General features: G+C 40.1%; 1 protein-coding gene and 1 non-coding gene across 2 annotated transcripts; one reads left to right on the top strand and one right to left on the bottom strand.

Moving 5' to 3' along the window:
* Positions 1–104,237: 104,237 nt before the first annotated feature.
* Positions 104,238–489,708, bottom strand: FBXL7 (F-box and leucine rich repeat protein 7). The gene is made up of 4 exons (XM_010957265.3): positions 489,191–489,708; positions 388,825–388,914; positions 114,779–115,390; positions 104,238–107,593 (listed from the first exon to the last, which is right to left on the bottom strand). The coding sequence occupies exons 1-4, from the start codon at positions 489,225–489,227 to the stop codon at positions 106,857–106,859; spliced, it is 1,476 nt and encodes a 491-aa protein (XP_010955567.1). The 5' UTR covers positions 489,228–489,708; the 3' UTR covers positions 104,238–106,856.
* TRNAD-AUC (transfer RNA aspartic acid (anticodon AUC)) lies at positions 309,056–309,128 on the top strand. The gene has a single exon. It is a non-coding gene; the product is annotated as a tRNA-Asp (tRNA).
* Positions 489,709–559,480: the final 69,772 nt, after the last annotated feature.

The raw sequence follows: 559,480 nt of genomic DNA, 5'->3' as shown, positions 1-559,480 counted from the left end.
GCCACCTGGGACCGGAAGGCAGATTATTCAATAGAGAAACCAGGGATGCAAATCCACTGCCAAAGCAACAATCCATTATTTGTGCTCTGCAGGTGTTGGTATTTGTCCTGGATGCTTTAACCACTAAAGAAGAGGCATCAACAACATCACGTTTAATGGAGAATAATTGTGGGTACTGTTGTTTGGAGCATTATGTTAAAAAAATACTGGATAAAGGGACTTTAGACACAGATTAGACTAGCACTGCTCTGGTATTTAGCCAGCCTGCACTTCTAAACAGTGTACACCTTTGTGTTCATACCAACTCATTCAAAAATCAGGAGGAGCAGCGGATGAGAAACCCTCTCTCTGGGACACGTGAGTGGGGAGCATGAGGTGGAGACAAGAGTGCACAGTGGGTCTGTCCACCTGAAAGAAAGATGCAGTCCTAGCCACCCCTCTTTCCCAGTGCCTTGCCCTTTGGGTTCCCTTTTGTCTACACCCATTATCTCCCCTCAGTGTCTTCACAGTCCCCAACTCCCAACACACACACACACACACACACTCTCACACTCATACACACTCTCACACTCACACACACACACACATACACATACATGACCCAAATCGATGCTGAGATAAGGATTTGGCAGGATTTCCACTCAACAAAATATACAGTCCACAAAATGATTTCATAGAAACCCAAACACTCTGGGTAGAAGGTGGAGGGAGTGCATTTAGAGAACTGAATTCACTGCTTAAAAATCATTAAAATCCTAGTATGCAATGAGTTATGATACAAAAAATTAACTTTCAATTGTGAATACTGAAATTCAAACTCAGGCTGTCTTAAATTTCAAAGCCATTCATGGTAAAAGAATACGTTGGAAATACTTTGTTTAAAAATCTTTTCCAATATATAAAAACCTGCACCTGTATCCAGTCTGTCTCTTTTCAACCACTAATCTACATGCAGCACAAACATTGACGAAGCACCCTCTGTGTGCCAGACACCATCCACAGAGACCATGGAAAGACCCAGGTTCGCAGGGAGACTCAGAGTAGGGGTGTGCCATCGCATTGTACACGTCAGGTTACAGGTGAGTGAAGGGAGGTGGTGGTCCACAGGAGCAGTCAGGTGTCCCTGGGGCAGCTGGAGAAGGCGTCGACTGAGAAGCTGTCAGGACTTGGGTGCTGAAACATGAGGAGGGCAGAGAGGATGGGATCTGGAGCCTAGGAGCAGAGTCTGAACTTCAACTTCAACCAGAGGGGAAGGAGGAAAGAGAGGGGAGAGGTGCAGGTAAGTCTGTAGCTTTGGGGGAAGGAAATACAGGGGCCTCTGCCTAGTGGATCCTGTTTTCTGTTTGAAATAGGAAACAAGGCATCTCAAAATCTATCCAAACCAGAACTGATTATCTCTCCTCCAAAACCTGCTCCCCTGCCATCACCACAAATGGAAGTTGCATCCTGGTAGTTAGTTGCTCAGGCCAAAAATCTTGGTGTCATCCCTAAATTCTTTCATTCCCTTGTATCCCACATTAACTCCATTAGTGAAGTCTGCGGGTTCACCCTTTAACATTTTCCCCGAGTCTAATCACTGATCATTACCTCCCACCCTGGTCACCACTGTATCTCTCACAGGGCCCTACTGGAGTAGCTCCCTTACCCAGTTTGCTGGGTTAAGTTTTGTCCTCCCCTTCCATGTTCATATCCACATGAAACCTAAGAACGTGACCTTATTTGGAAGTAGGGTTTTACATATATAACTAGTTAGGATGAGATCATACTCGATCTCTAAACCCAACAGCAGTGTCCTTGTAAGAAGGCCACGTGAAGACGCACAGACATACAGACACACAAGGAAAAATGTCACGGGTTGATGGAGGCAGAGACTGGAGTGGTGCAGCTGCAAACCAGGGATAGTCAGCAGCCACCCGAAGCCAGGAAGGGGCGAAGAAGGATGAGCCCCTGGATCCTTCAGAGAGAGAACATGGCTCTGCAAACAGCTTGATTTTGGACTTCTGGCCTCCAGAACTGTGAGAGAATAAATTTCTGTTGTTTGAAGCCACCCAGTTCAGGGTGCTTTGCTATGGCAGCCGCAGGAATCTAGTGCAGTCTTCTTGTTCCCCATCCATCCTAGCACAACACAACAGCAGTCATCATTGCAGAATGTAAATCAGATCACATCACTCCTTGACTCAAACGCCTAAGGAGGCCCCTTCCTGCTGAGCATGAAGTCAGTGTTCTCATTCTCAAGGTCCCACGTGATCTCCCTCTGGCTGCCCCTCTGACGTCAGCTCCTACTCCTCTTCCCACTCACTCAGTCTGACTCTTGCTGATTTTCAAACCTAGAAAGCACATTCCTGCTGCAGAACTTTTGCACTGGCTTCTCCTTTGCCTAGAACACTCTTGCCCTCGTGTGCTCACAGCACCACCTCACTTTCTTCTTGCCATGAAGTCCTTCCAGTCCACTCCAAAATGGCCCCCTCCTCCCATTCCCTGCTCCCTCACTCTGTTTTATTTTCCTTGTAAAACCTTTAGCAGCCACCCAGTACCTGCCGATTTGCTCAGTAGACTTTCTCTCCATACAACATGAGCTCCATGAGAGCGGCGACCACGCTGGTTCACTGCTACTTCCCAGCCTAGAAGAATGGCTGGCACCGAGTGGGCATTCAACAAACACTTTTTTAAAAAAATAAATAAATGAATTCGCTGAGAATCAGAAGGGAGATGCTGGAATCAGAAGATATTGTTAGTATTATAAGAAAAATGATAAAGAATGGGTAAAAGAGGGGACTGAGGAAGGGAAGGACTGCCTGGAATACTGAGGGGGCAGTTGTCATCAGACACTGAATTTACAGGTCATCCAGGTGAGCACCACACCTGGGTTTAAGTGCAAAGTGGGTTAAATTGTGCAGAGGAGGTCCTGCTCACCACTGTATACGTCATTAACTGGACAGCCTTTGCATTCAAGAATCATGTGACAATTAAAAATATAATAAAGCAGGACCCTTGACCTGCTAGGAGACTGCAGTGCATCTCCTGGTCAGATTAAATAATCTCTAAATTCTCCTTAACGCTAATACATGCCAGTTTCCCTTCTCCATCTCCTCTTCCTCCCCTCCCCCTCCCCTCCTCCTCCTCCTTCTTCTTCTCCTCTTCCTCCTCCTCTTCCTTTTCCTCCCTCTTCTTTCTCTCATTTTTCACCAGTATCACCAGTATCAGAATCCATGATTTACTTCTTTTTTTGAAACAAGAGACCTCTTTCTGACTGTCACCATTTCAGAAAAAAATAATAAAGGAATGTAATTCATATTAAGCTTAGAAAAAAACATTTTATCTTCCCTGAACAGATCATCTTTCCAACAATTGTTCTGCCAGTGGAGATCTTTGGGAAAGTCCCACAGATACCCTAAGGGCATTCATGCTTGGAGCTAAATCTCCTGAAAAGAAGAAAGCATTAGTGTTCTGGGAGCACCATGTCATGTTGTTTACAAGCTCCTGATTTGATGTACTGAGCTATGATTAATGTTATCACTGCATATCTAGATTTGGTCTAACAGCTATTGAATGATCAATTTTTCATTATATCAGCTTCCTAGAGATGCTTCTCTGGGTTGCAAAAAATGCCTATGCAATTAATGTTTAGATGCCCTTTGTAGCATGTTGGTGATAGAGTCGAATACAATTAGTTCTTTAATTACATGGAGTTCTTATCTGGAGGAAGAGTGAATGAGGGGGTAGAAAAAGCCAGGCTGTGTGGTCCAATGTCAGCTTAGAAAGAAGCACTTGATGCAGAAGGAGTTCATCAGAGAGTTCTTCAGCGAGGAGTAACTTCTCATACTGTCAGCTGAATGGACACTGTATACATGTGGGAGACATTGTTTAAATACTTTTCTCCTAAATATTCTTTCAAATTCATAATGCATATGAGTCAGAAGTTTGGATTTGGCAGCTGCAGCTTACTGAGACCATGCTTCAAATAAATCTCATTAACCCAAGTTGCATTTCCACAATCTCACTTTTAGCTGGCTTGTGGCCAAGTTTGAACAGCCCTCATATCCTGAGGTTTAACAGAACCATGAGGGAAAAACTCCTTCCAGTGTCCCAGATGCATCTGGAGATGCTCTACCACCTAGACCCTAGTGAAGAGAGTCGTGTGTGTGTGTGTGTGTGTGTGTGTGTGTGTGTGTGTGTAGAAAGGGACAGCAGAGGGATGTGGCCTGGAGGAAGGACCAGAAGCTGTGTCAGTTCATGTCTCAGTGTTAGCTATTAGAAACCTTTCAACCGGGTTCCTCCCTAGGAGATTGAATCATTCATGAGAAGGAGGATGTTGAGACATATGACCATGAAACAAATGAATGATAAAGTTTGTATTAGTTTCCTGTTGCTGCTGTAACAAATTGCTACATACCACAAATGGCTTAAAGCAACACACCTCTATCATTGTACATTTCTGGAGGTTACAAGTCCAAAATGGATCTTAAGGGGCTAAAATCAACAGAGCTGTTTCCTTCTGGAGGCTCTAGGGAACAATTACTTTCCTTGTGTTTTCTAGCTTCCAGAGGCCACCCATATTCTTTGATTTGTTGTCCCTTCCTCCCTCTTCAAAATGCATCACTCCAATCTCTGCTCCCCTCACACATCTCCTCTCTTACTTTAACTCTCCTGTCTCCATCTTCTGAGGACCCTTGTGATTACACTTGGTCCCCTCAGCTAATCCAGGACAATCTCCCCATCTCAAAATCCTTAATTTAATCACATCTGCCAAGCCCTTTCTGCCATGTAAGGTATTCACAGGTTTAGGAAATTAGGAAATCTTTGCCGGGCCATTATTCTGCCTACCGTAAGTGTGATCTTAGTTTGTGCTCATGTACAAGCTCATTATGCTCAATGTCTAAACTTTTGCTAAGGCTACCTCTTCCAAATTGGGGTCCCAGTTGGGTGTAGGTACTGCTGAACACAGTTCTCTGCAGGAACTAGATGTGTTTCCAGAGATGCCTTCATCATAGTCATCAAATTATTTGCAGTTAAATCTTGGAAGCACTGTAGAGTCTAGGGCATCACCTAGCCCCACAAGGGAGGGGTGAGGAGACGGAGAGCACTGTTCTGCTCTTACCTACGGGACCCACGGCTGCTGCTCTACTAAGAAGGCAAAGTCTTGAGAGTGCTGGCTTCCACAGTCCTACGGCAGTTGCAGACTGCTAACCTGCTCAGGCTCCATGAAGACCCCATCACAGAGCAATCTGCTTCAGTCTCTTAGAAATCCCTTAATGGGCAGAGAGCCCCCTTTACCCAGGGACTGGATCTTGGATTAGGATGCTCAGTGGAATTCACTGGTGATGAAATGGAGTCACTTAGACCTGCAAGCAGAATCATGTCACTCTCCAAATTTCCCTTGCTTTTATTTTTATTTGTTACTGTTATTTAATTTTAGAATTTTTAAACTTACAATTTTATTTGGAATTATGAATGAGGGTGGTTTTCAAAAGGCACAGCTTTCGACTATAAATTATTTCTTTAAATGTAATTTTCCATTATTATGATTAAATATAATGAATTGTTTGAAGACCTTCAGACTGCATGACCTAATAAAAACAACTAACATTCATGAGTCTTTGCTCCCTGCTTGGCAGCGCTTGAGATGTTTATTATTTCTATTTTATGGATGAAAAAATCTGGCCTAAATGTTATGTGGAAAGATACTAGTTGGTGAGTGGCAGGGCTGAGCGCAAACTCAGGCAGCCTGATTGAAGTTTCTTTATCTTTAATTCAAAGATAGCCCAACTTCCACTTAGTTGTTTCTGTGTTATATAAAGACAAAACTCTCCAAATTGTTGGGGTTTTTTTTTTCTTTTCATTTTCCTAAATATCCAAACAAGGGGGGTTTTGAAAGTCCATTATGTCAAGATTCCCAGTATAGACTTCCCCAACTTTCCTCATCACTAAACTTGTGTGTTGCTTTGAACTTCACAAACACTGCTGCTTGGCCAACCCGACACCCATTCCCTACCACCTTGTATCTTGTGCAACTGAATATTAACTTCATAAGCATATTCACTTCTCCAGCTTTTTGGCCTGGGATGGCTATATGCTGGAAATACAGCCACAGGTACAAGCCTGGTAGGGTAGCTCTGGGGAAACTTCCTGATAAAAGGGGTCAGACTGGTGATACTCTCTCCTCTTCCCCACTTTGAATGCATATGGTGGCTAGAGCTAAAGCAGCTGTCTTGAAATTGTGAGGATAACAGAACTCCAGAAGTGCTGGTTCTAACATCATTGCATATTTGAACCAATGCTAGCAACCACTTACCTCTTAGCTTTTTGCTATGTGAAAAGAATAAAATTCTGTCAAGTAGTTGGATTTTCTGGTTTGGTTTGGTTTTTACAGGGGAAAAAAAAGCAATCTTATTGCAAACTAAATACCCAATCTTCCAATTTTCCTTACCTCTCTGTTGTAGAATTTTCAGCCAAGAATTTAATTTAGTCCTTCTTAATCTCTTTTATCTTCTTTTACTCCAGGCCAAAATTCTTTGCTGAGTTTTAAGACCTAAAATACAAGAGGACCTTGGAGGTGTTCTCCTAAATGCTCCATGGGCATCTCAGGGTAACAGGTTAAAAGCTAAACTTATCATCCTCCTCCTGTCCCTCAAATCCAAACCCCCTGTATTCCTTCAACATTAAATGGCATTGCAATCCACCCAGCTGCCCAACCAAGGACATAGGCATTATTCTTATATCCTGCCTTCTTATAGATTTACTTCCTTGATCTCATTCAGTCCCATTTTATCTCACAATTTCTTGCCTAGCATTCTTCAGTAGCCTCTTATTTATTCTCCCAGTTTCTAATTTTGCTCACACCAACCCTATACTTCTCCAGCCAGAATGAAGACTGAAAACCAGAATGGATCAGGATTTAAAATGTATACACTTTAACCCAAATGTTCAAAAACGACAACAAAAGAAGGACTTTTAGTTTTTATAGCTGTGGGTCTGGAGTTCTGGAATCTCTACTCTGCCTGAGGCTGGTAGCTGGGGTGGGGTTGGGGTATTTGAATTTGCCAGTTAAGACAACTCAGACTTTTCTGATTTAAAACATAAGTTTTTAAATAAAAACTGTATCTTGTGAACAAATATCTTTTAAAAAATAAATTTTAATGCTCCCCTTTTGTTCTCTCCTTTATTCGGGAGGCAGAAGGGAAAAGGAAAAAGGTTTACATTACTACCAGTGGTGGAAGGAGGCTGTCTCGTCTGCGTGTGATCCTCTTTTGCCGACTCCGCTGAATTCAGTCTGGGGGTGTAGCTAGATGCCTCAGATCTTGGGGCATCCACCTTGGAGCTCACCTCCTCCGCTGCTCCAGTAGCCTGCATGCCTCCTTTCTCACTTGGGCTTGCTTGGTGGTTGCTCCAAGGAAGTTCAGTTGTCATTTCTGGCTGAGTGTCCTCCCCACCTGAGCTCTTACTAGGATGCTGACCATCTGAGTCTCACCCAGGTCCTTCAATCAGCTCCTGGCTTTGGCTGTCTCTCCTGTGAGATTTACTTGTCCCAGGGGTTGAAAACCCCCTGCAGACATGCTAATTAATTTTTCTTATAAGTTAATTCATTATTGCTTTAATGTACATATACCAAAATGCACACACGTTGAGTATACAGTTGGTGAGTATTGACAAATGTATACACCTGTGCAGCAAACATCCCAATCAAAATGCAGAACATATTCAGCACCCCAGAAAGTTTCTTTATGTTCCTTTTGAGTTCATTTCTGTGCTGCCTAGAAGCAACTGCTCTTGCAATTTCTACTGAGATACATTAGCATTGTCTGTTCTTGAACTTCATATAAATGAAACATGTACATACTACATACTACAGGATGTGTGTTTTGTGTCTGACAACTTTTGCTCTTCAAAATGTTTTTGAGATTTACCCACAATGTGTGTGTATCAGTTTTTTTCTTTTTTTGTATTTTTGAACAGTGTTCTATTACATGACTAGATAACTATCCATTCTCCTTTAATGGACATTCAGGCTATTTTCCAGTTTGGGGTTATTATGAAGAAGAAGGCTGTGACCTTTCTTAACACAAGTCTTCTATGAATATATATTTTAAATTATTTCTTTTGGATAAACAAGCCTAAAAGCAGAATTTGTCTAGCCATGAGAACTTTTAGTGTAAGTAAACCCTCCAATTTGTCTCATTTTTTTCAAAATTGATTTGGTTATTCTGGAATCATTGCATTTCCATGTACATCTTAGAATCAGCTCTTCAATTTTACAAAAAAAAAAAAAAACCAAACAGAAACACAAACAAAAAAAAACCGTTGCTAGGCTTTTGTTTGGCATTGCATTGAAATTATAGGTGAACTTGGAGGCAAATAGAAATTGTAAGCATATTGGATCTCTCAACACATAAGCATTTATTTAGGATTTCATTCATTTATCTCAACCATATTTTGTTGTAAGAGTGGAGGTCCTTTATATATTTTGTTAAAGTTATTCCTAAGTATTTATATCTTTGTAGATGGTGTTTTGTCTTATCTTTTTAATTGTTTATTGCTAGTATGTAACAATATGTTTATTTTTCTACGTAGTCCTTGTAGCCTGAGGTACAGCTGAATTCTGTCATTACTCTCAAGGTTTTTGTTGTTGTTATTGACCTGGTGTTCTCTACATATACAGTCAGCTCTGTATCTGTAAATAATGACTATTATTTCTTTCATTCTGCTAAATTTGGGTTTAATTTTTCTCTCCTTTGTATAACTTCTTAAGGTGGAATCTTAGTTCATGAATTTTAAACCTTTATTCTTTTTAAATATAAGCACTTGAAACTATACATTTCCCTCTAAGTGCTGATTTAACTGTATCCAGTGTATCTTGACACATTGTTTTCTTCATCATTCTGCTCAAAATATTTTATGATTTCTCTCATGGTTTCTTCTTTGATCCATAAATTACTTAGAACTAGGTGCTTAATTTCAAAACATTTGTAGGCTTTTAAATATCTTATTGTCATCAAATTATAATATTTATAATTTAACTCACTGTGGTTAAAAAGATGCTTTGTAAGATTTAAATCTCCTGAAATTTGTTAAGATGATTTTATGGTCAAGTATGTGGTCTTTCTTAGTGTATCAGTGATCAACTGCTTCATAACAAGCCACCCCTAAAACTTAGTGATTTAAAAGCAGTAATTTATTCTTTTTTTTTATTATTCTGTTGGTTGCCTGGTTGATTCTTATGCTACTTTCCCTTGATCTCACTCATGAGGCTGCATTCAACTGGAAGGTTGGCTGGGGGCTGGGCTCAGCTTGGACACTGGTTTGACTGGACCTTTCTTCATGTGAAATTTCAGTCTCTTGGAGGTTAGACTCTGCTGCCTTCCTTAGTGGCAGCGACATTGCAACAGGTTGGGCGTCAAGTGGCAAGGGCTCTGAGGCCTTGACCCATAAGTAGTATAACATTAATTCTGCCATATGTGATTGGTCAAAGCAGGTGAGAATATAGATTCTACTACTTGACAGGGGGAGGAACAATTAATTGCTGGTCATGTTTAATGTACTACACTTCATGAAGTTTTTATGGATTCTTGCAATTATTGGGTATGGTGTTCCATAAATTTCTATTATGATGAATTGGCCGATATCATTCAAATCTATATCTCTACAGATTTTTAAAATTTGCATGTTATAAATTACTCCATTATGATTATGGATTTGTCTGTTTCTCTGTTTATCTTGTAAGTTTTTGTTTCATGTGTTTTGAAGTTCTGGAGAGAGAGAGAGATATATAGATACAATCATTTATCTTCTTAATAAGTGGACCTTTTTGTGCTATGAACTGCTTTCCTTTGTCTCTGGTATGGACATTTACTTGGTCAGCATCAATTGTACCATACCAGCTTTCTTACAGTTATTATTTGCAGTGGTACACATTTTCTCAAATTTACTTTTAAATTATTTGTGTTTTCATACTTAAAGTTCACCTCTTGTAAACAGGATGTAGTTGGGTCCTGCTTTCTTATTCACTCTGAAACCTTTGCCTTTAGCTCCCCTTTGCCATGTAAGACCACACAGTCAGCAGTTTCTGGAACTAGAATTGCAGCACATTTAGGGGCCGTTCTTTGGTCTACCACACATCTCATCCTTGCACCTCTCACCTCCCATCCCTTCCAGGACCTAGTGCACGTCTCCTTGGGGAAAGTAATAATAATAATGTAACCAAAACAAAACAAAAAACTGTCCATAACAGAAAAAAGGTGCCAACGCAGCTTTGGGGATGGGGGAGCAGTGTTATTCTCTTATGTTTTAGTTTCCCGTGAACATACAATTAATAGTTAATAATTAATAAATTAACTCTCCACAGCTTACTTTCTTTCCCCCTCCCAATTCATGAAATGCTCTCAATCTCTAAAGGTTAAAGTACCATTTAAAATACAGTTTATTTGGGAATTCAAAAATTGGATCTCTTGGGGAGGGATGGAAATGCTAGCTATCTTGATTGCACTGGTGGTTTCATGGGTGTGTACATTTATCAAAATTCATCAAATTGTACATCTGAAATATGTGTAGTTTACTGTACAGAAACAGTATCACAGGAAAGGTTAAAAATAAAAATAAAGACATTTATGTGAAAAATAAATAAATAAAGTACAATTTATATAATTCTTTGTCAACATCAATGTCCACAGCACCAATCATGAGTTTAAGTAGAGATTTCCTGTAGCTGATGGTTTGTTTTAAATGTCAGAAGAACATTCAGAGAGAGAGTGGAACATTCAGGGAGAGAGTACAACGTTCATTTCTCACAGTTTTAATCTTTGTTTCTTGCCTTGGATCTGATAGCCTTATAGGAAACAATTCTGAGGGCACTTTTGAATTACATCCTAGGAGAATTATGCCTCAACAATCTGTTCCATTAGAAATTTTCACATGGCCATGTTTATGAAGAATTTGCATTAACTCCGTTCCAAATAAAAGTAAATTAAATTTAGTGACAGAAATTTTCCTTTCCTTTTCTTTTCACTTTTACTTAAAATACCTCAGGGTATAACTTACACTGGTTTTTTCCTGAAGCTAGTAGAACTAAGTTTAATCAAAATGACAGGCAAACTTTTTCTACAGGACTTTATGACTCAAGTCCTTTATGTTTGGACTAGAACTGTATTAAGAGATCTAGCTCTGATTAACTAAAACAACGACATCCACTGGTAATGATTTTCCTGGATGTAGAGGAGAATGTGCTTGAAACACAGCACTGAAACTAAGTAAGTGGGTTTTTGTCCACAACATACACAAGCTTAGAAGGTCTGAGTTTTAGGTCTGGTGAATGATAGCATGGTACTATCATTACTGGTATTGGACTTGGAAGGTTCTGTGGTTCTGCAGAGGTTGCTTTGAAGATACAATCAGGTTGACTAGTTCTTTGTAAATAAATCTCCTAAATGTGGAAACATTCTACAGAGCAAAACAGCAACCATTAGCCCCAAACACTTGCACTTTTCTTCGTGGTCATTACCAGAAGCATGTGTGTACTTGGGTGGGGAAGTAGAGGGCTCGGCTGGGCACAGGTGTGGGGAAGAGATGAGAGCAGTTTGTCAGAGTCGGGGGAAAATGTCATTGTCAGGACAAAACACGGGGACAATCAGTGCTCGAGGTTTCATTCTCAAACGTCTGGTGCAGGCTTTGTGCCACCATTCATTGAGACAAATCTAATTCTCATACATTGCATTTGCTATTTAGTCTCACTTAGAATCAATTCTAGCTGTGCTCAGAGGTGTGTGGAAGTCCGGCTCCAGTCCCAGTCTTATGACCTCACTCAGGGCTGACAATCTTTAAACCCCAGCACCACCTAAGATCGAAAATTCAAGACTTGCCTTTGGGAGTAAGGCTACTCTGGTAAATATTTATCAATCCTCCATCATGTATCAGACACTGTGAACCAGGGTCAGGGAGAGGGCTTGGAAAGAAACACCAAGTGGGACGGGAGGTCAGTACTGCCCTGGGACCTGAGGATAGGGGCCCCTGTCCCGTGTCCCTCACCGTTCACATTCTTCTCTAGTCTCTGCTAGCTGCACTTTTCCCCATGGCACACGGGGACCGGAGGCCGAGAGTACATGCCCACCAGGGTCCATCCAGAGCCCACTTCTCTTTTAACACCATGCTCCAGGCACTAGGATCCCAGCATTTTCTACCCAAATGGCTCAAGTCTGCCTCCTGAGCCTTCATAAGCTTCTTTGGGTTCTCTGAGTTATTCTCCTGGAGCTGACCATCTTCCAGCATGACCATCCCCAGGACCTGGAGCTGACCAAGAGGCAATGGATGGGGCAAGAGGATATGTGAATGAAGCTTGTATGTATGGGCTGGAAATTACACATGTCACCAAAACCATTGCAGTGAGGACAAGACCCAAGGGTGGGAAGAAAATGTATATAGACATGGAGTCCAGGAACTCAAACCTGGCCACTTAGATTTCATGAAGGTATCTGTAAAGTTAAGAGGATAGAACTTTGTTATTTAACAGTTTTTAGTTTCATTTTAAACTTTTAAATATTAGACATCTGATATTAATTTGTACTCTTCCCTTGGACCCTCTTACTATTAAGAGCTCATCTGTCAGCATGGAGTTAAGAAACCAAACCAAATTATTGTGAGTCATCAACTGCTTTGTATGGGGTTTCTAAAACTGTTTTCATAGATATAGTAATGTAATTCTGAAGTCAAACTTCTGGATTCGAAACTAGGCTTTATCTTTTAATGCTGTGTACTCTTGGAGAAGTTACAGGGAATGCTTACTTAACAAGCCTGCTGGTTGATCTATGGTCTCCCTTCCCTCTGCGAAACGTAACAGTGAAACCCAAAGCACTCACTGCAGTTACCCACTGCTGCATAACACACTACCCACACTCCGTGGCTTAAAATGGCCGTCTTTTACTTTGCTCACTAATCTGTCATTGGCAAGTGGTCAACAGGGACGGCTCATCTCTGCTCTGCTTCGTGGAAGGCAGAGTGGCTTGACTGGGCCTGGAGGATGTCCTTTCCAGACAGTTTATTCACATGGCTGTCAAGAGGTGCTGGTGTCGGCAGGGGGCTTGGTCAGGGCCATGGGAGAAGGGCTGTGTTTCCTCTCAGTGTGGCATCTCTATAGCTTGTTTGGGCTCCCTCAAAGCATGCGGCTGGGTTTCAAGAGGCAGGGTTGCAAAAGAACAAGGTGGAAATATGCAGTACTTTTATGATCTAAGCTTGGAAGCCACATTGCATCATTTTCACCATACCAAGTGCCCTCCAGCTTCAAGGGGAGGGGCATAGATTCTAGATGAACTTGTGAGATGGTATATGTAGTTATAACCATCTTAGCGTATAGAGTCCTCTCTAAAAGTCCAATACATTTCTGCTCTTGCTAAGTGAGTTGTCTGAAAGTTAGGTCTTCAATTTTTTAATACCAGTTGTCATCACATGATTTAACTAAATATGATAACTAATGATAAAATATGAGTGTGTGAAAAAGGGTCCTTTCTTTTCTTCCTTCCTGTGAAAACTAAGCTGAATGCGTTGGAAGGACTGGATGAGGAAAATCAGGCAAGTTGGGTCTTGGAAAAATAACTATAAAAGATTAGAAAAAATTAAAAAGATATATAGGAGGATTCCACATCAGATTTCCTCACATGTGTCTCCAGGTTTATTTTGCATCAAAGAAACTGAAACTAAAAAATGTTAAACATATGTCATGGGTGTGGTTTCTGCCAGAAAAGCAGGGCTGAATTCCAATTAGTGCTTTCTACCAAAAGAGAAGTCTTTGTCCAAATGATGTACATTCATACGTTTTAAGGAAAATAGGATGTTGAAGATATGCATGAACCAGTTTTTAACATTTTCTTGCTGCAGCTGGCATTTTCATTTAACTGACTAACTACTGCTACTTACTGCATTCAAGCTGAAGGCTTCCACCAGACTTGACCCCGTTTTGCCTCAGTTCACACATCTGTCGTATGGGTATTATAATTATGACACTTATTTCATAGTGTTTTTGAAATAATTAACTAAAACAATCTACTTAAATATTTAGCCTAAAGTAAGCATTTGATTGTTAGGCTTATTATTATAATAACTTTGGGTCACAAGGAGGAAAGAGAGGCTTGAGATAACCTCTGAGGATGGGGGTCAGGCGAGGGACACTTGGGGAAGAGGGGAGGGTCAGGAGACAACCTCCACTCTCCCACAGTGGGTGTCACAGAAATGGAAGCATCACTCAAGATCCTCCAGGGCTCTGGTACCCTCTTGTCTCCTCCGTCAGCGGCATCTATCCTGGTGAGTTTGCCATTCTCAACACTCAGTCGTTTTCTATCTGCTTCTCTCTCTAATCTTGGACTCTCTCTAGGGCTGCCCTGCTTGTTTCCCTTCCTTCTACTTCCTGTATCACTCGACTCCTCCAGAGAAAGGCTCTTGCTCGGTTGGCTGGTCTATATCCAAAAAGGAGCGCATTTTTCTGACACTTGGCCACCTTTATAAGCCACTGGGCTGCCACATGTGTCATGTGACTTTTAGCTGAGGAATCATTCTGTAGTTCAAACCATTGTGGCCAAGATATCTGTATCCAGTGACAAAGCGAAAGAAAATCCATGTCCTTTCTCTCTGTAGGTGTGGCAAGAATGGGGAGTCCTGGGAATATCAGTTCATGGCTGACATTTGCCCAGTGAGTGTTTACACCATGCTGGAAGTTTACAGCTGATGTTCGTTCTCTCTGAGCAGTGCTGGGGCTGTGCCAAATGTCTTGATTCTCCCCTTTGCATGGTGATTATTTAATGATAGAAGCATTGTGCAGTAGATCATGGCTGGGAATCCCAACCTGGTTTTCAACCTTCACTTATTCACTAGAATTTCTCTTTCTCTTTCTCACTCTCTCTCTTTCCCTCTATGTGTGACTCTGTCTCTCTGTCTCTCTCTGTCTCTCTGTTTCCTCTCTTTCTCTCCCTCTCTCTCTCAAACACCCACACACAAATACATTCATCATTGCAATTACTCCTGAAATTAATTTGAAATAAAAGTCATTTATCATTATTGCAAAATATTCTCCAAAAAAAATGCACCTGAGCAGAGATGTGGAAAATCTATTTGTAGATTCATTCTGTGATCCCTACCCTGTCAGGATTTCTGTCTCAGATACATCATAGAAGCACCAAGGGAAAAAAAAAAGAAGAAAAATGAAGAATTGAAGCCATTTACCCAAAATGACACCTGAATACAGAAAGATTTGTCATCCTAGTTGCTTAATGACATTAATTAATAATAAATATTAATTCAACATCCTTTGATCTTTGGTCAATATGTGCATCCTACCTTTAGAACTTATTTAGAGAAAACCGTTCAAAAATGATACAAAGAAAATCCATCTGTTATCAATTTAAAATGCACGGCAAAACTCTCCCTCTCTTCAAAACACTCCAATCCCCTAAATAGAATTAAGACGAAAATAACTCTCCCATCTCACCGCTGGCCAGAGCGCTGGGGAAAGGGCTGTTCCAATGTCACAGGGGGAGAATTCCCACAAAGAGCCCTGTACGTTTCTAACCGGAGCTATGCCTAGCTGGGTTTTCCCAGCCCTGCCCCTCCCTACAGTTGCCCCTGTAGGAACTGCTTGCATGAGCCTAGCAGTTCATTTCTTTTCTGAATAGCGTGAAGGACGAGGGCGCTCACCCTGAGATGGAGAAGTTATAGCACCAGGAGGTACAAATAAAAAGATCAATAATCAAGAGGGCTATTTGGCCATCACGCCAGCCTCGGCTGACAGTATCCAGAGGCCTGTTCAGTGGTGTGCGTTCTATCATCCGGAGGAAAAGAAAAAATATCTTTGCCTACAGGCCAGGAACAGAAGGCCCCTTCTTTGATGGGGAGCCAACTCACTCACTCTTCCCAGCTTGGACCCCCAAAACCCCTTCACACTGAGCTTCCCGGAGTGTAGTTTTATCAGAAATACTGGTGGTTCTTACTGCTTGCAAATTTCAGGGCATAAGTAACGGAGCTGACACTATACACAGCGGTTTTCCAAATCACCAGGAAAAATTGGTTTCCGCCCATCAAGTGGTTTTTACTACCCATAATTCCAAGCTTCCCATCTCCCACTGTCTCTCTTTATTCATCCTAATTAGCAGTAAGTGAATCCAGTCGTGTTCTGTGGTCAGCCAGCTTACAATTGGATCTTCTGCGCGCTTCACTCTCAGCAACCTGCCGTTAGGCAGCTCCAGGCACTGCCTCATCTACGATCAAGGGAAACGTCTGCTTTTGATTTATTTCTACCCAGAAATCAAAAGGTTGACTCTGTGTGCATATCCAACACACTGCCCTTCCTTTTTTTTATATGTTCCTCATTTTTGAGAAGTTTAATGTTCTACTGTGCAATGGCTGACATGTGCTGTTTTGCTGAGTGTACCGGCTGGGCTTCAGGGTTCGTTTTGTAAAGAGAAGCTATCCAAGGTCACAAGTGGTGGTGCCAAGGCGAGCGGACTGTCAGATGACAGAGAAGGACACGGATGCTATCAACTCAGAATACACATTCTGAGCAAGGATTAGAGCCGAGTCCTCCTTGATATACCCCACCATTGTGGTACACTACTTAGGAAAGTTCTCTGTATTCCTGTCTCTGTCTATCCACCTCTCTCAACCCATCGTAGTGGTGGGCACTTTGCAGGCAGGACACAAATGCTTTCATAAAGAAGAAATGATGCTCTTTGCATATATAATCCCATGCAGGGCCAAAACCACCCTCTCAGCATCAGTAATTGAGAGCCAATTCTCATGGCTCTTTTTTAATGATACAAAACAGACCCTGCTCCCTCTGGGGAACTCTCTTTTGTTCCATCCTGGGCTCAGGCTGGGCCCTCTGGGATTTCTTAGCTGCTTCTTAGAGTGAGAAGGGACTGTTTAAAAGCCCCCACGTCCCCCATCGGGTAGACCCAAGAGCTGAGAATGAAAAGCTCCCGCCTGCCTCTCAGAGTACAAACCCCAGTCTCCCGTTGCCCAACAAGGTCCCATATTGTACTCGTAAAGCCAAACTTGAAATTTTCCAGTGTCTATTTTTATTCATTCTAATTAGCAATGAGTGTGTCCCACCTAGGGTCTTAGGAAAAACCGTCATAGCTTTTCCTTTAAATGTCACAGTTATACCCTTATGGGCTTATTAGCTCCTATTCTAATACGGTTTTAATATGTGCCAGTTCCTATACTAAGTGTTTTAGATACTTTGTCATTTAATCTTCAAAACAACCCTGTCAAATAATTGTTCAGTAAGAGAATGTATTTGCCCAAGTGAGGTCAAAATGCTATTAAAGGGCTTTGATGGGAGTAAACCCTTGCCCATCTGACTACAAAGCTGATGCCTTTAACCACCAAGCCATACCGCCTCCGTGAATTACTGTGGTGCTTTCCTGAATAAGACAGACTCATTAACTATATGTTTGGTTATGGCTGTAATACTCATTTAGGAATTTCCATGGAGGTCATGTTTATCTCCACCTAAATAACTCCTGGATAGAACACCTCCAGAAATCTTTCTAACTTGCCCTTGGAAGGAGCCTGTAAGGGCAAATTTCCCAGGGAGTTGGCCAGAATATGACCTGAAGTGCAAACCTCTGTTACACAGCCAGTTGGGAGACAGCAGCCTGGGCAGCCTGACCACACCCCAGGTCCATCTGGTTCATCCTTTGGGCAGCCAGTGTGGTCCTCATGATCTTGGGGAAGGTGTTTCTTACTCCGTCCTAAGTTCCACATGAAAGTCATGACTGCGTCAGCCTCAGATCAGGACTGGCCAAAGACGCTGCCATCTCCATGGACAATGTTGGCTAACACTGACCACTCGTCTCCCGCTGACCGTGATGTCCGTTACCATCCCCAAACAGCCGCTTTATCAGAGGTCCTGGAAAAGGGCTCCTGGAACCAACTTTGTGTCATGCTTTTTATCCTGGTCCCTCTAGGGGGAGCACTTGCACAGCCCTACTTCTCTTTGAGAGTCCTCTCTCAAAAGACCTGGCGTTACCATCCATAACACAGTCTAAGCCAGTTGTTTCCAAATCAACTGTACTTGCTAATACCCTCAGGGAGGAGCTGGATACAGAACTGTGCATTCGTTAACTCCAAAACTATTCACTGAGCACCTATTACGGGTAAGACTTGGTGGGTACTTGAATTTCAATAACGAAGAAGACACAGCCCCTGATCCCAAGGACAGGACCAATATACAGACATAAGTATATGTCCAAGAGTATGATAGGCTTTGAGATGATAAACTTCCGGGGCCGTGGGGTCAGAGGGCAGGGATCTGCCCACGCATTGCCAGGGCGAGGGAGGTCATGATAAGGAGTCTGCACACCCATGTGCTACTTCAGGTGATGTTTGTGGATTGAAAAAACAATGCTGCAGATACACCATATTTTCAACTATATGAATTTAAAAATTTTTAAATCATACTGGATGCATGGAACTCTCTTGTCCTCCTGGGACTTGTTTTGCAGTAAAAGTACACCTACAGTCAGGAGATAGGATGGCTTAGCTGTTTAAAGCAGTAACTATGGAGCCAGGCTGCCTGAATCACAGCTCAGCTCCCCCTGACATGACTTTGGGCAAGCTCCTTTCATTTCCCTGTGCCTTGGGTTTTTTGTCTCATGAACTGAATTAATACACAGAAAGCACATGATAGGTCTTCTAAAATTTAGCTACAATTATAATTACAGAGTTGGGGGGATGAAATATTTTGTGGCTACAATGAGTTCTTGATTCCTGAAAAGTTTGGGAATGAAATTTTTTTTTCCCCAGGGATCTGGCTGGGAAGAACTGAGCCAGTTCCATCAATGGGCATAAATCCTGTTTTAAGTTTGTTCCAAGTCAGCAACATATATTGGGTCCACTCTTTTCAAAGTTTTCAAAGCCATTTCTTTGTCCATTGATAATGGCCGATGAGTATGTCATTGCCTGAGAGTCTTCCCAGTTTGAAGTGTATGAGATGAGGGTGGTTATTCCAGGACATCTAGGCTATCCATGTCGATGGAGTCTGCCCTCCCATGCTCTTTCTTCCAGGAACCTACCCCTTACAGCCCCTACCCCTATGCACTCAGTGTAAACCTTAGTTCCCCTAGGTTCCATATAAACAGTAAGTTTAGTTAGCTCCCAGATACACAGTAAAACCTGAGGTCATGAGTGCCTTTGGCAGGGAGAGGAGGTGTGGGGGTGAGGGGAGGAAGCATTCATTGAAGTTACAGTGGAGTTGGGGATGTACAGAGTGGGGGAAATATACGTTCTTTGTTCTCCATTTTTTATTTGAGCCCATTTTTAGTATCTGAGTAGGTTTAAAGTTTTTCTTTCTTTATCCATGACCTCCATTTTCTTGTGATGTCTCATTACTCAGTAACAAGAAGGAAGTATAAATATCCAGGGCCTACACTGCAACCTCCTAAGTCCAAACATCATTTGCAATTACTCAGGCTTTGGATACAGAGCCATTAAATTATGACATCTCATGGGAATGTAGGTGAGTCAAGAACAATATTTCAATTCTCTCTCTATCTTCCCATGTCTCTCTCTCTCTCCCCATCTCTCCATCATTGTATGCATGTATGTATATTTCTCTCTCCATGTCTCTCTACTCATCTATCCATTTATCTTTCATTTCTATGTCTACCTATTTATTATCTGTTTGTCTATTTATCTATTATCTATCTACCTATCTATCTATCGTCTATCTAATTGTGTCTACAGACTGAAGAGAAGATTACAAGAGTATTTCCAAGAGATTAAGACCTTGGGGATCAAGACAGTTGTTGGAAATATGTATGTTTGGCATAAGGGATGGAAGCACCTGAGAATCCACCAGACAATAAATTACTGAGCAACTATTCTGTGCCAAGCACTGTCCTAGATGCTTTATATAGATCATCTCATTTTGTCCTCACAGCAATGCTGTGTGGCAGGTCAATATCTCTCTATTTCACAAAAGTGGAAATATGAGGCTCAGAGAAATTAAAAACTTTTTCCTGGGTCACATAGCTAACAAGTAGTAAATCTGTCAGTTTACCCTCCTGACACACAGGAAAATGGATTCAGAAGAAAATGATTTTTAAATAATTAAAAATAAGTTAATAAATTGGGTATTTGAGATTTGCAGATACACATTACTATATATAAAATAAATAAACAATAAGTTTATACTGTATAGCACAGGAAACTATATTCAATATATTGCAGTAACCTCTTATGAAGAAGAATATGAAAAGGAATATATGTGTGTATATGTATGGCTGAAACATTATGCTGCACACCAGAAATTGATACAATGTTGTAAATTGACCATACTTCAATTTTTTTAAAAGGGCAAAAAAATTAAATAAAAAACAATGCCTAATGGTCCACGTGGTTCTTACAGATGTGTATAGCAAATTGGTACCCTACTGGACCCAACAATTCAACACCCCTCAGCCCATGTCTTTACTGTATCTCTCCTCTTTCTCCCACTGAACATCCTTTTACCCATCACTTCTTCTGGGACAAACTTCCTCATCTCGCAAAAGGGATCGCCTTGGTCATCAGCTGCTTACCTGGTCTGGGGGCTCCAGCCATGCCAACTGAGTAATTGCTTTAAGGACGTTTTCAGGAATGGACACGTCATTGGAGCAGAAGACCTCTAGAAGCCTCTACAATACTTGGTTCTTATGCTACCTCCATCCCCCCAAATCCTCACAAATGAATGAATGGGGAGTGTTCATTTTTGATGAGATTTCAGTGAGGTGGGATTTTAAAAGTATTAATTATTTCAGGTAATTGTTCATAACAAAAATATGCTTCCACAAGTACTTCAAAGCCAGTGAGCTAAAAAATCCACCAGAGTGCACTTTTAGAAGCCATGGTCAAGTTTATCAGCATCCATTGTACTATATTACAACTGCATCATTAGTGGTAAGCCTTTTCCCTGAGGACAGCAACAAGGTCAGCCAGCAACAGAAGAAGAGATTGGTGGTCCAGTGAAAGGAATATTGGGACATGACTAACCAGCTTAACTAGCTGTGTGGTTAAGTCACCTTTACTTCCTATAAGACCCATGAGGTGCATCTTGCTGGCCCCAGAAGGTCCTGTGTCAAGGAAATGAGAGGCTGTGGGAGAGTTTTTAAAAATTTATTTTATATAAAGATATATATCCATGTGAAGCATTATATACACTATAAACACTACTTCCATTAAGCCAGGTGCTGAGCCACTCAGACTGGCAGTGAGCAAATAACGAAGGAGCAAGGTCACAGGCGATGCAGACGTAATACCGCGTTGAGTCATTCTGTTTGGCCCCTCGTTACACTGTAGCACGTCAATCAGTGGAGGGCGACACAGTGGAGGGAAGGTCAGGTGGGCAGTAGGAGAGGGAAGGGAAGTGGATCACATGCTAAAGGGCAAGTAAAAGGGAGGGAAGGATTGGCAGCTGAGGTCACCCCATCAGTGAGCTATTGTTCGCCCATTAATTCATTTAATCGGTTGGTCACTCTAGTCACAACTGCAGAGCGCCTACTGTGTGCAAGGCATCAGGCTGGATGCCATGGGGATTCAGGCTGCATGACACAGTTCTTGCCCTCAGCCATATAAGTAACAAAGCCGAGTGAAGGGCAAGATGAAGTAAACGTAGTAAGTGAGGCCCAGTAGTCCCTCTCCAGTTGTGTCTTATTCTTATTGTGTCTTATTTGTTTTCATATTCTTTTTCATTATCAGACAAGCTCAAAACACCACCCCAAGAAAGTATGTAGGACTAGCACTTCCTGTGTATGGGAGAATTAAGTATTCCTATTCAGGGGCTGGGCATGTGGTGGAGGAGGTAGACCAGATGGCTGCCATGGTAGAGGTTTGGCTATTTTGAAAGAAAAATTTCAAAAGACTTGGGATGCTGAGAGATATGGCTTGGTCACCAAACATGGCTCAAAACAGCCTTTGGTTTGGCCTAGTAGAAAGGAGTCAAGGGGGCATTTCTACTTACGTTTCTAGGGCACTGAAGTACTTCAATCCACTTCAGCCATCTATCCCTTTGGGCTGTTGTGACAACTAATATGTCAACAAATGTAAATCACCAATCACAATGCTGGACAGAAGGGTGCTCATTAGAACTCATGGCTCCTCATGCCAGCTTTTCCCCAAGAGTAAATACTGCCTCAGTTATTATCTTCTGGAGGTTAATGCTGATGAAATAAAAATCCACATTTTAAGGCAAGGCAAGAAAAATTTAAGCATAATTTTTTTCTGCACACTTGGGCATCCTCCCTCCCCTCTGGTGTGCATTGTGCATCTGTATTATGCATTGACCAGACCTCCTCAATGGCAAAAATACCTGATCTACCATAAAGATCTTTTTTTTTTTTCCCTTCTGGCCCCAGCCATCTGACTCCTCAGAAGATAACATTCCTTTCTCAGTCCTGTAAGAGGTCACAATGATCCACCATTCACTCTGTACATATAAACATCTTTGCTGAACTTTATTTACAATGCCAATATATCATTTCCCTTAAAGATAGTGCAGAACAGACTGGTCAGATGACTGGGGAGATACTGGGCTGCACTTAATGGAAGTTCTTAGATTAAATCTTACTTATGACCTTATTAATATTACTAGCTATATTATTTATAGTCTGCTTATTTTATAAGATTATTGTTTCTTGCACTACCAAATATGTGACTGAGCCTCAGATTAAATTAATGACTATGGAACTTGAAGCAACTGGTCAAATATATAGTTTTATAAGATCAATGATTGTAATAGTGTAAATCTAGATATGGGAAGAAGCAATAAGAGAGAACCATTTCCTGGACCATGACAGGCTAGTAAGACAGAGCATCCAGAGATTTGGGGCTACTGTTAACAAAGCCTAGTCTAGTAATTGCACATCAGGTGGCTTATCAATGAATTCCTTCCTTGACCTGGGAGTGAGCATTCTTGGTGTCATGGAACAAATTAGTCATGAAATGCCTTCCAAATCTTGGTCAAAATTAAGACCAAAAGCGAAGGGATTATAAGGAATGTTGCCCACCATCCAGTTCAGTAAGAATTAAGTCATTAGCCACTGCAGTCACTGGCCTGCAATGCACCATGAAAGGAATTCTGGATTGAGATCCAGATCAGGATGAGTTTCTGTGCTCTGAGCAAACTGACAGAGCAGACCTTCAGACAGTTAGAAATTTTCAAGAGAAATATTTTCTGAGCCTGGATTCTTGCATCTTCCCATACTTAGAAAAGCACTAAAACCATTAGCTGCAGCAAACTTCTGCCTACATGTGTGCTTGACTGCATGGACCCCCTTCACTAAATCACATGCATACTGACCTCCCGCACTACCTCTTTGGAGCAGTTCTCAGAGCTCTCTGAGAGACCGTCTCCTGGGTTATACTCCTCAGTTTTGTGCAAATAAAATTTTCCATTTCCTTTTTAGATTGACTACTGATTATTTTTTCCATGGATAAAGTGATTGAAAGAAAGTGGATCTTAATAGTACTTTTCTACTAACTACAGAACTTCGTTTAAACTCTCTTATCAATATCAAACTCCACCTCGCTCAGCTTTTTGGCTATTCTCCATTTATAGCAAGGACCCCTTCGTGCGTGATCAAATGTCAGTCTTTATCTGCAGGAGGCACAGAAGGCTGGGTTAATGAACAGAGGGCCCGTGCCGTGTTGACTTTACATTTGTCCAAACAGTGGCCACGTTTCTTTGAAAATATAATTTTCAAGGGTATTTTGTGACTCCTCACTGAGTCTGCTCTAGGCTGCAGTGGATGGAAATAATTTCACCTGCAATATTTAGAACTGGAACTAATGAATCTTCATATCTTTTCAAACTCATCTATTCTTATTTAAAAGCGATGAATAGTGGCAGTTTGGAAAGATGTTCATTGGCGCAATAAAAAATAGATGGCATTGCGGAACAAAAGTTCTTAATGTCCTTCCCCAAGGGGAAAGATAATTGCTACAAGGAATTAGAATTTAACTCCTTACTCTTGTTCCTTCAAAAAGGTTCACTATTGTTTTTATCTTTTCTCAAAAAATTTCCCCCTATAGAGTTCCAAATTCAAGTGCAGAACATTTTATGTTTACATAAGTGCATTAATATTTTCTAACCTATTTCTAGTATATTGATAACAAAAGAAATTTTCATTTTTGGATTGCTTTTTGTCAAGAACTCAAAGGGCCTTAAAGACTTAAATTCAAGATGCAGACTTTAGACTTCAGGTATCACTTTACGCAGTTGACAGATGACTAAATAGTACCTAGAGGCAAACTTTTTCTCAGAATTCCTGACATGAAAAGAGTCTCAGGAGTAAAATCTCTAAGTAAATGCAAAGTAAGTATGCCCTTGAGGGGAGGATGGATGTATATGTGTTAGGCAGTGGAGGCTTTTTAGCACTGCTTTCTGCATTACAGCTTCATTGGCAAATGAAGAGAATGAAGACCAGCGGTTACCATCTGGTTACTAAGTATATTCATGCTTCCAGGACTTTTTTCAATGGTGTAGTAGGAAGGGAGTCAAGATGTATTGATTCTGACCTTGGCATTTTTGCTAGCTAATTACGTCATCTTGAGAGAAGCATTTAACGTTTTTGGAGCTCAGTTTCCTCATCTATAAGAAGAAAGTTATTAGATTTAGAGGCAGAAAATACCTAGCATGTCTTTTCTACCTCTCTCCAATCTTGTGCCCACAACAGACATCAGTACCAATCATCGCATGATTTCCTGTTGAGCCCACACTTGACCTTGGGACATTTTCCACATCATGCTCCAGTTAGCTACGATTAATTGGTACAGGTTAACTGAAACAAAACCTATTTTCCACTCCTGGACTGGAAGATTTCAAAGGTATGATCTAAAACCATAGGCTACTCTTCCTTATACAACCTGCCTACGTTTAATAACAATGATTTAAAACAACTGAATATTTGGAAAGCACCCATAATACCCTTCGTTAGAAGAAAGCCCCAGGGAACATGGTCCCAGACTAATGAAGTACTTAAAATGTCACATACCTAGCCTGTGGCAGTCCAGTGCTAACCAACGGGCTTTTGGGTTCTGACTCAGGATATAGAGATATAATCTGATTTCTCCTAAGCATAAACTGCACTACGTGATTTTAAAACTATGCCACAAGCAAAGGAGAAAGTACATTTAGCAGTAAAAAGATCCAGATACTGGCAGCAATATACTATTCGATCTCTGTGGGATTTTTGCCATTGTTGTTTTTGAGATGACACAGCAGAGGCATAGAGGTCTGAGCCACGTTTCCCTTGCCTTCTGGACCTCACTGGAGAATGACACCTATCAGCAGACTGGGTCTGTAGTAAGGAATCACACATTTGCAAACATTTCCCAATGTCGGTGACTTACCGAGAACGTATTGCCTAATGATTGCACTGACTATGTCCCTGGGAACTGCTGCCAAGGCATACTGTCCAGGCTTGTTGCACTTTCCTCTGGATTCTAATAAGTTTTTTTTGGCCTGGAGAAATCAAGACATTCATAAAAGAAACAAGGCATGTGGAAATGCACTATTGATTTATACACTTGCAAATGGACACCAGCCCTGGGGGGAATGAGGGCTCCTTTTGTTTTGTGTAATCCTTTTGGTATGATTTGAAGCTCAGTCTCCTTCCAAAATGAGTCAATAAATTGATACCGATAAGGATGCTTTGCTTTCCTCTCCCTGCAAGTAGCTGCGATTCTTCCCAGAATCTCCTCACTGACTTAAGAAGAGGATCTAATGATACTGTTCTGGTGCCAGAAAGATGCAGCTGCTTGAGGTCATCCAGGGAGGTCAGCTCAAGCGGGAAGCTGCAGCCATGTCCTTCCTTCTGTAGTGTTCTGGGTACACATTCATTTTTCCCTCCCTGCCCTTCTCATCTCTGTATAGTAAAAGTATATTGAGCACTTGAATTAGTTTGCTCAAGCTGCCATAACAAAATATCACAGACCAGTGTGGGGCTTAAACACCAGAAATTAATTTTCTCACAGTTCTGGAGACTGCAAGTTCAAAGTGAAGGAGCCAGTAGAGTTGGTTTCTTCTGATGCTCCTGTGGATGAAAAATATTGCCTGCCACATCAGTAAACAAAGGAAGTTGCAGTCATCAAGCCCTGAGCCACTGCAGCCGCCCCCAACCGTGCACCCTGGGGGATTCAGGAAGGAGAGAACCTGGAGACTAGTCCTAGAGGGTAAAAATGCATGTCAGAGGGATGACTTCAATGAGCCCAGGCGCCTGGATTTCCCCATACATAGAAAAGCGCTAAATTCATTGCCTTGAGATATCTGGTTTTCTTTCACTAACAGTTATCTTTTGATGTTCTGACTACCTGGTCTTGGCTGCAAAAACTGCTATGTATCCTGGCTCCTCCACTGCCTCTTCGGAGCAGCCCCTCAGAGCGATCTGAGAGGTTGCATCTCAGGCTTAAGTCCTCAGAAAAATCCTCCGAATAAAATACAATTTTCAACTTTAGGTTGTACCTTTTTTTCAGTCAGCGGTCATAGGTAAGGAAAGGATCTGTTCCAGGTCTCCCTCCTTGGCTTATGGATGTCCATCCTCGGTGCACATGTGCCCATGGTGTCTCGCTCATGTGTCCTAACCTCTTCTCACAAGGACACCAGTCAGATTGGACTATGGTCCACCCTTATAGACCCATTTTAACTTAATTACCTCTCTAAAGGCCCTGTTTCCAAATATAGTCACATTCTGAGGTATTGGGGCTCTGACATAGTTCAACTCATAATCACATTCATTATGGTTTAGGCTCTCCTTCTAAATTCTTTATGTGTATTATCTCATCCAATCCTCACAGCAACTCTAGGAATTACGTGGGATTATTGCCCCATTTTATAGGTAAGGAAGCTAAGGTCCAAGATACAAATATATATATATATATATATATATATATATATATATATATATATATATATATATATATATATATATATATATAAATGCAGTTATTCTATTTGACAAAACTTTATTTCTTCATTCTTTGAAGAGTGCTATAAATAAGCTTTCTTATATTTGCTAACATAGTAACAGTATCTTGTACTTGTGTGTAAACTTTAACCATTATCCTTTCTCAACATATGTCTACATCAGAATTCCATATTGTATACAGTGCCTTGCATTCATTAGATGCTCAACATTTCATAATTTGATCTGAAAATTTTGGAAATCAGAAAAAGAATATAGAAACTCTAAGAAAAGTCGTGGGACTAACTAGGTGGCAGTTTAGTCTGTGGTGAGAAGTGCTACGTAGACATCAAGATGTTGAAACTGTGATGAATCTATCTTTTTGAAAGCGTTGTGAATATAAGCAGATGTTATATTTTCCTTATTATTATAGAAAGTATTGATTGGGCGTATCAGTGACTCTCAAAGAGCTTGAAGATACAGTCATAATTCTATAACTTTTTCTGGTAATATTCTTATGTAACTGGCAGAAGAGAAGAAAGGAGGAAAGTTACTACTTCCCCAGGATTACAAAGCAGGTGCAAAGCGGAGGTAGGGCTGACACCCAGCAAAGCATAATACGTAGGTATGTATTAAACACCTTTCACCGTTGGGTATTCAGGCTCCAGTATCTCAATTTCTTGCACAGTCACTTTCCTCCAATTAAAAGCTTGGTCAAAGCAGACAATACTTCCTGCCACTTGCCCAAACATCATTTATGTGGAAAGGCACATGATAAATCTAGAGAGAGAATATTTGTATAATCAATATGTAATTATTTGTTAGTTCAAATTTGAAGCCTCCTTTAGCTGCGCTATCTATTCACACACAATTCCACAGCAAAATGTGTTTCTGTCTTCATCACCATAGCCGGATTAAAACCCCTAGGTCTATTTCAAAGATTGAATTTGCTTAGATATAACCAAAGGTTTCCCTTTGTTCTAAATCCACAACCCCTGGACAGGGAACTCATGGAGCTATTCCCTGGATTTTCTTTGTTCTGATCTTTTCTCCCTCTTAATTCACACCAAGGTGCAGTGATGAAGACCGCTATTCGTTTTCACTCAGAATTCTCATTCTCCAGATTCTTCTTCATTAGAAGTTCAATTCCTTCAAAGATAAAGACTTAGAAAGTATGGTGGTCCACCCCTAGGCTTACAGCTTACTTCAAGGGATAAGAACGCAATACCAAGCAGAGTCTTGAACCCTATTCTCTGCTTTCCAGACCTTCTGCTTGGAGAGATTCAAAGTGACTGATGATCAAACAACCCAGCACAAAGAAGGAGATGAGTGAAGGAGCCTGGACATCACGTGGAGTGTTCTGTGGCTGGGAGATCTGGCATAACCCCGACATTACCCAAACATTGGTGGATGTAAGCCAGGCCCCAACTCTATTTTAAAGTGGTTTTTGAGCCTGAGACTCATACTTACATATTGTATACAGCTGTGGCTGCTTGCAAACGCAAACCTCTGTGATAATGATTTTGTTTTGTTTTGGAAAGAAATACTATACATGTATCCCTCCATAAGCCTCTAAACATTTCCTTTCTAGGAAACCCACAGCTTTATCTGGCCTTTGGTTTCTAATTTATGTCTCTAATTTGCCTTTGATGTGAGGCGGATGACTTCCTCCAATGTAATTTCCCCTGAAGTCATCATTTGTCTGATTCCACTGTGAAGAAATAGCTCTATCTGTGCCTATATTATGCTCCAAATTCCATTTGTGGGTCAGAAGCCTGAATCTATGTATCGTAAGAACACAGGGAATTATGGGGTAACTACCACCAAAAGATCCCTTTATGTCAACGGATGCCCTGAGTTAAATGAAAATATTTGTGAGGGTAGTGGGCAGAAAAATGTGGCTTATCTGTACATCCATGTCACTTTAAGAAACCTGAGAGGCAAGGCTGAGTTACAGTTTTCATCCAAATATAGAACTTATCAGTCTTGGGGTGTAGCTATATCTCTGTTGTGTTTCAAAACTCCAAGAAAAGCCAACAAATGAATAGAAATACTATATTGGAAACCATACATTAGCAGAGTAATGCTTTGTAATATCATTATATTTCTCCTTTATTTTAAAAAAAATGTTTATTAAAGTGTAGTTGATTTGCAGTGTGAGTTTCAGGTGTACAGCAAAGTGACTCAGTTATACATATACATACATGTATATATTTTCTTTTCAGATTCTTTTCCATTATATGTTATTATAAGGGATTAAATAGAGTTCCCTGTGCTATACAGTAGGTCCTTGTTGTTTATCTATTTTATATATAGTCATGTGTGTCTGTTAATTCCCACCCCCTAATTTATCCCTCCCCAACCCTTTCCCCTTTGGTAAACATAGTTTGCTTTCTATGTCCATGAGTCTGCTTTTGGTTTGTAAATAGAATTTGTATCATTAAAATAATTATTATAGATTCCACATATTGAGTGAAGTAAGTCAGATAGAGAAAGACAAGTATCATATGACATCACTTGCATGCATTTCCCCTTTAGATGATGCTGCCTTTTCCCCATTAGGTCTAGGCCGGGAAACTGAGGCTTATTGCTCAGGAGAGGAGGGTGGTTATCCCTTACAATGACAGCCATGATAATAATAGCAATTAATGTTTATGAAGTGTCTTATTTGCTTGCTATTTTTCTATGCAGCTTGCAGTGGCTCTTTGAATCTAGTCTTCTCCCTTACCCTAAGCAGGCACAAATTTTTATTCTATAAAATGCCTATTTTCTTCACAGAGTGAAGAGTTGGATATAAATGTATGGAGGGAGGATGAGATTCATGTACACATTTGGCCATAGGAAAAGCAAAGTGTCCTCCGTTGTCAAGTCCTCTGGCTCCACCCCATGACTATGACCTTAGTCCGTGCCTTGGCTGCTTCCCAATGGGCAAATTATGTGACTGGCACTACTCAAAGTCTTGTTTTCCTCTCTATTTGGGTGTGGTTTATGTACTAAGATATTCTCTTAATATAGTAGGAGACATAAAAAGTACAAAAAGATAATTTTATGGGATATATGTTTATAGATGAACATGCATAATTAATATTATTAAAATTGTATTCTGTATGCCCCTCGATAAAAAAAGAAAAGTAAAGATATATTTACTAAACTTTGTAGAAAAAAGACTCCTGAGAGCTTCTAATATGAGGCTAGGATATACTACGAAAGTATATTTCTTCATTCAAAAAGTAAATAGTGTCTCAGGGAATTGCAAAATGTCAAAACATCTCATTAATTCAATAAATTTCTCAACCTACTCACCTCCCCTCAGATAATACTCTGGAGAGAGGTGGAAGACACCCCAGATTGAGGGGGCCCATGAGCCCTGGTGGTGAGGATGAGGATGGAGTGGGCAGGTGTGGGGTGGGGTGAGTACTGGGGATGCCTCCAAGGAGCTCTGTCTTCCCTTATCTGCCTCTGGACTGGAAATGAGCACTTAACTGTCTGTCCCGTCCCTGAGGAAGCTGGGGAGAAAATGGCCATGCTGGGACCAGCAGTTGGGAATTAGAGGCTGAGTCCACTTGATATCCCTGTTTCTGGGAATAGGAAGGGTGAGTGGATCTGCATTTCCCTATTGAGGGCCAACTGCCACCAGAAGCATTGGAATCCAAATGTCCAGGTGTTAGAGACTTTGCAACTCAAAAGCAGTCTTAAGAAGGAACAATGCTGGGAGCATCAAGCTTACAGATTTCAAACTATATTACAAAGGTATAGTCATATATCTTTATTGACACTTGCATAAAAACAGACACACAGGACAACGAGACTGAATCAAGAGCCCAGAAATAAACCTCTGCATACAGAGTCAACTAATATTTGACAAGGGAGCTAAGAATACTCAATGAGAAAAGGATGGTCTCTTCAATAAATGGTACTGGGAAAACTGAACATTCACATGTGAAAGAATGAAATTGGACTCCTATCTTACACCACTCATGAAAATTAACTCAAAATGGGTTAAAGAATTAAATGTAAGACCTGAAACCATTAAAAACACTAGGAGACAGTATAGGAAGAAAACTCCTTGACATTGGTCTTGGCAATGACACCAACACCACAAGCAATGAAAGCAAAAATAAACAAGTGAGACAAAATCAAATTTAAAAGCTCCCCACATAAAAAGAAATCATCAGCAAAATGAAAAGCAACCTACAGAATAGAAGAAAATATTTGCAATCCCATATCTAATAAGGGGTTAATATCCAAAATAGGTAAGGAACTTATTACAACTCAATAGGAAAAAACCCACAATTAATCCAATTAAAACATTGGGCAAAGAACCTAAATAGATATTTCCCCAAAGAAGACATACAAGTGGCCAACAGCTACATGAAAAGGTGATCAACATCATTAATCATCTAATGCAAATCAAACCCACAATGAGATACCACCTCACACCTGCTAGAATGGCTATTATCAAAAAGACAAGGGATAACAAGTGCTAGTGAGGATGTGGAGAAAAGAGAAGCCTTGTACACTGTTTGTGGGAATGTAAATTGGTGCAGCCACTATGGAAAATGATATGGAGTTTCCTCAAAAAATTAAAAATAGAACTACTACATTTGTGTGTATATATCCAAGGAAGATATACTTTCAAAGGAAATTACTATCTTGAAGAGATAACTTTACTTTCATGTTCATTGCAGCATTATTCACATTAGTCCAGACATGGAAACAACCTATGTCTACCAATGGATGAATGGAAAAACAAGATGTGATCTGTATGTATAGTCGAACTCATAGAAACAAAGAGTAGAAATAGGGGTTTCCAGGGGCTGGGCTGGGGAGTGAAAAAATGATGAAATGTTGGACAAGGATACAAACTTCCAGCAAAGATGAAGACGCTCTGGGGATCTTATGTACAGGATGGCAGCCACAGTTAACAAGACCGTGTTGTACACTTGGACATTGCTAACAGAGTAGATCCTAAATGTTCTCACCACCACAACCCACCACAACAACAACAAAAATGGTAATTATGTGAGCTGAAGGATGTGTTAACTAACCTTATGATGGTAATCACTTCACAATATATACTTCTATGAAATCATCCCATTGTATGCTTTCAGCTTACATGATGCTAAATGTCAATTATATCTCAATAAAGCTGGGGAGAAACGAACTTCACTGCTGGGCACAGTTTCACAGCTCCCTCACGGTCTGTGGGTCCCAACCCACCCATCAGCTGCTGTATTAATCTCACTACAGTTTATTCTGCACTGCTAAAGGATGAGGAGGTTCAACTCAGACACTTTCCTCAAAACACGTATCAGTTCTTGAAGAATAAAGATTTGTTTTGTCTTAACTATTTCAAATTAAAAAATTTCAAAAACATACCATGACTTTACTTAATTAAAAAAAAAAAACTAAGGGAAAAAAAGAAAAAAGAGGATACTAATGAACTCATCTGTAAAACGGAAACAGACTCACAGACATAGCAGACAATTTTATGGTTACCAGGGGAAAGGGAGTAGGAAGGGAGAAATTGGGGAGTTTGAGATTTGCAAAGGTTAATCATTATATATAAAAATAGGTAAAAAACCCCCCACAATTTTATCTGTATAGCACAGGGAACTATATTAAATATCTTGTAATAACCTTTAATGAAAAAGAAAATGAAAAAGAATATATGTATATATATGTATATATGCATGACTGAGACATTGTGCTGTACACCAGAAACTGACTATACTTCAATTTAAATAAATAAATAAATAAATAAATAAATAAATAAATAAATAAATAAATAAATAAATAAGGTTTGCTCTGTAAACAGATAATGTGTGTAAAGTGTGTATTATGGTGTCTGGTACGTCTTTCCTACTCCCTTCAATTCTTCACTTACCTTCCTTTTACCTTTTTCAGAACTTAGAAACGTGCAGGACTGTTCCTTAACTTTCCTATGACGATTGTGATGAGTAACTGATGTCTAATGCTCCAATATTCTCCAGGGAGGGGAGTCCACATAGAGGGGAGAGCGATGTTCTTTTCTGTGCCCCACTCCCACCCTGACTCCGACAACCTAGTGAACAAACAAACAAAACAGTGACTCAGGCTCTTGTGAAAGGGGCTTGTATCCCGTGAGATCTACCATGTTTCAGCCTAAAGGTTGGCTGAGCTCCCGTTTCCAATCTGTCGTTGGGGGAGTTGAGTTCTTTATTTGCTGTTGTTTTAAGGAAAAGGAAAAGGATGCAAAGTAGGAAGTAGTTTTTATTAAGCCACACTTCATCTTACACAGAGACAAAGTCATAATAATAAAAACTAACTCTTATTAGGTCTTTATTACTGTCCAGACGCTGTTTAAGCACTTTACAAATATTAGCTTATGTAACTCTCACAACAGCCCCATGAAATGGTTTTCATAGATGAGAAAACTGAAGTGCTGAGAGAGTTTAAGTCCAAGGTCACGAGTGGCAGGGCCAGGATTTGAACCCAGGATGCGTGGGATCAAAGTCTATGCTTTTAATTTCTGAGCTACTTGTCATAACTGCATAGACATGCGTCATAACTTCCTATACATGTGTCATCACCAAGAAAAATTTGGAAACTATTTTAAATTTAAATAGTACTAATGACTTTTCTAAAATCCATGTCTTAATGTAGAAGGTGGTCATAGAAGAAAACTCCAAGCAATTTGCAGACAATAGAATATAATAAAACATCACAAAGTGCCATGCTCAAGGGAGAAAAAGCATTATTTCAACTTCAAAAGCTATAATTTGAGAGATTCTATGGGAGGTATAGCTCCCCACCTTCCTTATAGGAACCATCCACCTTTGGAAGTTCCTGCAGAGTAAGGCCCCTCGGGCAGCCAGATCAAGCAAATTAGAACAATGGAGAACAATGGCCAACCTTCGCATCCATCTGAAGTGTGACTCTCCACACTTGACCTCTATGAAAAGATTTACTGGATGAAGAAGAGAGAACGGTAGTCAGGGTCAAACAGAGAATTTTGCCTCAACTATAGAGAAGCTTTAAAGCAAAAATTAGGAGAACTTGTTCAGCCTGGCCTGCAGGCAGGTGCCAGGGAGCCTGGGGGTTCTGCTTCCATGTTTCTGTGTATGTTTAAAAGGCTTACTCGTTTATCTTTCTGCCAAAGATATCTAAATGCATTCAAAAGGCTTGGGTTTCCCATTTGCTGTATATACCCCCAGGCTCGGACTCGTATACAGCACTCTGGGAAGTTCAGGGCTTGTGTTCAGCACATTAAAAATCCTAACACATTAACAAGGGCAATACATTCATGAAGTGAGTATTTGGCTTAATGTAGAGATTCACTGTAGAGCTGACCATTTCCGTAAACATACTTGAAAACCATGCAGTTTTTTCTCATTTCAACTCTGGCCTTGAGCTCTGTTCACCGCCACTGATTTCTGGCTCTGCTTCCTGAGTGAAGAACCTCTCAGGTCCCACCCAGGACAGAGGGCCCTAGAGACAAGACCAGAGCCAGCAAAGGAGTGTTAACATTTCATTGGTCAATGGTGACATCATACTGTAAATATTTGACTCTGGGATTAGCCTAATTGAAAACATGCCTCCCTTCTCCAAACACCACTGTAACAATGATTGTGTCTTACAGCTGTAAAATTTTTCTTCAAGTACACTTGTCAGTGTATCAATGTTTTTCTCAATATATGATTTTATTCTGTTCTGTTCATATGCAAGGACAGTGTTCAGTAACTAACTGATTAACCAATGTGTCCCCATTTTATGCTGCCCAAATGTCCTTAATCTCTATTTGCTGGATTTTTCAGGAAAACGTGTGCACAAGGACGAGCGTGAGTATGTGTATGTGTTACGTATGCGTGTGTGCATGTGCGTTGATGAGTCTATTAGCATAAATATTTCAACTTAGTTATAGAATGAAGAGTGGAATGTCGGTGGACCACTTTATTATTGTTCAAAACAATGTATTATATTACTACAGAGCCATTTCGGATTTCACAGAGTCTTAAACTTGGAAGAAATATAGAAAATCCTCTAGTTCAAATCTTATACTACATTTCATGTTATAAAATATAAAGCAATTCTTAAAACCACCAAATCGTAAGTTCATGACATCTTCTTTCGAAAAGAACCTGCACTTTTTGCTAGTGCTTTGTCTTTTGCTCTGTCTCACTTTTATTAAGCTTTTAAATCCTCATCTGCGTGTATTGTATTTTGTGTGCCCTTATTTCCTCTGCTTTGACTCTTACTATATCTGACTACTGTTCCTGTTTTAAAGGCATCATTCTTCTTGTAGACTTTTATTTTCTTCTACATTGTCTATGTTCTTTTTCCCTTTTAAGAAAATATTATACACCCTAATGGATCTGAATCAGGAGGAAAAAGGAACTGTGGATTCTGGCACCCCACCCCCATATGAACAGCTCCTTAATAGAAAGTTGAATACCTGCATGACCATTGGAAGCTACCATGAGATAATTAAGGTATCATTTCACCAGTGGATCCAATACTGAGCACATCAGCTTCAGATTCATCACTTTCTCCAAAAGGCTTCCCCATCACAGGACAGTGATTTTAAAATGGAAGGTAAAATAACACTGTAGTTGTCAAGAAGTTTGTCTCTGTGAATGAAAAATGTCACCAGCCATATCAGTAAACAAAGGATGCTGTGGCCATCAAGTCATCAGCTGCTACCGCCACCCCCAACAGTGAGCAGAGGGAACTCAGGATGTGGAAGAACAGGTACTGGCCCCAGATAGCCAGGTGCATACCAAAGGAATGATTTCAATGAGCCCAGACCTTTCTAAGCATTTCCCATAGTGCTTAGAAAAGCACTAAATTCCTTAACTTGAGAGATCTGGTTTTCTTTAACTAACAGTAATCTTTTGATGTTCCAACTACCTGGTTTTTCATACAAAAACTCACATATCCTGGCTTCTACCTTGCCACTTTGGAGCAGTCTTTTAGCATCTGAGATGCTGTGTCCTGGGCTGAGTCCTCAGAAAGTCTGCCGAATAAAACATAACTCTCAACTTTTAGGTTGTGCATTTTATTTCAGTTGGCATCTCCAAATCCCAATGAGAAATGCTTATAATCCACCTGAACCATATGGAGAACCTCTAAGGGGCCTCTTTATCTCCAAAGCCCAAACTCAAATCTGTGGTTTCATCTTTGTAAGAAAAGGATTATTGAATGTGCATGAACTGGGGGCGAGAAGTGTGGACTCAGAGTGCAGTCACAAATGTCCTTATAAGAGGGAGGTTTGACAGAGAAGAAGAAAGCAACGTGAACACTGAAGCAAGATGCTACTGCTGGCTTTGAAGATGGAGGAAGTGGCCAGGAGCCAAGCAAAGCAAAGGATGCAGCTCTAGAAGCTGGTAAAGGCGAAGGCATCAATTTTCCCCTGGAGCCTCCTCTAAGGGAGTGTGGCCCTTCTAACACCTTGCTTTCAGCCCAGTGAAACTGATGTCAGGCTTCTGACCCCCTGAGTTTTAAGAGAATAAATATATATTGTTTTAACTCTTCAAGTTGGTTGTAATTTGTTACAGCAGCAATAGGAACATAATATTCCATGTGACTGAGTTTTAGCCAATGGAATGTGAGTAGATGGTGCATGTTTTCAGTCACGGTCTGTAATAGTTGCCCACGTGGTTTCCTCAAAGCTCTTTATGACTGGGTGGAGAAAAGCATGACAACCTTAGAAGCTCCATATTGAAGACATCAGAGCTTCCCGCGCCCTTGAAAAACTGTGGAGAGAAAAATAAACCCTGATGATCTGGAACTGCTCATCAAGAAATAAACCTCCACTGTGTGGAAACTGTGACTCCTTTTTGAGATGATTTGTTACAGTGGTTGGTGGGTTGGTGTCATCCTAAATAGGGAAGCTGGTATATAGTTTCTTTTACCCTCAATATCATTCTTTTATCGATAGATTTATTCTCGTCCCTCCTGGGCAAAGCCAATCATGGCCCTCACTAGATGAAACTGAAATGGCTGATCATACCACGTGTGCGTACAAAATTACGCTTTGTGTTCTTTTTGCCTCTGATGGTACCGCTCCTGAGAAAATGTACACAGAGGGGACTGATGGTCTGAAGCAGCAGTAGGGCAGCCTGAAAATGTCAGTTGGGTGTTTACTATCTGGTATTTCATATTCTTCTTAGAGGGAAATAGCAAAAAGAGTAAGACCCTATCTATCTATCTATCTATCTATCTATCTATCTATCTACCGATCTATCTATCTATAGCTACTATATAAATACTCATTCAGTCTTCTCACTGAACATGTGATAGATGGATGCACAGGTAGATGATAGTTATAAATATATACACCTACATGGATATATAGGTACATATGTGTGTGGTGTGTGTGTGTGTGCTTTTAGAACAGAACCTAGAACCCTGTGTTGTATGAGTATTTGCCATCCCCCAGATAAAGACAAAGGAAGTACAAGGTGCTATGAAATTCCATAGCTGGAGAATATAACTTTATCTGGGGGATGAAAAATGTCTCACGTAGCAAATTATGTGTCAAGCTGATCTCTGAAGACAGCTTGGGTGGATGGTCAGCAATCAAAAGGGAGGGAAAACAGAACATGCAAAATCTCTGAGACAGGAAGGCAGCACCCGTGTTTTAGAGGAACAAAAAGAAGTTCGTTGTGGCCAGAGCAATGTGTGAAGGGGAAAAGGGGAGGCAAGAGTTGCAGCTGGAGAGGAAAGCAGAGGCCAAGGGTAGAGTCAAAATGACGTGGTGTTTACTCCCACCATTTCCAATCACTAAGATTGACATGATGGCCAAATGTGATTTTTGTTTATAAAATAACAGGCATTGATAAATCATTATTTTCAGAATTGACATGTGGAACAATGTATATATTATTTTAGAGAAACTTTGATGGGTTCCAATGAACTCAGTTTGCTTTTCTGGTTTGTTTCCAATCTTTATACATCAAACGTAATAAACTATAAGTTACTGAAAAAAAAAAAAAACAGAGCAAAGCCAGCCCCCTCAGAATTTCACTTCCCATCACCCACCTGAGGTGAACATGAGACCCCAGGCTTCCTTGTCCAGCATGTGAGCTCAGTGGCTGGGGAACCATCCTGGGCCAGGAGACAACTGCCCATGATGTCAACCATGCAAAGAGGGAAACCTCAGCTCACACCGATTTACTGGTCCTTGACCTCCTCTCTCTTCAAGGCGTCCTGAAGTGTCGGTGTAGTGGGACGCATCTCTCAGGGACATGAGCCAACCCAGTGCCATAATGGGCAGAAGTCATTTCACCGCACTTCATTGGTTCTAAAATCTGACTGAGATGCTCTGTAATGTCATTCACAGCAGAATTTGAGAGGCTGGCTTTGCTTTCTGCGAGGGGAGCTAAATCATCTCCCACAGTCTTGTTACAAGTGCCTGCTCAGACCACAGTAGCAACCGACACCGGATCTCGAATCTTTTCCACTTCATCCTTCCCAGCCGGAGACCAGAGCATCAGGTGTTCTCCCAGCATAGGGGAGCCAGTGTTCTGCCTTGGAAAAATCAATGCTTTCGACTTTCATAGCATCTCCATTGTGTAATGTACATTCAGTGCCTCACTCTGGGTAGTTTGATTTCTATCAAACGTACCTGGAGCTATTTTCCCCCTTTTTTCTTTGGGAACAGTTGCTGAATTTTACTGAGATCACGCTAGGATTTTTTTTTTTTTCTGTTAAAAATAATGTAATAAACATTGTTTGCCCAGAGTTGGCATTTTGGCTAGATCACACAACACAAAGGTGGGTTGGAAGACTTAGGTTATTGTTAATAGTTGATGTAAGAACGTTTCGTAATCATCAAGGTGTTTTGCAAACAGTTGTTATTTCTGTGGCTCTCATTCTGGCTGTTCAGCACTCCGGCCACAGACTGAGAAAGATGTGGTTACCGAGATGGGAAACGACTTTAACTCTCACGAGCCAAACTTGACTGACCAACTTTGAAGGAAAAGAAGCACTCGTTATGTGTTTGAAGAGGTGGGAGGCCTGGCCTTTCAACTGACAGATGTCAGTGGAGATTCCTTAGCTTAAAGGAATTGTTTTCAGCATCTGAAGGAGGAGAAGATAATTCAAAGTGAAGCTGCCTGTTCTGGTCTCAGGATAATATCGGGAATAAACCTCCTCACAGAGGGCTTTTAATAATCACCATGCATCTGCATCAGAGTGAGACAGAGAAAACACATCCCATTGCGGGCTGCTAGTTGTCACTAGCACTGATTTCTCTGATCACCTCTCCTGGTTTGAATTGGAGATAAGCAGGCAACGGAGAAGAGATGAAGAGAATCGATGAAGCAAGCAGCGGATGATGTCTTGGCTTTGAGAGATGCTAAATAATCTCCTCTTCCATACGGGAGAGCCTTTATTTCTCTTGGGAGTTTATGTGATATTGATTACAGAATAATTTCTGATGATTTTCAAGAGGAACCAAGGCCAAGAGTCAGAATTCATTGTGCACTTAAAATTTGCGGTGCAATTATTTTGTATAATCAGACATGAAAGCCAGCTGAAGAAGTACAAGATAAAAGCCTCCATTTCCTGGCACTGCAGTGTCTGTGCCCAGTGTTTGCCATCTGTGCCCAGGGGCATGTGTGTGTTACACATCCAGACACCACTCAGAGAGAGAACTTGGTTTCTGCTTTGGCTTTATGCCTTGAACTGAGAGCTGGCCCTGCCTCTCCAAAGTCTTTCACCGGCTGTCGGTGACGCTTAAGCCCAGAGATCTCTGCTGTGCTTCCCTGAACCCCGCCTCCCATAAGATCCATCTCCCGTAAGATTCTCATCAAGAATGATATCCACTCAGATTGGCTGGTGCCATGAACTGAATGATTCTTTCCCCTCAAAATCCATACGTTGAAGCCGTTAACTCCCAAAGTGATGGAATTAGAAGGTGGGGCCTGTGGGAAGTCATGTGGGTGGGGCCCCATGAGGAGATGGGAATGTTCTTAAAAGAAGAGACTGTATGAGATTCGAGTTCTCGCTTGCTCTCTCTCCCCTCCTCTCTCTCTCTCCTTGTCTCTCTCTCCTTCTCTCTCCCCTTCTGCCATGTGAGGACCCAGCAGGAAGGCCCCATCTGCAAACCAGGAAGCAGGCTCTCACTAGACATTGAATTGCCCGCTGCCTTGATTATGGCCCCCCCAGCCTCCAGAGCTGTGAGAAATAAGTTTACTGTTTATGTTACTCAGGGTGGTATTGGTTATACCAGTCTGAACTGATGAAGGTGAAGAAGAACTTTAGCAAGTGTCTGCATAGGGGGGTACTGGTTAGTAAACAATTTAGGCTCTATCTACAACAAGATATTGACTACAAACACTTCAGAAGGTGGACCCCCAGAGCAGGGTGAACGAGAAATGAGAGGGAAGAAGCCTGATTGTTGAGCTGGGACATTGGTCTTCTCCTGCCCTTGGACTAGAACTTAGAGACTTGGCTCTCCTGGTTCTCAGGCCTTTGGACTCAGACTAGACCTACACCACCAGCTTGCCAACTGCAGATCTTGGGGTGTCTCGGCCTCCATAATCGTGTAAGCTAACTTCCTATAATAAATATTACTTATATACATGTATCTCCTATGGATTTTCTTTCTCTAAAGAACCCTAAGACACAAGACTAGGCTCAGCCAGGACAGAGGGCCAGCACTGGGACAGAATGGTTACCCCACAGTTCTGCAGCTGGCCTGATGACAAGGGTCTTGAGATCATTAATCACTAGGATACACTTGTCCAGACTCTGTTTCAGTGGCCTCACCAGAGACGGTTTAGAAGACCAGGTGTAAGAATCTACTTTTCCTGTATATGGTGGGGGGGGGGGTCCTTCCCTGGAGCACAGGCCCTGAGGTGATACAGTTCCCTGGTGGATTTCAGAACAAAATGACTGTGCTGGGGTGGAGGAGTGCTAGAAAAGTAGATCTAAGAAAAGGGCTGAAATTTTTGGCCCTGAAAAACTTGGAGATTTTCCATCCAAATTCTTTCCTGTTGTGGACTCTATATTTTTCTTCCAGTCCATCTGCCTCATTACTCCTGCACTGGGCCCCTCTTTTGCTAACTTGTTTCACCAGAACGGTAGGCACACCAGTGTTCAAGAGGACAGTTACCTTTCTAGGATTTGGCACGCAGATAGTTTACTCACATTTGTGAGGATATCCACTAGGATCCTGAGTGTGTCCTGTGCCATTTGCTTGCAGTTGGAAAGCAAGACTCTGACCACAAAGGGAGAGGAAACTTCAATCATATGCACTCATCAGTGTATGTTATGTGGGTCCCCGCTGATGAAATGTGACCCTCAAGTAGACAGAATCCATATCTTGAGGTAGATTAGAAATGCTACTATTTAACAGAGTTAAATAGACTCTGGTCCTTTCCCTCTTTCTTCTTCTGGTACTCCCATGATGCAGATGTAACACCTTCTACAGTGGTTCCACAGACCTTGGGTATTCTGGGCTGTTTTCAAACTTTGCTCTATTTGTTCTTTGGTTCCGAGGACTCTATTGATATATCTTCCAGCTCTCAGAGTCTTTCTTTAACTGTGTCCAATCTACTAATCAGCCCATCAAAGACAGTCTTCATTTCTATTATCATATATATTTTTTTAACTCTAGCATTTCTTTTTTGTTTTTCTTAGGATTTCTATTGCTCTGCTTACTTTGCCCGCCTGGTCTTGCATGTTGCCTACTTTACCCATTCGAGCCCTTCAGCATCTTAATCATAGTCGTTTTAAATTCTTGGTCTGATGATTTCAACATCCCTGCCATGTCTGGTTCTGATGCTTGCTCTGTGTCTTCAAATTGTGGTGGAGTTTCTTGTTTGTTTTTGGTTTGGAGGTATGTATGTATTTATTTATTTATTTATGCTTTTTGGTATGCCTTGTAATTTTTTTTCTTACAGAATATTTTTCTTTTTTAATAGCTGGATATCTTGTACTGGGGAAAAGGAACTTCTGTAAATAAGCCTTTACTAATGAGCTGCTGAGGTGCAGGGAGAGGGGAAGGGATCTGTAGTCTGTGATGGGGTCTCAGTCTTGGAGTGAGTCTGTGCCTCTCGGCTGTGAACTTCACAAGTGTTTCTCAGTTTTTTCTCCCCCTTTAGGTCGGACAGGGTGACTAGAGCCAGCAGGAGTTGGGTATTTCCCTCCTTCTCATCAGTCAAGCTCTGATAATGCCCCAGCAGGTTAGGCTCTGGTTAACCAGCTTCCCCTGAGGGCAGTCCTTGTTAAGGAGACCAGAATGCTCTGGCAGATTTTGAAATTTTTCCCCATCCCCTCCCCCTGCTGGAACCCCAAGAGGATTTATTTAGGATAAGAATCCAGCTGAGCTCTTGGAGTTAAATCTCACAATATTGTGAGCATCCCCTTATGACTTGGTCCCACTGGAGTTTTAAACTCTCAGGAGTTCCTGCACTGAGCCTCCAGCAATTCTTCAACTATGGTTTAAGACTGCCTTAAACCACTGGTTCCCATGCTATTTCTACCCCAGAGTCTCTGCTCAGGGAAGCCTCCACTCCCTGGATGCGCCTGTTTGTCCCTCCAGACCCAGAGCAGCAGTTTGCCGTGTGCCCTCCCTCCTCTAATGGATCCAAGAAGAGTTGCTGATTTTTCAGTCTGTTGAGCTTGTTACTCTATGTTAGGACAGGGCGGCAACTTCCAAGCTCCTTACGTGGGGAACGGAACTGGAAGACTTAAAGAGACTGCTTGTGACCAAATCATGAAATGGGAAAAATAGTGTGAGGTCCTGAGACAAGCTAAGAAGAGGTGGCTTTGGGGAAAGCTAGATGGCTCTATTTTATTTAGTTCCAAAATTAGTCTTTTGAAGAGAATTTTTATTATGAAATATTTCAGACTCAACACAAAGGACAAAGATCATGGCAGACAATTGTGTTTCAGCCATCTAAGAAAGAAAGGCAAGTTCCAATGCATCTGGAACGAAAGCTTTACATGATAGGCCACAAGAAGTTACTTTCATTTCTAATCTATTCATATACTTTAGAACCGATGTCTGCAAATGTCAGTGCAAGTGTTTGTTTGAGCCTTATTAGATTCTCTCTCACTGTACAGCCACCTCTCTTCACTGGCTCTAAACGACTCTTTGGGTGTTTCTAAGTCACATCAGCCCTCCAAAGATGACAACTGTCCTCGATAAAGGAATGTCAAAGGAGTACATTACATTCTCTGAAGGCTGCCTCGGTGATGAGGTATTTGGGCAAAGAGAGTTTGCCCAAAAGCAATATCTTTAGGTTCAGTGTGTAAATTCCCATGGTGGTAACTTTGAGGTGATGACAGTCACTTGACTATATAAATTCTTGAATGGCCAGAAACATCTGTCACATAATTTTATAGTTGGGATTATTTTCAAAGACCTTCGTGGAAGGAGCTTCCATAAATTTTCACTGTAAGATTTGAAACTCTTTCTTCTGGGAAGCACCTTTTTATATCAACCTTAAACCTCTTCTCCTGCAATTCAGGAGATTACATTCTGTTTGACCCTGAATCGTGACAGCAGCAGCTACAATTCGATCCTCAAAACGGCTCCCTGCCTGTGAGGTGGGTAGGATTATAGCCCCTGTTTACAAATTGATAACATCAGGTCTAGCGAGATGAAGGACTTTACCCAAAGTCACACAGTTAAGATGGAGGAGAGCCGGGATTCCTGTGCACTCAGGATCTGACACCTTGAACCACTACTCTCCAGATCCCCCTAACTAGAGAAGATGGCTTCTCAGACACAGGAGCTCATTTTTCCTGGATGTGGAAATGGACACAGATTCCCCCCACACATAAAGAGAGCCCATCTTGGGATAGATAGATTGCTTTATCTTGAATTCCCCTGGGTCTTGTAAACTGATAAAATTGAGCAGCCCAGCAGAGAGCTATATATAGACTATCCGCCACATACCCATAGTGAACTGTTGTCTTCAAACGAGATTTCCCTAGAGAAGAGTTATTAACTCCATGTCCTTGGCAGATGCAGGACCCGGACCCTTAGCACTGGTTGCTAGGTGACTCATTGCCCTGGCCAGCCAGGATTATAGATGCAAGGCCGAACATAAGAGAAGGCCAAAAATAATCCTCTCCTTAAAATCCCAAAGGACCCATTTTCAGCTTATCCCTGGGCCCTTGGGAGATACTATCACAATAATTTATGCCACTACCATCCAAGAGAAAAGAGAAGATTCTCTTTTCCTCACTGCAGGACCATAACCATGCACGACATACAGTTCTTGGGGTTTTTGCCATGGATATTTAGAATCCACTTTGTGAAATACAAACATACATTAATAAATTGCTGAGAAAATCTCAAGGGGCAAACTACACAAAAGTGAATGACTAATGGAACCTTAGTCGTGGATGCCACCTAGCATATTAATCCTACAGTGCTAACTTCCACTCCACACCGCACACTAAACAGTCCCTTGTTTTGGGGGAAACTATAAACGCCACCCCAACCCCAGTTGCTGGTCAAAACTACCTTTGCCAAAAATCACTCAACGACTCCTCTGGTTTAACACCTTATTTAAATATCTCTTCTTTCTGGGCTGTTGCTTCTTGGGAAATGTTTTAACAATGGCCTCCCCACCTCTTAATAATTTTAACTAAACTTCTTCTACGCAGCCGGTGTTCTACTTTTGCTTCAGTTCTATTGGAGAAGTTTAAAATCAGCTCCAGTTTTTCCCTGTCCTCTAGTATTACATTCAAGATTGGCCACAGCCAAATGGTAGACAGAGTTGTCTCCCTTGAGCTCTGACTTTCGGCTTGGTCACATGACTTTCATTGGCTGCAGTATTTTCTGTTGCTGTCATAACAAATTGCCACAAAGATATTGGCTTAAAAACACTTCCATTTACTGTCTCACAGTTTCTGTAGGTCAGAAGTCCAGTGGACTCAACAGAGACCTCTGTGCAGGGTCTCACGAGGCCTAAATCGAGGTAATGGAAAGACTGGACTCTTATATGGAAGTTTTAGAGTTGAGTCTACTTTGACCAAATTGTTGGTCAAATCCAGTTCCTTGTGACTATAAGACTGAAATCTTCACTTCCTCTCTGGCTGTCAGCTGAGGGTCAGTCTCTTCTCCTATGGATGTCCGCATTGCTTCTCAGGATTTCCATGTGGCCCCTCCAGCAGAGGTGGGCTGAGTGTCTTCCATGCTCTGAATCTCTCCAACTTTCCCTTCTGTTGCCGTCCTCTCGCTTCAGCTGGAGGAAGCTCTCTGCTTTGAAGGACCCATGTGATTAGATTAAACCCATCAGATTATCTTGGACAATATCCCAATTTTAAGATTCTTAATTTTAATTACATCTGTAAAGCCTCTTTTGCTATGTAATATATCATATTTACAGGTTTCTGTAAAAAATATTCTGGCCAAGGGCAGAAAACTGGGTCTAGAATTCTGTCTCTACTATTGACTCATGTGATCTTAGAGATTTCTTCTCTCTGTGTCTCAAATTCTTCAATGTAAATCAAGAAAGTAAATCCAAACTTATAGGATTGTAGCAAAAATTAACTAAAACAGTGAATTCTTTCATTCAGCTTCTCTTTGGTATATTCAAGTAGCTAATACTTACTGAATTCTACTGTCAGCCAGACATTATGTTAAGGATTGAGAAATCAAACATTAATTAAGACAAATTTCTTATTTTTAAGAAGTCTATATCCCAGTGAGAAAAGTATTTTATAAATGTTAAAGCAGTGTAAAAATCCAAGGCATTATTATTCTATTTCTTCTTATTTTTCTCCTCCCTTCCCGTTAGTCATGAACTACTTTTGCACATTTCCTGTCCTATTTTCCTCTAAACTGCCAATCAGTCATGGGCTTACTATAAAAATTAACATCTCTCAAATCTTACCTTCACATTATTTACCTAAAATAGAAGTTAGCTACACTTACTTATTGGAAAAAACCAAAAACTATTCAGGGAAACCCAAATTTACTAAGTCCCACAGGCAAGCATAGGAGCTTTTCAGTTGAAAAGGATTAACCTTTCTTAGATCTATGGAAAACCCTCTTATTTATTTTCTTCGCTTATAAAATATACCTCAGGGTATATCTGTCTCAGTATCAAAACCCAACAGCACCACAAATGAGTTACATGCAATTCCAAATAGAAGATTATAATGGAAACTGACTACATTTGTTGCTGCATAATCCTCCATAGCCCCATCTAACTATTCCTCATTTCTTTAGGATGGGAGCATTTCTGTAAATGCTTATGGCCCTTAATAGTTCTCTTTTCCAGACACACTCATTATTCAAAGTAAAACTCAATAGACTATTTTTGGAATGTTGCATTACTGACATTCGCTGAGCTATTTTAGTTGTTGGTCTGCTTCTCTGCTTCTCTTCATCTCCTCTTCCCTTTGTCCTATGTCCCTGGACCAGAGCAAATGTTCCTTTCATTGCACTGCCCCTGACAGTCAAAAATGATGCTAAGTGTGCATAGCTTGACCTGTTCTGGAACAATTCACCAACAGTCTAAGTGACAGAATGTTGGCATAGGAACTGGCCTCAGGGACAAATCAACACCCCACCAAGAACTGCCAGGAAGGCTGCTGCACTGTGATAACTTCCCCGTCCCACCAATGCCAACACTGACAGTGTCTCTATGGAGGCATCTTAACTGTGTTGTAAGAAAGGCCTCCAGCCATCACGGAAAACAGCCTCAAAAAATGAAAAATAGACTTACCATATGATCCAGAAATCCCACTCCTGAGCATATATCTGGAATGAATTCTAATTCAAAAAGATACATGCACCCCAATGTTCATAGCAGCACTACATACAATAGCCGAGACATGGAAGCAACCTAAACGTCCATTGACAGCTGACTGGATAAAGAATTTGTGGTATATTTACACAATGGACTACTACTCAGCCATAAAAAAGAATAAAATAATGCCATTTGCAGCAACACGGATGGAACTGGAGATCGTCATTCTAAGTGAAGTAAACCAGAAACAGAAAGAGAAATACCACATGACATCACTCATATGTAGAATCTAAAAAAAAGAAGAAGAAGAAAAAAAAGGACACTATGAATTCATCTACAAAACAGAAATAGACTCACAGACATAGTAAACAATCTTATGGTTACCAGAGAAAGGGGGTGGGAAGGGATAAGTTTGGGAGTTTGAGATTTACAAATGTTAGCCACTATATATAAAAATAGATTTTAAAAAAGTTTCTTCGGTATAGCATAGGGAATTATGTTCAATATCTTGTAGTAACCTTTAATGAAAAAGACTATGAAAATGAATATATGTATGTATGTGCATGACTAGGACATTGTGCTGTACACCAGAAACTGACACATTGAAACTGATGGTACTTCAATTAAAAAAAAAATACTAAAAAAAGGAAGGGAGGGTATAGCTCATGTGGTAGAGCACATGCTTAGCATGCATGAGGTCCTGGGTTCAATCCCCAGTACCTCCTCTAAAAATAAATAAACCTAATTATCTCCCCCTTTGTCAAAATAAAATAATAATACAATAATAAATAGATAAAAATACACAAAAAATAAAATGTTTAAGAAAAGCAAAAACATCTAAAATTAAATTATATTAAATTAAATTAAAAAACTAAAAAAAAAAAAAAAAAAAAAAGGGCCTCTGATTCAGGCCGAACGTTCACTCAAAAGCCACTGGGATGGTTACACATTAGGTCTCACTGCTCTCAAAGACTTTCTTACCTTAAAGATATTTTCACATAGAATGAATAGATTAAATGGTAATAGGCACTCAGCACCATCATACTTTCAAAGGAGTCAGCCAACAGTCACTCACTGGTAAATTGCAGTGTGTTTTTGTCATTCCGGTCATCACTTGTACCAGAATACGAAATATCCAACATTTGAGCATAAAAGCCAGAGAAGATATGACATACCCTGGGAGTGAGAGGTACTGTCTGCTGGTGCTGGCCTTGGGGAAGTGTGGTGAGGCGTGTCAGAGAGACATACGGATGGGATGAGTAATAAGGACCCTGAGTCAAGAAAAAGAGACACCCCGTGTGTGGGGGAGGAGGGAGGCAATTGCAGCTGGTGCATTAAATTAAGCACATGCTGAGTATGACCGGCTTAATGAGGAGTTATAAGCCATCCACACAGGGTGAGCAGGTAACTCTCAGCATCCAAGCTCCCACTTTGGGGAAGTGAAAACCCCCGGGGCGTTTGGCAGTATAAATACACTTGCTCAGAGGAAGTCAAGCCACAAGATTTATTACTTACAGATCCCAGGAATGGGGCAATGAGCTGGAGGAAGATGCAGTCCTCTGTCCCTGATCATGAGGGAGCAAGAACAGGCTAGAGCAGGGCAGCAGGCACCTATCGCTGACAAGGCGGTTGAGGTGGAGGGCACTAACACTTCATGGGCTCACATCTAAGTGGCTGTTTTTAAAAGTGTCCTAGGAAAAGCAAAGTGGGAACTTGGAGTGGGAATCCTAAACTTGAGTCCTTATCTAAATGTCCAGACTCTGGATGTGAACAGGGTTTCATACTGCAAGACGCCCAGACAGCAATCCCCAAAAAGCTGTTTTCTCATCACAACCCTTTGTGGAAGGCAATGAAAACACATAAGGTCACAATCCGGAGGGACAGGTAGAAAGATGAAAACCCAGAAGACAATGGAAGGCTGCAAGACATCAGGTTAGGGGCCAGACACAGGGAAAGCAGAGATGGAATGAAATGTGAATGTAAGTTTAAGGTGTACGATGTAATGATTTGACATATGTATATACTGGGATCTGATCACCACAGTAAGTTTACTTAAACATCCACCACCTCAAGTAATTACAACAGTTTTCTTGTGATGAGAACGCTTAAGATCTACTCTGTTGGCAATTTTCAAATATGCAGTATAGTATTGACAGCCATAGTCACCATGTTGGACATTACATCCCTGGAACTTCTCTGTCTTATAACTGAAAGGTCGTACCGTCTGACAGCCTTCACCCATTTGCCTTACCCCACAACCCCCTTCCTCTGGCAACCACAAACTTGTCCCTGGTTTCTATGAGTTCATTTTTTTTTTTTTTTTAGTTTCTACATATAAGTGATATCATACAGTATTTATCTTTCTCTGTCGGGCATTTTACTTAGCACAATGCCCTCAAGATTCAGCCCTGTTGTCACAAATGGCAGTATATCCCTCTTTTTTATTATACACACACACACACACATATTTATCTATATACCACTTTTCTTTATTTATCTGTTGAAGGCTGTTTCCATGTCTTTGCTATTGTGGATAGCTATAATGAACATTGTGGGTACAGCTATCTCTTTAAGATAATAATTTCATTTCCTTCAGATAAATACCCAGAGGTGGAATTGCTGAATCATATATGGTAGTTCTATTTTTAATTTTTTGAGGAAACTTTATACTGTTTTCCGTAGTGGCTGCACCAATTTTCATTCCCACTCAAAGTGTACGTGGGTTTTTTTTCCCTCCACATCCTCACCAGGACTTGTGATCTCTCTTGCCTTTTTGATGGTAGCCATTCTGACAGGTGTGAGCTGATGTCTCACTGTGGTTTTGATTAGCATCTCCCTGATGATTAGTGATGCTGAGCACCTTTCCATGGTACTGTTGGCCGTTTGTATGTCTTCTTTGGAAAAAAATGTCTATTCAGGTCCTTTCCTCATTTTTTTGAATTGGATTGTCTACGGGTTTTTTGTTTGTTTGGGTTTTGATTTTTGTTTTTTGCTACTGAGTTGTATGTGTTCTGTATATGTTTTGGACCTTAACCCTTATTAGATACATGGTTGGCAGATGTTTTCTCCCGTTCTGTAGGTTGCCTTTTCATTTTGTTGGCTGCTTCCTTTGCTGTGTGGAAGCTTTTCACTTTGATGCCGTCCCACCTGTTCATTTTTGCTTTTGTTGCTTGTGTTTTAGGTGCCATATCCATAAAATCATCGCCAAGACCAGTGTCAAGGAGATTTTCTTTTCTTGCATTTTTTTCCAGGAATTTTATGGTTTCAGGTTTTGCATTTAAGTCTTTAATCCATTTTGAGTTAATTTTTGTGAGGATCTTTTTGGTTTTGTGACAGGGGAAACTTCTCCACAGTCAGGGCATTTCTGGTTGCTGCATGGTCCAGGGTGTAATTGGTCGTGTAGGACACTGGCTGGCCCATATACAGACATCCTCGTGCAGATTAGAAAAAGATGCTCACTCTTGGTGGATGTGGTCCAGTGCTAGGGTACATGGTCAGCAAGCAAGACACAACTGTAATTCAGTCCCCCCTCATTTCCTTAGCCAGCCACACTTGCACAGGGCCCAGCCTGCACACCTGAGGGTGGTGGCCCTGGCAATGGGGCTGGGGATCCCTGAGGTCCATCCTGAGAAGCTGAGGAGATGGAGAGAGAAGAGAATGCTTTCTGGGTCTCTCTTTTCTGATGTTTCCTTTGACACAAAAGAGGACTTTGGGCTTATTTTATTAAATTAGAAGTACTTAAAATGGGTTTCTTAGATTCTTAAGTCTCCACAGACAGGTTTTTTCAGGGTTTCTCTAAATCTTCCAAAATTTAGATAACTTTTGCAAGCATGTGGATATAAGGATTTTTCTAGAAAATTATTTCATATCTTTCAGTCATCTCAAAAGGATCCATAACCTTAAAAGGTTAAAATTCCTGGTCTAAGTATCTGTTGTAACTCAAAGATTAAACCAATAAACAAAAAAGAGAAGAAAAAAGAATCTGACAAGAAATTGTTTTTTATTTCACTTTAATTGTCATGGTCCAATGAGCATAACATAAACACATACCATAAACTTTGTGAATAGCTACCCATTCAAGGAAATGTGTTCTTCTTACCTGCTTTGCATTGCCTGGAGAATAACTCTTGTCCACTCTAATGAACAAGTTATTAAATCAATAGATCTGAAAGTCTTCCAAACACAGATCAAAACCCTTCAAGTATGCAATCGTCTAGAAAAGTTGGCAAATGGTCATGTGCCCTGGGCAGACAAAGGGAAGCCCAACTCAGTGATTAAGGACTCTTACTTGGAGTCAATACAAGTCCTGTCCCTGCCATTAACTAACTGGGAGTTCAGGAATGCGTGGACAGCTTATTCAGTTTCTCAGATGCAAAACGGAGCTACGTAAAGGATCTACCAACCTCACAGGACTGTTTTAAGGGAAAAGTGCAGTAATACATGGGAAATACCTTATATGATCCTCAACACATAGTAAGAACTCTATAAATGTGAGCTGTTCAACTTATTATTATTATTATTATTATTATTATTATTATTATTATAAAATTGACTTATCAGAAGCAGATTGGGGGCTTTAAAGTTTGGGCATCTTTTTCTTTCTGTTACTTTCCTCAGGGCTACTTTCATTCAATGTAATTTCAGAAGCAAATCCCCAAATTTCCAAGATAAGATATACATTCTCCTCATGATCCCTTTGAGAATTTGTTAAAATAAATTTAACTTTTAAATAATTTAACAGCTATTAACAACGTACAGTGAGTGGGATTTAGAAGAGCAGACTTTGACAAAAGGATAGAAAGACTAAGGATGATTTGGCAGAAAGAATACATCTGTTGGGTGAAATGATGCATAAAGATTGAAATTTTATTTCCCTTGGATTTAGGTTTAGGGCCTCTCTCGAACTCTTTGGGCTTTGGGGATCCTTTTGAATTTAAGAAGGAGCAGCCAGCACATCAAGGTCTGAACGTTCAGAGAGAGAACATGATGTTTGGCTCAGTCCTGAAACTTCCTTTAGCCTCCAGCCACTTCCCTGTGTGGACAGTGCCCTCTCAATGTCCGGGACACTCTAAAGCCCATTTTCCTAGTCATCTCCCAGGTGATAGTCAAGAGACTGTGGCTAGGTCCTGGGTGCATTTATTTGGAAAGGTTTTGAGATATAATTCAGTTAAACACTGAGGGGCAGGTCAGAATTTACAATAATAATTACCCATGTGGCACCAGCAGTAGTCGGAGAGTCTTTCCTAATTCAGGCTACACTTCAAAACCAATAGGCACATATTTACAAATAAATGCTCATGGGCCTAGTCTGTGTAGTAAGTCTGGGGTGAGGCAAACTTTTGGAGAACATCTCCAAAAAAAAACAAAAACAAAAACAAAAAAAACTACATTGGTTTACTATGGCAAATATCATAAAGGTGAAATTTCCATACCTTCTGAAAAATAACAAATTAAACATGTACTCACATGCTTCAGTGTCAATATATGGTTGTTAGTAACAAATGACATGAACTAGAGAAGACAGGGACAAGATCACCTACGCTCTGCACAGGATAGGACTCGAGATTGGAATATGGTCATGGAAGGGACTATCTCTTCACCAGACAAAGATACACAAAAGGAGGCAGAAGCATATCAGGCTCCCGTGGGTCTTCTCAGTGCAATTTCTGTGCTATACACCTCACTTATTTTAGGGGATCATTTCTCCCTACTCCAACTCTTGAGACTCAAATGGGAGGCACATAATCTTGTGTCACTGCCCAAAGACATTGGTGGAAGGGTGGACACCTCCCTCAGGGTGAGTCCATCACATCTCAGGTGCCAGGCAGCAATAATTGGTCCAGAGCTGTGCTGTCCAATATGCTGACACTGGGCACAGAGGGCAGTCCAGGCCACTCAGTTAGACGCTATTAAAGGTCAATGAGAGTCTTTTTTGGGATTTGTTGAATTTGGCAAATAGAAGTCCCTTTCCTCAAAGATGTCAAAGATCGAAAGATGGGAAGCTGTTGAAGTTTAGATCCTGAGATAGAGATTAGTTGCTTTAGTTTTTTTTTAGGGAGTGCTCTTGGGATCAATAGTTGTGGGGAAAGAAGAGAAAGGAAGCAGTGGAAAATGTGGGGCTGAGATGCACTCTCAGTGAAGGACTTGGCTGGCCACACAGGGGGCACTGAAGGAGGATGGGTCGTCAGAGTTATCCTCAGGCAGGGTAAGAGACCAAGCCTTTATACTACTGAAAAGACCGGTCACTGGATGTGGGCTGCCCTGGAAAGTGGGCATGAACTTGGGCTGCATAACTCTTTAGTCAAGGCAATTCTTGAAGATGGCTGACAATTAAGGGCAATAGTGGGGATAAGTGTTTTAGTCCTGGAAGCAGCATGTCACAAATTCACTACAGAATCCCTGCACGGCTCAAAGAGGACGAGGTGAAACCCAGAGTGTTCTAACGGCATCTGAACTCATGATTTTATGCATACTTGCACTTCTGTGGTTTTTTACAAAAGCCAATTAGGTTCTTCTTTACATCTAACCTAGTTCAAATTCTACTAAAACAATCACATCTAAGACAATTAAGGATATATATATGTGTCTATATGTATATATGTGTGTATATATGTGTGTATATATATATCTGCTTGGAAAACTATAAAACCAAAAATGGAAGCATGTCAGAAAATGCACGATGTAGGGCAGGTAAAGGGAGACAGTAATATAATTGCTCTTTGCACAAAACACAGGTAGCTCAACTAGATGGAACAGAAGATGCTTCATAGACACAGATCGCTAAACTGGGGCCAGAGGAGGAGTCTGTGGGGACTCAGTCCTGTGACCATCTGCTGGAGTATCATTGGGCTGAAAGTAGAATTTCTGATACATTCTTGACCAACTTTTCTTACAAGTTTATTTTTCCAAAGAGAGAAGAAGCAAATAGGAGAATTACTCCTATGGTCTCAACTCTGATGAACAAGGAGGATTTAATTGCAGAGGAGGAAGTAAGATGAATCACTAAAGCACATGCCTGTATTGCTTTGGAAATATTTTGAAAGTTTGGGAAGAAAAGGGTTGCCCAGTGTGGGATTTAAGGAAATGGATAAATGCATATTATGAGAATTGGATGGGAAAGGGCTCGAGAGGATCGGGCATCTCCTAAAACTCAAATTCTCAGTATGTAGCCCCCAAACAAGGAAATGAAGAGGAAGCAAGGTTGTATTTCCAAGAATTGGAAAGTGTGCTATTGAGACTAAAACCCTTGCCATAGACTGAATGACAGTATTTGGAGGTGGGGCCTTTGGGAGGTGATTAGGTCATGAAGGTAGAGCCTTCCTGAATGGGGTTATGCCCTTATAAAAGGGGCTCCAGAAAGCTCCATTGCCCCTTCTGCCACGTGAGGACATAGAGAGAATACGGCTTCTACGACAGGAAGTAGGTCCTCACCAAACACCAGATCTGCTGTTGTCTCGACCTTGAACTCCCCAGCCTCCAGAGCTGTGAGAAATAAATTTCTGTTGTTTACAAGCCACCCAGCCTATGATATTTTTGTTATCACAGCCCAAATGGACTAAGAAACAGTAGCTTTCTAAGTTCTCTTTACAAGAGAAGAATCGTGGAAGGAATGGGTTTATATTTTGAGCAGTCCTGGTATAATTGTGTTATGTTTCTGGGTAACATGATATAAGTCACAACTCTCAATGGCCATTTTCTTTCTGGTGTATTTGTATTTTAAACATGGAGAACCCTCATTGGTAGGTGGGGATTGAAATATAAGACGTATGAATAAATGAAAATGAAACTTGGCTGCTCTGCTTTCTTGGCTCAGGCCGTTGCCTTCCAGGGACCAGAAGTAGTAATAGCTCTGATTTATTGGATTCGTACAAAGTTCCAGGCATTGTGCTAAGTGCTTTATGTGAATTATCTCATGTAATCTTTACAGAAATTTTTTGGGAGTAGATATTCATTAATATCCTCATTCTATATACAGTAAAAAGTCAGTTTTGAAAAGATCAGATGACCTATTCTGAGGGGCAAAAATTAAACTTAAGACAAAGCCAGTATTCCAGGCTGCTATACAGACTTTACAAATGAAAATGGTGAATCGTTCTCCGTGATCTTTGCAATCTTTGAGGTATTGTGAAGAGAAGGAATGGTGCTCTTTGGGATGGGAGAAGAGCACCAGGTTAGCAGAAGGAGGGTGCCAAGCAAGGGTTGAAATATAACCAACCCTCTGCTAGTGGGTAGGCTGTCAGTCCTGCAATGGGACTATGACAGCCCAGAGGAAGGGGTTCCTCTTTCCATCTGGTCTACCAGAAGGGGCCCATTTTGCAATTCCTTTGTGTGAAAGTGGAAATATCCTAATTTTTAGAAAAGTTTTCTTGTGCTCTAGAGGTTCAGGATGAAAAGTAAAATAAGCCAATAAAGGAATGAGTGTGAGAAGATTAAAAAGAGAGAACATGTTAATACAATTTGCAATAAGAGGAATAAAGTAGATTTTGAGAACTAGCAGCTGGAAAGATTGACTTCCATCCTGGGCAGGATTCCTGGAAAGGCTTATTAAGGGAATAATTCATCTTCCACTTCCCTGCTCATCTGAAGAATTTTTTTTTAAATGGAAAGCAGGGATCACACTAGCGTATATACCCACCCAGGCAGAGGTAGTCTCATACCAGCTTAGCACGTATCTTTAAAATATGTATCTGCATGTGTTTATATTTATCCATTTTAACATAATAGGTGCTCAATAAATATTTTTTGAACAATGAGTAAATGTGTACTATGCAAATATATGGTCAAAATGAGTCCACATGTTGATATAGGCCCTTTCAAAATTAATTTGTTCGTAGAATCTGTTAACTGATAGAGTAACAGCAACGATCTCATTCATTTTTCTGATCTCAGAATTCAATGGCCCTTTCTTTGAGAACACTTCCTTGACCTCAAAATCTAAATCAGAGCCTTCCTTGTTATTCTTATCCAAAGCACCTAAATTCTTTGTCTTCATTTCACTTATCATGAGTAGTAATTTATGTCTATCAGTGTGTATTCGGCGGCTCTGTCTTGTGGTTCATTGTTGAACCTCCAGTACACAACAATGTCCAGCACAAAACGGCTGCTGAATAGGATTTTGTTGAATTAAAAATACGAGCGAAGGAGGAGGTAACATCTCTGCTTACTAAGCAGAAGACCACTGAGTGATTGCTGTGATTCTAGACGTCACCGTAAATGCATATAGACCAAGAGGACTATGTTGAGAACAGAGGAACCAACCCATTATCCAAATTAGCCCCAAGCTCTATAAAGAAATGGAGTCGTTTAGCCCATTGAGAAAAGTCTCACGGAAGGAATAGGGACATGGACAATGACAGTCACCTACTGTCTCAAGACATTACAAGGGTTGTCTCTGAGGAAGAGAGTATCGTCACACACACACATACACACATGTTTTAATTTGGCCTTGGGGCTGGTCTAGGATCAGTGTTGACAATGATAATTACTGAATGTAAACATTTGAGATCAGTGTAAAAAAAAAAAAAACAGTGTTTTTAATAGTTAAATCTGCCCCCAAGTAGAATGGGCAATTTTAGGAAGTCTTCATATCTCCAATTAGACAAACTCTTAGTCGGTACATTAGAGTAAACATAATTAAGCAACAGCATGGGGGTGGGACCAGCAGGAAATGGACAGCACTGGAAAGTTCTGGCTCATCTTGGCTGTCTTGACCATTGAGGGCTGGTCAGATGATCTTTGGGTTCTTCTGATCTCAAGGTTCTGCGGAAATAGTTGTAAAGCCCATGGTTCCTTAGAACATTGATCCCCCAAGCTGCTCTTGAAAGAGCCTGAGTAGACAATCTGGCCTTTGATGTTTGAAGTTTATGAGGTACGTCGCCAAAACTGCAGTGCTTTATAAATTCATAGCAAATGAGTGATGATTTAATAACTTCACTTTTCAAATGGAACGTGAGAAATCTAAGCGGTTGCCCCAAACTGCCTAACTATTAACCTCAATTTATTGGTAATAAAAACAACCACATATTCTTAGTAATGTAAGCCCTCTGTAGCTATAGTGTTCATATTTGTTAAAAACATTTTTTTTTCTGTACAGCAAAAAGAAGTGAACTGTTTTTCCAGCAAATCAAAATTCGGCAGCATTTGGACTAGCAAATAATATTGCTACACACAACTATGAGTCTATAACTCAGATTTGTCCTCTTTTTCAAACCCTATAATCCTAGACTGAACTACTGCAAACTGAGCTTTTGAGTAGACAGAGTCCCCGCCAGCCATCTCCTTCACCTTTGTTCACTATATTTAGGTCATAGAATGAGTGTTCCACTCTTCTGGAACATTTTTGCCCTTGGAACTAAAATGATAAAAAGTTCCAATATTTTACTTTATTTACACACCATTTACATTCATTTCCTCCCATTGTCCCACAGACCTCCAAGCATCTCATCAAGTCATAATCGGGAAGAGAACAACTCAATACCTTGCAGAGTTTATGGTGACTTTACGTGTTGCATTAGTATTTTCCTTACCCTATATTCTTACAATTACTGAGAATATCATTTTAAAATTCACTACCCGTCAGATCCATTTGACTAAAAGCAATGATCCAACATCAGATAGTTTGGGGGACACTAGTTTTATCTGTGCCTAAAAATGCCCTAGATTCAACAAGGATGTCCTTTTTTCAATTATAATTCATATTGCAAAAGCCCTGTTGCCAATTTTTCCCAACTCATTTTTTCCCTTCAAATTTCTTTTTAATCTTGTTTCTTTCCTACAAATTATGAGGCAAACTGGCTGTGCTGAGGCAATCTTCAGTACCAATAAATCAAGGCTTCCCATTAAACTGTACAATTTCTTGCTGATGGCACTTGAAGAAGAAAGTTATTAAATCATTACTCATTTAATATAAATTTTTAGGATGCTTTAATACTTCTCACTGAATACTTTGACTCATGCACAGTGTAGAAATCTAGATATGGTATAGAAAACCTGGCAAGATCTTAGTGACTTTCAGGGTTTACTATTTAGTCTGCTGTCGCTAATGACAGAATGGATGGGCAGGTAACTTTCAAGAATGCCGGTTTTTTTTAAAAGGCAACATCCAAGACTGGATGCCATGCCACAATGGAAGAAGGTACTGGAGTCAGGGAATGTAAGAATAGCACCCTTGCTTGGACATCTCATTGAGTGGGACCCTCTTACTTGTCTCTGCATTTCCATGGCTTTGGGCTGTACGTTGTAGATGTTCATTGGTTGATGAGATGAATTTAACGTTTAGTCATTAAAGAGGGAAGGAGAGAGACAAGTCCATACAGGTAAAAAGAGGTACTCATCTTTTCAGGCAAATGGGTTGATCCCTTGCTTTTCTTCGAGGTGGTGAGGCTAGAGTAGGGTTCCCTGGGGGAGGATGGCAGGAGGCTCTGCAGGTGGGGCAAAGTTTCCTCTCCATGGGGCAGGCGTTGGCCTCTCAAAGTACCTGAGGTTGTGACAATCCTGGAGCATGAGGCTTCAAAGTTTTATTCATAGTCCACAATGGTGAGTCTTCAAAGGGCAGAAAAATCTGGCCCAAGGCTATATTTTTTATAGAAATCTGCTCTGTCATGAACCCTAGGGGTACATGTGCTTCTCTGGGACAGAAGGAAGATCTCTCAGAAGCTGACTTTCAGTCTTCAGTTCTCCCAAATCCCACTTAGTAAACTGAACAGTGACCTGCTGAACCAGCGTGCATTGAGTGGAGAATTCAAGAAAGTCGAAATTTTTCTCAGTATTGTGTACAAGCCATGAGAACTTTTACAACTATAATGTCAGCTGTGATGGTTTTAGCACCATGGATTACAGTTTTATTTACTTAACCAGCCACGAAGGTGGGTTGAACCCAAAGTATTAGTCCCATTTAGGGACCAATCCCTAAAATGCTACAGTTAAAAATTTATTTCTCTGCCTTAAGTGCTGTCCTCAGCCTCCAGTTCTCTTTCTCAGTTAGCCCAGATGCAGATTAATATATTAAATTATTAACACCATAGGGTGAAATGAGAAGTGGTGGGAATATGAAAAGATTTAAATCAAAAATTAATCTTTTGCCTGGGGGACCCAACTGTAAGCACAAATGTCACAGATTCTCTTGTTCTCAAACAGCATCTCCCCTCCTTGCCATTAGGGTGGGAAAATTTCTGTTGTGGGGGGCCGGATAGCCTGTGCATTGTGAAATGCTTAGCAGTCTCCCTGCCCTCTAACCACTAGATGCCAGTTACAAACCCAACCCAGTTATGACAACAGAAAATGTCTCCAGACGTTGCCAGAAATGTCCCCTGGGGGTCAAAATTGTCCCCTTTTAAAAATCACCAGTCTGGTATAAATTATAATCTTGGAGATGTTAAGGGTAGACTCAGTATAACCTATTTCTCCCATAGATGGCGCTCTTGCTCAACAAAGTGCTTCATTAACCGGGCAATGGGGAATGGAACCAGAAGGAACACTATCCTTAGTTCACAGACCACTTAATCAACTGCAAATTGTCCTTGCTTTTGCCCCTCTTCTGAATCAGCAGGAAATGGGCAGCCTTGGAGAGTTCTGGTTCCTAATGGCTGCCTTGACCTTCTACAGGTTGATCAGAAAGGCTGATTTTGAAAATGGAATGTTCTAGTTGTCCAGACCTCATCCAGAGAGGGAGGCCAGACTGGGCGGGCGCCAAGGTCTGCAGAGCGTTCGTTGCCCAAAGCAGCAGGCCACTCATATGCTTTAGCTATTGCAAAATTGCTCCTTGTTTCTCTACATTTTGTCTTTAAATTGCTTTCATTGTTTTATGTGGTCTGTGGAACACACCTCATTTCTTTCAGCCTGCAGCCATAATATTTCCAGCAGTTAGCTCATTTAACAGAAGTTCCTTGTATTTTTTATCCAAGGAGCCAACATTATAGTAGGGAGTGGAGGTGAAAGGTTGGAATACATTGCCCTGAAGCGAGAGGCAACTAATTCCATAAAATGTTATTACCCACAGAGCGAAAGAGTATTCTTTCATCACCAAAGTAACGCTGGGAAAGTCTCAAAACTCCCTTTGACAGTTTGCCGAGATTACATGGGACTAGTTACACATTAGACAGATTGCAGGTCCCCTTTACCAGCTCACAGCAAGGTCACGCTAGCTGGAAGCAACAATGATGCATCCTCCAAGCAGATGTACATTGCAGCCTTAATGCTTTTCTCGGCCACTTGTGAAGTGAATGAGTTGACAGGGACAGGATAGAGTAGAAACCCAGAGCTGACATTTTCTTAATTTATCACTAGCAGCAGAGTGTTCGATGTCAGGACTGCTATCCATTGTAGCCAGAAGCTGTTGATTGGACCTGTTTATTACCAATAAACTCTTCTGAACAAATTCCATAAGGACTCCTATTGCTAGATGAATACACCCCAGAAGCAGAGATTCAGGCCCGTCGGGAACTTTCTCTAGATTCATTAATTCAATGAGTACTTTTTGAGGGTTGATTTTGTGCAGATATGAACTTGGTTCCATTTTAGGCGCGGACGTCTCCTCCCAGTCCCCAGCACTAAGCATAACCCCACCAGCAAGCGCGGGAGCCCGTCTACAGGTCACCCTCTTGCCCAGGTCGGCTTGTCAGCACTCCACGGGCTCCTTTTCAGCGCCTCTCTGGGCACCTGTTTCCTTCATCTGTGGTGGTAACAACTCCGTGAGATGGGACGCTCCGACTTTAATTGGGTGAGAGGACCTCAAGGAAGCAAGTCACCCGTGGTCTGCTCCCATTAATGTGGGCCTCCGCCACCAGCAGTGACGGAAGTGGAAGCTTTGCAAACCAAGGAACCTGAGTGAGGCTGAGTGTGCTACTTGGATGTGTGTTCTTAAAAATCTCCTAGGATGTTTCTTGTATGTGTTCCTGGCCTAGAACCACCGTTTTGATGCAGAAATTCTCACGCCTGACTGCACGTTGGGATCACGTGGGAGAGCTTAAAAAATACTGCTGCCTGGGCCCCATCCCTAGAGATTCTGATTTCATTAGTCCATGGCGGGGGCGGTGGGGGTGGGGCGGGGAGGTTCTTCATGGAAAAGTAATAAAATTTACATCAGTGGTTCTCAATCCTGACTGTACATTAAGATCAGCTCGGAGGAGGGACTCTTTAAGTTTCTTAATGCCTGAACCCCATGCCAGACCAATCAAAAATGAATCTCTAGACCAGAGCCCTGCCATCTGTAGCTTTGAGTTTCTTGAAGTATTCCAGCACATGGGTAATACGGGTCAGCTGACGCAAATTCTGCTGTTTTCACGTAGGCACGGTCTATGGGAGGACTCAAAGGCGCAGAACAGATCGGACTGAGATCGTTTTTTGTACGTAAGGAATTAAAAGCCAAATATTTCTTCTGGACTCCATGATAAGTAGTGTGTGTGTGTGTGCATGGGCATGTGTGCGTGCCCGTGTGCACGCACATGATGTATGTATGTGTGTGTGTAAGGATAGGCAGGGTAGGTTCTGTAGCACTGTGTGAATGAGAATGGGATGTTCATGATTAAGAACAAATTATTTCTGCACCACAAACATCTATTAACACCTCCAACACGCCATGGGTCGTCAGGAAAATGAAGTAAGTAAGACTGAATACTTACCATGATTCAGAAATCTACAGTCTCAGAAGGGAATATTGCTTTGACAGTCAGAGGGAAGCAAGAGAGAGAAAGGACCTAACTGGGGCTCACATCCTCGAATCTGTCATGTGTGTGACCTTGGAGGAAGTTCAATACCTTTCTAAGCTTCTGTTACTCACCTGTTGAAAGTCACATTTGGATGGGAGATGCTGGCTTCCTGTGTTCTCCTCATCTCTACAATTTCTTCTCTCCTAGAGAAGCTTCCCACTGTCTCTACTCCATACAATCTGCCTTCACCCGCCTCGTGGGGATCTGACCTATTCCTGAGCCCACTCTTCTCCTCCTCTGAATGACTTACTCTGTCTTCTATGCCCTGGTGCCCAAGCACCGTGTTCTCTGAAGTCTCCAGTGACAGCTGATGGGCCACGAAATTCTCTGTGGGTGAGGTAGTAACGGCACATTTTGTTTCCCTCCCAAGGATGAGTGATTGGGAACAAAATCTCCAGAAAGTATATTTCCTGATGGAGATTGGTGAAAGGTTTGGGAAAAATATGGTCTTCTCTGTGAAACTTGTCAGCTGACCCCCGAGAGTGAGCTCTGTGTTCTGCCTGGGGCTGTTCTACCCACATGACCTCATTCCAAGAGGCTCAGGTCCTGCAGCGAGAAAACAAGCCCTCTTTACTCTGCTGGGATTTGCTAATGTCAGAAATTTAATAAGGTTAAAAGTCCAGAGTTTTATTCCTTTGAGAATAGTAACTAATTTCCAAATTTTTGGACTGAACTGAATCCAGAGTACTTCTGTGAGGGAAAACCATCTTTTAGAAACAGAGTGATATCATGGTTTTCTGCTCAGGGGATGGAAAAATACTACTTAGCTCAGTGTGTCCTTCACACAACGGACCATGCACCGCCTTGTTGATAAAACCTCCCGTGGTTATGCCAGCAAGAAATAATTACTCCTTTCTCTGATATTTATGTCTACATCCATTTCTGAAATTATAGAAATTTATTTCCAGGTTTAGTGACACATCACTTTTTTCTCACATGATAGTTACTTGAGTACATGTGATATTATTTCCACCTAGACGGTAAACTCCTTAAGAGAAGATCCCACTTTCTGGACTAAGCTCTATCCTGGGACCGTATGTTGACAGATCTGTATGTAGGCATATAAGTGTTTGTGTTTATATGTTAAAATAATGTAGGAATCCTACTGTAGGAATCACATATATCGCAAGAAATATCATACAAAAATTAGTTGAATTTGCTTCACTCACAAGTCATAACATTTTAAATGACTGATTCTTTGGGCATCTGTAGCAATAACTTCTGCCATATAAAGAAAGCTTCTGTGTTCACTGAGGCAAAAATCAAGGTGTTGGCCAGGCTGGGTTCTTGTCTGGAAGCCACTTCCAATCTTATTCCTACTGGTGGCAGAGCTCAGTTCCTGTGGCTGCAGAACTGAGGTCTCTGTTTCCTGGCTGGCTCTTGACTGGAGACCACCTCGAGCTCCGAGGTACTGCCACATTCCTTGTCATGTGGCCCCTTCCATTTTTAAGCCAACAATAGTTTATCAAATGATTCTCCTGCTTCAAATCTCTGACTCCTTTGTCTCTGGCCTCTAGACCCAGATTTAAAGGGCTCATGTGATTAGGTCAGGTCCAGCCTGGGTAATCTCCCGTTCATAAATTCCACTATGCCACATACAGTGACCTAGCCACAGGAGTGAGGGCCATCATGCTCACAAACCCTCACGATTATACAGGGTGTGTGCACCAGGTGGTGGGCACCTGGGGAGCCATCTTAGCTGTCTGCCTATCAAATACTCCTTCGAGAAGCTTGGTTAAGAATGGAAACTACTGAGAGGAATAATCTAGAAGGAAGTGGGACTAAATGATTCTTTTTGAAACCATGGTCAAGCGCAAGCCTTGAGCACATTTGTCAGCTGAGAAGAGAGGAAGGAAGCAGAGGAGGGACTAAAACTCCAAGAGAGTGAGAATAACTGTAAATGGAACCAAGGAGATGGGTTTCTGAACACAAGACAAAACACTGACTAAGGAAATTAAAGATGATTAAAGAAATGGAAAGACATCCCCTGCTCTTGGACTGGAAGAATTAATATTGTTAAAATGGCCATACTACCCAAAGCAACCTACAGATTGAATGCTACCCCTATCAAATTACAGAACAGGACATTTTTCACAGAACTAGAACAAAGAACAAATAATCCTACCAAATAATCCTACCAATCCAAACCATCCTACCATATGGAAGCACAAAAGACCCAGAATTGCCAAAGCAATACTGAAGAAAAAGAATGAAGCTGAAAGACTAACTTCACCAGATTTCAGGCAATCCTACAGAGTTACATTAATCAAAACAGCATGGTATTGGTACAAAAACAGATATGTGGGTCAAAGAAGCAGAATAATTGACCAAAGATTAATGGACCAAAAATCTGTGGCTTTATTTCCAGGGGGGAAGGAGGTGGGAAGGGATAAATTGGGAATTCAAGATCTGCAGATACTAACTACTATATATAAAATAGATAAACAACAAGTTTCTACTGTATAGCATAGGGAACTATATTCAATATCTTGTAGTAACCTATAATGAAAAAGAACATGAAAATGAATATATGTACATATATGTATGACTGAACTATTATGTTGTACACCAAAAATTAACACAACATTATAAACTGACTATACTTCAATTAAAAAAATAAACTGAAATGGAGAACAGCCTCTTCTTCAGAGGATGGAAGAGAGACTGTGAGGGTGGCTGCAGTGATGCGAGATTGTATGTGCAAGGCAGGAATTTGATGGGATGTTTTCAGATCATCTCCTTCACCTCAGTGTGTTCCCTAGGAAGTAGAAGGCCAAGGCAGGCAGAGATAGGGGCAGGGTAGACAGCACTGGGTGGATGTTGAGAGAGTGGGTGTTAAAAGTGGACCCTGGGATGACTGACCCAGGGCATCTCAAGTGCTTGAGGGATTAGTAAATCCAGCCAGTAAGAAGGATGCTGGAGCTGCCTCACACCTGCTGGGGGGTGGCCCCTACGTACTTCTCTCCCCAACGCTGAGTTCCATGAGATGATGGTAGTAGCCTGAAATTGGCCATAGTGGGGATATTTATACCTTGGAAATTGGCAAACACTGCGATTAGGGCTTTTTAAACAGAGAGCTGGTTGTTAAATATTTAGCAGGACATCTGTCCTGCGAGGACTGCCTTTTGGGTTCCAAAGGCATCAAACTACAGCAAGTTGCTTCTGTTCATAAATTGCCAGTTCCACAAAGAGGTCACAGGAGCATCTGGATAAGCAGCAAAGTAGGCACAGTTTACAGAAAGGTAACTGAGGTTACTAAAATATTTAGCTCTCATACCAATTTAATGCACATCAATAATAAGGGGGAATACTGCTAAGGGAGACCTCAGGAGCAGCTTACAACTCTGTTCTCTCCACAGAGCAGGTCTCAGCCTCACACATCCAAATATGCAAATCAGCTGGGACTCAGGACAACAGGAGTGTTTAGACACTGAGGTAAATTTGGGCAGATAATAGGAAATTTTCCTTTCTTCCCTCTTTCTTCCCTCATCCTTTCCTTCCTTCTTTTTTTCTCTTTTAATAATATGTGGGTTTTTAAGAGAAACCTGGTATTGAGACTTGTCTAAGAAAGTCAGGAAAAGGCAAAAGGAAAAAACTGAACTAGAAATGGAGAAAGATGAGCAGCAAAGAGAAAAATAAAGGAAGCAAAGAAAGCACCATCAGAGGTATTAGCATAATATCCAGAGAAGAAACACTTTCAGTGAGGAAACTAATTCCACTCTGTATTTCTTTTAGTAATTGCCAGTGGTCTTCCTAAAATCGATGAGGTGAATACACACCTTGATTCCTTAATTGAAAAGGTACACTGTCTCAGGGCCCCCAAACACTCACGAGGCAGTCTGCAGTTGGAACGGCTTCTATTTCAGGAAAAACACTGGAAAGACCCCTTGATGAGCATCAAGGCACTCCTGCCATTCCCCCATGCCTCCCGTAATTCACGCTATTCTCTGCTTTAAGCGGCCCTGGGAGGGGAGAACACTGAGTCCAGGGGAAGGCAAAGGAAGTGAAGCATTGGAGAATTCTGTCTTCTGTGTATCATTTTAAACCAATGTTATTTCAAAAATAAAATTTGGAGGGTAGTTTCTGTATTTATTTTTCTGGCGGAGGTGCTGGGGATTGAACCCAGGACCCTGAGCATGCGAGGCATGCACTCTACCACCAAGCTATACCCTCCTCAAACCAATGTTATTTGTGCTAAAAGAAGGCACTAAAAAGGTATGATAATAAGAAAAAAATTGGAATTGTCATTAACACTTAAACTATTCAAAAGATTCATGGTCTTTTTTCTCCTTTTTACCTGAGACAATTACCACATAGTGGTTCTTAAATTCTTTTAGGAGAGGTCAATGTGAAAACATTATTGTAGTACTAGAAAGGTGAATTTTATGTGTTTATAAGTCTACTTTTTAGGGCCAGCCTAAATGTCCCTCTTAGGTCCAAGCCACCCAGGAGAGAGGAGGCTAAAGAAAAAGGCTGAATGGCAGAGTGGACACTAACGCTGGATTTTCCCCTGTGCCAAAGTGATCGGCCTCTGTCTTTCTTGCTCAAGGGACTTTGGGACGGTAACTTAGAGGCACCGTGAAGAATAAATTTGGATTCTGGACATTTCCTTAACACTATCTTGTTTGATGAACTATCTCCCCTTAGCCTCTTCATCAAATGCTTCACCAGTGTTCTCAAAGGTCGCTGTGATTTATCACAGCTCAACAGATGTATCCATGTGGGATGTTCCAATTGTTGTATAAATTAGAGTTCATTCTGGATTCTAGATAAATTGAAATAGACTAAGACTGTCTTTTCTGTAAGGCTATGGCTCTAAGAATTGGCTCTCCATGAGCAACTAATTATGCCAGCCTCATGACATTTTGAAGAAATTCACGTATCCCTAAGAAGGTAGACTACAATTCACTGATTCCACAATTTGCTTTAAAAAAAATAATCTAAGTCACTCTGAGCCAGGAGATGATTTTACTTCTGACATTTTAAGGTATGGAACAAGTTGAATTTTAAAATTAAGTTCGAATAAATATTGAATAATATATAATATCAAAAGTTCCTAATCAAAACCATTTTAAGACAAGTGTGTTTATAAATACAAATATGTAACATAAATGTGAAAGTAATTTCTTTAGCTAAAGAAATGTTTCAAAAAATCAAAGCAAAGTAAAACACGCTAGTGTTAAAGTCATTCAATGACTAAAAAGAAATTAATAAAAGTCATTCCTAATTCTGCAACCCAAAGGTTATTATCACTGAGGTCTTTCTTCAGGCATGTTGTATTAGTCAGATATTACAGTAATAATACCGCTTAACAAAGAACTACAAAATCCCAGTGGATTACAACAACAAACATTTGTTTTTTCTTGATTATGAATATGTAGATGAATGACTTGGCTGGAAACTTTCTGGGCTAAGTCAGTTTCACTTGACCTGGCTCTAGGCAGTGGGTACATTCAGATCTATACCACACACCTCATTCTGGGCTCAGTGAATACCCAGTGCCTACTATTCTCTTGGTAATAACAGAAGTAGGGAAGGTAGGCTAAACCGTGGAAACTTACTTATATTGTCTGCTCACATCACATCTTGTAGGAGTTCGTTAAACTAAAGCTAATTACAAGATCAATCAGAGTTAGTAACCTCTCATAAAGGGGAACTATAGTAAGGTAAGGGAGGAAAGAAAAAATTACGAGCAAATAATATAATTTTATTTATATATAATATACTTATAAATGTATATACATATATGAACATATAATGTGTTGTATGAATATAGTATTAAGATGTCCCTACATAAAATCTAAATAAGAAACATTAAGACCAAAACAAACAAACAAACAAAAATCCTCTAATAATTTGGGGGAGGAGCGGCTGATACACTGATTAAAGATAAAAATGAACATTCATCCAATGTCCATGCTACTTTACTCCTTTATTTATTACACAAAATAATATATGCATAATTAAAATAACCTTTTAAACTGTCAGCTGGATAAAGCTGACAACTGTTTATATCCAATTATTTTAAAAAACTTTAAAATCATACTCTTTATATTCAGAAAATAGCCATGGGGTAATAGAGTAAAAGACAAATAAACACTGAACTCACAAGCAGGAGATCCACATTGAGTTCTCTTTGGAAGTTGTGTGTCTTAGGTCAAGTTAACCTTTTTGATCATCAGTGTAGTGACCTAAATTAAGGAAGTAATGATACTACTGGGGTATTCTGAAGAAAAATGTATGATAAGAATATAAACATTTGTAAATACACAAAAAACAACTAGCATTCACCAACCGAGTGTGTGTGCTAAGTATTTTTTGCAAATTTCTTAATTTTACCTTCATGATATCCTTATGAAAATGTCTGGTGGTACCAACAGTACCCCGTTTCACAGATGGAGTTTCTGAGAAATTGAATCCCTTGCCACATTCCTAGGACTTGGTGCTGGATGAGGATGCACAAGATCTCAAGAACAGGTTGTATATTTGCACAATGTAGGGCACTGTATAAACATCCAGGGTCATTATACAAACCCCGTAAGTCTCCTTTCGGAGTTTCCACTTGGAAGTCCTCCTTCCCTCACTGTCCTCCTTTACTTGATGATGGTTTTAGTCCATTTCATGCAGTTGGTTCTGAGCCATAAGAAATCAGGAGATGAGTCTGAGCTTCATTGTTCACTTCTGGGTTCCTCATCATCGGTAGGTAATCTAGTACCATCTCTTCCTGCACCTTTGTCTCTCTCCCTTTTTCTTTTGTACTGAAGACTCAGGGCACTTTTCTCCCCTCTGTATCCTCAGTGGATTTTGCCTTCTGAATCCATTCACGGTTTAAGAAGCTATGTCTTCCCTAAGGAAACTGAAATTTCTTAAGAAGCCAACTTTTCTCATAGTACGACTGGAAAGATGACACTCCCAAGAGTACCCATCTCTTGCTCGCTCTCATTCTTGGGAACAGGTATCAGAAAGTCACTTCATTTTCAAGTTCCAGCTACAGGTTTGTCATAGGGGTCTAAGACTTGGAAACAAAGACCAACAGCATGGCTGATCATTCCTCCTAAACCAAACCAGTACTGTCCACATTTTGAAAAAAATATTCATAAGCTTTTCATTAATATAAATAACACAGTTCCTTAAGTTTAGTAAATTGGTAATTTTTACTTGCTGTGTCCCACGCAGGTTGAAGTTCCACAAGGTGGCGGAGGGAGTTGGCTTTAATCAAATTGATAATTCTCTTTTGACAAGGAAGGTATAATCCGTGGTCATAGATGGCTCAGAGGAGATATCTCAGCTTTTGCCAGTGCTGGACATCAGCCTGAGAAAGTCTGGCTGTATCACAGGGACAAGATTTGTTTCTGAGATACTTCATTTTATTTTTCCCTCCATTTTATTTTTGTATCTGTGTATATTATTTTTTCTTTCAAGGAACTTTTGAGATAATCCTTTTATCCTTGTTGTACAAAATGTGGACATTTGTTATTAATTTTTCCAGCACCTGGGAGACCTTCCCAAATATAAGACACTTGTATCCCTTCATCTTTTGGAATTAAAAAAAATATTTTCTTTAAAACTCTCTCACCTCTGTTTTCTTCTCCCTCCCCATCTCCCTTCCTTCCCCTCTCCTATCCTCTTCACTCATTTCTTTTTCTGAGTCATTTGTTGGATTTTGTATCAGACAGCATTATTTCAGATATTATCTGAATGTTACACATGAATAATGGTATGTTATTAATGAATAAATGCATAAGACTATCTTAATGCCATTGAATTCTATTACATGACATCATTTTTGTTTCCAGATAAACAGAAAACTGCCAAAATGTTTCATTCAACAAAATACAGCTTTGAATTTTGATATAATAAGAAATCCAGAGTAAGAAGTCTAGGTGTGGTGTGCTAACTCCACATGCCATAAAGATGCAGGGTTATTTGTTTTATTCTCTTTTACTGAGTCATCATCTTTAGCATTCACCTTCAGCATCCCAAGGTGGCCACTCCCTCTGCAGGTGTCCTTCCAGTGGTCCAGTAGGAAAATGGACAGAAGAGCGAACGGAAAGGGAGAAGCCATCGAGGTCCCCTTTAAACTAAGTATTAATGAGAAAGAAATGGAGAATGGATGCTGAGAAGGCAACGATTAGTGTTTGCTAGAGACTTCGGATTTAATCTCTATGTCCCTCATTGTATCTCCCTTAATCATGGTCTCTATATCTTTTTGTTCTTGCAGTGGATAATAGATTCCCTTAAATGTGCTTCACAACCCTCTTATTGAATATTTAAAAATTGGAGCCATCATGATTTTAATTTGTTGAAGCTTCTCTATTCTTGTTTTATGAATGCAAAAATCTTTTTGTATTTCTCCAAGGGACTAATGGAAAGATTTAAAATGTGTCCTTTAGTTACTTGAATCATCTATGGGTCAGAATTTTGCATCTTGACCCTTCTCTTTCATGTTCAGGTTGCCCCAAATGTCTAGTTATTTTCGTTCTCTCACAGTGAAAATATGGTTGGGAGCTGTGCACATAGCTGGGAAATTTCAATCAGCAGGCTATTCTAAATATAGAAATATACCCCTGCAGTCCACGCCCTACTCCCCCAACCCAAACATCCAGCACACCCATTCTTATACACACACACCTGGAGTTCATTCTCTTTTCCTGTATTTGGCATTTAATGCAGTCCAGGGCCAGATGTAGGCAGGATTGGAGAGTGAAGAAAGAATGGATTTAGCAAACCTAGTACTAATATATTTGAGGAATACTATATTTGATTTCACTTGCAGAACATACATTCATATCCTCCTTGATCTTTGGGATCTTTTTTGATCAAACTCTTTCAGAACTAAATTGGAGGTAATTCAACTTAGGAAATCAGCAGCAAATTGAAAAAAAAAAAAAAAAAAAAGGAGCAACATTTTTGCATCCCCCGGTGAAGGCATTTAGGATGACAGCCAGATTCTGAAAGTGCCTGAGCTTCACTTGAAATTAATTTTGGTATAAATGATGGGATAGCTAACGCAGAGTGCCTCTCATCTACCTCATTGTACCATCTCAACACTCAGTGTAATTTGTTTTTCTAAAAAACGTAGTGATGATAGAAAAGCAAATGTAATAGAATTTGATTAACTCTCTTTTGCAAGTAAAAATTAGGCTTTTCTAGAAAAAGAATAACCATCCCATTTTGAAATTACTTATGATATTTTAGCTGGTCTTTTATATGCTGTGTTCATTTGCAGCACGATTAGGGATAAGAAGGTGAAACTGGTTTGATTTATAATGTTAAAGAATAAAATCTTTGTGTGCTTTTTTTGTCTATTTCAAAGTATCTCATAAAAAAAAAAAAAAGCATCTCACAGCAGCATTCGGAATGGACTTCTAAGCTTTTTGCCAGAGATAGGAGAACATTTTCTTTCAGGAGCCAATAAGCTCACACATGCTATATCACTGTGAGTGGTACCTGGAGGAACAATCACCTTAATACAGCTTTAGCTTTTTTTTTTTTTTTCAAAGAGAGAAACTTTTTACAAGCTTACGTGGAGAAGCTATAAAACTCGATAATATCAGTTACTTAAAAACATACTTCAGTTCTATACTGTGTATTAACATAATCCAGAAGGCTGGGTGAAGGGTGGAGGAAGAGGGAAAAAGAGAGACAGATGGGAAAAGGAGAGAGAGTACAACAGATGCAGAGACCAGTGAGAACAGACAGAGGAGATCAACAGATTATGAAGTGAGGACGTGTGTTGGGTACATGATGCTGTCTCTCTGGGCTGAGTGTGTATCAGCAGCACTTTCTGAAGCATTAATTTACTAGCATCCATTGACACATCCTTATTTATTCTTTATTCTTAAATGTAGTGAATAATCATGGTAAACTACCATGGGGGCTATTTTTGAAGATTGCGTTATGGTGACTAGGGGAATTTTATTAAAAAGCCAGCACCTGGAATCTTTCTTTAAAAAAAAAAAAACTACAGACTTAATTGGGTTTCATCAGTCTCCCGTAGTGGTCCTTTCTGGCCCAAACTCAATCCAGGATTCCACACTGCATTTGCTTCTCATGTATCCATGTTGTCTGAATCTGTGAGAGCTCCTCTCTGTCTTCCAGGACCTTGACATTTGTGAAGCATATTAGACAGGTGTCTTGCAGAATGTCCAACAATTTGGATTGCTCTAATGTTTTTTTCATAAATAGATTAAATTTGTGAATTTCGCGCAGGCGCACGACAGAGGAGATAAGCCCTTCTAAATGCGTCGCATCAAAGATGCATGATGTCAGTGTGTCCTCTTACTGGTGATGACGACCTTGATCCCTTGACTCAGGTGTTATCTGCCAGGTCTTCCTATTTCTCCTTTTCTAACTAATAAAGATCTTGGGGGAGATAATTTGAGACTAGGCAAATACTGCGTTTCTCCGCAAAGTTTTGTCCACTAACTAGCAGTCACTGGTAGATCTTGCCTACTACAGTTTTAACTGTGGTGCATTCCTATTCTCGTCACCTCTTCTGTATTAATTGGAAGAGCTGTCCTCTCTCACTTATTTATTTATTCAATTATTTATTTATATTATTACAGACTCATGGATACTTATTGTATTCTGTTTGTTATAATCTGATCTATTATAATTTGTTTTGTTGCTCAACTTGTTCCAGCTTTAGACATTAGGAGCTCTTTTAGATTGGCTCCTGTAACCTTTTGGCATGCTCCAGTCCTTTTTTGAGCACATCCTTACTTCTGGATAACAAGATGCTCCAAGTTCATCTTATATTTTCCCCACCTCACCCTTGAAATCAACTACTTCTACAAGGAGTTCTGGTTTTCATTACTGAAAAATGGCATTTAGAAGCAAAGATCTGGGCTCTAGGAGAGTTCGTTATTACTGGGATGTCATTGATTCTAGACTCCAGCAGTGGTCCTTGCTTTTACCAATACCATGCTGTTTTGATTAGTGTGGCTTAATATTTAAGTCTTGAAATTGTATAGTGTGAGGGCTCCCACTTTGTTCATTTTCAAATTTGCTTTGCCTACTCTAGCTCCTTTTCTTTTACATGGAAGTTTTAGAATCAGAATTTTCATTATCTTCAAAACTACCTGCTGGGATTTTCATGTGGTTTGCATAGATCAATTTGGAGTGAATTGACATCTTAACAATGTTGAGTCTTCCAGATCCTTACTTTTCTTTAAAACTCTGATTTCTATAGAATATTTAAGCCAATGCATGGAAACCTATTTAAGGAAGCTGAAGTCAGGAACTGAGTCTATGTACGAAAAACAGGCGACAATGTCAGGCAATCCAAAACATTGGGTAGGAAACAGTTCATAGAGCAATTTTTAATTTGATTTGGTCTCTCTCAATCAATAATGGATAGAATAAAGGAAAAAAGAAAAAGATTTCCATATGGTAGCAGAGTGAGGGAACTGATAGCAGAATTTATCTATTTGCTTCTAAAGCCCTCTGTAGCAGCCACACCAGATGTCCTGCCAAATCTGAAACACTGTTAAAAACATTCTTCATTCATAGAACCATAATATTTCTCTTTTGCTTTGTAAACTTTGCAAGTATGCCTCCTGTTTCTTTTCTTTTTTATACTCACCCCACCCCCATATATTTTTGGGGAGAAAAAACCTAGGATAAGAAAACAAATGAGTGAAATTGTTTTTCCATCATAAATTCATCACTTGTGGAACCACCTTGGATTTCATTTAGCACAAGCTTTGGAGTAAATCATGCCCAGTGCATACATCGTGGTTTAGAAACTAAAGAAGACGAGCATATGGTCTTTTAAAGCCTGTTTATGTATTTGAGATTTTAGAAAATTAGTATGTTCACTGACATCTTTTAATATCTTATTATACACAAGTCAGAAGGATGCTTGGTGGGGAGAATATAAGTAGGTCTCTGTAGTGGTTTAGAAATCAGTCATGTAAAGGCATAGATGAATGACTCAGAAAACTTTTAACTATTAAACACTCTGAAGGGATAAACTGATACATTCAGTTCTAGAAGCTCATGTTTCCCATGATGACTTTGTAGAAAAGTTTCTGATGAAGCAAATTATATTGTAATGTGGTAGATATGTCCTCATGATTTCAGCTACTAGGTACCTTGGTCCAGAAAATAAAAGAGATAGGAATATATATATATATACACACACACACACACGCACACACACACACACACACACACATATATATATATATATAAATTGTAGTATAGTTGATTTACAATGTTGTGTTAATTTCTGGTGTACAGAAAAGTGATTCAGTTATATATACATATATATATTTGTTTTCAGATTCTTTTCCACTATAGTTTATTACAAGATATTGAATATAGCTTCCTGTCCTATACAGTAGGACTTTGTTGTTAATCTATTTTATATATAGTATTTTGTATCTGTTAATTCCAAACTTTTAATTTATCTCTCCCCTCCTTTCTCCTTTGGTAACTGTAAGTTTGTTTTCTATGTATTCATATAGTCTGTTTCTGGTTTGTAAAAACATTTGTATCATGTTTTTTAGATTCCACATGTAAGTGATTATCATATGATATATTTCTTTCTCTGTCTGACTTACTTCACTCAGTATAATAAATCTCAAAGTCCATCTATATTGCTGCAAATGGCATTATTTCATTCTTTTTTATGGCTGAGTAATATATATCACAACTTCTTTAATCCATTCATCTGTCGATGGATATTTAGGTTGTTTCTATGTCTGGGCTATTGTAAACTGTGCTACTATGAACATTGGGGTGCATGTATCTTTTTGAATTAGAGTTTTTGTCTTTTTCAAATATATGCCCAAGAGTGGGATTGCTGAATCATATGGTAAGTCTATTTTTAGTTTTTTAAGGAACCTCCATACTGTTTTCCATAGTAGCTACACCAGTTTACATTCCCGGCAACAGTGTAGGAAGGTTCCTTTTCTCCACACCCGCTCCAGTATTTATCATTTGTAGACTTTTTGATGATGGCCATTCTAACTGGTGTGAGGTATACTTCATTGTAGTTTTGATTTGCATTTCTCTAATAATTAGCAACATTGAGCATCTTTTCATGTGCCTGTTGGCTAGCTGTATGTCTTCTTTGGAGAAATGTTTATTTAGATTTTCTGCCCATTTTTTAATTAAGTTGTTTGTTTGTTTGTTTGTATATTTCAGAAATTAAAGTCTTGTAGGTCTCACTGTCTGCAAATACATTCTCCCAGTTTGTAGGTTATCTCTTCATTTTGTTTATGGTTTCTTTTGCTGTGCAAAAACTGTAAGTTTGATCAAGTCCTACTTGTTTATTTTTGCTTTTATTTCTATTGCTTTAGTAGACTGCCCTAGGAGAACAATGCTAAGATTTATGTCAGAGAAAGTTCTGCTTGTTTTTCTTCTAGGAGATTCATAGTGTCTTGTCTTATGTTTAAGTCTTTAAGCCATTTTGAGTTTATTTTTGTGTATGGTGTGAGGCACTGTTCTAACTTCATTGATTTACATGTCCAGCTTTCCCAGCACCACTTGCTGAAGAGTCTGTCTTTTCTCCATTGTATATTCTTGCCTTCTTTGTTGACGATTAATTGTCTATAAGTGTGTGGGTTTATTTCTGGGCTCTGTATTCTGCTTTATTGATTCATATGTCTGTTTTTGTGCCAATACCATGCTATTTTGATTACTATAGCTTTGTAGTATTGTCTGAAGTCTGGGAGTGTTATGCCTCCAGCTTTGTTCTTTTTCCTAAGGATTACTCTGACAATTCTGGGTCTTTTGGGTTGCATATAAATGTTAGGATTATTTGTTCTAGTTCTGTGAAAAATGTTGTAGGTAGTTTGATGAGGATCACATTAAATCTGTAGATTGCTTTGGGTAGTATAGCCATTTTAACAATATTAATTCTTCCAATCCAAAGTTAGGATTATATTTTGAAGGAAAGACACTTTTTGATAGTGAAATTGACTATTGGTTCATAAAGTTTTTTTGATCAATTTTATTATCATGGTATCATAACATACAATTTATCATCTTACCATTTTAAAGTGTACAATTCAATGGTATTAAATACATTCACATTGTGAAACCATTAGCATTATCCATCTTCAAAATTCTTTTTTATCTTGAAAAATAAAACTCTATACCCATTTATAAAATAACTCCCCATACCCTGGCAACTACTATTCTACTTTCTTCTCACGAATTTGGCTACTCTAATTATCTCATATTCATGGAATCATATAGTACTTGTCTCTTAGTAACTGACCTATTTCAATTAGCATAATATCTTCAAGGTTCATCTATGTTGTAGCATATGTCAGAATAATAGTCTGCTTTATGTTGGAAATAATATTGTATTGTATGTATATACCACATTTTACTTACTTATCCATTCATTCATTGATGATCTCATGGGTTACTTCCATGTTTTAGCTATTGTGAATAATGCTGCTATGAACATGGGTGTACAAACATCTCTTTGAGATCTTGCTTTCAATTCCTTGAATATATGCCCAGAAGTGGAATTATTGGATCACTTGGTAATTCTATTTTAATTTTTTGGGGAATGGCCATACTGTTTTCCACAGTGGCTCTAGCATATTACATTCCTATCAAAAAGTTCCAATTTCTTGGAAAATGTCCCATGTACACTTGAGGAAAAAAGTGTACTCTGTTGTAGAGTGTTCTGTATACTTCTGTTAGATCTAGTTGTTTTATTGTATTGTTCAAGCCCTCTATTTCCTTACTTTTGATTGTTCTATTTATTATTGCAAGTGGGATGTTGAAGTTTCCAACTATTACTGTAGAACTGTCAAGGAGGGAAGATCACAAGCAGGAAGGAGCCCTACGGGCATGAGCTGAAGCTTATTGTTCACAGACAGGCAGTTAGGAGATAAGATCCAGGTGAAGGGGGAAAGTTGCAGACTCTGCTGCTGTTTGGAGCCCCTGGGCTCAGGAAAGACTTCCAACTGATTAAGTCAGACCCACCCAGGAACATCTCCCTTTTGATTAACTTGAGGTCAACTGATTGAGGATATAATTACATGTAGAAAATCCCTTCATAGCAGCATCTAGAACAGTGTTTGGTTAAACACCATAGCATACAGTTGGGGGATGATGTGTGTATGCTATAAAATGACTGTCACCTTCCTTCCATCTTCCAACTCTTATGAGAGATATTCCTCAAACTCATCAGAGCCACAAACACTCTAAAAAGGGAATTCCGGAGACTGTATTTCAGCCTAGACAAGTTGACACATCACAAAGCTACCACAGGGAGGAAGAGGTGAAGGAGGATGTAAACATTCCTGGATGAGCCAGTCAGAAGGGGCTTTGGGAAGACAGGCATGACAGTGAGGCACAGTGACTTATATAGTGCAGAGATCCTCCTCTACTTTATATCCTTAATTGCTATCATGATCCCACACAGAAAAGATAGGGGTAGAGAGTAGGATCATAGAAGGTACACACCTCAAGATTAATAGGCCTCATTCTAGGCCCCTTCTCTTTTCCACACTCTGTTGTGACTCAACCCTGTATTTGCAGGAACCATGAGGCAGTAGCCCCAGGGAGCTGACAGATGACATGTGACTAAGACTTTTAGCTTTCATCTGAAATTTTACTACCTGTTAGTAACAGTCATACCTCTGAATTCTTGGCCTCCTGGACACTATAGAAATGGCATCCACTCTACTCATCTCTCTGGGGTGTGTTCATAGGAAGATGGAGCATGCAATTCAAGTCGAGGGAGTGGATATAAAGCCGCCATCTTGGCTCCCTGTTGCATCAGAGTACTCAAGTGAACAATCCATGGTGGCCTCTGCTCACTCTTGGCCACAGACACCCTTGCATTGTATGAGAGAACATGGTTGTGCTTTGTGATGTCATTGCCAGAAAATTAGAAATACACCTACCACAAGCATCCCTTGCTGTCTGGAACCTGTCCAATTTAATATCTTAGATCCTAGAATAAAAAGTGCCCCATGATGCTTTTTAATGCATTTACTCCAAGGTATGGAGTTTTGTGATTTTTAAAATTATTTTATTGACTCTGAAATTCATAAAAATTTCTAAAGCTACCATGTATTGAACATGAAATGTGTGTATGATAAGTTTTTAATAGATATCTTGTTTTTTTTTTCTCCACAGTCACTCCAAGAGATGGGCATTGTCATCCACACTGTGCAAAGGAGGACATGTCCAGAGTTGCACTCTTAGAAAATGGCAGAGTGAAGTTCTGAACCCATGTCTGTCTGACTCAGTGGCAATATTTTATCCTCCATCAAATATGGTGCATCTAAACCCTTACTGGCAACTTGATGACTTTACCCCATAATCAGGTAATATGTATTGACATCAGTGGTACTCTCTTGCAAATTAATAGGAAAGACTATCAATCTCAGTGGTCCACTATTGAAAATTGGTACTAAATATAAGAAAATCGTAAACTAGTAGGTAAAACATAGCAAATGGCTAGGACAGTAATGAAATTGAATTTTGGCAAATAATGTCAAAGAAGGCCCTAAATCCTATTGTTTGACTTATTTAGGCATACTTAACTATACCTATGATAAATAAAAGATAATTCTGAGCTAAAAGGGTTTTATGTCTGAATAGAGGAGAGAGCTTATCAAGATGTATAACAGCAAAGGCTGGATCTCATAGGGAAAAGCAGATAAGGGATTCCAGTCAGACGGAGGACAGAGATTTATAGAAAATGCACCAAGTGTCATGTTCTTGACCTTGTCTCAGTCTGTCTCTCCTACACTGAATCTCTACATTTGGAATTAAAGTCACCACAAATTTGGGCTAACCAAGTGTGAATCTTAGTTAACACAGTCAAACTACTGGCATCCAGTGGTACACGCAGACAGAATATAGTAAGTCCCAGTGTCATCAGGGGCCTTCTAGAGGCAGAGCACTCTCAGCTGGCTTTGGTAGATTGCCAGCATGTAGACTGGCTAATTCCTGGCATGGTCGGTGTTTATTGAATACCTTATACTATTCTCAGACTTTGCACAAGCATGCAAATGATGGTGTGTGTGTGTGTGTGTGTGTGTGTGTGTGTGTGTGTGTTGAGAGAGAGAGACAGACAGACAGAGAGGGGCCACGATCACAATGAGGGGTCTTAGGGATGAAGGACAGTGTTAGCACAAAATAAGTCAAGACTAGGTTATAGCTCCCACCCCTCATCTGAATCCCAAATTATACCCACATTTTTGGCGTCTCACTCTTTCTTAATTGATCTTTGCAGTTTTCTTTCCTCTGTGACTCCGAGGATGAATTCATGGCCACACATTCCTAATAATAAACCTGCCCATGAGAGTTGTCCTAGCCGGCTCCCACTCCCGAGCCTGCCCACGAGCACTGCGTCTCTCCCGCCAGTCCCAGCTTGATATCTGGCAGGCCAGTGAAGGGAGGACTGTGGCCGTTCTTCATGATCTGGTTCTCTGAGGCATGGCAGCTTCAACCAGAACTGTGACCATCCCTACGAAGAAAGTGGCTAGGTGCCTTGAGTTCACTTAGAAGCTGATTTTAATAATCAGGAATTCTTTTTCCTTCCTGTTGAGAAAGGCAACATTATCCAGGTGACTGTGTCCCCCTGGGAAGCTCACAGAAACAAATAGAAGCCACAGTCTAGGATTAATATCAGCCCCACCATAAGCGGAATGGTTTTGTTTTCTTCAGGGAAAAGTTTTGCTCTCCTAAGATTCAGTGCTTTTCTCAATTAAGCCTTGGAAGGTAAGGCAATAACAGTAATGAGTACGCAGAGGACACAAAGAAATATTCCTTCAGATTTTTAGAGAAAAGGTCAGAATTGGGGTAAGCCACCGGAGGCATTCCTCCCAGGACCAGAATGCAGGATCACTTGAAAAGTCTGTAGGATACTGGCCGAGACTGGGAATGCTGCGGATGAAAAGAAAGGTGGACATTCATGGACAGAGGAAAAGCAAGCTGTTTGTGCTAAGCCAGCTTGGTAAGGCAAAAAACCCCACTTTCCCAGATTTCCACTCCCTGCATGGTCTTGAGACGCACTTGGCCAAAGGTAATTGATGGCAGCTTTGGAGGGCAGCGGGGAGAGTCAGCCACTATGCTCTGGAGCTTGTCCTGACTCCCGAAGCCTTGCTGCGAGCTTCCCCTTTGCAGACCCACACTGGGGGCTAAACACACTTGGCTTCACTTCCCAGCTTCTCCCATGATTGTCTAAGATCAAGTTCCTACAGTTTCATAACTTAGAGTGTTTCTAGCTCCCTGGATGAGCCCGGACTGACACAAGAAGTGACAAGGGGACTAGACGGCTCACTTCCGTTCACCATCATGAGTACTCGTCCCACAGAACCTCCCGAGGGGAAGCTCTTGCCTAGCACTGGGAAAATATGAGAAACGAGAACTTGGGTTATCAGGTGGTAGTGGGGTATTTATCCACTCACTCATTCATTCAACACATATGTGGAAAGCTCTCCAGATGTGCCAGGCATTCTTAGCAGTGAGGATACAATCAAACTGAAACAGGCTTATCACACAATTGTCCAAAGCAGATCTGTTTGAGAGTGAAAGGGGAGCTATTAATAAATATACCAGAAAAACAGGCATAACCTGGGACTGTGCTAGACAAACCAGGACTCAAGGATGAGAAGGGCTGAGAAGAAGGGGCCGACAGAGCGGAGCTAATTCATCATAGGATGATTGACCTCCACCAAGTTGACTGAAAATAACGCACAGTGTGAAAGTTGAGAATTACGTTTTATTTAGAGGACATCCTGAGGACTTCAAATCTGGGAAGCAGCCTCTCAGAATAGCTCTGAGGGAACACGCTCAGAAGAGGTAAGGGAGGAGCCAGGATATGTAAGGATTTTTGCAACAAAGACCAGGTACTTGGAACATCAAAAGATTATTGTTAATTATAGAAAATAAGTACGGTAATGAATTTAGTGCTTCTCTCTGTATGGGAAGATGCAAGAGTCTGGGCTCATTGAAATCATTTCTTTGATATGCACCTAGCTATCTAGGGCCAGTATCCAGTGTTCTCCCATCCTGAGTCCCCTCAGGGTACACTGTGGCGGGTGGTGGGGGAGGTGGGGTGGGGGCGGCCGGGTGGTGGGGGAGGTGGGGTGGGGGCGGCCGTAGTGGCTTGATGGCTGCAACAGCATCCTCTGTTTACCGACGTGGCAGGCAACATTTTTAATTCATGATCTGGAGGTCAAGGCTGCTGCCTGCTGTGCTAGCCAGAATGCCCCTCCCCACCCCCCTTTCCCGTCTTCCTTTCTTCTCTTCCCTTTCCTCCCCATCGATCCCCTCCCTCCCCTCCCTTCTCTTCCAGGTGAACACTACACAAACATTGATAGAGAAGGGATCCACTAGGGCTGCCAAATCTGTAGTCATTTACATGGGGAGTCCTAAAGCCATATGAAAGTGTAAAGATTAGCTGTAATAGCTGGGGGTGTGTCTACGCTGAAGAGGTCCTTTCTTCCAGAAGCTAATCTTGTGCAAGTAAATAGATCCTGATCTGGGTGGGAGGGAGCCTTTTTCCTGTATTCCATTTCCAACTTTATTTTATTTTAGGCCGGAGATTTTGGTCTAAACATAGACCTCACTCTTTGCTAGTTGTTGGACAAGTTACTTATCCCCTGTTACACCCTTTTATTCTTGGTGTTCTCATCTGTAAAATGGTTATCATAATAACATAATACATCTCATAAGATTGTTTTAGAGATAAAATAAGACAAAGAATGTAAATGCTTAGATACTGCTTGGGACATAATAACCTTCATATAAATATTACTTCTTTTTGTTATTATGAGAATGATTTGTATTATTACTTGGCTATAAAACTCTTCAGCGAAACTCTTTCCTACAGTTATTCCCCCAAGAAAGATAAATCATTGTTAAAGTATTTCTCTGTTTCTTTAATTTAATCCCTATGGATCTAAAACATGATTATTTCCAAAATGTCTAAAATATTACAAAAATGAAGAAATAAATGTCCTATATTTCTACATCTTAGAGATAAATACTGTTAACATTTTGATTTATCTTCTTTCCCTCTTTTGCTGTGAATTTTTATGTGGTTGTGTTAAATTATATAACATATTGTATGTGCTGAATTTTTTTAGTTTATTTTTTCAGACTCAAAAATTATACTTGTTCGTTATAGAAAAATTAGAAATGCTTGCAGAAAGCTTACTTGAAATACTGAAAGTATACAGCTGTTAGTTGACATTGAGTATATTTTCTTATAGCCTTTTCCTATGCTTTTATAGAAACATAGTTGAAATCATACTGTACACACGATTTTAGACACCAACAAGGAGACATCTATAGGACTTATAGGAGAAATTTGTAAAGAATTATTCAGTAACAGGTAATATCAATCTCTGAGTGGATTTATTAGGTTCTCCGAATTAAAAATCTCCAATCACTGCTGTCTTCAACATGAATTTTGAAGAGGTCAAAGATCATTCTTCAAGTAACTTGCAATGCAATCAGGAATCCTATTGTCTATGCATCTTTAGTTTTATGAATAAAAAAACTTTATTTTTTTTTTTGTAAAGAAAACAAATAAAACTTTTAGTACTTCTTCTAATTTGGTGTTCCAAGTACTTAGGAGTTTAGCCATGGTTGGCAAAGGTAGACACAAAATAAAAGCTTTTTATTTTAAGTGTCATCAATCATGGCTGTGGGTGATTATAGAAACACATTGTTACTAAATGAGTTAAACTGGAGGGAAGCATTCCAGGGTCAAGTTTCACCCCCAAGGTGCAGAATGGTCTGATAACATATAAACTTTCTCAGTTCTAGATCTGGGATCAATGCTGAGGGAAACCTTGACAAATCTTTTATGCCACTCTTAGTTGCCTGTGAAGATTGAGGTAAAAAGATGGGTCAGACCGACATGGTTTGGATTACTTTGCAGAAAACATTATGGTTATGTTATGTTTTCTGTTCTGTTCTGTTATGGTATTGTTGACTGAAATAAAATGCACAACCTAAAAGTTGAGAGTTATGTTTTATTCGACAGATTTCCTGAGAACTCAAGCCCAGGACACAGCCTCTCAGATCTAAGAGGCTCTTCCAAAGTGGCAAGATAGAAGCCAGGATATGTGAGTTTTTACAACAAAGACCGGGTAGTCGAAACATCAAAAAATTACTGCTATTTAAAGAAAACCAGGAACCTCAAGTTAAAGGATTTAGCACTTTCCTTTGGATGGGAAGGCGCACAGGTCTGGGCTCACTGAAATCATTCCTTTGATGTGCACCTGGCTGTCTTGGGCCAGTGTCCTGTTCTTTCCACATTTTGAGTTCCCCCAGCAGGCATCGTTGGGGGTGGCTGCAGAGGCTGGGCTGTCTGTTCGTAGGCAACCTGCGTTCCCTCCGCTCACTGCCGGGGTGGCGGAGGCATCTGATGATTTGATGGCCACAGCATCCTTTGCTTACTGATACAGCTGGCAATATTTTTCATTCACGTTATGTTATGTTATGTTATGTTATGTTATGTTATGTTATGTTATGTTATCATAAATTGCACTGTGTGAGTTATATATGTTAGAACTATATGTTGATTCATCTCTCATCCAACTGAAACCGTTCAAAATGCCAAGGTAATTTTCTGAGCAACTGAACGTTTAAGTCATTCTCTTAAGCAACCTGACAGGCTAAAATGCACAGGCTACACATTTCCCTCTGTACATGTGACTCAATTGTCTCCTGGTACTTAAAGTTGCAGAGGAGAAGATTAATTACCACAGACAGCTTCTAGTCAACCTATTCCAGAGGCTTAATTAAATTTTTTTCTTTACTTTGGAAATTCAAAACTTCTGTCAGGATGTAGGTGTCTTTTATTATTGATTTTTCCTGGAACACAGTATGCCTTTTAAATTGGTATCCTCACATTTTAAAACTCAAACTCAACAAAGTCTACGAACATGAAAGCTCTTTTCTCAAATATGCCTTTAATTATAGCTTTAGTAGAGTTTTTCCAGGGTCTCTTCCATGTCACTTCTTTGACTTTTTATATCATCAGTTCTTTATTTCACTACCTCCAGTAGAAAATTTAACTCTGTGATGATATTGTTGCCTCCCTCATAGGAATTCCCTGTCCCATTTATCTGCTGTTCATGTCAATGTTCCGCCCTTTCTCCTGGCCTTCTCTCCCCTTTGTCCTTTTCTTCTTTATCATAAAACTCAGGTTTTCTTACTGCCATTAATTGATGCCAGATTTCCAAACTTTTCTTACAGCTCCTATAGTAAATACTTTTCAAAAGCATTTTTTTTGTTCCCTTTAAGTTTTGGGCATGATGTTCCCTTTATCAAAGTTTGTTGTATTGAATGTTCACACATCCTCTGGCGATCTGAGATATGATCAGACCCATTGTTGATTTACACAATGGTTAGAGATTACATTCTGGCTCCAGTCACTGTGGTGGCTGGTCAAGGTCGTGCTGATATTCTTGTTGCCCCATGGGCTGTTGTGAGGTCCACAGGGCGCCCTTGGCCTGTGGTTTTCAGATGGGTTCAGCCAATAGGATTCTCCGGCAGGAGAATGGAGGGAGGGAGGAGAGTGAGGTTATGGTGTTTATTCCTCTGGCTCCTTCCTGAGGTTGTTGGTCCCTTGACTTAAGGTCACAGATCCTCCTAAGGCATCCACGTCACACAGCTCTCTCTCTCTCTCCAGATTCTGGTAAATGCTCCCCGTCCCCCTCCCTTGCCTTTTTGAGCCTGTAGGTAATGACAGCCCTCTTGTTTTTAACCCTAAGGTACTCTATGATCAATAATGATTTCTCTTACTTTCATAAATAGTTCTTTCTGAACTGTATCAATTGCACATTGATTTCATGTGTCAACTTGGTGAGGTTGTGGTGCCTAGCTGATTGCTCAGACTAGTTTAAATGTTGTTGTGAAGGCATTTTGTAGATGTGATTAACACTTACAATCAGTTGACTTTTATATTCAGATTCTCCTCCACATATGAGTGGGCCTTGTCTAATCAGCTGAAGGACTTAAGAAAAAAAATTGAGAATTCCCAGGGAAAAAGAAATTCTGTTTCAGGACTATAACATAGATAGCAGTCTACTGGGCTTCCCTACAGATTTCAGACTTGCAAGGGTCCCCACAATCTTGTTCAGCCAGTTTCTTAAAAAAAAGTCTCTCTCTTTCAATAGATCTATTATCTATCTATCTATCTATCTATCTATCTATCTATCTATCTATCTACCTACCTATCTCTCCAATTTGTTCTTTTACTCTGGAGAACCCTGACTGATATATATTCTCAAATTATCCTAATTTGAATGCAGATACCTGATTTTTGTGGCAACTCTGACTGCTGTGAAGGCCCTGATGTAGCTACATCTTGAGATTAGTCTGGAGGGTGCCGGCAGTTCGTACCTAAACTCTCGTTCCGTCATTATTTCTCACAGCAGCTTCTTTTGTGCTGCTCTGGACCAGCGATTACAGCAGGTACTGGAAAGGGGAGCTTGGCTCCTGCCTTCATGGAGCTCTCAGACACCTGGGAAGCCTGAAAACTGCAATAACTACGATTGACATGATGGTGAGCTAAGAAAGATGCCGTAGCTCACCTTCCGTTGTCTTGGGCTTTAGGAGGTGTCTGTGGGAAAAGCAGCTCCAGGCTGACAGGAAAGGTGTGTAGTCATTCAGGTGAACAGAGGGGTAGTTGGAAGATTTCTGGACACCAGAGCTGCCACTGTGAAGCTTTAAAGGTATGACTGTGGCTGGTGGACCAATGTACTGTCTGTTTATACTAATCTTCCCAATCTTTCTCCCTGACTCTCTGTTGTTTTTTTCTTTAATTTTCTCTTTACTTATTTTTAAATTTTTTTATTGAAGTATAGTTGATTTACAATATAGTATTAGTTTCAGGTGTACAGCACAGTGATTCAGTTATAAAGATATAGATATATATTCTTTTTCATATTCTTTCCCATTATAGGCTATTACAAGATATTGAATATAGTTCCCTGTGCTCTACAGTAGGACCTTGTTTTTTTCATCTGTTTTATAAACAGTAATGTGTATATGTTAATCCCAAACTCCTAAATTATCTCTGATATTTTAAAGAGACAGATCATAGGAGGAGCCTCACCTCCTCAGCAGACCCTGCTGCCGGGGCCGTTTCTATGGCTACATCCAGGGCACTTCACCTGGGTCCCCTCCCCTCCCCGAATATTCTCCTCCAAGCCTCATTCTTCTTGCTTGAAGTTCCCTGGGCATTTCATTCTCCAATGAATTTAAGCATAAAAGTACTACCATACTTTGAAAATCACATGTAGTGCCCCAATTGGCTTTTCCAGGCAGATGAGACACTTTTATCCGATCCTCTGATTGGTACCATCCTTACCTTTCTGAGCCAGAAGCAAAGAAAGTATACATATTTCCACCAATTTTATAGTCATTGGAAATCCCCTCAAATTCTGGAAAGAGTTGCCCATCAGTTCTTCATTTGAGAACTATATGTGCCATTATTACTTTATTGATAGGTGGATGGACGGATGATGGATGGATCTTCAGCCAGAAAAACCAGAAAGTGAAGCAAAATGTTAGAGGAAGCCAGGAGAGGTTTCTTCAAGAACTGTTAGCCAGATGTCATTTTGAAACATGAGGGCTGAATCCATCCTGTGTGATAAGAGGATGAGATTCAATTCCATTTACGTAAGCCTGCCGACTAAGACAGGCCCTTGATTGGATCAAAGAGGGCTTTTTGTTGGATCCTCTGATAATTGCTTCATTTCTCTGTTTAGTGCATGTATTTTGCAGGAATGGTGTTCAAGGGAGCAGGGAATGGTTGGCCTAATTGGCGGGTCCGGTTTTATAAGCAGGCAGTTTTCATCTTGCTTTTCTTCAGAAATAATGAGGTTTGTAAAATCACTGAAACTCTGTGTCTGAACACGTAACCCTCCTCACCTCTCTCTTCTCATGATTTTATAAACAGCTGGTGCTGCCTGGCAGTTCGATAGAATAAAGCCGCTTTTGGCGGGGGTGGGGGGGGACATCTGTATCCAATATCGACTATCTCTGGCATGTCTGTGTCCCTTCTCCGTGTGTCACATGATGGAAGGCAGGCTCAGAGTTTTGGGTCTTTGCCCCATGTACTTCTCTGTGTCATGAAATGAACAGCCACTTCCTCTCCAAGGCTCGTAAATGCTACGGAGGTTTTCATTTTCCATCAAGAAGATGAGGTTTTCTTTCTCCCTGGGATCCCAGAAGACCTTGTGCTTTGCAAAAAGTGAAGCAAAGGTCTCCAGGCTCTTGCTTGTACCAACTGCTCTGCGGCCTCGTAAGTCCCAGCACAGAGTGAACCCCAGGTTTCCCCTTTGGTTTTGTAAATAAAAACAATGGACATAAAACAAGCCATAACTAATACTCAGAGCTGAACAAGATTGGGTGATGCCTATAGATATAAGATTCATATCAGTGTCCTCATTTTCTTTCTTGAATTTCCCGTTTAAAGAAACTTACTTATAAAACGGTCTCAGAAAATACACTTTTGCTTATAAATTCTGATAAGTGATTTGAAATGAATCATAAATAGATCAATGTAACTTAACCTGATCTTGTTCCGATTAGAAGAAAGGCATTTGCTTAACAGAGAGAGTATTTCACAAAGTTAATGGTCTATAACAACAGTGTTCAGTGTGTGGCCCCCAAACGGCAATATCAACATCTCTTGAAACTCGTTAAGGATGCAAATTCTCAGGCCCCATCAAAATCAGAAGGTCCAGGGATGGGGCCCATCAATCTGTTTTAACAAGCCTTCCAGGTGATTGTGATCTAAAGTCCTCAACCCGATCCTTAAAGGGGGACGGGTGAAGTGGGGCTGGAGATAAATTTAATATCTCCACAAGGTGTTACTGAGGTAGTGATAAGTAACTTTGGGCCTGAGCTCCTTTTTCTGTGAGGAGTCACTTAAGTGATCTTCTGATTTACATGTATTAATTTAATTAATCCTCATAACAATCCATGTGGTAGGTTCTGTTATTCTTACTCTCAGGACGAGGAAACTGAGGTAAGGACCTTGCCCGTGTCACCCAGTTTTATCAGCAGCGGAGGCCCGATCCTATTCAGGAAATGTGGAGCTGGGAACTGGTCACCTCTCCCTGGATTTGCAGGGATCTGGGAAGGGGCTGGAGACTTTCCACAAGAAACCCAGGGACCCTCCAGGGGGAAGGTCTGCGTCTGGACCTGCTCCTGGAAGTACAAAGTTAAGGAAGCATCTCAGGAAAAGTAGGATACAACTTAATAGGGCAAGGAGCTGGTGCCGTCTGATGGGAAAGTATCTTTGTCCCCAGAATCACACTCAGATAACAGCGTAGAATTGAGTAGGTAGTCCCTTTCTCAATGTTACAGCTCAACCTAATGGAATAATTCTCATATTTGACTCCTAATGGATACTTTTTCCTAAATTTCAACTTCCAAGTCCAGTGCTACTGATGCTAGAAAATTCTGCATCCCCATGGAATGAGACTAAAGCTCCTGGTTGATTGGATCTCCTGGGGATTATTGGAAATGTGCAGGTTAAACCTACCTGGGAGTGTTCAGAGGTGTCTGTTTATACTCTTTAGAGTTTACTTTCTTTCTGCTCTGACCGTGATTGAAACTTGTGTAAGATAGTTAACTTCCATTTAGCTAGAATGAGAGCAGATGGAATGTGCAAATCTAAAAATTTCTCCTGGATTGTCACCATGGTGCAGCATAACATTGTTTGCAGCATCATTGGTAAGAAAATTTTATTACATTACTTTGTGTACTAATGGTTTGAGAACAATTAATCAAGAAAGTTTCAGAGTGGGGAAAGTTGGAGTTCTGAGATAATGCCAATTTTCTCTTTGCTTGGCTTCCTCCTATTGGCTTATACCCACTACTGGGATAGTTCCTTTTCGGTGCCTAACTTGGACAGCCCAAGTCACAGATGCTCTTCTAGGCCTTTCAAGGACAGGTGAACAGAACCCAAGAGCCCAGGCCCCCCTTTCTATCCGACATCCACTGGGCAGACTGCCTGTTCACCGTCTCCTCTGCAAGCCCTAGCTGGTTTTGGTCCCCTCTTCCACATCTGGCTGTGTCTCCTCCATCCACCTACTGCCACATTCACAACAGCTCAAGCACCCGGTGCTGCTGGATGAGCACAGCCCCTCGGTGTGGTGGGGGGTCACCTCTGTCTTCATAGATGAGCATGGCCAGAGCCGTTGGCAGTGGTTAGGACCTCTGTCAGGGTCGCCTAGACCTCTCAATCACTGCCACTGCTTTTTCTCCTGGGCTCCCGGACACCATCGTGCCACGGCTCTCTTCCATTTTTACAGAGGCCAAAACAGCCAAACAACGGAACAGAAAAGGACTTGAGGTACAGTTTTTCAGGGCTGAAAATACCAAGGTTCTTGGTGCCCAGTATTCCTTCTCTACCTCAAGGCTCCCGGTAATATTACTGTGCCTATTTAAGAGCCAGCTTCTTTGAGTAGAAAAGCGATATGTTACCAGATTCAAAACAACTTGGTAGTGTCATAAACTAAATCCCAACAGACTAAGTTCACTTTCAAGCTTTCAAAACCTCACTAAGCCGAGCTAATGGCTCACATGGTGGAAGAAGAAATGCCATTTACCAAGATGTACATGTAGGCAACAAAGCCCATTCGTGAGTCAGAAACATGTTAAAATTATAACTTAAAGATTTTTTTAAAGAGTACCATCTTGATATTGAGATGCAGAACTTAGATTGCATTAGAATTGGAAAGAAAATGGAAACAATTCACACGAAGGTTTCTGTCTAATCCTTTCCCTCTGTAGAAGACCCTCTTGAAAGCCAAAAGCATTGTATGTTTAGGACCTTTTCCGGGAGTAGGCTACACTGAGGTAAGTTTGTATCTTATAAATTAGGGTTTTCATCAAGAATGCACTTGCAGTAAGAAGGTAAATAAATCAATTCTTGAATCAAAACTGACCACTTTTGAATTATAATTGATGTGCTTGAGTTCAGGCCTGGCATCTGAAGATGGCTGCGGTGGTATTACATGATTAAGAAGCCAGGAATCTATGCAAATGAAAGAGAAATAATCAAGGCCTTCCTGAAGACAGCTGTGGACAGCTTGGTGGGGTAAAGCCCGAAAAGCTGCAAGATCCTTTTGCATTTGCACCCTGAGCGCATCGCTAGAGGTGCAATCAAGTTACTTATTATTTACACTCTTACAGGGCTTCAAAGTTGACCAAGCACTTTTATCTGTCATGTCTTACCCTATAACCCAGGGAAGAGCTCTGGGCCAAATTCCCACAAGTGAAAAATGAGGCCATTAGGGAAAGAAAGATTAGGTAACCTGCTCAGGGCCATATAGCTAACACAGAGCTGGTACTTTTGATGCTAAGACAATTGGTGTCTCCATGATTCCAAGCCATCTCAGGACAGGGCAGTGAACACTCTATGGCCACTGCTGCTTTGCTCCAATAAAATCTTGGAAGAAGCAGTTACAGGAAGCAGCTCCTCATGGTATAAGGGATGAGTGATGATTACAGTGATGGCATTTTCATAGCCACCATTCATACTTCCTGGCCTCTCCAGCCAAAAATGGTAGCTGATGAACTACCCTTATCAGTCCTGTTACCATCGTAGCTGACACTGGTAAAGGGACACACCATCCATCAATGCTTCAGATGTACGTATGCCTGGTACCTCCACGCTTCGGTCAACAGTAAAACATTCTATTTTCTTCACAAAAGGCTTGCATCCTTCATGGATGGTTACAACTTACATCTTGAGGAAAAATATCACCATATGCATTTAGCAGAGATCAGAAGAAAATGGATATAGGCCCTCATTTTTCAAGGTTGACCATTGGCATAACAGCATGAAAATGTTCGGAATAGCTCCGTCTGCACCATAATCTGAACATGATAATAGAAGCTGAACATCACCAGCAACACCATTTTTTTAAGCACAAATATTTATATCCCCTTCTGAAAAATAAATACTACCTTTTTTTTTTTTTTTTTAAAGGAAGTGGGAAAGAAAAGGAAATATCTGTGTGTCTTTTAGTTTATCTGCGGGAGACAACTCTTCCAGGTTCTGAATTTCCACCCATTACCCCTCCCCTGCAGTCCTCCCTTTACTTGATCATAAGATCAAATTGGATGCTGGGAACGTTATCCAGCCATGATTTTAGCACCTGTCCTACCGCAGAAATCATCTGGACCAAGAAGTGCTCCTCTGTCTCTCCCTGGGGAAGCGAGAAGAATGTATCAGTGAGACCTTAACATGAATATTGACCTGGGATGCCCGTATTTCAGACCCCAGGAGAAGGTCATATGGCTTGATAAGGCTATAGGTTTAGAAAAGCCATTTAACACATGCAGGGATTTAAGGCAATTTCCAAAGATGAAGAGAAGATGACACCGGATGAGTTGGAGCCATAAAGGGCACAGTCAGCTGTGGTACGTCAGACCTGGAGAAGCACAACCATTGGGCCTTACAGGACACAATCAGCCCTTCGACCCCGCCCGCCCATTCCCCAGCAGAGTGCAGAGGAGTGAGCTGCAGACCAGGCTGACCGTGCGCCAGAAGTTCACCGGGGATGGAGCCGGCACCCGTAAGTAGGAGTGGTTTCAGCCATTCTAATCCCTGCACTCCATCTCTACATGATTTCATATCTTCAGACCAAACTGTGGCCAATTTTGGTTGGACCCTGATTATGAAAATATTTCAGGTTTCAGTTTTCACTCCTTTGTGGGAGGATACAATAGTGTATTATTTCGTTCGAGCTGCCATAACAAAGTACCATTGACTGAATGGCTCGAACAACAGAAATTTATTTTCTCCCAGTTCTGGAGGTTCAAAGTTCAAGGTCAAGATGTCCACAGGGTTGTTTCTTCTGAGGCCTTCCTCTGTGGTTTGTGGATTGCTGTCTTCTCCCTAAGTCTTCACATTGTCTTCCTTCTGCACTTGTTTATGTCCAGACCTCCTCATTTTATGAGGACACCAGTCATATTAGGGTTTAACTGAATGAACTGATTTTAACTTAATTACCTCTGTAGAGACCCTATCACCAATTAGAGTTACACTCTGAGTTACTGGTGGGGGAGGTGGGTGGACTTCAACAGATGGATTTTGCAGTGGGGAGAGACACAATTCAGGACATAACAAATCGTATCCAAGTTGACTCAGGGGAGGGACGAATCTGAATCATCTCCTGCTGGCTCCATGATCTTTGACAAAGAGCACATATAAAAAATAGCATCTTTCTCAAGATACTGGTGAGATCAACTAACAGTCCTTCATTTTCAGTGGTGCCACTGGGATTGAGTGACCATCTTACATATATGGACCTATACATTGGAGGTTGAGTCAAAAATCAGTTGCTCTTGGCTGAAGCTGTCATAATTTACTGTTTGTTTAGAATATAAATCCTGTCTACTGCAAAAGGACTGGAGGTGTTATATAACTTTAAACATAATGAAAAAAGACAAGAGTAATCATATGACATAGAGGGAAGAAACAGAGGTTACTAATTACCTGGAAAGAGCTATAGATTATAGTTTGGCCTTAATTATTTTCTGGATTTCCTGAAAATGAAAGAAGACAGGGAAATATACTGAGATATGTCATTTTAATGGACTTACAGAAAGCAGGCAAGCTTTCCTGAAGAATAAATTTTTACCCTGGAACTAAACCCAAGGAGAAATTTATGGTGTGAGACATTTTGCAGATACCTGAGTGAATTAAGAGTGTCAGATGTTGAATAAGGGATAGTGGGTCCTAAAATACAACAATGTCTTCAAATAGGTTTAATGAAAGTAATTATTTATAATGAAAACTGTCTTATAGCTAACTTTAGTGTTATAAGGGGAACATTTGGCATAATTCCTATCTTTGGGGAAATAAATTCCTTAGAAAACTCCTTTCTCCTTGGAGTGACTGTTAGTGGGAGCAAGAAATCTTTAGATACTGAGTAAGCTACCACATTATAGCAAAGTCCATTAATGAGTCTGTAGACATGCAATAACGTGTCTAGAGACGATCTGGGCTTAGGAGCTGACAATAACAAAGCTTTTTCAAAAGAAAATACAAACGTCGTTTTCTTTTCATTTTCTTTCTTTCCTCTTCCATTCTCCTCCTCCTCCCCTTCCTTTTTTACTCTCCATTTTCCTCTTCTTTCTCCTCCTCCTCTCCCCCACTTCTCTTCCTTCTTTAAATCTCTTGGCTCGTGAAAGAAAGGGATCAGAAGGGGTGATCAATGACAAGACTGAAGAGGAGTGGAGTGGCTCTCAAGAATAAGGTGGACCTGGAGATCATCATACTGAGTGAAGTAAGCCAGAGAAGAGAAAGAAAAATAACCATATGATATCCCTTATCTGTGGAATCTAAAAAAAAAGACAGAAATGAACTTATTTACAAAACAGAAACAGACTCACAAACATAGAAAACAAACTTATGGTTACTAGGGGAGAAAGGAGTGGGAAGGGATAAATTGGGAGTTTGCGATTTACAGGTTCTAACTACCATATATTAAATAGATGAGCAACAAATTTCTACTGTACAGCACAGGGAACTATAGCCAATGCCTTGTAGCAACCTATAATGGAAAAAAATATGAAAAAGGATTGTATGTATGCACTTGTATGACTGAAACATTATGCTGTACAGCAGAAATAGACACAGCATTGTAAACTGACCACACTTCAATTAAAAACATTCAATCAAAAACATTTGATTTACATTTTTAAAAAAGAGTAAGATGTTCTATATTTGAAGTAGCCAGCCTCCAGGATAGCCCCCCAATGATCCCTGCATCCTGGAATTCATGGCTTTTGTGCTTCCCTCCCCCACTGGATCAGAGTGTTTAACAGGATGCATTGGAAGTGATGGTGTGTCATTCCAAGACAAGGTCACTAAAGGCACATTGGCTTCCTGCTTGCTATCTCTTAACTCTTCCTTGGATCACTCCCTCTGGGGGAAACCAGCCATCATGTCATGAGCAGCCCCATGGAGGGGCTTATGTGGGTGGGCTTCCTGCCAGTAGCCACTGAGTGAGGTTGAAAGTGGGTTGTCCAGCCTGTCAAGCCTTCTGATGACGACAGCCAGGGTTCACGTCTTACCTCAAAGACACCAAGCCAGACTCACCCAGTAAACTGCTCTCAAGTGCTACGAGAACTTGTGACACAGTTGTAATAGAAACTGGACATAATACATGTGTATTACTTTAATTTGGCAAACATGGGGGTAATTTGCAATTTGTAATAGGAATCTAATAACAGCATTCAACTGCAAATTGTTGCATTCCTGCAATGCAAATACATTCTCTCTCCTGCTGACATGTCATCTCCTCAGTGATGCTTTCCCTCACCGGTCTAGCGCCCCCATCTCGTGGGCATGCACCCTCCTTCTAATCTACTTTAGTTTTCTTTATGGTCCTTGTCACTATAAGATACTACATTATGTTTCTCTTTGTTCATTGCTCATCTCTCTTCAAGCAAAGTAAACTTCGCAAGGATAGAGAATTGTCCGTTCTTGTCATGTTTTCAGTATGTAAGAAAGTGCTGGGCACGCTGCTGGTGCTCAGCAAACATTGGTTGAATAAGCTAAATGATTAACAGTTTTTGATAATTGTTGGCTCACGAGGACTGAATTCAGGGAAGCAAAACCAATCAAGAGATGGCCAGAGGGGACCTGCCAAGCCAAGGACCAGCCAGATTTAAGGGAGGCTGGCAGATGGAGGTGTCCGATAGTCTTTGTGTTGCTTTCCAGAAATTTCCATGGGAGAACTAACAGACAGTTGTGACTCCAGAATTTCTATAAGGAGGTTTGGGTGGTTGGGAGGCTACCTGATTCAAGATGAATCCCCATGATCTCTTATGAAAGACTGACAAAAGATGAAGTGTTCATATTAAAGAAAGCAGTTTGATGTAGGGTTGGCTATAGTTGGCTATAGCTGCCAATGTGGATAGATGAATGGACTTCCCCTTATGCACAGGACAGAGCTTTGAAGATTTTGTCATATAGATAATGCAGGAAATAATGTCTGACTCTATTTTGTAGTCCTAGCCAGTAGATCTAGAGAATGTTTCAGCTTGCCTGAAGTCTTCTTCATTCCTTTGTCTCTCTGGTCTCATCCAATTTGTAAGCAAATTCTTTTGGTGACATCTTCAAAACAAACCCAAAATCTGATCACATCTCAACACTTCCACCTCCATCAGCCTGCTCTAAGCTGCCCTCATCTTCCACTTAGATTGTTGCAAGAGCTCCCTAGGTAGTGTCTCTGTTTGCGCCCTGCCGTCACTGTTTAGACACAAAACCAGAAAGCACCCTTTACAATATAAGTCAAATCACCAAATTTCTTGCAGTGGTACCAGCCTCTCACAAGGTGTCCCCATTACCTCTGTAACCCCATCTTTCAATACCCTGGGGAGTCTCTGCCCCAGCCATGCTGACCTCCTTGCAGCTCCTTGGGTCAAGCCAGCAGCATCTTTGCTCTTGCCTCAGGGTCTTTGCATTTGCTGTTCCATCTGCCTAGAATGCTCTTCCTGCAGGTACCCGCATTTCCTGTCCCCTCACCTCTTTCAAGTCTTTTCTCCAACATCACATTTTCAGTAAAGACTTTTCTGATTGTGCTTTGAAAATTGAAACCTCTCCACACAGCTCTCCCATCCCCCTTCCCTGCTTTATTCTGTACTGTAGACCTTCTCATCTTGGTCCATAGACACATTCTCATCCATCCACACACACACACACACATATTTCATTTTTTATTTCATTGTCTGCTTCTAGTGGACAAGTGCTTCCAAAACTTTAATCTGAGGATCCTGTTAACACGCAGAGTCTGAATTTTTAACGTTCTAAGTGTTGCTGATGCTACAGGACCATGGACCATACTGGAGAAGCGAGTTTCTAGAGCTGTGCTATCTGAGACAGCAGTCACTAGCCACGTGCGTTTAAGTTGAAATTTATGAAAATTAAATGAAATTTAATATTCAGTTCCTCAGTCACAACAGCCACATTTCAGATGCTCACTAAACCACACGTAACTAGTGGCTACCCTGTGAAATAGCACAGATACAGAATGTTTTATTATTGCTGGAATTCAAATTAGGTAGTGCTGCTGTAGAACTACTTTCTACAATACGGTAGCCACTAGCCACACATGACTGTTTAAAGGTAAATTAATTAAAATTAAATAACACTTTAGAATCAGTTCTTCATTCACACAAGCACCTTTCAAGTACTCAGCAGCCACACGTGGCTAGTGGCTGCCATAAGGGACAGCAGAGATACAGAACATTTCCATCATTGTGGACAGTCCTGTTGGACAGGTTGGCTTTAGAATATAAACTTCACGAGAGCATGGACTTTTGTCTGCCTCGTTCACTGCATTGTCACCAGTGCCTAAAACAAGGTCCTTCATTAATGAGCTTTCAGGAAATATTTGTTGATTTCAGTCAGAATGCCATTTGCATTTTGGTCTTCCCCGACTAGATGGTAGGTGTCTTGACGGTAGGAATTATGTTTGCTTTTTGTTATGTCTCCGGCAACTATTGATGGAAGAGCATGCACTGGATTGAATGTTCGGAACAGTTTCAACTTCCCAGCTCCTGAGGAACCAAGGCGTAGTAGGACTGGATACAAATAGAAAACCCGGCACAGGTGGAGCCGTGAGACTCTTTCCCCTTCCCCACTTCCTGTCCATTCCTCCACACACCTCGTGCCCTCCACACACCCAGATATGCCACTTAAAAAATAAAGCAACAGTAGCAACATAAGATCTACACGACCAGGTATTCCTTTGATATCTTTAGAATATTTCACGTCCTCCACTCGCCCTTGAACCATGTCTTCCCATAGTCAGATCTAAGTGTTCTGTCCCAGAGAAGGCACTAAGAGGCAGCACATGCACGAATGTAGCTGTATTCTTTGGAAATTCTTTCTCTAGAATCCTGGCCACTTCTGATTATCAATGGTATTCATCCCGCTATATTTTTCCAGAAAAAAATACCTGGCTAGGGAATTCTAAAAATCAGTACAAAAGACACATTTCACTACCACATTGGAAAAAAATATTGTGTTTGGCAAAGGGGAGAGTTTGGGATGCCATCAGTAAATACCCTCATCTTTGGTCCCAGTAACTAGAGCTGAGAAAAAAAATCTCAGCCATGAAGTCCTGTCTGCATCCTAATTCAGATGGGTTATTTATCCCCTTGGCTTGCTCCTACAGCGTTTCAGTTTTATTGGCTGAGTCAGACATCTTTCTTGTCCTTATTCCAGCATCAGTAGAATATCTCTATTCTTTCACTCTTTTTAGTTGGACAGACTGGCAGGATTTACAGTGATTTTGATAAAAACTGAGGGCAGACGCAGCACTCAATATTTTTGACACATGTGGCTCCATTGCTGTTTTGTTCTAGATCTCAAAGCTCATGTGTTTCATAAAGCTAAATAAAACACTGAGCACATGAGAATTTCAGGAACACCAGGAACTTTCATGAGATGGCATCAATGCTGGGTACTCCTTGACCAAACATACACATAAGTCTATATGTATCTAGCTATCCATCCATCCATCTATATATCTTTTTATATGGAAACCAGCCCACCATATAAAATATGAACAATGTTGATACTTCCAAAAAGCTTGACCCTTAACCACTGTTGTTGTCATAGCTTCTAATATAGAAATTAAACGATTCCTCCAGACATTAGCAGAAATCAGTGGCAGAACCAGGAAGCAAATTCTGGACTGTTAAATCCTAATCTAATCATTAATTAACTTGATCAGATCTGAGCACGTTATGAAAACTTAAAGGCAACTTTTTCCCTTTGTAGCTGTAATCCGTGCCAGGGGCCAAGGTGGTCCATATTTCTGTGTTTGCTGTTTTGGGGTCTGTGGAGGAGGCTCTATCTTAGTGCAAGCCCATACTGAAGTTCTGCTACCGTTGACTTCTAAAGTTAAGAGAAATGCTAGTGGAGACATTAAGAAATTACTTTACAAAGTGTAGAGACATCCCAAATGCTGGAACAAAGTAAATTCAGGGACATTTGGAAATTGTTAATAAAGAAATTGAGAATAAATGAGCTAACTGCGTTTGGTTTGAGCCTCTTGGCAGGACTCTCGGCTTTCAGATTAGTGTAGCGGGGGGAGGTTAGGAAGGTTGGGAAAAGGGCCTGTAAACACTTCTACTCTTTATTCTGATTCTGCTAAATCAGAAGGATGGTGGTTAAAAGTAGTTTTCTGAAGGATTAGGTATTCAGATATGCCTAAATCCTACTGAAGTTAACTACTTGATGCTAACTTGGAGCAGACTTAAATTTATCTGTATGCTAATGGTATCTTGGAATACGGTCAGTGATGACCAGGGCTCTTCTACCACGTAATCCATGTACATTGCACCCATTACACCCAAACAGAAAAGAAAGGTTTTTTTTTTTTTTCCTTATTTATATAATGCAGTAGGGCCAGCAGGTGTTCCTGTGACAAAGGTGCATTGAAATGGGAAATTTCTAGTTGTAATCCTTTCAACGGAAGTTGGAACACTTCCAAAATGAAACGTAATGTTTTAAAAATTTAGCTAATTGCATTTCTAGTTTATTCCTGGGACACATAAAAAGGATATATTGAGACATTATTAAAAATAAGACAAGATATCTGCAAACTCCTTGTCCCTATGACAGTCTACTGGAAACAAAATGTCACAAAGAACCTTGACATATTTCTCTCAGTGGCTTTTTGAAATCTTTAAAACTACATCTAGCAAGGGCTTACCTGTAGTTTTGTAACCATTTCAAGAGGCTTGCTGATAGTCACTGATCATTTACACGAGGGGCCCTGGATCTTAACAGGAGAAAAATTTATCATGGTAAACACTAGACAAGCAGGACCATCCAGGGAAATGAGTTGGAACTTATATGAGTGATGGGTGAACATTTACAAATAGATCAGGAAGGTTTAGGTTTGGCAAAAAAACAAAACAAAATAAAACACACCAAAAATCCCCCAAACACACCAAAACCACAAACAAACCCCCCAAAACAAGACAAAAATGAACAAAAAAAGCCCAAACCCTCCAAATTTGTTAAACTTATAGTTTATAACTGTGAGGTTATTAAGTCTCTGCATACAGTTTGGAATTCACTTTTGAGGAATAGAGTGGAATACTTCTGTGGTCTTCCAGGCTTGTTACATTTCCAGGATCATCTCCAAAATGTTCAGTGTCCCTGACAAATTACTCCAGCATTCTGGCAATAATGTTTTCTGCTGGACATTGAGTTAGCCACACTTAGCAATGTTGTCTGACAAGTTCTTTGAAATCACCATTGACCGTTCTGAAATCACCAGGGACGTCTTCTGAAAATGGTGCTGTGGATGGAAAAATGTCACCTGCCAAATCAGTAAACAAAGGGTGTTGTGGCCATCAAGCCATCAACCATTGCAGTCATTTGACCGCATACGCTGAGGGGACCCAGGATGGAGAAAGAAAACTGGATATGGTCCTAGATAATTAAGATGTGTATCAGAGGAATGATTTTAATGAGCTCAGACTCTTGCATCCTCCCATATATTGAAAAGTGCTAAATTCATTAACTTGAGATGTCATATGTCTGTTTTTTAATTAACAGTAATCTTTTGATGTTTCCACTACCTGTTTTTGTTGCTGTTGTTTGCAAAAACTGCTATGTATCCTGGCTCCTCCCTTACCTCTCTGGAATAGTCCCTTAGAGCTATCTGAGAGACTGACTCCCAGGCTTAAGTCCTCAGTGAGTCCGTTGAATAAAACACAATTCTCAACTTTTAGGTTGTGCATTTTTTTCAGTCGACAGCGTGCAATACAAGAGTGGCCAAATGCACCTAAGGCAACCAAAAAAAAATTATGAAATAATAATAATAAAATACAAGACTCAAGCCTGAATTGGTATTTCATTCTTTGCCACAGAGAACTCAACGGGCGGTACAAAACAAAAGGAGAGAAGTACATAAAACTTCTCACTCGAATTAAGAAATAGTAATCTTTGAAAAAGTTCTAAAAGTTGCATTAGCTAAGTGGTTTTTAGTTTCAGCCAAAAGAGACGTTCAGCCAAATATTCCCAAAGCCTTTCTTGGATTCCAGCTAACCCCTAACGTTGAACATTGGGTTCCCAAGCCCTGGAGGGGAACTTCGCTGTGGAGCTGCTGATGCAATACTTGGCATTGATCAGAACATCAGATAAGAAAGGTCACTTTGCTCCGTGGCCAGAGCAAGCTATTGGCTGTGAAGAATTAGACACTGGAGCCCTGAAGCCACAAAGCCAACGAATTTAGGGTGAGGGAGGTTAAAGAAAGAGAGACCCTCAGCACCTGAGAACATGAGACTTTTCTTCTTGGAAAAAGAAAAGAGTCCTTACACCGCAGCATGGGATCACCTTCAAGGTTATCTTGCCCCCTGCACGTGGGATTATGCACAAGTTTTACACGGAGACTAATGACCTCTCGTGGCAGTGGTTGTGTTTCCCGTCGCTTTCCTGTGTGCGCTGTTTTTAAAAGAAACATTGCACACATGAGAGCTCCAAGGTGAGGGTACCAGCGAATTAATGCCAGCTTGGAAATCCGGAGGAGACTGGTTTTCATTATATGAGTGAGAGGTCATTATTTGAAGGGTTTTTTTCCTCTCTTTTTTCTTTAAATCCACAGCCTCTTGGTCTCCAAACTTCCAGCCTGTCCATGGTCATTATTCTTTGAGTGTTTTAAAATTATGAACAGAGAGGAGACCCAGCTGGAGTCTCATAGCCCAACCAGCTCATGGAAAGCCTGTGCTTCACAGACGTCATTCATTTAGATCAACTATGTCCAACATCCCATATCAGCCTGTGTGGTTTTAATGAGACCAAGAGAAATGGTCGGAATTCTGCCTCCCCGCATCTTTTACTAAGACAAGGATCTGTTCAGCAAAATGATCGCTTCACGGGATTTACTAAGTGGTAAAGGAGCAGGAAAAAAAACCCTAACATTTCTCACGTTTCTCCATTGTTAGGGGGTGGGATTGCAAAATGAGGAATTGCAGTTTGAAACTCAATGCCTTTGTGTAGTTTGTACTGGAAAGTATGAAAACTGTAAAATTACACAAAGGTAATCGTATCTGTTTTGGTCTCCATCTCCAAAAGAAAGGCTTTGAGATAAAATGAAGGAGGCCATTTATCAGTTGGGACAGTTTTGTTCCTTTATCTGCTTTCTCATAAAAGAGAAAGACCATGATACATTTGTTTAAATTCTAAATATAAACATCCGTGAAGAATACATTCAGGATGTAAAAGTTGGACTTTTTTTTTTTAAAGTTTTATTTATAGAAGGTGACTGTGTGTTCATTAGTGGTTGGTAGAAGATTAGAGAAAAAGGGACCACCAGTTACTGGTTAATCTTTGTCGTTAGAAATCGTTCCTTCTATCTTTTGCATATCCATCTGGAAATGGGCGTAATAAGCCTACTCAGACTTTGGGAGACCTTTGGGGGCTCTGAAAAACCGGGAGGATTATTGCCTCTGACTGCACTGAATCAGGAATTAAAAGCGTTCCTATCACTCTTCCACGTTCTAATGGATTTCATTGTTTAGTTAATTGTTACTGTGGGCAGATAACTTCATATTCACAACCCTGATAAAATTTGAGGTTTCAAAGAACCCGTCCTCAGTGCACTTACAAGTAAAATCCATTTCTCAACAATTTTAATGGCTACTCAATCAATCTTTCTTGGACCATCCAGTATTCTGTAGATTACTGACACAGACAAGTTTTTAATAAAAGGTCATGGTACATTGAGAAACTTGTTATTTTGACCGTTCCCATCATAAGTGCCTAATGATTAGAATGGTACCAAAGAGCACCCATCTTTGCTGCAGGATCCAAGGATTACTGCTGGAGGGACCTGCTATCTCCCTCTCCCTGAGCTAAATAATGGAGAAGTCATGATGGCCGCTTTGCTGGCATATGGCTGTGTTTGGACCGTTTGTTGTTGCATATACTGTTTGGGAGGACAGTCAGACGGCTTTGATGTTTCTTAGAGATTGTCCAATAAATTATGTTTCAGGGTTATTTTTGGGAAATATTTCCTTTTTTTTTTTTTTTTTTATAAATTATGTTGTGTGTGTGTATGTGTGTGTGAGAAAGAGTGTGTATGCGTATGTAGGAATTAACCTATGGGGCGACATTAGAACAAAAGAGAACTTTCTATTTCCATATGACTAACTCAAGACAATGACAATGTTAACCTATGGTTAGTGTAGTTAATATTATGATAATCTTAATCTATGGTAGAGAGAAATTGCTTCATCAACCTGATCAAATATTTTGTCCCCGAGTGGGCTCCGTGTATGCTGTTTCGTAGGTTCAAGTGCATCATGGCTTGTGAAGTTCACCTTGTCTGAGTTATAAAATCCAGCTCAAAGATCTTCTCCCTGAACGAAGTCCCTAAGCTTTATTCCTCTCTCCATATTAATGAAGAAAACGATTCTTTGGTAAACTCCATCAGGGCAAGACTCTCAGTGCCAGTACAGTGCCTGGCATATACTAAGTTCTTAAAAAATAATTATTTGATGCATGAATGAAAGAATGTTGCCACATTCTTTTTTATATCCCCTTCTTGACCTTCCAACTCATTGCATGTTGTTATAATTATTCAATCTGAGTTCTTTTAGGGCAAGGATATTGTATCTTATTCACCTGGAACTCATCATAGTACCTTGTCAGTAAACTTTTGTTAAAGGAATTGAGGGAAGCTGAGTACCGTCTGCTCCTTCAGAAGAAATGATTGTCACTTCTTGAGAATTCACTGTTAGTGAAGAATGATGGGAATATCCAGTTTCCATCATATGTTGATCATCACATTGGCCAGGATAGAATTTAGACATGCTGATCTCATCAGTGTAAAATTCAGTAGCTGAGTGGCTGCATGGAGAAATATTCAATATAGAAATGATCAGATTTGGAAACATTTAAGTCAGTTTTTCTTAATTTTATTTTTTAATGATCTTTCAAAGCCATCCTTTGACAGCTGGATGATGTTGATGGTCAACCCCTGAGCAACAACTTAGAGCTTAAACGTAGCCTTCCTGGATAGTCCATGCAGCTATTGGCATTCCAGCTGTAGATACTTCCTGGGAAAGCCCTGCTGGAGATGCCATAACTGTGCTGTTGACAGGTAGGGGTGGAGCCATACCGAACTCCCAAGTGGAGATGCTCTTCATCTTCATGATTTTAAATGCAAGTTGATCTGTTGACATGCGAGGAAAAAATAAAAAAGAGTCTATAAAACGGACCCATGGCTTGAGGAGATAGTGATGCACTCAAGGACAAAAGGAGGAATAATCACATCTTGGATGCACTCCTGGCTAGGTGTCCCCAGTCTGAGTGTGTATGAGAGCATTTCTTCCCTCGAGTGAACAACTTTGCCCACTTGGGGGTCATCTCAGTGAAACATGCCTGAGTTGCTCTTTGGCAGACAGGCACTGTGTTTAGGCAAGTCTCAGTGGTGGCATCAGTGCCCACTGCAGACAGATGATGGATGGCAGGCACCCCCCGTCCCCCTGCGCCTCTCCTTTCCGCAACATTAGTCCTGGTGTGTGGATCAAAAAGAAGAAACCATTTGACCAAGAGCTCGCCAAAGGAAAACCAATTTTGTTTCACAGATTTTCTGTGTGAACAGTTTCACACAATATTTAAGTTGTGTTTAAATCTTCTCTCTCCCTCTTCTACTGTCTATTCAGCATTTCTGCAAATTAATTTCTCCCTGAACTGATCACAATTGCCAGCTATTGAACAAATGCTCTACTTTTTGACTTTTCTGTGAGAATTTAGACAAGGTAAGCAATTTCATTGCATGTTTTTTCCCCTTGAAAATACTCGACTTTTTGGTTTCATGTTGTGCACTCTTGGATGTCAAACTTCTTAAAGACTTTCTGAACAAATGTCAATATAAGACATCATGAACCTCAAGGGGAAATGCATTTTATTTACTGCTAACCTTATTCTGGGATCTTGACAGGAACTGCATAGGGCTGCCTCGAGTTCATGTTCCAAGGCAGCTAACAGTCTTATTGGTTTACGGGAGGGTCATTACATAGCTGACACAGGGTGAGCGCAAGCATAAGAACAACTACATTTAAAATCTTCATTGCCTAAAACCTTTTTACTTGCTAAAGATGAAGTCTGCCATTCATCTATCAGGACTTGCTTTCTGCCATATTGATTTCTCAGATCTTAAGGTTTGGGTAATGAGATATTTGGTATTTCCCCTTTTCTAACTGACTGATAAATTTTCCCTTTAGACCAACTTGCTATATTCTCCTTCCAAATGTTAAGGTTTTAAGACTTAAAAAAAATTTATAAAGACCAATGGACAGCATAATTTTGAAAATTTCTCCAATGTTTATAACCAGTGCCAGGGGAAGTATATTCAGGTCTACAGTTACTCATCTATAATTCTGAAATCTAGAAAGCTCTAAAAAAAATCAAAGGTTTTTTTCACTAGGTTTGGCACAGATTAATTTGGTGACAAAACCTGACCCAAACAGATGCAAGGCTATTTATAGCCTATAATAATATTATGCAGTGTGACTGTTCATATCTACTGCTGTAGAAAAATTAACAGGCTTGATTAAGGGTGCTGTCCCAGACTCTACTAGGGATGTTGCAGAATATACCACAGATAACTTCCTAAAATGTGAAAAATTATAAATTCCAAAATATGCCTGGCTTCAAGGTAAGCTTAGGGAATTGAAGACCTGAACTAAACTGGGAGGGTAATGATTTTTTCACTTACCTGCTAATTTTCAGCCACAGACAATGAGCTAAAGGAAATGAAAAAACGATGGACGCAACCTTAAAGAGACAAGAGCTGCAGTGACTACACTTGGTCTCCACCTCAACATGAGGCAAGTTTTTCTCACTCGTTGAATGTCCCCATCTGAACACCATGCTCTTCTGGCCAGGATATTAAAGGAGGCTTAACCCAATTACCAACATATTGCTTTATTTCTTGGTGGTAGTAAATTAAGGCTTTCTAGAGTCATACAGCACGCAGTGATTTGAACATTGGAATTTAAAACAAAAAAACAAAAAAACAAAAAACAATGAGCATTCAATTTAGCAGAGTCAGGAAGGAAGCAATGTTTAAAAACAGATAAATTTCCTAGTGAGGCTTTTTTGCTTGGTCTCTCAAAATCTGCTGAGCTGTTTCCCCTAGTAACCTCTGTCACAGGTTCACACGACAAGGGGAAGCAGAAAGGATGAAGAGAAGACCGGGGGAAAGGGAGAAACTGGGAAAGACAGTGTGTGCTGGGCAACAGTGTGCAAGTCAGCTTCGTCTCATGTTTGGAAGACAGTTTAGATGATGTGGTCAGGGACTGGTGATACAGACAGATATTTGGAATAGGACCCCCACCCCACTTCTCTGGTTCCCAGAGCCATTTTGGATCTCTGCCTTCATTCTAGGAGTGTTAAACCAGTTCACTTGGAAGGTCCCAGGGCCAAGGGTTAGGGATAATCCTTTCTGAGTTTCAAATTCCGAGCTGTTAGACAGGATCACAAGTCACAGAGCAAGGGAGTGCTACCTTCAACCCCTTTCATGGTTCTAAACTGTATGACCAGGCACCCTCCCCAGCCAAACAACTCCTTTTCCCTCATGACACACGGTCTTGACTGCGCCTCTCGATTGCTGATGGAGTTGACTGGAGAGGAGGCATATTTCATGTGATACCACTTCATCCTATCTTCTCCTTCCCAGCATAAGATAAAGGCACGCAAGGCGCCAACAGCGGGAGGGCAGTTGTTAAGTGATGCGTAGGCTTGATCTGGAACCAATTCCACGTGCTAGGCTTGGAGAAACAGAGGTTCTGGGTGTGGATGGATCCTTTGAGACAGAAATGGATGAACTGTTTGAACAGTGATGAAGGACGGGTGTTGCCAGAGAATAATTTAAGAGAGGTCACAGGCTTATTAACAAAAGGCAATTAAATTTCATGAACGCGAGCAATAGAGTTTCTTCTGGCATCCTGACTTTACATGCATGAGGCTAGCAAATGGATTTCTATCCAAACAGGGCCATTTAAAACTCATCCTTGGCAGTGATATTGATGTTCTATTCCCAGGGCCTGGACCAGCGCCTAAGTCTTATCAATGTGTTCCCACTTCCGTTCATGTGGCACTTTTGAGGGAACAATATTTAAACTACCTGGAAGTCTGCTCTGCATCTTTGACAGAGGACACGCAGTCACACAAGGTGGCAAGCCACACAAGGCAACACTGACGACTTAACCCCAACAGGCTTCATGTGATGAAGTTTGGACTCACAGAGAAATAAATAGGTGAGAAAAGTAGAAATGTGATCTGAATGACAAAGAACCGAGGCATCTGTTCCTGCCAGCTGCAGGGCAGATGTGCTCATGTGCCACGTGTGCGGTGAGAGGGATTAAGAAAGCCCTAGAGGACATGTGTTCCCTTGGGCCTCACTTGCTAATTAAAAACTGTAAGGGTCTTTCCTTCTATTTGAAAAAAACAAAAACCAAAAACCAAAAAACAAAACTCCAAAAGATAACTTTGACTGAGGGATGTGGGTTTTGCTGTGATTGGGAATTCTATTGCCTCCGCACGATGATGTGGGCTGGGGTGATGCCGACAGCATTTGTATATTAAAACCATCCATCTAGTGGGGGCAGGAGAAGAGACTCACCCACCAAAACAAACTCAGATTGGAGTGAAGGACACACAGGACACTGGTGTTGGCACTTCTGAAAGAATCCGCAGAATCAATAGCCTCTGAAGAGGATGCCTCCTGTGCTCTATGCCAAAAAGTCTCTCTTTATTGACATCTCTGTTCCCTCAGCTCTGAAATGGGCATGAAGCTAATCCTCGATTAGATCAGACGATGGCCTCCGATTCAGTGCTGGAAGCAGAAGCCCAGAGAGGTCAAGTGCTTTGCCCAAAGTCACACAGCTAGTAAGTGGCAGAGCTGGAGGAGGGGAGATGCAGGTCTCTTCCTCCACCATGCTGCCTGCCACAAGTGATTCTTTAAAAAAGGCTTGGAAGTGCTTTGTGAATACCAGGTGGCTGTGACATTTATTTAACAAGAATTTGCTTGGGTGTGGGGCTGAAGTGTGGATTAGGCCAATCAGGTAGTTTAAAGAGAAGGCGGTCTGGAGAGCATTATCATTCTGATGCCTTGCTGCTGTTGGAGACGGAGGGGTGCGCTGCGAGGGGTCAGGGTGCAGAACCCTGGGGAAGGAGGAGAGAGACAGAGAGAAAAAGGGGCGTTTCTAAAGATGCTGCAGTAAGCTTTCTGAGGTACACCTTTTTGAGAAGAGAAACTGCCTACAATGACCTGACCCCCAAAACCGTTTACTGTAACAGAAATGTGTCCTCCCACCCCCACCTTGACCTCTGCTGCCCATGAGAAATTAGGGGGAGAAAAAAAAAAAAAAGCAGATTCTTAAGAACCTTCCTGGGGTAGAGAGCTGTTATGAGTGGGTGTCGGTGCTTACATATGCTGCTTTAAAAAAAAACAAAACAAAAAAACCATTTTGTTCTGTTCAGGTTCGTAGGGAAACAGCGGCGGCCGGAGGAAGCTGTCCGTTCAGAAGAAGGCAGGGTTGGTGTGCTCGATGACGCAGCGCTTGCAGTGGCGTTTCACAAACCGCAGGGCCTCCACGGACACCTCGCAGTCCTGGACGTTCAGCATCTGCAGATCGAAGCAGTTGGCCGCCACGATCTGCAAGCCCTGGCCGGTGATGCTCTCGCACGACTTGAGGCTGAGTCGCTTGAGATTGAAGCAATTCAGGGCCAGGCACTCCAGGCCGGTGTCGGAGACCAGAGGGCATTTGCCGATGTCCAGGGACTTGAGTTTCGTGCAGTTCTTGGCGAGGTACTCCACGCCGTGGTCCGTGATGCCCTCGCAGCCCCTCGCGTTGAGGTAGCGCAGCTTGCTGCAGTACTTGGCCACGTAGCGGATGCCCACGTCGGTGACGCGGCCGCAGTGCGCGATGCTGAGGTACCGCAGGCGGGACTCCAGCTTGGCGATCTCGCGCAGGCCGAAGTCGCTGACGAAGCGGCAGTCGCTGACGCTCAGCTCCTTGATGGAGGTGCAGTAGATCATCAGGTAGCGCAGGCCCTCGTCGGTGAGGCGGACGCAGCGGCGCAGGTACAGGTGGGTGAGCTGCGTGCAGTGAGCCGCGATGGTGTGCAGGCCTTCGTCCTCCAGCACGAAGCAGTCCGTCATGTCCAGGTAGCGGATGGAAATCTGTTTGCCATGCAAGGGGGACAGTTTAATGGAGGCCTCCCGGGTCAAGCTGATGCAGGTCACTTTGGAGCACCCTGCATAAAGAGACAGAACACACGCTCAGAGCGACCTCCGAGGATGGGGGTGGGGATGGTGGGGCTCGCCTTTACGGATTCCTACCCCTCTCCGGGTTCGGGTCCCCATGTTACCCCTTCCCTTCTCGGCCCCTACAATAGAGAAAGCAAGGTTGAGGTTTTTGCGTTCATCATTTAACTGCTTTGGGTTTAGGAGGCTTGGGGGCTTTAGAATCAGAAAGACAATGGTTCCAAGTCCAGATCCATCACTAGCTGCCTGACACTGGGCACATCAATCGTTCTGAGTACTTCCTTTGTCTGAAAATAAGGGTGATCACCTTCCCTGAAAGGCAGCTGTGAAGGGAGAAATGAGACAATGTGTGTAAATATCCTGCCTTGGCCCTGGAAAGTTCCAGAAGCTCAGTAAAAGCCAGCTCTTACCCTACAATGGTCTGGTAGCTCTGTGGTCCAAAGCAGTGAGATATGAGATAGAAGGCTTGGCCATGACCTGGGTTTGGCAGAAAGAGCACTGGCTTGGCAGTCCCAAGCCGGTGGTTCAGCTCCACTTTTTATGACCTCAGGCTGAAGGCTTAAATTTTCTAGTGTCAAGCCTTTCCTCTGAAATGGGAACGAGCAGCTGTCATGCCTGCGCTCTGGAGGTATAACAGGATGCAAGGAGATAATGGATACCGACGTACTTTGAAAAGGATCAGAAATATATGTAGTTATTAGTCCAACAAGGTGACCATTTAGGGATTCATTTCAACCCTCTTTGGTCAAGGAGGAACAACTGTGTCATCGGGATTATTCCTCTAGCCTCTCCACCAGTTTCCCTGCCCTGCACTCTATTCTCCTCTCAGCTGCCAGAGAGATGCTGGAAAACAGAACTCCAGTTATGCTCAAAGCCTTCAGATGGCACCCATCTCACTCCATGCGTAACATCTAAAGTCTAACCCTCTAAGGACCTGCAGCCCTGTGACCTCTGATCTTCTCTCTTACCCCTCTTCCAACCCCACTGACCTCCCAGACAACTCAGGTGCCCTCCTGCCTCAGCGTCTGGGCACTGGACAGGGCTTCCCTGGATAGTGCCATGAGCCACCCCTACCTTCTGAGGTCTCTGAGCAAACATGCCTTTATTGGACAATTCTTCCCTAATCACCCTGTATAAATTAGTACCGCTGCCAGACTCCTGTTTATTTTCAGCACACTTTATCAGCCTGTGGCATTATCCATTTATGTATTCACTTATGGATTTGCTGTCCTCACTCTGGAACGTAAGCTTTCTAGAAGAGGGATGCCTCTCTGTTCATTGCTGAATCCCCTCTACTGGGTTCACAGCTGGTGCTAAGTACCTGTTGAATGAATGAATGAATGAATTACAGAGTGCACAGTGTTTTATAGGAAGACGCGGTGGAATAACCCAACGTCCAACATGGACATGTCCTCAGGACGTGGGCTGTGGGTGATGTACATCTCCATTGAAAAACCGACTGCCTTCTTTATAGCTTATTATAATACCTTTTATTTATGTTGTATTATGATGTTTACAAAGTGCTTTTAGAAATATTTCTTTACCTGATTCTTAAAACAATCCATTCTATGGATAAGGAAATTAATGCCCAGGAAGAGATCTTTAGATGCCTCTCTTAACATTGTTTCTAGCCCCATTTCCCGAAGAATATGTGCATACATACATTTTACATGGATATGTTTATACTATATACTATATAATTATGATACATTTTATGTGACACATGAAACCCTCACTTCATTGTATATTTCAGTTGACTATATATTACTAGTTAAAATATGCACAGGATACTTTTAGTATATGAATATAAATGAATAATATGCATAGGTAATATACATTATAAAATAAAGGTATATGTATGCATATATTTCATCCTACTACATAGACTGCATATATAGTTTTCATTTTATCTCTGCTGTTCCTCGAATCCCTCTGGCAGCTCTAAATCCAGGTGCCTCACCTCCGGCGGCTCCGTGCCTCAGCTCATCACATCATAGCTAAGGCTTCGAAGCAACCACATGACAGTGCTCACGGGGACTGTCCTCCCACTCCTGGCAGGCTGCCCAGGAAACTCCTATAAAATTCAGGTCCTGGGAATAATGAGGTTCAAAAGCCATGTGCTACCAAGTCAAAGAATTTCAGGAAGGAGTAAAGCATAAACTTCGACACTGGAGAACAGAGATTTGACTTGTCAGACGCGGCCCACACTGCTCTAGTGAGCTCCGTGGCTTTGCAGAAGGCTTTGTAGCTTTGAAATAGTCCTTTGTTTTGAGTTTCTTTCTTTACACTGACTGTAATCTTGCTTTATGCTGAATTGTGTACGTTCACAGCAGAGGTTGCCCATCTGTGATGCCTGTAAAGGCACTTTGTTTTTCAAGATCATATGACCACCTCTGTTCCTAAACTCTTAGTTCCAGTTTCCTAAAAAAAAAAAATCTAGTAAAATCTGTTGTGCTCCGGGGAGGATATTGTATTTGGTCCAGGGAAATATTTGCCTGGTTTTTCAAACTGAGCCCCAAATTTAATGAAATACTAACTTAGCTCAGTTTTAGTAAAGACACAATTTTGATAGGCTTGTATTATTTTAGATCAGTAATTTTTAACGTCAGCTTTAGCCTTAATTCTTGCAGATTTGCTACGTTTGGATTGGAAAAAAAAAAAACAAAAACTGCTCCATGGCTCAGCAGGTAATCTCTATGACTAGGGCATGCATCCATACATTACAGACATGGAGAGAGCCTTAGAAACCATCCAGTGTAACCTTCATTTTTTAAAGATGAGACATCTCAGACCCAGTGAGAGTCTACGGCTTGTACAGCCAGGCTAGGGAAACCGGGTCCTGATCTAAGGCTTCAGCTTTGGCAGGGATGGTAACAAATGACTAGGACGTAGCAAGCAACTGATGAATTATATGAGAGCTTTACGGTAGATATGTCAGCATGAAATGAATATTTAGACACTGGGGAATCAGAAGTCTTGAAAGTGGTTATATCTCTATGGGGATTCTTAGAAGAGAGAAACAATTTAGATACACAAATGCAGAGCCCAGCTGGTGTAAGGTAATAACACACACAAATTCAAGAGACAAGCAAGCATGGCGGGTGAGGGGGCAGGGTGAGTTTATTGGGTGGAACACAAAGGATTTTCATGGAAACTAAGACAGGAGTGGTCCATTCGGGTCACAGCTGGGGGTCCTGCCTTGACACTCAGGGTAAGGAGTGTGGATATTACTCAACAGGGGATGGATAGTAACGGTTGAACAAATGTATGGGTTTCTTCAATTAATTCCAGGTTTGGTTCAGCTTTCACTTCATTACCACTTCCTCTTATTTTTGGGGTGATATCTCTACCTTCTCTGGGATATAAAAGGATCAAGTCCACGAAGACCAGCTACAGTCTTCCAAGCATGTTAACAACAATGACAGTCCCAAAACGATAACAGCCATCATGATTTATTGAATGCTTACTACATGGTTTTCAGCAGAGCACACATGTGAGGACTTAACCTGAATTAACTCATTTAATGCTCCCAACCAACCCATTTTTACCGATGAGCATGATTTAGTCACTGCACTACAGCTTCCTAAATGCTTGTTTGGAGTATTAACCAATGACAACTTTGTTTGAAACTTTTAGAGATCAAGAGGACTGTTTAGGGTGTTGACACTCCTCTGTTCATTTAATTACAATATCATTAAGTATAGAGACAAAATATGCCTCATTTCTGCCCTTAAAAGCTGAGAATGGGTGAGAGAAAGGAATCCAGGAATATACAAGTACCCAGTTGCAGAACCCAGCAACTCTCTACCTGCCTGTACTGGGACAACTGGGAGGAAATCCTCAGCTTACTAGGGGTCAGGCAGGAAAGGCTTTACTTAGGGGACGCTTGGACTGGGGCTTGAGCAATGAGAAATCCATCGAGAGGTTTGTTGGGGAGGGGCAATGGACAGAGGAGGGGATGGCATGCAGGCCAAAGAACCGCTCATGCATCACAGTGTGCACAGACATGATGTGTTTGGGAAATGCAACCGATTCCGAAGAAGGGAGCACTGAGGTTACGTAGGAAAAGGGTGAGATTTGAACCTAGAAAGAGCAGCTCATGAAGGGCCATATATGCTCTGCGGAGGAACTTCTTTCTCTATGCCATGAGGAGGAATTGGAGATTTTATGCAGGAAAATGAACGGTTAGACTTGTAGGTTGAAAACATTCCTCTGGAGGTTGGTTGTGTGGAGGGCCGGTTGACGGGGTTGAGACGGGTGTAAGGATGGTTCAGGAAGCATGCACCCAGGCAGGCAGGTGGAGGAGAGGGGATGGACCGAAGGTTCGAGGGGAGTAGAATCACCTGGACAGGATTCGACTGGTGGGATATAGAAGATCAGGAAGAGAAGTAAGGAGGACTCCCAGGCCTCCAATTACAGAGGGCCCTTTTGGAGCCATTTCACTTGTAGTAATTGTCAGATTTTGTACTTTGAAAATTGGTTGGTTTTAATATATTCCATTGCTGTTTAAAGGTGATATTGTCATGGCTAATGTCATGTGCCATCTTGACTAAATGTCGAGGTACCAAGATATTTGGCTAAATCTTATTTCTGGGTGTGCCTGTGAATGTGTTTCTGGATAAGATTAACATTTGAACCAGGAGACCCAGTCAAGCAGACTGCTGTCCCCAATGTGGCTGGACATTATGCAATCTGCTGAGGGTCTCAATAGAACAAAAGGGTAGAACAGAGAATTCTCTCTCTCTGTCTGACTGAGCTGGCACATTGCTTTTCTCCTGCCTTTGGACTCAGACCAACACCATCGGCAACCGTGGTTCTCAGGCTTTTAGACTCAGACTGAACTGCATAACGGGTTTTCCTGGGTCTCAGCTCGCAGATCGCAAACTGTGGGACTTCTCAGACGCCATCACTGTGCGAGCCAATTCATATATATATATACTATATATATATATATATATATATATATATATATATATATATATATATATATATATATATATATTTAGAGAACCCTGACTAATCATTAATAAAAGGTAATATGTGATAATGAAAAAACACTAGGGCTAATTACACTAACTTTCAATGACTTGAAAAGATAACTTTCAAGCTGGGCTTGTTAAGGATGGGAGGGGCAGTCTCATGTCCTCTGGGAGAATTAAGCTCCAGACCAGAGAGGAGTCTTCCAAAGTCAAGTTTATTGCCAAAGTCAAGTTTATTGCCATCGAGAAGGTGTGAGAACCAAGTGGAACAAGGCATAGGTGAAACCACAGCAATTTCCAGATTCCCTCAGAGCTGGAGGGCACCACTCAGAGGTGGTGACACAGACCCATCCTTATGGCCTGTTGCGTCTTTCAAGTTCATCTACACGAATAGCCCCACCCTGGTCCTGCCAACACCTGGAATTCTATGCTCTTGGTGAGTCTGATTCCCCCGTGGACAGACTCTATGTACACAGATCGCAGGGGGTCATCGGGGGACGTGTGAGGAAGATCCTGCAACGGGTCAGGCAGATGGAGAGCATGGGCATGAAGGTTTACACAATGGTTAGCAAAGGGGTCAGGCAGGATCCACTCACTCAGGCTAGAAGCCCAGAAACTTCCACTCCCAACCAGCCAAAGTCATTTCTGCATTTCTGAATGTCAAAAAGACTCCAAAGAGAGAACACAGTTACTTGCAGCCTGTACTGGGGGTGTATGGGGAGCCCAAAACTGAGTCATTTCCTAATCTGAGAAAGTAAAAGAAAACGAGGTGTTTATAAATGAGGCCCTCAAGGTTCAGAAATCTTAGAGTGTTAAAGAGTCAAATCCCTTAGCCCCCCTCCCACCTTTTTTTTTTTTTTTTTTTTAAGTGAAGAGGAAACACATCTAGAGAAAGCTGTGAATTGTCTCAGATCACAAGTTTTGAAACTAGTTTCCACCACATCACAATGCTTTCTCTTTCCAGAATTCGTTGGGGGGGAAAAATGTAAGAAAAACCTCTTCGGTTCCTGCTTCTCGACGCCAGCAGCTGCTCAAGACTAACCGAACAAACGGTTACGACGGTTTTGTCCGGAAGCCAGCTGAACAAGGGGAGCGGAGAGCTGCTTTCCAGCGGGGGAACGAATCTGCGAAAAATAATTGACTGTCGTCTGAAATGTTTTCAGATGTCGGTTTTCAAAAGAGAGAGTGAGCTCAGAGAGCTGACTTTTACCTCGGGTTTGGTGGGAGGGTATCATTTACCTCAGATGCTTGTAAATCGCAAATTTTGTTTATTCGCTTGCCACAGTGGTTTTTACTTCTCCCCCACCCCACCCCGTCCCCCCAGCCCGGCAACAGTCCCTGAGGCGGTGGCTCACGCTGTTCATTTCTTTAACTCCCGGATGCATCTTACACATTTCAGCCCCTCAAACGTTCATCTTTCGACTGGGCAGTGGATGAGATAAAGAAAGGCTGTTAGTCCGGCTGGATCTACGTCTGGCGCCTGAGTGTGAGTCTGGGTTTTAATTCTTCCTGCCTGAGAGAGCTTTGCAAGCAAAGCAGCCATGCTGGGATTTCCTTCATTTTTAAAAAGAACCGAAGGCTCCACTCCTCGGGCCCTACCCTTGCACCCTGTAACTGAGAATTTTGTCGAGAAGAGATGCAATATCTATCCAAGGGTGAGGAGAGGAGGGTGAAACATGAGGAGCCCGCTGGCCAGGATGGATTTTCCCCAGTGTCTGCAAACAATCATGAGCACAGCCCGCAGCACAGAATCAGCTGGACACAGCTCTCAGGCTCCAGGGAACCACAACCAGTGGACGTCAGGGTGGTTTTTCTAAACTACTTGCGTTTGAGTTAGATAGTTGGTTCCTATTAATCTGCGATGAGATATTTAGTCCCCATTATCTACGGTTGCTCTGAAATGACTTTGAGTATTTTGGGGAGGAAAGACGCATTTCAAAGTCATAATAATGAACTGCTGGACAAAAGGTGCCTCCAGTTCCTCTAAGAAATTGACATTATTTGATGAAGAGGATACGGCTGGCCCCCAGGGTCCTGATTCCATAAAGACAGTATTTCAGGAAGAAGAGTCTGCCTCCTTACCATCATCTCTGATGGCTTTCACAGAGGGGCCCCTTCCCAGGTGACCATGTCCTCTGCTGCTTTGGGATGGTGCACTGGGAGGGGCCCACTGATAGCAGGTCAGTTGCCACGTACCTGACACATCCAGGTGCTCCAGGTTGGGACAGAGGGACACCACGTCGAAGACCGCCTCGTTGGAGATATTGTAACAGCCGGAGACTTCCAGCCGCCTCAGCTCCGGGCAGCACTGGGCAATGGTGTAAAGACCTCGGTCCGTGAGCCGCCTGCAGCCACTGACACTGACGGTTTCCAGCATGAGGCAGACGTTGGGTGTGTCCTGGCAGAGCCTGCGGGTCAGCACCTTGAGGGCGCGGTCCACGTTGATGGTCTCGCCCGTCAGGCGGATAGTCCTCCAGAGCCGCGGGTCCCAGGCCAGGTTGTACCAGCGGCGGCACACGCGGGCGCAGCGGCACAGCTGGTTGGTGGGCAGGAAGGAGAAGACCTGCACCAGGGCGTGGTCCGGCAGGCGCTCGATGCTGGCCTGCTCCTTCTGCGGTCTGGAGGCCAGCCGGATGAGCGGGTGGGTGAGGCGGGTCGGGGGCGGGGAGTGGACCATGGCCACCGTCTCCCCGGTGATGGAGGACGAGGAGGTGGACGAGCCCCTTCCATTCTGAAATCCCGGCAGGTTCGGTGGACATATCAGGGCTGGGCTGGGCGTGCTCAGTGTGCGCATGCTCAGGTCGGAGTCTGGCAAAGGACAGAGAGCAAAGGGTTAAGGATGGCGGGAGCAGAGCCCCGGGACGGAGGGAGGCAGGCGAGGTGGTGACACTCATTCCACTGCCGTCCTCCCTGGACGGACCCCTGCTGAATCCATCACCGGAAGCGGAAGCACATGCCAGCTTCACCCATTCCGGAAAAGGGCTCATCCTCCAATATCAACAACAGGGCTGGGCAGACTAGCTGGAAAGGGCCAGATATGAAATATTTGAGGCACTGCAAGCCATGTGGGCTCTGTCTCTGTTGCAATTACTCAGCCCTGCCGTTTTGGAGCAAAAGCTGCCATAAACAATCTGTAACCGGGCAGTTGTGGCTATTTCCATCAAACTTGTTCTGTAAAAACAGATCAGCTGCTTTGGCCGGAGGGCTGCAGTCTGCTGACCTCTGAGCTACATTAATGGTGATTAAAGGACACAACTTCAAAGTTTAGTTATTTTTACACTGGGATGAAACCTCATATATGATGACGCAAACTGATTTACTTTTCTAATTATACTTCGGTTAGGCAGATGAAAATGTTTCATTTACAAACGTGTTTCACAGGAAGGGAAGGCTGGCCAGTGGGTGTGCAGAACATTGGCTGTCTTTGTCCTCACCTGCCCCCTACTGTCCATCTTTTGATAGCAGTACCCTAAACTCTGTGGTCTGGGTTCTGGGGAACCACCCCACTTCCTTCTTCTGTTAGGCTAGGCATTTCAGATGGCATTTTCAGGCATTGAATATCTGGACAATATTTATTTTTTCTTCTTATTAATAATTTCTCCCTTTGCATTTGAATAATGTGAACCAGAAAGATCACTTGATGAGGATACAAGTGGTTTTTTTTGTTGTTGTTGTTGCTTTGGGGGGTGTAATCATGTGGTTCTTAAGTTTATGAAGGATGGAGCATTCTTAGGAATACCACTTTAAGAAGTCTGCTGCTCAGTTCATATCTGCTCCTCCCCCAACCTTGATGTATATATGAAAGAATTGATTCTCTCTATAAATATATTTATATATTATATTTTAAATATTTAGATGGATAGATTTAGGAAGACATTTATTCTCTTTCTAAATATGTTTATATATTTCATACACACATGTGAATATACATACATATATAATATATAATGTATATATATATACACACACATACACACAGAATTTACCTCCAAAGTACACACTTCTTCATCTGTGAAGTAAGAGAGTTGGTCTAGATAATTTCTAAGTCATTTCCAGCTCTAATTATAGCTCTAAAGATTTAAACAAAAATTCTATCCTTGGGTCTTTTTTCACATTTTGTACCTTGGGAATTTTCAGACACTTGTCCTTTCAAAGAACTTCCGGCAGTAACATACAACACAAGAACTTCTGACACAGGACATCTCTGCTGTCTATTTGTAACTTTCTTACTGATACGCTTTTTCTACTATGTTTTCTTTTTAATGTACTTCTCCATAACCTAACACTGCAAATGTCCCACACGTGTCCATGACTTTGCTCGTGGAGCATCCTTGAATTACTGTCTGCCTCCCCTGCACTCCCCACACACCTATACGCACAGCTTGTCTGCCTCTTGAAATGCAAACACCTTTTGTTACTGAGAGCAAATGCCACCCCCTCTGAGAAGACTTTCTTAGTGTCTTTGAGATATTATTAATCATTTCCCTTTTGAAATCCCTTCCCTTTGTTACACAAACATGCATGAATTTATCTTTCCCTAATTTGCTTGACTGTATTGTTCAATTTCACACCTCTCTCTAGATTTCCCATATCCTTTGTCATACGCTTTTGCAGGCTTCTTAGGCAGAGTGTACCTCTTTGGTCCCGTGATGTTGGCTTTGGCCGTGTGACTTGCTTTGGCCAGTGAATGTTAGGGGATGTGATCTGCCGAAAGCCATTTGTGTGGTTGTGTGCTTCTGTCACCACGAGAAGAACGTGCTTGGCTGGTCCACTGATCTTAGGATGGAGAGAGGCCTGTATCTTATCAGATTAGCAGACAGAACTTGTAGCCATGCTCCACCAAGCCCAGCTGGGGTCAACTGATGTCCAGATGAACCACAGATGTGTGAGCTAGAATACTGAGATTAGGGGTGATTTGTACCACAGCATTACTGTGGCAACGGATGATGGATATGTCTTCCATTACACTAAAAACTCCTTTGATACAAGGGTTAAATCCTTTTCTTATGTGTGTCCTGGCAAGGCTGACATGGTTTATGGTACATAGTAGGTGCACATAAATGCCCTAAATTGAATGGAAGTATTTATATGTCTAAAAAAGAACAATTTCTAGGTTGATATGTACTTTTCTGTCCCAGGTGGGATACACACTGCATTTTAAATCATTCATAATTAAAGAAATATGTACTCTTTTTTTTTTGTAATCAGCTAAAATAAATAGTAAATCTTTAAAGAAAACCTTAAGTGTAAATCAATGACGAATTTCAGAACTGCCATCCAAGCTACCATGATTCTAACCATGATTACATGGACTCAAAGACTGTGTCTGAAGTTAGTGTTTTTCTTAGACAGGTGAACAGCTTACTTCAGATGGGGGGGTGGAGGGGAGATAATCTTAGACTTACAGCTCTGACATTCTGCAGCTGTGAGGGCTCTGAAATCTCTCCCCGCCTGCTTACATTCTGTTCATCTTGAAAGAGAGACCCTTAACAGTGTTCCGCAGAGACCTGCACAGCTTGACTTAGGCCCCTGAAGAATGAACTATAGTCACAGTGGGGGTGGAGGTGGATTCCAAAAACCTACATTTATAACCGGTTCACTTTTTGTTGCTTTTTCACACTCTCAGCAATGGATACTAGGAATGCGCCCAAATTGCCTAGCACTGCTGCGCATTTAGTAACGCTTTTAGTTTTTTCTTTCTTTTCTTTGTCAAAAATCATGCTCTCGTATGAAGAGAATTCACACTCAGAAAGAGATGGCAGCCTTGCACATCTGTGAGGAACATCCTGCCCTGGGGCGACTCAGGGGCCCAGGAATGGCTCCCCTACCCAGCGCTTGGCGGCTGGGTTCCCGGCGGTAATTCACGATTGCTCTGCACTGCTCGCCAGGGTGTGGAGACAGCAGGGGAGTCTGGGAGATTTCAGCCAGGAAAGCTGACGTCTCTTTTGCCAGAGCCTACACCAGCATTCTCTGAGTTTTTCCTACTTATTCTGCAGCAGGTCAAGAACCCGCAGAGAATTTTAGAAAGCATACAACTTATCATAATTGATAAATAGCACCTGGTAATTACAAAAATAATAAAGAATGATGAGTGTTGCTATGGTCTGCATGTTTCCATCCCTCTCAAATGCGTGTGCTGAAATCTTAACTCCCAGGTGATGGTATTGGGGGCTGGGGCCTTTGGAAAGTGATTAGATCTTTAGGGAGAACCTTCATGAATGGGATTAGGGCTTCTGTCAAAGAGACCCCAGAGAGCTATCTCTCACTTCCGCCATGTGAGGTTACAGTGAGAAGGCTGACATCTATGAGGAAGTGGGCCCCCACCAGACACAGAATCTGCCAGCACCTTGATCTTGGACTTCCAGCCTCCAGATCTGTGAGAAATACATTTTGTGGTTTATAAGCCACCCAGTCTGCAGTCTTTGGCTGTAGCAGCCTGAACAGACTAAGACAGGTAACAACTGGAGATGTACATAGCTAGATGTTGTCACAAATTATATTTTCCGAATATTTTATGTCAAGAAATATATAAGGGGGAAATAGAAATATGTAAATATACATATATTTGCCAAATACATGCATACATACATATATATACACACATTTTTAATTTGGAAGTAAATGCTATTATGGGTAAAAATATGCATGGCTTGACACACAGTCTATCTTGTTCTTTGGTGCTGGAGCCATTTACTGCCACTAGGTATGGTTTATAAAAACAGAAGTAGTTTTCCACATAGAACTAGCAAGAGTCCAAGAATACAAATGCCAATAAGCCAGGAAAATAGAGCATGGCATTCAATTCAAAACAAGGGTCATTTCCGCCCACGAAGTGGTACACTCTGTCTGCACAGGGCACTCGGAAAGACCTAGTACTTCCTTTGTACGTAGTTTTTTCTCCTATGTCCTTTTCAGAGGACTGACAGCTAAATGGACATGGGCAATAGCTGCTAATTTTCCTGACAGAGCTTAGAAACAAGGATGCGGATGCCCTGACACCATGGATACACATGCAGAGAGGAGAGGATCATCAAGATGGCAGAGTTAGAAGAAACCTGGAAACCTCCACCTGGCCTTATGACACTGCAATAAAAACAGAAGAGGAAAGAAAGCTGACTTTATTTGAGCTTAAGACTCTGAATGTAGGGCATTTTGTAGGAATGAACATGTTTTCATATCTGAATACCTTTTCCAGGTGACTTTCTACCAATCTGAGGTGTTGAGGACAAAACCCACCTCTCTATCTTAGCAGGAAGGTGGTACCTATTGGTCTACAACACAGTATAATGATAACTCTGGGAGGATATTAGTGCGAATTTTAATACATTGTACACTTTTGTATACAATTACATAAAAATTAGCCATTATAGAATACTACTAAGCCATTAAAAAAGAATAAAATAGTGTCATTTGCAGCAACATGGTTGGACCTGGAGACCATTATACTAAGTGAAAGAGAAAGAAAAATACCATATGATATCACTTATATGTGGAATCTAAAAACAAAAGAAAGGAAAAAAAAAAGGACACAAATGAACTTATTTACAAATCAGAGACAGACCAGACTCACAGACATATGAGGAAACAAACTTGTGATTACCAGGGGGAAAGGGGATGTAGAGGGATAAACTGGGAGCTCAAGGTTTGCAGATACTAACTACTGTATAAAAATAGATAAACAACAAGGTCCCACTGTATAGCACATATTCAAAACCTTGTAATGGTCTATAATGAAAAGAATATAAAAAGGAATATATATGTATAACTGAATCACTATGCTGTACACCAGAAATTAACACACTGTAAATAGACTACATTGGAAAAAATCCATTATGTTACGTCTTTCTATACCACCCACCCCCACCCCCAGGCAAATGGTGAGATCCACAGTAGTAAATGAAAGAACTCTCCCCACCAGGCATTATTTTGAGCAGGGTAAACAGCGCTTGCAAAAAGTGGCAAGTGAAATACACATTTCCAAAAGCTCCTATCAAGAATCACATCTACTGATGCCTACACTGTGTCCTTAAATTCTGAGACGTCTTTTTGATAATTGGAAATGGAGATCATGATGAAATGGCACAGGGTGGCTTGTTTAAAAGCCCTCCTTTCCTGCTGCTTCTATGGTAGCCACATCACCATGAGGCACAGATACCACCTACACAGCATTCTTGGCCAGAAACACTGGAAAGCAGTACACGCAAAGGCTGCTTGGATCTCTTGTTTGAAGATAAAACGTCCCCTGAAATATCAGGACAAGGAATGCCCAAACTCTTAGGAGACAAATACATCTTCATAACATATGAAAAATTTCTAGAATGTAAAAGGCAAGTGGCTTTCTAAAGTTACCAAGGCTGCTGCGGACTCTGCAGATATTCTTTGAGCAAAGTACATGAATAATGGAACCCATTAAAGACAGACACAATGGATTACCTTGTGGTCGGATGGATGGGTGAATGGAAGAACCGACAAACAGACAAAGCTATACAAGGAAAAAATCATAAGATCTGCAAAAAGGATGTCTGGTTAATTTCAAATATAAAACTGGAAATGGAAAAGAGGTTGTCAATTATGAATACGTAAGATTCTAAGAAAGGCAGAGATGAACACATGTGAATGGCATGAAAGCAGAATGGGAGAATTTAAGGAGAAATGAGCATCCCTTTTTGCAACAAGGCATATATTTTGTGGCCTGTGTCTCCTCGTGATCCAGCTCGAGAAGCTGGATATATCCAAAAACTTGAAACGTAACACAAAACTACACACCACTGATGTCTGCAGGAAAAGACACCAAATAAACTGCAAGGAATACACAGAGATAGACATTGGGTATTAACATTCAGTAGGTTGAGCTGCTGCAGATTCTTGGATTACAGATTTATAGGCAGAAAAGAAAGCGGTGATTCATTCATTCACTGTATTATTTAACACACTGTTACCGCTGCCCGAGAGCCCAGTGGGGTCTGGAAGGGAGGAGTTTTTGCATTTGACGAGATTATAGAGCAAATGTTCCGAGCCCACCTCTTTCCTGCACCACAGCCCCACTGAAGTACCTCCATGGCAAAGGCAACGCCCTCTCCAATTGCTTGTAGCCTTTCAGGAGAGAGAAAAATGACTATGTTGAGGATGTGCTTAAATCACACAAAATCCAGGATGGAAAAAGACAGAAACGTATGTCCAGGTCTGAAAAAAGAGTCAGTTTTCAGAAGTCCAAGGTGAAGACAATGAATATAAAATCTCCCAGCAGTGGCAAACATGTGAATTAAGGAAGATTTTTGGTAGGTGTTTGGATTTTCTCTAAATGAGGCTAAACTTCGTTGGATAAAATGGAGATCTTAAGCCAAATCAATAAAATGATACTTACATTAATATTTTCATCTGTTGTCTAAAAGAAGAGATAGTGGATTCTTTAAAGTTTAAGAACTTGTGGCACCATTAATAATTTAAAACACTTCCGAGGGAGTAATTTATGTGTGAGCAATATGTTTTATGTTCTAAAATTAAATATGTAAAGAATACCAAAAAGTATAGTTGTTTTCTTCTGGTGAAAAAACAAAAAAGCCCCACCTCTATCAACTTCTATTCTCATGGCTTTAAAAGTCTTGGAAATTTTACATCTTTAGTAATGACAGTACAGTATCAAAAATATTCAAGGCATCTCATGTATACATGCTTATTAGACACATTTTCTTCTAACTAGAGAGCTGCCTGTTTTGTACAAGTTTTTATTTTCAAACCACTGCTGTTTACACTCTAGGAAGTCATATTTACATTACACTGGCCTTTCAAAGTCTAAATTTACAAAGCTACTCTGCATTTTCCCCCTCTGATTACCAAAACTTTTGTGCAAGATGCTTTCGATTATAAGTTGTCTTTCTACTCAAGAATTCTTGCCATAAAAAGCAAGGTTTCTTTTCTTAGCTTAAACTCAAGCTTAAAAAAACAGATCTATAAAACCTAGCTAGTGGAAAAAAAATACAATCTAAGGGATCTTTTCCTTCTTGTTTTATTTCAAAATATTTTCTTTTAATGTGGTTCACATCATATACACACTCTAGAACTTATTTAAGGTATCGGTTGCTATCAAGTGGAAATTTACACAGACAAGGTTAATCTTGCATTTTACCTGGAGGGAGTTACCTTTGGGACTCACGGGTTCTTGCCGGGAATATTATCTAGAAGGTGGCGCCCCTAGGATGAGATTATGGCCAAGATTTCTGTTCGAGAACAAAAATTTTGCTTTATCAGTCACTTAGATCAGTCCTATGAGGGCGCAGCTATGGTGGTTGGTCCCTGAAGTCTTGACGAGGATGGTGAGGGTCCTTTCATATCAGAGGATATAGTTTAGTCTAACATCTGCCTAACCACGTGTTCCCCAATTTATCCAGTTCTTGACTCTGAACTGAGTATGGATTCTGTTTTGCCCTTAAATTCTTCTAAAAGGGAACAGGTCACACTGCTAAGGAAGCTTTTAACCCACATTGCTCTAAAAGCCATAAATATAATCAATGAAATATACAAAAATGGCATCTTGCGAACATCTCATGAAGGCCGGTTTTGCCTGCAACGCCTAGTATCTAGAAAGGATCTTTTAGGAAACGTATGCCCGAGGAAATATCAGGTGGCCTCGGAAACTCTGTAGAAGTCCTGGATTATAATTCACCAGCCTCCTTATGGTTTTATTTTGTGTTGAAACGATGACTTCTTAGCGCTGTTTTTCATCTGTAAAATGGCAAAGGGAGATGACCTTATATTATTCATTCTTTACTAGAAAGAAGGATGTTTCGTCCCCACGAGAGAGTACCACTGCTGTTCAATGCTCCTCTTTTCAAAAGGCGAGGCGATAGTCTCTTCACGGTAGAGCGTGTCTTTAGAACACATTTGTTAATCCTCCTTTTTAACAAAAAGAAAGCAGGCCTCAGATTCAAAGTCTTTAATAGGCAGCAGCATTTAGTTAGCATTTAATAGCATTCTTATGCTTTTAAAATTATTCACTATAATTATTTTTATTAAAAATCACTTAGTTATGACAAGTGATACTGGCCTTTTAAGTAAGGTAATATTGCAATGCTTATTTTTAAAACAATACTGTAAGTTTACTTTTAAAAATATTAAGTGAATAGCAGTACAGGTGGTGAGTAGACACGGCAAAAAATCATGAAGGCATTTGTAAACGTCTCAAGTTTAGGGAATGCTGTTAAGGAGAAAGAACGCTGAAGACAGATGAACTTGGGTCCCTGCCTCTGCTCTCCTGTGCGCAACTTGCATCATTTAAGACAAGTTGCTGAAACCCCAGGGGCCACCAGCCTCCTCTTTTGTAAACTGGAAATAATTCCGCCTACTTTACAGAGTAGTTAGGTGGAGTCTATGAAAAGTGATACTGTTATCCGCAGCAGCGTTTGACAAAAATTATACAATCTCTACTGAGGCCTTCATGGGGAAGAAATTCTGGGCTGTCTGCCACGGCGTTTTTAGGGGCATACTATTCTGGATTTCCTGGTGTAGTCTCATCTTTATAAATTCCTTATTGTTGCCGCCATAAACCGTTGAAATGTCGTTCACATCAGTAGGGGTGAGGCAGGGAGAATAAAAATAAAAATCCAAGGTCAGAGCACAATGTACTTACTCTTGGCGAACAAAATATGACCACTGCATTTCTTGGCAAAAGAATACTGTAATTGTGGAAGTCTTTTCTCATAGTTTATTTAGAAAGTCCATTTTTCTGTGACACGGTGGACTGCTCTCTCCTTGAAATTTCTCCTGTGGTTTTGCAACACCTTTCTCTCTTCTGCTTTGCCTTTTTCCTTTTCAGGAGCTGTTTTCTCACTCTTTTCTGCAGTGCACCACTTATTGAACCGGGTTCCCAGATAATTTCATCCTTAACTCTTCGTTAGCATCTGCGCCCCTCCCTTCCGTGGTCTCACGCACTCACGTGGCTTCAGCAATTGCCTGTAAGCTAATGACTCCTGAAAGTCCAGCCTAGACCATGTTTTCTCGGTGTATCTCTCGCAAACATCAAACACATACAGCCAAATATCTGCTACACCAGCGTTGCCTAATATGGTAGCCACTAGCCACATGAAGCTACTGAAAATCAAATTTATTAAAATTAACCTAAAACTTCAGCTCCTTGGATGCACATTTCAGGAGCTCACTAGCCACATGTAACCAGTGGCTATTGTACTAGACAGCACAGATTTAGGACAATTCCATCAATCCTACCTGTATCTGTTTATTTATTTATTTTTAATTGAAGCACAGTCAGTTACAGTGTGTCAGTTTCTGGTGTACAGCACAATATCCCAGTCAGGCATATACATACATTTATTCATTTACATATTCCCCACCTATATCTAATCAGTTGCCAAGTCCCTCAGATTTGATTAGCTTACGGAGCTAATGTTGCCCTCCCTTTCTCTGTCTCCATGACTACCACCCCAGTTCACATTTTCATCATCTCTGTACTCTCTCAACAACTCCTTAACTGATACTCCTTATTCTGTTCTTCCTTCCAATTCTCCATCATTCACTCAAACAGAGCCTTGGCACTGCATTTAGAGCTAGCTTTCTAAAATATGGTCCAGTTCCCCTGCACCAAAATCTTGAATGGCTCATACCTTTTGTTGTGGGGTGAACTGTGCCCCCACAAAGTTATGTTGGAGTCTTAATTCCTGGTACCTGTGAGTGTGACCTTATTTGGAAGTAAGGTTTTTGAAGATGTAATCAAGTTAAGATGTGGTCATACTTAATTAGGGTGGTTCCTGATCCGGTATAACTGGTGTTCTTATAAGAGGAGAAAACAGAGACACAGGGAGAGAAGACACAGAGGTAAGACGGCAGTGCAAGGATGGAGACAGAAGTTGAGCTTACGCTGCTATAAACCATGGAACACCTGGGGTCACGAAGAGCTGAAAGAGGCAAGAAAGGATCCTTCTCCATGTCCCTGCCAGCACCTTGACTTTTGGACTTCTAGCCTCCAGAACTGTGGGATAAATTCTGTTAAGTCACCTGGTTTGTGTACTTTGAAAGGCAGCCCCAGAAACCAAAATACTTCCTTCCACACTTTTTGCTGAACGTTTACTACATGCCAGGCATTGTGTTAGGCACTGCCTAGGTAACAAAGTCTAATTTTTTTTAGAGTGTGTAGGGGACCCCCCCCCCCAATTCACATCTGAGAGCATGTGTCCATGTTGCTCTCCTGCCTCAGAAGTTCTTTTCCTCCAGCCTAACTGGTAGATTCCCAGTCAGTGCTCAAGTCCCTGGTAAGATGTCCCTTTCTCTGTCAAGCCTTTCCAGGTCCACCCAGGCTGAATTATTTAACGACTTTTAGTGTGTTTCCATTGTAATCTTATATATCTGTACCACAGCCCTTTTCACATAGTGTCTCTCCACCCATTGGACTGGGAGCACCTTGAGGCCAGGAGCTGTTTCCTTCCTTTCTTAAGTCAGTCCAGAATCTCACCTGGATTTGGCCACCTAGAAACTGTTCACCTAATGCACAAAGGTAATGTTCTTTGCCGGGTCCCACAATTAATCCCTTTCAGTTTTCTTTTGGTTGTAGTTGGCAGTATTTATAAGAACTATAGATCTTCCTTGACTTATGAAGGGGTTACATCTGGATAAACCCATCTCAAGTTGAAAATATCTTAAGTTGAAATTGCATTTAATAATACCCCTAACCTGCTGAACATCATAACTTAGCCCAGCCAACCTTAAACGTGCTCGGAACACTTGCATAAGCCTACAGGTGGGCAGCACCATCTAACACAGAGCGTATCTTGTAATAAAGTGTTGAAAATCTCATGTAATGTACTGACTATTGTACTGAAAGTGGAAAACAGAACTGTTGTCTGGGTACAGAATGGCTGTAAAGCGTTATTGGCTGTTTCCCCTCACGATCGTGTGGGTAACTGGGATCTGAAGGCCCTGCTGCTGCCAGCATCACGAGTCAGTATGGCACTGCATCTCGATAGCCTGGGAAAAGTCAAAATTTAAAATCTGTGTATCGCTTTCCCACCATCGTAACATTGAAAAATCGTAAGTCGGGGACCGCTTGCACTTGGAGCCACCAGATGTTTCAGATTGAACAAGCTGGAACAGCTCTGTGCTTTATCAACATTTCATTTTTAGGTCTTTTTTTTTTTTTCATTTGCCCCTCCACTTAATTTAGGCTGAGGCAGTACACACACTTAGATTAATAATGTTACTCTACTCCGAAGATGTTTAAAAAGACACACGCACACAGAAAAACAATCTCTTGCAGCTGACACCGCCTGAAGTATCTCGGAGCTGGATTCTTGGTGCTTTGTTCATGATACCTGCTGGTGCAGATCAGACATCCCTGCTCACTTCCAATAACAATGAAATATGAAAACTCACAATGAAAAATTCACAAAAAGATAAACATTTCTACACTGCCCCACAATTTTAAGACTTGCTCTGTCTAACTTAAGTTATCTAAAGTGGAACAGGAGCGTTTGTGTTTTTCCTTTTTTCCCAGAACACATCAGTTGTAACCATCAGAGCTGGCTTTTCCCTGACAGAAGGGGACAGGCAGCAACGCTTATTTGCTCCTCTCCAGCGAGCTCATGGATGGCTTTGCAAAGCTCGGGAAAGGAGCTCATGGATGGCTTTGCAAAGCTCGGGAAAGGAGCTCATGGATGGCTTTGCAAAGCTCGGGAAAGGAGCTCATGGATGGCTTTGCAAAGCTCGGGAAAGGAGCTCATGGATGGCTTTGCAAAGCTCGGGAAAGGAGCTCATGGATGGCTTTGCAAAGCTCGGGAAAGGAGCTCATGGATGGCTTTGCAAAGCTCGGGAAAGGAGCTCATGGATGGCTTTGCAAAGCTTTGTCAAGAGAAGAAAACACACGGGTTTTCATGAAAAGGCTCGCAGTCCATAATTTTCAACCTGCCAATTGCACTTTGGATGGCAGCCTTAATTGTTTTCTGTCTTCAATTGTCAGGTAGTGCTTTTGCCTTATTTCTCCATGAATAGTTACGAAATGCCAACGTCTGCATCTTTCAAAATGCCGTAGATGCTATAGTATTGAATTTAGCTTCTGGTAAGGAGAGATGTAAATTTTCAGTTCACAGCAGGAAACAGGTCCCACAGGGAGCGATAGTCTAGCTCACAAACTCAACTCCCAAGAGAGAAATCGCCAGTGAACTTATGAACATGTAGAATATCAAAAATTAATTAGAATGTTTCCAAAGCAAAGCAAATCCCTGAATTCCCTCAGCCATTTGAAAATATGATCTACCCTTGTTTAAATTCTTTACAATTTCTTTTAATTTAAAAAATATATAAAGCATTTATTATGTACAAGACACTGTTTTAAGTACTATCTAATATTAACTCATAAATACAACGTCCCAATTATCATTTTAAACGATCATAGGCTGGGAAAACCAATGACCCAATGATGCACAGAAACACTGTTTCTCTCTGTATTACCGAATAGAAAAGGGAACAATAAAGGAACTTAGTGCATTTAAATATTGTTTTATTTACCACTGAAGGTCTCTTTGCTGCCTGGTGAGTGGATGGACACCTTAAGGTGACCTGGGATACATCTTGTGAATGAAAAATACTGCAAACCATATCAGTAACCAAAGAATGCTGAAGCCATCAAGTCCTCAGCAGCTGCCGCAGCCCCCAGTAAAGAGAGGCCTGCAGCCCGGCCCCTGCAGCCACTCACAATGGTGAACCCTGAGGGGACTCAGAATAAGAAAGGACAGGATACTGGCCCTAGATGGCTAGGTGCTTGTCAAAGGAATGAATTCAATGAGCCCAAATGTTTGCTTCCTCCCATACACAGAAAAGCACTAAATTCTTTAACTTGAGATGCCTGGTTTTCTACAGTTAACAAGTAATTTTTTTTTTTAACAAGTAATCTTTTAATGTTCCAACTACATGGTCTTTGTTGTAAAGCTCCTATATAACCTAGCTCCTCCCCTACCTCTTCGGAGCAGTCCCTCAGAGAGATCTGAGAGGCTGTCATCTGGGGCTCGAAGGGGTTCAAGTCCTCAGAGATGTCCGCCAAAAGAAACGTAACTGTCAACTTTTAGGCTGTGCATTTATTTCAGTCAACAATTTGCATGGTGAGTTTCTACTACAGTCCAAGTTCACAATCTCTGCTTGAGAGACCCGAGGGCCATGCCTTCCAAAGAACAGACCCAATCAATACTCAGCCCAAAGACCGACTTTTCAATGGGTCCCTGGATTTTGGGGACAAGACTTTAACGTGCTGGCTCATTCTGGACTATATTATTAATTCATACTTATTTTAGGAAGTCCTCGTTTCCAAGGAAAATTAATAATAATCTTAAAGACATTCAGCTGCAGAGTAGAATTCAAGCAAATTGAAATGCTTGTGGGAAATCCTTCCACACCAACTGCATAATATTCTTCTGGAGAATTAGAACCTTTCATTAACTTTCCAGTTCACCCATATCTCAATCAGTCCATAATTTCTGGGTCATATTTCTCTTAGGAAGATATCTAGAAGTGTATACGTATTGGATCTATCTCTTAGCATATGGATAAAGATTGAAAAAAACAAATCTAAAAGTAAGTTCCTAATTATAACATGTGGCATTAATCAGTGCCGAAAGCTTTCACTTAATCTCAAGACCATTAAAAAAAAATGCTTTGGAGAAGGATTGGGAACCAGTCGCTGAGGGAATATACATTTGATATGTTGGAGATGATCTCAATTTAATATAGCTTTTCTGGACAACGTGTACTTTTAGTTTCCTTTTAACCAAAATTTAAGACTTCTACTTAGTCATAAAGCAAACAGGATGGTAGATTCTGGTTCATCATTTATATCGATATTTCATATTCAGTAGGTTACAGTTTTATTTCCCCCAGGAGGCCATGGTTTGACCTTGTGACATGGGTCAGGGTGCGGGTGGGGACACGCGTGGACTGGGAGGTAACTCAAGATTTATCCCCTCCATCCCGCTCTCTGATTGTTCCCTGTGCTTGCCCCCAACCCAAACTGAGATGTCCCCAAGGTTCTCATGGCTGGGCCACTCTGCTTATTCTCATTACTTTAGATCTGAACTTAAAAATACTTAATTTTTTCCCAGCAAATGTTAGCACTTTGACATTATATTCCAGCCTGGTGGCTTGGGTTTTCCTCAAGATTTTTTGTTGTGACATATATTCATTTGGTTTTAAAGTCTATCTCTATTAAATTAATAAAAGCAAAGAACATTCCGATTTATTCTTCAGAGGTTGAGCAGATAGAAGCCTCGAGGTAGGAATTGTTCTGGCTCATTCAGTATGGAGTGCCTTAAAAAAATTCCCTGTTCTGGGCCAGATTATGTGCAGGTTGGCTTCCAAGCAATCGGTTAGTCCCTTTAGGTTAAGAAGAAGATCAAATCTCTTAAAATGGTTTAAAAAAGGACAATGAATTAAACATGGCACCTTAGTCTTAGATTTTGAGAAATTTTAATGTTTTATTATTTTAGAGTTAATTTCAGGTTATTTTGAACAAACAATGCATAGTTTATAGCTAAAAGATTGCTTCATTTGCTTCATAGATCAGGGAAATAAAAAGATGATTAAAACAGCATCTTGTAAGATGGTCCATTTTGGCTTTTTCAGCCATATCGAGAGACTGATAAAAAGCTGACTATTCAGTGATCCACTATTATGACACTGAAGTATATCACAAAGAAATGGTCAGGTATTTGTACTTTTAATAATATTCCTTGGCCAGTAAAGCAAAGTAAAGTAAAGTACACACTTTTCTTCATTATAAAAATATAACCCATATAAATACAGTCAAATAGTTATGAAATAGAGATTTTGTTTTCTTAAGGAAAAATTTAGGAACATGTTGACCAAGATTAATGTGCAAGATATCAAATGTGTGGTTATTAACATAACTCTTTCTTTTTTTGTATCTTACACTCCTGGAACTCATTTTGAGCTTTGACCAAAGCTCTTCTTTATCCTGGAATAGTTTTCCTTCTTATGATTTAAATTGTGTAAAGACCGAAATAAAATTAGAAGCAACCCATCACAACCATAATCTATCTAATACTTAATCATTGCAAAGAGCCTCTGTTTTTGCCACAAAATCCACAAAGGGTTTATAATTTATCCCTCTTTAGAGTTTGGCATTGCTACGTAATCAAAGTAGGGAACAAAGAGCATTGTGTAGTCACATCAGGGTTATAAGTTTTGTATGTTTTCACTGCGAATAAGTACACAAAATGTCAGAAAGGGTCTGTTGTAATTCACATTTGACTATCAGATAACCTAGTATGAACAAATCTGGCTCAAAGCTTAGAAGTATGTCAAAAGACAAGAATACATCTTAAATTAGAGCAGCCAAGAAACATAATGCTAGAAGTAGTCTTTTGACTTTTTACTGAAGAAACTTAAAATTATAAGCACAATTGAAAGCTATATCTATGAAGATTCAGAGGTACTAACATACCTTGAAATGTAGCAGCTACCATAGGATATGATAAGGGTGCTGTATTTTGCAATGTCAACCTTAACCTTAGGTCCCTAAAATAACCATTATTTCTCCAGTTCTTCCCTTCTCTTTCTAGGGGCTGTAGAAGTGTAGTTTCCAAAAGCTACATAAAGAGAAAGCTGTTGTCCAAGGTTCCGATCCCTAGACTGTGAAAGTAGAACAGATATGAGTATACATTCTCTTGCCCCATGTGCTGGTCTTCTTGGAATGAATTAGTGGCACTCTGACCTCCAATCTGTTTTTAAAAATTTGAGTTGCATGAGAAGTAGAGAGAGAGAGAGAGAGAAAAACAAACAAACAAACACTAAGGCAGTTGCTATACTGCAGAGTTTTATAATCTCCTTTAAAAGAGATTCCACAAAAATATCTATTAATGTTTCTTTAAAAATTTTTTTTAAATTGAAGTATAGTTGGCTTACAATGTTGTATTAATTTCTGGTGTACAGCATAGTGATTCAATTTTATTTATATATAATTTTTCATATTCTTTTTCATTAAAGGCTATTACAAGGTATTAAATACAGTTCCCTGGGCAATACAGTAGGACCTTGCTGTTTATCTATTTTATGTATAGGAATTAATATCTGCAAATCCAGAACTCCCACTTTATTTTTCAAAATTAAGAATTAAAATTATGTTTTAAAAAAAGTCAAATGTCTAAATAAATTCTGGATTTTTCTACCCCCTGCCTATTTTTACATGAAGGAAGGAGAAATCGTTGCTACTCAGAAAGAGTCTGTTTTCATGTGCACAGAGACCAGAGACCATAAAAAGATAAAACCATGGCAACTAAGAACATGTTGATCTTCCTGGAGGGAAGTGCCCCAGAATATCAAAGGGCAAGGAGAGCCCTAATCAGATTTTGTGGTGTTTACATCTAAACCACCTCCTCCCAACTCCTGCATTCAACAGTCTGCACCCAGTGGGCACAATACTGGGAAGGCTATGGTGGGAGATGGGAACTGACCTCTAGGTAGGCACCATTTGCCAGAATCCTTTACCTAAACAAGTGAGAATCAGATCTTTTAAGAAAATTTTCCTGTCTTGGATGGCTCCCATTTTCCCCCCTCTTTTATTCCTGAAATGTTGTACCTTGAGTTGAACATTAACTTTGAAATGGCCTTTACTCCTCCATGTACTCATTTGGCTTGCCGGGCCTTCAACCTGCTGCATTTCCTGCAAGGAATCCAGAGGTCGTCAGAGTGGTGACCACTGTCTTTCTCACCCAGCACTTTTGCTGACATGCTCTTGACGTAGACATTCAGCGGGCAAGTCACTATTCATTCCTTCAGGGCTTGTTCTGCTCTGATCACCTAGACCCACCATTTGAAACCTTCATCATCAACATCACCGCACCTCCGATGAGAGGCTATGCCGTGCTCACCTAGAAACCACAGGGGCAAGAACTGAATCAGCCCCGCAGGACTGACAGTGGCAACGTGGTGTTGGATGTCTGAGGACAGCTCCATGACTTCTCCCAATCTAGGGGACTTGGTGAAAGGCCTGTATTGTGCCACTGCCTCTTGGGTTGTACAAGCCAACTGGAAACCTCTGTGGGGCCCTAAAAAGAAAGCTAGCAGGTTCTCTCCTAAAGGGTAAGCTCGCTGCTCAATCAGGGGCGAACTGTGAATACCAGTATCACTACTTAAGCCATACTTTGGGATTATAAGAACAGATGGAAGTATATTTCACGTGGGAAACCAAGTTGGACCAGTTTCCTCAAGTCATCTGGACACTTTTTTCTTTTAATCAAAGCATCAAATTCTTCTTTGTATATTGTTCAGTCGTCTTCCTTCAATCAACATAATGGCTGCAAAAAGCAAAAACACGCTGACTCAAAACATTAGACCATTTAGATAATCATAACTACGTAAACATGGAGGCAACATCGGGCACTTTGTGCTGCGAGGACGTTGAGCGCTCTGGGACTCCGCAAGCCGGGGCGTCTGTGCCTTCTAAGGAAAACAAACCAGTAACGCCACAACTTTAAACATCCTGCTCCATCATAAATATTAAACATATGCTGTAAGGGGAAAAGGCACAGCCATGTGAAAGCAAGACAACCAGTATAAAACTGTCACTGTGTACTCTGTAGTCACGGAGCGAAGACTCGGAGTGACAAGATGAGAGGCAGCTGCATGGGACACTCCCTTTTTGGAAAACTGGATAAGGAAAGAGAAGCAGAGTGACTGGAATCAAAGGCTTTTGAATTCTAATTAAGCGCACTTTTCTGGTCATCTTATAATTGCATCACCTTTGACGTTCTGCACAAAGCAAGTTAACTGTTGAAGAATGCCACTAAATCCCCTATGCACTTTCATTCTGAAGTGAATGATGTTAACCTGCAAAAATAAACCTGTACAATATACAGCAAGACGTGGCAATCACACCCAGCTTAAAAGTCATTAAGAATGCAAAGACAATCATTTGCATTCTGGGCTGAGTATTCAGTACATTGTGCTGAGTATGTTTAAAAAGTCCTTCTAGAGATGGGAGACCTATCTACGCCGTGGTTGTACTTAAAAAGGGCAGTGCGCTGTGTGAAGTTTAGTGATATAATCTAGCTCTGGCTTTTTCAGATTCTTGCTTGCTCTAATGTTCTGTGGTTCACTCAAGAAAAATCTTATGGGGAAGTCATAAGAAATGACTCATTAATTAAAAAAATACAATAAGAGAAGAAATATTTGGGGCTTTGGGCATTCGTCATTCAGTGAACTGAGGCGGTAAAAGTATATGGCCTTTAGAAACCGGGGTAGCCAATGAAGAATCTGTTTCTGGATTGGCAACTAAGCAATCTATTTCTCATTTCGTTTTTGAAGTTAAGTAGTTTTAAGTAGGTTTCTATTTGATAGTCTTTAGAACAACTTAGGTTTCAATAAGAATCCAGAGTACTCTACCTTCCAAAGAGTCAATCTGAATTAAGCCTTTTTCACAAGTTATTCCCCTACTTTACCTTCAGATTATGAAGTAGAATTGTTCTAAGGAAAACTGGAAGTCTACTAATTGGGCCAATGAGACATACACTGATAAATATTATCAGAAGTTATAGTAATAATGATTTTCTCCTTTTTGAACCGAATTGTTTACTTTCAGTCCATACTGCTTTAATTTCTACAATCAGAGGATTCAGTTTTATTGATTCATTTGTTATTTGATTGGCAATATGCATGGTGCACTCCAATGTTTGCTTGAAAGATTCTAAGTTTATACATCTGATTTACTTTCATATGTTGCTTTGACTCCAATAGGGAATCCATAATAATAGGTTCTCTGGAAATTATCAAGTAATTCACTTAGAAGGTGAAAAAAAAATCCCACCCAACGGAAGTGATTCTCTTGCTCAGTATCCCACCTGTCGTCCTTCTTTATCAGGACTGGCTTTGCTGGTAGCACCATGAACAGACCTTAAAGACCAGAGCACTAAGAAAAGTAGAAACACATTTTCTTCTTTCTTTGCAGTTCTTCAGTACAGATCTTAATGTGGTGGTGCAGGAGCAGCTGTAAGAGAAAGGATTCTGCTTACAGGTTAGGGACGGGAAGAGGATGACTTCCCTTTTCTCCCTCCAATAATAGAGTTTTGTCTTAGAGATGCCGTCCTGTGACTTCAGGTTAAAATGAGGAAATCTCTGGAACAGGTGAATGCAAAACACATTTATTTCTTAGTGTGAATGATCTGATTATATTCTTGTGGGCACAGATGACACGAGGTTCCCCCAAGGAGCACCCCACACAGTTAGTTCTCCTAATAGCCACTTAATCCTTCCATCCCCAGTGAAAAGTAGCTCTTGAATTCACATATCATACTTTCTTTCTTTTTCTATAATGTTCAGTAACAGGGGAAAATGTCTACATGAAAGACCCTGAAGATACTTAAAAGTATCTTTAAAATAGCATTAAAATTCTTTTCTTGTAATGACGATCATTACCATCAACATTCTTAAAGTAAGCCCACTAAAAGCTCCGTTGCTCACCAATTCCATTTGCATGGAGACCCTTATGAGTTTTTTCTATTTTTCTCTTTCTCTCAATCCTTTGCTGATTTTTTAAATTCAGGTTTCTCTTCCAGGCCTCTGAATAGTTCCTGATTGGGCCAGACTGCACGGCATGACCCTTTCAGGCTTGTCTAATACATTGATACGCCTGGTCCCTGTGTCTGAAGAATTGATGGAGCAAAGCCAGCATTTTTGTATTTTTTTGTTTCTTGGATTATTTTCTCAAGTCATGCAGACCAAAATTCTAAGCTTATAAAAGGTTGCTTTTTCAAATCTGTTTATCTCAACTACAACTCCTTTCCTGTGTAAATGATCTTCCACATTATCATTTCAATCAGCAGAACCCTTGAAACAGAACAGTATTTCAGAACATTTAAAGTTAAAAATACTGTTATGATTGACAGTATGTTTATGTGTATGTTATATATATGTGTGTGTGTCTGTCTGTCTGTCCGTCTATCTATGTCTTATCCACATGAACACACCCAATAAACCCGAGCAGCAAGGAAAGTAGATCTTCTTCTTTCTTTGCAATTCCACAGTACAGTCCATATCTTGATATGGTGGTGGAGGGCCAGATGTATGAGAAAGGACTATGCTTAGAGTTTGGGAATGTGGTGACGATGACTTCCTTTTCTGTCTCTGCATGTATATATATACATAAACATATACATAAGAAATACATGTATATGCATATATTCTTAGTTTTGAAAGCTCTATGAATTATTCAGCCCTCTTCAAAAAGGTAGGCCAGAAAAAATCCCTGTAAGAAACAAGAACAGCTGTCCTCTTCAAAAAACAGAAGGCAAAAATAAAATCAAATAAAATCCCTGTAAGAAACAGGAATAGGTGCCCAAAAAATACATATTTGGCAGAAGATGAACAGGTGCAATGACGTGACTTCCCAGCTGAAAGGGGATATAAACGGAGGAAGTGGCCATAGAAATGCATGTGATATTGAACAGATTCACAACACAGCTCTGAGCTCAGCTCGTCTGCAGGGTTAATAGATTGGCTGAACCAAGAATTATATACTGACTTTTATCCACGTGTCTGTGAAAACAATTTCAGGCAGAGAGCTGTATCCACTGACACATTTTTAGCTTGAGGCTAAAAATCAGAACTAGAAAAAATCATAATAAAATTCATATGGAACCATCAAAGACCTAGAATTGCCAAAGCATTACTGAAGAGAAAGAAAGAGGCTGGAGGAATAACTCTCCCAGACTTCAGACAATACCATAGAGCTACAGTCATCAAGACAGCATGGTATTGGTACCAAAACAGACATATAGACCAATGGAACAGAATAGAGAGCCCAGAAATGAACCCACAAACTTTTGGTCAACTCATCTTTGACAAAGGAGGCAAGAATATACATTGGAATAAAGACAGTCTCTTCAGCAAATGGTGTTGGGAAAACTGGACAGCAGCATGTAAAACAGTGAAGCTAGAACACTCCCTTACACCATATACAAAAATCAACTCAAAATGGATTAAAGACTTAAACATAAGACAAGATACAATAAACCTCCTAGAGGAAAACATAGGCAAAACATTATCTGACATACATTTAAAAAATTTTCTCCTAGAAGAAATAAAAGCAAGAATAAACAAATGGGACCTAATGAAACTTACAAGCTTCTGCACAGCAAAGGAAACCAGAAATAAAACAAGAAGAAAACCTACGGAATGGGAGAAAATTTTTTCAAGTGAAACCGACAAAGGCTTGATCTCCAGAATATATAAGCAGCTCATATGACTCAAGAAGAAAAAAATAAACAACCCAATCCAAAAATGGGCAGAAGACCTAAACAAGCAATTCTCCAAGGAAGACATACAAATGATCGAAAAGCACATGAAAAAAGGCTCAGTATCACTAATTATCAGAGAAATGCAAATCAAAACTACAATGAGGTATCACCTCACACCAGTCAGAATGGCCGTCATTCAAAAATCCACAAATGACAAATGCTGGAGAGGCTGTGGAGAAAGGGGAACCCTCCTACACTGCTGGTGGGAATGCAGTTTGGTGCAGCCACTATGGAAAACAGTGTGGAGATTCCTCAAAAGACTAGGAATAGACTTACCATATGACCCAGGAATCCCACTCCTGGGCTTGTATCCAGAAGGAAATCTACTTCAGGATGACACCTGCACCCCAATGTTCATAGCAGCACTATTTACAATAGCCAAGACATGGAAACAGCCTAAATGTCCATCACCAGGTGACTGGATAAAGAAGATGTGGTATATTTATACAATGGAATACTACTCAGCCATAAAAACCTACAACATAATGCCATTTGCAGCAACATGGATGCTCCTGGAGAATGTCATTCTAAGTGAAGTAAGCCAGAAAGAGAAAGAAAAATACCATATGAGATCGCTCATATGTGGAATCTAAAAAACAAAAACAAAAACAAACAAACAAACAAAAACAAAGCGTAAATAAAGGACGGAAATAGACTCACAGACAGAGAATACAGACTCGTGGTTACCAGGGGGGTGGAGGGTGGGAAGGGATAGACTGGGATTTCAAAATTGTAGAATAGACTACACTGTATAGCACAGGGAAATATACACAAAATGTTATGATAACTCACAGAGAAAAAAATGTGACAATGAGTGTGTATATGTCCATGAATAACTGAAAAATTGTGCTGAACACTGGAATTTGACACAACATTGTAAAATGATTATAAATCAATAAAAAATGTTAAAAAAAAATCTAAATGTTACCATAAAGAGATTTTTTGCATATCTATGCCCAAGGGCAATTCCGTTAGAATCAGCGCATAAATTTCATTTCTCTCTTATGCTGCCTGATACATAGAATCTCTGTTTCTTTTTCTTTTCTCTCTCGTGCACACGAACATTATGTGTCTATCCGTCCAGCTGCTAGCTGGCACTCCTCTACTACCAAAACTTACGGCTGGGTTTATAGATTCCTATTGCTTATGCTTTCTCCTCCGTGTTTTCACTGAAATCAGCAGGATTTCCAATGTGGTCGGGGAGAAAGAGGCTGAGTTATTTCTGCTCCACCAGAAATGAGTAGCTGATGGGTAGTTGCCGTGTGAATAAATGTTCTAGTCTGTGAGATTCTGGCTGGTGCTGGATTTCCTCTGTGAGTGTCTATGCTCTGCATATGGGTAGCATCCTGGTTTCTACTTTGGATGTGATAGCTATACGAAATAGGGCTAAAGACAAACCTTTGTATTCATAAATTTGGAAAGCATGATATATATCAAGTGGGGAGTCCATGGGGGTAGAAGACTCTGGCTAGATACATTCTTCTTTTTTTCTGCACATCCACACTAAGTGTATTACCCTTGCATGCTGGCTTTGCAATGTGTTTCATTATTATTTGCATGAGTCACAAGTGACTTTATGAGAGGTATTTAATGGTGTGATGTTCTCAAAATGAGTTTCACACTTTTTATTCTCTTTCCAACTCTAATCCATTCTGATTGGATCAATTACAGTGCCTTCCCCATTGCCTGCTGAATTCAGAGCAGACTTTGGTCTATCCATCTAAGGAGAGCTGGCTTTGTTGGGGCTTCAACACAATTTTTCAAACTTGCCTGTTAATACGTCCCTTGGTGTGGCCGAATCTCCAGAAAACTGGACTGTTCATGGTTTCCTGGAGCATGATCTAAACTCTCTCCTACCCCAGTTGCCTCCTCTTCCCTTGTGCATTTATATTGCTGTTGCTTGAAAATCATCTTTAGGCTTGACTCAAGTACTGTCTTCTTCATGAGCTACTCCCTGGGTCCATCAACATGCGGGGTATGCCTCATTTAAACCATCACAGTGCTTTGTATCTTAATTAAGGCTTTCATTTATCTTCCTGCTTAGGTGGCTGAAAGGTCCACGGTGATATGTACCCTGATTGTCCTTTTCACAACTGTTTTCCTAAAATCTACAAAAGTGCTTCACACGGTAGAGGTGCTCATTAAATATTCAGTGAATAGATAAATGCGATGTGTAAAAGCTTTAGATTCAGCTCCTTGGAGTCTTTCTTTTTGTCTCTTGTAGCAGCAAGCTGGGTGATTGCATAGAAGATTCCAATATATTTGTTGAATTCAGAAGACCTTCCCTAAAATGTATAAAATTAAGGAAAGTTGCATTTGCCCACTATAGTTTATAAACCACTTTTAGCTATATTTCTTCAGACTTAATGCTGTAAGGTGGGCAAGTTAGGGTTTTTTTGTTTGTTTGTTTCCCAATTTTCAGATTGAGTTACTGAGGTATGTAGAGAAGTAGTAAATAATAGCCTTGGAATAGAGTTGATCTTCTGCTGTGTGTCAACCACAACAGATGCCTGAGTAAGCTGTCCCGGTCACCTGTATTTCAAAGGGTCCGAAGAGGCAGGAACTGTCAGGAGCTCTTCTCCTGTGGGCACATGGTCTGGCGAGCTGGGAGCACACTCCACTCTGGATTCTCAAAACCAGGATGTACAGATTGGCTCAAAGATTACGTGTTCACACTGGGTGAAATTTTCCCATCCCGTTGCTGGATCTACAAGATGGGTAACTTTAGAGGCTATTTTGCCCACTTCAGGCTCTCAGAATGCACCAGTGGTTTATCCACCATATTTGGGGTAGGTTTCTAAAGTGAGGAAAGGGTGACAGGGTGGCAAATTTAGTATCAGACCCCAAACCCCGCAAATTCTTCCCTTTCCAACCTAAACATTTAAGATCAAAGTAGACTCCACTCAGCTGACCCTGAGCTCAGAGCCATAAGTCCCAACTTTAAAATTAGCTTTGGGCTTAAAAATAAGAAAAAAATGCTGTAAGCATCAGAATTGGATAAGCATTCCTACAGACAATAGAATGCAAAGGATCAGAGATGTCTAAGGTGTAAGATTTGCAAATGAAACACCCACCAAAATGCAATGCATCCAGCTTATTATAGTACTTTCCTTTCTTCCTTACTACAGTTTAATGTCACATTTTTCTTTTTTTTCTGGAAAAATTTCAAGGATTTTTCAATCATTTTTCTGGGTTTTCTCTAAGAGTTTCAATTATGCCCCAAGCCATATATTTTATGCTAAACATAATACTCAGGTTCCTTGCCTTCAAAATTATCTACGTCTTTCTTCTTTAGTTTTAAATAGCTTTATAGAATTTCAATTATGTAAACTATGCATGCTTGGTGCTAAACATTCACCAGATATAGGATACAATAAAGGGTAAAGATGATTATAATCTTCTCAGTTTCAGGTCATCAGTTTAACATTTTCACGGTAGCTTAGATAGATAGGATGGTAGGGAGACTGACAAGCAGAACAGAGGGAAAAAACATTTTAGAATGCTGATAATTTTAAACTACTTCTGAAACAGACACATGCTTTCATCTCCAGAGTACAGCAATTTATTTCGCAGAAACGAATGTTTCAGTACATGAAACATCATACAGTGCCATTAAACATTCTAAAATTTTATTTTCTCCTCTTCTGTGAGGCAACTTACTATCACCTATGGAAAAACGAACACTCACCTGTTCAATTCTAATAACAAATTAAAAAAAAATTGATTTAAGTTTCTCATTAAGCCAATGGCAAAGCTAGAGCTGAGTTGAGGTGCAGTGGTGGAGCAGAACCTACATGTAGCTTTCTGTGAGCCTACATCTCTGTGAGGGTTAATGACAGTCAAAACTCTACCTCCTAAATACCGTATCAGTGTATAACACACTCAGTATATGCTTGCTGGGAACATGGCAGAATCTTCTCCCTGGAAGAAATCTTTGAGGGAACTCCCAGAGGCTTTAGATAAAATCTCATCTAAACCATAAAGAGAAAACACTAAAGAAAATACAATTTCCTATGTCAGGGCCCCACTATACGTCCCCACTATCAATCAGTAGCCTTACCATAGCTCTCGTAACATTCATGACGCCTTTCACCAGCATTTACTGTTTGTGCTCCCATCAGCAGGTGGTTAGGTTTAAGTCTCATATTCCAACCTGCCCTGGGATATAAATGTTGTCATGGCTTGTTTTTGTTACTAGAATATTCTCTATGAGCTGTGTATTACAAAAACTGACTAAATAGTCCAGATGTCCATTTGACACCTCTGTTACAGTGACTGGGTGGGCCCTGTCAGTCTAGCGCTAAACAAACGCTTAGCTTTTCCAAGTGTTAACTTGCTTTCCCTTTGGCCCTACCTGATGGGCTGAACTCCTGCCCAAATGCAAGTTTGATCATGCCTTCATACCACTGTTGATCAGGTAGATGCACTGAGCTTGAGTTTCTCTCTTCAACGCAAAGTAAAGTAGAGAGAAATAATAATTCATCCCATAGCATTACACGCTTAAATATAATTTCTAAAATTATGTATTTTGATCATGATTGGATAACTCCATTGCAAACAACTGACTCCTTGTGGCCTAATGTTACATTAGAAATATGAAAAAGAATGCCCAATATCATTATGTTTTCAATTAGACGAAGGGAATGTCAGGATTAAAACAAAAATAAGGCCATGTTTTATGCAGTAGGTTAACTCAAATTCAGCAGGCTGCTCACTGTTGTTGTCTCTTCTACATATACTGGTTATTCAAAGTAGTTGTTTGGATGATGAGTTCGCTGGCTTTACCAGTGCTTATTTTGTTGGCATAAACTCAGTACTGATTTACGACATTCAGGTATGATGCTCATTTTTGATTATTAAAAAGGACACACATTAACTTTGATCCTTTTTCATCATCTCATAGCGTCATTTGAAGAGATGTTGGAAGAGACTTTGTCAAGTGTTATATGATAAATAGTATCTGTACATATTCCTCACTACTGGGGACACAGTGGTTAGAGGGAGAGCACTGATTTGGCATCAGATGAACTGATTTTCACCCCGCCCTTCCCCAGTTGAGGGACCCTGCACAAACTACATTTAATTCTCTGAGCTTCCATTTCCTAATCCATAAAATGAAGAAAATAGTTATACCTCATAGCATTACTATGAAAATAAAATGGAGAACAAGCAAACCTAGGTTAAATACTTAGTGAGGAGTCTGGCACATAACAGGTGCTCAATAAAAATGTCCTCCCTCCTTTCCTTGAGCCTAGGAACTTTGTGAATGCATGCCTTGCACACAGTAGCTATGTAATAAATGTGGAAGGCGGGTGCAGGAAAGGCAGGGGGAGCTGGTCTCCCACAACCCTCTATCCCCTCCTTGCCGGGGGCTCTGGGCAGTGGCTGAGTTCCTTTCCCGTAGCCCTCTTGGCTGACAAGCAGTCCCTCTCCAGGGACTATAGCCCTTGCCAGGTTCCAACATCATCACTCCCTTCCTCTGCCCCTCAGGACTGTGGGTGATAATGGCTTCCCTCTGTAGCTGGTCCCTGAGATGCTCACCATACCTTCCCCATAATCTTACCTGTATCTGTGCAAATAGCAGCTTTATTCAACCTTCTCCATTACTCCTTGTACCATCCATTTCTGCTCATAGGCTACCTCCCAAGTGAAGCCTTCCACAATAACCTCTTTATTTCTTTATTTTTAATTGATTTTTTGTTGAAGTATAGTCAGTTACAATGTGTCAATTGCTGGCGTACAGCATAATGTCCCAGTCATAAATGTATATACACTATTTACAATAGCCAAGACATGGAAACAACCTAAATGTTCATTGACAGATGACTGGATAAAGAAGTTGTGGTATATTTATACAATAGAATACTACTCAGCCATAAAAAGGAATAAAATAATGCCATTTGCAGCAACATGGATGGACCTGGAGATCATCATTCTAAGTGAAGTGAGCCAGAAAGAGAAAAATACCATATGATATTACTTCTATATGGAATCTTAAAAAAAGAAAAAAGAAGACACAAATGAACTCATCCACAATAAACTCTTTGAAACAAAAATCCTCTCACTTCCTTATCACACTTTACCTCCATGGCACTTCCCACCTCCTGATATACATTAGTTTTTTAAAATTGTATACCTCCCTCTGTTAGATTGTAAGCTCAAAGAACTGTGTCTTTCTCTTGTTTCTGCATATGTCTCCAGCTCCTACAATAGAGTCTAGCTTGCACAAAGTATGTGGTTAATAAATATTTGTTGAGTTTATGGATTCTAAAATATAGGAAATTATATTTGGGATTTCTTTTTCTTCCCAAGACTTTAAATGGTAAAGGCCGTGACTTAATATCAACAGAAACTACTCTGATCTGTACGGAGAACTTAAGCGGGGGGTGGAATATAAAACCATTGGAAATCTACTGTTCCTAGGTTAGGCTGATAGTAAAAGTAATGGGTACATCCTTGACCTGAGCAAAAACTTGGGAGACACTTAAAGATTCTACTTTCCTGACATATCTGACATACGGTAGAATTAGGAAGTGATGGATTTGGCAGTGTTGGTGTTATCTTTCAAAACGACTTCAAAATTAGTTGAGGAATCCAAATGGCAATAAATTATAACAACAACAATACAAGAAGAAAGCATAAATTATGTAGAGAAAATACTATGAATAATATGGCTATTCTCTCTGCACAGATGATAGATTTTAGCATTTTTTAGATCCTTCTATTTGTGTAGATTATCCTGTTGAGTAATCATTATTCAAGTCATTTTATATTATCTAAAATATAATCATCAAATTTATTACCAGAAATTAATTAATAAATCCTCGATTTCCTTCTGGATTTGTCTGTAGTATATAGAGTTCACATATTGAAAGGTAAGGCTAGTAAACCAAACTTCTTGTTGGAGTCTCACATTGATTTCTATTTTCAGACCATCTTTAGAAGCTATCAAGGTTGAGTTCCATCAATGTTGTGCTCTTACTTGAAAAGAGAGCATGGAAAGTGCTGTTCCCAGGAATTTTTGTCCCTTATAAAGTCAGCACTATGAGAAATCTACCTTAGGTTATGAATGGTCCATTGCCTCCCATTTCACTTCTTTTTTTTAAATTGAAGAATAGTTGATTTATAAGGTTGTTGTGTTAGTTTCAGGTGTACAGCAAAGTGATTCAGTTATACATATATATATATTCATTTTTATATTCTTTTTCATTATAGGTTATTACAAGATATTGAATATAATTCCGTGTGTTACACAGTAGGACCTTGTTGTTTATCTATTTTGTATACAGTAGTTCATATCTGCTAATCCCAAACTCCTAATTTATCCCTCCCCTACCCTTTCCCCTCTTGTAACCATAAATTTGTTTTCTGTATCTGTGAGTCTGTTTCTGTTCTGTAAGTTCATTTGTGTCTTTTTTTTAGATTCCAATTGGCCTGACTGATTATGATTGATTATGGTACTTTGCTGAATTTTTGTTTGTTTGTTGTTTGACTTCATAAGTCTTCCCCTTGGTTTTTATTTGAGAGTGGCTGCCAAATAATCACATTTGTGGAAGGAAAGAAATGGATGCTGGAGATTGAGACGCTCCAAGCTGTGGACCTGCAGATGCTCAAAACGCTCAATTTAGTGCTCCGATTCTCAGAGCTGGCTGCACGTTGAAATTACCACACTGATGCCTGGATCCGACCTCCTGAGATTATGATCTAATTGGTATGAGGTACATCATGAGCACTGGAGGTTTTCAAAGCTCCTGTGTGTTCGAATATGGGAATGAGCTGGAGAACCGCTGATTCGGGGAAATCACTGTGCATCCTTGGCATATCTTTAATGCAAGTTTCAGCTGATTCTAGTCATACGCAGTAGCTTCTGCTGCATTAACTTGAAGAGCACCACCGGTCCTCCTGTATTCCTTCACTTTGGCTCATCAAGAAAACCCTCTCTTGCTTTCATTAGTTTTCTAAGAAACAGGAGCTTTTGCTTTTCAGTGAGGGAGGCAATCGGAAGTTATGTGTAAGCCTCCTGATAAACCACAGAAGAAGGAATCTTATCTTCATCCCAGGGAGGGCTGTTTAGGGGTACATCAAGAAGGAAGGATGCTACTCTGAATAAACTCTTGGTTTGTTAATCTTCAACCACTGAGACCCAAAGTGCAGTGTTTTCATTGGCTTATAGCCAGCGGCTGGTGAATGACATAGTGCTTAACAGCATCCATTGTCTCTGGGAGGGCATTCATGTCCCCTTTTTCTCATTGTTCTTTTTTGCCTGTTTGTCCCACTGGATTTGTCATGACTATTCAAGATGTAGAGAGATCAGTCCAGGTACTCTCATAGGCATAAAAAAAGAAGAAACTCTAAATTTAGTAGAAGGAGCTTTGGTATTGCCTGAACACTGCTACAGGCTTTAGGAAGGTAAAGACCAAATTTGCCACTTTTCACGAAATAAAAGTTAGCACCCCAGGTAGCAGAATGGGCACTGGGAGTAAGGTGCAGAAGGTTATTTGTCTTGGACTTCATCTCCTTAGAAGAATTTTGCTAAATCTGACCAAGTGGTTCTCTCAAGAACTTAATAGTTTTAAAATGTCTCTACATAAAGATGAAAACCATGGGGAAAAGAACTCAGTGGCTTCTGGAAGGCATTCATATTAGCATTTGAGGTGGAATTTAAGGTGAGTCACAAGAATCATTTTATCAGAATTTGGAAGCTCTTAAGTTCCTCAATGATAACACAATATAACTTAGTTTTAGTTACTAGGAATGTACTTTAAGAAAAGTTCCTTAAATTGGCCTCTCAGGTTGTCCAGCCATGGGATTTTGTCAGGCCATTATGACATCAAACATGAAGAGGCTCAACTGTAGAGTCTGGTGTCCATGTGCCTGGAAGACCCAGTAGATGGCCAGAACATGGCAGCCACCAGGGGACAAAGAATTCCACAATAACTTAACACTGGCATTTGAACACTGGCATTTCCTCCTCTCTCCACTGAGAAAGCATCTATGTATTTAAAATAGTTTCACAGACACTCACACATAGTCCCTCCTCTTGAGTTTATCAAAATAACCACATGTGATACTTTCTAAATCCCACAAAAGAGCTATTTTATGCATGAAACCATCACGGGTGGCAGAGTTAGTATCACAGTTGTGTTTAGTAAAGCACTTATTAGCTCACTATCCTCAGGGACAACCCTAAACAAAGCGTAGACATGCACATGGTCAATATTTATATTTGCTAGACACACTGGGATGGTATGGCGTCACTTCCAGCAACAGCTGTGCAAAGGGCTAATGCTGTGGTGCCTTCTCGGACTTAAACCTCCATTTAGCAATCCTGCGCATGTCCAAACACTGAAAACACTTTTGCTTTTGAGATAGAGGAGAATCCAATCTGTCAAGCCCAGAAGGGATATCCACGCTCCTGCCGTCCCTTCCACATGTGGCTCTGTTTTCCTCCTGCTCTCTCCTCCTCAGTGACAACACACACGGCGTGACTTCCCCTTGAGAAATTCCCAGAGCTTGCTCTTTTGTGCTGTCATAAACATAAAGGGTGAAACACTGGCTGGAAATGTAAACTTGGATCAAACTTCCAAAACACAACGGAACAATTGGTGGTCTTGTCGGATCCAGTCCTTTAATTGGACAAAACCAGAGCCTTGACCAGGCTGTACTGTTTATAAGGCTCTATCCCACATATAAACGATTTTTAAAAATTATGGGAGAGCCACGTTTATAAACGCAATGAGTCTTTGTTTAGAAAGAGCAATTTATCTGTCTTTTGAATTGTGAAGCTTTTTCTCTTTCCTCTTTCCAGCCCTAAAGCCAAACAAAGCACAGTTGGGCCTTTTAATTGAAGGTGAGCACAGTGAACTTGTTCGATGCAAAGAAATCTTCACGACACTTTAAATCATTCTGGGGAGAGTGTAACGGTTAGATCAGCAACGTTGCTTTGTGGGCTGTGATTCTTGGAAAAATGCACTCGTGAGACTTTGGGCCACACAGGCACGCGCACACATTCAGACAGACTTACACACAGCTTCCAAAGCTTTGTTAGATTTTGTTAGAAGAGGACTTTCTTCTTGGCTCTGGGACACTATTTGTACCCTGCTAATTAAGGAAGTGGAGGACCCTTGGTTTATGGGGTGACAAGCCCTACTGGCAGGATGGTTACCCATAAACCAGCATAATGAAGGGGAGAGGAGGGGTAACTGAAATTAGCCCCCATTTAAAGACAAAATATAACTCGGGAGATGGACTAAGTAATATCCACTGGGATGGCTGTTTGGAGAAAAAAGAAAATAGCACACTTCAGAGAAAGTAAATGCTTTTTGGAGACAAGACTCATTTAGGCAGCAGCTAATAACTTGGGAAAGTCGCTCTGCCCAGTTTTATGGCCGCAGTGAGAAAGGAGCAAGGTAAATAGACAAGGCCACCCACCGGGTCGCGGATCCTTTCCCGTGGGTGTGTTCTCATTGTAAAAAGAGGGATGCCCCCACACACGCGTGCACGTGGGAGCACATGTGTAAGTGCACACACAAACACATACAGAGCTCGAGGTGACTTCTTGACAGTTCTTTCAGCTGGTTAGTAGGAACAGGAACAGGCACACCACATCCGGGCTGCACGTAGGGCAGACTATTCCAGCCTGAGTTTGATTTCCTTCTCTCTTCTTGCTCTTGTTTTGTAATTTACTTACACACATTTTAAACAAGAAAATGTCATTTGAAGAAGTATGACTAAGCGATAATAGGGATTGTTAACTTGCCCAGTTCTGGCCGTACCTATGGTCACTGAAATTGAATCAGGTCCCAGAAAGACAATGGTTTGTATATTTTTAACATTTTGGAGGAACGTCACGGTGGGAACATCTCTTTGATCTTCCACCTTTCATTTTGCCACCATTAAAGTGAAAGCCATCATTGTTTACAGTAAGGGCTTTCTGACATGGGTCTCAGTGATCTCCCTCTTCGTATTTACTTACTTGTGTGATCACCTCTCCTTGAGTATGGACAGGACCTAGATACATGCTTCTAAAAAATAAAACTTAGAAAAAGTGATAAGACATCACTTCTGCGATCAGGTTACAAAGGACTGTGACCATCCTCTTAACAGCATTCTCTCTGTCTCACTGATCACGCAAGATGTCACATGTGAGCTACCCTAAGGAGAGCCCATGTGGCAAGAAAATAAGGGAGGCCTCTAGCTAATAGCTGGTGAGGAGCTGCCATCCTCAGTTCACAAAATTGCAAGGAACTAAATCCTGCCAACAACCATGTGAGGGAACATGGCGTGCTTCCTCAGCAAGACTTGAGATGGCTGGAGCAGACACCTGATTGCCGTCTTGTGAAGTAAGAAGTGCCAGAGAGCACGGCTAAGCTGTGCCTTATTCCCGACTGACAGACACTGGGAAATAATAAATGCTATTGTTCTCAGCCACCAACTTTGGGATAATTTGTTACACAGCAATAGGTAGCCATCACACCATTCTAAAAGCATTCTCCATCATTCATTGGTAGACTCTGAATAGTTTTAAAAATGGTAAACACCCACATACAAAATTTATAAAAAAGTTTTCTTCCACTCTTTTTGGAAGACGGAAGGTTTTATTTTGAATTCCACCACTCTTCCCTTTCTAAAGAATCTGTTAGGGTCACTGTAATTCAAACAGTAAAAAAAACATTCCCAGTAAAACAAGACTTTGTATCAGCTGAATTCCTGACTCAGAAAACTGTCTTTTCTTCACTAACATCTTGTATTTAATATTTTTAACTATCTACATTGAATTCATTTGTAGGGAAATTGTGTTTTTCCCTCTTTGTCCAGTTTTCTTTGTTCATTTCAGCATCAAAATAATAGATACACAAGATAAATGCAGTTAGTTCGTTGAGTGATTACTCCTTATTTTTAGTACAAAATGAATTCAAGAAGCATGTATTAGTGGTTAACTATGCTTGAATCTGTGTTATACATTTGGGAGGAGAGTTTGATATTTATAAACAGATTATCTTTACTTGAAATAGTTTCTCAAGAAAAGGTGAGTCTTGGGATTTAATTAGTTATAAGGTCCCAGCCACATACTCTTGTTCTCTGCCACCACTGAAAAATTATCTCCAGATGTTCAAGGAAGCTAAATGACCAAAGGAAGTGGCAATTCAATCAACAACTTAAGGGAACAGGATCAAGACCACATCATGGACTTGCTGCCAAAATCTTTCTAACAAAAAGAATGCCTGTCTCACCACCTGTAAAGTGGTGAGTTCACAATGCCCAATTTAGGGTTATAAGATCCACTTCTTACAACACTCAAAATTGTTACGCAAACAACTTGTTGTGATGAGAAGCCAACATGTGGGAAAACTTGTTTGCTGAAGAACAGCTTTTCTATACATGGGTTTAAAAACCATTGAGTATCTCACGATCTATTTTCAAGAAAAGTGAGGGAAATTGGTAGTACTTTCCTTTCTGGGAAAAACCAAAGATGAAACAAAAACAAATGAAACCTTAAAACTGCCCCATTAAGGATAAAGTGCTTGGTAATGCGTATTCTTGTGAATTCCCTGCCTTGTCACAATGCTCTCAGCCAGCATCTATACCCAGACAGTAATTATGCCAACAGTGAAAATGCAGATAAAAATATGTCCATATCTCCTATCTTAGCTCAAATGCTTGTACCCTTGTACACACTAACATGAATGATAAATATGGAAAGGGTAGTTTTAATTACACTGAAGAATTTTTCAACTGTTGAGAATTGGCTACCATCTTGAAAGATGAGATTATTCATGATAATGTGTCTTGAGACTAAGAGAAAGCTGGCTAGGCCTTAATTAATTGATTTTTTAAAACAACTAGACAGATATATGAGAGAACACATTTAATTAATAAAACATAGCTTAATAAAATAAAATGTGCTATATTATTTTTTTCAACCTGAATTTTGGAGACTGGAGCTCTATTAGGCTTTGGAAGAATGGTCAGGCCTTGTGATTCCACACTTGAGTTATTTCTAGCCTGCAAATTCAACAGTTTCACCTCAGCTTAGCCTTAGGGGGTTCGACCAAGGAGAAGGAGCCCATTCTATGCCCAGACACTAAGTTTTTCTTTTAAAGAGAATCGATTGAGAAGAGATTGCGCTAATTGCATGAAAGCTCATTTGACTTCACTGCAATATCCCTGTCCTCAGAGCACAGATGTAGTTCTGGTTCTGTACAGTGACTCCTGCCAGGTCTGAAATGTGGGGTCTTGTAGCAGTCATGGCTGTCTGTGAAGAACAGGGGAGCTGGTTTCATTCCTGGTCATCGAGAGCAGACGTGTCCTGCCTCATGGGACCACATCTTAGACGAGTCAGATGCCCATGGAGATCTCTTCTGTGTATTATTATCTCATTACGAACCCCAGCTCCACTAACTTCTTTTTCGTCTTATTCCCTATAGAACAGTCATGTGTGTAAAGACCCTTCGATTCTGTCCCAAAGGTAAGCTGAAAATGGGTAAATATTTCACACTATGTTCTGATGAGTTTAAGTGACGCGGGCCAGTAAGTAGGCCCTATGTCACAATTACGAAGGAAATTGGTCTTCCCAGGTTGTTCTTATTAACCCCAAGGGGGATTTATATTGGGAATTCATGCTTTTGTGGTCTTCATCAAGAATTCAGCCCCGCAAAGCTGATTTCCCATGTAGGAGGCAGCTCCACTGAAAGTCTCCTGCAGCTTAATGGGTGACAGAGGGTTTTCTGCTCAGGCCAGAAAGACCTCTTTAGGTGCACAGTGGAGTGAGCTCCCCTAGGATGTGCGCCCTCCCACTCGTGCCACGGTGCACGCAGAGGCTGTCCAGGTCCAAGTGTCTTTTAGGAAAGCTTTAATTTAGAAAATAAGGCGATTAGGACTGAAGATTTCTTTCTCCTTCCAAACCTGGAGAAGCTGGTTGTGGTCCTTCAGGTTTTCTTCTGGCCATCATAAATTCTGAGCTCCTTGCTTGATTAGCTAGCACAGTTTGTGTCAAAATATTTCTTCATGTATGATTGCTGCGAGGAGGTAAAAGGATTAAAAAAAAAAAAAAAAAAAAAAACCAAAAACCAAAAACCTGAACTCCCTGAAACTACAATTTGTGAAGGGAGGGCTTTGTTGGCTGCACAGTTCCCTTACTATGATGCAAATAATTATGGAGAGAGTCAACAAAGAAATCATCATTGATTATTGGTGAATTAGCAGGGATCCATGTTTCTACTTGCGTTTGCTTTCATCTGAATAGCCAGATAGCTGACAGCAAGTTTGTTTGGGAATGAGAGAGTTCAGGGCAACAGTTCTTGACCTTGGCTGCATATTAAAACCACCCAGGGAGCTAGAAAAACTATCGCTGTCTGGTCCTACTTCTAGAGAGAGTCTGATTCTCCAGAGAGCCTTCAGCAGAAAATAACTGAAACGTACAAACCCCACCAGCCTCCACAGGTGAACCTCAAGGTAAGAAACTTAACTTTACTTCTTCAAATAGGAAACTATTATTCTCTGTCCATCTTTGAGCCTTTCTGCTTTATAGTCAGGTATATTTTTAGCCTAAATTCCACTTATTTTTGATAAAGGGGACCTTCTGTTTCAGTTTCCTTAAAATAAATAATTCTTTAAAATACATCATTACAAAATCAAACTCAGGTAATACTTCTTGGAAAGCATTTCTCATTATGTGATGTGCCACGGTTTGCCAGAAGCAAACTCATGTATTAGTGTGGGACACAGAAATCAATCTATAGGATAGTTAATAAGTAGTTTGTGAATTGATAAATGAAAAGTTGAGAGGACATTCTCAGCCTAAGTTCATGTATAAACTTTCATGTTAAAGAGGAGAGATTTTAAATATTTATTATCTCTGAGCCTTTGTTTCTCCAAGGACCAAACTTCCTAGCTAACTGCATACTTCAACAACCCTTTTTTCCCAATTCAGAAAGGCCCATTGGCTTGTCTCTTACACATGGTTAGCTAGTAGCAAAGCCAAGTCCACCTCCCGAATTATAAAGTCCCCTTCCTACAGAAAAGCTGTCACTGGGTTCGCATGACACCTACAAATGTTCACATTTGTAGCCCTTTCCCTGTAGAAACATAAAGATGTTTTACCAAGTACCCAAAATTTTCCCCACTTATTCCATGATTATAGTTTGGTTATGAAAAGAGAATGCAACCCACATAAGGATTTGAATGGGAGACTTTTGCTCAGTCACTTTGCGTAGTCCCTACTATCTTTATTATATGGTATTCAAAGACAAGTTAGACTGATACGAATAGTAACTGAGAGATTAATTTCCTTTGTGTTGCTTGTTAATTTACCTGACGGGTTCATTTAATCATATTTAAGTTCCATAGAGATTAAAGAGATGCAATTAGCAAAATATGAACAACCTATCTTTGTCATTCTAATTCCTTGCTGTTTAGATCTCTGCAGTTGGCAAGGTAAATAACACTGAATAATAAAATAATTTTCAAAATATTATCTGGAGCCATCTCTCAGTAGGTAGCGAAAGACAGATCCTGTAATAGAGGAAATTAATAAGCCAAACAGAGAATTAGTAATAACATTCATTTCTAGTCTACTATTATTTCTGCATTGCTGAGCCCATCTGCAGCGCTGATTTTCCCCTTAAGATAATTTGTAATTCTTTCTGAACTCCTGCGGGTCTAATCACATGGCTGCTAAAGAAATTGCTGTTTTTTAAACATCTCTGAGGAAGAGAAGCATTACCGTTATAACTAGTTAACTCTTTGTGAGTATCCTCTTCCACTCCTGCTGCTGCTCATCTTTAAAGGTTCATCATGCTTCATATCTCTTCACATAGTTTCATACGTGACCTTTTAGCCTAGCCAGACTTTCAGGCCTGGTCCTTAAAAGGCACTGAGTTTCAGCCTCATGTGAGTGCAGGTTGATTCCACAGATGCAGACAAAATCATGGCCCATGAGCTCCAAAAAGTGCCTGATCATGAGGACAATGTGAGCATGAAAAGACCACTCAAATCCTTGAGCTATCGTGGCAGACAACTCATAGAACACCCCACCTTCATTGTCAGCCACATCTTTTTAAAATAATAATCCGCACAGAAGGTCCAAGGACCTGGCTTTCTGACAAATCATGGGGGACTGAAGCCACCCACACAATAACTATAACGGAATCTGTTTATGTAGGTGTCATTAATTCTGTTAATAAAATTCTCATCTATATAAATATGGAATCACATCATAAACTCAACATGATGTCCTACAAGTAATGTCTATTTGAGCACTTAACCTAACGTCCACAGATGGTCCCTTTTCTCCCAAATCTCTATGTTCCCCAGCAACTTTGCCTGGAGATGGAAAATTCCACAGCTGCATGGGCTGGTTTCAGCTCAGAATTTAACCTCCAACCCTGAAAGCCTGGAATTAATCTTCAAATTACTTATAATTCACTCGCAGATTACAATCTACTTGCCATGTCTCCAAGTCCTTGAAGAATTTTCTAAAGTGTAAGCCACTCATTTCCTGCAGAAAACCCTCTTTCTTCTGATCATCCTTCTATCGTACCCCACTGCCTTCCATCCACCCAAGGCACAACCTATGAAGTCAACTAAGAGCATGAGGAAGGTGAGAGAGACTGGAGGGAAGCCAGGCCGAGTTCTTCTGTCCCTCTGTTAAATTCTGGAGGAGATGAAATATACCTCTCTTTTAATATATTCCTTTAAACCTATCCTCCTCCTCCCTTTGCAAAATACCCTAGGTACTCCTGAAGCCTCTTGGATCTACACCAGCCCCCGAAGGGAAAGCAGAACCCAGCACCTTCATCAGAAACCAGAAAGCATCAATATTTTTAAAAGCTTCCCAAGTGATTCTTGAGACCCGCTGCTTCCTGATATTTACGCCCTTGGGTAATTGCCTTCTCTTAAGTATGGGCCGAACCTAGTGACAGCCTTCTTGAAATAGAACATAAGAAAAGTGATGGGATGTCACTTCCTGGATTGGGTTATAAAAGCATTTGGTTTCTGTCTTGCCACTCTCTCTTGCATTCTAGGTTTGCTTGCTTTGATGAGAAGCCCATGTGGCATGGAGCTGAGGTCGTCCTCCAATCAATAGCCAGTGAGGAACGGAGGACCCTCAGTCCAACAACCCACAATGAACTGACTACAGCCAACAATTGCCTACTTCTTCAGCTGAGCCTTTAGATGACCCCAGCCCCAGCTGACACTCTCTATCCTTGTGAGAAACCCTGAAGCTCTGAAAATCCAGCTCATCTGTGCCCAGACCCCTGACCCAGAGATACTGAAAGAATAAATGCGTATTGTTTTCTTCTTCCGTTTTAATGAGGTATACTTGATAAGTAAAAATTATATCTCTGCGTATTTAAGCATATAACATGGTGTTTTGATAGACGTCCACATTGTGAAATGATTACCACATTCAAGCTAATGAACATATCCATCACCTCACCTAGTTATGATTTTGCTTGTGTGTGGTGAGAACACTTAAGATCAAATTAATGTGTATTGTTTTAAGTCACTAAGTTTTGGGATTATTTGTCACAAAGCAACAGATAACTGATACACACAGTCAGTCCCGTGATAAACGTTATGGGAAGAATAAAGCATGAAATAGCACTGGAGAGTGATGGAGATGGGGGTGAAGGAAAGAGTTGAAATTTTAGATGGTGTTACCAATGAAGGTCTCATTGAGAAGGTTCCATGGAACAGAAGCCTGAGGGAAGTGAGGGAGGGAGTCATGCAGATGTTTGCAGGGAGATCCTTCTAGGCAGATGGGTTAGAGATATGCAATGGGCCCACCATATGTTGAGTGTATTTTCTCAGGCTTTCCACACAGAGGTCTAAGAAAAAGGCGTGGGATTCTACCCATTTACAGATGAGGACCCTCTGCCTTAGCACCTAAGATTTCACTAAATAAGCACTGGGGCTGGGCACACAACACAGGTCTGTTGAGTCTGTAAGCAGCTTTTGGCAGGGAAGAGCTCTTTGCAGGAGGCTCCTCTTGTCTTGTCACTTGCCTAACCTGTTGGGTTTTTTTTCTAATCAAAGAAGTAGAAATGAAGAATAAGTAATTCAGACGACCAGATCTCTTCCCTAGCCTCCCCTTCAGTAATCTCATCAACAAACTGTACGAACAAGATAGCATCTAAGGAAAATTCACAAGGAACTGACAAGCCTGCACAGCAGTGGGGGGTAATGTGGACTGTGACCCACTAGCTCAATGATCAACTGAGATTACTTCCCCGTCTTACCTATAAATCTTTTGGGGCTGAGCAGAATCTTCGGAGATGGTCTTTGAAGGGGGGACACTGAGTCCACCAACTCCCCAGACTGCTGACTTCTATGATTAAAGCAACTTTCCTTTCTACTAACACTTGCCTCTTAAGTCATTGGGCTTTGAGTGGTGAGGAGCTGAACTTGAGTTCAGTAACAAGTCTAAAGTCCATGCCAGAGAGCATGTATTACTTTTCCATTCCTGCTGTAACTAATTCCTACAGATTCAGGGGCTTAAGTAATGCAAATTTATTATTTTATAGTTTTGTAGATCAGAAGCCCAACATGGAACCCACCAGGAGAAGATCAAGGTGTTGGTAGGTCTGCATTCCTTTCTGGAGTTTCCAGGGGAAATCCATTCCCTCACTTATTTGGGTTGTCAGCAGAATTCAGTTCTTCAGGGTTGCAGGACTTTGATTTGTAGGTTGGAGGTCCCGGTTGCATTGCTGGCTGTCAGCCAGGGGCTGTTCCCAGATTCTAAGGGAACCCACATTCCTTGGCTCAGAGCTCCCCTTCCTCCATTTTTAAAGCCAGCAATGGCAGGCTTGAGTCCCTCTTAGGCTTCAAATCTCTGCTGTGGTTGCGTATCTTCTGTCTCACTCTTCCACTTTTAAGGACCCATGTGATTAGAATGGGCCTACCTTGTCTGTCCAGGTTAACCTCCATATATTAAGTTCTACAATCTTCATTCCATCTGCAAAGTCTCTTTTGCCATGTAATGTAACATATTCACAGGTTCCAAGAATTGGCCTGCAGACATTTGAGGGGCAATTATTCTGCTCATCACAGAGGCACAATTTAGAGAAACAACCTCAGAATTACTGAAGATACACAGATCCTCTGTTGTAGTTGAACAGCAACTGAACTGATCACTTTGGTCTACGTGATCAGTCCATGTAACAAATATTATCCATGGGACCAGCCACCATCTTCCTTAGAAAGGCTGAGAAAGGTCAAGAAAGGCTTTATATAGGAAGTGTGCTTGAGTTAAGTCTTGCAGGACATTCAGGAGAAGGGCAGAGTTGATGGGCAGGGTGTTCCAGAGAGAGGAAGCCCTGAGCAGAGTCACTGAGCTGATAAACAGCATGCTGAGTTCAAAGAGCTGCATGCCAATAACTCACACCACCTGCTTCTGGAAAGGGGAGGGACTGAGTGACTGCAGGGCTGAGAGAGAGGGCAGTAGTGCACAGTTAGTGCTGGACTTTATCCTGAAATTTACAGATCCGAATTTACAAGTTCCTAACATTAAGGAGACTTAAATATTACGACTTAAGTGGAAAACACGTGCATCTTTGTGCCAAATGTATTTCCCTACCAAAGTGATCAAATCTTCCTAATGTTTCTAACTAAACTTTCAGGTTAGGTATGGACAAAAATTGCCTCATTCTACCCCATTTCATGTAAGTGATGGGCAGTAGTCACTGATAAAATTAAAGTTATAAATACAGGAATCATTTCTCATTGAGGTGACATCTGGAAATTTCTGATCACATGTGGCTATGCGCTTAGATATATGCACATATGTGTAGACTAGTATATCAATAAACACATATTTATAACTTGTAAACATCTTCCTGATTCTCTGATAGACACATTCTATATTACACATTGAAGTCAGTCCTTTAATTCCAGCTATGGTTAAGGACACGTCTTGTCTCGGTAGCATTTATTAACTTCACTCACCTAATCATTGCTGTTTGGTGGCTCACTGTTGTGACCACACAGGACAAACAGGGATAGAGTTGTAGCCACTCTCTGCAGAATCGGAAGCAAAATCTACAGCTGTCCCAACTGTGCACCATTTCTGGAGAAAGATGACCTTTTCTCCAGCAACATATTTGGTCTTGTAGACTTTGTCTTAGGAAAAAGAAATCCACACAATTGTTTCTTTGTAAGACTTGGTTGGCCACTGCGGGCCTTCTGGGCTGAGGGGTCCCATTGTTGGTGTCTTTGGAGATAATAAGAAGGGGCCGGAGCTCTATTCTTCTGGGAAAACTGGGGAATTATATGCTGCGGTGTCAGGAAGGGAGCAGTCACTTCATGTGGGCATTTTCCCCGCAGCTGGTACTTAGGGGATTGTTTTCTCTGACCCTTGAGGCATTTTTAATTTTCTCAACATGGAAAGGTCAGTATTTCATCTCAGCAACAATTATGGTGAAAACAGCTCTAAGTAAAAGTGGATTGAAAGCAATTGTCCTCCCCAAATGGCACTATTGTGTACTGTTTTCAAAGAGCTATTTTAAAGAGAAAGAAGAGGGGGAGGGAGGGAGAGATGGGAGGAGAGAGACTCTGAGACCAAGAACAGAGTAAGCAAAATGCTGAGTGAGGATGCGAGGGGATTAGGAGAGAGGATGTTTTGAGAGTTACAGACCTGTCATCAATTTTCAGCTCCCCCCTAGATCTGTGAGGTGCTGACGGAGAGTTCAGCTTTGCGCAGTGGAGGAGTTAAGTCATAGAGTCTTCTTTGCCTCTGACAAATCTAATCCCAATTCAAATCTTTCTCCCTGCGGTTCTCTGAAAGTGTGCTCACCAACGAATGCCCTCCTCCTACGTCCAAGTAAGCTCCCATTTGCTTGCTAAGCCATTTCTGCCCCCCCCCCCCCCCCCCCCCGCTGCTGTGGGACCAGGATCTCCTGCAGGCCTGGGGTGGAGAGCTGAGGATCTGCCCTCCTTGGAGACTTTCCTTTGGGACCCGTTCCTCCCTGACCTCATGGGATTTGTCTGGAGAAGTCAGTCCAGGGGCTCCACCTGTCCCAAAGAAGCTGGAATTGATGTCTGCTCATCCATGAGGGACCTTTTGGGGACTGGAATGGATGCTGGGAACCAAAAATGGTTTCTTATGAGATGTTAACTTTTCGGGACCATTTAGGTTGAAAATGGTAACCCTTCCCCTCTTATAAGGAGAATCATTCAGTAAATCAAAGCAATACAGCTGAAATCAGAGCCAAGTCTTGGAAGAAGAGTCAGTTCTCTGAGACCATTCATGGAACTCCTGAATTTAGCTAGCCTAAAGCAAGACAACACCAGGACTTTTCAACTGCACCAGACAATAAACTCTATTTTAACTTAAGGCTAGATTAAGGTAGATCCTCTCTCATAGTGAAAAAAATGTCTTAGATAATATAATATTTTCTTTAATATCTTTTTAAGCCTGATTGTGATAGAAATACAAACCTGCTGATTCTGTCGCATCTACTGATTTGATGTTACTAAAACCTAAAACCATGAGTCACGGCTATATTTCTGTAGGAACAGAAATCTGCACAACTTTTTTGGCTTCTCTAAGTTTCTCCACTTACTCTGAGATGCTTGTGTTACATAATTTTCTGCCAAGATTTGTTCCTTCCCTCTGGGGGACCTGAGGGCTAATCCTGTATTTTCATCCATTCTCAGCACCGTTAAGTCCTCGACACTCACCCTCACTCTAGCCTTGGAAGATCAGTGATGGGGCACAGAAGCAGTAAGTTGGACAGTAAAGAGACAGGAAGGAGAATTTGGCACCAAAGTGAGGCCACATCCACCACTCTCTGAGGTTCTCATGTAGATATTTAAAAAATTGAGTCTGCATGGATCAAACTAGCCTGGTACCTGTCAAGTTTCTGCCTTGGATTTTGTGAACAGAACTCTATACTCTCTGGTACAAGAAAAGACAACACTTCTTCTTAAGTAAAAATGGGCTCTTAAAAATCAAATGATGACTGGAAAGCACATGCTCCAAGTGGAAAAGATTAATACTGAAAATCCTTAATTATTAGGGATTTTCTCAATCCTTTTATGACTTCTCTTCCTGGCTTCCCATTCTTGGGTTTTTACTACTTACTGGCACTGGTTCCAGAGAGCAGATAAAATGAGATCTCAAATGACCTCCAATGGAAGAATAGAAAACTGACGTACATGGACAATGGACTACTACAGAACAATATACAGGAATAGATCCCTGATACATGACACAGCATGGACAACTCCTAGACACACGCTGAAGAGAAAGGGCAGACAAAAGGAACACATGCTGTGTTCGATTTATATGATCTTTAAGAGCTGACAAAATTAAATTTTAATGACAGTAACCAAAACAGATGTTTTCTCTTGCTGTGGATTAGTGACTTGGAAGAGGTACAAGCAAACTTATGATGAGCTGGAAATGTTTTACAGTTAGATTTGGGTGAGTAATGGTTACATGGCTGTTTACATGTAAATAATTACTGATCTGTACAATTAAATTTTGTTCATTTTATAGAATGCAAGTAATACCTCAATAAAGAAAATACTAGGTTAAAAAGAAAAGAAGCAAAGACAAAAAAAAAAAAAAAAAAAGTGAGATCGAATTTGGAGGGGATAATCTGTTATCCGGCAGTGCCTTTGGGAAATTTTAGAGGAGTAGAGTAGAAAAAGAGTATTTAAAAGAGTAGAGGAGGTCACTCTTTAAATTTATTGCTGTGTATAACACGTGTGGGTTCCAGTTAACCTAGATACCCTTGTGCAGAGGGTACACATGCCCATATAGGAGAAAATGCTCCCAACACACACTGACACTCATGCCCAAGGAAACGCCTGAGTCCCCCAGGGACTTCCTCAGATGGAGTGAGCAGCCCCACATTTTGGATGGAGCACAGAGTGGAGAGTAGGTGGACAGATTCTTTTTCTGCCAGGTTAGTCCCTCCCACCAGCTGGACTCTAATGGAGCTGAGGTTCCTGTCTGCTTCCACCTTCTGTTCCCACTCAGGGTTGCTCACCTTCTGATTACCCATTCCCATCCCATCCAGATGCTACCAAGGCACATTCAGCGTGGCAGGGTGGCCCTCTTCAGCTTTCTCCCCCACTGAAGCCACTTAAAGTACAGAAAAGAATGACATCCACCTCCCCTCCTGATGCTCTGCTCACTCACTTGCATTGCGACCTGGGCATGCTATCTCACCTATTTGAGCTGATTTCTTAATTTGTGAATCCGTAATAATAATGACTACGAAACAGGAGTCCGGTGAGGACTCAGTGCAGTAATGTACAAAAAGTGCCTGGGTTCTGTAATATTCCATAAACATTATCTCTCCATTCTCTTCCTTCCATTCCCAAAGAGAGTCAGTGTTAACTCTATCCGTAAGTTTAGTTCACCATGTTAGCTCACGCCAGTACCTACGCCTGGCCTGTAGTAGATGACCCAGAAAATACTGTTTAATTAAGGTGGGGGGAGGGATAAACTGGCAGTTCATGATTTGAAGATACACACTATTACATATAAATAGATAGACAACAAGGTCCTACTGTGTAGTACAGGGAACTATATTCCTTACCTTGTAATAGACTATAATGAAAAAGAATATCAAAAGGAATATATGTACATATAAATATATATATGTAAAATAAATGAATACTATGCTGTACACCAGAAATTAACACAACACTGTAAATCGACTATAGTTCAATAAAAAAAAGAACTCTGGCTGATCACATATTATCAATTTGTGCTAGTATAAGGTGAATGCAACCTGGTCCCTTATACAAATAGAGTCAAAAGATAGTGGATAATGATGGGGAGAGCACGTGCCACAGTTTCCAGAAGGGGAACCCCAACAATACTCCGTGTTGCAGAGGGCTGCTGATTTCATGTGGTCAGCAATCCACCACTTGGGAACACCAGTGGGGCTTGCAAGGTTGAAAGGACCACAGTACCAGTTCTTTCTCTTCTCTTGAGAGCCCTGATGCTGTGTGCTAGAAAAACCAAGCTTGGCCTTGGGCATAAATCTAGAGGAAACTCTAATTCAAAACTAATACATGTGCCCCAATGTTTACAGCAGCACTGTTCACAATAGAAAAGACATGGAAGCAACCTAGATGTCCATTGGCAGATAACTGGACAAAGAAGATGTGGTATATTTATACAATGGAATACTACTCAGCCACTAAAAAGAATTAAAATAATGCCATTTGCAGCAACATGGATGGCCCTGGAGACTGTCATTCTAAGTGAAATAAGCCAGAAAGAGAAACAAAAATACCACATGATATCACTTATATGTGGAAACTTAAAAGAAAAAAAAAAGGACACAAATGAACTTCAAACAGAATAGATTCACAGACATAGAAAATAAACTTATGGTTACTGGGGGGGAAAGGAATGGGGATGGATAAACTGGGAGTCTGGGATTTGTAAATACTAACTACTGTATATAAAATAGATAACAAGGTCCTACTACATAGCACAGGGAACTATAGTCAATACCTTGTAACAGTCTATAACATAAAAGAATATGAAAAGGAATATGTATACATAACTGAATCTCTGCTACACACCAGAAATTAACACAACATTGTAAATCGACTGTACTTCAATAAAAAAAACAACAGAGGTTGGAAGGTGTGGGGAATGAGGCTTTACCCCAACCCTATCCTCTGTGCTCAAGGGCTCTGAGAATCTCCAAGGACTGTGCATTTTCCCAGAGTCAGGACAGATGGACTTTGTCTGGGTGTGCATATAACTGTCACTAACATCTGTCCCAACACCCAGTGCACAAAGATGCCTCTTGCCTTCAAATCTGCGGGTGGCTGAGCAAAGGCTTTGGTTTGTCAGGGGAACACAGGATTTGATTCCTGCCTTTTAGTTGGAGCGATTGTTGTTGCTCTTTTAAAAGACAACAGAAATATGGACAAAGCAAACATCTGTCATTCTGGTAAAAGTGTATGCATGTGTGGTCTGTGAGGCAGCCATCCTTGGGAGCCAGTGACAGTGCCTCATCTTTGAGAAGACAGTGACAACAACAGCCCTTCCTGTTCAAGTGTTAGAGCAATGGCTAGTTACCAGCACCTCTGCTGTCACACCGGGATCTAAGAAACCAGGCGTTATCTCGGCAAGGCCAGTTAATAAACCACAAAAAATGCTAAGTATGTTAAATAATTCACAGTGAGTAGAAACACGCTGTTCTGGAATCTAGAATACATTCTATGGAGTAGAATGCACTACCACCTAGCAAAGGTTATCTTGAAACACATTCCAACGAGCTCTGTTATGGGAAAGAATTTTGTCAAAAAGTGTAGTGCACAGAGCCTGCAAATGAGAATCAACAGGTGAGAACTGTGGTCCCACGGTGACCGCTAACTGGCTGTTTGACCTCGGCCAAGACCCTCAGCCTTGTTGGACCTTATCTTCTCTAAAATGTAAATAGGGGGCTGGTCTAGACAATGTGTGAGGCTTCTGTCAGTGCTAACATCCTATGGGTCGTTTGGGCCCAGAATCCAGTCGTGCATCAAGGAGAGTCCAGTGATAAGAATCTCACTATCCTTAAGTATTTAACTGGACTTGTTGAGAGTGATTGTGTAAATGAGAAGCTAATAAGCCAGGTTACGGGAAATTAATATGCTGATGGACCAACGTGAGAAGATAAGGGAGGCTGGAATAAACAATTTTCAAAGATTAGTGCCTAGGACCAAAATTTGAATAAACTCATCAGAAAGTGAAATAAACCCAACTTCCCAAAGTGTGAAACATTATCACTAAAACAAGGTTCTACCAATATCACAAGCAAAGCTCGATCAGAATCCCTCATTGGTACCCTGGCCACACTGGACTTCTTTGATGAGGGACGACAAGAAGAAAATGAAGCAAGCAGGATGGCCAGAGGGCATCTCTTGATATTTGTCAACTAAAAATGAAAAGTTTTGGGGAAAAAAATGCCTAAAATAAAATGTCTGATTTGATTTTGATACTCTATAATTTTGGCAACTCTAGGCTGTCAAGCAGGAGAATGTGTGTCTGTGTGAACAGGAGAGCATAAGGAGTGAAATTTCATGACTAATACATTGGTTGAAAATAGGAATTTATGTGTCATGGTGTCATTTCCCCATGTCTTTCTAGTTGAGCTTTCATTTTCCTGAAGAATTTTCTTTTAATTTAATATGTCTGCTTTTTGGGGGAGGGTATAGCTCAGTGGTAGAGTGCACACTTAGCATGCACGAGGTCCTGGGTTCAATCTCCAGTACCTCTATTAAAAACAAACAAACAAATAAATAAATAAACCTAAATCTTCAACTGCTTCACAATCCCTATAAGATACAATCTCCTAATATTCATAATTGTCTGTAACTGGCTGTTAACTGAACTGTATGTTCTGGTTTTACTTCTTATTCCCTGAGAAGACATGAGTTTTAGTGATAAAGAGCATCAACGTCTGAGTCAGGCCTGAGTTTGATTCTAACTCTGATATTCATGAACTCTGGACCTTTTAGAGCCTCAGGTGCCTGATCTGTAAAATGGGACACGTTTCTCAGCCTGACACTCTTGGTGTTTTGGGCATGATAATTGAAGCAGCATCCCTGAACTCTACCTGCTAGATGCCGACAGCACACTTGCATTGTGACAATCGAAAAAGTTTCCCGAGATCTCCAATGTCCCCTTTGGGCAATAAGCCCAGGCTGAGGAGCTCTGAAGTGGGGTATTCATGGTTATCTCATGTGTCACTGGGGGGATAGAATGGAAGAAGGATTAGAAGCTCCTGGTACAATCTGGGTCCAGTAGTTGCCCGTGCAACCCCTTCTCTTGACTCCAGTCTTGGTGGAAACACTGAGGACCTTCAAAGGCTCCATCTATCACTTCCTTGAGTCACGCCCCATCTGCTCAACATTGGAGCAGTCAATTGGCTTCTCTGATCTCTATTCAGCATCTGACCATGATGTCTGGCTTTGAAGTCCTCACTTTAAATGACACAGATGAGGAAGAGCAAGAAAAAGATCCAAGGTATGTTTTTTAAATCCCAGTATATTAAAAATAGATATTATATATGGAATATTTATTGAGTCATGTTAGTGGAAATTTTTCCAGGCCAAATCATATATTAATCACATTCTAGCTCATAGCTTTGAAATGATATTTTATTACATTAAAATTCTAGTGATCCACTGTATCCCATAAGTACAGTAAAGATGGGTTTGTAAGAGTCCTCTAGTAATTAAAAAGTGAAGAAAATGATAAAATCTGAAAAATGGTTCCAAAGAGGCAGAGGCAAACAACTTAAATCGGATTATAGAGTCAAAATAATTTGGCTCTTAAAAACAAAAAAGAAAAGAAAAGAGAAGTTAAACAAAAAACTAACATCTGGTCAAGGTAACTTGCTCCCTTATGAATTAATGGTTGGAAGTTACTGAAGACAAAGTCTTATAAATGTATACATTAGATAATTCCCACCAAAGCATCTCTGTGCAAGTGAAATTAGTGTTCATATAAGGATATTGCCTGTCCCATATAAACACAGCACTGAACAATAAATGCCCGCAGAGACTTCTACAGTTCTCAGATCCCTTGGAGCTAACCGCCCTAGAAGGGCTTAAGCTGCAAAACCACTGGCTTCCTTCTAAAACCCTTCTTTCATACAGTGAATATCAAAAAGAACACCTTTCCTGACCCAAACACTGGCTGAATAGTTTAGTGTAGAATAGTCCTTTATCTCTGCTATCAGTGATGATGTGCTATTTACTGTAATTTCTCATATGATGAATTATGTGACTGTTGGACACATCTTAAATAAGCTTTATGTATATATTCCCTGCCATTTTTTCCATTCTCTAATAGTTATAAGGTTGAAATTTTCTCTGGTTCTCTTGAAGTCTTACAGAATTTTAATGTGAAAAAATAAATGGAATAAGATTGGAATATGAAGCCATGAACTTGGAAAGAAATCCGAGCTGCCATATTGATGAATTCTACATTTTCTTGAGCCAGTGTGCCAGCTCAGAATAATTGTTTAACTTGTCTGTTTCTATTTCCTCAATTTATGGCTGTTGGTCCTTGAAACAGGAACATTTCAAACATATGTATTAAATAATTATCCACATATACACCCATATATCAGAAACTGTACGTTATATATTGCAAATCACCCTTTGGAAGTCATCTTTGCATATATCTGTTAGCAGTTAAAAAGATTCAAGACTTTGTTGTAAGAGAAAGGAAATCATCTATTTCTGCATAACAATCAAAGGTCAAATATATTTTCTGATCACAATCCAATCGTGTTGGTTTCGCATCTTGCCTAGGGCCCTAAGAAAACATCTATTACTTCTACTAACCTACTTCCTTGCTAAGAAATTTGAGTAGTTCCTCTTTCTAGAAGAGTGGTGGTCCAACTGTGCTGCTAAGAGCTGCAGGGTTCCACAGACATGGACCAGGGCCTGCCTGTGGGACAAGGGGGACCAGAGCTGTTTAGAGGACTCCTCTCTGCTCTTTCAACCAGTGCAGCTTCCATTCAAGCTAAATAACGTAGACTTTCATTTCAAAGACAGAGCCATCACTGGAACCAAACAGTATCACAGGTTTCAAGAGATTTGTGGAATGATTTCCCAGAGAAGAGAATCGGAATTCATTTCACTAACATCTTCTGCAACCTGGGCTCATATTAAGGCTGCTCTTGTAAAGGAGGAGAGAAGGGGAAAAAGGGAAGAAAGAAAGAGGGAAAGTGGGGAGAATGTGAATGGAACCTAGGCTCCCTGTTCTCCCAGGTTCTGTGGCAAACAGCAAGTGGACAGTTCCTGGTGGACCGTTCCCTGGCTAAGGTTTAGAGCATTGGGATTGAGAGACATGCCAGCACACCACGCAAAGGTGGAGGAAAATGGTACTCAGGTGGCAGAGCAGTGGAGGAGCCACTGAGATTCCCAGGGATGTTCAGGGAGAGGAAAAGGATCCCAGAAGCGTTGGGGGCCTGGCCATGGAGATGAGGGTAGATGGAGGTGGGTTTGGAAGGATGTGCATTTTGCTTAACACAAGGGGGCAGGCATGATGCCCCCTACAGAAGGCAGGCGGGTAACGTCTATCTAACCTCTCAGGGGCCCACTAACCCTAATTGGTCTTTGAAGGAATGAGATCCTCGTGAGCCCACAGGAAACAAACATTGAGGCTGTGCAGCTAATTTTGAGTGGAGAGTCTCAACTCATGGAGGTACAAACTCGGAACAGACTTCCCAGGTCACTTGCTATCTGTGTTCTTTTCGCTGAGTCATAGGAAGCACCTTAGTCGATGCCTCATTTTTCAGTCACTTTCAGTTGTGAAGGTTTTTCCAGTCCAGTTTACACCCCAGCCTCATATTCCGCTCAAAGCCCTCCCTTACCTGTTAGGTCTATGGCTCAAGAGATGTGCAGAGAGCCGAGGCTGGGGTCTCCGCTCTCAAGAAGCTCCAGCTCCAGCCCATTGGTCAGAACTGATGGCATGCTCTCTTCCATTTGCCCAGAGCATCGTGGTCTCCTCTGCACACACACACACGCACATACGCGCACACGCACATATGCGCACATGCATTTTGGGTTTTTTTAAACTCAAAATCCTTAATCCAGCACTTCCTCTGCATTTGATGGTACATATGGATTTCTTATAACTTCTGAATGGACTTTGCTAGGCAACGTGGTTCAAACAACTCTTGGAAACAACTTAACTAATAGAAAATAATTGAAAATAGACATACATTTTGGACCACATCGCCCAATCCTAACTGTATCGACTTGGGAAAACGTCACTTAGCCTCTCAAAGCCCCAGTTTCCAGTCTGCAATCTGAGGACAGTAGCTGCATGCACCCGTAAGGTTGTCATGAGGATTAGATGGTGTTACAGTGTTCAGAGCAGTGGCTGGCACTCTGAAGTACTGGCTATCACCATTACTATGTTTCACGTGTTCACTACTACAGTCTCGGCTGGGCTTGAACCCAGGTCTTAACTACGCATATGACAACAGGCAAACCATTAGCATCCCTCAGGGGTCCTTCAGACTTAATGTTTGATTAGTGCAATGACAGGGAAGCACAGTCTCCTGGACACTCTCACGTGGTGCCATGGGACTAAAAGCTGGCAAAATCTTTCTGGAAGGCCGTGTTGCAGTACTGTCTGTAATTTATTGTGTGCATACTTTTAATCTCAGGAATTTTTATTTTTGTGATTTACCTTACAAAAACACTTGGATTCATGCTAAAAGTAAATATATTAAGACATCTATTAAAACAATGTCTATAATAACCCTAAATATGACTTTACTAGGAATTGATTAAGTAAAAAAAGAAAAGAAGGAAAGGAGAGAAAATGAACGAAAGCCAAAAAAAAAAAAAAAGTGTGTATTTTAGCAGACGCATAGAACACAAGTTTAGAAAATACATGCCCAACAATTACCAGCAGTTTTTCTGGGGGTGGAATAATGGATATCTTTATCTTTCTATGCTACATATTCCTCTATTCTCAAAGTATTTTAAACTCTAAGTAAACATTACTTTGGTAGCTAGAAAACAAAACTATGCATTTTTTTTAAAAGACCAATCATAGACTTTGGAATCAGACAAACTCGGGTTCACACAGTAACTTTATAACTTTTTAGCACTGTGACCATGGGAAAACTTGAAAATCTCTAAATCTTACTTCCCTCAGTAGTCAAGCGGATAGCGCCAAATTCTCATTATTGCAAGGAGATTTGAATTCCTGAACAAGGGCATTTGTAAATGTTTCCTAAATGGCAGTTTTCTTCCCTCCACTCCATGCTAATCACAAATTATCTATATACTATTCTGTTTACCTTAAAACAAAAAGAAGTATTTCTTGACACATGATTTTAATTTACCTCTATGAGTGACCAAATTTAATGGATCAAATTTGTGATAACTCTTATTTTAGATGTATCATTTTTCCTAAGATCATTTTTTATTTTAGAGGGACTAAGAAAATATGTAACTGAAGGCAGGAAGGAAATGGTTAACTGCCTATACTACTTTACAGTGAGTCCATCAGGACAAAGTGTGTACGTAATTTTTGGGTCCTATCCCACCTAAAATCCAGTGAAGCACTGCAAAGTGATTTCATTATAAATGTTTATAAATAGATCTAGCTATGTACATTTCTATAAATATACACATATGTGGAAAAAGCTCTTCTGCGCATTAACAGATCTTTAAAATGCAAAATTACAGGAAAATTCCTTTCTTTTGAACTCATTTTTTTACACATTTAAAAAATTGGAAATGTATATTTCTTTTGAAGTAAAAAATCCTCAATAAATGCTGCAAAATTGTATTTACTTACATGCAGAATATGTACAGTTAAGCAACAATGAAAAATAACCAAGGTCTCTGATAATCATTGTGGTTTTATTTTCTATCAGAATTAACCAGGGCAAACCTTCCAGCTAAGTGTTTTCCTAACTTGGAGGAGGTCAACTACACTGCACAGGAAGTGAGAACAATGGATTCTGACTCGTTTGTAACATTAGGAAATACACAGGTCTTATCACCGCAACAGGGGACTAGCACCCAGCTTTCACTGTAAACAATTAAGCAGAACATTAGTGAAGAAGTTGATCAGAATTACTTATGGACAAGTGTCTGTTTTTGAGGCTTGCCTGAGTAGAGTTATGATCAAGCAGTTTAACTTTTTTTTTTTTTTTTGAGTTTTTAATGAGGAAGGAATAATGATCACAGGGCCCACCCCAAATAGAACTTGGCTCAAAAATTCAGGTGAGGTAATGTGATAGGAAATTGTTATAAGCAGAGGGGGCTGTTTGTGGCCCGTTTCAGCCAGAATGACCTACCTACTTCCTGTTGAAAGCACAGTAAGAAGCAGCTGGGAGAACATGTGAGAAAAATAGGAAGTCTCACACTCTTAGCACTTTCATATTCAGAAAGGATGAAAATGAAAGCACCTGGTTTGAACCTGAACTTGAACCAGATATCCCACCTCAAAGTCTTCTCTCTTTCTTTTCCACCAAGGCTTGCAAATGGCACTCACATTCAGATAAACTCAGCTGGCAAACAGGCCCAAGGTTACCTTGACAGACAACAAAACCTATTGAAAGACTGGGTGGTTAACATGATGGGTAATGGGATGTTTGTTAAAGATGTTTTTGGATCATACAGTAAATCTAGTTTTAGTTTTTTGAGGAATCTCCATACTGTCCCCCATAGTGGCTGCACCAATTTATATTCCCACCAACAGTATAGGAGGGTTCCTTTTTCTCCACACCCTCTCCAGCATTTATGGTTTGTGGACTTTTTAATGATGGCCATTCTGACTGATGTGAGGCAATCCCACTCCTGGGCATATATCTGGAGGAAAATATAATTAGAAAAGACACCTGCACCCCAGTGTTCACAGCAGCACTATTTACAGTAGCCAAGACATGGAAACAACCTAAATGTCGATCGACAGATGACTGGATAAAGAAGCTGTAGTGTGTTTATACAATGGAATACTAAACAGCCACAAAAAGAATAAAGTAATGCCATTTGCAGCAACATGGATGGGCCTGGAGATTGTCATTCTAAGTGAAGTCAGTCAGAAAGAGAAAGAAAAATCCCATGTGATATCCTTTACATGTGTAACTTAAAAAACCAGGACACAAATGAACTTATCTACAAAACAGAAACAGACTCATAGACATAGAGAACAAACTATGGTTAGCAGTGGGTAAAGTGGGTGGGAAGGGATAAATTGGGAATTCAAAGTTTGTGTCTCTTAGGGAGTGATGAAAATGTTAGCTATCTTGATTGTGGTGGTGGTTTCATGGGTGTATACATCTATCAAAATTCATCAAATTGTACATCTGAAAAATGTACAGTTTACTGTACAAGAATCATACCACAATAAAGGTGTTAAAAATAGTAAGAAAAATGTTTTTGGAATTTGATTCTTTCATGTGTAAGCTGACCTATTAATTATAGTCAACTATTAAGCGTACACATTTTTGAGGACAAACACTTGTTAGCGTTGAACGTCCACATGAGCCTAGCGTGCCTAGGCCCTCTTTAAACATTTGTCACATAAATTGTTAACAGATGGTTATTTACTCTGTGGATTTCGCAGCTCCTTTGCCCCTCTCTCTTATTTCTGCTTCATATTCTGGTGCCAGAACCATTTCTCTCTCAAGGCAGAAAGATGAAATCAGAGTAAGGAAACTCCCAAGTGGTTCACTTCATTCTACTGAATATTTTGGTCCATGGCTTGGCAGACAGAAACTTTTTAAATGTTGATGAAAACAATCTGTTATATCTCTGTCACTGTTCATTAAGAGTCGAAAAGATCAAATATCCATATGCCATTCAAGAAGATAGCCAATGTAATAGATGTGAAATTTAGAGTTGTGTCTCTGACAAATTCAAGCTCCAGACAGTTGCTGCATTGATTTTTTTTTTTTTTAAAACCATCCATGTAGGGGAAATTTCAGGTCCTGATCATAAACATAAAGTCCTTGTGATCACACTCCTTCCCATACTCTTAACTTCATGCCCTGCCCCTTCCTGCCCTACCTAACAATCCAGGACTCTGAAAGACTAATCTCAAGTCAGAGTATCAGTATACCTGAGCATCACTACACCTGGAAGCTCAGGGCAGGAAAGGCTTAAACTGTAGAAAGGCAGTGATATGTTCCTCCATGAGGCCTCCTCCCAGATACCCCATGTGAAATGTCTCTATCGCCATCCTGATTGCCCAGGATTGAGTTTAGTCGATCAGATCCTAGGAATAGATGCTCTTCCGCCACCTCTCCCCACCCTTGCCATCACCCAAAGTACCACTTCTCAATTCAGGGCATTTGCTGAGTTGTGCCCTCTCTTTGGAGGCTCCTCATGTTCCTTCCTTCAACCAGCAACCCCTTTCTCATTCTTTAAATCTCTGTTCAAGACAGCACCCCTTTGAAAAGACAGAGGCACAGCCAGAGACTTCATCTTGAGTCCTACCTCCCCAGCCCGCCATGTGCTAGGTCAGATGTCCCTCCTCTGTGATCCATGGTATTCAGTGGTTACATGGTTAAACACTGCATTCACCATGTTTTATCACAGCCTAGTGTTTCTGAACACAGGCTCAGGAGCCAGTGTACCTCTGCTCAAATCCGGGCTCCTTTGTTTGCCAGCAGGGTCAGCTTCCTCATTTGTACAATGGACATACTATTACAAATCTACCTCAAGAGATGAGGATTCAATAGGCCAGTATGTCTACAGCTTACAACAGCAAATCCTCAATGAGTGGGAGCTATTAATAGCGATTACCTGTACTTGCCTTTCACCCTTGATATCCTGGTTTGTTTATTTATTTATTTTTTCAGGACAAGACGTCTCTGTTATTGTACAGCCCTCACCTCTCACATACTGCTTGGCATCTAGTAAGTGCGATATACATCATAGCTAGACTGAACTTGTGAGAACAAGAAAATCTCAAAGCCATAGAATCATAGAATTGGAAGTGTCTAAACATCAACATCTAGTTCCAAGTTCACACAGCAAGGAAGCACTCTATGTAGGCAGAGACAGATATTTTTTTCCAGGGAGGAAACAATTGAACATTTCAGATTCTACCCTTGACTGTAAACACAACCCCCTTAAATGGCACAGTCCTCATATAGCTTCTGACAAATAACCGAAGGCTTCACATCCATGCGGGTATTCAATTATAGTTTTCAACAGAAAGTGTAAATTACAGGATGCCTGATAAATTCATCCAGAAATACTAAGAAAAACAGATGGTATTTTCCAAATCTTATCAAATGATTCCCTTTCTCCTCACTCACCAGGGTAGTTTTGTGCCAAATATGATGGAAAAGTAATTTGCTTGCCCCCGATCATTTACACACCCCAGAGGGAGGAGTAGTTGGACTAAGTAAGATATATTGATTTCCCACACACTACTCTCTTCCTCCTCTGGGTGGTTAAAACAAAACAAAGTATTTGATTTCCTCCATTTTTCTACTGATGAAAGATGACAGATCCAATAGTTGAACTCACAAATGGAAATCTTTATTTTGTATGATTAGAATCTTTCTGTTTCCACTGTAACCAATCCAATATCAGAGAGATACTCCAAAGTCTGCAAGAACAGTGCTAAGAGAGCTACAACCTAGCATGGACTGATGGGACTTTTCACCATGATGTCATCTCCCTACCCACTCAAAGACCGAGCCAGCTTTGACCTTGATGAAACCGACAGGGCATGCAGAGCAGAGAGGATGGGTTGTTTGTGCTTAGTGGTTTGTGTCCTAGATATCGCTTTAGTATATTTTAAGCATATCCTTCACTAGTAAAAAGTGGACAGGTTATATGTCTTTTCGTGAATCAAGAACCTGCCTTAGATGGAAGATCCTAGAGAGCTGCATACAGGAAAAATCTCTGGTTTCTGAGATTATTTATACATTTACTGTAGTTTATAGACTCATTTCCCCCCATTTTGCTATTTATTTCCATGACTATAACAATATACAAGTTCATATTTACCCTTAGATAAGCTTAGCTCCCCCAAACTACATTAACTTCCTATTAGAAAAAATTGAGAAGGAATTGAAACTGTCAGTCAAGAGACATGGTAAATAATATTTATTCCATTCATTTAGATTTAGCCTTAAAAATTATCGTACAGTAAGAGACTCATTGCAACTAAGACTCTCACTCTCAGGTGTAAAAGGCGGGGGGGAAGTGTCCTTATGATGCAGAGCATATATGAAATTATTGGAAAGATCCATTACTTCGTCAATTCAAATAGGTTCTGTTGCTGATAAAATGAGTTTTAGCCTCTTGGAGGACAGAGAAAGAGTCAAGTTCCCAAAAGGCTGTTTTCCTAAGCTCAGGTGCAACAGTGACTCAAGCACAGGCTATTGTGTGAGTCTAAGACAAAGTCTGCTTTCAACTCAGACTCCATTTTGCATGTGGACTAAAACAGGAAAAGAGGCCATTTATGCATCATTTTCAAACAGAAAGTACTTGATGGACAAAAAATTCTCTAGACGGTGGTAAGACTCTCCAAATAGACAAGGGAATGCCAAGAAAAGGAGAGACTGTGAACTGGCCTGGCAACATGTTCTTCAGGAAGTGGCTGGGCATGTGTGTCCTTGCTGATTACACACATAATAGCTCCAATGCAATGCTTTATATCAAGAAAGGCTGTGTTTCAGGGCTGTGTTTCAGAGCTGTGTTTTTAAAAGGAAAAAGATACAGCACTCTAGTCGAGCCCTTTTGGAAAGAGGCAGAGTAGCTACAGAAACAGAGAAGTTAAGCATCCCATGTGTTCGGGACAGAGTTAAATTGCACCCAAGGAAAAGGTGAGCAGGGCTCACAAGACATTCAAAGGGAAGATCCAGTGTTGACCTACTGCTCCAGGATTTTCAACAAAAGGACTCAGGGAAAATAAAACTCAAAAGCATAGCTTACTATGTGGGAAATCCGTATCTTTCTTTTCCAGAGCCCTGGAAGAGAAACGGTAGGAACAGGTAAGGAGCAAATGGCCACATGTAGATTTTAGGTTGTAACTAGGATATCTGAACCCTGATGATCATGGAAATGAGCTGGCTGCAATCCCCAGTTGATAGGGGAGAGAAAGGTGTGAGAATTAAGTGAGATAATGCTTGAAAGCACTTGCTACAATTCCTAGCACATAAATTCTAAGAAAAAGTTATAATTCTGAATGGTTATATCAATAATTATAATAGATGTCTGCTTTTTAAGAGGTCCTTCTACCTCTGTCATCCTGGAGATGACGTGGAGGGGATCACAGCTTATCTGGCTTTGAAAGTGGTTTCTCTGTGATCCTTCAAAAATCCAGGGCTAATTTGCCTGATTTGGGGCCCTTTCAAAGATATGTCCCTTTCTCTATGGAAGGTAATGCAAAGAAACCATCAGATAGAAGCTACTCTGCAAGAAAAGATACCAAAGAACCTAAAACATGGACTTCACACTTAGAGCACAACTGGGGAAGAATATGGTATAATTTCTTTTCAACCTGGAATCACATTTGTGCATCTCCCTTGAATTTATCAATTCGAAGATTCCAGCTAGTTTCTTATCATTGCCCAATTGCTTTAGCCTCTTTCTACAACCGTTCTCACTACCCCTCAACATTTATGTAAAGTTTTCCTATGTTAAAAAGTATCATTACTAATTGAATTAAATACTAATATATGTAAAATAGATAAACAACAGGTTCATACTGTATAGCACAGGAATTATATTCAATATCTTATAGTAACTTATGGTGAAAAAGAATATGAAAATGAATATACGTATGTTCATGTATGACTGAAGCACTATGCTGTATACCAGAAATTGACACAACATTGTCAACTGACGATACATATATATATATATATGTTCCTTTACATTGTATAACAATTTTTGTTGGTGATGACACTTTTCCATGATGTCACAGTACGTGAATATCTAGGATATCTAAGCTCTGATGTCTACAGGCAGAACTGCTGATGCTTAAGAAAGCAGGTCCCAGGACCAGACTGCTAGGGTTCAAATCCTCACTCCACTTCTACCTACCTAGCGTATCAGGCAAGATGACTAATCAGTTCATATCTCAGTTTTCTCATCTGTATAATGGAGACAGTAAGAGTACTTCATTCATAGGAGAACTGAATGAGCTAATACCTACTAAGTTCTGAGAACAGGTAAGGCACAAGCAGAAAGATTTTAATGAACTTTAAGTTTTTATAGGTAAATAGAATTCAGACATTCTGTCCTAATAATATTAATAGTCTCATTTCAAGAGATTAAAAACAAAATTAACAGGGAAAAATTTTGCATTTTGAATTAGTAGTGATTTGTTCTAATTCATTCATTCATCTATTCACTTATTCACTAAATGTTTACGAAACTTAACTACAATGTCTCTTTCAGATACAATGAAAAGAAGAAAAATTGATGCTAAATTTTAATAGGCAGGTCAAGAGAGGAATCACACACTGCATTCATTTTATATTTAGGTGGCTTTTTACAAATCACAAATCAAAGGATAAGATGTAGGAGTTGGTCAAAGCTATAAAGGGTTTTTAATACACAGAAGAATTGCTTGCATAAACCATACATCAGTGGAGTTCATCAAACTGCACCTTACTGGAGCAATAATTTATACATTCAGTTTTAGGAATAGTCCCCCAAACATATTCAATCTTGGCAACTGTCATCTTGGATTTACTTTTCCAGAAGAGAAAATAATTCCAGGCAACAGAATTTGAAAACATTAACCCCTAGCTTTTGTTTCCTCTTGAATAGCCAAGGATTCAGTGCTCCTGAAAAATACTGTTTGAAATAACAACAAAACCCCTAGGGTTTCTGGAGAAGAGATAGGGACCCCTTTGTCATGAAACAAATTTTGGGCTCTCAGCCACAATGGAATCCTGCAGTTGCCTTAGAAAGCTTTATTTTGGACTTAAGAGTTAGCTCTTGGTTAAATAATTCCATTAAAACATGCATCTGTGCACACACGTACACACAACCATCCCAGTTTCAAAATGTTGTGCCTGCCATATTGAGTTTCCTTTAAGAATGGAAAACATTAACTAACTGAGGTAGCCCAGATGACGTAAGGAGCTGGAAATCCTTCTAAATTATCAGTGAAAGGTTAAACTATTCCAAATAATTCAAGGACTGTAACTTTACATCAACACTGTAGACTCACCAGAGAATTTTTGTCAGATACATTTCTAGAAGCACAATTGCTGTACTAGTCACTTATTGCTGTGTAACAAGTAATCACAAACTTGGTGGCTTTAAACAACACCATGCATGATTTTATAGTTCTGGTGGTTCAGGAGTTTTGGTTGGGTCCTCTGCTCAGGGTCTTCCAAGGCTGCAATCAAGGTGTTTGCTGAACTGTGTCCTTTCTGGAGCTCAGGGTCCTCTTCCAAGCTGACGTGGTAGTTGGAAGAATTCAGTTCCTTGTGGTGGTAAAATTTGTTTTCTTGCTGGCTGTTCACTGGGTGCTGTTCTCAGCCCCTACAGGTCACCTGCAGTTCCTTGCCACGTGGCCCCCTGTCAATATGATAATTTACTTCAAGGCCAGAAGGAGAATCCCTTTCTTGGGGAAGAAGCCAGTCTTTTCTTTAAGGGCTTTCGCCTAATTAGGTCAGGCCCAAGTAGGATGATCTCCCTTTGGTTAAATCAAGAATAACTGACTTAAGGTCTTAATTACAAAATCCCTTCATCTTTACTATATACTGCAGCCTAATCAAGAGAGTGAACTCCCACTGTGTACACAGGTCCTGCTGGCACCCAAGGGAGGGAGACAAGCAGAGCTTGTACACAGACGCAGGGATCTTGCAGACCATCTTAGAATTCTGCCTAGTGCCCTGGGCTAAAGAATATTTACCTTGTCAAGGTATGGAAGCAACCTAAGTGTCCATCAACAGATAAATGGATAAAGAAGATAGGCGATATATACAGAATGGAATACTATTCAGTCATAAAAAAGAAATCCTGCCATCTGTAACAACATGGATGGACTTGGAGGGTATTCTACTAACTGAAATAAGCCAGACAAAGAAAGACAAAATACTGTATGATATCACTTATATGTAGACTCTAAAAAATACAGCAAACTAGTGAATAAAACAAAAAAGAAGCTGACTCAAAGATTTAGAGAATGAACTTGTGGTTACCAGTGGGGGAGAAGGAAGGAAGGAGGGGCAATACAGGGGTAGGGGGGAAAAAAGGGTTATTATGGGATCATATGAAATCATGAGTATAAAACTTTTGAAAATTGTAAAGCACTACAGAATTTAAAGAATCATTCAATAAAAAATTAATACAGTTCTAATTCACAAAACATCAAAAAATATATATATATAATTTTTTAATTTAAAAAAGAATATTCACTTTAAAAATTTGGATCCATACTGTCAAATTGTTCTGCAAGGAGGCTGGAACAATTACAAGTCCATTAGCAGTGTATCAACCTGCTGTTGATTTTAATCAACATTCAAGATAATAAGTCCTTTAACTTTTTTCCAATCTGGTAGGAGAAAAATTTTGTATTGTAGTTTCAACTTCTATTTCTTTGGAGAAGGACTTGAGTATAATTTCATGTGCTCACACATCTTTTGTGAATTACTTTTTCATATCCTTTGCTTTGCTTTCTTTTTAAATTGGATTTTTTTTTCATGCTGACTTATAAGAGCTATTTCTGTTTTAGAGAACAAAATCCTTTCTCTGTTTTTAGGTGTTGTGACTACTTTTCTTCTTCTTTCCTATTTTTTGAACTTTTCCTCCTTTTCCCCATTCTTTCTACTCATGAATAAGTTTTTAAAGCAAATGTATTATAGGCTATTGCAAGATATTAAATATAGTTCCCTGTGCTATACAGAAGAGACTTCTTGTTATCTATTTTATATATAGTAGTAAAACAAACATATAATAGAAAACCAAAAACAATCTGTGTCCATCAACTTTGAACAAATTGAATACAGTGATGGAATACTCTAAAAACATTAGAAAAGTGAGTTCGATGTGGATGGCTGACATTTATAAGATATGGGCACAGAGAAAAGACTCCACTATTTCAATTCGCAGAAAAGCAAGTTAAAGAATAAGATCTATGATTGTGATCCCAAGCTTGATAAAAAGTTTGTTGTATGACTATTTAAATAATTGTATATTTATAGAAAACTGTCTAGCATGATGCAATCAAGATCCAGTAACACACCAGAGAGGGTATATCTGGAGAACTGGATGAGGCACTGGGCTGTGGCTTTCTACTTCATTCACTTCTATTTATGTTCTTTCATTTAATTTTACAATAAGTAATCTTTGCTTTTATATTTGAAAAGAAGATAAGTAACAAGCTAATAGTATTTAATCCACTTTCAATAGGAAATGCTGCATTCTACTGTGTCTTAGTTATTTGAATATTCTTAACTATACTTTTTTTCCATTTGAGGGATATTCATTTAGCAATACGAGCTTTTTCATTTCTTTACTCCTGGTGGGTTAGTCTTAATTTTTCTAGTTGGCAACAGGAGTTAACTGGGTCTCAGTGAGTCTGCAACTTGGCTGGCCAGTGGTCAGGGGGCTGGCTAGTTCGTTGGGAAAGTGGGCATGTAACCCAGATGCTCAAAATCTTATTAGAATATCGATTCTAAACTGTCCCCTACAAATGGAAGCTTACTGTGTGCATCTCACGTTGGACTGGGCTGGTGTGTGTGCAGAAAAAACCAATTAGAAGCTCTCAGTCGATTCACCACTTCAGGTGGGCACACTATACAAGAACAAAAAGAAAATCATCCCCCAATTTGTCCCCTTAAGTTGAAAGAACCCATTTCTCAGAATGACTTATTTTCCCATAGTAGATTGAATTCAGAGGAAGTCAGAGCCATCAGCTACCAAAACGCCCAGAAAAGGAGATAGGAAGTGGTCCAGCCGGCTGGTCGGCTTGGCGTCTGGGAGCACAGCAGGAATGCTAGTGTCTAAGCGGGAGGTCAGTGTGTCCAGCCCAAGGGAAGGAGGGAACAGATGGATCCTGAGGTGGCTGCAGGAAAAAGACCTTTTCCTACAGAGTCCCAAGCCATTTGGGCTTTCTTATATTTGTGACTCATTGTTACTTCTGAAGACTTTTTTTTTTTTTCTAAAGTGGGAGGAGGTTCTGTGAGTGACTACGATTTATTCCTTCTGATAAAAATAATGCCTTTGATCTCCAATGGATGCCAAGCACTGGTCCCCTTCTGCGGCACACCTGCTTGGGCCCTCTCCATCTCCCCATGCTCCCTGATGTAGGCACCCCTTCCTAGGGTTTGGTGGCTCCTATGCCTGCAGCATCTTCCCCTGGGACCTGAGTGATGCTGTGTGGAGGGTGGGGACCCTGGAGGAACTGGAGGAAATATTCTCCTTCCCCAGTCCTGCCCTTTCCTCCTCACTCACTCCATCCTATGGCCACTGTGCCCCCAACTCTCCGCCAGCATGAAGGAGAGATGGTCCAGCCGCCCTGCCTGGCTTTCCTCTTCTGCTCAAGGGGAACGGCCCCCACCAGTGCCCAGAGTTACTGTGGCAGGTGGGGGGCCGGTCCGACTCCACAAATGTCTCTGTCATACTTGGAGCCACTTCAACTCCTCTCACAGTGGATTTGCATGCTCTAGAAAGACAGCAGGACTTGCTCGCTCGGCAGCTAAGTGAAAGCAGACCTCTGATGTAAGCAGTAGAGGTAATGCTTCCCCTTCCTGGGCACCAAACGGAAAGGACCAAAGAAAAATAAAGGGCCAATCTGCATGTAATTAAAAGCATCTACTGGCAATTGCTTTTTTCCTCCTGTTGAAACAGTAGAAATCCAAATTTTCCACCTTCTCAGGCTCTCCCCACTCCAGTCCAAATTGCTGTAGGTGGGAGTGGTGTTTGTAGGCAGTGCTGGCTAGGATAGACTGACCTATCAAAGAAAGGAAGAGGTTTTTAAATTAAAACAAATTTTTTTTTTAACATATGGCATTTCTCCAGAGCAGTAGTTACTAAATTTTTTAGCCTAATCTTTGGAAAATATATATATTTTTGCTGCCACTGTGCATAGATTCTTCTTTAAAGATTATTCCTATGACACCTTCTTGAGATTTAAATTAACTTTAAGATTTTAAAACTTAGACAAAAAAAGACAATTATTCAGCAATTTGCAGTGTTCTGAACTCGGAGAAATTCTGGAGAGCTTTACAATCCTCTTTTAAACTTCTGTTCATCAGATACAGGAATTTGGGGAAAGCAACTTGTGGATATTCCTCTGGCCCCTGAAAACTGCTGTTCTTTGCATTCTTAGGATGTGGGACTTTATCATATTTGTAACTGGTTTGGTCATAACCAATCAACCACATAAAAGGGAAGAGTTGTATGATTTTATTCATTTAAGTATTTTCTGAGTTCCTACTATATGGTAGGGATACAGCAGAGGGAAAAAAGAGGCAAAATCCCTAACCTTAGGGAACTTTCATTTGAGTTGAGAAAGACAGACAGACAGACAATAAGTCAATAAACACATAAACATATGTGCATGAAAAGTGTCATGAAGTAAAAAGGAGAGTAATAAGGGCAGATAAAAATGAGCAATTTATTTGAAATTGAGCATCTTCCAAGAAGAGGAGAATATATTTTTTTAACAGAAGCAAAAGCTTATTAGAATCATATAATTTTTATAGAATACACACATTTCTTAGTGCTATCCATATGTAGGAAATTTGAGGAAAATGGACAAAAAAAAAATTTCCTGAAAATTGTATAAAGAATTACCTAGAAAAATGAGGTCAATGTAAGGATGTTTCAAAACATATTCTTCTATTAGTAGAGGTACTTTTTTTTTTTTAACATTTTTTATTGATTTATAATCATTTTACAATGTTGTGTCAAAAGTAGAGGTACTTTCATAGTCTTTTTTTTTTTTTTCAAATCTTTGGTAGAAAAGTAAGGGATAGCTTAAAGAGGCTATAATTATTGTCTTACTTGTTTCACCGAAAAACAATTGTTTATAAAATGCGTTTTTCTTTGCATTAATTAATTACATCATTAAACAACGCATTTGCCATAAATCATTTGCGAGAGTTACGGCAACAAAAACTATTCTCATTAGTTAACCCACTAAAGCTACTAATTTGCCCCCACTGTCCATTCCATGTAGAAGCGGCCTCCTGTCCACAGTCCATCTAAACCTCCCTTCAGCAAATTCCTACGATTTCAGCAGGGCCGGACGGGACTTCCAAAGAACACTGGTTCCCTGAGATGAAGATAACAACAACTGTCATTTTACAAAAGGGTCTGTAGTGTATTAGGCTTGGAAAGAGAACTTAAGGAAAGCTCTCTCTTGGTCTTCATGTATCAGTATCTATCATAAGTTAACAAGTAGAAATGATATGCAGAATTTTCAAAATTATTTAAAAACAGAGTAATGTTTGATAGCATAATTTAAGAGAGAAATAGTCTAGCAAAAATATTTTGAGAAACCATGAGTTAATGTAAGTTCCACTGATTCTTTTGGGTTTTTGTATCCCTCCCCCCCCACAATAGAGAATTGGCTTCCTTAAGAAATGTGTAATTAGGAAAATTTTTTTAAAAAACTGGTTTTAATGAGGAGGGCTTTTAAAAGCTTTGTACTTATTCTAAGGTATCTCCTCAAGTCTAATCTCAGTAGGACACAGGAGACAATTAAAAAAAAAAAAACAAATTAAACCCCCCTCAAAACAACAACAAAAAATCAAGATTCACAGCAGAGGAACCCTGAGTCGCACAGCAAGGCATACAGTACTCATGGAAAACAAGTTTTTTTTTTTGTTGTTTTTGTTTTTTAAGTAAGAAAATCATGGTGAAGGAAAAACAAAGCAAAAAAGATATGTATGAGGAAGTTATGGGTAAAAACAGTTCATCAAGGGCATGCTGGAAATAGCTATATAAGGTTCATGGGGTCTATGTGTTTTAAACAAACAAGAAAAAACAAATATGTAATTATAATTATTTAGTAATAGTTACTGTTGTCAACATACCTATATACAAGAGTCTTCTCTGTCTATAGACTTTAGGGGGAACATCAGGGTTCAAAAATAATTTTCCACTCAATTTTCATCCTTAATTTTTAAGTAGTTGAAACTCTTAAATGTGCATTAGAAAGTGTAGTGTGAGAAAAAACAGGGGGGTCCAGAAAGACTCTCCAAGGACGATGCACATTTCAAATGTGTAGTCGAGGGAGAAGAGATGTCAATAGAAGACGGTCTTGGTTCTGGGAGGAGAGAAAGACCCAGAAACCATGGGGTGAAAAAAGCATTTCAAGAAGGGCTGGGGTATTATTGCCAAAGGTAGCAGACATATGTACTGAGGTAAAGATACAAATATTGCAGCTTTTAAACATTTCAGCATTGAAGACAGTCTCAGTGGAACCATTCATGGTGGGCTTGCCTAACTTCCTAACGTGGGGAGTGCGCTGGCTGGGCCGGTCTGGGGCTGCAGCAGGTGAAGCGCACCCATATGCCCTTCCCACACTCCAACACGCAGGACGGAACAGTTGTCTTTCTTCATGGCCTTAGAAATGTCACGAGACATTAGTATTTGCTCCCAAACAAAGCTCACTTGTCCATTTATCCTCCTTTTGCTTTGCACTGAGTGATTAAGTTTCAAAACTTTCTCTTAAGATAAAGCTACTGCTGATCCCAGAGCGATACAAACAGCCACCGAGGATGGAGTCTGCATCCAGGAATCCACAGCCCTGAGAGCTGCCGCTGTCAGATGCCGACCTCGGATTCCTGACTTCCTACCAAGTCAGTTTCGAGGAAGATGCGTTGTGTTCTGGGTCTTCGACCACCTTGACTTGTAGCCATCCTCAGCTCTTATAATAGCTTAACACTACTCAGCGTCACAGTAATAACCAAAAGGGAAGCGATTAGGTAATAGATTTTCTAGAGGGTGGTCTAAATCAGCTCTATTGAGATTTTGGCTCAATTCTCCTTTGCTGGATTCAATCTAAGCATGCTTGCCTTAAATGTCAATTGTAACCAAACATAAATGTCTTGTTAAAACAAGTTTATTGTCACTAAACTTAACTGTGGTCTCTGATTAGCTGTTTTGAATTTAAATAAAGCGTATTTATGGTTGTTTTTCCTTTTGATGATACGTTAGCAACATATGGGCAGAACTTTGCGTCTCAGATCTTTTAAAAATGCCCTAGAATTTCTTCTGTGAAGTTTGAAAGAACAGGTGTCACAGTAAATTTTTTCCAACATAAGCAGTTAAAGATAAATTGAGTGTTTACTGCTTTATGAAAAGATTCTTTATGAAAGGAATAACTATAAATTTCTAATAAGAAACAACTGTCTAATTTTAGAAAATAATGTTATTCACAGTATTTCAATTTATGTTAAAGTTTGAATGTTATGATGACTTCAGTCCAAGTTGGGCAAGTGTGCTAGTTTTGTACTAGAGACTGAATGCACTGAAACCTGTTCCCCAATGTGATGATATTAGGAGGTGATTAGCTTTGGTGAGGTGATTAGGTCATGAAGGTGGAGCCCTCATGAATGGGATCAGTGCCCTTATAAATGAGGCCCCAGAGAGCTCCCCGACTCCTTCCTCCATGTGAGGTTACAACAGCAAGACCACCATTGAGGAACCAGGAGGTGGGCTCTCACCAGCAGCTGAATTTGCCAGAGCCTTGATCTTGGACTTCCCAGCCTCCAGATCTGTGAGAAATAAGTTTCTGTTGTTCATAAGCCACTGAGTCAATGGAATATTTGTTACAGCAGCTTGAAATGACCAAGACAACATGTCATCAGAGTATCAGGGATCTTGGTGCCATAGATTAATGAGTGACAGAATGTTTCAGCTCTAGCCCATCTAATTCTGTGTGATTCTGGGTATTTGTCTGTTAGCACAAGTGAGAGACCCAAACCTGCAAAGTCTGAATGCCTCAGCACCTTCTTACAAGTGAAATAGCAAAAGAAGCCAAGGACTCACAAGATGTCCAAGAGGAGGACCAGCCTGGACAAAGGGTGAAGATACAGTGGACAGCTGACTTATCCCAATTCTCCTCATAAAGTTCCTCTCAAAGGTTCCATCATAATATAGGACATAGATAGCCACAGTGTTTGATTGACAGGAGGCTCCAAGCTGACAGAGGCCAGGTCACATGGCTCTCTGCTCCAAAACTTGCAGGGTGCCTTGGGCTAACTAGGGGAGGACATGTCACATGATCTGGCTGCTCATTCCTCTCGAACCCAGTTCTTACAACTCGTCGTCTTTTCCATATAGCTCAGGCACACGGTTTCTCACTATTCCTTGAACATACCAGGCTTAACTCCCACTTACAAGCTTGACACTACCCGTTGCCTTTGTTAGAATGCCCTCATCATAAATATCTACATGGCTCACTCCTTATCATAGTTTGTTTGGGCTGCTATAAGAAAATACCATAGATTGGGTGGCTTATAAATAATAGAAATTTATTTCTTATAGTTCTGGAAGTTCGAAATTCAAGACCAAGGCACCATCAGATTCTGTGTCTAGGAGAGCCCAGTTCTTGGTTCATAGATGGCTGTCTTCTCACCATAATTCACATGAAGGACAATGCTAGGGAGTTCTCTGGGATCCTTTTTTTTTTATAAGGGCACAACTCTTACTCATGAGGGTTCCACCCTCATGACCTAATCACCACCCAAAGGGTAAAAATTCCAACACATGGGGGAATATAAACGTTCAGTCTACAGCACTCCCCTACCTTATGCAGGTCTTTGCTCACATGTCACCTTCTTGGTGGGGCTGACCTAGAACATCTTATTTAAAATTGCAGCCCCCTTGCCTACCACCTTGATCTTCCTAATTTCTCTTCACATGATCCATTTTTTCTTTTTCTTTTTTTCTCTATAGCAGTCATCACTTTCCAAAGTACAATACAGTATTTCTCATTTATCATGTCTGTTGAATATTGTCTTTGTTCTAGACGAGCAGGGATCATTACTTTGTTCACTGGTGCATCTCCAAGCTCTGAAAACAATTTGTGGCACAAAGTAAGTGTGTAATACACACTTGATGAATGAATTAATGAATGAATTAAATTGGCAGAATAGTGTGCAATGGTAAGATATAAGGACCATGGGGGCAAAGACCATCTGGATTTTGATCACCATGATATCCTTAGCATCTAGGACAGTCCCCAGCATAGAGTATCTACTGAATGAGTGAATGATCATTATTGGGGAAGGGGGAGGAGTCATAAAACCCAAATAAGTTAAGTGAAAAATGAATACCTTTGGGCCAGGATTAAGGTCTTTTTGTGCCCCAAATCCTGCCCAGAGTTCTTTAGCTTTACAGAGGTCATAAAATTACCCAGGGTGCTGTGAAAAAAGATTATTCTTTTCAGTTATCTGAGAGTTCAAAAGGCTACATGTGCTTAAAAGAAAGTCCTGACAGAAGTGACAGCATCTGATATGCAAAGCAAAAGTACATGAAGAGGATTTGTCCTGTGACATAATGTACAGGATTCTACTGCAGGATGAAACTCTCTTTTCAGTGTTCTTTTCCTGTATTGTAATCAGAGATCATGGGCTTTGGAGGCAGATCGACTTGCATCAAACACCCTCTCCATCATTTCCTATACTGTGTGAATTCCAGAAAGTCACTTTCTTTTTCTGGGTCTCCATATCTTGTATTTTAAAACAATACACACTCTTCAGGGTTTTTCTGAAGGTAAAAAGGATATGTCAAGTAAAATGCCCATTCTCCCTAAAATCACTGTGCCCTTTAGTCCTTCCTGTGCATGATTCTAATATTTCTACACCGTAATTATGTGTAATAATACATAATTACATACTATAATTCTAAATCAGATTTTGTTTTCTCATCCAAAGTCTAACTATTAGACCATGTTATTCCTATATTTTCTTCTTGCATGTTGCACTGGAACTGCACTGTAGAAAATGCCACAAGAAATTGGAATTGAAGTACAGGACATTTCATTTCTTTCTTCAGTGGAAATCTAGCCACGAGTGCTTATGAATGCTGAGTTCCTTAAACATCATAGCATTACATCAGAATATTTACTAAAAGGCAGGTCAATGATTCATATGTTACTATTTACATTTGGAAGAAGCTAATGGTGTATAACCCTGATAACTCATGACTTGATTACCAAGCAAAAGTGACCATTAAAAGATGAAACTGTAGTTTTACAATGACTAGCCCAGCTCCATTACTTGGAAATATGTCTTCTTGGAATGTGATTAACATTTAGCTTCTGGAATTAAAGAATAAGCAAATTAGTGGCCAATGAATTTGTTAATTTTTCTATTGTCTACTTATGTCTTTGCAGATACTGCTTGCATGATGTAAATCTTACTGAGAAAGGAGCACTTCTGTAATCTGTATACTTCCAGAAGGCCAGGTTTTCAGCTTCAAGGCTATAAAATACACGCTGCACAAGAGGAAACGGGAGTCTTGAAGGATTGAGACAGGTTCGCACAGCTTCTTAGTGGCCGAGCTATGATGTGAATTTCTTGAAAGAGAAGAGTTAAGACCACGGATTTATAATCAGAGCGCCATGCATTTAGGGGTGTCTGGAGTGCTTCCAGCCATCAGACTCAGAGCAGCAATTCGTTTATCTGTTTTATGTGTGTGTCTTACATGGAAGACAAAGATCCTACTAAAAATTTTTATGCACTACCTGTGCCAAAGTGTGATTTTCAAAACCTTAAAACATGCCTTTCATATAAATGTAGAGTGAGCAAATGTAAACATTTTCTTTAACGCTTGGATAAGGGAACCAGAAAGAGAGATTCAAAAGAGAATGAGAATATACAGGCAGTGGAAAAATAATTTTGTAATATGATTTCTGTATCAGATGTATAGCTGATTCCCTACAGAGAAGAGATCTTTTCTGAAGACAGAAAACATCTGACCTCTACTGGGCCAAAATCTACACTTTAACATATCACTTCATAGAACCTAGGCTTTTAATCAACAGTACTTAGCGAGTCAAACAAAATTACATTCCCTAATCAAGTATACAATCCTTGGGTGAACCTATTAAACAGTCTTTCTATGTGGCACCAAAGTGACATGCTACCCTAGCTTGGCCTTATTTTCAAGTTCTGGATATTTTTTTTAACTCCTAGTAAGTGTCTTCCTGGAAACTGAAAATAGATTAGTAAGTACAATGAAGATAATAACGTTTTTAAAAAATGTTTAAAAAAAAAAAGATAATAATGTTTTACTAACAGATGGCTCTACGATTTACCACTTTATAATTATAAAATTACCCAGACAGTGAAAATGGCAGCTGGATATTTCTGATGCAAGAGAGCATGGCTGTTATCTTCTAAGAGTAGAAACCAGGTCATCCCTATAAAGAGTGTTACCAAAATATGTATTTCAAATAAAAATGATTACTCATGTCAAAGCAGTTAATGACATCACGATAACCTTAGACTGTCCACACACGTCTTCTCAGACAGCACTGAGAAGCCGATGCAGGGGAGGAAAAGTGATGGATCGAAGGTGTCCTTCCTGACCTGGATGGGAAGATACACAAATCTCCTTTCAGGACAACCTCTTTTAGCTTGAATATGGGTCTCTGTGCATCCCAGGGACAGATGACAAAATCTGGTCCAACACAGCAGGCAACAAAGCCACGGGTAGGACTGGAAAGACTTGATTCGTGTGGCCATTGTTTTAGACTGGGAGTCTTGCTCCATGTTTGCCGAAATTAAATTCAGAGGGGAGATGCTGGAGCTGATTTATTACAGCAAAGCCGAGTAGATAACTCATGCAAGGAGTCCCTTTGATTTCTGACTCAGTCAACCCGATGTACAATGTACTGGATACAGGCCTCTGAGGTCTCTTACTGCCTTGGTTCTTCTCTGCATTTGGACCAAGAGAATTTCTACAAACTCAGAGTGCTTTGTGTCACCCAAGTGTCCGTGTTCTCTTTCCTGGTCCTACTTGCAAAATCTTCCTTAACTGAACTAGTTATTCTCAAGATGGTCACTCTGAATGCTTTGTATTAAGAAGGGTCATTTGACCCAATGTGGAATCAAAGTGTTTTTAAATCACGTTTCTGAGAATCATTCAAAATTCCATTACTTTTGAATATACAAATTTGCACAGAGGGGTAACCCACTGATATTTATTTCGGAACAAATGATTTTCTTGCTTGATTTATTCCCTAGGCAGTGCAATTTCTAGGATTTGTAAAAAAAAGTCTTTATAAAGATGCAACAAAACCATATTATATGATATTACGAGACTGCAATTTTCTGAGGTTGCTTGCTTCCTATGATCCTTCTCCCCAACACTTAGGCGGCAGAGAGGGCTTCCTCTATGAACTGGCCTCAGGGAAAGAGTAACACAAGGGCAGCTCAAAACAAGCTTTTGAAATTCGTAGCAGAGGCAACAGTCCTGAAAGTCAAAATGATTTAAACTCTCAAGAAAGTCCTAGGTCTTTCCAGTGAGCAAAAGATGTGTGGGTGCCGTTCACCAAGGCTTGGAGTACTTAGAGGACAGAGTTTATATGGTAAACCGTGGAGCAGGGAGGGCTGTGTTAAGACTGAGAGCTGCTTACTTCTGCTGAAGGCCAGGGATTGGGGTGAAAAGAAGAGAAGAGGTCCCACAGGGTGGGCGACAGAAGAGCAAGGATCACGCACCTCCTGTTTATAAAGGATGAGTCTCAACTTGAGGATTCCACACGTATACACAGGTGTCCATTATCTTCTTTCCTAATGAAAGATGTTATGCAGGTCTCTGCACCCCTGTCCCCAGCCCCACATATCCTGATACATCGCCCTCCCCCATCCCCTCAGAATTCACACCACTTTCCACGAAGAGGAGTGTTCTCACCGCCTCCACGAGACAGCCTGGTGTAGTGATGGAACAGTGTTTCCTAGAATGAGTTTCAGAGAACACAGCTTGAAAAACAGACTTCTGGACTCAGCCTGCACGTCAGCCTATTGGAGCTTTTGTAAAGGTTCTGTGTGGGACAGGAGAACGTCTTGGTGTTTCTCTGGAGTACGTGGCCAGAGAAAATCCATTAAAACACAGATATCATTTTCCCTGGAAGGAGACTGACACTCTGTGAGGCTGTTGTTTTTTTTTCTTTTTTTGAAAGAAAGAAACCACTTTATTTGGAAAGGCAAACTGGAACTTAACATGTATGCAAAAGATAAATTTATAAAGCAAGCCATTCTCTAGGTCCCACCCGAGGCGGTTGCTCCTTGAATCACACTGCAGGGCCCCCTGGGCCAGCTTCCCTGGCTGTGGGGTCAGTGTGTCTTGGGCTGGCCTCGTGTTCTAGGTTTTCCCCGAATAAGAATCACACCACTTAGCACTGTTGACAGCATCAGACGAGTCTGTGTCACACAAAACATGCAGAATCTGGACTACGGTGAGGTGCCCCGTGCCCTTTGCCTTTCCTCCTTTTTCTCACACCCCCACTGCTGAGCATGTTCTGACTCACATCCCCTCCTGTCTACATCCTCCTCAGCCTTCAGTTTGAAAGGCCACCATCTCTAGGAAGGGTTCAGCTGTTCAATTGACATACAATCTCCCTTGAGGTTCCAAAGCTTTTATTTCACTCGAAGTTAGAAGAATCTTAAGGCTCTTTAGTCAAACTGATGACTCTTTTGATTGCTTGGCACTGGAAGCATTCTGCCCTCTGCTATCATTACTGAGTCCATCTTGACATTTCTTTGAAGACTGAGGCTTTAGAAATTTTAAACTTTGATTTTTATGCCTCTGGAAAGAACCTTGACTAAATAGGCACCCATTTGATATCTGATGGATTGGACAGGTTGCTGGGAGACAGAAGCAGGGACCAAAGGGAGAACCTCAAATAACAGAAACAGTGTATCAGTCAAGATGAGCTAGGCTGCGCTGCAGTAACAAATAGCCCCAGCATCTAAGTGGTTCAAACAATAAAGATGTATTCCTTCTTCCACTGAGACTTGATGGAAACAAGGGTGCCCCCCATGTCCCCTCGTGGAGGCTGATGCTGGGACACAGGAGGAAAGCAGGCTCTCAGTGAACCTGGAGCCTTCAGAGGACACTGGTGCAGAGCCAGAGGTGGGGACTTCGGTGAGCAGACATCCAAGCAAAGATGATTGTCCCTGGTTACCTTTTCCCTCCTCTATCCCTACATATTTTCCAGAATGACTACATTCAATTTTTTATATTGTCATTTCTAAAATTTTTTCCAACAAAATTTTTGTGTGTAAGTAAACAAATATCACCTTAAGATGCAAATACAGCCAGGAAAGTGAAGTTTATCGTGGTGGAGTTGGCCCCAGATAAATCAGCTTGTTTGCTTCCTAGGAGTGGTTCACAGCAGTCAGCCAGGGGCACTCACTTTTGATGTTGGGCGGTGAGCAGACTGGCAATTCTGACTCATAGATGATGTCCTGACTGGAGACAGGCTGTAGTGAGCAAGGAACTGGCACAAAAGCCACAAGGTAGAAGAAGAAAGTCTGCAGAAGCAGGTGGCTAGGTAGGGAAGACGGACTTGGACTATTCTGAAATTTTGCTTGGTCTCGCCTTACCCCCAGGATAAGGAAGGAAGAAACTATTATCTCCCTGCCCCGACCCGTGCCCATCATTCCTCAGATCCTGAAACCAGGAATAGGCTGACACCAGCTGTGTTTAAGCCAGAATCATGACATACAGTTTCCTAATTTGTTACTTTTCATAAAAAAATTCCTCAAGTTCTTCTCCAAGAAAAACTGAATGAGTTCCCAGGTTTTGAAGGACCCTGCATTCCACAGGAGTAGAGTGTTATGCACTTTGTTTAACTCCAAGGGTTACTTCTTTAAAGAAATCCAATCAGTATCCTTTATGCTGCTTTATTTCATTTAGGCCCTTCTCATTTTTAAAAATGAGTCACTATGACTGTAATAAAAAGCTTAGCTATACCACTGAAACCAACAGTGCTAGAATAAGCAAGTAAGGGAGAGGAATAACGGAGGCAGGAAACCTGGACCAAGGATAACAGTATTTGTCATCATTTGATACGTGTTTCCCGTGTGTCAGCCTCAGTGCTGTGTGTCTTATGATACTTATTTAACCCTCACCATGGCCCATGGTGTATCCCTTTATATCCCCATTTTGCTGATGTGGAAAGTGAGGTACAGAGCAATTATGGTGTCTGCTGACGTAACAAGTAAGAAACAGAGCCTGGATCTGAAGTCAGGACATCTGGCTCCAGAACCTTCTTCCTGCTTCACCGCATGCCTCTCCCCAGCATAGTCAGGTGACTGGATGGAAAATGTAGTCCTGGACTCTGAGACATCCCGGGCGAAGGTGAAAACACGGGGAGCTGCACAGCTTCTCCCTGCTTCATAACAACCCCTCTCTTGCCCTTGTTTCACCTCAGCATCTCCAACAAGGTAGCACCCAGTTAGCCAGGCAGGCGAGGGCTGGGTGGGAAGACGGGTGACAACCCCACGCCCCCGTCACCATGGCAGCCAACATCAGCAGCTCATGCACCTTCCAGTGATGGCTGTAATCACAGTACTTTTATTAGAGGAACACATGCTAAGGTCGCCATCACGTCTCATCTTTTGGCCTCAGATTCTGAGAATGAGCCAGAGGCCAGGACAGAGAACTTCCTGTCTGAGTGTCTCCAGGCAAAAAGGTTGGAGGGAAGTCTGTCCTAAAAGCACAAGGGAAGAGAGGAGAGGAGGGAGGGGCCTGGCTGGGTTCCAGGGGGCCTCCCTCACCATCCCTGTCTCCCCTGGGGCATAGCTGATGGAGACCAAAACTCGCTCCAAGGCCAACATGCGACTGTGATGAACACACATAGCTTAAAAAATCCTCAACCTCCCTTCTAATCCGGGATACGTAATTAAAACAATAAGCTCTATCTTGGGAACAGGGGTGGACCCCAGTGTGGGGGGGCCTGAGTTCTGTGCAGTTTGCGGGGCGTCTTCTTTCAAGTTGGAGAGAAAAGAGACTGGAGTCTCACCTATGATGGCAAAACACCTTCCTTCTGCAAAATTTTCTGAAGCCTAAATGAATCCATTTCTAGATCTTTCCCAGGACCTTGGAAGGACCCAGCCAAGTAGGGACACCACAGTGTAAGCCTCGTTGGCTTCAGGATTAATCCAGCCTTGCAGGGGAGGATTTTAAACAGGGAGAGATGTGACCAAGAGACAAGCTACACAGGTGTACCTTTGTTCACTGCCCACCCCGCTCGTAATTCTCTGAGTACATTTCAAGATGCCAATGATTTGAATTTCAGTTTTAATTTAAATTACTGGAATAATCACATTATATTAACAGAAGAGGGCAGTCCCTTTTTGGGATCCTTACACAGGAAATATCCAAGTGCCATGTATTATTAATTTGCTAATAAAACAGTAATATTTCAAAAGTAAAATTTGATGCTCTACTTTTCAAAGTTATGGCCCGACTGTGGAATAACAATTCATATTCATACTTTCGGGAGCACTTCTAGGAAAATACAGACTGAGTTTGGACTGGCAAACTTATATGCCAACTGGTGAATTTTAAAGCAATGAGAGCCAATGCTATTAAGATGAAAATAATTGTATATGATTCAGAATCCTAAATCATTACCATATGTTACTTGGGTGACTCCCAACATTAGGAAAAAAATGTAAAAGTGGAAAAATGTATTATTTTAACCATTTATTTCTTGAGTACTTTTTAACCTCTTAACATAGGCACTGGGGATTGAATCTAGGACCTTGTACACACCAATCACACTCTGCTACTGAGCTACACTCCCCACCCCCGGAGATGGTTTTGAAAGGTGGATTTTATTTTATTTTATTTTATTTTATTTTATTTTATTTTATTTTATTTTATTGTGTGTTTTTAGGGGGGTAATTAGTTTTATATATTTATTTATTTATTATTACTATTTTTACTTAATGGAGGTACTGAGGATCGAACCCATGACCTCGTGCATGCTAAGCATGCACTTCATCTCTGAGCTATACCCTCCTCCCCGAAATGTGAATTTTAGATGGACTTGAATAGCAGCTGCCAGCTTTCCAAAAGTATAAGAAAAAACATTTTTAAAGCCTATAAATTTAGTATTTTTGTAGTTACAACTTTCCAGGGATAAATGGCTTAGCAAATAGATAAACAAACACACAAATAAAAAGGTAACCAATGAGCTGCAGTAAAAAAATCAAAAATAATTACTATAGAAGACAAGGGTTAAAAGAAAGGCTTAAGATGGCTCTGAAGTTTGAAGGGTTAATTTAAGGTCACTATTAAATAATAATATGAAAATTCACTGTTAACTAGTTAGTTAATGCAACTCTATAAAGAAAGCCATATTAAAAACCTAATAATCCAGGGCAGTGGCCCAGGCTTCTGAAGGTCATAAATCACCATTAAATTAAGAGTATATGACTAATATTGATCTTTTCTCATACCTCACTTTTGCCATGTCATTAAAAATTCTAATAACTCAAGCCCAGAAAACTTCTGAGAAACGGACAAGTAGTAAGCGAGGCAGGCAGGTTCACGCGGACAGGCTCCTTGTGGCATTGGTTGCTTTGTCTCTAATCCTTTCTCAGATCCAGTGAAATTGTTTCCTGGTCAGTTGACAAATCATTTGGTGAACACTATGGACCAGTTATCCCCAGAGTGGCACTCTTCTGGACAGCACTGTAAGATTTCTACCACCAATTCTCTTTGGCCTTTCCAACATACCATGGCAGGTCAGAGACTAAATCTAAACTTAAACCTTGGCAAAGAACACCCCCAGGGTGCCCCAGAACTCTGACCCTTTGGCCCACCCAGGATTCCTTATTTACTTCAGGCACCTCCTACCTCCTGACCTGAGCCAACAGGGTGACAGGTCAAAAAACATCTCAGAAGGTGTTCCATTAGTGAGGGAAGGTCCCTGCTGGAGGAAATTTGTGCATTCTGTTTGGTTGATTAAAAACAACTCTTTAAAGCTACATTCCTAAATTCCAACTAAGGTTTATTCATTCACTCAACCTAGGGTTACCAGATGAAGGACAGGACACCCAGTTCAGGCTGAACTTCAGATAGCCAATGATTTCTTAGCATGTGTATATCCCAAACATTGCATGGGAGATACTTGTAATGAACAAATTATGTGTTGTTTTAACTGGGTATTTTATATTCAACTGGGTATCCCATATTTAACTGGGTATCCTATATTTTTATTTGGTAAATCTGGCAACCTTAATTCAATCTTATATTAATAACAGCCAGCAACACCTACACAGCACCATGTCAGCACTTAACAGGTTTTTATGTGTTTGTATTCCCAACAGTAACCTCATGAGGTTGTTATTATCCCCATTCCACAGGTGTGAAAATGGAAGCACAGAAAATTAAGGTGAACATTCCCTTATGAAATCAAGTATTTTAAACCTGGACCCCCCAAGCTTAGATGGCTTCCCCCTCATGAGAGTGGAAAGGGCCCATGTTTCCCCCAGGAAACAGTTCTGAGCTGCTTGAGCACAGGACAAATGCTTGATCAAGGTCCTTACCGCTCTTTGGCATGGAGTGTTGTGTATACTTTTAGTTTGGAAAATATCCACAGCAGGTGTGACCAATTGCTGCCCACTGTAGTCACTAAGATACTCACAGAATACTGAATTTTAAGCAGTTAAATTCTGGGTGAGCCTTCCAAGACAAACTGGCTACCATGCATGCCCTTAATAGCCAAATGGTTAGACATGCTATTTGTCTGATATAAGCTATTTATTTTGTTAATACTTTTATTGAAGTATACTCAGTTTTCAATATTGTGTCAATTTCTGGTGTACAGCACAATACTTCAGTCATATAGGAACATACATATATTTTTTTCATATTCTTTTTAACCATAAGTTACTATAAGATCTTGAATATAGTTCCTTGTGCTATACAGTAGAAATTTGTTGTTTATTTTATATATAGTAGTTAGTATCTGCAAATCTCAATCTCCCATTTTATCCCTTCCCACCCACTTCCCCCTACCCAACCCCGGTAACCATAAGTTTGTTTTCCATGTCTGTGAGTCTGTTTCTGCTTTGTAGGTAAGGTTTTTTTTTTTCCACAATGGAATACTACTCAGCCATAAAAATACAATAAAATAATGCCATTTGCAGCAACATGGATGGGCCTGGAGAATGTCATTCTACGTAAAGTAAGCTAGAAAGAGAAAGAAAAATACCATATGATATCACTTACATGTGGAATCAAAAAAAAAAAAAAAGACATAAGCTATTTAAATGAGCACCTACAACTGCCAAAATGAAGATTCCTGTTTGAACATAATTCCAGTTATTATGCACCTAGTATGTGTCAGATCTAGAAGGATACATACACATTTAAGTGTAATACACTGAATTAATACACACCGCAGCTATGTGAGTGCAGAGCAGTTAAGACTATCTCAATGTCAGGGACTACAAGAAGGTCTTCATGGAAGAGATGTGGCTAAACTAAATCTTAACGAACAAGGGAGCGTTCATCAGGGAGGAGGCTGGGAAGGTTATTGTAGGTGAAACTGATTATGAAATAAATGGAGAGAACCCTGCCTCTTACCCTCAGTAGGCAGCCAGAGCCACCATTCCTTGACCACATTCCTCGTCTGAAAAAATGAAACCACAGAGACAGCCCAGAGGAGAATACCTCTCAAGAGACGAGTATAAGGAACACAGTTAAACTCTGTTATTTCAGGACTCTCTGCTTCTTAATATTATATTTTTCTTTTTCTGAAACAGAGTAGGCCTAAGATTAGACCTTAGCGCATGATGGACAGAGCAGAGAGGGTCACAGAAGAGGCTGGTGCTACCTTTCCTCACCCTGTACTTAAAAGACTGAACTTAAAAGCACCCTATAACTGCTATTTTTCTCAAAGTTCTAGTCTTAAAAGTTCATCTACATTTGCAAAGAGTTTGCCAACGTTAGATGTTCCGTATTAACTGATGTGTCTTTAAAATCTTTTGAAATGTAAATTTTCTTTAGTATTTTCAACTAGATTTGTTTGCACCTAAGGAATGGGAAATAAAGACTTTGCAAAAGAATTAACTGATTCAGTTGTTGGTCAGATAGACCAAAAATATCACAAAGGGTTGGCTTCGGTACATTTAATTTTGCTCTGGAGAGAAGTCTTTATTTTCAGCCTGGCCCATGTTAACTAGGGAAGAAATGTGAACTGTGTCCTCAAGTTTCCGTAACACGTTTCCTGTGATTTTCAGCTCACTGAACGCTCCGTAAGGAGGCTTAGATGATGTACTTTAGGCAGAGTGCAGTGAGCACTGGCCTGGGGATCAACAGAACCTGGGTTTGCCCTTGGCTTTGTTTCTTACTTGGGCAAATCAAATTGCTGAGTTTCTTCTTATTTTTTACCTCTCAAGGGACAACTGAAGTTGACAACTGCACCATCCCCTCTTGCTCTAAAGAATTCTACTTCTACAGCTTAAGTTGTTAGATGGAATTACTTTTACCTATTTGCATTTCAAATTTTTTGAATAATAGGTTTAGCAAAATTGCAAGTGACCTGGGATAGTGTCCAGAGAAAAAAATGATAATGCCTTCCACTGACCCGAATGCATACAAATTCAGAAATTAGGAAACACTTAAAGTTCTCAGAGCTTTATATTTTACAATAGGAACTGGAATAATTTCTGCTTCTGATAGAAATATGACAGGTCTACTTCTTTCAAATGCCTATATGATCCTTCCTTCTGTTGTCCAGAAGCCAGAGAAAACCTCAAATAATCCTAAATAAGTGAATTGCAAAGTTACTTTAGTTAGGAGTTGTAAGACCTATTCAGTATTTTACAGCAACATACGTGGTGTTTTATTGGATCGAGACATTATATTCCATATAAAGTCATTTTTTTCCCACATAAAGATGATTTTACTGGACTCAATTCAGATAATATTAACATTTATGGACCAATTCCAGACTTTCTTTGGTTTCTAGTAATCATATACGAATGAAAGTGGCTACAGCAGTTCTATTAATATGTTTACTTCTGTCAGAAGCTGCATTAGCAAGCATAACAAGAAAACATAAGAAAATAAATGCTGAAAATTGGACTTTTTAGGGATTCATCGTAGCTTATGGATTTTATTAAATAAATGTCAAAATAATTAAATTACTACAAAATTTTAACTAAATGTTTATTATTTATTTTGGCTTAAAATAAAAAACCCAGAAAGTTTATGGTATCTGATGTTCCAAAGTTAATATATTTGATTTATTAAAATAAAAACATATCACAATGAATTAGGTTCACATCTGAAACTCACAGAATGGCTTTGACACTGCTCATGCTTCTTGGAAAATCTTCTAACTTTTCAGAACCTTGGTTTTGCATCTGTGAAAATACCAGTCTGATCATTTAAAAAATGTCTTTGAGCTCTGATAATTTATAATTCAAGGTAACAGCTTTTAAATAGTACTAAGAGGACCCTGAAACTGTTCTGTTAGATCAATTCCAAACAGCTAACGTTAAAAAAAAACACAAAAAACCCATGTTTCCAACATCAGTCAGCAGTGAAACTGGGTTATTTAGACTAAACAACACTAGTGAAGGAGGCTTACAGTGTTTGTCTACCATGAGGAAGAAAATCATCATTGTTTTAAATCAACAGATGTTACGTTCTCCTTGAATCGCGGTTAGCTTTTTTTTTTTTTTTGAAAATGCAAACGTTAAGAGCTGTGAGGACCAGCAGAGGGCGCCACAGTCACAACCAGAACAAACAAATGGACAACCTCGGCATCACAGCCAGTGCCAGGAAGCCCCACCCTCCAATCTGAGAAAATGAGCCACAGCCAGGTGGGAACAAGACATTTGCAAAATGTATCTTGGAAACTGCCAATGAAAAATGGTTTACATTTAATCTTAGCATCCACTTCCAGATCAAGGGCTATGATTCTTTTCTTGGCTATCTTCTGGAATATTTCATTCACTTTGGGACTCTATATTTGAGAGAGGGGACTGTTCCAGGTTAGAGCACGCCCAGGGCAGGCAGGGCAGGAGGCAGGAAGATGGTTTGGTGTATGGGGAGTCGCTGAAATCAGAGGGCAGGTGTAGCTTGAGGACTAGAATTCTCGGGGTAAGAGTCTTTGCACACTTGAGCCGGTGTCAAGCGAAGCGTGAGAAAGACGTGTGTGTCACCAGAGAAGCATAGGTCTCGGACAGACGGAGCTCAGAGGAGACCAGGGTTGGGGGATCTGTGGGGAAGAGTTTCATATAAGTGGAGCTGCCCACAACTGAGTCAGAGAGCTTGGGAAGTTTCCAGGCAACGGCTGCCCACGCTTCATTCACAGACCTCAGAGATTTATGAATCTGGTGAGAGACTGGAGTTGATGACTGAGAATCTAGGATTCTAATGCATTAATTACACTTGTCATTATGTCAAATTGCATAGAGTCTGATTTACTTCTAGGAAGTAAGTATGAGATTACACATGCTTTTGAACCGCAGGCCCGTTATTTCCAAATAACAGGTCATAAATGACTGTGATGAGCTCAGAGATCTGTTATTAAAACAAACTAATGATTATAATTGTTAAAGTAAGTATAAGAATGATTAAAGAATTTGCTAATGGTCATTCTCTGCTGATACAGAACTGGACTCACCAGACCAGAGTGTCTGGATATTACATGCACGTGAATATTCATCCACACATATGCACAGACATCCATGCAAACATCCATGTTTATATGCAGAAAAGTAGAAATTGCCTTATATGGAAACGAGCATTCTTCTTGTGAAGGCATACGAGTCCTGTCTAGTTATAACACAAGGTAACACAAAGGCTTCTGCAACTTGATTGCCTGTGTTCAAATCCAGCCTCTAATACTTACTAGCTGTGTGGCTGTCAAGTGGTCCCCGGAATGGCAGCATCAGCATTAGCCTCCCCTGAAAACCTGCTAGAAATGCAAATTCTCAGACCATACTCTGGCCTTCCCGAATCAGAAACTCTGGGAGTGGGGTCCAGCAATCTACTTTAACAAGCCCTCTAGGTGACTTCTGATGCACAGTGACATCTGAGAAACCTTGTTCTATGTGCCTCAGTTTCTTCATCCATAAAATGGAGGCAAATAGGGTTATTGTGAAAAATAAATGACTTAATATATATCTAGAGTTTTTAGAACAGTGTGTGGTATGTGCAATACGCAATATATGTTATAACATTACTACACAAATCTCAATAGCCACTAAGAGAAAAAAGAGTAAATCAATGGAATGTTAATGCTATTTGGAAGCAGAACCAATGGGAAACTGTTATTTTGCTGAGTGTAGTAATTTAAAAAATGAACCCCACTGAAATAGGGATTGGAGAAACACCTGGGCTTTGTAAACTAGGGTTGATAGGAATTCCTCCTGAGGAAAGGCCAGCCAAGCTTGTTCATCAGAGAGCGGTCTTGTCACCCTCCTTGTCTGGCTCTGCACATTCACCTTGGCACACTTTCTGAAGGACATCCTTTGGGTTCAGCCTAACCCACATCAAACTCCACACGGGATGAGTTTTACTGAGGCAGCCCAAAGAGCGCGGTCTAAAATGCCACAACTTCATGTCCATCCTCTAGACTGACGTTAATCGGGGCTCTGTAGTTCTTTTTAACTGAGAAATGAGAGATGAGCTCATCCAGGTGCCACTCGGGTCAGGGCAACACGAGGACTTTCGAGGGCACTTTCAACTCATCCTCCTGAAATCTCAGAAAAGTCACTCCTGACGTTTTGGTGGTTATAAATGGGGACTCTGGAATTTCTTTCATCCTTCAAAGCGTGAACTGTCTTTAATCCTCCCTTTCTGAGTATGTACAGCAGGGATGGTGGTGATGATGACGATACTGATGAAGATGTTACCTCCCTGGGAGGGCTGTGAGGGTCAGCCAAGGGAAAGGCTACAATGGCGGCCACCTAGCAAGTGTCCCACATGCATTCACCACGGCTGAGTTATTCATTTTCATGACTAAGTAAAATGACATTCTGAGACCTTAAGTGAATTGCTCAACACCCCACAGGCAGTAAGTGGCAGAGCTGGAATTCCACGCCCAGGACATCTGACCATAGAATGAATGGACTCCTTGTGGTACAATACCTTCCTGAGAGCTGTCATTTTACAGCAACTTGAGATTGGTCTCCAATAGGAATTACAGGAGATTTTGGTTCGCACACAATTATGAAATTAGAAAAAAAAATCTTCACAACATAAAGGTTGATGCTAATAATCTAAAAAAATTTTTTAAGGTAAAGATATATCTAGTTGATAATATAAGTAAAATTATGGTTCTAATCAATGAAATTGACAATGATTTCTTACCTTTGGAAATTCATAGCGAACTATCCAATTTAGAAACGATTTACTGAGGACATACCATGTGTCATGTCGTATAATGGATGGGAGACGAAAGTTGAATAAGAGGCACCCTTGCCATCAGGGAGAAGGCATTCCAAAGGGACAGCAACTCACTTCTGTTGGAGCACTTACTACTCCAGACAAATGACAGGGGGAAATTTCAGGGCAGAAGGGCAGTGGTGTGCAAGCATCAGTACTTTCTAAAATCTCTTTCGATAACACTAAGGTGCAGCCAGGGTTGAGACTTCTGTAAAGAAAAGGAGCAGATTTTTTTTCTGGACCACTTCAAGTCCTGGGATCCAGTCTCTCTTCACTGACCTGTGTGGGGTCAGGTTCTCCTTCTTGACCAATTGTTCCTATTGGGGAAAAAAATCCATTAAGTACCACTAGATATTGGGATGTGGTCAAGTCCTCAGAAAAAAAGCATAACACTGAAAAGAGAGAATTCAGTTGATAGGAAATGAAATGGGGACATTGAGATTGGAAGCTACGGAGGGAACCCACACGTTTCCCGGAGACAGGAGGGCAGAGATCTGGGAGAGGCTGCTCATATGGAGCTTGATCCTGAAGGTACGGGGGAGGAAAAGTAACACCTGAATTGCAGAAGGGAAAGTGGACAAAGGAAGGGACAGGAAGGAGAGAGAGAAAGGGGAAGATAATTTAAGATGAGAGGTGTCTGGCTAAGTTTTTGATATTAAATAAAAAAGATGAAAAGATACGTTAAAAATAAGATAAGGCGAGAGATAACCAATGGAGCACTGTCAGAGAAGAGAGGACAGGTGGCTCCAGAACAGATGCCAGGAGGGGCTTCCTCGGATGGAAAGATGTCTCTCCCAGTGATGGTACCCGAGAGGAGGTGTGGATGGGTCCAGACCGGGGCAGGGCTAGAGCACGGGCAGCTCAGTGTGAGCGTAGCCACCTAAGACTCAGTGGAGACCTATACAGTCAACAGTTTTTCCTAGATAATGATGAAGGTCCTCTAACATTAAGTGGGAGGGGGCTCCCAGACAGGCTGGAGTTCACTCCACAAACCAACAGTGACTTTGTGTTCTAGCATTTGCAAGGAGGACACAACAAACCCAACATTTATTTCACTAGACTCTGAATTAACAGCCCCAGTCTGTTTTCATTCTAGAATTCAATATGGGGCCCAACTTTGCCCTCCAATATTATTTTGAACAGGAAGAGCTATCACAGCCAAGAGTTTTGCTATAGGACAAATTTCCTCATTCTATCATTTAAGACTAACAGCCACAACAAAACCCAGGAGGGCATCACCCCTCTTCCAGAAGTAACGATCCACTTCGAAGGTTCTCTTTCCAGCATTAGAACCCAGACTGGGGTCAAGTTCGAATGAATGTGGATGGTGGCCAACCATCCTGTGGTTGGTTATGTCTCCTAACAAAGAATCTTTACTTTGCAAACGGGTTGATATCAAACAAACTCGGTGCTATTGTGGCTTTAATTATGACCATTTTAAGAGAGAGTATCTGATACTAAAAAATATATACTTTTACTGTAAACATTTTATCCCCCCTCTGCTGGCGTTTGTTTTAAAATATCAGATTCAAAGTGAAAAGAAAAAAGGTACAATTTCACTCTGTTTCCAGCTTTTTAAATACGTTGAGATCACTCTTGGAATGAAGTACACAAAAGCTTAGTAATAATCATAATGATAACGTAATAGGTGTTTTTTCAACTGTAGATTTCCAAACATCCAGATGTTTGGCTTTTGCTGAAGGAATCCAGATGACTGATTGCATTTTTTCAGTTTTCGTACAGCTACAGGGCTGTATGGAGCTGCAAACCTTTTAGTTGCAACAATGCAATTAGGAGTCACAATTATTCTCCAACATGTGGGACCCCTGTGAGCAATCTAAGGTCTGCAGGCCAAGTCCAGCCCCTGCCATTTCTTCAAGTATTGTATCCAGCGGCTCTCAGGCTACAAGGCAGAGCCCCGTAGTTTCGATGCTCTGCAAGGCTGAAAACATTTACTGCCTGGCCCTCTGCAGAAGAGGTCTGCCAGTCCTTTATGGAGATCATCTTCCTCTTTCTTCGGCTAGTTGGCTTTCTGTGATCATCTTTAAGAAGTGATAATAAATCAGGATACTTAATTGCACGTGAATGATAAACACTTTGAGAAGATGCTAATGATCTTGGCCATTGTTCAGAGGTGAGCTTCATAGAATTTCATGTTAGGAGGCATTTGGGTTAACTGCTCCACACCTTAGAAATCATTATGCATTTGGTTAAGGAAAACGCTAACTTTCAGATCTGTAGGTAAATGAATAGACAATATGTTCTTCACAATTCCCAGATTTATAATTCACCCCATGGGAATTTTAAATGAAATTTACTACAAGAAATGATGGAGCCCTCAATTTCACCTCAATATGAAGATTTAGCTCTCACCAAATTTTATTATGTAATAATTACTACTCATATGCTTATTTAATGACCAGTATTAAATTGACATTTAGATACAGAAAGCTAAGGAATAACAAAAAGATTTTAAAATGAGAAATTAGGGTACAATTTTTTTCCGTATCATTTAAAACGTAAGGTTTTGTGATATTTACTTTTTTTGACTATTATTTCATGGTTTTCTAAAAGAAAAGGGTTAATTTAGCCACCTTAGTACTCAAAATCCACAATAAATAAATATGAATTAATAAGTATTTACTGAAGAACTTAGAAATGGGTTTCTCCTGAAAAATACATTGGATAAGAATGAATAATACAATGGTTTCCTTTCTATTTCCCTTCTATTTCAATGTCTAGCTATGAAAAAATAGATTTAACGTGATCCTTTTTCACTGGTTTGAAAAAGAGAAATGTCTACTGTCTGCAGATTCTTTGGTTCTCATTTGAACTATCTCCTAGTATAGATAGTGCTTTGTCAGATCTTCTCTCTCCATAAATACTACACACATGCTATTTACTGTATTAATATATAACAGTAACATTGTATATGTGTGTATATGTATGTATACACATGTGTGGATATGTACATAATTAAAATATATTCGAGATGAAGAATGATAGAACAAATGCCTGCCGTAGCAACAGCTACTGTCACACAGACCCTCTCTATAGCTGCTGGGTTCTAGCTGATTCTTTGTTGTGCTGAAATGCTATAAAGGAAGTACGAACATTCAAAGCTGGATCACAGAGAAACAGGCCTTTTTTGCCTTTATTTCCAAGTAAAATCTGCCACTATCCAATCTCTAAATTCCAGTCACTGAATTTTCTCACCTATTTAATCCGTACTCTCACAGGCTCACCCTAAACTTGCTTTATCTAGTACGAAGCTAGGTAACTTTACCAGCTAGTCAGGGACTGTGAGCCAGACAAAAAAAAAAAAAAAAAAAATTAAGTTAGCAAAAGCCATGCATTTAGGAAAGACGGTCTCTAATCACATGATTTATTATTTAAAAGAATATCTGTCTGCCCCCTGTGACAAGTGCATCCATCACTGACAAAGCCTCAGGCACTTCCTCCCACCACTTCTGACTTGTTATAAGGGATGGCATTCCCATTTGATAGGTGAGAAAACTGAGATGCAGTCAGAGTAAGTGATCTGCCCAAGGTTTACAGCAGGATCTGAGGCCTGATGGCAGGTCTTGGGACTCCAGCCAATGTCTAACCACGGGCTTCTCATGGCCCCCAGGAACAAAAACAACCTACACAGGCATTAGGAGGAGGTTTTGTTTTTTGGTTTTTGTTTTTCATTTAAACTTTGCTTTCTGACAAAGCTTGATTTGGTATGAATTGCATTTTATTTTCTGACAAAATGCTCAACACAATTATTTTGTACAAAATAGCAAAATAAAATTTCTCAACACGTAGTTTTGAATCACCTTTGTGGCCTTTACAAAAAAAAAAAATTAAGTCGCTGCAGTGCAAGATCTTTAAATCAACTTTGAGTTTAAGGGTGGCATCTAAGACATCAAATATCTGTGCTATGATAGTGTGAACAGCTGCATTTTTTTTTTTTTAATTTGGGTGTGAATGTCAATGGGAAACAGTGAAGAAGATGAGGATTGCACTGAGGCCAGGTCCTGGATAATTCCTCATTTCACAGATGAGGAAAATGCGGCCGGGAAAGGTTAGAACTTTACTCATAGCCAGTTAATATCACATCTGATAGTCTTATCATTAAATTATGCTGCTTTATCGCTAAGTTTACATCAGGGTTTGGCCATCAAATTAACTGTGTTCACTGAATTTGAAAAGTCATGACCTTTATAGGTGTACAAATCCAAGAAACATTGACAATATGAAAACGGCCATCAATTTCCAAAAAGAAAAGAGATCCTTCTGAGGATGAATTTTACCGAATCCAATTTCCTACATTTATATATATATGTAAAAAAATTAAACACATTTTGTTTGTATACCTAAGAACAGAACAGAGTAGGAGGTGAGTTAAAAGGGGAACAAGTTATTTTGGCAATCTATTTCTACCAGTCAATTTCTGAGTACTTTCTATCAGAGTGATAAGATCAAGCATAAAGAAAGGATTACAATCATTTCCTTTTGAACATCCAAACATTTCCAGGTACCTAAAAACATTTTAATTATGTATCTAAGTCTTGAGGTAGATGTGGAAAATTTGCATCACATTGGGGAGAAGCCAACAGCACTTTTCACATATAAACATTTTTTCATAGCTCTTTCCAGCCAGTTTCAAATGAAATATATATTACAAATTAATCTAAAATAAATTACATTTTCTCAATTGCAGCCATTGGCTGCCACTTTACTAAAAACACCCTTCAGCCAAAACTCAATATCTAGCCATTTGATTTAGTGCAGGCTACTGAGGTCTGATGAAAGCAAGAAAGTGTGAAAATTTAAAACCCTTAAAGCAAAACACAGCACATTTTATAGGTGATGAAAATAATTGAGTATAAATCCTATATTTTATTTCAATCTCTCACAAAATTGTCCTGTCCTAAATAGTCAAGTGTCTTGATTGAGTAGACTTTAATGTTCCAAAAATAATCTATCAAGGCAGAGTTTTCCCATCAGCAGCATATGACTCTCATCACCTTCAAATATTTCTCATTAAATAGGGATTAATTCACAAGGCCCCCTACTCTGCTAAAGACCCACTGTAAACATGCAGTAGTTCAGGGAAAGCTGCTAACATCGTTATCAAAGGCACTAATGTCCTAAAGAGCTTAGCAAGTTTGCTTGTATAATGAGTCCGTAAAGAATTCTGTCTCTATGGAAGCTGGACAGCTATTCTGCATCGAAACTCTATTCAAAGTTGTAGATTTATGCTTCCTTCCCTCTAAGAGGCATTTCATTGCATCTCTTCTTTTCTTCATGCCTTTCAAACCCAATGAGATAATTAGCTGCAAAACTGTAATCGAATGCCAATCGTTAGAGAGAAAAATTTCAACAGGACCTCAACCTGGAGTGAGGAAGTAGGTGGAAAAATTGGTACTAACTGGTTGGTAGCATGAAAAAAAGGGAAAGTCATAATTTAGTAAAGAATTACTCAACATATAAAGAAAAAGTCCTGTGTCAATTTCCTAAAGTATTTTGGCGATGATACAGAGTTGGAAATTACAGCTTGTGAGAGGCTGGACTCATCTTGCGATGCTTAGAGTCAGACAGCTCAGCAGCCCTCTGTAATAGCGCTATGCCAATCGGGGCTGTCGGCACAGAGCTGGGCACCACTGTGATTTGCCAAGCGGGCGTTCCAAGGGAAGGGCTGGAGTGTTGAAGGTGTATGTAACTGAGGTGAGAGAAGGCTTTTCTTTTCCTTTGGCAAAGCCAACATCCTGTGGTTTTTCTCTTGGAGATTCCTAGCACACAGTAGCCTACCAAGAGATCTGCTGAATTTGGTCTCACCAAGCATTTCTTAAACCAGTCAGGTCATAGAAGATTTTTATGACCACACAGTTACAAGCTGAACTGTGTCTCCCCCCCACCCCCCAGATCCTCAAGTACAGTACCTCAGAATGCGACTGTATTTGGAGACAGAATCTTTAAAGAGGTGATTAAGTTAGAATGAATTCTTAGTGTGGGCTCTAAACCAGGATGACTGGTGTCCTTCTAAGAGATTAGGAGGCAGACACACAAAGAGGGAAGACCGTGTGAAGACACAAGGAGAACGTGGCATCTGCAAGCCAAGAAGAGATGCCTCAAAAGAAACCAACTCTGCTGATGTTTCCAGCTTCTAGAACTGTTAGAAAATAAATTTCTGTTATTTAAGCTACTAAGTTTGTGGTATTTTTTATGGCAACCGGAGCAAACGAGTACATATACCTTAAAAATTTATTGCAACAGAACACTAGCTTACAGCAAAAAATGTCCTTGTAATTAATGTACAGTGGAGAGCACAAAGCCCATGTCCTATCTTATCTTTGCATCCCACCATAGGAGCAACCACTACCAAAAGCAAGGTTAATGATTGTGAGGACCATAATTTCTTGTACGCTTGTGAGTTGTCAATTTAGAGATAGTTCTACAATTTAAAAAAATTTTGCCCAAGGATCAATTTTTGTATTTTCTTTTGTTAGGAAAGATGGAAAGGGTTAAAATGCAAGTGTAATATTTCTATATCAACATCTTGTTTGGTCATTTTACTTGCAAGGTATCGATTAAATGCCTGCTATGTTCCAAGAACTGCGCTTAAGTCATGGACATACAAAAAAAGCAAGATAGATCTGCCTCTTGAATTCTAGCGTTGTGAGGAGATGGAGAAGTATTAAACAAACATCAATACCATTTATTATTTCATTCCAGTTTTGATATGTGATATAAAAGAAAAATATAGTGGCAGCTGAACCCCGAACAACATCACAACTTTCACTGAACGAATCCAAGGCAGATAAAGTAATGAGGCAAATAAAATTTGCAGTCATGGTATTCACACTAATTGTTCAAATTTGTATTCCATGTTTTATTCTTTTTAATATTAAATAAGGCTTGTTGATAATTATTATTCAATGATGCATGTTTATTCACCTTAATATTAACTGCAGGGATATTTAGAAAACATTAAGCAGTAAGACATACATTTCAATATGAAATATTTCCCTCTTATTTTCTGCATAAAATGAAAACAATGGACCATTACTGTCTGATTTCCTTACTGATGTGAATTTAAATTAAAAAATACATATATTACACTACAATAGACTAGAGTGCTATTTGCTAAACTCTGCAGCAAAATACAGTGTGTTTCTAAATTCAGGGAGTCCAAACTCAACGTTGCACACTCAAAAGACGTGTGTTATTTATGATACTGGGAGGAAAAGTCAAGATTTGCCCCTTTGGCTGATAAAATACTGTAATACTCAGATACCGTGTTTCAAATGGACATGCTAACATTTCTTCACTTATGCAAAATAAAAATTTTTTCAAGTCACCCATTTCCTCCTCTTTTGCCCTTCCATTTCAGCTCAATGCCTCTGTTCTGTTCACTGTTTTATTGAATAGTCGCAGTCCCTCTCCCCTTGTATGGTAGCCTGGCTACTGCCCTTCTTTCAAAAAGTTTAAAACTGTTTTTTTTTTTTCTTTAAAATGATTTGAGCTTTCTAGGAGCATCAAGCATGTATGTGCATGCATAATTATTGCAATATTCTTTGAGAGTTCTTTGAGACTCTAGAGATAATAATATTAATGGCTAACAATTATTGAGTGTTCACTCCGTATTAGGCCCTGTGCTAAAATCTTTATATACCTATCAAATTTAATCTGCCTAACAGCCTTATGGAGTCAATTCTATTAGTGGCCACTTTTTTTTTTTTTTCCTCAGGAGGAAGTGAATTTTAAGGAGGGTTAGCAATTAGGATTCCAGTCCAGATCCCAAGCTCTTAACCACCATGAAGGTGGCCTGATCAAGGGAAGCTGGAAGGGCAGCCTTTGTGGTGGCCCGAAAGCTCTGAAGGATGAGGATTTCCCACAGGCAGTTCTGAAGTTCAACATTTAAGTCACCATCTGCATTAGCCATCCCCCAAATATGCACTCATCATCTGGCTGTAGACTATGCAATTATACAGACGTTTGTGACAGGGACACACTGATACACATTTGGTTAAGTATAGCAACTTCACATGATGACAGTTATAGGCTGCCCACTAGCAAGAAAATACTTCTGCACCGTTAAATCCACGATGACGGTTTAACAGGAAGGTCGAGCAACCTCTTCTGTGAGTTCCACTTAAAGAAAACGGCTGGGGTTTGGATGGTTTATTAGGTGAAAATACTAGCCAGCTGTCTTCAGAAATCCAGGATGGGCAAAATGATACAGTTAATGAAGGCAGACTTTTTAAGAGGTACCCATATGAATTCTGAAGGGTAGTGGTTAGCAGAACAAAACACAAGCTCACAAGTTGTGCTGTAATTAGTTCCACACCTGGAGTCCCTACTGTGCGTCAGGAACCCTGCAGGAACTGGCAAGAGCAGAGTATAAAATCACCCAAGTCCTTGCTTGCGTGGAGCATCCAAGCTTCCACTTACAAGGGAAACTCATGCGAAGGGAATCACCACTGGGCCACTTGGGACAAATCTCTCTCATATCAGAATTTATCAAGCTGTCATTGTTTCTTCATGTGTTGCGTTTGACTAGGGCAAGAGAAGGGTCCGAGGCTCTGTCATGGCCATCATTACTCTCAGGGCCCAGCCTGCCCTCTTTCACCCTAATAGGTACGGTCTGACCCCAGGATACTGGGGTTATACTGTGGGGGATCCGTAGCCATGCCCACGGGGTCCACTGAAGATGCGGAAGGGGCAAGTCCAGGGTGAGCTTGAGGAAGGGGCTCTGGGAATACTATCACTGACCATCAGAGGGACATGGCTGGATACGGAGGGACTGACAACTGGAAATATATTTTAAATAAATTCAGGAGTTGATTTTCTTTCCTTGAAATACAAAGACTTGGTAAACAGAACCCTTGGCCTGGAGGGGAGCTTCAGAATTTGATACGATGCTGAGAAAGACAACGAAGGAAATCTAAAGAAAAATGCCCACTGCGGACTCCACAGGAAGCAGGCAAGGGGCTAGATCACTTCCACACACATATTTCAGCTTGTCTGGAAAAAAAAAGGAAAATAAATTATCCGATCCTGAGGAGCGTGTGAGTAATTTCCAGCACAGATGTGCCCCCTACTGCTGATGGACCTGGAACGGCCGTCTTGTCTCAACTGCCAAATCCTGGGCTGTGGTCACTGGGAGACGGAGCAGTCAGTCAGTCCTCCGCAGCTGGTGGCTGGGTCTTTGCTTTTACCGAGCGGACGAGCCCAACAATTTCCAGCTCTGGACGACGTGTGAATTCAGAGTGGATCATGCTGTAATGTTGATCCGCTCAGCTAGGCTCAGGGATGACTTCCCCACCACTGGCAAAGATACTGCTCTGAAGTGTTTTGCGGGGGTACCTCGCTGCTAGACATCTGGGGATATTGTGATTACAAGAAATAAGTGGGAGTTATTTCTGGAAAATATCTTGAGAATTTGGAAGCTCAATTTGTGACACCTTCTTCAGAGATGGAAAAAGAAAACGGGTTTGAGGCAAAAGTAAGTAAGTCCCTGCAGTTAGGGGAATTTGACTAAAACCGGTTTGCAATTTAACTCCCTTCATCAGGAATGCTGACTAGTTAGGATTGTCAGAAAATGCCATTTAAACACTCTGGCCTGCGTTTCATCCAAATGAAATGAATTTTGCCTGCTGGTTACTGAAGCTGCTTTTTCCTCTCCATTGGCAGGGCACGTCCTTCTTTGGGCCAGCTCTCTGGGGTTTCCAGAACACAGTCCTCCCCCTTCTAGGGCCTTCTCCATTCCAGCACTCACAGAACATGTGTCGAGTGAAGTGTGTGTGTGTGTGTGTGTGTGTCGGTGGGGGGATCTCTAAAGGCTGGGTGGTAAGGTGACCTAACTCCATGTGCCAGAATGTTCACCTTTTGTTTCTCATTATTTTATATATATATATATATATATATATATATATATATATATATATATATATATATATATAAAATACACACACACATATATATATTTGTTGTTGTTTACTTTTTAGAAATGCTATCATGCCATAGACTTAGAAATGGAAGGACCCTCACAGCACAGAACACATTTGACAGTTGGGCAGCTTTGGTCCAGACAGGTGGACTGGGTAAGTCACACAGCAAATCACTGTCCCCCTCGCTCTAGGCTGCTTCTGTCACCTGTCCCAGGGGAGAGCTGCTTCTGGACACAGGTCAGCCCACACTTCCTTTAACTCGTGTATTTGTGAGACATGCTTACCAATCCATGACTGGTCCCTTCTATCCCACAGATCTGTGCTGGGCTAAATCTTCCTAATGCGTGGGGTGACCATGTATCCCAGGTGTTGGGCAAAGCCCTATTTTATACCTGATGTCCCCACTTGATAATTATCAGAACACCCACCCTCTCAAATGAGCCCCAGCACAGAAGGTCAACCCACGGTGCTGTCCCAATGCCAGTCTCCACTCGAAATCTTTAAACTCCTTCCCATCCTTTGCTAACTCCCTCATTTCCAACCCATTTTAAAGCAGTAATTTATTTTTTAAGTGATTTACTCTGTTTTTTTAGGCTATGCCAGAGATTTTATTTTGGTTTTTGTATTTACATTTGTCAAAGCTCATTTAAGCAGATACGCAGGAAGGTACTTTGGAGATGAATCATCCATTAAGTGGGAGTGTTTGGGAAGTTAATTTTTCTGCTTTGACTGAAGAAACAACAAGCAGCAAAGTGAAAGGGTTTCACAGAGAACAAAAACAACGAGCTTATGGAGCCTATAAACAGGCAAGCTGGAGGGTGATTGGGACAAGTTAAATAGGTTTATTTTTAAGCTTTATATATTTTTGTTACATCATTCAATCTGCAGTGAAGTCATTTTGCCTTTCCTGGGTCTAGTTACTATGCCTATAGGTATGGGATTGGGTCAGATGATCCCGACCAACTTCATCACTCGTCAAGTTTGATACTGTGATTATGAGGGGTTTTTTGTTTTTTTGTTTTTTTTTTAATGCAGGTCAACTTGAGAAACAAACAAGAGGGCTGCAGGACAAAAATCAATCTTCACTTTTCTCTCCCTAGTTCCTCATAGCCTGAAAAGGAAGGTGGGTCTTCCATCTCGTTTAATACCCAACTCATTTTCCAATTTAAAATTAATAAAAGCTAAGATATCTACTTTTAATCACTCACAGAAGAATGATTAAGTAAATCCCATGAAATAATTAAGTTATCATAAAGAACTCAGCTTTCTTTTTAAAATCCCATGATTAAATAAACTTTTTTTTTCTCCTTGAATGGATTATTTTCTCCTGGAATTGATTGTGATTGATACTCAGTAACCTTAAGTGTCAAACAGGGCCTTTGGGACCCTGCACTGACTATTTATAAAACTCCTCAACGGCTGTGATGATATAGTTTCCTCAAAGACCTTTGTAATTAGATCTTATATGAGCCCAGAGTGAAAATGTGGTCCTTAGAAAGATCTTAAGCTAAATTTATTAAAATTCTTTAAATTCATAAAAATTGACAATGTATATCTTAATACAATATTCTCCTATATTTAATAAGATATTTTATTATAACTCCAGAGTATGGATTATTTATAGTTATTAAATTCAAAAAGATTTCTATTTGGGAAGAGTGAAATTTCAGGACCTAAAAGAGGTATGGTCCCTCCTCACTGGCTCACAGACGTTGAGTCACACTATGGAATTTAGAACAGGATGCTTCTCTATTAGAGTGTCTATATGTTGTTGTGAGTTGTGTTGTGACCTCACCCCCACATTCATATACTGAATTCCTAACCCCTAACACCTCAGGCTGTGACTGTATCTGGAGACAGGGTCTTTTGTGAAAGCACAGTAGAAGGTGGCCATTTTTAAGCCAAGGAGCGAGGCCTCAGAAAAAACCAACCCTGCTGACATCTTGATCTTGGACTTAAGCCTCCAGAATTGTGAGAAAATATGTTTTTGTTGGTTAAGTCACCCAGCCTGTGCACTGTGTTTTGGCAGCCCAACAAACTAATACAATAGTTAACTTTTAAAATCTTATTGTAAATGTGGAAAAGTTGAATAAGAATGCTGTAGTACAAAATGTTGAAAAATACACTCCAGTGTTAACAGAGAACACTGAAGTATAAAATCAACTATTTTAATATTTGTGTTAGAAGAAACAGTCACAAATAACTATGAGTGATGTCTGTTTCAGAACGAAGCACTGTCACCGTTCTATTGAAGTGGCTGACTGTTTCTTCGAGTGACACAAAGGATATGTATGGAATGTTCTAGTGGGCTGCTATGGAATGTCCAAGTCCTGTCTCTCCAACATGGTGGTTCCCTTTTGGGTGACCCCCTGCACAACTACTGGAGTGACTGACTTCTCCCTCATATGGTGCCCTTGCCCTGGTCCAGAGACATGTCTGTGGATGCAGGAAGTGAAGTGAGATGCAGGAGCAGGTGAAACAGATGCTATTAAAATTCATCTGCCTTATGAATTTTTAAGGGAAATATGAAAGCTTTTGGAGAGAGGTAAAGATCATCTAGTGAATTTTCCCATTTAGGGTTGCATGAAATGTGACATCCTGAAACACTGATGGAGTTGCAGAGAGAGAAAGAGAGAAGGAGACAGAGGGGCAAGAGGAAGGGAAAGTGAGCAAGAGAGAGAACTTTGAGAAGCAAAGAATATTTAATTGAGCATAATATGCAATGCCAACCCCCAAATTCAATATGAAATTTATGGCAAGATAATCTACACTTGGATCACACAAATTAACTGAGTTTCATTCAACTACTCATTTGCTACAGATTTTCTCGTCTTCTTCTCCTCCTCCTCCTCCTTCTTCTTTAAATGTATGGGCAAGATAGTGTTGTATTCAAGAAGAGGACAAAGTGATTATGGGAGATACCAAGATCTGTTTTATCTGAATCAAACCCATTGTTACATAGATAAGTATCTATGAGATTAGGAGGTCAAGGTTATACTTGTGGTATATTTAGGGATAAAATGTTGGTTAAATATTTTCAAGTGGCTGATTTCCAAAGTCTGAGCATAAAACCGCTAGAAGTCAGCCAGTCCACGGATATTCATCAAATGTCTGCTACAGTTACACACAGGTCGAGGCTTTGAGGTTACAGCAAAGGATTAGATGAAGTTTGTGTCTTCAAGGGTATCACCTTTTCCCAAGGAGTGACAGGTATGAAATCCACCACCGGATTAAACAACATGATTTCAGACACAGGTAAGTGCTAAGATAAAAACAAAGTAATTCAGTGAAGGATGACTCGGCAGAGGTGAGGGCAGTGCTGGTTTATCAAGGAGGGCTGAGGAGGACACTTGGAGGAGATGTTTAAGCTGAAACCCAAAGGAGAGAGCCCAGTAAAAGTCTGGAGGAAAACTATTGAAGAAAAAGGAAGCACCAGTGCAGATGCCCTGGGCTGGGACCCAGCTTAGCATGGTCAAGGGAGAGAGAGAGACGAACGGCTGGATGACAGGGAACGGGGATAACAGTCAGACATAAGGGTATATATAGATCTGGACTTAGAGGTGGGCGAGACCATACAGACCACCCTGCCATGCTGACGAGTGTGGATTTCACCTTGACTGGATCAGTTTTAAGAAGGGACCTCATTTGATCTGCCTATGCTTCCAAAACTTCACTCTGGCTGCTGGATGGAAAATGGACCATTTGGGGTCAGAGCAGGGGAGATGAGATCTAAAGAAGGGGTGAGATAATGGCCTCCTGAGTGGTCCTCGTAGAGGACGTGGTGAGAAGTACTCAGATTCAACACAGATTTTGGAGGCAGAGCCAAGTGGACTTGTCCATGAATGGAATGGGAGGTGTGAGGGGAAGGTGGGAATTGGGGGAACTGAGTCATGTGTGTGGCCTCTGCCATCTTTGCCCTCTTTTTCTCTGTTGAGGTGAAGAATATCCCATCAGACTAAGCCTCATTAACTTGAAGTCCCCAACATCTCTCTGCATTTCATGGGTAGAATGAAGATACATATAACCGTCTCAAAAAGTTCATCAAATGCTTCAAATGCATCAAATGTATTCATAACATATTAGTAACCAGCTGGCAAGCTAAACTCACAAATATGGAATGGAGTTATTATGTCCACCATTTTAACTTAAAATCTTCTGCACCCCTCCCTTCAGTGAATATTTCTAATGCCGGGAAAGAATATTTCAAAACCCTGGCTTACTTTCTTCACTGTATACCCAAGCAGAGGATCCTGCATCCATTGATAAACAAAAACCTACAGTGAAGGAAATTCTTTACACTGTTCTAGAAATAGTCTTGTCTTTTCTTGTCGGAATGAAAGCTACATTTTTGGACCAGTGATATTCTTTTTTATGCACCATTTTGAATTAGCTTTCCATTAAAAGTTGTCCATACATGTGGCTTGCTTTGTAACCGTATAATAGTCCTATAGCCTTAACCTTTAAGTTACTATTCTATATTCTGATAAGTGGCAATGCCTCAAATTCCTTGTGATGGTTATTAGCTCTATATATCAGCTTGGCTAGACGACGGTACTTGAGAACTTAATCAAACACAAATCTAGGTATTGCTGTGAAGGTATTTTGTAGATGTGGTTAAACTGACTTTCAGCTGTGGAGATCACCCTAGATAAGGTAGGTGGGGCTCATCTAAACAGTTGAAGGTCTGAAGATCAAAACCTGAGGTTTCCCCAAAAGAAGAAATTTTGCCTTTAAACTGCAACATCACCTCCTGCCTGAGTTTGCAGGCTGCTGAACTGCTTTATGAATTTTGGACTTGCTGACCCCCGAAACCATTTGCGCCAATTCCTTAAAATAAATCCCTTTACACACACACACACACACACACACCCCTCTATTGGCTACGTGTGTATATAAGCAGATGCCAGCTGTTTGTGGTTTTCTGGAGAGCCCTGACCGACACATTGCTGAAAATAGTTGCTTTTATGTGCACCTTCTGGTAAGACCTATTTGACCCAAGTGTACTATCAGGTTTGGATGCAGGAGCTGCTGAAGACACTGGCCTTAAGACCTTTATGAAATCTTGTTACAACAGCTGGCACACAGCCTCATCAAACCCAGTGGTCCAGGGACACCCGGCTGTGTTTAGATACGGCCTCACCAGTCTACCTTCAGCACCTCCTACTCACTGGCAGTGTACTTCGCCTTACTGAGTTGTTATTTTCTCATCTACAAAATAAAGATAAAATCCCTGCCTCTTCAGTTTGTTGTGAAGATCAAAGAGAATGATTTACACCATGAACCTGGCTTGTAGGAGTTCTATCAATATTAGCTACTAGTCCTTCTCCACTCTTTTTTTTTTTAAGTATTGGTTTGTTTCTTTCATGAATTCTCTAAGCCTGCCTGTCATTCACTTAATAGAAAATTCTTATTTTCTGTGATGAGCTCAGGTTACTGCTCACCTCTGCCTCTTTTGGACTGTGTCTCCCTTCATCAGGAAACTGAGAAGCAAGACAAGCCTTAGCATGTGATGCCTATTGCAGAAAAGTGCGGATTCCTGTCACTGACCTGCCACCTGCTTTCACATCACTCATTCTGCAGCAAAAAACGCCCATCTTCTTCTTCCTCCTCCCCCAGCTTTACTGAGATATAATTGACATAGAACCCTGTGAAAGTTGAAGATGTACAGCAGGAAGGTTTGATACACCTGTGTACGACAAAATGGTTACCACCACAGCATTAGCTGGCATCTGCATCGCATCACACGTTACCCTTTCTTTTTTGTGATGAGAACATTTAAGATCTGCTCTCTTAGCAACCTTCAAGAATACAATAGGCAACATATAGTATGAGAGTCATCATGCTGTGTATCAGATCCCAGAACCTATCCAACACCTGCAAGTTTGTTCTCTGTGACCAGCGTCTCCCCGTCTTCCCAGCGCCTGGTAACCACCATTCTAATTTCTGTTTCTATGAGCTTGGCCTTCTAAAATTTCACATGTAAGTGATACCATACAATCTTTGTTTTTCTCTGTCTGCCTTATTTCACTGAGCATAATGGCCTCAAGGTCCATCCACTTTGTTGCAAATGGTAGGATTTCTTTTATTTAAGACAGAATAATATTCCATTGTATTTATTTAACACATCTTCTTCACCTATTTATCCGCTGACAGACAACTTAGGTGGTTTCCATATCTTGGCTGTTGTGAAAAATGCCACATAAATAATAAATAATGTACACAATGGTGCAGGGATCTCTTTGAGATCCTGTTTTCATTTCCTTTGGATATATACCCAGAAGTGGTAGCTCTCTTTTAATTTCTTGAAGAACTTCCACACTTAATGGTCGCACCAATTTACATTCCCACCAATAGTGTGAAAGGGTTCCCCTTTCTCCACATCCTCACCAACACATCTCTTACCATTTTGATGATAGTCTTTCTAACAGATGTGAGGTGATATTTCATTATGGTTTTGATTTGCTTTTCCCTGATGAGTAGTAATATTGGGTACCTTTTCATGTACCTGTTGGCCATTTGTATGTCTTCTTTGGAAAAAAGTCTATTCAGTTTCTCTGCCTATTTCTTAATCAGATTTTTTCTTTTGCTACTGAGTTGTATGAGTTCTTTACATATTTTGAATATTAACACCATCAGGTAAATGACTTGCAAATATTTCCTTCCATGCCATAGGTCGCCTTTTCATTTTGTTGATGGCCCCCTTTGCTGTGCAGAAGCTTTTCAATTTGATGGAGTCCTACTTGTTGAGTCTCACTTTTTTTCTGCTTTTAATATTCTGTTTGACAGCACCTCCTTCACAACCAACATATTCTCAGTTTTATCATGTGTTCATCCTGCATTTCCTTTTTTTTAAAGTTTAATATATTTTTATTGAAGTACAGTCAGTTTACAATATTGTATCAATTTCTGGTGTACAGCACAATACTTCGGTCGCACAGGAACATAATACCTCTTGCATTTTCAAAATTAATTTATAAAAATGGATAAGGTCCTATCATTAAAATGTGTTTCTTCCTTACTGTGGGCAACAACCCTTCTCAAAATCATTGTTTCCTAACAAACTCAAAAAGAACTTTGCTCAAAGACTGTGGTACAGTGGTTAGAAATTCAACAAAACAAAACAAAGAAACAGTCAAAGAACTTAATGACACTCAGTGATTTCCATTGCTGGAAGTGACATTTGGGAAGAGATACTCTGCTTTGGTTAGAGTTGGTCAACTTCTTCATGACCTACCAATGAAACTCCCAGAGGGAGTGTTCTGCAGGGAGAATGGAATGGGCATTCTAAGGACTTGACGCTCATCCGTGTGGTGTTGTATGATGATGCACTGAACCTTTGAGACACAGTCAGCATTGTGGCCTTTTTTTCTCCCAAGAGGGTATGGGGAGACTCCTAAAAGACCCTTTTTACTTCAGTTTTAATGGGAATGAGCCTGGCACATATCTTCTTTGATCTATCTTAGGCGAGGAGAGTTGCTCCTTCTCCTATCTGCCCACAGAACTCTATAGTTATACTCTACTGTGAATTTCACCCATGACAGCACATCAACATTGTGTACTTAGATTACCGTCTCCTCAATTACAATGGGGTGGAGCACCCTGCAGAGTGAAGGTCTTGTTCACTCTTGTGTTCAGCTGCCTGGCCGGTGCTGAGCACGTGTCAACCACTCACTGCTTATCTTATGAATGAGTCCCAACTACACTTGATTGTCAGTAAGTAGAAAAAAATTCTGGCAAAGGGACTACCTCAAGGCACCATGTTGTACCACAAAGGCTGGTATATTATTACACTGAATTTTCAATCTAGGTCAGATTCTTCATTTGCAGACAGGAAATTTCATTCTCCCCCAAGGTCTGAGACAGGAGAGAAGGGGGCAGGGAAGAACCATTAAAAGAATGACATAACAACTGAGGATAGGACATAAACTGTTTAGAACCAACTCAGCCCAAGATGGCAGAAGATTAGATTTCCATTAGACCTTGAGCCTCATTATAGGCTCACTGTAATTCATTAGCATGCTAAGTGACACACACACAGGTACCATGACAGTTCCCAGGCTGACCATAAGACAGGGTCCAATGCCTGGAAATCCCTGCCCCTTCCCCAAAACAGTTGGATAATCCCCCCACTGTTAGCATATGAAATTACACAGCCTACAAAAACTAATAGCCTCATACCCTGCAGCCATCTCTCTTAAGGTTTCTGAGATGGTCCACACTCTGTCTATGGAGTGTGTATCTCCCTAAATAAATCTACTTTCCCTTTGCTGTGGCTAACTCTTGAATTCTTTCCTGTGCTAGACAAGAACTTACACTCCAGTAATAGGCTGACCAGGCGAAGTTAGAGGTAAAAATTTATTTAGGGCTCTGACATAACCATGTCAACCCCATTCTCTCAGAAGAGTGAACGTCTGCTAGATCTTCAAAATTCTCCCGTGGGAGAGGCTGCTGATGAAGCATTTGTTCAAGTTGCTACTGTCTTCTGTTTTTGTTTTGATTTAAACAAGTATTTTAACTTATTTGAATAACAAATTCACATATGCCATAAAAGTAAAAAAAAAATCCAAGATACACAATAAAAAGTCTTCCAATTCCATCTCGTCTGTTCAGCAAACTGCTTCTAAGGTCACCACTGTTACTAGTTTCAGTGAACCCTAGAGACTTTTTTTAAAAACACATGCAAATACAAACATAAAATTTTATCCCTCCTTTTCCACAAAGTGATGCTGAATTACAAAAAAAAGTTAAGTTATCAGTGCTGAAGGAAATTCAAAACAATGTGAGGAAACTGTCAGATTCAGGAATGGAAGAAATGAAGTTAACCCAAAGAAAAAGGGGAACCGGCAGAAAAGAAACACATAAAAAAGTGCTGAAGTGGGTATTATTTGCTTCTCCATCAGTCCTGAGTAAAGGAGAGAAAGGGTCCACTCAGCAGAGTGTGAGGGGTCTTGGCAAGCCTGTGGGTGACTGTGTGCTTCAAGGCAGACTTGTTTGGTCATCAGCCTTTTTCAAATAAAAAGCTTGGGGTCTGCTAGGAACATGAAGGACAATGGCAGACTGAACAGTCTGCTGCAGCTTGTGGTCAGAAGAATTACATGAAATGCTCTTAATGTAATGGCCGTCTTGTTTTACTCCTCCATCTCAAAGTTCCCGTTTTTCTTTGCTACCTCTTTTCTGTCATCTGGGCTGTATTAATACAGAAATGGGGAGGAACCACAGCAATTATCTGGAAAATTAAGTGGAAAAAATCCAAATTACTTTCCCTCAAAAGGTCTGGGCAAATCTATAAGCCAATATTTCTTATGACTGAGATGACTTCAAGTTTCAGAACATCTAATTTCTCTCAGGAGCTTGAAGTTACATTTTAAAAAACACAGACATCATCAATTTCTTGTCTAAATTGTTTAAGCTATTATTATGATCAGTCTTAATTTGTTTTTAATAAAATCTAGTATTTTCCATCTATCTGAAATGTAGAGTAGTTCAATTAGTATTGATTTTAGATTAAGGCTGCCATGCTGCAACCATTGGACAAGATACATCCCCGCTTTTACTACCACGACCACTCTCTGGTGTCGAGCAGAACAACCACATATGGTTATATCCTGCCAGACATTTGGCCAGGAGTTCAGCTGGGGGTCTAAGATTCAATCTGCCACTCAGCGAGCTATGCCCTATAGAAGAGGGCTGCACCTGCCTGGAGGAAGGTGAGCCTATCTCTCACTGGCCACAAAAAGCAATGTCTTCTTGTCATTCTTACAAAGCCATTGTATGTTCTAGCTCAGCCCTGAAGCCAAGCACTTCCAAACCACTGGCAGCATCAGGTATTACCAACACGATTATGTTTACATGGGAGACCATAAATCAGGTTCACTTAGGATTATCCTGGATTATACGTGTTGACTTGGCTTCATTATTACTAAAGCCACGTTCACTCTGAAGAGTGTCTGGGACTAGGTGACCATTTCTATTGGTCACCCTAGTCTTGTATGTTCTGTTCCACCTTCGTTTTCATAGCAAGGAGATTAATTTGCAGGGCATAACTGAATCCTTTTCAAAGCTACACTCATGAGAATAGCCAAGATGATCTCTTAGCTCTGTTGTAGTTCTTTTTGCAGTCCACTTTGTAGTGCAGAATTACTACAAATAATTGAATTCTTTAAAACCAGCCAAAACTGTGCACTGTGTCATGCTAACTGTGATAGTCATGCTCTTTCTTTAACTACCCTGTAGATGCATGAAAAGGAAAAGTCAGTGAGAGTAAAGCAAGCACGTCTGCTGTGCCTCTCTGTCTCCCATTGGCTAGTTCTAGGACTACTCAGTTATGCACATTCTCAAATCCATTCTGTGCCACATTGTCTGTGCCTCATTTTGGCACTGACCTGGCCAACCTGATAGCACCTCAGGCATTCAAAGGTGTTCCATAATGCTCACTGTCCCGAAACAGTGAGTGCCAGTGAATCCTGCACCAATTGCACCAATGGGAGAAAAAGTACTTACCACTGAGGTGCTAAAAGGTCTGGATGCTTACCTCATTTGCAAACCTTATAAGAAATGGTTGTCCTAGCAGGGTATAAAACCCAACTGCTTTGATGCTTTTTTTTTCTCATGCAATTACCTGTGTCTATATTTAGGACTCTTTATTTTGATTTGGAAGTTTGGCTCAGGAACTGGTACGGATTCTAAATAGACAAGCTAGCAGAGCAGCGGTTGGCAAACTTTTTTTGTAAAGAAATGGATAATAAATATTTTAGGTTTTGAATGCCAAACAATCTTTAACTATTCAACTCTGCGATGTATTGCAAAAGCAACTGTAGACTACATGTAAACAAATGAGTGTGGCTGTGTTTCAATAAAACTTTATTTATTAAAGGAGCAGGCAGGATATATTTGGCCTGTGGGCTATAGTTTGCTGACTCTTACAATTAGAAGACTCACTTGCCATATGATTTTCCCACTGGCTATTTATTGGAAAATGTACTCTTATCATTATGATTCATAGCAAAGTCCTTGTCCTCTCTTATCTAATAAGACATTATTGGTTTCTCTGGCAGAAAAACCATTCAAAGATTTTCAGAGTTGATTTTGAGAATCCTATTACATTTCAAGATTTATTCATGATTTGACAATTCATTCTTCCAGTAATCTATTGGGTGGAGAATTAATAGCACTAAAATATTACAGTGGAAACAATGGATCAATACAATGGCTTGACTTCAAATGGGATACTGCTTTAGTAAGAGGATATGTCCATTGGACAAGTTATCCAGGAAAAATACCTTGCAAGGTTATAAACTGGAAAAATAGACTATAGATTATCACAAAAATATTTGAAAATGAGAAATTTGATTATCTGTGGCTTGCTATTATTCCAATTTTATAATGTGGCTCCTGTTTTTCTTCCCCTGTAATTTGAAGAGTGAGGCTTTGAAATCAATGAGATGCTTGCATCTACTTGGATCACTGAATAGGATCAAAAACATTAAGATGTGTGCTCACTGCCTTCTAACCTAAAAGAAAAATATTATTTTCTCTCATCCTCACCACAATAGCACTATCCGTATTTATCTCTTAAAAAAAAAAAAAGAAGCAAAATCTTGAGCTGATTTTGACAATCAAACACCATTTGTTTGCAGATAATTTCTGTGACTGAGTCTTTAAAGTAAGCACGTTTTGCTCAAATTAGCAACACTTAAAGGGCATAGATTTTAAAGTTTTCACCATAGAAAAGGTACTGGGATGATAATTGTAATATCTGGCCCTTAGGCATATCTTCATTAGAATTCTGTACAGATTGAGGCTTGCACACTTCATCAGACCTTGATCATTACGTTAGGCTTACAAAATGAGTACACATTTAAAACCCTTGTGTGAAAAACTGAATCATCTTTTCACTATATCCCTCTGAACTGCAAATAGTGACATATTTAGAAAAATGCTAGTCCAATTATGATGTAAGAAGAAAGCCTTTCTAGTTCAGTGAATGCTATTACCTCTTTATTCCACCTGATCCCCACCCACCCCCATCATTTCTCGGAGGTTTTTTTTTTTTTTTTTAATCCACTCTTATCAGAGCCATGGATTCTCCAGTCCTTGAGCTGCTTGTGATGGATCCCTGGGGTAAGAGAAGACTGTAGAAAAACAAAACACACAGACACAAACCAGACTGGGCAGCAGGGTAACCAACAATGAGGAACCACAGAATCACACATAAGGCTTCCTGTGCCAAAGCTATTATCCACCAGCCTCTGTCTTAAATGTCTTTTAAGAATTGCTCAGAAATGAACCCACAAACTTTTGGTCAACTAATCTTCCACAAAGGAGGCAAGAATATACAATGGAACAAAGACAGCCTCTTCAGCAAATGGTATTGGGAAAACTGGACAGCAGCATGTAAAACAATGAAGCTAGAACACTCCCTTACACCATATACAAAAATCAACTCAAAATGGATCAAAGACTTAAACATAAGACAAGATACAATAAACCTCCTAGAGGAAAATATAGGCAAAACATTATCTGACATACATTTCAAAAATTTTCTCTTAGAAGAAATAAAAACAAGAATAAACAAATGGGCCCTAATGAAACTTACAAGCTTCTGCACAGTAAAGGAAACCATAAGTAAAACAAAAAGACAACCTACGGAATGGGAGAAAATTTTTGCAAATGAAACCAACAAAGGCTTGATCTCCAGAATATATAAGCAGCTCATACGACTCAGTAAGAAGAAGACAAACAACCCAATCCAAAAATGGGCAGAAGACCTAAACAAGCAATTCTCCAAGGAAGACATACAAATGATCAATAGGCACATGAAAAAATGCTCAATATCACTAATTATCAGAGACATGCAAATCAAAACTACAATGAGGTATCACCTCACACCAGTCAGAATGGCCGTCATTCAAAAATCCACAAATGACAAATGCTGGAGAGGCTGTGGAGAAAAGGGAACACTCCTACACTGCTGGTGGGAATGCAGTTTGGTACACCCACTGTGGAAAACAGTATGGAGATTCCTCAAAAGACTAGGAATAAATTTACCATACAACCCAGGAATCCCGCTCCTGGGCTTATATCCAGAAGGAACCCTACTTCAGGATGACACCTGCACCCCAATGTTCACAGCAGCATTATTTACAATAGCTAAGACATGGAAACAGCCTAAATGTCCATCAACAGGTGACTGGATAAAGAAGATGTGGTATATTTATACAATGGAATACTACTAAGCCATAAAAACTGACAACATAATGCCATTTGCAGCAACATGGATGCTCCTGGAGAATGTCATTCTAAGTGAAGTAAGCCAGAAAGAGAAAGAAAAATACCATATGAGATCGCTCATATGTGGAATCTAAAAAACAAACAAACAAACAAACAAAGCATAAATACAGAACAGAAATAGACTCATAGAATAGAATAGAGACTTGTGGTTGCCAAGGTGGTGGTGGGTGGGAAGAGATAGACTGGGATTTCAAAATTGTAGAATAGATAAACAAGATTATACTGTATAGCACAGGAAAATATATACAAGATCTTACGGTAGCTCACAGAGAAAGTAATGTGCCAATGAATACATATATGTTCATGTATAATTGAAAAATTGTGCTCTACACTGGAATTTGACACAATATTGTAAAATGATTATAAATCAATAAAAATAAGTTAAAAATAAAATAAAATAAAATAAAATTTCTTAAAAAAAAACAATTGCTAAGGCATCACAGGAAGACATGAAGCTAGAAAAAAAAGCTAAAAAAAAAAAGCTGGAAGGGGTAGGATATAGCTCAAGTGGTAGAGCACATGCTTAGCACACACAAGGTCCTGGGTTCAAGCCCCAGTACCTCCTGTAAAAATAAATAAGTAAACCTAACTACCTCCCCCTCTAAAAAAATTTAAAAAAAAAAAAACTATGTAAAAAAAAAAGCTGAACAATATTTCCTACAGGAAACGCTCCCTCCTTGCTCTCTCTGGCCTGTATTGAAGCCAAATTTCTATCTATAGAGGAAAGACCTTTGTTTCTTTCCCCCTCCTCTCCTCTTACAATATTAGGAGGTTGAAAACAATAGCTTTTTTGTTGCAAAGTAGGAATAAAGAAGCCTAAAATCAGCACACAATTGTGTGATCACTGGTTAGCCTTGTCTCCCAAAATTGTTAAGGGAAAAAAAAAAAAAAGATAAAGTATTCATGAAAACCCTCATCCAACTCACACCAAAAGGGAAGGGAAGGCCCTGGAATCTGGGAGCACAAATCTTCACTACACCATTCATAGGGCTCTGGCAACATTTCCCACAAGGACTTGCCAATATTAAAGCACCTTTTTTTTGCTTTATTTACCCCTCTTAAGTCAAGGGAGACATTATTCGTTCTGACCTTTTAAAATTTGTTATTTATTGTGCTGAACCTGGGGGTAATGAAAATATGAACCTAGAAAATGCTGATGGCCTTAAAACAAAACATTTGGCCAGCATCTTTTTTTAATTTCTTTTAGACCTTGTTTGTAATTTTCTATCACCTCTGAAGATGTTTACCAATTAGCTTTCATCTTGGCCAGGAGATGTCACTGTAGATGGATTAAATAATTCACAGAGCAATTTGAGGTATTCTGGAAAACAGTCTGAGTGTTAAAAATTTCCGGTAGAACTGTTGCAGGTGTGTAGAAAGGCATCCCGGGGTAAAAGTGGACTCTTTATACCCAACTCTGCTTTCAGACAATCAGTACAACGTTTGCGTTATGCTCCAGATTAAAAGAGAATGATTACCCCTCCCTCCTTGCTAAAAGTTAAATATTCTAGAACAAGATAGCATCATAAACTTAATGACTTATCTGTCTGGATGAGTAAGGGTTTTAGTGGACACAGGCATCAGAGCTTTGTCTCCACTTTTCACAGAAACAAAAAAAAAACACCCTAAAATTTGTATGGGACCAATGAAGAGAAGAATCTAACAGCCAAAGCAATTCTGAGAAAGCAGCACAAAGCTGGAGGCATCAGACTTCCTGATTTCAGACTATACTATGCAGCTATAAGAGTCAAAACAACACTCCCTCACTCCACACACAAAAATAAACTCAAAATGGCTTAAAAATTTAAATATAAGACAAGACACAATAAATCTCCTACAAGAAAACATAGGCAAAACATTCTCTGACATAAATCTTAGCCACGTTCTCCTAGAGCAATCTACTCAGGAAATGGAAATAAGAGTAGAAATAAACACATGGGACCTAATTAAACGCATAAGCTTTTGCACAGCAAAGGAAACCATAAGCAAAACAAAGTGACAACCTACGGAATGGGAGAAAATATTTGCAAATGATGCGACTGACAAAGGCTTAATTTCCAGAATATACAAACAGCTCATACAACTTAGTAATAAGATAAAAAACAACCCAATCCAAAAATGGGCAGAAGACCTAAACAAGCATTTCTCCAATGAAGATATACAAATGGCCAATAGACAGATGAAAAAATGCTCAATATCACTAATTATCAGAGAAATGCAAATCAAAACTACAATAAGGTGTTACCTCACACCAGTCAAAATGGCCATCATTCAAATGTCCACAAACTATAAATGCTGGAGAGGCTGTGGAGAAAAGGGAACACTCCTATACTGCTGGTGGGAATGTAGTTTGGTGCAACCATTATGGAAAACAGTATAGAGATTCCTCAAAAAAACTAAAAATAGACTACCGTATGATCCAGCAATCCTACTCCTGGGTAAACATCCAGAGGAAACTCTAATGTGAAAAGATACATGCACCCCAATGTTCATAGCAGCACTATATACAATAGCTAGGACATGGAAGCAATCTAAATGTCCATCGACAGATGGAATATTACTCTGCCATAAAAAGAATAAAATAATGCCATTTGCAGCAACATGGATGGACCTGGAGAACGTCATTCTAAGTGAAGTAAGCCAGAAAGAGAAAGAAAAATACCATATGACATCACTCACATGTGGAATCTAAAAAAAAAAAAAAAAAGACATTATGAACTTACCTACAAAATGGAAACAGACTCTCAGACGTAGTAAACAATCTTATGGTTATTGGGGAAAGAGGATGGGAAGGAATAAATTTGGAAGTTTGAGATTTACAAATGCTAGCCACTATATATAAAAGTAGATTTAAAAAAAAAAGAGTTTGTTTTGTATAGCACAGGGAACTATGCTCAATATCCTGTAATAACCTTTAATGGAAAGACATACGAAAACAAATATATGTATGTATATGCAAGACTGGGACATTGTGCTGTAAACCAGATTTTGACACATTGTAGTTGACTGTACTTCAATTAAAAAAAAATTTGGTCTAATTTTAAAAAAAAGAATCAAAACAGTATGGTATTGGCATAAATTTAGATACACAGACCAAAGGAACAGAATAGAGAGTCCAGAAATAAACCCTTGCAGATATGATCAACTAATATTTGACAAGGGTACAAAGAATATTCAATGGGGAAAGGACAGTATCTTCAATAAATGGTGTTGGGAAAACTGGGTATTCACAGACAGAAGAATGAAACTGCACCCCTATCTTAGACTATACACAATAATCGACTCAAAATGGATTAAAACTTGAATGTAACACCTGAAACCGTAAGAATCCTAGAGGAAAACATAGGTGGCAAGCTACTAGACATTGATCTTGGTAAAGAGTTCTTGGAATTGACACCAAAAGCAAAGTCAGTCAAAGCAAAGATAAACGAGTGTGGCTACGTGAGACTAAAAAGCTTCTGCACAGCAAAGGAAACCATCACTAAGTGAAAAGGCAACCTGTGGAATGGGAGAACACATCTGCAAGCCACATATCCACTAAGGAATTAATATTCAAAATATACAAGAAACTAATACAACTCAGCAGCTATAAACAAACAAATAAATAAATAAATAAAATAAAAAATGGTCAAAGGATGCAAACAGACATTTTCCTGAAGAAGACATACAAACAGCCAAAAAGTCTATGAAAAGGTGCTCAACATCACTAATGAGTAGGGAAATGTAAATCAAAACCGCAGTGAACTACCACCCCACACCTGTTAGAACGGCTGTGATCAAACAGACAAGAGATAACAAGCATTGGTGAGGATGTGAATGTGGATGTAACTGGTACAGCCGCTACGGAAAACTGTACAGCAGTTCCTCAAGAAATTAAAACAGAATGACCGCACCATCCAGCAACCCCACTTCTGGTGCTGTGGCTGGCCCAGAAAGGTCTATTTCACTTCACTACAGTCCGCCCTTTGGAAAGGGAAGACTGTGCCCCACTTACGTCCATACTGCATTCTGGAAAATTTTTGAAAGTTGAATGTCTGACAGTCAAGAAATAGATTTCATGTTATTTAACGGGGATGTGAAGAAAGATTACTTTTTCCCCTCTTTTTTTCAGCTTTATTGAGGTATAACTGACCAGCACATGACTAATTTGGTGTGTACTGAATACACGCTAAATCAAACTAGAAGGAAAATGCAGAGTGAAAATGCCCTAATTACTGCTTCCTCTCATCCCCTCTTCCCCGCGAGGTATTCGATGAGCATCATTTATTCATGGGGTCAAGGACAGTTTGCTTTGACATAAAATGCCTGACAGCTAAGCCAGCATATGCATTATGACTTCATTTCTCTGTAATTTCTCCTACCTTTATGAATATATAATATCAAATGAGATCTTGCCATTTATTATCATAATATCATGATGTTAGTGATTAATAAGACTTCAGATGACAAGGTGATTTTCTCTTTAAACATTAACCAAAATTACTTATTGTTCTTGCAAAGTAGGTACTAACTGGATTTTTTTCATGGGTCACGCTTTGGTGCCATGTTCTGCATTTGCTCCACCAGATCCACTCTGGAACCTTCCATACCCTTCTAAGGGTTCCATCAACACCGCTAGGCTCCCCTGCTCTCTGGCCCCTCGTTGGAACTGACCAATGGGCAGCCCAGCAAGCACAGAGAAGGCAGAAGAAAGGAGAGGGCATAGGGTTTATTATCTGACATCCTCTCCACTCAGCCATTTCTCTACCAAACAAATGCTCCACCTTCAGACACAGCTACCGCTCTCTCCCAGTCCTGGCAAATACCCCAAGGGTTTGACTGTCTTTGTCCATCTCAGGCCCAGGAGCCAGTCCAAGGTCTTGCTCATCTTTTGCAGGATCTCTTTTAACCCTGCCCTCAACTTTGCAAAGGGCTCTCTAGTAAAATCTCTCCAGTTGCTTTGTTTGAATGTTTTACATAAACATATCATTTCTGGACCCTAGGTGGCACCTCAAGTATGAAATAAACATTAGTGAAATATGTGATATTTACTATTTTGATACATGACTAGGCATACCACCCCCTGTAGATGACTTACTCTGAGAATAAAGTAGTTTTTTTTGAGGGGGGTAATTAAGTTAACTTATTTATTTATTGTTAACGAGGTGCTGGGGATTGAATCCAGGAGCTGTTGCATGCTAAGCGCGCACTCTGCCACTGAGCTATATCCTCCCCTCTCAAAATCATTTTTATTTGAATTAGCCAGACCAAGTTTTGGAGAGAAGTTCATGGAGAGAAGAAAATGCAAAAAGAAAACAGAATATTTGAAATAAAGAACCACAGAACTAAACTTGTTAGACTCAATCCTAGATTTATGTATTTTATAAACCCGATTCCAGGTTATCAAAATAAGTTTTGTTACCTTTTACTGAGCACCGACTAAGAGCCGGACACTGTGCTCAGCATTTTAGCCAGAGTCATCTGTCATCTGTAAGATAATCTTGCAAGGCAGGTATTATTCCCATTTTAGAGCTGAGGGTAATGAGACCCAGCTAAGTGCAATAAGCACCACCCCACACCCCCACACACAGCTAGTTATGAACTAGCAAGGAATCCAGAACAGTGCACCTACTTACAGAGGCCACACTCTGTCCACTGGACAGACCACCCTGCCCAGAGGGACACTGGGAACTCATGCATGGACTTCACATGGCTAAAAGGACTTAAGAAGTCCAGAGCCTTAAGCTAAGCCTGTCTAATTTTACTTAATCTAATCTTCCAAACAGATGTCCTCACAGGACCATTCTCAGTGAAAACTCATTAACATCTGGTGTCCATGCGTCACAGTTTGGAAAATAGGGCCTGTACCTCTGTTTCCTGATCTTCCTGTCTGAGAGTTGAGTCTGATGCCTGTGATTCCCTCTGGGATCACGGATTAAACTTCAGAAAGGCTGCTCTAAAACATCAGGGGCGCTGGAGATTCTCAAACACTCCGTTGTTATCAAAAGGATGTAGCGTATTGATGAGATTTTCAAAGCATAATTTGATGATGATAAGGAAAAGGAAAGAGGAATCTTCGTAACAGGAAGTTTTCTTTAGCACTTAATGATCTGGGCAGTGACCAGGCTAGCGGTCATCTGATAAAATGGTTTGCTAAGGAAAATGCTGGTGTGGGTGATTTTAATAATACATGGACGTGGGAATCATGGCTAATGTTTATTTAAGACAAAGAACGTACAACCACTACTCTCAGTCTTTACACGAGCTACCTCATTTAAAGCTCATGGTGCAACTTTGAGGTAGATACTGTTAGTCTCTAATTTTACAGTTGAGAAACTGAGGCACAGAGAGGTTGAAGATGCTGAGAAAGTTTCAGTGTCAGACAGCTGGGTGGAGGACGTGGCACGGAGCTCTGGGCAGTTGGATTCCAGATTCTATGCTCAGAGGAAAGGCTTCCTCTGTTTAAGAGATGCTAGCTTACTTCTGTTATGGACCACCTAAACTTCAATTCAAAACAAAATTCACATACAGTGATCTCAACTTACCACAAGGACGGATCGACTGTAACACATGGTATGTGGTAGGATTAATTTTTTAACTTGTCTGATTTTTTTCTTAATTGAAGTACAGTCAGTTACAATATGTCAATTTCTAGTGTACAGCACAATGTCCCAGTCATGTATATACATATGTATATTCATTTTCATTATAGGTTACTACAAGATATTGAATACTGTTTCCTGTCCTATACAAAAGAAAAAAAAATTTAAATCTATTTTTATATATAGTAGCTAACATTTGCAAATCTCAAACTCCCAAATTTGTCCCTTCCCACCCCCTTTACCCTGGTAACCATGAGATTATTTACTATGTCTGCGAGTCTGTTTCTGTTTTGTAGATGAGTTTATTAGTGTCCTCTTTTTTCTTTTTCTTTTTTAGATTCTACATATGAGTGATAATCATACGGTATTTTTCTTTCTCTTTCTTGCTTACTTCACTTAGAATGATGATTTCTAGGTCCAACCATGTTGCTGCAAATAGCATTATTTTGTTATTTTTTATGGCTGAGTAGTATTCCATTGTAGAAATATACCTAAAATTGTCTGATATTAAAAAATAGTTTCGTGAGTTCAGGGAGGATTATAATTTAGCATCAGTATAGAAATAATCTGGAGATTTTAGTTGAAGGTAATCTAAGTAGAAACAAACAGTGTTAGAGGACTGAAAAACAGGGTCTTAACACAGAATCAGATCAAATTCAAGGCTCAGAATCTGCCCCTCATGAATTCTCCCAGACATGTCACGTGCACAAGAAAAGCATTAGTTTACGTTGAGCGTTATACTTTAGAAGGTTCGGAGGCAAGTCATCAACACAGTGAAGTGATTCACGACCTCATCCTTTCAGCTTCCTTCAGCAGCCCTAGTCTACCCTGCCTGCTACTCTATCTGCCCCAGAACTGCCACCATCCCCGGAACCAGGGCCAGGGAGCTGGCTTCCAGCTGAGGTGAAGAGGAGAGGCTGTTTTGTAACTAAGTTCATTTGTGTCTTCTTTTTTTTTAGATTCCACATATAAGTGATATCATATGGTATTTTTCTTTCTCTTCCTGGCTTACTTCACTTAGAATGACAATCTCCAGGCCCATCCAGGTTGCTGCAAATGGTCTGGTTTAATTTTTTTTTATGGCTGAGTAGTGTCCCATTGTAGAATTGGGAGCTCGAGATTTGCAGATACTAACTAATGTATATAAAATAGATAAACAACAAGTTTCTACTGAGAAGCACAGGTAACTATATTCAATATCTTGTAGTAGCCAATAATGAAAAAGAATGTGAAAAGGGACATATGTATGTATATGGATGACTGAAATATCACGCTGTACACCAGAAATTCTTGCAGCATTGTAAACTGAATCTACTTCAATTACAATATAAATAAATAAAAAAGAGGAGAGGCTGGAGCCACAGGGCTGGGTGACGCTGGGGCCTGAAGCAGACGGGAAAGACCCACAGGATGGGGAGAGCACGGCCAACCCTTGTGTGGGCCGCAGCAGGACACAAGGCAGCCTGTGACCCCAGAGCTCATTAGTGATGGAATCAGGGCACCAGCAGTCTGCAGACCTGCCGGGGTGGTGGTGCCTCACTGCCTTGAACATTATGCTGTTGTGCTTCATGTTTATGGTCAGCAGACATGGGGCAGAGGTGAGCACTGGGCTGCCCTAAAGGACACGGTAAGTTCACTTAAGGACATAGGTGGTCTGTTCAGGTAGAAGGAGCCTTAGTGAGGTTACGATGACAGTTAAAATATCTGAAAAGCTGTCATGTAGAAGGACCTAAGATACACCCTAGATGCTGGGGTTCTTCCCTGAACATGTGAGGCAAGCTCTGGTCTCCACGCAGCTCCTGCTCTAATGGAGACAGAGATATTAAAGAAATGATTGTATTATTATTAAAAACATGGTTCCCAACTGAAACAGCTGCAGATAAAGGAAAAATACCAAGTCCTATAGGGCATTGGGGAGATGTCACCTTTTTGAAGAATGGCCGTTTAAGCCAAAGAGCTAAGGATGTGGCGTGTGTTAGGTGGAGGGGAGCGGGAGGGGTGTTCCACGTGAAGGGAACAGGACCTGAAGAATCTGGATGGCAGCAGGTCCAGGGAGGTGGAGGTAGGCCGGGGCCAAGTCTCACGAGATCTCGTAGGCCCTGTACAGATTTTGGATTTCTACTTCCAGGCAACACTTGAAAAGTTTCTTTTCTCTCTTCCAACTCCCCTTCTCTTCTCTTGTTTTCCCTTCCATGTTTTACTTGTCAGCAATTTCACTTAATTCATGAACATTACAGGTCTATTTCCTTTGTCAGCAAAGAATTAGTGGTTCCCAGTGTTATGTCCAACACGGGACTAGGCCCTATGGATTAAAACATAAATAGGATGTGCAGTGGGTTGAAGAATGTCCCCAAATGTGTGTCTACCTAGAATCTCAGGATGTGGCCTTATTTGGAAATAGGTTTTTTTTTTTTCTGCAAGTGTAATTAGTCAAGTGAAGGCAAGGTCATACTGGATGAGGTTGGGCCCTCAATCTAATAACCACCACCCTTATAAGAAGAGGAGAGGACCCAGAGGCACAGAGCAGGTCAAGTGCAGAGGGAGGCAGAGATTGGAGTGATGTGTCTAATAGACAAGGAACTCCAGGGAGTGCGAGGGGTCACCTGAAGCCGGAAGAGGCAGGGAAGGATGCGCCCCTCGAGCCGGCAGAGGCAGCATGGCCCCACTGACACCTTCGTTTCTGACTTCTGCCTCCAGAAATGTGATCCCGAAAATCCCCATTGTGGCAAGCCGCTCAGTTTGTGATAATCTGTTGCGACAGCCTAGGTAACTGGTACAGGACGCATCTCCCAGCTCAGGTAGGACACAAGGTATGAAGCCGTCCTGGAAGCAGAAGTTAGTGAGTGGTTCAATACTGTAATCAATGTGTGTCCAGGGCATTACAGAGGTTTCAGAATATCCCTGAAATTATTTCTGTCCTCTCTGATTTTGATTTCTTCTCTTACTTGTGCTTCTACAGAAATCTAAGTCTTAAAGTCAACCTAATCTTAGATGGGAGACGGTGGGAAGTGTAGGTTTCTCCATAATCTACGTCTAGCAGCAGAAAGACCTGTCTGACCGAACTGAGGCTTTCTGCATTTCTGAACACAACTAAATTCTCACGGTGTTAGAAGTTTGGATTACATCACTTCCTTTCGCCGGACCCCACTATGGTACCAGATTTATTCAGTTTATCTTCCTGAACCCCCTCTGTCTCCTCCGATATCTTAGCTCTGCGTATGTCCTGAAATTTCCTGTCCCATTAAGACCCTGACCAAGGCACACCTCTTTCAAGAGGTCTTTCCGCCTACCTTTACTTGAAATAAATTCCCCTTCACTCCTATATTGTAATGCCTTCATTTAACATTTGCACAGACTCGCATGTAATATATATTACCAGCTCTTCACTGGGGACTGATTTTTGCTCTTTTTATTCGTTTTCCAGGGCTGCCCTAACACCTTACTGCAAACTTGGTGCTTTAAAACAACAGAAATGTCTCCTCGCACAGTTCTGGAGGCCAGAAGTCTGAAATCAAGGGGTCGGCAGGGCTGCCCTCTGTTGAAGGCTGTAGGAGAGAAAGCTTCCTCGCCTATTCCAGCTTCTGGGGGCTCCAGGTATTTCTGGGCTTGTAGCTGCATCATTTCAACCCCTAACCCCCTCTTCACATGGGCTTCTGTTCTGCGTCTTTCTCCTCTGCAGGTGTCTTACAAGGACACACGTCACTGGATTTAGGGTCGACCCAAATGATACCCATACCGAAAGGATGACCTCATCTTGAGATTCTTTACTTAATCACATCTGCCACAGCCCTTTTTCCAAATCAGGTCACTTTTGTAGGATCTGGTTGGTGGTTAGAACATGAAAGTCTCTTTGAGGGGAGGGGGGCACCACTATACTTATCTTTGCGTCCACCTGTATTTGTAAGTTCTTCATGCATAATATGCATTTGGTAATTAATTTCTTGATTAAATTGACTCAAACTTTTGAACACAGGCTTAAGAGTATCTACAAATTATTCTAATTCAATTTTTACCAACCATATTAAACTCTTGTTATGAACGAATTCCATCCTGGTGTAAGATTACATTTCTGCCAACTGACCTTATTGGATATTGCATGACCCTCCCAGTACCAAAGGGACAGCTGGAGCTGTCACTGTATGTACACTATGCACTGACAGTGTCTTGAACACTGTCACGACAACTAAAGAACACAATAATCTGACAGGAAACAGAGGGCAATGTAAGAAAACAGGAAATATCAAAACTATAATCAACGATGTCAGTTCAAAACTTTGTAAATGACATCCAGGCAGCGACAGACCTAGGCTGAACTCCAGTTCTATTTACTGCTTGTCCAGTCATGGCGAGTTCTATGATATTACACTTTTATTTTATTCTAAGTATAAGGAAGGACAGGAGAGAAGGAGAAAGGGAGAGAGAAAGGAAACACAAAATTCAAAAACCCCTCCAGGGCTATCTACCTCTAATTTCACTATTGTCATGGTCACTGAGAATCTACCCAGGGGCATTCCCCTATGACAAAGTCTAGAACTTGTGAGGACCCTATTTAGTAGCACCTGCAGTGCGAGAAGGCACATTTTAGGAAAACAGGACATAGGCAGAAGCTATTTTTGCACGTTGCCTTTTTCTGTTCCAGGACTCACTCCATGATGACAGTCTAGCCCAATTAGTTAGATAAATGGAGCCACTCCAATGTTGAGTATTGTTTTTACACAGTATTTTCTGTTCCTTGTGAAAACTGACAAGTGTCATTGCTTTGCAGAGGCCACCCAGAGCCACACGTGCCTACAGCGACAGTCGGGGATTTCACACTGCTGCAAAGTTAAGAGGAAACAGGCCACACTACACACTGGAGGCGGGGGAACTGCGACGCGGCTTAAACAGACTCAATGTGAAAATGTCCGAAATCTATTCGGCCCAAGAATTACCACTGGGGCAGTCTGCTCTCTGATACGGTAACACAACCAGCCGCTAGGTCATCTCTGTTTCCAACATGGTAATCCACAGTGTTTTTCATCTTCTTTCTATCAATCATGTGACTTTTAATACTAGGAGGGCTCAAGATCCCATGTCTGAGGCTGGTCTTTTCCCTTCACTGGGAGCAGAGAAGCAGTGATTGGCTTGGACTCTTGGAAGCACAGCGAGGATGAAGTCACCATCCTCACCTTCTGTTGCTCTTCTGTGTATGATATACTTCACAGTAGCCCCTCTGACTTTATAACCAGCCGGATGCAGAGGTGACCAGGTTGCTGCTGGCAGCCTGCCTCATGCTCTGAGATGGTCGTAGTGGGGGCGGGGCGTGTGTGATGCACGTGTAAGTCACGTGGACCAGGGCGGCATTCGCCTGTGCTGCAGAAGGCACCCCCCCACAGCTCGCCTCTACCCCTTCCTCCAGTTGCTTTCACAGCTGTTTGGTGACAGCATTCAGGTGAGAGCACCCAAATGTCTGTATACGGGGGGTGATGGGAGGTTACAAAGTCCAAGCGGGGATTCTTTTTAACCTCATTATTATAAGCTGTTTTCCTGAAATCCCAATAATTGCATACATCTTGTGCTGGTGAGACAGAAGCTTCCTTCATCACACACAAGGCTGTGTTACAGACTTGATTCATGGAAAGAGGTTCACCCACCCTCAGATGAATGAAGGAATAAAAGAAAAGGAATACAAAAAAAGCTAAAAACAAAATGACAGTGGCGACACACACGCATCATATACATGTGAATGTGAATATATATGCTTGTAAATCCCCCGAATTATCTCAGTTACAAATGGCAGCAGAGCACGTATGTCAGGAAGGGAAGTCCATCAAGTGTGCTCCTTCTAAGTCTAATATCCCTGAGCATTTGTTTGATAATATGGGCCAAAATCTTTCATTTTAAAGTGCTATAAACATATCTTAGTATAATTTCATGTTAGAATCACAAAAGTTAAGCCTGAGGAGGACCCACAAGGCTATCGCATTTTCTTCTTTATCAGGGAATCTGAGACTCAGAGAAGTTACGTGATGTGCCAGGGTTACTTGGGGGAGTGGTGACACAGTCACGACTGCCACTCCGGGCTCTTCGTCTCATGTCCACACAGCATCATATTCTCTAAAGCCACCTTCACCAAAGCAGTGACAAGGACTAATCTGGGGGGTGGAGAACGCAGTCACCCAGAGTTACTGTCACAACCAGTGGAGGCTGTGGGAGGGACAGTCACTGCCGAACTCCCAAGCCAAGTGTTTGGGTCACCACGTTAGAACTGAGTGCCCAGCGGTTGAGAAGAAACCCTCTGAGCTGACTCACCACGGCCCACATGCCTTTTATTTACCTCAGCCGCTGTCAGAAGTTCAAGCTTCCTGTGAAATCTGATAACCCTCATTTCCATTCCCATACACCCGGTCTCATGACCCCAGACTCCACTCCTCTTTCCTCGGCTAAGCCTTCCCGTTGTGACCATTGGCATTTTCCACACATTGATTAACTCCTCTGAATGCTCCTTCACCTCTGTACCTTAAACTGAGACTTGTCCCCTGTGTACACTCCTTTCTCTGCAGCCCTGTCCAATGAATGATGTATTTTCTCCAGTATCCCCTGAAGCTCAGGGCTTGGAATTGGGGGAGGTACCTACCCTCCTTGTTTCCCTTGCTACTCCTTTCAACCTCTTATCACCCTTGTTCCTGCAGTGCCGTGCCCCTTTGAGATTCGCATCAGTCACACCATCCTCTCCCTGCATCACTGTCTTGTTAGTTATCTATTCATAGATGACTCACTATGATCATTCTTGGATACTTCAGCATCCAGGATCCTGGTCTTTCAGTTCCTTGACCTCACCTCCAAAGGCCTTTCTTTCCACCTCACCTACTCCCAGCATCACACCCAGGACCTGCCCGTCCCTGGGGGCTGTTTCATCTCCTAGTTTTCTACCACCCCTCACGAGCTCACTTGCTGGAAATGGTGACAGTTCCATGATTCCAATTCCTCTTTCTTACTGACACTCTCATGTACTAACTCCATCACTACTCCTCGCCACTCCTCAGCCATCTTTTGTGTTCACTTCCTCCCTAGCCCAGCCTAGATTCCCTGGTCCACCCCCATTGTTAAACTCATGCAAAAACTGTCACTCTTGCTTCTCTGCCCTGCTATAATATTCACCTGTTAAAGCCCCAAATCATATTGCTCCAACTTTCTATCCTCTCTCTGTCTGCACATTAGCTGATTTTACGTTGCTGCAGAAAATCATACAGCTGTTTGGTTTCACTTTAAATTGATGATTGCAAATGTCAAATAAAGCCTCAGTACCATCTGGCAACCCTACCACATTTCCTTCCTACATTCACTTTTCTGCTTTATGTATCCTTTCTTCACAAGTACCTCCCACTCCTTGGCCACATCCCCAACCTCAACCTCTGGCTTAGAATGGAGGAAACCTCCCCTATCCTTTCACAGACAAACACCTTCATTTTGGCCGTAGACCTGAATTTTGCCTCTTTGCTCCTTTTTTGTTCCTCCTGTGTTACCAATCTCTCCATTCCAACTCTTCAATCTTAGCAACAAGAAATGCACACTCCAATCTCCCCGCTTAAAGTAAAGGTCTTCCCTCCACTCCTCAGCTGTTGTCAGCATCTGACCCATCTTTATGTTCCCCTTCACAGAATACTTGTCAGAGATCTACATATATGGTCTTCACTTTCTGGTTTCTCATTCACATTTAAAAATTTTTATTTTTGTCAGCAACTGTGAAGCTAGAGAGATCCCAGCTGGACGAGGTCATCAGATCTAACTGTCCTCCGAGCCCTTCGACCCTCCCCTATAGCTCCTCAATAAAATGGTTTGATTCCCCCCAAATTAATTATTTTTTTATTTTTAAAAATCAAAGTAAGATACTTATATATTCAAAAATATACTCATATTTAAAAGTATCTCCCTTTCACAGCTGCTCAGAGCTCTTAACTGAATCTCCTGTGATTCACTTTAAAGAACAGTCTCACAAAGCACTTCTCTATTTCTCTATAAGTTCAGACCCTTATATTTGGCTCCCTAGTACTGAGTATGCCAGTTTATTCTTTTATACAACACCCTACACACAAAGGCACGCACGCGCATGTGCACACGAACACAAACACACTTCTCTTTTCCCCATTCTCCCAATGTAGTCATGTCATACTTTTTGGTTAAATCAATATTCAGAGGTATGAAAATACTATCCATAAATAAGACTGTGGGGTACCACGACTGTATTTTATTTTTTGAACAACTTTTAATTTTTTCCGTAGTTATCAATTGCTTCAGTTTTCTGCTTATTTTTCTCTTTATCACAAATTCAATCCCCACTAAAGGTGTAGAATTTGTCTCACTATATTCAAACGTAACAGATATGCTATCAGTTCCAATTTCTATTGGACAAATCCTTCCTGGAGTCCTCTAGCCTCTGATTCAAATTAGATCCTGGTGACAGAGGGGAGAGATAAAAATAAAAGAGGCCCCTAGGGATCACTGTTACAACCGCATATGCAGCACATCTTAGAAACAGAGCCTGGCCAAGAAGTTTAAGGACGTGATAATGAGATCAGGAACAGTAACAGTTTCAGGATGAATGGAATCAGAGCACTACTCCTGCTCTTTACAGCCAAAAGGAACTTTTGCACCAGGAAGAAAGAAAGAAAGAATTTTCCCTACTTTTCTGGTGCAGCATGGCAGAGGCAAACTCAACCTCCAGTGGTGCTCAAGAATCCGGCTAATTGACAGCTCTTGTGTATTTGTTTGTTCACTAAATTCCAGTTCATCCATCCCTGTACTAAATTCTTCAGAATTATGTTAATATAGATTAAGTGAAGGGCAAAGTTTTATGAAAAGTCTTAATTGAAAAATCATTTCCATCTTTTGTATAGTATTTCCAATCTCAATTCCCAAATCTCTATTCCACCTGCTTTAATAAACATATAGAACCCACTCACCTCCTAACTTAGAGGTGCTTATTGAATAAACAATATGGCTATGTCAACCTTCTAAAACTAATTCCTATCTCTTAGTAACCCTGAAACTGGTTTAAGGAATTAATGTAGTTAACAATGTTTTTTGTTTCCTAGAAAATAAAGCAAGTAATCTTTGGGTAACTCCAACTCAAATTATGGCATATTTTGAATTAGTAGAGTTCAAATGACTTGTAATGTTAATGTGTGTATATATATATATATATATATATATATATATATATATACACACACACACACACATATATATATAATGAAATATAAAAATAAAAAAATTTAAAATAAAAACATATTTTATATTTATCTTTACATATTTCCCTCCACCCCTGGATTCTATATAAGGTTCCTTCCAGTAACACAAATATGGCTTCCTTCAGTTCAGTAAATGCAAACAGGTTACCGTAGCTAACCTTTACTTTTTTTACTTTGGATGAGTGATTATACACTGAATATTAATGATTAATTCGGCTAGTTATTTAGTGAAATCAACCATAATTTGATTTATTTTCAAAAAAAAAATACAGACACAGGAGCAGAGACTCCCCCAGTTACCCTCCCCCAACCTCCTCGGCAGATGCAGACCTCCCTTGCCCCTCACGTTCCAAAAGATGACTGGCCAAAGAGAAATCATTCATTTTATTCAATACTCACATGCTGTGGCAATTAGTTTTCAAATATATTTTTGATGAACACAAGTAGGACATCTGGAATGAGGCAGGGATGATTAGGTTTAGGGAAAGAAGACCAATAAATGGAAATTTCAGAAATCTGAAGCAGCAAATATTCCAAGAATAAGTGGTTCTGTCTTTAAAATAAAATTGCTTTTTGAAATAAGAAAATGATTATTGAGTTCTGCTACAGTGTAAGTAGGTTTCTTCATGATGATTGCTGGGCAAAAGTTATAAATGAAATCTTCAGCACTTTTGGAAAAGGCCATGCAGATGGCTATTGTTTTTAAGTTTATTATATTGCTATTAATTTGCTGACTGTATCTAAAAGACTTTAAAATGCTCAAAAAATATGTACTCAAATTAATTTTGTGTGAATTATGATTAAAATACTCAAAATCATTTTAATCCACGTAAAATTTTACCTAAGTGATATAAAGGACTTTTTAAATGGGCCATGGATAATATTCTTTAGAACTCAGAATGGCAGAAAAACCAACAATTAGAAACCACAGTTTCTACAAAGGCACTCATCGTGACGGACAAGAATAATTGTTTCCAAACCACTCTTTTGCATTTTTGATGGCCTGGCATTTCCCCTCTTCTCTACACGCAGTAACACGTCCCATCATCTGTGTATACGCTGTCAACTGCATTGACAGTTCTGAATAAGTAAAGATTTTACCTCCTCACTCAGAGAAACACAGGAAGTCCATTGAAAGTAATCTCTCGCAGTGAACTGCTATCACCTATGCTGAGTTGGCAGCAACGTGCTTTGGAGCTTGAGAAGAGGGGCTCTGTGATTATTAAGACATCGTCCTCAGTGAGTTCATCCCTTTGTTTGTAACTTAAGGCACGATCAACTTGTATTTCTGGCTAAAATCCAGCTTTGGAAGTATGGCTTTCTGAAGCCATTTCAACTGTGTTAAGATTGCTGACCAGCACGCCTGCATCTGGGCATACATTCTATGGAAGCAGATGGAGGTTCGGGTCCACTACTAACTACAACTCAAAGGAGGGATGTAAAGAACTGAGATGCTTGGCAGGATGAGAAAAATGAACCACTGGAAGAGAGGAATGATAAAAGTGAGAAAGAGAGGTGATTCAGGAAGCAGTGCCCCTGAGAAGGCACCACTGATGAAGACCTGGTTTTAACAAAGAAGAGGTTGCTTCTCAGGAGAAGAGATTAGGTTAGTGGCTCTCAGCCCAGATTCTTAACTAGTCAGTCTAGACTGGGTATACAGAAAGGCCCTCCAGGGGATTTTAATGTGCATCCAGGGCTGAGAAGTACTGAAAATTGAAGAAAAAGAAAGGCGAAAATACAGAGAGGTGTTGCAAAGCAGGGTAGTTGAGACAGAAAGGGTGGAGTCTATTTTCTCAGTAAAGTAAGACATGGAGTTACCTCTTGGTACAGGAACTGAGTTGGAGGTTTGAAGAGAAGGGTGGTTATGTGAAGGGGGTAAAAATGCAACAGAACTTTAACCAGAAATATCTTTTGAATGACCTAAAATATATTACAGTGGTGTGAAAGTTATATAATAACCCCTTATTGTTAAGAAAGGATAACTAAATTTGCTAAGCATCTTAGATACTCATAAATTTACTTTATACCAAGATTTCATATTAGTTAGGGATAAAATCTGGGAAAATATTTAAGTTATATGTTGACTGCATTTGCAATTTTGACTAATCTTGGATAAAATTATAGTCAGAATATTTTTATGCAAGTTAATTTTGTTTGGTTAGTTGCTGGTGTGCATGTAGGGGAGTGAGCTGTGTGACCCACATTTCTCCAACATGGCCATAGAGAAGGTAGCTACTGTTGTTCAAGAATAAGTGTAATAATGGTACTTCTTACACAGTTGAACACAATGCTGATATAAGAATAAAATTATTCAACCTTGAAATTCACTTTTTTTTTGTTTTAACCAGAATAGAGGTTTGTACACTATATGTAGCCCATTTCCTTAAAAGGGAAATTCTCATATGTCTCCTTGGAGCCAAACATTCTATGTACCAAGCATTTAAATTCTTACTCCACTTCTTTTCCACTCTTCAGAACTGTGCCCTGTGTATTGTGGTTAAGTCTGACAATCTCCTAACAAAGAAGCTTTGAACACAGCACTGCTGACCATTTCAAGCTAACTGAATGTGACTCCCATCATTGTAAATCGGGCTCTTCTGCCTTCCGATTATTTAACTACAAATAAGAAAAAGACAGGAAGACTATAGGAAATATTTTATCTGTATATGACTAATTGATGAGTCTCAAATATAAACAGTTTTTGGAGGGAAGATTCAAGAACTACATTATTTTATATACTCAAGGTTGACGCCCAGGTACATTTAATTTTACGTTAGCAGGGGAGCCACACTGTAAAGGGAAAATGATGCCAGGTCTTGAGGTACAAGGTTGACATTTGCCCCTTGGTCCACTACTCACTGCTAAGTGTGACTTTAAGCAAGTCCCTGAGAACTTTTATGTTTGTTTCTTTATATGCAAAATGCAAACAAAAACTTCCTCCCTCACTAGGTTGTTAATAGAATGAAGGAAATAATGTCTGTGAACTATATTTTAATGTGAATTATCTTCAACTGAATCCTCTATTTTGGGAAATGTGTTACATTTGCATACTGAGCTTCCGGAGAACACAGCACAATAATATACAGAGAGATTAGGAAGCAGAAATTAAGATACATGTGTAAATAGAGTGCCGTAGGCACACAAGGGTTAAACACCAAACTTCCAAATTGGTGGTTTACATATTTTATTTAAGTCCTATAATGATCATCTTCATAAATTTCAGCATTATACATAACACTGTATAATGTTATATATAAAATAGGAGTATTTAAAATAGAACTTATGAATACACTCCTGAACTTAGAAAAGAGCTACCCCACTTATAGTTCTTTTCTTTCTCTTGTGCTGATGGTGCCATGAAGTTATAAGAAACATATGAGGGAAATTATACCAAAAAAATGTGAGAATTTTTTCCTGCCTCACCATCACATATGTTGAGCCCCAGACACAATTATCCTTTGAGAATGCATTACAGATGCTGCACTTAGCAAATGGGTGCAAGATGTTTGTTCAGATATAAACTCGCAGGCCAACGCTAGGGGAAGCTGGCAAAAGCTTTTAGCAGGCGATGTTTCTTGTAGGTTGCCAACCCAGATCATTTTTGTTTCTCCTGAGAGTTTTGGAAGCTGTCTTCTTCTTCAGCTTGCCCTTCTAATTGGTTGTTTCCATGGCAACACGAATTTTCAACCATAGTCTTCTTTATTAACTAGCTATAAAATGGGGTGTGCCCTAAGCAAAAGGGGACTTGAGGGGTAACAGCAATTAGGATAAAACCTACTACACTTTTCTGTATGATGCTAATTTTGAGTAGTACACTCAAAACTTATTAACCCAAGTGTTGGCAGGTATCTACCCCGGCTGCTTCCTGTAACGTTTCATGTAACAAAGGGTTCTGGAATTAGATTTATTTATTCATTTATCACCCCTGTTCTCCTTCTCCTTCTTCTTCTTCTTAATATCATTAAATAAAAGGACAAAAACCAGTGGCTCACGTTTTGCATTAAGGAAACTCAAAATATGTTGTAGGTGTCTACTTTTAATCCTGAGAAATGATAAAAACAGAAATCTGTTTTAAGCTTTACTAAGTTAAAAACCAAGCAGTTTCAGGTGGAAAGTTACATAATGAGAGTATTGTTGTACCTGTCTGTCGAGAATCTCTGGTATGTCCAAGTAAACATCGATGATGAATGGAGTGTGGAAGAACAAAAAGGATGTTTTGATAACACAATTGCAATGCGGCTGCTTTAGCTTTATCACCATATTTAAGACTGCTATTGTTGTTCTTAATTATCAAAAAGTGTGTGCAACAGACATGCCTGGCCCAATTTCCAGTCTGCATCTTGCTGGAGTTCTGAATTAGCTGAAACAAATGTGTGAGCACTGCTTATGTGAAATCCATAGAGTTCCCTACAGAATAACATGACTCACAGACAATCAGCACCCAAAATCTATTCCTGATTCCCATTCCATCCCATCCTTAAAGAATGGAGGTTTGAAAGATGAGGACCCAATGCATAAATGAATATCACAGATAAGGTAAAGGATCAAAAATATAGCTTGTGTTTGATGGGGTAGGGGTGAGGAGGGGGAGGAATTCATGGAATGGCACATTCACCACCATGGCGTGTGATAATGAGTGGGAGAGATGCAGAGTACATTTCAGAAAAATGCTGGAGCTGTCAAAGCACATGATACAAGAAATACACTTTATAAATTACACAAGGAAGTATTTTCCATTGAATTACAAACAAAATATTTTAAAAAACATTTTTGTGCAATTCAACTAATAATTACTACATTTTTACCATCTTTTTTTTGCCAAAGGTTGACGTGTACACCCTTTACATTGTTCTATGCACAACTGTCCTATTTCTCTTTAGTTATTCGATTTTTATGTAATGGTTAACTGTGTTATCTTTTCTGTAGTTGCAATTATTTGAAAACTATCTCAGAAAACACTTCTCTGATTTTCCACTTGGCAACCTGTCAAGGGGTCTGCATGTCCAACAGCATCTGTCCATGTTAATAGTCTCTCTCTAAGCTCCCTCCATAACCTTAACTACTTCTTTCCTCACCAATTCAGAATTTCTTGGAGAAATAGAGAAACTGGACAGGAGTCCCTCATATCCCAGAGGTCAAGAGAAAGAACTGAGCCTTAGCCGGAGGGTGGTTCAGGACCATGGACAACAACCATAGAGTCACCTGCCACCACCTCCAAACTCAATAACCAGGATCAGAGAAGGCAAGGAAAAACTGTTGCTCATGTTACTTGCTCAGGGCTTACTGTTAAATTTCTATGTTTTCAATTTTTAGGCTGTCAAAATTCCTACCATGACCAGGTTAACACAGTTTGATTAAAGTGCCATCCTGCTAGAAAAAGCTGGCAAAACATCAGAACACAGAAATCTGGACTTGCATTATGGTGGGGGCATGCCAAGCTCAGGGGTCAAATTTACAAAGGTGAGAACATATGCTTAAGTCCCGGACCACAGCCAGATGAACTGGGAAAGAGAAACTCACAGGAGAACACTAAAATCTGAAATAAAAAACCACTTCTAGGTCAGAATAAGTGGTGTGATGAATAACGGCCTCCATAGAGAAGTCCCCATGTCCTAATCCCTAGAAAATGGTCAATGAAACGTGCAGATTAAATTGCGGATACTGAGATGAGGATGCTATCCTGGGTTATCTGGGTGGGCTCAGTAAAACCACAGCAGTCCTTGTAAGAGGGAAGCAAGGGGGTCAGAGTTAGTGGCAGGAGACGTGATGAGAGATTAAGGAAGGGGCCATAAGTCAAGGAATGCAGGTGGTATCTAGAAGTTGAAAAAATAATCAAGGAAACAGAGTCTCCCCTCCAAGCCTCAGGAGGAACGCAATCCTGCCAGCATCTTGAGTTAGACTTCTGACCTCCAGATCTGGAAGACAGTAAGCCTGCATGTCTCAAAGCCATTATGCTTGCAGTAATTTGCTACAGCAGCAATGAAAACCTAATACAAAATACACAAGAAGGACCCACGTGCAAAGGGGAAGAAAGGGAATCAAGCAACATGGGAATATTTGAATGAATGGTAGGGCTTTCTTCTGTCCATTTCCTTAAAATGACTGTGACATCCACTAACTATGTGCCTCCTTTACTCACTCCCTTTTTCCAAGTAGAGTAGAGTTTAGAGAATCTTATAAACCACACGCTTCATTTTCTGCCCCCACTCTGCTGTATAATAAGCACTGGCAATCAGGATGGAACTCAGCACACTGCACTCTAGACCACGGGCAATTTCTTTCATTATTTAAAAATTCTCCAACGTTTGGGGGAAAAATGTGCTTAAAGTAAAATATTTAAATTGAGGCCCAATTCAATAAAGTTGGGTGGGGCTAAGTGAGTGCAGTGCAAATATATAAACATTCTTCATTAATCTGGCCTTTCTATTCTGTTTATGTTAGGTATTTTAGACTTTGGAAAAAGAGGATCACACAGTTTTCATAGCTCCTAGTCACTACTGAGGTCTTCAGAGAATTGAAGAGGTGCTAAAAGACTACATGTCAAGTCAGAGGTGGAAAGAACCAATGTGGAAATAAGAAGAGGAGTAACGAAGGCTATTCTGGGTGGGAAGGGAGTGGTGAACAGAAGACTGGTGGGAACTTGCTCTTTCTTCCACTAATCCCAACCATTTACTGAGTCTGGCTAGGCCCTGTGCTATAGTCTATGCCAATATTTTAAAAGTTCATGCAATCACATCATGAAGAGGGTATTATTCTCATTTTAATAGACTTAGAGGTCTGAGTAACTGGTCCAAGTTGACATAGTTTGAGTGGCTGAGGCAGGGGATCGAGTTTTAAAATATCTGACTCCAAAGCCATGCTTTTTCAATCATGCCTTTCAGTGATGAGAGTATGTAAAGCTTTTTTGTTTAACTAGCCGTCTTTAGTTTCTTTGTCTTCCATGCTCTGGAAAGACAGGGCTTTGTTTGTTCCCTTGCCAAGGGAACATAATTTTCATTGAAGTTGAAGGACGATTCAGAAGCCTTACAAGCCACCAGCCCCCTTTCTCATTGACACACCAAATACTCTACAGCTCAGCTTCCAGCAGTATGAAGGATGCTACCACATGTAAACCTGTGTACAAAACACCTCCTTCAGGTTTAACTATCTTGCACCATTAAGTGGAACAGAAGAGGAAGTGGAAGCTGCTAGAAAAATAGGAGTACAGAGTATGTGTGCTAATATTACTCCTGTAATTTTCATGCATAATTTATCAGTTTATGAGAATTTTAGTTCATTTATGGAGAACTTCTTTTTTTAATTAGTTCATCCCTTGACCTAAATAACTGTGGTTTTGGAGCCAAGAAGGGCCCGGCTGGGAGGGGCAGCAAATATTTTTCAACAATAAGACCCTAGACCCATCCTCAGTACTGACTTAACATCACTATAGAAATCAGCCTTTTAGAAGCAGAGCTGGCTTGTTATCCAGATCTCCTAACTCCCAGTCAGAGCTTCTCCCATTTATAGCAGGTCTGATATTTGCCCTCCTCCCAGACTTCAGTATGAACACCACGGTATTGATGGTCACCTCTCAGATTTCCTGTACATATCTTCAGCATAGCACAGATGCAGTAAGTATGTACCCAATAAAGTAACATACACAGGAGGATGTGCTGGACATTAATTTTCTGGTTAAAAAGAAAATGAACTAAAGTCCAATGAAAAATGTTGAGAACTGTGTTCCTCCACTGCTTTGGAGTCATTTGATCCCCATTTCAGGGTAGGAGAGGCTACATTTATCAGCACAGTAAAGAGTGAAAGTATCAATAAGATGTACTGTTTAGGGAAAAGCTCACAGCGATTAAAAAGTGAAAGCAAATGTCATGCATTAGAGCAGACAAGGTGCCAAGAAGCCGGTATCCCTCTCAGGTCTAGAGATGACCCTTGATGTGACTTTGGACGAATAACACAGCTTTTGTTGCAGAGAAGACTTAACTATAAATTACAGGGAAGACAGCTAGTTCTTACTGTCCCACAGGAGTGTGGGATGTTAAAACTGAATCAGAGAAGGGGAAATTCCTTTGTAAGCCTTACTTGCTTTTGCTGAGCTATATAGAAAGCCAGACTTTAAGGAAATCTGAAGTCTTGTCTTGATATAACCCCTACTACTTGGGTATCTCTGGGCAAGTTTCATAATCTAGAATTTTCACCACCACACAGTGTGTACAAATAACTGTGTAGAGGCAGTGTGGTGTAGTGGAAAAGGAAGGAGGCTTAGAGCCAGGCACACTTGGATTCCAATTACCTCCAAAAGCTTCAGTTTCCCAATCTGTATAATGGGTAGGATGATAATAATACCCATATCAAAGGGATGTTTATATGAATGAAATGAAATCATTCACATAAAAATTTGGATAAATTAAACATTTTCAGTTTCAAATAACAAAAACCACAATATTGGCTTAACTTAATAAGAGTTCATTTTTTTCTCTTATCAGAAAGTCTAGAGGTGGGTAGCTGCTGGTTGGTTTATCACTTTGATAAACTGACACCTCTGTAGTTTTCTTGGGCTCTGCCTTTCAGTCACAAATCGGCTGCCAGAATTCCATACATCATAGCTGTATTCAAGATAGGCAAAAGTGGGGAGGAAAGGGAGGAATCAGGTGTGTTTGTTCCTTTTGTAAGGAAAGCAAAGTTTTCCTCAAAGTATTTCCTGCATCCTTTCATTTTATCTTATTGCCCAGAACTGCCTCACGTGGCCACCCCAGCTGCAAGGGAGATTGGGAGATCAGAGACGAGGCTGATATGTCACCCAGGCGGGGCACACGTGGCCCTGAGTAAAGTCAGGGTTTGGGTGGCAAGAAAGAATAGGTGAGGGAATGCTGGGAAGCAACTAAGTTGGCAATAAACTAACACTCAGTTAACTAATTGTTAACTGCTGCTTTTTTCCTTCCTTCATCAAAAAACTGAATAAATCCATCCAGGTTTAATAGTGTGATTCCATATGGATTATTAAATTACAACCAGAGATCAATACTATAGTAAAAATTCTCTGAACTGGTTTATTTGAAGATGAACAGGACAGTGAGAAATCTGATTCATGAAATATTCTTAACTCTTCCTTTTGAGATGATTTCAGGTTTACCAAAACAGTTGCAAAAATAGCACCATTGGGTCTCATACACCCTTTGCTGCCCTTCTCCAAATGTTAACATATTATATGACCATAGTATGATGATCAAAACCGGGAAAACAACACTGAGACAGTGTTATTCACTAACCTGCGAGCCTTTATTCAAACTTCGTCAATTGCCCTACTAATGTTCTTTCCTTGTCCAGGATCCAGTCCAGGATCCCAGTATATTTATTTGTCATGACTCCTTAGCCTCCTCCAATCCGGATGTGGGATATTTTCAAAACTAGAGATTTTTACTATTTTGATGTAGAGCCACTTGTTTTGAAGTCTTTTGAATGTGTCACATCAAATTTAAAAGTTACATTACCGTTTGGTACCTGGAGGATTCAAAAGTTGATTTGCTATTGTTGATTTGCTTAACATTCTTTCACATCGAAGATACGTGTACATTTCAGAACAAAAAGTATAGATGATAGAGCTACAGACGAGTACAGTATGGATTAATGAGGGATTTCTGCATCGCGTCTGGGTGATGCCAAATTTCTTCTTTGGAGCATTCTCTTGCCCATGACATGAACATTCATCATACCTATACTGGGTCGACTTTGAAGGTTCCAGATGGATATGTTAAAGATACATGCTCAAATAGTGATAATTAGCTAAATAAGGACAGTATTATTTCTTAGAGAATTCCAACACAGAGTGCTGGGCAGTCCCTGGAAGTGCAGCCTTCCCACATTCCCCGATGAGGAGGCAGCTGGCAGCAGAGTGAGTGGCATGCCAGAGGCCATGTGGCAAGACAGCAGGCAGCGTGGCCATAGCTCCCCATGCAGCCGCCTCGGCCCTATGCCCTGCTGCCTGCGTGGTCATGGAGTTAAAATGATTGATGATCTTGGCAAACGGACTTAAATATTATGCCAATATTTTGGATCAATACCTGGGAGCATTTCCCTAAACAACGCATCATGACTCTGCTCTTTTGATAAATTGAGCCGTGCCTGCCCCGAGATAGGGGTCGAATGAATCAAAATGTCCACGTTTCTGGGCTTTGATGTATGTTTACATTTCTATATTTAGCCCATACCAACATCCCCCAGTTGACGCCTTTTGCACGGCCATAACTACGGCGCGCAGGGATGCAGCGTGGCGTGGACCCTTGCCTGGCTCAGCGCGAATGGAGAAACTCAACATACCTGTACTGTCACGACTGAGTGCACAATCTCAGAAGAGCACAGTTTGCTATCATTCAAAATTCTAAATGTAGGTGGTCTTTGCTTTTCACTGCAGTTCTACACTATATTTCTATTCTGGGGATTAAGAATGAGCAAATCTGTGACAATGTTCCTCTTTAAGCAACTGATGTGTACTTACTTTTAGAGTTCACACTACCCTTAGAATAGAAGGGTATTAAAGCACATGAAGAAAGGATAAAGAAAGGATAACAATAGTTTAAATACAGGTATTCCCTCTACACCAGTGGAAAAACAAAAACCACCACCAGAGTTCTGGTTCTGATACTGGGTAAACCGTGTACTTGTTAACCAAAGCCACGCGACCTAGTGTGTCTTTAGATATTATTATTATGAAGTTGAAGAGGTCAAAAGAGGACAATCACTCTTGAGGCAAACAGGACAGAAAGTAGTGAAACACATATGAATGTGACAAGGTTTCTTGCCGTAAGTACATGCATTATTGCTTTCTTAGATTAAAACATAGTCACTTTATGAACAATCATACAGTGTATTTAAATATAATCTGTGTGTATGCTTCCTTAGTGGCATCAGCTTTTGTCTTCAAATATTTACCTTTTGTGCTGCCTAATGCTGGAGTCTCATCATTATACATATAACTAATAGAATAATGTTGAAAATAACAATGAATTAGCAATGGCAAGCAGTAAGGAACGAAAATGAGCCTCTAGGAAATTGCTTCCCTTTTTTTTTTAATTATAAGGAGCCTTCTGCAAACTTTTCTTTATATATATGCTTGCTGATTTTGGTGTCCCAGTTTTTCCTTATCCTTAGAGTAGCTCTATACATTCACAACTGATGTGCTAAACATCCACCATGATTCTGGGGTTTAGAAGGAGAGCTCCACAGATCCAAGCCCTCCGCAAACTGGAGGGGCTGTGATTCCTGGAAGCAGACGCAAATGCCACATTAGCAAGTCTGAGCCCAGTCTTAGTTTTGGTTCTGTGATGTGCTATGTGATGTTATCCTTAGAGTCAAAAAGTGTTAAATTGTTTCACAATAATTCAAGACACTCTTTTGAATGAGAACTATGGATTTGTACAGTGGAATTGTTTATCACTGGTGTAAGAGGGAAAAGCGAGGCTGCTGAGAGGAAAACTGTCCTCTTTTCAGATAGCCCTGTCCGTCACGTCACGGTAGGATGTAGTGGGTGCTTACAGCACAATGAATTTCCTCATTTAGTGTCTAACAAATAGAAAACTTCAAGTTCCTTCCTTACCATTCACTTGGTTTGATGAAGGTGGAGAAAACACAAAACTTAAGTACAAGACAGTGTAAGCTGATAGAAAAATACTAATCCCTTTTTCTATTTGGAAAGAACAAATATATTATACAGAGAGCCAACTTTAAAATGGGAATGATTCTATTTCAAAATAATCATGGACGTGTACGTAAGAATGAAAGTGAAGACTTGAAAGTAGACTTTTAAGAGTAAGTTCCTGAAGGTTCCTTACCTTTGTCCCTTCACCCCGTGATGATGGAGACAAGATAAAGGCAGTGTCAGTAAGCCAGTTCTGCAGAGAGTTACTTACACCGTAACGTTTACAGAATGCCTCCGTTAGACAAGACTCCTGTGCAGAGGATTGATAATGAGACATAGTCCAATTCTCAAGTGTCTCAGTGAGCAGTGAGGGAGACAGACACATCAAAAGACTATTATAGGTCAATGGAGAAGGTGCAGACATGCTTAAGACTGTGCCTGGAATTTTCACCATAAGTTGCTTCTGCCATGACCAGGTTTGCTGCAGGCATTTTTGCTGCAAACCTTTTGCCACATAACTACTTGGCTGTAAGGCAATTTCGCTGTGAAAAATAAAATAAGTGATTGACAATTTTTGGTTTGACAGTTTGGTTTCAACTGGTTGAAAATGCGTTAGCACTTTTTCCAGTTGGCAGCATTATTGATGATGGCTTTACCGAGCCAACAGATGATGACTTTTTGCCCAAGAGTGGTTTCTTTGAAACACCACGTTGGAGAAGAAAGAGGCCAAGGGCCTTGAAGGTGCAGAGTTGAACCCACATCTCCCAAGGAACTTTGCAACATCTACCAATGTGATACAAACAGCAGTGCAAATGCTTTCATAAAGCTCAGTTACAAACATGCATCCTAGTGTTTGGAAACCAATAAAAAGTATGATGCTAAGTGAGGAGACAAATTAACAAGCAAAAACAAGAAAGTATAAAATACAACGAGTGAAATATGTGGAAGACAAATGCTTGGGTAAAATCCACAAAACAAAATCAGTTATTTGTGCCACGAACCTACACACATTTCACATGTATTCAAATAATTTATATTTCACAATAGAGTCTTTTAAATTTTGTTATTTATTTCTCCTGCTTCACTATGTCCTTTTTAATGTCCCTCTTGTGTTTCTCATTAGTTCATCCTCTATGGCAAAACTGCCTTATGGCCAATTAGTTACATGGCAAAAAAATGTATGCAGCAAAGATGCCACAGCAAAGATACTGCCTTGAAAGCATTCAGGACAGCCTGAGGCTCAGTTGGCAACAAGGGTAACCTCTGCTTTTCAAAAGTTCACTTTGCACCATTTCACTTTTACCAAAGACCTGCATTATGCCTGTTTTCCACAACCAAAGAAGTCCTAAGAGGATTTTTGCCTCTATCAATGAAGGTAATTATTTCTTCTTCACTTTACGCCATTTTGACTTACAAAAAGTTTCATGGGAATACGCTACTTTTGCATAGCGGGGGAAACCGGTTCAGGGGAGTGAAACCTAACTCTGCCACTGAGTTCTGGAGAAGGGAGACGTCACAGAAAGATGGGAGGTGGCTATAAGGCATCCAGACCTGGGACCGGGAGGATTATCTGCAAAGGGGACAGGAGGAGCAAGGAGGGAGGTAAGAAACACTACAGGCATGTGCAGAGAATGACAGGGAACTGAATGATGCTAGGATATACACAAAGGAAGCTGGAGACGCAGGTTCAGGTCCCAATACGTGGGCCCTGAAGACCATGTTAGGGACCTTGACTTAACCCTAGTCAAAATGGTGAGTCACTGCACATTTTAAGCCTGGTCATGTGAGAGAGCCTGGGCCAAGAAAATAGTAATTAGAAAGGCTCACAGGGGACAGATTTAAGAACTATTAGGAGTAGGGGCTCAGTAACGAGTTCAGTTTTACAGCATCAGTTTGAGGTACTTGTAGGTGATCCAGGCCGAGATACCTAGCCTGTGGGTGGATGTACAGGTCTAAAACTCAGGAAGGAGTCAGCAACTATGTAGCAACTGGCACATAACTGGGTCTCCATTTCAGTATCCCCAGCACATCCAAACAAAAAAACAAAACAACAACAACAAAAAAACCCAAAAAAACCTTCTTCTACCTTACAATTTCTTTTTTTTTCTTTGAAAGGCCCTTGTAGATGTGCATTGTGGCTTTAGGCTGTAAATTTGGAGGACTGTTCTAAAGAGTGGGAACATTTAGAGATCCTGGTGTCACAACAAAATGGCTGGTCATGATCCCTTGTGATGCTTACGTGGGTCATTTGTTGCTATATATATTTTGTTGCTATGTGTTTGTCTGCTACAGTACAGAAGTCTGTGCATGATACAGCCTTTTTTGTGTGTCAGACAAAAGGGTATGGTTACAGCAACTATGCTGGAAACTGAGGCCACCTTTGGTCATGGCCGTACGAGTGTGTTACATTTCTGAACGTGATCCATGATACATGTCAGTGGTGAGACCATAAAAGAAAAGTTGAGAACAATTGTTTTGGGGCAGCAAATTATAGCTCTAAGCCAAATCTTGCCCATTACCTATTTTTGTACAGCCCAATTTTGTGCCAAGAATGGTCTTTAAGGATGAGCATTTGCAAAAAGTTTGGTGATAGCAAAACAGCACTTTTGAGCCCCAATTAAGGGAACATTCTATTCCTGCCAAAAGAATTCCACTAGTAGATCCGTGTTTTTTTTAAAATCTCATTTAATTACATTATTATATTTTTCATTTTGTCATCAAACATTTTGTAGAAATTTGTCTTATCTCTTGTGGTGTAACTATCTACATAATATTCTTACTCTGCTCTCTTGGCACCAGGAGCTTGAAATATTTACTACTTCATCCCTTGGAGAAAAAGTTTGCCAACTTCTGCTCCAGATTACAGTGATGCAACAAAGCATGCAGAACACTTACATTGTGTCTAGCATCCCGCTAAGATTAACATTCTCAGTCTCTCATTCAATGCTCAAGGAAATTGGTTGGGTGAATGTGACAGTTAATCCTATCTCACAGAGGAAACCGAAATGTAGAGATATTAAATAACTTGTCCAAACCCACACATTGATAAGGGAGAGACTAGGGCTTGAATCCAGTTGGTCTGCATTGAAAATTCACTTTGGTATTCATAACTCAGCCCCCTGTGAGCCTGAGCTGCCTGCTCCCATCTCTCCTCACCACAGGCACAATCTGTGGCTTCCGTAGGCCTCTCTACTGCCTCTTTCTTCTTCCTTTCTTACTTCTTCTACACCTTAATATCTGCTAATATTGTTCACCTATACTATGCTTATCCCTTAGTCAATGGGGGCCATTCAATCTTAGGGATGAGAAAATTATGAAAGAACAGATCTCTCTATAACTTGTATTTTCATTTACTCTAGTTGATTTGCATAAGCAGAATATTGTGGTCAAAGTGAGTTCCTGAGCCCACATCACATTGCCATGCTTCTGATCTGTGCAATGTGACATATAATGTCACTTTCCATGTCTATTAAACACCTTGCAACAAAACATCAATACTTAGTCTTTGGTTTAAAATTGTTATTAGTGAGGATAAACTGAACACCATGTGTTTTCAACTCAAAAGTGATGTCTAACACCTTCCCTAGAACAGAAATGTATGGAAGTCAAGATGCAATAACATGTTGATGCAGGGGAAAGAAAATCACTCCATGTAACCTACGCGGTAGTAAGAGACAGTTACCATGATTTTCCTTTCATCCAAGGAATTCCCTTGGTACTAAACAGAAATGTCATTAGATGTAATCCCATAACAAAACTTCAGTGACTGGAATTCACCAAAATTTTTGCAGATGCTAATATATTTTGTTTCAAAATATATGCCCAAATTTATAAACTTTTGTTCTCATATTAGAAAATCCTCACACATTTACTGATGTGGCACAGGGATGTAAGTACCTGTAGTTAAGCAAAGTCCACAGGTAGCAAGAGGGAAGGCTCGGATTCACACGTGGGATTGTTTTACCTTTTAAGCAATACATACTACTCCCCCACTTTAAACCCATAGCAGATGAAAGGTATAAAAAAAAAAAAAGTAAGAGAGAAGGGCTGCTACGTGCAGCACAGTGATAACAGTGAAATGTACTTGATAGCAACATTAAAGCAAGAGAAAAAAATCAAATTAAAACCAGGTATGAGCCTTCAAAAGTTAGAGCAGTCTGGGGTCATTTAAGGAGGCAATGGCTTCCAACGCCTCAAAAGCCACCCAGGATGCCACAATCTAATAACACAAAGATTAGAGTTTACATAAAGATCATAAAGTATCAAGACTCAAAATTCTGTTTAGTATAAACTACCTGGGAAGACTCTACATTATGCATTTTAGATATGCTTCAACCAAAATGTTAAATTAAAATTTATCTTGAGACATTTTTACAAACCCTTTCAGCATTCCAGAAAACCTAGATATTGACAATACTTCATTTTCTGAACAGTATGCTAACTGTTTTACAAGAAGTGTCTCGAATAACCTTCAAAACAACTCTAGGAAAGAAGCATTCCTTTAACCCACACTTTACAGGTTTACATTTACAGATGAAGAAAGTGAGGCTCAGGGAGGTTAAATAATTCACCCAAGGTCACAGAGCTAGTGACAGTAGCCCAGTCAAGGTATGAATCCAGAAACTTGAATTTACTTAGTAAATTAAATACACAGACTGGAACTGCTCACGACGAAAGTGGCTGCAGTGTGCAGAGCTGTAAGATGGCTCCTGATGATCCCTGTCTCCGTGTTCATGCTTCTGGGAACCCCGCCTCCCTGCCCCCAAGTGTGCTTCTAACCAATAGACTCTGCCATAGGTGAAGTGACGTCACTTCCAGTGGTAGGTCATAAAGCACTGTGACTTCCGTCTTGTGAGCTGACTCTCCCTCTTGTTGGCTTTGAGGAAGCAAGCTGCCATCCTGGAGAGGCCCCCACGGCAATGACCTGAGGAGCACGGCTGACCCACAGGCAGAGAGGAACTGAGCACTCAGCGCAAGAGCTTGCGAGAAACTGAACCCTGCCTCAGTGACCTGAGATCAGAAGCAGATTCTTTCTGGCCAGTCCTTGAGGCGACCACAGCCCTGGCTGACACTTTGAGACCTTGAAGCTAAAAACCCAATTAAGCTGCACCTGAATTCTTTACCCACAGAAACTGAGATAATAAATGTGCATTGCATTAAGCTGCTAAGTTTGGGGGTAATTCGTTATGTGGCAATTAGTATTGGTATACTAATACTGGGAGCCCACATTTGTTAAAGGAAGTTGGATAACTTTTATTTCAAAAGGTGATTCAAACATCTTTAAGATAATTTCCAACTAGGATTCGCTTTTAAGAGATTTCTTGGAAAAGAAGCAAGTTATGGTACATTTCAGAAATGAAGAGACTCAATGGATTGAAACTAGTAAATCTTTTGGTTACAAACTTCACTGAGCTCAAGGTTGTGAAGAACCAGGAAGACCAGACACTGGGCTTAGGCAGATCTCCCTGCAGACCCAGAAGAGCCGAGGTGCCCAGCCACAGAGCCCCGGGCCCTGCCCGTGCACAAGAACACCTCTGGGAGAGTGGAGTCCCTGTTTACGGCATTCTCTTGCCCAAAAGCTAACTGTGATATTTTTGGCACCAAGACAGTCATAGACAATTATTTTTAAAGGGAAAAGGAAATTACCTACTTAAAAAATTAATGCTGTAGATTACTCAGAAAGCAACACTGAAGCAGTGGAAGGGAAATGGAAGAAACAGATTGCTTCCAACATCAGCGTAATCCTACTTCTTAACTACTCCTTCTGTTCACATGTGCACACACTGTACCTGACTGAGACAATGGACAAAACAGCCAGGATAGGGAAGTGGTTGTCCAGAGGCAAGATGAATGATTTTCACATTCCCTACCTCTTGCACTTTCCATTTTATGCAACATTCTTGTAACTGTCCATGGTCACTTGGAAACACAAATGACTGATTATTTTTCCTGCTTCATTCTCTGGCTATTTCTAGCCTATTTCAGGTTTGCTAAAATATTTCTCATTTGATACTTTGCTATGTAGGAGTTAATTTTTTTGTCCAATAAACTCATTGATCCAGACAATCTATGAGTTATAAGTTAAGTTTATCCTTATTACTACCACTCTCGCCATCCCAATCTCACCACCATATTACTGCAACAGAGAGAGTAATTCTCGCAGTGAACTCCTGCAGGTGCCTTGGTCCCTACCTTCCTGGCTCGATCTGGTTATGGGGATGACATCTTTGCTCTGCAAAATAGTAAGTTCCTGAGTCCAGAGGGCCTGATCCCTTAGTTTTCGCATCTTGTCACTTATTGAAAACTCCAACAAAAAGTTAAAGAGCTTAATTCCTATGTTCTATTAGGTGGTGATGCACCTGTGGGAAATCTCAGCAGATATCCAGTTAAAACATGGTGGGTCCTGAATACTTCCATCCAGGACTCTCTCATCTCATCTTATTTTCCTGCATCTCCAAAATGCAGACCATTAATGGACTATGAGTTTTATACCATAAAGATGTGTCTGAAAATGAACATAGAATCAATGTATTGTAAAGTAAAATCTGTCTTTAATATCTCATATAAGGGAATGCCACGGTCAACCATTTTTCTATGACATGAACAATCCCAGAACGATGATTAGCTGCGGTATTCACATGTCTTATCAGTGTGTGTAACTTGGTGTAAACTGTCCAGACAATCAGGAGAGCCGCTGAATCCTGCCCCAGCAGAAGACTGAAGGTGCCTCCCAGCTCTGCCCTACCTGCTTTGTGACTTTCTGGACCTAAGTTTTTTCCTCCATCTTTAAAATACAAATGATTGAGACAAATAATCTCCCAGATCTCGCTGGCTCTGCACTGATACACTTCTAAGGCAGCCAGTGGCTCATGACTGATACCACTTATTAATATGCTGAGGCTCTTGTGTTATCACATTCCATCTTCCAAAGAGAAAGGTCAGTCCTTCTCGGGCACAGCATGCCACTGCTGATGCCCAGCTCTACTGCCGGCCCATTTCCCATCACTTCCCCCATGGCAAATGGCTACCTTTCCATCTAGGTGACCACGTGCACCAGGCACACTTCCCTCAGGTTTGCCTGTCTTTGGTTCGGTTAGATCTCTTGTTGCTCTGCTCCGACAGCACCTTGTCCCAAGCTCAGTTACAGGAGTTACCAAAATAGTTTCTTTCATATCTGACTCTTCCTCAACTAGACACTGAACTCCTCATGATCAGACACTAGTCTTCAACAGAATTTAATTCCCAAGAGGGTATTTGTTCCCTGTCATATTCCCAGTGCCCTGGCATGTACTAGTGGCTAAATAAATATTTAATGAACCAGAGAATGAGTGAACATATGAATTAATATCTACTGACTTCAATGTCATCAGTACCTCCGAGATAATAGCATATTATAAACATTCAACAAGTGACTGGGGTCATAACAAACCAGTTACATTTCCAGAACATACACTACAGAGTCCAGAAAGAAAAATATGGAATAATGTTACAAAGTGCATTTGCAAAGCGTAATTATTTTTTGACTAAGTACAAGTAAAAATGTTCCTTCAAATTTAGAATCTTGTCAACATCACGTACTAAGTTATTTCAAAGATGGTCAATGGAAGTCAGGGAAAAAAAAATCACATCTAAGATGAAAAGTAACTTCATTATCACAGTCCCCTTTCAAGTCTATGGTTCACATTTAATAAACAGTCAGAACGGTTATAATGAAATCATTTGATAAGACTGGATTTCATGTTAAGTGTGGATCCCACATTAGTCACACTTCATGTTTTCATTTTTAACAGGCTTTAAAAATGTGGCCTGCCACTAATAGAATGATACAAACATACGAATGATAATAATAGCTTCTGCTTTCTGACACAACCATATTTCAATTTCATAAGTAGGAAAAGCCTAAGAAAGTTAACTATTAAGTGTATACGATGTAGCTTCACCTTTGGAAACACTTTATAGGATGGTCAACAATTCATAATGTCTATCTCCTGGCTTACACGGGAACCACAATTATTGTAACAAATCCAATGAAAGATAATAATCTGTTGGCTAATGCATACGTTAGCATATTTCAAAAGCATGCAGTGTCTTAGTATCTATTCTGATACTAAACATGTATTTTAAAGATTTAATAAAATTATAGTAGCTCTTTGTCATGTGTTTTCTCAATCAATAGATACTAAAATTATAACTCATGTGTAAGTCCATAATATGATTTTCTTTTAAAATATATTCATCAGACTGAGTTTTATTAAATTTTTCCTAATATAAAAGCAATTCAAGTTCATCAGGCTATAAAGATAAATGAAAAAAATACCTGCAATCACACCCAACCACATGGAGACAATCCCTGTAAACACCATGCTAGAGGTATATTTAATTAAGTCTATGTCTTTAATCAAAGATGGGGTCACCCTGCTTTGGGACTGGCTTTGAAATGTAATATGTTGTGAAAAGCTTTCTGTATCAATGGATATATTTCTGTAACATTTTAATTGTTGTGAAATGGTCTATGACACAGAAACACCATGTTTGCAGTCAGTCCTTTGTTTTGGGATATTTGTCACTTGAGTAAACATTCATGTATGCCAGGATTTTTCAGCCTCCATCCTATTAACGCTTTGGGCTGGATAATTCTTTATTTTCTGGGGGGGTCTCCCTGTGCGTTGCCAATGTGCCGCAACCACCGAATGCAGCAGCACCCCACCCCACCCCTCAAGTTGGAACAAGCAAAAATTTCTCCAGACATTGCCAATATTGCCTGGGCAACAAAATCATTCTCCATTGGGAACCACTCCCATAGACAAATAATTGCATATACAAAGGATTATTTCCATCTAGTACTTTCCCTGAAGCAGAATTGCTGGACCAAAGGGCCTGACCTGTGGAGGGTTTCAATGTGTGTGGCCAAGTGGCTGCTCTTGAAGACGGTCAGTGTCAACTCCCCTACCCAGCAGCACAACAGTGACCATGTTCTGTTTCTCTTTTACTCACCAGCATTGAATAGCACTGTTTCTTTTTTTTTTTTTAATCAATGCCAATTTAAGAGTGTCTCATTGCTGTTTAAAATGCATTTTTTTAAACAATTGACAAAGATAAACATTTTGTTGTTGTTGTCAGTAGACATACTGGGGATTGAACCCAGGACCTTATACGTGGTAAACGTGTGCTCTGCTACTGAGCTATACCCTCCCTGCCCAAGATAAACATTTTAAAGTAGGTTTTGGCATCACTTGTATTTCCCCTTTCTTTGGTGAACAGTCTTTTTTGTCCTTTCCTGTTAAAGGATTTTCTTTCTTTGGTTTTCTAAAAGCTTTTATAAATGAAGATACTGCCACTTATGTTACCCCATGTTATGTAATCTTATGTTTCAATTACATTTTTTTTTCAGTTTCTCCTCTACCTTTATTTTCACTTAATAATTTCTTATGAAAAAGCTTCAAAATGTTATAACTGTATCTACCTATTACACAGATATGAAACTATGTATATTATGGTTGCTTTTGTAAATTCTGGTCTTGATGTCATGTTTATAAAGTCCTTACCTTCCTCGAAATTATATAAATATTAAGCTATATTTTCTTACAGTATTTTAATGTTTTTTCCCTGACTTTTTAACTATTTTAAGCATTTGACATGTATTTGATTTTGGGGTAATGCATATGGTGATTTCCAAAATATTTTGATGTTAAAGAGAGGGAGGCACTGATATTTAGACAGATGGGACCCCCAGATGAGCTTATCTCTGTGTTTCACTCTGCCAGCTACTTGGCTCTTAGATTCCCTAATTCTTTCTTACTATTTCTCTCATCATTATCATAATTTGACTGTGAAATAGGTACAAACAAAGCCAAACAGAATGTCATGGGAGAAAAAAAGGAAGAAAAGGAAACCATTTTGACTTATCTGTTAATTTGAAAACTGGAGTCAATTAGCCGTGAGTAGAAAATGGACATGTGATATAAAGGGGCTGGCTGGAGTTGCTCTGTTGGCTGAAGGAAGCTTCATTCCCGTTTAGCCCTGTCCTTCAGTCCTCCGAGCTCTGTGGGGCGCCACGAGCGCACAAAGTGTGTTCACATGTGTAACCTACTTATATCCTCACAAGAGCTTCAGTGGGCGTTCTCTCCGAGTTTGCTCACGAGAGAAGAGGCATTCAGTCGCTGGCCACCATCACTGGGTGTCAGAGCTGGAATGCAGGGAAACCCTGATACTTTGGTCTGTTACTGGTGTCTCTATTACAACCACACAAAGCATCTGGTAAAAGGTTTTGTTGTTGTTGTTGTTGTTGTTGAGAAAATAAATCTACATAGGGTTTTGGCAGGAGCAGAATCCAGCTTTCTATTTGTCACAGTGAATTGATGTCTTCCGGACTCTGGGACTCTACTTGGGATTAGTGTCTGAAGTCCAAGAGCCTCCTAGGACTATAGCAAGAATTTTAAGCATTCCGGAAAAAAAAAAAAAAAAAAAAGTAAAGGAATGTAAGCGGCCAGGTCTCAGAGCTGCACAGCTTTCATCAATTTCCTCCTAATGGCCTCCTTGAACCAGGCAAAGGGTTCTGTGGGTTTGCATTATTTCACTTTCTCATGATAACTTTTCTTAACCACAAAACTTGCCTTTAAAGAAACACACACACACACACACACACACACACACACACAGACATCCTTCTAGGAAAGGGTTCTGAAGCAGGAGTCAGACTCAGATTTGAAATGACAAGGCAGCTATTGTTCATTTATCCCTGATTCCTAAATCCACACGCTGATTTACTTTCTGAGGTTCGCAGAAATACCTATTAACCTATTCTCTGTAGGCACTACGGCTGCATAAAGGAACACTTCCCACCTCTAACAATCTCCACCACCAAAAAATACATAGAAATCTTCATATTTTTCTTCTCCTCAAACTATTGACCCTAATTCTTTATAGATAATTTAAAAATCTAGGCAGTTTTTCTTAAAGTTTGGTACATCTTTAAAAAAATTTTTTCCCTTTCTTATCTTTTGTCCATCAAAGTTATTTCTAGTTTTAGATAATGCTCAAGAATACACTGAGTTCATCAAAACACTGGAGAGGAGGGGAAAAGTAGACTGGAAACTGATCTCTTAACTTCAGTCATACATTTTACAAGATGCTGTTGGTAAGTCATTAAAAATGGCCAACTTCACACAAATGGACAGCCTTGTATCGCTGAGGGGGCTTGATCTTCGAAGCCCTTCTTTCTCCTGCTTAAGAAGAGCACAGCTAGTAAAACTACGCCATATGGCTTTAAATGATCTGCATCCAATGTTGATACCCGAAGAATGGTCCATTTTCTCAACACTTAGCTGCTTCAAGACTTTTCTTGTGATTTACACTGCGCATCCCTGGCATAAGCCAGAGCAAGACAAAGCTGTTAGGATTGAATGCTCCAATTCAAATCCATCTTTCTCTTGCAGAGAGGGTGGGCTGAGAATAATCTGCTTCAGTGTGTATGAGAAGTAATATCAGGATGTCTTTTTTCATTGTTTTCAACCCATTGCTGTTGATAGTTTTGCCATCTGGAAGCATCATTACTGATTAGGCCAAATGTTTCCAAACAAAGTAATAGATTATGAAAATAAAAGAGAAAAGAGGGGTAATTTGCTTTCAGCTAACACTGATTGAAAATGTATAGGTATGCTATCATAAAACTAGGTCAAATATTTCCTTTTACATGAGGGCAGAAAGAAATATAGAAAATAAAAGCATGAGGCTTTATTTGTTTATTTATTTTTGAGAGGATTGCTCTTTTTTTGCTTCCTCTTGATGCAAGAAATTGTTAAATAGTATGTGTGAAGCCTACATTTTTCAAGTGAAATGCATTTGAGTGAAATATTTGAAAATACCACCTAGACTTAGTGGGGGGAAAAATCTGAGTCTTGGGAAAATCCTTTAAGATTTCAGAAACAGGCAAATCAGTGACTAGGATTAGACACTGCATAACTCATTCCGGAACTATGGAAATCCTCAGTGTATCTGGAAATGCCAATTTACTTATCCTAAGCCAAATTCTCATTAACTAGATGCTTTGAATGCCACCAGCTAGCGGGGGAGTCTGGAAGCTGAGTGTTCACCTCCTCTTTCTCACCTCTCCCTCCACGACTGCGGACAACCAGAAGGCAGTTGATTCAACAGATGCAACACGTCTCTTCTGGCCCAGGCCCTGGAGTGCAGCAGACTTCCATGCCAGGCTTTCTCAGTTTACTCCAACGGTTGTCTTCAAAACAACCTGGGAACTAGTCATCACATCTTATACAGTGGTTGATAACACATGTCTGGCTAGTTCTAATTGACTAAGAGTTTGTATTGGCCAGCTGGTTATTTCCAGATATAACGGGAAGTGTTCACCTGGATGGAGGAAGGAAGGCAAGGGGCCAAGGAGATTTCTCCTGGAGGCCCTTTAAAAAATTGCTTTTGGTTAAATCACAAATTGAGGCTTCCTAAGCTTGATTGCCCAGGCGAAGTATAGCTATTTGCTGAAAGTTTTCTACTTGTTGGTGCGCCTTCCCATGTGATAGGCAGATGATGGAATTTTACTTGTAGGGCAGAGAGAAAGAAACACACACACACACACACACACACACCCCTAAGCAGAGCCAGCCAGCCCTTAGAAATTCACCTTTTATGCCTGCTTGATCATTCATATTTTCAATGTCTCTAACCTATTTTTCAATTAGAGACGATGTTCTTGGATGGGAACTCTCGATATTTCTCAATCATATTTTTTTTTTTTGACAGTACACACAGGACCACTTTTACCCACTCAATTACAAAATTAAACTTCTTCTAAGCTGAGCCTTTCCTAAGATGCACAGAGTTTATATTTGCAAACTTGTTTTCAGCCAATAGTCTGGTATGAACATCTGAGGAACATTATAGGGTTTTGGAAAATGTAAAATTGAAGTTTCAACAATTCAGAAATCTTGAGCAACAGAGGCAGATGAGATTTCCTAAATATTCAGAAATAAACTTCAGCCATACCCATTGATTTTTCCAACCCAGAAATTATAGCTATAAATCGGGTTAATCAGTGCTTCTCTCATTTCCCAGTCTGCATCTAGAAGTCATGTCCTTTGGCTCTTGGAGTGAGCAAGGATTTTCTTAATAGCAGGAACTGAAATGCACTTAAAAACAAGTTGATAATACTGTGGGTAAAGTTTGAAAAAGCCAAGGATTTAATGCTTTCCAGAATCACTAATAGAGCACTTAGAGTCAAGACAACAAAGTAAAAAGCCAACCCTATTCTTAGTAAATATTGTTTGTGTACATGTATTTATTGCACAGTTTCTGAAGGACAGGGTGATACAGATACAAACAGAGCTTGTCAAACGTAATTTTGTTTTCAGTCGAACACACCTTTCTCATTGATATTAAAAGTTACATTAATGGTTGAAATCCAAAGAGTACTGGTTGGCCAGCGACTGTCTTGTGAAATCAAATTATTCTTTTTTTCTGTATCCAATGGACATAAACTGTTTATAGGATGTCACATCATTTATACAGAACTCACCACCCCAAGTGAATGCCCAGCTCCCTCCAACCACCACCGCTGTGGTCTCCCTGCTGCGAAACTCCAGTACCCCAACCTTTTCGAATCTTGTCACCACTAGTTCAGGGCTACTGTTAACATCCAGGACCTTCCCACTACTGAACAGATTTAAATTTCTGCTCTTATTAAGGTATGCTGGTAGCACTTCCCCAACCGTACCTACCAGAGCCAATGCATTCAGAAGTTCCAAATAGGCTCTTCCAGCCACTGGGCATGAAGCAGTCACTCAAAGTTAATACTGGAAGTGGTCAGAGACATCACCAATGCATGAATTCTCAAAGTGTGGTTCCTGGACCAGTCGCATCCACACTCCCTGGGACCCTGTTAGAAAGACAGCTTCTCAGACCGCCCCACTCCAGCTCTGCCAAATCTGGAGGTGAGGTCCAGTGATTTCAATTTAACAAGCCCTCCAGTAAATTCTTTTATACATTCAAGCTTGAGACCCACTGATCTCATCCAACCTATTCATTCAGATGAGAATGCTCAGACTATGGGAATTAAATGAGTGATCCATGGCCTCACACCTAGCTGGTAGTGAAGTCCAAGGCGAGAATTCCCATCTGATGTCCACCACCTGGCTTTTGGCGTTCAGAACAGCATTATTGTTCAGCATGCCAGAGTTTGCTGACTCTGCGCCAAACTAATAAATCCAAGCCAGCCAATACAAATCTTTCATAAATATAAATATAAATCTTGAAGGAAGTGAGAATTGTAGGCTGTTGCTCTCAAGGCACATGCCATTGCTTGATCCTTCTGTTTCTGCTCTATTTGCAGACAGCGAACTTGCCTAGCCAACAAGAAGCACATCTCCTAGGAAAACTAGATCAAACACTTGACTGCATCTGATCAACAGTGTTCAATAATAACGCAAGTAATGGATTTGTACTAATTAAAGTTCTGAAGTGGGGAAAACAGTACAGTGTAGATTTGTGAATTCCATCTTTAGAACAAAGGGCCACAAGAATCTCCTGCCAACAGCTAACGGAAAAAAATATCTGCATATTTGAAAAAATCCCACAGAATTTTGACTGTAATGAGGGCTTTAAAACCTATTTTCTCAGTGCGTTTTAGAGCTTCTGATGTGCTCTCGCAGACGGGGAAGAAAGCAAGCCAACTGAGATCAATTGCTCTGCGAAGTCACAAATACTAACATTAAAAATGTGGATCATCTAGAGTTGAGGTTAATTAGTCCCCTTGATCGCCCTTGAGTTTGTTCAGATAGCTGATTATTCACCTGCCAAAATAAGCTCTCAAATAAACAAACGGTCTGCTGAAAGAACAGAGTAGGAGATATTAAGTGCTTAGCGAATTCATCAGTCACAGACACTGGAGGGGAAAAAAAAAGATGGAGAGAGTGTGTCCTAGAGAGCCTGTGTCTGGCCGAGCGTCCAAGCCATGCCTGCTCCCCAGATCCCAGCGCTCTGTGCAAGCCTGGCTGCCGTCCTCTGAGTCTGCTGCTGCCCAACAGCCAAGTCCTACTTGAACTGCGGTGACAGACATGTTCAAAGTCTTATCACAACAGAAACAACTTTGCCCTAAAGTCAACATTTTGCTGAAGAAAAAGATTGATTAAACCAAGGACAAATCCCTGGACACATCACTCTGAAACAAGAATGAATGACGGTAGTGAAAGTGCAGTCGTCCCTGGAGTAGTTTACAGTTCCCCCAGAACTTTCTAGAAGGATAATTTATAGCTGATGAATTTAAGACGTGACTGTAAAAGGAGGACTCGGGGACTGAGGTGGGGGCTGGATTTATACAAATCTCTATAAATATACATACCTGTCTCAAAATGAAGCAATAAAAAGTACAGTCAGTAAGCCATACACTATGAATTTTGATACATAATAAATTAGCAATCATGACACCATACTATTGGATTCCATTTATCATTCTTTAACTGGGTATATTCTTTAAGATCTCCCCCACAGATCCAATGAGATGTTTGCAAATTCTTTTGTTGCATGTTAAGATGCAACTTTTTCCCAGGTTGTTTTTTTTTCTTAATCCAAAATCTTAACGCTTTGAAATTCTTAATTTTCACATCCTGTTACTTGCCCTTGTACTGGTGGGTTGGAGAAATCAAAAGATTTGAGATTAAAATAAAATAAGATGCTTTGGGAAACTCAGTTTTGTTGATTATTGCTCACACTAGTTTTCCTTTACCTGACATTTTCTGTGCATGAAAACTTCATGACAAAGCACAGGCCAACAGCCCACTCATCCATCTCAGCTCCTTCTGCTGTAACACATGTCTCTGGAGAACACATCTGAGGCACATGCCTCCTTCCTTTTTTTCAAAGGATTTTATCTTAGGTGCATTCTCCCGGTGGAGTGACTTGCAAACTGTGAGCCCCTAGAAGCTGAATTCTCAAGATCGACAAGAAATAAATTCTAAGTATTAAAAAATTTTTGCAAGAGGAACTCAGTTTCTTTTACTACAAACCTTACAATTACTTAGCGAGGCAAAATACTTAACCTATTTCTCCATTCTGTGATATGATACTGAATGAAAATGACATTGGGGATTTGCAGCTCTGCTGTATTTTTCCTCACTCTGTGGATTATCCATTTTTAATCCACTACCAGTTTCCCGACTGCTGAGCAGCTGACTCCTGGATGGCCCTCCCGCTGCTGGGTAATCATTATGCACCCAGGGAACACATTCTTACTTAATCTGACAAAAAAATACAACTTCATGTCTAAACCCACTACAAAAATGATGAGAGCAAATCCTCCAAACGCTACACAGGAATACATTTTTAAGATAAGCCACTGTCCATTCTGACTGGTGTGAGGTGATACCTCACTGTAGTTTGGAATTTCATTTCTCTAATAATTAACGACATTGAGCATCTTTTCACATGCCTGTTGGCCATCTGGATGTCTTCTTTGGAGAAATGACTTTTTAGGTCTTCTGCCCATTTTTTGATTGGGTTGTTTGCTTTTTTTTTTTTTCATATTAAGCGGCATGAGTTGTCTGTATATTTTGGAAATTAGTCCCTTGTTGGTCACAGGGTGTGTGGAGAAAAAGGAACCCTCTTACACTGTTGGTGGGAATGTAAATTGGTGCAACTACTATGGAGGACAGTTTGGAGGTTCCTTAAAAAACTGAAAATAGACTTACTATATGACCCAGCAATCCCACTCCTGGGCATATATCTGGGGCAAACTATAGTTTGAGAAGATACAGGCACCCCAATGTTCACAGCAGCACTATTTACAATAGCCAAGACATGGAAACAACCTTAACACCCATCAACAGATGACTGGATAAAGAAGATGTGGTCTATATATACGCTGGAATATTACTCAGTCATAAACAGAACGAAATAATGTCATTTGCAGCAATATGGATGGACCTAGAGATTATCATATTGAGTGAAGTAAGTCCGACAGAGAAAAGACAAATATCGTATGATGTCACTTATATGTGGAATCTAAAAAAAAAAGATACAAATTCTATTTACAAACCAAAAACAGACTTATGGACATACAAAACAAACTATGGTTACCAAAGAGGAAAGGGCAGGGAAGGACAAATTAGGAGTTGGGGATTAAAAGACACACATTACTATATATAAAATAGATAAACAACAAGGACCTACTGTATAGCACAGGGAACTATATTCAATTTCTTGTAATAACATATAATGGAAAAGAATCTGAAAAAATATATAAGTATGTATATGTCTAACTGAATCACTTTGCTGTACACCTGAAACTAACATTGTAAATCAACTATACTTCAATAGTTTTTTTAATTTAAAAAATATAAGCCATTGTCACAGGCCACGCCCACTGCATTCCTCTCTTTGATAACATATCACTAAAAACTGTCATCGAGCCCTGAATCTCACCCACTTCCAGTTGTTGTAATGCTCACTCTCTAGTATGGCAGGAAAGGCATGTGATTCCATTCGATTTAAGTAGGAATCCTATGGTCTCAAATACTCTCCTGTCTTATAAATGAGTTGAAATTCATCTAGAAGACGTCGCAAATCCTTTGTAGGTTCCAAAACAAGCACAGCCAAAGGTTTTCGGAAGCAACCCATACCTACAGATGCTCCGTTTGTGCGACAGGAAGTCTGGCCTGGCCTCCAAGTCAACTGAGTTCTAATCTGAGCCTCGAAGTCTCAAACCTCCAAGTTCATGCCAGGAGCCTTCTTTCAAAATCTGTCAGATTACAGACATCCTTCCGTCTCCTGATGGTCCCCCTTTGCACAACCCAAATTCTGGTTACCACCTGGCACTGGACTAAAGAAAAAGTGAAAAGAAAAAAAGTTTTACCACAATCCAGAGTCTTGTGGAAACAAAAGGCAAGTTTTCAGAAACAATGAAGAAAATAGGAGTCTAGCTTTTCTGAACATCACACAAGTATCTCCCTGAAAGCACGCAATCCCTGGAAAGTACCTCAAAACCAAAACACAGAAAGAGAAATAAGTTTGAAGGACAGCATATGAGTTAGGACTTTTGGAAAAAATTAATTCATCTTTCTCTTTCAATGTAATAGATGTAAGTTGACACCTTTCAGAGCAGGAATGACTGTGCTGGGTAATTTACAGCATGTCGGTTTGGGCATTGCTTCCTTCCAGATGTCAAAGGAAGACTGAGGGTGATTCACACCTCAGCAAACGCACAGGCTGCATTCCATTCATGTTTGCTGCTCACCGCTGCCTGCTTTGGCAATTTTATTTTTGGTTTTTTGTGTCCTTCCATGGTCTGCTCCAAGACTACAGTGAAAAGGGTAGTGACGGTGGCATTTAGAGACTGGAGCAGGACAGCCACTCATGACACTGTCCTACCACAACCCCAAAACCCCCAAACAGAAAAAAACACACACACAAAGCCTTTTGACCAATAAGACACAAGTTTTGGGTACCCGAGGGCCAAAAAAAAAAAAAAAAAAAAAGCAAAAAAGCAGGAAATGTCTCATAAATTCTAAAGGAGTTTTTAAGCCACTCATGACACTGCCCCATTGCAATCCCGAAACCTCAAAACAGAAAAAAAACACACACGAAGCCTTTTGACCAATAAGACACAGGTTTTGGGTACCCGAGGGCAAAAAAAAAAAAAAAAAGGCAGGAAATGTCTCATAAATTCTAAAGGAGAATTTAAGTCAAATCTTTAATCAGAGACTTGCCAGGGACTGCAGGTGGGGCTGCTGGAAGTGTCAGAGCCACCACACAAGGGGGAAATGCTCCCTTCTTCACTCAGCCAGGCCATGAGCAAAGGCTTGAGGTCAGAGAATAGAGTTACAGCAAGTAATTCAAGAAGGAAGCGGCAGCAGACCTCAGGCTGAGGTCACCTGGAACATTCCACAGCAGGAAAGCCCGGGCTAGGGCGATGGGAAGACTTAAACCAGGCTCCTACTGTCTGTAACCTAATGATATGAATCATCAGCAGTTTATTATTTCTCACCTAGAGAATACAGTTATTATGAACTTCACATCACAAACGCTTAAAACACAGGATCCACCAGATTGTAAATCCCACCAGATTGTAAATTCCTTGAGGGTGGGCATCTTTACCTGTTTTATTCACTGGCATACTCAGTTGCCTATGGTGCTCACAAGGTAGGCACTTAACAAATATTCGTGTAGTAAATAAAAACCCAAAAGGATACGCATCACAAAGATATTGTTCCAGCAAAGCTGTTGCCTAGGTAACTGTGAATGGTGTGTCCTGTACCAAAGTCCCGGCCCCCTGGCCAAATGAGGCTGGAATCCAGCCAGAGTGTATCCACCCACACCTGGTCCTGGCCTGTGAGTGCCAAGCTCAGAAAAGGGTGCCTTTTTTTTTTTTTGTAATTCATCCACCCAAAGAGTTAAGTGTTTTGGTGGACAGAGTCCCCAGGGCTCTGCCAAGGCAAGCTTCCTCAGGAAGGTCACTTTGGTGAGCTGCACAGGTCAAATCATGCAATGTACTTCACAAAACCATCCTACAATTGAGACGTTTTTCTCAGTTCATTTCATTACTGAGGTCTTCCTCCATCAGTACAGCTGTGCAATGACTGAGGATACCTCTTTACCAAATTTGTCACCAAGTCCTCACAAATTTAACTCACAAGTAGAATCTGAAGTCTTGAAGTTTGAAAGACATGATTGCCCAATTCCTCCTATAGCTATTAACTAGCCAGCATGAGTGCTCTGGGCATGTGGAACGTCATTTTATTTCTTTTTCTTTTGTTATTTCTTAATCAAATATAATCAGTAACTGAAAGCATTTAAGTTATTTAAGTGGAGAGAAACATCAGCACGGAGGGTAAAATAATGACTCAATCAATGTCCAGATATAGGGCAAGGTTCCTTAACTTTGACAATACTGGTATTTGAGACAGATAATTCTTCATTGTCAGGGGCTGTCCTGTGCATTGTAGGATGTTTAGCAGCGTCTCTGGTCTCCATGCACTAAATGCCAGTAGCATTTTACCTCCCACATTGAGTCATGCAAAATGTCTCCAGATGTTTCCAAATGTCCCCTGGGAAGTAAAATCACTCCCAGTTGAGAACCACTGGTATTGGTAAAGCTGCCATATGGGGACCGAGGTGGAGCCAGAAGACTCTTAGATATCCAGGGGTAATTAAAAAGAATTACTGCAAAGTGCTGCAACAGGCCTAAGCCCTAACATCAAGCTGGGAAGTGGTCCAAGCTCAGCTGCCCCATCTGGGGAATAAGGGATGGTAACAGAGTGAAGGGATGAGCAGAGACAAGCACCAGGCTAAGCAAAAAAATATGGGGCAATACTTTTAAGTGGGTGAGTTAAGTCACAGATGGAAAACTGAGATTGTGCAATTCCCTCTGGGTTCCACATAAGGTAGTAATCTTAGGTTGGATTCACATGCATGCATTTGAACCCACTCACCATTGTCCATAGTTACTTTTTCCCCTTTTGCCTGAAAAAACAATCTTTGCTGAGAAATCAAGAGTACCATTACACTGCTGGCCTGACTCAGAGAATGTGTTGGCTGAAATAATGCCTACTGCTAATAATAAAGAGGGACCAGCAAATAAATGGGTTGATTTGGTAACGACTTCAATGGCCAGCATGAACCCCTAAAGCCTCCAATTTAAGAGTTAGGTCATTTGGCTTGTGCTTTCAGGGAGGAAGATGTTTAAAACTCTGATCTCAGTTCTAACTTTGGCGATGAACCCTGTTGCTCATTTTTTGAGCTTCTTCCTTCAGGTTTGTCCCCAAACCGTCTTAGAACAGACCATGCAGAGACAAAGCTGAGGACTGGAAGAACTGCATCCTCATGAAAGCAGGTAGGGAAAGGAAAGCGTAAAAGCAAAATAGCAACCCTGCCTTCATTCTGGCCCATTCGATCATTATATGTGATGCCTGGGAGCATCTACTTTGCATATACTATACATTTGCCTCATTTTCCTTGAAACACTTTCTTAATCTGAATTCTAAGAACTGGTCTGATGACTTCCCGCCTCCCTCCTCATCTCGCTGAGGGCCAACGTTGGAGGCCCAAGGCTCCTTCTCTCTCTGCACGCACTCCTGGCTTGATGTGACGCTGTTTGCTGTCAGTCCACGATAAGGTCAGCACAGAAAGCCAGAGTAAGTGTTTAGAAATCTTCACAGCAATTTCACAGAAAAATTTCATGTCTGTTCAATGTAATAGCAAAAATAAAATAAAACAAAATAGTGACACTTGTAGTTTGCACTTCCTTATTTCACTTTTCCTTTAATTCATTTTTACCGTATTTAACAAAGTATTCATTCCTAGTAACTGGGAATGAAATCACAAAGGTTCTTTAGCAGAGATCAGAGATATTTTAAGAAGAACCATCTTCAGATGATCTCATCCAATCCCATAGTTTTAAAATACCATCTATATGTTACTGGCATTCAGTTTTATGACTCCCGCCAGATTCTTCCATCCAACTGTCTACTCACCGCTCCACCTGGAAGTTTAAACGGCATCTCAAAGTGACATATTCAGAAATGAAGTTTGGTTTTATTCCTCAATCCTACTCTGCACTTGTCTTCCTTGGCTCATTAAATGGTACTACCACCAACCTGATTTTTCAGGCCAAATACTTAGGAGTCACTCTTGACTAGTATCTTCCTATGACCCTCTACATCCGATGCAGCAGGGACTCCTGGAGGCTCTGATACTAACAGATATTTCAAGTTGGACCACTTCTCACCCTCTCACCACCAAGATCTCAGTTCAAGCCATCACCTTCTCTCATTTGGAAAAATGAAATAGCCTTCTGCTATTTCCCCCTACTCTTGACCATTATATAGACCATTATCCCTGGAAGTCACGTTGGCTTTTTTAAAACAATCAACCCAATCAAGTTTTCTATGCTCCATTCTCCAACTCCCATCACACTTAGAACAAAGTCCAGAGTATACCTTTGGTCTAGGAAACTCCTGCAATCTTCCCTTCTGTTATTCCACCGTCATTTGGGACCACCCTCCTGCTAGAAACACCCTAAGTACATCCTTGTCTTAGAAGTTTTGCATCTTGCATCCCTCTTCCCTAGATGTTTGCAAGACACTCCCTTGCTTCCCTGAGAACCCGTTTCAGGATGGAGGAATGAAGATATGGGCATTTTAAAAGCTAGAAACAGATGATGTTAACAAAGACTGGACATTACCTGGCATCTACTCCAACCTCCTTGTTTATAATCTGCTTTCCCATGAGAAACGATGATGCACATATAGGTGTGGATACAGATACGCAATTGTACATAAAAGCATTCATGCACACACATAGATTTACATTTCTTTCATATTTTCTGTATGCATATGTACATCCTCATAGAGTTTCAATAAGATAATAAGCTTTCATTCTCTCATTACATACGAAGATTTGAGGATCAAAGAAAATGAGTGACTTCTTCAAGATCATATAGATAATATAGTACTGGAGGCTGAGCCAGAATAGTGTTATTTTGATTTCAATCTATTTTTTTCCCACTAAATCACATGTCTTTTTTGTGCAGGAGATTTAAATCATTGAATAATAAAATCAATATTCAATGAAAAAAAAAGCCTCATCATAATCACTCTTACTTCAATGCACCATAAACTAATTAACAATGTACTATAATTTCATTATTTCAAGATTTGTTAAATGCCTCTCTCTTCCCCCAAAATGTAAGCTCCATGTGGGCAAGTATTTAGACTTGTTCCCTGATCTCTGTCCTGTGTCTAGAAAATACCTGACACAGAAAAAAGACCTAAATCATGTTTGAATGAATTACTTTATTTCAAACATGTCTGCAAATACAGAAAGTAGTAAAAACACTGTATTAGCTAACACAAGGGTTTTGCTACTTAGGTTTATCATTTATTCATTCATTTTATTCCTTTAATATCTTTAGTGAGAAACTATGCAGCCTTATAGCTATGGCTGCCCAATAACTAAACATCTATAACTGATATTTAGACTGTTCAGTAACAAGCCACAGAAATGTGAGCTGGAGAGAAATACATCAATTCAGACTCACTCGATTCTTATTTGGTGATAACAGTTCAAATTTTGTTCAGCAAACCATGTAAAGTTCCATGTAATTGTATACCTAAGATTGAAAGGAAAATGCTTTAAAAGTTTTAGGAATGCCAGCTCTCCAAAACCAGGGGAGAAGCCATAAAAGGACAAATTATTTCAATGCTAATTACAACGTAGTTTCATCCGGTAATCAGCACAGGTCACCCAAAGCTCTACCAGACTCTCATTCATTCACTCATTTTGCCACTTAGGCTTATCACTCATTCATCATGTTACTGGTATTTATCAAACACCTACTACGTGTTGGACACTGTTCCAGGGGGAGGGAAGGGGAGGACACAGCTATCGATAAAGCACCCAGGAAACCTTCCCTCACCAAGCTGCCGTTCCAGGACAGCTCTGTTAGTCCTGACACCTGTTTGTGAAAACAGTGAAACTTCTTTTCATCGGCCAAATTCTGTAACTCACTGGTTGCAAGAGTTTTAGCATCCTTCCTTTTAGAGATGGGTTAGCTCTTTTCTCCAGAGTCCATATTTTCAAATGTCTGAATGGCCTCAAAATTGAGATAGATTATCTTCCTCCACCAGCACAAGGAAAAACACTTAGGAAATGCTTTTCAGATTTTGATTTATTAAAGACAAAATCATTTGTGTTTCTCACTGGGGAGTGTACACACACACACACACTCTCTCTCTCCCTCTCCCTCTCCCTCTCCCTCTCCCTCTCCCTCTCCCTCTCTCTCTCTCTCTCTCTCTCTCTCTCTCGCTAAGTAATCTCATCAAGTAGCTTTGGATGAAAATAAGAGAATGTGTCCATGAAGCAGAAATGAACTTAAGAAGTCTATGTGTGCAATTATAATTCACTTATCTTCTTCAGAGCTGAGGGTTTGTGCTAACACGCTGCTTATTCTGGCCTCAGTAAAATCGTTACCTCTGATTTTATTCAAACCTGTCACCACTATCAGGCCAGGGACTTGGTGTATTTGTCCCCTGACCGTGGTGCCCTCGTACATTCAATAGATCTATGATACATTTGTGACGTTAGCCTATTCCATCCAGCTGGGCTGTTGGTTTTTTTGGCGGGGTGGGAAAGGTTCTTTATCAGCCTGTGTATGTGGTATTATAACCCTTAAGAATGGTTCCATTTTCTGTACCAAACTTAATTGGGCTATATGCTATCTCCCTGCCTTCTCTGCCTCACACCTTGCTTTTTTCAGCAAGGCAACCTCTGAGAACAAACGAATTAATATTCACTGCGCAGAGCCAGCTTTTTTTTTTTTTTTAATTTGTAATCTTTGACTCTTTTTTTTTTACACCCATAAACAGCCTTTTCCAGGAAAAGAAGAAAAACAAAGAGCAAGGAAGGAGCTTTAAATCTCCCACAAAATGAAACGAATGCCAAAGAATGACTTTCTATATATACAATTTCACCCTGAGTGCCAATACACGACTTTTGGAAAGAAAAATTCTTTTAAGTTGGAAATTCATGGGAAAACTGTATGAGAAAGAATTTGCAAGGATATACGCATTCATATCTACCCAACGGGTAAATCACCAACAAAAATGGTGGGTATTATGTTTAATATTGGGCAGGTGTCCTTGATTGGATCACCAGATTCTGTTGATTCTTGTTTTGTAATTGGCTTTATTCCTTTGATAACTGTAAATTTAAATGCTAAATCTCTAATCTGTTCTTAGAAACAAAAATCAATACATATATGTATTTACATGCAAAAAAAATTGGGAAGAACTGCTACCAAAATTAAAAATACGTATCAATAGACTCAGAGTGTGTCTGTGGCAGTGTGAAGGCCTAACACTAGGCAGTGTCTGAAGCAAGACTACCACTCGGCATCATGGTTCTATCTACAAGAACATTTCCTAAATAACAATCTTTGGCTTTCTGTTCGCATTGAGGAGTGTCACAAGGAAGAGCATGAGGACATGTCCTAGTTTGTGGATGATCTGGCCTTTTGGTCCACCTCCGTGCAGAGTTCGCCCACCATGGGAGCACACAGGAAACATTCCTCTCATAGGAACATGTATGATTGTCTTCAGCAACTATACTCTTTACGTCTTATAAATACACTGAACTGTGATATTGATCGTACTGCTCTCTTTGTTTGGACAATTCAGGAATTCAACCAGAGCCATGACCACCTCTGACAAATGTGGCAATGCCAAGCACGTGCGAATGTGGCCTGTTCCTCAGCTGTGTTTTATTCTTCTATCCTTACTTGCCCTTTGCCCTATCTCCTCTCTACTGATTTTTTTCTGTCCTCTTGGTTAGCCATCTCAGATCCATTTTATCCAAAGGGTAGGGATTTAAGGAGACGGGGAAACATACAAACGTTTGGCAGCAAAAATCATTTCTCATTAGACATATAAACAATCTTGAATGGTGGGTATTTGCAAGTCTGTTTTTTTTTTTCCTTCATCGCATATTCAGAAGCTATTTGCATCAAACACAGGTCATTTTAAAGGTGAAATGAAGATGGTAACACATTCCAGTGAAGCTTGAAGTTCTGTGTTTGAAATAGAGAGCTCTGGATAGACAGTAACTGGAAGTCCTATGCTTTTAAAGAAAATTCATTTGTAACATGATATGAAATGGATATTTCAGCTGAGGTCTGAAGACTTGAGGCCCAACATGTTAAAGTGAAGGGGCTCAACAGTGCAGAAAACTCTGGAAAAGGAAGGAGGGTGGAGACAAGAGAAAGAGTCAGCTTTGGATTTCTGCTAAGTCCAGACAAGAGGGACAGTGATGCCACTGCGGCAAACATCAGCATCCCTTTTGTCCCCTTGCCTTTCCCCACTCCCACCCTGTAGGTCTCAGAATCCCAAGTTAGCAAAGGAGAGGTTGTTAGAGAGAAGAAACCAACAAACTCTGCTTCCTCCACCTGCCACACCCCAGTCGGGGGAGGGGGTAACCCAACTTCCATTAGGTTGGACTCTTCATCATTTTAAGGTCCCGACAATTGAGTTACTGAACTAAGGTTGTCCATGCATCTTATCTCAGAGTGACTGACAAGTCTGGATCCGCGTGACTGCTCATCCAAGGAGGGGAAGCCTGGACCCTGCTGAGTAACAAAGAGACCACGGGAGACAAAATGACACTGGTAATAAACACATGCCATAAGCCATGCTTGTTTGACGTGACATTTACACTTTTCTTCCCGAGCGTTACACATTTACTCGTCATGGTTCATTTTATATGTCAACTGACCGAATCATACGGTGTCCAGATATTTGGCTAAACGTTGTATCTTGGTTTGTTTGTGAGGCTGTTTCTGGATGAAACTGGTATTTGTTTTGGTGGCTTCCTTAAAGCAGTGTGACCTCCTCGATGTGGGTGGGCCATCACCCAGACCATTGGGGACCTGAAGAGAACAAAAAGGCACAGGAAAGCAGAATTTGTCCCTTCCTGCCTAATTTTTTGAGCTGGGATGGGTCTTGCCCTGCTCTTTGTACTTCTAGTTCTCGAGTCTTTGAACTTGGACTGAACTGCATCACCAGCTTTCTTGGATTCTAGATTACATATGGTAGACTGTGGGACTTCTCAGCCTCCATAGCTGAGTGAGTCAATTCCTTATAATAAATCTCTTTATGTGTGTATATATATATGTACACATACATATATATACACATACACACACATACATACATATATATATAATTGATATATATATGTGTATATATATATGTGTGTGTATGTGTATAACCTCAATGGTTCTGTTTCTCTGGAGAATTCTAATACATTTTTATTTCATTCAAACCAAATAGATATCCCATACCATGAAGATATCATGAGCAGACATCCCATATCCTCCTAACATGTAAATGACATCCCTTTTCTATGGACCATATCCTGGGTCCTGGTGACTCTGTGGTACCGTTTTCACACATCTGTGGGCAGACACCAGCTCTCTATGGGGACCCAGGCGCTCAACCACATGTTAGCTTTCCACAAGGCAAATCACAGATTGGAAAAGGGCCTTTATCTTCTTTCTCTACAGGCAGTTTGACTCAGACAGTTGTCAAAGTCTTAGGTCATGACAATGTTATTTATGGAGAAATACACAAAGAGACGACGGAAAGTCTCCTTCCTTACAAGATCTGGTGAGGGGACTCTCAGCTCCCTCGCTAGGATAACACTGCACAAAGTGGTCGTTATGCAAAGTGACACCCTCTTTATGGAGTGAAAAAGTCACTTCTTAACTCTTCTATTTACTCCTTTTTAAATTTTTTAAGGACTATCCTCTAGGTTTGGCATAGTGAGGTTTTTAAAGTAAGCCATCTCTCTGACACCTGTAATTTTACAGCTCTTAAGTCATTTGTTCACTGAAGCATCTGTTGAACATCTCTGGGGAGACATGTTCTGTGGCTGTGATTTGGGGCAGAACGGATGGACGCCATGGCCGAGGAACACTTAGTCCAACGGGGAAAACACGTGGAAACCACTAGCTGTCACAGTATGTCTTCAATGTTGAAGAACAGAGACAGCAAAGAGTTTCAAGTGCCCAGTGGAGAAGGGCCAGGGAGTGGTGACTGTGGCAGAGAGGTGAAGAGGACTCTGGAACTGCGGTGCCAGGGCTCACATCTTAACTTTGCTCTATTACCGGCCGTGTGACTCTGGGCGACTTAGTAACCTCTCTGTGTTGCCACTTCCTCATCTAGGAAATGTAGTAACAACTGTATCTACCTCATGGCGTTGTTCTAGATAGCACAGTTAACCCACACACACAGTGGTTTGGGGAACAGACTGAGGGTCACATAAGTTTCAGATGTGATAATTACCATGTCCCAATACCTGAAGCAACAAGCACATATTTGGTGCCTTTTTATCCACCATCCAAATAAATAGACAGGAACTCCTGTACATATCCCATCAGACAGAAGTGTGTCACGTGGGCCCCCGTGGCTGCAAGAGAGACTGAGAATTTGAATATCTCACTCTCCCACTTCTAAGTTAGAGAAAAGCAAAGGGAACTCTTGTTGAGATCAGACCTCAGGTGATAGGACTCTCTCCTTAGCATGTAAATTTTCTTAAAACCAGTCAAGTTTAGAGTAAAGGGCAAAGATGACAAAGCAAAAACAACCCGAGTTCATTAACATATTTATGTCTACAAATAATTTGTTTATATTTGCTATTTCAAATTTGAGATTGGGTGATTTACCTGGCTTTCTTCTTTTAATTATAAACTTATAAAGACTAATAAGAAAAATTTACTGGTTTATAAAATAATATTGTAAGTTTATAAGGAATTAAGGGTCAGCATCTTATAAATTCAATATACTGTATTCATATAAATTTCTCCAGAATTTGGGACTGATCAGCCTGTTAGACCTTTGAAACGTTTAAGAAATAGAAATGAATATGTTAAATTTATGAATGCCATTTGAATATTTAATGAAATTTAATTAACTAAGTTGTGAAGGTCCCCTTGAAAGTGACCGATAAACTGTACCGGATTTATATATAGAATAATGAGAATTTGAGTTAAGTTTAAGAGCTTAAAAAAAACTAGGTTTTGGAATTTGCAACTTTAATACTTTGATTATTAACTTGAAAAAACAAATTATCTTTTCTTTGGTTGAAACACCCAGTCACCAAATCTTACACTGAAAACAACTAGTAGGAAACAAGTTTTTGCTTCAAGCCATCAAAGTAAATTCTAGGGCTTACTATGAACCACTGTGCTATACTTTGTTCTATGCTGGCTTTGCCAAATATTATCCCATAAAATGTTTCTCAAACCAGTGAGCTTCTAGTTGATACATCCAATAGCTTTTAATCTGCCCTCTTCGCGAGAGTCAGTGTATCACAGGACTCAGAACATCCAAGTGTCCCCTGCTTCTCTGAACATAATCCTGGCCTTCTGAACAGGTTCCTATTCTGATTTCTCTGGATCATCACTCCCCCTAACATCATCTCATCTCAGCCCCTTTCTAGACGATTCTGACATTTATTATCCTTGGACATTTCTTACAGTCATTTAACCTCTATTCCAAAATCCACATAAGTGGCTCCTAAATGGCTCTGGAATTCAAGGCTTATATTTCCCATCACTCTCTAAACACAACATCCCAAATTTCTAAGTGACACCTCAAGCTTCCTTTGCAAACATCCTTCTCTCAGTGCATTTCCTCTCCAGGATCATGTCACTTTCATCCCTCCCGTCACTAAGCTTAAAACCTCAAGTACGTTTACTCCCACCATATGATTTACTCCTCACATGCAATTAAGTCCTACTGAGATTGCAATTGATTCCTTCCTATTTTGTTTGTCACTACTCTGATTCAAACCCTCTGAAACGGTCTCCCTCTCGCTTACCCCACTCAATTCATCATGAATGCTGTTTTCAATATCAAACTCCTGAAGTGCACCTAGGACATGATGAAAAGAAAGAAAGGAAAAAAAAAAAAAAAAAAAAAAGACCTTCCACAATGCCATGCTGGCTACTAGAGAACAAACACTTTCACTGAGGGTACCGGGCCTCCATGATGTTTCTGACTTTCCATCCAAGCCTAGTCGTTCTTTCTGTTTTCCACATACACCAAGTCTACTCAAACTTCAAGACCTACGTTAAATGCCCTTCCTGAATAGTCCTCTCATGCCTCCAACTGTCAAATCTCTTTTCTGAATGCCCCAAACACATCACGGATCCTTCTTTTGTGGTTCTCATAACTCAAAAATAGTAATAATAAAGGAAAGGAAAGACGAAGGAAGAAAATTGGAAGGAAGGAAGGAAGGGAAGGATGAAGAGGAGGAGAAGGTCCACGGACATGACCAGGGGTCTGCTCCGAGACAGGCTCTGGGAGGGTCTTTCTCACTTGTTACCCACCGAACATTGGCAACAGCCAGTCCTATGAAATCTTATAATAATCCATATTTTTCAGAAGAGGACACAGATCAATCAAATGCTGTGCCCAAAGTCTAGGCAGCTGGTAAGATCTAGGAGGGGATTTAAATCCATTATGTGACTGCCAGCCCCAGAGGAACAGCAACATGTGGCAAGAGGGCGATGAGCCAAGAGGAGGTACGTGTCCCAGGAGGTCCCAGGGAGAAGAGACAGCACGTAGAATCACAAGGTTTTGGACCACAGACCATGAGGACACGGGAACCACCACAGCCACGCACTCTATTCCACGTAGCTGGGGAAGTTGACCTCAGTCCAGCCCCAGAGGCAGATCACTTTGGACGGAAGGAGGAACAGGCTTGCATAGCAGGCAGCTGCAGGAAGGGCTGTGGGCAGTAGGACCGCGGACTAGGCAACAGCGAGGGCATTCACCCATTACTTTATGGAAAAAAAAAAACTAGTTAAAGTAATAAAAAATATGCTCGAAAAACACTAACCTGCTATTTAATCACTAAACTTCTTTTCTTAATTAGGTAACTGACTACTCTTGGAAAGGCATGCAGCCTCCACTGCGTCTAACACCTGCCCCCTTCCCAGCAAACATTTTAGTTACATTATATTTAGTCCAAACCCACATTTCTAGCCTCTGCCCCTTCTGCAGACAGACCCATGCTGTTATGACAGTTATGCTTGAGTCACTTTTACAACACTGACTCTTCCCACGTAGCAAATACTCATTGAATATTTTGCTAGATTCATGAGCTTGATTTGGAATCCATTAATCATTTAGAAAAAAATTGTAACATACCAATTTCACAATTCACAAATTGTATTCGTGTTAATGTAAGTTCTAATATTTATGCTTGGGCCAAGTCAGTGGGCACTATGTCAGCGTGTGACAATGTGACTTTCTATAATGCATGGATAGTTTAACCTCTTTCAAGTATACAGGCATGCCTCAGTTATCGCCCTGTGCCTTACTGCGCTCTGCAGATACTGTGTTTTTTTTTTAATAAATTGAAGATTTGTGACACCTCTGCATTATGATTAATGCATTATTACAATATGGTTAGCGTTGTTTAGCAATAAAGTATTTTTTAACTTGTGTATGTGAACCATTTTTTAGACATAATGCTATTGTGCTCTTAGTAGACTACAATATAGTGTAAACATAACTTTTAAGTGCACTAGAAAACCAAAAGATTCGTGTGACTCGCTTTATCCTGATAGTCTCTTTGTTGAGGTGGTCTGGAACCAAACCTGCAATATTGCCCAGGTGTGCCTGTAATGGTTCTGTATGAAAATAAATTATAATCGTCAATCGAACAGTCAATCCAAAATCACTGAATTCCCAAAGAGGGAGAAATCCAGAGGGTGCAAAACTCCTATGCTCTTTCTGGATTCAAGTCCAAGGGCAAGGTCACCACCCTTGACAGCATTTTGTTTGGTGTATCTGACTCCAAGAAGCTGAAGGAGGAAATTGCACCTAAGAGGGAATCCCTTTTGACATAACCTTGTGGTTCCAAATAGGCAAGTACTGCATTTTAGACAAAGTGGAGTTTCTATAGCTTGTGATTTTAAAATATACAAACCATTCACTGTAATTCTGACCTTCAGCCCCGTTACCTTTTAAAACAGAGTTCCTAAGCTAGCCTCACACATGCCTCTGCAAATTAATATAATGCAGGAGTCCCTCATCTGACATGTGGGGATTTCTTAATTTTACCTAAAAAAAAACCCATCATAAATGAAAATATAAATAAAAGAGACAAATAAGAACATGCATTAAAGGTTTCAATTTTAATTACCAAGAAGAGTTTCATTGCTATTGTGTTATTTGGTGCACCATTAATAAAAATTATAAAACACCAATATGCCTTTTGTATTAATCCAGGCTTCTCCTTCTCTTGTTTTTATTTTTCTTGCTGGCTGATTGGTTTAATAAACAAAGTGACCCTTAAATCTTGAAAGAACAGCTAACTCTTGCAATGCCTGGGGTATGAAGAACAGTCATCTGAGGAAAGAAAATATTTCAGACGTGAATAAATAAACACATCTGTGGAATTAACGTCAGAATTATTTGGTCAACTTTGCCAGCACCGACTTTCAAATATTGAATTTTATATCTGGGGGGAAAAAATGTTCAAGTATGGAAAACAAACATGCCACGGACGAAAGAGCTCGTAAGATTCACCAGAGGGAAATGGAACAAGAAAATCCGTCCATCTGTTCAGACCTTATTTTTTTTTCATGGCGTTTGGAAACATGCTGGACAGAGATAACTTTGTTCAGTCCTGAAGTGCAACTTGACAGGACTGTTGTTCCTGGCACCCGACGCGTCACACAGGACCATGAAGCTCACGGAGCCGGCCAGGAAAAGGCAGCTGCCAGTGGCTGCGAGGGAATCAGAGCCCCCAGATCAGCCTTCTGTCCCTCTGTCCTCTGAGCACACGCAGGAATTCTATCTATCAAGCAAATTCATCATCTCGATTTACCGACAGCAAACTCTCAGAATGGAAAAGGGACCATGTGTTCTGTGACACACCACACATCACAGAGATGATTTAAGAGGGTGCTGTCAGGAGACTGATGCTCTGCACTACCTCCTCTCAGTTATCTGTGTCCTGTACTCATTAATTTTTTTCACCCAGAAGCAACATTTTCTTTTTCTTCATTTTTCCCCCTAAGATCCTTCCTATTCTCCCCTTCCTGGGATCCTGTGGAGTATTTTGTTTTTCTTTTCAACCACATTCCCTCTTGCAAACAAGGATGAACTTAGCAGGTGTATCTCTGGTGTCAGTGCTGCCTAGATAAACCACACCACCCCCAGCCTCACCAATAGTGAGATGCACACCCCGACATCACAACCAAGACAGAGGAGCAACGTGGCTCACAACACAACCTTTTAGCATGGGGGTTCCACCACCAAAGTGTTAGAATAATCAATTCTGATCTCACTAAAAAGTTGTGGGTGTTAGGTTTGTTACTAGGTCATCCAAATTAACACTATTTTGTAAGTGATGCAGTATTCTGGAGAAATTCAAGTTTAACATTTTGTTATCAAATTTGTTACCAGAAAGTTGTCCTGTTGGGTCAATTGTCCTGTGAAGGGAAAAATAAAGTCTAGAAATAGCTTCTCCAAAATAGAACAAAACTTATTTTTACAGTAGGAACATGAACAAGGTTTCATGCAATAATTCAACTATATCTACACTCTGTTCCTAAAACCAAACCAAACTAAACTAACCCTCCCATGTCATTTAGCAGTTAGAAAATCTCAGTGGTCCCATGTTTATGACAATTCTATGAATTTACATAAAACAGCATGTTTTGAATTTTTATCTTACACATCTTTGATGTATTTCGTAAACACACCCGTAAGATTTTGAGGTGCCTTGGAGGAATACAGAAAAAATGAAAAGCAAAGAGCTCAAGAAACTAGAATCCATGAAAAATGAGGTAGAGAAATAATAAATAGCCAAGATATGATTCATACCAGGACATCTTAAAATCCTACACAATTTTTTACAAGTAGGCTGCACATTTGGTTCTGAACTTCCTAGCAGCCAGAGAAAATAGGCAGCCATGATCAGTTATAAGAAAGTCTGAGAGAAAGTTCTTCCAAATTTCTCCATTGTCTGAAAGTATAGACTATGTGAAATAGGGAAAATGTCTTTAAACTGTATTCTATTTCTACATCTTGTGTTTCAAGAGAATTCTAAGTACATATAGCTTCCTGGTCACTAAACTTGTTAGCCTGAGAGTGAGATGCTAGCCGTCTGGATGCTCTGCAGTCGTTTTGTGAAGCATGTGCTCGTCTGTCATGGAGACTTTACTTCAGTTCTCCTCTAATGTGCATCATGCAGCAGGACTGCGCATGGTTAGGAACGTGGCATCTGAAACTGGCACGTTTAACTAGTACTATGACCAGGTTGAGTATCGTTTTTCTCATTTGTAAAATGGTGGGAATCAAATTAAATCACTTATGATATTGCCTGGAGCAGAGTAAGCACTAAAACTGTTAATTATGATTAAATTTGTCATTACTCTTCACTATTAATATTTAAGTCTGTGTGTCACATAGAATTATTTATTACCACTTAACTATTAATGTTTATGTTTGTACATAACATATAACAGTGTAAAATCATAATGCTAATTCTGCTTTTAAAAAAGATACATATCATTACTAATAGACTATGCAGTGAGGTTTTTCCCAAATGGAGTTTGTGTGTGAGCGTCTATTAAATCAATTTAGTGCTGGTTTGGAATCACAGTATTTTTTTCTTTCTTACCTTATAAGGTAATCAGAGTCAAGGAAAGAGGCTAATAACAGATATTTTACATGCCATTATTTGGAACATTAGTCATTTAAAAAAGCCATCATCCAGTTGATGGTCTCAGGATACAGCATAATCAACAAATTCTTGGAAGTCAGCCATCCAGGCACAAGTTCTCGGCTGGTGTTAAGAGAAAGGGCACACTAAATTGTCCAGGACAATGAATTCAGAAACCTAAAATTAAACTTTCAATAACTGACACCAAGTATCTGCAGGCCTGGATGATGTGGAAACAGTCTATAAAGAAACTGACACAAAAATTTTTGTTATTCTTCTTGGCTTGTTACTTCCAGTGAAAAAACAGACTCTTTAATTGTATATGCTCTTGTCATCCTGTCAGTGCATTTCTATCATGCATTAACTCTGCAGAGGTTACTTTGCTCATTTAACTAAATTAGGTCCATACAACATCAAATATTGCAGTCCACTGTGACACTAGTAAATCACTCATCATCCAGTCCTTAATTCTACAACACTGAGCAAATCAGATGATGTAAGAGTCAAATTATTTGGCTATTTCAGGTGGGGATTCATGACATTCCTGATCTGTCTTGTACTGGAAAAGATTCCAACATGGAAAGTCAGAAGATCTTTGTTTACATCTGAGCTTCCCCACCCCTGAATTTCTGACTTTGACCTAGATACTTACATCTCTTAGCCTCAAAGCACTTAACTCTAAAGTAGAAAGAATAATTACCACTAGTTCAAAGACATATTGTGAGGATAATATGTGATGTTTGTAAAAGCCTTTGAAAATTAAGAAATATTACACAGAAGTAGAACCAGAGTTCACGATCTGACTCTCACTCAGTTATATTCAGATACATGATCCCAGTGGTATAGGCAAGGATCAATCTCACAGGAGAGTGATTACAAACTAGAATCCCAGTTTTAAAACTTAAATTGCAGGACATAATTGGTCCAGGCTTTCTTCACAGAGTACCTCTTTCTAATGGCCATGTCTTCTTAAGACACTAAATTATGCATCTAAAGTTTCCTTTTATGAGCACAGCATTACAGGAAATATAGCAAAGAACTTTCCTAAAAGTTAAGCACAAAACTCTGGAATCAAACTACCCAAGTTTGGAATCCTGGCCTACCATTATTTCTCTATGCCTGTTTGTATCTCCAAGCCTATTTCTTTATCTGCAAAGATGAAAATAATGATAAAACTTGGAATAGTTGTGAAGCCTAGGTGAGCTAGTAAGTATCAAGCACTTATGCAGTGCCTGGCAAACACTGAGTGCTCAAAGAATGCTTACTCTTATTATCTGTTAACAGGGGACCAATATCCTACATTACTGAATGAAGAATGATAGTTCGCCATGTGAGAAATACTTAATCTCTTCATTTGAGTATGAAGTATACAATATAGAGTGGAGATGGATAAACCAGGTGGAGGAATGATCTACCATCTACAGATCAGTCAAAATTATTTACAAGTCAAGTGCAAGAAAAACATGATGTCACCATTTCCTTGGCTGTGCATCAAGTTTTGTTAAAAAATATTAATAAGACAAACATTCCAAAACTGATCAAGAAAAAAGAAAAAAGTCTCAAACAAAAACATATTGTAAGAAAAAGAGATGAAATAAAACAAAGGAAGATGACAAAACAGTTGAAAAGTTTAAAACTTAGATGAAATGGAGAAAATACTAGAAAATGGAACTTAATGAAACTGACTCCATAAGACATAGAAAGTATAAAAAGCCCTAGCATTATAAAGTATTTGAATCTGTTTTATTGACAGGAATCAGCAAACTACAGCCAACAGTCTGGCTGTCTATTTGAAAATAAAGTTTTATTAAAACACAACCATGCTTATTTATTTACATATTATCAATGGCTGCTTTCATAGCCCAACTGCAGAGTTGAGTAGTTATGATAGAGATTTCATGGCCCACGAGCTGAAAATGTTTATCATCTGACTCTTTAAGAAAAAGTTTGCCATAACCTGCTGTTTGAAGTCAAATTCTACTTATGAATATATATGCAAAAAAAGACATTAAAAGACAAAAATGATTATTAATAGCTACAGTAAAAAAGCATTCAATAAAATCCAATATCCATAATGAGTTTTTTAAATGTGAGCAAACTTGGAATGGAAAGATATTTCCTTAGCCAAATAAAACCTGTTTAAATAACACCTACACCGATCGTCAAATTTAATGGTGAAATGTGGAAAAGCATTCGCTTTAAGAATAAGAAAAATGTGATGAGGCTTATTATTTAAACCTTTCACTTAACATTGGATGTTCTGGCTAGCAAAATAAGACAAGAAAAATATAAATAAATAAATAAATAAATAAATAAATAAATAAATAAATAAATAAATAAATAAATAAATTCACTTCCACACATCAGCAAGTTGATTAATGTTTGAAAAAGAACATTAGACTCAGCAAAAAAAGCCAGATCTCCAAAATATATATTCCATATGATTCCATTTATATTAAATTCAAGAACAGGCAAAACTAATCCATAGTGACAGACAGTGAATCAGTGGTTTCCTGATTGAGAAAAAAGGAGGATTTGAAATGGGGCAACAAGGAACCTTCTGGGATGACAGGAATGTTTTACTTCCTGATTGTGGAGGTGGTTACATGAGTGCATACATTTGTCAAAATTCATCGAACTGTACATATATGTCCTTTCATATGGCTTCACATATATGGTGCATTTCAGCATATGTAAATTATGCCTCAATTGATTTAAAAAGAAAAAAGGGAAGACAGAAAAATCTTTACACCAGCAACCTGAACTATAAGTACTTAAGAATAAATCTAAAAAAAAGTTTTAAACATTTTAAGATTATATTAAGATATGAAGAGACCTACAATGGAGAGCTATACAATATTAATACATAAAAAACTCAATATCATAAAAATGTCTGTTCTCATCACACTGACCTAAGATTAAATGCTATTTCATTCAAAATTCCAAATTTTTGTGAAATTCACAAAACAGTTATAAAGTAGACACAGAAGAGGCAAGTGCCAAGATAGCCTTCAATAAGAACAATCAAGATACTCCTGAAGAAGAAAACTGTGAAAGGGGATTGCCCTTCCAGATATCAAGTTAAATTTTAAAACTGAATGAATTAATACAGTGTTGTATCAGAGCAGAAATAAACAAATAGGACATGAGAATAGAATGTAAACCCAGAAGTGACCCACATAAACTATTCAGTCAGGGGTGTTGGGCAATACTGTACTGGAGCTGGTTTGAACCGGCTCACAATAGCTGATTGTTAATTTTTGGTTGTTTTTTTTTTTTTTAGTTTTGCAAGCTATTTGCTAATACAACCATTGTTAAAAAGTAAATTGCACAAACTTACAATTTTATTAATTATCAATTTTATTAATAACACAAGATGTAAATACTCAAAATTCATCACTTCCTAATGATTTTACTGTATTTTACTAAAACTCATGCTCTCAAGGTCACTTATGTCTTTTCTTCTGTGTGATGAAAATACTATGTAATGTGGACCACAGCATGCCTTTTCCTAACTCTGTGTTCAGCAATTTTATATCAGTAGCTCAAAACTGGCAATTGTGGGAGTATTTATACCAAGGAAAATTTTCCATGCTACAGATCAGGCTTTGATTTATTGTTTTGTGTATTGCCTATTATTAAGAGCATAATAGAAAAATATTAATAATGAAAATTAAACTTAAAAGTGTGTCATGTCTAAAAAAAGCATGTCATGTCTATAAATCATGACAATGTGAATAGTACAAAAATTAAGAAAACATTATTCTAGTATTCAAATGTTATTATCTGATTCAATAAAGAAGTCATTAATGTCACTGACAAATGGTGAATTTCTGAAACACATTTTGTTTCCTTTTTGTATTGCTTGTTAACATAAGCAAAAAAATGATCCAACAGGCCATACTACAATCATTCATCAATTGCAACGATAGGTTGGCTACAAATATAATAAAATCAGTAAAAACATTCTGTAATAATCAGTTGGTTATATAAATTCACCCATAAATAATATTGTATAAAATATTTATAATATACACAGACATATTTTCACTGCATTGTAGTATTCCATTATGTAACATAAGTTATCCAATGCCCTGTTAACCCGTAACTGAGTTGTCTTCAGATTTTTTTTTAACAAGGCTGTTATGAAAAAGTCTATGAAATCCTGGTGCATATGTACAAGAAGTCAGCCAGTCAAGGAAATGTGCCCACGTGATGCCTGCACCCTGTGCTAGCCCACACTCAGATATCCAGGACCCTGGCATGCCCTGCCCAAGTGGCCTTGGCCCAGTTCTAGGCACAGTGTCAATCTAGTCCCTGGACCACACCCAGTAGCAGACTGTGCCATCACTGTGTGTACCCCTAAGCTTGATGGATAGCCAAGAGCAACTATTTGTGGGGGTTGGGGGTGGAGTCTAGACAGTCTAAGTGTATATGTGCAAGCTTCCTGTTGGTGTAGGATAAGGTATGGGTATGAATGAGGCACCAAAAACCCCAGAATTCTAAATCCAAACATGGCCTTCCAGGCTGTTATGAAGAAATGTCTATCAAGATTGGAGGACAGACATTATAAGCATGACATATATCTGTTCAATATTCATCCAATGGTAGGAAGGCCTCCATCTGTACTCTGAAAGCCTGCTATTACAAGTGTTAAAATATTTCATAACAAAATTTTTCTTAAGAAGAAAGAAATATGCTAAGTGCATAATAATGCACATTCTTAGGCAATACTTGCAGTTTTTATAATAGCAAAAATGATCTGGCTAGCAAAAAAAAAATAGTGTATAATGTAATCTTACTTTAAAAGTATCTTTATCTGGGCTGAAAATATGCCTGGGAAAAATATCACAACAATACTAACAACTCAGAAAAAAGATTTTAAAAATGGGAGGTGAGGAAATAAAGACAAGGGAAAAAAGAAAATATTTGAAAAGTTCAACTGAAAAACAGAGCTGAGAATTGGCCCAGCTGGATCTGAGAGTCCAAAAAGGTCTTCACTCTCTTTTGTAAACTGGGGAATCATTATTTTTGTATTATCATGGGAGTAAACAGAGAGAGAAGCATCGAAGATAATGCAGAGGGAGAAGAAAGGAGAAGGGAGTAAAAGAGGGAAAAGAGAGAATATAAATAATTTTACTTGAAATGCAAATAACAAGGTAAGGCCTAAAATGACTAATTTTCCCTGCATGTTTTGATCTGTTTGTTATGATTTTGGGCAAAGTATTTGCAGATTTTGCGAGTGACCTTATTTACGGATCCTGTAGCTCCATAGCTTTGGAACTCTTTTATCACTTTAAATATTCACAGGTCTCTTAAAATCACATGCCTAAAGGAATTTAGAAAGAGACTGTTCTGTTTAACAGCGTAGATTTCACACAGAAAAACAATTCTTTGAAGATCCAAAATAAACACAATCTTTAAACCGAAGATGAAATGAAAGTTTAACTAACCTTACTATAAAATAAAATATTGAGCTTCAAAGGTGTGCGTGAATGAGCATTATACAAACCTCTTCTATCCAATGGTTACAACTCTCATAAATATTCTATCATAAAATCAAAATTATACATCTGAAATTTAAGATGAGATCTTTTTAAATAGTAAAATACTCCAGAATTAAAATCAGATATTATTCTTCTGCAGAGAAAGTTGCACCATGAATAAACTTTAACAGAGGAAGAAAAAATACTATACGTAAAAATTATTCCTTTCAAACATATTTCTCACTTGACTCATCAATGCCTTTATTTAACAAACTATTTGCACTGTGAAAACATCCAGCTTGTTCCAGAGCAAGCTCATTCTGGTTTTAGGATTTTGGCATTTATCTCCCAAGGGGATGTGTGTGTGTGTGTGTGTGTGTGTGTGTGTGTGTTTCAGAGAAGCAGGAGAAACTGTCAGTCTAGCTGGCAAGATTCATATTAACCTATTATAAGCACTGATACTATAATTATATAATACTCTTTCCAATAAGCCAGTTTGAAAGGAAGCAGCTGAGAACAGGTGATAGCTGATGATGCCACTGGTGCCAAAGCTAATGACTTAATGTTCAAAACAATGGGCCATATTAGAAAACATAATCGTTGACCAACACATTTCAGATAGTGATGACTGCTGAACTTATTAAATGAGAGAGAAAAATTAGCTAGGCATAAATGCAAAATCAGACTTAACGATTTAAAATTACGAATTTGTAACAAATTATTAAGTGGTTTCCCAATATTTACCACCTACACGTGTGCTTGAAAGGGTCCACCATAGAGATGGATCACGTCATCAGGAACAATGTGGTTTTCTTTTAATTGAAGTGCAGTCAGTCACAATGTGTCAATTTCTAGTGTACAGCACAACGTCCCAGTCATGCATATACATACATATATTCACTTCCATATTATTTTTCATTAAAGATTATTACAAGATATTCAATATAGTTCCCTGTGCTATTCAGAAGAAACATGTTTTTTAAATCTATTTTTATATATAGTGGCCAACATTCGCAAATCTCAAACTCCCAAATTTATCCCTTCCCATCCTCTTTCCCCAGGTGAACATAAGGTTGTTTACTATGCGAGTCTGTTTCTGTTTTGTAGATGAGTACATTAGTGCACAATGTGGTTTTATAACACCATTTTAAGTATGGAGAAAAGTTAAGTCATTTACTCAGCCATCCAATGAAAATGCAATCAAACCTTAAAGTTTTAAAACATGGAAGTTTCTAACAGAATGTCTTCCACCTGATTCTTGAATGTTTTCAAGGAAAGAGCCAAAGGAGGTCTTTGAGTAAATTGTCCTGGGGCATCCATAATATGAGCTCTTGCTTACTACACTTGGAAGATAATGCTAATTAATAGTCATATTGCTAAAAAATGACAGGTTTAGTGTCGGTATTATGGTTTATCTCTCACATCCTACTTTAAGCCTAGAAACTCGACAGAGATTGTAAATGTAGACTTGCAGACAATTGTGCCGACTCTTGAATGACCTCAGTACACAGCCTGATGCCTGGCACAGAACCAGTGATGTCTGTTTAACAAACAAGCTTCAGTAACTACTGAATTTGAATACGCACTCAACTTCTCACCTGCCGGGCGCTTCTGAGTCAGTGAATGGGTAATAGTTGGTCTCACTTGACACGTCTCCCATTGCTGTTCTCCTTTCTAATGAGACTCCTGGAGAACTCGACTGAATTCTCCCATGACCTGTGGCCTCAATCAAGACAAGCTACTATCACATTAATCCTTTCTACAAATTGTCTGATATTTCCTTTAGGTACAGATTTTGATCAACAAACAAATGTCTATCCTTGTTAAGACTTTAGAAAGATAAACACACTCAGAAAAGATCTAATTGATCAGCTGGTAGAGAAAAACAAAATAAAATTGCCACCTTAAAAGGGTTTGCATTAATTTGATTGTTTCTATACGCTGTCACAATTTCTAAGTGGATAATGGAATAAAAGAAAATAAATATCCTTCATCTTCAGGAAGCACTATATTGTAGTGGTAAGAACAAGACTGTTATCCGGCCAACTACCATCTACTATCTTAGCTGTAAAATTTCCCTTCTTTGTAAAATAAGAATACAATAACCTGTGTCCTACAGGGCTCATGTGGTGTTTGTATCACAGAATTGTAAGACATTGGTCTAGCACAATGTCAGAAAAACCACGGCTACTCAAATAATGATATTCACTATTGCTCTGGCTATTTTTTCAGTTAAAGCAAAAAAAAAAAAAAAAAGGAAGAATTTAGAGTGACAACAGAATAATTATTTAATCTTCTTGCTAAAAAGTTTATCATGTCTGATTGAGGAAACAAAGACTGAACTTGCTTTTTCATAAGAAAAAAAAGTAAAGGTGTGAAATCCCACTAAAAAGATGTCTTCAAACCTTTGACTGTTCCCCGGAGAAATGTGTGCATCTTTTTCAAACCAGCCTTGAGAGAACCATAAAGACAATCCCATGGTTCAGGACAACACTGGTTCAAGTCAATTCCTAGAAAGTAACTAATGGTATTCTCTGAACTTAGAGTTCCATTCTAAATTGTGTTCAACAGTCAAGATGCAGATTTCATAGACAAACAAGGTCCTACTATACAGCACAGGGAACTACATTCAATAACTTGTAATAAACTATAATGAAAAAGAAATGAAAAGAATATAGATAGATATATATGTGTGTATAACTGAATCACTATTCTGTACACCAGAAACTAACACAACACTGCAAATCAACTATATTTCAACTTAAAAAGTACCTTTTGAAAAAAAATTCAGATTTCAGTAGGAAAGTGAAGCCAACTTGCTTGAATAAAAGTCTGGGCTCATCCTTGTGTGAAGCCCACAAATAAAAAGGGCTTTGGTGATGTTTAAAATGATAGCAAAGCCCTCTTGTAACCAGTTTTTTTTTTTTTAATTATTTCTCAGTCAACTGAAATTCTGTCTCCCTCAATACACATTCATGAGACGTTTGGGTGATCTGAATGTTTAAAGGGGGAAAAAAAAGAAGGTCATTTATGTTTTCTCAACACTGCAGAACTGTACTGATGATATTTATTTTAAACATTACATATCTTTCCCTTAGAGGAAAAGCCCGTTATTATTTCAGCTGAAAGCAATAACTCTCAAACTGGGAAATGTTTCCAAATCAAAAACTTGTGATTATCAAAATGCCTGGATGCCTGGCTGTTATTTTGTTTGTTTATTTAAAGGCATCCCTTAAAGGGTCAAATATATATGAAGACATTTATTTAGCTAGTCTTCAACTGCCTTTGTCTCTAAGTACTAAAATATACAAATATTATGAAAGATAAGAACAGATTATTTATTTTAGTAGCTTCACGATTTTCCACTTTAGTTTATCTGAACCTTAACTAATGTCCAAACAAAAGACCCCTTGAGATTTGTTGTCTATTTTATCCCCAACTTATTTTGAAAAATGTCAAACTTATGGAAAAATTGGCAGAATAGTACAACAAATGCCTATATGTCAAGATTCACCAATTGTTATATTTACACATTTTCTCTCATTTACTTTTACATATATGTATAATAAATGAGTATAATGTGTATATATGTGTGCATGTATGTATAGGTGTACACACACATACACATTCTCTTTTTCTGAATTACTTGAGAGTTAGTTGCAGATCTTGTCACTCTGAATCTCTAAAATACTTCAGCATGTACCTCCTATGAAATATCTTGCATCACATCAATACAATTGTCACACACAGAAAATTCAATGATTCAATACTCTTATTTATATGTACTCTATATTTAAATTCTCTCCATTGTCTCAATAATGCCCTGTAAAGCTGGGAAACTTTTGTTATTATATTTTTGAATCCAGAATCTATCAAGGATCTTTTAATCTAGGACACCTCCCCAGGTTACTTTGACTTACATGACACTGGCATATTTTAGAGCCCAGGTCAATTATTTTCAATAACATTCCTCCATTTGGGTGTGTCTGTTTTCTCACACTTATATTCAGGTGATGTATCCTTGGCAGGTGTACATCAGAAGTGGTACTGTGGAGCAATGTCTTGTATCTATTTTTATGCAATTGTTTGTATTTTACTCAACTTCTCTCACTCATCCAAACAGTACAATATGGAAGAGACCAAGCAAGTACTTTCAGTGTAGTTTCTTAGTATTCAAATGTTCTGACTGCTGGTCTGCAATACCTCTGAGCATCAGAAGATCTACTTCACGAACAAATCATGGTAACTTTTTCAGTGGAATGGAGGCAAAAAGAATTTAAAACAAGAATGGTTAGGTGCTCAGCACTTAATCACTTTAAATGAGCATCCTTAGAATAACCGTAATGAAACTGCAGTGGAATTCTACTTTTCATACCTGCTGGGTGGCTGAAAGTATACACTATCAAACTAGACCACCAGCGTGGTCATCAAACCTACAAGACAACAGAATACAAGAAGCAGGTTTTCCTAGGAACTGGAAAGAAAACAGAAATGCGCTGCCAAACACAACTCTCCACACCAAGCGGTATTGTCACTGAGGCCTGGCAAATGTGTAGGGCCTTATATGGCAGATTATTTAAACTAGAATCAATCCATGTCAGGAAACTCTGGATTTTTTTTTCCCTGTGAGTCTTTAAGATAACAAAAGTCCTTAATCATCTGCAATATTTTTGGTGAAGTTATTCTCAAATCAAAAAATTTCAGGGATATATTCTAATTATTTTCTGCTTCTAACACATTAATTAAATGTTATTATCATTGGAAAAGAAGAGGTAAAAGTGTCACTATATGCCAACGACATGTTACTATATATAGAAAACCCTAAAAGGTCCACACAAAAACTACTAGAGCTGATCGAAGAATTCAGCAAGGTAGCAGGTTACAAGATTAACGTTCAAACATCAGTTGCATTTCTTTACACTAACAATGACTCAGCAGAAAAAGAGTAAAGAAACAATTCCCTTTAAAATAGCACCAAAGTAAAAAAATATCTGGGAATAAATCTAACCAAGGAGGTGAAAGAATTATACAGAAAACTATAAAACACTGATGAAGGAACATAAAGAAGACTTTAAAAAATGGAAAAATATCCCATGCTCTTGGATTGGAAGAATCAATTTTGTTAAAATGGTCACACTGCCCAAGGTAATCTACAGATTTAATGCAATCTCTATCAAATTACCCAGGACATATTTCACAGAACTAGAACAAATCATAATAAAATTTATATGGAACCATCAAAGACCTAGAATTGCCAAAGCATTACTGAAGAGAAAGAAAGAGGCTGGAGGAATAACTCTCCCAGACTTCAGACAATACTATAGAGCCACAGTCATCAAGACAGCATGGTATTGCTACAAAAACAGACATATGGACCAATGGAACAGAATAGAGAACCCAGAAATGAACCCACAAACTTTTGGTCAACTAATCTTTGACAAAGGAGGTAAGAATATACAATGGAATAAAGACAGTCTCTTCAGCAAATGGTGTTGGAAAAACTGGACAGCAGCATGTAAAACAATGAAGCTAGAACACTCCCTTACACCATACACAAAAATAAACTCAAAATGGATCAAAGAGTTAAACATAAGACAAGATACAATAAACCTCCTAAAGGAAAATATAGGCAAAACATTATCTGACATACATCTCAAAAATTTTCTCCTAGAACAGTCTACTCAAGCAATAGAAATAAAAGCAAGAATAAACAAATGGGACCTAATGAAACTTACAAGCTTCTGCACAGCAGAGGAAACCATAAGTAAAACAAAAGACAACCTACGGAATGGGAAAAAATTTTTGCAGATGAAACCGACAAAGGCTTAATCTCCAGAATATATAAGCAGCTCATACGACTCAATAAAAAAGAAACAAACAACCCAATCCAAAAATGGGCAGAAGACCTAAACAAGCAATTCTCCAAGGAAGACATACAAATGATCAATAGGCACATGAAAAAATGCTCAATATCACTAATTATCAGAGACATGCAAATCAAAACTACAATGAGGTATCACATCACATCAGTCAGAATGGCCATCATTCAAAAATCCACAAATGACAAATGCTGGAGAGGCTGTGGAGAAAAGGGAACCCTCCTTCACTGCTGGTGGGAATGCAGTTTGGTGCAGCTACTGTGGAAAACAGTATGGAGATTCCTCAAAAGACTAGGAATAGACTTACCATATGACCCAGGAATCCCGCTCCTGGGCATATATCCAGAAGGAACCCTACTTCAAAAAGACAGCTGCACCCCAATGTTCATAGCAGCACTATTTACAGTAGCCAAGACATGGAAACAGCCTAAATGTCCATCAACAGGTGACTGGATAAAGAAGATTTGGTATATTTATACAATGGAATACTACTCAGCCAGAAAAACCAACAACATAACGCCATTTGCAGCAACATGGGTGCTCCTGGAGAATGTCATTCTAAGTGAAGTAAGCCAGAAAGAGAAAGAAAAATACCATATGAGATTGCTCATATGTGGAATCTAAAAAAAAAAAATTAATAATAAACAAAAACAAACAAACAAAGCATAAATACAAAACAGAAACAGACTCATAGACATAGAATACAAATGTATGGTTGCCAAGGGGGTGGAGGGTGGGAAGGGAATAGATGGGATTTCAAAACTGTAGAATAGATAAACAAGATTATACTGTATAGTACAGGGAAATATACACAAGATCTTATGGTAGCTCACAGAGAAAAAAATGTGACAATGAATATATATATGTTCATGTATAACTGAAAAATTGTGCTCTACACTGGAATTTGACACAACATTGTAAAATGATTATAAATCAATAAAAAATGTTAAAAAATTAACTGGAAAATCACAAAATACATGGAGACTAAATGGCATACTTCTAAGAACACATGGGTCAAAGAAGAACTCTCAAGATAAATTTAAAAATATTTTGAACTAAATGAAAATGAAAACACAGCTATCAAAATTTGTGGAATGCAGCAGTGCTTAGAGGGAAATTTATAGCACTGAATGCATAGATTAGAATAGACGAAAGGACTAAAATCAAAAATCTAAGTTTGCACCTTACGAAACTAGAAAAAGAAAAGCAAATTAAATCCAAAGTAAGCAGAAGGAAAGAAATAATAAGAATTAGAGTAGAAAGCAATGAAATTAAAAAGAGGAAATCAACACAGAAAATCAGTGAAGCCAAAAGTTGATTCTTTGAATAGATCAATAAGCTTCTAGTCAGGCTACCAAAAAAATAAATAAATAAATAAATAAATGAAAATAAAAATAAAGTAAAATAAAAAAAAAAAGAAAGAGAAAAGAAAAAAAAGAGAGAGAGAACACAAATTAGTAATATTAGAAATGAAGGAGAGGACATCACTACAACTACAGATCTTGTGGAAATTAAAAGCATAATAAAAGAATACAATGAACAACTCTGTGCCCATAATTTGGTATACTAGATGAAATAGACCAATTTTCTTTGAAGGAACAATCTGTCAAAACTCACACAAGGAGAAAGAGATAATTAAAATAGGCCAATAGCTACTAAAGAAATCAAATTAAAAACGAATAATCTTCCAAAAAAGACAGCATTGGGCCCAGACGAGTTCACTGGTGAATTCTACCATACATTTTAGGAAGAAATTACATCAATTCTACAATCTCTTTCAAAAGATAGAAGCAGAAGGAAAACTTTCCGACTCATTCTGTGAAACCAGACTTACCCTAATAGCAAAACTAGACAAAGACATTACAAGTAAAGAAAACTACAGACCACTATATCTCATGAATATTGTTGCAAAATCCTCAACAAATACACAACAAAATATTAGCAAGTCAAATCCAAAAGTGTATTAAAAAGAAGTATACAACATGACCAGGTGAGATTTATCCCAGGTATGCAAGACTGGTTCAGCATTCAAAAATAAATTAATGTAAACCATCATAGACTAAAAAGGGAAAAAAAATCAAATTAATAGATGCAGAAAAAGGATCTGACAAAATCCAACACCTATGCATAATAAAAACTCTCAGTAACTCAGGAATAGAGGCAAGCTTTCTCAACTTGATAATGACTATCCACAAAAAAACCTACAGCTATCATGCTTAACAGTGAGAAACTTAAACCTTTCCCACTAAGATCAGGTATAAAGCAAGGATGTTTCCTCTCACCACTCATTTTCAACATCACATTGGAAGTCCTTGCTAATGCAATAATGCAAGAAAAAGAAAAAAAAAGGTATATACAGATTGGGAAGGAAGATTTAAAACTGTCTTTGTTTGCAAATGATGTGATCCTCTATGTAGAAAGTTTGAAAAAATAAACAAAAAAACTCCTGGAATTAATAAGTGACTATAGCAAGGTTGTAGGATACAAGATTCATATATACCAATCATGTCCAAGTGGAATTTGACATTAAAAATGCAATGCCATTTAAATTAGCATCTCCCCAAATTGAAATACTTAAGCATCAATCTAAAAAATGGACATGATCTGTGTGAGGGAAATTACAAAATGCTGATAAATGAAATCAAAAGAGAACTAAATAAGTGGAGAGATATTCTGTATTTACAGATAGAGAGGCTCAATACTGCCAAGATGTCAGTTCTCTCCAACTTGATCTATAGATTCAATGCAATTCCAATAAAAAAAAAAAACCAGCAAGTTGTTTTATTTTGTGATATCAACAAACTGACTCTAGAGTTTATATGAAAGGCAAAAGATCCAGCGCAGCCAATACAATATTGAAGAAGAACAAAATTGGGACAATAATGCCACCTGACTTCAAGACTGAACTTAAAGCTATAGTAATCAAGACAGTGTGGTATTGTTGAAAGGACAGACAAATAGATTAATGGAACAGAATAGATGGCCTAGAAATAGATCCCTGTAAATAGAGTCAACTGATCTTTGACAAAGGAGTAAAGGTAATACAATGCAGCAAAGATTGTCTCCTCAACAAATAGGGCTGGAACAACCAGACATCTTAATGAAAAAAAAATCTACACAGAAATTACATCCTTCACAAAAATAAAGTCTAAATGGATCATAGACCTAAATGTAAACACAAAACTATAGACCTCTGAGATGACAGCACAGAAGAAAACCTGCATCACCTTGTTTATGGCAGTGACTTTAGATACAACATAAAAGGCATGATCCAAGAAAGAAACAATTGATAAGCTGGATTCTGTTAAAATTTAAAACTTCTGCTCTGCAAAATGCAATATCAAGGTAATGAGAAGACATTTGCAAAAGGAACATCTGACAAAGTGCTGTCATCCCAAATATACAAAGAACTCTTAAAACTCTGTAATAAGAAAATAAACAATCCAATTAAAAAAAGAAGAAAGACCTTAACAAACACCTCACCAAAAAGATCTACAGGTGGTTAAAAAGTTCATGAAAAGGTGCTCCATATCATATATCATCAAGGACACGCAAATTTAAATAACAAGAGCTAGCACTATACCCCTACTAGAATGGTCAAAATCCAGTAAACTGACAACACCAAATGCTGACAAAGAAGGAAGCAACAGGAACTCTCATGCCCTGCTGCTGGGAATGCAAAGTGGTACAGCCTCTCTGGAAGATAATTTGGCAGTTTCCTACACAATAAACCTACTCTTACCATATAACCCAAAATTGTGATCCTTGGTTATTTACCCAAAGAAGTTGAAAACTTATTGTCTACACAAAAATCTGCACCTGAACATTTCTGGCTGATTTATCTGTAATTGCCAAAACTTGGAAGCAACCAAGATGTCCTTCAGTAAGTGAATACATAAATAAACCATGATACACTCAGACAATGGAATATTATTCAGCACTAAAAAAGAAATGAGCTATCAAGCCATGAAAAGACATGAAGTAAACTTAAATGCATATGACTAGGTGAAAGAAGTCAATCTAAAAAGATTACCTGCTATGATTTTAACTATAGGACAAAAACCAAAACAAAATAAACAAAAGCAAAACTATGGAGACAATAAAAAGACCAGTGGTGTCCAGGAGTGTATGTGTGTTGATGTGGAGGTGGAGAGGAACAGACAGAGCAAAGAGGATTTGTAGGGCAGTGAAAATACTCTGAGATTATACTGATGGATATATGTCATTATATATGTGTCCACCCACACAGAATGCACATACCCAGAGTGAATCCTAAAATAAACTATGGACTTTGGGTGATTATGATGTGTCAATGTAGGTTCATCCTTAGTAAAAAATGTACCATTTTGGTGAGTGATGCTGATAATGGGGGAAGCCATAAATCTGGAGGGATCGGGGGTATATATGGGATTTCTCTGTACCTTCCTTTCAATTTTGTTGTAAACCTAAAAGTGTTCTCAAAGTAAAGTATTTTTTTTAATCCAAAGAAGAGTAAAATTAAGTAAAAAAACAAATCTAGCCATCAATAAGCCCAAAGATATTTATTAAATATTATACTGATAAACTATAAAAATGATAAGCTGATTCTGAATAAGAGCCTCTATAATTTTATAGGATGTATGCAAAAATCATGGTAATAGTAAAGCTTCACCTGACGTGAATAAACGAATCCACATATAGACCAGAAGGATGTTAGGAGGAGTTGCAGAGGAAGGAGTGATGATGCAAGGCCTGACCAGGGACGGAGCAGGATTGGATATGAGCTGTTAAGGTTGGAGGTCAGCAGATGAACAAGGAAGAGAGAAGAAGGGAGCCAGCAGGCACGGGAGGGGGGCCAATGTCATGTAATCCTGATATAAACATGATGAAAACAGAATTGTACTTGGCAAGCCAGGTCTAAGCAGGCTGTTTTAACTTGCCACATTTATACAGATGTTTGGGGTCAGGTTCACAAAGGAAAGAGAAGTACAACACAAGTCTATTAAGAATCCCTGCATGCAGCAATTTCTTTGGCTAAAAATCACACTGTCTGTCCAGTACCTCCTCTGTTGAGGGAACATTTGCCTCAAGAGAGATGTCCCAGAGAGAAATTATAAACAAAAGAGCATTAGCAATCCTAAAGTCTGTACACAAAAACATGGTTTTACAGTTTAGTTTAATCCTCTGTAGACAGTGCTTGACAAAATACATTTTCATGAGATGTGCATATTCTTAGCATTAGAAATGCTGGAGGCTTTGTGACAATACAGGATGGTTTTCTCACTTGAACAAATCATGCCAGAGTCATTTCGCACTCTTATTTACACCTCTAGGATACAATTCTTGCAATGTGCAAGTCCTGAGGAATTAAAGATAACCACAGGGTGCTAAGAATGGCCTTCATCTTCACACATAAAATCTTAATGCTTCTAATTGGAGAGACAGCTCCAGATCTATTGCTGAATGTTCTGAATCTAGTTCAGTGGGTCATGTGGCACATAAAAATAGGAATCAGATTCCAGAATAGGATGAAGTATAAATTAAAACAATAAACAATGATGAGGCATTGGTTTACATCACATATCAGCAAGCTACAGCCCATGGGCCAAATCCAGTCTATTGCCTATTTTTGTAAATAAAGTTTTATTGGAACATAGCCACATCCATTTATTTACATATTGTCTCTGGCTCCCTTCATGCTACATGGCAGAGCTGAGCAATTGTGACAGAAACCATATGGCCCACAAAGCATAAAATACTTAATATCTGGTCCTTTATAGAAAAGATTGCCAATCCCTGGTCTCTGCTTTTAATTGTGGGAGCCTTAAAATATCTGTGTTAGTTTTCTGTTGCCACTGTAATAAACTACCGTAAATTAAATGACTCAAAACAACACAAATTTATTCTCTTACAGTTCTGGGGGTCAAAAGTCCTAAAACCTAGGTGTCAGCAGGTCTGCATTCGTCTGGAAGCTCTGGGGGAGAATTCATTTCCTAGTGCCTAGAGGCCACCTACATTCTTTGGCTTATGGCCTCATCCTCTATCTTCAAAGCCAATGCTTCAGTCTCTTTCTCTGCTTCTGTCGTCATGATCCCTTTTTTCTTCTCTGTTTTTGTTGTTACATCTCCTTCTCAGAGTCTGATCCTCTTGCTTCTTTTTTTTTTTTTTTTAATAAGAACCCTTGTTGTTATCTTGGATCCAGCCAGATAACCCAGAATAATCTCCCATCTCAAGATCTTTAATTTAATCATAGCTGCAGGGTCCCTTTTGCCATATAACTTAACATATTCATGGGTTCCAGGAATTAGGATAAGGGCCATCTTTGGAAGGACATCATTTTGCCAACCACAATATGTAAAATAATTTATTTTCCAAAGAGAGTGTAGGTGCTTGAAACACAAAAAACAAAGATGGCTACATGTCATGATAGATTTTTTTAATAACCACCGAACTTTCTTCACATTTCCTAATTCTTGTTTCTCACCCTTCTTAACCTCATTTCATCATTGTGCATTGCTGTCTCAGAAAACGACTGAAGAAAAACATGTTCTTACATTTGAAACATCAGATTCTTTGATTCAGAACAAAAAAATTTTCTTAAAATTTAAATCTACAATCTTCTGACAAGTTTTATCAACTAAAAAATAATACTGCTGGTATGTTTATCATCCTAATTTAGAGGAGACAAAACCTTCATTCACATATACTTTCAAGCAGGGTGTGAAACAATAAATGTCTTCAAAAAGGTAGGGGTAAACTTGCACGCACACTTTGAAGATGGAGAAGTTGGACTTAGGATGAAAGACAGCAGGAAAGGCTTTAAGTAATGGTTGCTCTGGAGAAGGGTTCTAGGAAAAAGTGCAAGAGACGTGTAGGGATGCAGCAAAGGATACTGATGGAGAGGAGCAAATCCTACACGTTAGATTGGTCACAGGTCATGTGATGGTGGATGGCTAATAAAATGTGGAAAGCCTCAAATCTGAGACTAGAGAATTTAGACAACTTATAGATGATGAAGGTTTTTTTGGTCAGAGTAGATGCTGGACCAGAGCTGTGCTGATGGGATATTAGTCTGGTCAAATTTTAAAGGCAAAAGGGAGGTCACATACTAAGGGAAGAGTTTTTCCTTCCACCCCACTCCAAATGAGGAAAGAATGCCATGTGACATTGGAGGCAGAAGATTCAGGGGCTGCAGCTGAAGTTAGCACCTGAGGCTCCCTGAAGCTGGAAGAGGCAAGTAAGGATTCTCCCGGACAGGTTTTAGAGGGAGCATGGCTCTGCAGACACCTTGATTTTAGACTTCCATCCTCCAGAGCCGTGGACAATACAGCTGTGCTTTAAGCCATCCAATTCATGACACTTCGTTACAGCAGCTCTAAGAAACTAATACAGCCCTTCATGTGTGAAATAAAAATAATCATTCAGTAAATATTTATTAGCTACTTACTGTGTGTCAGGCACCATTCTAGGTGTTAAAGATATGGGAGACAAAACTGTAAAAAAAACTGCCTTCATAGAGCTTCCTTCCTACTGAGGAAAAAGAAAGACAATACATGAAATACTACGGCTTCACATGGTGATATATATATAGAAAAATCAAAGCACGCATGTGTGTGTGTGCATATGAGAGCCCAATTTAAGATAATGTGGCCTAAAAAGATCTCACTGTGAGTGAAGACCTGAACATGTGAGGGGTGAGTAGTCATCTGGGCAAAAGAGGATTCCAGGCAGCAGGATCAGCAGGTGCAAAGGCCCTGAGGTAGTGGCCTTCCCGGTGTACTCCCAGAAGAGCAAAGTGGTGAGCGTGGATGGAGCAGAGTGTGCCAGAGGAAAACTGGTAAACGCTGAAAGCAGAGAGTCAAAGAGGGAGTGTGTGGCTGGATTGTGTGTAGAATCTTATCGATATTGCAAGGACACTGGCTCTACTCCAAGTGGGTCCAGGAGCTTCTAAGGGCTTTCAACAGAGGACTGGCATGATCCAACTCATTCTTCAACTGGATCACCTTGATTACTATGTAGAGAACAGGCTAACGAGGGCAACAGTGGAAGTGCAGAGATATCATTTGGGAGATTACAGCAATAATCCTCGGGATGAGAGATGACAGTGGCTTAATGGACAGGATAGGTGGCAGCGATGGATGTGATAAGCAGGAATCAGACTCTTTATGTTTTGAAGGTAGAGACGACAGTGTTTACATTTTTAATGATGTCTTTGGGACCACAGTGTAATGTCTTAACTTCCCAACTAGATTGTAAGTTCCTTGTGGTCAAGACCCAGGGACTTCTCCAGTCTTGGCCCCAGCATCTTTCAGAGAGCAGGTGCTGCATTTAAAAAACATTCTTGATCATTCAGTGAGAAGGAACTAACTGTGTCTAGAGACCCACCAATGTCATGCAAGTATGATTGCAGAACACGTGCCATTTGAGTCAATGACCAACTATGTGAGAAAACGTTTCCTGGGACAACTCCAACATTTATCCCTTGCCAAAAAACCCACAACACATAACTTTATTGCTGCAAATTTAGTGATATTCAAATATTCCAATAGTGTGTTACTAAGCCTTGGGCATTTTTAAATTCCATAAACTTTACTTAAAGTGCTCTTCTGGTTTGAAAACAAATAAAACCCCAAAGAAAAAGACATAACTTGGAGGATTCACGTGAATAGAACTGAGAATAAAAGCACATTTGATTATTGGCTCAGGTTTCTTGAAGTGAGAGAGGAAAAAATAAACTGTTTTCTTCTGAAGATATTGTCCCAGAGATTTACACAAGTGGTCAGGGGATCTGATAACTGATTTTTCATCCCCTACAGCAAAAATAAACTGGCAAAGAGAACTCCAGCACTGAGATGTCAGGCAATATGATAGTTGGCATCAGTAACTAAACGTGGCACTCCGGCTCCTTGCATGCCAGAAGTTGTAAGTTCTAGCTGCAGTAATGGAAGTTTACTTGGATTACTAATTTTCCAGGTAAAGGAATGGTGGAGTTGATTAGTAGAGAAAATTACGTAAAGGCACCCTTCCATACCTGCTAAGACACAGGGCAGAGAGTGGACTCAGGACTCCACTGGGATTCAGCATATCTAGTTTTCATTTGGAAATAGACCTTTTTGTTCTACAGGCTTCTGCCTCTGTCCCATTAGCTGAGAAATGGGTACCAGGTGATAGTCTGGACTCCTCCATCTCTAGAGATGGGGCTAATTGTATAAATACCACAGTAAGCAGACGATGCTGGGAAAGAATGGATAGCACTGTGGTTTGTCTTCAGATGTCAGATTTATGCTCTTTTGATTAGAGACCAGGGCAAGTCAGATACCATCCCCAGTCAGACACCACCCCAGTCCCAGGCGTGAAGAGATGTAGACTGGAGAGAGAAACTGGAAGCAGAAAAGCACTTTAGTCTTGTGGGAAATGCATAGTCAAAGGTTGGCATAGAAATACCAACAAAAACTGTCTGCCAGTTTAGGAAGAGAACAAGATTAAAGCTATAAAAAGGAAAGAGTATGCTGATAAAGAGGTGGGACAGGAAATAGAGGTAAAGGGGGAGGAAATGGAAGAAGCAGCACACACAGTGGATACGTAGATGGTTGGAGACATACAAAGAAGAAATCCCTGTCATTACTCCTGGCTACTTATCCATTCCCACCGCGACTAAAGCAAGATCTCCCATGAGGACTGGAGGGCATGAAGGTGCTTCAAGAAGCCTTGATGTGACTTGGGGCATACTAACCGGCCCGACTCAGTCTGGCTCAGACTGTGGTCTGTACTTTACACTTTGGTCCTCTGTAGAACTGTCAAAGTAGGTGCTCAAAAATTATCTGTTGAAGATGAATGAAAAGTAAATATTTTAATACAGTACATCAAGAGCAAGACGGACCACGTGTTTCTCCTTTAGAAACTCTGTAGTGGCGGGAAAAGTGCTACAGCCCTTTGAGGAGGGCAACTCAGTGAGGCAGAAATAGTAGGAGAAGTCAATACCCAAAGGTGGGGTGGTCAAGAAAAACATCTGTGCTAAGAAAGGCTGGATGACTGCAGCCCTGGATGGTGGACAGGCTGACACAGTCTACACCCTGCCCATAAACCCACTTTATATGGTTTATAGACATAACTAGCAAATAAGCAATAAAACCCATTTCTGTAATTAACTTCTGTTTACCTTCTGACTCCCACTACATTATTATCCTGGGAAAAAGGATATTGAAGAGGAAATAATTTCTGACAGATCCAACCAATAGTTTTTAATGTCGAAGGCGCTAGAAAATCATAGGTCAACCATTCGTTCTCATGGTTGCTCAATCTTTCTTTGTGACAACATTCTGTGGAACTCCACTGTCACACTGCAGCCCTCCAGGGTGCTGTGCCTCCTCTGATTCCACAGTGTTTGGGGAATCACAAAGAGTCTTCCTATTCCTTATGAAGCTCCTGGCTTCAACCTGGCAAGTGCAAAAATCTGGTCATCCTTCTTTGGCCTTGGATGCCATGGTACAGCAACGGAGCCAAATGACAACATCCCTGCCCAGCGGAGGTGTCACTAACAAGCATGTAATATGTTCATCCTAAGTGCGCTCAGTTTAAAAACATTAGATCTTTATTCTTTAAATTTTTCAAACAATTCTTTACTGAAAATGAGAGATACGTGCACCGAAACGTGAAAACTTACCATGATAACTGCTTTGTTTAACGTAGTAGAATATTAACAGATGAAATCCCTGTCCCAATCCTAAATGTCTGCCTTAGGGTGGAATTCACTCTGGAAGTTTGCACGTAATAAAGAATATTGAAAATATTTGTATAATTTTCATACACTGATCTTAGGATTGAGGGTGTAGCCAGTTACAGTGAGTGTTCGTTTGGATGCCTCTCAAAACCTTTGGATATATTTACAGAACAAATTTCATTTAATTGATAACGATCAATTGAGAACTTACAACGTATCAAACGCTGTACAATGATGAGTATTCATGGAATATTCATATGTCCGGCTGGTTCTCCATCACTGGGGCCTCAACATGTTGGGGTCTCCCCTGTCTACATCATCAGTTCAGACCTTTCCTCTGAGATCCACATTCACACGTCTAGTTCCCTGCTCTGACTTCACATCTCTGAGTTTACCTGGCAGATATCTCAAGCTTAACTTGTCCACCATTGAATCCATGCTTCCCCACCCCAGATTTGTTTCTTTCCACTGGTATTTTCCACCTCAATAAAGAACCCCACTTTCCCCCTTTAATTCAGTCGGGAAGCTAGAACTCCTCCTTGACCCCTTTTCCCTTAGCCATCCTCCACTTTTTTTTTCCAACAGCAAATTCTTTAGTTTGACCTCAAATCCTTCCAGATCACATGTTCTTCACTGCTGCTACCTTAATCAAGTCCTCTGATGAACTATTAAAATGCCTACTTCCATTCTTGGGCTCCACAATCCATTCTCCACTTGTAAGCAAGGGTGAATGTCTTTAAAAAGTCGTTATATCATGTCCATCATGGTATACTGATTAACCAAGCCCTCCTGTTCAAAATCCTTTGGTACCTGCCACTTCATCCCCATCCAGAACAGCTGTCTTGGGGACTGAATTCCTCACAGCCTCAGAGACTAAGGGCCTTTATACACAAAGCCTCATCTACCTGGAATGTTCTTTGAAAAGTAGATTCCTTAAATTCAGCTCAAAGATTCCACTCTTCTCATTTAGCCTTTCAGAGGTAGCTCCTCTCATTTTTCCCTTCAAAATTTTTCATTTTATTTATTACTTTTTTAGACTGTTTTCCCCATTTGACTGTGAGTTCAATTTGCACAAGACCTACATCTATTTATTCACTGTTGACTCCCCAGCACCTGATATACTGCCTGGACCATAGAGGCATGTAAAGATTTATTCAGTACATACATAAATAAAAATAATCCAGCAAAGTCAAAGTCTTAGGGGTAGTGTATGTCATACATTATTTTCCAGCCTTGAATATCTAGAACAATCATTTATGTTATTATTTGGACAATTAAAATATGACTGTTTTGTGATAATTTTCCATTGTGGTCCCAAAACATTACTGCTCTTGACTATTTTGCCAATCTGTCTCCCAAACCAGACTGTAAACTCTTTAACAACCAGGACCCAATCCTTAAGTCCATTCACTCACTCAACAAATGAGAGGCAGACACTGTCCTAGGGGCTGCAGACACAAGCTGTACAAAACAGGAACCGTTCTCATCCTCTTGTGAACGTGGGTTATTCTCACATTCATTAATTTAATCTCGTTAGCAACTTAATTTGCCAAACACTGTTGAAGACAAAAGGAATGTAACAATAACAAAGAGGAATTCCTGCCCTCGTGGGTTCATGTTCTTGTGTACATGCGCTTAAATGTGCATGTTACACTACTTAGCCTCTCACGTGGAGATCGTCAATACATATTTAAGGATTTGATGTCAAAACACGTTAAGATGGGAGGGAGTTAGATAATAATGTGTTTATGAAAATTCAATGCAATTTTCCTTCAACCACAGAAGCTTGTGAGAATGTAAAATCAGATGAGGGGGCAGCCCTGAAGCTCTGATCATCATGATTCTTTTTAATCCATTTAAACCAGATAAAAAATGCCCAAATAATTTTTTTTTTTTTTTATGTAATCCACCCTACCAATTTGAACAAACTGCCTTTGCATAGAAATCTGCTTTATGCCTAAGATCACTACTGGGATTGAAGAGAGAGAAAAAGCCTGGGGATGAGAAACTAGGTAAGACAAAAAGGACAAAGGGGACTGAACAAACACAAGCCTGCCCTTGGAGAGCTCTCGTAATGGACACAGCGTTTCAGACATGTGATTTCATTCACAAAGCATTTTAAGCAGTTTAATATGTTACTCTGTCAGATGACAAAGAGCATTCTGGATTTAAAAAATAAATAAAAATATGCAGCCTAGTCTCCAGAAGAATTTAACTCCAACTAAGGGATGAAACAGAAGAAATGCTGTATCTTGGACACGACTGATGGGAGATGGAAAACTGTCAGAGGATTTGAATCTAATTCTTGGATTTGAAATTACCACATGGAGTTCTGCATTACAGCTGTTTTCTGTAATTGTCTTTCAGAATCCCCATGTCGGGGGAGGGTGGGTATAGCTCAGTGGTAGAGCACATGCTTATCATGCATGAGGCCATGGGTTTAATCCCCAGTATCTCCATTAAATAAAAATAAATAAACAACCCTAATTACCTTCCCCCTCAAAACAAAACAAACAAAAATTTTTTTTTAAATTCCTGTCAAAGGTGAAGGTTCTACCTGAATCATCTCAAAGAAAACTTTTTTACCTAAAAGAATTGCCTTAGATTCAAAGGTCAAAATACATATGTTATAGTTTTATAGTTTCTGTAACTCACATAGAAAGAACGGAAAAAAAAGGAAAGAAAGGAAAGAAGAAAGGAAGAAAAGAAGAAAGGAAGAAAGAAAGAAAAGGAGAGAAAGCAAGCAAGCAAGCAAGCAAGCAAGCAAGCAAGAAAGCAAGCGAGCAATAAAAAGAGTCCTGCCATTGAATTACAGAACTTGGAGTCTTTGAATATCAAAGTTAGAGAGGCCATCATGACAGTCTCTCATTTTATAAATAAGGAACTGAGGTCCTGAGAGACTGAAGGATTTCCCTAAGTCACCAAGTTCCTGGGCAGCACAAGCAAAATTTCAACTGGATGCCCTGAAGAGTGACCTCTTCCCCCTCCAGAAAGAGCTGCCGTCTTTGTCCTCTTCCTCCTCTCTGTTAACTCATCTCACTGTACTCTCAGCATATTTTGCCACACTCCGCCCAGAACCAGCAGGAGCAGCAAAAGGAGCAGGAATCCAGGCCACTGAAGGACGGAGGACACAGTGGAGTCAAGTGTCACTGCAATGCCAGCTTACCCCTCAGGGCTGATGGAATAAACCAGGACCTGCCACTGCCTGAGTGTGACCTTGTTTATCTGCCGTGCACAATATAAGGTGGTCATATCCTTGTGTTCTGGGGGAAAATATAATTGCATTTGTTATCATATGTCTCCAGGCCATTAAAGTTATATACTTTTTGAGTTACAGTGAGCTCACTGTCACTTAGGAGACTGAATTGGACATTATCTTATAAAAAAATTATACTATTAAAATAAAATTCCAACACTTCCACTTTTGAATCAAATAGGTCACATCCTTCAGAATCAGCACCTATTTATTTCCACCTAGCTTCTGGCCTCAGCACACTATACCAAGTCCCGTTCTCTGGAGGCCAGACACCCTCTGCGTTAGTTTCTGTGAGGATCCCTCATCTCTTTCAATGACCCCATTTTTATTTGTGCTCGTCTCCATGGACCTCACTTTCTTTACTCCTCAAGCGCGCCTGCCTCTATGCTCCAGGGTACTGCCCTCCATTCTCTGGGGCAGCTCCTTCCCAAGGCTGTGATGTTCCATCCACTTAACTATCTTCCTCCCAACCTGGGAGTCTTAAGGTCCATCCACATTCCTGTCCTTGTCAGCACAATGTCCGACACATAGAAATGCTCAGTAAATACACAGTAAAGGAATAAATAGTTTGAAGAACATCTTCATTATAATCGCCCATTTCACGAGGAGTATCTTACAACCCGTGGATTTCTTGTTACTTTCTTTCTCACGCATTCTTTTTCACATCGCGCCCTTGTGCTATACTGTACCAATTATCATATTCCAACAATGGAATTTTCTCCCCCTGGATCTAGCTCCTCAATTAAACTGAGAGTTTCTCTTAAGTTGTTTAACCCGAGTGTGTGCAGCCAGGCAGTAAATATTTGAGAACTATTTTTACATTAATTAATTGGTTAGTACACAAATGCGAGAACTGAAGCACGGCAGTAAACATAAGCTGTAGCCAAAAGGAAACCATTACAAGTGAGAAAACCCAACGACTTGATGAGGAACAGCCGGTAAATTCTGAGACTGAATGATAATATATGTGCTACTCTGCCTGAAACTACCGTTTTCCAGTGAAGGTCTGAATATTTACATGGGATGTCATCGCTAGTCTTTGGACTATTGGAGTGTTATTCAGCTTAGATTCTCATACTTCTCTTTGATGACTATTGACCCAGAGACACAAACAATAGTAGATCTCTCAAGAGAATATGCAACCCTTCTCTAATAATCTGGAAATCAAGGCTTCAGTCTTAGTGGACGCTGGACGAACCAAAAAGATATGATGAAAAGAAACAGTATTTCTTGTAGAAAACAAAGTTATGGTTACTAAAGGGGGAGTGGGGAGGGATAAACAGGGAGTATGGGATTAATAGAGGCACCCTACCATATATAAAATAGGTAAACAACAAGGATTTACTGTATTGCACAGGAATTATATTAAATATATTATAATGAAGTATAATGGAAAAGAATTTTAAAAGAATATAGATATATACATATATGTATAACCGAATCACTTTGCTATATACCTGTAATGAACACAAAATTGTACATCAACTATACTCCCCAAAAAAAGTTCAGAAATAATTTCTCTCTATCTTCAACTTGACCTTGAGAAAAGTTCACAGACATCATCTGCATCCAGTCACACTCCTCCTAAATCTAGATCCATACATGCCATACAAACATTAAAATATTTGGGAATTCATATAAAAATGCTTTCTATGAGACAATAATTCAGGCAAAATACTTTGTGGACCAGACTGGCAAGGAATCATCAAAAATCTGTACCTCATTTTACACGCAACATCACCAGAGAGGCAAATATACTGGATGGAATATTGCAAACTAAATGCAGATCAGTGACAATGACACTGTAGAGAAAAAGTCCCACTGGACCACAAGTGTAAGTAAAAAACTCAAAGGAAACTATGCACGGATTATAAATTGTTCACATATCAACCACATTTGCTTTTTTTTTAAATGCATTACTTGACACAGCCAACTACACAGTAAAAATTATAAATTCCACTCAACATGTAACTCAGCAATCCCCAGACACACTTGTTCATACTTAGACTGCTGTGACCCCACTTGCCAAAGAAAGGACTAAATGACAAAACTATCGTTTTAAGTCACACATCGTCCAATTCCTTCCTTCAGCATGAGCAGCTATGCAAACAAGCACTGGCAGACTCCACTTATTATCCTACTTAAAGACATGCAATTTGAATTATCTCAGTCTCCCAAATCAGAAAATTGGTTCCATGAAGAAGCCTGCAATTACTTGGAAACGACCAGGGATTAACAACATATGTATTATTGAGCGTGTCTGCAGCGAAGAGCTCCATTCGCTTCAGTCCATCTCTATTTTATCTGTATTCTAGCTTGAAAGGCGGACTTTTCAACATGCCATTTTTATCAAATGCATGGCCTCTTGAAACCCTCAGAGGCCCGGGTGAGCTCGTATTCGCATTTTGATTCCACTTCAAGCAGAGCTTTTGCCCCGATTAATGAAAAGAAAACAGTCATAATGAGAGCAAATGACCCAATTTTCATCATCCCTTTGATAATGAAATAGTGGAAAAATGAAAACATCAAAACTGTGCTTAATTTTATAAAAAACTGTTCTTAAGAGAAGCTTTAATTTTCTTTAAGAGCATGGGACGATTAAGTAAACAAGTGTAATGTGTGAACACCACTTACCTGCCCCGGCCGAAACAGAGGGCCGCGTGGGAGCAGAGCACTGTGAAGACACTGCACGTAGTTACACGTGCTTACTGCATAAGTTTTATGGAGTCCTAACTTATCATTTACCCAGTACATTCAGTAAAACAGCAGTTAAGTGGCTGCTTCTGGTAGGGTCCCTCAGAGAGGGTATTTCCTGCAAAGTGGTAATTAATACAGATCCCAAGGCACAATCTCATACTTCCTAAGTTAGACTCTGGAGGTCGAGTTAAAGAAACCTGTAATTTTAGCTTGTTTCTCAAGAGACCTTTAAAGAGTCATGCTGAACCAGTCACTGACTCTGATTTCAGAACCCCTGACCTTTTCGAGCCCACCCCCTTCCTCCTTCTGCAATGGGCAAATTGTGTCTTCCAAAAAGATAAGTGGAGATCCTAACTTCCAGGACTTCAGAATGTGACCTGTATTGGGAAGTAGGATTTTTGCAGAGGTGATTGGTTTAGGAAAGATGAGGTCATACTGGAGTGGAAAGGATCCTTAGTCTATATGACTGATGTCCTTTAACAAGAAGAGACAGGGGGACCACCATGGGTGACAGAGGCAGAGAACGGGGTGACTGCAGCTACAAGCCAAGGAACACGAAGGCTCAATGGATATCACTGGAGGCCAGGAAGGGACAAAGAAGCTTTCCATGCAGGCTCAGAGGGGAAACAGCCCTGCTGACGCCTTCGTGATGGACCTCTAGTCTCCAGTTGTTGTCCATTGTTTTAAGTCACCTGGCTTGCGGTACACTTTGTTCTGGCAGCCCAGGAAGCTAATGTATCTCTCAATTACACAATAGGAAAAAGATTCAGGGAGTGAACGGTAGAAGTTGACCTTCAACCTGGGTCAAGTTCTTCTACTAGAGGATCCTTCCCAAGCCTCACAGAGACCTGGCTGTTCCTTCTCTCTCACGTGGACAACTACAGTTTACCTCCTCGTCCAGTGATGATCAAAGTATGATTTGAGCACACCTACCTCAGAACCAGTTGGGGAATGTTTAATGAAAAAAATGCATGTTCCTGAGTCCCTCTGTGCCCTACCACCTCATAGCCCCCTGCAGGGAGAGTACAAGAATCTGCATAGTTAAAAAGAAGGCTAGGCTGCTCTAGCAAATAAATAGTTTTCCTACCCTATCTAAAAGAAGACAGTTTGCAGATTAACTTGATCCAGAGTTAATTGAGCATTATTCAAGGAATTCTTTGATTTAACCTTTGTTGTGGAAAACTGCTGTACACTTTCAGCCCAGACTCCTTCTTCAGTAACCAAACTCAATAATGTTAATTATGAGTCACTGTATAGCAAACACATTTGAGCTCTATGAATCTTAAAGAAGTGAAAGTAAGAAAGTGAATCCTTTTTTAATTAGAGACAACAATATTGTCAACTAGAATCTATCATCACTATTTCAAATAAAATAGTCTTCTATATTTACAAAAAAAACACAACACGCCATCTTCATTTCATTCATTTCATTATTGACTAGTAAAGACAAAAGAGATTTTCTTTAGAACCACTAGCCTAGCTCTGAAGTTCTTAACTAGGCATGATGACCCCTTGGATAAACTAATAAAATGTCAATGTGCTCCCCAAATGTACATGTGCATATGCAAAATTTATGTGCAACTTGGAAATCAAGGTTAAAGTCAAGATTTAGATTTAGGTGATGGCTACTAAGTTAGAATGAGAACTGACTCTACGTTGTTCTAGAATTTGTCATGCTTTCATAATAATCCTTGATAACCATTTAAAAAATAACTACCAGTTATTTTTTTTAAGAAATTACAGATGATCTGTTTTTCAGTGATTTTTATTAAAGGACCCCCTTTCTATTGCTTTTTTCTTGGCTTCTACTTACATTCCCTGTGTCTCAACTTCTGGAAAACACATTAAAAGTCAGGAAGGAATATTTTGCTTTCACATTGCAACTTCCCATGTTATTATAAGTGTTCTGAATCATCACCAAATTTCCCTCTAAAATATAAGTGAGGAGGTAGGTCTCAAGAGAATATTGCTATTTTACCCTAATAACAAGTTGGAAATAATTGGTAAATTTTGGAAATAGCATTTCTTTAGTTCTTTGCTCTAGGATGCTGGTTAGTTTTTATAAAATCCAAAACAGCATTGGCTTTAAAGTAGAAATTTGATTTCTTTGCTCATTTTTAAACACATTATGAGGAAAAGAAAAAGGCAGTATTTCACAATTTTGCTTTTCAGGAAAGTTTTTTAAGATAAGAGAGAGGCAAATGAGTTTCTCTGATAGCTTAATTAAGCTTTGTGTATATAGATAGTCTGCTAACTCTTAAGAAAAATGTTTTTGTCACCTCCAGCATTCTGTCCCCACTCCCCCCACTCTCCCCACTTCCAATTTATGTCTCCTTACCTCAAGCCTAGAATCTAGAAATAGACTGTGAGGAGATTTCTCTGCTCATTCAACTTCTTATTATCCCTAGAGATACTACACACTATTGTTATATTAATCTCATAGCACTTTTTCAATCTTATCATTCGTTGGCTCAAAAACTTACGTTTGCTCTCCAGTTGCCTTCAAAATTAAATGTAACTTCTTGGTCAGACGCTTCAGACCCTTTCAAATGTGTCACCAAAAAGTATCCTTCGCTCAGTCTTCCTCGATGAGTTTCTCTCTTCCACTCACGTTCTATTCTTGAATTTGTGTTACACTTTTAGACTTCCTAGACCTTGCAGTTTTATCATCACTTGGTCCTGGCATTATTTCTCCGTCAATCTTCACCTAACCAGAGAGGATCTATTCCCTATGGCCCAACAGAAATACCAACTTCAGAAATCACTCAGGTCCCCTGGAGGGCAGGATCTCACACTTAAATCGATCTCGATAACATGGTGCCTGCAACTTACAGATCTTCCCATAACCTGCCTCGTGCTGAGTTACCAGTAAGTTTATCCTGCATGCTCTGCTTTTTTTGGTAAAAGCCTATTCATTCATTCACTCACTCAACAGAAATATTCATTGACTATCTAACTATTTGCTAAACAATGGAGATATAAAACTTAAACAAACCTTCACATGTAAGGGCAAAATTGGCATGATAAAGGTACACAGGTGCATGGAAAAGGGTACAGTGGGCACTGAAGCCATGCAGGATGGAGAAAAGGCCTCCAAAGAAGGGATCACTAATTGAAACTAGCATTCATCCCATGAAGAGGATGAGATTCCAGGAAGAGGGAATGGTTCTACAGGCTCTCAATGCCCATCTTAGAATTAATATAGATCTCATTCTAACAGAAATCAGCATTGAAGCCATTTTGAAAAGGAAAAATCCGCTCTAGTTTATAAAGCCATGTTAAAAGGATACCTTTTAATAGAAAACTCCTTTTAAAACTCCAATACTGGTAAAATTATACCACAAGTGGTATCCTAATGAAGCTGGAGACAGTTGCATGGGATGATTACAGTAGAAAATTACGTTTGTACACGTGGCGAGCAGAGGATTGTCTTAATCAATGACTAGGTGGAGATTCAACTTATAGGACAAAGAGTAATTGAAAAAAAACCAGGTCACATCATGATTTTATTTATTTTAAATTCTAGAATGTGTCTGGAAACCCTTCTAATTTAAAACAATCCCTTTCCTCCCTTTCAAGCCCAATGTGTAACACTGCAGAGAGAAAACTGACATTTAGAAAGACAACTACAACTTTAAAGCATGACGATGATCATTTCATGCTTAAAAAATACTAAATTATGTATTCTGAGGCAGTAAAATGTACTAGTGTTTTTTGGAATGATGGAAGAACTTGAAATTGCAGTTAACCCCAGCATGCCATACATATTCCAATAAAGCAGGGTTTCATTCCCAGACAGCAAGAATTTGGGGCCAAACGTACTCAGGAGGACAAGGATAAGAAACAGGGGGAAGAAAAAACGAACATAAGTATGTGTATGCATGACTGAGGCATTGTGCTGTACATCAGAAATTGACACATTGTAATGGACTATACTTCAATAATAAATAAATTAATTAATTAAATTTTTTGAAATATTTTAAAAAAAAGAAATAGAGGCACAAAGGATGAGGGGTGGCAAAAAGATACAAAGGGAACCTTGTGCTTGGCCTGAGGACTCTTTCTGCATGCCTTTTATGCAGAAATCTTGCAAAGATTTCTGCACTGCAATTACATCAGGTTTAAGCAAAGAACAGAAGCAGACCTGGTATTTTGCAGGACAGAGAAATAGACTGCAACTGAAGCTCGACTCTCCAACCCTGGGCCCGTCATTAGTACCATCACTTTTTTGGAATAGAGGCTAGGAGCTTGAGTTCTGAAATCAGACAGGTTGGGTTGATCCCAACTCCAACTTTTATTGGTTGTGTAATAATCTCTCTGGCTATGATTTTCCCATCTGTAACATGGAGATAATAAAACTTACTTGAGAGTATTTGTTGGGAGACACAGAGATAATCCATACAAAGTACTCTTCATGATGACCGACACACAGTGAGAAATCCACAGATCACAGCTGTTGTGATGTAAGAAATCACCCCGGTGCTTGCCCTAGATGTGCAAATACTTTAACTACATATTCATATTCATAATCAGTCAATGGACCTCTTCAGACAAACTTAGGAGGGCCCCTTGTTCTCAAAAGGACCATCATTTGGAACTGATTCTGCCTCTGGCCAAAGACCTTCAACACAGTGCAGGGGCATATTGCAGACTTGCTACAAAGCAAGTGGGGACAGGCTGCAAAGAGCCCTGGAGTTGGGGGACTTGCAGACTTAAACACTCTCCCCTCCCGAGGCCCTGAATGCTCCCACTTTTATTTCCTCCCAGCCTGGGTGTCCAGGGAGAGTCTGAAACGGGGAGTTGTTCTTTGAGAGGACTCTTTTTCATGCTTTAGGACTATGCACACCTCAAATGCAAAAGCCGCAGATGAAAGGCAGATGGAAGTCATTTGTAAAGTTCAAGGTCATCTTTCCTTTTTATTTCCTTTGAATCTAAAAGTTAGAAGTTATTAATTATATCACAAGTCTGAAAAAGAATTCCCCTAATCCTGGCCTTTATCGACTTGGGTTAGCCACGAAGGCAGTAATTTCTGTTTTTTTGTTTACTTTTGAGTCGGTCTGTTGCCTATGCTTAAATTTTCTTGTTAAAGCTCTCTGTTTTATAGCTAATCACATTTTTATAGCAGGCATGAAGCTCTCTACAAGGCCCTTGCTGAGCTGTTCCTGTAAATCAAAACCTTCCTCGGCTGTTCTTGTAGCTGGCAGTGCAACAGGGTTAGTTTTACCATTTATGGTTGCAAAGTCTATCCAGATTTTTTTTTTTAGTTCCCTTTAGCTTTTTGTTTTTTTCTCTACTCAACTCCCTCCCCTCCTCCTGACTTAAAAATGTATATTCCAGGCTTAGCTAAAACATGTATGAATAGATTATTTCATTCCTTACCACGGCACATTAATAAAGGTGTCAGAATGACAGAGGATGCTTGGCTTACATCCCTGTGTCCCAGACCCATTCCTCGAGGGTAGGCTGCTGCTATTCCGGAAAAGATGATCTGATCTTTTGGGCTCCTGGAAGCTGACCTCCAAAGTCTATTTAAAGCATTAAAACACTTTCTAGTAAAACACAGAGTGGACAGGGCACTTAAACACATCCTGTCTTCTTAGGCTACTCACACTTCAGCACTGTCATTGCTGCCATGCCTGTGTCCAGCTGGGGACAAAGGGAGCCCAGACGTTTAACCCTTGATGGCTTCACTAGCGGACTCCAAGCATCAATGTCTCATCTGTGTTTGCACTAGTGTTCAAAATTGCCCCACTATTTTGCTAGTTATGGCAAGGTTAAGATGAAAGAAGGTGTAAAGATTTATAAAAAAATTAAAAGAAGATGTATATATGCAAGGGAGAGCTATTTTTAAAGAGTTAGTTAAAAGAAATCTATGGAATAAGAGAATATGGATCCTACTTCAAATTTACAAAAGAAACACCCCCTCCAAAGGCACTAGGAGGAAACTATTCCCATGAGAATAGAAGAGGGCAATGACCAGATGGCTTTGGGCTATCAGTGAATCCTACACTTGGTGGCATCCACAGTCACCCATTCTGAATGTCCCAGGTGGCTCAGCTTACAGAAAACAAGAATTTGTTTTCTGGTTCCAGTAACTGACCAAAGTAAGACCCCAGGAGAAGGGGTCACAGTTCTGACATCAGGAGTTCTCCTTCTCCAAGGAACGGGCAGCTCTGCTGTCCAAGCCAGGTGCTGGGCGAGACCCTGGCATCATAACAATGAGCAAGACATTGTCCTGATGGAGTTTGTGGGCCCTTTTTTTGAGGTCTGATCTCCAGCTGGTTCATAGGACCAAGATGCAACTCAAACATGATTAAGCAGAAGGGAATATACTGACTCCAGGAAGGAAGGGTGGTAGGTGACAGAACGGAAAGAGGAGCTGGACAGCAATGGCTCAGAGGCCGGAGCTGGGCTCTCACAGAGTCAGCTCTCTCTACCTTTCCTTTCTCTCTCCCTTTTTTTTTCTCTCTCCCTTCCCCTCTTCTTCAGGAGGCTAGCTGTGTTGTGATTTACCCTGAGTTTCAAGGTCTCTGATGGGTGTTTGCTTGGCCTAATTCTCTTAGAATGATCCAGGGAAACCTAAAGAAAGCCTTATCATTCCATCCTTATCTGGGGTGAAATCGACTGAGAGGAAGGAAGTCTGGGAGTCAACGTCATTTCAAAGAGGCAGTAAACCCAGAGGGACTCCCCACACCACTAAGTTTTGATGATAATGGAAGATCGATGAAACATGGGTGGTTTAGGTTTCTGACAAACAGTTGTGATTAGATTAGGCTGATGCAAGGTGATGGAGGATTTGTGTTCTGGGCGTGTCTGCAATAGCTGTGGGTAGAGCTGGTGATGTCCATGTGGGGAGGTGGTCAGGGCAGGAGAGTGTGAGCACAGAGCGGGGACCCTCAGGTTAGCCTGCTCGAATTGGAATCTAGGTTTTCTTCTCTTTCATAGGTATGAGAGCCTACACCCTGTTAAATCTCTCTGTATCTGTTTCCTCATCTGTAAAATGGGTAAATCTCAACACAGCTAGCCTCAAAGTGCTCATCTCCCCTGCCTGATGGTGCCTGGAACCTAAACACATTCAAGGAAAGAAAGTGGACAAAAGGAAACCACCATCGGAGGGAAACTTCCGCCACTTAAGCACAATATGCAGTTTCTGGGACTTCCTGGGGTGAAGCAACCTCCAAAAGAACAGGAAAACCTGCCAGAGGAGACTGAACTCGTCACCTGCCTACAAAAGGAACAGGAGGACAGGAGGTGCAGGATGCCAGCAGATTAGCAGGAAAGCTTTAGAGAGACACCTGGCACGAGCACGTTTAGAGCTTTAAGGGTAAAGGTGAGAAACAGTTGGTCCTCACTGTTGGCTACATCACGTAAAACATCAAGTGGGTTTATGATTCTCCCGTTAGAGGCAAATAACACCACTCAGCAATGCTTCTCAGGTGTCACCTGCCCTGTGTTGTCATGAAGAAAAGCAGGTGGGAAAACCTGCCCCCAAAGGGTGATGGGAATTTGTAATAAGGAAGAACAAATTGGACTCCACATTAGATCCGTTCTTTTAGGGCTCTAACCCTGCACTGTTTCCTGTGCTGAGTCATGCTGGTTCTACACCTTTTGTAAAAGAATGTTGCCTAAACCTGAAATGTACAGGAGAGCCCATTCTCAAGCCTCTGACGTTTAAGGGTATAACACTTTTCCATTCATATAGCAATAAAACCTTGCAGAACAGAGAATAACATTTGTCTTGTTGGAGGTTTATAGAAACATTGTGACCTGACCTATGAACAAAGGATTCCGACACCAAGAAGTTTGCAACAACAACCACACCCCTCCTCCGTTTTGGTATAAAAGGAGCTTGAATTCTGACTTGGGTAAGATGGTCCCCATCTTCTCAGTCTCCTGGTTTTCTGAATAAAGTCATTATTCCTTGCCCCGACACCTTGTCTCCTGATGTACTGGCCTGCCATGCAATGAGCAGAACAAGATTGGACTCGGTAACAAATTCCTGTGGCTCCAGACAGACCCTACCCAGAGGCCAGATGTCATCCTGGGTGCCCATGCAGGAAAAGGGTGACATGATTGGCTAGGAAACCTTGGTGATAAGAAAGAGGAGACAGCATGGATCCTCCAGGAAACGTCCCACTTTTGAAAATTAAAAACCTTGGTGATAAGAAAGAGGAGACAGCATGGATCCTCCAGGAAACGTCCCACTTTTGAAAATTAAAATTTTAAATAAATATGAGAAAGTATCCTTTCCTTTAAGCTACGGAAGAGAGATGCTCTGATAACACTCTGTACAGAAAATCAGCATTCTCCTCCAAACCTTCATTTCTTCCTACAGTTGCAGCAGCATGTGGAGCCCAGGCAGCCCTCAGGACTGGGAGAGCCCAGTATCTCCTCAGGACTGCCTTCATTCCCAGGGTGTCAGCCAGAGAATTTGAAAGAACAAAGTGTATTTATTGTAATCACTGACCAGAGGGACATTTTCCTAGCTGCATATCATTATTTATTTTAATTGAATTGGGCTTTGATTACACCCACAAAGCTGATTATTTAAAGTAATTACATAGTTTGGGAGTTGGAAAGCAAATGCTTCTTTTCTAAAATAAAGAAATGCCTCATCACTTAGCTCATCTGTTTAGGAAAATATAAAAGAGGATTTTCCTTCATGATGAGGATAGTGAAAAAGACAGAATATTGGTTTCCACCGGTGGGTCTCAAACAGAGGCAATTTTGCACATAACTCTCATCCCCAGGGATATTTGGCAATTTTGAAAAGACGTTTTTGGTTGTCACAACATGAGGTGTGTAGCTGGCATCCAGAGGGCAGAGATGAGGGATACTGCCTCATGGCCTCCAATGCACAGAACTGCCCCACAACAAAGAGTTACGCAGACCGAAAGGTCGGCAGTGCCATGGGTCATGGACTCCGGTTTAGAGGACTTCAGTTTCTACCCATTGTTAGCTGAATGGTTCTTCACAGTACAGCCACTTAAATTCTGCAAAACTGTTCAAGACTGTTGTGAGCATCTATGACTAATCTACTTTTACAACCACTATGATTATTACCACTATCAGACCACTTTACTGAGCACTTACTATGTGCTATGTATTGTTCTACGTGTTTTTATTTCAGCTAATCAGTAACAACTACCTTATGAAGCACTGTTATTTCTCCATTTTACAGATGAGAAACGGAGGCACAAAGAAGGTAAGGATCTCACCCAAGGCAAGAGCTGGCAGAGGAACATAGGGCCTGGAAGATAACGTGAACATTATCGAAGGTCATGTCATTGCTACTCATCTTGGATGCTGGATGAAATACTTAGCAGGCAGTGAAGGACAACCCTCCACCCCAGAGGTCAACAGGTCAAAGGAGGCAGAAATCACTCATCAAGCCTGGTGTTTCTTTCCAAAGTTGCTCTTTCTATCATACTGAAAAATACTGCCTTTGGAGTTTTTCTAAAAAATGTAACAATTGAAAAATATCTACCTGAGGACAAGCAATAGTAATGATATTTAGGAGAAAAGGGAAAGGAGTAAGAGTGAAGAAAGAGAAAGCTGCCTGGTATCAATCTGACACATGGGCCAGTCCAGCTCGTAGCAGTAGCACCAGTCACGATGGGTGTCAGTTCCCACCAGGAGCCCAGGGAGGCGCAGTGATGGAGGGGATGTCCCCAGTGTGCATAGCCTTGCCACTCTGGGGAGATGGAGGATGAGGCCTAATTCACTAGCCCTGTCCCTGGCAGCTGGGGGTGAAGAGGACCTTCCTTTCTGGACGAGTTACCCAACATGGATTATTGTGGAATGTTCCTCTCCCACCCTCCTGGGGAGGCAGTCTGTCTGAGCCTCATTAGTTCCATTCCTACTTCACCAAACAAAAGTCTCTGGTGTTCTTTCCAAATGTAAACGCACTCAATTACAGAATCAGCCCCACTATCACTGACTTTGAATGTTATTAATAATAGAAATCGAGTGTGTTTTGGTTCTGATGTTGGTCGGGAACCTTCAGCCTCAGGGACACTACATTGTTTAAGTTCGCTGTGCAGATTTCCTCAAGGGGGACATTCCTGGGTAGGTGTTGGCTGATCTCCATGGAGAGCCTTCAGGTACAGACTGGGCAACCTTTACAGGGGACGAGAATGTGGTCTTGCTTTTGGCTGATGATCAGGCAGCAGCAGACATCTGACTGGCAGCAAACTGTGGAGTGGTTGCAAGTGTGGTCTGAGTTACTGGACCTACACATGTTTGAATGCCCGCTCCCAACCACAAGCATGTTTATGACTTTGACTCAGCAAGCCTCAGTCTTCTGATTTGTAAACTGAGATAATACTGCCTCCCACTTGTGCTGATGAAGGATATTCACGGTACCTTTATCACAGTACCAGAGACACGAGTAGGACTATTTCAGTGGTTGCCATTGCCAATGGAACCCAACACTCCTGTAACAAATGTTTGGTCGTGTTCCCTTCACCATCCTATAATAAGATTTATAGATATTGACCTACATACCTAATTTCAAAAGGAGTAATAGAATTCCCTAACTATATAACAAAGGAGAAAGAGAAGAAAAGTAAATAATAATAAAATACCATGCTTCTAAATATGTAATTGGTCAGGTTCTTCTACCCAGGAAGGGGGGAAAAAAAACCTAATTGTGTACTTACTTCACCTTGAATCCAACAGCTGCAAAGTCAGACACCAATATGAGGTGCTGGTGTCGGCTACACCACAAGCAGCCTGGCAGCTGTCAGGGGGTTGTCTGGAAGCACCCACACCTCCTGGGGGAGTTCTGACTCCGAGTTCTATTATCCCTTAATGTACTTGATAGTTTCATTCTTAAAAAATCAATACATACTCACTCTCAGGAAAAAAAAATAAAAAGAAACTTCATGTTTACATAGACATAGGCATTAGATCCTGGAACCCAGTAATTATGAACAGTATTTTTAACCTACATGAATGTCAATAAGCTCACAAATATTTCTTCACTGTCTTTGCTGTGCAAAACTCTTCTATGCACTGCAGGTCACTAGCATCCCTGTCCTTCCCGCCTGAATTCCACGAGCTCTCCTCCAATCGTTATGATAACCAAACCACGCTCACAAACTTGACTCAAAAACGGCTTTCGGGGCACTGCCCCACCAGCTAAGAACCATCACACCAGACCAAGGGCCTCACTGCCACAACAAAAACAAATGGTCCTCCCGTCCTACAAAATGAATAGCCGTTTCTCTTCTTACACCGCGTTAAGTGCATTTCGAATTGGTACCGATTAGTAAAATCAAGGTGCGCGGGCTTCTCTGATGGAAAGTGGAGGAATGAGAAGAATAGAGCAGGGCAGGCAGCTGTCAGTGGGGGGTGAGCACTGGAGGCTCACATGCTGGGCTTCTGGTCTCTCAATGTCTTTTTCTGTGGTCACAGTTTGGATTCACTAAGGCTGATACCACTGAGAGTTAAGCTCAGAGTCTAAAACGGAAAGGGCAGTAGCTAGGGCTTCTGAATTCTAATCAGCCACGTGAATTTATTTCTAATGGTTTTCCAAATATAGGATTTCCTGTAAAGGGGTTTTGTTATTGTTATAGCCACCTATTCTAATCCAGGGTGGCCTTGGATTATGGTTCCTTCTAATGATTTCACTTATGCTTGTAAGGGTTGGGGGGCAGGAAAGAATTTTATTATGGAAGGAGACAGTGTGGTGTTCTAATTCATTCAACAAACCTGTCAGATCCCCAGCCTGCCAAGGCTTGATTTCAGATACCAGGACAGGCTCACCTGGAATGCAGTGTAGGTGCTAAACCCACATGACTGGTTCTGGAATTTCTCTGGCTCCGATAGTGATTATTTTCACTTAATTATAACTGCCCTCGGCTTGGAGTTTGACAATCATGACACCATGCCTGACGCCCCAGTGGGTGGTCACCACGCCTCTTGGCTCAGTGGTCCAATCCACTAAAAGTTAAGTAGGTCACAATTTCTGAACTTTTTCCTTCCAAAAATGTACATTTTCAAGCATCAACGCACTTCCAAGCTATTAAAAATCCAGTTGCTAAAGATATAGGTCCAAAAAAGTTCGTTTCAACTTTAAATTACCTTGAAAATTATATAAATAGAAGTTTTTCTAATTCTGTGTGTTTAGGTCCTGGAGAAAATGCAGCTATTAAAGTAATATCCCTAGAGGTCAATATATTTTGTTCATTGCTACACGGGGAGAGGTTGGAAGAGAGAAACAAATGCAAGTTGAATACAAACAGGGCCCCTACTCAGGTAATATGGTTCCCAAACAAGATGGTGTGGTTTAGACAGAGGGGCCATAGATGCATCATTTGGTTTGACAGTGAGCCTATTTACTGTGTTGCTGGAAGGGAACTTAAATACTGTCAGACTGATCTAACCTAGTTAATTCTGTAAATGCATTGGTTCTGTCCAATGTGAGGCTTTCGAAATCTGTGCGTAATAGACAACATAGCAAAAAACATAAACTTAGCTCTTTATGATCTTAAAAGACCTCAGTGAAGAATTGATCTCATCTGCACACCAAGGGCAGGATGGCAAGTCCGTGTGAAATTGCTCACATTCGAAAGTACTTGGAGTCAACGGGTGACCCAGTGAAAAGCCATTCAGATAGCTAACCAGAACACATTTGGAAGTAGTGTCTAATACTGGTTTTGGTATACAGAGTCCACCACCCCTTCATAAGGGCATGCCAGAAAAGCCACAACATCCGGGCACTGTTTCCTGACAAAGAGACCAACAGAGTCATTGTTAAAAAACCATTTTTTTTCCTGGTCTAGTTTTTGTGTATTTGCACTTCTGCTCTGCTTCCAGCTACCCACATGGAGGACCAGGCTGGTGACTGCAGATTTGAGGTTAGATCATGATAAGACACTGTAAAGTCTACTGCAGAATATACCAGAACAACAACTGCATGTATGGAGTGCTCCCTGTGTGCCAGGCACAGTGCTCAGCTCTCCACGTGTATTCTTTCAGTGAATCCTGGTAACAACCCTGCCAGGAAGTCACTTCACCCCTTTTTAAAGATGAGCATGCTAAGGCACAAAGCAGAGAAGTGGCCAAGGTCATATTTACGATAAAGAGCAGAGTTGGGATTTGAACTCAGGGATGAATAATAGTCTGCATTTTTTTCTTAAGAACTAAAAATAGACTTGCCATATGAGCCTGCAATCCCACGCCTGGTCATATATTCAGAGGGAACTCCAATTTGAAAAGATACATGCACCCCAATGTTCATAGCAGCACTATTTACAATAGCCAGGACATAGAAACAACATGAATGTCCATCAACAGATGACTGGATAAAGAAGCTGTGGTATATTTATACAATGGAATACTACTCAGCCATGAAAAAGAATAAAATAATGCCATTTGCAGCAACATGGATAGACCTAGGGATCATCATTAAGTGAAGTAAGCCAGATAGAAAAAGAAAAACAGCATATGGTATCACTTACATGTGGGATCTAAAAAAAAAAAAAAAAAAAACCAAACCACAAATGAACTTATTTACAAAACAAAAACAGACTCACAGACATAGAAAACAAACTTATGGTTACCAAGGGGAAAAAGGGGTGGGAAGGGATAAATTGGGAGTTCAGATGTGCAGATACTAACCACTATATATAAAATGGATAAACAACAAATTTCTTCTATATAGCACAGGGTACTATACTCAATATCTCGTCATAACCTGTAATGAAAAAGAATAGGAAAAGGAATATATGTATGTATATGCATGACTGAAACATCATGCTGTACACCAGAAATTGACACATTATGAACTGACTCTACTTCAATTTAAAAAAAGCCTGCACTTTGCTCTGCAGCCTTCCAAAACGCCCAGCCTATGTTTTGCCAGCAAGGAAGAAATAGATGGAATAAGTCTACTACCCCCCCAACATATTTCTTTCTGACATCTGAACTATACGGATCCCATTACTTTCACCTGAAATAAGCATTTGAAAAATGATTTCCCCAACTGCATTCATGAGTTTTATGATTTGTTCATACTCAAGAGGAAGGCTTTGCCATTGCTGTTGAAGATATACTTCTGTCTGGATCACTACTGCTATCAGGTAAAGTATTGGGTAAGGTGGGATCTTATTAAATGTCTCAATCAGAAAAGAAGTCTGTTTAGCCTACAAGTAGGAAATTTGAGAATTTAGTAAATTTTCTCGCCAACAACATGTTGGGGACATTTCTGTCTTCGCACCAAATATTTATTGACAATGCATGATAATATAATTATAAATGAAATATGTTATAAATCTAACACATTTACCACATTGTAAATGTAATATTTCTGAGGGCAGAAGTATCTTCCTGTTTCTCTTTTAACTTCCTGCAAAGCACAGTAAATCACAGTGCTCATTCATTTGTTCACTCACTCGTTAATTCATCCAACATCAGCATCTCCTAAGTGTCAGGCAGCACACCGTAAGCAGAGGGATAGAAACTGAGGTGAGTAAGACAGTCCTGTCTTCACAAAGTCTACAGCTTGATGACTTCTATAGACAGATCACCACCCTTACCTGACCCACACCCTGCTCAGTTAGATAAATCATCTACCTCGTCTCTGTACTACTTTGCATCTACCTTTCTCATAGTACGTATCATAACATCATTCACCTGCCACCTGTACCAGATCATAAATTCCCAGGGAGCAGGTACTTAGTCTTATTCATTCATGCACCCCCGTAAGTTAGCACAATGACTTATGAGAACCACATCAGCAGTAACTGATGGAGAATGAATGGATGGATGAAAGAAGGGATGAGTGAGGAGTGGAGAGCATGGACTAATGGCAGCATATTATGATAAAAATGTGAATAACATCATATACATATATTGAACCATTATGTTGTACACCTGAAACTAATATAATGTTATACGTCACTTCCATCTCAATTTTGAAAAATTTCACTGGATTGAAAATTGTCTAAATTATCTCAATCATGGTGCGGCAATTACTGAACTATTTCATCATGTCAAATTTTAAAAGGGCTTTGTGCTCTTAAATTTTACTCTGTATATAGCTCTTCAGAGGCACCACGGGGTCTTCATTTTCCATACAAGGAGACTGAAGTTTAAGAGACCCAAACATGTTGAAGTGATGGACTTCAACTTCCTACAACTTCCTACAAATTACAATCATGAAAGGTGAGGATTTCGGTAAAATAATGTGCTGAACAATTTTTGTTCTAACCTGGATTACTGAAGAGAAGTATCGTTTTTCTAAGTCTAAAACTACTTAACTCTTTTAAAAGCCAGGCCTCTCACCGCCTATGCTTTTATGAGGGGAACAGGACATGTCATTGTTACGGCTGCCTTTTTACAGCCATTAAAAGGCAGGTGGAGGGGGACCTCTGCTGTGAAACAAATTTCTTTCCTTCTCAAATACATTAAAATTTCCACCTTCTTTTTAGTGTCTCAGAATACAGAGTTTATATTTCCTTAAAGAGAGGACTCACTCACGAAAACTGGAAGGCAGATGCAGTGTGTCCGGAAGTCTTAGGTGGCAATTCTTGCTGAGTCCTGCCTTAGGGTGACTGAGGGCATGGCCCTAGCGGGTTTCATGGTTTCCAGAAGTTGTTCAACTCTGGTAGGGCCCAGCCTCACTTTCACACACAATTCCAGGTATAAAGCCACGTGACCCCAAAGTGCCTTGGTATGGTAACATTTGAATAGATACATTTGCAGCAGATTAATTAAAAATAACCATAAACCATTCTTACTGAGTTGAGAGCTTCAAGAAAAACAAGAGACAAATTTTCAGTCTCCAAAGACTACATCTCTGTGCTCCGAAGCAGAGATTTAATTCTGCATTTGAAACGGAAACTTCCAATGTTTCAAAAGAGTAAGTCATTATCAGCAATAATACCTTCATCTTATATTTTGCTCTCCTGTTCTATTTACAACCTGCCCTTGGTTTCTGTAAACATTATTAAAAGGATAATTAGAGCTACAGTTTATTTATTGCACCCAGATATCACCTAAAGCTTTAGATTCAAAAAATGGAACCAGGTAATTTCATATGCTCAAAATTTCTTTTACTGCCAATTTCAACAGATAGAAAAATCTCAGACACGAAAGTGTTTTTCCAGTTTTTGATACAAGTTAAAGAGTTTCCAATCAGACATAAACACTTTGGAAGCCGGAGGGTAACAGACTCTATCCATCCGTTAAGTTTGTAGTCTGCACAAATATTTCCCCTTAACCAACAGCCATTTGGGAGTTCTGTCGAGGAAATATGTTATCAAGTTCTTGGGCATCTCCTAGATAAATACTTTTTTCTCAGTTGGAATATAAAGGTTTTAGAACAATGTACTCTAAAAAGGTTTTAAGCCAGTTACTTAGAATAACATTTAAAAGCAATATTTCACTTATATGTCAAAGTAAAATAGAGTATTGAAATGACATTCTCTGTAATTAAAGAAAAAAAAATCCTTTTTACCTGGTATACTAGATGGATGTGATAGTGACACATGTTATATGTTCACCTGACCTGCTTTGTTTTCCTCCTAGAAACACAGTGAGGTTACATTTCCCCGGGTCCTTTGCAACTCAATTTAAGTAAGGTCATGTGATTGAGTTCTGGCCAACAGAATGTGAAGAGAGGTGACTGAGGCCACCTCATGCCTGGCAATAAACTACCTTCCAGGAGCCTCAGTATTATCGCTTATTTTGTGTCAACTTTAGAGGCCACATGTGGACCATGATGGACAAAGCCTGAGTTCCCAAATGTCTAAATGACACTGGAATAGAGTTCCCCTCCTCCTCCCCTGACTCTGACCATAATGGTCTATGATGTAATCAAGCAATAAACTTTTATTATATGAAGTGACTGATATTTTAGGTGTTGTTTGTTACAACAGTTAGCATCGTGTGACTAATGCAGACCTGAATCATCTGGGTGACTGACACACTGTGTTTACCCAAGTCTAGTCTAAATGAGACAAAGCAGAGATTTCTTATTCTTTGAGAGAAATCATCTTGCTTGGGCAGTACCAGTTATGTCCTACCCTCAAAAAAAATTCCTTTTCCTTATGTTCTTACTCTATTTCCTAACAAAGGCAAAAAGAACATGTAAAACTGAGATAAACACAAAAACAAAACCAATGTTAACCCACCTTCACATCTGGTTCAAATATAATCACAGGATAAATGGTTATATTAAATCCATATTTTTGAACCATCTTCTTTTGATTATAAAAGTAATACAGTTTATTATAGAAAATAGAAAATGAAAGTCCACGAAAGCAGAAAAAATAAACATAACCCTTTACTGCACCACCCATTGGTAACTACTATTTACAGGTTTGTATAAACCATTCTAGTCTTTTCTCTCTGTACGTGTGTGAGTGTGTAAATACTTTTTAATTTGATAAATCTGTAATCACACATTTTTAATAATGCCCTTTAAATATCTTTCAATATGCTGAGAACATTTTCAAAAGAATGTTTCTTCTGCACGATTGTTTTTAAAGCTGCATATGAATACACTTTGCTTTACAAAATCTCCTATTGATGAATATTTATATTATTTCAGTTGTGGTTAGCAGAAGCAATGCTAAAGTGAATCAGTCTGTAGAGAATCCTTTGCTAGCTCGCTAATTACATCTTTTGGATGAATTCCTCACACTGAAGTTGATGAATTTGAGAGTATGCCTTTTTATAAATAGCTTTTGACACAAATTGCCGAATTACCCTCCAAAAAGGTTGTACCAATTTATGTTCCTACCAGATTCGTCATGTTCTTCACATTGATCCCCATGTTTGTTGATAGATTTATTCTTAAACCCTATGCATACCCATTTGTTTGTGTCTTAATAATTACATTTTCCCAAATGATTCATGCTGTCGCATAAAAAAGCTGTTAATCTTTTTTTTTTCATTTACATTCTCAGGAATGGCATGGACTTTGGGTTCCACATAGAGTAGTGTGTCTATGCTAAGCTTCAAAATCCTCACCTCAATGACGGGAATAACTAAAACAATAACCCTTATGGAATTATTATAGCCATTCACAAAGATATAAAAAGCATTCAGCACAATATCGAAGTATAAGCAATTAACAGAATTCAGCAAATGATGCACTAATAGGGCATCCTAATACATTTTCAGAAATCCACACCTTTGGCTCAATAGCACTGACATAGACTAAAGCTTGCTCACACTCATGATGGCAATGGGCTTGTGCAAATTTTTACTCAGCACAAATTACCTGTCCAGTTATTTCTGGCTGACATCTCATCTTTACAGCTGTTTTCCTCTACTTTTGATATGTTAATTGGAAGTCTACTGAAATCTGAACACAACCAGTAAAATACCATGTGATCTATTTAAGCCTGGTTCTTTCCTCTCTATTTGACCATAGGTTAGGAAGATGAAACTAGCCAATTTCTGACTTCGATAGTATTTATCCCCCGGAATAGCTAACTGGTACAGTTGTTCAGGTTGTGTATTGCACAAAGGCACTAAATCTAAGGAGTTATAATTCACATCTAAGCCATCTGTTTTTTATTATAACTTCATCACCTCCAGTGATGAGTGTTTATTTATTAGAACAATTTTCCAAAAGATGGCAGTGATATTTCTTTTTTAATGAACTTAATGCTTAGAATAATTTTCTAACAACTAGAAATAAAATGTCTCAGGAAGAATTACCTTTTTCAAATGTACCTAAAGACATCATGTAGCAGCAGCCTTGTCCTCATTTGCCTCAGTAGTTTGCAGAAGTGAATATCCAAAGTACTGGACAAAATTGCATGTAATTGTGAGTGGACACTTGTTCCATAGACAAATGAAGGTTCAATTAAAACTTGTTTCTAACACCTATTAGAAATTTTATACAGAAATCTATATTGAGTCATCTACCCTTCTGCTTCACCAAACATTCAGTACGGAGTTTTGACCATATTTTTATTGCACAAAAATAAACTTTCTTCCTTTGTCTCTCAATTCCATAAATGATGCAAATGTGTATTTTTATTCCATTTTCAGTGTTATCATCATCTCACTTTTTTCTCATGATTGAATTGTTAGATGTGGCTGATGAACTCTGATTCTATGGAACAGTACATAGTCTTCAAGACTTTGCCAAAAACAGGAGCCAGCAAGCTGTTACTAACTAAAAGTTTCATTCAATGTTCAGGTATCCAAGAGATACTGGCACTCCAGTATTTATTACTCTTTTTAAGGAAAAAAAATATAATTTTCCACAATTATATTCAGGAAATATGTTTTAGCTTAGGTATTTGAGTGTGAGAGGGATAAAATTCTGAAAAAAAATGAAATCAGTGCAGTATCTTATGGATGTGTATATTTTCCAGTCTTAATTAATATATAGACAATCCCCTAGCAAAGTCTTCAGAATGATGTGTAACTCATTCAAAAAACAAGCTGGAAAACCATAATTAAGAATTGTAATCACATCTAAATTAAGGATGTGAAGAAGCAATGCCCTGGGCTACAATCCATAGTAGTCCAGTCACTGTTAACTTAAGTTTCAAGACAGGGTATTTTCTCAACATTTAGTAAAATCAATTGAGGTTTTTCTTTGATCTTGTCTTTCAGTGAGGGCTGATGAAAAAATAACCAACATTTTTCAATTAACTTGATCCAAAATAATTCAGTTTCTGTAAACAGGTTAGTAGGTAGCTATATATATACATATAGTTTGTAGCTGCCTGTCAGATGTTGGTCAGAAAACTAGAGTCCAGGAATTGGTCAAAAATATTTTGGATGGTCAACTGTATGGTAACAAAGAATCTGAAGAAAACAAAAGTAGAAGACCCTGCCCCACCCCAATTTTCTCAATTCATAAAAAATGAGGACTTTTAGGATAACTTTAAATGGAGTATAAGCTATAAAAATATTGAATCACTATGTTGTACACCTGAAACTAATATAATATTGTAAATCAATTATTTGATTTAAAAAAGGCAGAAATAGTTAAGGTAGAAGAACAAAAATTTTAAATCTCAGGTTAAAAAAAGATGAGGACTTAGAAGTTCAAAGCCATTTGCATCTGCTTGATATCATGTGATATGCAAATGTCCTTTTGTTCTTTGACATTAATACACTCAAAGAAAGAGTTCAATTCCTCTCCTCTCCAAACAGTGGCTGGTTTCACAGGATGAATAATTCACATACATCATCTTGAAGTTGCCTATCAGTATCAACTATTGAGGTATAGTCTCTTAAGGAAACTAGATTTTTGTTGGTCTATATCTTGCCTCTTTTCTGGGCTGAAGAATCAGGAATCTGAACACCAGTATCACTGAAATCCAAGCAAAGCCTTTCTGATTTCCATCCTGTAAGCTCAAGAGCAATGCATCCATGCTTTATTTATCCTTGGAGAAGATGAATTTAATTTTGATTTCCTCACCTTGTATTTGCTTTGGAGCTTTTCACATGATGTTGCTGAAACTGACTAGAACTTGGCAGCGAGAAGGCTATAAAGTGATGTGTATCCCTTCAGTCTCCCTCAGCCAGCTTGGCGAGACTGTCAATGGAGGCAGGAGGACAGCTTCATCGCCCACGTAGGAGCAGAAGACCGAGGGAGAACAAAGTCACCCATTTTTGACCAAAACATTGCAGAAAGGTTGGCACACTTAATGTTCCAGATAAATGGTGCCCTCCACACTATCACCTTTCTGAGGACATGAAGCCAAAGAGAGAAGGGGTTTAGGTCAATAGACTAGACGAGGAGTAAAAATTCAGGATTTGCTACTGTCCTCTTCTTTCTTCCCTATTAAAAAAAAATCGTTGGCCAGAGTGGTAGCTCAGAAACTAAATCCACATGGTGGTCTGAGACATATATGCTGAAATATGCTGTTATACTAAAAAATTTTGTTCCTGACTTTGATCGATGACTTTTAATAAAGTCTTCCCAAACTAGCTTGTTTCCGTACTTTGGCCATTGTGAATAATGCTGCAATGAACAGAGGAATGCAAATATCTCTTCAAGATTCAGATTTCAATTCTTTTGGATAAATATCCAAAGTGGGATCGCTGGTATTTCATATGGTATTTCTATTTTTAATTTTTTCAGGAATTTCCATACCATTTTTCACAGCAGCTGCACCATTTTACATTCTAACAGTGAATAAAGATTCCAATTTCTCCACATCCTCACCAATATTTCTCTTTTTTAAATAAGAGCCATCCTAACAGGTGTGAAAGGTTATCTCATTGTGGTTTTAATTTGCATTCCCTGGATAAACAGATTAAAAACTGTGATATATATACATACACAATGGAATATTATTTAGTCTTAAAAAAAGAAAGAAGTCCCGTCGTATGTGTTAACATGCATGAATCTTAAGGACATGATGCTAAATGAAATAAGCCAGTCACAGAAATATAAATGCTGTATGATTACACTTACATGAGATATCATATGAGTCAAACACACAGAAGCAGAGAGTAGAATGGTGATTATCAGGAGGTGGGGGGAGGTTGGGGAATTGTTAGTCAAAAGGTATAGCGTTTCAGTTACATAAAATCATTAAATTCTGAAGATCTGCTGTACAACATAGAGCTTACAGTTAACAGTACTGTATCGTACACTTAAAATTTTGTTAAGAGGATAGATCCCATGTTAAGTCTTCTTACCATAATAAAGAAATTTCTTCCTAAACTTAAAAAAGAACTCATTGAGAAACAGATAAGAATTAAAGCTCATACCTTTAAAAATAGCTATTGACCCATTCTAAATCTCTCCCATCTAGAAATTTCTTGAGGACAGTAATTATACTTTATAACCATTAATCTACTTCAAAAACAATCCCATGGTACTGATGAGCTATAAATCTTACTTACTAATATTGATGATGATAAGGAAAATGATGACAATTTAGCCAACATGAAAGAGGTATTTTATATTTTCATTTTTACCACAAGAATTTAACATGGGCATTAAAAGGTGCTGCTTTTAAAGTTAAGGACCATATTTAATTTGTGGCTTTGCAATAGAAGAATATAAAATGGCAGGTGTGGAGTGCTAGACCAGGGATCGCCCGTAGTGCACTTAATGACAAGCTGCTTCCACTGCCGTCAGGATTTATCATGTGGAACATTTGCTTGGAGGCCAGTTCATGAGCTTTCTCCTAGCTGAAAAGCATTTGTTTCATCTTCTGTTTCAAATGCTGAAACAAGTGTTTTCCTTGGCCAACCCCTCCTGGAGAGCAGTGCCCTATAGCACGGTGACCTATGGTTCTACTTCTGTAATTGGAGCCTTAAGTAAGAAGCCTTCGGAACACACAGATGAGCTCTTTCAGGGAAAATCACAGATGATGAAACATTTCACTGAGTTACAGTGTTTTCAACTTCATAGGAAATATTCTCAGTAAAACTGTCTGAGATTGACACTAAGAATCAGAAAAATTGTTCCGAAAAGTTTGAGTAAGATTTCTAAAAAACACAAAACCAAAAACCTTTGCTGTTGTTTTCTAAACACATAACCATATTTTCTGCTTCTCAAATTACAAAGTCTACTGAAAAGCTTGGCATCAAGTATCGTACTGCATTTTAAGGATCAAAAAGTAGGGTCAAGAAAGGATTTTAGTTCAATCAGATATGAGAATAGAAAAGTGAAAAAGAAAAATGTCTCAAAGTCTTCCCTAGCTCACTTGCAGACCAACTCATTACTTAAAGAACGTTTGTAAAGATGATTTAGTATCACAGAAATTCAGAGCTGGAAAGTACCTCCAAGATTGTTTCAGTCTTATTTTAAGGATGGGCAACCTGGGACTCAAGTTAGATGCCATGTTGAAGATTAATTACAGAAACGAGAGATCTCAGATTTCCCAACTTAGCGCTCTCTGCCTACACAATGTAGGGGGAAAACATTAACACAGTTAAAAGTGTAACCTCAACAATCACAGCATAACACATTATAGACATTCAAAGGCTACGCATGTAGCCATTACACACTGATTTCCTGCTCTGGTAGGTACTAGGGATGCAAATATGAAGAAGGGTTAATTATTTAAAACTGGGATAGGGAAGAGAACCAAGGAAGCCAAGGATCGTCAAACCATGGGATAAGCACCTGAAAGCGGCACTCAAAAGTGAGTTATGTTCAGATCTTGTAGTAGCTCACGGTGAAGAATATGAAAACGAATATATCTAGATTCACGTACGACTGAAAAACTGTGCTGTACACCAGAAATAGACACAACATTGTAAAATGACTAACCCAATAAAAAAAAAGAAAGAAAGAAAAAAAAGTGAATTACGTTCAGTAAGTGAATATTCTATTCATCAAAGAAGAGCTGAAAATAGATTCCTGAGTGCTGTTTTGGGATTGTCAGAGAAGACTTGTCTGAAGCAGGGATTCCCTGAGTTGTATCTTAAAGGATGAGTAGAAGTTTGCTTAGGGCTTGGAAGGAAAGGATAAACTGAGAAGAAGGATAATCTAGGAAGATGGAAACATCATGTGGTCAATCAGCAGGGTTGTCTTTTGGGGGAAGGTTAAGTAGGCTGGTAAGGCTAATATGTAACGTACAAAGGACAAGAATAGCAGAAAGTGAATTTCAAAAGCTGTGTGACATGCAAGGTAATTATGACTATCTTAGAGCCCATTGTTTCCCAAAGTGTGTGTCATGGAGCACTAGTCTGAGAAGGTGTTCTATGTAAAAAACAAAAAAACTAAAAAACTAAAAAACAAAGAAACAAAAGCAACTCATCACCACCCCAGAGAATTCACAACTCTTACTATTATATTTATAGTTTCCTATATCCAGCACAGAGAACCATTCTCAACTTATATTTTTCCCAGTTCTGAGACAAAGAACAATTTTTGAGTAATAGTTACATTACATAAATAACAGTAGTTATTTAACTGCTACACGGAACACAGTTGGGGAAAGGTCATTGCATGTAATAAGTCAGTGAAGGGTTTTAAGAAGAATCACTGGCTCCAACATACATCAAAGAACACGAGATATATTGAGACTTAATAATGAGTGCTACATGGGGCCATTTAATTCCAGATGGGAAGGGCAGATCTAGGAAGCTTGGAGAGAGAGAATATGAAGATAGTCAATCATATGGAGGATATGATTCATGGAAAGTACAAACAGCCAGCTGGAAGCAGTAGAAATTTTTATGAGGACCCTGTCTTGGTTAGTGTTCCCTGGTGTTCTTAGCCTTGTGATGCTGCCACCATCCTAGACTCCATTCTAGTGGCCAAGTTCTATCAGCTGACAGCCATGAAAATAATGAAGGTATAAAGCAACCATACATTGCTTCTGTTCGATGCCAAAAAAAAAAATCTAATCCAAGGCAGGGAGTGAACATTCACATGATAAAATGAATGGTCCTACTGAAACCAATCAAAACACACGCAGAATCCTTCCAACAGTGCCCTTAGTAAGATGGTAGACAGCTCAGGACCCCCAGACTGGGAATTTTATGGACTGCATGTTAGTAGGCATTTAATCCAGCAAATCTATGAGCCATAGTGGAAATGTAAGCCCACTGAGAGGAGCAGGGGCAGAGGGTACAACAGGCTTAAGCAACAGAGATGGTTTCCTGCTGCTGACTTCCTCCAAACAGATAACCATACAAAACAAGACCTTCTATTTCAGCTCAGCAAGTAAAGAAGTTTTTTGGATCACTTACATAACTTAATTGGAATAGTCAATGGAAGCAATTAAATAGACTTCTCAGGCCTTTACAGGCCAACACTTTGATCCAAAATATCCAAAAAATTGAGATAATATGAGATTGTTTTATTTGTTAACATTTCCCAGATAATGAGTTGTATTCTTCCCTCTATTAATTTCAGATACTGCTTAAATTCAGGAGAAAAACTTTCAAATATAGCGGTTTTTAATAATCAGGGGGTACAAATATATATCACAAAAATTCTGCTTCTTAAAGTTCAACTATGACAAAAATACCTCCAATTAATATGTAAGTAATATTAACACTTAATATTTTGAATATGAAGTATATTTTGACTCAATTATTTTTTTCAGGGCGTTAACATCCCATTCCTGGCACTACAACTGCTGCATTATTCATCTGATTGCTGATTTATTGCGTGTTCCAAAATAAATGCAGATAATCCATCTGACCCAGTCTGTTGCAGTTCAAGGAGGTCTTGCAGGAAAGTCTTTTGACCTCAGGTTCATTCACGTGGCAAAGACTGGAAACAGACATGGATGCAGTACTGTGAAGTCAAGGGGCCCTTCTAGAAGTCAGTCCTGGAATCCTAACGATCTATCTGAAAGAAATGTTGTGATACTCTCAGAGCAAATAAAAACCTTCCTGTTAACTAAGAAAACTTAACTCTTTCTGATAATATGAGGCAACACTAAAATCTCCCACACATGGCAAAACACCCAAATTACCTGAAGTAATTATCAAGCGCATTTTTGTGGTCAAGAGAGATTAGGTTAAACGTTAACGAAAGGAGAGGGGAGGAGAAGTTCTGTTATAGCTCTGAAATCTAATAATCTTGCCCTGCTTGTCTTCTTAGGGTAAAACCCAAAAACTCTTAAGGTAAACTGTGAAATTCCAAACCATGTGAGTTTTGTTGATTGGAGTTCCTTCCTCAAGTGATGGGATAGTTCATAGTGTGAATTTCCTTTCCAAACAGAAACCTCAGACTTTATATGTACAATTCAACTGTCTCCAGAGATCTTGCCACAAGTGGATTATTGTTTCAATATTTTCCCTTAATAACTTTGATTTCCTTGCAACAAACTTTTAAGTAGTCAATAGTTGGATCTGGTCCTTCTTAAAACTTTACAAGAAACCTCATCCTATATTTATTTGCTTCCATAATGTAAGAGTTGATATCCACTAAAAGAGCTAAACCAACGAGAAGTTAAGTAAAGCATTCTATGAGCTACGTGCAGATACTCTGATAGCCCCAGCCTCATTTACGGCATCACTGCTGATCCTGGAGTGACCCTAGGCATTGAAGTACCACCAGTGCCTACCCTGATCTGCAAAGCTGCTTCTCACAACTCCACTTCAAGCTGAGGAAATGCTTTCTGAAAATAATTCAGAAAGATGCCTGGTATCACACAGTTAACAAGCAGTGGAACTCTTTTTGACTAACCAGGACTCGTTAAAGCTTATACTTAGATTTCCCCTCTGTAACATCACAGTGCAGTGAGACCGATCTCCCCAGCATGCCAGACTTATATCCAAATGCATGTTCTCACTTGCAAGGTGATTCACTCAAGGAATTACATGCTTTTCCCAGTATGCGGCCATTGAGTCACATATTTTTTTGGACTTCTTCCTTTTGGAATTTCAAAGTTTAAAACATTTAAAACATAAACCTCTGTTCTTTAAAGATGTGTTTACTGAATACTACAAAAATAACGAGGAGCCAAGATGTACAAATAAAATGATCAGGCTTGGGGATACAATTAGGGGTCAAAAATGAAATATACCTAAGAGTACGATTAATTTTATTCTGTGGTGTAGAGTCTAAAGACAATTCCAATGAGACCCAAAATTGTTTAAGCAGAGGTAACATGATGGAATCAGTGCAATTCTTACCATGTGACTACTCCAAAGGACAAAATTCATGTTGAAGAATAATATATGCTTAGAAATTTGTTTCTACGTTTTATGATCAATGTTTACCATCAGTATAGTCACTAAGACTCATTCCAAAACTTTACTCTGCTAACTAAATGATTAATAGATGACTGTACTTCTAAAGTATTATAAGTCATCAATGAGAATGAGTATTATTCAGTCAGATTATTTAGCATTTTTCTCTAAGTTCAATGAATTTTAAAAGCTCAAGGAAACTCCATTCAATTTCCTTTCAGTATTTCTCTCAAGTCATATTTGGATCATCTGGAAAATCTGGTAGAACATTCAAAAGAGGCTAAAAATAGCAATCAAATACATTTTCCAAAATAGGAAAAAAAAAAAAAAGGACAGGTACTGGCAAGAATTAAATTTAGGAAAATAAATTACAAAATCAGTTTTGAATTTACAATTTCAGATTTTAAAAGACCTCCTAGAACGTTATTTCCAGCATAAAATCTCTCGACGAAAACACAATCATTTTTAGAAACTAAATGAAAACACTGTTAATACATCTAACTTTAAACAGGAGGAAAAAGAAACGTAATACTGGCCAAAAGTGTTTCAACCACATAAAACAAACTCTAAGGATATTTCAAAGAGTTAAAGCTCTTTAAAATAATACCTCTTTCAAGTAGTTTAAAGGCATTACTTGCTAATGTTCCTGGAAGAAATCCATTTAGAGACATTAAGATGTCTTGAAATATCCCTCTTTGTTGTATTTTTATATAGCTAAGCAATATATATGTAAAGATAACCATGGCTTTCTCTTTCCCTAAAAGGTAAGAAAAATAGGGGTCCCTGTTATCGACACAACCCAGAGTTTAGTCATGGCATGAATTCAGGGGTTTTTTTTCCCCCAAGTTTAAGATCATTGGTATAGAAGCTAATATTATTAACAAGAGTAGCTCCTACCAACAGGGCTAGTTTCAAACTTTCTATAAACACTTACGGCAAAAGAGACTTCTGTTAATAAGATGCCTTGCTGACTCAAAGCACTCAAAATGCTTTAAAAAGGTTCTATATTTCTCTCTGCACACATCCTCATTAATAGAGCAGACCAGGCCTTCAAAATGACCCTAGAAATCAAAGCTGGATATTCATATTGTTGAATGAACCAAGCCATCTAAACATCTTTCTTGTTTCCAATTCAGCACTGAGCTCTCAAATGGACCACACCTAACATAACTCTGGAACCCGTGGCCAGTGATCACAGCTACTCATTTCCTTGGTCACTGAACCTAAAGATGAGTCATCTGGAGGCACAGAGCAGTCAGTTTCATCTCAAACCCAAAGTCAGAGTCGGGAACCTTTTAATCATGAGTCCTAAAAATTTCAAGTATTCATTAATCCAACCTAATATTCATTTAAAAAGAAAATAATTTCTGTTTTTACATTGTACTTCTAACACAGCAGAGGATTAAATTTAAAAATATGGGCAAAACTTTCAGAAAAAATACTGCTGAGTGTGGCATTATTGATTTAATTGGAATTGACTGTACTGGAGAAGATGGTATCAGGGTTAGGTGAAATTAAAGAGATTTCGTTAATGAGTTTAGGAAAGAGTATTTTGTTCTAGGAGATCATAGAACCACACTGAAAAGCAGACAAAATAAAAAGCAGAGAGCCACAGAAACTTTGCATTCTTTCAATCACAACAGAAGGGGCAGAGAACACACTTGAAATTGTTCAAGTGGAGCAAAGATCCTGCTGAAATTGAACAAAACATGCATGACTCTCAGTAACCTTGACTCTTGGAGCCTCCCTTATCACGATAATAAGGGAAGAAGATCTATGCAAATGAAGTAAAACAGTAACTAAAGGAGAATGCAAAGTACTACTTTCCACTCAGCTCCACCTTGGAGTAAGGTCAGAGGGTAAGTTTGGGGAGAATTGCGCATCAGATAAAGGACAGGATAAGAAGGAGCAGGGCTATATATGTACAAAGATGAGGAACTTTTTGGAAATTACAAATAAGTTGTTTATTCCTTTGACTTTGACTGTGGTCAGGATACATAGTAAACTAAAGATCTGCGCTATATGTTGTGTCCACTGACCAGTGGGATGGCTCTGATGCACTGAAGGAAATCTTAGAGGAAGTAGTCAGGTGACCTAAAACCTAGCACAAAAACAAATGTGAAAATATGGAGAAGGACTTCTTTTTTTTTAAGTTACAATGTGTCAGTTTCTGGTGTACAGCACAATGTCCCAGTCATGCATATACATACATATATTCATTTTCATATTTTTTACTAAAGGTTATTACAAGATATTGAACATAGTTCCCTGTGCTATACAGAAGAAACTTATTTTTAATCTATTTTTGTATATAGTGGCTAACATTTGCAAATCTCAAACTTCCAAATTTACCCCTTCCTACCCCCTTTCCCTAGTAGCCATAAGATTGTTTACTATGTCTGCGTGAGTTTGTTTCTGTTTTATAGATGAGTTCATAGTGTGCCTTTTTTTTTTTTTTTAGATTTCATATATAAGTGATACCAGATGCTATTTTTCTTTCTTTTTCAGGCTTACTTCCCTGAGAATGACGATCTCTAGGTCCATCCATGTTGCTGCAAATGGCACTGTTTTATTCTTTTTTATGGCTGAGTAGTATTCTGTAGTATAAATATACTTCTTTATTCAGTCATCTGTCCATGGACATTTACATTGCTTCCACGTCTTGGCTATTGTATATAGTGCTGCTGTGAACCTTGGGGTGCACATACCTTTTTGAATTAGAGTTTCCTCCAGATATATACCCAGAAGTGGGATTGCTGGATCATATGGTAAGTCTATTTTTAGTTTTTTGAGGAATCTCCATACTGTTTTCCAAAGTGGTTGCACCAAACTACATTCCCACCAGCACTGTAGGAGAGTTCCCTTTTGGAGAAAGACTTCTTAATTTTAAGTGAGAGAGATGTACCAAAGAAACATCCATATGATCAATAGTAAAATCATAAATTTTATCAGTTACTTTTACTTTCACAGGAAACTTCAACTAAGTTCTTGGCCTGATTCAGATGGAATGGTCACGCTTTCAGCTCTTAATGTAGACTGTTAGAGTTGATTGCTCTACTAAATTAAAATTCAACACACATATCAATCTACTTAGGCAAGGTTATGCTGCAATAACAAACATGAATAATACAAGCTTACTCGTTACACATGCTGTATGTCTACTGCAGACCATACCCTCATGGCAGTCTCTGTCTGGATGCACTGTGATCTTTGTGGCACAGAGAAAGGAGAACAGACAAACCAAAAGATGTCTGTCTCAAAGTTTCCACGTGGAAGAAACATCACTTCTACTCAGATTTCATTAGCAGAAGAAATGACGTGACCAAGCTTGGCACTGATGAAGAGGGATGCATAGTCCTCCATCAAGAAGGGGCAGCAAATGCTTTGAAACAATGATTTACTACAATATTGAAGTTTATATAAACAAGCCTCCTTTCTTAATCTAAATTGATATGAATAATGACCACTGTATATGTCAGTTTGGTTCCTCCGAGAAATATACAGGATTAGATGTGCAAGTAATTTATTGGGAAATGTACCTGCAAGGAAAAAAGGTGAAAATAGCTGGAGGATACAGGGAGAGTTGTCAGAACAAGATGCCTGATGCTTGTGAAGCAGAGATGGGAAGAAGGAAGGTAGAAAGAGTCTTAAACTGCAGTGTAGCATAGTTTTTAAAAAGTTTTGGCAAAGCCAAGAGGGAGGAATCCAAGAGCCAAAATAGAGCAGTCCTGTGTCTCACCTGGTATCCCTGTAGGGTCGGTCATTGGCTGGGAGCAGCCACGGGAAGCAGAGCCTTAGGGTAAGTGCAGTGATGGGTCAGAGCACAGTACTTGGAGCCATCAGTCAATCATGCTTCCCTCAGTAAGACATCTGAGAATTGCATTTTCCCGGCTACCATATTATGCGTTAAAATTCTACACTTCAGTGCTCTGACAAGTTCCATTCATTTTCTTTAATTCATTTGACAGAGGGCATTTCATTAACATCTGCTTAATGCGCCAAAACCTGAGCTAGAACATTGGGAGAACAAAGATCCAGATTTTGAAGAGGTCGTTCTCTAGTGTGTGATGCAGAAATGGCAGTGACAGAAACAACAAGAACAATGTCAATAAAGCCTCCATATTTATTGATCCCTTACGCTAAGTAAGATATGGTCCTGAGCATTTTATATGCATTGTCTCAGTTATTCAAGGTAACAAGCCTCAGGCGGAGGCTCTTCTATTTTCATCCTTCTTTTACAGATGAGAGAACTGAATGAAGCATAGATATGTCATTTGATATGAAATATAACTGTAGGATACACAAAAGGTTTTGAGTGCATAGCTGAAGAATGACTCTTGAGCTAGGTCTTCAATCTTTTAGAAATGAGTTCTGCTACAAATAGTAGAAGTCCTAAAATTGCAGTATAAATTGGGTACATTGTTGGGCTTTTTAATCATATTAACAGCCAGGAGGTTAGTAGGACAGGACAGATGGGATACAAGTTGCTTCTATCTTTCTGTGCTGCCACCTTTCAAATATGACTTTCCACCTCAGGCTCTAAGATGGCTGCTCAAGATCCAGCCATCAGTCGACACTAAGAAAGAAAGGATAAAGAAATGGGCATGCTCCTTCCCTTTAATGATCTCCTCCAGAAGGCACATGTGCAATGTCATTTACTGAACACTGGGCACAACTTAGTCACATGGTCATACCAAGTTTCTGGAAAATGTATTCTTTATTCCAAGAAAACAGGTTCCCATGAAAACATGCCATAATTTAGAAGTTCTACCACTAAAGAAGCAGGGGAATGGACACTGAGAAGTAACCGGAGAGCTCTGATACAATCTTGAGGAAAAAAGTAGGAGCTGGTCAGTAGAAAAGGGGAATATGAACGTTTCAATTAGCGGGTAGAAAGACAAGGACAGAAATAACAGCTTAATGCGTCCAGGGGTGTGGCTTTAAAGAGAGTCAAGATTGAGAGTGTCACTTATGCCTCATTAAGAAGTGAGAATTGGCTTTTGTAGCTGATGAGAGCCCCTGGTAGATTTTAAGTAGAGAGATGACTGATCAGATTGTATTTGCAGTATGGGGTGGGGGATGATAATGGAAGTGGCAGCAGTGATGATACAAATAATGGATGTTCATTACTAGCCTGGTTACTGTGCTCACAGAACACTTCCAGCTACCTGGGAAATAGGTATTATTACTGTTGACATTTTTAAGAGGAGGAAAACAGAGGCTCAAAGACATTATTCCTCTCACATTACACAATTTCAGGGCAGATATTTAAACCCAGATGAAAGGCTCCTACAGGCTAGAGGAATGGGGCCCAAATCAAAGGTCTAAGGGTTGGAATGAAGGGGAGAAAGAACAGATTTCAGGGCTCTTTGGGAGACTCAAAGGCCTAGATATCATCTGAAGGTTGGCACACAGGAAGGAGGAGTCAAGACTGAGATTTTTAAGTTTGGAAGATGGTTTGAATCTAGATGTAAAGGGAGAGATGAAGTACAAAAGGGAAGCAGGTCTGGAGAAGAAAATAACAGATGTGTGTGATGTGAAAGCCAAATTGGCAACTACACTGCCGAGCCCGCCAGACACAGCCTTGGTCAACAGAGAGCAAACTGGCCAGCCCACTTCCGTCGACGAACGAAGTGGTACCCAAATGAAATGCAACAACTGAGTCTCACTCTAACTTCCAGGAAACGCTGCTGAAGTTTATCAACTACAGTCCTCTTTTCCAGGAATAAGAGGTTCAAGTTTGAGAAACTAGAGCTCTGCAGCTAGTAGGCTACCATTTAATGGTGTTTTCTTTCCTGCCACTGTCTACTTACTTCAGACAGTGAAGCTTTGATTCCATCAGGTGGAATTGGCCCAAAACAAATGTATTTAAATTAAGTTTGATCAACATTCTGGCAGTCATTATAACTATAAAAAGGGAAAAAAAGAATACACTCCAAATGGAGCGCCTGCTTCATCCAGTCTATACGTTGCTGTTAGTACATATTTACTACCATTTATCCCTAAGCTTCCAATATGATGAACGAGCAACTAGAATTTACTGTAGTCCATCAATATAGTCCCATAAATTTTCTCTTTTATTTGATAAAAAGTTAGAACAAGGTACATAGGGAAGTCTGAATTTTTACCATAGAGTAATCTTACAAACAAAGTCATAATGTAACTTGTAAAAGAGTACTGAGGTTAAAATCAAAGACTTAATGTCAAATTAATAAATGATCAATGAAGATGTCAGGGCTAAAAGCTGTGCTGAGAGCCAACAGAAAATAAGAAACGTCAAAGAGAGATCTCCTACATTATTTTTGTTTTCCCTGACAATGCATGTGAACCACCACTTAAAAATGGTGAACAAATATAGGTAAATGCATATGAATCCAAACAAGAGAAAAACAACACAAGACTAGCTGCTCTATGACCCAAGGGAGTTCCAGTTTTCTGCGTCAGGTTTAAAATGTCCCAGAATACCAATAAAACATGTACCTAAAAATCACTGAACACGATGCTGGAATAATTATAAAAAATGAAAAGGATGCCAAAGAATATGACAATAAATGGACAGATGTTGTTATGATTTTCAAAAAATGAGCATGTGCCCTTTCCAGACTATGGCTATTAATATGGATTATTAAGGGAATAATGTAATCAATCGTGTGACCAAGAAAAATAAATGATAAAGACAAGAGCATTTAAGTGGATTTTATCAAGTTGAACGTACCAATTCATGAATGGATGTCAAATTTGGGAGGAGGTATTTCTAGCCGATCTCACTTTGGACTCAACTGTGACCTAGTCAAGTTTCATCCGTGACTAACTGAAGGAACAGCAACTCTGTTGAATAAAAGATCAGGATCTCCCAAATCTGGGTAGTCTGAAGAGATTATATTAATTCCCAAACTATAACGTAAAATCACAATTTGTAAAACGTTGCTCAAAGGATCAAAAAAACAGTTTAAAATACAGAGTTGGGAAGAAATGGCTTAGCAATGGCAGGATGTATGAAAAAGACTTGGCAGATATTTTGACAGTAAACACATTATGATCCAATGATACTCATGGTGTAATAAAAGTTGAACTGACACTGACAAGGATATAGCAATGGATATGCCCTACAATACTCTGTTCACCTGAAGCATTATTTTTATTTGGGGTAATTTAAGTGGACTGTAAACAAATTGAAATCTGTTCAGAAAAGAGCATCCAGGATAGCAGACAGCTTCAAAACCATAGCAAATTAGGATGCAAAAAGTTGCAAAATAATGTTGTTTCTCCCGTAGCCATGAGAAAAGGCCAGAAAACTGCGATCCTCATCTGAGAAGTGAGCTCATAAAGCAGCCGAAATTGATTTCTAAAGAGACAGGAGACAGCCTATGGCAGAGCATGGGAGGAAGTGGTGGCCACCATGCAAGTAAGTAAGAAGAAATCAGCTACAAGTGCAATGGAGTCTTAAAGACCACGTCTAGACTAGGGGGTTGGCTTACAATAGCTGAAAAGTCCAAAAGACCAGCAGAGTTTCACTCATTAATATGCCTTTTTACTGCTGGCTTCCACCAGATGCTCACGGTAAAAACTGGGGGCAGATTGGGAGAATGGAGACACCTCTTCTCAGCTACTGCTGGGGTCAGGCATGGAACATTCCCCATTGTTCTGAATCTTACTTTTATTAAAAGTATAAGCCTTAAGCCACTGAAGGGAGAAAGCTATTTTAACATACTGAGATAGAAATGTCAAAAACTTCTTGCCAGATGCCATGCAAGGCAGAACACAATAAAGTAACATCCTTAATGCACTAAAGAAAAATAGTCAGCCCAGAACACCCTACCCTGTGAAAACACCTTTCATAAATGAAGTCACAGTAAAAACTTTATTAGCCAAACAAAAGCTGAAAGAACTTATTATCAAGGTGTAAACCAAAAACAACATAACATGTTTAAGGAAGTTCTTCAGAAAGAAGGCACAATACTTCATGAAACTTTGAACCTTTAAAAGGTAACGGCAAACTACATAAAAGATAAAAGTGAAGGTCAATATTAAAAGGTATTTTTCTTATTTTTAATCACTTCTAACGTTAACTGAACGTCTGAGCAACAGAATTACATGGTTTGTGGGTTTATAACATATGTATAAGGGAATGAAATACATGGCCACAATAGCACAAAGGATAAGAGAGAGGAAAGAGATGTTCAAGGTTCTTACACTATCTATAAAACCCTATAGTATTAAATGAAGGTAGACTGCAATGAGTTAATTATGTATTCTGTAAACCCTAGAGAGTCCACCCTCCAATAAAGAATTTAAAACGAGAGATAATGGAAAAACAAGAGTAGCGATAAGATGAATCATACAAAAAAAAAACAACAAAGCAACACAAAAGAAGGCAGAAAAAGGGAGAAAGGAAAGAGAAACAAATGGGAGTAAAACAAAACAACTAAGAAGATAGTAGATATGAAACCAATCACATAAACAAGTACATTAAACATAAATAGTGTGAAAACCCCAATTAGAAAAAATATAATGAAGAAACAATAAAGGGATTTTTTTAACTAAGATCCAAACTATATGACGTATGTAAGAAATCCACCTAAGTAAAAAGACATAGATAGGTTACAGAAAATGGATGTAAAAACTAATCAAAAGGAACTCTGAATGACTGTATTACTTATCAGGCAAAGCAGATTTCAGATAAAGGAATATTACCAGAGATAGAGAGGGACATTTTATGAAGCACTAATTCACTAAGAAGACACAATAATCCTAAGTGCGTATGCTTGCAACAGCAGAGGTTCAAAACATATGAAGCAACACCTAACAGGTCTGCAAAGAGAAATTGAAAAATCCATAGTTTACAAAGAGACTTCAACACCCCTTTCTTAGTAATTGATAGAACAAGTCCATAAAAACTAGTGGGGATACAGAAGATTTGAACAATACTATTCACTTAATTGACCTAATTTACATTTAAAGAACATTCAAACCAAAAATAGCTAAATATATATTGAAGAGCACACAAAACTTTTGCCAACAGAAAACACTCTGTCATAAAACAAATCTTAGCAAATTTAAAACAAGTGAAATCATACAAAGTACATTTCCTAATGACATTGGAATTAAACTAGAAGACAATAACTGAAAGAATGGAAAAATCCCAATATTTTTATACACAGAAAAAAAATAAGAAAGTATTTAGAAAGAACAACACATGAGAAGTCACAAGCAAAATCAAAAAATATTTGGAATGAATTGAAAATAAAAATATACATATCAAAACTTGTGGGATGCAGCTCAGGCAGTGATTAGAGGTTGTTTATGCCATCAAACACTGACATCAGAAAAAAAGAAGGCTCTTAAATCAATAATTTAAGTATCTACATCAAGTTACTAGAAAAAGAAAAGCAAATTAAACCCCAAGTAAGAAGAAAGAAAGAAAGAAAGAATGACTGTAAGAGCTTAAGTCAATACAACTGAAATGGCAAAATAACAAAGCGACAAAATCTCATCCTTTAAAAAGATCAGTAAAATTGCTAAACCTTTAGCCAGACTGATATGCTGAGAGGCCAAAAGGAAAAGAGGAAGAGAGAGAAACCATGAAAGAATTACCAATATCAGTAACAAAAGAGGACACATTATTGCAGATCTTTCAGACTTGAAAGAATAATAAGATAATATTTTGAGAATCTTTGGGCCAATAATTTTGATAAAATGGATGAAACTGAAAAATTTCGTGAGAAACATGAATTACCAAATTTCTTTGAAGAACCTTATTAGCCATTTAACCATTAAACTAAATTTATAGTTAAAAGATATTTCCACAAAGAAAACTTCAGGTCCAGAATGCTTAACAAATGAAGCCAAGCAAACATTAAAAAAAAAAAAAAAAAGAAAGAAATAATACCAGCTAGACACAAGTTCTCCCAGAAAATATAGGATAAAAGAATGCTTCTCAACACATGTTAGGAGCTCAGCATTATCCTTACACCAAAACCAAAGATAGTTCAAGATAAGAAAAATGACAGACCAAAATCCCTCACAAACAAACATGGATTTAAAAAAAAAACTCCTTAACAAAATAACAAATTAAATCCAGTAAAATGTAAAAGGATAATCCATCATGAGCAAGTGGCTTTTTCCCCAGGAATAGAAAATTGGTTCAACACTCAAAAAGTGATTAATTAATTCATAAAACTGAAAAATAAAAACCAGATGATCATCTCAATAGATGATCAATACTGGCCAAAAAAAGCATTTGACAAAATCCAACATCCATTCATAATAAAAACTCTCAGCAAACGAAGATTAAAAGAAAACTTATTCATTACACCCAATAGTTTATACCTCCCCCTCCCATACTCCAGATTGACTGCCCTTCCCACTGGTAACCACTAGTTTGTTCTCTGCATCTGTGAGTCTGCTTCTTTTTTGTTATATTCACTAGTTTGTTGTATTTTTTAGATTCGACATATAAGTGATATCATACAGTATTTGTCTTTCTCTGTCTGACATTTACCACTCAGCATAATGCCTTCCAAGTTCGTCCATGTTGCTGCAAATGGCAAAATTTCATTCTTTTTTATGGTCAAGTAGTATTCCTGTGTGTGTGTGTGTGTGTGTGTGTGTGTGTGTGACATCTTTATGGATTCATCTGTTGATGGACATTTAGATGGTTTCCATATCTTGGCATTGTAAATAATGCTGTTGTTACATCAGGGTATATGGACCTTTTTGAATTAGTGGGTTTTTTGTTTTTTGGTTTTTTTTAATATATACCCAGGAATTTCATTCCTAGGTCATATGGTAGTTCTATTTTTAGTTTTTTTAGAAACCTCCATACTGTTTTCCGCAGTGGTTGCAACAATTTACATTCCCACCAACAGTGTATGAGGGTTCCCTTTTCTCCACATACTCACCAACACTGGTTATTTGTATTATTTTTGACAATAACCATTCTGACAGGTGTGAGGTGATAGTTCATTGTGATTTTGACTTGCATTTCCAAATGATTAGCAACAGACTCAAGGATGTATTGTACAACATGGGGAATATGGCCAACATTTTGTAATAACTGTAAATGGAAAGTATCCTTGAAAAATTGGATAAAAAAATAATAAAATTTTAAAAGAGGGGAGAAAAAGAAAATTCTTCAACCTGCCTTACTGTTGCTAGACCCTGAGCTGCTAGAGCAGGGAAAGGAGAGTGGAGGACCTCACCTCTCCAGTTTACATACAATATGCTGTTGGGTGAAAGTGCGCTGGTGGTACAGGATTTCACTATCATGCATTTTTCAGCATCATTTGGATTATAAAAGCAATTGTGAAGTAAGCCAGAAAGAGAAAGTAAAATACTATATGATATCACTAACATATGGTGACTAACAAAAGGGGAAAAGAAAGACACTAAATGAACTTATCTACAAAACAGAAACAGACTTGCAGACATAGTAAACAATTTTACATAGGGCGGAAAGGGGGTGGGAAGGGATAAATTGAGAGTTTGAGATGTGCAAATATTAACACTATACATAAAACAGATTAAAAAACAAATTTCTTCTGTATACCACAGGGAACTATACTCAATATCTTATAGTAATATATAATGAAAAAGAATATGAAAACGACTCTATGTATGTACATGTATGACTGGGACGTTATGCCGTATAACAGAAATTGATACACAGTAACTGACTATACTACAATTTAAAAAAAATGTGTCAAATGTAAACTATACAGAAACATCTAAAGTAAAGCTTAGAGTTTCTCCCTCCCACATCCAACATCACCTCCATAGCAGTCACAATTTGGTGCATAACTTCTATAATATTAACTTTTCTTACAAAATACATTCACACATAAAATCTTTTATATTGGGAGAACATGTTATTTGACATTTTCATTTAAAAATATATTAAGAACAGTCTTCCAAGCTGATACAAACAGACCCACTGTAACCTGCTGAAGAATCCCAAACGACAGGAGTATATCCCCCCTCACGCCATCTTTCTCCTGATGATCATTTCAGCTGTTTCCAGATGTTTCCTATTCCAAAGAAAACCGTGATTAATGTTCTCATTTGTATTTATGTGTGTTTGTGTTTGCCCATCTTAAAAATTGAATGTTTTTGTTTTTGAATAAGTCTGTATAAATGAAGCGAACAGATCGATGAGTGTTCACATTTGCACTGTATAAAGTGTCACAAGGTCACAAGCATACATTCCTCCCAGCCGGGTATGAGTAGTTATTTTCATACATTCTTACAAGCCCTGAATTCTAACCACATTTTAAGTTTTAACAAATGTGATGGTGAAACTTGTGATTTTATTATTGTTTCCTGTATTATCCAGGAGGTGATGCAGCTTTTTATTTGCACTTTATTGTTTAGCGGATTGCCTGCTTATATCATTTACATATTTTTAAAGATTTTTTAATTGATTTATAGTCATTTTACAATGTTGTGTCAAATTCCAGTGTAGAGCACAATTTTTCAGTTATACATGAACATACATATATATTCATTGTCATATTTTATTTTTTGCTGTGAGCTACCACAAGATCTTGTATATATTTCCCTGTGCTATACAGTATAATCTTGTTTATCTACTCTACATATGCCTGTCAGTATCTACAATTTTGAAATCCCAGTCTGTCCCTTCTCACCTCCCTGCCCCCTTGGCAACCACAAGTTTGTGTTCTATGTCTATGAGTCTGTTTCTGTTTTGTATTTATGTTTTGTTTTTAGATTCCACATATAAGAGAACTCATATGGTATTTTTATTTCTCTTTCTGGCTTACTTCACTTAGAATGACATTCTCCAGGAACATCCATGCTGCTGCAAATGGCGTTATGTTGTCGGTTTTTTGTGGCTGAATAGTATTCCATTGTATAAATATACCAAGTCTTCTTTATCCAGTCATATGTTGATGGACATTTGGGCTGTTTCCATGTCTTAGCTATGGTAAATAGTGCTGCTTTGAACATTGGGGTGCATGTATCTTTTCCAATTAGAGTTCCCTCCAGATATATGCCCAGGAGTGGGATTCCTGGGTCGTATGGTAAGTCTATTCTTAGTCTTTTGAGGAATCTCCATACTGTTTTCCACAGTGGCTGCACCAAACTGCATTCCCACCAGCAGTGAAGGAGGGTTCCCTTTTCTCCACAGCCTCTCCAGCATTTGTCATTTGTGGACTTTTGAATGATGGCCATTCTGACTGGTATGAGGTGATACCTCATTGTAGTTTTGATTTGCATTTCTCTGATAATTAGTGATATTCAGCATTTTTCACGTGCCTATTGATCATTTGTATGTCTTCCTCGGAGAATTGCTTGTTTAGGTCTTCTGCCCATTTTTGGATTGGGTTGTTTGTTTTTTTCTTATTATGTCCTATGAGCTGCTTATATATTCTGGAGAACAAGCCTCTGTCGGTTTCATCGTTTGCAAAAATTTTCTCCCATTCTATAGGTTGTTGTTTTGTTTTATTTATGGTTTCCTTTGCTGTGCATCATTTACATATTTTTGATCCTTTGTTATTTGGTTTGTAACGTTCTCCCAGACTATCATTTGTCTTTTGACCTTTTTTGGAAGTAACTCAGTCATAATTCTTGGTTGCAAACACAATTCACTCCTACTGGTTTTAGCTGAAAAATAACTTATTAAAGAGTATTAGATAGATCACAGAAGTTCCAAGAAGAAACAAACAACTGATCTCTGTAGCTGATCTACAAAGCTAGGGGAAATGTCCAAATTAAGCTGCTGCATTGTTACATTAGACACCCTGCTCTTTCCAAGCCCCAATGTACAGATGTCACTGACAACAGCTGGATGCTTCTCTGACGCTCTCAACATAATTTCATGAGGCCCCTTCTCCACATCTCGCTTTTCTGAATCCGAAATTAGAATGGCTGCATCTGAGTCAGGAGGCCAATCTCAACAAGAGCTGCAAGGGAGGCTGGGAAATTGGATTTCTGGCTTCTATTTTAAGAAGGATAAATTGTAAAGGAGATAATTCCCCAAACATCTGAATGACATTTAAAAGTTGGTGGCCAGTGAGTAAACATTTAAAATGTCCGCTACCTTTTACACTACACACTTTAAAAAGTCTTTGCCTCACATATGTTTTTAAATTTCATGAAATCAAATGTGTCATTTTTTTCTTTATATTTTTATGGTTTTAGTCTTGCTTAAAAACAATCACTACATGATGATTACACAAATATTCTCTGGTGTTTTCCAAAACTATTGTGGTCTTACTTTTTAGCATTCAGATTTTTCATTCATCTGTAATTTGTTATTATATAATGATGAAGGAATAAAATTGTAAACTCTTCCAAAAGTACACCCAATTCTTTCAATTTTATTAACTGAATAACACATAAATTATTCACTGACTTATAATGCCATCTTTAATTATATGTTAAATGACCTCTGTTTGTTCTCTAAAATTGTTTGTTTATTGCAGGCCAGTACTATACCACTTTGCTTAAAGTAGCTTTATATTAAGTTTTCATATCTAGTAGGACAAGCCCCTTTGCTGTTGCTCCATTTCGAGGTTTTCTTGGCATTCTTCCTGTGTTTATCCTTCCATATACACTTTAGGATCACTTACGTGTTCCAGAGAGGAAAAAACTATTCTGATTGAGACTACGTTAAATTTATATGTTAATTTCAAAAGAAGTGACATTTTTATGATATTGCCTTCTTATCCAGAACCTGGTCTGTGTTTCCATTTATTTGGGTTTTGTTTTATATGTTTCAATATAATTTTATAGTTCTCTTCACAGAGTCTTTCTCATTAAATTCATTCCTAGGTATTTCATGGCTTTTTCCTCACATGATTACGAATGGGATCTTTCTCATTTCCATTTTTATAATGTCACTTTAGCCTGTTTTTCTGACTGCATCTGATTCTGCTATGTACAATGTATAGTCTACCCTTCATGTAAGCAATTCCCAGAGAGCTCAATACTGACAATTCTATATAAAATGAGTTTGGTGGGACACATGACCGTTTCCTAATTAAAACTGATTGTCCCATACACTAGATTTGCTATTTTTTTCAAACTTGACACATCTATTAGATATTCATTGTTTACAGTTCAGCTCCAATTTTTCTTTACTATAATAACAACTATATGTGTGTGTAGGTGCATCCTTACTGTTTACCAATGTTATATTGCAATTTGACATGTGATTCACATGAACTTATCCATTTACAATGTCTCAAAATATATTTCTAACTAGATCTAAAAATTTAAGTCTTTAGCATATATTGTGAAACCATCTGTTTCTCTATATAGAATCTAGAATTCTAGTTTCTACTGCAAACCGAAAGCTAAAATTTCCAAATGACTGTAAACTCGGCTAAGCACATAAACAAAAAAGGTTGTTTTTTTTTCTATAAAATGTTTATAGTATTTTGAGCAAAATAAGAATTATAAACTCACTTCTACACAAAAATGATTCTGAACATCAAGATTAAGGGCTCGAACAGCATTTAGTCCTGGTGATGGGAACATACTTTGTACAGAGCGGAGCACTCCAGATACACTGACAGTGTTACTGGCTGCAGCAAAGGACGCGGTCAAATGACCCGAGTCTTGGTCAAGGCTTTGTGAGATGCCAGATTTGTAAGTCATTCACCTTCTGGGAATACAGTTCCTACGTCTATAAAATGAGTGAGTTGGTCTAATAGGCACTTAGGTCTCTCTCAGTTTCCATGTTCCAAGATTCCAAGTCTCAAAAGTAGACTCTGTGGTGCCCCCAAGACCATGGGGAATGGTGGATGTCTGAATTCATGGAAACACAACTAGCTCAGGCACACTGCAACCACAACTTTCAGGCACACTGATCAGCCACAGTCTGTTTATAAAGGCATTTTACTGCAGCCTCTTTGCTGATTATATACCGCACGTATGGACATGCTAATTAATTTAGTCGAAGTTATATTTCCGTATCAATTCTGGTACCACATGAAGAAATATAGCCTCTGCTTGTTTCCACAACTTGGACTGATTGACACAGGATGTTCAAATGTGACTCACACTAAAATGTGTGCTGACATCAGTAACCATCTTAGTACAGCCACACCAGGAACGTGGGTGTTTCTGAAGCCAGGTGCTCTACACATGCCATGCCCAATTAGCTGTACCTCAGCTCACAGTCAGATCCATTTGAACCACATTCTGAGAAATTTTCTAGCATGTAAACAGGATGCCATTTTTTAAAAATATCAAAAGTGAAATGCTAAGCCTTGGGCTTCTAAAATTTATCTAATACACACAGAGAAAAGCCATCAAAAAATCTCAGACAATATCTCTTATAGTTCAGGGTTCCAAGGAGCCAAGCAGGCGCCCGTTTTTCTAATCAGGAAGTTTTCTGTCTGAGAAATTAAAAGCTTTCGGGAATAGTTAGAGGTTTTGAATCTTTTAAATAACCTTGAATCCTTCAGGTATTAAATTCAAGATAAAAACGAGCTATAAGTAATAGACATCCAGAATATTAAAATAGAGAGACAGCTCCTGAATATGCATCAGGCTTTCAAACTATAAGAAAGCCAGTTTATGGCTGGTGGTAAGCAGATTGCTAAAGAACAGTTCTGGGGTTTGTTGCTGTTTTATAAATTTTCCTCATATATAGAATTAAGAGGCAGATGATTCTCTTTTAATTTCATCCTTGCACAAATGGATTCCCAGCCTTCGTTCTCAATGATGCAAATGAGCCTAATTAAATTCCCTACCCCTGACACATCAAGGTACCATCTGTGAATTGCCAGTTTCATCTGGCCTGATTTGAGAACCAGTCTGAGGTATTCCAAGGAGTTACAGACCCTCGCCTTAGAATAAAAATGAACCCTTCTCTAAGAAATAGAGAAAGGTCCCACTGTCCGTGGGAATGAAAGCCAGTTTACTTAGGTCTAATTAGTTCACTGTTTGGTGTGTGTGACTCACGTGAGGTACACGGGACATCTGCATGACCACACACCTCACTCCCATGTGTTGACAGGTTCAGTGCTGCTAAATGACGTTCACTGGTTTTCCGAGTTCGAGTCAAAATCATTCATGTTTTCAGTAAATGGGCAAGTTTCTGTAAATAGATACCACGCTGAGGAAAAGTGAAAAGCGGTTGGTCATGCCAAGTCAGGAGAACTGAAGGTCCACGTCATTTCTGGCAGCTTCTGTGCAGAAAACCCGCAAAAGGAAGCTATGCCCTCACTGCAGGTAAAGGCAGTGAGGACACGTGGGTAAAATGAGACTTTTTTAGTCCCATGAACTTTTTCTACTAGAGGTGACACTTTGGAGAAGTTGAAACTGCTTCATGTTTCATCTTGTGTTTGTTTGTTTTGTTTTGTTTTAATTTGCCATTAGCTTGCACAGCACACCTTCTTGAAGTTTAATTATGTTCCTCAGGAGCCTAAGGAGTCCTACAACACACTGTACCAGATGGGTGAGAGGCAAAGTTACTTGGAAAATTTTGATAACCTTCTCATCCAGAAAGGTAATTCCTATCAGGGAAATTGAGCCCGTGGGTCAGAAATCTTTGACAATGGAATCTGAATAAAGGTTATCAGCAATTCCAGATAAACTGAAATTTAAATGAAATCTTAAGGCATTTCTTTCCTGTGGGTATTAGCACAACCTTCCAAATCCAGAATGAAACGGGCTTATAAAGTTGTTCATGAAGCAGGAGGCTGAGCTGTTGGCCCAAGGCTTGAGCAAATCCTTTACACTCGAGGAAGTGTGATCGAAAGGGGGAGAGAAGACAAGACCAAAAGGAACGTAGACGCTACCGGAGTGACTGCTGCACAGAGTGGTCTCCGAGTAGGGCTGCGTCTACATGGCTAGAAAAGAGCTGGTCAGAGGATGGCAAAACTCCTTCGCTATCAAGGAAATCGGTACTTCAGAGAAGCAGCCCTACATTCGGGTCACGTAGAAAAACTTGCTAACCTGAAGTAGATAAGTTATCACTTTTTACCCAGCCATTTGAAGATGCAGGTGTTTTTATCCTAATCAAAGAAATTAGAGAAAATCAGAAGTGAACAAAAGAGGAGAGAGACTCACGAACAAGGACCGAACAAGGGAAAACAGAAACACAGGCATACGCGTGGGTACTAAGGTGGACAGAGCAAAACGTAAAATGAAAAGATTTGTAGACAAGTCCACTATGAAAAGAAGATGTGTTGGCATTTAGATTTCAGACTGATGTAAAAGAAAGAAGAAATGCACACAGATGAGGGGAAATGGAGGCAAATATAGTTATAATAGTAAAGGGAAATAAAACAAATGCTAAGTTCCATTCCCAATAATAATTCTTGTGAAACAAGAATTCAGGTCTGGGTTAGGTCTTGAGTATCAAATATAAAAGAAAACTTAAGCTGTAGAGACTAACCCTCCCCTACTTAAAGATTTTGCATGGGGCTGCAACATTCCAGCACCAGTTAGCAAAACGGCGCATGACTACAACATATTCTTAAATTCTGACCACAGCCGTGTCGTAAAGAACCAGTCAGACTTTAGGGGCCAGTATCAGGAAACGATTCAGCAACTGAAGATGGCTAAGTTTGAGGATGGGACACAATGAATAATGAGAGCATTTCAAGTTCAATGAGTGAAATAAAATGTGGCCTGGTAAACATTACTTCAGAGAGCAAGGCGAAAGTATACTGTCAGGTATGCTGGCAGAGCTGATGAGAGCAAGATATGAAATAACAGGATAGCCCAATGGGGAGAGAAAGCACAGCTGGAAAGAATCCAGTAGTAGGCAAAACTCAAAAATAGAAGCAGACAGACATGAGAAAATTTGTAAGAACGTATAGACCATTAAACTGGAGGAAAGACCGAAGCAGGTCCTAGAGTTAATAGGTACCAGACACAATGCTGAGACAGGATCTCAGGCTTGGAGAGCACATTTCTTAGAAATGAGATGCCAGGTAGAAAGGGGATCACAGTCCACTTCCTTTTAACTTTCTTTAGTAGGATACGTTAGCACTTACATTAGAGTTAAATGAATTTTTAGTTCACTTAATGGAGGTATAGCTGATGTACAATAAAAGACAAATATTTAACATGTACAGGCTGCTGAGCTTTAACACACATATACATCTTTGAAATCATTCTCACAGTCCAGTAAATGAACATAACCATCACCTGCCAAAGTTTCCTTGTGCCTCTTGGCAATCTTTATCTCCCCTCTCCCCACATCTCAGTGTCCCCAGGCAATCAACGATCTGTTTTTGGTCACTAAGATTAGTTAATATTTTCTAGAACTTTATAGAGTATGTTATTGTCTGGTTTCTTTCTCTCAGTATGATTATTTTGAGATCCATCCATGTTGGTGCACGCATCAATAGTTTATTTTTCTTGAATAGTTTTCCACTGTATGGATATTTCACAATTTGTCCACCAAACTATTGATGAACATTTGGGTTATTTCCAGCTCTGTGCTATTATAAATAAAGCAGCTATGAACATTTGTGCACAAGCCTTTGTATGGAACTTATACTTCATTTATGTTGGACAAGTACTTAAAAGTAGAATGGCTGGATTGCACGGTAGGAGTACGTTTAACTTCTTAAGAAACTATTAAATTGTTTTCTAAATTGGCTATATACCGTTGTACATTCCCCTCAGCAGTGAACGTTAACATTTGTTCTACACCCTCACCTGTACTTCATATATCAGTCCTTTTAAACTTTTTAATTTTAGCCACTCTAAGAGGTCTGTAGTGATGACTCACTGCAGTTTTAATTAGCATTTCTCTAATGATTGGTGATACTGAGCATTTCCTCATGTAACTTTTTGATTCTCACCCATCTTCTTTAGTAAAATGTCTGTTCAAATGTTTTGCCCATTTTGGGGGGGGGGTTGATCTTTTTATTATTGAGTTATAATTCTTTATATATTCCAGAATCAAGTCCTCGTTAGATCTATACATTGCAAATATCTATGTCCAGTCTGTGCCCTGCATTTTTTCCTTAATAACGGCTTTTCAAAAGCAAAATGTTTTAAGTTTAATAAAATCTAATGTATTGATTTTTTTTCTTTTGTCATTTAGGCTTTTTGTTTCTTATTAATAAGTCTTGGCAAACCCAAGGTCACTAAGATTTTCTCCTGTGTTCTCTTTTAAAAGTTTTGTTTTGTCTGTTTGTTTGTCTTAAGTCTTCAATTTTGGTCTACAATCCATTTTGAGTTATTGTTTATATATAGAATGAAGTAACGGTTGGAATTAATTTTGTTGCACATAACTGTCCAAATGTTTCAGTATCATTTGTCATAAAGATTATCCTTTCTTCATTGAATTAACTGGCTTTGCACATTTCTCAAAAATCAATTTTGTAGACTTTTAAAGACTTTTTTCTACTTGTATTTCTAGACTTTTTTCTGTTCTACTGATCTATTTGCCTGCCTTTACATTAACATACACTGTCTTCTTTCCTGTGGCTTTTCAGTCTTGGAATCAGGCAGCAGGCCACTTCTCACGCCTGGAAACAAGGTCAGGACCAGATAAAAATAGGTGCCATTTGGTGAAAGCCCAAAGAACTCTGTTGCAGCTCCTTAAAGCCTTCTGGCCAAAGTCAAGATTGGCCCTGGAGACCACGTCAAGCTAATGCTACAGGGAGGAATGAAGTGGTCCCAACTTTGCACAAAGTGGAAGCACACAGGGAGAAGAAGATTACAGAGGGCTAAGTAGAACCTATAAATATTTGACCTCAGACTCTCAGAGTTCAACCCATTTGGCATCTTTTTTTGTGTAGTCTTGCCTAGATGACACCCCAGCAGTCTGCTGCAGTTACACCTTTGTAAGATAAATATTTAAAAAGCCAAGCCATGAGAACACCTTTGGATGTCTTTACATTACCAGAAATAAATACCTGCTCAAGCACATGAACAGGAGAGTGGAGACAAGTTTAACCAGTAAACTTAGAGTTATCCTGCCAAAATGTGATAGCCTCTTTTCTTCTGTTTTATTCTCAGGACCTTATAACATGAATTTTCCTTTGCTATTCTATTGTTCCCCAGGTCTACATATAGCTTTTATAACTATAAGACTTGTCCACATAATGACTTGAACCAGTAATATGCTAATTGAGCAACCAATAAGAAAGTCTTGTTAGATTTCCAATGTCAAAGTATACATGCACTGCAATAAAAAGAAAGTAAGTATGTCGTGAAAGGAAATGAAAATATGGCCATTTTCCTAAAAGCGTAAGAGAAAATCTGGCTCCCAAAAAAGTTGAAATTGACTTGGCTGAGACTCTGATGAGCACAGCCTGAGACAATAAAACAGTTACAGAGTCTGAGTTCAAGTGGTCATTCCTCCATAGTTTCCAGGGAAGATCATTTCAGCTGGTATTCATCGTTCAACAGAAGTCCGCAACAGGGCATAAGGCTAGCGGATGGGAGACACGGAAAATTACTGTGGCTAAAGGAACCCAAGTGGAAAAATAACCTTCACGTAAATGCATGTGGAAGCTGGTAACTGAGACCTTATCTTGCAGGAATGTGGGCCCTTCAATTGGCCAGGTTCGAGCCATCCTGGGGCCTGATGCACTTGGCTCTGTAAATAATGAACAGTTAAAGTTCAGACAGGATAAAAACAATGACCACAGGAATGTTCGAAAGATTTTAAAACGTGGAAATGGCCATGTTACTAGAGAAAATCCTTCATGGAGAGCCTAAAGCCAGAGTCTAGTGCCCTTTTATGTGTATCTCATTATAGATCTCTTCATTTTCTGCATCCCAGGAGGTTTTACACGCATTCTTTCACCTGGATTTAAAAATGGAGAGTTCATTGACAAACAAGTGCCCTCATCCCCAGTACAAAAGCTAAAAAAGAAAAAACAAAAAGCCACAGTGTTAAAGAAGGCACCACATAGGATCTACAAAAACAACTTCAATTCTTGGATGACTTAAGTATTAGTGAAAATACGTATCAGTATACATTATAGTCACATCAATAGTCAATGTGTTCAAGGCAAACTAAATTCAGTAGCAGCTAACAGTAGGACAGTGAAGTATACATTCAAACACTGCTGATTCACTCTATCCACTTCGTGTTCACATTTCCTTTATAAAAATTTTCATTAAAAATGTGTGCTGGTCGTAAGCACACATGTGTTGTTGCACACTGGTATTTTCAGCGCTTACTCTAATCTAGGCTCTAGAGAGCAGAATGCTCTGTAGAAACAACGGACATTCTGGTTTCAGGTTCTGGTATAGAAACTCTAAGCTGCGTGAGCTCAGGCAACCTACCTCCACTTCTTATTCTAAGTTTATTCATCTGTAGAATGCAGGTACCACTGCCTACTTGGGTTGTGGCAAAGATGAAGAAATGCAACGTTTATACAGCATTCGGTGAGGTGGCAAACTACTCCAATAAATGTAAATGCTCCTCTAGTCCTTCCTCCTCTATCACTGGAATAAAACTAATTGCATTAAAAATGGTCTTCTTTCTGGGATTTTTGTCGTTGCCCACTATACAGTATTGAGAAGGAATACCATGAAAGAGCAAACTAAGTTAATTAATTCACTACGTCCACCCCTAGATTCATCCTCAATGCTCCCTTTTCAGTGCTCCATTTCTCTATTGCTTTCTAGCCATTTGGCCTCTTTGTCTTCTGGATTTTAGAATTTGTTGTGGTCTACCATTTGGATTTTGGAGGTAACATATTATGAGACAGCATGGAAATTGGCAGTTGCCCCTAAGTATTGAGAGAGAACAATAAATAAAAGAGATCCTTCATTTAAGAAGGCTTGGTGTCTGAGGCTTGTGTTTAAGTCCACAGTGGAACATTCATTGGTTTGATTATTCTGAGTCTTACTTCTCACAGTGGAAATATAGATAATAATGCTTATCCTATTGAAACCGTAAGAATTTGGGAGGATCAAATACAATTACTTGTGAAATTTATTTATAAGTGCTAAAAAATCTTAATCATTGACACTTTTCTTGTAATCATAAGGTCACAGAGCTAAACTGGAATTCTTTTCTTCAGAAAGTCATCTCGTTCCCATGAAGTTAATCCGACCAAATTTAGTACAAGACTTCCAAAGACTCTGAGCTATCAGAAATGGCAGCAGAGAACTTTAACTTGTACTTAATACTTGAAGATCAGACTAAATTTGCGGTTGTTTTGTGACTTGGACCAACAAACATAGTGCAAGTTACCTCTGTCCAGTGAAGTTCCTCAAAATGTGATATGAATCCTCAGTGAATTCTAGAATTAACCAAGCCACCCCCGGCTCCTGAGTTTTCTGGGGATGTCACTTAGTCATATTTTCACCAGGGGATTGTCAGCTGCACTCACCATAACGCCATCTAAATCTCTGAGCCTCTCAGTCCATGTCTCAACGTGTGAGGGCAACAGTCATCCATCAGTATCACACAGTAATACACCATTAACATTAAAACAGAAAGAGAATTTGGGGGGGCTGCATAACAACAAAATAAGTTAAATCAACAATATGATATTTAAACATTTTCAGCAATTCCAAGGCTGCAAAACAACTGAAAATGATTTGAGGAATAAGATCAGCCAAAGGGAGTGTTTAATTTTCATTAATGTAGGAGTATCTATTCAGCCCTGCCATAGCACAGAGGCAGCATTTGAGACAGTTTTCAAGGCTGGTTCCAACTAAACTTGGTGAAAACGATTCCTTGGCATTGTTTCAAGTTCCTCGTTCTGGAGCCAGACTATCTGGGTTCAATTCATAAGCTGACCACTTTCCAGCAGTACAACCTTAGGCAAGATCCTTAACCTCTTTGTCTCAGTTTCTTCATCTGTAAAATGGGGTAATAATAAAGGTACCTCATTCAAGTATTGCAAGGATTAAATTGGGAGTAACTAGCATAATTCTAGACATGAAGTATTTACTCATTAAGTATTAATTATTAGTATTACTATTACTACCATAAGTCATATGCAAATGCTCAAAAAATTAACTCTGTACATAACCTTTGTAAGCATACCCCACTGATACCTTAATTTGTACTCGATGTGAGACAAGGACTATTATCCTCACTTTACAAGTGAAGAGAGTGCATGTTGGGAGAGGTTGAGTTCACATTACCCAACAACTCAGTGGGTTAATTATGGTCTCTAACACCTCCTCTCCTCCCACTTCTACCCTCCTGCCTCCAAGAGTTTAAATTTTAAAGTTCCTTAGAAACAGAAAGGAATGAAGTAATTGTTGCAGGTGAGTGTTAGAACAGAGAACAAGCTCTAAACAAGCCAAAACCCCATGTTTGAAAGACAGGGTAGACAACTATGTTGTCATTTTCAAGTGAACCATGCAGCCAAGTTATTTTGTTATTGGACAGAACTTTCTATCTGTAAAGTTTCATACAGAATTGAACCAAATAAGCCCATTACAAAGGGGACATCAAGTTATAAAGATTGTTTTTAAAAAACAATCTAAGAATGGCGAAATGGGTGAAGGGTACAAACTTCCAGTGATAAAATAAAGCATGGGGATGTAATGTACAGCATAGGGATGAGAGTTAATAATACTGTGGTGCATATTTGAAAGTTGCTAAGAGAATAAATCTTAAAAGTTCTCATCACAGATGGAAAATGTATAACAATATATGAGAACGAAGGTTAACTAGACTTATTGTGTTGATCATTTTGCAATGTGTACAACTATTGAATCATTACGTGATACATCTGAAATGAATATAATGTTATATGTCAGTTATATACCTCATTTAAAAAACAACTCAAAGACGCAAAAAAAACAAGAAAAAAATAAGATAGTTTTCATATCATGGGGGTCTGTACCAAAGGAGGGCATCAATTGATGTATGAGTGTAGGAATATATGTATACGCATAGTAATATACATGAGGGCTTAATGAAAAGAGAGCAACAAAAAGAGCAAATTACTTTCCAAAGTCAAATATCCACATAAGGAAATTTGTCCAGATTGTGGTAAAAACTATCTGACCCATATTAGCTTTGCATATCCTTCTGTCCATGCAAAGTGTTGATTATCAGAGTGAGTCAACACCCCAGATGGGAAAAGAATAAGGCAAATGTAAGACCCCAGGAGTTCAAAGATCTGCACTGAGCTTATTAGCTTCCAGTATCTTTTGCTCTGCCATTGCCCTGGGTCCATCCAAAGGCAAGGGGGCAGTAGGACCAGACGTTCTATCACACAACCACGGCACAGCTGGGTGCCCATGCTCTCCTCCTTCCAGTGAAGTGTAGGAGGGGATTTACTTCCCCATGAGTACACAAGATTCTCTTTGTCTGGAAACCATTGACTCAGGAGCAACTCAAAGATGCCATTAATTCACTGTTGATGGACATTTGGATGGTTTTCACTTTTGGACTGTTAAAGCTGTTACGAATATTAGTATACAAATGTCCAACAACAGATAAATGGATGAACAATTTGTGGGACAATGAAATACTACTCAGGAATAAAAGGAATAAATTATTGACACACGGTGACATGGATGAATCTCAACATGATCACACTGAATGAAAGACGCTGACAAAAGAAGAGTAAATACTACGGGATTCCATCTAAGCAAATAAACTGTCACTTGGGGATGGTGAGTTGGGCAGGGGCAGGAAGGAGGGATTATAAAATAATGAACTTTTGAGGGTGATAGAATGTGTCCACTATATTGACTGTCTCATGGCTTCATGGCTGAATACATAGGTAAACTTATCAAATTACACACTTGAAATATGTTTGGTGTATTGTATCAATTATTCTTTAATAAAGCATTTTTTAAATGTAAAAAACCCCCTACCATATTTCATTAAGGCATCAAGATACTTACACATCTCTGATGTGCTAACATTCAGTCTCCCAAGCAAATGTCAAACTGAAGTCATCTTGAGATTAAGAGTATGTTTCCTTAAAAAAGGAAGCATTACTCAAGTAGCCAAAAGTGATGATTAAGTGCTTGCACTCTCTCTATCTCTCTCACTGTGATGTGGCAGGAAAGGAGTTTTTTACCATTTTAACATCGCTGCCATATTATTTCCCACGTGAGGACAATAATACAACTATTCTTTAGCTCCTTGCTCCAAATCGTCATCATCAATAGCAAAATCTCAATGAGGATGGATTTGAAAAGGAAAACTCCAGGCAGGTCACTGTGACCAGACAAGCTCACCATCTTTTTTGATGACTGAAAGTATAAATTGTCAAAATAATGTCTAATTCAAAATAATTTATTTTGGTTTTATAAAGGAGGAAAGCATTGGATCAGACACACATCTAAGCACTAATTTGGACAAAATTCCTTGTATTTACTAGGTCTTGACATGGCCTCAGATCAAACCCAAGTAGCCACCTCTACAGCCAAGACACAGACCATCCTCACAGAGATGATCACTGTTTCCAACCAAGAGACACTTGAAGCACATCATGTCAACTGGGCGTGTGGGGACTACTTCCTCTTCCTTGACCACACCAGTCTTCATCTTTATCCATCTTATACTGTGGAGAAGCAAATGTTTCCTTCAAACTCTTTAAGCTCAGCCTTCAATTCTTGCTTGATCCAGGAAAAGAAAGCATAGTTCAAAGTTCCATACTTAATATTTCAAAGAAGTTAAACCCAGCATGCACCCACCTTTCCAACCTGGATGCAATATAAGAGGTAAAGAATATAAAGAGGAGGACAATAAGGTCTTCCTGTGTTATTCCACCCAAGATCAGCTGCTCCACGCAAGACCTTCCTATACAGTGGCCTCTCCTGTGAGGAAGCCAGGGTGAGATTCTGACCGACAAATACAATTATTATACAGATGACAAGGTGATTCCTGGCTAAATTTCTTGGCTTTAAAAAAATCAGAATTCGTGCAAATCTCTAGCTAGATTTAGCTGGTTCCTTTCTCCTAAAATATTGCAGCAAGAGGGGACCCAAGATGAGGTTGACCCGATCAATAATTCAAACACAGAGAGAAAGAAGCCATTCCATGAGGAAGCCTAAAGACTGGGACCCTTGCTGCTGGAGAGAGTTCATTTCGATTTATTAAACTCGAGCTGTCTTTGCATGGTTCATAAAAAATTATTATGTGAAAAATGTGGCTGCTCGCTGCATCATTCATCACAGACCCTCTTAAACAAATAACTGTTCAACACATAAAAGGGTTCATGCATTAAGTGGGGAAAAGCAAATGAAATCTGTTAAACAAATTAGAATTGAAATGAGTAAAATGGTACTCTGATCAAAAGAAGAAAAGATAGAAAGTACTCAGAGTTTTGCACTTCATGTATGAAAGAAAGATGCAACTGTTCTTTTCTTTTAAAGTAAAATCATAAAATCAATTGAACAGGCGGGCAAGTCGCCATTATGGGATAGAAAAACACTAGGAGACTGGGGTGTGTTAGATGAGGACCAGAAGGAGGCTCTGACATCTCTCCAAGGACATCCACACACCCCCCACATCCTACATGGAATCCTGTCGAAGTCTGTCTTGTTCTAGGTTCACAAAGGCTCACTTGGTTTGCTCTAGAGTAAACCACATTTTCTTTCATGGAGAACCATCTGGAAGGCTTAGCTAGTCACCCACCATTTGAGGGTTTGATTTTACATAAAGAAGAGAAGGTGTCACAGACCATAAATTTTTACCTTCTAAACAGCCCCCAGTTGTGGTCATGTCAACCACCCCGAGCTCTTCTGAATCAGAAATTAAGGGCTGGGCAGGACTGTCTCTCTTTAGCTTTGAGTTGAATAGGTGCACAAGCCCTGACCCTCAGGGGCCTGACAGCACCGAAACTGGCTGCACATGGTACCCTTGGAGGATCACACACCCCCGCCACTTTTGACGTGGATTTGAGTATTTTCCTTTTTTATTTTTGCAACAAACAGAAAGCACTGGAGAAACATAAAAACTCATCTTCATGTTCATTTTTCCATTCAGCATGAAAGTAACCTGGAGAAGTGGGACAAGGTCACCAGGCTAGGGTTGGGGTAGAAGGGCTCTAAAATCCCTTCTAAGCTATAAACTACCAATTATTTTAACTGCTAAGCTTGTTGACATCATGTGTGAGAAACCAATGCTTTTTCAAAGCTTCATTGGATCCCCAGATACGCTGGAGGTCATATTTACTAATGCATTAGTCAGAGTTCTCCAGAGAAATACAACCAATAGGAGATTATACATATCAACAGATTTACTATGAGGAACTGGCTCAATTCTAGAGGCTGAGAGATCCCAAAATCTGAAGTCAGTAAGCTGGAGGCCCAGGAGGACTGGTGGTATAGTTCTAGTCTGAGACTGAAGGCCTGAGAACCAGGGGATATGGTGGCATAAGCTCAAAATCGTAGTTCAAGTCCTTGTCCAAATGCAGGAGAAGACTGACATCCCATCTCAAAGACATTCAGGCAGAGAAAGAATCCTTTATGCTTGGCCTTTGATTCTATTCAGGCAGTCCATGGATTGGGTCAGGCCTGCCCAAGTTGGGGGGGGGGGCAGTCTGCTCTACTGAGTCCACCAACCCAAACGTCCATCTCATCCAGAAATACCCTCACACACATGCCCAGGATAATGTTTAACCAAATGTCGGCCACTCTGTGGCCCAACCACAGAGTTGATGTGTACAATGTGTTGATGTGTACAATGAACCATCACAACTAAAATGGCAGTGATGGCTTTTAGGAGAGACACTTACTCCTCACTCCTCCTGTTTCCCTCTCGAAGAATATCCATGCAGCCAAACCCCCTGCCCCTCTGCACTGCCTCCCACGCTCATACCCAGGGGAGGAGGAGAGGGGAATGAACTGACTGTAGAGTCTGGAAGAAGGAGCCGGGTGTGCAGGGCTCTGCCCTGTCTGGGCTTCTCCCCTGAATGCATCTTCCTGCAGAGTGGGGGGTGCACCACCCTCAGCTCACAGCCCCAAAGGAAGGTTTTGGGGGGATTAGCTCAATTCAAGGAGTCCCTAAAACATTAATAAATGGTTCATTTTCTGGGAATCCAGAGAAACTGATTATGGATTTCTGGAAGTAAAATAATCCCCAGGGAGTGTGAAGCCTCTGTGGGGGGCTTGCCTTAAGTGGCTGGAACTCTGGGCGTGTACTGCTACCAGGCTCAGGCCACAGGCCTCGGCAGGTGCCAGCTGCTGTGAGACGCTGCAGCTCCACCTGTGAGATGCGCTGCTCCACCAATGGTGCAGGCCCCACTCGTCCTGGTGGTAAGACTGAGGACAGGGAGGAGAGCAGACTGGGCTCCTAAGACTGTCAGGGGTTAAACGGTGTCCATCCGAAAGAGCTGCTGTTGAAGTCCTAGGCCCCATCACCCTCAGAATGCGGAGGGTATTTATATGGAGGTGGGGTCACTGAAGACGTAATTAGTTAGGATGAAGTCATACTGCAGTGGAGGGGGCCCCTGATCCGTACAGAACAGGAGAGGAGACTCAGAGACACAGACATGCAAGGAGCACGCATCGTGATGACAGAGGCAGGGACTGAGATGCTGCAGCTGCTGGCTGGCCAAGGAAACCCCAAGACTGCAAGGAAGGATTCCCCCTGACAGGTTTCAGAGGGACTGGGCCCCGCCAATACCTTGATTTCTGACGTCTGGCCTCCTGAACTGTGAGACGATACGCTTGCATTGTGTTAAGCCATTGAGTTCTTGGTACTTTGTTTTGGCAGCCATGGGAAACTATCTACACTAATAGAACACCAGTCTGATGCCAAATCCCAAACTTCAGGCAAACACTAAGGCAGGCACCAAAGTTCCTTATGATGCTATAAAAGGCCATCCAAGGAAACCAGCCTTTTTGTAAATATCCTAGGATAAGGACCTCCGGCCCCTGTCAGGGGCAAGGTGTTTCTATGACCCTCAGCAGAGCAGAGGCCAGCAGCAGGACCGGGCCAGACAGAGGCAGCAAAAACAGCAAAATCCACCACCATAGCAGCACACTGTCTCCCCTCCACTCCTGGCTCTTAACTGCTCCTATTCACTGCCCTGGTCTACTTCAACAGACACAACTCTGTAAATTGTTAAGAATAATGACCACTGTTCATTAAGCATTTTCCTATGCCAGGCAGCGATTTAGCAGTCTTTACATAGACTGTACTCCGATGCGTGCAATAACTTGAGAGAGAAACATTTTTACCTTCCTTTTTTGGACTGAGAGGCTGAGCTCTGTAGGTCCAATAAATCATGGAGCCCGATTCGCAAGCCAGGCCTGCCTGAGTTCGAACCATCAGCTCAATCCTAGAGACATTTCTGGATGTGAAGAGCCTGATGGATTTTGCAATTTGGAAATTTAAGACTAAATCCCAGGGCCAGAGATAAACAACAACAACAAAAATACAAGCCTTCCTCAATAATTATTCATCCATTTGCTTCTCAAAACATGAGAGGTCCTTAATGATCAAAACACAAAATAGCATCCCCCACTGAAGGATCATTTTCTAATTCTGCCAAGGAAACCGGCCTGGGTAGGGACTCAAACTTTGCTTTCTATAGCCCTGACTGTATTTTAAGGTTCAGAGCATAAGAGGGAGAGTGCCGGAGGATGGTTTTTATCCTAAATCTATTTTCTAGTGCCACAAATTTTGGAATATTACTTTCTACAAACCCAGTTGAAACACTGTTTCTGGAAACTATAAACAGGTCGATCTGTAGACCGATGACTGGCAAGGATCAAGTGTGCAAACTGCTTGCTGAGCTGTGCTCAGGTTTTGCCACAGGTCATCATCGCCCTTGAGGTACAATCTGAAGTCAGCCTGCCTGGTGAGACACACTGTCCCGCCCCCATCCTCCACCACCTACATCTACTGCGCGCACTCAGTGCTGGAATTCCACACTCAGAATACAGCAGCACTTCCGCAAATTTTAACGTGCATACCAGTCCCCCAGAGAACCTGTTAAACTGCAGATCTGGCAGATGTGGAGAAGCCTGAGATTCTGCACCTCTGACAGGCTCTCAGGGATGCCACGCAGCTGGTCCTGGGTCCCACGTTGAGTGGTCCAGGGCTAGATGAACAGTGTTCACAAGCTCCCGGGCACTTTCACACTTAGCTTTCTTCAAAAGTGGGCACGACTCTGCCTTCCAATTCCCTCTGGGGGCCTCTTCCTCATCATGCAAAGCTTGGATCAAACATCAGGTCCTCTGTGAAGCCTTTGAAGATTAGCAGGCATGGCAGCTCCTTCCTCTGGGTCCACTAAGGTTTCTAAGTAACACATTAAAAAGAACTAGAGGTCTCCTTAATTTGTTTGCTTTCATCCTAGATGGTGCATCTGGAAGGCAAGCATTTCATTTACTGTGTCTTCTCATTCTTAACATGCTGCGCAGGATCTGTCCCATTGTAGGTAGTGAACTGGGTTTGCTGAATAAATAAAGCCAACTCAACAGGCTGTGGTTTCAGGACTTGACGCTTTCCTCAATTTCCAAAATCAGATCATTCGTTCTATCTCCAGTTCTTTCAGTCCCTTGTGCTGTGACTTGTTCAGACTTGCTGATTTGAGCTCATTTTAAAGATTCTTTTTAAAAGATGTCATCACATTTGTGGGCCGCAAGTTTAACTCACAGAGCCCTACTACAAAGAATCAAGTCCAGAGAAAGATGCCTTAGTTCAAGGCACTGAGTAGAGGCAATACCCTGAACCCTCTCACTTCTACAGTGGTTATAATAATGAACAAAGCAGGACCTGTGGGACCTCCCCAGGTACAGACACCCTCCCCCATGTCATGTCCCAGCCTCTTTTTCATAGAAAAGCTCCTAGGCTTTCCCTGAGTTCCAAAGAGCAAATTTAATCAGAGAAGTAAGAAAATGCAGAAACAAAGGAAAACAGTCAAGCAAGACAGAATAATCATAGTTTAGCCATAAAACAAAGTCAAGGACCTTTAGTTCCTCCTCAAGGTCTGTAGACAATATCCTGAGCCATATCCTTGAGTTGTTTTGCAGATATTAAACCCCCATCAGGTGGAAGAAGTTAACTGCTGACCACATGCACACAGATCTCCAAACTGGCTGGAACCAGAAAGTTGATGATGTTGACCCCAGAAATAACACCCAGTTACCTCACCACCAACCAGTCAAAAGAATGTCCATGAACTGATCAGGCAACGTGACACCCTCTCCCTTACCTTACTTTTAAAAACCCTTCCCTAAAAGCCATTGGAGAGTTCAGGTCTTTTGAGCATGAGCTGCCTATTCTTGCTTGGCACCCTGGGATAAATGCTGTACTTTCCTTCACCACAACCTGGTATCAGCAGATTGGCTTTACTGTGTACTGGGCAAGCAGATCCAAGTTTGCTTTGGTAACAATAATAGCACCTGCCTCATCAATTCAAGGGTTAAATGAGTTAATATATGTAAAGCATTTAGAACTGTGACTGACACAGAGAAAGCACTGCAGAAATATTAGCTGTTGCTTATCACTTATGCCTTTTAGCATTTATGAAGACACTCTCCTTGCTGTTGAAAGAATTAAAGACCAGCATCTGTATGGCTGTGCTTTCCCTGTCACCTGTTAAATGATGCTGTCTTCTGTGATGGCTTTATGCCTTCTTTGACATGTTTCCCACTTCACCTTCATAACTTCAAACAACATGCCTTTGGGTAGTTTTCTTTTTCATTCCTGTCTGTTTCAGCTCATTTGTGATGCCCCTCCCACTGACACCATTCCTAAGCTCTGATACTACTTTTCTCTTGATTCTGTACCCATCTTTATCCCTTTTATATGGGCTTTAAGATCTGAGCTCATAAGAGATCCATTCACACTGACCCCAGTTTCTGTTGGAAATGGTCTCAATTATATGATCAGAATTTCATTTTTTATGTTTTTTTTTATTTTATAATCTTCCCCATCATTACTTTTTCTAACTTCTAAGGGATAAAACTATCAGCAGAGTGTCTAAATTTATCAGATGCTTTTTATTAGCAGAGTAAGAATAAAGCATTTGAGGAGCTGAGTGACCCATGACAACCTATCTTTTCTGTCTGCCAAGATACAAGGCTGTGTCATTTATGCATTCAATACTTAACAAAAACAAGCTATTTCTGCTTCTTTCTCCTTTTATCATAAGGAAAATGCACCATTTCTAATTTCAAATATGTGGATTTCTGATTAATTATACAACATATCATTTTTAAATTGTATTTTCCCCAATTTTTCTGTTGCATCTGTTACTTTTGAAAAAATAAAAGTATATTTCATCCTACCAAGTTTAAAGACATCAATACTGGCAATCATAAAGGATGTGATGCTATCTGATCCATGCAAGAAAAAACACTGCAGAACACTAATCAGAAACCACATAGTCAAAGAGAAGGTTTTAACCTAACTTCAAAAGACTGGAAAATGAATGAATATGTTTTGAGTTAAAAGAAAACATTTATAGCCTACATATTAATTTTTAAATGATTCCCTGTTTCAATCTGTTTCTTTCTAATATTTGCCAACCATAAATTGGCCCCTGTCACCACGAGCAAGAAGTCTTGCATGATTAATGCAACCAGCGCACACTTAATCCTAAAATGCAAATACTAAAGAGATGACAAATAAATAGTGACAAGATTTTATGAACGAGCAGCCACATCAGGGATTTAACAGACTGTTAAAATACTGCTATATCCAGGTCCTCAGCTGTCACGTATTAAATGAGCAAATGAGAATGACTTCAACCTCCGGCTCAGTCTACGAAATCCAGCCCTGCAGTTCCAGGTGTTCTTTTTTCATAAAAAAAAAAAAAAAAAAAAAAAGTCCAAGGGTGACACAAAGGAAAAATAAACGTGCTAAATAAAGTAAGAGATCGTGTTCTAGAAAAGGTGCTTTTCAATATAGGAGTTGGAAAGGATCAGTATTTTTTCCAATTTCCAATTCTTAGTAATACTTTGTAAAATGGAACAAAAACAAAGAAAAACATTAAAAGTTACAAAAAAAAAAAAAGACAGAAAATACAAGCCCAGGCTCAACCCTCTGGATGTCACAGCACGTCAAGTTGCTGGAAAAGATCCTAATAACTCTTAATTTCTGTATTTACCTTGATACAGGCAAGTAGTTCAGACTATCACTGACTACACTTTATCACTTCTCTATCATAAGGAAAAAGTGTGACTGAAAATGAGTCAGAACCATACTAGTCCCAAGCACTGCTATGTCTTACCTGCCCCACAACTGACATCTAATAGGCTTCCCTTACTGCCCACTCCCAGGATCATACAGCTGCCAGAGCAGGTCTGTCTCTGTTCACAGTCCTCAGGGGCTCCTCCTTGCTCTTAGAATAAATCCTTATTCTGCACATGGCCTAGAAGGTCCTACAAGAACTGGCCATGCGTGCTTGTCTGTTGTCATCATTTCTCCCTTCTGCCATCATCTTGCAAATACACATAGGTCATTGCTCAGAAAAGCTCTAAGCTTCCTCTAGGTCCAAGACCTTCCCACAGGTTAGTCCCTCATCGTAGAATCATGCAGCAGCACCTGTCCACCTTACAGATTAAAATTGGCTGCAAACACATCAACATTCATCCCATGGAGTGGTAGACTCAGTGCCCCTACCTTTAAATCCAGGTGGCTCTGGGATCACTGTGACTTACAGAATATGGTAGAAGCAATGCTGTGCCAATATCTGAACCCAGAATTTCAGAAACTGGAAGCTTCCACTTTCTGTCTCTTGAAAGACTCTTTCTGGAACCTTGAACAACCATATAAGAAGTCTGGTTACCCTGAAACCATCCTGCTAGAGAGGTCACCTGTAGGCTCTCCAACTGACAGTCTAGGCACTCCAGGCAAGGTTCAGGCACATACCGTTAACCTCCCAGACCAGCTTATTCACCAGCGGAATACCACCAGTGACTTCAGTTCATGTCACAGGGAACCAAAGAATTATAGACAAGCCCTATCCAAATGTCTGATTGAAAATAAAACATGGAATATAACACAATGGTTGTTGTTTTAAGTAACTAAATATAAAAGCAGAATAATGGCTTTCCCAAAGATGTCCACATCCTAATTCCCAGAACCTTGAACATCAAGTTACTTTCTATGGTAAAAGGGACTTTGCTGATGTGATGAAGATTGAGAGGTGGGGATATAATCCTGGATTATCCAGATGGGCAAAAAGTCATCACAAAGGTCCTTATAGGAGGGAAGCAGAAGGATCAGAGTCAGAGAGAGACACAGAGAGAGATCAGAAGATGCTGCTGGTTTTGAAGATGAAGGAAGAGACCATGAACCAAGCAGGGAAAAGCAAGGAATGGATTCTCCCCTAGAGCCTTGGGAAGAAACATGGTCCTGCTAACATCTTGACTTCAGTCCTCTGAAACTCAACATGGGGCTTTGAGACCCCCCAGGACTATAAGTTTGTGTTGTCTTAAGCTACTAAATTAGTAGTGAGTTGTTACCGTAGCAACAGGAAACTAATGCATTTAGTTTGAGGGTAATCTGCTACATAATAACTGACAACCAGAACACAACGTTCCCCTGCCATCACAACCCCCCATATAACTGTGTTCACACAAATGTTTACCTTGCTTTATCCTGTTCATCATTCAGACCTGGACTCACAGTTTTACTTCCAGGCATGTACTGAAGAATACATTCTCAGCATGTAATTTATTTCTGAGATTATATAATATCTCTGTCCCTACAAGATGAAAAGTTCCAGAAGGTCAGGTCTATTTGGCTCATCAAGGAATTCTGCATGCATAATACTTGGCATTCAGTAAATATTCAATGTAAATGAATACAGAATAAAGTAGAATATATGTAATGTATTGGAACCTTAGATTGTAAATATACATAAAGAAGACAAATTGTGTTAGAATTGTGTTCAACTAATGGAAAAAAAATTTTAAGAATAAAAAAGTTTTAAAACTGACTATTTAAAAAGTGAAAGTAAATGATGGCTGCATAGACGGGTGCTGAACGCATATTTGAGTATCAAGGATGAAAAATAGCAAGGTTGACCCTTAACAACCACGCTTTACCAAAAATCTTAACCAACAGTGAAAAAAAAAATGAAAGAACTGAATATTTAGTCATGTCACATTCAACAAAATTCCAAAATAAACTGGTCAAAGAGTCATTTTCACCCTTAAAAAAAGAAGCAGTGAATTTTTTATAAATTGCCTCTTTAACATGGAAAGTTGGACAATACTGGAAAATACGAAAAAGAAAACTACAGTCATGCCTTGGTATTTGCAGGAGATGGGTTCCAGGAGCCTCCACATATAACAAAAATTATGGATTCTCAAGTCCCTCACATAAAATGACACAGCACACAATCTGCAATTCCAAGACCCAGTGATAACCGTTGATATCAGCTTGAAATATATCCCCTCAGTCTTTTTCCCCTTAAATATAATCCTATGCACAACTGGGGTCACATAAGAAGTGCTCCTTCATAAGAGATTCACAGACACAGAAAACAAACTGTAGTTTCAGAAAAGAGGGAGGGAGGGATAGATTAGGAGTTTGGGATTAAAAGATTCACATTACAATACATAAAACAGAAAAACAACAAAGACCCACAGTATAGCACAGGGAACTATATTCAATTTCTTGCAATGAGCCATAATGGAAAACAAACTGAAAAAATATATATGTATGTATGTATAACTGAATCTCTTTGCTGTACACCTGAAACTAACACTGTAAATTGACTACACTTCAATTAAAAATAAGAACTTTTTTTAAAAAAAGAAATGCTGCTTCATAATCTTCATTTTTCATAAATATTTTCCCACAACATTAAATGTTGTTTGCTAACATGTTTTCAAGAGCTAAACAGGAAGTTGACGTACAGATGTCTCAATAAAATATTTCACCAACATTTTTATATTATAAAAGTTAAGAAGCATATATCTACAAATAAAACTTAGATTTGTAAGGAGATTTCCTAGTGTGAAATTCCTAGGTCGAAGCATGAAAACATATTTTAAGGCTCTTGATTCACATACATCAGCACTTCTGATTGCAAGGTATGATAAAAGGCATTTGAGAAATAAAATATACTACGTGAAGATTAACAACAAAGACTAATACATCAAAAGGACTGAGAAGTCGAGCAATAAAAAAGAAACTTGTGTTGAACTGGAAAGAGAGATATTTTTAACAATATAAAGATATTTCTCTACCCTATACAGCAGGCAGTACCCCAGGCACCCACTGGTAGTCTTCAGCTTCATGACAACTTCTGTTTCTATGATTGGAAAGGTTCTTCTACCTCAAGATCATAAAACAATGTATCTATATATAATTTGAACATTTAAATCTTTCATCCATCAAAAGCATATTTTGGCATCAGGAACACGTGAGGTCCTCCATGTTCTTTTTTTAAAAAATGAGAAGTTGATATTCCTGTTGGGAGGTATTGACAAGGCTTAGCGTCCTTATCCATTTCTAATGCCATCTTTATCAGACCCTAAATTGCCATATAGAACTAAATCTCCCTTGAGCTCTCCGTTCCATTACACCAGGCTCTACCATACCACACTTCTTAAATATCTGCAAATGTATAATATATTTTCATGACACTAAGGAAATGTTACTTTCATTACATGTTTCCAGTTTTTTCCGGGATATCCTCATATGTACATGTATTTCATTTAACAAATGAGTTCAACATACGTAAGTAATTCAACATCCATACTGTTATACAGATGTAACTGAAGTGACTTCATTGTCCACAAATGGTAGGTACTTAGAGATGTTGGATTTATTCTTCTAGGTAAAGAAAGTACAATTTGGTCAAGTTTCAAAATTCGAATCTTATTGGGATTTCCAGAAGAATTATGTCGAATTCATTTAGGGGAGACTTTTCCATACAAAGTCCCAGAACAAGGCAGGAGATGGAACTTACATAAAGGGGCTGTGATCAAGCTGATGAAACTAAACCAGCTAATATGCACAGGGACTCACACTGTATATAATTTTTAAATGTAATCCTCATAACTAACACATAAAGTGGACACTAGTATGATTCCTGGTTTACAGAGAAGTAAATTAAAGCTAAGTAACTTGTGTCACACATACATGGGGAGTTACAAAATCATACAATTTTTTTTGTTGTTTTTTCCCCTTTCATTCAGATTAAATGAAAAGTTCAACCCCCAACTTCATTTACCAACTGCATCCATTAACCAGAACTCAGCTTTCTGTAAAGCGCTGTGATTGGATGAATTCACCTCCCAATCTCCGTCCTGATCAGTTCCAATCCAGGTAAACAAAACACATGAACTCTGTAGTTTCTTAGTATCCAAGAAACAGAACACAGTTTGCAAAAGAGAATCTGAGGTCAAGGCTGGTTCCAGGATAATTCTTTGGGGAGAAGAAAGGAAAGAACAATATTATTTTATTTTTTAGGAATGGTTTTTCTAACATTTTCTTCATAACAAGTCCATGAATCCCCCAAAATATGAGCACATTTATACTGGCCAATTCAGCCATATTTTGTGCCAATAAAATGAAACTTACTTCTCCAATTCCACCAGTTAAAGAACCACATGACCTAATTTGGTACTTTGAGATGTCAGTGAATAAAGAATTGAAATAATTCACTGTATTGAGGTTAAAAGAGATTAAAAAGGGATTTAATAAAATTAAACTGGTGGACAGGAAAGAACATATCTTCCTCTTCCCTTGAAATTGATAGGGAGGGTTGCTGAATAGCCCTAGAATTCTAGATTTCTAAGTTTATTTCATTTGCTGATCTAAAATGTAAAAAAGTTTCTGAGAGAAACTGGTTATTTACAGAGCTCGTATTTAGACAACTTAACAACCTTTTGGTTTAAAAATGTTAAAACGTATGAAAACATAGAAACTAGAAATACCTTCTCTTCCATGTTCCTGCCAATATGTCTATTCTACTTTTAAAAGGTGTTGCTCCTTTAACACAAAAGGAAACTAACAACAAACCTATGGCCAATATTCCCATGATATGCCTCAAGTTTCCCTAAGCAACAGCATTATTCTTTTTCCTAAAAAGTAACTACTCTTCTCAAATATTACATTGGTTTTGCAAAGCTTTTGTGGTCTTAGTCTTTATGACGATAGTTGGAAAGTTAATCAAGAGGGCCATTCCTTCTTAAAATCTTCAACAGCGACCTATTCATCCTTCCAATAAACAATTATCAAATGTTTATTATATGTTAAGTACTATGGTAGCCATGGGATATACAAAGCTGGAGAAAACACTGTTCTTTCCTCAAAGAAGTTCAAGCTAGTGTGGACATGACATGTGGAGGTATGAACTGAAGCACATACAAAATTCTTACGCAGTTGATATCTTGATTGAACTGGAGCTCATCACTTGTCACTGCTACCGAGAATGAACATCTGAGTACATTATTTGGAGAACCAATGGGGAAGGCCCAACAGAAGTGATAAGTTTGGTTGCTGAGTAATAGAAAAATCTTACTAGCAAATGAAATTTCATACTATAAGAATATATGTAATGTGCAAGAGTTTATAATATACAATGTTATAATTCGGTAAAATCAGTGTGTACTGTTACCTCAAAAAATACTTTTACTCCTGCTCTCATTTTCCTAAAAGTGAGCCCACAGCATCAGGAACCCTTTGCTTGATTCCCAGATTTATGTCTTGAACATCTTTCTCCACTAAAATGGCCCAGACTCTTTAGGCACATGACTTAGTCTGTGTCTTAGGCAGAAAAAAGAAAATAGAGTGGATCAGGAACATTCTTTTGTGGCCAGAAAGCAAGGATGGTTTCATAGCAGGAAGGACGTGCTAGAATGACAAAGGAGCTGCCTAAAGGTGTTGCACAGAAGAAGTTGTGAAAAGCCAAGCATCAAAAAGAGAATAATACTTATTAATAATCAGAACAAAGTGAGTCCATAATTAGATTCAAAAGAGAAAAGGTAATATAAATTGCTAAGTTAGAACAAGTCATAAAGAACACTTTTATATACAACAGAAGATAAACATAAATTTGTGCTCAGTGTAATAATCAAGGAGTGTTAATTGATGGATTCTTCAGAAGTCAGCTTTAGTTACATCTGTGTAAGTCAGGTGACTACAAAGAAAGCAAGTGAACAGTCTCAAAAGTCAGCCCTTGGCTGATTTCTATAGGAAATCCACTCCCTCCACGCATTTGGTGAGTTTGGTAAAGACTGACTTCAGGGACCCAGGAAGGCATCACTTTGGGCATCCCTACCTCACAGCTGTTGGACTATCTCACCAGCTCCACTCTCACTGCTTTCCACCATCTCCCTCTTCACTCTTCTGGGTTCCCTCTGTGTCTCCTTCCTTTGAAGCCCAGCATCTCTCTACTGCACAGAGAAACCTAGTTTTTTAAACCCTACATCAGGAAACTCACATACTCAAACACATGCAGTTATTTGGAAGAACAAAAGCCCTTCAGCGAACCAGGGGCCTACCCCACCTGGGAAGGCAGACACAGTTATAAACAGCAGAAAGTTTCCTAGTTATATTTAAAATTATTCACTGTGTTACTATGTGCTTTCCACAGACTGCATTCTTTATAACAATTCTTCAATCATATCTTAATGGTCACAAATAATTTCTAAATTACTTGTATATTATTCCCTCCATAATGTGGATTTTCTATGTTTTTCAGGAATATATAGGATGTAAAGGAATGTCCTTTAAAACTCAAGTGCTTTTCTCTCATTATTTGTTAATCAGTCTAACAGCCTTGAGAAGTCAGGGACTTCCTGAGGAAGTTAGTTTATCCTCAGGAAGTTATTTCCCAGTCAAAGAGGAATAAACAGACATGCTAACCTGATTTTTAAGGTCGGACTGTGTCCGTGACTCTAACGAGCAAACCTTCCCAGTATCAAGATGTTTGTCCTAAAATGTTGGTTCCCAACCTCCTCCATGTTCCTTCTTTGCCTTAGATGAGCTCAGAAATTGGTCCTTTAGTGTAAAACCTTCCAAATAACGCAAAGAAAGTTGGTGGGTACACAGTGTTATGGAATGATAGCCTATTTGTCCCTGACAACTTCAATTATATGGGATCCATGGAAACCCTTGCACAAGGAATGTGTGGCCCCTCCATAACTAATCGTTTTAGTGAAAGACTGGATGTCTTTAAGGCACTTTTCGACCCTATTCAATGTTGCCAGAGGAGGGTCTGTTTAGAAGACTTCACTTTTCCCCAAGTGAGTCCAAATGGATTTTTCCAAACTCTTCGCAGTCTTAGGCGCCATGCTGTATCCTCCTCTCCACCCTCCACCTTCTACCACACAGCAAAAGCCAAGCCCCAGGCTACCACGATGCTTTCCCCAACTCCTCCAGCTATAGCACCTCTTCAAACCACTAGCTGGGACACAATCCCACACCATCCCAAATTACTATTTAACTGTTTCACAAGTGTTTATTTCCCCCAGTAATTGCCAAGGTTCTGGAAGCACCAGATCCTGTCATAAAATCAGATTCTTCAGGGAGCTAAACAGCTAACAGCAATATCGCGAAGGATGACTGTTTACGGCATTAGAGGATGAGGGAGACTCGAGAGGGGCAGGCTGGATGGGCCACTTCAATCCATTAAATTAAACCCAAAGTCAGTTCTGAAAATTCTTCAGGTAGAAGAGTAGGGCTCATTCTCTGTGCTACCAGTTTGTGACTAGCATACATTTCGTAGCCCCATTTTATACAGTGCCTAAACAAGTGTATTTAACCTAGATTAATGACATCCTTTAATAAAAATTCCCATTTGGTTAAATTACTGATAAGATATCTTCAGAATGATCCAAGCCTCCATTACAAATACATTTAGTTGTACTTAGATAAACCATTAGCTGAAATGTACTAATTATTTATTAAGTATTTTTTTTTTACAAATGACAAAACATAGGTGAGGGAAACAAGCATAGAATAATTTGATACGTGGGATTAGAATATCGAAGATCTAACATTTTCTCCCTCCCAACTCTACATAAAGGCACTGAGAGACTCTGGATGCCTCAGTTAAGTATTACTTTAAGATATTCTTAAACACACATACACATACACACATACATACACACACATACATACACACACATACATACACACACATACATACACACACATACATACACACACACACACACACACACACACAGAAACCTAATTTCCTTCTGAGACTATTAAATGACATTTTTGCCATTTTGGGTAATTCATTTGGGAAGATAATTCCCTCAAGAAATTAAACTTGAGTCTTGAGTTCTCGAGTCTGGGATGGTATTTATGACTTCAGTGTACATTTCTGGGCTTACATAACCATTTTGTGGATACTGAGTTGATGAGCTTTTCTCTGCTTAAGCTAATCCTCAGACTCAAATTCGACTTCTTTATTAAATTGGGCACATTGAACCTATAAAATGCTCAAATCGCCAGAGGTAATTGGTGCAGTTTTTCAAAAGTCACCTAACTTACAATTAAGCAGTAGCTTCAACAATAAAGGAAACTTGATCAGGAAGCAGTAAGTTGCTAATTTAATTACCAAAACACGTTAAGCTTCAAAAGCTAAAGCCTTGCAAAGCATTCTTAAATGATCCTGAAGTTTTCAGAGATGAAGTTTAAAATTTAATTTTTAGAGGCAAAACAAACCTCTATACTAATCAATTATCACCTTCCTCATACACTGAGTAAAAGCTAAAAGCCGTTTCTGATTTTGGAACCTCTCCCTCTCCATAAGGTCCCCCACCCCACTGTCCAATTTGGATAAATGTCATTTTATAACTATTCTTAAGGGGATTTCTTCAGTGTCATTTTCTTTCTCTAGTTCTTTATATTCCTCTTCTTGTGTTATCACTCCATTTGCTCTTGTGTCAAAGACAGAATTTCATTCAACTGTAATAGACTGCTTCAGGGTCCATTTCCAGTCTTCCAAGGCACATGGTCTGAGATTGAGATCTACCACTTGTCTGCATTTCCAGCTAAAGAATAATTCCACGGCCCAGGTTTAAAGGGAAAACAAGCAATACCACTACTCAGCACTTTTCTCTTACATACACTAGAGACCCTGTATCATGATTAACTTACATATCAATTTCAAACCCTAACTCTGGTGCAGTCTTTTAGGGCAGTTACAGTAACTGAGAAACTAAACCTTCAACAGTGCAATAGAAAAGCAGCTTGGAGTGTTGACTTTTGCTTTCCATAAATGAGGATTTGAAGTCAACTTCTAAGACGATACATGTTTCCGTGTGTAAAACTAGCAATCTAGACACGATTATGAGTTGATATTTGAAAAGGTATTTCTCTTAAGGACTTTCAAAATACATTCTGATATAAACTTATAACAATGATTCGTATGAAACTCTCAGTAGTTTTGCACGGCAATTTTACAAAACAATTAAGTATAAATCTTAGACAGAACTCAGGGCTCAAAGCTCATCTTTGCCACTTACTAGTTTAACATGACTTTGGGCCACCCTAATTTTTCCCCAGTCTCCCTGTTTTCATCTGCCAAATGGAAACATTTATGCTTACTTCACAAGAGAAGTATGAAGATGAAACAAAGTTGAATGTAATAGTGCTCATGAAAGGACGAGTAAGAACCTGAAATTAGTGTCCCAACAATGTTTGTTGAATTTTTTGGACAGTCAGAAAAGAATTTTTGGGAAACAGAACCTACCTTGAGTTAAAAGCATCATCTTTCTCTTCCTTGAGTGATTCCTGTGAATTTTGTTTGACGAGTATATTCGGGAAGTAAAAAGAAGATAACATAAAGAAGACAAAGAGAATAAAAGTAAAGCCAGATGTCTGGACATTTTCAAAATAGCTCTATTTAGAATTGGTCTAATTTGGGCGCTGAAAAAAAATGACAGCCCATGACTGTATAAATAAACTGGTGATTTTAGGGTTCATGGAAAGAATATCACCAACAATTCTTCATAAATCAACTCATTTCACAGGGCTCAAATGAAACATTTTAAAATGAACTTCCATCAGCGAGTTAAATAAATGAGCAATTTCAGAAAGTAATGTTATGTGAATCTGTTGAAAGATTATTTTATAATCATGAGCTGACTTTAAGGTAGTGTTTCCATCTCTAGAAACCAACCTACCCAAGTAGGTGGAGACCCTGTTACCATTTGAGGCAGACTGTCTCCTCCCTCTGGAAGTGCTAATCAATTGGGGCTCAGTCATCTTTCTCAGACTCTTCTGAAAGCCTTCCTCAGTTCTGCAACCAGCTCAAACTAGGCAGCTAGACAGCAGATGGACAAAAGAGAGTCAAACAGCTTCATGCTCCAAAGGCAACAGTGATTTTTTTTAAGGTTATGCTTTTTTCTATATCAGGAGGGAACTCAAATTTGAAAAGATACATGCACCTCAATGTTCATAGCAGCAGTATTTACAACAGCCAAGAAGTGGAAGCAACATATATGTCCATCGACAGATGATTGGATAAAGAAGCTGTGGTATATTTATACAACAGAATACTACTCAGCCATAAAAGTAATAAAATAATGCCATTTGCAGCAACATGAATGGTCCTGGAGAATGTCATTCTAAGTGAAGTAAGCCAGAAACAGAAAGAAAAATACCGTATGATATCACTCATACGTGGAATCTAAAAAAACAAAAACAAAAAAACACCCACAAATGAACTTATTTACAAAACAGAAACAGACTCACAGGCATAGAAAACAAACATGGTTACCGGGGGAAAAGAGTGGGAAGGGATAAATTGGGAGTTTGAGAGTTGCAGATACTAACTATTATATATAAAATATAGATAAATAAATTTCTTCTGTGTAGCATAGGGAACTATATTCAATATCTTGTAATAACCTATAATGAAAAAGAATATGAAAACAAAGATATGTATGACTGAAACAATATGTTGTACGCCAGACTGATGCAACGTTGTAAACCAACTATACTTCAATTTAAAAAAACAGTAAGTTAGAGAAAAGCAAAGAAATAAATAAGTAAATAAACAAAGGTTACGCTTTCTCCTAATTGGACCATCTTTCACCGAAACAATACTGTGTTACACTCCTGCCTGACAATTTATTAGGTGTATAATCTTGAGCAAATCTCCTCATTTCTCTGTGCCATGGGTATTTCTTTGTAAAATGAATGTATTCGATCAGAAAATTGCCAAAGCCCTTTGTAGCTCTAAGAATTCTAGGATTCCCTGGTTGTCTGGCTTTATATATTCCCAAGCTATATAAACAACCATCACACCTATAAATGGTGTTGTCAGTGACTTCAATTTCTGAGCTTGAATATGATTAAAGAGCAGCTGAAAGAAGCTGATTCTTCATCAGCCAACTCCATTTGGCCTTTGAACAAACTGCTTCATTTTACCCCAGCTCAAGAGAAGGTTGGGTTTTTGAGATGCACCCTTAAAGCCACACCCTTTTGTTTCCTGTTCCATGAAAGAAGCCCAAACTCAGCTTACTATTTCTAGGAAGCTTCTTCATGATGGAACCTAATCCAACTGAATCTGCTGGACATGACTTTTAAATAGATGAAGGTCAAAAACCATCCTTTCCAAATACAAGAGAGAACACCCTGTGGATGAGAAAAACTGAAAAAAACAGAATGGAAGAGAAAGAATAGTAACACAACTGGAAAGAATTAAGCTTAGGATATTGGAATGCAGATTTTGTTCGGGAAAAAAGGGAAAGTTTCCAGCTTTCTACACTTGAACTCCAACCCCCTACAGTGTCAGGAAATCAGGAACTTAAACTGTCACAAGAAATACAATGGGCTTTCAAGAAAGTTTATACCTTATCAGGGAGAAAGCACTGTAGACTGCCAATTCCTTGAAAGGGGGGTGGCTTTAGAGTCCCCAAATTAAGACTCATGAAAGTTATGCATGAGACCTTAGAACAGAACACTCCCATCAGGTAAAAAAACACCATCCCCTTTTGGATTAAAACCGAAGTGTATCACAACCTGTGCCCACCATCTTAAGGGAACCGCCTTATGACCCAAAGTGGATCAGCTGGAACTTTAGCTAGATAGCAAAGACATAAGCCCTCAGCAAAGAAACAGACTTAGAGAGAATAAAGGTGATGCCTCAAACATCAGGGCTTGTGCTAAAGTACTTAAAATCTGAGCCAAGAATAAAGATTATCCAAGAAAAGCTAAAAAAGTAAGTAAATAAAAGGGTTGGGAAATCTGTGAGTCTATAATCTCTCACATCTTTCAGGAGCTTCATGGGAGAACATACATGTATCAGCTCTAACCGGCACCGCACGCTGGGCTATGAACACTGCTGGTCCGGAGGTCTGAAATGACGGCTTTCAGGCTGATTCTGGCCGCAAAGCCAGAGCATTTCAGGATCAGTTTTTTTTTTTAATTTTTTTAAAAAAGTTTTAAAAATTTGGGGGAGGGGGCAGAAAATAGATTTATTTATTGATTTATTTATTGTTTTTTTGAAGGTACTGGGGCTTGAACCCAGGACTTCGTGCATGCTAAACAAAGACTCTACCACTGAGCTATACCCTCCCGGCAGCTTTGTACTTTGTGCAGGTCAAGACATCCTCTCACCACTGTTCATGACCTCCTTTCAGAGCTGGGAGGCAGCAGAATAGTTTATGATGGTTTAGATATGAGTTGAAGGTCAGGCAGCAGCTCCTCCAAGCCCATTTTCATGTGTAAAATTCAATGAGTTTTAGTCAACTTGCTGAGCTGTGTAACTATCCCCACAATCCAATTTTAGAATATCGTCATCTCCCCAGTGAGATCCCACGTGCCTGTTGACAGTTAATCACCATTCCCAAGGCCACTCCCAGGTTAATGCATATCATGTCAATGTCCTTCTCTCCCCTCCACTTCCATGTCCTCGGTTTATTTACCAGCAAATGTTGCATAGACTGGTTACCTACATGTTTCCCAGTATGAGACAATGCCTGGGCCATTAGCTGTCCTGTGGAGGTTGGACACAAATGCACACAGGTGCACACACAGACACACACGCACACACCCCACCAGCAGGGAAGCACTGTAATGCCTTCCCCATCCAGCCCATCAGGGAGAAGTCCAACGCTGCTCCAAAATGCTTCCAACCCAGCTCTTCTAGGTTTGGCCAAAGTTTCAAAAGCTGCAGGGAAAACTGAGTAACATCCTTCACAATATATACCATGTTTAGAAATCAGTATCACTCAGATCTTTCAACTGAAGATCCTGCCTGTGCTTCTTGAAGACAATATCTATGAATTCAGAGGTGAAAAAATCAGGAGACGGTCAAAGAATCCAAGAAAATAACCATAATCAAACAGCTTCCAGAAAGCTAGGTACACTACTCACCCAATATTTTCTTAGCATCAAAGGTTACACATATTTGTAGAAACGGTAGAAAGAGAATCAGAGAAGCATTTTTACACGTGCTCATCTGTAGAGTGGGTAAGAAATCAATGTCCACCTTCTGTGTTCTTTTGTCAGTGTGTTGCACACAGTGGTTCCCTAGGTGCTTTCTAGTAGGAGGAGACATGTATGCCATTGGGTAAATCCACCCTGAGTAGGTCAGAGAACGTGATGCCCTAATCTCTCATCCTGACAGGCAGACCCAGGCTCTGTCACTTGTGCACTGAGACAATCAGCACCGGCTACTGGACTCCCATCTTGAAAAATCAGACTGGTAATAGGAGACCATTTCACAGCAAATAGCCCTGAAACACATTTTAATGTAACTAATACCCACACTTAATTCATTTTTTAAGATTTTTAATTTTCATTGCTTGAAAAACAGTAGCAAAAATGGATTCACACAAATAAACAGCAAAACAACACATTCTTTCTAACTTTTTCAGATAAGCAGAGAGTGGAGAGCATCTTTCATAAGGATGAGGCTCTTCTACTTAAGAGCTGAGAAAAAAATTCCATGCTAATTTAGCCCCATTGCTAAAAATTCTGTTTCAAATGAACATTACATTTTCCCATTTTTCTCTCCTGAAAATGCATTGGGACAAAAGTGTATAAAACACTGACTGGGCCTACACCAAAAGAATCTTCCTAAGAAAAAGGTAAAGTACAAAATTAAAAAAATAAATCCCTATAGTATTTTTTGAAGCATGAAAAGCAAACTTTTTTTAATGCATGATACCCCACAGTCCCTTCCCCCAACCTTTGCAACAGAGCTCATATATTTTTGCATTTTCTATATGTGAGAAGTGGGGAAAAAATATTAAGAGAACATAAATCCGTACAGGGAAACAGAGAGGAATGACTTCACATACTTTTAACTTTCTCTTGTCACAGCCACTCAAATTAGACAAATTACTGTGACAAGAGGGACTGCGAAATAATGGTGGAAAGAACTGGTAATCTTATTACAAAACATAGATTTCTGATTAGAGCAGATCATAAATAAATTAAACTGAAGTAATTTCCACTCTGGCTTCTAAGAATGAAAGCTAACGCCTAGAATCAGTTTAGCCGATTTGCACATTACCTTAAGTGAATTTCAAGAATGATCTAATCCCCGTATTTGAATTAACAGGCAGAAAATTAAAGTTGGATTGCTACCTGGTGCTTCACTGCACTAAAGAGAAGCCCCCAATCTGTGTGCCATACCTTGTTGTTAAAACAATGCTACAATGCTAAGGCATTAAACACAAGGGAATATCATCCAGTTGTAAAAGCTATTTATCCATCAGCCTGGGGATAATTAACCCAGAGAAGATACTTATTTGAACCACTCCAAGTCAGAGAATACCCAAAGAGAAGACACATATAACAGAGGTAAACCATCACCATTAATGCATAAACTATAATGCAGATCAGGAGCAATCAAACGGCTGAGATGACCGACACCAGGTCATGATTCCTCTTCCTAACACTATAAGCAGCAGAAGCTAAGCCACTGAAACAAGGACTGAAAGTGTGTTTCCACAACATGCTGTACACTTTAGGAAAGTAGGCTCTACACAGTGTCATGAGAAAATCAGCTGACACCTCATGTTATAAATGGCAATAATGTTTCAACTTGACCTCCATTCAACAATTTATTTAGAAAGAATTCTTCTTCAGAGAAGTCATTTAAGGCATTTAATTGTGTTTAACATCAAAATAAAAGGACCTGATTCCATAATTCAGTCAACTTTCCACTAAATAACTACCACGGAAACAACCGTTTCCATACGCAAACAAGTAAGTGATAACTGAAAAGTTTCTCAACCATTGGGAAGCAACTGAATTCCAACACGTGTTATTACATACAGTCAAATTCTTTATCAAGAATATCAATGCAGACAATCCTTGTCCTGACAAGCAGGACTCTTCACTTAATTCTCTAAATAATCAAATAAACCTCTTTTCCTCTCCCAGGACCAGTGATTAGTTTAAGTTCTACAAATCACATGACTATGACCTTCCCCTGGTCAAAATCCTGAATTCCAGGTGTGCTTATTTTGAAAGTTCTTGCAGGAACTTTCAACTGCAGCCCAAGGATTTTGCAATCATAATGTTTTCTGTACTGAAAAAAAAACCCAAGATATATCATAAAGGCTTTCCAAAAGCCAGCCCATTATATTTTCACAAAATAATAGCATTTGTCTTCGAACTGAGACATTTAAATCGCACCAAAACAACTGTAGTAGACAGTGACAGCAATGCAACACAAAGGACACCTGGGAAAACCTCTGCCTTCTCATTTTAAGGAACCTCATATGCTCCCACTAGGTCGAGCAGGACTGAGACTCACACATTCCATATGTCTTCCAAACATAGCCAGCACTGTGCAGAGGGCAAGAGACAAGGGAGACCAGATGCCTACCTTCGCTGGTGGCCACATTCTTCTGGGCTTGGGTTGGCGTGTGATCAGTACTTGAACTCACGTCGGATGAGATGCTTGAGCTGCCTTTGCCTAGAAAAAAGAAGAAAGAGCAGTTTTGTGTTTTGTAATTTCAGAACTGGACCGTGCCTTCTGCTCCAGCCCATACCAAGCCGTATCACTTGTTTCCAAGAAAGGAGTCATAATACCAAGAGCGGAGTTTATTAGATTTCTTGCCTTATGTATTAAATAGCTTATGGGAAATACCTAACCCACATTATAGGAGAATGAAAGCCCTATTATAATATGCCTTGACTATAAACTCAGACAAGATTATAAAACATAGTCAACTATGATAATGTAATCTCATCTTGGCATACATGTGAATAAGAAAGCACATGTGGGAAACACATCTACAGTATTAATGTTTTATTTGCAACTATAAACTGTACATTTCCTAGTAAAGGACAAAAGCAAATCTAAGACTGAGGCATTATCCAAAGAACAAGAGTCTGTTGGCTCCAGATAGCTGCATCACCTTAAAAAACAAATTCCCTGCTTTAATGGATTCTTCATTAAACCCACTTTGTCTTTCTAATGCAGTACTTCTCAAACAGGGATGCCTCTCCCCACAAGGGGAGGATTGTGCAGCTGTAATTAAATTTCCTATAGCAGTTTGACTTTAATCAAATGGGTGATTATCCTGGGTGATCCTGACCTAAACACATAAGTAAACCCTTTTAAAGAGTCTAAAAGAGAGAGACCCTTCCTGCTAGTCTTGAAGAAGCAAGTCACCATGAGTTCTACAGCTGCAAAGAAATGAATTCTACCAGCCCCACGTAAGCATAGTAGAGAACCCCAACCTCAGAAGAGAAAGCAGCCCTGGCCAACACCTTGACTGCAGCTTTGCAAGATCCTGAACAAAAGACCCAGCTGATCCAAGCCCAGAATTCTGACCCAAGGAAACAGTGGGATAATAGATGTATGTCGTGTTAAGCTGCAGCTAAATTCACAGTAATGTGTTATGCGGACCTAGAAAACTAAAACAAGGACCAGCCAATTATATCCCAAATGAACTCTTTTCGCTCCACAAGTTATGATCTAAATAAGCTCTTACACGCAGCTGAGAAACACTGCTTTACAATAGTCTCCCCTGCACAATGGTACACACCCCAGTTAGGTGGGGAAAGCAAACAGTCTATAAAAGGACAAAGTAGAAAATGAGCTTCATTTGAAGAAGCTTCAGGATTTTTGTTTGCTAATGCTGCTAATGGAACCATCCAAGTTCATGGTGGTATCACCCGGGCAGGGAAGTACATGGCTGCTGTTTCTTCTCACCACTGCGCACGGCTCATTGTGACTCTGAAACAAGTCTGCTATTCCCATCCTCTCTGCCCATTCCACATCCTCCTCCCTCAGGGTTAGCAGAGATGGTGAGAAACCCTCCAACACTGTATCGTCATTTATGTGTGTCAGGCAGCACCATTTACCAGCCATGGTTCACCTTTGGTGGGGGGTTGACAAGTTGGACCAGATGCCCAGTTAGAAGTATGTCAGCGTGGCCTCTGACTTTAGTCTGCTGCTCTTGCTTTTAGACCTTGGACCCTCACTTCTCCCCCAGGAAGCTCAGGGCCCAAATCCAATAGTGGACATGTTTGGACTAAGTGATTCCCAGCAACTCAAACAGTCTATGATTCTATGAGTCCAGAATCATTCTCCTCAAACCTGAGTAATGCGAACCCTCCCTGTAATATGGCAAGAAAAGCATTGCTGTGCACCGCTAACACACAGAAATTATTTGTACTGTATTGTTACCTAGTGACGCACAGTGATGGAAAGCTAGAAATGAACTCCATCTGCCTTAGATTTGATTCAACAATAAGACCAAAACAAAATAACGAACTGGACACCAAAACAATACAACCCATAAAATTCAAATTAACAGCATTCATTTAACATGGCAGATGATATTATTTTGCTGAAATTACATTGCCTTTCAAAACGCAGACTGCATACTGGCTGCTGAACCCAACGTGCTCTTGGTTTCGGCACGCCCAGCTACCCCAGGCCCTGGGAGGACTCGGCCATGCGCACCACTTCCCTCCACCAAACTCAGGGAGTCCTTCCTGCCACAGCAGGACGCATGTCAGTTGGTCCTCACTTGATCTGACTGTATCACTCACGTGTTTTAAGCCTGCTCTTCTTTTATTCCTTATTAGCTTATAACCACTGAAGCCCAGCTCCTTCCTTAAAAGACAGGGGCCCACTTGAACAATGAACTCTGGTGGGAGAAGCCTGTTACAGAGGGAAACCAGTCTACAATTATTATTTTCAAGATTATTGTAACAATGAAAGCACAAAAGAAAACAACACTTTTGAGAGGAAATTTCAGGCAGATCTGAAAATGGGTGTGCAGACTCCTCAGGATGACCCCAATCTCCAATTTAAGAAACTCTAGCCTATCAAGAAAGGAAAGATTGGGGAAACAAATGGTATCATTAATGATATTTCCAATAACAGCGAGCACTGAGGGTGTATGCTGTGTTGTGCAGTCTAGTAGACACTTCAGATGCTTCCTCATATTACTCACTATGCCCTGCGACTGTTTCATGATTGCCCTCCCGCCAAGGAAACTTTTTAGACGTTTTTCCTTATCAACCTTCAAATGAAATTGTAACACCACAAATATACTGTAGATCTTATATGTGCTGTGTGTACATCTATACACACACACACACATATATATCTGCTTTTTACATACAAAATAAGTAAGAATTTTCACCACCCCTCAACCAAGAACCCAACTTTTGTTCTCTTGGGGATGCAATCACCTCCATTAAGAATGTGCACCTTTTGATAAGTAAAACATTTTTAAATGCCTGAGTATTTAAGGAATTAAATAATTAAAGCAAGATAATACAGAGATAGATACAATCAATTCTGGTGATGGTCTACGAAGTCACTGCAAACACAGAATTAACAGCATGGAATCAGTGCTCCAAGAGAAAACACAGGATTAGGTGTCTGTGAGCCTCTGATCACAGTTTCGTCAACCCATCAACACATAACCTTGTTGTATGTGTGTTTTTAGACACCTTAATAAATACTGTTCATTCATTAGCATTGAACTCAAGGCCAACAGCACAGTAACTCAAGCCTACATGCAAAGCCCATCACAGCCTTCTTGCATGTAGGAATATTAGACAGCTCTTCAGCACTACCATTGGGGGCCATTTCAAATAGTGAAATCACCAAGAAAAAGCACAAAAATGCAAAATAAGTGGCACCAAACAGACTATAAGAAGGACACTTATTTATAGCACGAGAGTTGAAACAAGAAGGCATCTTGTCAACCCCAGATCCTGCACACCTGCAGAGTCAAATTCTTCACTTCCCTGTGTACGTCCAAGGATGGCCATGAAAGCATCATGAGTCCTGATCTGGAATTACAAATAAATTTCAGCTGGTAGGCAAATTCGCAAATATGCAATCCAAAAATAGTGAGAGTCAAGTTCATATGATCTTGAATTAAATCTGGTTTCACAGCGTGTAGCCAGCTTTCACATACACTTAAGTGCAGGATCTAGAGTCAGGAAGCCAGGGTTTATATCTGGATTTGCCACTTACTAGTAGTGAGTAAATTATTAAACCCCTTGATGCTTTAGTTTTTTTCAACCCTAAACAAGGTGGAGTCAGATTAAATAAAATAATGCAGATATATCAGTTAGGATAGTGCATTTAGAAAGTATTTTATAAATCTTAGTGTAACAGGGCTCGTATTTTGGATACTATTAACATGCCCTTCTCTTCTGCCTTGCTTCTGGAAGCATAACCATTTCTTTAGTGAGTTCAAGTGGAGAGGAAAAGGGTGTGTGTGTTGGGTCCAGCAGGGGAGAGCGGAGCTTACAGAAAACATGCTATAGGAGAAACTCAGAGGTAAAGAACAAGGTGATATTCAGCTTCTAACAGTCAGAAACAAATCTGCAGTATAAGTGTTCTTGTAAGCCAAGCTATTGTTTTAGGAAGGAACTGCATCCATTTCTCACCTCCTTTAGCAAATCAAGGGCCAGATCTTTCAGTTCAACCCTGGAGTTCTATATAAAGGAATTCCAGACCAGAGGGAAGTGGTCAGAAGATGGGGCAGGAAGCCCAGCCTAGGGAAACCTGGAAAAACCTGGAAAGGACCAGGGGAAGGGGAGGCATGGGTAAGACGTACCCAGATCACATCCTTGTTCTTCCTCTCTGGGCTTCCTCTGAGAGAAGGGAAGATGGGTTAGACATGGAACAGTAGCTCTGGGGACAGAAGGGTGTGGTCCCCCCCTATTAGATGCCCCAGCACCAACTAGACGTATGGCCAAGTCAGGCTGCAGGGTAGTCTGGTTGGGCTCAGAGAAGTCCTGAGGTGCAACTTCCTGGAGTCACCTGGGTTCCCTTGTGGCATCGACAGGACCCCAAGTAGAGGACAGTCTGTTAGGGTCTTGCCTGGGGGAGTCAGTACTCTGGGTGTGATGCCTCCGCAGCCAGAACAAGGGCCAATCACCACCTCAGGGCTGAAGGGGAGGCACAGCCAGATCTGAGAGGACACCAACACCAGTAAGGACTGAGGTGTGATGGTTTTAAAATCTATCTACAAATTCCGTGTCAACGCCGCTGCAAAAGGGGGAGCTTAATTCCCTTGCCCTTAAATGGGAAACTAGGGGTAGAGCTCAGCCACCCGTGTGTCAACAAGCCCTCCGAGTGATCAGCTCTGCCAGGTCTGAGAAGCATGCAGTAGCTTCTCCTGGTGACCAACGCCTTCACCTCCACATAAAGCTGCCCCAAGAACCCAGTAAGGCCAGGCAAAGAGCTCAGCCCAGTGACTCTCACACAGACATGTGCTTAATAAATGTGGGCCACTCTGTCCTACAACCAGCATGGCTGCCCACTTCTCGTACAATTGGAGCAATTTGTGGTTTTGAGTGTTCAAAACCCAGCTCTACCATTTCCAAGTTGCACGTGTATCCATGAGCAAGTCTCTCAAACTCTAAATCTTGTTTCCTCTCCTGTAACACAGAGATGGAAACCTCTTTCAACTTTTGCAAATGGGTGTCATGGTGCCCGTGCCTTGCTGTCTGCATCAGTCAGGCTTCTCCAGAGAAATAGAACTGATAAGAGATACATAAATATTTCCTATCAAGATACATGGAAGGACCAGGGGAAATTAGAAATTTATTTTTATAAATATATATATATATTATATATACATATATGTAGGATATATGTGTAGATATAATATATAGAAACACAGAATTAGAAAGAGATATTTAAAGGAATTGGCTCACATAATAGTTGGAGCTGACAAGTTGGAAATCTGTCACGTAGGCAGGCCAGCAGCTGGATGCAAACTCAGGTGGGAGTTAACACTGCAGTCTTGAGGCAGAATTCCTTCTTTTACAGTAAATCTCACATTGCACTTTGAAGCCCTTCAAGTGATTGGACTGAAGGCCCACTATCCGATCAACAGTCATTATCGAAGGTAACTTCTCTAAAAGTTATGACTGCAGACGTTAACCACATCTACAAAATGCCCTCATGGCAACACCTTGACTAATGTCTGATGACACAGCTGGGTATTACAGCCTGGCCGGGTGGACACAGACGGTGTGTCATGGTGTCAGACCCACGTGAGTTTAAATTCCATATCCACCCCTTCCGTGCACCATGCCCGCGAGAAGATCCCTCAAACTCTCTGAGCTTTATTGTCTCCATCCATAAAACAGGGATAAAAACTAACCAAAAACCAACTACCTACTTCCTCTACTAAAAATAGGTGAGCTGTACCCATCTTACAGGGTTTGGGAGAGGTTGCGGTGAGCGATGGCTTGTAAACCAGTCAATCACGTCCAGTGCCGGTGAGAGCCCACCACGCATGACTGTTTCATATTGACCCGTTTATCACAGTTCAATTTGTATCAGGAAACAAGAAATGAAAACTTAAAACACTAATCATATTTTGCTATTATATGCATATATAATAGTAAGTAAATATTATATATGCATATATATAGTATAAATATTATATATACTACATACATAGTAAATATTATATATGCATATAAGTGAAATTACACATGCCTTATACATCCAGCAAAACCCCTCAAGCATAAACACAGTTGGCAATTCTGCTCTCCATCCAACTGCTACATGAAGGTTTGTTTATTTGATCAATGGCCAAAACCCCCATTAGGGGTTGTTAGCATACCCAAAGTGTGCCTGTTGGATTTGGTAAAATAAAATTTTATTCTTTACTGAATTTCTTTCCAAGTGGGCTAAAGGTCCAAATGAGGGCAACTAAATAAACAATTAGGTATCAAATATATAAACATCAAAGCAAGCGAAGACTAATAACGCACTGAGGTGGCTAATTGTTGTCAGTGACAGGTGAACACACACACGTGTAATCCTGAACCACAGTATGGACAAGTTAGTTAGCGGGTCGATCATTTGTTATTGGGGAATGCTGTTAACCCAGGAATATCAGCAAAAAAGTATGATTCCAATCATGCATTCCTTCAGGCTCTCTGTTAGAGGGTGCCAGGTTTTCCCAATGTCTGAAGAAAAGAAGAATATTCATTAAATAGGGATCCTATTAGAGGGGGATTTTAAGTCTATTTTAATTTTAAAATGCTATATATAAAACTGCAACACTAAGTTTCTTCTCTCTTCTTGCTCCCAGGGCCCAGGCTGATGTTGCAAATGCAGATATTTAAAACAAAGCAGACATTCCATTGCTATTTATTGATAATATGGAGGAAGGTAAAGGGAGAAATAGAAAAGATCAATCAATAAGTGACCAAAAGATGAATCAATGGGGTCCTATGATTTCTAACAGTCTTGAGATTCCAAGAAATCAGTTGCAAAACTGACTGCCTTTATCAATTCCAGATTATGTGCATTGAATTCATTCCTGCGGATTTCAGCCGCAGACTTCTGATATGAAATCCACAAGAAAGCACGTGAACCCATGTGGGGCCTCGGCCCCTTGCTTCCTGTTTCTCTGGGGTACCTTGTTTCCGAGTGACTGTTGGTGCACCATGAGAGCTTGATTTAATATTAAATGTCCACACCAAAGGAAAGAGAATTTTTTCTTCAATATCTCAGAATTAGATCAAGGGAGCAGCAGGTCATGTTTGTGTGTTGAATTCACTGTTATTTTCCTGATTGTTATCTTGAGATAGTTTATCTTCTTTGATCCACAGTTCAAATGTCTGCATATACAGAATAATAATAATAGTTATCTCAAAGAATGATCTGGCTTAATCCCTGGCCCAGGTGCATATTAGTTTCTGGAAAGAAACTGAACACATATTGTGAAAGCATATTAGCTCCTTCAGGCCAAAGGGGAGAGATTTAATAGAGGAGTTCCCCAGCATGGAAGATGCTGAAGTAGAGAGAAAAGCAGAGTGAAACGAGGAGGAATCAAATCTGAGCCCCTGCTGTCCTTGACTGTGAGTGAAAAACAGTAGATTGTGTCATCAGCTTTGCTTCGACTTTTTGTGCGCTCCTGGTGAAGACTGGAAGTACAGTCTAAGGGGGACAAGAGGAAGAAAGCAAAGGGAAGAGAGAACTCTCAGGCTCATGTTTTGTTTTTCCTTTCAAGCTTTTTAATATCCTAACTGGTACTTTCTTTACCTCAGTTTCCCAAAGCACCTAATAAATGGACACAAGGCCACTAAGCAGAATGCACAGGTGGGAAGCAGGGGTGGCCCAGGGCAGAGACAGGGAACCAGCTATGTTAATGGAGCACCAACTTCACGCTGAGGCGGCGTGCTGGGCCCTTCTCCTGAGAGGCCGCGGTTCTCACAGGTTTATGCTCAGCCTGAGAAAAGTCAAGGACACTTTTTAGTATTTGCCTCATGGCTAAGAGAGGCCAGATCTGGTTCGGGTTTCTGGCCTTTTTTCCATTACTTTAAATTTAGATATATAACATAAAATTTGCCATTTTAACTGTTTTTTACATGTACAATTGAGTGGCATCCATGCCATTCACAATGTTGTGCAACCATCACTGCAGTTTCCAAAACTGTTTCATTACCTGACACAGAAATTCTGTACCATTATGTAATATCTCCCCATCCCTCCACCCCAGCCCCTGATAACCTCTAATCTGCTTTCCGTCTGGATGAATTAGCTTATTCTAGATATTTCACATAAGTAGAATCATGTAAAATTCATCCTTTCATGTCTGGCTTTTTTCACTTACAATGTTTTTAAGGTTCATCCAGGTTGTAGCCTGTATTAGTACTTCATTCTGTTTTATCGCTGAATAATATTCCATCGTGTGTAGGTACCACATTTGGGGGTGTACCGATGGGCACCTGGGGTGTTTCCATCTTGTGTCTACTGCAGATAACACTGCTGTGACAGGATGCTGGCTTTGGCTGCTTGTGATTTTTAACCTTGAAACTTCGAGTGCTTGTCATTTCCAGTCAAAATCAGATCCCTAGCACCATGGTTGGAGCAGGTGAGTACAGGACAGAGTTCTTCCAGAGAGAACCAGAGGCAATGCCACTGAGAGTCAGCAGCTCCTCCAGAGACATTTCCTTACAATCCCACTGCAGCTTCAGGGTGGGCTGCCAACACCCCCATCCCAGATGCTGAAGGGGCAGCACAGGGCTCTGGGAATCCAAACACACACCTGCTGCCAAGCTCGGCTCTTCGGAAGCCTACAGGGCTGTGACTGGAGCTGGACACCCAGAGGATGCTTCCCTGGACATTCCCTTTCTCCACTCCATGAAGATGGTCCATGTTCTCTCTAGGAAGGGCAAGAGCTTCAGCCTCAAGGAAGACAGCGCAGGAGGGGGTGTTCCCGCTCCAACACCACACAAGCAAAACCGTGAAGTACCAGCGCAGCTTAACTGCGCACACAGGACCCTGCAAGGGATCCAACCACTTACGTGGTTTCAGCTTACAAACCAAAGGCTAAAGAAAGAATTGAATAGAAATGATTTAAGTTGATCAGCGGTCATTCCACATCGGAGTGTCACTCTCTTTACCTTGATGCACAAAGACGGCATTAAACAAAAATCTCAATTAAAGCCCATCTTATCTACATGACTCTTGGAGGCTGTGATGACTAAAAAGAAAAAGAAGGAAGGCACATGATCTCAACACAGCCCTCTTAAACAAATCCACCTAAGGTGGCAGGAGGTCTGCAAGTGGGACTAAAGCAGGAGATGCTGCCCTGGAGGGCATGGAGCCGAAGGCAGACTGCTTGGACCCACGTCTTGGCTGGCTGAGATGAAGGAAATTTCCATACTTTCTGAGAATCTCAGTTTCTCCATCTGTAAAACGTATCAGTAAATATACATTTTACAGCAAGAATAAAATGAGGTAAATAAGTCAGTTGCTTATTAAGTAAGTTGTTCATAAGGCAAATACATATAATACATACATAACAGACGTTAGCTATTAACTCTCCTCCCTATTTTTATTCTTCATCAATAATTCAATTTAATTCAACAACTACTTGCTAAACCTACTGCATGTGAAGGATTGTAGTTAGCACTAGGAAAAACAAGACACAATCTGTATCACACACAAATAGAACTGAACATAAATGCAGTATGTTTTTAAGTTTTTAAATAGGATCATTAAGTGATGTTCCCAAATACTGATTCACAAAACCTCATTGCTCTTCAGTGTGACTGCTTTTTTTTAATAATGACATTAAAAATATGTAGGTTGATTGCAAACAATCATGTCTGTGTTCTCCACTGGACCCTCACCCTATGAGGGGAGATTCCACACCTATTCCATCCATTGCTCTCCCCTCCAAAGCAAGCACTGTGCTGGGCATATTATGGGCACTCGGTACATATGTGTTGAGTGGGTTATAAACTGGTAGTTTATTCCTAATAGAATAGCCCTGTTCCCATAATGTTTCCTAAAAAGCACTACCCCATCCTCACAGCACCACTTAAATCTGGGTTACCCCAAAAGAGAGTCTTTACATACTGGTTATGTGTTGAGCTTGCAAAGCAGAACTTACAAAATTCATACAGCTTCCCGGTGGTGCCCTACTACACAGTTCTCTGCATTCGTTTTCTGGGGCTGCTATAACAGATGACCACTAGCTAGATGGCTTAAAATAGTCTCACAGGCTTGGAAGCTACAAGTCTGAAATCAAGGTGCAAGCAGGTAGCCCTGCTGCCTCTAAGGGCTCCAGGGAGAACCTGTTCCATGCCTCTCTCCTGGCTTCGGGCAGTTGCCAGCAAGCCTCGGCATTCCTTGGTTTGTGGGAGCGTCCCTCCAGTCTCTGCCGGCCATCACATGGCCGGCTTCCCTCTGTGTGCCTCTGTAGCCCTTCCTACAAGGATGCCAGCCTTTTCGAATTAAGGGCCCACTCTAGTCCAGGGTGCCCTCATCTTAATTACATCTGCAGCAACCCTATTTCCAAACAAGGTCACGTTCTGATGTTTCAGGAAGGGCATGAATTGGAAAGGATGGGGGAGGACACTGTTCAACCCAGTGGATTCTCCAACACCGTTTTCTGCAGAATAGAACAGAAAGCAGAAAATCCTACCCTGAGTCTATCATAGGAGCATCTACTCAAGTCTCCTCGCATGGCAGTATTATTATGAGGGAAAATAAAGATCAGCCGGAAGATTTAATGCATCATGGATGCAGAAGTCCTAAAAGAGTCTTCCAGCACGTGAAAAAGCAAGCCCTTGGCATACCATCATGGGTGATATTACGCTGAAAAGGCCAGGTAATATTTCACTAGACGCACCAAGGCGGAACCTGCTCCCGGCGGCTCACACCCACCTAAGGGCCTTCAGGCAATTCTGTAAGACTTAACCCAGATGTCAGCTGACACCAGGACAGACGCTGCTCTGCTGCGGACAGATGGTGCTTCACAGCTGGGTTCTGAGCAGAGTAACGGGAGGTTCAGACCATGGATGGGCTACAGGATCAGTGCATCAGCACGAAAATTCTATTTGTACTTGAAGTCATTCAAAAGACAGTTTTATGCTCATAACAATATCACTTCAATTTGCAGCAGTGATTTTCCTCCAAAGTTCCAAGGGGCTGCGGTGGCCCAAGACCACACCTTGCTTAATCCAGACGGACAGGGAAGGACAAGAGTTCTTTCTGAAGTTCAAGGCGGTTCCAACAGGATCCGAGGGCAAGTTCAAAGCCACGTGCTCACTGCTGGCATCAAGAGCCTCTGATGTCAATAAAGTCACAACTGCCTCTTCCGATTCACTCACTCATTCATCCAACACCCCATGTGCCAGACACCATGTTCGACACAGTTCCGTGATCAAGCCATCTTGGTGATAGAGGTTACTTTACCGCAGGATCCTGAGGGCAGGGAAAGAGTGTAGAAATCACCAACTTCACCTTTCAACACTGAGTGTCATGAAGGGACAGGCAGCAACATTTTGTGGCTTCAAACCTAGTCTATGTCTGATAGTTACAGACCTTTGTATCCTACAGCCAATCACTGACCTCAGGGATTTTATACAAAGTATGTTTATCAGTGACAACCTATCCAAATAAGTGGAAAGTCTGAATACTAAATTCTTAAAAAGCATTGACGCTCCTTTTTGTATATACAAGCAGTAAGTCGACCAACAGTGAAAGGGAAAAAAAAGGGCCATGTCTTTCAGATCTTAAATCTTATTAACACAAGACAATCTTAGAATCTTACTATGTTTCCCATCCCACATGGCCCATTTAAGAAGGAGTCGTGGGCAAAATGCTATTGTCAAAATTCTGCATAAGGGAACTACAAAAGATTCAAACCAGCCCTGCTTGGCAAAGAGTACAAAAAACAAGCTTCTTATCACAGAGAAGACACAGGCACTAAATACTGTTAAGAAAACACTTAAGAAACCAGAATTCATAGCTTGGATCCACGTTTTCTCCCTGACCAGCTGAGAAGTCCTGAGGAAGCTACTCAAGACTTTTCATGAGACTCAAGACAATCAATGCTGGCACCTGACTGGGGAGAAAGACCTTGGAGGAGTTCATCTTCAAGATCCCTTTCCACTCATAGATTCTTTACTCCTCCTTGACTCAAAAAGTTATCAACCCGCTAGCAATACTACAACCTGCTTTACAACCACAAACCAAGATCCTAAGAGTTAAAGCTCAAGTGGACGAGATGGAGTTGTTAACTAATTTCCTCCTTCCTCTACTGAACGGAAGTTAAACGTATATAAATAAATGCCTGGCATTAATGAAATACATGTATACATACACAAGTGTATATGCACGTACACACATATTTGCGTCACCAGATCACAGCTGGATTATTTTGCTGACACAGCTGTGTCTTCTCTGTGGGCGTGTGACTTCTGACCTTGCCTGTCCAATGTGATCTTAGCACTCCCCCAAATGAAAGACCCAATGTTATTACCTGCCATGCTCCCTAACAGTATCACTATTCTCCTTTATCTCGTCTACTCTCCTTGGGTTGGGAGAAGGTCTCCATGGAAAAACAGTGGGAAGCCACAATTCTATTTCATAGGAGTAGAGGTAATCATCCCTGCCAACAGGCATCTCTGAGCACAAAGCAACTGAGAAAATATGAATGGCAGCAACAGAGGACCTCACAGAGAGCCGCAGTCCTCCTAAAGCAGAACTCAAAGGAAGGAGAAACTAAAGCAGTGCGCTGAGTGCAGTGATTGTCCTGTCCATCCCATCCCCCTGACTTTGTGTGGCTCTCTCATGGTTGGGTGACAGCGAATTCACCTCCAGCTCCAGCAGAGAGTGCTGCCCGTCCTAAGCCTATCAACACGAGCCCATCCTCACTGCCCCGTGACTGACCAGGCAGAAGAGAGGGGCAGTTAAATGGCCAAAGTTGTTCGATGGTAGGGAAAAGACGCTCTCTCACTGTCTCTGGATAATACCCTGGGAGTTGTTAGCAGCCACACTGCATAAAAAGGAGAGTCCACCCTTCCATGAAGACACACACAGAAAAGCCGAAAGGCAGAAAGAAATCAGATGAACATCACCAACACATACCCCAGTTCAAACTGGTCCTGACCCCCACTCTGCTACTGGATTTCTGTTTTGTGAACTAATAAAGGACAAAGGAAGAGTTCTGTCTGCTGCACCTGGTGATGAATGTTGCAGCTGCAGAAACGTATGCTTAACAAAGATACAACTTAGAATTCAAGGGAACAAAATTCATCCTAAAGGTAAGATACTTTTTCCATGTGAAAGCAGCACTTTCTTCCTGTAGAGACTGACTCTGTGAAAGGTGAAATAAGTTTAAAGTAATAATTTTAACAGTGATGAATGGCAATGTTTAAAAAAACACACACACAACCAAGTAAAAATAAGAATCTGTATATACAGCACATGATAAATCTGATAAGGCTCCCAGACTCTGGAAAATAGTTTAATTTGCTCTGGGCAATGAACAGATGACTTGGTAGGTCTTTCTTCTTTTAACAACTTTAATTCAGCTTCCACCTATAATCTATGTTGTATTTTTCAAAGCTTTATGCATTAAAAAGAATTGCTCTCCCTAAATTTTGCATTTACAGCCCTTTTATCATATAAATTGGGGTCATAACCTAACTTAAGGTTTGCAGAGGCCAGTGAAGGGAAAGGTCTGGCTTCCATAAAACAAGATACATTAAGCAAAATAAATCTTGCCTGAAACTGGAATAGTTCTTGAATATAGCAACTTAGGAGCTAATCTCTCCTCCCTTTTGAAAATATAATAGCTTTGCCTTTTAGCCAGAAGAGATCAAATACTCCACCAATAGCTGCTGCTTCTCTCCTCATTCTCATCCTTGATGAACAGATACTTGGTTAATAACTATAAAATCCCCTAGGATGCTTTTCCCAGACTCTTCTAGCAAAAAGGCATTGTTTCATCCATGAAGGTGGCACTGACATTCTGACTATCCCGTTTTGTCTGAAGGAAGACCAGGTCACAGGCATCTAACGTTTCAGGCTATGCATCAATGTCTTTCTCAACTCCAGGCCCTCTTCAGTCACCTTCTTGGAAAATTACTATACGCATCCCAAAAATCGAGCTGCATTGGATGAATACATTTTGTGAGCTCAGATTCTAGGGTGTGCTTACGATGTATGTCCATAAAGACTTTACTGAAATGCCATTTACAGGGCTTTAACTCACAGAAATAGAAAGTAAAAAAAATTTAGATTCCGCATATGAGTGATATCACATGGTATTTTCCTTTCTCTTTCTGGCTTACTTCACTTAGAATGATGATCTCTAGGTCCATCCATGTTGCTGCAAATGGCATTATCTTATTCTTTTTTATGACTGAGTAGTATTCCATTGTATAAATATACCACATCTTCTTTATCCAGTCATCTGTCGATGGACATTTAGGTTGCTTCCATGTCTTGGCTATTGTAAATAGTGCTGATTTGAACATTGGGGTGCATGTATATTTTCCAATTAGAGCTCCCTCCAGATATATGCCCAGGAGTGGGACTGGTGGATCAGATGGTAGTCTATTTTTAGTTTTTTGAGGAATCTCCATAGTGTTTTCCATAACAGTTGCACCAAATAGCATTCCCACTATTAGTGTAGGAGGGTTCCCTTTTCTCCACAGCCTCTCCAGCATTTGTCATTCATGGAGTTTTGAATGATGGCCATTCTGACTGGTTGTAAGGTGATACCTCATTGTAGTTTTTATTTGTATTTCTTTGCTAATTAGCAATATTGAGCATTTTTTCATGTGCCTATTGGCCATTTATATGTCTTCATTGGAGAATTGCTTGTTTAGGTCTTCTGCCCATTTTGAGATTTGCAAATGTTACCCACTATATATAAAATAGATTTTTTTAAAAATTTCTTCTGTATAGCACAGGGAACTATATTCAATATCTTGTAATAACCTTTAACAGAAAAGATTATGAAAATGAATATATGTATGTATATGCATGACTGGGACATTGTGCTGTACACCAGAAACTGACACATCGTAACTGACTGTACTTCAATGTAAAAAAAAAAAAAGAAGTAAAAATTTTAGGCATTTGTGATGATGTTTTGTCTCAATGTGACTCTATCTAGGGAAGTGTTTTCAGATGTATGGTTTGAGACACCCAGAAAAATCTTGCCTGCCTCAAGATTTCTATCTTTTATAATAAAGAGATGGAATTAAATATTTTGGCCTATGTGTATTCCCCCTGCCTTTGTCACCCCTCTACCCCATCACTCCATCCTTCCCAAATGTCACCAACACTGATACATCACCAGATCATGTCACCAGCCCAGTTTAAAACCCCCTAACAGTTTCCTGTTGGGTTCGGGCTTAAGCCAATCTTTCTCTTATGGCCCATAAGACTCAGGGACACAAAGCCACTGCTCTCCTCCTGGAATGCACTCTGAGGGTCCCCAGAAAAGGACTCTGTCTGTCGAGATCACTGCTGCCCACAGGACCAGCTGCTTGTAGACACTCAATAAAGACTTGTTGAATGAACAAGGTAATAGTTATCAAGTAAACACAGACTTTGCCTGTTTACTTTATTCAAATGACAAAACTTGTATCTTCAAATACAGAAAAATAAACAACACAGATCATCAATAGGAAACAATGATTTAGTAAAGAGCCTGAATGTTGAACGCCTGAGAGAAATGCCACTTGTATACTTTAAATTCATAGGACAAACTACTTAAAGTAATTTATTTCCAAGTAGAAATCTGATAGTGGTTAAGAGAAAAGCAGATACAGAAACAGACCAGAAAATAAAGCTAGCTAGAAGGAGGAGGAGGAGACGCTTTTTTTTTTTTTTTTTTTTTTGAAAAGTCCCCATTTTATTCTTACTTTCGAAGGCTGGCAAGTGCCTGGAGACCCTGGCACTTAATCTTAACTCCTGAGTCTGTGCTTTGATTTACCACAGTAGTTGCCATCAAAAGAAGGTTTCATATATTTACAATATTTGACAGAAAGGAAACAATGCTGATTCATTTCAATGTTGTTTGCATAGTGCGATGTTTTTGAGGGCAAGTTGATTATGCTTTTATTTTACCACTTGGACATAGTAATCATTAAATGTGCACCAAAATTGCAAGAAGATTGAAATGGACCAGTCCTACACCATTCATGGCATATAAAGGTACATCAGTTAAGTCAGGGTGCTACAGATAGGACAGAAACTCCAGTGAAGCAGAATGGAGAGCCCAGAGATAAATTCATATGTAAACAGTGAAGACAGAAAGGTAACCCTGAATGTCAGTGAAAAGGGAAAAATTAACAACTGATACTGGGACAATTAGGTATCTATTTTTTTTAAAAAATCATATCTTCATCATACTCAAAAATAAAGTATAAAATTCAAAATACACAAATTCAAAAGAAAACAGAACTAAATATTTATCGAATGTCTAGAAGGCAGAAGTCTATTAACCTAAAACTAACAATAGAAAGTGCCAAGAAAATTATCAAAAGATTCAACCATGAAAAAAATCTTAGATTTCTATATAACAAAAATAAACAAATAGCAACAAATGTAATCGAAGCCGAACAACCCTTTAAGGAGAAAAAAAAAATCACAAGGGGCAACTGTCTTTATTGTCCAAAGAACTCACAGGCATCACTTGAAAGACCCTAAGACTAGAATATGAGCCACAATAGGCTATTCACCAAAGAAGAAACACAAATGCTGTAACAGAACTGGAAACACAGGCTAACTCACTCATAAAGAAAGGCAAAACAAAACAAGAAGATGCCACTTACAATCCACACATTTGCAAAATGGTTTGTTTTGGTGGGGAAATCCAATGCACGGCTGCAAGAATAAATAGATACAAGCACTTTAAAGTGTCTGGAAACAGGCACATCAAAAGCCTTGATATGATTTACATCCTTTTATCCCAGCAATTCCACGTCTCCTTAAATTAACATAAGCAGTCCGCTGCCTTCTTACCTAATGTATCCTGGAACTTGTCTTTAAAAGTAAACACATGCAAGTCAAGGAGCAGACCATGTTGTTAGGGGGCAGGAATGGCTGTCTGTTTAATCTGTGGGCCCCAGAGCAAAACAAAAATGTGGAGCCCTTATTAAGAAACAATTAAGAATTTCAAGAGGGCAACAGCAGAACACTAAACCAAGCATGGAGCCCTTTTGAACACTGGGCAGAAAACTCACAGAGCTGGTCCCGTTAGAGGGAATTCTGTACCCAGACTGCTGGGGGTTGGGAGTAGATCATTCTCTTATTCTGGTCCACGGAAGCACTGCCCTTCTGATCCTGCTTAGTGGATGAAAGCCTTGGGATGGAGTAGGGAGAAAGGGTAGACGCTGAGAGGAAGTGTCCTCTTCTCGCTGGGGGAGAGAGAGGGGAGTAAGACCCTGGAGATGACACACTTGAGTAGACACTGGTACCAAAGCCTGGGCATTTCCTAGGGCAGCCCCCGGCATTCTCATCTCTGTATGGAACTTAATCGGCATCTCGAAAGGGAGTCTGGTCAATCTGCCTTCCCCCTGTGCCACAACAGAAGTCAGGTATTCAGCCTCACCAGCTTTGCTCACATCCAGCCCAGCCCTCTCCAGCCACAGGACAGGGAGGGACGCCAGGGCAGCAGAGGGAATGACCTCACCCCCGGAGCCTGATTTCATGGTGTCTCTGAAACCGAAGAGGGCCATCAGAATGGGATTAGAAAAAAATGAATAATCACTGAGACAGCTTGTATGTTGTGGAATAAATTCAGCATACAAAAGATGGATTAGGAATAGCGATATATAGTATGTAAAATTTCGTATCCGAAAGTTGACATCCATCTTTATTTTAGTTTGGGAAGAAACATATTTAAAAATACAGACGTGAAGAATTAATAACTCCTTCTGTAGACTTAGTTATCTAGTTAAAAAAACAAAACAAGCTCTCTCGCCACACACACATTTTCACACTACACAAAATGAAATGATTTATCTATCCACAAGCACCAGAAATTACTTTAACATGCATCTGTCTTAGTTATTTCAAAAGCAACCCTCAGCCCATATTGGCATGACCATACATCCTGATTTAGCGGGTTTTATGCTGTTGAGACAAGAGCCCCTGTTCTCACAGACAAGCGTTTCATTCTAATCCCAACTTTGTATCTCAACAAACCACTTAATATCACTGAGCCTCCGCTCTTTCTTCTGTCATGCAAGGTTAGGGCTGAGATGCTCCCCAAGCTCTCATAGCATCCAGTCCCTACTGAGCATGGTCTGCCGTCTGGTTATTCCACCAAATCCTCATGGCCATCCCATGAGATAGGACCCATGTTACTATCCCACTGGTCCACGCGAGAAAACTAAGGCATAGATTGTGTATCCTTCCCAAGGCTTGTAGGTGAAAGCACCAGGCATCAGTGACCTCCGTCACCACACTACATTGTATCCTTAGATATTTATTACAGCCTCTTGGGGAAAAGCCCAAATGCTGGAATCAGTGCACTTGGATTTGAATTCCTTGTCACTTATCACCTCCTTGACTTTGAAATGATACTTAACTCTCTGTCTTAGTTCCCTTATTTATAAAATGGGGTCCCAGAGCGCTGGGTCTTCCATGAATTAATGTATATAAAGCATCTAGTTCTACACTTGGCACAGAGTAAGCGCTCAGTAAATGTGACCAATTAATACTGTTCTGAAAGTGTAAATTAATACAATTGCATAACACTTCAAAATCAAGGTTCTAGATCAGCACTTTGTCCAAGCAATTTATTTGGTAGTAATAATCTGTTCAAAGAATCAGACTAGATCTTTCTTTCTACATGGTTCTGTCCCTGTACTGACGGTTCAGATCTGCCTGTAATTTCCCCAACTCACCACGGGCAGCGCTACCTCCTGCCTCATTCTAATGCTTTTGCTCAGCTGGAACAGCATGTCTTCCCTTCCTAAATATGACCCTACTCCATGATCAATTCTCCCACAACAGCTTTCTCCAGGTTTCAGGGACCCCTCCCCACTTGGAACGTTGCTACCAGTTACAGGCATTTGGCACGTAAAATGTAATCATCGCAACTGACTTTTATGGACATCATGGGGATATACCAATTTGTTTTTATGGGGACTTTCTCACTGCACGGGCATCCCTATCTTCCTACCTGCCCCGGGATCACAGCCTCTCCTACCCTGCAGCTGGCAAAAAGACTACACCCTCAGGATAAAGTTACTGCTTTGGTCTAGTTTCTAGACAATGCTCTAGGGAATCAGAAATGAAAACAACAAAGTCACAGTGGACTCCTTTTCACATGCAGGTGTATTTTTAACATGTAAAGACTGACCAAGATCGCCCCTCCACGTGCGCAGATCCAGCCAGGAGCTTGACAAAGTTAGTGAAGTTAGCGGTGGGGATGGACACGGAGCATGAGGGGAGAGACACAGCATTTCCACTGCAATCAAGAACTTTTGTACACTGGAATTTGACACAGCATTGTAAAATGACTATAACTCAATAAAAAAAGTTCAAAAAATAAAAATTTTAAAAAATTAAAAAATAATAAAGAACTTTTGTAACATACAAAAAGCATTTTTTGTCAGCAGCAGCTGGAATATAGGGTGTCACAGTCCAGATTATTATGGAAAAGGCCAGTCTAAACTTCTGAAAACCAGAATTCTGGAACACGTCCAAGGCCACCTGCGAGTCTATTTTGCACCTGCCCCTTCTCCAGCATCAGTCTCTTTAAACCCCTTAAGCCCATCCTCAGCATCATTATCCAAGGCAGAGCCCACAGATGCACTACACCATTCAATCTCCATCCCCGGTGTGAGCTGAGGATAGCAATTCATGCTCCTGTCCCTTTCCCTGAATTACCTGCATCAGGAATCTAGACTGTCCGGTGAGTGGCCAAGGAGCTGTCTCAGCCTTCATGCAAAGTGCACCTCCCTCAACACCAAGTCAGGACTAGAAGCACCATTTCTAAGAGTGGTTGTTAAATTTACTGGCTTGACCGCCCAAGATCAGAACAGATACACTTTTAACCTTTTCAACTGTTTACTTTTCAAATGCCTGATGAAATTCTTGACCTCCTTGACCCAGTATATGTCCCCTCATTGTATACAACCAAGACATTGAACCTCCTGTGTAGCCATCTCCACCTCATGATGCTTTACATCCACTGTGTGGTGGAGAGGTGGACATGGAGGCCTTAAAACCTACCTAATGAGTGTCACTGAGGTCAACACCAGGCCCATTAGCCCACCAACAAATAAATATTTGGTGTCTAATATATATAGGACATATTATAGACACCAGACAACATAATTTATCTTAAGGAAAAAAAATGAATGGACTGCACTTTTAATATTATCTGTTATTTGAAAAAATTACCATTTTTGTAGGTAAAAAAACAACAGTCAAAATCAACCATTTCACATGGTTTGACCTAATTATAAGCATTTCTTGGGGATGACGCCACAAGATTGGTGATCAGCATGGAGTAACTAAATCTCATCAGATGGTGCCCAAGATAGAGTTACTCATACTGAGTTGTTCTCTATAGCGTACAGTGTCATAGTGAGCTGCCCACAAACATAGTAGAGAAACAACATAGATTTAGCATAAAGAGGGAAAATTCACAAACCTCCAATAAAAAGCAGAAAGAGTATTTGTTCTAATTGAACAAATAACAACAGTAACAAAACCTGCAAGTCTCTATGTCTGTCTCCTCCCAATTTAACCTCTTAGAAAACTCTTGGGAAAATCAGTTTATAAACTGCTAATCGAAATCTCTGCGCCAGAAAACTTAATGAGAATTCCACACTGAGCAGGGGAAGACTAAAGTCGGCTTATCTCCAAGGGAGAGGCAAGTGACAGAAGCGTCTGTGGAGAGTGGGAGCGAGGAAGAACCACATAAGGCATCAGGACGATGAGCAAATGTTCACCAGCTGGATTCCAGCGCCGCTAACTAGCCTTCACTCAGTGATTTCTCATTCGAAAAGCTCTAACATTTCCAGTGTTTGCCTGCATTGTTGTTCTAACAGGAGACTGGTTTCACTGCTTACCCTTCAATACTTCCCAGTGTTCAACCAAATGCTAATCATGCAGCAGCATCATGGAGAAGACACTGCCCTTGTGTTTGAATAAGCATGTTTTGTGCCAGAATCTGTCATTCATCAGCACTCTTTTGAGATTTCATTGTCAAGTACAAATAAAAGTTTAGCTCTAGGCTAAAATGCAAAGGAAGCATAGTATTAGCTGTAAATGTCTCCAAATAATAAGATAATCTCTCACTAATAATTTTTTTTCCTTCTATGTGGTTAAGCTAAGCTAAATGTTAGGAGTGAATGTCAGGTTAATCTACGTAGAAAACAAGAAAACAGAGACTAAGGGCTTGGACTAGATGGGCAGACAGATGTTGTCTTCCCTCTGATGACTGGGGTCTCTAAATCAGCTACTCCGAAACAAGCCGCAGGGGCGAGTAAGACACCATGACCACAAAGTTTTCAGGGGTACTGGAGTTTTAAGTGGGTAGCCTGAACGTAACTGGCTAAATAGTGTGGATTTTAGGCATTCTAAACATAAGAGGAAAAAATACCTGTGATGGTGTCAGGCGGTGTGCTAGGGATTTGGTATTAAAAATCTAATCTAATCTTCACAACAATCTTATGATCCAAGTCTTACTATCTTATTTGTAAGCTCAGAGAACTGAATTCCATCCCAGAGCAGAACCAAGTCCATTTGATTCCAAATTTCTTCTGTTATCCTGTGCCATCATTAAAAAAATGAGTAAGAATCAAGTTTGGAGGTGGACTATATCAAATTGGAGAAGAGGATGAACAGAAAGAAGACCTAGACTCTAGTCCAAGTTCTAGAATTTTCTAGCTAAGGGATTTAGGTTCTCTGAGCTGCAGTTTCCTCGGATCACGGACACAGTAGACATTCAATGAGCACCTGTCGACACTAAATATTTCTATGAGCCTCTGAGATGCCTTCAGTGCAGGGGCCCTCAGGGGGCCCTCCTTCCACAGTAGGCAGATGGCTAAGTACGGGGCCAATCTCATTCCTCACAAATCTCAAGACTCACATCACAAGGCCTGGGGCAAAGGAGACTGATGTCATTGAGCTCCTGACCCTGCCAAGTGGAGGCAGAAAGGGAAGCTGACACTTCCAGAGTCAGCTCTGGTCTACTCCCAAGCCTTCTGCTACTCTGAGCCTTCCCCTTTGTCCTCGCTCTTAACAAGGAAATTCTTTCCATTTTAGAAGGTGAAACTTGCACTTTCACGCCTCACCCCAGGACCTGTAAAATTCCCCAGTCTTAACTGAGAGTCATCACAACCTGCTGCCACTTATGGACAAAATGGTGTCACCATCATTCAGATCCGGGGAGATGGTGAGCCCCTGGAAAACCAGGTTCGAGTCTTTGACACACAAAGGGAATAAAAAGGGCAAGCTGTGGTCAGGGTGGTCCAAGACTCACTCACACAATGAAAAATCTGCCTTCTTTACAGAAGTCTTCATGCTGCAAAGATAGACGGGAAAAGAGGCAGGAAGTACAACAATAAAACAACTGTTGGGTTAGCTAGAAGCACCTCCCCAAACAAAGCGACCCACCTCATTACTTTACGTAACACGTATTGATTTGGTCCCTGCTTTAATAAGCAGACATTAGGAGCTGGGAATGTAAGAGCAACAGCCTCTCTAATCTCAAGATACTTACAGTCCGTGGAAGACTCACCCAGTAAGCATAGCTGTCTCTACAGAAGCTAGGTATAAAGACAAGGTGCTCCAGAATTCACCGTAGGTCCACCCAGCTCAAACTAGGCTGTGAGGGGGATGGCGATCTGGAAATTTAGACAATGGTGAATGCACATCCCAAGCAGAGCGAAGAATCCAGAAGTGAAAGAGAACCCTGAGCATTTGGGAACCACGGATAATCTAACGGGGCCAGAGGAGATGGAAGAATGAAGGGAAGTGGGAGATGGTGGTCAATCTTGAAGTCTCACAGATCCGGGAGGAACGTGGACTATATCCAGAGAGCAGTGAGGCACCTTGGAAGGGTTTGAACAAGCTGAGGGCATATCAGATTGCAGTAAAGTAGACTGAGCTGCAGTGTAGATATTGGACGGAAAAGGGTAAAACTGGAGGCAGTGAGACTGGTTAAAAAGATGCTACTGAAAGTAGCAGTGGTGGGTGGAGAGGAATAGCTCTGAGAGATGCAAGTCCAGTAGAAACACCAGGAGTCTGTGGTTGGACAGTCAGGGTGAGGCAGATGGATCAGTCACAGAAGGCCCCCAGATAATCGTTTCAAGTGCTCAGAAGGGCAAATGTTGCCAAGCCTGCGTGTCTGAGTGGTTGAAGACAGGAGGTTCTCTGAATCTTGCCTGCACCCAGAAGCAACCAGAGAACAGACTCCAGTCCCTCCCACACATGTCCATCTTTTCTTTTGTACTCCCTCCGCGTCTGTGCAATTCTCAAACTCTTGTTTTTCCTCTTCACCCTAGAGATCAGGCCCAGCTGGGACTCAGTGACTTCCCACTCTGCCACCTGCCTCTTCCATGCATGTCTTCATACCACTGTTGACTCTCAAGATCAAAGATATCTGAGAACATGTTGCAAGTTTAGATCCATCCTTGAAGGAAAAAACATAGCATGGACTCAGGATGGTGAATGAAGTACCCATCTTGGCTTCTCCTTTGAACACAGAGGACTGAGTTCTGGCCAGTCCTTCACAGTTCTATTCATGAGCTGCCGAGCAGCTGGGGAAGTCACTGGGACCCACAGCTGCAGGGTCCACAGCTGCCATCTGAATCTCATCTGTGCATCATCATGTCTGACGACAGCACTGAAGACTTGCTGGCTGAGCCCAAACCTGGCTTGGGAAACCCCACAGGGACGTTCAGAAAACAAAACAGCTACTCGGGCCACATGTTAGCCAGAATCTACTACCACCAGGAGGTACCCTGTCTTTCAGGCTTCTCTAAGGACAGCTTCCAAAGCCATTCCTTCTGATTTACAGAATTAAGAGGGAAATCATGCAACTCATCAAGGCTTTTTTCTTTTTTCTTTTTTTTTTTTTTAATTGAAGTACCATCAGCTACAATGTGTCCATCTCTGGTGTACAGCACAATGTCCCAGTCATGCACATACACACATATTTTCGTTTTCATGTTCATCAAGGCTTTCTAAGCACAAATACTCAGCGTGATGCTCTCCACCATGCATGTACTGTGTCCACCCAGAAACACAGGTGCAGACGGGCTGTCTACTAAGACCCAAGGCCACTGGATGCTCTGTCAAGAACATGGGCTTTCTCGCAATTCTTCTGCTTGTGTATTCATCCTTCTTTCTCACCGTATATATTTTGTAGGTAATTCCATTAGTTATAACAGGGAAACTTGAGAAACTACTGCTAAGAAGGGGGTTTTGTGATCCACACTAGTTCACTGATTTCCATATGATGGATAAAGAAGTAACACATTAACAATATCAAAAGAAAGAGGGGGAAAGGGAGCTAATTAAGTTTTTGAAAAGAAAGAAATAAGAATAAAATCTTCAGAGATGAACAAAGAAGGGTTCTGATGGCACTGGCCTTCAAAAATTCATATTTAAGTAATTATTCCGTGGTTTGCATGGAAATGGAACATGGATAGACGTCAGAGAGACATTTTGCAACTGGGAGGAAAGTCATATAAATATAACTTTATATGTATATATCCATCCCCGTTGCACATAAACTATTATTGAGTTGAGATTAAAACATCACCTTTGCCTTGTGCCCCAGGTCTTCTATAATGACCAGAGTCACAGATTTACACATACATACGGTAAAATGTGTAGTAAAATCAGCTTAAAATATTTCTGAAAGTGATAACTTATTTGGGGGAAGAATAGCATTCACTTTAAAAACTTGACCATTTAGTTCTGACAGCAAATAAATCACACAACACGCTCCCCAAAGCCTATCAACATTGAGTAATAAATTGTTGAATTCAACGTTACACCAGACATAATGCTGTAAAGTAGAAGTCTAGTTTTAACTCAGTGACCTCAGTTTTGCCTCTGCTGGACAGTAAATCTGATGCAAAATGAGCAAATATGGGTGGCTGAGTTTCAACCTGGCATAACAGTGAGGCTTTGTCAAGGATCCCAGAATTTAGAGAGTTTTTAGGAACAAAAAAAAAAAAGTTTGAAAAACAAAAACATATGCTAAACAGCTGGGGATGGGGGAATGAAAGGATCGAAAGAGCTTCCACCTTAGCTAGGAAAACATGCTATTTAATGACTTTTTCTTTAGCTGACCCATCCTAAGATTTTCTTTTTTAATCTCTAAAACAATTATTTCTAGAAGGCACATGTTACATTAATAAAGATGCATTTATTCATTCATTCAAGTCATGTTCCACAGATAGTGTTTTTAAACCCTACTAGCTCTGGGACCCTGAAGAAATTATTGAACATCACTGTACCTCAGTTTCTTCATCTGTAAAATGGGACAATGCTTGTAAATAACTTATAAGACATTTGAACCATAATCACTCATCCTCTGTACCAGACCCCAGACCAAAGCTGAGATTTACAACAGTGAATAAAGCAAATCAGATCCCCAACTTCAGGGAGGCAGAGTACGTAATTAGGAAACAAAAATAAATACAGACAGAATTTCAAAATTGACCGAGTCCCTGGAGGAAATGCATAGGGTACCACTGAAGAAAAGGGGGCAGGGGCTTATTAGAGGGAGGGGTCATGGAAGCCTTAGCTGAGTTGGGGACCTTTGAGCTGAAATCTAAAAGTCCCTGGAGCAGTCCATGCAAGAGACAAGCCCAATCCAGACCAAGGATTTGGGATCTACAAAGGCCTTGACCTTGGAATATTCCAGGAATCGGGGAGATGTAGGGAAGGGGCAAATCATGGAGTACCCAGAGGCAATCAAAAAGAATTTGGCTTTAGTGAGTCCATCTACATGAATCAGGAAGTCACTGGATGGTTTTCCAGTGGGAAAATGAGAGATGTTTGTTCTAAATGATGATTCTAGCTGCTGGATTGTAGATGGACGGGGGAAGTTCAGAATGAAAGCATCAGAGAGGCTACTGAACTCATTCTGGTGGGAGTGGATGATGGTTTGGCATCGGCAAGACAGGGAAGATGGATAGAAACAGATGGAACTTACAATACTGCCTGAAATCTCACCAAATGTCTGCGCTGGCCTTCGCTTCTCCTGTACAAGCATGCACAAGAGAAATGGCTAAAACGAAAATTTAAATAGTCCTTATTTTACTGAAGTTCTTCCAATGGGCCTCTTTATGAAAGCCTGTGGCCAGAGTTTACTAAGCGTTTTTACCAAGATAGTTTACAGCCCTGAACTGATTTGTCAGTTCCGGCTGACTTCCTGGTGTGCTTTAGATTGAGAGCTGTAGGACCCCATTAGTTACAAAGGCACGCCAAGAGGTGCGATGATGCCAGATCCGGGTGGGCTAATTCTCTATTGTTTTCACTTTGGGTTGAATTGTAAATTGTCTTTTGGAACAGGAGTTAGAGGTTTGGTGCTGACTAGGACTAGTAAAGAGAGGTTTCCCCACCATAACTTCCTGGTTAAGTGATCCCAAAGCAGTTAACTTTGTTTTCAAGTTTCCATCCAGAGGTTAACAGAGGGAGTGCTTCATGAAAATTAGGTGCTTCTATTCCAACCTATCACTTTGTGCTTTGGGGAAGAAAAGAGAGGAGGAAGAAGAGAGAGATGAAGAAAGAGGGAGGGAGGGAGGGGGAAAGAGAGAGAGAGAAGGAATAAATATAATCAAAGGAGGGAGCTAGGGCACGATTTGTCATCACGCAGAAGTGCTAACGCTGGCTCCCAAACCTCAACCCTGATTCCTTCATCAATCTTGATACTCCCCAGATTCTGCATAGAGCAAACATGGAAAAAAAAAAAAAAAAGAAGTTCTTAGCTAGACTCTAATATTCGAGTCTAGCTTGGAAAAATGAGCTTTGCAACGACAGCACATATTTTTAAAGGCTTATTGGGATCCAACTTAGGAGACTGGCTCCAGGCCTTGTAGTTTCACATATTTTCTTGATTCCTAAGTTAATCATTTTTACATCATCCACTTTAAAATAAGCCAAAGGGAAGCTTCCTCTGGGAACAGCCATTCGTTGGCATTTCACAATTAAAAAGGAGATCACGTTTTGGGTGACCAGCCTTGAACAAGAATTTGATTTAGATTTAATAAGCTACATGCTCATGTGTAATGCATACCAATGGGTCTGACAAGAAATATTTAATATGATACAACTCTAGCATAAAACTAAATCAGTTTTAACAACTCATCAGGATTTATTAGCTTAAGCAGCTTGATGGAGTTTTAGTCAGTGGCTATCTGAGACTTGAATGGAAGAAAAGGGAGGAGAAATGTTCCCTCTTCTTATCAACATATTACACAATCTACGCATTTCTCCAACAGTAACAACCAAAGAAAAACGAGATTAAAAATCGAACTTTTACTACACAGCCTAGTAAGTTTGCTGACAATGACAATGGATAGTTTTGAAATGTAACTTTTAATCGTGAACATTTATTCCCTTTGCTCTGAAAAATGTCTAAGAGGCAAATTTTCCATGTAAACAGGTGGCTTCTATATCCCTGGGGAAATTACGTGAAGTAACAGTAGCCTGGGCTACCCTGACTTCTCATCTCTCAGTCTTGTCACTTCTGTAACCCACTTAACTGGTCTCATCTGTTCTTCTCTCTGTACGAGCAAAGACAATGAGTAACCATGTGGTACAAATAGGTTCATGGTTTGGCCTCATCATCCTTTTCAGTCTTCGCTATCCAATAAAAATTACAAAGATATCCACTTCCTTCTGGTATGTGTTGGAAATTGTCAAATCTCACATATGGTGATCGCTCTACTCCTCAACCCCTACTGCTAAACACAGTTACACATTTTAAGACACGTTTTAAATTAAGAAGAAGGAGGAGGAATCATAAGCTAATTCACTAGGTATAAATTATAGTCTCCTCTTAAAGACATCTATCTGGTTGCTTCAGCATCCTAGAATGGAGTCGCCCAAAGGGATTCCACTTGGCAGTCGTGCTGCACTTGTGTGCATGACGTGACAGAACCCATTGGTTTAATAGCCTATGATGGCAGGCAAATGAGATGGTCTCTTCTTTTAAAAGAAATATTTTTCTCAAAGGCATTAAACATGCTCTCAGGAGCTGACTTTCCACTCTGGGTTTTTCAATCAAATGGTTTCAGTGCATCATAGTTTGGTCCCAGGATAAAGACAGAATTCTTTGATGATCATGCTTCCTCTCCCCACCCCTAGGAGAACCAAGAGACCAGGAAGTTCACTGCTGCAGGCTAAGGTCCAGCGTCAGCCACTAGTAAATCTATCATGGGATCCGTAAGCTGGGACAGAGACCCTCAAGAACTGGGTGCGTCTCAGGCAAGACCAGATGAGCTCCTGCTGATCCCCATGTGCCTCGAGCAGGCAATCTTGGAGCATCCTGGACCCTGGGAAACCTCACTAGCACTCCAGGGTTCAAGAGGGAGAAAAAGGGCAAGAATTATCTGCATCTGACTCAGGCTTGAAAATCAAAGGGGATTCAAGACCCCGGCAAACCTGACCACAAATCTCTTCTTCAAAGATATCCCAGAGGTCAAGTTTAGCGACGAGCTTCTCATCATGCCTTCTATACACACTCAGTTAATAACATCTGGTGCCCAGAAAAGAGTAGAGGCATGCGTGTCTATCCATCCATTCATCTACTCATTTGGCAGCCAAGAAATCTCTACTGAAGGCAACCATGTGGCTGGCGATGAGGATACAATCATAAGCAACATCAGGCAGTCCCTGACAGAGTAAAGTTTCTAGCCCACTGAGGGAGGGGGTACTCATCAAATCATCACACTGACTAATGTATAGCTTGTAACTAAAGACTCTAAAAGGGGATGAATGGATTTCTGCGAAAGTGAAATGAAAGGAATAAAGCTCAACTTAAAGACTGGAAATCAAGGAAGGCCTCCCTTGATAATTAAGAGGTAACTGAAGGCCAAAGTAAAAGTAATCTGAGTTAAATTTGAGGCTATCTGCCCAAAGGGCTTTCAAGACAAAAATTGTGTTTCTAAAAATGGTCAAGCATGCATTCTTAACACTGGAAGTGAAATCTTACTTCCACTCGCTGCAGCCTCGGGGCTAAGAAATCAAAGTAAATGTTTAGCAGGTATGGGCACAGAATTGAAACTATTTTTTAAAATAAAATAATAATGAAAGCTCTCTTTTTAAATGAAGTTTGGGAGAGATGCAACTCATGGTCCAGATGAAAGTGTATTCACCGAGTTCAGAGGTCAGCACAGGACAGCCCGCAAGCCAAATCCTATCTGCTCCTACTTTTTATACAATCCATGAACTATGAATGGTTTTCACACATTCAAATCATTGGGATAAGGGTGGAGAACTTAAAACAAGAATAATATTTTATGACACATGAAATTAAATGAAGTTCAAATAAAATTTTATTGGAACAACACACACACACACACACACACACACACACACACACACACACACATATGCACACACACATGAGGTAACTGAAGGCCAAAAGGCACCTGGGTCCAGAAAGTGTCAGGCAGAAGGAACAGCCTGTGCAGAGGCCCCAAGCAAGAAGGAACATGACATCTGGGAGTGAAAGAAGACTCACATGTGGGACACAGAGCAAGCAGTGACAACGTGTGGACAGAAAGAAGATCACACAAGACTTTTCCAAGGCACATTAAGGACAGAAGTCTTTGTCCCAAAAGCAATGAGAAATACCCATGTCTTTAAAAATAAACTCAAGGTGCACAGAAATTCCGTCCATGGTTAAGAGTGACAGTTCATCTCAAATCAATAAGAGGAGAGCTGAATGCTTCAACAAATATTTTGGGACAACTGGTTAATAATTAGAAAAAAAATCATAAAGCTAGATCTGATCTGGCCCCTTTAACTAAAATATATTTCCGATAAATGAATCATTAAATGCATAAACTGAAAACTGAAAGGGTATACTTAGAAGAATGTTGAGTGTAGAAGTTTTTCTAGTCCAGATTAGAGAAATCTGTTTAATGCTGAAATCATAAAAGAAATTATGCGTAAGTGTGATGTAATAACAAGGTAGAACTTCTATGCAGCAAAAAAAGGAAAGAGACAGAAAAATTCAGAATAAAGCACATCCCCAAGAAGAAATGACATAGGAAATGAAAAAAATTGAAAATCACCCCAAAACTACCATATGGAAAGTTGAAAATTTTTCTTGAAAAACTACAGAACATATTAATAACACATTTTTTGGACAGAGAACAGTGACTACGTAATACTAGATGATAAAAGCCCAACAATATGATGAGTAAACCAGGATTAGGCTCTTTACCAAAGAAAACATAGAAGTGGTCAGTGAACATGTGAAAATGTTCCATCTTAGTGGTAATCATAAAAGTGAAAATGAAAATAAGAGGAAATTGTGCGTGTGTTAGTGAGACTATAAAAGATTTGAAAAGATTAACCAAATCCACAACAGTGGGATGTGGGCAACACGGAGCCTGCAGCACTCAGTAAGAGGGGACGGTGGTCCCCATTCCTGAGGCCAAGCTGACAACATGTATCAAAATTTAACATGAACATAGTCTTGAATCCAAGACTTCTCAGAATTTAGCCTAAGAATTGCCCAAGTTCAAAAGACTTATACCTAACGCTGTGCATCTAATTATTTGTATGAAAAGAGAACAGGACAGGACTGGTTAAGTAAATTGTCATATCCAAAGGAAGATTACACAAACATTAAAATTTGATGCATTTATTGACATGGAAATATGTCAATGACACTGTCAAATGAAATGAAGTTACAAAGTAGCATGTGTGGCATAATTCCACATGTGTGATGTCATACCCATGTAGACTCATACTTTTGTATAAACATACAGATTTCTCTTTCCTTTTTTTCCTACATAGAAGAACATAGATGGTCAAATTTTCTCACCATTTCCTGTACACTTTTCGTATATCCTAACATTATTCAATCAGATTTCTCTAACCCAGAGTAGAAAATAAATCATGCTGACGTTCTTCTGGTGCCTCTTCAATTTTCAGTTTATGTATTTCACTCTCTCATCTACCTGGAATACACTTTAGTGTAAGGAGTGGGTTCAAAGGAAGCCTGTGTTGAGGGGATTATGCCAGCACTGTGATATTTGGGCTCCTGGAAGGAACTGGATATGGAACAGAAATAATCTTGCTTTCCCACTTTTCATTCCTTCTTCCCACCCCACAAGTCCACACACAGGCGCACCGCATCCATAAATGCTCACATAAGCTCGTAAACAGAGGGAGAGAGGGAAGGGGAAAGTAGGCAAACAGACAAAAGAAAGAGTTTCGTTTATAAGACCAAAGTCTGAGAGTCTTCCAGTTGCAAAGGGACAGCCTGTCAAGTAGGCTTAAGTGTCTGGGAGAAATTTCCACAACAGAGAGACGAGGCCCCATAAAACTGGCAAAAATGGCTATATTGGTTCCATCCAAGCCCCAGAGGCTGTTTTCTCTGAGCACAGCATCCTGGACAGAGCAAGGAGGAGCACGGGTGGATCCACCAACTTCAACATGGGCACTTCTGTCCGGTGCAGGCAGCAGTGAGGGGGTGGGGAGATGGAATGATGGGGTGGGCATCAGTGCATGGTATTTGGAATTGAGTCCCTCAAACATCCTCTAGCTCATGGTAAAGGGTTAATCTGAAAGAATAAACAACAGCTAATGGAGGTTTCAGTAGGGGGTTTGCTGATGTGGATCATTACAAATGATACTTAATATGTCCAACGTTACACGCAGTATGTGTAAAATTGGTCAACATATTGAAGTGGCCGCTAATATGATTTTTGAGGATTTTGCAGATACGATGTCCTTTAAAGTGTGACCTTGGTTGTATGTGGGGAAGCAAGAGGGCTCTGCCCATCAGCTAGTGGCATCTGTCTCCAGGTGCTGGAACTTTTCCACCATGACTAGTGGTTGGCATAACTCATAATCCCGGATCTAGAGAGACGCCTTTGCTAGGGGTCACCTCACCAGCTCAGAGCAGGACCACTATAGGACTCCAGCCTCCCATCTGCCATTTCTCCTTCTAACCATGCATTAAAATACTTAAAATATACTGCTGCATCTGTAAGTGTCCCTGAGACATTCTCCCAGACGCCTGACTGCTCACCTAGACACCTGAGATAGACCATGAGCAGCCAAGAGACATTTCATGGGCCTGAGACACACACAGGAAGGGCAACTGGTGAGTTTTATAGGATCACCTGCTCCCTTTCCTGTTCCAGCACCTCTGACACTACTTTACCCTGGGGTTTATGTTCACATTGCCATCAATATTTTCCCCCAGGTGGGCATGGCCTGGCACCTGCCTGTTACAAAAGCAAGGAGTTAAATATTCCAAGTCTTGTTCAAAGATTATGAAAGGACAGCTTCTCAGTTTGCTTACCCAGGAACTGAGACTAAAACTTCGTTTTTAAGTTATTATAAAGCACACTGTGGTGGATTATATTTTTCCGAAGAGGACCACACACTAACACATTACATTCTATTCCACATGTCCTCTAGACTGGCTACGTTCCCATCAAGTGATGGAGTCTCCTCTTGTCCGGGGGGGGAGTGACATGCGTGACCTCTGAGAGTAAGCTGTGAAAGGTAATGCTACTTTCACCTTGTCCACTGGAATGAACCACTTTTGAAACTTTTTTTCTGCCATGTAAACAGACTGACTGCCCTGAGACCGCCATTTTGTGAGGAAGCCCACACTAGCCCATGTGGAGAGACCACAAGAAGAGGCCTTGAGACCCTACAGAGAGACAGACAGACAGGCAGAGAGGCCAGCCCCATCCAGGACTGCTCCAGCCCTTATGTGCCAGCTTCAGCCACTGCTCAGCCCCAGAACCACCCTGCCTAGGCCTCTCCAAAATCCAACCCACAAAAACCAAAAGGGACCATAAAACAACGGCTGCTGTTTTAGGCCACTCAGTTTTTGGGTGATTTGTTATGCAGCAACAGTCACCAGAACACACTGTGACATAATAATAAAGAGGCTAGAAATGTTTTATTTGGAGATGTGACTTCTTGCCCTTTTGTAAAGCAATTTTGTTTAGCTTAGGGAAGCATCTGTGTTTTATAACTTTCATTATTCCCCTTCAGACATGTTGTTTTTCTGGATAAGGAATTACAGGCTCTATTCTAAAGCCACAGACTAATGGGCAAATTGTGGCCTGCAGGAGAGGTAGCATCCTGGGGTCCTACATCCCTCTAGGATACCAATCATTCACAGAGCCCAACAGTAATATATTCAAATTCCCCTGAAGAAATCAACTTCCCACACTGTTTATGGCCAAACACTGCTGAGGGGTGGGACGGGGAGTCTGACCTTCAATGTGGCTACACATGAGTAATGAGCTATAATACCTTTTCCTATATGTTGTCGTGAAAATGAGGAATATCACCACTTTTGCCTCTCATACTGTCAACCTCCCACTTGAGGTAGGGACCCATAAGTTTCAAGTCATTAAGATCCAGAAATATGAAAAGATGAAAATGCCAAAGGCCATGACGCTGTTCAGTCTCACCAAACTAATATACTGACATCCACCAAAAAAAAAAAAAAAAAAAAGCACTTTTTGGCAACAGCTGTCTATCTATATATATCTATTTGATGACAAACATGTAACTCACTTGGAAACAGTGAATGCCTAAAGCGGCTGAATAATTTATTTTTCATCAAGATGTTCTATGTCATGTCTGACAAAAGCATACATAAACATTTAGCTGATCCCAAAACATTCCATTTCAAGTTAATTTCACCGCCACACTTTAAAAAAAAATTTGGGGGGAGGGGAACGCGATGGGACAAGAAAAGTTGAACATATTTGTTTTATAGAATTAGTACACCTGTGTTTGCTTCATATGGGATTAGAACTGTATCAACTTTCCTCCTAAACATATGGTGATTGAGCTATTTCCTGCTTAAATTATGAAAGTACTTTGGATCTCTTGTAGCATCACGGGGGGCATGACAATCTCATGAGGGGTCCGATGTTAAAAGTACTGGATGAGGCACTTAGAGTATTTAGTGCATTCCAGCCTTTCCAGAACTACATCTGAGACCGTAGCTGGGCTAGTTTGTTTAGTCTTTGCCTAAGAAGATTCAGAAGTTCCAAATTCACCGAGCTTCCCCAAAACCACTCAAAAGGCTGACCAGTCAGACTCACTGATGTCCTTTTTATAGTTGGTATCATTCTAGGAACAACATTGTTTTTCTTAAAAGATCAAGTCTCTGCCTCCTGGGAACCACATCCTAATTATTGCCCAAAAGGGATTTTTTTTTCAATGCATTGTTGTGTCTTATCTCAAGAAATTCATTAGTTTTTTCAAATCATGACAACTCAAGAGCTGTTCTCCACTCCTCTGTTTTATGTAAAACAGGATATATAAAAGGATATTTTTTTCTGTTGGCAGAAAGTTCCAGAAATTTCTCTATTCTCACAAGAATAGCTCCAGGCACTTTCCCAGTATAATAAAGAAGCGTTTTATGTTATGGGTGATGGCCAGCTAACATTTGTATTTCTTCGGACGAACTACAGCCTTCCTATCAGCCAAGGGAAACACCTGCACGGCCCTGTGTTCCCGAATTACAACCATGATCACTCATCCCATAAACAACGTACAGAATCCAAAGGACAAAACCACAGGTGCTGCAGAAAAACAGCTCCATGCAAACCTGCAATAAGCAACAACTTCTTCAAAACAAACAAGATCACACAGGCATCATTATAGCTAGGAAACGTGGACATCAACCCCAATAACCTCTCATTATTTTTATAACGGATGGGGTTTGGACTAAGCATTACCACAGATTAAAGCACTCAGGCAGTGTGCCTTGGAGGCATGGGGTGGCTGACAAATACAACAGACTGCATTTGTAAAATAATTAGCCAGACCTTCCAGCTTCTTTTTTCTTAACAATTTGAAAACGCAAACTTGATCAAAGGGTGTATTTAGATCTCAAGGTCTCTAACTACTACACCCTTAAACACACACACACACACAGACACACACAACATTCTATATTAATAATGTTTCATTATAGGAATCAGAGCAAAAACAAAAACAACTAGAAACCATTTTAATGCATTTGAAAATGATTATGTCACCGAGGACACATCTTTTTCAGAAGTCCTACTGCATGAAGATGCAGTGCAGCTGGCTAATGGAGAGCCAATTACTCTCTGTCCTGTACCGAATAGATATTTTCCATATGATGACTCTCTTTAGAACATGAGGGATGCCCAGAGGAAGCTCACATACACCAGGGGAAGGAAAAGCATGCTCTCCTGCCACGGAGGACGATGGAAGCCAGTCTTCTGAAGAACCCAGACCCGGGGATGCAGACAGTGAATGCCACGTGAGGTGACGTCACCAGGAACCACATTAAGCCAAGGGTCTGGGGATGAGAAGAGGCTACTCGCTGGACTGGGAGGAAGGAGCGAATGAGTCACGCCTGTCAGAAGTGATTTAAATAAAGGCTAAAATGGGCAGATTAAAATGAAGCAAGTTTCTCAGGAGGTGCTGTCAACAAGGCTGCTTCTCAAAATATTTTACATAAAATCTCATAACTCTGGAGCCTTTGTTTAATAAAGCCTTTAAGGCAGGAGAACCGATATTCTTCTTTCATTTCAATTCAGCTTTTTGGAACACATTTTAACGTTTGCTGTACTCACACCACTGTGTTATGAAAGGCCCAGCATACAAAGATGATCAGAAAAAGCCCCTCTGCCCTTAAAGCAGTTGCAAAATAATAGGAAAGTCAGACAAAGAGATAATCAGAGGGTCAGAAAGATTGTGATGACTACTGTAATGAGATGGATGCACAGGTGGGAATGACTTTTCAAAGTGATGGCCCAAAATTCAGACAGCCAACTACCTCATCTCAACTTTACAGTCCCAACAAATTATTAAGGACCCCCCCAAAAAAGCAATCTCTTTAAAGGTATGTATCTTAAATGGCAGTGATCTACACCAGCTGTTGTTAAGCAAGAGCTTTACATCAGCTCTGGTGAATTTTGTCATTCACTGAGCACTAGCAACAGAAATACTATTCTTAATTCCAAAGATATCGCTTCTTGCTTATTTATAAAGTCTATCTACTTAAACGTTATCACTCTACTATAAAACCTTAATCGTCAGATTCAGAAGTCATCATCCTTCACATGTCTATGAAAGCCATGAGCTACAAACCCAGTTTAATGCCTCAAAGAAGATACGATATTAATAATTTCTCTGACAAACATTATTCCTACATTATTTAATAAACCACTAAACCCAGGTCCCATTTAAAAATACAAATCAAATACAAAATCTTATGGTACAGACTAATGCAGGTAATGGAGGCTGTATCTCCAAGGGCCAGGGATGTGAGCTGCCGATAATTCATAGGTTTATAGGTCTCTTGTTCTTTTGTAGAAACCTGCAGCTCTTTGCTCCCTGGACTAGTGTTCAAAGAGACAGGCTTCTTAGAACTGCTAAAACAAAAACAAAATACGTAGCCTGAGATTACACCATATTTCCCAATAGACATAAAAACACTTAATATATTTTATTCAACTTATATTATTGCCTGTCAGCTTGAAAACAACTGAAGTAAAAGATGTAAGCAACTGACAGCTACAGTTACCAGCCATCCTTCGTAGGAAACGAAATGTTCTGCTAGGCAGTCCGGGTACGAAGGACAAAGAAACAAAAACTGTATTTTAAAGTCAAGCCATACTCAGTTATTATCACAGACTTAAAATATGAAGCCACCAAGAAAGAATTATTTAACCCAAAATTATGAGGCCAAGCATTTGTTATCTAATACAAAGGGATGTGTCTTTTCTGATCACTACAAACAGAAAACTGAAAAGAACCAAGAAAACACCAAGAAGATAGCCCTCTTTCATGGGATATTCAGTCTCCTGTCGGGATCATCCAGGAGTCAAAGTCTAGATGTATTTCCTATTTCAGGGAAAAGGCAAAGCACACACACACAGACTCACAGACACAGACACACACAGACACACACAGACACACACACACACAAAACAGCAATAAATGCACAAAGAGAGGAGGTTTATATGAAAACACATCTCCACATCAAAATGAGTCAGAGGCACATCTGGAATGCTCCACAACTCAGCTTGGGAGAAACTGGACGTGTGATTTTTTGAGCCAGTTTTTGCTAATCCACGGTTTTTCAATGCTGGCACTACAATATTTTGATTTGAGCCAGATAATTCTTTGTCTTGTGCCTTCAGCAGCCTCTGTGCCTTCTAGGGGCCAGGAGCATCCCCTCCAAGTTGTGACAACCAAAAATGTCTCCAGAGAATCGAATGTCACCTGGGGAGCAAAACTGTCCCCATTGAGAACTGCTCTTCTAACCCAGTGATGACAAGGTAAATCCCATACAGGCCAAATAGCTTTCAACTGCTGCACAGCCAAGGATGCAATTAGCCTATCTCTGTCCAAGGTGCTCAAGTGAACCCACTATGTTCTCTGCTCCAGAGGCAGTGTCTAGGCCAATGCAAAGTAGGGGAAAATTCCAGCCTCACACCTTCCCAAAATGCTTCCAAAGCATTTCCTCTCCTGAGACTGACACTTTCCATTGGATACTGGGACTTTTAACAGAGCTATCACATAAGAAAAGTCTATTTAACACATGTCCAGATGACACAGAATCTTTAGAAACCAACAGAAAGGAAAGGAGAGGGAAAACATTTAATGGTCACCAAAAATAATCAAGGAACTAAAAGATTCAAGAAACACTAGAAGAAAGATTTATAAGATATCTCAGGTATTTTAAAGGGTAAATTATTCCATAAATATGCATTGGACATCTATCAGAATTCAAGACATGAGATGCAAAGTTAAAAGAGAATTGGGTCCTGGGTCCTGCTATTTCAGGGAGTTTAGGGACCTGTTGAGATCTAAGACATACAGACTAGTCCTTCTCAAACCTGGCTGTATATTCAAATCATCTGGGAGAGCTTCTTCAAATTAATGACCAGGCTTACCCTTAGGCCAATTGTATAAGCACCTGAACCCCTGGACAGTTCTGAAAAGCCTTTGAGCTAGATCATGAAGGTCAGTGGGGAATCGGACATAGACAGGGGGTAGGTGGGGATGGTGTTTCTAGTTGAAATGACAAGAGGAAAATCACCATGATCGAAAACTGAGGGCATATAACAGCAAAAAAGAAAAACAAATGGTTCAATTTCCTCTGCTCACAGGGTCTGAGAAGGGCAGGAAACAAGAATAAGATGGGTGAGAACCAGCCCCTGGAGGGTGTCGAACTGTGTAGAAAATGGAGAAACCCTGAACATTTCTGAGAAAAGTGCAAAATTATAATTCAAAAAATTAATCTTTCAGAAACTCTTAAAGGGGTCTCTCTCTCTCTCTCTCTCTCTCTCTCTCTCTCGCCTTCTGAGATGGCTCTGTCTATGGAGTGTATGTAACTTTACTTTAACAACCACCCCCACCCCCACCCCGGCCCGTGTACTAAGTAAATAAATAAATCTACTTCTACTCGAGAAAAACCAAAACAAAACAAAACAGAAACAAAAACTCTTAAAGGGTCCGGGGAAGAGACAAAGGCAGGAAGTGGAGTTTCATGTCTGAAGCAGGAAACCTAAACTAAAGCAGCGGCGTCCCTTGGTTGCCATGGGAACTCTCCTGGTTGACTCCCTTTCAGGCTCATCCAGACGTCAGAGTCCCTCGAGGGGCAGGGCTGCACTCCTTAGATGGCTTCTTCTAATTTGTTTTCCCTGGGGGCTCTCATGCCCGCTCATTCGGTGATCATCTGCACGCTGCACACGGTTTGGAAATTCTCCTCCCAGACCTCGCCTGGCACTCAGACTGGCAGCACCAAGTGTCTGTTTAACATTCCCCCTTGGACCTGTTGAAGTCCCCTCCAACTCTCCACGTCCAAAACTGAACTTATGATATTCCTCACAGAGCCTAGCGCTCTTTATGTCCCTTTTCTCTGGAAATGGAACCTCGTCCTATCCAGCCACACATGTGCATGTCATTCCTGACACTGTCTCTGACATCCCCACCCAACCTACCGACAGGAGCTGTGGGTGTTAACCTTGTGTGCATCTCCCTGATGCCTCCCGTCTCTCTGATGCCTCCCGTTCTCTCCTAGTCTATCAGCACCTCCTCAGCCCAGCCTGCCATCTTCCTTTGCCTGATTGTCTCCTTAACAGTCTTGACTTACTGACCCCAGTTCACTCTCACCCACTATTGCCAACACCCAGTCACTAGTTCAAATTTCAAAATCAGCCACATCACCACTTCACTTAAAAGTCTTCACAGCTTCCCATTGATCTCATGAAATGTACAAAATACCTCAGCAAGGACTGACTATCATCTGAAACCGGCCACAAATGACTTCTTTTAGTCCCACACGTTTGTCATGCTTGCTCTGCCACAGGGCCACTGTGCACACAATTCCATCCACGGAGAGATTGGTCTCCCTATTTGGACTATTAAACTCTAAGCCACCCTTCAGATCCCAGTAAAGTCATCACCTCCTCCAGGCAGCCTTCCCTGATCTCCCTGCCTTATAACAGGCTCTCACAGCATACATTTCCTTCTAAAGCCCTTAAATTGGATGCAATTCTACATTTGGTTGACTTACACTTACTACAAGTATTTGATTCATACTTCTTCTCCCACAGGTCTTACCATTAAATCATCCCAGCACGGGGCTGGAGGGCACAAAAAATGAATAGGAAAGAGCGTGAAGGAGACACGGAAGAGATTCAAGAGGTCTTCTGATTTAGAGATGCTAAATTTCCAAGGAAAAGGTAGAATCAAAGATGACTACAAAGATGTAAGTCTGGAGGACCCAAGGAATATGGGCAACTAGTGCAGTACTCAGCCTCATTCTAACTGGTTTGCTTCATTTTTATGTTGTTTTCCTTTTTTCACTGTCCACCATTCCCACACCAAAAAGCCCTAGGATGCAATTTAAAGTCAATGACCTTAGGTTGGCTGCTACCAGAACATTCCAGCCAAAAGTCCAAGTGTCACAATCAGTGCAGGCGTGAGTCAGGCCCAGTCTCTCGTGTTCTCCAGCATTAAATATTAAACACCAACTGAGAGTGAAACATAACCTCAGGGCAAACAAAACTTTCTTCGTATAGAACCATCCGGGGCATGCATGAGTAATGAAGTTACTGGATTATTTCAATCCTTCGTAGTTTATTTTCAGTCTTAATCTAATTTCAATAGTCCAGAAATATTAACACACAGTGTCTCCCACATCCCAATACACTTTTTCATAAAATAATGAAGTACATATATCCAAAGGCTGCTAAGATTTGAATTTATTTCACCCTAAAAAACACTCTTTTCTTACACTGGGGAATACTGGGTTGAACCTGAATTATTTTATGGAATCTGATAAGTTTCTGCTCAATAAGTACTTCTATTGTTAAACCATATTTTATCTCTTTGCACTTTCACAGAGGAGGCATTAATGTTTATTTTTTTTAATCCAAAGCTGTTATATAATAAACCATGCTGGAGTGGGCATAGTTTATGCATTCATAAAATATTTCTGAGTTTTAAAAGATAGGTATTATTATAGAACTATTGCACCTACAAGAGTTTCCAAAGATTTGCAGTATTTTTAAAATAATAATAAAGACAGGTATAGACAATAAAAACCTACCAAAGGATTTCTGAGAAAATAAATCACATTCAGAAGTCTTACAGAGTTTCCTAGAAGTAAAGAAATTGTGGGCTTCATTATGTCTCAGCAAGATATCCAATGCACAGGAACACTCAATTCTATATATCAACTTTACGGTGGAGGAGTTGATGTAAATAGTACAAATGTTTATTAATGCTTATCTACATTTACGATACTATAAATCAAAGGCTACATAATAAATTATCAATTTGAATGGATGACCTTATATCCGTGGTCTACAGAGATGTGAGGCATATTAACATCACTCACTGGTGCTGACCAGCTGAAGAAAGGCATCCAATGAGGTGAACAGGGCATCACCTAAGAACAGAAAGTATCTGACTTACGCTGGCAGAAGCCACTGCTTGTACAAGATCATCCTGTTTCTGGGGGAAACAAAGAAAATCCCATAATGCAACAGGACACTGACCTCCTTTGCAGTCCAGAAGGATCCCTGTTATAGGATTCCCCCTTCAGTCAACGTCACTTTCTCTAAAAAAGCCATTACACCTGCCCCCTCCCATCCTTCTATTAAGAAAACAAAAAACTACCTTTTCACAGAGAACTTTTATTAAAAAGGAAACAAATATTTTTCTGAGCTAGCTTGACCTTACAGGCAAGGTTGAGAAGCCTCCTTGAACCTTCCTGCTGTAGTATTATTCCTGGCCACCCTCTCCTGCTCCCTCTCTACTTAGAGTAAATGAGAATTCCTGTCTTTCTGCAAACACTATACGTTCTCCAGAGACGTGAAGACATGGAGGGCTCAGGGTCACTCTGTGCAACCAAGCAAACATTTATTGAGCTGCTGTATTGCTCACTGGGCCTTAGAATTTAAAATAAACACCATTTGAGCAGTCTCCCTTCAAAGATTTCACATCTATTATAGAAGACCAACATCTGTTATCAACAAAAAAGCTGCAGTAACAGAGGTGTGCCCAGGTTCTGTGGGACACACGCCGGGGGGAGAGTGAACGGTCAGTTTTGATGAATTCTGGATCCTATAGGGTTTTTCCAAGACCCAGAGTCAGACACATTCTCTTTCTCTCTGCCTGATCCTTCCCTAACAAACAAAAATTCTCTGCTTACATGGGGAAACTTGAGTTAATATAAATCAAAAGAGTCTTCCTTAAAGACGGAAAAGTATAAAAAGGGGAAAGGAATATATGTGGGTGGGTCAGGGGGCCCAGGGTTCACACTGCTTTGCGTGGGCATGAACGGAGAGGTAAGTCGTGTTTCCAAAATCTACGCCCTCACCTCACCCTTTCTTCGAGCCGCCTGCTTTCTGAGTTAATGTGCAGCAAGACACAGCCAGCATGACAGGAGCCCATTTCCAGCCCCCCAAAGCCTGGAACTGCAGCCTTCACTCCAGATCCCCCCCACCCCAGGGACCCATCCATCTTTAAGTCAGCTGTGCACGATCTAAATACAAGATGACACGTAATAAACAGAGCTGCTGGTGGCTGGCCCCTGCTCGGTACTTCAGTCAAAGAGTGAGGCTGGTTCCTGCCCGTTTTAGCCTAGTTCACCTACCAGCTAGTGAAAGAAGCTGTGACACAGCTGCCACAAGCCTGGCCCACTACTGGTGGCCCTGCTGAAGCTATTCTGAACGTTAGCATGTTTGTCCTTGCGTCTAACGTTGAACGCCTCTACAGGACTTTGCAATTACAAATTGTTTCCGTTTTCCCTTTCTGACTTTACCCTCATCGTTTTCTAGAGCAAGCATTATTACTTCAACCTTAAAAAGTAAAAACTAAGCCTCAGAAAGGTTCAATTACTATGCCAAACTTACTCCACTAGTAAACGTTAAAAATATTTGGACAGACCTAGGAGCCTGACACCCAAAAAAATCACAAACTAGCGAGTCACAGATTTTTTTGAATTGGTCCACTTGGGGTTTCTTTAAAAATAAAATGAAATAAAAATTTAATAGTTGGATATTTCACATTAAAAGATAGATTTTTAGAGTCCCTTGAAAAATTGGGACCTGGAAGCTCTGACAGTTCTGGGATGATTCTCCATGCTACTAACAGAGGGGGAGATGGGGCACTAACTAGCAGGCTGGTCTGCCATGGTCTGAACCCTCCCCCTCCACAGACAGTCAAGTCCTTCATCTTATCTGCCCAGCCCTGAGGACACTTGAATTTGTCACCACACTGCTAGACCCTATCACAAGGGGACAAAACAATGATCAAATACAGAGACCGACAAGTGCCAGAGAGTATTTCACCCAAAAGCCTCAAAGCACTCTCCTCTAGGTCAAGAAGGTGGCTCCGAGGTGATTTCATCCCCTTCACACAAACTCCATCCACACATCATCTGCTCAACAGTGCCCCCTACCTCCCCGAACGTACTTAAAACAGGCATAGGAAAAAAATGGAAAATACTTCCTCTGAAAAAGCCTGACTATATACCATGACAGGTCAAACCATTTTATTGTTACAAACTGTTTACATATTTGTGGAGGAGAAAAGCCACTGGATTCAAATAGCTGTCTCAAGCCCTCTTCCACTTCCCTGTTTTAAAGCAAACACTTGAATCTTCTGGCATCCTACACCTGTTCATTTTCCAATGACTGCGGGATGGATCAAGGTTTACAAGTCTTGGAAGGTTCCCCCAAAAGTCTCTTCAACTGTTGCTAGTAGAATTTTAAAGAAATGATGGCCCAGCTATGGCATTGCTTACAAATCTACTTTGCTAGTTAAAAGGCATTATTTGGAAAAAAGAAAAAATGTTAAGGTGCCATTGACTTAAATGGCAGAATCAAACTCTTGGTTAGGTTTTATGATTTTGATTCCATTTTGGGATTTGAATCTGTTTGTGGATAACAGATGTTTAGCTGCTAAAACAATGGCATTTTACAGTTCTATTTCACTCAATGAAAGGACAGCTATAAACCAGAAGCTCAGGAGGAACCAGCCCACACAGTTAGAGTCAGACAAGGGGTTGCCCAAGTTTTGGCTGAGGATTATGTGGACTGCAGAAAACAGATCCTACAACCTGGCACTGGAAGGCACTGTCTTGAGAACTGGCAAGTGCACAGGGACTGCCGGGCGCAAGAGATGGACAGTCCATGGCCCTGAAGAGAGCTGAATGGCCACAGACGCTGGTCACCTCCTGCATCTTGGCCTTGAACCCTCTGAATCCAGCAGAAGAGAACATCTTAAGGCTTAAGGAAAGGGGAAAGAGCTCTTCAAGAAGATCACCCAGATCCCCGAATTACAGGCATAGAAGCTGACCTGCAAGCAGACACTCACATTTTCTAATTATTTCAACTAATACAGTTTTATAGGAAAGAAAAATTAACTTTGGGGACTTTTTTTTTCCTACAGATCAGGAAAGATCTTTAGAAGTATTTCACTTTCATTTGGGCAAACCACCTAATTTCTCCTGGCCTCTGCTTTCTGATGTGTAAGGTGAAAGGATTTAATTCAGCACTCACTAACTTTCCTTCCAGTTTGATGATTCTGTGGATTTCTTAGTTCATGCATTTTAGCAACACAAAAACAAGGGGGGCTTCTCTGTTTTTCTAAACTATTGAGTAGAATATTAAAAATTTTAAATATTTAACGTTCTGCTCAATAGTTTGGATGAAAAAGAAATGAATCCTTTTGGGAGGTGGGTATTGATGAAATGTAAGAACTAAGTAAAAATCTGAAAGTATGGCAGTCAGTAATTATCCGTGGTGGCGGGGGGCGTCCCCGAAGTCAGGGGGCAGGGAAGATGAACAGGTGGAGCACAGAGGGCTCCTAGGGCAGTGGAACTACTTCGTATGATGCTCTAATTGTGGGTACATGTCATTACACAAACTCACAGACTGTACAGCATCGATGTGGACCCTGATGTGTAAGCCATGGATTCTGGGGCATAATGATGTCCAGTGAGGGTTCATCAATTGTAACCAGTATCCCACTCTGGTGGCGAATGTTAATAACAAGGAGGGTCAAGAGATATATAGGAAATCTCTGTGCCTTCCACTCAATTTTGATGTTAAACTGCAACTGTTCTAAAAAAAAAATTAAGTAGAAAAGAAGGAAGGGAGGGAGGGAGGGAGGGAGAAGGAGGGAGGAGGGGAGGGAGAGAGAGGGAGGTGGAGAGAGAGAGAGAAAAATAATGAAAGAAAGAAGGAAAGAAAGAAGGAAGGAAAGAAAGAAAGGAAGAAAGGAAGAAAGGAAGAAAGGAAGAAAGAAAGAAAGAAAGAAAGAAAGAAAGAAAGAAAGAAAGAAAGAAAGAAAGAAAGAAAGAAAGAAAGAAAGAAAGAAAGAAAGAAGGAAGGAAAGAAAGGAAGAAAGAAAGGAAGAAAGAAAGGAAGAAAGAAAGGAAGAAAGAAAGAAAGAAAGAAAGAAAGAAAGAAAGAAAGAAAGAAAGAAAGAAAGAAAGAAAGGAAGGAAGGAAGGAAGGAAGGAAAGGAAGGAAGAAAGAAAGGAAGAAAGAAAGGAAGAAAGAAAGAAAGAGAAAGAAAGAAGGAAAGAAAGAAAGAAAGAAAGAAAGAAAGAAAGAAAGAAAGAAAGAAAGAAAGAAAGAAAGAAAGGGAGGGAGGGAGGGAGGAAGAATCAGGAAAAAAGAGTCCTGAAAAGTGATGCTGATAAGCTGCTGGTGCCCTTGGGGGTGGGGGGTACAGGTTTAAAATTGCTGAGTGTGCCAACACAGGACAAAGCGGATCGGTAGTAAATGCACATTACTTTGATATGAGTGACTGTTACCTCAGCTCCATCACTGGAAGGAGCCTGTGTGACTCCATGTCTAACTTGGCAGAAAAAGTCATTCTGCCATAAACCTTCTCTGATAACCTTTCTATGTGTATAAACACCACATTTATTTCAGAACTGGTTTGCCAGTTTCCAGGAGAAAGGCCAGTCACTACAGAGAGGTCACAAAAGGCTGGAAATACAAGAGGATGCTTCATTTCACACATCGGTGCTGAGAAGCCCGTGCCATTTGATTCTCTTTCCAAGAGGCAGCAGAAAAGTAGACATTCCCTTTCTCAAATGCTTGCCGTATCTATTCATTAGCAATAAAATATGTTTCTTGAAAACCTGCAGAGTTTCCGGGGTTGGAACTAGTGTCTAGGTCATGTTCTCGTTTAGCAAGCCAAGGTCCCTTCTCTCCCTGAGTGTTTGCTCTGAGTAACGTTTCATATAATCACACCTAGTTCAATGCCCTGCGCGCAGTAGTTACTCAAGTTCACCTAACTGGATTAAATGCTTTACAGACATCCTTGGGGGAAATTATTCAACAACAATTTGGTATTCCTAAATCAGCCTGCCTAATAAAACAAAAGAAGCCAGCATTCCTTCGCTAACTGCAATTATAACTGAAATGCTAGTTGTTCGTTTAATAGTTAGGTTAAAATTTAAGGGAAAAAAAAGATACTGGAGCACAGGTTCTGGGAAGCCTGCTCAATTTAAGTCTTAAGCCTATCCAGTTCTCTTTCAATATAACAGTGAACTTGGACCCTGGGCTCTTCTCTTGCTAAAACGTTAAAATGGCTACATCCTGAAGCATTTTACATCATCTTCAATCTATTTTCAATACAGCACACAGAAGAGAAGTGAATTTTCCAGGGAAGACTCCTGTAAATATCTTACACTTCTGTCCTCTGTGTTTTTCTCTTCCTATCCTTTAAAAATAACATCTTTTTTGCCATGCGTGATGGCTAATTTTATGTCAATTTGACTGACTCACACAGTGCCCTGACGGTTGGTCAAACATTATCCTAGATGTGTCTGTGACAGTGTGTTAGATGAGGTTAATGTCTGATTTGGCAGACTGTAAAAACAGATGGCCCTCTCTAATGTGGGTGGGCCTCGTCCAATCAGTTGAAGACCAGAAGAGAATTAAAAGTCTGACCTTCCAGGGAGTAAGAGCGAACTCCTCCTGCCTGACTGCCTTAAGCTGGGATTTCAGGTTTTTTGGACTTGAACTGAAAACACTGGCTCTTTCTGGGTCTTGAACCTTCAAGCTTTCCCTAGAACTATTTAATTGGCTTTCCTGGTTCTCAGGCCATCAGACTCAGACTGGAAATATACCACCTCTCCTCCTGGATCTCCAGCTTGCCAACTACAGGTCTTGGGACTTTTCAGCCTCCGTAATTATTTAAGCCGATTCCTATGCATCTGGGTTTGTGGATATAAATACACACACACACACACACACACACACACACACACACACACACACACACACATCCTTTTGGTTCTGTTTTTCTAGAGAACCCTGATTAATACAACATGACATAGATGGTCTTTAACAAAGACCATTTTTCCCTTTTCCACTTTCACAAATATAACCAAAATGTTTTGCTGAATAAAAAGAAAAAAGATTTCCTTCTACTTAACTATTACCTTTCCTCAACTTCACATTTTTACTGTAAAAACATGGTGTTGTGTTAGAAAGAGCCTAGGTTTCAACAGATTTACTTTCTTCATAGAAAGCTGACAAGCTTTTCTTAAGGACGAGCTAATCATATTTTTATAGCATGGAAAAATCACATCAGAAAGACAGGAAAATGCAGCCAACTGCCATTCACTTGAATGGGAAAGATCATGTGCTTTTTTTCTCTCCAAAATAGAAAAATCTACTGTTTTTATTACTACTATTTTAATAGCATCATAGTAGAAACATCCATAAATGCTTAGTTTTATTTACTTTTCCAAAGTTGTAGCTTTATTTCAAAAAGAAGCCACACATGAATACACCATAACTTTTTTTCCTGTGTTAAAAGACTTGAAATGTTTACTTTCTCTATAAAGTCTGTGTAACTGTTACCAGGCCTTTTAATATTGGTGCTGTGCATCATTAGTACAGGAGGTTAAGAGAGCAAACCTTATAATATTTAAATGTATTTCAGGCGTACGGTGACTGAAATATTTTTTTTCTATACTAAACCACAATTCAGGTATTCTTAATTCCTTTTCTCATTTCTTGCTCTAACTGATATTGAGAGCAGGTCTCAATTTATTATTTATTCAATAAATCTCATGAACACTGGCACCTACTTTTAGCATTTTCTTTGAGAAAACTTAGAGTAAGTTTCACTAAGTATGTCATAGGCATACACCCAAACACACACACATATTATTAATATCACAACTGTCCTACCCACCAGATTAAAGCTGAAAATTATTACTAAAAGCTAGAGCCAAAATTTAGGAATAACCACTTATACTAAAATGGAATAAAAGGCCTAATTGTTCTGTTGTTTTGCATTAATGTGACAAAAATGCACATGATGACTTTTGCTATGATGGAGGAGAGAGAAACCTACACAGGAATCTTGTAACTTACATGCCAAGAACCCTGTGATAGGCAGAATATTTTATCCCAACTTTTAATGAAGAAAAGTTAGCTAGTAGCTAAACAGTTCAATATATGTCAGAAAGAATGAGGACTGTTTAAAAAAAAAAAAAAAAGCACTCCCAATTCATCTGCTAAATATGGTAACCAGGAGGAATAAAAAGGGTTTCATAAGAAATGAATTTATTTATTTTAAATGCTGAGACTGGACATTTTAAACCATGAGGAGACACTCGTACACAAAGTGACTGGGTATAACCACCCATTTTTATTTCAAATATTTAGAAAGCACAGACACAACTCTGAGGCTTGACATATTTCAAGGGTATTTCAGTCCAGAACTTCATTTTATGAGGCATCAAGCCTTCCCAAGTCCAAATAATTCCCCAAGTACCTTAGATTCATTTTCCACAAGCAAGCAAGGATCAGTTTTAAAGTGTTAACATTCGGCTTGCCAAAACATCAGCCGGACAGGAATGTTCAAAAGGGCAAGTTCAAGTCGAGACTTCTGATTCCACATGGGATGCTGGAGCACACTCTCCTTGGGCAGGCCTCAGAAGCCCAGAGCACAGAGCAGAGCGGGGAATGACATCCTATAAAGAGAATCTGGCTTCTTCGAGGGCAGTTTCAAGCAAGAGAGTGAGAAACACTTGCAATAAACAGCTAGAATCTATTTGCAGCGTTCCTTCATTGGTAAAGAGGCTTTAGCAATTCCAACTGTCCCAGCCAGCATGAACTCGGCAAATGTCAGAAGGCGCCCCCTGAGAACGGTTTAGCACAGAAGACAAACGGAGGGGCCGGTTTCTGCTTTTCATGCGAGGTCCAACAGCTAGACAGCAGAGCCTAGTTAATATGATGAAGTAGATTTGGAACGTCCACCCCTGCTGCTCTTGTTTCTACCATGAAGTTCTACTTACTCAAGCAAATATTAGCCCAACTCTGTGCCACGCACGGTGCTAGGTTCTGAAGATGCGAAGACGAACGAATCACTATCAGTGAAAAACCATTTGGCATTTTGGCAAAATTCAGCAGTCCCACCTCATAGGAATATATACCTGAGAGGTACTCTGTACCTCGCAGCCGAAGACACATAAAGCAGTGCTCACAATGGTCTCAAAATGCCATCAAATGCCATCAGCAGGAGAACACGGAAATGAGTCGTGCTGTATTCCCTAATCATCCTTTTTAATGTTGAAAATCACCCCTGCACACCAGGCTCCCTAACCTCTGTGAATGAAAAATATTGCCAGCCATATCAGTAAACAAAGGATGCTGTGGCCATCAAGTCATCAGCCGCCACCTTCACCCTGACAGTGAGCAGAGGGAACTCAGGATGCAGACAAGCAGGCAGCCCAGCCTCTGCAGCCACCCCCAACGATGCCCGCTGGGGGAACTCAAAATGTGGAAAGAACAGGACACTGGCCCAAGACAGCTAGGTGCACATCAAAGGAATGATTTCAATGAGCCCAGGCCTTTTGCACCTTCTCATACATAGAAAAGTGCTAAATTCTTTAACTTGAGATGTCTGGAATCTTTTGATGTTCCGACTACCTGGTCTTTGTTGGAAAAACTATACATCCTGGCTCCTCCCCTACCTCTTCAGAGCAGTCCCTCAGAGCCATCTGCGAAGCTGTCCTCCTGGGCTGAGTCCTCAGAAAGTCCGCCAAATAAAACATAATTCTCCATGTTTAGGCTGTGCATTTCATTTCAGTCGACACCTCTGTCAGGCTTTATGCTTCTGCACAGCAATTATTAACGTCGAATATGTGAATACTGTAACAATTCATTCTGTTTAGCATCTGTGTTCCCACCAGAAACTTGAGCTCCACGAGGGCAAGAATTTTGATACTGTTTTATTTACTGCGGCGTCTTGTCCACAGAGCCTAGAACAGTGTCTCGCACAGAAACAAAATCCAGTAAACGTATGTGGAATAAAGGTTAGGGGGACAGACAGGCAAGAAGTTGCTAAAAACAGTCAATGAAAATGAAAGACTTGCAGCTATGCGCTTCAACATGAGCAATTCTCCTAACTAGAATGCTGATGGAAAAAAGCAAGATATGCAAGAATACATGCAATGTGATCCCATTTACATTAGATTCCAAACATGCAAAAGTGCTACATAAGTACACACTACAAAAGTACAGAGATAAGTAGAAAAAAACTGTAAAGAGAATAAGCAAGACGTGATAAACACAAAATCTGGATGCAGGTGACCTGGAGAGGGCGTGGATTTGCAGAAGGCATAGAGAGGATCAGAATGTGCTGGTAACATTCTGTTCCCTAAACTGCACTGTGGGTTTGCATTTTATTAGCATTCCCCATATTTCATATGAGTAGTAAACATGCTTATGAATTTCATGATTAATATGAAAATATGAAGTCACTTAAGGAGCCTACCGTCTGGTGAGAAAGTCAAACCTGACAAGAGATGAGGCAGCAGGAGGGGATGAGGTCCTGGACAGAGGAGCAAGGTGGGCGGGGCGATGGAACCCCCCGGAGGCAGCTGGTCAGACAAGAACCATCTGCTGTACTAAAAACTTCTTTTGACAGTGGTTGACGGAAATGGTCTCCAATGGTCACTTGATTTATATAATTTTAAACCTATAGTTCATTTGCCACTGCCAATTACCAAGCTAAACATTTTTCTTTAATTGTTAATAATATTTTAAAGAAAATAATCTTAACAGCTTAAGTAGAATTTGGAAGCTTGAAGCAGGAACCAAAGGAAATATTTTATTAAATATTAAAGTCACTTGGGTAGGTTCTATTAAGAATCCACTGTCTACATAGGCATGAGCTAATCTGTTCTACTATATATCCATCCGTTATTCATTCAGAAACAGTTACCGAGTAGCAGCAAAGTGCAAAATATTTGCTGGGTGCACAGGACGGTACAAACATGTCTAAGATGCCCTCAGCAAGCTTATCTGCCAGCGTTAAGGAGTGTAGGTAACAATCATGCCGTGTGTGCAGGTACCAGGGCTACCCTCAAACAATGAAAATGATGGTGCCCGACGGGGCTGGGTTCTACGTTAAGTCACAAGAGGGATGAGCAGTTCGTTCTCGGGCAAGGGGGAAATAAAGAAAAAACACAACGTGAACTGCTGAATAAGCCTCACCTTCCATTGTCCAGTATCAGTTCTAGCTCTTAACATCAGCATGAATAGTTATCATTCATGCAGCCAGGTGTGTTACTGCCAACGCAATTACATGAACGCTGCAAATCTTTCAAACTTTTGCCTTAACTCCATTAATCTCCTTCACTTTTTTTTTCTTTCTGACAGATGTTCTGCTTCATCAAATACTAGGTACATTCTGATCAATTAGGAGCTTGGCAATATAAGGTTTTAGTCCCTTGTTCACAGGAGGTGTGTAAAACTGTCCCACAGAATAATGAAAAGGGCCTTCAATAAGAGATTTCAAGATCACTTTTTTTTTAACTGAAGTATAGTCAATTTACAATGTCGTGTTAATTTCTGGTGTACAGCATAGTGATTCAGTTATACATATACATTCCTTTTCATATTCTTTTTCATTATAGCCTATTACAAGGTACTGAATATGGTTCCCTGTGCCATACAGTAGGACCTTGTTGTTTATCTATTTCATATATGGTAGTGTGTATCTAGTGAATGTTACTTAGGGCCAGTCACTTAGATTCTACATAATATTTTTCCATTTACAAATTAAGGAAGTTCGACTATGCAGCCAGGGACCTTTTATGAAACACACACACACACACACACACACACACACACACCCATATATAAGCATATAGATGTGAGTTTCTACTGCATTGATATTTTCCATTGTCAGCTCCATGACTCTGTGGTCTACAAAGGGTTGTTATCTGTACATGACCATGGCCCTTCCACAATCTCACTTTAGATTAAACTGAATGACAATAGGTTGAAGGGTTTCTAGTTATTTCCGACACGTGTCACGTCTCAACACTTTGTCTTCCTAACGTGCCCTCATTTCCACCTTTTATGTTATCTTCCTATGCACTCTTCTTCCCAAAACACAACTCGCTTCTTACACAGCGTCCAAACAGGCAAACACTGCCACTCAGACCAGCACTATGACCGTTAATAATAAAGGCTCATGTCCACTGAGTACCTACTGTGTCTTGAGTGCTTCGTCTGTATTAATGTATTCATTTAATTCCTGTAACAACCCCCTGGGGAGTCCAGTCCCTTGACAGGCTCCCACAGGGAGGACAGCTCAGCTCCAGGTCCCTGCTCCTAACCTGCCATCACAAATGCCTGAACTGCAGATGCTTAGAGGCTTTCCTACACGCATGCACATGAACACACACACACACACACACACACACACACACACACACACTTGATTTATGTCTGAGACTCTAAAGAATGAAAAAGCAACCTCTGTATAAGAGGAGAAAATAATTCTCCATAAAATGAATCTGACTTGGACACCACTCAATGTGGGTTTAATTCCAAACACCCAAAGGGTGTTGCAGGCTCACCTACAAGGAGGTGTCATTGCTTGGGTCTTGGTGAGCGGCTCCAGTTTACTCAGGAGCCTTGGGTTTATTTTTGGAATCCAGAGGCAGAGAACGGACTATTTCCATATCCAATCCCTTGGGCAGAGCACGCTGGGTACTCAGAAACCACACATGCCAGATAGAGCCCAACCTCGCCTGGCTCCCGCGTGATCCCCTTGGCCGGCTCCCACTGGCCGGGCAGCAGTGAACACCAGGGCAAGAGCCAGAAACTGTGCTCTGTGTTCTGAAGGGAAGTGACAATTTATCCTCTCAGAAAGCAAAGGAAAAGCCAGCCCAACCTCCTCAGCACCTTGAAGAGAGCAGCTGATGGCATTAGTAAGAGCTTCACTGTGCAAGATTCCACTGCAGGTTCTTTCTCCACTTTTTAAAAAAATTTTGGTTAAAAACTTGCCATTTTAAACATTTTAAGTGTACAATCCAGTGGCATTAACTACACTTACAATGTTGTGCAACCTTCTCCACCATTTCCTAGATTTGTCATCACCCTAAACTGAAACTCTGTCCCCCTAAAGCAACGACTCCCCTTTACCCCTTCACCCAGCCCCTGGTCATTTCTAATCTGCTTTCTGTCTCTACGGAGTTACCTGATCTAGAGATTCCACAGAGGTGGAATCATACAGTACTTGTCCTTTTGTCCTTGATTTTACGGTTTTATGGTAATCTCTTCTCAGCATAATTCAAGCGCTATACACTGGACTGCGGGAGAGTGGGGAGAGCTGGGGTCCTCTGGCTGCTTGTCTCCAAGCCATCATCTCATCACCCAAGGCTCCGTGGATTTCCAGGGATCAAACAGGGTCAGCAGATCCAAGGGCCTTCTCCACTCAGTGGAATACAAGATTCTCCGGCATCTTTCCTTCAGTTACCTCTACAGCTTTCAGACCCCACAACTTTGGATACAGCACACCCAACTCCTGTGCCCAAGGCACTGAAAGAGGAGCTAATAAAAAGTAAAGTAAGGTTCTTTTTTATGAAAGGTGTAATCGCGCTCATTTTAAGTCCTTCATGCGCCTTACTCCTCTTACTTTTGGAAATGTCATCGTGTAGGACATGAGTTCAAAATGACCCACAGCTCACTTTGAATATCATCATGTAAAACTGAACTGCATTGTGTTGCTATGATACATTTCAGACTCTTAATTCAATCTTCATTAATTGTAATGTTATGCTCTCATTTCTGTATTTAATACGTTTGTAGGGCTTAAGAACTATGCTGATAAAGCCCGATAAATAAAAAGCCCCTGCACATGAATGACATAATGTTTTATTTCAGGCGGAATTAAGAACCTGGCTTCTTTACTGACTTCTCATTTTGATTATTGGTTCTTGCTCTAAAATGTCACCTCAAAGTTGAGAAGGGTTGCGTTCCACACAACTTGAGCTTCAAAAAAAGAGGTTGGGTGGGAGGGTGTAGCTCAGCGGAAGAGTGCATACTTAGCATGCATGAGGTCCTGGGTTCAATCCCCAGTACCTCTGTTAAAAAAAAATAATAACAAAATAAGATATAAAAATGAATAAATAAATAAACCTAATTACCCCCCCACGCACACACAAAAAAAGAGTAAAAGAAAATTTTTTTTTTAATTTTAAAAAGAGAGGTAAGCTATTCCTTAATATCATCAAGATGGGGACAATTCTAAAACAAGGTTAATATATATACTTTACTTCCTTTCTGATTTGCCACAGTAAAAGAGGTATCAATATTCTTAGCTCATAACTGATCAGGGACTTTTTCCATACCAGATACAGTCATGAATGTGGAAGGTGGAGAGGAGTCTAAAAATCTGATTGACTGAAATACAAAATAACTTTGTTCTGAGTATACTGATATATGTATGTGGTAACAAAAAAACAAAAACAAAAACAAAAAAAACATAGCTTTTATCAGCCTTTCTATTCTCCTATCTTGATCCATCTCACAATCCTAGTGTGATGATCAATTTTACGTGCCACCCTGCCTGAGTCACAGGATGCTCAGTTACCCGTTGAAGTGTTCTTTCTTGGTCAGCCTGTGAGCCCATTTCTGCGAGAGATGAGCAGTAGGACTGGTAGACTGAGGCAGGCAGACTGCCCTCCCCAATGTGGGAGATATCACCCAGCTGTCTGAGGGCCTGGATAGAAAAAGGCAGACCTGGGCCATCAGTTTTCTGCCTTCAAAAAGGCACTTACACATCTGGTGCTCCCACTTCTCAGACCTTCAGACTCAGACTGAACTATACCACTGACTTTTTTGAGTGTCCAGCTTGCCAACAGCACATCTTGGATCTTCTCAGCCTCTGAAATCATATGAGCTAATTCCTCATAATAAATCTCATGATTAATCTCTATTATTAAGGTGTAATCTCCAGGTGTATTAGGGTTCTCTAAAGAAACAGACCAATGGTATATATGTACGTATAGATATATATATGTGTATATATATATATGTACATGTACGTGTGTGTATATATATATATACATATATATATATATATATAATTCCAGTGAAATATATGTAACGTAAAATTTGCCTTATATTATATACACATACCTTATTGGTTCTGTTTCTCCAGAGAAGCCTAACTAATACACTGAGAGAGTATACCTTATTTTTATGTCAAGTAAAAAGGCATCTCTCTCTCTCTCTCTCTCTCTGTGGGCACTGCTTTGGGTCCATCCGTCTGCCCTTCTCTGCTAACCAATCCCCAACTTTGTTCCTGTACCCAGTAGAGAGCCCTTATCTCAGGGCTGTGACCAGCTCTGACTAATTGACTATCATGAAGTAGGGGAGGAGCAGGGTTCTGGAAACAGTATTTTCTTCCTGATTAAAAAGGGCATAAGAAGAAATTTCCTTTCCTGGTTCTGCCTCCTGCGCACACTGTGTACCAGCAACTGTGTCTCTGGGGGAAGGCCAAGAGGATCACAGAGGGCCCTACACCCCCAGCCAGGCCATCACTGGGCCGCCAATGCAGGCAACGGCCCGAATCAGGATGCCTGGTAAGCTCCTCCATTCCTGAGCTCAGGACACCCCAACTGCAACACAGCCCCCGACTTTGACTTCTGCTCCCCACGTGGTCCACACATTAGATATCTGCCCTCCGGTTGTACAGCCAGGCCTACAACACAGGCTCTTAATTCCTAGGGAACATAGGGGGCCTCTGCAGTAGACGTGAAAATTTGGTATCTCTGACGTAATGTTTTATGGTATGTGCGTGTATGTGTGTGACACACATGTTTTCTTTTTGTGTTTAAGTTAAGAAGAATTGGTGAAAGGTCTGTTGATTACCAGTTAAATACAGATGAACAGAAAGCAGAGGGGCAGCTCCCTTTAAAGCAAGAATATGAGGAAAATATATTTTGGAGATGTCTGTACCGTCCAGTCACTTTGAGTCATATCTCATCTGGGAGGGAAGTAAACAATATTTGTTTTCACCGAGGATTACACATTTCACAGTGTGACTCTCATTTTTTTCCCTCTAAAAGTATTTCATTGAGTCACATTTTAAGAATGCCCGGAAGGCACCAGATGTTTTAACATGTATTTGTTCATATACACTCATTGTCATCATTCTACAAATGACCAAAAGGGGAATTGTGATTTCAATCACCTTCCACAGGGAGAGTCTTAGAGCAGAATTAGAATCAAATCAGATCCTGGATCCTGAACATGTACACAGATGAGCTGGGGATCTGGGAACGGGCCAGTCGTGATCCACTCCTCTGGCGGGGCCTGAGGGTCTGCAGTTCTAACAAGCTCCCAAGTAAGGCTGACGCCGCTGGTCTGCAGACCACACCTCAAGTATCCCTGCTCTAAAACAGCAGTCAGTGTGTGTAAGAGTCCGTTTGCCAGCACAAGATTTCAAATGCCACATTTTTCATCAAATTACCTGACTTCTCTTGTTCTCAGTTTTCTCACCCCATGAAAAGGGGAGAAAAACAGTACCTACCCTTCACTGGGCTACTATGAAGCCTAGTGAGAGGAAGCATTTAAATGCATTCAAGATACTGGCAGATACAGAGTCACAACCGGTAGAGATGACTGTCACACATCAAAGCACAAGTTTTACTGAGGATTTCAAAGTTCGCAAGTGAATTCAACAGAGAATTGCTTACATTGGGGGAATACGCCAGGCAGCAAGAGATGAAAGGACCACAGAGCTAGCATTTCAACTCTGCCATCTTTGGGATGGAAGATGCTTTGGAGGATGCCTGCCCACCCCTGCCCATCATCTTTTCCAACCTATTCTCAGACCAGAACCAGGTGGCCCACCCAGAGCAGACTGGATATGGAGTGGGTCTACGAGGGACATCTAATAAGCAGAAATGATTCAGAGGCATGACCCAGCCAATCTGATCTCTCTCCCAGGAACTCACTTGGAACATGATGACTTTCCCATGCTTTTCCCTGTGAGTCAGTTGCTCGGTGGCCCCAGATCTTGAATGTGGATGATAAGGGGAGCTGTATGGCCATTTCAACGAGCAGAATAGTGAGGATGAACAGAGAGGAGCAAGGATGAGAACCCCACATGCTGAGGCAGCAAAAGAGCCTGTGAACAGGGACAGAGGAAGGAACAGACAGAGGCACTTCACCACCCTCCCCATTACTGGTAAGAGTTCTCTTCCTGGTTCAAGTCCCATACTTGTATTCCACATAATTACCCCATGTCCTTTTTTTTCCCTCATTTCTTTGGCAAATTTGTGGGGAATTCTAGTATTTACAACTAAACAATGCATGTTTAAGAAACATGAGTAAGTTTTCAATTAACCTCTTCAAGCCTCATTTCCTCATCAGTAAAATGGGGATTTATATATTTGTTCAATAAATTTTCCTCCAGTGTCTACTATTTGCCAAGCACTAGCTAGGTGGTGCAGAAGCAATGGTTAGACATTCCAGAAAATATCCCTACTGCTGTGAGTTCACGGTAGAGTAGAAGACTTATATAAGCTTTGGTGGATAAATCAATCATACGAATAAACATAAAATTACAACTTGGGTAAGTGTTACAACTGCAGGAGGACATGATATAATAAAAACATATTTGAAAGAGGCTGACTTGAGAGAAAGTCTGAGAGGGACTCTAAGTAAAGATTAACAAGGCAAAGAGGGGTGAGAAAAGCATTCTAGGCAAAGGGAGCATCATTTGCAAAGATTCCTAGGAGAGAAGGAGCATGGTAAATACGATGGCTGAAGAAAAGACAAGTGGGAAGGAGGCATCATAGAGAGAAGAAGGGAAACTGTGATGTGAGAGGAAGCTGGACAAGAGGGCTAGGGTCAAAGTGCCAGAGGCTGTTGGGGGCCATGATGAGTATTTTGATCTTTATTCTAAGAAACTTATTCCAAGATCAATGATTAGTTTTAAATAAGAAGATGTTAAGTTAGATCTGCCTTTGAAAATATCACGCTGGCTGCACCGTGGAGAGTATATTGGAGGAGACAGGAGTGGATGTGAGTGGACCAGGTAAGAGGATGCTTTAAAGGAGGTCCAGGGCAGAGAACCAGGAACAGAGGCAAAAACATGAGTTTGATTAAGGATGTATTGAAACAGCCAAGACGAGAGTGATGTTTCATCTCAGAAGGCTACGGAGCATGTGCGTGCAGAACCTGGTGAGCAGGTCTAAACCACAGACAATTTGTGAGTCAAGGAGATCAATCTGTAGTCTTAATGGAAGACATGGGGACAGGTGAATCTGCCAAGGGAGAGATGAGGGTGTGAGGAGAGGAGAGGTGAAGGGTGGCCAGTGGGTAGTGATTGGCATAAAGGGGGATGGTCCACAGGGAGGCAGAGGCAAGACCAGGAGACTGGTGTGCCATGAGCCAAGGATGAAGGTGTTTCCATGAGAACAGGAGGAAGTGGCCAATAGCATTCATCAAATGACATGATGGCTAATGGAATTAAAGTGGATAATAGGAAAAACCTCCAGGACAGTATCGGGCATAGTACAGTGAGCTCTGAAAATAAAAAGGCAATTGCCATCATGAATAGCTCACAGATTCATGAACATCAAACTAGACAATCCATATGTCAGAGCACTTTACAAGTGGAAGGCTTTCGACAGATGTAACAAGCAACACCTTGCCTGCTTTTGAAAATCAAATGAGCTGTTTTACATCTACAAATCCCTCCAAGACTAAGGGATACCATGAAATAGGCAAGATGATATGAAAATGAGATGAACACTGAAGAAAGAGGAAGAGACGGTGAGACTCTTTGGAACACAAGAAACGGGGGCGTCCATTGGCCATGTGAGCCAAGAGTGAAATTGATTTTCAAGCTTCCCCCAATGCCCGCCAATGACAGGCGCAGCGATCAGAAGTACTGCATTCCCACACACGTACATAAACACACATACACGAAAACATAATCCGCCCTCCAAATCCAGAAATTAAACCAATAGGCATAAAATGAATTTCTCTGGAAAAATCCTTAATATGTAATTTTTTTTTGCAGTGGCTAAAGATATATCCCCTATCCAAAAAAAAAAAAAGTTAAAATTATTTTAGTAAGCAGATGACGATCAACAGGGCCGTACAGCCTGGAACACCAGTCACCATCCTGCCACTACCGCGTAGCGTGAGGCTGGGCAATCATTTAATGACTCAGGGCAATGGTTTACTCTTCCGTTTGTTAAAATCCCCTTCCAATGCCAAAAGAGTAAAATTCCTGCTCTTGATAATATCCCATATAATGCATACAGGACAGACCCCTAGTGTTACTACCAGTCAGATAATTATGCAGAAATAATGCACCGTTCTTGTGCTTTGTAGACAGAAGCTCACAGAGCACAAAGGCTCTCTGCCTTGAAAGGGGGAACTATGCAAATGTTGGTGCCTAACAGCTAAAGGAATGGGATTCCATGGTAACACAGATGCTCCCGGGTCAAGTACATGTTCTGAGAAAGCAAGGGACATGCAAATGGACACAAAGTAAGCGGCCAGGGCTTCCCCCAGTGGGGTTCTCTCTAATCAAGTCCTTGTGCCTTAAAAGTGACAATTTTGTGGCCGCGCTGAGTACAACACAAACACTTAGAGATGAAAGGCAGGGGCTTCCCAGTCAGAGGCTTCCCGCCTCATTCTCCCAACCCAAAAAAGTGGACGTTCATCTTACTGAAAACTGGTGGAAAATAATAACTCCCACCCTGTTTGGTATGGCCAAGAGCCCAGATTTAAATTTTAGCATTTGCTGGGATGCTACTGTTTTAATCGAGTCTTGAACTGTTTCAGCCACTCGAAAGGGGAGGTCAGAAATGGTGGGTGGGCAAGTTCAAGGCCAGGTGGGCTCCCCTGAGTCAGGACCCAGGTGAGGTGTAAGGTGATGGCGGTCTCATGGCCTGCGGGCAGTCTCCAGAATGGAGGGCAAGGCATTTTCAGGGATGAGTTTTGGAGAGCTGGGGTCACCACAAGGAGATCTGAACTTGTTTTCAATGCTGAACAAGTTTCAGAAGCAAAAAGGTTCAAAGCAGTCGGATGGCCAAGTAAAGAAATAAGTTTGCCAGCAGCCCTGGGTCTCCCTGCGGGCCACTCCCCAGCTTGGGCAAGAGGTTATTCGGGATCTCTGAGTCCCCTTCTTAGCATCTGTGAAATGAACGGGCTGACACAGCCTGAATGTCTTCACGGCTCCTTTCAGGTCTCAGCAGTACTCCCCAGATTTCCATCTCTGTGGTCCGTTTTTATTTAGCAAAATCAAAATCACCTTGGGCTCCTTGTCACCAATCACACCATCTCCATTAACCACGTCCCAGGAGCCGCTGGTTACGTGATTTTTATTCCAGGCTCCAGGGATGTCCCACCAGCTCAGTGATGGAAATGAGTTTTCCAAGCCTCCTTCAAGGGAAAATAAAAATATTAAAGTCGCCTTTGAAAAATCCTGCCAAGCTTCTAGGCTTACATCTTGAGAGGACATTTTTTATTTAGAGCACCCCTGAGAGGTGGAAAGAAACGAGTGATCTGGGAGAATGTTCCTGTTTCGACAGATTGAGCCAATGTTCCCTAGCAGGAGAGATCTTCAGAAACACACCCTCCTAGGCCTTTGCACAGAAGTCCTGCTGGGTACCGACTCCTGCCAAAATTTCTAGATACATGCAGCATCACTGTGACCACTCACAGCCCTGCTTCTGGAAGCATCCTCCTCCCCCACTCTCCACCACCCAGCTTTTGTCCCCGGCATCCTATCTGTAATGACCAGGTCTCTGGCTTCCAAAACTTTCTCTCACAGGGACCACCCTGGTAGCTAACAGAAATGAAGGCAGTACCAGGGTGGTTAGGGCGGCATCCAGCAACGTCTCCTGGAAAGGGCCAGAGAGGAGTCTTTTCCGCTTTGTAGGTCTGGTGTCAAAATCAAGGTCACTATGTAGATACTTACAAAACAAAAGAAAAAACACATTTCCACATTTCTTTTATCTACCAAATCCTAAATACAAAAATTCTCACTGAGTACAATCACTTGCAGAATATGAATTTACTAATGAGAGATTGTAATTATTTGCGGGGGATTCATATGATATTTCCCTTAATCGGGGTTCAAAAGTAGTGTTTCCCATCATCAATTCAATGGCACTGTCCATCCATAAAAATCATCCAGAGCTTTCGGGCCTTACAAAGGCAGAGAACAGGCAGCATGTGGCCGGCAGGCTGTAGTTTACTGATTCAGGGAAGTTTAGGGCACAAGTTTTTTGAGATTCTGGCTAAGTCTGCGTTGAATACTGGTGCTAAAACTTACTTACCAGCTTCTGACTTCACTTCTTCAACACAAAACTGTCTCCTCTTTATATGAGAGGCCAAGAAGTCACTGGGAGCCTTCTGTGAACTAATCACTAACATCCGTCAAACTCCTACGAGTACGAGGTCCCAGAAATTATTCTAAGTGCTCTCTGTCCGTTATGTATTAACTCATTTAGTGCCTGAAACATTCCTACAAGGTGGATGCAGTTCTCACACCCATTTTATAGATGAGGAGACTGAGGAACAGAGAGGTTAAGCAAAATGCCGGTGGTTAGCCACCTACGTACGAACACAGGCAGATGGAGGGCACCGCGCACCACACAGCGCCTTCGAGCTCTGTTTGATGAATGTTGGCGATTATCACTTCCACTGTTGTTAATGAGGTATGTCAATGAAGTAATAATTAGGATGAATTTTTAATGTACATTCCAGAACACAGACATCAACATGAGTTTGTCCTTCAAGGAGTACGCCTTTGGAGGCTTTCTGTGTTCCAAAGCATCATTGTTCAAAACGTTCTTGGTTCTACCCTTCAAAACCATAGTTTATTAACTTCAGGGGGCGTTCAGATTCAGTCTTCCCTGCTCCTAATTTCCCTTTCTACATTATAAGCTAATGCATTAATTAATAAAATATCAGACTGCTTCATAAGATGGTCTATTGTTGACTTAGGAGAAAAACTCCCAGCATCCTTTCGTGGTTAAACAGAAAATTTAAATGCCTGGCCAAGATGCTTCCCAGTTTGTCAGTGTCTGTCTTCCTGATCCGCTCACTAGGACCAGCCCATACCCAACCTCCCGTAGGCCTAGGAGCCGGGGCCAGGGAACCAGCCCGCACTGCCTGATGGCACACCCTCTTCGCTGCTGCCCCTCGGCCCTTCACTCATCTCTCCTGGGTCCCCGCTTACCCCAGCCTCTGCACCAAACTGCCAGACATTCCTCCCCAAACATTCACATAGTCCCCTCCAGTCCTTAGGAACTAAATGGAAGAGGAACACTTCCCAGGAGGTGATAAGTTTTCTTAATTTTCTTTAAACATTCACCCCCAGAATGCAAACCTGAGGAGGCCCAGGAGAGCAGATGCAAAGCCCCCATAAGGAGCTCATAAACCAGGCCCTGGAGGTCCACCCCGAGGCCCCTCTTCCCTCTGGAAACCTCGGGTACCTCCAGAATTTTAAGTGCAAGATGATGTCTCCAAATCCATATCGCTGATCTAAATCTCTCCTCCAGGCCAACAGCATGTCTAATCGGCTGGACCATGCCCACTGGCACAGTACCCCTGGATTTCCCACTCTCCCAAAAAGCTCAGTGTGTCAACTACCGTATGTTCAAAAGCTTCTTTCTTCTGGCTTTCGACTCGACTCATGATCACATCCTCACACCACGGGACTCTGTCCACCCGCATCCCCATTCCCAGCCCCTCCACCCCATTCAACTTGCAAAGCCCCCACCTCTCTCTGTAGGCATCTATCCAGTAGAAAGACGAAGCCAGCCAAACTGCCCACCTTATATGCCATTTTAAACATTCTAGAAGTTGTATTTAAAAAGTAAAAGAAAAAGGTAAAACAAATATTAATATGTTGTATTTAATGTAATATATCAATAATGCTATGATTTCAATATGTAATTGATGTAATATAGGAAGGAGATATTTTACACTTGTCTTCATACTAAGTTTTCAAAGTCCAGTGTGTGTTTCCCACTTACAGCACGTCTTGATTCAAACCAGCCATGTTGCCAGGGCTCAGTGGCCACATGTGACTAGTAGCTGCCATGGGGGACAGTGCAGATCTAAACCCCACCCAGCACTCACGGACCAGCTACACTCCTTCCCCCTGCAAGATCCCTCTAGTTCCTGAAGCTCTTGTGTATCTTTTTCTTCTTTGAACTGCTGTTCTAATGATGACCAGCACACTTTTTCCCACATATTTTTATGACGGTAAACTTTGTCTTTGCAATCAGGCTCCAAAGATATTAAAACCAACATATACTTTAGCCGCAGCATCTCTTATCATGATGCCAGACCTAACCATTCAAAGAATATGTGTTAATTTGTGGACAAGGCATCAACTAATTCTGTCAGCAATAAATAAAGGGGAAAATTGAGGGTCAAATCATTAAAAATTTTTAAAAAAAGCAAAACCACAGTAACATTCAGCTGAAGAAAATGACAATCATATGAAAATATACTGTTACCCCTCTATAGCGCTGTTATTCAATTTAATCTGTATTTTGGGGTGTGTAAGTTTCAAATGCTGGTGTGTTAACACCATGTCTGCAATCCTCACCAAATATGAGGGAATAACACTGGAGAAATACTAGAGATGATAATAAATAAAAAAGACATTGAGCAGAAGCTCCTCATCACACTGTGGGATTTTTTTTGGTGGGAGGGGGTGTTCCTTATCTAGCTGCTAATGCCATCAGTAGACCCTAGTGTCCAAGAGGGACTGTCTACCCCATTCATGTAGAATCCCCAGTCCTGGGGCAGTCAGTTCCATTACTCCATTGCTCCTAGTTTCCCTTTCTAAATTATAAACTAATATATCTGCCAATAAAACATTATACCGCCTCATAAGATAGTCTATTGTTTAATGAGGGTCAAAAGAGCTAGTGGAGTGTCTAGCGCAGGGCCAGTGTTCAATAAAGGTTTATGGACTGAACTGGTGACAGGTAGGACTGGTACCTGAACCATGATGATGAGAATAAGGATAATGTGTGATGAGAAATACGGAATCAGTGCGAGCAGAGAGGACTGCACAGGAGAAATAAACTTGTCTTCCTAATTTCTCTAAGGTTATTCCCGTATGTCTCAGAAACAGTCAGGTGGGGAGATACCACCTGTCTATAAAAGATGTGCAGAATGTGGGAGCAATGTCACCAGGAAGATCCTTTTCTTTCCTCCGCTAGATACAGAAAATCTCAATATCCTCATAGTAAAGTGTCGGGAGATTTTACCTTGGCACATTGAAGGGGATATATAATGACCCACTGAATCAAAAAATGAACAAATAAGAAATACGATGGGCTAAAGCGAACAAGGTCAGATGAAGGTAAAGTTCACATGATTCATGGAGGAAGGCGAATTCTGCTGAGTAGTTAACAGGACACTTCTCTGTGCTTTTAAGCAATTAAGAGGCATCATGAGTGTTTCAAGGCTAGAAGTGACTTCCACTGGGCTGTTTAATTTCCCTACTCACAGGCAACTTCTGTATCTCCATCCTACTCTGAAATTACCCATGAGTATAAGCCTAGGCCCCAAACTTAAAGGAAATATAATGTATCTTTCCTGTTTATTTTTGGTGGCATCTAAGGTATGTGTAGAGGGATGGGGTGGGTGTGTGTGTGTGTGTGTGTGTGTGCATGTGTGTGTGAGATATTACACCCCAAAATGGGTGAGCTGGCATTATCAGATGCCTTAACAACATACTAGATAAGCAACTGCAAAATCAAACCAATAATGAAAACAGTCATGGTCAAAGACGGGCTCAAGGAATAATTAACTCTTAAAAGGACGCTTTGACTGTCACATACAACAACTTCAGCATCTTTCCAGTGAGTACTCATGTGAGGAGGGTTCCTTGACCGACTGAAATAGAAGCATGTCTGGAGGAACAAGGGCAGTCTAACTGCTGACAGAGGACAGAGTAATGCAGATTTGGCAGGCCAAGTACATTTGTTTCCTAGGCCTAATTCGTTTTGAGAACCATTTCCAAACAGTTGGAAGACTTTAAAAGAAATAGATACCTCACTGACAGCTCAGTGGCCCAATAACCAACCCTCATCACCGACTAGCCTTCTGAGGGAGCTTGACATTTTGCTCTTCACCTTTCTGTGCATCTCACTGATCACCAGACCCCTGCTTGTCAAATTCCCACCGACCCACCAGCAGTTTCTCCCTGCACATTTCCAGTGTCGTGAAGATACAAACCACAGTAAATAATTTAGTCCTTGCTAGACTGGTCTTAAAAGTAGGGAATGTGCCTTATTCATCAGTTTACCCCCAGTGCCTAGCTCGAAGCCTGTTACATATTAAAAACAGTATAAATAGTTGTTGGACCAAAGTGGGGTTGTTGATTTCCTTTTGGAAACACTGGAAGAAAATATCTCTCTTCTAAGGCCAACTCTCCTCTGTATTACTCACAAATGGTCATCCATTAAACCTATATTTAGACTTTCACTGCTTAGGAACCTCAAATTTTCCTTCAGCATGCAAAGGGCAGCTGGTAGGTCATCTCCTTCTCTGCACCGGTCCCCAAGCTGTCTCTAGCTCAGGAAACCAGTTCTTCTGTATTCTGGAAGCAAATCACCTCTCCTGTTTGCATAAAGGGGCATAAAAATCATGGGGACATTAACATAAAACAGAGTAACCTTGTTCGTGTTTTAGTCTATCTCATGATTTAAAAAGCAGAAAAGGAATTCGCAGTTTGGAACATTTGAGATTTGTCAAAATATGCAAAAGGTCTGATGGATTCTGAAGTTTATCTCTCCTCTGCTCCATGCCTACTGACATCACAAAGAACCATTTATGATTTAGGGGAAAAAAAACATAGAAGTTTGAAATTTCTTGCTCTTCACAAATGTTGAAATTGTGCCAAAGGAATAATGACAGTTATAGGCTTAAGTGTATGAAATACATGATCATACTCCCCAGGGTAGACAGTTACAGTAATTATATTGGAAAAAAATATCACAGAATGTGCTAAAATTGTAGCTAAAATAATTTGTCATTGCAGGGTTGTAGAACATTCATAGGAAGGTCTGATGGGTGATGGCAGAAAAGTTTCCTATGCCTCCCGGACCTGCATTTATTAACCAGTTAAGTGGGATAATCAAGAAAATGTGGATACATTCACTTAATGCCATATACAGTTACATGAAAGCCAATGAAAAAAGTCTGCATGAAAGTTATTTGGAAATATACAAAGAACCATACTGTTATAGTATTCACTGAAGATAAATATTTAAAAGATTGCAATTTTTTTCTTTAAAAACACTTAAATAAAGCAAGGTCACTGGTATAAAGTATAATGATGTATCAATTCTGATGTTTAATTCAGGATACGGTTTCTTAAAGAACGTTACCTGTCAACTAATGAGTCCTCATTTAGACAAAGATCTCTAGGAACTTACAAGGAAATATAATCAGGATATATTAGGTTAAAAAAAAAAAAGCTGCATCTAAAAGCAGACTGCCTTCTGTGTTAAGACAGAAGAAAGGAAATCCCCACTCACACACTTATTCGTGCAAAAAGAAACAGAGGAAGGGTAGCCTGGAAAGTAGTAAAAATGGCTTCCCAGAGGGATGCTTGGGGCGGGGGACGGTGGGGGCAAAGGAAGGGGAAGGGAACAGTGCTTCTCTGCCTACACCTTTTGATATACATACAGTTTTGACTTTTAAACCTTTCAACGGTTTCCCATATTAAAAAATACAATTCAATCCTCCCAAGAAATGAAAAGCAAAATAAACTCTACATTTGAATACAAACAGTATGGGTGAGATACTGGCATTGTGATTATGTAAGAGAATGGCTTTCTTTCTACAAGACTCGAGACTCTCGTGCTGGAGTATTTGGGAGTGAGGTGTTATTAGAGCTGCACTTTATTTGCAAATAGTTGAGCCAAAATGAAAATGTATCTGCAGATGCATACTCACATGTGAGTGCACACACACTCACACACACACAGATAGAGAAGGAGGGACATAAGGCAAGGGACACAAAATCTCACAACTTGATGAGCCCACGGGAAATGTCACCAAAAAACATTTTACTTTCATTCTTTTTCTCCTACCACCAAACAGAATTTTACCCTGAGCCTTGGAGAGCTGCTCAGGGCTGCCTTGCCTCATTGGTAGAGGCTGGAGGGCAGGGGGTCAGAGAGGCAGGCAGGAGATTACCCCCTGGGAGATGAGACTGAGTCCTAGGAAGAAACATCTGGACTTAGTCCCGTGTGCTTGGGGGGGAAAAAAAAAACTTGGAACAAGTCTTCCTGCAGGTCAGATTCTGAGGCAAAATGGCTCAGTAAAAGACACTTAGCAAATTTAAAATTTTGATTTACAATAACACGTTGCCCTTCAAAAGGACCATATAACCAATCAGTGAAATATACTTTGGGCACTTTGTTTTAAAAAGGGTCCCTTTAGTGAAACAGATACTTGATTAGAAGGACAAGAAAAGCAAGTTAACATTGACCCTGATTCATGACCTTTTTAGTGGTATCTCCCTGTCAATTAAGGCAAAGTGCTCTATTCAGGGAGTCCCATCTCCCTCAAACTAGTTCTTCCATGGTTTATTCTATCTTTACCCGGGGAAAAATGGATAATCAAGTCATTCTGAAAAAGCTATTACCGTGAAACAATGGTAAAAGGGACAATTAGGAAATCAGATTTTCACCCAACCATGTATTTCCTGAAAACCCATAAACAGAGTAAAATGAAGGATCCTTGTCAAGAATTGTGTTAACTATTTTTATTTTTTAAAATTTTGTTTTATTGATGTGTACTTGAGTTACAATATTATATTAGTTTCAGGTGCCTGGCATAGAGATGTAGTACTTTTATAGATTATATTCTATCTAAAGTTATTACAAAACAGTGGCTATATTTCCCTGTACAATACATTCTTGTTGCTTATCTATTATTTATATAGTTTCTGTCTCTTAATCCTCTAGCTCTATCTTGCCCCTCCCTCCCTCCCTCTCCCCACTGGTAATCACTAGTTTGTTCTCCATGTCTGTGAATCTGTTTTCATTTCAATATATATATTCATTTGCTTCATTTTTTAGATTCCACATATAAGTGATAACGTGTTTCTCTTATTTCACTAAGCATAATACTCGGCCTCTACACATGGTTACAAATGGCAGAATTTCATTCTTTTTTATGACTGAGTAATATTCCATAGTATGTACATATATATACACACACACACACCACATCTTCTTTATCCATTCATCTGTCGATGGGACACTTAGGTTGCTTCCATATCTTAACTACTGTAAATAATGCTCCTGCTGTGAACACCGAGGTGCATGTTATCTTTCTGAAGTAGTACTTTTGTTTTCTTCAGGTATATACCCAGGAGTGGAACTGCTGGATCATATGGTAGTTCTAAGTGTTAAACTATTTTTTTAATGAATTTAAAGAATACTTTGAGTCATATGAAAAATGCCACTGTTTTATAAAATAATTAAAATATTATTTACATAATATTCTTCAATTTGCAAAAGAAAGCCTAGGAGATGTATATTGGAAAGATGGCCTCCTTTCATGAATGCTCCAAGGCAGAGATAAACTGGAGGAGGGGCAGCCGCCCACACCTTCAAAAAATAAGTGTAGAGTATCTGATAAAATCTGTCTTTTGGGACACCAAGAGTCCCCAGTCTGTCTCCCTCAACAATAGAAGATTTATGGTGGACAAACGCGTCACAGCCCAAATGGTAAAGGTACAGATGACTCACAGTCAACTTAAAAAAAGGTAGCAGGTAAACAAAGTATTATGTAGACCAGCAAGAACGACTCAGCTTACAAAAACCCTTCTGTGAAATTCAAAGATTGCCTGACATCCTTGTTCTGAACTTTATGGTAGTGTGTGGGTCAGGAGAAACATGAAAGCTGAGTACCACTCTAAGAGCTGGGCTATTTTTCTATGGTTCCCTGTCTACAACGTCACTCATCCAAGTGCCTGGTTAGCAGGGGTTGCCATCAGTCATCAGAGCTCAACCCTACAAAGCCAGCTAAGATGCAGTGCAAGTCATTTGCTGTTGGGTATAATGAGGTGGTGCTGTTGCATTTTTATTGCCATTAGAATAAATTGTTCACAAGAGAAAGATGCTTCAGCTATTAAAATAAGTGAGGGGGAAAAAAGCCCAGGTATATAAGTATGTTTTATGTGAAACGCTCAGCCGAACATCTGCAAATCATTTGAGTTCTGTAAGCTAATAAAAATTGTATGTGCTTTTTCCTCCGATTTATCCTCCAGAATTTTTTCTTCTGTCTACCATTCATAAGAATACATTTTTATTTTCTCCTCCATCAACATTTTTCACTGGCTCCTCTAATATATGCTGTCTCTAAATCTGTACAGAAGAACTACCCAAACACGCTTTCGGAGTTTGTGTAAACCCACAAGTAAGCAAACACACTGATTTGCCCCGCATTTCTGCTGGAATCATACCAACACAATGTCACTGACCCACTGCGCCCCACCAGCCCCTCCAAGTGCAAGCGGCCTGTGTGGGGCCTTTCATAATCAGAGTTGATGCATTTAAACAGATTTAAATAGAGGGCCCTGCCAGGGTGCATGGAAGAGAGAGTATTAGGTTCCCTGAGCACATTTGCCATTAATATTCTGAACCCATGAATGCCAGTAATTTCTTAAAAACTTGACTTTCAATGTCAACTTGAATCTGTTGATTTCTGTCCTAGGATTTAGCAAAAACCTATTATTCTACATCCTCCAATCCTCTCAATGCAATTATGCTGTGTAAGACACCGAAGGGGGTGACTGGCATCTTCAGTTTACTCCCTGAAGATATTTGTCTTTGCTTGAATTTTCTAATAGCAAACCCACTGAAATGCATAACCTGGGGTCTTTCTATGTGCTATTAGCAGATAAAGAATAGAATAGTAGGGACTTGCTTCTAAGAGAAAATCGTGTTCTCAGAAACATACCCTATGAAGAGTTGTTTCCTGTAGACAGTTACAACCTTCAAACTGGTTTTCCTATTGTGCCACCTTTTCCATAGGTAACAGCACACTGAATAAGCAAGACTCACAAAGTATTTCGGTCCTCCACTACTCCTTTATAATGTATTCAATAAAGGGAAACTTCCCCCTACTCCTGGATAAAAACTCAGGGAACTGACTTCTATGTGGAGGAGGAACAAGATGAGCAGAAGAGACCTCACTTGACTGGCACAGATGGAGCCTGGGCTCGGCTAACATTTAATCCATTTTTCTGGATTCTATGGGCTACTCCTCACCATAGCTCATTATCTCTCACAGCAGGTCCCTTGAAATGGGAGAGTGTCAAGCTGGCCACATACTCCTTCTGCAACCCAAGGTCCAATGATACCCCCAGCTTCCCTTCGCCAGAGCTAGTCAACCCCAGGGGCACCTATTTGACAGCATCTAAGACCTTATCTCTTGCTCATGGGGTCCTCACATCCTTAGGAAATACTCCAGCATCTTCTTCCCCATACATTCACTTTGCTCTGCACACTGAAGTAGCTCGCCAAGAGGATTTTCCAAGGAGAATACAGACCTTCATCTCTTAAATGGCCTTAAAGGGAAGGGCAGGCACCCCTCCTGTCCTCTCTGGGTAGGGGGAGGAGGCCCACGTAACACCAACAATTCTCTCTAAAGATATCTGCTTTCATATTTTCTCTTTTCATCTTCATAACTCAACTCTTTTTATCCCCTATGCACGTAGTGAGTGATTCAAGCATTATAAAACTGGTTTTCGAAATTTTACTAAAAAAAAATCTGTATTCGGTCTGGAGTCTTTGGGGCATCATATGTACTGTGTTTTCATGCCTCAGTCAAAACTCATCATTTGATATCTTGTTAAAAATGCTGGTCTCCAAAGAAGTTACAGAGATGGAAAAGATGCATATAAAAAGATGCTCCACATCCTAGGTCATCAGGGGAATGCAAATTAAAACAATGGTAAAATGTCACTACACAGGTATTAGAACAGCCAAAATCGAGAACACTGAAAACACCAAATGCTAGCAAGGATGTGGAACAACAGGAAGTCCGGCTCCTTGCCGGTGGGAGTGCAAAATGGTGCAGCCACTTTGGAAGGCAACCAGGTGGTTTCTTCCAGAACTAAATACTCTTACCATATGATCCAGCAATCACATTCCTTGAGACTTACCCAAATGAGCTGAAAACTTACTTCCACACAAAAACCTGCAAATGGATGTTTATTCATAATTGCCAAAACTTGGAAGCAGCCAAGATGCTCTTCAGTAAGTCAATGGATAAATAAACTGAGGTCCACCCAGACAATGGGCTATTATTCGGTGTTAAAAAGCAATGCACTATCAATCCATGAAAAGACATGGACAAAACTTGCCCTGAAACTAACACTGTAAATTAACTACACTTCAATAAATAATTTTTTTAAAAAGACATGGAGGAGACTTAAATGCCTATTACTGAGTGAGAGAAGCCAATCTGAAAAGGGTACATACGGTATCATCCCAACTACAGTATCTCACATTCTGGAAAAGACAACACTATGGAGACAGTCAAAAGATCAGCAGTTGCCAGGGGTTAGTGGGGAGCGAGGGATGAAGGTATGGCGCACCGTGGGTTTTCTAGGGCAGGGAAACTGTTCTGTGTGACACTACAACTGTGGGTACCTGTCACCAGACATCTGTCAAACCCCCTAGAATGTACAACACTAAGAGTGAACCCTAATGTGAACAGTGGACTCTGAGTGACCATGACGTGTCGGTCCAGGTTCATCAGTGGTAATGCCTGCACCACTCTGGTGGAGGGTGTTGCTATGAGGGAGGCTCTGAGTACGTGGGGGCAGAGGTTATGTGGGAAATCACTGGACATTTTTCTCAGTTTTGCTGTGAACCTAAAGCTGCTCTCAAAAAATAAAATCTATTTAAGAGGAAAGCAAAAAGGGTTGGGGCCGAGGGTGTGGAGTGGAGGTGCGGGAGGGGTGCTACTCCCACATTAAGCAACTAGCAATATTTTGTTGAATATTCTCAAAAGTGCCTCCCTTGTCTCATCTGTAGTAAACAAGGGAGTGAATACTCTGGCTGAAGAAGTAGCCAGATTTTGAAAATTACCCCTGATCCTCCCTACATTCCTCAGACTTCCAAATTATCCACATGGAGAATTAATCATATTTTGGCCTTTGATGCTGCCAAGCCACACAATGAAACTCCTGACCCAGATTCCTCCGATGCTGCGCAACCAACACACGGTGAAAAAGCACAGCCCAGAGGAACCAAGATCCTTCACTGTTGAGGTGATTTTTCTGGTTTTCTGAGTTATTCTGACATGACCTTTGTTCCCGTTATTTGCCTCCAGGATAACATTTATTCAACCATTTTCACGACTCTTTGAGAATCTGATAAAAAATTATGTCTCCTCTACCCATTTCTGTATGTAATTTCCTGTCTCTGTGGGATCTCTGAAACTCATTCACAAATTCCCTCAGCTCCCTACACGTAAACAATGCTTAATATCACTCACAACCACACGCCATACACTCTGTATCCCACCACAAAAACGTTTTGGCATTTCTTTGGAGCCGAAATGAGAAAACAATGTATCCCCACCAGCCAATCAGTTTTTCATCATTTTCATCAAATGTTTATAAAGCAGCCACAGGATACAGAGCATCAGGACAGGAGGGTGGCTGGCACTGGACTCACAGTGTGATTCTCTAAGAAACACTTTCCTTGCCCAACGGCATGCACTTGAGTGATTGCAACTACAGGCTGAAGCTCCCGGATCTCTCTGACCCAGATTTCCTTCCCAGCTTGGACTGGAAAGGCTACTGGGCATCCCCATATGGGCATAGTTACCCCAGAGTCAACAAATCGGGAACACACTATCTTGCCCCCAAATTGAGCTCCTGGTGCAGCATATCCCCCACTTGGTGAACGGCACCCCTGTCTAACCATCATCCACATGAGAAACAGGGGATACTCTTTGAGCCTTCTCCTTTATTCAGATATCCAATCCATCCACAAAGTTCTGCCCCCATGAAGCCCTAAGTGGTTCTTGAATCCATTCACCCCTATAACCACTGCTCTGTTTGTGTTTGATTGACAACATTGATGTATGTGATGTGAGTTTTTCTTTAACTCTGAATCTCCCCCTCTAAAGACATAAGACCCTTTGTTCTCTGATTAGAGACCTGGAAGACACAGCTGAAGGATGAGCAGATATTGGAGGACAACCCTGGAAGCAGAGCCCCGTGAGTGAGGGCAATGGTCACTGAAATTTTCTAACGATGAGGCAGTTTTGATTCCGGGTGGTCAGGAAGGTTTAGAAAGGGTGATTTTTATTCAGCCTTAATTAAAGCCTTTAATTTTCAACTCAGCCAAGAAAATATCTGACTGATACAAACAATAATTTGGCCCTCAGACTACATCCTCAAGGAATTATCTTAGAAATGTGGCCTTTATCCAAGTGCTATATCCAGAAAAATAAAGGCTGTTGAAGAACCATTCAGTCACAGCTTCTTCTCCTTAACAAATTAAACCAGTATCTGGACCAGATTATTCAAGAAACGTTCACTCTCACTTCTAAATATTTTTAAGCGGTGGAAGACAATATCATTTATTATTAAAATGGGGAACCTCTGTGACTATGCTAAGAATTTTCAGGAAACCAAAGCTCTTCAATTTTAGTGTCTACAAGAAACAGACATTGCAAAAAGACACAGCGGACTACACAACACCGAACACTTCCTCACCAAGCATATCGGGCACATATGGTTTAGTTTTAATAACAAACCAGTTATAACGTTGGTTTAGCACTCACTATATATCAATCAGTATGTTAACATTTTATACAAGACACATCATCTCACAGAAGCTATGATATTCTTACTAAAAGTACCTCCATTTTATGATTGGAGACACCAAGGTCTAGGGGGGTTGGTAATTTATCAAAGATCGCACAATCTTGACCTCAAGCCAACAAGACCAACAAAGAGTGTCTTTGAGTATAACTTCATGTCATAGAGGAAGGCAACAACAGGAGGCAGGTAAATTAAATTTGATGTAGTTTATGTCCTAGAAAAGGTGGAGGAGGGCAGGACGAGGAGGGGGGGAATGGTAGCATACAAAGACCAGTTTAGTGCCAGGTACACAGTAGGCTTCCATAAACTATGACTGATTAAGTTGAAAGGGTAGGTAACTAAGGAAAACTGGGCTAGATGAGGTAAAATCTTGTGAACTCCTAAAACTGAAATGAAAATGGCATTATAACAAACACGCAGACTAAAAAGGATTTACTGACACGTGACCATTTCGGCCTCCCACAAACCCTCATGTGACCCCAGCCAATCTGCCTCCACCCCAGAGCCAGTCCCATTTAACCATTCCAAACCACCAGTACATTCCTGAAAATGCTGAGTTTGCTGTCCAGCAGGGATCTATTAGCCAACCTTGAAATTAGCTTTTTTTAGAGTTGCATTTCATGTCATTACAAAGTCACCACATCACCAACTACATTTAATAATGTTTTTATTGTAATAGTTCTTTATTCTAATGCGAATTTCAGAAAATTATTAAAAGTATGATTAAGAAAGAATAAATCATGTATGTCACAACTCAGAGATCATAATACTTGCATGCTCTTGCTTTTGGTTCCTTTCTATGTATATATGTTTTATCCACTTACTACTTATCTATGTCTGCCCCTGGGTTGGCTCCTAGGAAGTAGCCTCTGAACCTTTAGAATATTCTGCCTGTTAAGAGTATTTTTGTATTCCTGAGACCTTGAGCCATTCCAGACTAACATGACCAGATAAATTTATTTATTTACGGTGAGTGCCTATTTTTGCTCCAAGAATCTGAAATCTGAGTAGCTGTATGCCTACATGACTGACCCCCAATAGAAACTCAGCCTCAGGGGAGACTTCCAGGTTGGTACCAAGGCTAGAGTCAGTGTCCCTGGTTGTTAATACTTCGCACGCGTTGTCCCACATCACTGCCGGGAAAATCAGGCACACCCCATGTGACTCCACTGGGAGAGGACACTTAGAAGCTTACGCCCTGCTTCTCCTGGACTTAAACAAATGAGCCTTTTTTCCTTTGCTGATTTTAATCTGTATCCTTTCACTGTGATAAACTAACCATAAGTATAATAATTTTTGAGTCCTGTGAATTATTGAGCCTTGAAGGTAGTCTTAGGGACCTCTGACACAATCTGCTTACCTGAGAACTCTGTAAGCTTAAGTTGAGCCAAACTCCAATATAACCCAATCATGTGTTTAAGTAATGAAAAAAATTCAAAGAACACACACTAAGGATCCGTTAATGGACACACAGGTTTATTTAGTAATAAATTCACCCAACAGATGTGTTATTGGGTCCCATTAGGTACCCGACAATAAGAGGCAACAGTTATAGGACAGTGCCCTACTCTACTTCTGTGTTCTAGGGGGGACATCAACAGTATGGAGTCTGGACAGAGAAGGGCAACCAAGATGGTTGACAGTTTTGTAAACCATCTGTATCAGTTAGAACACAAGGAAAAACCTCACTAAACATGGCTTAAACTAGTAAGAGTTTATTTTTCTCACATAACACAAAGTATGGCGGTCAGGAATAGCCAGCATTAATTCAACTACTCATTACTGCAATCAGGGAACAAGGTAGTTTCTTTCTGTTCCAGCTTCCTGAGCACACTGGATTTCATCACCATGCATATTACCTAAGAGCTGCAAGATGGCTGCTACAGCTCCAGACATCACAAATTTAACTAAGCTTTCCCGGAAATCCCAGAGATACTGATTTCATTTCATTGGCTACAGCAGCCATGAAGCTACTCCAGTCATGGAGTCTAGGGAAACTACTTTATTTGGCACACCATCACCCCAATTTGGGCTTCTATTAGCATGACAGCTGGGAACGGGGATATTGTAGCCAACCAATAGTAACTACATCACCACCTGGGACAGGGATGCTTCACATACTGATGCAAATAAGAAAAAGAGGAAACTGGGCATAAAGAAGGAAAGTACAGGAAGCACAGGAGAAAAGTAATATTTTTGCAACCCTGCCTTTGAAAAAGTTAAAGATGCTGAGTTAAAACATTTAGCCTGGGGATTCCAATCCTTTCTGTGAGAGTTACTTTGTGAGGAGAGGTGAGGAGCCAGATCATAAATGTCCTGCTCAACTCCACCAAACAGGGCCCTGGACATATAGTCTGGGGACCATGAAAGTTAAAGAAACTATGTCCTAAGTAGATGAGGGAAAACAAAATTCTGGGGTCCACACAGAAGTTTGTTTCCCTCTTAGTCAATCGTAATATGATACTCAAGGTCCCCAAGGCTTTTCCTCTCCAACGCCTGCCACGTGTCCTTCAAAGTGAAAGATTCTCTCCTTGACCAAACGCTAGTTAGGCTCCTTTGAACCCTCCTCCTAACTAAGCCTTGACTTTCAGACCTGTGTCCTTCTTTGCATTGCCAAATTTTAACAAGAATCCTGTTACGTCATTTTAGCAAGAATCACCCACCTTCCGTATCTGACCAAATTCTTCATCCCCTGCCATCCCCCAGGTGATGACTGGTCATCCTGTATGCCCTCAGCAAAAATCTTGTGAGGGAGGCTAGCCAGAACCCCCCACTCCTGTCAGTAATGCTTCCCCTCAGTAATTTTCCATCCACTGACTCCCCATCCTGCCCCTGGACTGAAAATTTCCACATCTCCTTGTGGTATCGGGAGTTGAGCCCATTTCTCTCCCTGCTGCAAAGCCCCACTGCAGTGATTCCCTGCACCTACCGTGACAGTCCTCCTGCCTTCCAGTTCTTTAACAAGTGTCATGAATAAATTTTTATTTAATAAAAGCCATGAGGAGGAGACAGGAATAAACAGAAGGAAAGGGAAACATTTATCCAGAGAAGGACCCCAGTAGAACGCTATGTCTGAAGAGCATCAGATGAAATTTGCAAGAAAACAGATTTTGTCTCAGTGAAGAATACCCGAAGAATGAGAACCATTCCACCCTTCAAACAGATCTGCACTGACATGCAAAGCATCTTGAAACAGGAGAAATTTGAGAGTCACAGTACTGTATATATACCAATTAAGGTAGTAGGGAAGACATTCCTTCTTGGATAAGAGGTTGGACCAGATGATTAAGGATCCCCCTGTGGATGAAAAAGGTGGCCTGTCCTATCAGTAAACAAAGGCTGTTGCAGCCATCAAGCCAGCAGCCACTGTGGCCACCCCCAACTGTGCACCTTGAGGGATTCAGGATGGAGAAATGCAGGAGACTGGCCCTAGAATGTTAAGGTGCATGTCAAAGGAATGATCTCATGAACCAAGATTCTTACATCTTTCCATACATGGAAAAGCACTAACTCCATGAACTTGATACATCTGTTTTGCTTTAATTAACAGTAATCTTTTAAAGTTCCAACTACCTGGCTTTTGTTGCAAAAATTCCTAAATGCCCTAGCTCCTCCCTTACCAATTGAGAGCAGTCGCTCAGAGTCATCTGAGAGGCTGTGTTCCAGGCTCAAGTCCTTCAGAAGCCCACCGAATAAAACCTAATTCTCAACTTTTAGGTCATGCATTTTTTTGTCAGTCGACACCCTGCAACTCTAAGATTCTAAGTGTTTTCTAAAAACACTTCTCTGAATAAAGCTTATGAACCATATAATTGGAAGGAAATGGATTTAAATGTTAACAGTGATTTTCTCTGGGTAGTAAGATTATGGTGATTGTAATTTTATATTTTTTGCTTAGCTATATCCTCTAAAAGTTTTGTAGTAAATCTGTGAGAACATTTTAGAGAAATTCCTTTTCAGGTAAAAGGGGAAATTCTGTCTACATACATTTGACCAGGTGGCAACGATAACCATATTAGCTTTCATGTCTTATGAACTGAATTTAAAAATCATTATGGCCTAATAATATTAGAAGGTAATCTTTTGTATTGATTAACTCATAGAGATAAATATTTTATACTTTCTCAAGCTGATAACAAGAAAAAATAACCATCATGGATATTCCATTTTCTTCCTCAATTGACTCTTCCAGCTATTATAAATTAAATTTAGACATTGTGATCCTAGAATATAATGATTAAAGTGGGAAAGTGTATAGATAGACCTAATAGTTTTATTATACTTCACATTACTGATGAATGTTTATTTTCCAAGAATCTCACCTCACTTTTGAGTTACTTGAAGCTCAAGGCAGCTTAAAGGCAAAAAAATATAAAAATAAAAATAAAAGCCTGAAAATGAAGAATGCAAAACACTGTCCTTTTTTCTAGTCTAAGTATACCTAGACTAGGGACAATCTACCAAGTTTAGGACAACCAACACGTGTAAAAGTTAAGAAACCAACCGAACTACAGCCATGTGAATAATTAGCAAGATTTAGCACAGCTCCACCCAACCCTGAAAGAATGGAGAGTCATTCTGAAATAAACCCAGGGCTGATGCTGAGAGCCCAGGCATTGTAAGCACTCCAGGCAGTTTACAGTAGCTTCAAGTACTTTCTAGGAAGGCTACGCTCCTTCCTTGGCATAGACGAGCCTCATGGGCCCCAGAAAGCAACTGGCCCAGGATGGTCTAAGTGGAGGGTACATTTCCATGCCCCTTAACTCTCTTAGTCTAGATCTGATTATGAGGTTTCCCATCCCCCACGACAACATGCTCACACTGACTGCATTTAGAGTCTGATTTTATGCAGGAATGTTCCTCTTCTATTTGTGGGTGCAGTCTTTCTTAAGCAGGCTTCCCTCTAGTGGAGCAGCAAGCTCCCGCCCTGTTCCTGGGAGCGTCCCAGGTCTGTTTTGAATAAAGAGGCCCTAATTGTTTTGAGATTCTGACATGAGATACTCATTGTTTTACACTGATTAAATGGCTTCTTGATCATTCTTCCCTGGACTGGATGTTAACCAAAACTTTAAGGGCCAAAAGATGCCTTTGGAATTCTTTTTCCCACAAACAGGCATGCAGCTTTTCTCCCCAGGCAAGGCGTGAGCAAATGGGCTAACAGAATTCTCGGGAGAGTATCTGCTCACAGGTAAATAGGGTAACTCTTCTCGGGTATTCTGTGCCCAAGATCCCTGCTCCAGCCCACCAGCCCTGCCTGCCATACCCTCCAAGGAGCTCACTCCCAAATGTCACCCTATCACATCACGCACTCCCACTGGCAAGAAAAGCTGCCCATCCCCTCTGCCAAGCCAAAGTCCCTCTGACTTTCCATGGTAACCCCAAACCCAGGCTCCCTGATCAGGAGTCCCTCCTCTGCCCTACCCACCGCAGATGACCTCATTCCTCCCCCCAGCTTCTTTCATCACCTCCACTTCATTGCCAACAAGCACACACAGCAGTACTTCACGTTTTGGTGGGTGACTTCATGCTCAGAACTGATGACCGTGTTTGTGTAAGTATGGGTGTCCTCGCCTCTACAAAACTCAAAACCTAGGCATCCAGGCTCCTAAACAGCAGGGAGCATGTAAGTTCTAACACTCTTCTAATATTTCAAATGACCTTGTGCAATACATTGCAGGGAGGGGATTGTTAACAGATTCGAGTCAGGGAGATGCTGATAGGCTAGAATTTTTAATGTGCGATCCAGATTGGCGAAACCCAAACTGTTCAAAAGTCCCTTCTTATCCCATTCCGGGGACGACTCCTGTATCGATGCCTGTGATGATTTCTGTCCCCTGGGCCTTCTGTCACACAATAGAGTCTTTGTCTACAGATGTATATATGTCTGGATGTATATGCAGTATGTAAACACACACACACACACACACACACACAGAGCAATGCACAAAGGAAAAGCATTCTACTGGGAAGCAAGATGACTGGGCTAAGGTACAACTCGGTAACTGACCCCTGGACCTGTGCACAGGCGACAGCACTTTACCAGCTTCAATGATCTCATATGCAAAATGGAAAACTATGACTGGAACATTCCAGAGAAGGTGGGGTCTCCTTCTCAAAGTACCATGATAAAAGGAAAGCATTGTTGTGGATTTTTTTTTTTAAATGGATGAGGTCCGACTCATTCATTAGTAACTATATGAAAAATAAAAAAGTTGGAAGACAGGTGTCCTCTTCAGTGTTCCTTTTGCAAGAGAGACAGTTTTTCTACTTTTCTACATAAAGATGTGCCTAAATTGAGTACATACGGAGAAGAGCTACCAGTTAAAAAGTGCCTTCAACAGGAGCTTCCAACTGACCGTAGGAATTTTTAACTCATTTAAAAATCTCACAGTTGGCCTCTGAGCTAGTTGCTGCTATTCTCATTCTAAAGCTGGGGAAACTGAGGCCTGGGAGATTATTTCTCTGGTTCATGGTCACAGAGCTCATAAGAGGCAGAGCCAGGTTTCAAACTGTGAGATGACAGACATGTATGTTACAAAGAGAAGTTTCTGCGGAGAGCTACACAGTGTTAGAAATCCCTGACATTCCCAAGTTTTAAACCTAGTGGGACAGATGGCAAACATCACAGGTTCCTGGAGCTGGGGGTAGCCGTCAGCATGGGTCCCCCAAACATCCCACCCAGACATCTTCCCTTTCCACTGGCCCGAGGCCTCTCCTGTCCCTTCCGCATGGGACAGGACGTAAGTTACAATGTACAATAGCTGCAGAAAGATGAATGGAAAAAGGTGAGTTGAAGGTTCCCTATATTGTAACTTGATCTCCTATGATCAATGGACAGAGTCTAACACACCGTCTGAGAAGAGAGAAAATTCAACCCGCAGGTGACAATAAGTAAAAGTGGAAGTTGACTGACCCACAGCAATCAATGCAATTGCGTGAGTTACTGTTCCACGCTACACCTGATAGTAACACCAGCTCGCCAGAGTATACTCGAACGACTTCATAATCCCAGCACGTTTGGGTTAAGAGAGAGGAGGGTCAGCAGCAGCAAGTAGGAGAGAAATCACACCCACAGGTGCACAAAGACAGCTCCCGTTTTGATTCTAAAAGGAAAGGAAAATATAATTCCACTAATTTGCAAAGGAAACTATAATTCCACTAATTTGCAAAGAATGTCTTTGGCTTCTCTAAAAGAGGTTGACCGATTTATTATAGAAACAAGCCCTTCCGTCTCTTAAGGAAGCATCATTTACTCACACTAACGGACTGTAAAATCCATTCCTTCAAAGTATACTTCACTGCCTTAGCGGAGACTTCTGCTTAGAGTAGCAAGAGCATTCATTTCTTCTAAATCCCCAAATCCACCAAGGACTACAAACACAGAGAGTCACAGCTCAGTGGTTCCCACAAGAATCTAGAAAGAGCCACACCACACACTCAGGTGACTTAGAATAAAACCAGCTGTGTAAAACACTCTGCTTTGGTTTACTGGAATTTTACATCCATATTTGCTTAAGTGATGACATTGTTAATGCTGAGAGTCAAGCACCATCTAAATTAAATCCACATGTCCATCTCTCCTAACATCCAAATTAATGATGGCAAATGGACCGTCACCTTAAATATCATATCTCTACATTAAGCATTAACTCTGGTAAAAACTGCTGACTGTGCCCCCAAATCCATTCTTTCTGTCTTCCACAGTCAGAGTCAAAGCTGCTCACGTGCCACTAAGCTAAAGGCCATATTTTCGAGCCTCACCTGCATCAAGGTGTCGATGTGTGGCTCAAAGGATGTGTGTTTGGGTCAACAGGCTGTGAACCAAAGTGATGTTATGATGTCTGGCTTGTTTTCAACCAGTAAGAAAGCCACTTGCACCAGAGTTCTTTTTGCTCTTCCTGTAAACTGGGACACACAGGTGCACATAATGCCATGAGACTGATGGGTCAAAAGATGGATAGAACCATATCCCAGTATGACTTACCATGCATGTCCCATCTGGATATTATATAAATCTCTTTAAATTCCTTCATTTACTGTATTTTTATAGTCCCTTGTTAAAGCAGCTTAGTTTTAGCCCAGCAAATTCAGTGAAATCAACCTGTTGGTACCATTTACCCTAACTTCCATCCCCTGTGACAACACTGCCCAACAGGACTTGCTCGTGATGGAACTGTTCTTTATCTCCACTGCCCAACGTGGTAGCCACGTGGGGAGACTCAGCCCTTGAAGTGCAGCCAGTGTGCCTACAGAACCGAATTTCTAGTTGTATTTCACTATAGTTAATTAAAAACTAGTTGCCAGTTACTGCTTTATTGGGCAATGCAGTATCTAGAACATGTAAAACTGTGACTGTACAACAATTAGGAAGACCCATTATCATGATAGAAATATCAGTATTTTACAGCCCAGAGCTTTTTGCTAGACTGTAACAGAGCAACAAGAAGGCCGCAATTTTCTCAAAGCCGAAATAGATGTTGGGCTGAGACTGCAGGATGAAGTGTTTAGGGTTGTCATTTTAAAGCTGACACCAGCTTATATTTCAACATGAAGGACACTTGGGATTCTTTCACACTATCATCAATACATTTCTCTTCCATAAAACTAAACTCAGCAGATTATTTTTGTTGGAGAGACAAATACAAAGCAGTTAGCAACAATCAGGCCAACCAAGAAGTTACCATCTTTGTTCCACTGCACCAAGATCTGGGACAGTAAAACTTAATTTCAAGATTTCTGGAACATCTTCTGATCGACTGGGGTACTCGTTTTGTAAAACTCCACGTGGAGAGGTCACGTTTGCATTTATATTTGTAAAATACTGCAAAACTCCGAGAAAAGACTGTGTTAGAAAGGAGACAGATGCCACGGGAAACAGCCATCTGAAACATGTAGCTGAGGCTCTGAATACAATTATGAGAAACAAATAAACCAAACTGGGCAGATTGCCCAGAGACAACAGTCAAATGTAAACTTTGGAGAGAGACAGAAATGAAGGGACGGTATAGGGACCAGAGGGGGCCGGCAGAGGGGATGAGGGCAAGTGAGGAGGGGGAACCGAGGATGAGGGAGAGGGAGGGGGAGAGAGAGGTGGAGGGAAAATAAGCCACCTAGAGTAGGACAAATAATACAATGGCCATGAAGAGGCAAACCAAACAGAAGTGATTGGCCCAAAGTCCTGAGGGTACTCGCAACAGCCCTCATTCAAGCACTCAGGTGAGGGATTTACATAGACAGGTTGTACTTGGTTTTTGCCCCAGGGTGAGTTTATTAGTAATCGGAATTGTATGCTCCTGTCTCCATTGTTGGACAAACTTTAACAGCAATGAAAACAGTATTTTCTAATCGCTATTAAAAGGTGAATCCAAATCTTCCCTCAGCACAAAGCAAGTTATCATTGTTTCAAGATTTAACGTATTCGGATACAAAGCAGTAACAAATAGAGGGGAATACACCAGCCCATCACCCCTTAGCCTGCAAGCACCTGCAGAGAGGAGGCTCCCTCTTGCACGCAAATTTGGGTGTTTCTCTTTTTCTTCCTTTTTCCAGTAAGAAAGGGGCATCGCACTCAGCCTGTCCTTTAGGACTTGAAACTGCGAAACTTAAGTGCTGCAACAGTTTTAAATTAAATGATATTATCCAAAGAGGAGGGGACTCTGTGTGCTCAGAATAAACAGCTAAAATTTTTATTTCCCAAAGTGAAAGTGTTTAAAACTGTAGTTTATAAACGTTGCCCAGACGTACAATGTAGAATAATAGACTAAGAGCTAGACTAGGACACAGCGTCTGATTCCAACTCTGCCTTAAATCAGTTAAATAATTATCATGGTAATAACAATCATAGAGCATCCTATTTAACCTACTCTAAGCTCCACTGCCACCCCAACTGCCCATTTAACACCTTCACCTTACAACAAATATTACCTTAAAATCACTGTGGCACATTGTAATTTTGTGAAAACTTCTAGTCATATATCCCAAGTTCAAGAAGGCAGCAGCCCCAATGCATCTCAGACTTGATGAAATGCAGGTTATAGTAAATCAAAATGTAGCATTTGGGGAGGTGGGTATACCCACCTCAGTGGTAGAGTGAATGAATGCCTAGCATACATGAGGTCCTGGATTCAATCCCCAGCACCTCCTTAAAAATAAATAAACCTAATTACTGCCCCCTCAAAAAAACCAAACAAGCAAAAAAACAGTCAAACCAAAAACCCAAAAACAAAAAGTAGCATTGGTCATTATGTATGTGCTAGGCACTATAACTTTCTCTCTACTAACTTAATCCACTCCCTGACAACGTGGAGGGAAGAACGGCTATTGACTCCATTTGCCAGATGCAGAAATTGAGGCACAGTGACATTAAGAAGCTTGCACAACATCCCATGACTAGTAACTGGCAGAGCCAGTGTGAAACTTAGGAAGTCTGGCATCCAGGTCTGTGCTCTTAGTCATCACGCTCCCTTTGTACCTCACAGGCAACTTTGCACAAGTCTTTTTCAAGTGACACCTTTTTCCATACCTGAGCTGCTTTTAAACCTCAAAGGAGTACACTGGACTAAGCCATCTCTAGAGTCTGATCTGGCTTTAACACGTGGGGTTCTCTGACATGAGAAAGAGCACATCACATCCCCCTGTAGGGCAGATACCATATCATTAAAAAAACAAAACGATCTCTAATTTAAATTATATTTCTCCAGTTTCTTTAAAAAGGATACTGCTTTTCTCTTCATTTACAGAAAAAAAAGAAAAGAAAAGAAAAAAAAGCTTATGGGACAAAACTGAGGTATTTTTGTTCTTGGTTAAATATCAGACATTTTAAATAAAGCAAATATTACCCTTCAGGAAACCTGATCACTACTTTTGTACCACCCTCTGTCTAATTCAGCTACATTTGTCAATCTCTGTCGTACTGGACATTGGCAGACAAACTAAATCCTAGCAAATAAACATGCCAGAACCTGACACACAGCATAGAACTTGATCTTATGACTTTTAAAATAGTAACAATAAAGTACATGTATACATTCACACCACACACACACACACACACACACGATTTGTGTGTATGAATGGTATTTTACATTGAAGTGAGAATTCTTCAAAAGATGGGATTTGCCCCACCAATTTTAGAACCATTAAAAAGTCAGTTACTCTAGGAAATGGCCCAGAAAACTACAAATCAGAATGTTACTCCCTATTAATACCAGGTCTGTCTTCAAATCACACAAACACCAGATTTCTCTACTTCAGAGGAAAGTCCAGATTTGCCATTATTTAAAAAAACAAACAAACAAACAAACAAACAACAGCTCAACCCTTTTTCCAATCCTTCGTGCAATTAGAACTCAAAAATGGAAACTTGACAAAAATATAAACCACATTCTAATTTCCCTCCATCAAGTACAGATCTAAAGGGATTGTCCAAAAGAGGGATAAACAGAGCAGAACTTAATGCTGCTCGTGTGACAACTTCTTCTAGCTATGGACAGGAATTTCCTGTTTTAAAAAATGAATTCCAAAAGCAATTTTTTTTTCCAATTTTTGAAGCTTCTGGCAGAATTTCCTCAAAGCCAATCCACCAGTTTACTGGGCCAAATCAGGAGAATTTCAAAATAGTGTGAAATAGCACGTGAGGTAGACACCAACTTAGCTCCCTTAAAAATGAAGTTCTAATGAGGTCACCCGTCTTGCAAGTAGTAGAACCCAGATTCTAACTCAGGCTGTTTGGTTCCAAAGCTGCTTAACCAGTAACCCCCTACTGTATGTATACTCTCCCAGCTTTCTCGCCAGACCCTGGATCCCAGAGGACAAGTGAATGTTTTGTTCACCACTCTATCTCATGGGCAGGCCAAGCCGGGTGCTGACAGATAGAAGGAGATTAATAAGTATCTGCTGGCTAAACAGATTAATAAAGGAATTGAACGATTTAGATGAGCCAATGCTCAAATGTCAGTCCTTGAAAATTCTTTCAGATCCTGGGTGGTGATGACAAAAGGAGAAATGAAAGACAGAGTTAACTGTCCTGGCCTCAAGAACCAACTCAGGGAAACTCAGGTCAATCAGAACATTAAGATCTGTGAGCTAATGTGGCACCCAATCACCCAGACCAGAAGACAGAGTCTTTCTAGAATCTTCCATCTCACTCACCCCCTTTGGTCAATCCGTCACCAAGCCCATCCACCTTCTTTCCATTGCTGAAACCCATACCCTCTTCTTCAATCATTACGCTCCCACCATAATTCAAGTTTTCACCTGCCCTCACTTGGCCACTCTTCCTACTTTCACACATTCAAGGAATAGCTTCCCTCTGTCCCCATCAGATTCAAAACAGACTGAGGAAATAATAATAGAGTGGTAGACAGAGAGAAAAAGGGCTCCTTTATTTCTGGGAACTCTAGTTCAGAACCTGTAGCTTTAGGTCTATAGCCAAGTGGCAAGCATGAGACCAAAGCCGGTCCACTTACGGGCAGAAAGGCTTCTCCAGAGGGCAGCTCCCTTCTAAGGGGAAACAGAATGGAGTTCAGATCTCGACGTTATTCCTTCCGAATTTACCAACCAGGCACATACTAGAGGCCAGGAGTTGTATTAATGACTCTCCCTTCACAAGTAGAGTGATCCACACACCTGTCCAGCAGTCTCTCTAAATCTGTCCACAGGTGACTGCCTTTGGTAAAAAGCATTTGCCACTGGCGTGCCCTCCTGCCATCCACTGGGCTTCACGCCGCTTTCACAGCCATGCACCCTGCCTCCCTCTCCAGGTGTGAGCATCCTCTCCTTCCCTTGCAGCTGACCCACTGGTCCCTGCCTCCTGTCTCACCTTCTCTCATTCCCTCCTGAACAGCCATGCCTGGCAAGTCCTTACTCATTTCTCCAGACCCAGTTCAAGGCCACCTCGGTTAAGAAGTCCTTGTGAACATCCCTAGCTAAAGTTCACCATCGCTGGTCTGTCTCCCATCACATGCTTCAGTTTTGCCATCTGTGGCTCTTTTAGTACTTTATTCTATTCCATTCACTGGACTGAAGGCCCCTAAATCAAGAATAATTTCTTCTAATTTTAACCTCCCCAATATCTAGCTCAGATTCTGATACACAGATACCTACAAAAACTTACTGGATTAGAGAGATGCCGGAAGCAAAATGCAAAGTAGGACATAAAAATTCCATACCAATAAACTGCCAGTGGATCAGAGGGAGGAAAGACCAAATTCAGTTGAAAGCACTGGACATACTTCCTCAAAATAAGGGGGGTTAGGCATTATAAACAAAGATATATCTAAAAGAAATCAAAGAAAATTTTATCTTAAAAAATTAACATTGAATTGGGCCTGAACTGTGCAGGTCTCAATGGGTAATCAATGGAAAAAACAGTACAAGATTTAAAACAAACAAACAAACAAAAAAACCCAGCATGACAAAAGACACAAATCTAGGAAAATAAAAAATATATTCGGAGAGCACTGAGGTTCCTAGTTTGGCCAGAGGCTGGAATACATACAGAAGCGAATCCTGAGAGAATGCCAGAGGGGAAATCTGTCTAAACAGACATAAAGCCTTGAGCACCAAATAAAATAAATTTCTACTTAATTTACGGACAATGGGAGTCAAAGAATATTTTCTAAAAGAGTAGTTGGTGAATTATGCCAAGAAAATTATACAAAAGCTGGATCCTTGTACTAGTGATAATAAACTAATAATTTGTTTTTCAATTACTTGCAAATTTCTCAGGATTGTAGTGAATCTGAGCTTATAACCATTTGATAATCTCAATGGAACATTATTTGAGCATAATAAAATGACTAATAAACTAGGATGATCATGAGACTAAATATTAATTTATAGTCATTTTTCATTTTGCTTATGACTTTTTCAACCCACTCCTGCATGTTTCATCTGTCTAATGAATCTGCACTCAGCACTGGTCTATCATGTAATAACCCTTGCCAATTTCCCAATTCTCTTAATAGCCAGTAATGCAAAATGCTGATTTCAGGCAATAACAACTATAAGCATCTGTTTCTACTTCCCTGTTTCTTCTTCACTATTCAACGACCAACTCTGGTGAGCTTCAGAGATCACCCTTCAAAGAATAGTAGACAATCAGCAAAATAGAACCACGTAGAAACTGTTGAGCTGTCTGACTTCAATGCCAGAGCTGAGCAAACGGGATCAGACAGATAAATGGTCTCTAGACCCATCTGCAGTCAGTTCCGAGTTATAGCAGCGGAACAACTCAGAACAAACTCCAATACGGCTCTTCAAAAACGGCACCTGGAATTATAAGCCTGCTTTTGCTCTTTGCCAACTAGCTATGTAGTATCAGTCAAGTCACTTTTGTGCATGGGGCTTGATTTCCTAATTGATACAATGAAAAGATTAGACTAGGTCCTCAAGCAAAAGGCCCATTTAACTGTCAGCTAAAGGCTCCCTTTTAAGAACAGCCAAGATTCCCAGAAAGAAGATGATTTTCCCAGCAGTGGTATCCTGCCCTTGACCCCTGCCAGAATAGCATCCTAGTCCCACTTCTCTCTTGGCTCCCCTGTAAACAGTCTCTGATACGATTTGAAATGCAGGTATCGGAAAGTACCCTCAGAATCACACTAAGAAAAGGTGAAAGAACAGGCAAATTGGACAGAGATAGAATTCAGTCTGCGATGCAGCTGCCGTAGAGGACGCAGCCAATTCCACGGGGAGCTCTGGACCCAAGGTGGCCCTTCAGAGACGTCCCCAGTTATACCCCCACCTCAAAAAGTCATCGGATGGGGGCTGCTCCCTTGCCTTGGGTGAGAATCATTTCCAGAGAAGCAATGAGCTGTGAGCCATCAGCGGCCAAAACCCTGTGCAGCTGGGGGTATGAGAAGGTCAGTCCTGGAGGGCATAACTGGACAGAGAAGGAAAAGTCACTACATTCCTTTCAGATCTTCTGAAAGTAAGGAAGAAACGGGTGTAAAGCATGGTAAGTAAGAAATGGATTAAAAAGAAATGGCTGGACTCTGCATGATCTTTGCCAAATTGTTTCATTTCTTTGTGCCTCAACCTCTTTCACTGTCAGGTGATCTATGGCCATTTTCACCAGGAAAATAGCCCAGGTTCTATTGTATATTTCATTCTCGGTCAACCCTCAATGCCCTTTTGCTACCTACCCCAAAGCTTATGAATACTGCTAAGGAAAAACCCCAGCCAGATCAAAAATCTCCAGTAGCATTTGAAATTCATCTTCATGAACTGTGAAGAGATGATCAGTAGCAGCAAATTCAAATCTACGCACTACGGTGGACACACAGCAATCGCGAGATTAAATTAGATTTGCAGGCAGCCGCTTGGAGATTTTGACATTAGACCCAATACAATTACTCAGTTAGTTGTATCTTTATTACCCATGCTCCCCCTTGTGAGGCAATTTTCCTTATTGGAAGTAAAGCAACCCCAACCAAAGCATTTAAAAATGATCCCTTTCCTGTTTTTATTAGCCTGTATCAAAGAAATGACTATTTGAAGCACAACCTAGGGGAGGGAATTGGCTTTTGATTGCTCAGTTCATGTTGTTATGGCTTCAGGAATGGAGAAGGACTCCCCAAGGAAATACTGTCTCTCAAAACAAGCTTGCAGGGATAATCAACAGGAGAGGTCTTTGGGAGAGATGGAAAAGAGAGAAAATTATTAAAATATAATTAAATAAGCAAAGTGGATGCAAAATAAAATGTGAAAAGTAAGCTGTTCCGGACAGAAATGCCATGTCCTGAAATGTATTTTCATGGCAGTCTGCACAGTATACATTGTCGAAATGGGGCTACATAAATCTTTCCAACCAACAGAGCAGCTGTTGAGCTACAAAATCAAAAACTAAAAGACGAAAAGGAGTATGTGAATGCTGCCTATGAATCCGAATTTACTCTCTGGCTCCTCAACACAAATGTCAACCAGGCTCAGTGTCACGCAGCGTAAAATTCCCACCAATGAGATATCATACCCACTCACCTGAGCGGAACACCCATTCAGGTAAACAAATACCTACAGTTAGAGGTGGATATCACGCCACAGAACCATTTCAAGGCCTTTGCTCAGAAAGTGCAGTCACCTCTATCGCAAGTTCCATCTCAGGAAGCTCACATATGGGACTGTTCACTTCTTCTTTAGTTTGATTCTTCTGGTGACCCTCTGCCTAACGCTGTGCCTCTAACAGATACCATATTATTAAAGAAACAAATGGCGCTTGAATTTTAATTGTATTTCTTAAATTCCTTATAGGTTATATATTTCTCTCCATTTACAGGGAAAAAATATATGTTCAGAATAATGGATTTTGCTGAATTTATAGAAAAGGGTTATTTAAATATAGCCTCATGTACATGTACACATACACACATACATTACAGCTCAGTGTTTTTCTTCTTTTCTGAAATGGATTACTTCACTTCTGATTATAGTAAGAAGGGAAGTCAGAAGCAGAAGACGAACTAGAAACCATTCTAATCATACCAGACACATCTAATAACTTTTATCATTTGTATAATAAAAAGGAGAAAAATAGAAATGCAAAGCCCCCAGCATAAAGTAGATGAATCTATAAATTTAAAAGCATTCATAACCCTATAACCCCTTAACCCAGAGATCCCCAAAGGAATGACTGTTTAATTTAAATATCAATTTTTAAAATTTTTTTCTAGATTGATTTACTTAAATTGTCATATAAATCCAATTTCCAAATCATTGAATCAAATATTACCAAAAGTATATTTTGAATAAAAAATAGCCCGAAGCATTCTACTCAATACTTACTGAAAGCAGTTAAGCTGACAATACTGTAAATCAGTGAAGTTGAAAAGTCTGACGCAATTGTTTTCAGCAATGCTAAAAAATACATATTTCATTTTTCCTTAAATACACAAGCAAAGCTATTTTCATCCACAAGATGTAGACCTACATTGTTCAAAACAAAAGCCCAAGTTAGAACATCCTCAGAAAAAAACACACCCAGAGAAATTTTGTTTTAAGAGTAAAATATTGGCATCTAAGGAAAGTTCACTGAAAATATGAGAGGATTTTCATAGGCCTTTTTAGATCCAATAAAGATCATGGCTACAAAATCATCTTCATGTATTTGTTTAACAAAAATGTATTAAGGACCTACTACCTGAGCAGGGTTATAGTCATGTCAGGGTGAGAATGTGGTTGGATAAGCAATGAAAAAATACAAAGGAACAAGAAATAGGAAAAAAAAAAAACAAACAAAAACAAAAACTACCAGACATTAAACCAGAGGATAATGAGGGGAAAGTAAAGCAACCGAAGACTACATGACAGGGTGGATTTCTTTTACATCAGATCAACTCATCCTAAAGGGCGTGTCCAGACCTAAACACCTCGAAAGACCTGAACAGTGTTGGTTCTTCAACAGCGAAAGATACAAGAAGACAGACGGGAATCAGGACTCTCGTGGTGCTGAGCGTCCCCAATTTTAGAGTTGATTCTCTGATCTTCCCAGAAGTAAAATAACCTTCCCTAAGCATCCCGAGCAGACATTTTCGGAGAGAAACACCCTCACAGCCCCGGTTGAGCTTTATAGCAAGTACATTCTAATTAGTAATGTCATCTTGTCCTGAACATTTATCTAATAATTCATGGTGCATCCTCAGTATCATGATCTTACCCCTGCAAGGCTGCTCCCCTGGGCCACCGCACAGCTCCCCGGTCTGAGATGAGCAAGAGGGAGCTGGCTTCTCTCCTACTAAAGCTGCAAAAGCAATGAAAGGAAAGATGCTTGCAGACCTCACTTTCATCCTTGGGTGCAAGCAATTTAAAATACTGGCAAGGAGGCCTGGTGATAATACCCTAGCCTGATTCTGTTCTTTTTTCTTCTTGGAGCACTTTAAGGAAAATGATATTATAATGGAAAGTGTAATAAATTTAGTCAGAATGACCCCATCTATTCTCGACTGTAAAATCAAGGCAAGTCATTTAAGCTGCCAGGGCCTCAGTTTCCTCACCTATAAACTGGGGACACCCCTCCCACAGTCCTTGTGATGATAAATAAGATAAATTTTTGAAAGGCTGTATAGTTCCCAGAGTACTTCACAGACATACTCACGGAGAAGTCTTCCGGGGGGCTGGCAAAGAGAGCAAATACAAATACATATTGCAATAACTCCCTATATTCGTGGCTGTTTCAAATCTATACTTTTGAAACCAGAGGGAAATATAAGCTATAACTTATAAACTATTTAGGGAGGAAGGAACATGTGTGCACCTCTTTCGGTCCTCTGTTAGCTTCCGTTTGTGAGCAGGTGGGCTATCCCAGGTAAAAGGCTATCCTGGCACCAAGGAAATTAAAAGTTCATGATGCTCTGGGGCACCTGAAGCGGGGACAGCCCCTCAGCTCTACTTCGTGCTCTAGAGATGCTACAGAATATGCTGATCATTTCACACGCTGCGGTTCTTACAGACACTGGTTAGCCTGCCAATTTGTCAGCAGATTGTTGCCTAATGAGCAGTTAATTGGTCCTTGGGAGAGCCAGGTAAAATGAGCTGAAAGTTTCCCCCCAAAAGTGTCTTTCATTTTTGCTCACCTAATCCATAACACTGTCACTTTCCTTTTTAACGGCTACTTTGCAATCACTGCGATTCTTTGAAATACACAAAGCGATCCAAAGATCGGGAAAGATTTTGGCTACAACTGAAATGACGAGGCAGGAGGGGGTCAGGGGCACAGCAGAGAGGGGCAGGGACGCCAGCACGGCCACAGGGACTGCAGGCGGGACCGGGCTGCTCACCAGCTGTGTGCCGTAGGCGGCACCAGCCTGCCCCTGAGTCTCTGTGTTGGCAACTGTAAAGTGGGATGATCTGTGCCCGCCTCCTGGCTGTCATGAACTTCAGGAATGAGTGTGTGCAACAAGCTCAGAGGGGCAAGTGGCACCTACTAATTGTTAGTTACTATTACTGAAATGACCGAAAACATAATAAACTTGGCAATAGCCAAGCTTATTCTATTAGTAATTGTTTTTGTCCCATGAGCTAAGAGATTTGAAAGAGAAGAGAGCTGAGAAGAACACTGACCTGTGCTTACAGTAGAAGGCAATCAGTGCCCTACTCCCATTCTCTCTGAATTGCTCGACGCTCCCTGGTGGTCTAGTGGTTAGGATTCCATGCTCTCTCTCTCTCTCTGAATTTCTCCTCTTCTTCCCTGTCCTTGGACTTAACATTTTGGCTGCAACTGAAATGCACCCACCTCCGCCTCCATTCTCTACCCTGTCTCTTACCTGTCCCTCCTCCTCCTGGGGTCTGAGCCACCTCTGACAGCTAGAAAGTGTAAGACCTGGTCTTGGACTTGGACTTGGACTTAACCCAGACGCTCCTACGATCTGACTGGAGTCCTCCGTTGGGTCAAACGTTCAATTGCACATACAAGTAGCCTTTTCCTGACTTCCCCACCTTGCCAAAAAGTGGGTGACTCGCAGCCAGAAGGTCAATCCACAAGCAGAAGAAGAAAAATTCCTGAAATTTTTCTCTAGAAATTTTGGTTCTCTTTCCACTGCTACATCTGCTTGGTAAATGCAGCAAAGGAATTTACCATAGAAAGGGTAGCAAACAAAAAAATGTTTTAATAACATTTCTGCACATTGCTCAAAGCTTCTAAAGTTACAATTATGAGTTCGGGCAGTGTTAACAACTGTTTTTCATTTTGTTCCTGGTTTGGAAGTTAAATAGTAATTGAGAGAATACACACATCGAATGCACAGCCTAAAAGATTTACGGCTCCAGACACCGTCTACACTTCTTCACCCAGGGACCAGGAAGAATGGTGACCTTGTGTTTATATCTCATGACTCAAGGCAATTCACAGAGGGTTAATGATTATTCACGTCAGAAGCTGTATGTCTTTAGGGTATGAACTAGCACATTTTAAAAGCATCAGCCTGCAGGGTCTCCTTCATTGCAGGCGTGGGGAGGACCCAGGATGGTCAGGTGCTTCTGCCCCTTCTCTGAAGCATTCCAAGGTCCTCACTCACAAATCCCACAGGAATCACTTTCCATGGAATAAACCATGTGAGGAATGGAACATGGAGGTTTTCGGGAACAATTAGGGAGAATCTCTTAACAAAATATTTAGTTTCTCCCAAGAGTGTAACCCACTCCTCCTTCAGTGTATCTGTTCTGTGGTTATCATTGTTGCTGTTTTAGAAACCATGTGCATCCTTTAGGTATTTGGGGAATTGCAGATATTTTCACTATTTAGAGAGCAGCTCCAGCCTTGTGCCCACGTCCCACTTATCACTTCCGCTCCCATTTAGCACCTTGGAGAATTCGGGTCCCTCGGTGAATCAGCTTGTTCTGCAATCACTGGCCTCCCTGCCTAGAGTCTCAGTTAGACGCTGAACTTCCTTACAGCAAGTCTCTATCTAAAGATTTAATACAGTGAGTAGCTGGGAAAAGAGGTCTAAATTTCTGTAACCAGAACCCCCCAAAATGCTATGTGCTGGCAAAGTTCAGCTGATACGGACTTTTGTCACCACGTCACCAAACTTCCAGTCTGGCTCACGCACAGCAGATGTGATGCTGAGCACAAGGTTGTCAGAGCTCCTTGAGAAAGATGCCATCTTTGTGCGGTTCTAGTCAATTTGTCGCTTCTGACAAGACATCACTAACCAATGATGCCAAGGAAAAGTCATAAATAAAGTTAAAGCATTTATTCAAGGCATTCAACACAAGCGCAATTCGGCGTCTTGCTTCAACTTTAGTAGATCTACGTGTTTCAGGGTAACAGTAAAAGTAGCTAACACTATAGGTAGAGTCCACAGCCATTACTGCACTGAAAGTGGGACACATCATTTATGAAATCCCAACTTTTGGTGCAGGAGGTTATGTCCCACCGAAGGCAGGGAAATAAATAAAATCAGTAGATTTCCCAGTTAATGTCTAAACATATCTACACAGATAAAAGCACATACATGTAACAGAGAATGAGCATTAACATAAAGACAGTGAGGGGGTTACTTTTTAACAATTACAAGGAAATAAATATATTAAGGGGCGGGGAGAAGTAGCAATATGAGTTCGAACCAAACAATAACCCTTTATCAAACATAATCGCACATGACAGAATGTTTTCTAGGGAACTTCAGGTAGGGTCCTACAGTAGATCCATCAGTCAATGCAGAAATCTCTAGCACAACATCCTTTACTGTGGTCGCCTTTCCCCTGTGGGAGGACTCACTCTCTCACAAGGTAGCCTGTCTCAAATGTGGGCAGGTCTTTCCTCAGACTAAGCCAAATCTACCTATTGTCTAGTAACTTACATACATCTGCCTTTGCTCAGCATGCTGAAATTTAACCTTCATCATGACAGCTCTTCAAATATTATTTTTTAAGATACTAAGTTTCTAAACTTCATTTATGCTGTTTCATTATTCAAAGAATTTATTCACTCTAGATTTATTCACTGTCATCTATTTTAATACATTGCTAATGCCATCTTAAGATGCATGCATGATACCTAGAAGTTTCCACCAAAGAGCCAAGCCAAGGGATGTGAGTAGCTTCCAGAGACACTTGCAGATAAGGGCTAAGGGCAAAAGTAATTAACAGCTACTCATAATCAACTCAGAATTCATTCTCCTTCAAAGGGCATAGTCAGTTGATTCCCAGGGAGAAAGAAAAGTTACCTCTCTTTTTTTCTCTTGTTTTAAACAGGCAAAAAGATTCTCCAAATCTTGGACCTGACCTCACTGTCAGACCAAAAATGGTATTTAGCTTCACTAACACTTTGATTGGAGCCAAACAGTGGAATCAGTATCATTTATCTTCTGATTTTTCATCAGAATGAAATTATTTCCTGGAGACAATAAACAAAGACCTACTTCTGTCTAAGAGTTACTGAGACATCTGGAGGGATCTTCAGGCAAATATTCACTTGCCCAGTAAGTTAGGCAACACCTACTGGTTGCAGCTTGAAGAATATGGCCTAGGCTCTCTCTCCCCTCCCTACAAAAGCAGTCACAAAATAGCTCATACAATATAACTGGATAAAATATGTTTGCAAAGACTCTAGGCAAAGAATACTGCCAGACTGACCCTTTTCCAGAAGGCTGACGATGTTACACTTGCATAAAATGATGCTGCCTGCCCTCCAGCACAAAAAGTATCCACTTTGGCACAAACAGTGGTTGAAAGTGACAGTCAACCTGCTACCTGAATCCTCAGGGGTTAGTCCCTCACTCTCTTTAAATCTCAATCTAAATGCCAACTTTCCAGTAAGGCCCAGAAAATGACTCTAATTAAAATTGCAACACCCTTCCTCCTCCCAACTCCCATCAGTCTTAATCTGACAATTTCCTTTAGGCAGAGACCTTAGCCCCTTCAAACACGCCGCACCCTCTCCTGAAGTCTGTGTGTATGCACACATGTTAACTGTTCCCCCCTCCCCTCCCTCCCAACACGCATGCACACACACACACAGATGAAGATATGACTGGCAAGGACAGGACTGATGTATCTCAAGAATCTGGAAGAGTTCCTGGCGCAGAGTGGGAAATAAGAGTCAACATGTATCGGTTGAATGAATGAATACGTAACTCTGGACTTAGACAGACTTGGTCCTGAGTTCCAGTTCCAGCTATACCAGCTGTAAAAGACTTTGGGGAAATGATCATCCTCTCTGCACCTGGGTTTCCTTATTGGTAAAATGGAGACATAGGAATGCCTGTCCCATCGCGGGGCTGTCGTAAGAATTACGAGAGTCAGTGTGCATGAAGGGTTTAGGATCCTACTTAGACAAAGTCAGCGCTCAATCAATGTTATCTGCCATCGTTATCACTACATCAAACTATGTTTCCCGAACTGGTGATAGATGTGTGAGGATTTATGCTCCCCAGCAACTTTCTCTCCCCATATCTGAAGAGCCCAGGTCTGAGAAGATGGAAAGGGACCCAGGGCGTTTGACAGAGCAGCAGAGCGACCAAGGGTCAAGCCTCATCAGGAAGCCCTCATCAGCTCCAATTCAACAACACGCAGGGTTTTACAAAGGAGCTGTTAACAGTGTGAGGATGACAGACTCAGCCCCGCTGCAGCAGAATAAACATAACAATGAAACCACTGAGTAAGTGAGGGTGAGGCTGGAAACCTTAAAAGGCAGGAAAAGCAGCTCCTCTCCTCCTACTTGAAGAGAGAGATTTGTTTATTTGGCTTAACTGGAGTCAAAGCTAATGGTTCTAATGGCTTTGAATCACCCCCAACTCATTCTCCAGATTTCTATGCATGGGCTGTAACTTACACTATATGAAAAAAGATAAAGAGAAAAGTCAGCCTTCCATAAAAGAATTTCCCAGAACATACTAATCATTTAGACATTCGCTTATGTTTCTAGAAAGCTAAGGATCAGGGATGGGATGGTAACTTTTTCCTGGAGCCAAAACTGAGTCTGCCTAAAGGCTGAAAATTAAATCATTAACTTGAATGTTCACTAAGTATTTAGGAAAACAAAACACTGGAAATGACCAATATTGATATACACATTCCTTCAATCTCAGGAGAAAAGCAGAGATTTCAGGACTGATTGAGTTAAGAGAAGAAGTGGGAATGAGTGAGGAAGACAGAGATGAGGGATAAAAGGGATGACAAAAGGAAGAGAGGAACTGACTGATTTGGGCACAATAAGAGTCTTAACTTCCTTATTTATCGTAACATGTCTTCCCAAGGCTAATCTCTGTTAAGTGGTCCATTCAGGCATTATAAGAACAAAATAAAATGAATGATAACATGATCAAGGATTACATCAGGACAAATAACGCCAATAAAAAATTTCCCTACTCACTCTAGACAAGAAAGACCTCAAGATTTGGGGGCAATTGAGCAAGGTCACAGTGGCTAAGCTGAAGCTGGAATCAAATTTCCAGACTCCCAAATCAACAGAAGAACTGCCTTAAGTTTTAATATAATATGCATGTGATAAACGATTCAGATTCTGCATTTCCAACAAGCTCCCAGGTAATACTGATGCCCCTGGTCCTGGGATTACAGAGAAGCAGGAAGCTTCTGTCCCCTTGCACCTGCTAAGGTAAGTTTTGGGAATAATTTTTTTTTTAATTAAAAAGATATTTTCCAGGAGCAGGAGAAAGTGAGATTACCGATCAAACACTATAGTTTTAAAAGTTCTAATAATTCACAACAATATGTATAAAATTTAACTGTCATTTGCATGGTGGTGTCAATTCCACTAGTAAATAAAATATATTTAAGGTGCAGAGCTTTAAAGCATACACCAATGTTTCATAGTTGAGGGATCGCTCACTGAGCAATGCTGTGGATATACACTCTATTGATAATTTCTCCCTTATGTTTGAAATATACCACACCTAAATTGCACTAAATCTATAAAACTGTCTTAATTTCCAGTCTCTTTTGGTAACAGAAATCCTGTGTCTAGGAGTTGCTTTCAGTTTCTTTGAAATTTGACATTTTAGATAAGAAAGATGACACTAACACACCTAATACCAACAGGCTTCTGTGCATAGTTTCTGCCACCTGACAGCACAGTGTAACAAAGCTGACCATATGCAATCACACACATATCATGATCATATAATATATTATATATATTATATAATAATGACATATATTAGGAGAGGTCAAGTGTAACTAGGAGGAGAAAAGATTTTTGAAAAGCTCTTGTTATTTCTATTTCTTTATTCCCTGCCCCCACCTGTTACACAGGAATCTCCATTCATTTCAAGAAAGTTGATTAATGTTGAACACAATGTATCCCTCCAGCCAAAAGTCAGTTACCTCCCAAAACTTCCTATTGGTCGCCTTGAATCAGCTGAGCCCAAGAGGTTTTCCCTATGAAAAGTCCACAGTGTATCTAAATCCGATCCCAGTAAAATTTCACTTTGGCTGAAGTGAAAACGCAGAGGTAGCATTTACGGATAACAGCTGGAGAACATTAGTTCTCTGTCTCTCCTTTTCTCTCCCAAGGGTTGAAAACTCTGCTGTTCAGACAGGAAGTCGTCATACACCACACACGGTACAACAGGAGACGGCTGGGATAGGAGGACAAGGTGCAGAGGATTAGGAAGAGTTGTGAGGGGCTTTGTTGGAGAACACAGAGCAGAGGCTCTGTGTTCCTCCTGGGGTGTCCGTCCCCACCTCCCCAACCAGTGTTGAAGTATCATAATGTATGCACACTCAGAACTGACAAGCACACACCTCACTCCCTGAAAGCTTTTTAATAACTCAGAGTAAGAAGGCTTAATCTCTCATTTTTCCACAAATTTTTAAAACATTAACTTCAAGACGTTTTTGGGGGGTGGCCAAGATTCTCCAATAATCTTTTCTGGCAAAATTTCACGTCTGCTATCTAAAAAGACAACCTTTTAACTTCTTCTAAATGAAATTGTCAGACGAAAAAACTCTCTCATATAACTACCCAGGAAAGATATATATATTTCATATATACGTGGAATTCAAAACATGATGATCTAGAAAAGAATGATTTAAACAAAAGGTTCTTGTGGATACGGTTTTTTAGGGTCGGTTTCTGCTGTAATTTCACAAAGCTGCTGAGAAGGAACACAGACACAAACAACGGGAGAGGCATCCACATTCTGCGGCCACAGCTCAAAGTTTTGCACAGGGTGATAGGAGTTTCCCTACCACCACATGCTGAATAGCCATTCTGCATTCCTACCAGTCTGCAGGCGCTGGACCCCGTTTCTAACCGCCGGTCCTCTGGGGGCGGACTGTAAAAACCGACCCTGTCTCTTGCACTCCCCTCCAGCCAAGTTCACGAAAGACAAACCTTCCTAACTTTTGAACTGCGGGAAATGCCTTTGCCGTATGCATATCAGGGGCATGCCGTTAATCAACTGGGTTACAACACTAAGGTTTTATGCAAAGAGGGGGAGGAGGGGCGAGGGAGAAGCCAACCCACACATCCATCATCCTTTAGCAGTGGGTGGAGTTTAAAGTTTCCCCAACTTCCAAGTTCCCACTTGACAGGCAATATTTCTGTGCAATTTCCAGCCCCACGTAACAGATGGTCCTTTGCCCGTTTCCAGCCCCGAGAGGGCCCAGACAAAGCCCCCAGCCACCCCTCGCCTTGCACGACCATAGGTGGTCAGCTTCACGAAGCTGTCAGCTCGGGGGCAGGGAGCAGAGAATGGAAACTTAACTTCTTCCAGAAGTTTTTCCTGCTACAGGAAAGTCCAGGGGACTGGTGCACAAAGGCCTGGGAAAGTTTTCACTGCGTTGTTTTTGAAAAACGTCTTCCGCCATCTGCCAAACCATCACCCTAAACCCCAGATGCTCAGGGAAGGAAAGTTGGGGCACATGGGTTCAGACACATGGCAGAAATGCGACTCGAGCCGTCCTAAAGACAACCTGAGAAGTTGCTTAGAGACCCCCGCGGTGGGACAGCATCCTCGGGGCGCCGGAGCGGGCAGTGCCAAAGGGGAAGGTGACGGCCCAGATCGGGTGCCCAAACAGGGGTGCGCCTCGGCAGCGTGCGAGAACCTTCCTTCCCAGATGGGAGGGCGAGGGGAAGGGAGGGGGACGCGACTCGGGAGTGTTAGGACGGGCGGCCCACTCACCCTCACTGCCGTACTGTTTGCCATTGTTCGCGCCCATCCTGCCGCCGTCATGCCCGCCGTCTCCCGGGACACTCCATAGCTGGGGCGCACCGCCTGTGCGCTCCGCCAGAGGAAAGCCCGCCCGACGGGACCGTTAGCTGCGCATACCCCACGCTCCGGGACCGATCTCCGACCGGGGGCGGCCCCTGCACTCGGGTGGGTGGGGGCTCTCCGTCCCCTCCGGGCACCCCCGATGGCGCCGGGTGGGGCCGGGAGCGGCCGCCGCCCTTAGAATCCGCCTTCGGGGCCAGAGGGCGCAGCGCCGCGGAGAGCCCGCGCCCCGGGGCCGCCCAGAGGCTCGCCGCGCCGCCGCCGCCGGGTCCCCATCCGCCCGCCCCGATCCCCCGGAGGTGGGCGCTGAGCCGCGCGGGCGGCCGAGGCTCCCGGGCTCCGCTGCCTCCTCCGGGCGCCCCTGCGCACCCGCGGCTTCCCCGGGGAGGGAGCGCGGCGGCCACTTGTTGCGGGCGCCCAGAGCCAGCAGAGACTCGAGGCCCGGCGCCGCTCGCCCACGGGCCGGACTTTTGTTAGCGCCAGGCGCCTCCTCTCGCCGCCCAGCGTCAATCACAGCTGGAGCCCCGGGGAGGAAGGCCGGCCCGGAGATGCGCGGCCTTTTAAAGGGGCAGCGCGCCTTTTCGGGGCTCCGGCTCCCAGACCCAGCCTCGGCGCAGGCCCTGCGCGCCACCAGCGAACCGCTTTGAGCGGAGGAACGTGTCCTTGGTTCTGTTTTACTATTGTTCTTTTATAGGCTGAGCCCCTAATTAGTACGATGAGCTTCCAGGCGTCGTTTGAAATCCCTTGGGTTGGCCTGCAAATACGGCCTGTTTTAAGTGTGGGGACATTTAAAATTAACTTGCAACAGAGGCTGATTCTGCCGGACAATTTCAGGTACGTGTGCTGGCATCCTCCTGTGGCACCCACGTTAGGGAACTGTGGCTGGGAATGGAGGAGAGAGGGAGGGAAAAATTGAGGGGAACCTAGCAGGGAGTCACTGCAGAGCCAAAGACATTCCACGCCCCGGTGCGGGAGGTTTCCTGGCTCAGAACTTTTAAGAGCTTCCGAGCCAGGAAGTGTATTTTCTCCCCGTTTCTGATTTTTTTTTTTTTCCTTGTGGTTGGCGTTACCCTTTGTTTAATACATTACAAACCTCTTTTGGAGATTTATGTGACACTTCTAGAGTCTTAAAATGGCCCTTTGGTGGTCCCTCCTTTAAATGGAAAAAGGAAATTCTTCTTAATGTTTTATTCTCTTTCCATATAAATACCTAGAATTTTAAAACATTGCATCTTAGTAAAGACCAGGGCATTCACAGAGCAAATTACTTTGTATGGAGGCAAGAACACAGCACAGTTTCCCCTTTTGGGTGTCATATGTTTCAAATTAAAACATATATACACACACACACACAGACACACACACACACATATATCTTACCGGAATGGAGATCCAGTATTTGTATAATTATCTATTTCTTGAAAGGCTTGGGACCACATGCAAAAATTTTTAGTGACTTGACCTTCTGTAGATTCTATCTGGGTAGTCTCCCTTAATTTAGTACAATTTTCTTAGAGATAAAATACCATGTTTCAAAATTTTAAAAATTAGATTTATTGTTCTGGAGAGATCATGTATTGAAAGAAAAATAATAAATTACCTATTTTCAAGGACAGGATTAAATAGATTTGTGTTCTACTAATAACATATCAACTGTCCCAGTCCAAACAGATTAAAACTGTATTTCAATTCATCTTTTCATATATATAATCTAGCACACTGCCTGGCCAATGATATGTGTTTCCCAGGCCTGCCAAGTTAAATTAAAAACTTGTGTCATGGACCCTAAATAGGAAATAAGGGTAGAATGTCAAAAATATGGAAGAGTTAAATGGGTTTTCAGAGACACCACCTGAAAATATAAACCCAATCTAGAAATGAACAGATGTGTACATTATCTTCATCCAAAATGGGTTTCTGCTCACCTGGGCCTTGTGATTTTCCATCACCACTGATGGAATGGCTCTGATTCTAATCGTGGATCAGATCGTTTTAGAGACACAGTTGAAGATTAACCCTCTGTGAAGTGATGGAATGATGAACTCTCGTCTTGATATTTGCTGTTGAGTGGACAACTTGCTTTTTTCTAGGCAGTTATCTCCCTGGTCATCAGTTCCTCTTTTGAGGTCTACAAATTGAGAAACTGACAGGAGAAGAAACTGAAACTCATAAAGTTTCAGTGTCTCGAGTCACGTGGTCAGTGGCAGATGGAGTCAGGTTCAGGCCCTCTCCTCCCCACTCCACTGACCCTCTTGACCTGGCCATCATGCATCTCGAGTCACTGTCCTCCCTTTTGGTTCAGTCACCTTCCGGGATCTTTAATAGCACAGCAAAGCTAACAGTGCAAAGTAAGTTGTAGTGACTACATTTATATCCTTTGAAATTAAAACCTGTATATATTTTCAAGGCTCTATTGCCTGCCCTAAAGCAGAATAGAGACAATACAATTTAAGAAATTCCAGTAAAACAAAACAGGAAAAAATGGTTTTTAACATCCTTCTGATTATAAATACATGTTGTCATAGTCACTGTAAAATCTCAGAGAAAAAAAAGTAGTTAAGCAAAATGAAAGAAAAGCACTACTTCTGTATAAAATGCAGGTGTACTCAGGTGTGTATATGTTTTGAATTTCAAAAGTAAGATATTATACAAATATATGATGTTAACGAAACATTCCAGTCTTTTCTCCCAGCTGCCAAACCTAATCCCACAACTTTCAATATGGATCTGTAAGTGTCTTGTGAAAAGAATGGCGGGTTTTCACCAGTGGGTTCCCAATAGCTAGCACAGTTCCTAACACAACGTGGTCACTCAGTAAAACTTGGAGAAGGAACGAACGTTGAACAAAGAGAGAAAATAATTTAAATGTTGTTCCACTTTCTCTCCCTCTGCCTTTTTTAAGAGGCCACAATCACTGGAAATATTTAAAAGTAAGCATTCTAAGTCATCCCAAAACTTAATAATAATGTACCAGGCACTGTTTTTCCCCTGCACCCAGTACCTTTTCCTTTTTTGCTCTGAGAGCACCAGTTCCTGTCCTTTGGGAAACTTTCACTCATATTCCAACTGTGGGCTTCCTGTGGGATCTTGTCAGTTATGGTGGTGGTGGTGGTGGTGGACTTCCTGGTTAGGTGGGGACCCATTATGAGGCTCACCCAATCAGACACACAGGTGTCCCTGGCAGTGTGGGAGTAGCAAGTGCCTCTCCCCCCTCCTAAAGTGAAATCAGGGGAGAGTCAGGACTTCTACCTTCATCCAGGAGTCACAGGGCCAAGCCCACCACAGTGTCAGTGGGGGACCACATGGGGTGGTCCAGATGGGGAACCAGGACTCTCTCCCCACCAGCAGTAAGAAGGAGCCCCCTTACCTTCAGTGTCAATAGCAGTTGAATGGGGACCTGAACTGCCACTTCCACCTGATGGGTACAAGGTGGCATAGTTGAGACAGAAGGTTTAAGTCAGACTCAGGCTCATAATATTATCTGAAAATGTCCAGGTTTCAATGGAAAATCCTTCATCATACCAAGAACCAGGAAGGTTTCAAACAGAATGAAAAAAGACAACAGATGTCAACACCAAGATGACAGAGATATTAGAATTATCTGACAATAATTTTAAAGCCATGGGAAAAAGTACTTCAATGAGCAATTACAAAAATGCTTATAATAAATGAAAAAACAGAAAGCCTCAGCAAAGAAGGAGAAGATATGAAGAAGAACCAAGTGAGAAATTCAGAACTGAAAAATACAGTAACTGAAATAGAAAAGCTCAGTGGATGGGCTGAACAGCTGGATGGAAGAGGCAGAGGAGAGAGTCAGTGAATTGTTAGACAGAACAATAGACATTACCCAATCTGAATAAGGAGACAATAGACTGAAAAAAATGACAGAGCCTTAAGGATTGTTGGGAATATAATCAAAGATTTAATATTTGTGTCTTCAGACTCTCCCGTGGAGAGGGGAAAGAAGGAAAAACTGAAGTATTTGAAGAAATAATGGCTAAAGGTATGGACACAACCTAAGTGTCTATCAACAGATGAATGGATAAAAAAGATGTAGTATATATATACAATGGAATATTACTCAGCTGTGAAAAATAATGAAAATTTGCCATTTGCAGCAACATAGATGGACTTGAAGGGCATTATGCTAAGTGAAATAATTCAGACAGAGAAAGACAAATACTGTATGATATCACTTATATGTGGAATCTAAAAAATACAACAATCTAGTGAATAAAACAAAAAAGAAGCTGACTCATGGATCTAGAGAAAAAACTAGTGGTTACCAGCAGGGAGAGGGAAGCAGGGATGGGAAGTACAGGGACAGGGGATTTTTTTTAAAAAAAGGATTATTACGGGATTATATGAAATCATATGTATGAAACTTCTGAAAATTATAAAACACTGTTGAATTTTTAAAATCTTTCATTCAATTACAGAAACAAAAAGGAAGGAAGGAAGGAAAGAAAGAAAGAAAGGCAGGCTAAAAACTTCCCAAATCCTTGAAATGATAAATTTATAAAGATGGTGATCAGGTTCATGGCTGAACGGGTTAAGGTGGGTTCTGAATGGAAGTGCATGTGGTTATAAAAGGACAACAAGAGAGATTGTCATGGTGATGGAAATGTTCTGTATCTTGGCTGTAGCCATGTCATTATCTTGGCTGGGATATTGTACTACAGTTCGCAAGATTTTATCATTGGAGGAAGCTACGTTAGGTGGTAAATGGGATACCTCTGTATTATTTCTTACAAATGCATGTAAAACTACAAATATCTCAAAATTACAAGTGTAACTTGAAAAAAGAAGCTCTCTTCCCACAACAAGACCTATTTCTACATATTCTTTCCATATTGTCATTTACAACACCTTCCAGTTCCTCTTCTTACACATAGAGTCCCATGGGAAAGCAAAAGTCTTCATGATCACTGATTCCTTAGTGTTTATCAGATTTACATCTGTGTCTACTCAGCACTGATTTAGGCACAGCAGCCTAACCTTGAATTTGGGGGTATCAGAATTAAAGGCTCCACTGATGAAAGGAATTGTCCTATTGCTAAATTAAATTGTCCAGTTATTTTGTCCTGTGTGAACCTGATGCAAACAGGAAAACATAAAAGTAGAAAAATCTAAGTTTGAATTGATATTCACATTTGTGTTTCTATTTTTCAGTGGCTAACTCAATGACTCAATAACTCAACTAACTTTCAGCTACTTTAATAAATATATCCACACTCTGAGTAATGGGAACATATTCTTCTCTAGTAGTAAATTTTTAGAATATTAGATTCAAACACCAGTTTGATTTACAACACCTTAGGAGCCCATTTTCTCTAGGGGCAGAGCCTCCGAGGTTCAGGTTAATTTTCTGTATTTGGCACTGGGAATAGACAGGCTTCCAGAGCCCCTTGGAGCCAGAGTGCGAGGAACCAGTCAGTGCAGCTCTTTCCTTCAGCCAGACCGTTGGTTGCCAGGTGTACAGAGGAGCACATCATTGCCATAGGTTTCCCTGGGAAATACTGTAGACACAATGAACTCTCCCATGAAACTCATTTTGGAGATCATTCAAAGCTGGACTCTCTGATTTAAAAAAAAAATACTAAAAATGTACATAATAAGTATCAGTTTTTAAAAGGAAAAAAATGAACCAAACCATAGTTTATTCACATTTATGTTGACTTTTTTCCCCCTTGGACATACTGGGTTGCCTTCCAAAATCTGAATCACCTGCTCATCATTAGTTATTTTTGTAGTTCAGGATATAGTTAGATTTGCATATTCTGTTACAGCAATTATGGTAGAAGATGACAAGTCAGTTCAAGAGTAGATTTGTATTACAATGTGTGTGTTATCTAAAACAGGAAATACTGTTTTGTAGTTAATATGTTAAAAAACCAAATATTTGTATCAGACAGAAAAATGATTATCATCTCCTCCCCAGAACATTTAATATATTACTACCTAATTTGTGAAATTAGAGAAGAAAAAAAGAGCACACATTAATTTTATTTCATTATTGACACTGCACTGTTTTGAATTAAATGTTTTGCATGTCTTACCTAGTGTTCATCACTTAGGCAGTGCTTCTAGACTCAGCTTTATTGATGGGTATACTGAGGCTCAGAAAAGTTGAATAAATCTTAAAATGATGCACAGCAAGACTGGAACCAAGAGATATTTGCAAAGCCTATGGTATTTCTCACTGCTTTCTGCCACCAATATCATGCCATCACATGCCAGCCTCATTTTGGACCAAGCCTGGCTTTCAGTGGAGATTACTATGTGTTTCACTTCAAAAGAGTGAAACATCTTTTGAAATCTTTTGAAATTTAATTATTTTTCAAAAAAAGTATTCATTATTCATTATGCAACATGAATCTTCAACATAGCCGTAATGATTGATGGCTAGATAGTTTAGATAAATAATTTAGACATTTTTAAGAAGTATAAAATAAATAGCTTAATAGAATAAACACTTTATATAGGACCCTTGAAACTCCATCTGCTCACAAAAATTCCCTTTACAGATCTGGGAAACAAAGTAGCCATTTGCTTTAATTCAAAATATTACAATATTCACTTACTGTGCCCAACCATTGTACCTTACCCTTGATTGTACACTTAACATGCAATTCCCTATCTCTTTGTCCTTCATCAGGCACCTGTCCTATACCAGGAGGCAAATCACCTGAGACCCCATAATACCCTAAACCAGCATCACAAAGTTCCTGTGCTTATTAGCTCAGAGAGGTATAGCATTCATTCAGAGTCCTAACATATTTATCTGGTTTCTTAGAACACAGAAAACTAGAAGCAAGGCATTAGAAGGAGTATTGCTCAACATATTTCACAAACTACAAAAAAAAAAAGTTACAGCTACTTAAAAGTAAGGTAATGAGAAAAATAAAGGGAAAATGGGAAAACTGAATAAAGAAAAAATAGAAACAAGAAACAAGAAATCTAGGGTGATATAAGCATGGGGTATTGTCTTAGGTAAGATAATACTAGCACCTGTAATAAATAAACCTCCAAAGTTTAGTGATTTGCCTTAATACAAGAGAAATTTATTTATCACTTATAAAATAATCTAAGCCCATGTAAGTAGTCCACTGGAGATTATTCTCCATATGGTGACTCAGGGATCCAGGCTTCTATCTTATAAATCTGCCAATCACAACATCGTCCACATGCAGCTGGCGGAAGGCACAAAGGGTAAGTGGAGAGTCATACCCCATCACACCTGCTGACATCCCACTGATGAGAGAACAAGTTCAATGGCCTCATCTGGGTACGAAGGAGTCTGGAAAATGTAACCCCTGGCCAGCCTACTGTCCCTAGCCACACCCACACTGTGGAAGAGGGAGCAGTGATATTGCTGAACGTGCATGTAACAGCATTCTTTAGTAGCCCCTGAAGATAACACTTTATGGCTCAACAAATAATACACATAACCGTTACACGTCATGCACTTTGGCTGGCTCACACAACCCACATCCCCCCCCTCCTTCTCCATCGCCTTCCTCTTCTCTTTAGGTCAAAAGTTAAATACTTGTTTTTCCAGAACCCCCAGTAGTTAAGAATGGCCATATGGCCTTGTCTTGGCCAAAGAAATATAAGCAAAATTCACTAGGAGCACCTGGAATAAATTTTGCTAGTGAATAAAATTCAGCGATAGCTCTGCCACTATTTCTTCTCTCTCCTTCCCACTTTCAACTCCACTGTTACTGGAAACGGTGGTAGCCAACTTGTGAACTTCAGAGAAATACCAAGAGAATTGTAACGACAGTGACCAGGAGTCCTACATACACAGAACCCCTGGGGCAACAGCAGCAACTGCCTACCTTTAATGGAAGGATAAAAACTGTTACTTAAAGCCAACTGCACACCTAGGAGATAACACACTTTGTTCACTTAAGAAGGAAGAAAAAAATACGTAAATGTAATAATATTTCCATCCATAATAGTTAAAAAAACTGTATTAAAATACACTGATGCTTAAATGGGAAATTTTAAATTGTGTAGAAAATAAATGAACAAAAAGCAAAATTTCCCAACACTACTCGCCCCTGAAAATGCCACTCTATTCAGTTTCCATCACATTTAAATACACTATTGCATGTATGAATAATATACATTCGTTCAACATGAAGAAATTGTATTGTCAATGTCTTTATCAAGACTTAGTCTGTATTAAAAGCCAAAATCTTATGTCATGTAGAAAAGCTGCACAATAGCCAAGGAATATTGCAGCACATTTTCTCTCTTAACTATGGATAATATAAAACTTTCCTGGAATTCAGTGTGACTTTCTTGAAAAAGAAAAAAGCTTATGTAGGGTTTTTTGAGCATGATAATCATTTTGAACTTTATTCTAACTATAATGCAAAACAGGGGGGTTTTAAGTAAGAAACTAATTTGACTTGACTGATATTTTTCACATCAGCAGACCTTATTGTGAAAAACTGACAGCTCTTAGAAGTCCAGAGACGTGTTAAAAGTCCTCTGCCCTAGAATAGGTGAGAGAAATCTGACTTTCATCAGCACAATAGTGGAGAAGGTAAAAAATTGTTAGATTCAAGATGTATTTTGGAGGTAGAGCCAATAAAACTCACCTGATTGTGTATTTTATGAGAAAAGAGGAAATTAAAAGATGGCATCTTGGTCTTTGCTTGAGCAGGAAAGTGGAGGGTGGTTGGGGAGGATGGAGAAGTGCTTTAGGACTGATTGTCTGAAGGGGGATTTGTTTTGGATGTACTAAACTTAAAAGAACAATTAGATGCACAAATGAGCCTTTAGGCAGCAGTTAAACTGATGAGTTAAGTATGTGGGGAGAGCATCACTGGATATACCTATTTGGAAGGCTTCAGCATATAGAAAGTGAGGTCATTCCCCCAAAATGGAAAGGTCATTTTGCCCTCAGGTTGGCCAGCTGGAAGTACTTGGGTATTAACACTTCCCCACCCCCTTCCCTGGCAGCCTTCAACCAACAACAGATGAGAAACAGTGTATCAATACCCCTACTCCCATGTCCTTCGGTGGGATGCTTCTGAAGCTTGGGTTTCCCAGCATTTGCCCAGGGGATTAAATACCAGGCATGCACAGTGGTAGCTGGCTTGATAATGCATCTCTCCCTTTTCCTACCACACCTTTCTCTGGCGTTTCCTACACTTAACAAATAAGTTACTTGCCCTCAAATTTTTATTTCAGGGTCCGTTTCTGAAGAATCCTAAATTAAGACATCATCTTCTCCTACTTGACTTGATCATCCCATGACCTTTTAAACAAGCTGCATAATTTTCTGTCCATCCCTTGACCACAGAACCCTATCCTTAAAGGAGTTTCATGCATTGCTGTTTTACCTTTTTTCCCTCTCACTCTGTCTTGACCCCTCCCAGCCAGGCTCTCCCCTCCACCACTCCACCAAGCTGTTCTGATCAGTGTCCTCATTGCTCACCAATGCTTAGTCTCAGTTTGTTCTCTTGCTCAATTTGTCAACTCCATTTAACTCAGTTGATCTGCCTTTCCTGAAGCTTGCTCTTCTCTTGGCGTCCAGAACCTACACTTCTCTCTTTTTCCAACTACCTCAATGGCTGCCTCTTCTCCATCACCTTCATGTGTTCCTACTCATCTCCCAGCCTCTGAACTTCAGAGTAATTATTCCAATCAGTCCTTTTTTTCTTCTTAATCTACACTCATTCTCTTTGTGTCCTTATCCAGTGTCATGGCTTTAAATACCATCCACAAAATTATTTCTCTATTTATATCTCTAGCCCAGTTCTCTTCCTTGAATTTTAGATCAGTATATCTAATTGTCTCCCCGGTATTCCCACTTGGAAGTCTAATAAATATTGCAAACCCAACACATCCAAAACCAAACTTGTTTCTTCTGTTGTATTCTCAGTAAATGGCAGTTGCATTTTCATATTTGTTCGGGAGAAAATTCTTGGTGTCATCCCTAGCTCCTCTCTTTTTCTCACAACCTGTCAGGATATTATGGTAGCTCTACTTTCGAAACATGTTTAGACTGCAGCCTCTCATCCTTACTTCTACCTCTGTTCTGCAGTCCGAGACATTACCACCTTGCACCAGAAATACTACCATACCCTCCTTACTGCACTCTCTGCTTCCCCTTTCAATATATATTTTTTCAGCATATAGTCTGTGAGAAAGTCAGCCAGAATGATCCTTTTTAAACAAATGAAGCCATGTCTCGCAACTGTTCTAAGCTTTCCTCTGTCTTCCGTCTCACTTAGAATAACAGCCAAAGTTCTCATAATCGCCACACATGTATTTACCCACTTCATCTGATATCTAATATGGACTTGTAACCTGCTTTGCTCCCAGACTATCAACTTCGATTCTTAATTTTTGCTCACCAAACTCTCAGAGGCTGCCTTGCTTAGTCCCCCAGACCCAGGGTCCTGCTGACTCCCCCCGACACTGCATCTTCTATGACTTTGTCCTTCTCTTATCTGGAGCCACTCGCTTCCTTTGTGCATTTTCTAACTTTTCCAGCTTTTACCAGTGATTATTGTTAGCCTCTGTGGTTGGGGAGGAGAACTGCCTAATTCTATCTAACTATTCTCCTGATTTTGTCTTGAAGTTCTGCTGCCAAAGTTACTGCTTTGCTTTTTACTCTGGGATCACTGTAGTTTTACTTGGGGGGAGGAAGATCTGCATTCTCTGGGACAGACAACCAAATTGTAGGGTGCTTTTCTAATGAGCTGACCTATCACATCTTCCCACAGACTTGCAAACCCCAGGAGGAGAATGCCTCATGGGTCTATATCACATCTATAAGTTTAAAAGGGGTAAGAAATTTCTCAGGATCCCCTTACACTATAAATTGTTTGGGGTTCCAAAGAGCTGGAAATCACTGCCTTCATCTTCTAGTCCTCCACATATTTATTCCCAGGCATTTGGCTTAATTGTCCTGCCCAGTGACTTGTGCACCCTGGGATTGTCTGCGTCAATTACTGAATCAGTTATTAAGCATATATGTGATAATTCACAAAGCCACTTACTGAACCCCCTAGTTTAATTATAATTGTATTTGGCCTCTCTGCAGACACTCCTAAGCTTTGGCAGTTTGCCTACATGAACTCTCCAGTTAAGAATTTCTGATAATGTATACAAGGCAAGTTAGATTGAATGTCTCTTAATACCTTTCAGTATTCACAAGTCATGAAAACTGAGTAAAGCCACTGTTTTTAAACTACAAACACATTTCCGTTTTCACATCAGTCCAGTTCCCACCCATCCCACCAACATTTGTTGCTATCTCTAATACACGACACACTAAACATTTGCATTCTCCAAACAAAACGTTAGTGCTCCACTAAGTGTTTCAGTTTAGCCTGGCTCCAGTGTAGCATTGGGCTGTTCAATTTAGCTAAACTATAAAATAACAACAGAGTAATTCTGATGAACTAACCAGCTTGTTAAAAACAGATACTCTATGCATTTTCTTTGGGATATGGAAGCTTCTGGTTTTATCAAAACACTATTTTCTATTATGTAAAGGGATTTTTCGTTATTTTTCTCCTATCTTTTCTCACGAGCTCATAATATAAAGAACAAGGATAAGGCACCTCAGAGCGATTTGGGGTTAGAGACGAATTAGGATATGAGGGAAGATTTGCTTCAATGGGGTCCATTTTTCTCTATGAATACTGTTTAGATTAGAAGCTGTATGGATCACAACCAAAGAACAATTTCTCTCTCTTTCTCTTTCCCCCTGGCCTCATTTCTACCCCCATAAATACGTACAAACCCACATTCCTTTCTTTACTTGAAGAATTTCTATTTATCTTTCAAGGAACAGTTCTGATAATTTCCTCATGGTGAGGGTGTCAGTAACTTCCTTCCAAGCAGCTCCTACCCAGTCACTTATTTCTCTATTCCCACTCTGTTTTCTATATATTACTACTCATCATTTTTGTTGATTGTTTACATCTATTTCTTCAGGACTCTGAGATTCTTAAGGTCAAAGGCCATGGGTCTTTTAACATTTGGTGCATTATATCAGCATATGATAAATGAATAAATTGGTGCAAACTGAGTAAATATATTAGAGTTTGTTGCTTAATGAATAGGAAAAGAAAGAAAACTGATGAAAGAGAAAACAGCCATCTTAGTTATACTAGGTACACTAAAGCAATTGACTTTGGGAGGAAGAAGAAAGACTACATTAGTTCTGTCCTCCTAAGATATGAGTATTTGTTTCCCTGGATACCATAGAGGCTGGTGGACACAATGTACAATATCAACATCATAGCCTACTCCTGGGAAGACCTAATCTCATACTGGCTTTGATTTTCACCTGACAAGTGACCACAGGCCAACAAAGAATAAACTTGGGGTCATTTCTATTATTTTTAGGGAGTAAAGTCATCTTTGGAACCAGCAAAGAAGCTATCAGCATAAAAAGGGAGAAAATATGGAAGTGGTGAAGAGGAACGGAAGCAAGCAATCATGGTAGAACAACTTTGTTGTTCTCGTGAGCAAGAGACACAACTACAATTCAAGAGGGCAGGAGACAGACTTAGGGGTGAAAGTCAAGATGGTGACTTGGCCACCAACACATGCTGTACTTTTGTGCTGGCTTTCAATCAAAGATGAGAAATGAAACCTGTCCCTCCAGAAGGATTAGAATTAGAGCCAACCTGTGGCTCCATGAGAATTGGCTAAAGAACAACTTGAAGGTAGTTAGACCAGAGCAGGGGATCCAGGGCACACTAGAGGGAATATGAATCCTGCTTGGTTGGAGGAGAAGAGAGATAATAGAATGAACAGAATCACATTTTCTAAAGGGTGTTCGCCAGGCCACCACCCAGTAATGTGTTCCGTGAATAAAGGTTTCTTGGACAAACAGCTTAGCAAACACTCCCAGCTCTGTCTCTGCTTGATACACAGTTAGCCTGAAACTTTCTAAATAATTTCTCATTATCAAAGGATAAAATATATTAAAAATGGTTTCTGATCCCAACATGACTATTGATTCCCCTGCTGAACAAAGAGGATCTGCCTTGCTTGGGCTTTTCCCCTCACTGGCCCCAAGTCGTCCTGTGTTCTCTAAAATGACTTTCTTGACATCTCAGGACGTACTTGGCTGCTGGCTTCTAGAATGAAAAATACTTCCTTTCTGAACCCACTGACTCAGGTTCTGGCAATAACTTTAAAGTGACCACTTGATCAGTCACGAGAATTTACTTTCTTATCTCAACAAATGGCATTCAAGCTCTTCCCTAGGTGAATCCCATGGGATGTTACTGGGTGTCTGAGTGAAGAGAAGGGGTCTCTGTGGTGAAATATTCTTGGGTAAACATGGGGTTAAAGAGGATTCTGCTCTGCAGGGTTTCTCAGTGCTGTCATGTGCATTCATTCTCCAAGTGCCATCCTCATCCCCCGCCTCAGCACTGCCCTTAACTTTCATTTGTTCCAACTAAGCAGCAACTAAGTGAAACAGTGAAACAGACATCTCTCAAATGTCACCGACAAGGCAGGGCACCAAAGATCTCACTCATTCAGTTAATCAGAAATTCAGGGAAGAACACCCCCCAAGATGGAAACTCGGCATCCACTAGCAAATTATAACCAACCTAAGGCTGAGCCCAGCCCCTACTGCCGGGGATGGGAAATGGGAAACAGTTTTAATGTACTTAAGCCATCATGGAAAATGTTTATGGAGCTACCGGTCACCTTTTCCCATTTGAAGGTCAGCAGCAGGATTTCTGTCAGACACATTGCCATTTTTCCCACAAAAGTTAAAAAGCTATTAAGTCTTCGCAAGTTTTGAAACCAAAGTTCTTGGGACTCTGGTTGTTCTTGGACCCCTGGCTTGTTTCCTATCAGTCAGGCTAAAAATCCAGAATGTTTGGTTTCTTGATCAGAAAAGACCAGTAGCACTTCTCTCCTCTTAATTCTTTTTGTTTCCCTAATACTTTCCCCCAGAGTATTTACATCTTGCAGCTCTTGAGAAGAATTTGGATCAGCTCACACAGCTGTTCTACTAATTAATTCACAAGACGTTACTGTTAGGAGGAATTTAAAGGACCCTTAGCTATAAACAATTTTGAAAATCTCTATACTGACTAATGCATTTTGAAGGAAAAAAGTAATATTTAAATAAATACAGGTATTTATTAATCAGTCATGAGGAAACAGGTCTGCTTTCATTCTGTAGTGTAAGTTTTATTCTGAACAAGAAATTAAATACTAATAATAAATTTTAAAGTTAATCATAGTCTCCAAAATAAAATTACCTTTGACAAATATCATATGTTATCACTTATATGTGGAATCTAAAATAATGACACAAATGAGCTTATTTACAAAATAGAAATAAACTCACAGACATAGAAAATAAACTTATGGTTACCAAAGGGGAAAGGCGGGGAGGGATAAATCTGGAATTGGGATTAACAGATACACACTACTGTACATAAAATAGATAAACAACAAGGACCTACAGGGAACTATATTCAATCTCTTGTAATAACCTATAATGGAAAAGAATCTGAAAAAGAATAATACATACATACATATATATATGTGTGTGTATAACTGGATCACTTTGCTGTATACCCAAAACATTGTAAATCAACTATACCTCAATAAAAAATAAAAATTAAAAAAATAAATAAAATTATCTTTGGCTTGAAAGATATTTACATTTGTGTGTTTTTATTTTAAAAAATTATATTATAAGTAGGGAGCTAAGCCTCAAAACGATTACAATTTACACAAAAGGTGAAATTCCCTTCCAGAATGATCAAAATCTGAAAATCAGAATGCTTGAGAAACAGGGTATAGTTGGAATAAGCCTTGGCTCTGCGGTGTGATTTTACCACCCAAAAGGACAATATCAGTTTGGTTCTATTATCTCCCCAATAGTTGATAAAACTAGAGGATTCTCTCCATTTAATCTATTTTGTTGAGTCATGAGAAAAGAAGATGGATCACTGAGTCCAGAATGTCACCATTGTATCCTCCTCTTCCTCTCAATCTGTGTCCCCTCTCCTTAAACTGTTTTTGTTTGTCTGTCTCCCAGTCAATTTTGAACTCCTTGAGGCCAAGAACCAAGTGCCATCATGCTTGGTACATAGAAGAGAATCTACCATTAATTGTCAAAGGGATAAAGGAGAGTAGTAGTAAGGAAATCACAGTCTAGCCCTTCTGTGTGATAGACACAATGCAGCCATTGAAAATAGCTTTTCCAAAGTGGTCCATATGGTTGGAAAAAGATCAAGATACTCCTTACTAAAAACCAATGGATAGAACAGATACGAGTTGAGAGAAGTAAGACTGTTAACAACAAGGATAGCTTCATAGGGTGGTGATGACATGGCTGGAGTAAATCCCCAGGCTCTTACAGCTTCACGTGTTGGTTAACAGAACACTGCATGGCATTCATAGTTGGATAAGTTTATATGAGTATGCTTCATATTTTATTTACAGTAACTATTTAGTAAAACATACATGTTTCTTATTCTATTGTAGGTGTCTGGGCATTTTCAATGCTTTTCTTTGCCTTTATGGAGTCTGGAGTTTAAAAACCCCTGATCCCTCTGCCACTGTAATTGCACTTAGGGGATTCAGGGGAACCACAAACAAGGTTCTGGTACCCAGAGCAGACATGGCAGGTGGCAGCAGCCCTTTTAGAACAGAGTCTCAATGCTGTTGTGCTTGATTGGACAAGCTGCACACTATGTGCTTTTGAGCCTCCTAAAATGAGGTCTTAGGAATTGAAAAGAAGGAAAAGGAAAGGGGGAAGAGAAGAAAATATCTATTAATGATCATTAGATATAACTTTTCTCTTTCCAGTCTCTCAGCAGAAAGCCCAAGGATGTCTGATTTTCTATTAAAAAGGAAAACCTCTGAATAATATAGCCTGTAATTTTGTGCTTACCACCATGTTCCTACTTACAGAAATGCAAGAACTAAATGATAGAATACTTCAAAACAACTTCCTTCTTTTTTTTTTTTTCTCCCAAGAATGACTCAAAAATACCATTTGTATGGTAGATACTGACCATGGACAATGACAGTCCCTGGAATGTTCAGTTCAGTGGGATTCTAGAGTATTCTAGACTTCAAACAACAAAATCTGCTAATATTGTTCTCTTTCTCCTTTGTCGAATTCTTACTTCACTTTACCACTCACGGCGTTTTCTCTGGTTGTTGAGAAAATTATTCTGTCCTCATTTTGCTACAGGGAAATGCACTATAAATATTCACAAATGGGTAATTGTCACCCTTTATCTGAGGCTTGGTAGTTTTTAGGGAATATAGACTTTCACAATTAATTAAGGGTAATTCTTTTTGCAACTTGAATACACATAGGGAAAGACTCCCCTTCAGTTCTTTCCCTTCTTTTATGCTTCTTCCTTTCTTTCCAGAACGTTCCTTAGGGCTCAAAGATCATTATTATCAGAGGGATACTGACATCCAGACCCTCGATGTCATGACTCTTCTCTCTCCAATGCTGCCTTAAATGCCTTCTAGCGGTGACTGACCTACCTAGAATAGAAGGCTCTCCAGGCAAGGACACATTCAGCTAACAGTAAAATTCTTAAGAGAGGAAAATAAGAAAATATGATTTCTAAGAACCAGAGTGAGAATTTGATCTAGCATCATTTTGTTTATAAATAATTTTTATTCTCAGTTAATCTCAGTTTTAATAGTGTTTGTTCATCTTTATTTGCTTTTAATGGGCAGTTAGTCCTTTTACTTATATTAAAGCTATACTGACCTCCAAACTTTTTGTTTGAGTCTATAGCCTCTCAATTAGATGGGACTATCCCTGAAGAAAGATAACAAATTCTGCTTCTTACTTGGAAATCTTTCTCTTTTATCATCATCAATGCCTAAATTATAGCCTCTAACTGTACCTATTCAGACTCCAATTATATTACATAAACGCCTAAATTATTACACATCCTTCATGACATGTTAGTACTATAATAATGTTCATCTTTTCAGCTCTTAGCCATGGTGAAAGGGGAATACAATCCAAAAGAGAGTGTCTGATGTGTTAATCACTAATAAGTCTGAAAAACATGTGTTTGATCAAAGCCATCTTTTCCCTTTGCATAATTCTCTTTTTATTTTTTTTCTCTAACATCAGCAAGTTCTTCTGAAATTCATGATTGTCTCTCTGAAAGCTCTAAATTACCAGTGTTGATTTCAAAACAGGCACTGGCCAATACTTTGTTATTTATAGTAAATCCCTAGTTGGCATTTGCGATGATAATCAATCTTTGTTTGTTGCTTAAACCATTCAAAGTTCCTCTGATATATATGATTTCATTGAGTGGAAGATGCTGCATGCAAATAAGTACACTTCAGTTACAGAAAGCAGCTGTCAGAACACATTTATATTCCAGCAGCAGAGAAGAAATTAATCTCACAGTGGCTTCAGTTCAAATTGGTGTGATATTCCAGTAAGAATTCCCAGCATAGATGGAATAATTTTCTTTATCATAAATATTTTAAAACACTTGATCTGCATTAGAGTTGTGTAGGACTGAAACTGATTTTAGACATTTTAAATATTTTAAATCAAATTCTAAATAGAAGAGAAAAGTTCTGGTTCTATAGAATCTATTTAAAATATATTTTAAAATTTTATACAAGTTTCTCCTATCATATAAATTATTCAACCAATGAGAAAAGCTCATCAGACGCTTATCTTGTCTGAGTTGAGCACCAAAAGAAAGCACAACTTTCCAGTCTGTATTAATTGTGTTTATATCATATGTTTTAATGACACTAGTCATTCCTTTAATATTGAAATAAATTCCGAAAATAACTATTACTCTTTTCCTTCACTTACAGGCTGATTTGTGGAAGAAGAGGAGGGTAGCAATGATCACAGGATGTAAACACTAAGGAACTGAGGTCCAGAGCCACACAGTGACCTCTCCCAGGTGAGCAAAGCAGTTACCAGCACGTCTGGGACAGTAACACCCAACACATGATGCAGAGTATAGCGTACTTGTCAATACTTTTTGCAATTTTGAGAAGTCAGTCCTGGTATTATTATTTATATATTACTTGGATGTATAAATTTATACATATAAGTATGTATATAATATATATAAATGTACAAATACAAAAATATATAAATTTATATTTATATTCATTTATATTATAATACATTTATATTATATTTATATATTATATTATATTCCATTTCTTCCACTCTGACTGTTACCTTGTGAGTCACTTCAACCACAAGTCTCCCCAAAGCATCATGAGACAGTAGGGGACATGTAAGTCCATAGAAATGGCTTTATACTTTTCAGCTTCCCTAGAATATGGATTAAGAATTAGGCATTTTGAGATACCCTGCCTCCAATTCTAGCTGTCACTAGAATAGATCTGTTTCTCATCTAGACTGCCTGGAGATTGGTGGCCCCTCATGAATCAGTACAATTCCTTCTTTCTTCCAAACCAATACTCTGAAACCCTCCAAGTGGTAGGTAGCCCAAAAGAGAAATACATCCCCTATGAGTGAGTTTGTATTTTAGAAATGTTCTCTTGACCTTGACTCTCAAGCCAAGGGGACATGTAGTGTGGACTTTATAGCCCACTTTGACGCTCAAATGTCTGAATTTAGAAGAATTGATGGGGTCACCATAGCCATATTGGCCAAATAGTGACTTTCCTGAACTTGGATGTTACTAACCTCCCAACCACCACTGCTGCTCCTCCTGCTGAGATACAGCAAGTTTTATCGCTGAAGAACACATCCAAAACCAAACAGTAGAGTTCAAATTCTGAATTCAATATTGAAACCTAAGCCCCAAGATAAGATCCATGCTGAATACTGCACAAAAGGAGATGTGAACTCAGCACAGATCCAAAAGATGAGAAATGGACAGGAATTTACCAAACAACTCTTCTTTATAGTGGATTAAAATCAAATTGATATTTCACTTGCTGATTCAGTCTACATCCAGCCCTACGTCTCAGATTACAGGATAGTCACTGGCAAAACTGATGACTGGAAAACGCAGCCAATTTTGGAAAACGATACCAGATTCCTTAAAAATCTGAGTCAAAGTTCTATGTTCAGGTTGTAAACTATCAGGAAGGACAAGTTCTGTCAGATAAACCTACTTGGTGTAGGACCTACACCAGTTTGTATTTATTGACATATAAAGACTTTCAGACAGCTGGAGACAGGGCTGCAGGATTTCTGGGTCTTAGTCTTTGCTCTGACTTCGGCTGGATATATCGTTGGCCAAGTTACTTTGCCTCTCAGTGATTTGATTTCCTCATCTGGAAAAACAAGGGTCCATTATGCATTCATTTGTCCAATGACAATCTCAGAGCACTGATTACCTGCTTAGCTGTTTACACACTGCAGAGTTTTGTGAGGAAGAAAGGAGATGATTTGCAGGCAAGCCTTTTAAGAAGCAAGAATCATTGAATTAAAAAGAAAACTCATAAGAATTATCTGTCCTCAGCAAAAATGATCCCTAAAATAGAAGCCAAAATTGCATTCCTCAAATAATGGACTTACAGATAAACATAGATGTCTACAGAAACCTGAATAAATGTTTGGTCTTCAAAGTTTAGACTAAGGTTTGTGCTGATTCTCCAAATATTAATGATACATGTTATCATTTCTTGATAGTCTATTGTGTTTCAGGTAAAGGCTAAGGTAATTTATATATAGTCTCACATTAAATTTTCATTTTTAGCACAATCTTATCAAGGAGATATTATTTTTCCATTACAGATAAGACTATTGAAGCACGGAGAAATTAGCCGGTTGCTTGGAGTCCCACCCCTAGAAAGTAGCAGAACTGAGATGTCAACCACCAAAAGTCAGTCTACAAGACCACAGTCTTGTCCACTACACTACATGGCACTGAACTGAAAAGAGACAGCTGTAATAGAATTAATATAATTTCAAGGGTCAATGAGAAGCCCTAGTCAAAAGGCTTTGTTATTGAGAGGTCAATAGTTGATCAAAAAAGGTCTTCCTATTTCCTCCCTATTCCTTTTGTTCATCTGGGGGATAATAGAAGAGCATTTAAATCCATGTTTTGCTCAGAAATTTAGTATTATCTGTGTAAGGACTGCCAAAGAGGTCCCTACTTTAAACTTTCTGCTGCATCTCTCAAGAAAAATGGTTTTCAAGGACAAACATTATTACAGATTGTAACTTGACAGTGAATGTCTTAAAACTCTGCACAGTCATATTTGAAAAGAAGCCAAATTTATGGGAAAAAAATGTCCACTTCAAAAGCTTAATGAAGGCAATTTGTCAACAATTTCACACATCACTTACCCACAACCTCTGAATAAAAGGTTTCCCAATTTACCTCTTTCCCATGTGAACTTCAGATCATATCCATTTAGTAATTCATCAATCATCTTTTCCAGAAACCGAGATACAAGGAGAATACAATCTAAGAGATCCGTGAAGATAGATTTCATGTGATATGCTTATTGTTTATGTTTACCTTTTTCACCTAATTTCAGAGAAATGAGTCTTTAGGCTCAGAGTCTGGTTTAAGACTTGGGGTGAATTTGCCACATAAAAGATTAAAACAACTTAATGCATCTTAGAATGCCTATGTCTTAGACTTCTAAAAATTCTGTAGAGAAGTAGAGAGAGAAGAGAAAAAACAGCTACAGACGAATGACTACGACTTACAGCCAAACAAGCAAAGCCTCCCCATGGCACTGATTCTTTAAATAATTAACAAGAAACTTTTTGCAAAGGGACCTACTTGTCAAATAATTAACTTAAAACCATTACTGTTGATTGTCAGCATGCTTTTGTTACCAAAATGCCTGAGGGATAAGTTGGTGGAAAGTAATTAATAAGACCAAGAACAAGGTTTACTGCATGTAACTGATACTATTTGTAAATCTGGGACTCATAAAGTGTTGTAGTGATTGAGGGCGGAGATGCAGATGTTTCTGCTATTTTAGTAAAGAGAAGAAGTGTAAAACACTCCAACTGACAGAAAAGAGGGTGCAAAACATTTAGAGCTGCAATACTTGCCACGAAAACTATTTTCTGTTACATTTTTAATGGAAGGTTAAAAATTCTGCACCGCATGCTTGGGCAGCCCACATATGGGATTCAAGTGTGACATCAACAATGGCAAATAAAGGTTAGTTTTATAAGACAAGGTGAAATGTGCAGTTGACCCAGATAGTTAAACATTTTGGCAAAAAGAATTATAATTGGAAAAGTGGGACAACTGGTGGAGGATTTGGGAAAATGTTGGAATAAATTATCCAGATGACTTTTGCCCTTCAATACACTTCTTCAGCATAAAGAAGAGCTCTGTTTGCTAAACTATTTGGGCCATGATGATTCATAGTACTGGTGATGGAATTTGGCTTGTGTTTGTGCACATGTCTCTGTGCACACATATTTATGTTTGTGCTTGCAAGTGCTTTGTCAGAATGAAATGTTTGGGCTACACTTACTGCCCACCTGATTTTAATAAGTGTTACCAGATATCTACTGAAATCATCAAACTTTTAAATTTAGAGATAATTTGGCAAAGGGCAAGTTGTTGCTGTTTACATTTAGATAGATGCAAAAAAAAAAATGCACTGATGCTGTGGCAGACAGACCCCAGAACAGTTCTCTGTTCATGCTCGGAATAACCTGATCCCCTGGAGTGTGGGAGGGACCTGTTACTTGCTTCTGATCAATAGTATACAGCAAAAGTGGTGAGAGGTCACTTGATGATTATGTTATCACACGCACGCACGCACGCATGCGTGAACTTGCCTTGACACATCTGCATGTAGGAGCTTGTATCACACAGAAATTCTCATCACAGAGTTACATAAATCTACTTCCTTCCAGTGCTTTGGTTTTAAGCAAAGACCAACCATTTTTTCAAAAGGAGATACATAAAACAATCTTAAAAAAAGAAGAGCAAAGGAGGTGGACTCACACTTTCCAATTTCGAAGCTTATAATAAAGCAATAGCAGTGAAGATGGTATGGTACTTGCACAAAGATAGACATAATCTATTCTGTAGATTAATGGAATAGAACTGAGACTTCAGAAATGAGCCCACCTATCTACAGTCAACTGATTTTCAGCAAGAATGCCAAGACCATCCAATTGGGAAAGAGTAGTCTTTTCAACAAATGGCACTAGATCAACTGAATAGTCACACACAGAAGAGTAAAGTTGGACCCTTACCTCACACCATAATCAAAAATTTACTCAAAATGTATTAAAGATTTATATGCAAGAAATAAAACTATAAATCTCTTAGGAGTAACAGGGATAAATCTTCATGATGTTGCATTTGACCATTCTTGGATTCTTGGAGGATTCTTGGATATGATGCCAAAAGCACAAGCAACAAAAGAAAAAAAGAGATAAATTTGACTTCACAAAAATTATAAAACTTTTGTGTTTCCAAAGACATCATCAGAAAGTGAAACAATAATCCACAGAATGAAAGAAACTATTTGTAAATCATATCTCTGATAAGAGATTTGTATCCAGAATATGTAAAGAACTCTTACAACTTAATAGTGAAAAAAAATCCAAATTATAAAAAATATGCAAAAGGTCTGAATAGACATTTCTCCAAGGAAAATAAACAAATGACTAATAACCACATAACATGCTTGATGCCATTAGTCATCAAGAAAATGCAAATCAAAATCACGATGAAATACAACTTCACATCTTCTAGAGTGGCAAGAATAAAAAAGGCAGACAATAGCAAGTTATTAGCAATGACATGGAGAAATCAGAACACTCATACACTGTTGGTGGGAACATAAAATGGTGCCATCACCTTAGGAAAATGTCTGGCAGTTGCTCAAAAGATTAAATATAGATGACCCAGCAATTCCCCTTCTGTGTATATATCCAAGAGAAATGATGATATACACCTACACGAAAACTTGGACACAAATACTTATAGCAGCATTATTCATAGCAGCCAAAAGATGGAGACAATCTAAATCTCATCAACTGATAAATGGATAAAATATGTTACACCCACACACTGGAATATTATTGGGCCACAATAAAGAATGAAGTACTGACACATGCTACAACATGGAAAGACCTTGAACACATTATGCCAAGTGAAAGATGCCAGTCACAAAAGACCACATATACATGACTTCATTCACATGAAATGTCCAGAACAGGGATATCTGTACACAGTCAGTTGATCATCCATATCTGTGGATTCCACATCTATGGATTCAACCAATCTTGGATTGAAAATATTCAAATAAACAAAAAAATTTTTGGAAAGTTCCAAAAAGCAAAATTTGAATTTGCTGTGAGTTGGCAACTATTTAGTCTAAAGAGGTTCAGGAATGATCATCTTCGTGGGAAAAACAAGGGCTTATGGGAAATCTAGACTAGTTTGAAGGTATTTTTGTTTCTGTTGTTGTTTTGACCCTCTACATTATGTTTTTGACACATGTTTATTGAGTGAACACCAGAAGTGTCATGCTGAAGTTTTCTGGGTATTCTGAAATCTTTCTGTGAATTAATTACAGTCCCTTCAGAGGTTAAACATCTCCATCCTTTTTGGAAGCTCTTAATTTTTCCCCCTATTTTTTGGGTTTTCAAATTCCACTATATTGTGTCTAGGTGTGGCTGTTATTTCATTCAAACTGTTAGGCATTCAAATGGTTCTTTCATCTGAAAACTCACGGAAAATATTCTTCTATGAAATTGAGTAATTTTTCCTTTCCATTTGCATCTATTCTTTTATTAAACCAGAATTTCTTTTAGACAGATAATGGAATTTCTGGATCTATTTTCCAGGTCCCTTAATTTTTTCTTTTATTTCTTCTATTTCTGTGCTATTTAACATTATATTCTGTGAACATTCATATCTTAAGGTTTTAGCTTCTGAATTCAGTCTTTATTAACTAATCCATATGTTTAGTCTCCTCTATCTTTTTAGTTTGTTTTTTTCTCACTTCAATGATCATATTTTTTCATTTCCAAAATCACTAACAGATTTTACATTGCAAACTGCTCCTGATTTATCCTAACCTATCTTTCTCAGGTTGATAATGATACTTTATTTTTTAAAAATTTATTGAAAAAGTAATTTATGCTCATGGTAAGAGCAAAAGCCAAAAAGGCTTCAATGAGCAAATAATGAAAATTAAGTCTTCCTCTTAGCTAAGATTAGCAGAGGCCTCTGATCCTATCAATAGTTTCTTAAAAATTAAAAAAAAATTTTTTTTAATTAAAAAAAAAGTTTCTTTTTTGTGGGTATATAATTCCAGAAATTTTCTATGCATATATAAGCATGTATTTGAATGTGGGTATATAGAAATTTTTAAAGAAAAAGTTGATGTAATATATATACTTCTGAATTATGCCTATTTTTGTTGTTTCTTTTTGTTATTTTACATAAAATTTCATATCCACACAGAATTATCTTGTTAAAAAATACATTCTCGTAGTTCACCATATGGATCAGCATGAATCATTTATTTACTATTCTATTCATAAACAATTGGACTGTTCAGTGTTTTTTGCCATTAAAACAATGCTGTAGTAAATATTTCTGCACATCTATTTTTACATTCAACATGTGAATATAAATTGTAGTATGAATTCTTAGAAATAGATTTGCCAAGTCTAAATGTATATACATCTAATGTTGACAAACATTACCAAATTGTCCTCAAAAGAGATTGCACTAAGAATTTGCCTATTTCCTTGTAGCTTAAGAAAACCATATATTATAAACTTTCTGATCTTTATAAATTCAGTTGTTAGGAAAGGTGTCATTGTTTATTTTGCTTTTCTGTAATTACAAATGAGAGTTGTAAATTTTATGGATGACCTTTTCATAGGTTTATAAGTCATTTGGATTTTTTCTATTAATTGCCAGTACATAATCTTTGCTTATTTGTCGGTTGGATTATTAGTAATTTCTCATTGATTTGTAAGAACTCTTTATATTGTAAAGTGATTAGCTCTTTTTCTGCCAGATGAGTTGCAGACTTTTCCACTTTTTCACTTTGTTTTTAATTTTATTGGAATACAATTATTTAATACTTTTCTTCATTGTTTCTAGGATTTTTGTCATTCTTAGAAAGGTCTCTCTCATGCCCAAACTGGAAAAATATTTAGCCATGTTTTCTCCTAATATTATTATTTCACGTGAAATCTATTTTTGTTGTAAATATGAGGCAAGTCAAATAATGTTTTTCTGTTTATTGAGTATTCCACCTATCACCTAAATTGAATAGCACTCTTATCAGATGCTAAATTATCATATGATTATATTTCTTTCATGTCCTCTTCTGTTTGCTAATAATTCTGCTTCCTTGGGTGTTAGTTTTTCTCTGAATTTGGTGACTCATCATACTGATATACTGAAATATTTGATAATTCTTGGTTATGTCCTTTCTGTTTGAGATTGTCTGTGCTCCTATCTGTGGGTATGCTGTGCACTGCTGCTGGCATTTGTTATGGGAGGAGCAGGTTCTCATTCTGCTAGGGATGCCAGTACCTTATTGTCTATCTGTCACAGGTATCCTTGGACATATTGGGCACTGCTCTGATTCTCTGGATACTCACTGCTTTAGCTTAGGAAGCAAGAGTTCTGTCGTGTCTACATGCCACTAGATGTAAGTTAGCAATTAGAGAAGCACCAACTTTCTCAGCAGTGCCTATGGTTTACCAAAACCCAGGCAATTGCCATAGCTCCCCTTTCTGCTTCCTGTACTCATTTCCTCTGGGCTTAGAGCTTCTGTGAAAGTGTCCCTACCTCTCTGCATGTGCCATTGGCTATTGAGCCAACAAATTTGTCTGCCTTCTGTTAATCAAGGATTCCTCCAAAAATGTTGATCCTTTGATGGCATTTTCTTGTTTTCTAGCATTGTTATAAAGAATCATTTTGCATCATTTGTAGTTTGAGGTGGGAATGGCAAGTAAGCACTGGCAGGCAGTTCATGTGCCATTTTAACCCAAGCTATGAATCTCTTCCTTCTTAGTAGAATCTTCTACTGTTTCCATCAGTGAAATCTAGAATGTTTTTAGGAAAGTCTGGCCAAAGACTGTCCATTTGTCATACAACTGTCAGCAACATTAACTGTATGGTCCTTGCCATTTCAGAGAGCACTCTTATCCTTAGGTCCTCTAAAGCAGAGCCTGAGACAAGGACTTGTGTGCAGGTATTTTATTTGGAAGGAAATCCTAGGAATCATGAGTGAAGAGGAGAGAAGAGAGGCACAGGGAAGGAAGAAAACTTGACCAAAAAAAATACATTATCAAATTGATCATTGTAGGCAACTGGGGTTTGATTCCACTGCTACTTTAAGACATATACATAAAATGCATCTCAGAATTGCCTACCTGAAGGAAGGGAGACATGTCCATTGTGTTGGGGGCCCATAGCTGGTGTATTAAATTAAGCATATGTGGATTATGACCTGCTGAATGAAGAGGCGCAAGCCACCCACCTGGGGTTGGCCAATAACTCCCTCAACATCTGTGCTCCAACTTTGAGGAAGTGAAAACCCTAGGGTCATTTTGATTGAAGGCATAGTTTCAGTACACTCACACAAAAGACATCAAGTCACAAGATTTATTACTTACAGATCCCAGGAAGGGGGCAATGAGCTGGGGGAAGGCTCGTCCTCTGTCTCAGATCATGAGGGAGTAGGAGATACAGAGCAGGCTGTTAAGCAAGCACCCACTACTTCTCAGTTGGCTGGTGTGGAGGTTACTAACTTTTCACTCTCAGGCTCCACTCTAAGTGTTATTTTAAAAGGTGTCTTAGGAAAAGCAACGCAGGAACTTGGGGTGGGGATCCTAAGCTCAGGTCCTTATCTAAATGTCCAGACACTGGGTGTGAGCAGCTTGTCATTTTGTAAAATGCCCAGGAAGTAACTCAAAATAATTGTTTTCTCATTACACCCATTTATCTGCTGGCTCCAGTCCTCTGCTGGTTGAGGAATTTCCCTGAAGGACTTTACTTCTACTTTGGCTATGGGTATGTGCCAGCTGGCCAAGCAGGTCCTTGTAGTGTCAGAGAAGCAATGATGCCCCAAAGAAAAGATGACTAAGCTCCTGGAGGAGAAAAGATGCCCTGGACATGCTTGAGGTGGAGCACTGTCAGCATGCGGTGATCCTAAATGTAAACTCTCCATTGCATTTGCAGCTGATATCAGCTATCAGTCAAGGTGATTAATGTCAGTTTCTTGATGCATCTGAGGAAAGTGCACACTGGTCTTGCCAACACATCTTGTGAGAAAAAGATCATAGAGAGGAGAGAAGCAAGATGGCGGAGTAGGACACTCGTAGCTCACCCTCTCCCACAAATACACCAAAACTCACATCTACAGACCTATTCAGCCAACCAGAGCACCTGACGAACTTCGACAGAACATCACCCTCTTCAAAAGACAAAGACACCAAAAATCTGGTAGGAGAAAAGGGAAAAAGAAAGAAGAAAAAGCAACACAGTGCAGGACCAGTCCCGTGGGGAGGGAGCGGCAAAGGAGGACTAGCGCTCGTTCACTGAACCTCCCCCTCTCCAACGGAGAGGCCAACGGGATGGAGGGGGAGCCTCCAAGGCTCAGATCTACCCTGAGCACCCCTTGACTGACAGAACTAAGTTAAACCAGCACAAAAGGTCCCTGCGACACTCAGCTCGAGATGCAAGCCAGCAGCTGGGGGCCTGGACAGGCTGCCCGAGCCGGGCGGAGGACTGGGGTGGCTGCACTGAGGCAGCCCTGGGGGACTGCAGGGTGCTGAGTGCCATGGCTGGGAGGGGATACGGAGCCGAACAACCTCGGTCCCCCATAAATTACAGAAAAAAGCAAAGCAACATGGCTGGTGTGCCCTGGGGGGAGGGGCACCATAGCCTTTGTCTCCTTAGACCCTCAGCGCCATTACTGGTGCTTCCCAGGAGAAGAGTGGTGGGGCACAGCCACAGCCCCATCTCCTCCTGTGTGCAGAACCTGGGCTAGGGGCAGGGCCAAGACCTGAATCTGTACCCGGGAGCTCTGCAACCTCCTAGGCAGGACTGAGACTTGTTTACAGCCTGAGGCAGATAGGATCTTTCTGCCCTGGCACCTCAGAGAACTCATGCCACCAAGACAAACAAGGACCTGAGATTTGGCACGGACCGGGGTGGGGCCGTTCTGCGGTCTTCCCAGAGCCAGCCTATGGAGCGCCAACCAGAGGTGGAGTGGGCAGCTGCACAGAGCAGTGAAGCGACTGGTGCTGGAAGAGGGCAGGCGCCACCCCCCGCCTTCCTGGCAGGAACACAGCACCTGACCACAGTGTTTGGAGGGGGCGTGATCCGCCCACTGCCTCTCCCGAGCGCAGCATCTGACTGTGGCATCAGGAGGAGGAGTGACCCGCCCGCCCACCAGCCACAGTGCCAGAGAGATATGAGCAATATGAAGCAGAGGAACCACTCCCAATTAAAAGATCAAGAGAAATCCCCTGAAAGTATGATCAAGGAAATAGACATTGATGGCCTACTAGATCAAGATTTCAAAAAAGGAGTGATCAAAGTACTGAAAGAACTAAAAGAGATAGTGTTTAGAGATATAAAATATGTCAAAAACAAAACTGAAGCTATAAAGAGCCAAGTAGAATTGGTAAACTCATTTGCTGAGATGAGAGCTGAACTAAAGGCTGTACAAAGCAGGCTAGATAATGCAGAGGAACGAATAAGTGACCTAGAAGACAGGACAACAGAAAGCACCCAATCAGAACAGCTGAGAGAAAAACAAATAAAAAACAATGAAAACAATATAAGGGACCTATGGGATAATATAAAGTGTGCCAATCTACACATAATAAGGGTTCCAGAAGGGGCAGAAAGAACAAAGGGGATTGAAAAGGTATTAGAAGAAATCATGACTGAAAACTTCCCAAACCTAAAGAAGGAATCAGATATCCAAGTACAGGAGGCTCAGAGGGTCCCAAACAGGAAGAACCCAAACAGACCCACACCAAGACATATCATAATCAAGATGGCCAGAGTCAAGGATAAAGAAATGATCCTAAAGGCAGCAAGAGAAAAACAAAGAGTGAGTTACAAGGGAACCCCCATAAGGCTCTCAGCTGATTTCTCTACACAAACACTATAGGACAGAAGGGAGTGGCAAGATATATTCAAAATCCTGAATGAAAAAAAGATGCAGCCTAGGATACTTTATCCAGCAAGGCTATCATTTAGAATAGAAGGAGAGATAAAAGAACTTAACAGACAAGCAAAAAGTGAAAGAGTTTAGCAACACTAAACCAATGCTAAAAGAAATATTGACAGGGCTACTCTAAATAGAAAAGGAGCAGGATGCTACAAAAATGAGAAACTCATAACTGGAAAGGAGATAACTACCATGAACTACAAATAGAATAAACACGAAATTGTAAAAATTTAACCAAGGACACGAAAGACCTGCACACTAAAAACTATAAGACACCGATGAAAGAAGCTGAACAGACACAAATAGAACGACATCCTGAGCTCATGGCTGAAAAGAACATTGTTAAATTGTCCCTTCCACCCAGAGCGTGTACGCATTCATGCAGTCACTACCAGAATTCCAGTGACGTTTTTCACAGAAAGAGAACAATCTTAACATTTGTGTGGAGCCACGAAGGACCTCAAGTAGCAAAGCCACCCTAATAAAGGACAACAGGCTGGAGGCCTCTCCCTCCCTGACTTCAACCTACGTTACGAGGCTACAGTCACCAAAAAAGTGTGGAATTGGTACCAAAACCGGCACACACGCCATGGGAATGGAACAGAGCGCCCAGAAATAACCCGAGGGGAACGTAGTCAATTAGCCCACAGGGACGGGGCCAGGAACCTGCTCCAGGAACGGACGGTCCCCGCAAGTGAGCGGCGCTGGGAAAACCCGACGCCACACGCCCAAGGAGCTCGCGGCTCCCTGTCAGCACCGCAGGTTCCCACATCCAGCCCTTCCTCTCCCCCGGCCTCTGAGGACCGACCCCCGCAGCGTCAGCCCCTCACCGGAAGCGTCAGCCCCTCACCGGAAGCGTCTCCCCAATTCCTTCACTCTTCCTTCCTCCTCACCTTTCCTTCCGTCAGGTCTTGAGGAGACCAGGTGAAGGGGACTTGACCCCCTGTGGTGCCGAAGCTCCAGTGGGTCTTGAGGAGACCAGGCTTCTGTCAGTGTGGATTCGACCCTACACTGTCCCAGAGCGGAAGCTCCGGCTCCGTGAGGACACCCAGCCCGGGTCAGGCGCCTGCGGGAGACAAGCCCTCAGGCAGAAGGCGCGCTCCTGCAGCAGTCGGGGAGGCGTGCTCGGCCCCTGCTAGCCAATGGAATCTCAGCGCAAGTGGGTCAGCGGAGGCCCCGCCCCCAGGCAGTGCTGCCTCCGGGCCCCGCCAGCCAATGGGAGTGCAGAGCAGGCGGCACAGCAGAGGCCCCGCCCCCAGGCAGTGCTGCCGAAGCCATTGAACTGTGGACGTTCAGGCTGAACTGGAGCCAAACTTCCCATAACTTCCCCAAAATAATTATGAAACAGTAAATTGGAAACCGTTTGGAATGAAGTGAATGCAGACACAAATTGTAAAACTTAAAACAAATTTACTCAAGTTTATTCTCAGACAGTTCAGGGGCTGAGCAAGGATGCACAAATTAAAAGGTACAGAGTAATCAGGTGAAATCGATGGGAGAGTAGAAGTACTGTTTTATTTTATTTTGCTTGTTGATTCAGTTTGCCTCAGACTATGATGTTTAGGTATATAGCTACTAAGAAGGGCAATACAAAAACAGAAAGCAAGTATGTTAACAAAGTGTTGCCCAACTGGGTTTTCTGACCTTGTAGTGCAGGAAGGGATGCCGGAGTAGAGTCTGGGAGATTGTGTTCAGGTGGAGCATAAACGTTATTAGCACTGCGACCTGGGTAAATAGGTCATTTCCATGGACATAAGTGTTCTCCTCAGTCTTAAACGTTCTATTTGTTTACAAAAAATTTGAAATAAAATAGTGACATTTGAGGTAAAAGAAAAAAAAGTTATAAAACTTATTTTGAATGGCCATTGCCATATTACAACTACTTTAAGAGTCCCTGGGCTGAATTCAGTTGGATTTGATCCTTAACCCACCATCAATGCATACAAGATACTTTTCTCAGTCTCTGCAGCCTGAGATACAGAGTTTGCTGTATCTGAAGGCACATGGATGTGTTCTGAATCCCACTAGAGCTCTCTACCTGTGTTTTATAAACAGCATTTCTGTTAGAAGCTGATTTACCATTACTACAATACATAATAATATAGTCATGTGACTCATACAAGAATAGCAAATATGTGGCGTGTATTCCCCACGGTCAACAAAATCTATAGCTTCTCAGTTATATGCTTTTTCCCATGGGATCCACGTTGGACCTCAGAATGCTTCTCAACACAGTGCTCCAAGTTGGCATTTTAATTCTAGTTTATTTGCCATTTGGAGTATAATACATTTCTTTATTTTATTATAATCACCAAGTTTACACAATCCCAAAGTGTTTCACCAAAAGCATCACGGGCATTATAACATCCAAGACATTGCCAAAGCTCATATGTGAAGAGAGAAAACGCGGCTTGGTAGTGAAACTAAGATGACCCTCACCATGCCGTTAGTCCTGTTTGCAGACCTCACACCTCTGATCAGAACATGACTGATAATTCTGGTAAATCTTATGTGTATACTGCAAGTTCATCAGGTCGCAATAAAGTGTCTGGATTGCAGTACAGGCAACTCTCACTTTGCGTGGCGCCACGTTATCTAAACTATCTGCAGGTGGAACTGTGTACTTGCTTTGCACGATTCTTTGGTAACTGAGATGTAATCTGCATTAATACTGAACCGTGCCAAGTGAAGACACGGTTCTGATATATAATGCCCGTATATAATGTAACTCACAAATGGTCAGTATTACAGGATAATAACCTGGCTCGGTGTCTCCCATGTTTTCTGCTCCAGTGTAGAAAGTCTTGCAGCACATGAGGCTTAAGACCAGCTTTACTGACAGAAGCTGTGCCTTAGGATGTGTCTGTGATCCATCTATTTAAGTGTGTGTTCTCTTCAAATTGCCAGGGAGAGGAAATACTCAGTGGCCTGAAAAAGCACTTGGGAGGTTTGTACCAACTGTTATTTTCATCTTTTTAAAATAAGATCCCATACTTATTGCCAGAATATCTTTGTTCCAAGTAGTAGCAAAAGCAGACTAAAGGTCAGTGTGCCTTCAACAACAGGCCAGTAGAGGGATAACAGCTACCTCAGTCCAGCTGTGTTATTAACTCAATATTTGGGTACCCTCCCAAATTCATTTGCTGAAATTCTAACCCCAGTATGATGGAATTAAAAGGTGGGGCCTTTGGGAGGTAATTAGGTTGTGAGGATGGAACCCTCATGAACAGGATTAGTGCCCTTATAAGAAGAGACAGGGGAGAGCTGGCTTCCTCTCTGTGCTCTCCACCATCTAAGGATACAACCAGAAGAAGGCTGTCTGCACACCAGGAAGAGGCTCACCAGACACTGGATCTGCCAGCACCTTGATCTTGGACTTCCCAGCTTCCAGAACTGTGAGAAATAAATATTTGTCATTTAAGCCACCCAGTCTATGATATTTTTGCTAAAGCAGCCCAAACGGATGAAGGCAAGTGCCATTCCAAATTGCATAGCAAATCAACCACAAAATTGTAGAAAGAAGAACGTCATTCTTTGATTTTTAATGACGTTAATACAGTATTTCTGTGGCCAATGAACAAAGTAGCTGTTGTCCTTGCACTGGCCTGTTGTTGAAGGCATACTTACCTTTAGCTCATGACAAAAGGCTAAGCTGCAGTTAGAAAAACGTTAGGCCTTGCAAACAAGTTTGGGAAATTCTAGAATTAGAACAAAATAAGCAGTTATTTTAAAGTATGTTTATCAGAAGGTTACTATCAAGTTTCAGTTTCTGGTCCTGTCTATTGTTTGTGGTGGTGCTAATTGCCATCTTCACTTGCCAGTACGATTCTCTCAGCCTTTAAAAATGTCCAGTTCTCCAAACATGATGCTTCAAAGTAAGACTCATTCTGTTGCAAGGATAGAAGTACAAATAACTTTAAAACTAGAAAGATCTGTTAAAAATCAACTAGTCCAATTTTTTCACTTTAAATAGGAGAAAACTGATACCCAAAATTTTAAGTGACATGGCCAATGTCTCATAACTTTTTAGAAGCAGAGCTCTGTCTTTCTCTAAATCTTTCTGGGAAGTAGCAAAGAACTGTCTTGCCAGCATATAGATAATTCCTGGGAGGAAACTTGGAAAATAAAAGAATTGCTTTCCTAGGCAGATTTCTGGGTAATTTCCCTCAGTTTTAACTTCTTTTATTGTTATTACATTATGTTCTTACAATGAATAAAAATGGGGGAAAATAAAAAAAAAGAAACAAATTGCAAACAATTAGATTTACCAGTTCTTTGTGAAAGATAACATATTTGCCATATGTTTCTTGAGAATATAACAGCCTGGAGGAAAAGCAGTTTTGAAATAACAACAACAAGAAGTATTTCTCTGACTCAGGACTTGCCCACAGGATTGCAAGAAATTGAGCCTCCCTTAAATTCTTCCCAGCCAGTTCGGAAAGTGATTATCAGGGGGATGTTGCATCTGAGTATGTAGTCTAACTCCTCTAGTTCCATGTTAAGCCTACCAATTCATATTCCCTGTGCTCTGCTGCTTCTTCTCAGGGTCAATTACTGAGACAACCCCCCCCCCCACTTCTAACAAGAGAGAAGTTGGGGAGTTGGAAGCAATCTATGGAGATGGTGCCACAAAACCTGCAAGGCTGTGTCTGGATTATTCTCTGCTAATCAGGGACCTTGATAATGAAAGCAGTCATGGCCATGAGGTACTGACTCTTTGGCCCAGCACACTTTTGTGATGCCTACCTGGGGAGTGGGGTCCTCGTGTTGGCTGTGAAAAGACCTTGCCCCACATGCTTTTGGACTGAGTGCTTCTTAAGAGAAAAAAAAAATGAATGTGGGCCAAGGTATGTTTGCTTGGGGGCCAAGGGACCTCATTCTGTGTTGTCAGTGACACCAAAGTGGCTTCAGAGCATCTGCCATCCCTTCTGTGTTGGGGACCACAGCCCTGCTGGATTGTCTTGGAGAAATAATGAGCCAGGCCAAGGGAAGCATCTACCTATCACCTGACGAGTGAGAGTCTGCAAATCCCATGCTAGGACCACGGGCCAGGGCTCCTTTGCAGGTAGGTCTAATGGGGGTTTTTGAGGAAGTGGGTTGGATCATCAGAGACGTAATGGGTCTGAAGTGGAAATGTAGAAGGACAAGAAGGACCAAAGGGATGGAGGACTTTGGGAGGAAGAGAGGGTTCCCCTGAAACTCTCCCTGCAGACACACCATGAGACATTTCTCCTCCTCCAAGGAAATGAGTTCAGTAGGTATGGTCCTTAGTTTGTGTCTTCCCATCTGACACTCTTGCTGGTGGCTTTCCTAGCTTTTCAATCAGATAATAGCCTCACCTCCATCTGGGTCCATGTGTGTGTAGGTTGGGAAGATGGTGCAGTGGTACCTGGGAAGGACCCAACACCTGCTTCCTGATTGCCCAGATGCAGATGAGGGCCTCCAGAGGGTGGAGGTGAGGGTGGAGAGTAAGTAATGGAAGGAGGATGAGGCTTCCAGGAGCATACAACTTGAGTCCTCGAGTCACTCAGCACAGCACAGTTTCCCTGACCTTTCCCCCACCTTGTGGCTAGAGGGAAAGCCACACTGCCCAGTTCCAGGAAGCACCACTCAGATCAGTGTCCATACGGATGGCAGCCCCTGGAGCATGACATGTGGATGTGTATGTATTGCTGTATAACAGAGTACCACACATTTAGGGAATTAAAACAGTACTGATTTATTATCTTATACTTCCGTGGGTCAGAAGTCCAAAATCATTTTCATGGGCCAGAAATCAAAGAGTCAAGGAGTCCATGCTTCTTCTGAAGGCTCTAGGGGGAAATCTGCTTCCTCATTTTTCTAGTTTCTAGGAGCTGCCTGCATTCCTTGACTCGGGGCTGCTTCTTTCATCTTCAAAGCCAGCATCGTAGCATCTTCTCTCTGACCTCTACTTCCTCCCTTGCATCTTCCCCTTCTGACTCTGACATTCCTTCTTCCCTCTTAAAAGGAGCTTTGTGATTACATTTAATCCAGGATCATCACACCATCTCAAGATCTTTAGTTTAAATACTTCTACAAAGTTCCTCTTACCATGTAAGGTGACATATTCATAGGTTCAGGGGGTTTGGATGTGGACATCTTTGGGGAGGGCGTTATTCAGCCTACCATAAGGCACATAATCTGTACGGATGCACACGGAGGCCCTGGGAAGGGACTTCTCCTCCCACATTGCTAAGCGGGCTCTGGACTTGGGCCATTGTGGCTCTACTTCTCGTGCACTGGCCTCCCAGCACTGCACACTCTGAACTGAAGGCTGCATTCCCTTAGCATCCTGTCCAGTTGTCATCATGTGGACCCAAGAACAGTGAACCTTCCACCGTTCACAGAGAAGTCTGAGCAGTGCAGTCAGATTGCCCTCTCCCTCCTGTCACTAATCCATTGTTAGGAACAAATTTCATACTCTTTTACTTTATCTTTCCCAAAGGATATTCTTTCTCCCAGAAGCTCTTTCTTGTACAGAGAAGGCCCTTTCTTGTCAGCCCCACAAAACATACTAGAAAGCCTGTGTGTGTCTGAACCCTCAATGTGGAGACACATGAAGCTCTTGAGTTAGGATCCTACTGCCATCATGACTCAAGATAAAATTATCTCAGGCAGAAAATATACACCAATAAAACAACTTGTTGATCTATTTATTTTCAATAAAATAATAATTTTGAGGATGTGAGACTGAAACAAAACCTATGTCATACCAGTTGCAATAAATTATTTATCTTAACTACGCAATTTGGAAAAAATATGTTTGGCACTATGTAAATGCAGCCTTTTTCAATAACATAAAGCATTTGTTGTATTAAACATTTATTACTTTAAGATAAATAGAAAGCAGATTTCTCAAGATCAGCATTAATACAGATACTACTATTAATACTGATAATAAGAAATAATGATAAGATCATCACATAAATAATGAATGTTATGCTCCAGTCTCATAGCCCCTTTAGCTCACATACAAACCAGGGATGCCAAGTGGCAGCCAGGGTTGTGCTTCATATTCCAACACCTGATCATCTAGGGTTAGGGTGAAGTGGCTGAATAGATAGTACCTTCTAGTGCTATTTTTAAAAACAATATAATAGGGGGAGGTTTATAGCTCAAGTGGTACAGTGCATGCTTAGCATGCAGGAGGTCCTGGGTTCAATCCCCAGTATCTCCTCTAAAAAAAAATCAATAGATAAACTTCCCCCCAAAAAATTAAAAAAGTTTTTTTAAACCAATATAACACACAAAATGTTATGGAGATACACAGTTGGTACATCAGTTTCAGTCTGGACTCACAGTAGAAAGAGGTTCTTTCTGACAATGCACCATCCATTGCACCAACCCAACATATGCGTACACACACACACACACACACACACACACACACACACATGCACACACAGACGGTCATCACAAGGGCTCAGGGAAGTGGTCTCATGAAGTGGGTGAATCTAACAGAGACTGAAAACATAAAAAACTCAAGTAGAGGAACAGATAGCTGCAGCTCAACTGTCTGAGATTAAAAATAAAAGACTAGGAAATATCTTGGCTTAGTCATAAGTAAGAACCCAAATTAAGAAAAGGACCTTTCCATGAGAGACATGATTTGAAACACAAAAAGAACTTGAATCACCCAGAAGAAAATGGAATCCAGACCAGAACTATTAACGTTTTATCTTTCATTTGGGGAAACTCAGGTTGCTGGCAAGAATGTCACTACAGGCTTTCACGTCACCCATTATGTAACTAGTTCTCATTCTGAAGGAGGGTCCCGTTATTCATAATGTAAGGAACCTAAGTAGCTACACAATCTTTGAAGGTCAAGATGTGCCAGTATTTTTTGTTTCATATATTCAATTCATCAGCTCTGAGCCCCATTCACAAAGGTCAGCGAGATGCCAGTCTGAAATCTTGTCAACTTCATAACATCCTCATGTCTAAAGCCTTCTTTGGGTATTATTAGCTAAGGATAGCTGGATCTGGTTAACTTCACTCATCTACAAGAATCTTTATTCTTCTGCCCGAAGTTGGGAAAGTCAAGGAAGTAGCACCTATCATAGAATTCTGCCTTAGGGAGATTTGCAGCTCTGTGAAGTTTGCATTGAATATCTCCACTCTAGATATGCAGGTCAGCCCTTAGCTGAATAGGGGGCTTTGAGCTGCATTACTTTGCTTAGTAAACTGAAGGGAGAATACTTTCCTGGAGTCCCTTAGACGTTGGGATCTAAGGAAATTGTGAGGGAAATTTGAAGTAAGATGGTAATGCAAAACCTCTCCATGTGCAGGGTCTGCTACATACTTCAGTGCTAGGTGTGAGTGTTTTTATTGAGGTGAGGGGGTTCACAGAAAGTGAGTAACGTTCTGCACTTCAGTCAGTGTGGAGCAGAGACATGAGAGAAATTCTGGGAGGTGAGAACGGGAGTTTGGTAGGAGCCAAAAGTGGCCAGGAGAACATGAGCCCCCGGGGAAGTAAGAAATGTAGGCAGGCTTTGGACTTCCCATCATGTGTGGGTTAAAGCCAGATCACATTTCCTCCACTTCAAGAGATTGTGTGGCCTCAGTGGACATCTGAGTTACACTCATTTCAAGAGAGTCAGTCTCTGCTTTTTTAAGAAACTGTGTTTTATAAACCTCATGCTGCGAAGGTTAGTTACAAATCCACTACGCCATGTTACCATGACCTGGGCTAGATGAGGCAGGTAGAGATGCCCAGAGGAGAATTTGTGTTTGAAGCTTGGAAAGAACGTGGACAGGACAGCAAGGAGGAAAACAGACCAGAGTGGGGGAACGTGGGAGAAGGAACTTGGGCTGTATCGGAAGGTAGTGGGTAAGTGATACCTCGATGGTGTTAAAAACATGAGAATTTGTTTTGGAGCGTGGCAGCATGGGCTTGTTGGGAAAGCTGGCAGAGTTGCTGGGGGTTCTCTGACCATCACACTGAAAAAAATTAAAGTGGAAGCTCTCAGATTTAACCATCATTTCTGAAAACTCATTGTGGGCCATCATTTGAGTCAACTGGAGTGATTCAAGTTTGTTAATCTTTCTAAATATTACAATATGTGGCAAAGCGAAAGAAGTTTTCTAACAGATTGAGTTACTTTTTTACTGAGTAACATGGGAAATCTGTCAGTGAAGCCAGTAAGCTTCAGAGTTCTGAATGAAAGACAATTAATAACGTATCTACCAGATGAACAAAGCTCGCCAATGTAATTACAGCAGAGCTTGAGAAGTTGGACGAAAACATACAGGCACACTATTTGAAGAAAGAAAACTCCTCCACTCCAAGCCACACTAAATCAACAACAAAAAGTCACTTTAGAACCTCTCATTTTAAAGGGAAGTAAACTTATGCCAGGAAGATCATTTTCAGAGCCTTAAAAATAACTAGGCAGGCAGTCAAGTAAACTTTAGTATGTTCTCTTGATAAATTAATCCCTTTAATACTATGAAATGTGCCTCTTTATTGCTAATCATATTCCTTGTTTGGAAATCTGATATTAATACAGTTGCTCCAACTTTCTTTGGATTAGTGTTTGCATAGGATATCTTTTTCCATCCTTTTATTCTACCAAGAATCAGTTTTACTGAAATATAATTTACATATAAAATATTCACCAATTTTAGGAATATCACTTGAAGAATTTTGATCAATATGAACCGCTATTAACCACTATTGTGGAGATGATATAGAACATTTCCCTCACCCCATCAGGTCCCTTCATGTCCTTCCCTGTCCCTTTCCTCCCTGGTCACCTGAACTCTGTCAACCACTGATCTGCTCTCTGTCCCTATGGTGTTGCCTTTTTTTAGAGTTTCATGCGATACAGCACGTAGCCTTTCATGTCGTGTATCTTTCACTTAGCATAATGCTTTTGCGGTCTGTATATGTGGATGAAGTTTTATTGGGGGGGGTCAATGGTTTGTTTTATTGCTGAGTTGTATACTTTTATAAAGCTAAACTACATTTTCTTCCCCATGCATCAGCTGCTGGAGATTTCGGATCTTTCTGGTTTGGAGCTATTACAAATAAAGCTGCTATAAATATTCTAGTATAAGTCTTTGCAGAGATGCACTTCCCAGGATGCATAACCTAGGCATGGAAGTGCTGGGTCATGTGGTTGGAATGTGTTTAACTCTCAGAAACTGCCGAGCTGTCTTCCAAAGTAGCCCACCATCAATGTGTAAGATTTCCACCTGTTCCACAACCTCACTGACACTAATTCCTTTTAATTTTAGCTGTTCTCTCCTTTTAGCTATTATTCCTTTTGATTTTAATCTAGTGGGTCTGTAGTGGTATCTCATTGTGGTTTTGATGGACATTCTTCTAATGCAAACGATATTGTGAATCTCTTTATGTGCTAATTTACTACTTCCTATTTGCTTATATTCTTTTCAAACATATTGAAATCTTTTTTCCCTTCTAATTGGGTTATGACTTCTTTATGTACTTGGATTATAAGTCCAGATACATGTTTGGCAAATATTTTATCCCAATTTATGACTTGAATTCATTTTCTTTACAGTGTTTTTGGAGAAAAAATGTTTTTAATTTTAACAAAGTCCAACTAAAGTTTTTCTTTTGTAGTTTGTGCTGTTTTTGTCCTACTTAAAAATCTTTACCCAACTTGAGTCTCTAAATTTTATCATAGGTTTTGTTATGGAATCTTAATAGTTTTGGCTCCTACATTTAGGTCTGATTCATTTAAAATCAAATGTATGGTACATGCTAAGGTTTGAGATTTAAAATACATATATGTAGATATAGATATAGATGGATAGCTAATGTTTCAAGTATCATTGTTGAAAAGATTATCCTTTACTTGTTGGATTATCTTGGCACTTTAGTCAAAAATCAATTAAACATTTATGGATCTGTTTCCAGGGTCTCTATTCTGTTCCATTGAGATAGGAGTCTGTCTTACACCAATACTACACTGCTTCATTACTGTAGTTTATAAGACTTAAATTTAGGTGTGTAAACCCTCCAAATTTGTTTTTCTTCATCAAAATTATTTTGGCAATTATAGATTCTTTGAATTTCCATAAAGATAAGAGTTTCACTATCTACAAAATAGCATTTTAATTGTTGACAAAAATGTCTGTGGGGATTTTATCTGGGATTATATTGAAAATGTAGTTCAGTTTGGGGAAAATTGAAATCTTAATGACATGGAATCTTCTAAACCAGCAACATTATACATCTCTCCATTTATTTTGGTCTTATTTAAATTTTCTCAGAAATGTCTTATTGTTTTCAGCACACAGTCTTGAAAAAGTTTTTTTAAACTTATCCTTGAATATTTCATATTTTAATTTTTTTGAGAATAACATTAAAATTTTTTTCAATATTTACTTGTCTGTTTCCTACTGTATAAAAGTGCAGTTAATTTTAGTATATTGACTTTGGATTCTATGAGTTTCCTAAATTTATTTATTAGTAGATATTTTAGATTCCATAGGATTTTCTACATAGATGGTCATGTTGTCTGCGAATAAGGACAGTTTTATTTCAGTTTTCCAATTTGTATGTCTTTTATTTCTTTTTTTTTTTTTGCCTCATTTCACTGAACAGAACCTCCACTATGAGGTTGACTAGGAGGGGTGAACAATTGCCTTGTTCCAGTTTTAAGAGGAAAACATGCATCTTTCACAACTTACATGATGTTAGTTATTGAGCTGTTCTTGATCATGAACATCAATTCTATTCTTGGGTTATTGAAATTTTTTATCATGCATGGGTGTTGATTCTTTTTCCAAATAATTTTTCTGCAGCTATTGAGAGATTTTATTCAATGTTAAACCAATCTTGCATCTTGAAGGTAAAGTACACTTTGTCGTGACATGTATATATATATATATATATGTGTGTGTGTGTATATATATATGGCATGATTAAATTTTTAATGTTTTGTTAAGGATTTTTGGACTTGTGCTCATATGGACACTTGTTGCTGTTTTCTTATAACTCCTTGTCTGGTCTTGGTGTTAGCATAAATCTTGCTTCATAAAAGGAGTTTAAAAGTGTAGCCTCCTCTTTTATTTTCTGGAAGAATTTATGAAGAATCACCCTTGTTTATTCCTTAAATATTTACTAGAATTCACTAGTGAAGCCATCTGCTCCTTTCTTTGTGAGAAGATTTTTACTATGCTGAAGCTATTCAGACTATTTCTCCTTGAGTGAGCTTTATTTAGTAATTTGCGTCTTTTAAAGAATGTGTCCATTTTGTTAAAATTGTCGTATTTATTGGTTTACAGAGTTGTTGGTAATATTCCCTTATTAGTCTTGCAGTGTTTGTAGGATCTGTGGTGATGTGCTTCTTTTATTCTTGATATTGGTAATTTGGCTCTTTCCCCCTGTTTTTTGATCAATCTGGCTGGAATTTTATGAATTTCATTGATGTTTGTCATAGGACCAGCTTGATTCCATTGACTTTCTCTATTATATTCTGCTTTCTATTTCATTGATTTCTGCCCGTAACTCTATTTTTTCCCTCTCCTTAGTTTGAGCTTAATTACTCTTCTTTTTCTCATTCCTTTAAATAGGGATCTAAGAACAATGGCTTTGTAACTTCTTTGTTTTTAATCCTATATATTTCTCTCAAAGTACTTATAAATTTTGATGAGTTATATTTTCATTTTCCCTCAGTTCGAAATGTTTTCTACTCACTCATTTCATTGTTTTTTTTGACCCATGAGTTATTTAGAAGTGTATGTTTCAGTTTCCAAATATTTTGACATTTTCCAGATATCCATTTGCTATTGATTTCTTGTTTAATTTTACTGTGGCCAGAGAACATACTTAGTATGATTATAATCCTTCTAAATTTGATGAAATTTGTTTTATGACTCAGAATATGGTCTACCTCGGTGAATGTTTTGTGTGTACTTTTTTTTGGTGGTGTGTTTTATAAATCTCAGGTCAAGTTAAAGTCACATACATACATGTTTATTTTCTGCCTACTGTCTATTAAAACTGAAAGTATTGTTGGAGCTTTCAACTATAACTGGATTTTTTTATATTTTTTCCTTTTAGTTCTATTAGTTTTTGTTTCATGCATTTGAAATCTTTGGTATAAAGTCCATTTACATTTAAGTTTATTATGCCCTCTTGATATATTGATCCTTTCTTAATTATGAAATATCTCCCTTAATCCCTGATTGTATTCCTTGTTCTTAAATTTATTTGGTCTGACATTACTAAAACATCTCCAGAATTTTTTTGATTAGGGTTTTCATGATACATCTTTTTTTTTTTCCCCTTTTCATTTTGGGCCATCTATGTCTTTAGATATAAGGATAATATTTTAAAAAATCTAACCTAAAAACTTTCCCTTGTACTTACAGTGTTTAGATAATGAACAATTGATGAGATGATTGACAGGACTGTAATTAAATCTATTGTTTCAATATTCGTTTTCTATTTGTCCCATCTCCTGTTCTTTTCTTTCATTTTCTGTTTTATCTGAATTAATTATATATTTTAATGATTGCATTTGATCTCCACAACTAGCTTTTGATGTGTAATTTATTGTTTTTATTTTTTGTGTGCCCTCAGGCTTATTTACAACACACATTTATAACATACCCCATTCTGCCTTCCAATACTGTTACATCACTCTTTTCATATTGAATGCATCTTGCAACAGACTTCTTCCACTTCTTGACTTTTTAAGCTATTTTTGTCATGCATTTTCTTTCTGCATACATAAACATGCAATTCATTGTTTTTATTTTTGTTTTAAATAATTTTCTTCTAAAGAGACTAAAATGAAAAACATGTTTTTTGTATTTACTCACTTACAATCTCTAAGTCTCTTCATCCCTGCTTTCAGATTTGGCTTTCTATCTTCTGTAATTTTTCTCCTATCTGAAAAACTTCCCTTAAGAGTTCTCATAGTATAGGTTTGCTGGCAATTACTTTTCTAATTTTGGCTTATTTTAGTTTTTTTTTTTTGCCTTCATTTCTGAAAGATCTTTATGCCAAGTATAGAATTTTAGCTGACAGTCTCTGATCTAATTCTTTTAGGGTCTTGCTCCCTTGTTTTCTGGTTTGCATTTTTTCTGCTAAGAAATATGCTGTCTTTCTTATCTTTGTTCCTCTATATTTGACTGGTCTTTTTCTCTCTGGCTGCTTTTGAAATAATCTTGTATTCACTGATTTCTAGGAATTTGATTATGATACCATTTGGGGTAATTTTCTTTATGTTTCCTGTATAAGAGTTTGTTGAGCTTCTTGAATCTGTAGGTTTATTGGTTTCATCAAATTTGTAAAACTTTGGCCATTATTTCCTCTTTTTTTTGTTTGTTTCTCCTCTTCTCCTTTGGGAGCTCCAACCATATGTTTATTACACTGTTTTATATTGTCACTCAGGTCACTGCTTCACTGAAATTTTTTTTTTCTCTCTGTACTTCATTTTGGGTGCTTCTATTACTATGTCTTCAAAACAACTAATTTTAAAAAATTTAATGTCCACTTTATCAAATTCTATCCCATGTAATATCCATTTTAGATGTTGTATTTTTCAGCTTTGTAAGTTCCCTTTCGATCTGTTTTAATCGTTCATTTCTGTCTTCATCATAATCACGTTTTTTCTCTATCTTCTTGAACATATGGAGCATATTTATATAATTGTCTTACCATTCTTGTTGGCTAGTCCCATCAACTCTGTCATTTCTGGGTCTGTTTCTATTGAGAATTTTTCCCTTATGGTCACATGTTATAGTGTCCTGTTTTCTCATATGCTTAATATATATATTAATATTTGGATGCTGGATATCATGAGGTTTACAATTTGCTTTTGTTTGCTAGATTTTTTTGTTTTTCTTCATGTAATTTTGACTTTATCTAGTTCTCGCTCAATATTATGTGAACTGAGCAAGGTCCTCTGAGGCCTGCATCTGTGCCTTGTTACTGCATGCCAAAGCATAGTAGTTGAAGGCTGATTTAATCCCACTGCTCAGGTGACACCCTTTTGTGGACTTTACCTGATGAATTATTTATTACACACCTTTCTACTCTAGCTGATGGTCACATGATCTATTCTCAGCAATGTGTGAACTCTGGCAATTATTCTACCTATAGGTTTACAGTGTTTTCTTTTTTCCCCTCTGGCTATTTTCTTACCCTGCATATGGAAAGCAATACTCAGTGAAATACTTATGGTATCACCTTGACAAATACCCAGACTTTTCTTTTTTTTCTTTAATTTTTTGGGGGGAGGTAATTAGGTTTTATTTATTTTATTTTATTTTATTTTATTTTATTTTATTTTATTTTATATAAATGGAGGTACTGGAGATTAAACCTAGGACCTCCAGCATGCCAAGCGTGCACTCTACCACTAAGCTATACCCCCCCCCACCCCAGACCTTTCTTTATGGAGTTTCATCTTCTCTGGCATTCTTTCCTGAAGATTCTAGTCAACTCTGCCCCCATGAGAGGGACAAACACTGTCTCCCAAATCAGAAAGACTGGTTGGCTCTGTTTGGGTTCCTCTTACCTTTGCTATAGCCTAAAATTGGATCCGGGTGGTAAGCAGAAACCATCGCAGGGACCGCTTCATTTGTTTTCATCTCCTCAAGAATAACAGTGCTGCTCTGCCTGTTGTCCAGTGTCAGAAAACCATTGTCTAATGTATTTTGTCCAATTTTTTGGTTGTTCAAGGAAGAGCCATTACTCTCATGAGAAGAAGCAGGAGCAGAATCCTCCTCATAAAGAGCTTTCACGAAAGCTATGCGGATCTCTGACTTTACCTCAAATGCAAAGGTAAGTCACTGTAAGATACTAAGAAAGCACGTGGCGTAGTCAGAGCAACGTTAGAAGAGTTTGGTCACTTTCCCTAGGACTTTGCTGGTGTTATCCTTTGAGAGGAAACAGCTTGAAATCAGTCCCACAAAAGGAACTTTGATGCAGTAAAATAAACCAGCACTGCATTTGGAGTTTGAATGCTTAAAGTGAGTGGGTCCCCATTCTGCCAGCTACTAATTATTTTGCCTTAGAAATTTTAATGAATTAGTTACTTGGTAGGTGACACAGGTCAATGAACTTGTTTCTTCACAGGCAAAATGCTGGTAAAACCAACTTTTTCATAAGCCTCCTGGGAGAAGCAGCTGGACATAGCATGATCAGATACGTAAAGTCAGGATATGAGAGCTCTAATTCCATTTTAGCTGCTAATGTGCTGTGTCAACCACAGTTGTAGAATGATTACCATTGGAAGGGACCTTATAATTAATTAATTTTAGTATCTTTAATTTATGAATAAGAAAATTCAGACCTTGAACTTTTCTATGTAATTTATAATGTTTTTCACTAATAAAATTATTCCAGGATTTCAGGATTTGGAAATGAAAGCTTTTTTTTTTTTACTTTAGGTTTTGACAAAAAATGTAAAGTTTCACTAACATTTTAAAAGGTAGAAGAAAGGGTCTTAGTATAGACTATGACTTCATTGAAAATGTATAATCAAGGTGACCCTAAATTCTTCTGCTTATGAAAATGGGTGATAAAGTTGGGAACTGGCCAGGAATGTGGAGGGAAGGCAAATAGCTCACTTTCCTCCAGAGAAAGTATGAACTGGTGATAAGAAATACAGTTCTAAATATTTCTCATATCCTGTACCACAATTTAGAAGGAATAAATTCAAATATCATCATAAACTAAAGATACAACTACTATAAAACACTTAAAATATTTGTGAGAAAACTTGAGATGGGAATTCAGTGGAATCCCAAAGTAAAAATATAATTCTATTGAGCAAGCTTGGTTAAGACCTGCTTTTATGATTTCTAGCTTAGTGGCAAGCCATCATCCCTTTGTAGTTACAATATTAAATTATTATTTGATATCATTTACCCTCTTACCTTTCCTCATTAAAAGTGATTTTTTATAGTTTCTGCTTCCAGGAATATGGAGTAAGTATACTTTCCCCTATTTCTTCTGCTAAGTTCAACCAAACATAAGCTATAAAACAAACATAAGAATAATTTGAAAGATAAAGAGAAGATAGGGGTCAGGGTAGGATCTCAGGATCCGAGGACCAACACAGAGGTGAATTCTCTGGGTTTATTCTTGCCTTGTATATCCCACTTGGAAGTAAAGAAGTCAGAAACCTAGAAGCACCAAAGGATCCCAACAAAAAGCGCTCCCCTCAATCCCACTTTGCCTGGCCAGTAGGAAGTAGCGGGGCATCTCTCAGCAGCAAGAGGTGAGTGGAGAGCCTAGATTTCCATCCTCGCCAGGCCTTAATGGGATGCCCCAGGGGTAATTTCAGAGAAGGCTAAGAAGTAGACTGAATTTTATCAAAACCTGCAGTAACAAGGGGCCTTCCATCACCCAGCTGGAATGATGTCAGAGGAGACAGAATGGAGAGTCAAAACTTTCACCCCTGCTCAGCAGTAACAGACCACCCTTTGCCCCTTGGTATCATTAGAGGCCAAGTGGGACAGCAATGGGCATTCCCATCCCTCCAGCCAGGCTGAGATACTTAGTTGGGAGTGGAAATTCTCACAACTGCCCAGCACTAACAAGGTTGCCCTCCTCTCAGTATCAGAAGAGGCTAAGGAGGGAACCTGGATGTCTATTCCCACCTGGAAGTAATGAGGCCTTCTCCCCCTTATTTCCCCTGCCACAGAGGTGCCAGAGAAAGCAGCTAAAACCAGCGTTTTAAATAATTCAGAGTTTCATAACATAATACCCTAGATGTTCAGATTTCAGTAGAAAATCACTCATCATTCCAAGAATCAGGAAGATATCAAGCTGAATAAAGAAGACAATCAGTAGATGCCAACACTGAGGTGACAGAAATATTGGGATTTTCTGTCAAAGATTTAAAGCAGCCATCCTACAAATCCATCACTGAGCAACTCTGAACACACTTAAAACAAATAAAAGATACAGCTCCTCGGCAGAGAAATAGAAAGTCTCCACAAAGAAATGGAAAATTTAAAGAAAAACCGAATGGAAATTTTAGAAATGAAAATACAATAACTGAAATTAAAAACCCAGAGGACAGAATCAAGAGCAGAATGAGGGAACAGAGAAAAAAAGGAGTAAAGGGATGGTTGGACAAGAGGAATCCCTCAGTCTGAACATCAGCAAGGATAAAATACACTGAGGAAAGAAAACGAACAGGGCCTCAGAGACCTGTGGGACTCCAACAATTAATTTTATGTGGCAACTTGCCTAAGCCGCCGTATCCAGAGAGTTTGTCAAACATTATTTTAGGTATTTTTGTGAAGGTATTTTTTTAGATAAGATTAACATTTCAATCAGGAGACGCTGAATGAAGCAAATTACTCCCCATAATGTGAGGGCTGTAGGCAATCATTTGAAAGACTTAATAGAAAAAGAACTACCTCCCCAGATAAAGAGGGAATTCTGCCAGCAAACAGCTTTGGACTTGAGTCCCTGGGTTTCCAGCCTACCAGCCTACCCTGCAAATTCTGGACTTGCCAAACCTCCACAAATATATGTGTCAATTCCTTTAAATGTCTAGGTAGGTAGGTAGGTAGGTAGATAGGTAGATAGATGGATAGATAGATATTTAATAGATAGAGATAGGCAGGAAAGAAGGCTGAAAAAGTACTGAAAAAAAGAATGATGGCAGAAAACTTTACAAATTTAGCAGGAGACAGAAAATACAGATTCAAGAAACTGAGTGAAACCCAAACAGGATAAACTCAAAGAAATCCACACCAAGAAATGTTATAGTCAAATTTCTGCACTATATCTTTGTGAATCAGGGAATGACACCTTTTCTATACAGTAAAAAAAAGTCAAATGACAATGGATTTCTCTGACTAGGTATCACAGAGGCCAGAAGGATGAGCCACAGTATTTTTCAAGGGCTAAAAGAAAAGAAATATCAACCGGAAACTAACCATACTGGCACCTTATGTTTGGACTTCTAGCCTCCAGACAATGAGAGAGCACATTTCGGTTGCTTAAATCACCCAGTTCACTATATTTTGTTATGGCAGCCTGGGCTGACTGAGACAGGGAGACACTGGGTAATGGATTTGCAGGGTTTCTGCTGTATGATTTCTAACAACTCTCTGAATCCACAAGCACCTCAAAATAAAAAGTTTAATTAAAGAGAATAAAATTTCACATAAATATCTGAAGATTAATCTTGTTTTAGAACTGCTTTTAGGATGTCTTTGAGTTCTACAAGGTAATCCCTCCAATTCATATTCATATTTTGACCTTGTTCTGGGTGTTTTCACACTGTATCTCTCATCACAACTTTGTTCCATGCTGGGCAGCCATTATTGTCCTTTTGGAGATGAGGAAACTACAACTTCTAGAGGTCAGTTAGCTGGAAAAATAGTTGTGTAACTAGTAAGACCTAAGGCTTTGACACTGACTCAGGGACTTCTTCCATGACAGCAAGCCTACCTTGGGAATCATGAGTTGCTTAGCCATTGAGGAGATCAACTCTGTATCACTAAGAATAAAGTGAAGATCAATGGAGTGTTATTTAGTAACATACTAGGTCCAGGCTGACTGTCTCAGGAGCCGTGTGACTCTCCATCTCCCAGGAAGCCATCAAAGTTGACTTGATTGGTCCTTGACTGAAGATGTGTGTAGACAGGATGCTTCCGAGAAGGCAGAGGAGGTACAGGGTCAAGGGTTTCACGAGGACACAAGGGTTAACTTCCAGTTAGTTATTCTAGCCCCAGCCCTCCAGATGAAGCTTTCCTGTGCACAGCCTCTGAATGTACAACATGCAGAAAGAACTGTCTCCGCAGAATACGTTCAAGTATAACTATGTAAAGAATGTATGGGGGAAAGTAATGATTCTCTGTTTGCTTTTCATTAGGAATGGATTCCTGGTATTCTCTGTCCAAAGCAGAAAATCAAGGCCAGTTCTTAAAAACCAACTGTCTTGCCTTTGTGGGCCCTGCCAGGTTTACAGAAAACATTATACGATGCAAAAATAACGGAGCTGGGCTTAGGGTCCTCTCACTCCAGCTGCACTCCCAGTGTTGGGAATCAAATCAAACGGCAGGTTCCCCCTTTCAGCCAAGAGCCCATGGTTTTATTTTGCATTTGAGAATTCAGGACAGTAAGAACTTCCCAGGTAATTGTTATTTAGTGAAAACACACAGTAAGCTAAATTTACTGTAATAAGAGCGCATTTGAATTTAGAAGTCGGTGTGTGTATGTGTGACCAGTCATGGCATTTGGCTCACTGTTATTACTTTAATTTCCTTTTTCAGGATATAAACCACCAAGGTGCATCGACAAGAGGCTCATTAAATGTAGAATGGAACTAAGTTATTCACTGTGTTGATTACATCTATAAAATCAAAACTTGTCTTTCAGGTAGTCTGATGTCTTACTTAGATCTTTCCTATAATAAGAGGACCAGGTAGTCAGATGATTCCCAATGTTAACCTGAGCGTTTTACGTGATGGAAGTGCCACGGCTAGTACATCTTGGGGCATCACAGTTACATCTTTGCCCGGCTCTGCTTTTGGGACCTCATATCTACTGTCATCAGGACCATACTTCAAAAGGCCCCTTGAGCAGAGGACAGTGACCTTGCTCAGGGCATTTATATTGTCTGGATCTGTTATTTTCCTAATTTGTTGATAATAATAATAGCTACTACTTATTAAATTGCAATTATTTGCCGTGCACTGAGCTAGGTGCTGAGTAGGTATCATCTCACTGAATCCTCACAGGAACCAAAGTGGTGCATCAGATTAGCACAATATTACAGACGAGGAAACCCAGCAAGTAAGTACCCGTCCTGAGACTGCATGCATTTCTGGCAAGTACAGAGATGGGAGTTAGTTACAAGTCTGATTCTCAAAACCCATATTTCTTTTCTCCCATTCAACATGACACACTGATATAAAAACTCATCAAGTGCTAAATCCTCGAGGGTCCCAGAAATTATTGTGTTGGAACAGAGTGTCAGAATATTGAATTCTGATTCTTAATTGCTACAGCCTTTAAAATCTCAAAATTTGCTCTGATATGCCATGTGTGTGGCAAACTAGAGGAATCCATTATGCTGATCTGAGTATCTTTGAACAATTTTTCAGTGTTACCTTTATTAGTTGGTGACATTTTATCTCACTTTCTCTAAGTTAAGCCCTGGACATTTGGCTGGCCAATATTCAGTGCCTTCAGAAACCCAGAGTGTTCTGGTGGCAAGCGCATAGAGTAATTTAAGCCAGGGGACTTGGTCTTCAGTTTGTTTTCACACTAATTTTGCAGTTGTGACATTAGACAATTCAGTTCAACAGCCTCTGCTACAGTTTCCTTATGTGTCAAAGGGACATCATATCTGCATTATTTTACCAGTTAGGAAGGTTTTCAGATACAAGTAACAGAATACATGAATAACAGTAGTTAACAGCGTAAGGATATTTATTCTTTACCTAATAGAAAGTTTGATGAGGTATCACCTCACACCAGTCAGAATGGCCATCATTCAGAAGTCCACAAATGACAAAAGCTGGAGAGGCTGTGGAGAAAAGGGAACCCTCCTACACTGCTAGTGGGAATGCAGTTTGGTGCAGCCACTGTGGAAAACAGTATGGAGATTCCTCAAAAGACTAGGAATAGACTTACCATATGACCCAGGAATCCCACTCCTGGGCATATATCCAGAAGGAACCCTACTTCAAAATGACATCTGTACCACAGTCATCATAGCAGTACTATTTACAATAGCCTAGACATGGAAACAGCCTAAATGTCCATCAGCAGATGACTGGATAAAGAAGAAGTGGTATTTTTATACAATGGAATACTATTCGGCCATAAAAATGACAACATAACACCATTTGCAGCAACATGGATGTCCCTGGAGAACATCATTCTAAGTGAAGTAAGCCAGAAAAAGAAAGAAAAATACCATATGAGATCACTCATATGTGGAAGCTAAAAAAAAAAAAAAAAAAAAAAAAAAAGAACATAAATACAAAATAGAAACAGACTCATAGACATAGAATAGAAACTTGTGGTTGCCAGGGGGAAGAGGGGTGGGAAGAGGTAGACTAGGAGTTCAAAATTTGTAGATACTGACAGGCTTATGCAGAATAGATAAACAAGATTATACTGTATAGCATAGGGAACTATATACAAGATCTTGTGGTAGCTCACGGCAAAAAAAAATTTGACAATGAATATATGTATGTTCATGTATAACTGAAAAATTGTGCTCTACACTGGAATTTGACACAACATTGTAAAATGACTATAACTCAATTAAAAAATTAAAAAAGAAAAAGTTTGGAGGTGGGACACCTAAGGATAGAGCAGCAACTCAACAATGGTGACAGAGATCCATTCTTTTTTATATCCATGGCATTCCACAATTTGCTGGTTTTCCATCCTCACACTTGCTATCTTATAGTTGTAAAATGGCTGCTGTAGCTCCAATATCATATCCATGCTTGACAAAGAAAAAAATAAGAACAAAGCCAATTCAACTCTCCTTTTTAGGGAGTTCTTTTAATCAAGAAGCAACCTGTAGAATATGAAAATGAATGTATGTATGTATATGCATGACTGGGACACTGGGACATTGTGCTATATACCAGAAGTTGACACATTGTAACTGACTATACTTTAATTTAAAAAAAACCAAACCATATAGTACGGAGAGAAACAACCAAAAAAAAAAAAAAAACAAAAAACAAAAAAACAAACAAAAAAAAAACACAGAGAGAGAGAGAAACCTGTATTTCTCAGAAATCCCATGGCACACTTCTCCTTCTGATCTCATTGTCAAAAACTAGGTCACTTGGCCATCCATCCATTACCGAGTGGCCAAGAAATCAAGTGTCTGGCTTTTCAGCCTTGGCATTGGAAGGCAAAAAGAGAGAGAAAATGGTTCAGAGGGATTTTTGAAGGTATTCATCAGTATCTCCCACAGTCATTACATCAAGGGATTCACTTCCTCATACCAAACATTCTCCTTTTGTCCCTCTTCATCCTAAATAATTTGTATTGTAGACATTGTGTATATCCAGCCATCATTTTCTAGGTAGTGTTTCATACGTGTGATGTACAAAGCAGATACCCTGGGTATTCAAGAAATGAACTATTTCAGTGCAGGAAAATGCTCACCTGTGATCTAACACCCAATGTTTTTCACTTCATTTGAAGACACTTCTCATGTTTGTGTTCTCTTCCTGTTTCAGTGAATAGTAAACTAGACATGACCTATGTATAAATAATGCCAGAACATCTGGATGAAAAGGAAAAAAACTCAATTATCTGGATGTTTTGTCTACATAACATCAAAACATGTAGCATTGTGTAGACAAAACATCTAGATCATTGAATATTTTACTTTTCATCCAGACATTTTGTTGTCATGTGGACAAAAAGCACTGCCAAGTTAGGGACATAAGAAAGAAACAGGATCTAGCAAAACTCGCCTAATCTGTAGAGTTCGAGAATTGTTGTTCAGCTTATGATGAGAAAGGAAGACAACTGATGAGATATTAATTCAAAATAATTTTCAAAAATTCTAGGCTTTATTGGGAAAAGCTTCCTACTACACTGTTCACAGTGATCATAATGAATGGTGATTCCATTCCGAGACACTTAATAGAAAACACACAAACCACTTTTTATTTGACATTGTGTTTATTTTACAAAAGAAGCAATGCATTCACAGAATAGAACAGTGAGTACTAAAATAGTCATTTATATCCTCGAAGAACAAACATAGAAACAAATTCTAGTTGTCTGATCATAGATAAACTCATCAGCCCAGATTCAGTTCAAATTCAATAATTATTTATCTTTGCTGTTCCAGGCACTGTGCTGGTCACTTTTTCACATGTAAATCATTGTTTAATTTATTCTACACTAATTTTGTGTGGTTCCTATTGTTATTCCCATTTTTTTAACATGGGAATCTGAATCTTAAATATAAAGGAAAATCTCCAAAATCTCACAGGTTGATTATGTCTGCAAATAACATAATGCTAAAAAAAAATTTGTTTTTCATTAGCATGGCTTATTTTGAGTAGAATAAAAAAATGGCAGTCTTAGAACACCAAATTTCTAAAGTTTGGTGTCACAATTCTTAAAAAGCTGGGAAATATGGCTAAATGTGCTATGTTATTCCATTTTATTTTGTGTATTAATAATATATATACATATTTTTCCATGTTCTAAATCCAGTGTAACTAACTGAGAACTAAAGTTGACAAAGAGGGATATTAGTATTCAACAGGAATCTATCTTATCCTTGAAGAACCTGATAGAGCAACAGCCTTAATACTATATGGAGCGTCTCACTCAGATAACAAATTAAGTTTTATGACTCACGATTCCCATTCCTTCTTAAGCAGACAGTTCCAAATTCAATACACGGAGGTCACTAGGGGACCATTCCATCTTCAAAGTCAGCCTTACGTAGTCTCTCATTTTTCTGGCAGTGACTTAGCTGGATAGGGTAGTAAGTGACAGCAGGAGAACTTTGGAGCCAAAACTGTGTGTTCAGGACCCAGTGGTCTGGGATTTTCCAGGTCAACAAATGGTAAGAAAATGGGTCTGAGCAGTAAAGCAGTAAATTTTCAACTCGGGCCATAGTGATATATGACCCACCACCGAGAAAGTCAGCCTTGTGATAACCTCTGAGCCCAGCAGCCACTTGGTTAAATGCAGATTTTTCTGATTTATGACCGTGGTATTAGGGCTGGAAGAAGTCTCTTTTTTTACAGAAAAAACTCATATCAAGTCCAGGCGCTTCAAGGTAAACCCCACTATGCAGCCCATTCATGCATTTCCAAGCGGTACAATTCCGCTTCCTATTAACACAATGTGTTTTAAACCTGTACTGGGTTCTGAACTTAGATAGTGGTAATGGTTGCCCAACTTTGAAAAGATACTGAAAAGCATTGAATTGTACACTTCAAAAGGGTGAATTTTATGATATAAGAGTTATATCTCAGTTTAAAGACACTGTATTGGACTAATTCAAATGGCTTCTTGGACATCAAATAGATCTTACAAAGCAATATTTTGGTGATTTAAGTGTAAATGAAACAGAAACATATGGAGTAAATTTCTGCAAAATTGCACATGATTTCAAAAATTAAGGGGGAAACGTTCTTGGCAAAACTTAGTTGGGTTTCATCTAATCCAAAATATTTGAAAAATAAATTGAGACATTTCAAAAACCAAAATACAGCTGGTTTTTCCATGCAGCACGTATTTGTTATGTACTGTCCTTCTCACTAAGTATGTTTCTACTTATATTGGAAGGTACCAGTCAGTTCAGGTACGCAGGTACAAAACTATGAATACTTAAGGCATCATACGCCATAAGGAAAGGTCATGTTGTGGAAATTTTGCTACAGTATATTAAACGGTATTTTCAAGGAAATATTCCTTATGGAGACAATTAGAGGAGAAAGCCTCTTGTAACAGTCTCTGAGTTCAGTTCAAGAGCACAGAAAAACTGAAATCCCTGTGACTGTTCGTCAGAAGCTGTCTCATCTCCATTAGACGTTCACAATCCCTGGGCATATGAACACCACTGTTACTGAAAATGCAGTCTTTTATATGCCGTTATAAAACCCAGCCACAAAAATGGTAGGCATTATCGCATATATCAGATTTTTGAAGTTGTCATGCAAAACCTTGAAATCGTTTTTAACCGATACACCTATTTATTTTCTCGTTTCTCCTCCGTTATGTCCTAGACCCTAAGCAGCACAGTGAGTGTCCTTTTCACAGCTGGTTTCCAGTGACTGATGGATTCTTTGTGTCCACAAAGTGTGTTGAATAAACGCTCTTGATAGAATTGTAATTTTTACTTTCCTCACTTCTGCTCAAGTGTTACTTCTCAGAGACCTTACCTGACCACTTATAAGCACTGGCTCTTACTATCCACTGCCCTTTCTTTGCTTCCTAACATGGCATTATATGATACATCGCAATTTGTTTACTGTCTGGCTCTTTCACTGGAATATTCTGTGAACCCAGGCACTCAGTTTTGTTCACTGCTGATACTCTGAGGACTAATGATCAGAAGATACAGAGAAGCCAGAGTTAGAATCAGTCATTGAGTGGACGTTGGCCCCAGGCCACTGGAGGAAGTAACTAAAGGAGTACTGCCCATCTCTCAAGTAGCCATTTAAAAAGCACTGGAATTTACAAAATGGAAACTGTCAGACCCAGTTTACGCAGCTCTGCAGATCTGCTCAGATAAGGCTGTTCCAAGGGCTTTGCCAACCTGCCCTGCTTCGTGATCCCTGTGGAGCCAGCAGTGGCTCATGTTTCCACTGTGATGGTAAAGTCTGTGCCGTGATGCTGTCACGTGGCTTAACACCATTGATTTTAACAGTCTTTACCAGGGGCAAGGGCCTGCAGCACTGGGAAACGGGAGCTCTAGCATCTAGGTCCTACCCAACTGGACCCAAAGAAGCTCTGGTTTCTTTAGCAGCTACACAGAGAGGCCGATGCTAATGCTGCATAGATCTCTGAACAATTAAAGAAGAAGAAAAACTGGCAGATATGTTGTTCATCTTCCCATGCCATCTCCAGTGGAATGTTCTGAGTGGTAAGAGTTCCATATTGCCTCCCTGAGACATTGTATATATATCCACAGAACCAGCGATGTCTTCTTGTGAAGCTGTGGCCAGCTTGGTAATGCACACACTTGAATTTGTTTTCTCCTTTCCTGCCTTTGCTTTCTTCCCACATTGTTGCTTCACTGGATCGGAAGGTGAGCTTGGTTCTACACTAATTCTAAGCATCTAGGTTAAGACACTCAATCATAGAAAGTAGTCCCTTGGGGTAGGACTTTGTCTGGAGGTGATATGAAGGACAAGTGGGGTGGTAACAGCTACTAAAATTTTATTTAATGATATTTGAAGTATCGGTGGAAAGCAAGACATTGGGAGACAATGTGGCTTCTGTTCTTGATTGGTAAGGGGAATGTGGTCATAAAAAAGACTGTGGTGAGGGATGGGATACTTTTGTTAGCAACGGAGGACTTGTAAGAAGTAAATGATAGGCTTAGGGCAACAAACTGACAACTTAAATCACACTTTGAAAGCCCGAGGGCCTCTCTGACAGATTTAAAGTGAATGTTCACATCCTTTAGACAAAGGGAAGATGGCATTGACGATCAGGACTAGTATCTGATTACCAGCATGGCACAGTGGCAGAAGAGACCATGTGCACACCCTAAATCTTTTACAATGAAGCTGACACCTGACATAAAGAGTAAGAATGGGGAAGTTTAGATCAACATGTCTAATGAGCTGGATCCCTCAATTCACTCAAACTCTACTGGTCAGTAAAAGGAGTCCACTTCCAATTACCAGATGAGAACAAACTCCCCTTACCTGGACACTGTACAAAATCTTCACCCGAAGCTTGTGTCTCTCAACATGACTCATCTGTTTTTTCAAGTGGTCTGTCCCTGCTACTCCTCATTGTGACCGGACTAGGTGACAACACTTCACAATCTGGGCCAAAGTAGTTGTAATTATTCTAACAGTGATGTTGGAGTGAGACTGGGAATAATAAATGTTTGATCCATGGGCAATTATGTTTGGAAAAGTCAGAAAAGACAAAGAAATTTTTAGATAATGTCGCCTGAAATAAATGCACAGCCTAAAAGTTGAGAGTTACGTTTTATTCGGTGGACATTTCTGAGGACTCAGCCCGGCATGGCAGCCTCTCAGATCGCTCTGAGGGACTTCTCTGAAGAGGTAGGGGAGGAGCTAGGATATATAGGAGGTTTACAACAAAGACCAGGTAGTTGGAACATTAAAAGCTTACTTGTTAACTAAAGAAAACCAGGCACCTCAAGTTAAAAGAATTAGCACTTTTCTTTGTATGGGAGGAAGCAAACATTTGGGCTCATTGAATTCATTCCTTTGACAAGCACCTAGCTACCTAGGGCCAGTGTCCTGTCCTTTCTTATTCTGAGTCCCCTCAGGGTGCACCATTGTGAGTGGCTGCAGGGGCCGGGCTGCAGGCTTGTCTTCACTGGGGGTGGGGCAGCCGCTGAGGACTTGATGGTTTCAGCATTCTTTGTTTACTGATATGGTTTGCAGTATTTTTTGTTCACAATAACTATGGTGTTGCTTGATGTGTATGATCAAAAAATATCAAAGTCTGATGAACCGAAGGGTGATGTCAGTAGCTACAATGGAAATTCAAGGTTCCTCACCCTATTTTGGGATCTAAGTTAATTTACAGACTTAGAGTCATATGATTGACAGGGAAGCGAAGTAACAATAGAGTGAAGTAAACAGGGTAGACTATTTCCTGAATCCTTCCCTAAAGGGACCCACGGCCAATTTTCAGCGTAACCATCCACTGTCCAATTTTTGGAGAGCTGTTAGATACAGAACTTGAGCATCCATTGATCTAATTAGACCTAAAATGACTTTGTGTTCTTCTGATTGGGGAGGACTTTTTTAAAAGAGATTTGAGGAGAAGCAACAGATGGAGAAAGCTTCCAAGCATGCGAGTGGGGCTAGAATTGAATGCCCAGAGTAACTTTTGAAATCAGAGGATAGGGTAGGTGGAGACAATAATTTATACGTGCCTAGAGAAGTTAGCAGAGGAAAAAGTATATGGCAAGATGGAAGCCGAGACAGGAAAGAATTTCAAATAGAAAATGTCTTGTCAGTAAACATTTTGTAGCAAGATCTCCATCTGTTCTGACGATTAACCCCTGAGTGTTTGTTTCCATTTGTAGAGCAGCAGAAGGTAAATTCTGCCCACAGCAGTTCATGATTAAAAGGTAATTCTTCCTTTTCAATTGTTTCTAAGGGAGAGACACTCCTTGGAGTGGGGCTAGGACAGGGCAAGGACAGACGCCTGGGGTAAAGTTTTGGCTATCAGCAATATGGCGCTAATGGAGAGACAGATTGGTTTAGCTCTCAGTTACGCTCCCTTCTTACATTGTGGCCTTGGGCAAGTGTATTAGAATTGGAAGTGGCCTTGGGAGTCATTAAATAGGAAAGGAATTTTGAAGACTGTTTTAGCTTGGGCTCCCTGGAAAACAGAGCCTGAAGCAAAGTTTACATGTTAACACTATCAAATTATGCAATCCCACGCATGAGGAGAAAAGGGAAGTGATTCAGGGCACAAAGAGAAGGCAAACCCAAATATGGGGTTTTCCAAGAAAACACAACTCTTTGCTTGGCCAAATAAAAGGCTTATAAATTGTTAAAATTAATACATGAATTTATTAAGGTCAATATAAAATGAAATTAATTTACATATATCAATAACAAACGATTAGAAAAATAAATTGAGAAAGAAAAGGAAAGTTTGTCTCTATTATAGTTAGAATAATCCAGATCGCAGCTTATTCCATAAACAGAGTCTAGAATATACATTTTTACTACAACCATCTCTGAATTTTCAATTAGGTAGAAATGTCCTTAGTAAACTATTCAAGCAATTTCCCTGAAGAAGACTGTGATGCTAAGAATCTCCTGTGACCATTTGTAGAGCCTTCGTAAATTATCTTCTGATGGCTGATAGCTTTGGTTTTCAAGAAGAGTGTATCTTCCATGGTAAGCTATGAGCAGAATCATTTCAGAGTCGTCTCCAGGTCCTTGGTGAGGCCCCTCTCTGGTCTACCTAAACATTTTCATAATAAGACCCCAAAAAGTCCTGTCCTTTCTTGGCTTTTCCCTAATGTAGCACCTGCATTCTGTTTGGTCCTTCTCTACCTGGACCTCTGTCCCGCTTTCATGACTCCTTAGGACTTCACAGAGCTCCGTATAACAGGAACCTCTGCAGCGGAAGCCAATGTGTGTATTAACAAGAGATTATGATATTAACATAAACATAGACACAGAGATTTAAGAAATTGAAACAAACCATTCATGTTTGTGTAACATGAAAATAACAGTTTTACTCCCCTGAGCTATCACTATTAATAAAAGTGTTTTCCAGTCTGTTGTAAAAAGAATCACCAGCACCAGCTGTCATTGGTGTCACTTGCTTCCTCCTAAGACTGATTTGTCTGATAAATAAATTTGAACACTTTAAAAAAATCATCTTTTAAGAGCTGGTAAATTACAGACTGAAAATGAATTTTCAGTTTACCAAACTTTTTCTACAGTCTAACCAGAGAGCCATGCAATGTTTTTCTAACCAAAATGCTATATAGAATTTTAATCTTCAGAGAATGTCTCTGAATAGTGCATAAAAAATTTGGAGTGCACAAAAAGAACTATTTTGAGAGTCGTTTGAATAGCGCCCACCCTTGGTCACCTATGCCAACTACCTGTATATATAATCCTGACACTGTCTTGTACACATGTTCATAATAAACGCACAAAGTGTTTGGATCTGTGTGAAATTTTTTTTTCTTTTTTTTTCCTTAGCTAAATATAGTGGAAAGCAAAAGAATATTTATTTGGTGAAAATGTCTCATTTTGTGAGTCATTCATTCAACAGTGTTTGGTTCATTTGATTTTGTTGGGCATTTTTATGAATCTGATATATTTACCCAGAGGACTTTTGGCACTGGCAGCATATTAAAATCAGCAAAAAAATAACTATCTAGCCTAGGACTGGGAAGACTCAATTGCATCCAGATGACGACCAAATCCACTTCATGTTTCCAAAGCAAGTAAAATTAATTGTGTCAAAAATTAATCCTTTGGAGACTTCTGGAATGTTTATTTATTCCCATCCTAATTACTGTGGCATTTTAGTGACCCTACTTTGTGTTATCTACACTTTCCCTCGACTTCCTTCTTGTCTTCCTTTTTGTTCATTATCCTCCTTATTTCTGAGCCAGATAGTTTATCTGAACCCACAAATGAAAAGGAGAATTGAGGCAAGAATATAGAGGATTTGAGCAAAGAAAAACCACACGATATTTTCCAAATGTATATTTCATTTTGGACCCCCAACTAATTTGTCTGGCTCCGGAAGCCCCAAGCTCTCCCTTATCCAGCGTGCCCCATCAGAGAATCCTCCTTAAAATACTCTTTTGCAACTTATCCACCCAAGATTAGGTGGGCATCTTCGAATGCCCAGTGTTGGGATATACACGTGGGTGACTTCCATGGAGGAGAAAGGAAAAGAGTTTACATTGATTACATGTTGATCAAAGGGCACAAACTTCCAACCAGAAGATGAATAAGTTCTGATCAAATGCATAGCATAATGACTATAGTCAACAACATTGTATAATATACTTCAAAGTTAGTAGGAGAGTAAATCTCAAATATTCTCACCACAAAAAAGAAACTATCATTACATGACATGATTGAGGTGTAAACTATGCCATTCCAGTAATCATATTGTAATACATAAATGTGTCAAATCAATACATGGTACAACTTCAATTTACACAGTGTTACATATCAATTATATCTCAGTTTAAATAAGATAAAATTGTATAAGTGAATGAATGAGCTAGTCTATTAGCTATTCCAGAAGAAAAAAATCATTAATTATAACTTAGTTTGGATCCAGAGAATTATTTCTAAGTTTGACTTTATTTATTACTTTGGCTATTCCCAAAATGAAACTCAAAGACAAATAATGAACACAGGAAAATAATGTGAAACAAGTTTTAAAGGCACTTTCCATAAAGAAGTTCTAGAAATGGGTTGAGAAGTGGAATTATCTCTGGGGGAAGCACCAGTCTTCTAAGATGGGCCCCGGAAAAATCATACCCCTGAGGAGGGGCACCCCCAGGGTGCCTGTTCAACAAACAAGACCCTAAAGTTAGCCCTGCAGTGATAGTGCTTTCATTCGGTCTTACGCTGTGTCTTACTCCCTCTGCGTGAGTTTTGACTCCCCAACACTTCTGCAGAGAGCGGTGACCCCCAGTATCTTCAGAATCTTCCACAAGTGCAGGGTAGTTTTAAGGATATAATAAAGGTCCCTATATTCACATGTTGGCAGATTATAAAAATTCATTTCTTTGTCTATTTTTGGATCAACCAAACAAATTATACAAAAATCATTTGGTTAATTCATTCAAACAGAATCTTGACCAGCAAATAGGTCCATTTTTATCAGTTAAATAAACTCAGTAATCTACTTAAAATACTTAGTATGAATTCTTTTTAAATCAGAACAAGAATGTAGACATAATTTCTATATCTGGATAGAGTCTTCCTATTTCTTTGGGTATCTTTGGCCACTTCTATTTGCTATATTGTGTCCTGATTTAGTACCAAAAAGTAGGCTGATATGCCTGGAATGCTGGGAAGTCCAAGGTCAAGGTGCAGCCAGAATTGGCGTCTGGTTGGTGGCCAGTTTCCTGGCTAATAGTCCTCTCACTGTGTCCTCACATGGCAGAAAGGGCAAGGGAACTCCCTGGGGTCTTTTTCATATGTGCACAAATCTCATTCATGAGGGCAGAGACCTAATCACCTCCCAAAGGGCTTCACTTCCAAGTTTCATCACAGTGGGGGTTAGGTTTCAACATAATTTGGGGAGGACACAAATATTCAGTCCAGAGCCCCTAGCAGATGTTAGCTTTTCACCACGAGCTTCATGTGAGGTGCCGCGTGCTGATTTGTGAAAGTGTTCTTGTCTTGGGTAGGTTTGAATAAACTGTAAGGTGTCTTTACAATCTAACATTCCATGAATTGATACGAGCCCAAAACGTCCTTGGTTAGTTTGGAGGGGAAGTAATTAGGTTTATTTATTTATTTTTAATGGAGATTCTGGGGATTGAATGCAGGACCTTGTGCATTGTAGGCATGTACTCGACCACTTGAGCTACATCCTCCCCACTTATAAGCTCAAAACAAAACAAAATTCTTTCAAAATGAGTTAAGGTAGAATTTTTTAAATACACATTTATTGAACATCTACTTTGTGCCAGTACCTCTTGTTACGTCACCTCACTGTAGTGGCTGCTATGAGTCACTGCCCTGATGCCCCTCCAGGACTGGCACACTCTGTCCCCACAGCTGCTGGGAGTCCTGGCAACTATGCTGGCTGCTCCTTCCTTCTCCAGGAATTGCCCTTGACCAATGGGACTACCCCACTCACATTGATGCCTCCTTCCTGGGGGAACCTAATCCGATAGCTAGACAAAGGCTGTCTCCTTTGCCTCACTTTGGGATAACTGAAGGACCATCCCTGTTCTTGTGGAGCTCCTCGTGGATCAGTGGGGCCTCTTCTGCATCTCAGTTCAATGTCTCCCTCTGTCCCATGCTCCCTCCCTCACTTCCTGATGAGTGTTGCCCCTGCCACAAGCCCTGATCAGACTCCTGCATTGATCAGCCTCAATGTCTTTTCCAGGGAACCCGACCAAAGACCTCATTTAGTAGTAAGCACACAGTCTAGTGTCTTATGGCAAGTCAAGCACTATTTAAAAAATAGTTGGGATGAAGACAGCAGGGAAAGCTGTTCAGGGAGAGTGTGCTAAAACTCACTGGGCAGTTGTTAAACAGCAACATGCCCAGCATGTGCAGACAGAGCTCCCTAGAAAGTGCCATGTTCCAGATGGTCCACCATTTGGCTCCAACCTAGTTTGAAAGTGACTTTCTACTGAAATGAACAGAGATTGATGGAGCTCCCCAGTTTCGGTGTGAAAACAGAATATAAAAGTCAGTAATGGAAAACTCAGATTACTGAGGCTGAAAATGCAGAACTATCCAAAAAAGAAGGTACTAGAAGGAATTTCTGGGTATACAGTGAAGTGATAATGCATCTAGAGGCTACAGATGTCATCTTAGCAGTGCTTTTTCAGTAACTGTACACGCAGAGACTGGGAATAAGGACAACTAGGCAAGAAAAAGACTCCAGGATGACGTAAGCACAAACAGCTTGGGGCAGAGAGAAGGGACCCACAGAATCTAAATAATACAGGCAAATATCATTCCTTTTGAAGCAGGTCAGAAACAAGCCCGTTTTATCCGCCCTTAGATGGAAGTTTCTCTGTTCCTTCGAAGGGAAGTATTTGACATTAGTATTAGACAAACCCCACTTTATATATAAACTCACTAAATAAGAGATTATCTTCATCTTTCTGTTGTCTCTAAGGTCCCATGTCAAGGAACTTTCCTAGACGTTTTTATAGAGAAACATTTATATTCATATGGCCTCCACCAAGAGTCTGGTGCCTCGGGTCCAGAGCATCTTTAAATAACTGTCTTTAACTGATGTTACTTCTGTCTGGGGTCGCTACACATCGCATTTTCAGAGTGCTGTTCTTTGTTGACTGATTGTCTCCTATTATGCATGAGACACTAGGAGGCAGAAGAACTCAGATGCCCTTCTGGTGTCCCCACTGAACTGCCCCGTGGTTTATAGCAAGACACTCCACTGCTAAGCTTCAGTTTCTTTGTATGTCTAATCTGTATAATCTAGACCAGCGTTACCCAATAAAACTCCCATCATGATGGAAATATTCTGTCTTCTGTGCTGTCCAATATGGCAGCTATAATACACATATATCTGTTGAACACTTGAAATGTGGCTGATGGGACAGAGAAACTCAATGTTAAATTTTACTTAATTTTAATTAGTTTATATTTAAATATAAACAGTCATGTGTGGCTACTGGCTACCATATTATACAGCACAGACTGCCATTGACATTTAGGTGCTAAAATTTTATGTTGCTATTATTTCAAGAAGTTTGAGGTTCTGCCAATGGTACCAGTAGCTATGAAATTTGGTGGGTTCACTGCAGGTAAATATTTGTTGTGTTATCTATACTCTTGACCTATTTTTGCCAAGAATTAAGTCTTCTTACAACCTAAAACATAAGTTGGCAAACTGTGGTCCTTAGACAAATCCAGTCTGCTGCCAGTTTTTGCAAAAAAAGAAAAAAACCAACCATTGTTTGGAACAGCGTCGTGCCATTTGTTTCAGTATTGTCTCTGACTGCTTTTGTGGTACAATGGCAGAATTGTAGTGTGACAAAGACTGCACAGCTGGGAAGGTGAATGGGTTTCACAGAAAAAAAATTTGTCTACCACTGATTAATAAGGAAAATTTGCTTTCATTAGATGTTATAATAATTATTTATTCTTTTGTATTATTTTACTTTATTTTGGACGGTAAGACTTCTGTATGAGAATGTTGAGTGCTTATTTATTTTTCCTCTCATTTTGACACCAATTCAAAGTTACTGGCTCAGTAGGTCCACACTTCTCCCTGCTACGTTTCGCATTTCAAGTGTCTGATAAACTGTCTTATTCAGTGGTTGTTTCAGTAAGTTGACCAGATGTTGCCATAGCCTGTGCGCGATAACACTTTCCAAGTGATCCTCTTGTTCTTTCTTTCTCTCTCTCTCTCTCTCTCTTTTTTTTGTAGGAATATCAAATTCAGTTCAAGTCATTGATTTTCCATATTTTTTTGAGATGGGTTCATGCACAGAGAAAACTATATACACTGGTGCTCAAAGTATACATATGATATCAGTTTCTCATTAGTAGCAAGGGTGGAATTTGTGTAAAAAAATTTTACTGCATCTTTGGATGCTTTTATCTATGTACCCCCAAATCGTTATGCTTTTCAATCCACAATTGGAATGTCTGGGGGCTACGTCAAGGAGGGTTATATGTGATTACATACATATCACAGTTGAAAAGCTAATAGCTGTGTTAATGTATTTATTATATTATTAATCTTATTTATATGATATACTTAATAATATCTGAGACTTGTTTTTTAAATAGCAGGAAATATCTGTTCTAACATTTTCTCACTTCTTATGACTGCAATTCCTGCTCATGTTTCAGCGTATAGGAAAATCAGCAATCAGCTTTTGGAACATATGTGTTCGTATGCATGTGGTTGAGCTTTGTGCTGTAACTTAACAAGCATGACCTGATCCTAACAGAGACATTTCCTCCAGGAAAAGCCAAGAGAAGCCTGTGTACAAGGTGCTAAATAATTGGGAACACAAAGAATGTGAAAACGAATGTATCTGTGTATGTGCATGACTGGGACATTGTGCTGAACACCAGAGTTGGACATGTTGCAACTGAGTGTACTTCAGTTTAAAAAAAAAACTTGGAACACAAAGGGTCCTAATTCATTGAGAGTAAGTGTGTTAGTTTGACCTTATTGCTATAGGTTTTTGGTCACATTGCTCTCTTTTCCTATTTAAAAAGTGTGGCATTTTCTTTTAAAAAACAACGGGTTTAAAACAACTTTGCAGACAATATGATATTTGCAAACAATATGATATTGCAATTCCAGTCTCCTGGTTTTCATAAGGGCTGTATGCCGCGATGAAAATTTAGCTCTTCGACATTCTAATTATAGCTTAATACAAATACTGGAATATCTTATTGAAAACGAGTGGTAGCATAGGACGCAAGTATAATTCTTACTGTGTGTCTTCGTATTTTGGGGCTACTATAACAAAAATACTGTGGACTGGGTGGATTATAAACCACAGAAGTCAATTTTTCACTGTCAGGGAGACTGCAAAGTCCAAGATCAAGAATAGGTATCTGGTGGGGACCCACTTCCTAGTTCACAGTTAGTAATGTTCTCTCTGTGTCCTTGCTTGACAGAAGGGGTGAGGGGGCTCTCTGGGGTCTTCTATAAGGGCATGGATCCCATCCATGAGGGCTTTGCCCTCATAATATAATCACCCAATTCCTACCTCCTTGAACCATCACGTTGGGAATTAGGTTTCAACATATAAATTGGGAGGATACATTCATGACAGTCTCCAATGATGCTGGGCCTCTGTCAGATGGCAGTTTTGGGCACTACTTCCTGGACCAAAATAATCCATAGTGAGGTAGAAACCTTGGTGAGCGCAGGTCCTCACACCGCTCTGCACCAGCTCCACGGGTGGGCTGCATTGATGTAGGCTGTTGGTGGCAATCTGTCTGATATTTTAACGACTCTTTAACAAACTATCATGTTTTCTGGCATTTTGTAAAAATATAAATTCTTACATTACTCTTATTTCTCATTTTCCATCCACATGGTTGCTATCGTACCTTTCTGGTGAAGATCTTATCTGTCCACGGTGACACTCCGCAAGGCATCTATGAAAATTCCAAGACCTTAACACTGCCTGTGAGAGCAAATTATTATTTTCCAAATTACAAAGAAAATGGAAACATTATAAGATGTTTATAATTTGTTAAACTCGAAGACAAACCTGTATCTATTTTATTGTCTAAGAAATGTTAGCACCTAATATTTTCCGAAACCACTGAACTAACACAAAAATTGGCCAATAATAAGTCCTTCCCGGTGCTCCCCTAGCACTTTGCCCATCACCCGAGCACAGAGCTTAGCATCTTGCACGGCAGTTCGTTTACTGAGACCTGGAAGCTGTTGAGCATGGGCAGGACTAAAAGACCAGTCTACTCATTTCTGCAGGCGAGGCACTGACTGCACAGTCATCTCTTTGATCAAGGTGGGATCACCTCTGTGGGAGGACCCTAGAAGGCACTTGTTCACCTGACAGATCACAAGAAAGTGTGCCCTGTAACCCCTCTGTCTGTGCCGCTCTTGGCTGCCGGTGGCATGGCTGTGCAGAGGCACCCCTCTATGGAGGATCCAGATCACTGACTTCCTTCTGGTTTATTATTTTTCTTCCTTTCTTCTTTGTTTGAATCACAAGACAATATCCTCCTCAAAGTGTAATAGCTTCTTCTTATGGTTTTGCTTCCGTTGTTTCAATTTGCATTTTCTTTCACATGTAAGTCTTAATTATCTCTACAGGCTTCCTTTTCCTGATTGTTTTTCAGTCTTTGTAAAGGCAGTGGGGAGGTCATGCATCCACCCCGTCTATCCCCTGAAATGCTAAAAAAAAAAAAAAGGACTATATTTGGTCTTTTGACTGTGATGACCATCAAAAGCTTACAGGCCTGGAGCAGGCCCCTCTGGCCCACTGAGCTGCACTCCGGCATCAGACCATTGCTGACTTCAGTAACTATGACTCAAAACAGATCGGCGACATTTGTGGTTGCATCTATGGTAGCAATGCTGTTGAGCATTTCACCATCTCTTGCCTGTATTCCCCAGGAGCTCCCTTTCACCATCATGCCCACCAACCACCCAGCAGAGAAATGTCTCTGATCCCTGACTCACCAACCAGCATTTGGTTCATTTCTGTCCTAAGGCTGTTGTACTGGGGGCCAGGCAATGTGGAGCCAAGTATAGAAGTGTGATGGGGGAAGGTGTTAATGTGGTCCCTGCTTTTATTTATTTTTTCTTCTTCCCTCTTTTCCCATTTCTCCAATTTCTTCATTAAGTTCCTTGCCAAATGTGACTTTATAAGCCATCATGAATAACTTCTGACATGAGGCAGTATAGATAAAAAGGTGGAAAGAGAGAAAGAGGAAAAGGAAGGTGGGAATGTGGCATCCTCGCTCCCCTTCCAGGGACTTTTTGACACAAAACACTCTCTTGTCCACCTTTTTTTTTCTTTCTTTACATTTTCTAAGATGATGAGTTAATGAAAACAAGTAAATGTTTAGGTCTTTGATTAATTTCTCTATCATTATTATTTTTAAAGATACTCAAGTCATTGGTAATACTTTTAAGACAATCTTTTAAAAACATCACCTCTAAAACTGAATTTCCCAAAATATCTATCAGAAGCTTCAAATTAGGTTTCATTTAGTTTGAACATTTCTGCATTTTCTTTTAGATGACACTCTTTAACCCTGAGGTGAATCCCACAGGACCGCAATGCCTGGGTCTTCTGGACGTCACCCAGCATCCGTAAGCGTCCCCTCTGGGGTGAAGGGCAGGCACTATTTCAACAGTGCGGAAAACGATCACTACCTCATCTCGCTGCAGTTACGGCCAGACTGGAATCATTCGCACTGGCCCTAAGCCAGCCATCCAAGCTGCCTTGACAATCATGCTCTAATACCAAGGCAATGTTTGTAATGTCACAAGTTCAGAAGCTTCATTTTATAATTCCAAGCTTTCTAAAAAGTTGTCAGTGGGCTTCAGAATCATTTACTCTGTTTACCAGCAGTGCTTTTCAATAAAACCCTTCCTAAAGAAGCTTAAAAGAAAATATAAACTTTTACTCTGGGCAAGTAAGGAGAAAATAAAGGTGGGGAAAGGGTGAGATGTGTTATGGACATCATTTGTGGGCCTATAAGCTAGCTTTTGTTATCTCTTTTTCCCTTGACATTCTTGAACTATATTTTGGTTTCTGAAACTTTCCATGACCCTTCCCACAGCAGGGCCTTCTCCTATTTTTCTCTGGCTGAGTCTTAACTTGCGCCTCAAGTTTTGTTCTAAGTGGACCTTTCTTGAGGAAGCGCTCCGTCGCCCCAAGACTAGGTTAGGGTCTTGCTGTCACATGCGCACTTGGAGGCCTGTGCTTTTCCTTGTTAGCGTCTATCATTACCATGATTATACATTCAATGGTGCCTTTAGCTTGTTCATGGCAGTAACCACATCACTTACCACAGAGTCTGGGAGGTCATCATTCCTCAATAAATAGCTGTTTATTGATTGAATAAATATTACTTGACCAAGAGAAGAGTCAGCATATAATGCCATTAATTTACTTATGTATTTGCAAGTTATGGAACATGACAGTAACAACTAAATTAGAAGGATGAAATAGATTTTCTTAAGTTATAAAAAAAAAGAAAACCTTAGCACCTCCTTTCTTATTTCTATCGCTTTGCACATATACCAACTTATAGTTCCATATTCCTGTGATGGTCTGTAATTTCAAGTAAATTGGAGGCTATAATAAGACTGTCTTGGTGGGAATTGCTCAAATTTTCCGAGAAAAATGAAAGCTTTGTCTAAATAATCTTCCTCTGACTGTTATATGAATGGGTCCTTCTATGGTATTTTAAGATAAATGAGTAGCTAAATTGCAGAGAGCTCACAGACTTGGGATTCGGCAGTAGAAACTTTAATTCTGGGTAACCAGTTAGCTAGGAAATGACTTGATCTACTCAAGTAGGAATCACAAGACTTTGGTCCAGTCTCAAATTTTCCCAAATTTTTTCATCAGTGAAATGCAAAGTTTATTCATTCATTTAACAAACATTTATTTTACACTTTCTCTATAACAGCATTGAGCTAGGTGATCAAAAAGATGCGAAAGGAAAAAAAAATGTTTGAATAAGCACACAAATTAGCCATCGAGGTAACACGAGCCACAAAAAGGAAAACCTGGAACCCGTATACACAGGAGCAGCAGTTTCCTAGGTGTGTTTTACGGATTTTAAGCTCACCAATGTGTTCTTTAAAGAGTTTCTACGTATAAGAAAATTTGGAGAATGATGTATACTAAATTTCCTCTGTGGGGAGGCACCATGCACATAAATATAATGAAATTTCTGAGAACCTCACTATCATTAAAAACTATTTAATTTTATTTGATCAAATATTTCCCCAAATCTTCTAACTACAGATCTATATCTTTCTCCTAAAGTAATCTATTAATATTTCAGTGTTTAAAGAAAACTCACAAGCATTCCAAGAAGACACTGCCTCAAATCCTTGGGAAAAGCCTGTGTTTGAGCCCAGGGTGGTCACAGAGAGCTCAGGAATCAGAGAGGAGTTGGGCCTGTCTGAATTTCTGGATAAGGTGGAGGTTGAGATTGTCCAGATGGAGTGGAGGCAGAGTCTACAGAACTGTTGAATGCTACCCCAAGGCACTTGGAGATAACCAGGAGGCAACCAGTTGCCTTTGGCATTTTCTGATCTGAAGGAGTGTGGCAGGAGAGAGCCTTTGATGAGGCTGGTGTTTCCAAGAGACCTGTTGGGAAAGTTTTAGTTCCAGGTGGATGGGAAGAGGGACACAGAGAAGAGTCCAGAAGCTCCTGTTCAGGTTGTTCAAAGATGGCTGCCTGGGCTAGCGTAATAGAAATGAGAACAGAGTTCATGACATCGTCTAATCTTGAGGAGGAAATGTGAGGAAAGAGCGCAAAAGGGAAGAAGTGGCCCTAGGTTGTTGCCTTCAAAGAACTGAAAATTTGCTGGTGCCAGTGATCCCATATGGCAGCTGGGGAGAAGCTTGCTCTGGAGTGGAGGAAAATGTGTAAGACATGTAAGGTCACGTGATAGAGATGTGACTAGCAAACACAGAGGTCACAGCTGAAGTT

This window comes from Camelus bactrianus, chromosome 3 (genome assembly GCF_048773025.1).
Source record: "Camelus bactrianus isolate YW-2024 breed Bactrian camel chromosome 3, ASM4877302v1, whole genome shotgun sequence".
In the NCBI taxonomy this organism is placed as follows: domain Eukaryota; kingdom Metazoa; phylum Chordata; class Mammalia; order Artiodactyla; family Camelidae; genus Camelus; species Camelus bactrianus.
Note: the sequence above shows the minus strand (reverse complement) of the source record. Positions and strands in the feature narration are given on the sequence as shown.

Coding starts and splice junctions, on each gene's coding strand:
- FBXL7 (XM_010957265.3), bottom strand. CDS start 489,227: ATGGGCGCGAACAATGGCAAACAGTACGGCAGTGAGG. Junction 388,915..489,190: donor CAAACAGTACGGCAGTGAGG/GTGAGTGGGCCG, acceptor TCTTTTTTCTAG/GCAAAGGCAGCTCAAGCATC. Junction 115,391..388,824: donor GAATGTGGCCACCAGCGAAG/GTAGGCATCTGG, acceptor GTCCTTTGCCAG/ACTCCGACCTGAGCATGCGC.